Here is a 576,716-nt window from a genome sequence, read left to right on the forward strand (position 1 = left end):
TACAGAGCAACGACATTTGAAAAAAGCATTCAAATCATGCTTTGAAAACACTACTTGTGTATCCCGATTTCAATTCAATCTGTCTTTGGAAACCGCTTAAGAGAGTGAGTGCACCATTCTCTGAGGAACTGCAGATACTGAAATGATGCGTGGAGTGAAGTGAGCAAGCTATTTTTCCATCTCCCTGGCGAGCATTGCCCACCTGTCTGCTGAGGCTCCCTCAGCAGACTGAAGCTGACTACTATTGCGCAGCTGCTACAGACTGTGGGCTGCCCATTGTGACACGTGGTCCCATTGCAACACATGGCCCCATTGTTCCAGGAATAGAACACATCCAAGCATTGTGTTATATGAATGGCATGATTCCTATCATAGTGTTCCATGGATGGAACACATCCTATTTACTGCAGGCAAGCAGCGCACCTAGCTGCTGCTGCTGCTGCTGCTGATGCTACAAGCCACTAGAATACCGTCTGTCAGACAGGTGGACGTAGGCCGAACATTCAAATAACTCGCCAGATAAATCGTTGCTTTTCCATTTAATTCATATATGAATTAATTCAAAATTGAACAGTAAATTTCAAAGTTGGAAGGCCACAAGAGGGGGACAATGTTTCAAAAAAGAAACGACATATCATTGCATGAGGGATGTGGTAGGAATTGAATGCTTGAATTAAGACTGGGGAAGTACTGAGGGGAAGGGGCTGCAGGCCTTGTAGCAGGTGGGTGTGCAGAAATGTAGCTATCCAAAGCCAAACACATTACCGCAGCTTGTCATACCTGTACCTACCAAGCAGCAAAGGCCAAGATAGATCGTTATTTTACTGACAGATTGAATACAGTGCAATGCCTCCCATATAGAGGTGAATAAGAGTAGTAGTAGTAGTAGAAGAGTTGGTCAAGTTAAATCAAGGCTAAGGAATTGGAAATGTGCAACTTGGACCAAGAAAAACTAATTACAGAGCAACGACATTTGAAAAAAGCATTCAAATCATGCTTTGAAAACACTACTTGTGTATCCCAATTTCAATTCAATCTGTCTTTGGAAACCGCTTAAGAGAGTGAGTGCACCATTCTCAGAGGAACTGCAGATACTGAAATGATGCGTGGAGTGAAGTGAGCAAGCTATTTTTCCATCTCCCTGGCGAGCATCGCCCACCTGTCTGCTGAGGCTCCCTCAGCAGACTGAAGCTGACTACTACTGCGCAGCTGCTACAGACTGTGGGCTGCCCATTGTGACACGTGGTCCCATTGTGACACGTGGCCCCATTGTTCCAGGAATAGAACACATCCAAGCATTGTGTTCTATGAATGGCATGATTCCTATCACAGTGTTCCATGGATGGAACACATCCTATTTACTGCAGGCAAGCAGCGCACCTAGCTGCTGCTCCTGCTGCTACAAGCCACTAGAATACCATCTGTCAGACAGGTGGACGTAGGCCGAACATTCAAATAACTCGCCAGATAAATCGTTGCTTTTCCATTTAATTCATATATGAATTAATTCAAAATTGAACAGTAAATTTCAAAGTTGGAAGGCCACAAGAGGGGGACAATGTTTCAAAAATGAAACGACATATCATTGCATGAGGGATGTGGTAGGAATTGAATGCTTGAATTAAGACTGGGGAAGTACTGAGGGGAAGGGGCTGCAGGCCTTGTAGCAGGTGGGTGTGCAGAAATGTAGCTATCCAAAGCCAAACACATTACCGCAGCTTGTCATACCTGTACCTACCAAGCAGCAAAGGCCAAGATAGATCGTTATTTTACTGACAGATTGAATACAGTGCAATGCCTCCCATATAGAGGTGAATAAGAGTAGTAGTAGTAGTAGAAGAGTTGGTCAAGTTAAATCAAGGCTAAGGAATTGGAAATGTGCAACTTGGACCAAGAAAAACTAATTACAGAGCAACGACATTTGAAAAAAGCATTCAAATCATGCTTTGAAAACACTACTTGTGTATCCCGATTTCAATTCAATCTGTCTTTGGAAACCTCTTAAGAGAGTGAGTGCACCATTCTCAGAGGAACTGCAGATACTGAAATGATGCGTGGAGTGAAGTGAGCAAGCTATTTTTCCATCTCCCTGGCGAGCATCGCCCACCTGTCTGCTGAGGCTCCCTCAGCAGACTGAAGCTGACTACTACTGCGCAGCTGCTACACACTGTGGGCTGCCCATTGTGACACGTGGTCCCATTGTGACACGTGGTCCCATTGGTCCAGGAATAGAACACATCCAAGCATTGTGTTCTATGAATGGCATGATTCCTATCACAGTGTTCCATGGATGGAACACATCCTATTTACTGCAGGCAAGCAGCGCACCTAGCTGCTGCTGCTGCTGCTGCTACAAGCCACTAGAATACCGTCTGTCAGACAGGTGGACTTAGGCCGAACATTCAAATAACTCGCCAGATAAATCGTTGCTTTTCCATTTAATTGATATATGAATTAATTCAAAATTGAACAGTAAATTTCAAAGTTGGAAGGCCACAAGAGGGGGACAATGTTTCAAAAACGAAATGACATATCATTGCATGAGGGATGTTGTAGGAATTGAATGCTTGAATTAAGACTGGGGAAGTACTGAGGGGAAGGGGCTGCAGGCCTTGTAGCAGGTGGGTGTGCAGAAATGTAGCTATCCAAAGCCAAACACATTACTGCAGCTTGTCACACCTGTACCTACCAAGCAGCAAAGGCCAAGATAGATCGTTATTTTACTGACAGATTGAATACAGTGCAATGCCTCCCATAGAGAGGTGAATAAGAGTAGTAGTAGTAGTAGTAGTAGTAGTAGTAGAAGAGTTGGTCAAGTTAAATCAAGGCTAAGGAATTGGAAATGTGCAACTTGGACCAAGAAAAACTAATTACAGAGCAACGACATTTGAAAAAAGCATTCAAATCATGCTTTGAAAACACTACTTGTGTATCCCGATTTCAATTCAATCTGTCTTTGGAAACCGCTTAAGAGAGTGAGTGCACCATTCTCAGAGGAACTGCAGATACTGAAATGATGTGTGGAGTGAAGTGAGCAAGCTATTTTTCCATCTCCCTGGCGAGCATCGCCCACCTGTCTGCTGAGGCTCCCTCAGCAGACTGAAGCTGACTACTACTGCGCAGCTGCTACAGACTGTGGGCGGCCCATTGTGACACGTGGTCCCATTGTGACACGTGGTCCCATTGTTCCAGGAATAGAACACATCCAAGCATTGTGTTCTATGAATGGCATGATTCCTATCACAGTGTTCCATGGATGGAACACATCCTATTTACTGCAGGCAAGCAGCGCACCTAGCTGCTGCTGCTGCTGCTGCTGCTACAAGCCACTAGAATACCGTCTGTCAGAGAGGTGTACGTAGGCCGAACATTCAAATAACTCACCAGATATATCGTTACTTTTCCATTTAATTCATATATGAATTAATTCAAAATTGAACAGTAAATTTCAAAGTTGGAAGGCCACAAGAGGTTGACAATGTTTCAAAAACGAAACGACATATCATTGCAAGAGGGATGTGGTAGGAATTGAATGCTTGAATTAAGACTGGGGAAGTACTGAGGGGAAGGGGCTGCAGGCCTTGTAGCAGGTGGGTGTGCAGAAATGTAGCTATCCAAAGCCAAACACATTACTGCAGCTTGTCACATCTGTACCTACCAAGCAGCAAAGGCCAAGATAGATCGTTATTTTACTGACAGATTGAATACAGTGCAATGCCTCCCATATAGAGGTGAATAAGAGTAGTAGTAGTAGTAGTAGTAGTAGAAGAGTTGGTCAAGTTAAATCAAGGCTAAGGAATTGGAAATGTGCAACTTGGACCAAGAAAAACTAATTACAGAGCAACGACATTTGAAAAAAGCATTCAAATCATGCTTTGAAAACACTACTTGTGTATCCCGATTTCAATTCAATCTGTCTTTGGAAACCGCTTAAGAGAGTGAGTGCACCATTCTCAGAGGAACTGCAGATACTTAAATGATGTGTGGAGTGAAGTGAGCAAGCTATTTTTCCATCTCCCTGGCAAGCATCGCCCACCTGTCTGCTGAGGCTCCCTCAGCAGACTGAAGCTGACTACTACTGCGCAGCTGCTACAGACTGTGGGCTGCCCATTGTGACACGTGGTCCCATTGTGACACGTGGTCCCATTGTTCCAGGAATAGAACACATCCAAGCATTGTGTTCTATGAATGGCATGATTCCTATCACAGTGTTCCATGGATGGAACACATCCTATTTACTGCAGGCAAGCAGCGCACCTAGCTGCTGCTGCTGCAGCTGCTACAAGCCACTAGAATACCGTCTGTCAGACAGGTGGACGTAGGCCGAACATTCAAATAACTCGCCAGATAAATCGTTGCTTTTCCATTTAATTCATATATGAATTAATTCAAAATTGAACAGTAAATTTCAAAGTTGGAAGGCCACAAGAGGGGGACAATGTTTCAAAAATGAAACGACATATCATTGCATGAGGGATGTGGTAGGAATTGAATGCTTGAATTAAGACTGGGGAAGTACTGAGGGGAAGGGGCTGCAGGCCTTGTAGCAGGTGGGTGTGCAGAAATGTAGCTATCCAAAGCCAAACACATTACTGCAGCTTGTCACACCTGTACCTACCAAGCAGCAAAGGCCAAGATAGATCGTTATTTTACTGACAGATTGAATACAGTGCAATGCCTACCATATAGAGGTGAATAAGAGTAGTAGTAGTAGTAGTAGTAGTATAGAAGAGTTGGTCAAGTTAAATCAAGGCTAAGGAATTGGAAATGTGCAACTTGGACCAAGAAAAACTAATTGAAATCAGGATACACAAGTAGTGTTTTCAAAGCATGATTTGAATGCTTTTTTCAAATGTCGTTGCTCTGTAATTAGTTTTTCTTGGTCCAAGTTGCACATTTCCAATTCCTTAGCCTTGATTTAACTTGACCAACTCTTCTACTACTACTACTACTACTACTACTACTACTACTACTACTCTTATTCACCTCTATATGGGAGGCATTGCACTGTATTCAATCTGTCAGTAAAATAACGATCTATCTTGGCCTTTGCTGCTTGGTAGGTACAGGTGTGACAAGCTGCAGTAATGTGTTTGGCTTTGGATAGCTACATTTCTGCACACCCACCTGCTACAAGGCCTGCAGCCCCTTCCCCTCAGTACTTCCCTAGTCTTAATTCAAGCATTCAATTCCTACCACATCCCTCATGCAATGATATGTCGTTTCATTTTTGAAACATTGTCCCCCTCTTGTGGCCTTCCAACTTTGAAATTTACTGTTCAATTTTGAATTAATTCATATATGAATTAAATGGAAAAGCAACGATTTATCTGGCGAATTATTTGAATGTTCGGCCTACGTCCACCTGTCTGACAGATGGTATTCTAGTGGCTTGTAGCAGCAGCAGCAGCAGCTAGGTGCGCTGCTTGCCTGCAGTAAATAGGATGTGTTCCATCCATGGAACACTGTGATAGGAATCATGCCATTCATAGAACACAATGCTTGGATGTGTTCTATTCCTGGAACAATGGGACCACGTGTCACAATGGGACCACGTGTCACAATGGGCAGCCCACAGTCTGTAGCAACTGCGCAGTAGTAGTCAGCTTCAGTCTGCTGAGGGAGCCTCAGCAGACAGGTGGGCGATGCTCGCCAGGGAGATGGAAAAAGAGCTTGCTCACTTCACTCCACGCATCATTTCAGTATCTGCAGTTCCTCTGAGAATAGTGCACTCACTCTCTTAAGCGGTTTCCAAAGACAGATTGAATTGAAATCGGGATACACAAGTAGTGTTTTCAAAGCATTATTTGAATGCTTTTTTCAAATGTCGTTGCTCTATAATTAGTTTTTCTTGGCCCAAGTTGCACATTTCCAATTCCTTAGCCTTGATTTAACTTGACCAACTCTTCTACTACTACTACTACTACTACTACTCTTATTCACCTCTATATGGGAGGCATTGCACTGTATTCAATCTGTCAGTAAAATAACGATTTAAATTGGCCTTTGCTGCTTGGTAGGTACAGGTGTGACAAGCTGCAGTAATGTGTTTGGCTTTGGATAGCTACATTTCTTCACACCCACCTGCTACAAGGCCTGCAGCCCCTTCCCCTCAGTACTTCCCCAGTCTTAATTCAAGCATTCAATTCCTACAACATCCCTCATGCAATGATATGTCGTTTCATTTTTGAAACATTGTCCCCCTCTTGTGGCCTTCCAACTTTGAAATTTACTGTTCAATTTTGAATTAATTAATATATGAATTAAATGGAAAAGCAACGATTTATCTGGCGAGTTATTTGAAGGTTCGGCCTACGTCCACCTGTCTGACAGACGGTATTCTAGTGGCTTGTAGCAGCTGCAGCAGCAGCAGCTAGGTGCGCTGCTTGCCTGCAGTAAATAGGATGTGTTCCATCCATGGAACACTGTGATAGGAATCATGCCATTCATAGAACACAATGCTTGGATGTGTTCTATTCCTGGAACAATGGGACCACGTGTCACAATGGGACCACGTGTCACAATGGGCAGCCCACAGTCTGTAGCAACTGAGCAGTAGTAGTCAGCTTCAGTCTGCTGAGGGAGCCTCAGCAGACAGGTGGGCGATGCTCGCCAGGGAGATGGAAAAATAGCTTGCTCACTTCACTCCACGCATCATTTCAGTATCTGCAGTTCCTCTGAGAATAGTGCACTCACTCTCTTAAGCGGTTTCCAAAGACTTAGATTAGATTAGATTAGATAAACTTTATTGATCCCGGAGGAAATTACAGTATTACAGCAGCAGAACAAAGATCAAGAACATTACAAGAACAATACACACTTTACAAAATAAGTCTATATGGACAGCAGATGCGGATAGACTGGTACTTGTAACTCACCAATTCCCCCCCATACACTTTGAACTTCATTTAGTCTTGGGATGCTTTACACTTATACATTTGTTAAACATCCCCACAGCTGTCGGAACAAACGATTTTCTATATCTTTCCTTTTTACACATTAGTTGGAGTAGACGCTTGCTGAATGTGCTCTTTTGCTTCGCAAACAGTTCATAGAGCGGGTGTGTATTGTTGCTCATTATAGCCTTGCATTTCTTAGTAATTCTATCCTCTAATACCTCCTCGAAAGTCCTGAGTTGTAGACCCACCGCCGCACTAGCCTTCTTGATAAGTTTATTCAGCTTATTCGCGTCAGCTGTGCGCACACTACTACCCCAGCATATAATTGCATCAAAGATTGCACTCGCCACAATGGATTGGTAGAACATTTCAAGCATTTTGCTACACACATTAAACGACCTTAACTTCCTTAGGAAGTAAAGTCTACTCATCCCTTTCTTGCAAACCTTCTCCATATGGCACCTCCAATCAAGCTTGCTGTCCAGGTGAACCCCCAAATATTTGAAATTCTCCACCATCTCCACATCCTGACCATCAATAGTGATAGGTAAGCAATCCTTCATGCACCTTCCATAACTCAACACCAGCTCCCTGGTTTTCTTTACGTTGAGTTCTAAATGGTTAGCCTGGCACCAGTCAACAAAGTCCAAAACCACCCTTCTGTATTCCTCCTCCCCCCGGTCTCTCTCAATACCTCCGACTATCACTGAGTCATCAGAGTACTTCTGAAGGTGACAAAGGTCTGATTTATACTGAAAATCAGCTGTGTATAACGTAAAAAGGAATGGCGACAGCACCGTTCCCTGAGGGGCTCCAACACTACTCCGCACACTATCCGATACGGCCGCCCCCAACCTCACAAACTGTGGCCTGTCCGACAGATAATCAATGATCCAATTCACTAGTCCCTCATCAAGATTGATGACAGATTGAATTGAAATCGGGATACACAAGTAGTGTTTTCAAAGCATTATTTGAATGCTTTTTTCAAATGTCGTTGCTCTATAATTAGTTTTTCTTGGCCCAAGTTGCACATTTCCAATTCCTTAGCCTTGATTTAACTTGACCAACTCTTCTACTACTACTACTACTACTACTACTACTACTACTACTCTTATTCACCTCTATATGGGAGGCATTGCACTGTATTCAATCTGTCAGTAAAATAACGATTTATCTTGGCCTTTGCTGCTTGGTAGGTACAGGTGTGACAAGCTGCAGTAATGTGTTTGGCTTTGGATAGCTACATTTCTTCACACCCACCTGCTACAAGGCCTGCAGCCCCTTCCCCTCAGTACTTCCCCAGTCTTAATTCAAGCATTCAATTCCTACAACATCCCTCATGCAATGATATGTCGTTTCATTTTTGAAACATTGTCCCCCTCTTGTGGCCTTCCAACTTTGAAATTTACACTTCAATTTTGAATTAATTCATATATGAATTAAATGGAAAAGCAACGATTTATCTGGCGAGTTATTTGAATGTTCGGCCTACATCCACCTGTCTGACAGATGGTATTCTAGTGGCTTGTAGCAGCAGCAGCAGCAGCAGCTAGGTGCGCTGCTTGCCTGCAGTAAATAGGATATGTTAAATCCATGGAACACTGTGATAGGAATCATGCCTTTCATAGAACACAATGCTTGGATGTGTTCTATTCCTGGAACAATGGGACCATGTGTCACAATGGGACCACGTGTCACAATGGGCAGCCCACAGTCTGTAGCAGCTGCGCAGTAGTAGTCAGCTTCAGTCTGCTGAGGGAGCCTCAGCATACAGGTGGGCGATGCTCGCCAGGGAGGACTGAAATTTTTGATGTTTTTCTACTCCTCTCATGAGCCCAAACAAGTCTCTAAAAGCATGAGTTTGCAACTACTTTACTTTTGGAGAAAATTCAAAACATTCATTATTCAATAGAGCCCAATAGCAAAAATCAGGTTTTGAATGAAGAATCACATTTCTTGGTAGAATCATGCAGGATTGAAATTTTTGATGGTTTTTTACTCCTCTCAACAGCCCAAACAAGTTTCTAAAAGGATGAGTTTGCAACTCATTTCAGTCCTGCATGATTCTACCAAGAAATGTGAGTGTTCATTCAAACCGCTGGTTTTTGATATTTTGGGCCCTATTGAATAATGAATGTTTTGAATTTTCTCCAAAAGTAAAGTAGTTGCAAACTCATCCTTTTAGAAACTTGTTTGGGCTGTTGAGAGGAGTAAAAAACCATCAAGAATTTCAATCCTGCATGATTCTACCAAGAAATGTGATTCTTCATTCAAAACGCTGATTTTTGCTATTGGGTTCTATTGAATAATGAATGTTTTGAATTTTCTCCAAAAGTAAAGTAGTTGCAAGCTCATGCTTTTAGAGACTTGTTTGGGCTCATGAGAGGAGTAGAAAAACATCAAAAATTTCAGTCCTGCACGATTCTACCAAGAAATGTGAGTGTTCATTCAAACCGCTGGTTTTTGATAGTTTGGGCCCTATTGAATAATGAATGTTTTGAATTTTCTCCAAAAGTAAAGTAGTTGCAAACTCATCCTTTTAGAAACTTGTTTGGGCTGTTGAGAGGAGTAAAAAAACATCAAAAATTTCAATCCTGCATGATTCTACCAAGAAATGTGATTCTTTATTCAAAACGCTGATTTTTGCTATTGGGTTCTATTGAATAATGAATGTTTTGAATTTTCTCCAAAAGTAAAGTAGTTGCAAACTCATGCTTTTTTGTTTAAATATTTTTATTAAAGTTTCAAGTATAGAGGGAAAGGGTAAATGGACAAAGTAAAAAGTAGAGAACTCTACTCTACGTGTTACATCACACATTAAATAAAATTGTTTAATACAAGTAGTGTACATAAGAAACAAATATAATACATCGCTTGAATGCAATCCTCTCAAAAAAGAACCAACATTGTCATATTGAGTTTACAGTAGAGTGTTAGATAACATAAATTAAGAAAATTTCAAATTCCAAACATCCCATTTAGTGTGATATTTATGGAGAGTACCATTAATAAAGGCAAATCTTTTCTCCATAGAATTATGAGTCCGTAATTTACCTAAAATATCAGCAAAAGAAGGTAAATCAGTTTTAAGCCACCAGAAAGCTATAGCGTTTTTGGTCACCAAAAAAGTATGTATCATTACAAATCGAATAACAGGATTTATTTCTTCAGTGCCCAAAGAAAGTAATGCCATTTGTGGGGTGACCTTCACTGCGTTGTCAGAGAGAGTATTTATATGATTCGTAACTTCTTTCCACAATCTCTTCAATTTAGGACAGCTCCAGAAAATGTGGTACAGGTTACCTGGTAAACCACAATTCCTCCAGCATAGAGGGGAGTATTTATTATCTATATGAGCTAACCTAATCGGAGTGTAATGCCATCTAATTAAAGTTTTAAAGAAAGACTCCTGTAAAGTCGCAGAAATAGTAGATGCATTTGAAAACTTTATGGCCTTCCCCCATTGGTCTTCATCAAATTTTATGTTAAAATCCCTTTCCCATCTTTGAATGTATACATTTTTAAAGAGTTCGGTGTCGTCATTAGGGTGGGAATATATGTTTTTAAGACTCCAAGTCGACTTAAGGGCAACATTTGCAAACATGGAGGCCACAATATCCGAATTCAAAGCTCTACTAGTCAAAAATTTCCGCAGAAGATCTTTCAGAAGTAGATAAGAGGTGAAATGTGTAGACGGGACATGAAATTTATTTTTAATTTCATTAAAGGGTAAAAAATTTTGTCCGTCCCATAAATCCCCTACCGTATTAATTTTAAAGCTGCACCACTCCTCTGGAACTGGACATTTATATATTTTTGATAATAATTTTAATGGGAATTTTTTCAAAATGCTTTTCCTGTCGTCGCCTTTCTTTAATTTTGTGAAACTCCTCCACATAGTCAGTATAGAATTTACAACAGGATGTTGATAAGTAATGATCGAAGGAGATAGCAGATCTTTAAAGAAAAAATCTGATATTGAACTAGTCCCATAATGTTCTAGCTCAAGGTCCAACCAAGCGGGAAGTGTTTTCGTATTTACATTATGGAACGCCCACAAGGCGGTCTTGAGAGGATGTCTCATCCAACTCTCCACGAGATACAAAAAAGAAAAAAGACAAAAAATTGCTGACCTCCAGAACCAAATTGCTTCAAAAGAAAAACAACAAAATTCCCTGTCTGCTCCATCCCATATTATCCATCTTGATATCCTGAAATTGAGACAGGCGTTAAGATCCGAAATTATTTCCGAGTACGAGTCCATTGTTAGAGCATCAAAATATAATCTGTATGCTTCAATTAACAAACCCACCAAATATATGACAAGTAAACTTAAACAAGCTCGCGTAAGTAGAAGGATTGTTAAAATCAAATCCCCTTCAGGAGAAATGAAACAACACCCCTCTGATATTACCGAAATATTTGCGGATTATTTCGAAACCCTCTATAATCTTAAAAAAGATCCCTTAGTTCATACTCCTAATCAAAAAGAGATTGACCTTTTTCTTTCTAAATTGACCCTTCCCCAACTAGATAATTTGGACCTAACTCTTTTAAATCAACCGTTTACTGTAGAAGAAATTGCCAAAACGATTGACAAACTTAAACTTAACAAATCCCCTGGCCCAGATGGGTTCACAAACGAATATCTCAAGTTTTTCTCCAACATTTTATCCCCGCACCTAAAATCTCTTTTTGACCACGCTTCTAGTATTGGATCGTTCCCCAAAGAAATGACGGAGGCAACTATCATTTTGATCCCCAAAGACATTAGAAACCCAGAAGAAGTTAAAAATTATCGTCCGATCTCTTTAATTAACACTGATATTAAAGTATATTCAAAAATTTTAGCGGATCGATTAAAGAATCTTTTACCTGATCTTGTTAAAAATGATCAAGTAGGGTTTGTCTCCGGAAGACAAGTAACAGACGGTACCAGAAGAATCTTGAACTTGTTTAACATAGCTAGCTCTAATAATCTCCCTTCACTATTTATCTCGTTGGATGCCCAAAAAGCTTTTGATAGGGTGAATTGGGATTATCTTAAAGCTACTTTACTAAAGTTTGGTTTTGACAATCGCTTTATAACATCTATATTTGCATTGTACTCTAATACTAATGCTAAAACCTATACTAATAATCACCTTTCTAGGAATTTCAACATCACTAATGGAACAAGACAGGGCTGCCCCCTTTCGCCCCTTTTATTTGCCTTGGCAGTCGAGCCCTTGGTGGAAATGATCAGAAAATGTACTGATATTTCGGGTTTTAAAACAAAAAATTATCATCACAAGTTAACCTTATTTGCTGACGACCTTATGTTATCAGTCACTGATCCGGCTAATTCACTTAACGCTTTAATCACCATTTTAGATGAGTTCTCTAAGGTCTCATATTTTAAAATAAATCCCCAAAAATCTAAAATAATACATTTTAATTTACGTCCCTCTGAAATTGAAGCCTTTAAAGAATTATCTGAATTTTACTGGGAAGATTTTGAACTAGAATACTTGGGGATAATTTTCCCTAAAGATTTGAAACTCATTGTTTCTAAGAATATGGAACATCTCAGTAAGAAAATCTTAAAAGACCTTTCTGGTTATAATAATTGCGATCTATCCCTGATGGGAAGAACCTTGGTAATAAAAACATATATTTTACCTAAAATTCTTTTTGTACTTAGGAATTTACCTCTTACGATTCCCACTTCCCTTTTATTTAACAGCTAGGTGCGCTGCTTGCCTGCAGTAAATAGGATGTGTTCCATCCATGGAACACTGTGATAGGAATCATGCCATTCATAGAACACAATGCTTGGATGTGTTCTATTCCTGGAACAATGGGACCACGTGTCACAATGGGACCACGTGTCACAATGGGCAGCCCACAGTCTGTAGCAGCTGCGCAGTAGTAGTCAGCTTCAGTCTGCTGAGGGAGCCTCAGCAGACAGGTGGGCGATGCTCGCCAGGGAGATGGAAAAATAGCTTACTCACTTCACTCCACGCATCATTTCAGTATCTGCAGTTCCTCTGAGAATGGTGCACTCACTCTCTTAAGCGGTTTCCAAAGACAGATTGAATTGAAATCGGGATACACAAGTAGTGTTTTCAAAGCATGATTTGAATGCTTTTTTCAAATGTCGTTGCTCTGTAATTAGTTTTTCTTGGTCCAAGTTGCACATCTCCAATTCCTTAGCCTTGATTTAACTTGACCAACTCTTCTACTACTACTACTCTTATTCACCTCTATATGGGAGGCATTGCACTGTATTCAATCTGTCAGTAAAATAACGATCTATCTTGGCCTTTGCTGCTTGGTAGGTACAGGTATGACAAGCTGCAGTAATGTGTTTGGCTTTGGATAGCTACATTTCTGCACACCCACCTGCTACAAGGCCTGCAGCCCCTTCCCCTCAGTACTTCCCCAGTCTTAATTCAAGCATTCAATTCCTACCACATCCCTCATGCAATGATATGTCGTTTCATTTTTGAAACATTGTCCCCCTCTTGTGGCCTTCCAACTTTGAAATTTACTGTTCAATTTTGAATTAATTCATATATGAATTAAATGGAAAAGCAACGATTTATCTGGCGAGTTATTTGAATGTTCGGCCTACGTCCACCTGTCTGACAGACGGTATTCTAGTGGCTTGTAGCAGCAGCAGCAGCAGCAGCAGCAGCTAGGTGCGCTGCTTGCCTGCAGTAAATAGGATGTGTTCCATCCATGGAACACTGTGATAGGAATCATGCCATTCATAGAACACAATGCTTGGATGTGTTCTATTCCTGGAACAATGGGACCACGTGTCACAATGGGACCACATGTCACAATGGGCAGCCCACAGTCTGTAGCAGCTGCGCAGTAGTAGTCAGCTTTGGTCTGCTGAGGGAGCCTCAGCAGACAGGTGGGCGATGCTCGCCAGGCAGATGGAAAAAGAGCTTGCTCACTTCACTCCACGCATCATTTCAGTATCTGCAGTTCCTCTGAGAATGGTGCACTCACTCTCTTAAGCAGTTTCCAAAGACAGATTGAATTGAAATCGGGATACACAAGTAGTGTTTTCAAAGCATGATTTGAATGCTTTTTTCAAATGTCGTTGCTCTGTAATTAGTTTTTCTTGGTCCAAGTTGCACATTTCCAATTCCTTAGCCTTGATTTAACTTGACCAACTCTTCTACTACTACTACTACTACTACTCTTATTCACCTCTATATGGGAGGCATTGCACTGTATTCAATCTGTCAGTAAAATAACGATCTATCTTGGCCTTTGCTGCTTGGTAGGTACAGTTGTGACAAGCTGCAGTAATGTGTTTGGCTTTGGATAGCTATATTTCTGCACACCCACCTGCTACAAGGCCTGCAGCCCCTTCCCCTCAGTACTTCCCCAGTCTTAATTCAAGCATTCAATTCCTACCACATCCCTCTTGCAATGATATGTCGTTTCGTTTTTGAAACATTGTCAACCTCTTGTGGCCTTCCAACTTTAAAATTTACTGTTCAATTTTGAATTAATTCATATATGAATTAAATGGAAAAGCAACGATTTATCTGGCGAGTTATTTGAATGTTCGGCCTACGTACACCTCTCTGACAGACGGTATTCTAGTGGCTTGTAGCAGCAGCAGCAGCAGCTAGGTGCGCTGCTTGCCTGCAGTAAATAGGATGTGTTCCATCCATGGAACACTGTGATAGGAATCATGCCATTCATAGAACACAATGCTTGGATGTGTTCTATTCCTGGAACAATGGGACCACGTGTCACAATGGGACCACGTGTCACAATGGGCAGCCCACAGTCTGTAGCAGCTGCGCAGTAGTAGTCAGCTTCAGTCTGCTGAGGGAGCCTCAGCAGACAGGTGGGCGATGCTCGCCAGGGAGATGGAAAAATAGCTTGCTCACTTCACTCCACGCATCATTTCAGTATCTGCAGTTCCTCTGAGAATGGTGCACTCACTCTCTTAAGCGGTTTCCAAAGACAGATTGAATTGAAATCGGGATACACAAGTAGTGTTTTCAAAGCATGATTTGAATGCTTTTTTTCAAATGTCGTTGCTCTGTAATTAGTTTTTCTTGGTCCAAGTTGCACATTTCCAATTCCTTAGCCTTGATTTAACTTGACTTCAGCAAAGCATTTGACAAAGTCTCTCATACAATCCTTATTGAAAAAATGACTAAGTATGGAATGGACAAGGCAACTGTTAGGTGGATTCATAACTGGCTTAGTGATCGGACCCAAAGAGTGGTCGTAAATGGCTGCACATCCAGTTGGAAGAATGTCTCAAGTGGGGTACCACAGGGCTCTGTCCTGGGCCCTGTATTGTTCAACATCTTTATCAACGATTTAGATGAAGGAATTGAGGGTAAACTGATTAAATTTGCTGATGACACAAAGCTAGGAGGGATAGCTAATACTAGAGAAGAGAGAGAGAGGATTCAAAAAGATTTAAATAAACTGGAGAAGTGGGCAGCAACTAACAGATTGGTTTTTAACAGGGAGAAATGCAAAGTACTACATCTGGGCAATAAAAATGAAAAAAGCATATATAGAATGGGAGGAATAGGGCTAAGTGACAGCACATGTGAAAAAGACTTGGGTATACTAATAGATCACAGACTGAATATGAGTCAACAGTGTGATGCAGCAGCAAAAAAGGCAAATGCAATTCTAGGATGTATTAACAGAAGCATACAACAGTCGACAGCTGTAAGATATTGAACTCTACCTCAAGAGAGTACACAAGATTTTGTCCACACAATAAGTCTTACACTAGGATTGATCATGTGTTCACTAGCTTCTCGCTACTAGACTCATACATAGATTTCCAGACTGGTCCTATTACATGGTCAGACCATGCCCCAATCCTACTGACCTTACATACTTCCTCCATGATCCCAAAACAATACAATTGGAGATATAGTAAATTCACTGTTGACTCCCCAGAAAACATATCATTAGCAAAGAATGTCTTAATGAACTACTTCAAAGAGAACTGTTCCCAAGAAATTACACCTGAAACATTGTGGCTAGCACACAAATGTGTCATTAGGGGTCATCTGATCCAAGTGGCCTCGAGACAAAAAAGAGCAAGAGAGAGCCAACAAAGGATGTTGTTAGAACAGATCCAAAAATTAGAATCCCAAGCTAAAGCAGACAAAAATTTTGCTAAATATAATGAATTGTACTCCCTCAGACTGGAACTTAGGAATCTCCTCATCAACTTATATGAGAAAAAGACTTTATTTAATAGGGCAGGGTTTTATGTTAATAATAATAATGAATGTTTTGAATTTTCTCCAAAAGTAAAGTAGTTGCAAACTCATCCTTTTAGAAACTTGTTTGGGCTGTTGAGAGGAGTAAAAAACCATCAAAAATTTCAATCCTGCATGATTCTACCAAGAAATGTGATTCTTCATTCAAAACGCTGGTTTTTGCTATTGGGCTCTATTGAATAATGAATGTTTTGAATTTTCTCCAAAAGTAAAGTAGTTGCAAACTCATGCTTTTAGAGACTTGTTTGGGCTCATGAGAGGAGTAGAAAAACATCAAAAATTTCAGTCCTGCATGATTCTACCAAGAAATGTGTGTTCATTGAAACCGCTGGTTTTTGATAGTTTGGGCCCTATTGAATAATGAATGTTTTGAATTTTCTCCAAAAGTAAAGTAGTTGCAAACTCATCCTTTTAGAAACTTGTTTGGGCTGTTGAGAGGAGTAAAAAACCATCAAAAATTTCAATCCTGCATGATTCTACCAAGAAATGTGATTCTTCATTCAAAACGCTGGTTTTTGCTATTGGGCTCTATTGAATAATGAATGTTTTGAATTTTCTCCAAAAGTAAAGTAGTTGCAAACTCATGCTTTTAGAGACTTGTTTGGGCTCATGAGATGAGTAGAAAAACATCAAAAATTTCAGTCCTGCATGATTCTACCAAGACATGTGTGTTCATTGAAATGGCTGGTTTTTGATAGTTTGGGCCCTATTGAATAATGAATGTTTTGAATTTTCTCCAAAAGTAAAGTAGTTGCAAACTCATCCTTTTAGAAACTTGTTTGGGCTGTTGAGAGGAGTAAAAAACCATCAAAAATTTCAATCCTGCATGATTCTACCAAGAAATGTGATTCTTCATTCAAAACGCTGGTTTTTGCTATTGGGCTCTATTGAATAATGAATGTTTTGAATTTTCTCCAAAAGTAAAGTAGTTGCAAACTCATGCTTTTAGAGACTTGTTTGGGCTCATGAGAGGAGTAGAAAAACATCAAAAATTTCAGTCCTGCATGATTCTACCAAGAAATGTGTGTTCATTGAAACCGCTGGTTTTTGATAGTTTGGGCCCTATTGAATAATGAATGTTTTGAATTTTCTCCAAAAGTAAAGTAGTTGCAAACTCATCCTTTTAGAAACTTGTTTGGGCTGTTGAGAGGAGTAAAAAACCATCAAAAATTTCAATCCTGCATGATTCTACTAAGAAATGTGATTCTTCATTCAAAACGCTGGTTTTTGCTATTGGGCTCTATTGAATAATGAATGTTTTGAATTTTCTCCAAAAGTAAAGTAGTTGCAAACTCATGCTTTTAGAGACTTGTTTGGGCTCATGAGATGAGTAGAAAAACATCAAAAATTTCAGTCCTGCATGATTCTACCAAGACATGTGTGTTCATTGAAATGGCTGGTTTTTGATAGTTTGGGCCCTATTGAATAATGAATGTTTTGAATTTTCTCCAAAAGTAAAGTAGTTGCAAACTCATCCTTTTAGAAACTTGTTTGGGCTGTTGAGAGGAGTAAAAAACCATCAAAAATTTCAATCCTGCATGATTCTACCAAGAAATGTGATTCTTCATTCAAAATGCTGGTTTTTGCTATTGGGCTCTATTGAATAATGAATGTTTTGAATTTTCTCCAAAAGTAAAGTAGTTGCAAACTCATGCTTTTAGAGACTTGTTTGGGCTCATGAGAGGAGTAGAAAAACATCAAAAATTTCAGTCCTGCATGATTCTACCAAGAAATGTGTGTTCATTGAAACCGCTGGTTTTTGATAGTTTGGGCCCTATTGAATAATGAATGTTTTGAATTTTCTCCAAAAGTAAAGTAGTTGCAAACTCATGCTTTTAGAGACTTGTTTGGGCTCATGAGAGGAGTAGAAAAACATCAAAAATTTCAGTCCTGCATGATTCTACCAAGAAATGTGTGTTCATTGAAACGGCTGGTTTTTGATAGTTTGGGCCCTATTGAATAATGAATGTTTTGAATTTTCTCCAAAAGTAAAGTAGTTGCAAACTCATCCTTTTAGAAACTTGTTTGGGCTGTTGAGAGGAGTAAAAAACCATCAAAAATTTCAATCCTGCATGATTCTACCAAGAAATGTGATTCTTCATTCAAAACGCTGGTTTTTGCTATTGGGCTCTATTGAATAATGAATGTTTTGAATTTTCTCCAAAAGTAAAGTAGTTGCAAACTCATGCTTTTAGAGACTTGTTTGGGCTCATGAGAGGAGTAGAAAAACATCAAAAATTTCAGTCCTGCATGATTCTACCAAGAAATGTGTGTTCATTCAAACCGCTGGTTTTTGATAGTTTGGGCCCTATTGAATAATGAATGTTTTGAATTTTCTCCAAAAGTAAAGTAGTTGCAAACTCATGCTTTTAGAGACTTGTTTGGGCTCATGAGAGGAGTAGAAAAACATCAAAAATTTCAGTCCTGCATGATTCTACCAAGAAATGTGTGTTCATTGAAACCGCTGGTTTTTGATAGTTTGGGCCCTATTGAATAATGAATGTTTTGAATTTTCTCCAAAAGTAAAGTAGTTGCAAACTCATCCTTTTAGAAACTTGTTTGGGCTGTTGAGAGGAGTAAAAAACCATCAAAAATTTCAATCTTGCATGATTCTACCAAGAAATGTGATTCTTCATTCAAAACGCTGGTTTTTGCTATTGGGCTCTATTGAATAATGAATGTTTTGAATTTTCTCCAAAAGTAAAGTAGTTGCAAACTCATCCTTTTAGAGACTTGTTTGGGCTCATGAGAGGAGTAGAAAAACATCAAAAATTTCAGTCCTGCACGATTCTACCAAGAAATGTGTGTTCATTGAAACCGCTGTTTTTTGATATTTTGGGCCCTATTGAATAATGAATGTTTTTCTCCAAAAGTAAAGTAGTTGCAAACTCATCCTTTTAGAAACTTGTTTGGGCTGTTGAGAGGAGTAAAAAACCATCAAAAATTTCAATCCTGCATGATTCTACCAAGAAATGTGATTCTTCTTTCAAAACCTAATTTTTGCTATTGGGCTCTATTGAATAATGAATGTTTTGAATTTTCTCCAAAAGTAAAGTAGTAGCAAACTCATGCTTTTAGAGACTTGTTTGGGCTCATGAGAGGAGTAGAAAAACATCAAAAATTTCAGTCCTGCATGATTCTACCAAGAAATGTGTGTTCATTGAAACCGCTGGTTTTTGATAGTTTGGGCCCTATTGAATAATGAATGTTTTGAATTTTCTCCAAAAGTAAAGTAGTTGCAAACTCATCCTTTTAGAAACTTGTTTGGGCTGTTGAGAGGAGTAAAAAACCATCAAAAATTTCAATCCTGCATGATTCTACCAAGAAATGTGATTCTTCATTCAAAACGCTGGTTTTTGCTATTGGGCTCTATTGAATAATGAATGTTTTGAATTTTCTCCAAAAGTAAAGTAGTTGCAAACTCATGCTTTTAGAGACTTGTTTGGGCTCATGAGAGGAGAAGAAAAACATCAAAAATTTCAGTCCTGCATGATTCTAACAAGAAATGTGTGTTCATTGAAACCGCTGGTTTTTGATAGTTTGGGCCCTATTGAATAATGAATGTTTTGAATTTTCTCCAAAAGTAAAGTAGTTGCAAACTCATCCTTTTAGAAACTTGTTTGGGCTGTTGAGAGGAGTAAAATCCATCAAAAATTTCAATCCTGCATGATTCTACCAAGAAATGTGATTCTTCATTCAAAACCTGATTTTTGCTATTGGGCTCTATTGAATAATGAATGTTTTGAATTTTCTCCAAAAGTAAAGTAGTTGCAAACTCATGCTTTTAGAGACTTGTTTGGGCTCATGAGAGGAGTAGAAAAACATCAAAAATTTCAGTCCTGCATGATTCTACCAAGAAATGTGTGTTCATTGAAACCGCTGGTTTTTGATAGTTTGGGCCCTATTGAATAATGAATGTTTTGAATTTTCTCCAAAAGTAAAGTAGTTGCAAACTCATCCTTTTAGAAACTTGTTTGGGCTGTTGAGAGGAGTAAAAAACCATCAAAAATTTCAATCCTGCATGATTCTACCAAGAAATGTGATTCTTCATTCAAAACGCTGGTTTTTGCTATTGGGCTCTATTGAATAATGAATGTTTTGAATTTTCTCCAAAAGTAAAGTAGTTGCAAACTCATGCTTTTAGAGACTTGTTTGGGCTCATGAGAGGAGTAGAAAAACATCAAAAATTTCAGTCCTGCATGATTCTACCAAGAAATGTGTGTTCATTCAAACCGCTGGTTTTTGATAGTTTGGGCCCTATTGAATAATGAATGTTTTGACTTTTCTCCAAAAGTAAAGTAGTTGCAAACTCATCCTTTTAGAAACTTGTTTGGGCTGTTGAGAGGAGTAAAAAACCATCAAAAATTTCAATCCTGCATGATTCTACCAAGAAATGTGATTCTTCATTCAAAACGCTGGTTTTTGCTATTGGGCTCTATTGAATAATGAATGTTTTGAATTTTCTCCAAAAGTAAAGTAGTTGCAAACTCATCCTTTTAGAGACTTGTTTGGGCTCATGAGAGGAGTAGAAAAACATCAAAAATTTCAGTCCTGCACGATTCTACCAAGAAATGTGTGTTCATTCAAACCGCTGGTTTTTGATATTTTGGGCCCTATTGAATAATGAATGTTTTGAATTTTCTCCAAAAGTAAAGTAGTTGCAAACTCATCCTTTTAGAAACTTGTTTGGGCTGTTGAGAGGAGTAAAAAACCATCAAAAATTTCAATCCTGCATGATTCTACCAAGAAATGTGATTCTTCATTCAAAACCTGATTTTTGCTATTGGGCTCTATTGAATAATGAATGTTTTGAATTTTCTCCAAAAGTAAAGTAGTTGCAAACTCATGCTTTTTTTTTTTTTTTTTAAATATTTTTATTAAGTTTTAAGTTTAACATGAACAGGAAAGGAAAAGTTAAAACATGGACAAATAAAAAAGTAGAGAACTCTACTCTACAGTGTTACATCACACATTAATAAACTGTTTCAAAGTAGTACAGATGAAGACAAATATTATACATTGTTCCTGCAATTCTCTTTAGATAGAGAAAAAGAAAACAAAACAATCATAGTTGTATTAGATATAGCAAACAACAACAGACAGGCAAATGTAACCGATACTAGCAAAACTTTGAATTCCATATGTCCCACTTGGAGTGATATTTATGGAAAGCTTTATTTATAAACGCAAATCTTTTCTCCATAGAGTTATGGGTACGAACTTTGTCAAGTATTTCAGCGAAGGGAGGTGGATCAGATTTAAGCCACCAAAAAGCTATTGTATTTTTGGTCACCAAGAAAATATGTATTATTACATATCTTAGGGAAGGATTAATTTTCTCGGTGCCCAAGGAAAGCAAAGCCATCTGCGGGGTAACATTCACCGCTTTGTCTGAAAGGATGTCTAAATGGTCCGTAAGTTCTCTACACAAATTCTTCAATTTGGGGCAACTCCAAAACATATGGTATAAGTTGCCTGGCATACCACAGTTCCTCCAACAAAAAGAAGAGTATTTACTATCTATATGGGACATCCTGATCGGGGTATAATGCCATCTGGTCAATGTCTTAAAGAAAGATTCCTGCAGTATCGCCGAAACAGCAGATGCATTTGAAAGTCTTATTGCTTTCTCCCATTGTTCTGCATCTAATTTAATATTTAAGTCTTTTTCCCATCTTTGAATATAAACGTTTTTGGTAAACTCAAAATCTTCGTTATAATGAGAGTAGATATTCTTAAGGCTCCAAGACAACTTATGGTTAACATTTGTAAACATGGAAGCCACAATATCTGAATTCAAAACTCTGCTATTCAAAAACTTCCGCAGGAGATCCTTCAACACAAGATAAGGGGTAAAATACGAAAATGGAATACGGAATTTATTTTTCATCTCGTTAAAAGATAAGGGGTGTTGGCCATCCCATATATCCCCTATTGTATTAATTTTAAATTCTTTCCACTCTTCCGACATAGGGCACTTATATATTTTAAATAGTAGTTTTAAAGGAAATTTTTTCAAAATATTCCGTCTATCAACTTTCTTCTTTAATTGTGTAAAGCTCCTCCACATAACCAGTATAGAATGAAAGACTGGATGATGGTGAACAACATTCAAAGGCGAGAGCAAATGCTTAAAAAACAAATCCGAAATGGAACTGACCCCACATTGCTCTGATTCAAGGTCTAACCAAGCAGAGGGTGTTCCTTCAGAAAACCATTGTTTGCTTTGAAGGATAAGGGATGCTTGAAAATAGGCCAAAATGTTCGGAAGTGCTAGGCCTCCATTATCCTTCTTTTTATATAAAATTTTGGTAGTGATTCTAGGCCTCCGTCCTTTCCAAACAAAAAGGTTGATTGACTTTTGAACTTTGTACAAAAAAGGAGTAGGAATAATAAGAGGAATATTTCTAAATATAAATAGAATTTTTGGTAAAATGTATGATTTAGTTACTAAAATTCTTCCCATCAATGACAAATCGCAGTTATTATAACTAGAGAAGTCTTTTGAAATCTTTTTAAAAAGATGTTCCATATTCCTAGATGTGATAGATTTCAAGTCCTTAGGGAAGATTATTCCCAGATACTCTAATTCCATTTCTTCCCAAGAAAAACTGGTTAATTTTTTAAGGGCATCAATTTCAGAACAGGTTAAGTTAAAGTGCAGTAATTTAGATTTTTGAGCGTTTATTTTAAAATAGGAAACTCTAGAAAAACCATCCAAAATCTTCATAAGAGCAGTAAGTGAATTAGCAGGGTCAGTAATTGATAACATAAGGTCATCAGCAAATAAAGTTAGTTTATGATGATAAGACTTCGTTTTAAAACCCGAGATGTCAGTGCTTTGTCTTATCACTTCTGCAAGGGGTTCAATTGCGAGGGCAAATAAAAGGGGGGAAAGAGGACATCCCTGTCTTGTTCCATTAGTGATATCAAAATTTCTAGAAAGGTGATTATTTGTATAAGTTTTGGCATTAGTATTTGAGTACAATGCAAAGATAGAAATTATAAAGTTATCATCAAACCCAAATTTCAATAGAGTAGATTTAAGATAGTCCCAATTCACTCTATCAAAAGCTTTTTGGGCATCTAGGGAAATAAATAGTGATGGGAAATTATTAGATTTAGCTATGTTGAAAAGATTCAAAATCCTTCTAGTGCCATCTGTAACTTGTCTGCCACTAACAAAGCCCACCTGATCATTCTTAATAAGACGGGGCAAAAGGTTCTTCAATCGATCCGCTAAAATTTTCGAATATATTTTAATGTCGGTGTTTATTAGAGAGATTGGGCGATAATTTTTAACTTCCTCCAAATTCCCACTATCTTTAGGGATCAGTATAATAGTTGCTTCGGTCATTTCTTTAGGGAACAATCCAGTATTTGAGGCGTGATTAAATAGAGATTTTAAATGTGGAGATATAAGGTTTGAAAATGTTTTAAAATATTCATTAGTAAACCCATCTGGGCCAGGGGATTTATTTAATTTAAGCTTTTCAATCGTTCTGGTAATTTCTTCTACAGTAAAGGGTTGGTTTAAGAGAGTTAAATCCAAAGTGTCTACTTGTGGAAGTGTTAGTTTAGATAAGAAGGAATCAATTTCCCTTTGGTTAGGAGTATGAGTTGAAGAGTCATTCTTTAAATTATAAAGATGTTCAAAGTAATCCGCAAAGACTCCCGTGATATCAGAAGGGTGATGTTTCACTTCTCCCGAAGAGGATGTAATTTTAATAATCCTTCTGTTCACACGGGATTGTTTCAGTTTATTTGTCATGTACTTGGTAGGCTTATTAATAGAGGCATAGAAGTTATATTTTGATGCCCTGACAACAGAGTCATACTCAGAGATAATTTCAGACCTCAAATTTTGTCTTAACTTCAAAATTTCAAGATGGATATTGTGAGATGGGGTAAATAAATTATTGTGCTGCTCTTCTTTTAAAGCAATTTGGGATTGAAGATCAGCAATTTTTTCCCTTTTTTCTTTTTTATATCTCGCAGAGAGTTGAATGAGACACCCTCTCAAAACGGCTTTGTGGGCATTCCAAATGGTAAAAGGACTCATACTATCCACTAAATTTTCTTTAAAGTAATTTTCAATTGTTTCGCTGATGATATCTCTATATCTCTGAGTGTTTAATAAAGTGGGATTAACCTTCCATAGGAAGGTATTTGTTGTGGGAGGGCCCAAATCGAATATTCCTAATACAGGGGCATGATCAGAAAAAGATTTTTCCAGAATTTCAATTTTCTTAAATTTGGCAAGAGAAAATATATCAGTCAAAAATAAATCTATTCTGGAAGAAGTTTTGTATGTATCTGAGTAGTATGTGAATTCTTTAGATGAGGAATTTAAGCATCTAAAAACATCATACATCTCATTCTGTCTGATCCAGTTGTTCAAAGATCGATTCGATTTAGAAGTAGCAGAAGATGATGAGTCAATATTCCTGTCGGGAACTAGATTGAAATCACCTATTAATAACAGGTCTCCTCTTTTAACATCGTTCACCTTCTTCAATAATTTGTTAAAGAAAGAGATTTGGCCATTGTTAGGGGCATAGATATTAACGATTGTACAAAGTTTAAAGTTCAATTTACATATGAGAATATGGAATCTTCCATGATTATCAACATGTTCATCAAGTAACTGGAAGGGGATGTTTTTATTAATGATGGTTATTACTCCTGCACTCTTCTTATTATTAAGGGATTTAAAAATGTGGGGGAAGTCTTTATGCTGAAAAGTCGGGTGGGTATCTTTTATTAATTTAACCTCTTGTAAACAAGAGATATCCGCATGAAGCCGTTTTAATTCTCTCCAAGCTATATATCGCTTATGGGGACTATTCAATCCTTTAACATTATGTGAGAGAATTTTGATTTTCATGCTGTTCTATTTATTTGCCTGTTTATTAACTATTATCCAATTTTATCACCAAATTGCCTTCTTTGAAATTGTCCTCACCTATTCCAACTAGGGTTTAAAAAATTAAAATTAAAAATGTAAATCAATAAACCTAAAGAGTCCTCCTGGAGGTTAACCACCAAACGTGGTATCTCTCCTTATTGGGGACTTAAAAAGCCAAAGTGGCAAGATCCCATAAAGCCTAATAAACTATTAACCTAATATTTATCATTCAATACCCTCCATGTTGTTATTTATGTAAGTAGTACAAGGGATCCAACGAGAATTTATCACCTTCAGCCGTTATCTCTGTCAGAGGGGCCTTCCTTTAAAGAGCGGATAAAGTCCAAGGCCTCCCTTGGAGTAAAAAGTGGAACAATCTTGCCCCTATGTGACACAAGTAACTTTGTTGGGAATCCCCACCTATAAGGAATCCCCATTTCCCTAAGGACGTTAGTAGCTTGATTAAATGACTTCCTAGTTTCCATAGTTAATTTTGAAAAATCAGAGAAGAATTTTAAGTGGTCATTGGGGGGAGGGAGAGAGCCTTTCTCTCTAATATATCTTAATATCAATTCTTTAGTTTCAAAAAAATGGAAGTGAAGTATCGTGTCCCTTGGTTTATCCATAGATATGTTCTTTGGACGGGGCAGGCGGTGAATTCTATCAATTATCAATTGTAGATCAGTTAAGGATGGCAAAGCCTTTTTAAGTGTAGCTTTAGTATAATCTGAAAGGTCTTTCTGTATTACACTTTCGGGTATCCCTCTGATCTTGATATTATTTCGCCTACTCCGATCCTCCAAGTCCGTTAATTTGGACCTAACGGATAAGAGTTCAGCTTTCAAGTTTGAATTTTGCTGTACTAAATCATCTGTCCTATTTTCAACCTTTGAGAGCCTTTTCTCATTCAATTCAAATCTTTGGGAGAATTTATCACTGATCTCCTGAATATCCCTCCTATGAGAATCAAAACCCGCTTTAATAGACGTATTAATTGCACTGAAAGATTCCTGGAAGGATATAAGGAAACCAGCGAGCGAACCCTCAGTAACCTGTCTATCAGATTTCAACAAAGTTTTAAAATCAAAATTATGGGGATTTGAAGATTCAACAGAGGAAATCTCTGGGCAACCTCTTTTAGAGGGTTGTTTCACTGGGGTGTCATTTGGAGAGAAATCCTCAAATGAAGTGTCAGAATCCAAATATGTTGGATCTGGTCTAACAGATTGACTATCTGGGGCTCTTCTCTTATTGAATTTAGATAAATCCATTTTACTTTCTTCATCCTGTAAAAAGAGTTTTGAAGTCCCTTTATTATCAAGTACCTGGGAAGATGTAAAAGATAAGGGACAAGGATCGGTAGAAGTATCTTTGTGACCTGAATCTCTATGAGTAGCCTTAATAGAAGAGCTGTTAGGCATATTCTTAGTTGGGGTATTTTCTTCCCTCTTTAGGGGGATCTAGATTTAATTGGACTTAGTAGATTAACAGATTCAGTGTATATTCTTTGACTGGAAGAACCTGTGGATTTCTGGTTTTTACCAGTAGGCATTTTAGATTTTGAATTAGATGCCATGGTTAGAGTATACTAAAGCAAAGGTAAAAAAAGGGTATATTGTGCCCTAAATATTCTCGTATATGCAACGCACTCTTAATTATTATAATAATTAAGTTACTACTGACTGGTACAATAACCAGTTACTTCCTAGTGTAGTATTATTTATATATCACAAACTAAGTTAAAGATACAGTCTCAAATAAAGCAGCAATGTAGCTTTTTAATAAAGCAATAGAAATTCTTTGCCCCAAGTGTCGCAAGCTCATAGGGAGACAGCTATATCTCATGCACTCTACCAAGTAATACTTGTATGACCTCAGGTGCAATAAATCATTAATGGGTGATTGTAGATAGGGCAGCCAAGGGCCTTCTCAATCAGTGGGTACAAGCTTTATATCAACAATGCATTAATATATATCTATACAATGCACATAAATTAATTCCAACATGAGAATTCCAATCGAAAAATATTGGATTGTGTGGTAATAATCACTTGGGACGTATAAATCACCAGTTCCTCAAAGCAGATATCACTGATTTGCTATTAAGCTATACAAGAAAGACCTTCAGTAATTAATAAACAATACCTTACTGATGTAAAATTATTCAATCAATCTATATTTTGATTGATCTATCAAATTAACAGGCTCCCTTAAAATACCACCACCTTCCAATACAACAACAGGTTAATAAGTTCAGACACATACAGCCTTCTTCTCACCCAATGACTGTGAAAATCTTCTGAAGCAGGAGACAGCAATATTTTCTTTCCTTCAGATCACCACTGAACTCCGATCAATTTGCCGCCAAAACCAAATTCAAATTCAAGTTCCAACTTCCTCTTCCCACTTCTTCTTATAGGGATACAACAGACTCCAGTTTCCCTCACTGCATCGATCTTATAATCTCCAACATGAACCAAGACAGCAATAAGTGGCGAAGCTCTTCCTTTTAGAATCCCCGGCAAAACCGATTGTTTCCCAATCAACCACGCTTCTTGGGTCACCGACCAGAGAGCGGCAAAGATCCTTCAGTCTGCCCAGGAAAATCGCGTGCTGCTCCTGTCCCAGTTGACAACAGCTTCAGCCGCTGGTACTATCTCCTGAACTGCAGCGCAGTTCGTCAGTTTTCCCGCCAATTTGCTTTTAAAATCAGGCGCGGGTCTCCTCCACTTCTCCGCACTCACCGATGCGCCGAACAGTAAGTGTATGCCTCAGCCGAGGCAGCAAGAAGGACCAGATCCACGTCCACTTTCCCTGATGACAGCCTCTTCCATGCGGCTCCGTGCCCACTAGTTCCCGCCACGTCGCTCTCCGGCGCCGTCAGCTCCTTTACTCTTCTGCAGCTGAGCGGCGGAAAGTTGCGCAGATCCAGGTCTCCAGCAGCCTGACAGCGGACCCTCTAACGATTCAGGAACACCAAGGCTTCTTCAGCCTCAGATCAGGGACCAGCAGCTGCCTCACAGGATCTCCTGCAGTTCTCACCTCGAATGTAAACAATGGCGTTTCTCACCTCGGATCTAAACAATGGCGGTTCCCGGGGCCAAGCTCAGGGGAAATCTGCTGAGTCACTGGCGGCTTTCTCCTCACCTCTCACTTCCAAAGGATGTATTATCTTAAGTATACAATGGATTCCTTCCAGGGAGGTGTCAAAATGTTCACAATAAAGATAAGAATCCAATTCCAAAGGTCTTTTGATGAATAAGAGTCTTCTTAAGCAATTATGTCGCTTTGTAGATAGGCTTCATGGGAGCTCTGAGCTCAAGCGTCCTCCTCCATCGAGCTCCAGGCCACGCCCCCCCAAACTCATGCTTTTAGAGACTTGTTTGGGCTCATGAGAGGAGTAGAAAAACATCAAAAATTTCAGTCCTGCATGATTCTACCAAGAAATGTGTGTTCATTGAAACCGCTGGTTTTTGATAGTTTGGGCCCTATTGAATAATGAATGTTTTGAATTTTCTCCAAAAGTAAAGTAGTTGCAAACTCATCCTTTTAGAAACTTGTTTGGGCTGTTGAGAGGAGTAAAAAACCATCAAAAATTTCAATCCTGCATGATTCTACCAAGAAATGTGATTCTTCATTCAAAACGCTGGTTTTTGCTATTGGGCTCTATTGAATAATGAATGTTTTGAATTTTCTCCAAAAGTAAAGTAGTTGCAAACTCATGCTTTTACAGACTTGTTTGGGCTCATGAGAGGAGTAGAAAAACATCAAAAATTTCACTCCTGCATGATTCTACCAAGAAATGTGTGTTCATTGAAACCGCTGGTTTTTGATAGTTTGGGCCCTATTGAATAATGAATGTTTTGAATTTTCTCCAAAAGTAAAGTAGTTGCAAACTTCTCCTTTTAGAAACTTGTTTGGGCTGTGGAGAGGAGTAAAAAACCATCAAAAATTTCAATCCTGCATGATTCTACCAAGAAATGTGATTCTTCATTCAAAACGCTGGTTTTTGCTATTGGGCTCTATTGAATAATGAATGTTTTGAATTTTCTCCAAAAGTAAAGTAGTTGCAAACTCATCCTTTTAGAGACTTGTTTGGGCTCATGAGAGGAGTAGAAAAACTTCAAAAATTTCAGTCCTGCACGATTCTACCAAGAAATGTGTGTTCATTCAAACCGCTGGTTTTTGATATTTTGGGCCCTATTGAATAATGAATGTTTTGAATTTTCTCCAAAAGTAAAGTAGTTGCAATCTCATCCTTTTAGAAACTTGTTTGGGCTGTTGAGAGGAGTAAAAAACCATCAAAAATTTCAATCCTGCATGATTCTACCAAGAAATGTGATTCTTCATTCAAAACGCTGGTTTTTGCTATTGGGCTCTATTGAATAATGAATGTTTTGAATTTTCTCCAAAAGTAAAGTAGTTGCAAACTCATGCTTTTAGAGACTTGTTTGGGCTCATGAGAGGAGTAGAAAAACATCAAAAATTTCAGTCCTGCATGATTCTACCAAGAAATGTGTTCATTCAAACCACTGGTTTTTGATAGTTTGGGCCCTATTGAATAATGAATGTTTTGAATTTTCTCCAAAAGTAAAGTAGTTGCAAACTCATCCTTTTAGAAACTTGTTTGGGCTGTTGAGAGGAGTAAAAAACCATCAAAAATTTCAATCCTGCATGATTCTACCAAGAAATGTGATTCTTCATTCAAAACGCTGGTTTTTGCTATTGGGCTCTATTGAATAATGAATGTTTTGAATTTTCTCCAAAAGTAAAGTAGTTGCAAACTCATGCTTTTAGAGACTTGTTTGGGCTCATGAGAGGAGTAGAAAAACATCAAAAATTTCAGTCCTGCATGATTCTACCAAGAAATGTGTGTTCATTGAAACCGCTGGTTTTTGATAGTTTGGGCCCTATTGAATAATGAATGTTTTGAATTTTCTCCAAAAGTAAAGTAGTTGCAAACTCATCCTTTTAGAAACTTGTTTGGGCTGTTGAGAGGAGTAAAAAACCATCAAAAATTTCAATCCTGCATGATTCTACCAAGAAATGTGATTCTTCATTCAAAACGCTGGTTTTTGCTATTGGGCTCTATTGAATAATGAATGTTTTGAATTTTCTCCAAAAGTAAAGTAGTTGCAAACTCATGCTTTTAGAGACTTGTTTGGGCTCATGAGAGGAGTAGAAAAACATCAAAAATTTCAGTCCTGCATGATTCTACCAAGAAATGTGTGTTCATTGAAACCGCTGGTTTTTGATAGTTTGGGTCCTATTGAATAATGAATGTTTTGACTTTTCTCCAAAAGTAAAGAAGTTGCAAACTCATCCTTTTAGAAACTTGTTTGGGCTGTTGAGAGGAGTAAAAAACCATCAAAAATTTCAATCCTGCATGATTCTACCAAGAAATGTGATTCTTCATTCAAAACGCTGGTTTTTGCTATTGGGCTCTATTGAATAATGAATGTTTTGAATTTTCTCCAAAAGTAAAGTAGTTGCAAACTCATGCTTTTACAGACTTGTTTGGGCTCATGAGAGGAGTAGAAAAACATCAAAAATTTCAGTCCTGCATGATTCTACCAAGAAATGTGTGTTCATTGAAACCGCTGGTTTTTGATAGTTTGGGCCCTATTGCATAATGAATGTTTTGAATTTTCTCCAAAAGTAAAGTAGTTGCAATCTCATCCTTTTAGAAACTTATTTGGGCTGTTGAGAGGAGTAAAAAACCATCAAAAATTTCAATCCTGCATGATTCTACCAAGAAATGTGATTCTTCATTCAAAACGCTGGTTTTTGCTATTGGGCTCTATTGAATAATGAATGTTTTGAATTTTCTCCAAAAGTAAAGTAGTTGCAAACTCATGCTTTTAGAGACTTGTTTGGGCTCATGAGAGGAGTAGAAAAACATCAAAAATTTCAGTCCTGCATGATTCTACCAAGAAATGTGTGTTCATTGAAACCGCTGGTTTTTGATAGTTTGGGCCCTATTGAATAATGAATGTTTTGAATTTTCTCCAAAAGTAAAGTAGTTGCAAACTCATCCTTTTAGAAACTTGTTTGGGCTGTTGAGAGGAGTAAAAAACCATCAAAAATTTCAATCCTGCATGATTCTACCAAGAAATGTGATTCTTCATTCAAAACGCTGGTTTTTGCTATTGGGCTCTATTGAATAATGAATGTTTTGAATTTTCTCCAAAAGTAAAGTAGTTGCAAACTCATGCTTTTAGAGACTTGTTTGGGCTCATGAGAGGCGTAGAAAAACATCAAAAATTTCAGGCCTTCATGATTCTACCAAGAAATGTGTGTTCATTGAAACCGCTGGTTTTTGATAGTTTGGGCCCTATTGAATAATGAATGTTTTGAATTTTCTCCAAAAGTAAAGTAGTTGCAAACTCATCCTTTTAGAAACTTGTTTGGGCTGTTGAGAGGAGTAAAAAACCATCAAAAATTTCAATCCTGCATGATTTTACCAACAAATGTGATTCTTCATTCAAAACCTGATTTTTGCTATTGGGCTCTATTGAATAGTGAATGTTTTGAATTTTCTCCAAAAGTAAAGTAGTTGCAAACTCATGCTTTTAGAGACTTGTTTGGGCTCATGAGAGGAGTAGAAAAACATCAAAAATTTCAGTCCTGCATGATTCTACCAAGAAATGTGTTCATTCAAACCGCTGGTTTTTGATAGTTTGGGCCCTATTGAATAATGAATGTTTTGAATTTTCTCCAAAAGTAAAGTAGTTGCAAACTCATCCTTTTAGAAACTTGTTTGGGCTGTTGAGAGGAGTAAAAAACCATCAAAAATTTCAATCCTGCATGATTCTACCAAGAAATGTGATTCTTCATTCAAAACGCTGGTTTTTGCTATTGGGCTCTATTGAATAATGAATGTTTTGAATTTTCTCCAAAAGTAAAGTAGTTGCAAACTCATGCTTTTAGAGACTTGTTTGGGCTCATGAGAGGAGTAGAAAAACATCAAAAATTTCAGTCCTGCATGATTCTACCAAGAAATGTGTGTTCATTGAAACCGCTGGTTTTTGATAGTTTGGGCCCTATTGAATAATGAATGTTTTGAATTTTCTCCAAAAGTAAAGTAGTTGCAAACTCATCCTTTTAGAAACTTGTTTGGGCTGTTGAGAGGAGTAAAAAACCATCAAAAATTTCAATCCTGCATGATTCTACCAAGAAATGTGATTCTTCATTCAAAACGCTGGTTTTTGATATTGGGCTCTATTGAATAATGAATGTTTTGAATTTTCTCCAAAAGTAAAGTAGTTGCAAACTCATGCTTTTAGAGACTTGTTTGGGCTCATGAGAGGAGTAGAAAAACATCAAAAATTTCAGTCCTGGATGATTCTACCAAGAAATGTGTGTTCATTGAAACCGCTGGTTTTTGATAGTTTGGGCGCAATTGAATAATGAATGTTTTGAATTTTCTCCAAAAGTAAAGTAGTTGCAAACTCATCCTTTTAGAAACTTGTTTGGGCTGTTGAGAGGAGTAAAAAACCATCAAAAATTTCAATCCTGCATGATTCTACCAAGAAATGTGATTCTTCATTCAAAACGCTGGTTTTTGCTATTGGGCTCTATTGAATAATGAATGTTTTGAATTTTCTCCAAAAGTAAAGTAGTTGCAAACTCATGCTTTTAGAGACTTGTTTGGGCTCATGAGAGGAGTAGAAAAACATCAAAAATTTCAGTCCTGCATGATTCTACCAAGAAATGAGTGTTCATTGAAACCGCTGGTTTTTGATAGTTTGGGCCCTATTGAATAATGAATGTTTTGAATTTTCTCCAAAAGTAAAGTAGTTGCAAACTCATCCTTTTAGAAACTTGTTTGGGCTGTTGAGAGGAGTAAAAAACCATCAAAAATTTCAATCCTGCATGATTCTACCAAGAAATGTGATTCTTCATCCAAAACGCTGGTTTTTGCTATTGGGCTCTATTGAATAATGAATGTTTTGAATTTTCTCCAAAAGTAAAGTAGTTGCAAACTCATGCTTTTAGAGACTTGTTTGGGCTCATGAGAGGAGTAGAAAAACATCAAAAATTTCAGTCCTGCATGATTCTACCAAGAAATGAGTGTTCATTGAAACCGCTGGTTTTTGATAGTTTGGGCCCTATTGAATAATGAATGTTTTGAATTTTCTCCAAAAGTAAAGTAGTTGCAAACTCATCCTTTTAGAAACTTGTTTGGGCTGTTGAGAGGAGTAAAAAACCATCAAAAATTTCAATCCTGCATGATTCTACCAAGAAATGTGATTCTTCATCCAAAACGCTGGTTTTTGCTATTGGGCTCTATTGAATAATGAATGTTTTGAATTTTCTCCAAAAGTAAAGTAGTTGCAAACTCATGCTTTTAGAGACTTGTTTGGGCTCATGAGAGGAGTAGAAAAACATCAAAAATTTCAGTCCTGCATGATTCTACCAAGAAATGTGTGTTCATTGAAACCGCTGGTTTTTGATAGTTTGGGCCCTATTGAATAATGAATGTTTTGAATTTTCTATAAAAGTAAAGTAGTTGCAAACTCATCCTTTTAGAAACTTGTTTGGGCTGTTGAGAGGAGTAAAAAACCATCAAAAATTTCAATCCTGCATGATTTTACCAAGAAATGTGATTCTTCATTCAAAACCTGATTTTTGCTATTGGGCTCTATTGAATAGTGAATGTTTTGAATTTTCTCCAAAAGTAAAGTAGTTGCAAACTCATGCTTTTAGAGACTTGTTTGGGCTCATGAGAGGAGTAGAAAAACATCAAAAATTTCAGTCCTGCATGATTCTACCAAGAAATGTGTTCATTCAAACCGCTGGTTTTTGATAGTTTGGGCCCTATTGAATAATGAATGTTTTGAATTTTCTCCAAAAGTAAAGTAGTTGCAAACTCATCCTTTTAGAAACTTGTTTGGGCTGTTGAGAGGAGTAAAAAAACATCAAAAATTTCAATCCTACATGATTCTACCAAGAAATGTGATTCTTCATTCAAAACGCTGGTTTTTGCTATTGGGCTCTATTGAATAATGAATGTTTTGAATTTTCTCCAAAAGTAAAGTAGTTGCAAACTCATCCTTTTAGAAACTTGTTTGGGCTGTTGAGAGGAGTAAAAAACCATCAAAAATTTCAATCCTGCATGATTCTACCAAGAAATGTGATTCTTCATTCAAAACGCTGGTTTTTGCTATTGGGCTCTATTGAATAATGAATGTTTTGAATTTTCTCCAAAAGTAAAGTAGTTGCAAACTCATGCTTTTAGAGACTTGTTTGGGCTCATGAGAGGAGTAGAAAAACATCAAAAATTTCAGTCCTGCATGATTCTACCAAGAATTGTGTGTTCATTGAAACCGCTGGTTTTTGATAGTTTGGGCCCTATTGAATAATGAATGTTTTGAATTTTCTCCAAAAGTAAAGTAGTTGCAAACTCATCCTTTTAGAAACTTGTTTGGGCTGTTGAGAGGAGTAAAAAACCATCAAAAATTTCAATCCTGCATGATTCTACCAAGAAATGTGATTCTTCATTCAAAACGCTGGTTTTTGCTATTGGGCTCTATTGAATAATGAATGTTTTGAATTTTCTCCAAAAGTAAAGTAGTTGCAAACTCATGCTTTTAGAGACTTGTTTGGGCTCATGAGAGGAGTAGAAAAACATCAAAAATTTCAGTCCTGCATGATTCTACCAAGAAATGTGTGTTCATTGAAACCGCTGGTTTTTGATAGTTTGGGCCCTATTGAATAATGAATGTTTTGAATTTTCTCCAAAAGTAAAGAAGTTGCAAACTCATCCTTTTAGAAACTTGTTTGGGCTGTTGAGAGGAGTAAAAAACCATCAAAAATTTCAATCCTGCATGATTCTACCAAGAAATGTGATTCTTCATTCAAAACGCTGGTTTTTGCTATTGGGCTCTATTGAATAATGAATGTTTTGAATTTTCTCCAAAAGTAAAGTAGTTGCAAACTCATGCTTTTACAGACTTGTTTGGGCTCATGAGAGGAGTAGAAAAACATCAAAAATTTCAGTCCTGCATGATTCTACCAAGAAATGTGTGTTCATTGAAACCGCTGGTTTTTGATAGTTTGGGCCCTATTGCATAATGAATGTTTTGAATTTTCTCCAAAAGTAAAGTAGTTGCAAACTCATCCTTTTAGAAACTTATTTGGGCTGTTGAGAGGAGTAAAAAACCATCAAAAATTTCAATCCTGCATGATTCTACCAAGAAATGTGATTCTTCATTCAAAACGCTGGTTTTTGCTATTGGGCTCTATTGAATAATGAATGTTTTGAATTTTCTCCAAAAGTAAAGTAGTTGCAAACTCATGCTTTTAGAGACTTGTTTGGGCTCATGAGAGGAGTAGAAAAACATCAAAAATTTCAGTCCTGCATGATTCTACCAAGAAATGTGTGTTCATTGAAACCGCTGGTTTTTGATAGTTTGGGCCCTATTGAATAATGAATGTTTTGAATTTTCTCCAAAAGTAAAGTAGTTGCAAACTCATCCTTTTAGAAACTTGTTTGGGCTGTTGAGAGGAGTAAAAAACCATCAAAAATTTCAATCCTGCATGATTCTACCAAGAAATGTGATTCTTCATTCAAAACGCTGGTTTTTGCTATTGGGCTCTATTGAATAATGAATGTTTTGAATTTTCTCCAAAAGTAAAGTAGTTGCAAACTCATGCTTTTAGAGACTTGTTTGGGCTCATGAGAGGCGTAGAAAAACATCAAAAATTTCAGGCCTTCATGATTCTACCAAGAAATGTGTGTTCATTGAAACCGCTGGTTTTTGATAGTTTGGGCCCTATTGAATAATGAATGTTTTGAATTTTCTCCAAAAGTAAAGTAGTTGCAAACTCATCCTTTTAGAAACTTGTTTGGGCTGTTGAGAGGAGTAAAAAACCATCAAAAATTTCAATCCTGCATGATTTTACCAACAAATGTGATTCTTCATTCAAAACCTGATTTTTGCTATTGGGCTCTATTGAATAGTGAATGTTTTGAATTTTCTCCAAAAGTAAAGTAGTTGCAAACTCATGCTTTTAGAGACTTGTTTGGGCTCATGAGAGGAGTAGAAAAACATCAAAAATTTCAGTCCTGCATGATTCTACCAAGAAATGTGTTCATTCAAACCGCTGGTTTTTGATAGTTTGGGCCCTATTGAATAATGAATGTTTTGAATTTTCTCCAAAAGTAAAGTAGTTGCAAACTCATCCTTTTAGAAACTTGTTTGGGCTGTTGAGAGGAGTAAAAAACCATCAAAAATTTCAATCCTGCATGATTCTACCAAGAAATGTGATTCTTCATTCAAAACGCTGGTTTTTGCTATTGGGCTCTATTGAATAATGAATGTTTTGAATTTTCTCCAAAAGTAAAGTAGTTGCAAACTCATGCTTTTAGAGACTTGTTTGGGCTCATGAGAGGAGTAGAAAAACATCAAAAATTTCAGTCCTGCATGATTCTACCAAGAAATGTGTGTTCATTGAAACCGCTGGTTTTTGATAGTTTGGGCCCTATTGAATAATGAATGTTTTGAATTTTCTCCAAAAGTAAAGTAGTTGCAAACTCATCCTTTTAGAAACTTGTTTGGGCTGTTGAGAGGAGTAAAAAACCATCAAAAATTTCAATCCTGCATGATTCTACCAAGAAATGTGATTCTTCATTCAAAACGCTGGTTTTTGATATTGGGCTCTATTGAATAATGAATGTTTTGAATTTTCTCCAAAAGTAAAGTAGTTGCAAACTCATGCTTTTAGAGACTTGTTTGGGCTCATGAGAGTAGAAAAACATCAAAAATTTCAGTCCTGGATGATTCTACCAAGAAATGTGTGTTCATTGAAACCGCTGGTTTTTGATAGTTTGGGCGCAATTGAATAATGAATGTTTTGAATTTTCTCCAAAAGCAAAGTAGTTGCAAACTCATCCTTTTAGAAACTTGTTTGGGCTGTTGAGAGGAGTAAAAAACCATCAAAAATTTCAATCCTGCATGATTCTACCAAGAAATGTGATTCTTCATTCAAAACGCTGGTTTTTGCTATTGGGCTCTATTGAATAATGAATGTTTTGAATTTTCTCCAAAAGTAAAGTAGTTGCAAACTCATGCTTTTAGAGACTTGTTTGGGCTCATGAGAGGAGTAGAAAAACATCAAAAATTTCAGTCCTGCATGATTCTACCAAGAAATGAGTGTTCATTGAAACCGCTGGTTTTTGATAGTTTGGGCCCTATTGAATAATGAATGTTTTGAATTTTCTCCAAAAGTAAAGTAGTTGCAAACTCATCCTTTTAGAAACTTGTTTGGGCTGTTGAGAGGAGTAAAAAACCATCAAAAATTTCAATCCTGCATGATTCTACCAAGAAATGTGATTCTTCATCCAAAACGCTGGTTTTTGCTATTGGGCTCTATTGAATAATGAATGTTTTGAATTTTCTCCAAAAGTAAAGTAGTTGCAAACTCATGCTTTTAGAGACTTGTTTGGGCTCATGAGAGGAGTAGAAAAACATCAAAAATTTCAGTCCTGCATGATTCTACCAAGAAATGAGTGTTCATTGAAACCGCTGGTTTTTGATAGTTTGGGCCCTATTGAATAATGAATGTTTTGAATTTTCTCCAAAAGTAAAGTAGTTGCAAACTCATCCTTTTAGAAACTTGTTTGGGCTGTTGAGAGGAGTAAAAAACCATCAAAAATTTCAATCCTGCATGATTCTACCAAGAAATGTGATTCTTCATCCAAAACGCTGGTTTTTGCTATTGGGCTCTATTGAATAATGAATGTTTTGAATTTTCTCCAAAAGTAAAGTAGTTGCAAACTCATGCTTTTAGAGACTTGTTTGGGCTCATGAGAGGAGTAGAAAAACATCAAAAATTTCAGTCCTGCATGATTCTACCAAGAAATGTGTGTTCATTGAAACCGCTGGTTTTTGATAGTTTGGGCCCTATTGAATAATGAATGTTTTGAATTTTCTATAAAAGTAAAGTAGTTGCAAACTCATCCTTTTAGAAACTTGTTTGGGCTGTTGAGAGGAGTAAAAAACCATCAAAAATTTCAATCCTGCATGATTTTACCAAGAAATGTGATTCTTCATTCAAAACCTGATTTTTGCTATTGGGCTCTATTGAATAGTGAATGTTTTGAATTTTCTCCAAAAGTAAAGTAGTTGCAAACTCATGCTTTTAGAGATTTGTTTGGGCTCATGAGAGGAGTAGAAAAACATCAAAAATTTCAGTCCTGCATGATTCTACCAAGAAATGTGTTCATTCAAACCGCTGGTTTTTGATAGTTTGGGCCCTATTGAATAATGAATGTTTTGAATTTTCTCCAAAAGTAAAGTAGTTGCAAACTCATCCTTTTAGAAACTTGTTTGGGCTGTTGAGAGGAGTAAAAAAACATCAAAAATTTCAATCCTACATGATTCTACCAAGAAATGTGATTCTTCATTCAAAACGCTGGTTTTTGCTATTGGGCTCTATTGAATAATGAATGTTTTGAATTTTCTCCAAAAGTAAAGTAGTTGCAAACTCATCCTTTTAGAAACTTGTTTGGGCTGTTGAGAGGAGTAAAAAACCATCAAAAATTTCAATCCTGCATGATTCTACCAAGAAATGTGATTCTTCATTCAAAACGCTGGTTTTTGCTATTGGGCTCTATTGAATAATGAATGTTTTGAATTTTCTCCAAAAGTAAAGTAGTTGCAAACTCATGCTTTTAGAGACTTGTTTGGGCTCATGAGAGGAGTAGAAAAACATCAAAAATTTCAGTCCTGCATGATTCTACCAAGAATTGTGTGTTCATTGAAACCGCTGGTTTTTGATAGTTTGGGCCCTATTGAATAATGAATGTTTTGAATTTTCTCCAAAAGTAAAGTAGTTGCAAACTCATCCTTTTAGAAACTTGTTTGGGCTGTTGAGAGGAGTAAAAAACCATCAAAAATTTCAATCCTGCATGATTCTACCAAGAAATGTGATTCTTCATTCAAAACGCTGGTTTTTGCTATTGGGCTCTATTGAATAATGAATGTTTTGAATTTTCTCCAAAAGTAAAGTAGTTGCAAACTCATGCTTTTAGAGACTTGTTTGGGCTCATGAGAGGAGTAGAAAAACATCAAAAATTTCAGTCCTGCATGATTCTACCAAGAAATGTGTGTTCATTGAAACCGCTGGTTTTTGATAGTTTGGGCCCTATTGAATAATGAATGTTTTGAATTTTCTCCAAAAGTAAAGTAGTTGCAAACTCATCCTTTTAGAAACTTGTTTGGGCTGTTGAGAGGAGTAAAAAACCATCAAAAATTTCAATCCTGCATGATTTTACCAAGAAATGTGATTCTTCATTCAAAACCTGATTTTTGCTATTGGGCTCTATTGAATAGTGAATGTTTTGAATTTTCTCCAAAAGTAAAGTAGTTGCAAACTCATGCTTTTAGAGACTTGTTTGGGCTCATGAGAGGAGTAGAAAAACATCAAAAATTTCAGTCCTGCATGATTCTACCAAGAAATGAGTGTTAATTGAAACCGCTGGTTTTTGATAGTTTGGGCCCTATTGAATAATGAATGTTTTGAATTTTCTCCAAAAGTAAAGTAGTTGCAAACTCATCCTTTTAGAAACTTGTTTGGGCTGTTGAGAGGAGTAAAAAACCATCAAAAATTTCAATCCTGCATGATTCTACCAAGAAATGTGATTCTTCATCCAAAACGCTGGTTTTTGCTATTGGGCTCTATTGAATAATGAATGTTTTGAATTTTCTCCAAAAGTAAAGTAGTTGCAAACTCATGCTTTTAGAGACTTGTTTGGGCTCATGAGAGGAGTAGAAAAACATCAAAAATTTCAGTCCTGCATGATTCTACCAAGAAATGTGTGTTCATTGAAACCGCTGGTTTTTGATAGTTTGGGCCCTATTGAATAATGAATGTTTTGAATTTTCTCCAAAAGTAAAGTAGTTGCAAACTCATCCTTTTAGAAACTTGTTTGGGCTGTTGAGAGGAGTAAAAAACCATCAAAAATTTCAATCCTGCATGATTTTACCAAGAAATGTGATTCTTCATTCAAAACCTGATTTTTGCTATTGGGCTCTATTGAATAGTGAAAGTTTTGAATTTTCTCCAAAAGTAAAGTAGTTGCAAACTCATGCTTTTAGAGACTTGTTTGGGCTCATGAGAGGAGTAGAAAAACATCAAAAATTTCAGTCCTGCATGATTCTACCAAGAAATGTGTTCATTCAAACCGCTGGTTTTTGATAGTTTGGGCCCTATTGAATAATGAATGTTTTGAATTTTCTCCAAAAGTAAAGTAGTTGCAAACTCATCCTTTTAGAAACTTGTTTGGGCTGTTGAGAGGAGTAAAAAACCATCAAAAATTTCAATCCTGCATGATTTTACCAAGAAATGTGATTCTTCATTCAAAACGCTGGTTTTTGCTATTGGGCTCTATTGAATAATGAATGTTTTAAATTTTCTCCAAAAGTAAAGTAGTTGCAAACTCATGCTTTTAGAGACTTGTTTGGGATCATGAGATGAGTAGAAAAACATCAAAAATTTCAGTCCTGCATGATTCTACCAAGACATGTGTGTTCATTGAAACGGCTGGATTTTGATAGTTTGGGCCCTATTGAATAATGAATGTTTTGAATTTTCTCCAAAAGTAAAGTAGTTGCAAACTCATCCTTTTAGAAACTTGTTTGGGCTGTTGAGAGGAGTAAAAAACCATCAAAAATTTCAATCCTGCATGATTCTACCAAGAAATGTGATTCTTCATTCAAAACGCTGGTTTTTGCTATTGGGCTCTATTGAATAATGAATGTTTTGAATTTTCTCCAAAAGTAAAGTAGTTGCAAACTCATGCTTTTAGAGACTTGTTTGGGCTCATGAGAGGAGTAGAAAAACATCAAAAATTTCAGTCCTGCATGATTCTACCAAGAAATGTGTGTTCATTGAAACCGCTGGTTTTTGATAGTTTGGGCCCTATTGAATAATGAATGTTTTGAATTTTCTCCAAAAGTAAAGTAGTTGCAAACTCATCCTTTTAGAAACTTGTTTGGGCTGTTGAGAGGAGTAAAAAACCATCAAAAATTTCAATCCTGCATGATTCTACCAAGAAATGTGATTCTTCATTCAAAACGCTGGTTTTTGCTATTGGGCTCTATTGAATAATGAATGTTTTGAATTTTCTCCAAAAGTAAAGTAGTTGCAAACTCATGCTTTTACAGACTTGTTTGGGCTCATGAGAGGAGTAGAAAAACATCAAAAATTTCAGTCCTGCATGATTCTACCAAGAAATGTGTGTTCATTGAAACCGCTGGTTTTTGATAGTTTGGGCCCTATTGAATAATGAATGTTTTGAATTTTCTCCAAAAGTAAAGTAGTTGCAAACTCATCCTTTTAGAAACTTGTTTGGGCTGTTGAGAGGAGTAAAAAACCATCAAAAATTTCAATCCTGCATGATTCTATCAAGAAATGTGATTCTTCATTCAAAACGCTGGTTTTTGCTATTGGGCTCTATTGAATAATGAATGTTTTGAATTTTCTCCAAAAGTAAAGTAGTTGCAAACTCATGCTTTTAGAGACTTGTTTGGGCTCATGAGAGGAGTAGAAAAACATCAAAAATTTCAGTCCTGCATGATTCTACCAAGAATTGTGTGTTCATTGAAACCGCTGGTTTTTGATAGTTTGGGCCCTATTGAATAATGAATGTTTTGAATTTTCTCCAAAAGTAAAGTAGTTGCAAACTCATCCTTTTAGAAACTTGTTTGGGCTGTTGAGAGGAGTAAAAAACCATCAAAAATTTCAATCCTGCATGATTCTACCAAGAAATGTGATTCTTCATTCAAAACGCTGGTTTTTGCTATTGGGCTCTATTGAATAATGAATGTTTTGAATTTTCTCCAAAAGTAAAGTAGTTGCAAACTCATGCTTTTAGAGACTTGTTTGGGCTCATGAGAGGAGTAGAAAAACATCAAAAATTTCAGTCCTGCATGATTCTACCAAGAAATGTGTGTTCATTGAAACCGCTGGTTTTTGATAGTTTGGGCCCTATTGAATAATGAATGTTTTGAATTTTCTCCAAAAGTAAAGTAGTTGCAAACTCATCCTTTTAGAAACTTGTTTGGGCTGTTGAGAGGAGTAAAAAACCATCAAAAATTTCAATCCTGCATGATTTTACCAAGAAATGTGATTCTTCATTCAAAACGCTGGTTTTTGCTATTGGGCTCTATTGAATAATGAATGTTTTAAATTTTCTCCAAAAGTAAAGTAGTTGCAAACTCATGCTTTTAGAGACTTGTTTGGGATCATGAGATGAGTAGAAAAACATCAAAAATTTCAGTCCTGCATGATTCTACCAAGACATGTGTGTTCATTGAAACGGCTGGATTTTGATAGTTTGGGCCCTATTGAATAATGAATGTTTTGAATTTTCTCCAAAAGTAAAGTAGTTGCAAACTCATCCTTTTAGAAACTTGTTTGGGCTGTTGAGAGGAGTAAAAAACCATCAAAAATTTCAATCCTGCATGATTCTACCAAGAAATGTGATTCTTCATTCAAAACGCTGGTTTTTGCTATTGGGCTCTATTGAATAATGAATGTTTTGAATTTTCTCCAAAAGTAAAGTAGTTGCAAACTCATGCTTTTAGAGACTTGTTTGGGCTCATGAGACGAGTAGAAAAACATCAAAAATTTCAGTCCTGCATGATTCTACCAAGAAATGTGTGTTCATTGAAACCGCTGGTTTTTGATAGTTTGGGCCCTATTGAATAATGAATGTTTTGAATTTTCTCCAAAAGTAAAGTAGTTGCAAACTCATCCTTTTAGAAACTTGTTTGGGCTGTTGAGAGGAGTAAAAAACCATCAAAAATTTCAATCCTGCATGATTTTACCAAGAAATGTGATTCTTCATTCAAAACCTGATTTTTGCTATTGGGCTCTATTGAATAGTGAATGTTTTGAATTTTCTCCAAAAGTAAAGTAGTTGCAAACTCATGCTTTTAGAGACTTGTTTGGGCTCATGAGAGGAGTAGAAAAACATCAAAAATTTCTGTCCTGCATGATTCTACCAAGAAATGTGTTCATTCAAACCGCTAGTTTTTGATAGTTTGGGCCCTATTGAATAATGAATGTTTTGAATTTTCTCCAAAAGTAAAGTAGTTGCAAACTCATCCTTTTAGAAACTTGTTTGGGCTGTTGAGAGGAGTAAAAAACCATCAAAAATTTCAATCCTGCATGATTCTACCAAGAAATGTGATTCTTCATTCAAAACGCTGGTTTTTGCTATTGGGCTCTATTGAATAATGAATGTTTTGAATTTTCTCCAAAAGTAAAGTAGTTGCAAACTCATGCTTTTAGAGACTTGTTTGGGCTCATGAGAGGAGTAGAAAAACATCAAAAATTTCAGTCCTGCATGATTCTACCAAGAAATGTGTGTTCATTGAAACCGCTGGTTTTTGATAGTTTGGGCCCTATTGAATAATGAATGTTTTGAATTTTCTCCAAAAGTAAAGTAGTTGCAAACTCATCCTTTTAGAAACTTGTTTGGGCTGTTGAGAGGAGTAAAAAACCATCAAAAATTTCAATCCTGCATGATTCTACCAAGAAATGTGATTCTTCATTCAAAACGCTGGTTTTTGCTATTGGGCTCTATTGAATAATGAATGTTTTGAATTTTCTCCAAAAGTAAAGTAGTTGCAAACTCATGCTTTTAGAGACTTGTTTGGGCTCATGAGATGAGTAGAAAAACATCAAAAATTTCAGTCCTGCATGATTCTACCAAGACATGTGTGTTCATTGAAACGGCTGGTTTTTGATAGTTTGGGCCCTATTGAATAATGAATGTTTTGAATTTTCTCCAAAAGTAAAGTAGTTGCAAACTCATCCTTTTAGAAACTTGTTTGGGCTGTTGAGAGGAGTAAAAAACCATCAAAAATTTCAATCCTGCATGATTCTACCAAGAAATGTGATTCTTCATTCAAAACGCTGGTTTTTGCTATTGGGCTCTATTGAATAATGAATGTTTTGAATTTTCTCCAAAAGTAAAGTAGTTGCAAACTCATGCTTTTAGAGACTTGTTTGGGCTCATGAGAGGAGTAGAAAAACATCAAAAATTTCAGTCCTGCATGATTCTACCAAGAAATGTGTGTTCATTGAAACCGCTGGTTTTTGATAGTTTGGACCCTATTGAATAATGAATGTTTTGAATTTTCTCCAAAAGTAAAGTAGTTGCAAACTCATCCTTTTAGAAACTTGTTTGGGCTGTTGAGAGGAGTAAAAAACCATCAAAAATTTCAATCCTGCATGATTCTACCAAGAAATGTGATTCTTCATTCAAAACGCTGGTTTTTGCTATTGGGCTCTATTGAATAATGAATGTTTTGAATTTTCTCCAAAAGTAAAGTAGTTGCAAACTCATGCTTTTAGAGACTTGTTTGGGCTCATGAGAGGAGTAGAAAAACATCAAAAATTTCAGTCCTGCATGATTCTACCAAGAAATGTGTGTTCATTGAAACCGCTGGTTTTTGATAGTTTGGGCCCTATTGAATAATGAATGTTTTGAATTTTCTCCAAAAGTAAAGTAGTTGCAAACTCATCCTTTTAGAAACTTGTTTGGGCTGTTGAGAGGAGTAAAAAACCATCAAAAATTTCAATCCTGCATGATTCTACCAAGAAATGTGATTCTTCATTCAAAACGCTGGTTTTTGCTATTGGGCTCTATTGAATAATGAATGTTTTGAATTTTCTCCAAAAGTAAAGTAGTTGCAAACTCATGCTTTTAGAGACTTGTTTGGGCTCATGAGACGAGTAGAAAAACATCAAAAATTTCAGTCCTGCATGATTCTACCAAGACATGTGTGTTCATTGAAACGGCTGGTTTTTGATAGTTTGGGCCCTATTGAATAATGAATGTTTTGAATTTTCTCCAAAAGTAAAGTAGTTGCAAACTCATGCTTTTAGAGACTTGTTTGGGCTCATGAGAGGAGTAGAAAAACATCAAAAATTTCAGTCCTGCATGATTCTACCAAGAAATGTGTGTTCATTCAAACCGCTGGTTTTTGATAGTTTGGGCCCTATTGAATAATGAATGTTTTGAATTTTCTCCAAAAGTAAAGTAGTTGCAAACTCATGCTTTTAGAGACTTGTTTGGGCTCATGAGAGGAGTAGAAAAACATCAAAAATTTCAGTCCTGCATGATTCTACCAAGAAATGTGTGTTCATTGAAACCGCTGGTTTTTGATAGTTTGGGCCCTATTGAATAATGAATGTTTTGAATTTTCTCCAAAAGTAAAGTAGTTGCAAACTCATCCTTTTAGAAACTTGTTTGGGCTGTTGAGAGGAGTAAAAAACCATCAAAAATTTCAATCCTGCATGATTCTACCAAGAAATGTGATTCTTCATTCAAAACGCTGGTTTTTGCTATTGGGCTCTATTGAATAATGAATGTTTTGAATTTTCTCCAAAAGTAAAGTAGTTGCAAACTCATGCTTTTAGAGACTTGTTTGGGCTCATGAGAGGAGTAGAAAAACATCAAAAATTTCAGTCCTGCATGATTCTACCAAGAAATGAGTGTTCATTGAAACCGCTGGTTTTTGATAGTTTGGGCCCTATTGAATAATGAATGTTTTGAATTTTCTCCAAAAGTAAAGTAGTTGCAAACTCATCCTTTTAGAAACTTATTTGGGCTGTTGAGAGGAGTAAAAAACCATCAAAAATTTCAATCCTGCATGATTCTACCAAGAAATGTGATTCTTCATTCAAAACGCTGGTTTTTGCTATTGGGCTCTATTGAATAATGAATGTTTTGAATTTTCTCCAAAAGTAAAGTAGTTGCAAACTCATGCTTTTAGAGACTTGTTTGGGCTCATGAGAGGAGTAGAAAAACATCAAAAATTTCAGTCCTGCATGATTCTACCAAGAAATGTGTGTTCATTGAAACCGCTGGTTTTTGATAGTTTGGGCCCTATTGAATAATGAATGTTTTGAATTTTCTCCAAAAGTAAAGTAGTTGCAAACTCATCCTTTTAGAAACTTGTTTGGGCTGTTGAGAGGAGTAAAAAACCATCAAAAATTTCAATCCTGCATGATTCTACCAAGAAATGTGATTCTTCATTCAAAACGCTGGTTTTTGCTATTGGGCTCTATTGAATAATGAATGTTTTGAATTTTCTCCAAAAGTAAAGTAGTTGCAAACTCATCCTTTTAGAAACTTGTTTGGGCTGTTGAGAGGAGTAAAAAACCATCAAAAATTTCAATCCTGCATGATTCTACCAAGAAATGTGATTCTTCATCCAAAACGCTGGTTTTTGCTATTGGGCTCTATTGAATAATGAATGTTTTGAATTTTCTCCAAAAGTAAAGTAGTTGCAAACTCATGCTTTTAGAGACTTGTTTGGGCTCATGAGAGGAGTAGAAAAACATCAAAAATTTCAGTCCTGCATGATTCTACCAAGAAATGAGTGTTCATTGAAAGCGCTGGTTTTTGATAGTTTGGGCCCTATTGAATAATGAATATTTTGAATTTTCTCCAAAAGTAAAGTAGTTGCAAACTCATCCTTTTAGAAACTTGTTTGGGCTGTTGAGAGGAGTAAAAAACCATCAAAAATTTCAATCCTGCATGATTCTACCAAGAAATGTGATTCTTCATCCAAAACGCTGGTTTTTGCTATTGGGCTCTATTGAATAATGAATGTTTTGAATTTTCTCCAAAAGTAAAGTAGTTGCAAACTCATGCTTTTAGAGACTTGTTTGGGCTCATGAGAGGAGTAGAAAAACATCAAAAATTTCAGTCCTGCATGATTCTACCAAGAAATGTGTGTTCATTGAAACCGCTGGTTTTTGATAGTTTGGGCCCTATTGAATAATGAATGTTTTGAATTTTCTATAAAAGTAAAGTAGTTGCAAACTCATCCTTTTAGAAACTTGTTTGGGCTGTTGAGAGGAGTAAAAAACCATCAAAAATTTCAATCCTGCATGATTTTACCAAGAAATGTGATTCTTCATTCAAAACCTGATTTTTGCTATTGGGCTCTATTGAATAGTGAATGTTTTGAATTTTCTCCAAAAGTAAAGTAGTTGCAAACTCATGCTTTTAGAGACTTGTTTGGGCTCATGAGAGGAGTAGAAAAACATCAAAAATTTCAGTCCTGCATGATTCTACCAAGAAATGTGTTCATTCAAACCGCTGGTTTTTGATAGTTTGGGCCCTATTGAATAATGAATGTTTTGAATTTTCTCCAAAAGTAAAGTAGTTGCAAACTCATCCTTTTAGAAACTTGTTTGGGCTGTTGAGAGGAGTAAAAAAACATCAAAAATTTCAATCCTACATGATTCTACCAAGAAATGTGATTCTTCATTCAAAACGCTGGTTTTTGCTATTGGGCTCTATTGAATAATGAATGTTTTGAATTTTCTCCAAAAGTAAAGTAGTTGCAAACTCATCCTTTTAGAAACTTGTTTGGGCTGTTGAGAGGAGTAAAAAACCATCAAAAATTTCAATCCTGCATGATTCTACCAAGAAATGTGATTCTTCATTCAAAACGCTGGTTTTTGCTATTGGGCTCTATTGAATAATGAATGTTTTGAATTTTCTCCAAAAGTAAAGTAGTTGCAAACTCATGCTTTTAGAGACTTGTTTGGGCTCATGAGAGGAGTAGAAAAACATCAAAAATTTCAGTCCTGCATGATTCTACCAAGAATTGTGTGTTCATTGAAACCGCTGGTTTTTGATAGTTTGGGCCCTATTGAATAATGAATGTTTTGAATTTTCTCCAAAAGTAAAGTAGTTGCAAACTCATCCTTTTAGAAACTTGTTTGGGCTGTTGAGAGGAGTAAAAAACCATCAAAAATTTCAATCCTGCATGATTCTACCAAGAAATGTGATTCTTCATTCAAAACGCTGGTTTTTGCTATTGGGCTCTATTGAATAATGAATGTTTTGAATTTTCTCCAAAAGTAAAGTAGTTGCAAACTCATGCTTTTAGAGACTTGTTTGGGCTCATGAGAGGAGTAGAAAAACATCAAAAATTTCAGTCCTGCATGATTCTACCAAGAAATGTGTGTTCATTGAAACCGCTGGTTTTTGATAGTTTGGGCCCTATTGAATAATGAATGTTTTGAATTTTCTCCAAAAGTAAAGAAGTTGCAAACTCATCCTTTTAGAAACTTGTTTGGGCTGTTGAGAGGAGTAAAAAACCATCAAAAATTTCAATCCTGCATGATTCTACCAAGAAATGTGATTCTTCATTCAAAACGCTGGTTTTTGCTATTGGGCTCTATTGAATAATGAATGTTTTGAATTTTCTCCAAAAGTAAAGTAGTTGCAAACTCATGCTTTTACAGACTTGTTTGGGCTCATGAGAGGAGTAGAAAAACATCAAAAATTTCAGTCCTGCATGATTCTACCAAGAAATGTGTGTTCATTGAAACCGCTGGTTTTTGATAGTTTGGGCCCTATTGCATAATGAATGTTTTGAATTTTCTCCAAAAGTAAAGTAGTTGCAAACTCATCCTTTTAGAAACTTATTTGGGCTGTTGAGAGGAGTAAAAAACCATCAAAAATTTCAATCCTGCATGATTCTACCAAGAAATGTGATTCTTCATTCAAAACGCTGGTTTTTGCTATTGGGCTCTATTGAATAATGAATGTTTTGAATTTTCTCCAAAAGTAAAGTAGTTGCAAACTCATGCTTTTAGAGACTTGTTTGGGCTCATGAGAGGAGTAGAAAAACATCAAAAATTTCAGTCCTGCATGATTCTACCAAGAAATGTGTGTTCATTGAAACCGCTGGTTTTTGATAGTTTGGGCCCTATTGAATAATGAATGTTTTGAATTTTCTCCAAAAGTAAAGTAGTTGCAAACTCATCCTTTTAGAAACTTGTTTGGGCTGTTGAGAGGAGTAAAAAACCATCAAAAATTTCAATCCTGCATGATTCTACCAAGAAATGTGATTCTTCATTCAAAACGCTGGTTTTTGCTATTGGGCTCTATTGAATAATGAATGTTTTGAATTTTCTCCAAAAGTAAAGTAGTTGCAAACTCATGCTTTTAGAGACTTGTTTGGGCTCATGAGAGGCGTAGAAAAACATCAAAAATTTCAGGCCTTCATGATTCTACCAAGAAATGTGTGTTCATTGAAACCGCTGGTTTTTGATAGTTTGGGCCCTATTGAATAATGAATGTTTTGAATTTTCTCCAAAAGTAAAGTAGTTGCAAACTCATCCTTTTAGAAACTTGTTTGGGCTGTTGAGAGGAGTAAAAAACCATCAAAAATTTCAATCCTGCATGATTTTACCAACAAATGTGATTCTTCATTCAAAACCTGATTTTTGCTATTGGGCTCTATTGAATAGTGAATGTTTTGAATTTTCTCCAAAAGTAAAGTAGTTGCAAACTCATGCTTTTAGAGACTTGTTTGGGCTCATGAGAGGAGTAGAAAAACATCAAAAATTTCAGTCCTGCATGATTCTACCAAGAAATGTGTGTTCATTGAAACCGCTGGTTTTTGATAGTTTGGGCCCTATTGAATAATGAATGTTTTGAATTTTCTCCAAAAGTAAAGTAGTTGCAAACTCATCCTTTTAGAAACTTGTTTGGGCTGTTGAGAGGAGTAAAAAACCATCAAAAATTTCAATCCTGCATGATTCTACCAAGAAATGTGATTCTTCATTCAAAACGCTGGTTTTTGATATTGGGCTCTATTGAATAATGAATGTTTTGAATTTTCTCCAAAAGTAAAGTAGTTGCAAACTCATGCTTTTAGAGACTTGTTTGGGCTCATGAGAGGAGTAGAAAAACATCAAAAATTTCAGTCCTGGATGATTCTACCAAGAAATGTGTGTTCATTGAAACCGCTGGTTTTTGATAGTTTGGGCGCAATTGAATAATGAATGTTTTGAATTTTCTCCAAAAGCAAAGTAGTTGCAAACTCATCCTTTTAGAAACTTGTTTGGGCTGTTGAGAGGAGTAAAAAACCATCAAAAATTTCAATCCTGCATGATTCTACCAAGAAATGTGATTCTTCATTCAAAACGCTGGTTTTTGCTATTGGGCTCTATTGAATAATGAATGTTTTGAATTTTCTCCAAAAGTAAAGTAGTTGCAAACTCATGCTTTTAGAGACTTGTTTGGGCTCATGAGAGGAGTAGAAAAACATCAAAAATTTCAGTCCTGCATGATTCTACCAAGAAATGAGTGTTCATTGAAACCGCTGGTTTTTGATAGTTTGGGCCCTATTGAATAATGAATGTTTTGAATTTTCTCCAAAAGTAAAGTAGTTGCAAACTCATCCTTTTAGAAACTTGTTTGGGCTGTTGAGAGGAGTAAAAAACCATCAAAAATTTCAATCCTGCATGATTCTACCAAGAAATGTGATTCTTCATCCAAAACGCTGGTTTTTGCTATTGGGCTCTATTGAATAATGAATGTTTTGAATTTTCTCCAAAAGTAAAGTAGTTGCAAACTCATGCTTTTAGAGACTTGTTTGGGCTCATGAGAGGAGTAGAAAAACATCAAAAATTTCAGTCCTGCATGATTCTACCAAGAAATGTGTGTTCATTGAAACCGCTGGTTTTTGATAGTTTGGGCCCTATTGAATAATGAATGTTTTGAATTTTCTATAAAAGTAAAGTAGTTGCAAACTCATCCTTTTAGAAACTTGTTTGGGCTGTTGAGAGGAGTAAAAAACCATCAAAAATTTCAATCCTGCATGATTTTACCAAGAAATGTGATTCTTCATTCAAAACCTGATTTTTGCTATTGGGCTCTATTGAATAGTGAATGTTTTGAATTTTCTCCAAAAGTAAAGTAGTTGCAAACTCATGCTTTTAGAGATTTGTTTGGGCTCATGAGAGGAGTAGAAAAACATCAAAAATTTCAGTCCTGCATGATTCTACCAAGAAATGTGTTCATTCAAACCGCTGGTTTTTGATAGTTTGGGCCCTATTGAATAATGAATGTTTTGAATTTTCTCCAAAAGTAAAGTAGTTGCAAACTCATCCTTTTAGAAACTTGTTTGGGCTGTTGAGAGGAGTAAAAAAACATCAAAAATTTCAATCCTACATGATTCTACCAAGAAATGTGATTCTTCATTCAAAACGCTGGTTTTTGCTATTGGGCTCTATTGAATAATGAATGTTTTGAATTTTCTCCAAAAGTAAAGTAGTTGCAAACTCATCCTTTTAGAAACTTGTTTGGGCTGTTGAGAGGAGTAAAAAACCATCAAAAATTTCAATCCTGCATGATTCTACCAAGAAATGTGATTCTTCATTCAAAACGCTGGTTTTTGCTATTGGGCTCTATTGAATAATGAATGTTTTGAATTTTCTCCAAAAGTAAAGTAGTTGCAAACTCATGCTTTTAGAGACTTGTTTGGGCTCATGAGAGGAGTAGAAAAACATCAAAAATTTCAGTCCTGCATGATTCTACCAAGAATTGTGTGTTCATTGAAACCGCTGGTTTTTGATAGTTTGGGCCCTATTGAATAATGAATGTTTTGAATTTTCTCCAAAAGTAAAGTAGTTGCAAACTCATCCTTTTAGAAACTTGTTTGGGCTGTTGAGAGGAGTAAAAAACCATCAAAAATTTCAATCCTGCATGATTCTACCAAGAAATGTGATTCTTCATTCAAAACGCTGGTTTTTGCTATTGGGCTCTATTGAATAATGAATGTTTTGAATTTTCTCCAAAAGTAAAGTAGTTGCAAACTCATGCTTTTAGAGACTTGTTTGGGCTCATGAGAGGAGTAGAAAAACATCAAAAATTTCAGTCCTGCATGATTCTACCAAGAAATGTGTGTTCATTGAAACCGCTGGTTTTTGATAGTTTGGGCCCTATTGAATAATGAATGTTTTGAATTTTCTCCAAAAGTAAAGTAGTTGCAAACTCATCCTTTTAGAAACTTGTTTGGGCTGTTGAGAGGAGTAAAAAACCATCAAAAATTTCAATCCTGCATGATTTTACCAAGAAATGTGATTCTTCATTCAAAACCTGATTTTTGCTATTGGGCTCTATTGAATAGTGAATGTTTTGAATTTTCTCCAAAAGTAAAGTAGTTGCAAACTCATGCTTTTAGAGACTTGTTTGGGCTCATGAGAGGAGTAGAAAAACATCAAAAATTTCAGTCCTGCATGATTCTACCAAGAAATGAGTGTTAATTGAAACCGCTGGTTTTTGATAGTTTGGGCCCTATTGAATAATGAATGTTTTGAATTTTCTCCAAAAGTAAAGTAGTTGCAAACTCATCCTTTTAGAAACTTGTTTGGGCTGTTGAGAGGAGTAAAAAACCATCAAAAATTTCAATCCTGCATGATTCTACCAAGAAATGTGATTCTTCATCCAAAACGCTGGTTTTTGCTATTGGGCTCTATTGAATAATGAATGTTTTGAATTTTCTCCAAAAGTAAAGTAGTTGCAAACTCATGCTTTTAGAGACTTGTTTGGGCTCATGAGAGGAGTAGAAAAACATCAAAAATTTCAGTCCTGCATGATTCTACCAAGAAATGTGTGTTCATTGAAACCGCTGGTTTTTGATAGTTTGGGCCCTATTGAATAATGAATGTTTTGAATTTTCTCCAAAAGTAAAGTAGTTGCAAACTCATCCTTTTAGAAACTTGTTTGGGCTGTTGAGAGGAGTAAAAAACCATCAAAAATTTCAATCCTGCATGATTTTACCAAGAAATGTGATTCTTCATTCAAAACCTGATTTTTGCTATTGGGCTCTATTGAATAGTGAAAGTTTTGAATTTTCTCCAAAAGTAAAGTAGTTGCAAACTCATGCTTTTAGAGACTTGTTTGGGCTCATGAGAGGAGTAGAAAAACATCAAAAATTTCAGTCCTGCATGATTCTACCAAGAAATGTGTTCATTCAAACCGCTGGTTTTTGATAGTTTGGGCCCTATTGAATAATGAATGTTTTGAATTTTCTCCAAAAGTAAAGTAGTTGCAAACTCATCCTTTTAGAAACTTGTTTGGGCTGTTGAGAGGAGTAAAAAACCATCAAAAATTTCAATCCTGCATGATTTTACCAAGAAATGTGATTCTTCATTCAAAACGCTGGTTTTTGCTATTGGGCTCTATTGAATAATGAATGTTTTAAATTTTCTCCAAAAGTAAAGTAGTTGCAAACTCATGCTTTTAGAGACTTGTTTGGGATCATGAGATGAGTAGAAAAACATCAAAAATTTCAGTCCTGCATGATTCTACCAAGACATGTGTGTTCATTGAAACGGCTGGATTTTGATAGTTTGGGCCCTATTGAATAATGAATGTTTTGAATTTTCTCCAAAAGTAAAGTAGTTGCAAACTCATCCTTTTAGAAACTTGTTTGGGCTGTTGAGAGGAGTAAAAAACCATCAAAAATTTCAATCCTGCATGATTCTACCAAGAAATGTGATTCTTCATTCAAAACGCTGGTTTTTGCTATTGGGCTCTATTGAATAATGAATGTTTTGAATTTTCTCCAAAAGTAAAGTAGTTGCAAACTCATGCTTTTAGAGACTTGTTTGGGCTCATGAGAGGAGTAGAAAAACATCAAAAATTTCAGTCCTGCATGATTCTACCAAGAAATGTGTGTTCATTGAAACCGCTGGTTTTTGATAGTTTGGGCCCTATTGAATAATGAATGTTTTGAATTTTCTCCAAAAGTAAAGTAGTTGCAAACTCATCCTTTTAGAAACTTGTTTGGGCTGTTGAGAGGAGTAAAAAACCATCAAAAATTTCAATCCTGCATGATTCTACCAAGAAATGTGATTCTTCATTCAAAACGCTGGTTTTTGCTATTGGGCTCTATTGAATAATGAATGTTTTGAATTTTCTCCAAAAGTAAAGTAGTTGCAAACTCATGCTTTTACAGACTTGTTTGGGCTCATGAGAGGAGTAGAAAAACATCAAAAATTTCAGTCCTGCATGATTCTACCAAGAAATGTGTGTTCATTGAAACCGCTGGTTTTTGATAGTTTGGGCCCTATTGAATAATGAATGTTTTGAATTTTCTCCAAAAGTAAAGTAGTTGCAAACTCATCCTTTTAGAAACTTGTTTGGGCTGTTGAGAGGAGTAAAAAACCATCAAAAATTTCAATCCTGCATGATTCTATCAAGAAATGTGATTCTTCATTCAAAACGCTGGTTTTTGCTATTGGGCTCTATTGAATAATGAATGTTTTGAATTTTCTCCAAAAGTAAAGTAGTTGCAAACTCATGCTTTTAGAGACTTGTTTGGGCTCATGAGAGGAGTAGAAAAACATCAAAAATTTCAGTCCTGCATGATTCTACCAAGAATTGTGTGTTCATTGAAACCGCTGGTTTTTGATAGTTTGGGCCCTATTGAATAATGAATGTTTTGAATTTTCTCCAAAAGTAAAGTAGTTGCAAACTCATCCTTTTAGAAACTTGTTTGGGCTGTTGAGAGGAGTAAAAAACCATCAAAAATTTCAATCCTGCATGATTCTACCAAGAAATGTGATTCTTCATTCAAAACGCTGGTTTTTGCTATTGGGCTCTATTGAATAATGAATGTTTTGAATTTTCTCCAAAAGTAAAGTAGTTGCAAACTCATGCTTTTAGAGACTTGTTTGGGCTCATGAGAGGAGTAGAAAAACATCAAAAATTTCAGTCCTGCATGATTCTACCAAGAAATGTGTGTTCATTGAAACCGCTGGTTTTTGATAGTTTGGGCCCTATTGAATAATGAATGTTTTGAATTTTCTCCAAAAGTAAAGTAGTTGCAAACTCATCCTTTTAGAAACTTGTTTGGGCTGTTGAGAGGAGTAAAAAACCATCAAAAATTTCAATCCTGCATGATTTTACCAAGAAATGTGATTCTTCATTCAAAACGCTGGTTTTTGCTATTGGGCTCTATTGAATAATGAATGTTTTAAATTTTCTCCAAAAGTAAAGTAGTTGCAAACTCATGCTTTTAGAGACTTGTTTGGGATCATGAGATGAGTAGAAAAACATCAAAAATTTCAGTCCTGCATGATACTACCAAGACATGTGTGTTCATTGAAACGGCTGGATTTTGAAAGTTTGGGCCCTATTGAATAATGAATGTTTTGAATTTTCTCCAAAAGTAAAGTAGTTGCAAACTCATCCTTTTAGAAACTTGTTTGGGCTGTTGAGAGGAGTAAAAAACCATCAAAAATTTCAATCCTGCATGATTCTACCAAGAAATGTGATTCTTCATTCAAAACGCTGGTTTTTGCTATTGGGCTCTATTGAATAATGAATGTTTTGAATTTTCTCCAAAAGTAAAGTAGTTGCAAACTCATGCTTTTAGAGACTTGTTTGGGCTCATGAGACGAGTAGAAAAACATCAAAAATTTCAGTCCTGCATGATTCTACCAAGAAATGTGTGTTCATTGAAACCGCTGGTTTTTGATAGTTTGGGCCCTATTGAATAATGAATGTTTTGAATTTTCTCCAAAAGTAAAGTAGTTGCAAACTCATCCTTTTAGAAACTTGTTTGGGCTGTTGAGAGGAGTAAAAAACCATCAAAAATTTCAATCCTGCATGATTTTACCAAGAAATGTGATTCTTCATTCAAAACCTGATTTTTGCTATTGGGCTCTATTGAATAGTGAATGTTTTGAATTTTCTCCAAAAGTAAAGTAGTTGCAAACTCATGCTTTTAGAGACTTGTTTGGGCTCATGAGAGGAGTAGAAAAACATCAAAAATTTCTGTCCTGCATGATTCTACCAAGAAATGTGTTCATTCAAACCGCTAGTTTTTGATAGTTTGGGCCCTATTGAATAATGAATGTTTTGAATTTTCTCCAAAAGTAAAGTAGTTGCAAACTCATCCTTTTAGAAACTTGTTTGGGCTGTTGAGAGGAGTAAAAAACCATCAAAAATTTCAATCCTGCATGATTCTACCAAGAAATGTGATTCTTCATTCAAAACGCTGGTTTTTGCTATTGGGCTCTATTGAATAATGAATGTTTTGAATTTTCTCCAAAAGTAAAGTAGTTGCAAACTCATGCTTTTAGAGACTTGTTTGGGCTCATGAGAGGAGTAGAAAAACATCAAAAATTTCAGTCCTGCATGATTCTACCAAGAAATGTGTGTTCATTGAAACCGCTGGTTTTTGATAGTTTGGGCCCTATTGAATAATGAATGTTTTGAATTTTCTCCAAAAGTAAAGTAGTTGCAAACTCATCCTTTTAGAAACTTGTTTGGGCTGTTGAGAGGAGTAAAAAACCATCAAAAATTTCAATCCTGCATGATTCTACCAAGAAATGTGATTCTTCATTCAAAACGCTGGTTTTTGCTATTGGGCTCTATTGAATAATGAATGTTTTGAATTTTCTCCAAAAGTAAAGTAGTTGCAAACTCATGCTTTTAGAGACTTGTTTGGGCTCATGAGATGAGTAGAAAAACATCAAAAATTTCAGTCCTGCATGATTCTACCAAGACATGTGTGTTCATTGAAACGGCTGGTTTTTGATAGTTTGGGCCCTATTGAATAATGAATGTTTTGAATTTTCTCCAAAAGTAAAGTAGTTGCAAACTCATCCTTTTAGAAACTTGTTTGGGCTGTTGAGAGGAGTAAAAAACCATCAAAAATTTCAATCCTGCATGATTCTACCAAGAAATGTGATTCTTCATTCAAAACGCTGGTTTTTGCTATTGGGCTCTATTGAATAATGAATGTTTTGAATTTTCTCCAAAAGTAAAGTAGTTGCAAACTCATGCTTTTAGAGACTTGTTTGGGCTCATGAGAGGAGTAGAAAAACATCAAAAATTTCAGTCCTGCATGATTCTACCAAGAAATGTGTGTTCATTGAAACCGCTGGTTTTTGATAGTTTGGACCCTATTGAATAATGAATGTTTTGAATTTTCTCCAAAAGTAAAGTAGTTGCAAACTCATCCTTTTAGAAACTTGTTTGGGCTGTTGAGAGGAGTAAAAAACCATCAAAAATTTCAATCCTGCATGATTCTACCAAGAAATGTGATTCTTCATTCAAAACGCTGGTTTTTGCTATTGGGCTCTATTGAATAATGAATGTTTTGAATTTTCTCCAAAAGTAAAGTAGTTGCAAACTCATGCTTTTAGAGACTTGTTTGGGCTCATGAGAGGAGTAGAAAAACATCAAAAATTTCAGTCCTGCATGATTCTACCAAGAAATGTGTGTTCATTGAAACCGCTGGTTTTTGATAGTTTGGGCCCTATTGAATAATGAATGTTTTGAATTTTCTCCAAAAGTAAAGTAGTTGCAAACTCATCCTTTTAGAAACTTGTTTGGGCTGTTGAGAGGAGTAAAAAACCATCAAAAATTTCAATCCTGCATGATTCTACCAAGAAATGTGATTCTTCATTCAAAACGCTGGTTTTTGCTATTGGGCTCTATTGAATAATGAATGTTTTGAATTTTCTCCAAAAGTAAAGTAGTTGCAAACTCATGCTTTTAGAGACTTGTTTGGGCTCATGAGACGAGTAGAAAAACATCAAAAATTTCAGTCCTGCATGATTCTACCAAGACATGTGTGTTCATTGAAACGGCTGGTTTTTGATAGTTTGGGCCCTATTGAATAATGAATGTTTTGAATTTTCTCCAAAAGTAAAGTAGTTGCAAACTCATGCTTTTAGAGACTTGTTTGGGCTCATGAGAGGAGTAGAAAAACATCAAAAATTTCAGTCCTGCATGATTCTACCAAGAAATGTGTGTTCATTCAAACCGCTGGTTTTTGATAGTTTGGGCCCTATTGAATAATGAATGTTTTGAATTTTCTCCAAAAGTAAAGTAGTTGCAAACTCATGCTTTTAGAGACTTGTTTGGGCTCATGAGAGGAGTAGAAAAACATCAAAAATTTCAGTCCTGCATGATTCTACCAAGAAATGTGTGTTCATTGAAACCGCTGGTTTTTGATAGTTTGGGCCCTATTGAATAATGAATGTTTTGAATTTTCTCCAAAAGTAAAGTAGTTGCAAACTCATCCTTTTAGAAACTTGTTTGGGCTGTTGAGAGGAGTAAAAAACCATCAAAAATTTCAATCCTGCATGATTCTACCAAGAAATGTGATTCTTCATTCAAAACGCTGGTTTTTGCTATTGGGCTCTATTGAATAATGAATGTTTTGAATTTTCTCCAAAAGTAAAGTAGTTGCAAACTCATGCTTTTAGAGACTTGTTTGGGCTCATGAGAGGAGTAGAAAAACATCAAAAATTTCAGTCCTGCATGATTCTACCAAGAAATGAGTGTTCATTGAAACCGCTGGTTTTTGATAGTTTGGGCCCTATTGAATAATGAATGTTTTGAATTTTCTCCAAAAGTAAAGTAGTTGCAAACTCATCCTTTTAGAAACTTGTTTGGGCTGTTGAGAGGAGTAAAAAACCATCAAAAATTTCAATCCTGCATGATTCTACCAAGAAATGTGATTCTTCATCCAAAACGCTGGTTTTTGCTATTGGGCTCTATTGAATAATGAATGTTTTGAATTTTCTCCAAAAGTAAAGTAGTTGCAAACTCATGCTTTTAGAGACTTGTTTGGGCTCATGAGAGGAGTAGAAAAACATCAAAAATTTCAGTCCTGCATGATTCTACCAAGAAATGTGTGTTCATTGAAACCGCTGGTTTTTGATAGTTTGGGCCCTATTGAATAATGAATGTTTTGAATTTTCTCCAAAAGTAAAGTAGTTGCAAACTCATCCTTTTAGAAACTTGTTTGGGCTGTTGAGAGGAGTAAAAAACCATCAAAAATTTCAATCCTGCATGATTTTACCAAGAAATGTGATTCTTCATTCAAAACCTGATTTTTGCTATTGGGCTCTATTGAATAGTGAATATTTTGAATTTTCTCCAAAAGTAAAGTAGTTGCAAACTCATGCTTTTAGAGACTTGTTTGGGCTCATGAGAGGAGTAGAAAAACATCAAAAATTTCAGTCCTGCATGATTTTACCAAGAAATGTGTTCATTCAAACCGCTGGTTTTTGATAGTTTGGGCCCTATTGAATAATGAATGTTTTGAATTTTCTCCAAAAGTAAAGTAGTTGCAAACTCATCCTTTTAGAAACTTGTTTGGGCTGTTGAGAGGAGTAAAAAAACATCAAAAATTTCAATCCTGCATGATTCTACCAAGAAATGTGATTCTTCATTCAAAACGCTGGTTTTTGCTATTGGGCTCTATTGAATAATGAATGTTTTGAATTTTCTCCAAAAGTAAAGTAGTTGCAAACTCATCCTTTTAGAAACTTGTTTGGGCTGTTGAGAGGAGTAAAAAACCATCAAAAATTTCAATCCTGCATGATTCTACCAAGAAATGTGATTCTTCATTCAAAACGCTGGTTTTTGCTATTGGGCTCTATTGAATAATGAATGTTTTGAATTTTCTCCAAAAGTAAAGTAGTTGCAAACTCATGCTTTTAGAGACTTGTTTGGGCTCATGAGAGGAGTAGAAAAACATCAAAAATTTCAGTCCTGCATGATTCTACCAAGAAATGTGTGTTCATTGAAACCGCTGGTTTTTGATAGTTTGGGCCCTATTGTATAATGAATGTTTTGAATTTTCTCCAAAAGTAAAGTAGTTGCAAACTCATCCTTTTAGAAACTTGTTTGGGCTGTTGAGAGGAGTAAAAAACCATCAAAAATTTCAATCCTGCATGATTTTACCAAGAAATGTGATTCTTCATTCAAAACCTGATTTTTGCTATTGGGCTCTATTGAATAGTGAATGTTTTGAATTTTCTCCAAAAGTAAAGTAGTTGCAAACTCATGCTTTTAGAGACTTGTTTGGGCTCATGAGAGGAGTAGAAAAACATCAAAAATTTCAGTCCTGCATGATTCTACCAAGAAATGTGTTCATTCAAACCGCTGGTTTTTGATAGTTTGGGCCCTATTGAATAATGAATGTTTTGAATTTTCTCCAAAAGTAAAGTAGTTGCAAACTCATCCTTTTAGAAACTTGTTTGGGCTGTTGAGAGGAGTAAAAAACCATCAAAAATTTCAATCCTGCATGATTCTACCAAGAAATGTGATTCTTCATTCAAAACGCTGGTTTTTGCTATTGGGCTCTATTGAATAATGAATGTTTTGAATTTTCTCCAAAAGTAAAGTAGTTGCAAACTCATGCTTTTAGAGACTTGTTTGGGCTCATGAGAGGAGTAGAAAAACATCAAAAATTTCAGTCCTGCATGATTCTACCAAGAAATGTGTGTTCATTGAAACCGCTGGTTTTTTATAGTTTGGGCCCTATTGAATAATGAATGTTTTGAATTTTCTCCAAAAGTAAAGTAGTTGCAAACTCATCCTTTTAGAAACTTGTTTGGGCTGTTGAGAGGAGTAAAAAACCATCAAAAATTTCAATCCTGCATGATTCTACCAAGAAATGTGATTCTTCATTCAAAACGCTGGTTTTTGCTATTGGGCTCTATTGAATAATGAATGTTTTGAATTTTCTCCAAAAGTAAAGTAGTTGCAAACTCATGCTTTTAGAGACTTGTTTGGGCTCATGAGATGAGTAGAAAAACATCAAAAATTTCAGTCCTGCATGATTCTACCAAGACATGTGTGTTCATTGAAACCGCTGGTTTTTGATAGTTTGGGCCCTATTGAATAATGAATGTTTTGAATTTTCTCTTAAAGTAAAGTAGTTGCAAACTCATCCTTTTAGAAACTTGTTTGGGCTGTTGAGAGGAGTAAAAAACCATCAAAAATTTCAATCCTGCATGATTCTACCAAGAAATGTGATTCTTCATTCAAAACGCTGGTTTTTGCTATTGGGCTCTATTTAATAATGAATGTTTTGAATTTTCTCCAAAAGTAAAGTAGTTGCAAACTCTTGCTTTTAGAGACTTGTTTGGGCTCATGAGAGGAGTAGAAAAACATCAAAAATTTCAGTCCTGCATGATTCTACCAAGAAATGTGTGTTCATTCAAACCGCTGGTTTTTGATAGTTTGGGCCCTATTGAATAATGAATGTTTTGAATTTTCTCCAAAAGTAAAGTAGTTGCAAACTCATGCTTTTAGAGACTTGTTTGGGCTCATGAGAGGAGTAGAAAAACATCAAAAATTTCAGTCCTGCATGATTCTACCAAGAAATGTGTGTTCATTGAAACCGCTGGTTTTTGATAGTTTGGGCCCTATTGAATAATGAATGTTTTGAATTTTCTCCAAAAGTAAAGTAGTTGCAAACTCATCCTTTTAGAAACTTGTTTGGGCTGTTGAGAGGAGTAAAAAACCATCAAAAATTTCAATCCTGCATGATTCTACCAAGAAATGTGATTCTTCATTCAAAACGCTGGTTTTTGCTATTGGGCTCTATTGAATAATGAATGTTTTGAATTTTCTCCAAAAGTAAAGTTGCAAACTCATGCTTTTAGAGACTTGTTTGGGCTCATGAGAGGAGTAGAAAAACATCAAAAATTTCAGTCCTGCATGATTCTACCAAGAAATGAGTGTTCATTGAAACCGCTGGTTTTTGATAGTTTGGGCCCTATTGAATAATGAATGTTTTGAATTTTCTCCAAAAGTAAAGTAGTTGCAAACTCATCCTTTTAGAAACTTGTTTGGGCTGTTGAGAGGAGTAAAAAACCATCAAAAATTTCAATCCTGCATGATTCTACCAAGAAATGTGATTCTTCATCCAAAACGCTGGTTTTTGCTATTGGGCTCTATTGAATAATGAATGTTTTGAATTTTCTCCAAAAGTAAAGTAGTTGCAAACTCATGCTTTTAGAGACTTGTTTGGGCTCATGAGAGGAGTAGAAAAACATCAAAAATTTCAGTCCTGCATGATTCTACCAAGAAATGTGTGTTCATTGAAACCGCTGGTTTTTGATAGTTTGGGCCCTATTGAATAATGAATGTTTTGAATTTTCTCCAAAAGTAAAGTAGTTGCAAACTCATCCTTTTAGAAACTTGTTTGGGCTGTTGAGAGGAGTAAAAAACCATCAAAAATTTCAATCCTGCATGATTTTACCAAGAAATGTGATTCTTCATTCAAAACCTGATTTTTGCTATTGGGCTCTATTGAATAGTGAATGTTTTGAATTTTCTGCAAAAGTAAAGTAGTTGCAAACTCATGCTTTTAGAGACTTGTTTGGGCTCATGAGAGGAGTAGAAAAACATCAAAAATTTCAGTCCTGCATGATTCTACCAAGAAATGTGTTCATTCAAACCGCTGGTTTTTGATAGTTTGGGCCCTATTGAATAATGAATGTTTTGAATTTTCTCCAAAAGTAAAGTAGTTGCAAACTCATCCTTTTAGAAACTTGTTTGGGCTGTTGAGAGGAGTAAAAAAACATCAAAAATTTCAATCCTGCATGATTCTACCAAGAAATGTGATTCTTCATTCAAAACGCTGGTTTTTGCTATTGGGCTCTATTGAATAATGAATGTTTTGAATTTTCTCCAAAAGTAAAGTAGTTGCAAACGCATCCTTTTAGAAACTTGTTTGGGCTGTTGAGAGGAGTAAAAAACCATCAAAAATTTCAATCCTGCATGATTTTACCAAGAAATGTGATTCTTCATTCAAAACGCTGGTTTTTGCTATTGGGCTCTATTGAATAATGAATGTTTTGAATTTTCTCCAAAAGTAAAGTAGTTGCAAACTCATGCTTTTAGAGACTTGTTTGGGCTCATGAGAGGAGTAGAAAAACATCAAAAATTTCAGTCCTGCATGATTCTACCAAGAAATGTGTGTTCATTGAAACCGCTGGTTTTTGATAGTTTGGGCCCTATTGTATAATGAATGTTTTGAATTTTCTCCAAAAGTAAAGTAGTTGCAAACTCATGCTTTTAGAGACTTGTTTGGGCTCATGAGAGGAGTAGAAAAACATCAAAAATTTCAGTCCTGCATGATTCTACCAAGAAATGTGTGTTCATTGAAACCGCTGGTTTTTGATAGTTTGGGCCCTATTGAATAATGAATGTTTTGAATTTTCTCCAAAAGTAAAGTAGTTGCAAACTCATCCTTTTAGAAACTTGTTTGGGCTGTTGAGAGGAGTAAAAAACCATCAAAAATTTCAATCCTGCATGATTCTACCAAGAAATGTGATTCTTCATTCAAAACGCTGGTTTTTGCTATTGGGCTCTATTGAATAATGAATGTTTTGAATTTTCTCCAAAAGTAAAGTAGTTGCAAACTCATGCTTTTAGAGACTTGTTTGGGCTCATGAGAGGAGTAGAAAAACATCAAAAATTTCAGTCCTGCATGATTCTACCAAGAAATGAGTGTTCATTGAAACCGCTGGTTTTTGATAGTTTGGGCCCTATTGAATAATGAATGTTTTGAATTTTCTCCAAAAGTAAAGTAGTTGCAAACTCATCCTTTTAGAAACTTGTTTGGGCTGTTGAGAGGAGTAAAAAACCATCAAAAATTTCAATCCTGCATGATTCTACCAAGAAATGTGATTCTTCATCCAAAACGCTGGTTTTTGCTATTGGGCTCTATTGAATAATGAATGTTTTGAATTTTCTCCAAAAGTAAAGTAGTTGCAAACTCATGCTTTTAGAGACTTGTTTGGGCTCATGAGAGGAGTAGAAAAACATCAAAAATTTCAGTCCTGCATGATTCTACCAAGAAATGTGTGTTCATTGAAACCGCTGGTTTTTGATAGTTTGGGCCCTATTGAATAATGAATGTTTTGAATTTTCTCCAAAAGTAAAGTAGTTGCAAACTCATCCTTTTCGAAACTTGTTTGGGCTGTTGAGAGGAGTAAAAAACCATCAAAAATTTCAATCCTGCATGATTTTACCAAGAAATGTGATTCTTCATTCAAAACCTGATTTTTGCTATTGGGCTCTATTGAATAGTGAATGTTTTGAATTTTCTGCAAAAGTAAAGTAGTTGCAAACTCATGCTTTTAGAGACTTGTTTGGGCTCATGAGAGGAGTAGAAAAACATCAAAAATTTCAGTCCTGCATGATTCTACCAAGAAATGTGTTCATTCAAACCGCTGGTTTTTGATAGTTTGGGCCCTATTGAATAATGAATGTTTTGAATTTTCTCCAAAAGTAAAGTAGTTGCAAACTCATCCTTTTAGAAACTTGTTTGGGCTGTTGAGAGGAGTAAAAAAACATCAAAAATTTCAATCCTGCATGATTCTACCAAGAAATGTGATTCTTCATTCAAAACGCTGGTTTTTGCTATTGGGCTCTATTGAATAATGAATGTTTTGAATTTTCTCCAAAAGTAAAGTAGTTGCAAACGCATCCTTTTAGAAACTTGTTTGGGCTGTTGAGAGGAGTAAAAAACCATCAAAAATTTCAATCCTGCATGATTTTACCAAGAAATGTGATTCTTCATTCAAAACGCTGGTTTTTGCTATTGGGCTCTATTGAATAATGAATGTTTTGAATTTTCTCCAAAAGTAAAGTAGTTGCAAACTCATGCTTTTAGAGACTTGTTTGGGCTCATGAGAGGAGTAGAAAAACATCAAAAATTTCAGTCCTGCATGATTCTACCAAGAAATGTGTGTTCATTGAAACCGCTGGTTTTTGATAGTTTGGGCCCTATTGTATAATGAATGTTTTGAATTTTCTCCAAAAGTAAAGTAGTTGCAAACTCATCCTTTTAGAAACTTGTTTGGGCTGTTGAGAGGAGTAAAAAACCATCAAAAATTTCAATCCTGCATGATTTTACCAAGAAATGTGATTCTTCATTCAAAACCTGATTTTTGCTATTGGGCTCTATTGAATAGTGAATGTTTTGAATTTTCTCCAAAAGTAAAGTAGTTGCAAACTCATGCTTTTAGAGACTTGTTTGGGCTCATGAGAGGAGTAGAAAAACATCAAAAATTTCAGTCCTGCATGATTCTACCAAGAAATGTGTTCATTCAAACCGCTGGTTTTTGATAGTTTGGGCCCTATTGAATAATGAATGTTTTGAATTTATTCCAAAAGTAAAGTAGTTGCAAACTCATGCTTTTAGAGACTTGTTTGGGCTCATGAGAGGAGTAGAAAAACATCAAAAATTTCAGTCCTGCATGATTCTACCAAGAAATGTGTGTTCATTCAAACCGCTGGTTTTTGATAGTTTGGGCCCTATTGAATAATGAATGTTTTGAATTTTCTCCAAAAGTAAAGTAGTTGCAAACTCATCCTTTTAGAAACTTGTTTGGGCTGTTGAGAGGAGTAAAAAACCATCAAAAATTTCAATCCTGCATGATTCTACCAAGAAATGTGATTCTTCATTCAAAACGCTGGTTTTTGCTATTGGGCTCTATTGAATAATGAATGTTTTGAATTTTCTCCAAAAGTAAAGTAGTTGCAAACTCATGCTTTTAGAGACTTGTTTGGGCTCATGAGAGGAGAAGAAAAACATCAAAAATTTCAGTCCCGCATGATTCTACCAAGACATGTGTGTTCATTGAAACGGCTGGTTTTTGATAGTTTGGGCCCTATTGAATAATGAATGTTTTGAATTTTCTCCAAAAGTAAAGTAGTTGCAAACTCATCCTTTTAGAAACTTGTTTGGGCTGTTGAGAGGAGTAAAAAACCATCAAAAATTTCAATCCTGCATGATTCTACCAAGAAATGTGATTCTTCATTCAAAACGCTGGTTTTTGCTATTGGGCTCTATTGAATAATGAATGTTTTGAATTTTCTCCAAAAGTAAAGTAGTTGCAAACTCATGCTTTTAGAGACTTGTTTGAGCTCATGAGAGGAGTAGAAAAACATCAAAAATTTCAGTCCTGCATGATTCTACCAAGAAATGTGTGTTTATTCAAACCGCTGGTTTTTGATAGTTTGGGCCCTATTGAATAATGAATGTTTTGAATTTTCTCCAAAAGTAAAGTAGTTGCAAACTCATCCTTTTAGAAACTTTTTTGGGCTGTTGAGAGGAGTAAAAAACCAACAAAAATTTCAATCCTGCATGATTCTACCAAGAAATGTGATTCTTCATTCAAAACGCTGGTTTTTGCTATTGGGCTCTATTGAATAATGAATGTTTTGAATTTTCTCCAAAAGTATAGTAGTTGCAAACTCATGCTTTTAGAGACTTGTTTGGGCTCATGAGAGGAGTAGAAAAACATCAAAAATTTCAGTCCTGCATGATTCTACCAAGAAATGTGTGTTCATTCAAACCGCTGGTTTTTGATAGTTTGGGCCCTATTGAATAATGAATGTTTTGAATTTTCTCCAAAAGTAAAGTAGTTGCAAACTCATGCTTTTAGAGACTTGTTTGGGCTCATGAGAGGAGTAGAAAAACATCAAAAATTTCAGTCCTGCATGATTCTACCAAGAAATGTGTGTTCATTGAAACCGCTGGTTTTTGATAGTTTGGGCCCTATTGAATAATGAATGTTTTGAATTTTCTCCAAAAGTAAAGTAGTTGCAAACTCATCCTTTTAGAAACTTGTTTGGGCTGTTGAGAGGAGTAAAAAACCAACAAAAATTTCAATCCTGCATGATTCTACCAAGAAATGTGATTCTTCATTCAAAACGCTGGTTTTTGCTATTGGGCTCTATTGAATAATGAATGTTTTGAATTTTCTCCAAAAGTAAAGTAGTTGCAAACTCATGCTTTTAGAGACTTGTTTGGGCTCATGAGAGGAGTAGAAAAACATCAAAAATTTCAGTCCTGCATGATTCTACCAAGAAATGTGTGTTCATTCAAACCGCTGGTTTTTGATAGTTTGGGCCCTATTGAATAATGAATGTTTTGAATTTTCTCCAAAAGTAAAGTGGTTGCAAACTCATGCTTTTAGAGACTTGTTTGGGCTCATGAGAGGAGTAGAAAAACATCAAAAATTTCAGTCCTGCATGATTCTACCAAGAAATGTGTGTTCATTGAAACCGCTGGTTTTTGATAGTTTGGGCCCTATTGAATAATGAATGTTTTGAATTTTCTCCAAAAGTAAAGTAGTTGCAAACTCATCCTTTTAGAAACTTGTTTGGGCTGTTGAGAGGAGTAAAAAACCATCAAAAATTTCAATCCTGCATGATTTTACCAAGAAATGTGATTCTTCATTCAAAACCTGATTTTTGCTATTGGGCTCTATTGAATAGTGAATGTTTTGAATTTTCTGCAAAAGTAAAGTAGTTGCAAACTCATGCTTTTAGAGACTTGTTTGGGCTCATGAGAGGAGTAGAAAAACATCAAAAATTTCAGTCCTGCATGATTCTACCAAGAAATGTGTTCATTCAAACCGCTGGTTTTTGATAGTTTGGGCCCTATTGAATAATGAATGTTTTGAATTTTCTCCAAAAGTAAAGTAGTTGCAAACTCATCCTTTTAGAAACTTGTTTGGGCTGTTGAGAGGAGTAAAAAAACATCAAAAATTTCAATCCTGCATGATTCTACCAAGAAATGTGATTCTTCATTCAAAACGCTGGTTTTTGCTATTGGGCTCTATTGAATAATGAATGTTTTGAATTTTCTCCAAAAGTAAAGTAGTTGCAAACGCATCCTTTTAGAAACTTGTTTGGGCTGTTGAGAGGAGTAAAAAACCATCAAAAATTTCAATCCTGCATGATTTTACCAAGAAATGTGATTCTTCATTCAAAACGCTGGTTTTTGCTATTGGGCTCTATTGAATAATGAATGTTTTGAATTTTCTCCAAAAGTAAAGTAGTTGCAAACTCATGCTTTTAGAGACTTGTTTGGGCTCATGAGAGGAGTAGAAAAACATCAAAAATTTCAGTCCTGCATGATTCTACCAAGAAATGTGTGTTCATTGAAACCGCTGGTTTTTGATAGTTTGGGCCCTATTGTATAATGAATGTTTTGAATTTTCTCCAAAAGTAAAGTAGTTGCAAACTCATGCTTTTAGAGACTTGTTTGGGCTCATGAGAGGAGTAGAAAAACATCAAAAATTTCAGTCCTGCATGATTCTACCAAGAAATGTGTGTTCATTGAAACCGCTGGTTTTTGATAGTTTGGGCCCTATTGAATAATGAATGTTTTGAATTTTCTCCAAAAGTAAAGTAGTTGCAAACTCATCCTTTTAGAAACTTGTTTGGGCTGTTGAGAGGAGTAAAAAACCATCAAAAATTTCAATCCTGCATGATTCTACCAAGAAATGTGATTCTTCATTCAAAACGCTGGTTTTTGCTATTGGGCTCTATTGAATAATGAATGTTTTGAATTTTCTCCAAAAGTAAAGTAGTTGCAAACTCATGCTTTTAGAGACTTGTTTGGGCTCATGAGAGGAGTAGAAAAACATCAAAAATTTCAGTCCTGCATGATTCTACCAAGAAATGAGTGTTCATTGAAACCGCTGGTTTTTGATAGTTTGGGCCCTATTGAATAATGAATGTTTTGAATTTTCTCCAAAAGTAAAGTAGTTGCAAACTCATCCTTTTAGAAACTTGTTTGGGCTGTTGAGAGGAGTAAAAAACCATCAAAAATTTCAATCCTGCATGATTCTACCAAGAAATGTGATTCTTCATCCAAAACGCTGGTTTTTGCTATTGGGCTCTATTGAATAATGAATGTTTTGAATTTTCTCCAAAAGTAAAGTAGTTGCAAACTCATGCTTTTAGAGACTTGTTTGGGCTCATGAGAGGAGTAGAAAAACATCAAAAATTTCAGTCCTGCATGATTCTACCAAGAAATGTGTGTTCATTGAAACCGCTGGTTTTTGATAGTTTGGGCCCTATTGAATAATGAATGTTTTGAATTTTCTCCAAAAGTAAAGTAGTTGCAAACTCATCCTTTTCGAAACTTGTTTGGGCTGTTGAGAGGAGTAAAAAACCATCAAAAATTTCAATCCTGCATGATTTTACCAAGAAATGTGATTCTTCATTCAAAACCTGATTTTTGCTATTGGGCTCTATTGAATAGTGAATGTTTTGAATTTTCTGCAAAAGTAAAGTAGTTGCAAACTCATGCTTTTAGAGACTTGTTTGGGCTCATGAGAGGAGTAGAAAAACATCAAAAATTTCAGTCCTGCATGATTCTACCAAGAAATGTGTTCATTCAAACCGCTGGTTTTTGATAGTTTGGGCCCTATTGAATAATGAATGTTTTGAATTTTCTCCAAAAGTAAAGTAGTTGCAAACTCATCCTTTTAGAAACTTGTTTGGGCTGTTGAGAGGAGTAAAAAAACATCAAAAATTTCAATCCTGCATGATTCTACCAAGAAATGTGATTCTTCATTCAAAACGCTGGTTTTTGCTATTGGGCTCTATTGAATAATGAATGTTTTGAATTTTCTCCAAAAGTAAAGTAGTTGCAAACGCATCCTTTTAGAAACTTGTTTGGGCTGTTGAGAGGAGTAAAAAACCATCAAAAATTTCAATCCTGCATGATTTTACCAAGAAATGTGATTCTTCATTCAAAACGCTGGTTTTTGCTATTGGGCTCTATTGAATAATGAATGTTTTGAATTTTCTCCAAAAGTAAAGTAGTTGCAAACTCATGCTTTTAGAGACTTGTTTGGGCTCATGAGAGGAGTAGAAAAACATCAAAAATTTCAGTCCTGCATGATTCTACCAAGAAATGTGTGTTCATTGAAACCGCTGGTTTTTGATAGTTTGGGCCCTATTGTATAATGAATGTTTTGAATTTTCTCCAAAAGTAAAGTAGTTGCAAACTCATCCTTTTAGAAACTTGTTTGGGCTGTTGAGAGGAGTAAAAAACCATCAAAAATTTCAATCCTGCATGATTTTACCAAGAAATGTGATTCTTCATTCAAAACCTGATTTTTGCTATTGGGCTCTATTGAATAGTGAATGTTTTGAATTTTCTCCAAAAGTAAAGTAGTTGCAAACTCATGCTTTTAGAGACTTGTTTGGGCTCATGAGAGGAGTAGAAAAACATCAAAAATTTCAGTCCTGCATGATTCTACCAAGAAATGTGTTCATTCAAACCGCTGGTTTTTGATAGTTTGGGCCCTATTGAATAATGAATGTTTTGAATTTATTCCAAAAGTAAAGTAGTTGCAAACTCATCCTTTTAGAAACTTGTTTGGGCTGTTGAGAGGAGTAAAACACCATCAAAAATTTCAATCCTGCATGATTCTACCAAGAAATGTGATTCTTCATTCAAAACGCTGGTTTTTGCAATTGGGCTCTATTGAATAATGAATGTTTTGAATTTTCTCCAAAAGTAAAGTAGTTGCAAACTCATGCTTTTAGAGACTTGTTTGGGCTCATGAGGTGAGTAGAAAAACATCAAAAATTTCAGTCCTGCATGATTCTACCAAGACATGTGTGTTCATTGAAACGGCTGGTTTTTGATAGTTTGGGCCCTATTGAATAATGAATGTTTTGAATTTTCTCCAAAAGTAAAGTAGTTGCAAACTCATCCTTTTAGAAACTTGTTTGGGCTGTTGAGAGGAGTAAAAAAACATCAAAAATTTCAATCCTGCATGATTCTACCAAGAAATGTGATTCTTCATTCAAAACGCTGGTTTTTGCTATTGGGCTCTATTGAATAATGAATGTTTTGAATTTTCTCCAAAAGTAAAGTAGTTGCAAACTCATGCTTTTAGAGACTTGTTTGGGCTCATGAGAGGAGTAGAAAAACATCAAAAATTTCAGTCCTGCATGATTCTACCAAGAAATGTGTGTTCATTCAAACCGCTGGTTTTTGATAGTTTGGGCCCTATTGAATAATGAATGTTTTGAATTTTCTCCAAAAGTAAAGTAGTTGCAAACTCATGCTTTTAGAGACTTGTTTGGGCTCATGAGAGGAGTAGAAAAACATCAAAAATTTCAGTCCTGCATGAATCTACCAAGAAATGTGTGTTCATTGAAACCGCTGGTTTTTGATAGTTTGGGCCCTATTGAAAAATGAATGTTTTGAATTTTCTCCAAAAGTAAAGTAGTTGCAAACTCATCCTTTTAGAAACTTGTTTGGGCTGTTGAGAGGAGTAAAAAACCATCAAAAATTTCAATCCTGCATGATTCTACCAAGAAATGTGATTCTTCATTCAAAACGCTGGTTTTTGCTATTGGGCTCTATTGAATAATGAATGTTTTGAATTTTCTCCAAAAGTAAAGTAGTTGCAAACTCATGCTTTTAGAGACTTGTTTGGGCTCATGAGAGGAGTAGAAAAACATCAAAAATTTCAGTCCTGCATGATTCTACCAAGAAATGTGTGTTCATTGAAACCGCTGGTTTTTGATAGTTTGGGCCCTATTGAATAATGAATGTTTTGAATTTTCTCCAAAAGTAAAGTAGTTGCAAACTCATCCTTTTAGAAACTTGTTTGGGCTGTTGAGAGGAGTAAAAAACCATCAAAAATTTCAATCCTGCATGATTCTACCAAGAAATGTGATTCTTCATTCAAAACGCTGGTTTTTGCTATTGGGCTCTATTGAATAATGAATGTTTTGAATTTTCTCCAAAAGTAAAGTAGTTGCAAACTCATGCTTTTAGAGACTTGTTTGGGCTCATGAGAGGAGTAGAAAAACATCAAAAATTTCAGTCCTGCATGATTCTACCAAGAAATGTGTGTTCATTGAAACCGCTGGTTTTTGATAGTTTGGGCCCTATTGAATAATGAATGTTTTGAATTTTCTCCAAAAGTAAAGTAGTTGCAAACTCATCCTTTTAGAAACTTGTTTGGGCTGTTGAGAGGAGTAAAAAACCATCAAAAATTTCAATCCTGCATGATTCTACCAAGAAATGTGATTCTTCATCCAAAACGCTGGTTTTTGCTATTGGGCTCTATTGAATAATGAATGTTTTGAATTTTCTCCAAAAGTAAAGTAGTTGCAAACTCATGCTTTTAGAGACTTGTTTGGGCTCATGAGAGGAGTAGAAAAACATCAAAAATTTCAGTCCTGCATGATTCTACCAAGAAATGAGTGTTCATTGAAACCGCTGGTTTTTGATAGTTTGGGCCCTATTGAATAATGAATGTTTTGAATTTTCTCCAAAAGTAAAGTAGTTGCAAACTCATCCTTTTAGAAACTTGTTTGGGCTGTTGAGAGGAGTAAAAAACTATCAAAAATTTCAATCCTGCATGATTCTACCAAGAAATGTGATTCTTCATCCAAAACGCTGGTTTTTGCTATTGGGCTCTATTGAATAATGAATGTTTTGAATTTTCTCCAAAAGTAAAGTAGTTGCAAACTCATGCTTTTAGAGACTTGTTTGGGCTCATGAGAGGAGTAGAAAAACATCAAAAATTTCAGTCCTGCATGATTCTACCAAGAAATGTGTGTTCATTGAAACCGCTGGTTTTTGATAGTTTGGGCCCTATTGAATAATGAATGTTTTGAATTTTCTCCAAAAGTAAAGTAGTTGCAAACTCATCCTTTTAGAAACTTGTTTGGGCTGTTGAGAGGAGTAAAAAACCATCAAAAATTTCAATCCTGCATGATTTTACCAAGAAATGTGATTCTTCATTCAAAACCTGATTTTTGCTATTGGGCTCTATTGAATAGTGAATGTTTTGAATTTTCTGCAAAAGTAAAGTAGTTGCAAACTCATGCTTTTAGAGACTTGTTTGGGCTCATGAGAGGAGTAGAAAAACATCAAAAATTTCAGTCCTGCATGATTCTACCAAGAAATGTGTTCATTCAAACCGCTGGTTTTTGATAGTTTGGGCCCTATTGAATAATGAATGTTTTGAATTTTCTCCAAAAGTAAAGTAGTTGCAAACTCATCCTTTTAGAAACTTGTTTGGGCTGTTGAGAGGAGTAAAAAAACATCAAAAATTTCAATCCTGCATGATTCTACCAAGAAATGTGATTCTTCATTCAAAACGCTGGTTTTTGCTATTGGGCTCTATTGAATAATGAATGTTTTGAATTTTCTCCAAAAGTAAAGTAGTTGCAAACGCATCCTTTTAGAAACTTGTTTGGGCTGTTGAGAGGAGTAAAAAACCATCAAAAATTTCAATCCTGCATGATTTTACCAAGAAATGTGATTCTTCATTCAAAACGCTGGTTTTTGCTATTGGGCTCTATTGAATAATGAATGTTTTGAATTTTCTCCAAAAGTAAAGTAGTTGCAAACTCATGCTTTTAGAGACTTGTTTGGGCTCATGAGAGGAGTAGAAAAACATCAAAAATTTCAGTCCTGCATGATTCTACCAAGAAATGTGTGTTCATTGAAACCGCTGGTTTTTGATAGTTTGGGCCCTATTGTATAATGAATGTTTTGAATTTTCTCCAAAAGTAAAGTAGTTGCAAACTCATCCTTTTAGAAACTTGTTTGGGCTGTTGAGAGGAGTAAAAAACCATCAAAAATTTCAATCCTGCATGATTTTACCAAGAAATGTGATTCTTCATTCAAAACCTGATTTTTGCTATTGGGCTCTATTGAATAGTGAATGTTTTGAATTTTCTCCAAAAGTAAAGTAGTTGCAAACTCATGCTTTTAGAGACTTGTTTGGGCTCATGAGAGGAGTAGAAAAACATCAAAAATTTCAGTCCTGCATGATTCTACCAAGAAATGTGTTCATTCAAACCGCTGGTTTTTGATAGTTTGGGCCCTATTGAATAATGAATGTTTTGAATTTATTCCAAAAGTAAAGTAGTTGCAAACTCATCCTTTTAGAAACTTGTTTGGGCTGTTGAGAGGAGTAAAACACCATCAAAAATTTCAATCCTGCATGATTCTACCAAGAAATGTGATTCTTCATTCAAAACGCTGGTTTTTGCAATTGGGCTCTATTGAATAATGAATGTTTTGAATTTTCTCCAAAAGTAAAGTAGTTGCAAACTCATGCTTTTAGAGACTTGTTTGGGCTCATGAGGTGAGTAGAAAAACATCAAAAATTTCAGTCCTGCAATGATTCTACCAAGACATGTGTGTTCATTGAAACGGCTGGTTTTTGATAGTTTGGGCCCTATTGAATAATGAATGTTTTGAATTTTCTCCAAAAGTAAAGTAGTTGCAAACTCATCCTTTTAGAAACTTGTTTGGGCTGTTGAGAGGAGTAAAAAAACATCAAAAATTTCAATCCTGCATGATTCTACCAAGAAATGTGATTCTTCATTCAAAACGCTGGTTTTTGCTATTGGGCTCTATTGAATAATGAATGTTTTGAATTTTCTCCAAAAGTAAAGTAGTTGCAAACTCATGCTTTTAGAGACTTGTTTGGGCTCATGAGAAGAGTAGAAAAACATCAAAAATTTCAGTCCTGCATGATTCTACCAAGAAATGTGTGTTCATTCAAACCGCTGGTTTTTGATAGTTTGGGCCCTATTGAATAATGAATGTTTTGAATTTTCTCCAAAAGTAAAGTAGTTGCAAACTCATGCTTTTAGAGACTTGTTTGGGCTCATGAGAGGAGTAGAAAAACATCAAAAATTTCAGTCCTGCATGAATCTACCAAGAAATGTGTGTTCATTGAAACCGCTGGTTTTTGATAGTTTGGGCCCTATTGAAAAATGAATGTTTTGAATTTTCTCCAAAAGTAAAGTAGTTGCAAACTCATCCTTTTAGAAACTTGTTTGGGCTGTTGAGAGGAGTAAAAAACCATCAAAAATTTCAATCCTGCATGATTCTACCAAGAAATGTGATTCTTCATTCAAAATGCTGGTTTTTGCTATTGGGCTCTATTGAATAATGAATGTTTTGAATTTTCTCCAAAAGTAAAGTAGTTGCAAACTCATGCTTTTAGAGACTTGTTTGGGCTCATGAGAGGAGTAGAAAAACATCAAAAATTTCAGTCCTGCATGATTCTACCAAGAAATGTGTGTTCATTGAAACCGCTGGTTTTTGATAGTTTGGGCCCTATTGAATAATGAATGTTTTGAATTTTCTCCAAAAGTAAAGTAGTTGCAAACTCATCCTTTTAGAAACTTGTTTGGGCTGTTGAGAGGAGTAAAAAACCATCAAAAATTTCAATCCTGCATGATTCTACCAAGAAATGTGATTCTTCATTCAAAACGCTGGTTTTTGCTATTGGGCTCTATTGAATAATGAATGTTTTGAATTTTCTCCAAAAGTAAAGTAGTTGCAAACTCATGCTTTTAGAGACTTGTTTGGGCTCATGAGAGGAGTAGAAAAACATCAAAAATTTCAGTCCTGCATGATTCTACCAAGAAATGTGTGTTCATTGAAACCGCTGGTTTTTGATAGTTTGGGCCCTATTGAATAATGAATGTTTTGAATTTTCTCCAAAAGTAAAGTAGTTGCAAACTCATCCTTTTAGAAACTTGTTTGGGCTGTTGAGAGGAGTAAAAAACCATCAAAAATTTCAATCCTGCATGATTCTACCAAGAAATGTGATTCTTCATCCAAAACGCTGGTTTTTGCTATTGGGCTCTATTGAATAATGAATGTTTTGAATTTTCTCCAAAAGTAAAGTAGTTGCAAACTCATGCTTTTAGAGACTTGTTTGGGCTCATGAGAGGAGTAGAAAAACATCAAAAATTTCAGTCCTGCATGATTCTACCAAGAAATGTGTGTTCATTGAAACCGCTGGTTTTTGATAGTTTGGGCCCTATTGAATAATGAATGTTTTGAATTTTCTCCAAAAGTAAAGTAGTTGCAAACTCTTCCTTTTAGAAACTTGTTTGGGCTGTTGAGAGGAGTAAAAAACCATCAAAAATTTCAATCCTGCATGATTCTACCAAGAAATGTGATTCTTCATTCAAAACGCTGGTTTTTGCTATTGGGCTCTATTGAATAATGAATGTTTTGAATTTTCTCCAAAAGTAAAGTAGTTGCAAACTCATGCTTTTAGAGACTTGTTTGGGCTCATGAGATGAGTAGAAAAACATCAAAAATTTCAGTCCTGCATGATTCTACCAAGACATGTGTGTTCATTGAAACGGCTGGTTTTTGATAGTTTGGGCCCTATTGAATAATGAATGTTTTGAATTTTCTCCAAAAGTAAAGTAGTTGCAAACTCATCCTTTTAGAAACTTGTTTGGGCTGTTGAGAGGAGTAAAAAACCATCAAAAATTTCAATCCTGCATGATTCTACCAAGAAATGTGATTCTTCATTCAAAACGCTGGTTTTTGCTATTGGGCTCTATTTAATAATGAATGCTTTGAATTTTCTCCAAAAGTAAAGTAGTTGCAAACTCATGCTTTTAGAGACTTGTTTGGGCTCATGAGAGGAGTAGAAAAACATCAAAAATTTCAGTCCTGCATGATTCTACCAAGAAATGTGTGTTCATTCAAACCGCTGGTTTTTTAGTTTGGGCCCTATTGAATAATGAATGTTTTGAATTTTCTCCAAAAGTAAAGTAGTTGCAAACTCATGCTTTTAGAGACTTGTTTGGGCTCATGAGAGGAGTAGAAAAACATCAAAAATTTCAGTCCTGCATGATTCTACCAAGAAATGTGTGTTCATTGAAACCGCTGGTTTTTGATAGTTTGGGCCCTATTGAATAATGAATGTTTTGAATTTTCTCCAAAAGTAAAGTAGTTGCAAACTCATCCTTTTAGAAACTTGTTTGGGCTGTTGAGAGGAGTAAAAAACCATCAAAAATTTCAATCCTGCATGATTCTACCAAGAAATGTGATTCTTCATTCAAAACGCTGGTTTTTGCTATTGGGCTCTATTGAATAATGAATGTTTTGAATTTTCTCCAAAAGTAAAGTAGTTGCAAACTCATGCTTTTAGAGACTTGTTTGGGCTCATGAGAGGAGTAGAAAAACATCAAAAATTTCAGTCCTGCATGATTCTACCAAGAAATGAGTGTTCATTGAAACCGCTGGTTTTTGATAGTTTGGGCCCTATTGAATAATGAATGTTTTGAATTTTCTCCAAAAGTAAAGTAGTTGCAAACTCATCCTTTTAGAAACTTGTTTGGGCTGTTGAGAGGAGTAAAAAACCATCAAAAATTTCAATCCTGCATGATTCTACCAAGAAATGTGATTCTTCATCCAAAACGCTGGTTTTTGCTATTGGGCTCTATTGAATAATGAATGTTTTGAATTTTCTCCAAAAGTAAAGTAGTTGCAAACTCATGCTTTTAGAGACTTGTTTGGGCTCATGAGAGGAGTAGAAAAACATCAAAAATTTCAGTCCTGCATGATTCTACCAAGAAATGTGTGTTCATTGAAACCGCTGGTTTTTGATAGTTTGGGCCCTATTGAATAATGAATGTTTTGAATTTTCTCCAAAAGTAAAGTAGTTGCAAACTCATCCTTTTAGAAACTTGTTTGGGCTGTTGAGAGGAGTAAAAAACCATCAAAAATTTCAATCCTGCATGATTTTACCAAGAAATGTGATTCTTCATTCAAAACCTGATTTTTGCTATTGGGCTCTATTGAATAGTGAATATTTTGAATTTTCTCCAAAAGTAAAGTAGTTGCAAACTCATGCTTTTAGAGACTTGTTTGGGCTCATGAGAGGAGTAGAAAAACATCAAAAATTTCAGTCCTGCATGATTTTACCAAGAAATGTGTTCATTCAAACCGCTGGTTTTTGATAGTTTGGGCCCTATTGAATAATGAATGTTTTGAATTTTCTCCAAAAGTAAAGTAGTTGCAAACTCATCCTTTTAGAAACTTGTTTGGGCTGTTGAGAGGAGTAAAAAAACATCAAAAATTTCAATCCTGCATGATTCTACCAAGAAATGTGATTCTTCATTCAAAACGCTGGTTTTTGCTATTGGGCTCTATTGAATAATGAATGTTTTGAATTTTCTCCAAAAGTAAAGTAGTTGCAAACTCATCCTTTTAGAAACTTGTTTGGGCTGTTGAGAGGAGTAAAAAACCATCAAAAATTTCAATCCTGCATGATTCTACCAAGAAATGTGATTCTTCATTCAAAACGCTGGTTTTTGCTATTGGGCTCTATTGAATAATGAATGTTTTGAATTTTCTCCAAAAGTAAAGTAGTTGCAAACTCATGCTTTTAGAGACTTGTTTGGGCTCATGAGAGGAGTAGAAAAACATCAAAAATTTCAGTCCTGCATGATTCTACCAAGAAATGTGTGTTCATTGAAACCGCTGGTTTTTGATAGTTTGGGCCCTATTGTATAATGAATGTTTTGAATTTTCTCCAAAAGTAAAGTAGTTGCAAACTCATCCTTTTAGAAACTTGTTTGGGCTGTTGAGAGGAGTAAAAAACCATCAAAAATTTCAATCCTGCATGATTTTACCAAGAAATGTGATTCTTCATTCAAAACCTGATTTTTGCTATTGGGCTCTATTGAATAGTGAATGTTTTGAATTTTCTCCAAAAGTAAAGTAGTTGCAAACTCATGCTTTTAGAGACTTGTTTGGGCTCATGAGAGGAGTAGAAAAACATAAAAAATTTCAGTCCTGCATGATTCTACCAAGAAATGTGTTCATTGAAACCGCTGGTTTTTGATAGTTTGGGCCCTATTGAATAATGAATGTTTTGAATTTTCTCCAAAAGTAAAGTAGTTGCAAACTCATCCTTTTAGAAACTTGTTTGGGCTGTTGAGAGGAGTAAAAAACCATCAAAAATTTCAATCCTGCATGATTCTACCAAGAAATGTGATTCTTCATTCAAAACGCTGGTTTTTGCTATTGGGCTCTATTGAATAATGAATGTTTTGAATTTTCTCCAAAAGTAAAGTAGTTGCAAACTCATGCTTTTAGAGACTTGTTTGGGCTCATGAGAGGAGTAGAAAAACATCAAAAATTTCAGTCCTGCATGATTCTACCAAGAAATGTGTGTTCATTGAAACCGCTGGTTTTTTATAGTTTGGGCCCTATTGAATAATGAATGTTTTGAATTTTCTCCAAAAGTAAAGTAGTTGCAAACTCATCCTTTTAGAAACTTGTTTGGGCTGTTGAGAGGAGTAAAAAACCATCAAAAATTTCAATCCTGCATGATTCTACCAAGAAATGTGATTCTTCATTCAAAACGCTGGTTTTTGCTATTGGGCTCTATTGAATAATGAATGTTTTGAATTTTCTCCAAAAGTAAAGTAGTTGCAAACTCATGCTTTTAGAGACTTGTTTGGGCTCATGAGATGAGTAGAAAAACATCAAAAATTTCAGTCCTGCATGATTCTACCAAGACATGTGTGTTCATTGAAACCGCTGGTTTTTGATAGTTTGGGCCCTATTGAATAATGAATGTTTTGAATTTTCTCTTAAAGTAAAGTAGTTGCAAACTCATCCTTTTAGAACCTTGTTTGGGCTGTTGAGAGGAGTAAAAAACCATCAAAAATTTCAATCCTGCATGATTCTACCAAGAAATGTGATTCTTCATTCAAAACGCTGGTTTTTGCTATTGGGCTCTATTTAATAATGAATGTTTTGAATTTTCTCCAAAAGTAAAGTAGTTGCAAACTCTTGCTTTTAGAGACTTGTTTGGGCTCATGAGAGGAGTAGAAAAACATCAAAAATTTCAGTCCTGCATGATTCTACCAAGAAATGTGTGTTCATTCAAACCGCTGGTTTTTGATAGTTTGGGCCCTATTGAATAATGAATGTTTTGAATTTTCTCCAAAAGTAAAGTAGTTGCAAACTCATGCTTTTAGAGACTTGTTTGGGCTCATGAGAGGAGTAGAAAAACATCAAAAATTTCAGTCCTGCATGATTCTACCAAGAAATGAGTGTTCATTGAAACCGCTGGTTTTTGATAGTTTGGGCCCTATTGAATAATGAATGTTTTGAATTTTCTCCAAAAGTAAAGTAGTTGCAAACTCATCCTTTTAGAAACTTGTTTGGGCTGTTGAGAGGAGTAAAAAACCATCAAAAATTTCAATCCTGCATGATTCTACCAAGAAATGTGATTCTTCATTCAAAACGCTGGTTTTTGCTATTGGGCTCTATTTAATAATGAATGTTTTGAATTTTCTCCAAAAGTAAAGTAGTTGCAAACTCTTGCTTTTAGAGACTTGTTTGGGCTCATGAGAGGAGTAGAAAAACATCAAAAATTTCAGTCCTGCATGATTCTACCAAGAAATGTGTGTTCATTCAAACCGCTGGTTTTTGATAGTTTGGGCCCTATTGAATAATGAATGTTTTGAATTTTCTCCAAAAGTAAAGTAGTTGCAAACTCATGCTTTTAGAGACTTGTTTGGGCTCATGAGAGGAGTAGAAAAACATCAAAAATTTCAGTCCTGCATGATTCTACCAAGAAATGTGTGTTCATTGAAACCGCTGGTTTTTGATAGTTTGGGCCCTATTGAATAATGAATGTTTTGAATTTTCTCCAAAAGTAAAGTAGTTGCAAACTCATCCTTTTAGAAACTTGTTTGGGCTGTTGAGAGGAGTAAAAAACCATCAAAAATTTCAATCCTGCATGATTCTACCAAGAAATGTGATTCTTCATTCAAAACGCTGGTTTTTGCTATTGGGCTCTATTGAATAATGAATGTTTTGAATTTTCTCCAAAAGTAAAGTAGTTGCAAACTCATGCTTTTAGAGACTTGTTTGGGCTCATGAGAGGAGTAGAAAAACATCAAAAATTTCAGTCCTGCATGATTCTACCAAGAAATGAGTGTTCATTGAAACCGCTGGTTTTTGATAGTTTGGGCCCTATTGAATAATGAATGTTTTGAATTTTCTCCAAAAGTAAAGTAGTTGCAAACTCATCCTTTTAGAAACTTGTTTGGGCTGTTGAGAGGAGTAAAAAACCATCAAAAATTTCAATCCTGCATGATTCTACCAAGAAATGTGATTCTTCATCCAAAACGCTGGTTTTTGCTATTGGGCTCTATTGAATAATGAATGTTTTGAATTTTCTCCAAAAGTAAAGTAGTTGCAAACTCATGCTTTTAGAGACTTGTTTGGGCTCATGAGAGGAGTAGAAAAACATCAAAAATTTCAGTCCTGCATGATTCTACCAAGAAATGTGTGTTCATTGAAACCGCTGGTTTTTGATAGTTTGGGCCCTATTGAATAATGAATGTTTTGAATTTTCTCCAAAAGTAAAGTAGTTGCAAACTCATCCTTTTAGAAACTTGTTTGGGCTGTTGAGAGGAGTAAAAAACCATCAAAAATTTCAATCCTGCATGATTTTACCAAGAAATGTGATTCTTCATTCAAAACCTGATTTTTGCTATTGGGCTCTATTGAATAGTGAATGTTTTGAATTTTCTCCAAAAGTAAAGTAGTTGCAAACTCATGCTTTTAGAGACTTGTTTGGGCTCATGAGAGGAGTAGAAAAACATCAAAAATTTCAGTCCTGCATGATTCTACCAAGAAATGTGTTCATTCAAAGCGCTGGTTTTTGATAGTTTGGGCCCTATTGAATAATGAATGTTTTGAATTTTCTCCAAAAGTAAAGTAGTTGCAAACTCATCCTTTTAGAAACTTGTTTGGGCTGTTGAGAGGAGTAAAAAACCATCAAAAATTTCAATCCTGCATGATTTTACCAAGAAATGTGATTCTTCATTCAAAACGCTGGTTTTTGCTATTGGGCTCTATTGAATAATGAATGTTTTGAATTTTCTCCAAAAGTAAAGTAGTTGCAAACTCATGCTTTTAGAGACTTGTTTGGGCTCATGAGAGGAGTAGAAAAACATCAAAAATTTCAGTCCTGCATGATTCTACCAAGAAATGTGTGTTCATTGAAACCGCTGGTTTTTGATAGTTTGGGCCCTATTGTATAATGAATGTTTTGAATTTTCTCCAAAAGTAAAGTAGTTGCAAACTCATCCTTTTAGAAACTTGTTTGGGCTGTTGAGAGGAGTAAAAAACCATCAAAAATTTCAATCCTGCATGATTTTACCAAGAAATGTGATTCTTCATTCAAAACCTGATTTTTGCTATTGGGCTCTATTGAATAGTGAATGTTTTGAATTTTCTCCAAAAGTAAAGTAGTTGCAAACTCATGCTTTTAGAGACTTGTTTGGGCTCATGAGAGGAGTAGAAAAACATCAAAAATTTCAGTCCTGAATGATTCTACCAAGAAATGTGTTCATTCAAACCGCTGGTTTTTGATAGTTTGGGCCCTATTGAATAATGAATGTTTTGAATTTATTCCAAAAGTAAAGTAGTTGCAAACTCATCCTTTTAGAAACTTGTTTGGGCTGTTGAGAGGAGTAAAACACCATCAAAAATTTCAATCCTGCATGATTCTACCAAGAAATGTGATTCTTCATTCAAAACGCTGGTTTTTGCAATTGGGCTCTATTGAATAATGAATGTTTTGAATTTTCTCCAAAAGTAAAGTAGTTGCAAACTCATGCTTTTAGAGACTTGTTTGGGCTCATGAGGTGAGTAGAAAAACATCAAAAATTTCAGTCCTGCATGATTCTACCAAGACATGTGTGTTCATTGAAACGGCTGGTTTTTGATAGTTTGGGCCCTATTGAATAATGAATGTTTTGAATTTTCTCCAAAAGTAAAGTAGTTGCAAACTCATCCTTTTAGAAACTTGTTTGGGCTGTTGAGAGGAGTAAAAAAACATCAAAAATTTCAATCCTGCATGATTCTACCAAGAAATGTGATTCTTCATTCAAAACGCTGGTTTTTGCTATTGGGCTCTATTGAATAATGAATGTTTTGAATTTTCTCCAAAAGTAAAGTAGTTGCAAACTCATGCTTTTAGAGACTTGTTTGGGCTCATGAGAGGAGTAGAAAAACATCAAAAATTTCAGTCCTGCATGATTCTACCAAGAAATGTGTGTTCATTCAAACCGCTGGTTTTTGATAGTTTGGGCCCTATTGAATAATGAATGTTTTGAATTTTCTCCAAAAGTAAAGTAGTTGCAAACTCATCCTTTTAGAAACTTGTTTGGGCTGTTGAGAGGAGTAAAAAAACATCAAAAATTTCAATCCTGCATGATTCTACCAAGAAATGTGATTCTTCATTCAAAACGCTGGTTTTTGCTATTGGGCTCTATTGAATAATGAATGTTTTGAATTTTCTCCAAAAGTAAAGTAGTTGCAAACGCATCCTTTTAGAAACTTGTTTGGGCTGTTGAGAGGAGTAAAAAACCATCAAAAATTTCAATCCTGCATGATTTTACCAAGAAATGTGATTCTTCATTCAAAACGCTGGTTTTTGCTATTGGGCTCTATTGAATAATGAATGTTTTGAATTTTCTCCAAAAGTAAAGTAGTTGCAAACTCATGCTTTTAGAGACTTGTTTGGGCTCATGAGAGGAGTAGAAAAACATCAAAAATTTCAGTCCTGCATGATTCTACCAAGAAATGTGTGTTCATTGAAACCGCTGGTTTTTGATAGTTTGGGCCCTATTGTATAATGAATGTTTTGAATTTTCTCCAAAAGTAAAGTAGTTGCAAACTCATGCTTTTAGAGACTTGTTTGGGCTCATGAGAGGAGTAGAAAAACATCAAAAATTTCAGTCCTGCATGATTCTACCAAGAAATGTGTGTTCATTGAAACCGCTGGTTTTTGATAGTTTGGGCCCTATTGAATAATGAATGTTTTGAATTTTCTCCAAAAGTAAAGTAGTTGCAAACTCATCCTTTTAGAAACTTGTTTGGGCTGTTGAGAGGAGTAAAAAACCATCAAAAATTTCAATCCTGCATGATTCTACCAAGAAATGTGATTCTTCATTCAAAACGCTGGTTTTTGCTATTGGGCTCTATTGAATAATGAATGTTTTGAATTTTCTCCAAAAGTAAAGTAGTTGCAAACTCATGCTTTTAGAGACTTGTTTGGGCTCATGAGAGGAGTAGAAAAACATCAAAAATTTCAGTCCTGCATGATTCTACCAAGAAATGAGTGTTCATTGAAACCGCTGGTTTTTGATAGTTTGGGCCCTATTGAATAATGAATGTTTTGAATTTTCTCCAAAAGTAAAGTAGTTGCAAACTCATCCTTTTAGAAACTTGTTTGGGCTGTTGAGAGGAGTAAAAAACCATCAAAAATTTCAATCCTGCATGATTCTACCAAGAAATGTGATTCTTCATCCAAAACGCTGGTTTTTGCTATTGGGCTCTATTGAATAATGAATGTTTTGAATTTTCTCCAAAAGTAAAGTAGTTGCAAACTCATGCTTTTAGAGACTTGTTTGGGCTCATGAGAGGAGTAGAAAAACATCAAAAATTTCAGTCCTGCATGATTCTACCAAGAAATGTGTGTTCATTGAAACCGCTGGTTTTTGATAGTTTGGGCCCTATTGAATAATGAATGTTTTGAATTTTCTCCAAAAGTAAAGTAGTTGCAAACTCATCCTTTTCGAAACTTGTTTGGGCTGTTGAGAGGAGTAAAAAACCATCAAAAATTTCAATCCTGCATGATTTTACCAAGAAATGTGATTCTTCATTCAAAACCTGATTTTTGCTATTGGGCTCTATTGAATAGTGAATGTTTTGAATTTTCTGCAAAAGTAAAGTAGTTGCAAACTCATGCTTTTAGAGACTTGTTTGGGCTCATGAGAGGAGTAGAAAAACATCAAAAATTTCAGTCCTGCATGATTCTACCAAGAAATGTGTTCATTCAAACCGCTGGTTTTTGATAGTTTGGGCCCTATTGAATAATGAATGTTTTGAATTTTCTCCAAAAGTAAAGTAGTTGCAAACTCATCCTTTTAGAAACTTGTTTGGGCTGTTGAGAGGAGTAAAAAAACATCAAAAATTTCAATCCTGCATGATTCTACCAAGAAATGTGATTCTTCATTCAAAACGCTGGTTTTTGCTATTGGGCTCTATTGAATAATGAATGTTTTGAATTTTCTCCAAAAGTAAAGTAGTTGCAAACGCATCCTTTTAGAAACTTGTTTGGGCTGTTGAGAGGAGTAAAAAACCATCAAAAATTTCAATCCTGCATGATTTTACCAAGAAATGTGATTCTTCATTCAAAACGCTGGTTTTTGCTATTGGGCTCTATTGAATAATGAATGTTTTGAATTTTCTCCAAAAGTAAAGTAGTTGCAAACTCATGCTTTTAGAGACTTGTTTGGGCTCATGAGAGGAGTAGAAAAACATCAAAAATTTCAGTCCTGCATGATTCTACCAAGAAATGTGTGTTCATTGAAACCGCTGGTTTTTGATAGTTTGGGCCCTATTGTATAATGAATGTTTTGAATTTTCTCCAAAAGTAAAGTAGTTGCAAACTCATCCTTTTAGAAACTTGTTTGGGCTGTTGAGAGGAGTAAAAAACCATCAAAAATTTCAATCCTGCATGATTTTACCAAGAAATGTGATTCTTCATTCAAAACCTGATTTTTGCTATTGGGCTCTATTGAATAGTGAATGTTTTGAATTTTCTCCAAAAGTAAAGTAGTTGCAAACTCATGCTTTTAGAGACTTGTTTGGGCTCATGAGAGGAGTAGAAAAACATCAAAAATTTCAGTCCTGCATGATTCTACCAAGAAATGTGTTCATTCAAACCGCTGGTTTTTGATAGTTTGGGCCCTATTGAATAATGAATGTTTTGAATTTATTCCAAAAGTAAAGTAGTTGCAAACTCATCCTTTTAGAAACTTGTTTGGGCTGTTGAGAGGAGTAAAACACCATCAAAAATTTCAATCCTGCATGATTCTACCAAGAAATGTGATTCTTCATTCAAAACGCTGGTTTTTGCAATTGGGCTCTATTGAATAATGAATGTTTTGAATTTTCTCCAAAAGTAAAGTAGTTGCAAACTCATGCTTTTAGAGACTTGTTTGGGCTCATGAGGTGAGTAGAAAAACATCAAAAATTTCAGTCCTGCATGATTCTACCAAGACATGTGTGTTCATTGAAACGGCTGGTTTTTGATAGTTTGGGCCCTATTGAATAATGAATGTTTTGAATTTTCTCCAAAAGTAAAGTAGTTGCAAACTCATCCTTTTAGAAACTTGTTTGGGCTGTTGAGAGGAGTAAAAAAACATCAAAAATTTCAATCCTGCATGATTCTACCAAGAAATGTGATTCTTCATTCAAAACGCTGGTTTTTGCTATTGGGCTCTATTGAATAATGAATGTTTTGAATTTTCTCCAAAAGTAAAGTAGTTGCAAACTCATGCTTTTAGAGACTTGTTTGGGCTCATGAGAGGAGTAGAAAAACATCAAAAATTTCAGTCCTGCATGATTCTACCAAGAAATGTGTGTTCATTCAAACCGCTGGTTTTTGATAGTTTGGGCCCTATTGAATAATGAATGTTTTGAATTTTCTCCAAAAGTAAAGTAGTTGCAAACTCATGCTTTTAGAGACTTGTTTGGGCTCATGAGAGGAGTAGAAAAACATCAAAAATTTCAGTCCTGCATGAATCTACCAAGAAATGTGTGTTCATTGAAACCGCTGGTTTTTGATAGTTTGGGCCCTATTGAAAAATGAATGTTTTGAATTTTCTCCAAAAGTAAAGTAGTTGCAAACTCATCCTTTTAGAAACTTGTTTGGGCTGTTGAGAGGAGTAAAAAACCATCAAAAATTTCAATCCTGCATGATTCTACCAAGAAATGTGATTCTTCATTCAAAACGCTGGTTTTTGCTATTGGGCTCTATTGAATAATGAATGTTTTGAATTTTCTCCAAAAGTAAAGTAGTTGCAAACTCATGCTTTTAGAGACTTGTTTGGGCTCATGAGAGGAGTAGAAAAACATCAAAAATTTCAGTCCTGCATGATTCTACCAAGAAATGTGTGTTCATTGAAACCGCTGGTTTTTGATAGTTTGGGCCCTATTGAATAATGAATGTTTTGAATTTTCTCCAAAAGTAAAGTAGTTGCAAACTCATCCTTTTAGAAACTTGTTTGGGCTGTTGAGAGGAGTAAAAAACCATCAAAAATTTCAATCCTGCATGATTCTACCAAGAAATGTGATTCTTCATTCAAAACGCTGGTTTTTGCTATTGGGCTCTATTGAATAATGAATGTTTTGAATTTTCTCCAAAAGTAAAGTAGTTGCAAACTCATGCTTTTAGAGACTTGTTTGGGCTCATGAGAGGAGTAGAAAAACATCAAAAATTTCAGTCCTGCATGATTCTACCAAGAAATGTGTGTTCATTGAAACCGCTGGTTTTTGATAGTTTGGGCCCTATTGAATAATGAATGTTTTGAATTTTCTCCAAAAGTAAAGTAGTTGCAAACTCATCCTTTTAGAAACTTGTTTGGGCTGTTGAGAGGAGTAAAAAACCATCAAAAATTTCAATCCTGCATGATTCTACCAAGAAATGTGATTCTTCATCCAAAACGCTGGTTTTTGCTATTGGGCTCTATTGAATAATGAATGTTTTGAATTTTCTCCAAAAGTAAAGTAGTTGCAAACTCATGCTTTTAGAGACTTGTTTGGGCTCATGAGAGGAGTAGAAAAACATCAAAAATTTCAGTCCTGCATGATTCTACCAAGAAATGAGTGTTCATTGAAACCGCTGGTTTTTGATAGTTTGGGCCCTATTGAATAATGAATGTTTTGAATTTTCTCCAAAAGTAAAGTAGTTGCAAACTCATCCTTTTAGAAACTTGTTTGGGCTGTTGAGAGGAGTAAAAAACTATCAAAAATTTCAATCCTGCATGATTCTACCAAGAAATGTGATTCTTCATCCAAAACGCTGGTTTTTGCTATTGGGCTCTATTGAATAATGAATGTTTTGAATTTTCTCCAAAAGTAAAGTAGTTGCAAACTCATGCTTTTAGAGACTTGTTTGGGCTCATGAGAGGAGTAGAAAAACATCAAAAATTTCAGTCCTGCATGATTCTACCAAGAAATGTGTGTTCATTGAAACCGCTGGTTTTTGATAGTTTGGGCCCTATTGAATAATGAATGTTTTGAATTTTCTCCAAAAGTAAAGTAGTTGCAAACTCATCCTTTTAGAAACTTGTTTGGGCTGTTGAGAGGAGTAAAAAACCATCAAAAATTTCAATCCTGCATGATTTTACCAAGAAATGTGATTCTTCATTCAAAACCTGATTTTTGCTATTGGGCTCTATTGAATAGTGAATGTTTTGAATTTTCTGCAAAAGTAAAGTAGTTGCAAACTCATGCTTTTAGAGACTTGTTTGGGCTCATGAGAGGAGTAGAAAAACATCAAAAATTTCAGTCCTGCATGATTCTACCAAGAAATGTGTTCATTCAAATCGCTGGTTTTTGATAGTTTGGGCCCTATTGAATAATGAATGTTTTGAATTTTCTCCAAAAGTAAAGTAGTTGCAAACTCATCCTTTTAGAAACTTGTTTGGGCTGTTGAGAGGAGTAAAAAAACATCAAAAATTTCAATCCTGCATGATTCTACCAAGAAATGTGATTCTTCATTCAAAACGCTGGTTTTTGCTATTGGGCTCTATTGAATAATGAATGTTTTGAATTTTCTCCAAAAGTAAAGTAGTTGCAAACGCATCCTTTTAGAAACTTGTTTGGGCTGTTGAGAGGAGTAAAAAACCATCAAAAATTTCAATCCTGCATGATTTTACCAAGAAATGTGATTCTTCATTCAAAACGCTGGTTTTTGCTATTGGGCTCTATTGAATAATGAATGTTTTGAATTTTCTCCAAAAGTAAAGTAGTTGCAAACTCATGCTTTTAGAGACTTGTTTGGGCTCATGAGAGGAGTAGAAAAACATCAAAAATTTCAGTCCTGCATGATTCTACCAAGAAATGTGTGTTCATTGAAACCGCTGGTTTTTGATAGTTTGGGCCCTATTGTATAATGAATGTTTTGAATTTTCTCCAAAAGTAAAGTAGTTGCAAACTCATCCTTTTAGAAACTTGTTTGGGCTGTTGAGAGGAGTAAAAAACCATCAAAAATTTCAATCCTGCATGATTTTACCAAGAAATGTGATTCTTCATTCAAAACCTGATTTTTGCTATTGGGCTCTATTGAATAGTGAATGTTTTGAATTTTCTCCAAAAGTAAAGTAGTTGCAAACTCATGCTTTTAGAGACTTGTTTGGGCTCATGAGAGGAGTAGAAAAACATCAAAAATTTCAGTCCTGCATGATTCTACCAAGAAATGTGTTCATTCAAACCGCTGGTTTTTGATAGTTTGGGCCCTATTGAATAATGAATGTTTTGAATTTATTCCAAAAGTAAAGTAGTTGCAAACTCATCCTTTTAGAAACTTGTTTGGGCTGTTGAGAGGAGTAAAACACCATCAAAAATTTCAATCCTGCATGATTCTACCAAGAAATGTGATTCTTCATTCAAAACGCTGGTTTTTGCAATTGGGCTCTATTGAATAATGAATGTTTTGAATTTTCTCCAAAAGTAAAGTAGTTGCAAACTCATGCTTTTAGAGACTTGTTTGGGCTCATGAGGTGAGTAGAAAAACATCAAAAATTTCAGTCCTGCAATGATTCTATCAAGACATGTGTGTTCATTGAAACGGCTGGTTTTTGATAGTTTGGGCCCTATTGAATAATGAATGTTTTGAATTTTCTCCAAAAGTAAAGTAGTTGCAAACTCATCCTTTTAGAAACTTGTTTGGGCTGTTGAGAGGAGTAAAAAAACATCAAAAATTTCAATCCTGCATGATTCTACCAAGAAATGTGATTCTTCATTCAAAACGCTGGTTTTTGCTATTGGGCTCTATTGAATAATGAATGTTTTGAATTTTCTCCAAAAGTAAAGTAGTTGCAAACTCATGCTTTTAGAGACTTGTTTGGGCTCATGAGAAGAGTAGAAAAACATCAAAAATTTCAGTCCTGCATGATTCTACCAAGAAATGTGTGTTCATTCAAACCGCTGGTTTTTGATAGTTTGGGCCCTATTGAATAATGAATGTTTTGAATTTTCTCCAAAAGTAAAGTAGTTGCAAACTCATGCTTTTAGAGACTTGTTTGGGCTCATGAGAGGAGTAGAAAAACATCAAAAATTTCAGTCCTGCATGAATCTACCAAGAAATGTGTGTTCATTGAAACCGCTGGTTTTTGATAGTTTGGGCCCTATTGAAAAATGAATGTTTTGAATTTTCTCCAAAAGTAAAGTAGTTGCAAACTCATCCTTTTAGAAACTTGTTTGGGCTGTTGAGAGGAGTAAAAAACCATCAAAAATTTCAATCCTGCATGATTCTACCAAGAAATGTGATTCTTCATTCAAAACGCTGGTTTTTGCTATTGGGCTCTATTGAATAATGAATGTTTTGAATTTTCTCCAAAAGTAAAGTAGTTGCAAACTCATGCTTTTAGAGACTTGTTTGGGCTCATGAGAGGAGTAGAAAAACATCAAAAATTTCAGTCCTGCATGATTCTACCAAGAAATGTGTGTTCATTGAAACCGCTGGTTTTTGATAGTTTGGGCCCTATTGAATAATGAATGTTTTGAATTTTCTCCAAAAGTAAAGTAGTTGCAAACTCATCCTTTTAGAAACTTGTTTGGGCTGTTGAGAGGAGTAAAAAACCATCAAAAATTTCAATCCTGCATGATTCTACCAAGAAATGTGATTCTTCATTCAAAACGCTGGTTTTTGCTATTGGGCTCTATTGAATAATGAATGTTTTGAATTTTCTCCAAAAGTAAAGTAGTTGCAAACTCATGCTTTTAGAGACTTGTTTGGGCTCATGAGAGGAGTAGAAAAACATCAAAAATTTCAGTCCTGCATGATTCTACCAAGAAATGTGTGTTCATTGAAACCGCTGGTTTTTGATAGTTTGGGCCCTATTGAATAATGAATGTTTTGAATTTTCTCCAAAAGTAAAGTAGTTGCAAACTCATCCTTTTAGAAACTTGTTTGGGCTGTTGAGAGGAGTAAAAAACCATCAAAAATTTCAATCCTGCATGATTCTACCAAGAAATGTGATTCTTCATCCAAAACGCTGGTTTTTGCTATTGGGCTCTATTGAATAATGAATGTTTTGAATTTTCTCCAAAAGTAAAGTAGTTGCAAACTCATGCTTTTAGAGACTTGTTTGGGCTCATGAGAGGAGTAGAAAAACATCAAAAATTTCAGTCCTGCATGATTCTACCAAGAAATGAGTGTTCATTGAAACCGCTGGTTTTTGATAGTTTGGGCCCTATTGAATAATGAATGTTTTGAATTTTCTCCAAAAGTAAAGTAGTTGCAAACTCATCCTTTTAGAAACTTGTTTGGGCTGTTGAGAGGAGTAAAAAACTATCAAAAATTTCAATCCTGCATGATTCTACCAAGAAATGTGATTCTTCATCCAAAACGCTGGTTTTTGCTATTGGGCTCTATTGAATAATGAATGTTTTGAATTTTCTCCAAAAGTAAAGTAGTTGCAAACTCATGCTTTTAGAGACTTGTTTGGGCTCATGAGAGGAGTAGAAAAACATCAAAAATTTCAGTCCTGCATGATTCTACCAAGAAATGTGTGTTCATTGAAACCGCTGGTTTTTGATAGTTTGGGCCCTATTGAATAATGAATGTTTTGAATTTTCTCCAAAAGTAAAGTAGTTGCAAACTCATCCTTTTAGAAACTTGTTTGGGCTGTTGAGAGGAGTAAAAAACCATCAAAAATTTCAATCCTGCATGATTTTACCAAGAAATGTGATTCTTCATTCAAAACCTGATTTTTGCTATTGGGCTCTATTGAATAGTGAATGTTTTGAATTTTCTGCAAAAGTAAAGTAGTTGCAAACTCATGCTTTTAGAGACTTGTTTGGGCTCATGAGAGGAGTAGAAAAACATCAAAAATTTCAGTCCTGCATGATTCTACCAAGAAATGTGTTCATTCAAATCGCTGGTTTTTGATAGTTTGGGCCCTATTGAATAATGAATGTTTTGAATTTTCTCCAAAAGTAAAGTAGTTGCAAACTCATCCTTTTAGAAACTTGTTTGGGCTGTTGAGAGGAGTAAAAAAACATCAAAAATTTCAATCCTGCATGATTCTACCAAGAAATGTGATTCTTCATTCAAAACGCTGGTTTTTGCTATTGGGCTCTATTGAATAATGAATGTTTTGAATTTTCTCCAAAAGTAAAGTAGTTGCAAACGCATCCTTTTAGAAACTTGTTTGGGCTGTTGAGAGGAGTAAAAAACCATCAAAAATTTCAATCCTGCATGATTTTACCAAGAAATGTGATTCTTCATTCAAAACGCTGGTTTTTGCTATTGGGCTCTATTGAATAATGAATGTTTTGAATTTTCTCCAAAAGTAAAGTAGTTGCAAACTCATGCTTTTAGAGACTTGTTTGGGCTCATGAGAGGAGTAGAAAAACATCAAAAATTTCAGTCCTGCATGATTCTACCAAGAAATGTGTGTTCATTGAAACCGCTGGTTTTTGATAGTTTGGGCCCTATTGTATAATGAATGTTTTGAATTTTCTCCAAAAGTAAAGTAGTTGCAAACTCATCCTTTTAGAAACTTGTTTGGGCTGTTGAGAGGAGTAAAAAACCATCAAAAATTTCAATCCTGCATGATTTTACCAAGAAATGTGATTCTTCATTCAAAACCTGATTTTTGCTATTGGGCTCTATTGAATAGTGAATGTTTTGAATTTTCTCCAAAAGTAAAGTAGTTGCAAACTCATGCTTTTAGAGACTTGTTTGGGCTCATGAGAGGAGTAGAAAAACATCAAAAATTTCAGTCCTGCATGATTCTACCAAGAAATGTGTTCATTCAAACCGCTGGTTTTTGATAGTTTGGGCCCTATTGAATAATGAATGTTTTGAATTTATTCCAAAAGTAAAGTAGTTGCAAACTCATCCTTTTAGAAACTTGTTTGGGCTGTTGAGAGGAGTAAAACACCATCAAAAATTTCAATCCTGCATGATTCTACCAAGAAATGTGATTCTTCATTCAAAACGCTGGTTTTTGCAATTGGGCTCTATTGAATAATGAATGTTTTGAATTTTCTCCAAAAGTAAAGTAGTTGCAAACTCATGCTTTTAGAGACTTGTTTGGGCTCATGAGGTGAGTAGAAAAACATCAAAAATTTCAGTCCTGCAATGATTCTATCAAGACATGTGTGTTCATTGAAACGGCTGGTTTTTGATAGTTTGGGCCCTATTGAATAATGAATGTTTTGAATTTTCTCCAAAAGTAAAGTAGTTGCAAACTCATCCTTTTAGAAACTTGTTTGGGCTGTTGAGAGGAGTAAAAAAACATCAAAAATTTCAATCCTGCATGATTCTACCAAGAAATGTGATTCTTCATTCAAAACGCTGGTTTTTGCTATTGGGCTCTATTGAATAATGAATGTTTTGAATTTTCTCCAAAAGTAAAGTAGTTGCAAACTCATGCTTTTAGAGACTTGTTTGGGCTCATGAGAAGAGTAGAAAAACATCAAAAATTTCAGTCCTGCATGATTCTACCAAGAAATGTGTGTTCATTCAAACCGCTGGTTTTTGATAGTTTGGGCCCTATTGAATAATGAATGTTTTGAATTTTCTCCAAAAGTAAAGTAGTTGCAAACTCATGCTTTTAGAGACTTGTTTGGGCTCATGAGAGGAGTAGAAAAACATCAAAAATTTCAGTCCTGCATGAATCTACCAAGAAATGTGTGTTCATTGAAACCGCTGGTTTTTGATAGTTTGGGCCCTATTGAAAAATGAATGTTTTGAATTTTCTCCAAAAGTAAAGTAGTTGCAAACTCATCCTTTTAGAAACTTGTTTGGGCTGTTGAGAGGAGTAAAAAACCATCAAAAATTTCAATCCTGCATGATTCTACCAAGAAATGTGATTCTTCATTCAAAATGCTGGTTTTTGCTATTGGGCTCTATTGAATAATGAATGTTTTGAATTTTCTCCAAAAGTAAAGTAGTTGCAAACTCATGCTTTTAGAGACTTGTTTGGGCTCATGAGAGGAGTAGAAAAACATCAAAAATTTCAGTCCTGCATGATTCTACCAAGAAATGTGTGTTCATTGAAACCGCTGGTTTTTGATAGTTTGGGCCCTATTGAATAATGAATGTTTTGAATTTTCTCCAAAAGTAAAGTAGTTGCAAACTCATCCTTTTAGAAACTTGTTTGGGCTGTTGAGAGGAGTAAAAAACCATCAAAAATTTCAATCCTGCATGATTCTACCAAGAAATGTGATTCTTCATTCAAAACGCTGGTTTTTGCTATTGGGCTCTATTGAATAATGAATGTTTTGAATTTTCTCCAAAAGTAAAGTAGTTGCAAACTCATGCTTTTAGAGACTTGTTTGGGCTCATGAGAGGAGTAGAAAAACATCAAAAATTTCAGTCCTGCATGATTCTACCAAGAAATGTGTGTTCATTGAAACCGCTGGTTTTTGATAGTTTGGGCCCTATTGAATAATGAATGTTTTGAATTTTCTCCAAAAGTAAAGTAGTTGCAAACTCATCCTTTTAGAAACTTGTTTGGGCTGTTGAGAGGAGTAAAAAACCATCAAAAATTTCAATCCTGCATGATTCTACCAAGAAATGTGATTCTTCATCCAAAACGCTGGTTTTTGCTATTGGGCTCTATTGAATAATGAATGTTTTGAATTTTCTCCAAAAGTAAAGTAGTTGCAAACTCATGCTTTTAGAGACTTGTTTGGGCTCATGAGAGGAGTAGAAAAACATCAAAAATTTCAGTCCTGCATGATTCTACCAAGAAATGTGTGTTCATTGAAACCGCTGGTTTTTGATAGTTTGGGCCCTATTGAATAATGAATGTTTTGAATTTTCTCCAAAAGTAAAGTAGTTGCAAACTCTTCCTTTTAGAAACTTGTTTGGGCTGTTGAGAGGAGTAAAAAACCATCAAAAATTTCAATCCTGCATGATTCTACCAAGAAATGTGATTCTTCATTCAAAACGCTGGTTTTTGCTATTGGGCTCTATTGAATAATGAATGTTTTGAATTTTCTCCAAAAGTAAAGTAGTTGCAAACTCATGCTTTTAGAGACTTGTTTGGGCTCATGAGATGAGTAGAAAAACATCAAAAATTTCAGTCCTGCATGATTCTACCAAGACATGTGTGTTCATTGAAACGGCTGGTTTTTGATAGTTTGGGCCCTATTGAATAATGAATGTTTTGAATTTTCTCCAAAAGTAAAGTAGTTGCAAACTCATCCTTTTAGAAACTTGTTTGGGCTGTTGAGAGGAGTAAAAAACCATCAAAAATTTCAATCCTGCATGATTCTACCAAGAAATGTGATTCTTCATTCAAAACGCTGGTTTTTGCTATTGGGCTCTATTTAATAATGAATGTTTTGAATTTTCTCCAAAAGTAAAGTAGTTGCAAACTCATGCTTTTAGAGACTTGTTTGGGCTCATGAGAGGAGTAGAAAAACATCAAAAATTTCAGTCCTGCATGATTCTACCAAGAAATGTGTGTTCATTCAAACCGCTGGTTTTTGATAGTTTGGGCCCTATTGAATAATGAATGTTTTGAATTTTCTCCAAAAGTAAAGTAGTTGCAAACTCATGCTTTTAGAGACTTGTTTGGGCTCATGAGAGGAGTAGAAAAACATCAAAAATTTCAGTCCTGCATGATTCTACCAAGAAATGTGTGTTCATTGAAACCGCTGGTTTTTGATAGTTTGGGCCCTATTGAATAATGAATGTTTTGAATTTTCTCCAAAAGTAAAGTAGTTGCAAACTCATCCTTTTAGAAACTTGTTTGGGCTGTTGAGAGGAGTAAAAAACCATCAAAAATTTCAATCCTGCATGATTCTACCAAGAAATGTGATTCTTCATTTAAAACGCTGGTTTTTGCTATTGGGCTCTATTGAATAATGAATGTTTTGAATTTTCTCCAAAAGTAAAGTAGTTGCAAACTCATGCTTTTAGAGACTTGTTTGGGCTCATGAGAGGAGTAGAAAAACATCAAAAATTTCAGTCCTGCATGATTCTACCAAGAAATGAGTGTTCATTGAAACCGCTGGTTTTTGATAGTTTGGGCCCTATTGAATAATGAATGTTTTGAATTTTCTCCAAAAGTAAAGTAGTTGCAAACTCATCCTTTTAGAAACTTGTTTGGGCTGTTGAGAGGAGTAAAAAACCATCAAAAATTTCAATCCTGCATGATTCTACCAAGAAATGTGATTCTTCATCCAAAACGCTGGTTTTTGCTATTGGGCTCTATTGAATAATGAATGTTTTGAATTTTCTCCAAAAGTAAAGTAGTTGCAAACTCATGCTTTTAGAGACTTGTTTGGGCTCATGAGAGGAGTAGAAAAACATCAAAAATTTCAGTCCTGCATGATTCTACCAAGAAATGTGTGTTCATTGAAACCGCTGGTTTTTGATAGTTTGGGCCCTATTGAATAATGAATGTTTTGAATTTTCTCCAAAAGTAAAGTAGTTGCAAACTCATCCTTTTAGAAACTTGTTTGGGCTGTTGAGAGGAGTAAAAAACCATCAAAAATTTCAATCCTGCATGATTTTACCAAGAAATGTGATTCTTCATTCAAAACCTGATTTTTGCTATTGGGCTCTATTGAATAGTGAATATTTTGAATTTTCTCCAAAAGTAAAGTAGTTGCAAACTCATGCTTTTAGAGACTTGTTTGGGCTCATGAGAGGAGTAGAAAAACATCAAAAATTTCAGTCCTGCATGATTTTACCAAGAAATGTGTTCATTCAAACCGCTGGTTTTTGATAGTTTGGGCCCTATTGAATAATGAATGTTTTGAATTTTCTCCAAAAGTAAAGTAGTTGCAAACTCATCCTTTTAGAAACTTGTTTGGGCTGTTGAGAGGAGTAAAAAAACATCAAAAATTTCAATCCTGCATGATTCTACCAAGAAATGTGATTCTTCATTCAAAACGCTGGTTTTTGCTATTGGGCTCTATTGAATAATGAATGTTTTGAATTTTCTCCAAAAGTAAAGTAGTTGCAAACTCATCCTTTTAGAAACTTGTTTGGGCTGTTGAGAGGAGTAAAAAACCATCAAAAATTTCAATCCTGCATGATTCTACCAAGAAATGTGATTCTTCATTCAAAACGCTGGTTTTTGCTATTGGGCTCTATTGAATAATGAATGTTTTGAATTTTCTCCAAAAGTAAAGTAGTTGCAAACTCATGCTTTTAGAGACTTGTTTGGGCTCATGAGAGGAGTAGAAAAACATCAAAAATTTCAGTCCTGCATGATTCTACCAAGAAATGTGTGTTCATTGAAACCGCTGGTTTTTGATAGTTTGGGCCCTATTGTATAATGAATGTTTTGAATTTTCTCCAAAAGTAAAGTAGTTGCAAACTCATCCTTTTAGAAACTTGTTTGGGCTGTTGAGAGGAGTAAAAAACCATCAAAAATTTCAATCCTGCATGATTTTACCAAGAAATGTGATTCTTCATTCAAAACCTGATTTTTGCTATTGGGCTCTATTGAATAGTGAATGTTTTGAATTTTCTCCAAAAGTAAAGTAGTTGCAAACTCATGCTTTTAGAGACTTGTTTGGGCTCATGAGAGGAGTAGAAAAACATAAAAAATTTCAGTCCTGCATGATTCTACCAAGAAATGTGTTCATTCAAACCGCTGGTTTTTGATAGTTTGGGCCCTATTGAATAATGAATGTTTTGAATTTTCTCCAAAAGTAAAGTAGTTGCAAACTCATCCTTTTAGAAACTTGTTTGGGCTGTTGAGAGGAGTAAAAAACCATCAAAAATTTCAATCCTGCATGATTCTACCAAGAAATGTGATTCTTCATTCAAAACGCTGGTTTTTGCTATTGGGCTCTATTGAATAATGAATGTTTTGAATTTTCTCCAAAAGTAAAGTAGTTGCAAACTCATGCTTTTAGAGACTTGTTTGGGCTCATGAGAGGAGTAGAAAAACATCAAAAATTTCAGTCCTGCATGATTCTACCAAGAAATGTGTGTTCATTGAAACCGCTGGTTTTTTATAGTTTGGGCCCTATTGAATAATGAATGTTTTGAATTTTCTCCAAAAGTAAAGTAGTTGCAAACTCATCCTTTTAGAAACTTGTTTGGGCTGTTGAGAGGAGTAAAAAACCATCAAAAATTTCAATCCTGCATGATTCTACCAAGAAATGTGATTCTTCATTCAAAACGCTGGTTTTTGCTATTGGGCTCTATTGAATAATGAATGTTTTGAATTTTCTCCAAAAGTAAAGTAGTTGCAAACTCATGCTTTTAGAGACTTGTTTGGGCTCATGAGATGAGTAGAAAAACATCAAAAATTTCAGTCCTGCATGATTCTACCAAGACATGTGTGTTCATTGAAACCGCTGGTTTTTGATAGTTTGGGCCCTATTGAATAATGAATGTTTTGAATTTTCTCTTAAAGTAAAGTAGTTGCAAACTCATCCTTTTAGAAACTTGTTTGGGCTGTTGAGAGGAGTAAAAAACCATCAAAAATTTCAATCCTGCATGATTCTACCAAGAAATGTGATTCTTCATTCAAAACGCTGGTTTTTGCTATTGGGCTCTATTTAATAATGAATGTTTTGAATTTTCTCCAAAAGTAAAGTAGTTGCAAACTCTTGCTTTTAGAGACTTGTTTGGGCTCATGAGAGGAGTAGAAAAACATCAAAAATTTCAGTCCTGCATGATTCTACCAAGAAATGTGTGTTCATTCAAACCGCTGGTTTTTGATAGTTTGGGCCCTATTGAATAATGAATGTTTTGAATTTTCTCCAAAAGTAAAGTAGTTGCAAACTCATGCTTTTAGAGACTTGTTTGGGCTCATGAGAGGAGTAGAAAAACATCAAAAATTTCAGTCCTGCATGATTCTACCAAGAAATGAGTGTTCATTGAAACCGCTGGTTTTTGATAGTTTGGGCCCTATTGAATAATGAATGTTTTGAATTTTCTCCAAAAGTAAAGTAGTTGCAAACTCATCCTTTTAGAAACTTGTTTGGGCTGTTGAGAGGAGTAAAAAACCATCAAAAATTTCAATCCTGCATGATTCTACCAAGAAATGTGATTCTTCATTCAAAACGCTGGTTTTTGCTATTGGGCTCTATTTAATAATGAATGTTTTGAATTTTCTCCAAAAGTAAAGTAGTTGCAAACTCTTGCTTTTAGAGACTTGTTTGGGCTCATGAGAGGAGTAGAAAAACATCAAAAATTTCAGTCCTGCATGATTCTACCAAGAAATGTGTGTTCATTCAAACCGCTGGTTTTTGATAGTTTGGGCCCTATTGAATAATGAATGTTTTGAATTTTCTCCAAAAGTAAAGTAGTTGCAAACTCATGCTTTTAGAGACTTGTTTGGGCTCATGAGAGGAGTAGAAAAACATCAAAAATTTCAGTCCTGCATGATTCTACCAAGAAATGTGTGTTCATTGAAACCGCTGGTTTTTGATAGTTTGGGCCCTATTGAATAATGAATGTTTTGAATTTTCTCCAAAAGTAAAGTAGTTGCAAACTCATCCTTTTAGAAACTTGTTTGGGCTGTTGAGAGGAGTAAAAAACCATCAAAAATTTCAATCCTGCATGATTCTACCAAGAAATGTGATTCTTCATTCAAAACGCTGGTTTTTGCTATTGGGCTCTATTGAATAATGAATGTTTTGAATTTTCTCCAAAAGTAAAGTAGTTGCAAACTCATGCTTTTAGAGACTTGTTTGGGCTCATGAGAGGAGTAGAAAAACATCAAAAATTTCAGTCCTGCATGATTCTACCAAGAAATGAGTGTTCATTGAAACCGCTGGTTTTTGATAGTTTGGGCCCTATTGAATAATGAATGTTTTGAATTTTCTCCAAAAGTAAAGTAGTTGCAAACTCATCCTTTTAGAAACTTGTTTGGGCTGTTGAGAGGAGTAAAAAACCATCAAAAATTTCAATCCTGCATGATTCTACCAAGAAATGTGATTCTTCATCCAAAACGCTGGTTTTTGCTATTGGGCTCTATTGAATAATGAATGTTTTGAATTTTCTCCAAAAGTAAAGTAGTTGCAAACTCATGCTTTTAGAGACTTGTTTGGGCTCATGAGAGGAGTAGAAAAACATCAAAAATTTCAGTCCTGCATGATTCTACCAAGAAATGTGTGTTCATTGAAACCGCTGGTTTTTGATAGTTTGGGCCCTATTGAATAATGAATGTTTTGAATTTTCTCCAAAAGTAAAGTAGTTGCAAACTCATCCTTTTAGAAACTTGTTTGGGCTGTTGAGAGGAGTAAAAAACCATCAAAAATTTCAATCCTGCATGATTTTACCAAGAAATGTGATTCTTCATTCAAAACCTGATTTTTGCTATTGGGCTCTATTGAATAGTGAATGTTTTGAATTTTCTCCAAAAGTAAAGTAGTTGCAAACTCATGCTTTTAGAGACTTGTTTGGGCTCATGAGAGGAGTAGAAAAACATCAAAAATTTCAGTCCTGCATGATTCTACCAAGAAATGTGTTCATTCAAAGCGCTGGTTTTTGATAGTTTGGGCCCTATTGAATAATGAATGTTTTGAATTTTCTCCAAAAGTAAAGTAGTTGCAAACTCATCCTTTTAGAAACTTGTTTGGGCTGTTGAGAGGAGTAAAAAACCATCAAAAATTTCAATCCTGCATGATTTTACCAAGAAATGTGATTCTTCATTCAAAACGCTGGTTTTTGCTATTGGGCTCTATTGAATAATGAATGTTTTGAATTTTCTCCAAAAGTAAAGTAGTTGCAAACTCATGCTTTTAGAGACTTGTTTGGGCTCATGAGAGGAGTAGAAAAACATCAAAAATTTCAGTCCTGCATGATTCTACCAAGAAATGTGTGTTCATTGAAACCGCTGGTTTTTGATAGTTTGGGCCCTATTGTATAATGAATGTTTTGAATTTTCTCCAAAAGTAAAGTAGTTGCAAACTCATCCTTTTAGAAACTTGTTTGGGCTGTTGAGAGGAGTAAAAAACCATCAAAAATTTCAATCCTGCATGATTTTACCAAGAAATGTGATTCTTCATTCAAAACCTGATTTTTGCTATTGGGCTCTATTGAATAGTGAATGTTTTGAATTTTCTCCAAAAGTAAAGTAGTTGCAAACTCATGCTTTTAGAGACTTGTTTGGGCTCATGAGAGGAGTAGAAAAACATCAAAAATTTCAGTCCTGAATGATTCTACCAAGAAATGTGTTCATTCAAACCGCTGGTTTTTGATAGTTTGGGCCCTATTGAATAATGAATGTTTTGAATTTATTCCAAAAGTAAAGTAGTTGCAAACTCATCCTTTTAGAAACTTGTTTGGGCTGTTGAGAGGAGTAAAACACCATCAAAAATTTCAATCCTGCATGATTCTACCAAGAAATGTGATTCTTCATTCAAAACGCTGGTTTTTGCAATTGGGCTCTATTGAATAATGAATGTTTTGAATTTTCTCCAAAAGTAAAGTAGTTGCAAACTCATGCTTTTAGAGACTTGTTTGGGCTCATGAGGTGAGTAGAAAAACATCAAAAATTTCAGTCCTGCATGATTCTACCAAGACATGTGTGTTCATTGAAACGGCTGGTTTTTGATAGTTTGGGCCCTATTGAATAATGAATGTTTTGAATTTTCTCCAAAAGTAAAGTAGTTGCAAACTCATCCTTTTAGAAACTTGTTTGGGCTGTTGAGAGGAGTAAAAAAACATCAAAAATTTCAATCCTGCATGATTCTACCAAGAAATGTGATTCTTCATTCAAAACGCTGGTTTTTGCTATTGGGCTCTATTGAATAATGAATGTTTTGAATTTTCTCCAAAAGTAAAGTAGTTGCAAACTCATGCTTTTAGAGACTTGTTTGGGCTCATGAGAGGAGTAGAAAAACATCAAAAATTTCAGTCCTGCATGATTCTACCAAGAAATGTGTGTTCATTCAAACCGCTGGTTTTTGATAGTTTGGGCCCTATTGAATAATGAATGTTTTGAATTTTCTCCAAAAGTAAAGTAGTTGCAAACTCATGCTTTTAGAGACTTGTTTGGGCTCATGAGAGGAGTAGAAAAACATCAAAAATTTCAGTCCTGCATGAATCTACCAAGAAATGTGTGTTCATTGAAACCGCTGGTTTTTGATAGTTTGGGCCCTATTGAATAATGAATGTTTTGAATTTTCTCCAAAAGTAAAGTAGTTGCAAACTCATCCTTTTAGAAACTTGTTTGGGCTGTTGAGAGGAGTAAAAAACCATCAAAAATTTCAATCCTGCATGATTCTACCAAGAAATGTGATTCTTCATTCAAAACGCTGGTTTTTGCTATTGGGCTCTATTGAATAATGAATGTTTTGAATTTTCTCCAAAAGTAAAGTAGTTGCAAACTCATGCTTTTAGAGACTTGTTTGGGCTCATGAGAGGAGTAGAAAAACATCAAAAATTTCAGTCCTGCATGATTCTACCAAGAAATGTGTGTTCATTGAAACCGCTGGTTTTTGATAGTTTGGGCCCTATTGAATAATGAATGTTTTGAATTTTCTCCAAAAGTAAAGTAGTTGCAAACTCATCCTTTTAGAAACTTGTTTGGGCTGTTGAGAGGAGTAAAACACCATCAAAAATTTCAATCCTGCATGATTCTACCAAGAAATGTGATTCTTCATTCAAAACGCTGGTTTTTGCAATTGGGCTCTATTGAATAATGAATGTTTTGAATTTTCTCCAAAAGTAAAGTAGTTGCAAACTCATGCTTTTAGAGACTTGTTTGGGCTCATGAGGTGAGTAGAAAAACATCAAAAATTTCAGTCCTGCATGATTCTACCAAGACATGTGTGTTCATTGAAACGGCTGGTTTTTGATAGTTTGGGCCCTATTGAATAATGAATGTTTTGAATTTTCTCCAAAAGTAAAGTAGTTGCAAACTCATCCTTTTAGAAACTTGTTTGGGCTGTTGAGAGGAGTAAAAAAACATCAAAAATTTCAATCCTGCATGATTCTACCAAGAAATGTGATTCTTCATTCAAAACGCTGGTTTTTGCTATTGGGCTCTATTGAATAATGAATGTTTTGAATTTTCTCCAAAAGTAAAGTAGTTGCAAACTCATGCTTTTAGAGACTTGTTTGGGCTCATGAGAGGAGTAGAAAAACATCAAAAATTTCAGTCCTGCATGATTCTACCAAGAAATGTGTGTTCATTCAAACCGCTGGTTTTTGATAGTTTGGGCCCTATTGAATAATGAATGTTTTGAATTTTCTCCAAAAGTAAAGTAGTTGCAAACTCATGCTTTTAGAGACTTGTTTGGGCTCATGAGAGGAGTAGAAAAACATCAAAAATTTCAGTCCTGCATGAATCTACCAAGAAATGTGTGTTCATTGAAACCGCTGGTTTTTGATAGTTTGGGCCCTATTGAATAATGAATGTTTTGAATTTTCTCCAAAAGTAAAGTACTTGCAAACTCATCCTTTTAGAAACTTGTTTGGGCTGTTGAGAGGAGTAAAAAACCATCAAAAATTTCAATCCTGCATGATTCTACCAAGAAATGTGATTCTTCATTCAAAACGCTGGTTTTTGCTATTGGGCTCTATTGAATAATGAATGTTTTGAATTTTCTCCAAAAGTAAAGTAGTTGCAAACTCATGCTTTTAGAGACTTGTTTGGGCTCATGAGAGGAGTAGAAAAACATCAAAAATTTCAGTCCTGCATGATTCTACCAAGAAATGTGTGTTCATTGAAACCGCTGGTTTTTGATAGTTTGGGCCCTATTGAATAATGAATGTTTTGAATTTTCTCCAAAAGTAAAGTAGTTGCAAACTCATCCTTTTAGAAACTTGTTTGGGCTGTTGAGAGGAGTAAAAAACCATCAAAAATTTCAATCCTGCATGATTCTACCAAGAAATGTGATTCTTCATTCAAAACGCTGGTTTTTGCTATTGGGCTCTATTGAATAATGAATGTTTTGAATTTTCTCCAAAAGTAAAGTAGTTGCAAACTCATGCTTTTAGAGACTTGTTTGGGCTCATGAGAGGAGTAGAAAAACATCAAAAATTTCAGTCCTGAATGATTCTACCAAGAAATGTGTTCATTCAAACCGCTGGTTTTTGATAGTTTGGGCCCTATTGAATAATGAATGTTTTGAATTTATTCCAAAAGTAAAGTAGTTGCAAACTCATCCTTTTAGAAACTTGTTTGGGCTGTTGAGAGGAGTAAAACACCATCAAAAATTTCAATCCTGCATGATTCTACCAAGAAATGTGATTCTGCATTCAAAACGCTGGTTTTTGCAATTGGGCTCTATTGAATAATGAATGTTTTGAATTTTCTCCAAAAGTAAAGTAGTTGCAAACTCATGCTTTTAGAGACTTGTTTGGGCTCATGAGGTGAGTAGAAAAACATCAAAAATTTCAGTCCTGCATGATTCTACCAAGACATGTGTGTTCATTGAAACGGCTGGTTTTTGATAGTTTGGGCCCTATTGAATAATGAATGTTTTGAATTTTCTCCAAAAGTAAAGTAGTTGCAAACTCATCCTTTTAGAAACTTGTTTGGGCTGTTGAGAGGAGTAAAAAAACATCAAAAATTTCAATCCTGCATGATTCTACCAAGAAATGTGATTCTTCATTCAAAACGCTGGTTTTTGCTATTGGGCTCTATTGAATAATGAATGTTTTGAATTTTCTCCAAAAGTAAAGTAGTTGCAAACTCATGCTTTTAGAGACTTGTTTGGGCTCATGAGAGGAGTAGAAAAACATCAAAAATTTCAGTCCTGCATGATTCTACCAAGAAATGTGTGTTCATTCAAACCGCTGGTTTTTGATAGTTTGGGCCCTATTGAATAATGAATGTTTTGAATTTTCTCCAAAAGTAAAGTAGTTGCAAACTCATGCTTTTAGAGACTTGTTTGGGCTCATGAGAGGAGTAGAAAAACATCAAAAATTTCAGTCCTGCATGAATCTACCAAGAAATGTGTGTTCATTGAAACCGCTGGTTTTTGATAGTTTGGGCCCTATTGAATAATGAATGTTTTGAATTTTCTCCAAAAGTAAAGTAGTTGCAAACTCATCCTTTTAGAAACTTGTTTGGGCTGTTGAGAGGAGTAAAAAACCATCAAAAATTTCAATCCTGCATGATTCTACCAAGAAATGTGATTCTTCATTCAAAACGCTGGTTTTTGCTATTGGGCTCTATTGAATAATGAATGTTTTGAATTTTCTCCAAAAGTAAAGTAGTTGCAAACTCATGCTTTTAGAGACTTGTTTGGGCTCATGAGAGGAGTAGAAAAACATCAAAAATTTCAGTCCTGCATGATTCTACCAAGAAATGTGTGTTCATTCAAACCGCTGGTTTTTGATAGTTTGGGCCCTATTGAATAATGAATGTTTTGAATTTTCTCCAAAAGTAAAGTAGTTGCAAACTCATGCTTTTAGAGACTTGTTTGGGCTCATGAGAGGAGTAGAAAAACATCAAAAATTTCAGTCCTGCATGAATCTACCAAGAAATGTGTGTTCATTGAAACCGCTGGTTTTTGATAGTTTGGGCCCTATTGAATAATGAATGTTTTGAATTTTCTCCAAAAGTAAAGTAGTTGCAAACTCATCCTTTTAGAGACTTGTTTGGGCTGTTGAGAGGAGTAAAAAACCATCAAAAATTTCAATCCTGCATGATTCTACCAAGAAATGTGATTCTTCATTCAAAACGCTGGTTTTTGCTATTGGGCTCTATTGAATAATGAATGTTTTGAATTTTCTCCAAAAGTAAAGTAGTTGCAAACTCATGCTTTTAGAGACTTGTTTGGGCTCATGAGAGGAGTAGAAAAACATCAAAAATTTCAGTCCTGCATGATTCTACCAAGAAATGTGTGTTCATTGAAACCGCTGGTTTTTGATAGTTTGGGCCCTATTGAATAATGAATGTTTTGAATTTTCTCCAAAAGTAAAGTAGTTGCAAACTCATCCTTTTAGAAACTTGTTTGGGCTGTTGAGAGGAGTAAAAAACCATCAAAAATTTCAATCCTGCATGATTCTACCAAGAAATGTGATTCTTCATTCAAAACGCTGGTTTTTGCTATTGGGCTCTATTGAATAATGAATGTTTTGAATTTTCTCCAAAAGTAAAGCAGTTGCAAACTCATGCTTTTAGAGACTTGTTTGGGCTCATGAGAGGAGTAGAAAAACATCAAAAATTTCAGTCCTGCATGATTCTACCAAGAAATGTGTGTTCATTGAAACCGCTGGTTTTTTATAGTTTGGGCCCTATTGAATAATGAATGTTTTGAATTTTCTCCAAAAGTAAAGTAGTTGCAAACTCATCCTTTTAGAAACTTGTTTGGGCTGTTGAGAGGAGTAAAAAACCATCAAAAATTTCAATCCTGCATGATTCTACCAAGAAATGTGATTCTTCATTCAAAACGCTGGTTTTTGCTATTGGGCTCTATTTAATAATGAATGTTTTGAATTTTCTCCAAAAGTAAAGTAGTTGCAAACTCTTGCTTTTAGAGACTTGTTTGGGCTCATCAGAGGAGTAGAAAAACATCAAAAATTTCAGTCCTGCATGATTCTACCAAGAAATGTGTGTTCATTCAAACCGCTGGTTTTTGATAGTTTGGGCCCTATTGAATAATGAATGTTTTGAATTTTCTCCAAAAGTAAAGTAGTTGCAAACTCATGCTTTTAGAGACTTGTTTGGGCTCATGAGAGGAGTAGAAAAACATCAAAAATTTCAGTCCTGCATGATTCTACCAAGAAATGTGTGTTCATTGAAACCGCTGGTTTTTGATAGTTTGGGCCCTATTGAATAATGAATGTTTTGAATTTTCTCCAAAAGTAAAGTAGTTGCAAACTCATCCTTTTAGAAACTTGTTTGGGCTGTTGAGAGGAGTAAAAAACCATCAAAAATTTCAATCCTGCATGATTCTACCAAGAAATGTGATTCTTCATTCAAAACGCTGGTTTTTGCTATTGGGCTCTATTGAATAATGAATGTTTTGAATTTTCTCCAAAAGTAAAGTAGTTGCAAACTCATGCTTTTAGAGACTTGTTTGGGCTCATGAGAGGAGTAGAAAAACATCAAAAATTTCAGTCCTGCATGATTCTACCAAGAAATGAGTGTTCATTGAAACCGCTGGTTTTTGATAGTTTGGGCCCTATTGAATAATGAATGTTTTGAATTTTCTCCAAAAGTAAAGTAGTTGCAAACTCATCCTTTTAGAAACTTGTTTGGGCTGTTGAGAGGAGTAAAAAACCATCAAAAATTTCAATCCTGCATGATTCTACCAAGAAATTTGATTCTTCATCCAAAACGCTGGTTTTTGCTATTGGGCTCTATTGAATAATGAATGTTTTGAATTTTCTCCAAAAGTAAAGTAGTTGCAAACTCATGCTTTTAGAGACTTGTTTGGGCTCATGAGAGGAGTAGAAAAACATCAAAAATTTCAGTCCTGCATGATTCTACCAAGAAATGTGTGTTCATTGAAACCGCTGGTTTTTGATAGTTTGGGCCCTATTGAATAATGAATGTTTTGAATTTTCTCCAAAAGTAAAGTAGTTGCAAACTCATCCTTTTAGAAACTTGTTTGGGCTGTTGAGAGGAGTAAAAAACCATCAAAAATTTCAATCCTGCATGATTTTACCAAGAAATGTGATTCTTCATTCAAAACCTGATTTTTGCTATTGGGCTCTATTGAATAGTGAATGTTTTGAATTTTCTCCAAAAGTAAAGTAGTTGCAAACTCATGCTTTTAGAGACTTGTTTGGGCTCATGAGAGGAGTAGAAAAACATCAAAAATTTCAGTCCTGCATGATTCTACCAAGAAATGTGTTCATTCAAACCGCTGGTTTTTGATAGTTTGGGCCCTATTGAATAATGAATGTTTTGAATTTTCTCCAAAAGTAAAGTAGTTGCAAACTCATCCTTTTAGAAACTTGTTTGGGCTGTTGAGAGGAGTAAAAAAACATCAAAAATTTCAATCCTGCATGATTCTACCAAGAAATGTGATTCTTCATTCAAAACGCTGGTTTTTGCTATTGGGCTCTATTGAATAATGAATGTTTTGAATTTTCTCCAAAAGTAAAGTAGTTGCAAACTCATCCTTTTAGAAACTTGTTTGGGCTGTTGAGAGGAGTAAAAAACCATCAAAAATTTCAATCCTGCATGATTTTACCAAGAAATGTGATTCTTCATTCAAAACGCTGGTTTTTGCTATTGGGCTCTATTGAATAATGAATGTTTTGAATTTTCTCCAAAAGTAAAGTAGTTGCAAACTCATGCTTTTAGAGACTTGTTTGGGCTCATGAGAGGAGTAGAAAAACATCAAAAATTTCAGTCCTGCATGATTCTACCAAGAAATGTGTGTTCATTGAAACCGCTGGTTTTTGATAGTTTGGGCCCTATTGTATAATGAATGTTTTGAATTTTCTCCAAAAGTAAAGTAGTTGCAAACTCATCCTTTTAGAAACTTGTTTGGGCTGTTGAGAGGAGTAAAAAACCATCAAAAATTTCAATCCTGCATGATTTTACCAAGAAATGTGATTCTTCATTCAAAACCTGATTTTTGCTATTGGGCTCTATTGAATAGTGAATGTTTTGAATTTTCTCCAAAAGTAAAGTAGTTGCAAACTCATGCTTTTAGAGACTTGTTTGGGCTCATGAGAGGAGTAGAAAAACATCAAAAATTTCAGTCCTGCATGATTCTACCAAGAAATGTGTTCATTCAAACCGCTGGTTTTTGATAGTTTGGGCCCTATTGAATAATGAATGTTTTGAATTTATTCCAAAAGTAAAGTAGTTGCAAACTCATCCTTTTAGAAACTTGTTTGGGCTGTTGAGAGGAGTAAAACACCATCAAAAATTTCAATCCTGCATGATTCTACCAAGAAATGTGATTCTTCATTCAAAACGCTGGTTTTTGCAATTGGGCTCTATTGAATAATGAATGTTTTGAATTTTCTCCAAAAGTAAAGTAGTTGCAAACTCATGCTTTTAGAGACTTGTTTGGGCTCATGAGGTGAGTAGAAAAACATCAAAAATTTCAGTCCTGCATGATTCTACCAAGACATGTGTGTTCATTGAAACGGCTGGTTTTTGATAGTTTGGGCCCTATTGAATAATGAATGTTTTGAATTTTCTCCAAAAGTAAAGTAGTTGCAAACTCATCCTTTTAGAAACTTGTTTGGGCTGTTGAGAGGAGTAAAAAAACATCAAAAATTTCAATCCTGCATGATTCTACCAAGAAATGTGATTCTTCATTCAAAACGCTGGTTTTTGCTATTGGGCTCTATTGAATAATGAATGTTTTGAATTTTCTCCAAAAGTAAAGTAGTTGCAAACTCATGCTTTTAGAGACTTGTTTGGGCTCATGAGAGGAGTAGAAAAACATCAAAAATTTCAGTCCTGCATGATTCTACCAAGAAATGTGTGTTCATTGAAACCGCTGGTTTTTGATAGTTTGGGCCCTATTGAATAATGAATGTTTTGAATTTTCTCCAAAAGTAAAGTAGTTGCAAACTCATCCTTTTAGAAACTTGTTTGGGCTGTTGAGAGGAGTAAAAAACCATCAAAAATTTCAATCCTGCATGATTCTACCAAGAAATGTGATTCTTCATTCAAAACGCTGGTTTTTGCTATTGGGCTCTATTGAATAATGAATGTTTTGAATTTTCTCCAAAAGTAAAGTAGTTGCAAACTCATGCTTTTAGAGACTTGTTTGGGCTCATGAGAGGAGTAGAAAAACATCAAAAATTTCAGTCCTGCATGATTCTACCAAGAAATGAGTGTTCATTGAAACCGCTGGTTTTTGATAGTTTGGGCCCTATTGAATAATGAATGTTTTGAATTTTCTCCAAAAGTAAAGTAGTTGCAAACTCATCCTTTTAGAAACTTGTTTGGGCTGTTGAGAGGAGTAAAAAACCATCAAAAATTTCAATCCTGCATGATTCTACCAAGAAATTTGATTCTTCATCCAAAACGCTGGTTTTTGCTATTGGGCTCTATTGAATAATGAATGTTTTGAATTTTCTCCAAAAGTAAAGTAGTTGCAAACTCATGCTTTTAGAGACTTGTTTGGGCTCATGAGAGGAGTAGAAAAACATCAAAAATTTCAGTCCTGCATGATTCTACCAAGAAATGTGTGTTCATTGAAACCGCTGGTTTTTGATAGTTTGGGCCCTATTGAATAATGAATGTTTTGAATTTTCTCCAAAAGTAAAGTAGTTGCAAACTCATCCTTTTAGAAACTTGTTTGGGCTGTTGAGAGGAGTAAAAAACCATCAAAAATTTCAATCCTGCATGATTTTACCAAGAAATGTGATTCTTCATTCAAAACCTGATTTTTGCTATTGGGCTCTATTGAATAGTGAATGTTTTGAATTTTCTCCAAAAGTAAAGTAGTTGCAAACTCATGCTTTTAGAGACTTGTTTGGGCTCATGAGAGGAGTAGAAAAACATCAAAAATTTCAGTCCTGCATGATTCTACCAAGAAATGTGTTCATTCAAACCGCTGGTTTTTGATAGTTTGGGCCCTATTGAATAATGAATGTTTTGAATTTTCTCCAAAAGTAAAGTAGTTGCAAACTCATCCTTTTAGAAACTTGTTTGGGCTGTTGAGAGGAGTAAAAAAACATCAAAAATTTCAATCGTGCATGATTCTACCAAGAAATGTGATTCTTCATTCAAAACGCTGGTTTTTGCTATTGGGCTCTATTGAATAATGAATGTTTTGAATTTTCTCCAAAAGTAAAGTAGTTGCAAACTCATCCTTTTAGAAACTTGTTTGGGCTGTTGAGAGGAGTAAAAAACCATCAAAAATTTCAATCCTGCATGATTTTACCAAGAAATGTGATTCTTCATTCAAAACGCTGGTTTTTGCTATTGGGCTCTATTGAATAATGAATGTTTTGAATTTTCTCCAAAAGTAAAGTAGTTGCAAACTCATGCTTTTAGAGACTTGTTTGGGCTCATGAGAGGAGTAGAAAAACATCAAAAATTTCAGTCCTGCATGATTCTACCAAGAAATGTGTGTTCATTGAAACCGCTGGTTTTTGATAGTTTGGGCCCTATTGTATAATGAATGTTTTGAATTTTCTCCAAAAGTAAAGTAGTTGCAAACTCATCCTTTTAGAAACTTGTTTGGGCTGTTGAGAGGAGTAAAAAACCATCAAAAATTTCAATCCTGCATGATTTTACCAAGAAATGTGATTCTTCATTCAAAACCTGATTTTTGCTATTGGGCTCTATTGAATAGTGAATGTTTTGAATTTTCTCCAAAAGTAAAGTAGTTGCAAACTCATGCTTTTAGAGACTTGTTTGGGCTCATGAGAGGAGTAGAAAAACATCAAAAATTTCAGTCCTGCATGATTCTACCAAGAAATGTGTTCATTCAAACCGCTGGTTTTTGATAGTTTGGGCCCTATTGAATAATGAATGTTTTGAATTTATTCCAAAAGTAAAGTAGTTGCAAACTCATCCTTTTAGAAACTTGTTTGGGCTGTTGAGAGGAGTAAAACACCATCAAAAATTTCAATCCTGCATGATTCTACCAAGAAATGTGATTCTTCATTCAAAACGCTGGTTTTTGCAATTGGGCTCTATTGAATAATGAATGTTTTGAATTTTCTCCAAAAGTAAAGTAGTTGCAAACTCATGCTTTTAGAGACTTGTTTGGGCTCATGAGGTGAGTAGAAAAACATCAAAAATTTCAGTCCTGCATGATTCTACCAAGACATGTGTGTTCATTGAAACGGCTGGTTTTTGATAGTTTGGGCCCTATTGAATAATGAATGTTTTGAATTTTCTCCAAAAGTAAAGTAGTTGCAAACTCATCCTTTTAGAAACTTGTTTGGGCTGTTGAGAGGAGTAAAAAAACATCAAAAATTTCAATCCTGCATGATTCTACCAAGAAATGTGATTCTTCATTCAAAACGCTGGTTTTTGCTATTGGGCTCTATTGAATAATGAATGTTTTGAATTTTCTCCAAAAGTAAAGTAGTTGCAAACTCATGCTTTTAGAGACTTGTTTGGGCTCATGAGAGGAGTAGAAAAACATCAAAAATTTCAGTCCTGCATGATTCTACCAAGAAATGTGTGTTCATTCAAACCGCTGGTTTTTGATAGTTTGGGCCCTATTGAATAATGAATGTTTTGAATTTTCTCCAAAAGTAAAGTAGTTGCAAACTCATGCTTTTAGAGACTTGTTTGGGCTCATGAGAGGAGTAGAAAAACATCAAAAATTTCAGTCCTGCATGAATCTACCAAGAAATGTGTGTTCATTGAAACCGCTGGTTTTTGATAGTTTGGGCCCTATTGAATAATGAATGTTTTGAATTTTCTCCAAAAGTAAAGTAGTTGCAAACTCATCCTTTTAGAAACTTGTTTGGGCTGTTGAGAGGAGTAAAAAACCATCAAAAATTTCAATCCTGCATGATTCTACCAAGAAATGTGATTCTTCATTCAAAACGCTGGTTTTTGCTATTGGGCTCTATTGAATAATGAATGTTTTGAATTTTCTCCAAAAGTAAAGTAGTTGCAAACTCATGCTTTTAGAGACTTGTTTGGGCTCATGAGAGGAGTAGAAAAACATCAAAAATTTCAGTCCTGCATGATTCTACCAAGAAATGTGTGTTCATTGAAACCGCTGGTTTTTGATAGTTTGGGCCCTATTGAATAATGAATGTTTTGAATTTTCTCCAAAAGTAAAGTAGTTGCAAACTCATCCTTTTAGAAACTTGTTTGGGCTGTTGAGAGGAGTAAAAAACCATCAAAAATTTCAATCCTGCATGATTCTACCAAGAAATGTGATTCTTCATCCAAAACGCTGGTTTTTGCTATTGGGCTCTATTGAATAATGAATGTTTTGAATTTTCTCCAAAAGTAAAGTAGTTGCAAACTCATGCTTTTAGAGACTTGTTTGGGCTCATGAGAGGAGTAGAAAAACATCAAAAATTTCAGTCCTGCATGATTCTACCAAGAAATGTGTGTTCATTGAAACCGCTGGTTTTTGATAGTTTGGGCCCTATTGAATAATGAATGTTTTGAATTTTCTCCAAAAGTAAAGTAGTTGCAAACTCATCCTTTTAGAAACTTGTTTGGGCTGTTGAGAGGAGTAAAAAACCATCAAAAATTTCAATCCTGCATGATTCTACCAAGAAATGTGATTCTTCATCCAAAACGCTGGTTTTTGCTATTGGGCTCTATTGAATAATGAATGTTTTGAATTTTCTCCAAAAGTAAAGTAGTTGCAAACTCATGCTTTTAGAGACTTGTTTGGGCTCATGAGAGGAGTAGAAAAACATCAAAAATTTCAGTCCTGCATGATTCTACCAAGAAATGTGTGTTCATTGAAACCGCTGGTTTTTGATAGTTTGGGCCCTATTGAATAATGAATGTTTTGAATTTTCTCCAAAAGTAAAGTAGTTGCAAACTCATCCTTTTAGAAACTTGTTTGGGCTGTTGAGAGGAGTAAAAAACCATCAAAAATTTCAATCCTGCATGATTTTACCAAGAAATGTGATTCTTCATTCAAAACCTGATTTTTGCTATTGGGCTCTATTGAATAGTGAATGTTTTGAATTTTCTCCAAAAGTAAAGTAGTTGCAAACTCATGCTTTTAGAGACTTGTTTGGGCTCATGAGAGGAGTAGAAAAACATCAAAAATTTCAGTCCTGCATGATTTTACCAAGAAATGTGATTCTTCATTCAAAACGCTGGTTTTTGCTATTGGGCTCTATTGAATAATGAATGTTTTGAATTTTCTCCAAAAGTAAAGTAGTTGCAAACTCATGCTTTTAGAGACTTGTTTGGGCTCATGAGAGGAGTAGAAAAACATCAAAAATTTCAGTCCTGCATGATTCTACCAAGAAATGTGTGTTCATTGAAACCGCTGGTTTTTGATAGTTTGGGCCCTATTGTATAATGAATGTTTTGAATTTTCTCCAAAAGTAAAGTAGTTGCAAACTCATCCTTTTAGAAACTTGTTTGGGCTGTTGAGAGGAGTAAAAAACCATCAAAAATTTCAATCCTGCATGATTTTACCAAGAAATGTGATTCTTCATTCAAAACCTGATTTTTGCTATTGGGCTCTATTGAATAGTGAATGTTTTGAATTTTCTCCAAAAGTAAAGTAGTTGCAAACTCATGCTTTTAGAGACTTGTTTGGGCTCATGAGAGGAGTAGAAAAACATCAAAAATTTCAGTCCTGCATGATTCTACCAAGAAATGTGTTCATTCAAACCGCTGGTTTTTGATAGTTTGGGCCCTATTGAATAATGAATGTTTTGAATTTATTCCAAAAGTAAAGTAGTTGCAAACTCATCCTTTTAGAAACTTGTTTGGGCTGTTGAGAGGAGTAAAACACCATCAAAAATTTCAATCCTGCATGATTCTACCAAGAAATGTGATTCTTCATTCAAAACGCTGGTTTTTGCAATTGGGCTCTATTGAATAATGAATGTTTTGAATTTTCTCCAAAAGTAAAGTAGTTGCAAACTCATGCTTTTAGAGACTTGTTTGGGCTCATGAGGTGAGTAGAAAAACATCAAAAATTTCAGTCCTGCATGATTCTACCAAGACATGTGTGTTCATTGAAACGGCTGGTTTTTGATAGTTTGGGCCCTATTGAATAATGAATGTTTTGAATTTTCTCCAAAAGTAAAGTAGTTGCAAACTCATCCTTTTAGAAACTTGTTTGGGCTGTTGAGAGGAGTAAAAAACCATCAAAAATTTCAATCCTGCATGATTCTACCAAGAAATGTGATTCTTCATTCAAAACGCTGGTTTTTGCTATTGGGCTCTATTGAATAATGAATGTTTTGAATTTTCTCCAAAAGTAAAGTAGTTGCAAACTCATGCTTTTAGAGACTTGTTTGGGCTCATGAGAGGAGTAGAAAAACATCAAAAATTTCAGTCCTGCATGATTCTACCAAGAAATGTGTGTTCATTGAAACCGCTGGTTTTTGATAGTTTGGGCCCTATTGAATAATGAATGTTTTGAATTTTCTCCAAAAGTAAAGTAGTTGCAAACTCATCCTTTTAGAAACTTGTTTGGGCTGTTGAGAGGAGTAAAAAACCATCAAAAATTTCAATCCTGCATGATTCTACCAAGAAATGTGATTCTTCATTCAAAACGCTGGTTTTTGCTATTGGGCTCTATTGAATAATGAATGTTTTGAATTTTCTCCAAAAGTAAAGTAGTTGCAAACTCATGCTTTTAGATACTTGTTTGGGCTCATGAGAGGAGTAGAAAAACATCAAAAATTTCAGTCCTGCATGATTCTACCAAGAAATGTGTGTTCATTGAAACCGCTGGTTTTTGATAGTTTGGGCCCTATTGAATAATGAATGTTTTGAATTTTCTCCAAAAGTAAAGTAGTTGCAAACTCATCCTTTTAGAAACTTGTTTGGGCTGTTGAGAGGAGTAAAAAACCATCAAAAATTTCAATCCTGCATGATTCTACCAAGAAATGTGATTCTTCATCCAAAACGCTGGTTTTTGCTATTGGGCTCTATTGAATAATGAATGTTTTGAATTTTCTCCAAAAGTAAAGTAGTTGCAAACTCATGCTTTTAGAGACTTGTTTGGGCTCATGAGAGGAGTAGAAAAACATCAAAAATTTCAGTCCTGCATGATTCTACCAAGAAATGTGTGTTCATTGAAACCGCTGGTTTTTGATAGTTTGGGCCCTATTGAATAATGAATGTTTTGAATTTTCTCCAAAAGTAAAGTAGTTGCAAACTCATCCTTTTAGAAACTTGTTTGGGCTGTTGAGAGGAGTAAAAAACCATCAAAAATTTCAATCCTGCATGATTCTACCAAGAAATGTGATTCTTCATTCAAAACGCTGGTTTTTGCTATTGGGCTCTATTGAATAATGAATGTTTTGAATTTTCTCCAAAAGTAAAGTAGTTGCAAACTCATGCTTTTAGAGACTTGTTTGGGCTCATGAGATGAGTAGAAAAACATCAAAAATTTCAGTCCTGCATGATTCTACCAAGACATGTGTGTTCATTGAAACGGCTGGTTTTTGATAGTTTGGGCCCTATTGAATAATGAATGTTTTGAATTTTCTCCAAAAGTAAAGTAGTTGCAAACTCATCCTTTTAGAAACTTGTTTGGGCTGTTGAGAGGAGTAAAAAACCATCAAAAATTTCAATCCTGCATGATTCTACCAAGAAATGTGATTCTTCATTCAAAACGCTGGTTTTTGCTATTGGGCTCTATTTAATAATGAATGTTTTGAATTTTCTCCAAAAGTAAAGTAGTTGCAAACTCATGCTTTTAGAGACTTGTTTGGGCTCATGAGAGGAGTAGAAAAACATCAAAAATTTCAGTCCTGCATGATTCTACCAAGAAATGTGTGTTCATTGAAACCGCTGGTTTTTGATAGTTTGGGCCCTATTGAATAATGAATGTTTTGAATTTTCTCCAAAAGTAAAGTAGTTGCAAACTCATGCTTTTAGAGACTTGTTTGGGCTCATGAGAGGAGTAGAAAAACATCAAAAATTTCAGTCCTGCATGATTCTACCAAGAAATGTGTGTTCATTGAAACCGCTGGTTTTTGATAGTTTGGGCCCTATTGAATAATGAATGTTTTGAATTTTCTCCAAAAGTAAAGTAGTTGCAAACTCATCCTTTTAGAAACTTGTTTGGGCTGTTGAGAGGAGTAAAAAACCATCAAAAATTTCAATCCTGCATGATTCTACCAAGAAATGTGATTCTTCATTCAAAACGCTGGTTTTTGCTATTGGGCTCTATTGAATAATGAATGTTTTGAATTTTCTCCATTTTCAATAACTTTATTAAAAATTTTACATAAAGTTAACAGTAGTATTTTTACAGCATACTGTTGACAGTAGGGTTCAGGATAATATACAAAATAACAGTAATGTATTACATTAAGTAGATCAGTAGGAGTAACAATACACCTAACAATAACACTTAACAGTAGTGTGGTATATTGTCAAGAACCAAGAGATAATCCTAAAATAAACAAACGTAATGAGTTACCTTGTATTCTGTTTTAAGAGAGTAATGCGCGTTTTTACCAGATAAATTCAGAGAGGAGAGATGTCAGCAATAAAAATAAAAAAAATCACATAGAGGGAGAGACCAAGAGCAGTTCAATTAGGAGAAATTCTGATCAGAGGCAAATCTTATCCAAGAATTCCACCTTTTGCTATATGTACTAAAGTAGTCATTTGCCAAAGCATGGCTTTTTTCGTATGAACAATGTAATGACATCTTGTCTACAATATCACTAAATTTGGGAGTAGCCTCTTCGTTCCATAAGGATGCTATGGCATTTTTAGTTATTAGAAAAAGGTGGATAACTGTTGGGATATGAGATGTATGAATCACTTCTAAACCTATGGACAGTAATGCCATCTGTGGCGTAAGGGTGATGTTTTGTTTAGTCAGAATATTAATTGTTCTAGAGATTTCTATCCAAATGGGCCTGATTTTAGGACATTCCCAGAATACATGTAATAGTGTACCTGTGAATCCGCAATCTCTCCAACAATCTGGGGATCTACCTGGGAACATCCTGGCCAGCTTCACAGGAGTATAGTACCACCTAGATGTCAGTTTGTAAAAGGATTCATGTAGGGATGCGCAAATGTTGGATGAATATGTCTGTTTAAGAGCCAGCTCCCATTGTTCCAGAGAGAATAGAGTATCAAAATCGCTCTCCCATTTAATCATATATGGAGTCTTTTCTCCAATTTCAGAGCCGTTCAAAAAATCATATATATTTCTTGATCTCCAATGGACCTTAACATTAGGATTACAAAGTAGCAAACTTGTAGATTCTGTAATGTAAGATTTTTTTTTCAAAAATTTTGAGATATTTTTCTTAATCGAGGGAAGGAGTTCCAAATCCCGGCAAGAAAAATTATTTTGAGATATTAAAGATTCGTTGCTTATAAATTTCTTACCATCGAACAAATCTCCTATCACCTTAATACCAAATTTTATCCATTCTTTCGGGATTTTTTTATCCATTAGTAAACCAAGAAATTTGATAGGGATATTTTTTAATTGAACGTATCTCTGGCTTCTATTTCTCTTAACCTGTGGCTTAGCCAGTTGCTTCCATGCAGAGAGAGTTGCGGAGATTATTGGGGAGTCATAACGCAAAGGAGTAGATGACCCCAAACACTCTAGAATTGCGCTTAAAAGAGTTTTGTTTTTATTAAAATATGTCTCGATTTCTACCCAAGCTGGGACGTTATTTGAATTAACCCAAGAAAAGGATTGTTTTATTAAATTGGCATAATAATAATTAATTAAATTTGGAAGGGCTAGGCCTCCATTGACTTTGCTTCTGTATAGTATATGGGAAGCCACTCTCGCCCTTTTCTTATTCCAAACGAACTTATTTATAATAGACTGAAGTTTCCTAATAAATTTTAAGGGAACAAGTAAAGGTATTGCTCTAAAGATATATAGTATCTTTGGAAGGGTAAAAAGTTTAAATAGTGTTATCCTTCCCACCCATGAAATTTCGTGAGTCGCAAAATTGTTCAATTCGATCTGAGTCTTTTTTGTAATGTTTTGTATGTTCAACTCAACTGTCTTCCTAAAGTTCCTGGATATACGAATACCCAAGTATGAAACATCCTCTTTCTCCCAATCAAACCGGGAAATTTCCTTAATGCGTGAGATGGTTAGGTCATCTAGAAAGAAATCCAAGATTTTAGATTTGTTCTCATTGATTTTGTAAAATGAGATTTTAGAGAAATTCTCGATAGTAGATAATACACCCCTAATAGAGTTCAGTGGATCTGATAGACTCAGTATAATGTCATCAGCGAATAGACCGATTTTAAATTGGTGATCTTCAATTTGGATACCTTGGATCTCATCATTGGTTCTTATTGCTTCTGCTAAGGGTTCCATAATCAGCGCAAATAACAGGGGGGAGAGTGGGCATCCCTGTCTAGTTCCGTTAGTTATCATGATGCGATCTGAAGTGTGGTTATTTGTATAAACATTAGCGGAAGGGTTTGTGTATAAAGCCATTATAGTTTTTATTATATTATCACTGAAGCCAAATTTATTCAGAGTTGCTTTAAGGAAGTCCCAATTAACCCTGTCGAAGGCTTTCTCTGCGTCTAAAGCCAGGAGGAGAGAGGGGATTTTCTTTCTTTTAATAAAATTTACCAAGTTCAATGTTTTCCTAGTGCCATCGGTAGTCTGGCGTCCCTCTATAAACCCGAGTTGATCTTTATGAATAATGTTTGGGAGGATATTTTTTAGTCTATTTGCTATAATTTTTGAATATAGTTTGACGTCGGTATTTATTAGAGAGATAGGCCTATAATTTTTGACTGACTCCGGGTCTCCCTTAGGTTTGGGTATTAAAATTATATTAGCCTGTAACATTTCCTGAGGAAATTTTCCAGTCCGAGATGCCTTGTCAAAGATGCGGACTAAGTGTGGGGTTATGATATTTGCGAATGCTTGGTAATATTCATTCGAGAATCCATCGGGCCCCGGAGTTTTCTTTTTTTTAAATGATTTAATTACTTCCAGGACTTCAGACGCAGAGAAAGGGGCCTCAAGTTTAGACAGTTGTTGGGGAGTAATCTTAGGTAACCCCAGAGGGGCAAGAAAATCATTTATGCCTTGTTCGTCGGGTTGTTGGGTATGTTCATCTAGTTTAAGATTGTAAATAGACGAATAGTATTTAGCAAATGCTTCAACGATTTTCTTGGGGTGTTCTAATTTATTGCCCTCATGGTTAATTTTATTGATTTTGCATTTGATCCTAATTGATCTGAATTTTTGTGCCATAAGTCTAGTGGGTTTGTTGTATGAAGAATAATAGTTTGATTTCATTAGTTTTGCGAATTTTTCGTATTCACTGAATAACTCCGATCTAAGATCTATTCTTAGTTTAAGAATCTCCGAGTGTATATTTGGTGGAGGAGAGGATGAATTTTGTAATATTGCTTCCAATTTTTGTAACTCTAATTGTAAGGTACGGATTTTTTCTTTGGAAAGTTTTTTTTTGTTGTAGGCCAGATATGTCATAACCCCCCTAATTACTGCCTTGTGCGCGTTCCAAAGGGTGAATGGGCAAATGTTGTTTATATCATTTTCTATGAAATAATTATTTAAGGCTTTTTCAATTTCTTTTTTAAATTTTGGGTTGAACAACAGGGATGAGTCGCATCTCCATTGGGATCTGAACTCTGCCGACCTACCAAGGAAAATTTCTGCAACAATTGGAGAGTGATCAGAAAATGTTTTGGAGAGAATTTCAATTTTCTTAAATTTCGAAATTGAGAACGTATCTGTCAAAAACAAGTCAATCCTAGCGAAAGACTTGTGTGCCTCTGAGAAATGGGTATATTCCCTAGAAGATGTATTTAAACATCTGAATACATCTAGGTATTCATGGTTGCAAAGCCAATTTTTTAATTCAGGAAATGATGAGCGAGTGAGAGAGGTGGAGTCCATTGCTCCATCAGGAACAATGTTGAAATCACCCATCAAAACAATAACACCTTTTTTCACTTCCTGGATTTTTCTATCGAGACCATTGAAGAAACGCATTTGACCATTGCATGGAGCATAAACGTTCACAAGTGTCGTTAGTTGATTGTCTATCAGACAAGTAAGAATCAAATATCTGCCCTCGCTGTCAGAGTATTCGTTAATGATTTCGAATGAAATAGTATCTTTAATTAGTATGAGGACTCCTGCTCGTTTCTTTACATTAAGAGATTTGTATATATATGGGAAATTTTTATTCTCTGTCTTGGGGTGTCCATCCCTAGCCAATTTCACCTCTTGGAGGCAAATTATATCTGCTCTGCTGCCCCTGATCTCTCTCCACGCGAGATACCTCTTAGCGGGACTATTCAATCCCCTCACATTGAGTGATAGTATCTTAACCATATACTAAAGAATACAAAGATAAAAACAATACAGAAATATAAACAGAACAATAAACAGGAAGAGATTACCACAATCTTAGGTAAACTTCCTAAAATGGGGAAAAGCTCGTGAAACTCCGCAGGAAGCCTCCTGCGTACAAAATAATGTAAGTGATATAGCCATTAAAATTTGCATTTTTCACCCTGGAGCCTCTTCTCTCTTGTCCAAGGATTTAAGAAAATTTTTCCCCTCTTGTGGAGATAGGATTACTACTACCTTCCCACCATGAATTATCAAAAGCTTAGTAGGGAACCCCCACCTATAAACCACACCCTTTTGTCTCAGAATTGTTGTAACTTCATTAAATCCCTTCCTTGTTTGTATAGTTTCTTTTGAAAGGTCTGCATATGATTTGATGTGATCATAAGGGTGGGGAAGATGTTTATTGGTCCTGAAATAGTTTAAGAATTTTTCTTTGGTGGAGTAAAAATGGAATCTTAAGATAGTGTCTCTAGGGAGCTCAGCCGAGATAGATGCAGGCCTCGGGAGTCTGTGGATTCTATCTATCATTAATTCTACCTCAGGGACGGATGGCAGAATTTTGATTAAAATCTCTTTAACATATTTTTGTAGATTGTGCTGGTTAATTTTTTCCGAGATTCCTCTCAGTTTAATGTTGTTCCTCCTACTGCGGTCTTCTAGGTCGGCTACTTTATTTCGTAAAAAAAGGATCTCTTTTTGGGCATTAGTTTGTTGTTTTTGAATGGAATCTGAGGTTTTCCCTAGAGCTTCCAATTTCTTTTCATTATTATCAATCCTGGTGTTAACTGTGTCAAGATTGGATTGTAGACTGTTTACATGTTTATTCAGAGAGGACTCAAAGCTTTTATTTAACGCTAGAATTAAGTCTTTAATATATTTTTCAGAGACCCCTCTCTCAGAAGCCTGGAAATTTTCCAGACCCTCATGTCCACTGCTACTAGCCTCCTCCTCCTCCTCTACAGAACTATAATCTTTTCTGGGTCTACTTTTTTCTGGACTATGAGATGGAGAGGCTTCGTAGTATTCTTCCTCGTCTGACAACACAGACCTACCCTCCCCTATAGACTCATCTCTTTTAGATTTTCTACTAACAGAAGTATCCATTGTTGATTGGATGTTATCCAACTCTTGTATCATTAAAGTATGGGAATCACCCTTTTGTCCGATTTCAAATTTAGTAGTATTTTTGGGGGAGGGAGGAGGGCTAATGCATATAGCTTCATCTAGATTAGTCATATCTTGTTTACGTGTGGATTTAGATTTATCTTTCTGCTGTTTCGCTTTGTTGTTTTTCTGACTCATTTTTTTTTTTTTTTTTTTTTTTTTTTTTCTTTTCAATCTACAATGTACAATGCTTTCACTGTGACCGGTTCCCTAAAGAACAACAAAGATTTTCTATTAACTCAACACAAATAAATCTTGGAATTGTGTACCTGTAGATAAAGAGATCAGATGTATCACAAAAGCTGTTTAGATCAAATATATAGATGAATAGTCTGCAGACACCACAGTATGTTAAATAAAGATAATAGTAGACAGTTTCCTGTAATTAGATTGACAATCTTAGTTAGCCCTTACAGATGAAGCACAGATAATCACCATAAGTGAGGTCTGCTGCACTGTTTATAATAATGCCAGGTGAAGGCCACCTTAGTGGTTCCCAACCGGATCCGCAGCTTATTTTAATGATTCTCCCGTCTCTCCTGCACCCCAATCTCACCCACGTCAGATTCGTTGATGTATTGAGGGGGATACACCGTACACAGCCCCCACCTCTCAGCCGCTGCAGAAACTCTCTCGGTACCTGCCACCAACACTAACAGTCCTGGATGTCCTCCACGGCTTCCAGCCGCTCCTCTCCCTTGATCTCCTCGGCGGCGCTGCTCCTGTGATCTCCCGCCTGCCGCCGCTGCTCCCCGCTGTCACCGCGACCCAGATCCAACGTCGCTGCAGTCTCCACCGGGACACCAGAACTCCTCTATCAATCGTCACTAAACTCCGCTGTCACTGTCGGGCTCCTTACAGCAGCGTCCTTCACCTCCTCTCTTCAGGCGCGCCGCTGCAATAAAGATCAAGCGCAGGAAAAAGCGCGGGAAATCCCGGCCGGCTCTCTTCCCCCTCTGCCTTGCTCCTTACAGGTGCCGCAGTACTTGCCGGTATAATTATATCCAGCCTCCGGGTTCTCCAGCCGCTCCACCGCTTTGATTCACTCAGCGATGCCGCTCCTATGGTCCCCCGCCGGCTGCAGCTGCTCCACGTTGTCACCGCGATTCAGCTCCTTGTGGCTGGCGCCGCTGCAGCTTTCACCAGGGCGCCGGGACCTGCTTTCTTCAGACGCCGCTGTATTTGCCGGCGTCGCTGTATAACGCTGCCTCAGCCTGACCTCCGCTACCCGCCGCTTGTCACAACGTTCTCCGGCTTTTTCTCTGTCAGTCTCCCTCGATTTTCTCAGCCGTGTCCCAGCTCTTCCTTGCCTGGGCCCGCCGCTGCAGCAGATAGCAGACGCAGGAGAAATCTGCTGAGTCACACCAGCTCCGGTTTTAGAAGGCTCTTACTCAGGAATAGTTCAACGCAGAAACTCCAGGAAGGTCACAAAATGATCCTGGAGAAGAGGGCTCCTAGATCCAATAAAATTTTAAGACAAAATTCTTCTTGTTTGATTCTTATGTCGCTTAATGATGGAGGCTTCCTCAGAGCTCAGAGCTCACACAGCCTGCTGCATAGAGCTCCAGACCACGCCCCTTGAATTTTCTCCAAAAGTAAAGTAGTTGCAAACTCATGCTTTTAGAGACTTGTTTGGGCTCATGAGAGGAGTAGAAAAACATCAAAAATTTCAGTCCTGCATGATTCTACCAAGAAATGAGTGTTCATTGAAACCGCTGGTTTTTGATAGTTTGGGCCCTATTGAATAATGAATGTTTTGAATTTTCTCCAAAAGTAAAGTAGTTGCAAACTCATCCTTTTAGAAACTTGTTTGGGCTGTTGAGAGGAGTAAAAAACCATCAAAAATTTCAATCCTGCATGATTCTACCAAGAAATGTGATTCTTCATCCAAAACGCTGGTTTTTGCTATTGGGCTCTATTGAATAATGAATGTTTTGAATTTTCTCCAAAAGTAAAGTAGTTGCAAACTCATGCTTTTAGAGACTTGTTTGGGCTCATGAGAGGAGTAGAAAAACATCAAAAATTTCAGTCCTGCATGATTCTACCAAGAAATGTGTGTTCATTGAAACCGCTGGTTTTTGATAGTTTGGGCCCTATTGAATAATGAATGTTTTGAATTTTCTCCAAAAGTAAAGTAGTTGCAAACTCATCCTTTTAGAAACTTGTTTGGGCTGTTGAGAGGAGTAAAAAACCATCAAAAATTTCAATCCTGCATGATTTTACCAAGAAATGTGATTCTTCATTCAAAACCTGATTTTTGCTATTGGGCTCTATTGAATAGTGAATGTTTTGAATTTTCTCCAAAAGTAAAGTAGTTGCAAACTCATGCTTTTAGAGACTTGTTTGGGCTCATGAGAGGAGTAGAAAAACATCAAAAATTTCAGTCCTGCATGATTTTACCAAGAAATGTGTTCATTGAAACCGCTGGTTTTTGATAGTTTGGGCCCTATTGAATAATGAATGTTTTGAATTTTCTCCAAAAGTAAAGTAGTTGCAAACTCATCCTTTTAGAAACTTGTTTGGGCTGTTGAGAGGAGTAAAAAAACATCAAAAATTTCAATCCTGCATGATTCTACCAAGAAATGTGATTCTTCATTCAAAACGCTGGTTTTTGCTATTGGGCTCTATTGAATAATGAATGTTTTGAATTTTCTCCAAAAGTAAAGTAGTTGCAAACTCATCCTTTTAGAAACTTGTTTGGGCTGTTGAGAGGAGTAAAAAACCATCAAAAATTTCAATCCTGCATGATTCTACCAAGAAATGTGATTCTTCATTCAAAACGCTGGTTTTTGCTATTGGGCTCTATTGAATAATGAATGTTTTGAATTTTCTCCAAAAGTAAAGTAGTTGCAAACTCATGCTTTTAGAGACTTGTTTGGGCTCATGAGAGGAGTAGAAAAACATAAAAAATTTCAGTCCTGCATGATTCTACCAAGAAATGTGTGTTCATTGAAACCGCTGGTTTTTGATAGTTTGGGCCCTATTGTATAATGAATGTTTTGAATTTTCTCCAAAAGTAAAGTAGTTGCAAACTCATCCTTTTAGAAACTTGTTTGGGCTGTTGAGAGGAGTAAAAAACCATCAAAAATTTCAATCCTGCATGATTTTACCAAGAAATGTGATTCTTCATTCAAAACCTGATTTTTGCTATTGGGCTCTATTGAATAGTGAATGTTTTGAATTTTCTCCAAAAGTAAAGTAGTTGCAAACTCATGCTTTTAGAGACTTGTTTGGGCTCATGAGAGGAGTAGAAAAACATCAAAAATTTCAGTCCTGCATGATTCTACCAAGAAATGAGTGTTCATTGAAACCGCTGGTTTTTGATAGTTTGGGCCCTATTGAATAATGAATGTTTTGAATTTTCTCCAAAAGTAAAGTAGTTGCAAACTCATCCTTTTAGAAACTTGTTTGGGCTGTTGAGAGGAGTAAAAAACCATCAAAAATTTCAATCCTGCATGATTCTACCAAGAAATGTGATTCTTCATCCAAAACGCTGGTTTTTGCTATTGGGCTCTATTGAATAATGAATGTTTTGAATTTTCTCCAAAAGTAAAGTAGTTGCAAACTCATGCTTTTAGAGACTTGTTTGGGCTCATGAGAGGAGTAGAAAAACATCAAAAATTTCAGTCCTGCATGATTCTACCAAGAAATGTGTGTTCATTGAAACCGCTGGTTTTTGATAGTTTGGGCCCTATTGAATAATGAATGTTTTGAATTTTCTCCAAAAGTAAAGTAGTTGCAAACTCATCCTTTTAGAAACTTGTTTGGGCTGTTGAGAGGAGTAAAAAACCATCAAAAATTTCAATCCTGCATGATTTTACCAAGAAATGTGATTCTTCATTCAAAACCTGATTTTTGCTATTGGGCTCTATTGAATAGTGAATGTTTTGAATTTTCTCCAAAAGTAAAGTAGTTGCAAACTCATGCTTTTAGAGACTTGTTTGGGCTCATGAGAGGAGTAGAAAAACATCAAAAATTTCAGTCCTGCATGATTCTACCAAGAAATGTGTTCATTCAAACCGCTGGTTTTTGATAGTTTGGGCCCTATTGAATAATGAATGTTTTGAATTTTCTCCAAAAGTAAAGTAGTTGCAAACTCATCCTTTTAGAAACTTGTTTGGGCTGTTGAGAGGAGTAAAAAAACATCAAAAATTTCAATCCTGCATGATTCTACCAAGAAATGTGATTCTTCATTCAAAACGCTGGTTTTTGCTATTGGGCTCTATTGAATAATGAATGTTTTGAATTTTCTCCAAAAGTAAAGTAGTTGCAAACTCATCCTTTTAGAAACTTGTTTGGGCTGTTGAGAGGAGTAAAAAACCATCAAAAATTCCAATCCTGCATGATTTTACCAAGAAATGTGATTCTTCATTCAAAACGCTGGTTTTTGCTATTGGGCTCTATTGAATAATGAATGTTTTGAATTTTCTCCAAAAGTAAAGTAGTTGCAAACTCATGCTTTTAGAGACTTGTTTGGGCTCATGAGAGGAGTAGAAAAACATCAAAAATTTCAGTCCTGCATGATTCTACCAAGAAATGTGTGTTCATTGAAACCGCTGGTTTTTGATAGTTTGGGCCCTATTGTATAATGAATGTTTTGAATTTTCTCCAAAAGTAAAGTAGTTGCAAACTCATCCTTTTAGAAACTTGTTTGGGCTGTTGAGAGGAGTAAAAAACCATCAAAAATTTCAATCCTGCATGATTTTACCAAGAAATGTGATTCTTCATTCAAAACCTGATTTTTGCTATTGGGCTCTATTGAATAGTGAATGTTTTGAATTTTCTCCAAAAGTAAAGTAGTTGCAAACTCATGCTTTTAGAGACTTGTTTGGGCTCATGAGAGGAGTAGAAAAACATCAAAAATTTCAGTCCTGCATGATTCTACCAAGAAATGTGTTCATTCAAACCGCTGGTTTTTGATAGTTTGGGCCCTATTGAATAATGAATGTTTTGAATTTATTCCAAAAGTAAAGTAGTTGCAAACTCATCCTTTTAGAAACTTGTTTGGGCTGTTGAGAGGAGTAAAACACCATCAAAAATTTCAATCCTGCATGATTCTACCAAGAAATGTGATTCTTCATTCAAAACGCTGGTTTTTGCAATTGGGCTCTATTGAATAATGAATGTTTTGAATTTTCTCCAAAAGTAAAGTAGTTGCAAACTCATGCTTTTAGAGACTTGTTTGGGCTCATGAGGTGAGTAGAAAAACATCAAAAATTTCAGTCCTGCATGATTCTACCAAGACATGTGTGTTCATTGAAACGGCTGGTTTTTGATAGTTTGGGCCCTATTGAATAATGAATGTTTTGAATTTTCTCCAAAAGTAAAGTAGTTGCAAACTCATCCTTTTAGAAACTTGTTTGGGCTGTTGAGAGGAGTAAAAAAACATCAAAAATTTCAATCCTGCATGATTCTACCAAGAAATGTGATTCTTCATTCAAAACGCTGGTTTTTGCTATTGGGCTCTATTGAATAATGAATGTTTTGAATTTTCTCCAAAAGTAAAGTAGTTGCAAACTCATGCTTTTAGAGACTTGTTTGGGCTCATGAGAGGAGTAGAAAAACATCAAAAATTTCAGTCCTGCATGATTCTACCAAGAAATGTGTGTTCATTCAAACCGCTGGTTTTTGATAGTTTGGGCCCTATTGAATAATGAATGTTTTGAATTTTCTCCAAAAGTAAAGTAGTTGCAAACTCATGCTTTTAGAGACTTGTTTGGGCTCATGAGAGGAGTAGAAAAACATCAAAAATTTCAGTCCTGCATGAATCTACCAAGAAATGTGTGTTCATTGAAACCGCTGGTTTTTGATAGTTTGGGCCCTATTGAATAATGAATGTTTTGAATTTTCTCCAAAAGTAAAGTAGTTGCAAACTCATCCTTTTAGAAACTTGTTTGGGCTGTTGAGAGGAGTAAAAAACCATCAAAAATTTCAATCCTGCATGATTCTACCAAGAAATGTGATTCTTCATTCAAAACGCTGGTTTTTGCTATTGGGCTCTATTGAATAATGAATGTTTTGAATTTTCTCCAAAAGTAAAGTAGTTGCAAACTCATGCTTTTAGAGACTTGTTTGGGCTCATGAGAGGAGTAGAAAAACATCAAAAATTTCAGTCCTGCATGATTCTACCAAGAAATGTGTGTTCATTGAAACCGCTGGTTTTTGATAGTTTGGGCCCTATTGAATAATGAATGTTTTGAATTTTCTCCAAAAGTAAAGTAGTTGCAAACTCATACTTTTAGAAACTTGTTTGGGCTGTTGAGAGGAGTAAAAAACCATCAAAAATTTCAATCCTGCATGATTCTACCAAGAAATGTGATTCTTCATTCAAAACGCTGGTTTTTGCTATTGGGCTCTATTGAATAATGAATGTTTTGAATTTTCTCCAAAAGTAAAGTAGTTGCAAACTCATGCTTTTAGAGACTTGTTTGGGCTCATGAGAGGAGTAGAAAAACATCAAAAATTTCAGTCCTGCATGATTCTACCAAGAAATGTGTGTTCATTGAAACCGCTGGTTTTTGATAGTTTGGGCCCTATTGAATAATGAATGTTTTGAATTTTCTCCAAAAGTAAAGTAGTTGCAAACTCATCCTTTTAGAAACTTGTTTGGGCTGTTGAGAGGAGTAAAAAACCATCAAAAATTTCAATCCTGCATGATTCTACCAAGAACTGTGATTCTTCATCCAAAACGCTGGTTTTTGCTATTGGGCTCTATTGAATAATGAATGTTTTGAATTTTCTCCAAAAGTAAAGTAGTTGCAAACTCATGCTTTTAGAGACTTGTTTGGGCTCATGAGAGGAGTAGAAAAACATCAAAAATTTCAGTCCTGCATGATTCTACCAAGAAATGTGTGTTCATTGAAACCGCTGGTTTTTGATAGTTTGGGCCCTATTGAATAATGAATGTTTTGAATTTTCTCCAAAAGTAAAGTAGTTGCAAACTCATCCTTTTAGAAACTTGTTTGGGCTGTTGAGAGGAGTAAAAAACCATCAAAAATTTCAATCCTGCATGATTCTACCAAGAAATGTGATTCTTCATCCAAAACGCTGGTTTTTGCTATTGGGCTCTATTGAATAATGAATGTTTTGAATTTTCTCCAAAAGTAAAGTAGTTGCAAACTCATGCTTTTAGAGACTTGTTTGGGCTCATGAGAGGAGTAGAAAAACATCAAAAATTTCAGTCCTGCATGATTCTACCAAGAAATGTGTGTTCATTGAAACCGCTGGTTTTTGATAGTTTGGGCCCTATTGAATAATGAATGTTTTGAATTTTCTCCAAAAGTAAAGTAGTTGCAAACTCATCCTTTTAGAAACTTGTTTGGGCTGTTGAGAGGAGTAAAAAACCATCAAAAATTTCAATCCTGCATGATTTTACCAAGAAATGTGATTCTTCATTCAAAACCTGATTTTTGCTATTGGGCTCTATTGAATAGTGAATGTTTTGAATTTTCTCCAAAAGTAAAGTAGTTGCAAACTCATGCTTTTAGAGACTTGTTTGGGCTCATGAGAGGAGTAGAAAAACATCAAAAATTTCAGTCCTGCATGATTTTACCAAGAAATGTGTTCATTCAAACCGCTGGTTTTTGATAGTTTGGGCCCTATTGAATAATGAATGTTTTGAATTTTCTCCAAAAGTAAAGTAGTTGCAAACTCATCCTTTTAGAAACTTGTTTGGGCTGTTGAGAGGAGTAAAAAAACATCAAAAATTTCAATCCTGCATGATTCTACCAAGAAATGTGATTCTTCATTCAAAACGCTGGTTTTTGCTATTGGGCTCTATTGAATAATGAATGTTTTGAATTTTCTCCAAAAGTAAAGTAGTTGCAAACTCATCCTTTTAGAAACTTGTTTGGGCTGTTGAGAGGAGTAAAAAACCATCAAAAATTTCAATCCTGCATGATTTTACCAAGAAATGTGATTCTTCATTCAAAACGCTGGTTTTTGCTATTGGGCTCTATTGAATAATGAATGTTTTGAATTTTCTCCAAAAGTAAAGTAGTTGCAAACTCATGCTTTTAGAGACTTGTTTGGGCTCATGAGAGGAGTAGAAAAACATCAAAAATTTCAGTCCTGCATGATTCTACCAAGAAATGTGTGTTCATTGAAACCGCTGGTTTTTGATAGTTTGGGCCCTATTGTATAATGAATGTTTTGAATTTTCTCCAAAAGTAAAGTAGTTGCAAACTCATCCTTTTAGAAACTTGTTTGGGCTGTTGAGAGGAGTAAAAAACCATCAAAAATTTCAATCCTGCATGATTTTACCAAGAAATGTGATTCTTCATTCAAAACCTGATTTTTGCTATTGGGCTCTATTGAATAGTGAATGTTTTGAATTTTCTCCAAAAGTAAAGTAGTTGCAAACTCATGCTTTTAGAGACTTGTTTGGGCTCATGAGAGGAGTAGAAAAACATCAAAAATTTCAGTCCTGCATGATTCTACCAAGAAATGTGTTCATTCAAACCGCTGGTTTTTGATAGTTTGGGCCCTATTGAATAATGAATGTTTTGAATTTATTCCAAAAGTAAAGTAGTTGCAAACTCATCCTTTTAGAAACTTGTTTGGGCTGTTGAGAGGAGTAAAACACCATCAAAAATTTCAATCCTGCATGATTCTACCAAGAAATGTGATTCTTCATTCAAAACGCTGGTTTTTGCAATTGGGCTCTATTGAATAATGAATGTTTTGAATTTTCTCCAAAAGTAAAGTAGTTGCAAACTCATGCTTTTAGAGACTTGTTTGGGCTCATGAGGTGAGTAGAAAAACATCAAAAATTTCAGTCCTGCATGATTCTACCAAGACATGTGTGTTCATTGAAACCGCTGGTTTTTGATAGTTTGGGCCCTATTGAATAATGAATGTTTTGAATTTTCTCCAAAAGTAAAGTAGTTGCAAACTCATGCTTTTAGAGACTTGTTTGGGCTCATGAGAGGAGTAGAAAAACATCAAAAATTTCAGTCCTGCATGATTCTACCAAGAAATGTGTGTTCATTGAAACCGCTGGTTTTTGATAGTTTGGGCCCTATTGAATAATGAATGTTTTGAATTTTCTCCAAAAGTAAAGTAGTTGCAAACTCATCCTTTTAGAAACTTGTTTGGGCTGTTGAGAGGAGTAAAAAACCATCAAAAATTTCAATCCTGCATGATTCTACCAAGAAATGTGATTCTTCATTCAAAACGCTGGTTTTTGCTATTGGGCTCTATTGAATAATGAATGTTTTGAATTTTCTCCAAAAGTAAAGTAGTTGCAAACTCATGCTTTTAGAGACTTGTTTGGGCTCATGAGAGGAGTAGAAAAACATCAAAAATTTCAGTCCTGCATGATTCTACCAAGAAATGAGTGTTCATTGAAACCGCTGGTTTTTGATAGTTTGGGCCCTATTGAATAATGAATGTTTTGAATTTTCTCCAAAAGTAAAGTAGTTGCAAACTCATCCTTTTAGAAACTTGTTTGGGCTGTTGAGAGGAGTAAAAAACCATCAAAAATTTCAATCCTGCATGATTCTACCAAGAAATGTGATTCTTCATCCAAAACGCTGGTTTTTGCTATTGGGCTCTATTGAATAATGAATGTTTTGAATTTTCTCCAAAAGTAAAGTAGTTGCAAACTCATGCTTTTAGAGACTTGTTTGGGCTCATGAGAGGAGTAGAAAAACATCAAAAATTTCAGTCCTGCATGATTCTACCAAGAAATGTGTGTTCATTGAAACCGCTGGTTTTTGATAGTTTGGGCCCTATTGAATAATGAATGTTTTGAATTTTCTCCAAAAGTAAAGTAGTTGCAAACTCATCCTTTTAGAAACTTGTTTGGGCTGTTGAGAGGAGTAAAAAACCATCAAAAATTTCAATCCTGCATGATTTTACCAAGAAATGTGATTCTTCATTCAAAACCTGATTTTTGCTATTGGGCTCTATTGAATAGTGAATGTTTTGAATTTTCTCCAAAAGTAAAGTAGTTGCAAACTCATGCTTTTAGAGACTTGTTTGGGCTCATGAGAGGCGTAGAAAAACATCAAAAATTTCAGTCCTGCATGATTTTACCAAGAAATGTGTTCATTCAAACCGCTGGTTTTTGATAGTTTGGGCCCTATTGAATAATGAATGTTTTGAATTTTCTCCAAAAGTAAAGTAGTTGCAAACTCATCCTTTTAGAAACTTGTTTGGGCTGTTGAGAGGAGTAAAAAAACATCAAAAATTTCAATCCTGCATGATTCTACCAAGAAATGTGATTCTTCATTCAAAACGCTGGTTTTTGCTATTGGGCTCTATTGAATAATGAATGTTTTGAATTTTCTCCAAAAGTAAAGTAGTTGCAAACTCATCCTTTTAGAAACTTGTTTGGGCTGTTGAGAGGAGTAAAAAACCATCAAAAATTTCAATCCTGCATGATTCTACCAAGAAATGTGATTCTTCATTCAAAACGCTGGTTTTTGCTATTGGGCTCTATTGAATAATGAATGTTTTGAATTTTCTCCAAAAGTAAAGTAGTTGCAAACTCATGCTTTTAGAGACTTGTTTGGGCTCATGAGAGGAGTAGAAAAACATAAAAAATTTCAGTCCTGCATGATTCTACCAAGAAATGTGTGTTCATTGAAACCGCTGGTTTTTGATAGTTTGGGCCCTATTGTATAATGAATGTTTTGAATTTTCTCCAAAAGTAAAGTAGTTGCAAACTCATCCTTTTAGAAACTTGTTTGGGCTGTTGAGAGGAGTAAAAAACCATCAAAAATTTCAATCCTGCATGATTTTACCAAGAAATGTGATTCTTCATTCAAAACCTGATTTTTGCTATTGGGCTCTATTGAATAGTGAATGTTTTGAATTTTCTCCAAAAGTAAAGTAGTTGCAAACTCATGCTTTTAGAGACTTGTTTGGGCTCATGAGAGGAGTAGAAAAACATCAAAAATTTCAGTCCTGCATGATTCTACCAAGAAATGTGTGTTCATTGAAACCGCTGGTTTTTGATAGTTTGGGCCCTATTGAATAATGAATGTTTTGAATTTTCTCCAAAAGTAAAGTAGTTGCAAACTCATACTTTTAGAAACTTGTTTGGGCTGTTGAGAGGAGTAAAAAACCATCAAAAATTTCAATCCTGCATGATTCTACCAAGAAATGTGATTCTTCATTCAAAACGCTGGTTTTTGCTATTGGGCTCTATTGAATAATGAATGTTTTGAATTTTCTCCAAAAGTAAAGTAGTTGCAAACTCATGCTTTTAGAGACTTGTTTGGGCTCATGAGAGGAGTAGAAAAACATCAAAAATTTCAGTCCTGCATGATTCTACCAAGAAATGTGTGTTCATTGAAACCGCTGGTTTTTGATAGTTTGGGCCCTATTGAATAATGAATGTTTTGAATTTTCTCCAAAAGTAAAGTAGTTGCAAACTCATCCTTTTAGAAACTTGTTTGGGCTGTTGAGAGGAGTAAAAAACCATCAAAAATTTCAATCCTGCATGATTCTACCAAGAAATGTGATTCTTCATCCAAAACGCTGGTTTTTGCTATTGGGCTCTATTGAATAATGAATGTTTTGAATTTTCTCCAAAAGTAAAGTAGTTGCAAACTCATGCTTTTAGAGACTTGTTTGGGCTCATGAGAGGAGTAGAAAAACATCAAAAATTTCAGTCCTGCATGATTCTACCAAGAAATGTGTGTTCATTGAAACCGCTGGTTTTTGATAGTTTGGGCCCTATTGAATAATGAATGTTTTGAATTTTCTCCAAAAGTAAAGTAGTTGCAAACTCATCCTTTTAGAAACTTGTTTGGGCTGTTGAGAGGAGTAAAAAACCATCAAAAATTTCAATCCTGCATGATTCTACCAAGAAATGTGATTCTTCATCCAAAACGCTGGTTTTTGCTATTGGGCTCTATTGAATAATGAATGTTTTGAATTTTCTCCAAAAGTAAAGTAGTTGCAAACTCATGCTTTTAGAGACTTGTTTGGGCTCATGAGAGGAGTAGAAAAACATCAAAAATTTCAGTCCTGCATGATTCTACCAAGAAATGTGTGTTCATTGAAACCGCTGGTTTTTGATAGTTTGGGCCCTATTGAATAATGAATGTTTTGAATTTTCTCCAAAAGTAAAGTAGTTGCAAACTCATCCTTTTAGAAACTTGTTTGGGCTGTTGAGAGGAGTAAAAAACCATCAAAAATTTCAATCCTGCATGATTTTACCAAGAAATGTGATTCTTCATTCAAAACCTGATTTTTGCTATTGGGCTCTATTGAATAGTGAATGTTTTGAATTTTCTCCAAAAGTAAAGTAGTTGCAAACTCATGCTTTTAGAGACTTGTTTGGGCTCATGAGAGGAGTAGAAAAACATCAAAAATTTCAGTCCTGCATGATTTTACCAAGAAATGTGTTCATTCAAACCGCTGGTTTTTGATAGTTTGGGCCCTATTGAATAATGAATGTTTTGAATTTTCTCCAAAAGTAAAGTAGTTGCAAACTCATCCTTTTAGAAACTTGTTTGGGCTGTTGAGAGGAGTAAAAAAACATCAAAAATTTCAATCCTGCATGATTCTACCAAGAAATGTGATTCTTCATTCAAAACGCTGGTTTTTGCTATTGGGCTCTATTGAATAATGAATGTTTTGAATTTTCTCCAAAAGTAAAGTAGTTGCAAACTCATCCTTTTAGAAACTTGTTTGGGCTGTTGAGAGGAGTAAAAAACCATCAAAAATTTCAATCCTGCATGATTTTACCAAGAAATGTGATTCTTCATTCAAAACGCTGGTTTTTGCTATTGGGCTCTATTGAATAATGAATGTTTTGAATTTTCTCCAAAAGTAAAGTAGTTGCAAACTCATGCTTTTAGAGACTTGTTTGGGCTCATGAGAGGAGTAGAAAAACATCAAAAATTTCAGTCCTGCATGATTCTACCAAGAAATGTGTGTTCATTGAAACCGCTGGTTTTTGATAGTTTGGGCCCTATTGTATAATGAATGTTTTGAATTTTCTCCAAAAGTAAAGTAGTTGCAAACTCATCCTTTTAGAAACTTGTTTGGGCTGTTGAGAGGAGTAAAAAACCATCAAAAATTTCAATCCTGCATGATTTTACCAAGAAATGTGATTCTTCATTCAAAACCTGATTTTTGCTATTGGGCTCTATTGAATAGTGAATGTTTTGAATTTTCTCCAAAAGTAAAGTAGTTGCAAACTCATGCTTTTAGAGACTTGTTTGGGCTCATGAGAGGAGTAGAAAAACATCAAAAATTTCAGTCCTGCATGATTCTACCAAGAAATGTGTTCATTCAAACCGCTGGTTTTTGATAGTTTGGGCCCTATTGAATAATGAATGTTTTGAATTTATTCCAAAAGTAAAGTAGTTGCAAACTCATCCTTTTAGAAACTTGTTTGGGCTGTTGAGAGGAGTAAAACACCATCAAAAATTTCAATCCTGCATGATTCTACCAAGAAATGTGATTCTTCATTCAAAACGCTGGTTTTTGCAATTGGGCTCTATTGAATAATGAATGTTTTGAATTTTCTCCAAAAGTAAAGTAGTTGCAAACTCATGCTTTTAGAGACTTGTTTGGGCTCATGAGGTGAGTAGAAAAACATCAAAAATTTCAGTCCTGCATGATTCTACCAAGACATGTGTGTTCATTGAAACGGCTGGTTTTTGATAGTTTGGGCCCTATTGAATAATGAATGTTTTGAATTTTCTCCAAAAGTAAAGTAGTTGCAAACTCATCCTTTTAGAAACTTGTTTGGGCTGTTGAGAGGAGTAAAAAACCATCAAAAATTTCAATCCTGCATGATTCTACCAAGAAATGTGATTCTTCATTCAAAACGCTGGTTTTTGCTATTGGGCTCTATTGAATAATGAATGTTTTGAATTTTCTCCAAAAGTAAAGTAGTTGCAAACTCATGCTTTTAGAGACTTGTTTGGGCTCATGAGAGGAGTAGAAAAACATCAAAAATTTCAGTCCTGCATGATTCTACCAAGAAATGTGTGTTCATTGAAACCGCTGGTTTTTGATAGTTTGGGCCCTATTGAATAATGAATGTTTTGAATTTTCTCCAAAAGTAAAGTAGTTGCAAACTCATCCTTTTAGAAACTTGTTTGGGCTGTTGAGAGGAGTAAAAAACCATCAAAAATTTCAATCCTGCATGATTCTACCAAGAAATGTGATTCTTCATTCAAAACGCTGGTTTTTGCTATTGGGCTCTATTGAATAATGAATGTTTTGAATTTTCTCCAAAAGTAAAGTAGTTGCAAACTCATGCTTTTAGATACTTGTTTGGGCTCATGAGAGGAGTAGAAAAACATCAAAAATTTCAGTCCTGCATGATTCTACCAAGAAATGTGTGTTCATTGAAACCGCTGGTTTTTGATAGTTTGGGCCCTATTGAATAATGAATGTTTTGAATTTTCTCCAAAAGTAAAGTAGTTGCAAACTCATCCTTTTAGAAACTTGTTTGGGCTGTTGAGAGGAGTAAAAAACCATCAAAAATTTCAATCCTGCATGATTCTACCAAGAAATGTGATTCTTCATCCAAAACGCTGGTTTTTGCTATTGGGCTCTATTGAATAATGAATGTTTTGAATTTTCTCCAAAAGTAAAGTAGTTGCAAACTCATGCTTTTAGAGACTTGTTTGGGCTCATGAGAGGAGTAGAAAAACATCAAAAATTTCAGTCCTGCATGATTCTACCAAGAAATGTGTGTTCATTGAAACCGCTGGTTTTTGATAGTTTGGGCCCTATTGAATAATGAATGTTTTGAATTTTCTCCAAAAGTAAAGTAGTTGCAAACTCATCCTTTTAGAAACTTGTTTGGGCTGTTGAGAGGAGTAAAAAACCATCAAAAATTTCAATCCTGCATGATTCTACCAAGAAATGTGATTCTTCATTCAAAACGCTGGTTTTTGCTATTGGGCTCTATTGAATAATGAATGTTTTGAATTTTCTCCAAAAGTAAAGTAGTTGCAAACTCATGCTTTTAGAGACTTGTTTGGGCTCATGAGATGAGTAGAAAAACATCAAAAATTTCAGTCCTGCATGATTCTACCAAGACATGTGTGTTCATTGAAACGGCTGGTTTTTGATAGTTTGGGCCCTATTGAATAATGAATGTTTTGAATTTTCTCCAAAAGTAAAGTAGTTGCAAACTCATCCTTTTAGAAACTTGTTTGGGCTGTTGAGAGGAGTAAAAAACCATCAAAAATTTCAATCCTGCATGATTCTACCAAGAAATGTGATTCTTCATTCAAAACGCTGGTTTTTGCTATTGGGCTCTATTTAATAATGAATGTTTTGAATTTTCTCCAAAAGTAAAGTAGTTGCAAACTCATGCTTTTAGAGACTTGTTTGGGCTCATGAGAGGAGTAGAAAAACATCAAAAATTTCAGTCCTGCATGATTCTACCAAGAAATGTGTGTTCATTGAAACCGCTGGTTTTTGATAGTTTGGGCCCTATTGAATAATGAATGTTTTGAATTTTCTCCAAAAGTAAAGTAGTTGCAAACTCATGCTTTTAGAGACTTGTTTGGGCTCATGAGAGGAGTAGAAAAACATCAAAAATTTCAGTCCTGCATGATTCTACCAAGAAATGTGTGTTCATTGAAACCGCTGGTTTTTGATAGTTTGGGCCCTATTGAATAATGAATGTTTTGAATTTTCTCCAAAAGTAAAGTAGTTGCAAACTCATCCTTTTAGAAACTTGTTTGGGCTGTTGAGAGGAGTAAAAAACCATCAAAAATTTCAATCCTGCATGATTCTACCAAGAAATGTGATTCTTCATTCAAAACGCTGGTTTTTGCTATTGGGCTCTATTGAATAATGAATGTTTTGAATTTTCTCCAAAAGTAAAGTAGTTGCAAACTCATGCTTTTAGAGACTTGTTTGGGCTCATGAGAGGAGTAGAAAAACATCAAAAATTTCAGTCCTGCATGATTCTACCAAGAAATGAGTGTTCATTGAAACCGCTGGTTTTTGATAGTTTGGGCCCTATTGAATAATGAATGTTTTGAATTTTCTCCAAAAGTAAAGTAGTTGCAAACTCATCCTTTTAGAAACTTGTTTGGGCTGTTGAGAGGAGTAAAAAACCATCAAAAATTTCAATCCTGCATGATTCTACCAAGAAATGTGATTCTTCATCCAAAACGCTGGTTTTTGCTATTGGGCTCTATTGAATAATGAATGTTTTGAATTTTCTCCAAAAGTAAAGTAGTTGCAAACTCATGCTTTTAGAGACTTGTTTGGGCTCATGAGAGGAGTAGAAAAACATCAAAAATTTCAGTCCTGCATGATTCTACCAAGAAATGTGTGTTCATTGAAACCGCTGGTTTTTGATAGTTTGGGCCCTATTGAATAATGAATGTTTTTAATTTTCTCCAAAAGTAAAGTAGTTGCAAACTCATCCTTTTAGAAACTTGTTTGGGCTGTTGAGAGGAGTAAAAAACCATCAAAAATTTCAATCCTGCATGATTTTACCAAGAAATGTGATTCTTCATTCAAAACCTGATTTTTGCTATTGGGCTCTATTGAATAGTGAATGTTTTGAATTTTCTCCAAAAGTAAAGTAGTTGCAAACTCATGCTTTTAGAGACTTGTTTGGGCTCATGAGAGGAGTAGAAAAACATCAAAAATTTCAGTCCTGCATGATTTTACCAAGAAATGTGTTCATTCAAACCGCTGGTTTTTGATAGTTTGGGCCCTATTGAATAATGAATGTTTTGAATTTTCTCCAAAAGTAAAGTAGTTGCAAACTCATCCTTTTAGAAACTTGTTTGGGCTGTTGAGAGGAGTAAAAAAACATCAAAAATTTCAATCCTGCATGATTCTACCAAGAAATGTGATTCTTCATTCAAAACGCTGGTTTTTGCTATTGGGCTCTATTGAATAATGAATGTTTTGAATTTTCTCCAAAAGTAAAGTAGTTGCAAACTCATCCTTTTAGAAACTTGTTTGGGCTGTTGAGAGGAGTAAAAAACCATCAAAAATTTCAATCCTGCATGATTCTACCAAGAAATGTGATTCTTCATTCAAAACGCTGGTTTTTGCTATTGGGCTCTATTGAATAATGAATGTTTTGAATTTTCTCCAAAAGTAAAGTAGTTGCAAACTCATGCTTTTAGAGACTTGTTTGGGCTCATGAGAGGAGTAGAAAAACATAAAAAATTTCAGTCCTGCATGATTCTACCAAGAAATGTGTGTTCATTGAAACCGCTGGTTTTTGATAGTTTGGGCCCTATTGTATAATGAATGTTTTGAATTTTCTCCAAAAGTAAAGTAGTTGCAAACTCATCCTTTTAGAAACTTGTTTGGGCTGTTGAGAGGAGTAAAAAACCATCAAAAATTTCAATCCTGCATGATTTTACCAAGAAATGTGATTCTTCATTCAAAACCTGATTTTTGCTATTGGGCTCTATTGAATAGTGAATGTTTTGAATTTTCTCCAAAAGTAAAGTAGTTGCAAACTCATGCTTTTAGAGACTTGTTTGGTCTCATGAGAGGAGTAGAAAAACATAAAAAATTTCAGTCCTGCATGATTCTACCAAGAAATGTGTTCATTCAAACCGCTGGTTTTTGATAGTTTGGGCCCTATTGAATAATGAATGTTTTGAATTTTCTCCAAAAGTAAAGTAGTTGCAAACTCATCCTTTTAGAAACTTGTTTGGGCTGTTGAGAGGAGTAAAAAACCATCAAAAATTTCAATCCTGCATGATTCTACCAAGAAATGTGATTCTTCATTCAAAACGCTGGTTTTTGCTATTGGGCTCTATTGAATAATGAATGTTTTGAATTTTCTCCAAAAGTAAAGTAGTTGCAAACTCATGCTTTTAGAGACTTGTTTGGGCTCATGAGAGGAGTAGAAAAACATCAAAAATTTCAGTCCTGCATGATTCTACCAAGAAATGTGTGTTCATTGAAACCGCTGGTTTTTTATAGTTTGGGCCCTATTGAATAATGAATGTTTTGAATTTTCTCCAAAAGTAAAGTAGTTGCAAACTCATCCTTTTAGAAACTTGTTTGGGCTGTTGAGAGGAGTAAAAAACCATCAAAAATTTCAATCCTGCATGATTCTACCAAGAAATGTGATTCTTCATTCAAAACGCTGGTTTTTGCTATTGGGCTCTATTTAATAATGAATGTTTTGAATTTTCTCCAAAAGTAAAGTAGTTGCAAACTCATGCTTTTAGAGACTTGTTTGGGCTCATGAGAGGAGTAGAAAAACATCAAAAATTTCAGTCCTGCATGATTCTACCAAGAAATGTGTGTTCATTGAAACCGCTGGTTTTTGATAATTTGGGCCCTATTGAATAATGAATGTTTTGAATTTTCTCCAAAAGTAAAGTAGTTGCAAACTCATGCTTTTAGAGACTTGTTTGGGCTCATGAGAGGAGTAGAAAAACATCAAAAATTTCAGTCCTGCATGATTCTACCAAGAAATGTGTGTTCATTGAAACCGCTGGTTTTTGATAGTTTGGGCCCTATTGAATAATGAATGTTTTGAATTTTCTCCAAAAGTAAAGTAGTTGCAAACTCATCCTTTTAGAAACTTGTTTGGGCTGTTGAGAGGAGTAAAAAACCATCAAAAATTTCAATCCTGCATGATTCTACCAAGAAATGTGATTCTTCATTCAAAACGCTGGTTTTTGCTATTGGGCTCTATTGAATAATGAATGTTTTAAATTTTCTCCAAAAGTAAAGTAGTTGCAAACTCATGCTTTTAGAGACTTGTTTGGGCTCATGAGATGAGTAGAAAAACATCAAAAATTTCAGTCCTGCATGATTCTACCAAGAAATGTGTGTTCATTGAAACCGCTGGTTTTTGATAGTTTGGGCCCTATTGTATAATGAATGTTTTGAATTTTCTCCAAAAGTAAAGTAGTTGCAAACTCATCCTTTTAGAAACTTGTTTGGGCTGTTGAGAGGAGTAAAAAACCATCAAAAATTTCAATCCTGCATGATTTTACCAAGAAATGTGATTCTTCATTCAAAACCTGATTTTTGCTATTGGGCTCTATTGAATAGTGAATGTTTTGAATTTTCTCCAAAAGTAAAGTAGTTGCAAACTCATGCTTTTAGAGACTTGTTTGGGCTCATGAGAGGAGTAGAAAAACATAAAAAATTTCAGTCCTGCATGATTCTACCAAGAAATGTGTTCATTCAAACCGCTGGTTTTTGATAGTTTGGGCCCTATTGAATAATGAATGTTTTGAATTTTCTCCAAAAGTAAAGTAGTTGCAAACTCATCCTTTTAGAAACTTGTTTGGGCTGTTGAGAGGAGTAAAAAACCATCAAAAATTTCAATCCTGCATGATTCTACCAAGAAATGTGATTCTTCATTCAAAACGCTGGTTTTTGCTATTGGGCTCTATTGAATAATGAATGTTTTGAATTTTCTCCAAAAGTAAAGTAGTTGCAAACTCATGCTTTTAGAGACTTGTTTGGGCTCATGAGATGAGTAGAAAAACATCAAAAATTTCAGTCCTGCATGATTCTACCAAGACATGTGTGTTCATTGAAACGGCTGGTTTTTGATAGTTTGGGCCCTATTGAATAATGAATGTTTTGAATTTTCTCCAAAAGTAAAGTAGTTGCAAACTCATCCTTTTAGAAACTTGTTTGGGCTGTTGAGAGGAGTAAAAAACCATCAAAAATTTCAATCCTGCATGATTCTACCAAGAAATGTGATTCTTCATTCAAAACGCTGGTTTTTGCTATTGGGCTCTATTTAATAATGAATGTTTTGAATTTTCTCCAAAAGTAAAGTAGTTGCAAACTCATGCTTTTAGAGACTTGTTTGGGCTCATGAGAGGAGTAGAAAAACATCAAAAATTTCAGTCCTGCATGATTCTACCAAGAAATGTGTGTTCATTGAAACCGCTGGTTTTTGATAATTTGGGCCCTATTGAATAATGAATGTTTTGAATTTTCTCCAAAAGTAAAGTAGTTGCAAACTCATGCTTTTAGAGACTTGTTTGGGCTCATGAGAGGAGTAGAAAAACATCAAAAATTTCAGTCCTGCATGATTCTACCAAGAAATGTGTGTTCATTGAAACCGCTGGTTTTTGATAGTTTGGGCCCTATTGAATAATGAATGTTTTGAATTTTCTCCAAAAGTAAAGTAGTTGCAAACTCATCCTTTTAGAAACTTGTTTGGGCTGTTGAGAGGAGTAAAAAAACATCAAAAATTTCAATCCTGCATGATTCTACCAAGAAATGTGATTCTTCATTCAAAACCTGATTTTTGCTATTGGGCTCTATTGAATAGTGAATGTTTTGAATTTTCTCCAAAAGTAAAGTAGTTGCAAACTCATGCTTTTAGAGACTTGTTTGGGCTCATGAGAGGAGTAGAAAAACATCAAAAATTTCAGTCCTGCATGATTTTACCAAGAAATGTGTTCATTCAAACCGCTGGTTTTTGATAGTTTGGGCCCTATTGAATAATGAATGTTTTGAATTTTCTCCAAAAGTAAAGTAGTTGCAAACTCATCCTTTTAGAAACTTGTTTGGGCTGTTGAGAGGAGTAAAAAAACATCAAAAATTTCAATCCTGCATGATTCTACCAAGAAATGTGATTCTTCATTCAAAACGCTGGTTTTTGCTATTGGGCTCTATTGAATAATGAATGTTTTGAATTTTCTCCAAAAGTAAAGTAGTTGCAAACTCATCCTTTTAGAAACTTGTTTGGGCTGTTGAGAGGAGTAAAAAACCATCCAAAATTTCAATCCTGCATGATTCTACCAAGAAATGTGATTCTTCATTCAAAACGCTGGTTTTTGCTATTGGGCTCTATTGAATAATGAATGTTTTGAATTTTCTCCAAAAGTAAAGTAGTTGCAAACTCATGCTTTTAGAGACTTGTTTGGGCTCATGAGAGGAGTAGAAAAACATCAAAAATTTCAGTCCTGCATGATTCTACCAAGAAATGTGTGTTCATTGAAACCGCTGGTTTTTGATAGTTTGGGCCCTATTGTATAATGAATGTTTTGAATTTTCTCCAAAAGTAAAGTAGTTGCAAACTCATCCTTTTAGAAACTTGTTTGGGCTGTTGAGAGGAGTAAAAAACCATCAAAAATTTCAATCCTGCATGATTTTACCAAGAAATGTGATTCTTCATTCAAAACCTGATTTTTGCTATTGGGCTCTATTGAATAGTGAATGTTTTGAATTTTCTCCAAAAGTAAAGTAGTTGCAAACTCATGCTTTTAGAGACTTGTTTGGGCTCATGAGAGGAGTAGAAAAACATAAAAAATTTCAGTCCTGCATGATTCTACCAAGAAATGTGTTCATTCAAACCGCTGGTTTTTGATAGTTTGGGCCCTATTGAATAATGAATGTTTTGAATTTTCTCCAAAAGTAAAGTAGTTGCAAACTCATCCTTTTAGAAACTTGTTTGGGCTGTTGAGAGGAGTAAAAAACCATCAAAAATTTCCATCCTGCATGATTCTACCAAGAAATGTGATTCTTCATTCAAAACGCTGGTTTTTGCTATTGGGCTCTATTGAATAATGAATGTTTTGAATTTTCTCCAAAAGTAAAGTAGTTGCAAACTCATGCTTTTAGAGACTTGTTTGGGCTCATGAGAGGAGTAGAAAAACATCAAAAATTTCAGTCCTGCATGATTCTACCAAGAAATGTGTGTTCATTGAAACCGCTGGTTTTTTATAGTTTGGGCCCTATTGAATAATGAATGTTTTGAATTTTCTCCAAAAGTAAAGTAGTTGCAAACTCATCCTTTTAGAAACTTGTTTGGGCTGTTGAGAGGAGTAAAAAACCATCAAAAATTTCAATCCTGCATGATTCTACCAAGAAATGTGATTCTTCATTCAAAACGCTGGTTTTTGCTATTGGGCTCCATTGAATAATGAATGTTTTGAATTTTCTCCAAAAGTAAAGTAGTTGCAAACTCATGCTTTTAGAGACTTGTTTGGGCTCATGAGAGGAGTAGAAAAACATCAAAAATTTCAGTCCTGCATGATTCTACCAAGACATGTGTGTTCATTGAAACCGCTGGTTTTTGATAGTTTGGGCCCTATTGAATAATGAATGTTTTGAATTTTCTCTTAAAGTAAAGTAGTTGCAAACTCATCCTTTTAGAAACTTGTTTGGGCTGTTGAGAGGAGTAAAAAACCATCAAAAATTTCAATCCTGCATGATTCTACCAAGAAATGTGATTCTTCATTCAAAACGCTGGTTTTTGCTATTGGGCTCTATTTAATAATGAATGTTTTGAATTTTCTCCAAAAGTAAAGTAGTTGCAAACTCTTGCTTTTAGAGACTTGTTTGGGCTCATGAGAGGAGTAGAAAAACATCAAAAATTTCAGTCCTGCATGATTCTACCAAGAAATGTGTGTTCATTCAAACCGCTGGTTTTTGATAGTTTGGGCCCTATTGAATAATGAATGTTTTGAATTTTCTCCAAAAGTAAAGTAGTTGCAAACTCATGCTTTTAGAGACTTGTTTGGGCTCATGAGAGGAGTAGAAAAACATCAAAAATTTCAGTCCTGCATGATTCTACCAAGAAATGTGTGTTCATTCAAACCGCTGGTTTTTGATAGTTTGGGCCCTATTGAATAATGAATGTTTTGAATTTTCTCCAAAAGTAAAGTAGTTGCAAACTCATGCTTTTAGAGACTTGTTTGGGCTCATGAGAGGAGTAGAAAAACATCAAAAATTTCAGTCCTGCATGATTCTACCAAGAAATGTGTGTTCATTGAAACCGCTGGTTTTTGATAGTTTGGGCCCTATTGAATAATGAATGTTTTGAATTTTCTCCAAAAGTAAAGTAGTTGCAAACTCATCCTTTTAGAAACTTGTTTGGGCTGTTGAGAGGAGTAAAAAACCATCAAAAATTTCAATCCTGCATGATTCTACCAAGAAATGTGATTCTTCATTCAAAACGCTGGTTTTTGCTATTGGGCTCTATTGAATAATGAATGTTTTGAATTTTCTCCAAAAGTAAAGTAGTTGCAAACTCATGCTTTTAGAGACTTGTTTGGGCTCATGAGAGGAGTAGAAAAACATCAAAAATTTCAGTCCTGCATGATTCTACCAAGAAATGAGTGTTCATTGAAACCGCTGGTTTTTGATAGTTTGGGCCCTATTGAATAATGAATGTTTTGAATTTTCTCCAAAAGTAAAGTAGTTGCAAACTCATCCTTTTAGAAACTTGTTTGGGCTGTTGAGAGGAGTAAAAAACCATCAAAAATTTCAATCCTGCATGATTCTACCAAGAAATGTGATTCTTCATCCAAAACGCTGGTTTTTGCTATTGGGCTCTATTTAATAATGAATGTTTTGAATTTTCTCCAAAAGTAAAGTAGTTGCAAACTCTTGCTTTTAGAGACTTGTTTGGGCTCATGAGAGGAGTAGAAAAACATCAAAAATTTCAGTCCTGCATGATTCTACCAAGAAATGTGTGTTCATTCAAACCGCTGGTTTTTGATAGTTTGGGCCCTATTGAATAATGAATGTTTTGAATTTTCTCCAAAAGTAAAGTAGTTGCAAACTCATGCTTTTAGAGACTTGTTTGGGCTCATGAGAGGAGTAGAAAAACATCAAAAATTTCAGTCCTGCATGATTCTACCAAGAAATGTGTGTTCATTCAAACCGCTGGTTTTTGATAGTTTGGGCCCTATTGAATAATGAATGTTTTGAATTTTCTCCAAAAGTAAAGTAGTTGCAAACTCATGCTTTTAGAGACTTGTTTGGGCTCATGAGAGGAGTAGAAAAACATCAAAAATTTCAGTCCTGCATGATTCTACCAAGAAATGTGTGTTCATTGAAACCGCTGGTTTTTGATAGTTTGGGCCCTATTGAATAATGAATGTTTTGAATTTTCTCCAAAAGTAAAGTAGTTGCAAACTCATCCTTTTAGAAACTTGTTTGGGCTGTTGAGAGGAGTAAAAAACCATCAAAAATTTCAATCCTGCATGATTCTACCAAGAAATGTGATTCTTCATTCAAAACGCTGGTTTTTGCTATTGGGCTCTATTGAATAATGAATGTTTTGAATTTTCTCCAAAAGTAAAGTAGTTGCAAACTCATGCTTTTAGAGACTTGTTTGGGCTCATGAGAGGAGTAGAAAAACATCAAAAATTTCAGTCCTGCATGATTCTACCAAGAAATGAGTGTTCATTGAAACCGCTGGTTTTTGATAGTTTGGGCCCTATTGAATAATGAATGTTTTGAATTTTCTCCAAAAGTAAAGTAGTTGCAAACTCATCCTTTTAGAAACTTGTTTGGGCTGTTGAGAGGAGTAAAAAACCATCAAAAATTTCAATCCTGCATGATTCTACCAAGAAATGTGATTCTTCATCCAAAACGCTGGTTTTTGCTATTGGGCTCTATTGAATAATGAATGTTTTGAATTTTCTCCAAAAGTAAAGTAGTTGCAAACTCATGCTTTTAGAGACTTGTTTGGGCTCATGAGAGGAGTAGAAAAACATCAAAAATTTCAGTCCTGCATGATTCTACCAAGAAATGTGTGTTCATTGAAACCGCTGGTTTTTGATAGTTTGGGCCCTGTTGAATAATGAATGTTTTGAATTTTCTCCAAAAGTAAAGTAGTTGCAAACTCATCCTTTTAGAAACTTGTTTGGGCTGTTGAGAGGAGTAAAAAACCATCAAAAATTTCAATCCTGCATGATTTTACCAAGAAATGTGATTCTTCATTCAAAACCTGATTTTTGCTATTGGGCTCTATTGAATAGTGAATGTTTTGAATTTTCTCCAAAAGTAAAGTAGTTGCAAACTCATGCTTTTAGAGACTTGTTTGGGCTCATGAGAGGAGTAGAAAAACATCAAAAATTTCAGTCCTGCATGATTCTACCAAGAAATGTGTTCATTCAAACCGCTGGTTTTTGATAGTTTGGGCCCTATTGAATAATGAATGTTTTGAATTTTCTCCAAAAGTAAAGTAGTTGCAAACTCATCCTTTTAGAAACTTGTTTGGGCTGTTGAGAGGAGTAAAAAAACATCAAAAATTTCAATCCTGCATGATTCTACCAAGAAATGTGATTCTTCATTCAAAACGCTGGTTTTTGCTATTGGGCTCTATTGAATAATGAATGTTTTGAATTTTCTCCAAAAGTAAAGTAGTTGCAAACTCATCCTTTTAGAAACTTGTTTGGGCTGTTGAGAGGAGTAAAAAACCATCAAAAATTTCAATCCTGCATGATTTTACCAAGAAATGTGATTCTTCATTCAAAACGCTGGTTTTTGCTATTGGGCTCTATTGAATAATGAATGTTTTGAATTTTCTCCAAAAGTAAAGTAGTTGCAAACTCATGCTTTTAGAGACTTGTTTGGGCTCATGAGAGGAGTAGAAAAACATCAAAAATTTCAGTCCTGCATGATTCTACCAAGAAATGTGTGTTCATTGAAACCGCTGGTTTTTGATAGTTTGGGCCCTATTGTATAATGAATGTTTTGAATTTTCTCCAAAAGTAAAGTAGTTGCAAACTCATCCTTTTAGAAACTTGTTTGGGCTGTTGAGAGGAGTAAAAAACCATCAAAAATTTCAATCCTGCATGATTTTACCAAGAAATGTGATTCTTCATTCAAAACCTGATTTTTGCTATTGGGCTCTATTGAATAGTGAATGTTTTGAATTTTCTCCAAAAGTAAAGTAGTTGCAAACTCATGCTTTTAGAGACTTGTTTGGGCTCATGAGAGGAGTAGAAAAACATCAAAAATTTCAGTCCTGCATGATTCTACCAAGAAATGTGTTCATTCAAACCGCTGGTTTTTGATAGTTTGGGCCCTATTGAATAATTAATGTTTTGAATTTATTCCAAAAGTAAAGTAGTTGCAAACTCATCCTTTTAGAAACTTGTTTGGGCTGTTGAGAGGAGTAAAACACCATCAAAAATTTCAATCCTGCATGATTCTACCAAGAAATGTGATTCTTCATTCAAAACGCTGGTTTTTGCAATTGGGCTCTATTGAATAATGAATGTTTTGAATTTTCTCCAAAAGTAAAGTAGTTGCAAACTCATGCTTTTAGAGACTTGTTTGGGCTCATGAGGTGAGTAGAAAAACATCAAAAATTTCAGTCCTGCATGATTCTACCAAGACATGTGTGTTCATTGAAACGGCTGGTTTTTGATAGTTTGGGCCCTATTGAATAATGAATGTTTTGAATTTTCTCCAAAAGTAAAGTAGTTGCAAACTCATCCTTTTAGAAACTTGTTTGGGCTGTTGAGAGGAGTAAAAAAACATCAAAAATTTCAATCCTGCATGATTCTACCAAGAAATGTGATTCTTCATTCAAAACGCTGGTTTTTGCTATTGGGCTCTATTGAATAATGAATGTTTTGAATTTTCTCCAAAAGTAAAGTAGTTGCAAACTCATGCTTTTAGAGACTTGTTTGGGCTCATGAGAGGAGTAGAAAAACATCAAAAATTTCAGTCCTGCATGATTCTACCAAGAAATGTGTGTTCATTCAAACCGCTGGTTTTTGATAGTTTGGGCCCTATTGAATAATGAATGTTTTGAATTTTCTCCAAAAGTAAAGTAGTTGCAAACTCATGCTTTTAGAGACTTGTTTGGGCTCATGAGAGGAGTAGAAAAACATCAAAAATTTCAGTCCTGCATGAATCTACCAAGAAATGTGTGTTCATTGAAACCGCTGGTTTTTGATAGTTTGGGCCCTATTGAATAATGAATGTTTTGAATTTTCTCCAAAAGTAAAGTAGTTGCAAACTCATCCTTTTAGAAACTTGTTTGGGCTGTTGAGAGGAGTAAAAAACCATCAAAAATTTCAATCCTGCATGATTCTACCAAGAAATGTGATTCTTCATTCAAAACGCTGGTTTTTGCTATTGGGCTCTATTGAATAATGAATGTTTTGAATTTTCTCCAAAAGTAAAGTAGTTGCAAACTCATGCTTTTAGAGACTTGTTTGGGCTCATGAGAGGAGTAGAAAAACATCAAAAATTTCAGTCCTGCATGATTCTACCAAGAAATGTGTGTTCATTGAAACCGCTGGTTTTTGATAGTTTGGGCCCTATTGAATAATGAATGTTTTGAATTTTCTCCAAAAGTAAAGTAGTTGCAAACTCATCCTTTTAGAAACTTGTTTGGGCTGTTGAGAGGAGTAAAAAACCATCAAAAATTTCAATCCTGCATGATTCTACCAAGAAATGTGATTCTTCATTCAAAACGCTGGTTTTTGCTATTGGGCTCTATTGAATAATGAATGTTTTGAATTTTCTCCAAAAGTAAAGTAGTTGCAAACTCATGCTTTTAGAGACTTGTTTGGGCTCATGAGAGGAGTAGAAAAACATCAAAAATTTCAGTCCTGCATGATTCTACCAAGAAATGTGTGTTCATTGAAACCGCTGGTTTTTGATAGTTTGGGCCCTATTGAATAATGAATGTTTTGAATTTTCTCCAAAAGTAAAGTAGTTGCAAACTCATCCTTTTAGAAACTTGTTTGGGCTGTTGAGAGGAGTAAAAAACCATCAAAAATTTCAATCCTGCATGATTCTACCAAGAAATGTGATTCTTCATCCAAAACGCTGTTTTTTGCTATTGGGCTCTATTGAATAATGAATGTTTTGAATTTTCTCCAAAAGTAAAGTAGTTGCAAACTCATGCTTTTAGAGACTTGTTTGGGCTCATGAGAGGAGTAGAAAAACATCAAAAATTTCAGTCCTGCATGATTCTACCAAAAAATGTGTGTTCATTGAAACCGCTGGTTTTTGATAGTTTGGGCCCTATTGAATAATGAATGTTTTGAATTTTCTCCAAAGGTAAAGTAGTTGCAAACTCATCCTTTTAGAAACTTGTTTGGGCTGTTGAGAGGAGTAAAAAACCATCAAAAATTTCAATCCTGCATGATTTTACCAAGAAATGTGATTCTTCATTCAAAACCTGATTTTTGCTATTGGGCTCTATTGAATAGTGAATGTTTTGAATTTTCTCCAAAAGTAAAGTAGTTGCAAACTCATCCTTTTAGAGACTTGTTTGGGCTCATGAGAGGAGTAGAAAAACATCAAAAATTTCAGTCCTGCATGATTCTACCAAGAAATGTGTGTTCATTGAAACCGCTGGTTTTTGATAATTTGGGCCCTATTGAATAATGAATGTTTTGAATTTTCTCCAAAAGTAAAGTAGTTGCAAACTCATGCTTTTAGAGACTTGTTTGGGCTCATGAGAGGAGTAGAAAAACATCAAAAATTTCAGTCCTGCATGATTCTACCAAGAAATGTGTGTTCATTGAAACCGCTGGTTTTTGATAGTTTGGGCCCTATTGAATAATGAATGTTTTGAATTTTCTCCAAAAGTAAAGTAGTTGCAAACTCATCCTTTTAGAAACTTGTTTGGGCTGTTGAGAGGAGTAAAAAACCATCAAAAATTTCAATCCTGCATGATTCTACCAAGAAATGTGATTCTTCATTCAAAACGCTGGTTTTTGCTATTGGGCTCTATTGAATAATGAATGTTTTAAATTTTCTCCAAAAGTAAAGTAGTTGCAAACTCATGCTTTTAGAGACTTGTTTGGGCTCATGAGATGAGTAGAAAAACATCAAAAATTTCAGTCCTGCATGATTCTACCAAGAAATGTGTGTTCATTGAAACCGCTGGTTTTTGATAGTTTGGGCCCTATTGTATAATGAATGTTTTGAATTTTCTCCAAAAGTAAAGTAGTTGCAAACTCATCCTTTTAGAAACTTGTTTGGGCTGTTGAGAGGAGTAAAAAACCATCAAAAATTTCAATCCTGCATGATTTTACCAAGAAATGTGATTCTTCATTCAAAACCTGATTTTTGCTATTGGGCTCTATTGAATAGTGAATGTTTTGAATTTTCTCCAAAAGTAAAGTAGTTGCAAACTCATGCTTTTAGAGACTTGTTTGGGCTCATGAGAGGAGTAGAAAAACATAAAAAATTTCAGTCCTGCATGATTCTACCAAGAAATGTGTTCATTCAAACCGCTGGTTTTTGATAGTTTGGGCCCTATTGAATAATGAATGTTTTGAATTTTCTCCAAAAGTAAAGTAGTTGCAAACTCATCCTTTTAGAAACTTGTTTGGGCTGTTGAGAGGAGTAAAAAACCATCAAAAATTTCAATCCTGCATGATTCTACCAAGAAATGTGATTCTTCATTCAAAACGCTGGTTTTTGCTATTGGGCTCTATTGAATAATGAATGTTTTGAATTTTCTCCAAAAGTAAAGTAGTTGCAAACTCATGCTTTTAGAGACTTGTTTGGGCTCATGAGATGAGTAGAAAAACATCAAAAATTTCAGTCCTGCATGATTCTACCAAGACATGTGTGTTCATTGAAACGGCTGGTTTTTGATAGTTTGGGCCCTATTGAATAATGAATGTTTTGAATTTTCTCCAAAAGTAAAGTAGTTGCAAACTCATCCTTTTAGAAACTTGTTTGGGCTGTTGAGAGGAGTAAAAAACCATCAAAAATTTCAATCCTGCATGATTCTACCAAGAAATGTGATTCTTCATTCAAAACGCTGGTTTTTGCTATTGGGCTCTATTTAATAATGAATGTTTTGAATTTTCTCCAAAAGTAAAGTAGTTGCAAACTCATGCTTTTAGAGACTTGTTTGGGCTCATGAGAGGAGTAGAAAAACATCAAAAATTTCAGTCCTGCATGATTCTACCAAGAAATGTGTGTTCATTGAAACCGCTGGTTTTTGATAATTTGGGCCCTATTGAATAATGAATGTTTTGAATTTTCTCCAAAAGTAAAGTAGTTGCAAACTCATGCTTTTAGAGACTTGTTTGGGCTCATGAGAGGAGTAGAAAAACATCAAAAATTTCAGTCCTGCATGATTCTACCAAGAAATGTGTGTTCATTGAAACCGCTGGTTTTTGATAGTTTGGGCCCTATTGAATAATGAATGTTTTGAATTTTCTCCAAAAGTAAAGTAGTTGCAAACTCATCCTTTTAGAAACTTGTTTGGGCTGTTGAGAGGAGTAAAAAAACATCAAAAATTTCAATCCTGCATGATTCTACCAAGAAATGTGATTCTTCATTCAAAACCTGATTTTTGCTATTGGGCTCTATTGAATAGTGAATGTTTTGAATTTTCTCCAAAAGTAAAGTAGTTGCAAACTCATGCTTTTAGAGACTTGTTTGGGCTCATGAGAGGAGTAGAAAAACATCAAAAATTTCAGTCCTGCATGATTTTACCAAGAAATGTGTTCATTCAAACCGCTGGTTTTTGATAGTTTGGGCCCTATTGAATAATGAATGTTTTGAATTTTCTCCAAAAGTAAAGTAGTTGCAAACTCATCCTTTTAGAAACTTGTTTGGGCTGTTGAAAGGAGTAAAAAAACATCAAAAATTTCAATCCTGCATGATTCTACCAAGAAATGTGATTCTTCATTCAAAACGCTGGTTTTTGCTATTGGGCTCTATTGAATAATGAATGTTTTGAATTTTCTCCAAAAGTAAAGTAGTTGCAAACTCATCCTTTTAGAAACTTGTTTGGGCTGTTGAGAGGAGTAAAAAACCATCCAAAATTTCAATCCTGCATGATTCTACCAAGAAATGTGATTCTTCATTCAAAACGCTGGTTTTTGCTATTGGGCTCTATTGAATAATGAATGTTTTGAATTTTCTCCAAAAGTAAAGTAGTTGCAAACTCATGCTTTTAGAGACTTGTTTGGGCTCATGAGAGGAGTAGAAAAACATCAAAAATTTCAGTCCTGCATGATTCTACCAAGAAATGTGTGTTCATTGAAACCGCTGGTTTTTGATAGTTTGGGCCCTATTGTATAATGAATGTTTTGAATTTTCTCCAAAAGTAAAGTAGTTGCAAACTCATCCTTTTAGAAACTTGTTTGGGCTGTTGAGAGGAGTAAAAAACCATCAAAAATTTCAATCCTGCATGATTTTACCAAGAAATGTGATTCTTCATTCAAAACCTGATTTTTGCTATTGGGCTCTATTGAATAGTGAATGTTTTGAATTTTCTCCAAAAGTAAAGTAGTTGCAAACTCATGCTTTTAGAGACTTGTTTGGGCTCATGAGAGGAGTAGAAAAACATAAAAAATTTCAGTCCTGCATGATTCTACCAAGAAATGTGTTCATTCAAACCGCTGGTTTTTGATAGTTTGGGCCCTATTGAATAATGAATGTTTTGAATTTTCTCCAAAAGTAAAGTAGTTGCAAACTCATCCTTTTAGAAACTTGTTTGGGCTGTTGAGAGGAGTAAAAAACCATCAAAAATTTCCATCCTGCATGATTCTACCAAGAAATGTGATTCTTCATTCAAAACGCTGGTTTTTGCTATTGGGCTCTATTGAATAATGAATGTTTTGAATTTTCTCCAAAAGTAAAGTAGTTGCAAACTCATGCTTTTAGAGACTTGTTTGGGCTCATGAGAGGAGTAGAAAAACATCAAAAATTTCAGTCCTGCATGATTCTACCAAGAAATGTGTGTTCATTGAAACCGCTGGTTTTTTATAGTTTGGGCCCTATTGAATAATGAATGTTTTGAATTTTCTCCAAAAGTAAAGTAGTTGCAAACTCATCCTTTTAGAAACTTGTTTGGGCTGTTGAGAGGAGTAAAAAACCATCAAAAATTTCAATCCTGCATGATTCTACCAAGAAATGTGATTCTTCATTCAAAACGCTGGTTTTTGCTATTGGGCTCCATTGAATAATGAATGTTTTGAATTTTCTCCAAAAGTAAAGTAGTTGCAAACTCATGCTTTTAGAGACTTGTTTGGGCTCATGAGATGAGTAGAAAAACATCAAAAATTTCAGTCCTGCATGATTCTACCAAGACATGTGTGTTCATTGAAACCGCTGGTTTTTGATAGTTTGGGCCCTATTGAATAATGAATGTTTTGAATTTTCTCTTAAAGTAAAGTAGTTGCAAACTCATCCTTTTAGAAACTTGTTTGGGCTGTTGAGAGGAGTAAAAAACCATCAAAAATTTCAATCCTGCATGATTCTACCAAGAAATGTGATTCTTCATTCAAAACGCTGGTTTTTGCTATTGGGCTCTATTTAATAATGAATGTTTTGAATTTTCTCCAAAAGTAAAGTAGTTGCAAACTCTTGCTTTTAGAGACTTGTTTGGGCTCATGAGAGGAGTAGAAAAACATCAAAAATTTCAGTCCTGCATGATTCTACCAAGAAATGTGTGTTCATTCAAACCGCTGGTTTTTGATAGTTTGGGCCCTATTGAATAATGAATGTTTTGAATTTTCTCCAAAAGTAAAGTAGTTGCAAACTCATGCTTTTAGAGACTTGTTTGGGCTCATGAGAGGAGTAGAAAAACATCAAAAATTTCAGTCCTGCATGATTCTACCAAGAAATGTGTGTTCATTCAAACCGCTGGTTTTTGATAGTTTGGGCCCTATTGAATAATGAATGTTTTGAATTTTCTCCAAAAGTAAAGTAGTTGCAAACTCATGCTTTTAGAGACTTGTTTGGGCTCATGAGAGGAGTAGAAAAACATCAAAAATTTCAGTCCTGCATGATTCTACCAAGAAATGTGTGTTCATTGAAACCGCTGGTTTTTGATAGTTTGGGCCCTATTGAATAATGAATGTTTTGAATTTTCTCCAAAAGTAAAGTAGTTGCAAACTCATCCTTTTAGAAACTTGTTTGGGCTGTTGAGAGGAGTAAAAAACCATCAAAAATTTCAATCCTGCATGATTCTACCAAGAAATGTGATTCTTCATTCAAAACGCTGGTTTTTGCTATTGGGCTCTATTGAATAATGAATGTTTTGAATTTTCTCCAAAAGTAAAGTAGTTGCAAACTCATGCTTTTAGAGACTTGTTTGGGCTCATGAGAGGAGTAGAAAAACATCAAAAATTTCAGTCCTGCATGATTCTACCAAGAAATGAGTGTTCATTGAAACCGCTGGTTTTTGATAGTTTGGGCCCTATTGAATAATGAATGTTTTGAATTTTCTCCAAAAGTAAAGTAGTTGCAAACTCATCCTTTTAGAAACTTGTTTGGGCTGTTGAGAGGAGTAAAAAACCATCAAAAATTTCAATCCTGCATGATTCTACCAAGAAATGTGATTCTTCATCCAAAACGCTGGTTTTTGCTATTGGGCTCTATTTAATAATGAATGTTTTGAATTTTCTCCAAAAGTAAAGTAGTTGCAAACTCTTGCTTTTAGAGACTTGTTTGGGCTCATGAGAGGAGTAGAAAAACATCAAAAATTTCAGTCCTGCATGATTCTACCAAGAAATGTGTGTTCATTCAAACCGCTGGTTTTTGATAGTTTGGGCCCTATTGAATAATGAATGTTTTGAATTTTCTCCAAAAGTAAAGTAGTTGCAAACTCATGCTTTTAGAGACTTGTTTGGGCTCATGAGAGGAGTAGAAAAACATCAAAAATTTCAGTCCTGCATGATTCTACCAAGAAATGTGTGTTCATTCAAACCGCTGGTTTTTGATAGTTTGGGCCCTATTGAATAATGAATGTTTTGAATTTTCTCCAAAAGTAAAGTAGTTGCAAACTCATGCTTTTAGAGACTTGTTTGGGCTCATGAGAGGAGTAGAAAAACATCAAAAATTTCAGTCCTGCATGATTCTACCAAGAAATGTGTGTTCATTGAAACCGCTGGTTTTTGATAGTTTGGGCCCTATTGAATAATGAATGTTTTGAATTTTCTCCAAAAGTAAAGTAGTTGCAAACTCATCCTTTTAGAAACTTGTTTGGGCTGTTGAGAGGAGTAAAAAACCATCAAAAATTTCAATCCTGCATGATTCTACCAAGAAATGTGATTCTTCATTCAAAACGCTGGTTTTTGCTATTGGGCTCTATTGAATAATGAATGTTTTGAATTTTCTCCAAAAGTAAAGTAGTTGCAAACTCATGCTTTTAGAGACTTGTTTGGGCTCATGAGAGGAGTAGAAAAACATCAAAAATTTCAGTCCTGCATGATTCTACCAAGAAATGAGTGTTCATTGAAACCGCTGGTTTTTGATAGTTTGGGCCCTATTGAATAATGAATGTTTTGAATTTTCTCCAAAAGTAAAGTAGTTGCAAACTCATCCTTTTAGAAACTTGTTTGGGCTGTTGAGAGGAGTAAAAAACCATCAAAAATTTCAATCCTGCATGATTCTACCAAGAAATGTGATTCTTCATCCAAAACGCTGGTTTTTGCTATTGGGCTCTATTGAATAATGAATGTTTTGAATTTTCTCCAAAAGTAAAGTAGTTGCAAACTCATGCTTTTAGAGACTTGTTTGGGCTCATGAGAGGAGTAGAAAAACATCAAAAATTTCAGTCCTGCATGATTCTACCAAGAAATGTGTGTTCATTGAAACCGCTGGTTTTTGATAGTTTGGGCCCTGTTGAATAATGAATGTTTTGAATTTTCTCCAAAAGTAAAGTAGTTGCAAACTCATCCTTTTAGAAACTTGTTTGGGCTGTTGAGAGGAGTAAAAAACCATCAAAAATTTCAATCCTGCATGATTTTACCAAGAAATGTGATTCTTCATTCAAAACCTGATTTTTGCTATTGGGCTCTATTGAATAGTGAATGTTTTGAATTTTCTCCAAAAGTAAAGTAGTTGCAAACTCATGCTTTTAGAGACTTGTTTGGGCTCATGAGAGGAGTAGAAAAACATCAAAAATTTCAGTCCTGCATGATTCTACCAAGAAATGTGTTCATTCAAACCGCTGGTTTTTGATAGTTTGGGCCCTATTGAATAATGAATGTTTTGAATTTTCTCCAAAAGTAAAGTAGTTGCAAACTCATCCTTTTAGAAACTTGTTTGGGCTGTTGAGAGGAGTAAAAAAACATCAAAAATTTCAATTCTGCATGATTCTACCAAGAAATGTGATTCTTCATTCAAAACGCTGGTTTTTGCTATTGGGCTCTATTGAATAATGAATGTTTTGAATTTTCTCCAAAAGTAAAGTAGTTGCAAACTCATCCTTTTAGAAACTTGTTTGGGCTGTTGAGAGGAGTAAAAAACCATCAAAAATTTCAATCCTGCATGATTTTACCAAGAAATGTGATTCTTCATTCAAAACGCTGGTTTTTGCTATTGGGCTCTATTGAATAATGAATGTTTTGAATTTTCTCCAAAAGTAAAGTAGTTGCAAACTCATGCTTTTAGAGACTTGTTTGGGCTCATGAGAGGAGTAGAAAAACATCAAAAATTTCAGTCCTGCATGATTCTACCAAGAAATGTGTGTTCATTGAAACCGCTGGTTTTTGATAGTTTGGGCCCTATTGTATAATGAATGTTTTGAATTTTCTCCAAAAGTAAAGTAGTTGCAAACTCATCCTTTTAGAAACTTGTTTGGGCTGTTGAGAGGAGTAAAAAACCATCAAAAATTTCAATCCTGCATGATTTTACCAAGAAATGTGATTCTTCATTCAAAACCTGATTTTTGCTATTGGGCTCTATTGAATAGTGAATGTTTTGAATTTTCTCCAAAAGTAAAGTAGTTGCAAACTCATGCTTTTAGAGACTTGTTTGGGCTCATGAGAGGAGTAGAAAAACATCAAAAATTTCAGTCCTGCATGAATCTACCAAGAAATGTGTGTTCATTGAAACCGCTGGTTTTTGATAGTTTGGGCCCTATTGAATAATGAATGTTTTGAATTTTCTCCAAAAGTAAAGTAGTTGCAAACTCATCCTTTTAGAAACTTGTTTGGGCTGTTGAGAGGAGTAAAAAACCATCAAAAATTTCAATCCTGCATGATTCTACCAAGAAATGTGATTCTTCATTCAAAACGCTGGTTTTTGCTATTGGGCTCTATTGAATAATGAATGTTTTGAATTTTCTCCAAAAGTAAAGTAGTTGCAAACTCATGCTTTTAGAGACTTGTTTGGGCTCATGAGAGGAGTAGAAAAACATCAAAAATTTCAGTCCTGCATGATTCTACCAAGAAATGTGTGTTCATTGAAACCGCTGGTTTTTGATAGTTTGGGCCCTATTGAATAATGAATGTTTTGAATTTTCTCCAAAAGTAAAGTAGTTGCAAACTCATCCTTTTAGAAACTTGTTTGGGCTGTTGAGAGGAGTAAAAAACCATCAAAAATTTCAATCCTGCATGATTCTACCAAGAAATGTGATTCTTCATTCAAAACGCTGGTTTTTGCTATTGGGCTCTATTGAATAATGAATGTTTTGAATTTTCTCCAAAAGTAAAGTAGTTGCAAACTCATGCTTTTAGAGACTTGTTTGGGCTCATGAGAGGAGTAGAAAAACATCAAAAATTTCAGTCCTGCATGATTCTACCAAGAAATGTGTGTTCATTGAAACCGCTGGTTTTTGATAGTTTGGGCCCTATTGAATAATGAATGTTTTGAATTTTCTCCAAAAGTAAAGTAGTTGCAAACTCATCCTTTTAGAAACTTGTTTGGGCTGTTGAGAGGAGTAAAAAACCATCAAAAATTTCAATCCTGCATGATTCTACCAAGAAATGTGATTCTTCATCCAAAACGCTGGTTTTTGCTATTGGGCTCTATTGAATAATGAATGTTTTGAATTTTCTCCAAAAGTAAAGTAGTTGCAAACTCATGCTTTTAGAGACTTGTTTGGGCTCATCAGAGGAGTAGAAAAACATCAAAAATTTCAGTCCTGCATGATTCTACCAAGAAATGTGTTCATTCAAACCGCTGGTTTTTGATAGTTTGGGCCCTATTGAATAATGAATGTTTTGAATTTTCTCCAAAAGTAAAGTAGTTGCAAACTCATCCTTTTAGAAACTTGTTTGGGCTGTTGAGAGGAGTAAAAAAACATCAAAAATTTCAATCCTGCATGATTCTACCAAGAAATGTGATTCTTCATTCAAAACGCTGGTTTTTGCTATTGGGCTCTATTGAATAATGAATGTTTTGAATTTTCTCCAAAAGTAAAGTAGTTGCAAACTCATCCTTTTAGAAACTTGTTTGGGCTGTTGAGAGGAGTAAAAAACCATCCAAAATTTCAATCCTGCATGATTCTACCAAGAAATGTGATTCTTCATTCAAAACGCTGGTTTTTGCTATTGGGCTCTATTGAATAATGAATGTTTTGAATTTTCTCCAAAAGTAAAGTAGTTGCAAACTCATGCTTTTAGAGACTTGTTTGGGCTCATGAGAGGAGTAGAAAAACATCAAAAATTTCAGTCCTGCATGATTCTACCAAGAAATGTGTGTTCATTGAAACCGCTGGTTTTTGATAGTTTGGGCCCTATTGTATAATGAATGTTTTGAATTTTCTCCAAAAGTAAAGTAGTTGCAAACTCATCCTTTTAGAAACTTGTTTGGGCTGTTGAGAGGAGTAAAAAACCATCAAAAATTTCAATCCTGCATGATTTTACCAAGAAATGTGATTCTTCATTCAAAACCTGATTTTTGCTATTGGGCTCTATTGAATAGTGAATGTTTTGAATTTTCTCCAAAAGTAAAGTAGTTGCAAACTCATGCTTTTAGAGACTTGTTTGGGCTCATGAGAGGAGTAGAAAAACATAAAAAATTTCAGTCCTGCATGATTCTACCAAGAAATGTGTTCATTCAAACCGCTGGTTTTTGATAGTTTGGGCCCTATTGAATAATGAATGTTTTGAATTTTCTCCAAAAGTAAAGTAGTTGCAAACTCATCCTTTTAGAAACTTGTTTGGGCTGTTGAGAGGAGTAAAAAACCATCAAAAATTTCAATCCTGCATGATTCTACCAAGAAATGTGATTCTTCATTCAAAACGCTGGTTTTTGCTATTGGGCTCTATTGAATAATGAATGTTTTGAATTTTCTCCAAAAGTAAAGTAGTTGCAAACTCTTGCTTTTAGAGACTTGTTTGGGCTCATGAGAGGAGTAGAAAAACATCAAAAATTTCAGTCCTGCATGATTCTACCAAGAAATGTGTGTTCATTCAAACCGCTGGTTTTTGATAGTTTGGGCCCTATTGAATAATGAATGTTTTGAATTTTCTCCAAAAGTAAAGTAGTTGCAAACTCATGCTTTTAGAGACTTGTTTGGGCTCATGAGAGGAGTAGAAAAACATCAAAAATTTCAGTCCTGCATGATTCTACCAAGAAATGTGTGTTCATTCAAACCGCTGGTTTTTGATAGTTTGGGCCCTATTGAATAATGAATGTTTTGAATTTTCTCCAAAAGTAAAGTAGTTGCAAACTCATGCTTTTAGAGACTTGTTTGGGCTCATGAGAGGAGTAGAAAAACATCAAAAATTTCAGTCCTGCATGATTCTACCAAGAAATGTGTGTTCATTGAAACCGCTGGTTTTTGATAGTTTGGGCCCTATTGAATAATGAATGTTTTGAATTTTCTCCAAAAGTAAAGTAGTTGCAAACTCATCCTTTTAGAAACTTGTTTGGGCTGTTGAGAGGAGTAAAAAACCATCAAAAATTTCAATCCTGCATGATTCTACCAAGAAATGTGATTCTTCATTCAAAACGCTGGTTTTTGCTATTGGGCTCTATTGAATAATGAATGTTTTGAATTTTCTCCAAAAGTAAAGTAGTTGCAAACTCATGCTTTTAGAGACTTGTTTGGGCTCATGAGAGGAGTAGAAAAACATCAAAAATTTCAGTCCTGCATGATTCTACCAAGAAATGAGTGTTCATTGAAACCGCTGGTTTTTGATAGTTTGGGCCCTATTGAATAATGAATGTTTTGAATTTTCTCCAAAAGTAAAGTAGTTGCAAACTCATCCTTTTAGAAACTTGTTTGGGCTGTTGAGAGGAGTAAAAAACCATCAAAAATTTCAATCCTGCATGATTCTACCAAGAAATGTGATTCTTCATCCAAAACGCTGGTTTTTGCTATTGGGCTCTATTGAATAATGAATGTTTTGAATTTTCTCCAAAAGTAAAGTAGTTGCAAACTCATGCTTTTAGAGACTTGTTTGGGCTCATGAGAGGAGTAGAAAAACATCAAAAATTTCAGTCCTGCATGATTCTACCAAGAAATGTGTGTTCATTGAAACCGCTGGTTTTTGATAGTTTGGGCCCTATTGAATAATGAATGTTTTGAATTTTCTCCAAAAGTAAAGTAGTTGCAAACTCATCCTTTTAGAAACTTGTTTGGGCTGTTGAGAGGAGTAAAAAACCATCAAAAATTTCAATCCTGCATGATTTTACCAAGAAATGTGATTCTTCATTCAAAACCTGATTTTTGCTATTGGGCTCTATTGAATAGTGAATGTTTTGAATTTTCTCCAAAAGTAAAGTAGTTGCAAACTCATGCTTTTAGAGACTTGTTTGGGCTCATGAGAGGAGTAGAAAAACATCAAAAATTTCAGTCCTGCATGATTCTACCAAGAAATGTGTTCATTCAAACCGCTGGTTTTTGATAGTTTGGGCCCTATTGAATAATGAATGTTTTGAATTTTCTCCAAAAGTAAAGTAGTTGCAAACTCATCCTTTTAGAAACTTGTTTGGGCTGTTGAGAGGAGTAAAAAAACATCAAAAATTTCAATCCTGCATGATTCTACCAAGAAATGTGATTCTTCATTCAAAACGCTGGTTTTTGCTATTGGGCTCTATTGAATAATGAATGTTTTGAATTTTCTCCAAAAGTAAAGTAGTTGCAAACTTATGCTTTTAGAGACTTGTTTGGGCTCATGAGAGGAGTAGAAAAACATCAAAAATTTCAGTCCTGCATGATTCTACCAAGAAATGTGTGTTCATTGAAACCGCTGGTTTTTGATAGTTTGGGCCCTATTGTATAATGAATGTTTTGAATTTTCTCCAAAAGTAAAGTAGTTGCAAACTCATCCTTTTAGAAACTTGTTTGGGCTGTTGAGAGGAGTAAAAAACCATCAAAAATTTCAATCCTGCATGATTTTACCAAGAAATGTGATTCTTCATTCAAAACCTGATTTTTGCTATTGGGCTCTATTGAATAGTGAATGTTTTGAATTTTCTCCAAAAGTAAAGTAGTTGCAAACTCATGCTTTTAGAGACTTGTTTGGGCTCATGAGAGGAGTAGAAAAACATCAAAAATTTCAGTCCTGCATGATTCTACCAAGAAATGTGTTCATTCAAACCGCTGGTTTTTGATAGTTTGGGCCCTATTGAATAATTAATGTTTTGAATTTATTCCAAAAGTAAAGTAGTTGCAAACTCATCCTTTTAGAAACTTGTTTGGGCTGTTGAGAGGAGTAAAACACCATCAAAAATTTCAATCCTGCATGATTCTACCAAGAAATGTGATTCTTCATTCAAAACGCTGGTTTTTGCAATTGGGCTCTATTGAATAATGAATGTTTTGAATTTTCTCCAAAAGTAAAGTAGTTGCAAACTCATGCTTTTAGAGACTTGTTTGGGCTCATGAGGTGAGTAGAAAAACATCAAAAATTTCAGTCCTGCATGATTCTACCAAGACATGTGTGTTCATTGAAACGGCTGGTTTTTGATAGTTTGGGCCCTATTGAATAATGAATGTTTTGAATTTTCTCCAAAAGTAAAGTAGTTGCAAACTCATCCTTTTAGAAACTTGTTTGGGCTGTTGAGAGGAGTAAAAAAACATCAAAAATTTCAATCCTGCATGATTCTACCAAGAAATGTGATTCTTCATTCAAAACGCTGGTTTTTGCTATTGGGCTCTATTGAATAATGAATGTTTTGAATTTTCTCCAAAAGTAAAGTAGTTGCAAACTCATGCTTTTAGAGACTTGTTTGGGCTCATGAGAGGAGTAGAAAAACATCAAAAATTTCAGTCCTGCATGATTCTACCAAGAAATGTGTGTTCATTCAAACCGCTGGTTTTTGATAGTTTGGGCCCTATTGAATAATGAATGTTTTGAATTTTCTCCAAAAGTAAAGTAGTTGCAAACTCATGCTTTTAGAGACTTGTTTGGGCTCATGAGAGGAGTAGAAAAACATCAAAAATTTCAGTCCTGCATGAATCTACCAAGAAATGTGTGTTCATTGAAACCGCTGGTTTTTGATAGTTTGGGCCCTATTGAATAATGAATGTTTTGAATTTTCTCCAAAAGTAAAGTAGTTGCAAACTCATCCTTTTAGAAACTTGTTTGGGCTGTTGAGAGGAGTAAAAAACCATCAAAAATTTCAATCCTGCATGATTCTACCAAGAAATGTGATTCTTCATTCAAAACGCTGGTTTTTGCTATTGGGCTCTATTGAATAATGAATGTTTTGAATTTTCTCCAAAAGTAAAGTAGTTGCAAACTCATGCTTTTAGAGACTTGTTTGGGCTCATGAGAGGAGTAGAAAAACATCAAAAATTTCAGTCCTGCATGATTCTACCAAGAAATGTGTGTTCATTGAAACCGCTGGTTTTTGATAGTTTGGGCCCTATTGAATAATGAATGTTTTGAATTTTCTCCAAAAGTAAAGTAGTTGCAAACTCATCCTTTTAGAAACTTGTTTGGGCTGTTGAGAGGAGTAAAAAACCATCAAAAATTTCAATCCTGCATGATTCTACCAAGAAATGTGATTCTTCATCCAAAACGCTGTTTTTTGCTATTGGGCTCTATTGAATAATGAATGTTTTGAATTTTCTCCAAAAGTAAAGTAGTTGCAAACTCATGCTTTTAGAGACTTGTTTGGGCTCATGAGAGGAGTAGAAAAACATCAAAAATTTCAGTCCTGCATGATTCTACCAAGAAATGTGTGTTCATTGAAACCGCTGGTTTTTGATAGTTTGGGCCCTATTGAATAATGAATGTTTTGAATTTTCTCCAAAGGTAAAGTAGTTGCAAACTCATCCTTTTAGAAACTTGTTTGGGCTGTTGAGAGGAGTAAAAAACCATCAAAAATTTCAATCCTGCATGATTTTACCAAGAAATGTGATTCTTCATTCAAAACCTGATTTTTGCTATTGGGCTCTATTGAATAGTGAATGTTTTGAATTTTCTCCAAAAGTAAAGTAGTTGCAAACTCATGCTTTTAGAGACTTGTTTGGGCTCATGAAAGGAGTAGAAAAACATCAAAAATTTCAGTCCTGCATGATTCTACCAAGAAATGTGTTCATTCAAACCGCTGGTTTTTGATAGTTTGGGCCCTATTGAATAATGAATGTTTTGAATTTTCTCCAAAAGTAAAGTAGTTGCAAACTCATCCTTTTAGAAACTTGTTTGGGCTGTTGAGAGGAGTAAAAAAACATCAAAAATTTCAATCCTGCATGATTCTACCAAGAAATGTGATTCTTCATTCAAAACGCTGGTTTTTGCTATTGGGCTCTATTGAATAATGAATGTTTTGAATTTTCTCCAAAAGTAAAGTAGTTGCAAACTCATCCTTTTAGAAACTTGTTTGGGCTGTTGAGAGGAGTAAAAAACCATCAAAAATTTCAATCCTGCATGATTCTACCAAGAAATGTGATTCTTCATTCAAAACGCTGGTTTTTGCTATTGGGCTCTATTGAATAATGAATGTTTTGAATTTTCTCCAAAAGTAAAGTAGTTGCAAACTCATGCTTTTAGAGACTTGTTTGGGCTCATGAGAGGAGTAGAAAAACATCAAAAATTTCAGTCCTGCATGATTCTACCAAGAAATGTGTGTTCATTGAAACCGCTGGTTTTTGATAGTTTGGGCCCTATTGTATAATGAATGTTTTGAATTTTCTCCAAAAGTAAAGTAGTTGCAAACTCATCCTTTTAGAAACTTGTTTGGGCTGTTGAGAGGAGTAAAAAACCATCAAAAATTTCAATCCTGCATGATTTTACCAAGAAATGTGATTCTTCATTCAAAACCTGATTTTTGCTATTGGGCTCTATTGAATAGTGAATGTTTTGAATTTTCTCCAAAAGTAAAGCAGTTGCAAACTCATGCTTTTAGAGACTTGTTTGGGCTCATGAGAGGAGTAGAAAAACATCAAAAATTTCAGTCCTGCAAGATTCTACCAAGAAATGTGTGTTCATTCAAACCGCTGGTTTTTGATAGTTTGGGCCCTATTGAATAATGAATGTTTTGAATTTTCTCCAAAAGTAAAGTAGTTGCAAACTCATGCTTTTAGAGACTTGTTTGGGCTCATGAGAGGAGTAGAAAAACATCAAAAATTTCAGTCCTGCATGAATCTACCAAGAAATGTGTGTTCATTGAAACCGCTGGTTTTTGATAGTTTGGGCCCTATTGAATAATGAATGTTTTGAATTTTCTCCAAAAGTAAAGTAGTTGCAAACTCATCCTTTTAGAAACTTGTTTGGGCTGTTGAGAGGAGTAAAAAACCATCAAAAATTTCAATCCTGCATGATTCTACCAAGAAATGTGATTCTTCATTCAAAACGCTGGTTTTTGCTATTGGGCTCTATTGAATAATGAATGTTTTGAATTTTCTCCAAAAGTAAAGTAGTTGCAAACTCATGCTTTTAGAGACTTGTTTGGGCTCATGAGAGGAGTAGAAAAACATCAAAAATTTCAGTCCTGCATGATTCTACCAAGAAATGTGTGTTCATTCAAACCGCTGGTTTTTGATAGTTTGGGCCCTATTGAATAATGAATGTTTTGAATTTTCTCCAAAAGTAAAGTAGTTGCAAACTCATGCTTTTAGAGACTTGTTTGGGCTCATGAGAGGAGTAGAAAAACATCAAAAATTTCAGTCCTGCATGAATCTACCAAGAAATGTGTGTTCATTGAAACCGCTGGTTTTTGATAGTTTGGGCCCTATTGAATAATGAATGTTTTGAATTTTCTCCAAAAGTAAAGTAGTTGCAAACTCATCCTTTTAGAAACTTGTTTGGGCTGTTGAGAGGAGTAAAAAACCATCAAAAATTTCAATCCTGCATGATTCTACCAAGAAATGTGATTCTTCATTCAAAACGCTGGTTTTTGCTATTGGGCTCTATTGAATAATGAATGTTTTGAATTTTCTCCAAAAGTAAAGTAGTTGCAAACTCATGCTTTTAGAGACTTGTTTGGGCTCATGAGAGGAGTAGAAAAACATCAAAAATTTCAGTCCTGCATGATTCTACCAAGAAATGTGTGTTCATTGAAACCGCTGGTTTTTGATAGTTTGGGCCCTATTGAATAATGAATGTTTTGAATTTTCTCCAAAAGTAAAGTAGTTGCAAACTCATCCTTTTAGAAACTTGTTTGGGCTGTTGAGAGGAGTAAAAAACCATCAAAAATTTCAATCCTGCATGATTCTACCAAGAAATGTGATTCTTCATCCAAAACGCTGTTTTTTGCTATTGGGCTCTATTGAATAATGAATGTTTTGAATTTTCTCCAAAAGTAAAGTAGTTGCAAACTCATGCTTTTAGAGACTTGTTTGGGCTCATGAGAGGAGTAGAAAAACATCAAAAATTTCAGTCCTGCATGATTCTACCAAGAAATGTGTGTTCATTGAAACCGCTGGTTTTTGATAGTTTGGGCCCTATTGAATAATGAATGTTTTGAATTTTCTCCAAAGGTAAAGTAGTTGCAAACTCATCCTTTTAGAAACTTGTTTGGGCTGTTGAGAGGAGTAAAAAACCATCAAAAATTTCAATCCTGCATGATTTTACCAAGAAATGTGATTCTTCATTCAAAACCTGATTTTTGCTATTGGGCTCTATTGAATAGTGAATGTTTTGAATTTTCTCCAAAAGTAAAGTAGTTGCAAACTCATGCTTTTAGAGACTTGTTTGGGCTCATGAAAGGAGTAGAAAAACATCAAAAATTTCAGTCCTGCATGATTCTACCAAGAAATGTGTTCATTCAAACCGCTGGTTTTTGATAGTTTGGGCCCTATTGAATAATGAATGTTTTGAATTTTCTCCAAAAGTAAAGTAGTTGCAAACTCATCCTTTTAGAAACTTGTTTGGGCTGTTGAGAGGAGTAAAAAAACATCAAAAATTTCAATCCTGCATGATTCTACCAAGAAATGTGATTCTTCATTCAAAACGCTGGTTTTTGCTATTGGGCTCTATTGAATAATGAATGTTTTGAATTTTCTCCAAAAGTAAAGTAGTTGCAAACTCATCCTTTTAGAAACTTGTTTGGGCTGTTGAGAGGAGTAAAAAACCATCAAAAATTTCAATCCTGCATGATTCTACCAAGAAATGTGATTCTTCATTCAAAACGCTGGTTTTTGCTATTGGGCTCTATTGAATAATGAATGTTTTGAATTTTCTCCAAAAGTAAAGTAGTTGCAAACTCATGCTTTTAGAGACTTGTTTGGGCTCATGAGAGGAGTAGAAAAACATCAAAAATTTCAGTCCTGCATGATTCTACCAAGAAATGTGTGTTCATTGAAACCGCTGGTTTTTGATAGTTTGGGCCCTATTGTATAATGAATGTTTTGAATTTTCTCCAAAAGTAAAGTAGTTGCAAACTCATCCTTTTAGAAACTTGTTTGGGCTGTTGAGAGGAGTAAAAAACCATCAAAAATTTCAATCCTGCATGATTTTACCAAGAAATGTGATTCTTCATTCAAAACCTGATTTTTGCTATTGGGCTCTATTGAATAGTGAATGTTTTGAATTTTCTCCAAAAGTAAAGCAGTTGCAAACTCATGCTTTTAGAGACTTGTTTGGGCTCATGAGAGGAGTAGAAAAACATCAAAAATTTCAGTCCTGCAAGATTCTACCAAGAAATGTGTGTTCATTCAAACCGCTGGTTTTTGATAGTTTGGGCCCTATTGAATAATGAATGTTTTGAATTTTCTCCAAAAGTAAAGTAGTTGCAAACTCATGCTTTTAGAGACTTGTTTGGGCTCATGAGAGGAGTAGAAAAACATCAAAAATTTCAGTCCTGCATGAATCTACCAAGAAATGTGTGTTCATTGAAACCGCTGGTTTTTGATAGTTTGGGCCCTATTGAATAATGAATGTTTTGAATTTTCTCCAAAAGTAAAGTAGTTGCAAACTCATCCTTTTAGAAACTTGTTTGGGCTGTTGAGAGGAGTAAAAAACCATCAAAAATTTCAATCCTGCATGATTCTACCAAGAAATGTGATTCTTCATTCAAAACGCTGGTTTTTGCTATTGGGCTCTATTGAATAATGAATGTTTTGAATTTTCTCCAAAAGTAAAGTAGTTGCAAACTCATGCTTTTAGAGACTTGTTTGGGCTCATGAGAGGAGTAGAAAAACATCAAAAATTTCAGTCCTGCATGATTCTACCAAGAAATGTGTGTTCATTGAAACCGCTGGTTTTTGATAGTTTGGGCCCTATTGAATAATGAATGTTTTGAATTTTCTCCAAAAGTAAAGTAGTTGCAAACTCATCCTTTTAGAAACTTGTTTGGGCTGTTGAGAGGAGTAAAAAACCATCAAAAATTTCAATCCTGCATGATTCTACCAAGAAATGTGATTCTTCATTCAAAACGCTGGTTTTTGCTATTGGGCTCTATTGAATAATGAATGTTTTGAATTTTCTCCAAAAGTAAAGTAGTTGCAAACTCATGCTTTTAGAGACTTGTTTGGGCTCATGAGAGGAGTAGAAAAACATCAAAAATTTCAGTCCTGCATGATTCTACCAAGAAATGTGTGTTCATTGAAACCGCTGGTTTTTGATAGTTTGGGCCCTATTGAATAATGAATGTTTTGAATTTTCTCCAAAAGTAAAGTAGTTGCAAACTCATCCTTTTAGAAACTTGTTTGGGCTGTTGAGAGGAGTAAAAAACCATCAAAAATTTCAATCCTGCATGATTCTACCAAGAAATGTGATTCTTCATCCAAAACGCTGGTTTTTGCTATTGGGCTCTATTGAATAATGAATGTTTTGAATTTTCTCCAAAAGTAAAGTAGTTGCAAACTCATGCTTTTAGAGACTTGTTTGGGCTCATGAGAGGAGTAGAAAAACATCAAAAATTTCAGTCCTGCATGATTCTACCAAGAAATGTGTGTTCATTGAAACCGCTGGTTTTTGATAGTTTGGGCCCTATTGTATAATGAATGTTTTGAATTTTCTCCAAAAGTAAAGTAGTTGCAAACTCATCCTTTTAGAAACTTGTTTGGGCTGTTGAGAGGAGTAAAAAACCATCAAAAATTTCAATCCTGCATGATTCTACCAAGAAATGTGATTCTTCATTCAAAACGCTGGTTTTTGCTATTGGGCTCTATTGAATAATGAATGTTTTGAATTTTCTCCAAAAGTAAAGTAGTTGCAAACTCATGCTTTTAGAGACTTGTTTGGGCTCATGAGAGGAGTAGAAAAACATCAAAAATTTCAGTCCTGCATGATTCTACCAAGAAATGTGTGTTCATTGAAACCGCTGGTTTTTGATAGTTTGGGCCCTATTGTATAATGAATGTTTTGAATTTTCTCCAAAAGTAAAGTAGTTGCAAACTCATCCTTTTAGAAACTTGTTTGGGCTGTTGAGAGGAGTAAAAAACCATCAAAAATTTCAATCCTGCATGATTTTACCAAGAAATGTGATTCTTCATTCAAAACCTGATTTTTGCTCTTGGGCTCTATTGAATAGTGAATGTTTTGAATTTTCTCCAAAAGTAAAGTAGTTGCAAACTCATGCTTTTAGAGACTTGTTTGGGCTCATGAGAGGAGTAGAAAAACATCAAAAATTTCAGTCCTGCATGATTCTACCAAGAAATGTGTTCATTCAAACCGCTGGTTTTTGATAGTTTGGGCCCTATTGAATAATGAATGTTTTGAATTTTCTCCAAAAGTAAAGTAGTTGCAAACTCATCCTTTTAGAAACTTGTTTGGGCTGTTGAGAGGAGTAAAACACCATCAAAAATTTCAATCCTGCATGATTCTACCAAGAAATGTGATTCTTCATTCAAAACGCTGGTTTTTGCAATTGGGCTCTATTGAATAATGAATGTTTTGAATTTTCTCCAAAAGTAAAGTAGTTGCAAACTCATGCTTTTAGAGACTTGTTTGGGCTCATGAGATGAGTAGAAAAACATCAAAAATTTCAGTCCTGCATGATTCTACCAAGACATGTGTGTTCATTGAAACGGCTGGTTTTTGATAGTTTGGGCCCTATTCAATAATGAATGTTTTGAATTTTCTCCAAAAGTAAAGTAGTTGCAAACTCATCCTTTTAGAAACTTGTTTGGGCTGTTGAGAGGAGTAAAAAACCATCAAAAATTTCAATCCTGCATGATTTTACCAAGAAATGTGATTCTTCATTCAAAACCTGATTTTTGCTATTGGGCTCTATTGAATAGTGAATGTTTTGAATTTTCTCCAAAAGTAAAGCAGTTGCAAACTCATGCTTTTAGAGACTTGTTTGGGCTCATGAGAGGAGTAGAAAAACATCAAAAATTTCAGTCCTGCATGATTCTACCAAGAAATGTGTGTTCATTCAAACCGCTGGTTTTTGATAGTTTGGGCCCTATTGAATAATGAATGTTTTGAATTTTCTCCAAAAGTAAAGTAGTTGCAAACTCATGCTTTTAGAGACTTGTTTGGGCTCATGAGAGGAGTAGAAAAACATCAAAAATTTCAGTCCTGCATGAATCTACCAAGAAATGTGTGTTCATTGAAACCGCTGGTTTTTGATAGTTTGGGCCCTATTGAATAATGAATGTTTTGAATTTTCTCCAAAAGTAAAGTAGTTGCAAACTCATCCTTTTAGAAACTTGTTTGGGCTGTTGAGAGGAGTAAAAAACCATCAAAAATTTCAATCCTGCATGATTCTACCAAGAAATGTGATTCTTCATTCAAAACGCTGGTTTTTGCTATTGGGCTCTATTGAATAATGAATGTTTTGAATTTTCTCCAAAAGTAAAGTAGTTGCAAACTCATGCTTTTAGAGACTTGTTTGGGCTCATGAGAGGAGTAGAAAAACATCAAAAATTTCAGTCCTGCATGATTCTACCAAGAAATGTGTGTTCATTGAAACCGCTGGTTTTTGATAGTTTGGGCCCTATTGTTTAATGAATGTTTTGAATTTTCTCCAAAAGTAAAGTAGTTGCAAACTCATCCTTTTAGAAACTTGTTTGGGCTGTTGAGAGGAGTAAAAAACCATCAAAAATTTCAATCCTGCATGATTTTACCAAGAAATGTGATTCTTCATTCAAAACCTGATTTTTGCTATTGGGCTCTATTGAATAGTGAATGTTTTGAATTTTCTCCAAAAGTAAAGTAGTTGCAAACTCATGCTTTTAGAGACTTGTTTGGGCTCATGAGAGGAGTAGAAAAACATCAAAAATTTCAGTCCTGCATGATTCTACCAAGAAATGTGTTCATTCAAACCGCTGGTTTTTGATAGTTTGGGCCCTATTGAATAATGAATGTTTTGAATTTTCTCCAAAAGTAAAGTAGTTGCAAACTCATCCTTTTAGAAACTTGTTTGGGCTGTTGAGAGGAGTAAAACACCATCAAAAATTTCAATCCTGCATGATTCTACCAAGAAATGTGATTCTTCATTCAAAACGCTGGTTTTTGCAATTGGGCTCTATTGAATAATGAATGTTTTGAATTTTCTCCAAAAGTAAAGTAGTTGCAAACTCATGCTTTTAGAGACTTGTTTGGGCTCATGAGATGAGTAGAAAAACATCAAAAATTTCAGTCCTGCATGATTCTACCAAGACATGTGTGTTCATTGAAACGGCTGGTTTTTGATAGTTTGGGCCCTATTGAATAATGAATGTTTTGAATTTTCTCCAAAAGTAAAGTAGTTGCAAACTCATCCTTTTAGAAACTTGTTTGGGCTGTTGAGAGGAGTAAAAAACCATCAAAAATTTCAATCCTGCATGATTCTACCAAGAAATGTGATTCTTCATTCAAAACGCTGGTTTTTGCTATTGGGCTCTATTGAATAATGAATGTTTTGAATTTTCTCCAAAAGTAAAGTAGTTGCAAACTCATGCTTTTAGAGACTTGTTTGGGCTCATGAGAGGAGTAGAAAAACATCAAAAATTTCAGTCCTGCATGATTCTACCAAGAAATGTGTGTTCATTCAAACCGCTGGTTTTTGATAGTTTGGGCCCTATTGAATAATGAATGTTTTGAATTTTCTCCAAAAGTAAAGTAGTTGCAAACTCATGCTTTTAGAGACTTGTTTGGGCTCATGAGAGGAGTAGAAAAACATCAAAAATTTCAGTCCTGCATGAATCTACCAAGAAATGTGTGTTCATTGAAACCGCTGGTTTTTGATAGTTTGGGCCCTATTGAATAATGAATGTTTTGAATTTTCTCCAAAAGTAAAGTAGTTGCAAACTCATCCTTTTAGAAACTTGTTTGGGCTGTTGAGAGGAGTAAAAAACCATCAAAAATTTCAATCCTGCATGATTCTACCAAGAAATGTGATTCTTCATTCAAAACGCTGGTTTTTGCTATTGGGCTCTATTGAATAATGAATGTTTTGAATTTTCTCCAAAAGTAAAGTAGTTGCAAACTCATGCTTTTAGAGACTTGTTTGGGCTCATGAGAGGAGTAGAAAAACATCAAAAATTTCAGTCCTGCATGATTCTACCAAGAAATGTGTGTTCATTGAAACCGCTGGTTTTTGATAGTTTGGGCCCTATTGAATAATGAATGTTTTGAATTTTCTCCAAAAGTAAAGTAGTTGCAAACTCATCCTTTTAGAAACTTGTTTGGGCTGTTGAGAGGAGTAAAAAACCATCAAAAATTTCAATCCTGCATGATTCTACCAAGAAATGTGATTCTTCATTCAAAACGCTGGTTTTTGCTATTGGGCTCTATTGAATAATGAATGTTTTGAATTTTCTCCAAAAGTAAAGTAGTTGCAAACTCATGCTTTTAGAGACTTGTTTGGGCTCATGAGAGGAGTAGAAAAACATCAAAAATTTCAGTCCTGCATGATTCTACCAAGAAATGTGTGTTCATTGAAACCGCTGGTTTTTGATAGTTTGGGCCCTATTGAATAATGAATGTTTTGAATTTTCTCCAAAAGTAAAGTAGTTGCAAACTCATCCTTTTAGAAACTTGTTTGGGCTGTTGAGAGGAGTAAAAAACCATCAAAAATTTCAATCCTGCATGATTCTACCAAGAAATGTGATTCTTCATCCAAAACGCTGGTTTTTGCTATTGGGCTCTATTGAATAATGAATGTTTTGAATTTTCTCCAAAAGTAAAGTAGTTGCAAACTCATGCTTTTAGAGACTTGTTTGGGCTCATGAGAGGAGTAGAAAAACATCAAAAATTTCAGTCCTGCATGATTCTACCAAGAAATGTGTGTTCATTGAAACCGCTGGTTTTTGATAGTTTGGGCCCTATTGTATAATGAATGTTTTGAATTTTCTCCAAAAGTAAAGTAGTTGCAAACTCATCCTTTTAGAAACTTGTTTGGGCTGTTGAGAGGAGTAAAAAACCATCAAAAATTTCAATCCTGCATGATTCTACCAAGAAATGTGATTCTTCATTCAAAACGCTGGTTTTTGCTATTGGGCTCTATTGAATAATGAATGTTTTGAATTTTCTCCAAAAGTAAAGTAGTTGCAAACTCATGCTTTTAGAGACTTGTTTGGGCTCATGAGAGGAGTAGAAAAACATCAAAAATTTCAGTCCTGCATGATTCTACCAAGAAATGTGTGTTCATTGAAACCGCTGGTTTTTGATAGTTTGGGCCCTATTGTTTAATGAATGTTTTGAATTTTCTCCAAAAGTAAAGTAGTTGCAAACTCATCCTTTTAGAAACTTGTTTGGGCTGTTGAGAGGAGTAAAAAACCATCAAAAATTTCAATCCTGCATGATTTTACCAAGAAATGTGATTCTTCATTCAAAACCTGATTTTTGCTATTGGGCTCTATTGAATAGTGAATGTTTTGAATTTTCTCCAAAAGTAAAGTAGTTGCAAACTCATGCTTTTAGAGACTTGTTTGGGCTCATGAGAGGAGTAGAAAAACATCAAAAATTTCAGTCCTGCATGATTCTACCAAGAAATGTGTTCATTCAAACCGCTGGTTTTTGATAGTTTGGGCCCTATTGAATAATGAATGTTTTGAATTTTCTCCAAAAGTAAAGTAGTTGCAAACTCATCCTTTTAGAAACTTGTTTGGGCTGTTGAGAGGAGTAAAACACCATCAAAAATTTCAATCCTGCATGATTCTACCAAGAAATGTGATTCTTCATTCAAAACGCTGGTTTTTGCAATTGGGCTCTATTGAATAATGAATGTTTTGAATTTTCTCCAAAAGTAAAGTAGTTGCAAACTCATGCTTTTAGAGACTTGTTTGGGCTCATGAGATGAGTAGAAAAACATCAAAAATTTCAGTCCTGCATGATTCTACCAAGACATGTGTGTTCATTGAAACGGCTGGTTTTTGATAGTTTGGGCCCTATTGAATAATGAATGTTTTGAATTTTTTCCAAAAGTAAAGTAGTTGCAAACTCATCCTTTTAGAAACTTGTTTGGGCTGTTGAGAGGAGTAAAAAACCATCAAAAATTTCAATCCTGCATGATTCTACCAAGAAATGTGATTCTTCATTCAAAACGCTGGTTTTTGCTATTGGGCTCTATTGAATAATGAATGTTTTGAATTTTCTCCAAAAGTAAAGTAGTTGCAAACTCATGCTTTTAGAGACTTGTTTGGGCTCATGAGAGGAGTAGAAAAACATCAAAAATTTCAGTCCTGCATGATTCTACCAAGAAATGTGTGTTCATTCAAACCGCTGGTTTTTGATAGTTTGGGCCCTATTGAATAATGAATGTTTTGAATTTTCTCCAAAAGTAAAGTAGTTGCAAACTCATGCTTTTAGAGACTTGTTTGGGCTCATGAGAGGAGTAGAAAAACATCAAAAATTTCAGTCCTGCATGAATCTACCAAGAAATGTGTGTTCATTGAAACCGCTGGTTTTTGATAGTTTGGGCCCTATTGAATAATGAATGTTTTGAATTTTCTCCAAAAGTAAAGTAGTTGCAAACTCATCCTTTTAGAAACTTGTTTGGGCTGTTGAGAGGAGTAAAAAACCATCAAAAATTTCAATCCTGCATGATTCTACCAAGAAATGTGATTCTTCATTCAAAACGCTGGTTTTTGCTATTGGGCTCTATTGAATAATGAATGTTTTGAATTTTCTCCAAAAGTAAAGTAGTTGCAAACTCATGCTTTTGGAGACTTGTTTGGGCTCATGAGAGGAGTAGAAAAACATCAAAAATTTCAGTCCTGCATGATTCTACCAAGAAATGTGTGTTCATTGAAACGGCTGGTTTTTGATAGTTTGGGCCCTATTGAATAATGAATGTTTTTAATTTTCTCCAAAAGTAAAGTAGTTGCAAACTCATCCTTTTAGAAACTTGTTTGGGCTGTTGAGAGGAGTAAAAAACCATCAAAAATTTCAATCCTGCATGATTTTACCAACAAATGTGATTCTTCATTCAAAACCTGATTTTTGCTATTGGGCTCTATTGAATAGTGAATGTTTTGAATTTTCTCCAAAAGTAAAGTAGTTGCAAACTCATGCTTTTAGAGACTTGTTTGGGCTCATGAGAGGAGTAGAAAAACATCAAAAATTTCAGTCCTGCATGATTCTACCAAGAAATGTGTTCATTCAAACCGCTGGTTTTTGATAGTTTGGGCCCTATTGAATAATGAATGTTTTGAATTTTCTCCAAAAGTAAAGTAGTTGCAAACTCATCCTTTTAGAAACTTGTTTGGGCTGTTGAGAGGAGTAAAAAACCATCAAAAATTTCAATCCTGCATGATTCTACCAAGAAATGTGATTCTTCATTCAAAACGCTGGTTTTTGCTATTGGGCTCTATTGAATAATGAATGTTTTGAATTTTCTCCAAAAGTAAAGTAGTTGCAAACTCATGCTTTTAGAGACTTGTTTGGGCTCATGAGAGGAGTAGAAAAACATCAAAAATTTCAGTCCTGCATGATTCTACCAAGAAATGTGTGTTCATTGAAACCGCTGGTTTTTGATAGTTTGGGCCCTATTGAATAATGAATGTTTTGAATTTTCTCCAAAAGTAAAGTAGTTGCAAACTCATCCTTTTAGAAACTTGTTTGGGCTGTTGAGAGGAGTAAAAAACCATCAAAAATTTCAATCCTGCATGATTCTACCAAGAAATGTGATTCTTCATTCAAAACGCTGGTTTTTGCTATTGGGCTCTATTGAATAATGAATGTTTTGAATTTTCTCCAAAAGTAAAGTAGTTGCAAACTCATGCTTTTAGAGACTTGTTTGGGCTCATGAGAGGAGTAGAAAAACATCAAAAATTTCAGTCCTGCATGATTCTACCAAGAAATGTGTGTTCATTGAAACCGCTGGTTTTTGATAGTTTGGGCCCTATTGAATAATGAATGTTTTGAATTTTCTCCAAAAGTAAAGTAGTTGCAAACTCATCCTTTTAGAAACTTGTTTGGGCTGTTGAGAGGAGTAAAAAACCATCAAAAATTTCAATCCTGCATGATTTTACCAAGAAATGTGATTCTTAATTCAAAACCTGATTTTTGCTATTGGGCTCTATTGAATAGTGAATGTTTTGAATTTTCTCCAAAAGTAAAGTAGTTGCAAACTCATGCTTTTAGAGACTTGTTTGGGCTCATGAGAGGAGTAGAAAAACATCAAAAATTTCAGTCCTGCATGATTCTACCAAGAAATGTGTTCATTCAAACCGCTGGTTTTTGATAGTTTGGGCCCTATTGAATAATGAATGTTTTGAATTTTCTCCAAAAGTAAAGTAGTTGCAAACTCATCCTTTTAGAAACTTGTTTGGGCTGTTGAGAGGAGTAAAAAACCATCAAAAATTTCAATCCTGCATGATTCTACCAAGAAATGTGATTCTTCATTCAAAACGCTGGTTTTTGCTATTGGGCTCTATTGAATAATGAATGTTTTAAATTTTCTCCAAAAGTAAAGTAGTTGCAAACTCATGCTTTTAGAGACTTGTTTGGGCTCATGAGATGAGTAGAAAAACATCAAAAATTTCAGTCCTGCATGATTCTACCAAGACATGTGTGTTCATTGAAACGGCTGGATTTTGATAGTTTGGGCCCTATTGAATAATGAATGTTTTGAATTTTCTCCAAAAGTAAAGTAGTTGCAAACTCATCCTTTTAGAAACTTGTTTGGGCTGTTGAGAGGAGTAAAAAACCATCAAAAATTTCAATCCTGCATGATTCTACCAAGAAATGTGATTCTTCATTCAAAACGCTGGTTTTTGCTATTGGGCTCTATTGAATAATGAATGTTTTGAATTTTCTCCAAAAGTAAAGTAGTTGCAAACTCATGCTTTTAGAGACTTGTTTGGGCTCATGAGAGGAGTAGAAAAACATCAAAAATTTCAGTCCTGCATGATTCTACCAAGAAATGTGTGTTCATTGAAACCGCTGGTTTTTGATAGTTTGGGCCCTATTGAATAATGAATGTTTTGAATTTTCTCCAAAAGTAAAGTAGTTGCAAACTCATCCTTTTAGAAACTTGTTTGGGCTGTTGAGAGGAGTAAAAAACCATCAAAAATTTCAATCCTGCATGATTCTACCAAGAAATGTGATTCTTCATTCAAAACGCTGGTTTTTGCTATTGGGCTCTATTGAATAATGAATGTTTTGAATTTTCTCCAAAAGTAAAGTAGTTGCAAACTCATGCTTTTAGAGACTTGTTTGGGCTCATGAGAGGAGTAGAAAAACATCAAAAATTTCAGTCCTGCATGATTCTACCAAGAAATGTGTGTTCATTGAAACCGCTGGTTTTTGATAGTTTGGGCCCTATTGAATAATGAATGTTTTGAATTTTCTCCAAAAGTAAAGTAGTTGCAAACTCATCCTTTTAGAAACTTGTTTGGGCTGTTGAGAGGAGTAAAAAACCATCAAAAATTTCAATCCTGCATGATTCTACCAAGAAATGTGATTCTTCATTCAAAACGCTGGTTTTTGCTATTGGGCTCTATTGAATAATGAATGTTTTGAATTTTCTCCAAAAGTAAAGTAGTTGCAAACTCATGCTTTTAGAGACTTGTTTGGGCTCATGAGAGGAGTAGAAAAACATCAAAAATTTCAGTCCTGCATGATTCTACCAAGAAATGTGTGTTCATTGAAACCGCTGGTTTTTGATAGTTTGGGCCCTATTGAATAATTAATGTTTTGAATTTTCTCCAAAAGTAAAGTAGTTGCAAACTCATCCTTTTAGAAACTTGTTTTGGCTGTTGAGAGGAGTAAAAAACCATCAAAAATTTCAATCCTGCATGATTCTACCAAGAAATGTGATTCTTCATTCAAAACGCTGGTTTTTGCTATTGGGCTCTATTGAATAATGAATGTTTTGAATTTTCTCCAAAAGTAAAGTAGTTGCAAACTCATGCTTTTAGAGACTTGTTTGGGCTCATGAGAGGAGTAGAAAAACATCAAAAATTTCAGTCCTGCATGATTCTACCAAGAAATGTGTGTTCATTGAAACCGCTGGTTTTTGATAGTTTGGGCCCTATTGAATAATGAATGTTTTGAATTTTCTCCAAAAGTAAAGTAGTTGCAAACTCATCCTTTTAGAAACTTGTTTGGGCTGTTGAGAGGAGTAAAAAACCATCAAAAATTTCAATCCTGCATGATTTTACCAAGAAATGTGATTCTTCATTCAAAACCTGATTTTTGCTATTGGGCTCTATTGAATAGTGAATGTTTTGAATTTTCTCCAAAAGTAAAGTAGTTGCAAACTCATGCTTTTAGAGACTTGTTTGGGCTCATGAGAGGAGTAGAAAAACATCAAAAATTTCTGTCCTGCATGATTCTACCAAGAAATGTGTTCATTCAAACCGCTAGTTTTTGATAGTTTGGGCCCTATTGAATAATGAATGTTTTGAATTTTCTCCAAAAGTAAAGTAGTTGCAAACTCATCCTTTTAGAAACTTGTTTGGGCTGTTGAGAGGAGTAAAAAACCATCAAAAATTTGAATCCTGCATGATTCTACCAAGAAATGTGATTCTTCATTCAAAACGCTGGTTTTTGCTATTGGGCTCTATTGAATAATGAATGTTTTGAATTTTCTCCAAAAGTAAAGTAGTTGCAAACTCATGCTTTTAGAGACTTGTTTGGGCTCATGAGAGGAGTAGAAAAACATCAAAAATTTCAGTCCTGCATGATTCTACCAAGAAATGTGTGTTCATTGAAACCGCTGGTTTTTGATAGTTTGGGCCCTATTGAATAATGAATGTTTTGAATTTTCTCCAAAAGTAAAGTAGTTGCAAACTCATCCTTTTAGAAACTTGTTTGGGCTGTTGAGAGGAGTAAAAAACCATCAAAAATTTCAATCCTGCATGATTCTACCAAGAAATGTGATTCTTCATTCAAAACGCTGGTTTTTGCTATTGGGCTCTATTGAATAATGAATGTTTTGAATTTTCTCCAAAAGTAAAGTAGTTGCAAACTCATGCTTTTAGAGACTTGTTTGGGCTCATGAGAGGAGTAGAAAAACATCAAAAATTTCAGTCCTGCATGATTCTACCAAGAAATGTGTGTTCATTGAAACCGCTGGTTTTTGATAGTTTGGGCCCTATTGAATAATGAATGTTTTGAATTTTCTCCAAAAGTAAAGTAGTTGCAAACTCATCCTTTTAGAAACTTGTTTGGGCTGTTGAGAGGAGTAAAAAACCATCAAAAATTTCAATCCTGCATGATTCTACCAAGAAATGTGATTCTTCATTCAAAACGCTGGTTTTTGCTATTGGGCTCTATTGAATAATGAATGTTTTGAATTTTCTCCAAAAGTAAAGTAGTTGCAAACTCATGCTTTTAGAGACTTGTTTGGGCTCATGAGATGAGTAGAAAAACATCAAAAATTTCAGTCCTGCATGATTCTACCAAGACATGTGTGTTCATTGAAACGGCTGGTTTTTGATAGTTTGGGCCCTATTGAATAATGAATGTTTTGAATTTTCTCCAAAAGTAAAGTAGTTGCAAACTCATCCTTTTAGAAACTTGTTTGGGCTGTTGAGAGGAGTAAAAAACCATCAAAAATTTCAATCCTGCATGATTCTACCAAGAAATGTGATTCTTCATTCAAAACGCTGGTTTTTGCTATTGGGCTCTATTTAATAATGAATGTTTTGAATTTTCTCCAAAAGTAAAGTAGTTGCAAACTCATGCTTTTAGAGACTTATTTGGGCTCATGAGAGGAGTAGAAAAACATCAAAAATTTCAGTCCTGCATGATTCTACCAAGAAATGTGTGTTCATTCAAACCGCTGGTTTTTGATAGTTTGGGCCCTATTGAATAATGAATGTTTTGAATTTTCTCCAAAAGTAAAGTAGTTGCAAACTCATGCTTTTAGAGACTTGTTTGGGCTCATGAGAGGAGTAGAAAAACATCAAAAATTTCAGTCCTGCATGATTCTACCAAGAAATGTGTGTTCATTGAAACCGCTGGTTTTTGATAGTTTGGGCCCTATTGAATAATGAATGTTTTGAATTTTCTCCAAAAGTAAAGTAGTTGCAAACTCATCCTTTTAGAAACTTGTTTGGGCTGTTGAGAGGAGTAAAAAACCATCAAAAATTTCAATCCTGCATGATTCTACCAAGAAATGTGATTCTTCATTCAAAACGCTGGTTTTTGCTATTGGGCTCTATTGAATAATGAATGTTTTGAATTTTCTCCAAAAGTAAAGTAGTTGCAAACTCATGCTTTTAGAGACTTGTTTGGGCTCATGAGATGAGTAGAAAAACATCAAAAATTTCAGTCCTGCATGATTCTACCAAGACATGTGTGTTCATTGAAACGGCTGGATTTTGATAGTTTGGGCCCTATTGAATAATGAATGTTTTGAATTTTCTCCAAAAGTAAAGTAGTTGCAAACTCATCCTTTTAGAAACTTGTTTGGGCTGTTGAGAGGAGTAAAAAACCATCAAAAATTTCAATCCTGCATGATTCTACCAAGAAATGTGATTCTTCATTCAAAACGCTGGTTTTTGCTATTGGGCTCTATTGAATAATGAATGTTTTGAATTTTCTCCAAAAGTAAAGTAGTTGCAAACTCATGCTTTTAGAGACTTGTTTGGGCTCATGAGAGGAGTAGAAAAACATCAAAAATTTCAGTCCTGCATGATTCTACCAAGAAATGTGTGTTCATTGAAACCGCTGGTTTTTGATAGTTTGGGCCCTATTGAATAATGAATGTTTTGAATTTTCTCCAAAAGTAAAGTAGTTGCAAACTCATCCTTTTAGAAACTTGTTTGGGCTGTTGAGAGGAGTAAAAAACCATCAAAAATTTCAATCCTGCATGATTCTACCAAGAAATGTGATTCTTCATTCAAAACGCTGGTTTTTGCTATTGGGCTCTATTGAATAATGAATGTTTTGAATTTTCTCCAAAAGTAAAGTAGTTGCAAACTCATGCTTTTAGAGACTTGTTTGGGCTCATGAGAGGAGTAGAAAAACATCAAAAATTTCAGTCCTGCATGATTCTACCAAGAAATGTGTGTTCATTGAAACCGCTGGTTTTTGATAGTTTGGGCCCTATTGAATAATGAATGTTTTGAATTTTCTCCAAAAGTAAAGTAGTTGCAAACTCATCCTTTTAGAAACTTGTTTGGGCTGTTGAGAGGAGTAAAAAACCATCAAAAATTTCAATCCTGCATGATTCTACCAAGAAATGTGATTCTTCATTCAAAACGCTGGTTTTTGCTATTGGGCTCTATTTAATAATGAATGTTTTGAATTTTCTCCAAAAGTAAAGTAGTTGCAAACTCATGCTTTTAGAGACTTATTTGGGCTCATGAGAGGAGTAGAAAAACATCAAAAATTTCAGTCCTGCATGATTCTACCAAGAAATGTGTGTTCATTCAAACCGCTGGTTTTTGATAGTTTGGGCCCTATTGAATAATGAATGTTTTGAATTTTCTCCAAAAGTAAAGTAGTTGCAAACTCATGCTTTTAGAGACTTGTTTGGGCTCATGAGAGGAGTAGAAAAACATCAAAAATTTCAGTCCTGCATGATTCTACCAAGAAATGTGTGTTCATTGAAACCGCTGGTTTTTGATAGTTTGGGCCCTATTGAATAATGAATGTTTTGAATTTTCTCCAAAAGTAAAGTAGTTGCAAACTCATCCTTTTAGAAACTTGTTTGGGCTGTTGAGAGGAGTAAAAAACCATCAAAAATTTCAATCCTGCATGATTCTACCAAGAAATGTGATTCTTCATTCAAAACGCTGGTTTTTGCTATTGGGCTCTATTGAATAATGAATGTTTTAAATTTTCTCCAAAAGTAAAGTAGTTGCAAACTCATGCTTTTAGAGACTTGTTTGGGCTCATGAGATGAGTAGAAAAACATCAAAAATTTCAGTCCTGCATGATTCTACCAAGACATGTGTGTTCATTGAAACGGCTGGATTTTGATAGTTTGGGCCCTATTGAATAATGAATGTTTTGAATTTTCTCCAAAAGTAAAGTAGTTGCAAACTCATCCTTTTAGAAACTTGTTTGGGCTGTTGAGAGGAGTAAAAAACCATCAAAAATTTCAATCCTGCATGATTCTACCAAGAAATGTGATTCTTCATTCAAAACGCTGATTTTTGCTATTGGGCTCTATTGAATAATGAATGTTTTGAATTTTCTCCAAAAGTAAAGTAGTTGCAAACTCATGCTTTTAGAGACTTGTTTGGGCTCATGAGAGGAGTAGAAAAACATCAAAAATTTCAGTCCTGCATGATTCTACCAAGAAATGTGTGTTCATTGAAACCGCTGGTTTTTGATAGTTTGGGCCCTATTGAATAATGAATGTTTTGAATTTTCTCCAAAAGTAAAGTAGTTGCAAACTCATCCTTTTAGAAACTTGTTTGGGCTGTTGAGAGGAGTAAAAAACCATCAAAAATTTCAATCCTGCATGATTCTACCAAGAAATGTGATTCTTCATTCAAAACGCTGGTTTTTGCTATTGGGCTCTATTGAATAATGAATGTTTTGAATTTTCTCCAAAAGTAAAGTAGTTGCAAACTCATGCTTTTAGAGACTTGTTTGGGCTCATGAGAGGAGTAGAAAAACATCAAAAATTTCAGTCCTGCATGATTCTACCAAGAAATGTGTGTTCATTGAAACCGCTGGTTTTTGATAGTTTGGGCCCTATTGAATAATGAATGTTTTGAATTTTCTCCAAAAGTAAAGTAGTTGCAAACTCATCCTTTTAGAAACTTGTTTGGGCTGTTGAGAGGAGTAAAAAACCATCAAAAATTTCAATCCTGCATGATTCTACCAAGAAATGTGATTCTTCATTCAAAACGCTGGTTTTTGCTATTGGGCTCTATTGAATAATGAATGTTTTGAATTTTCTCCAAAAGTAAAGTAGTTGCAAACTCATGCTTTTAGAGACTTGTTTGGGCTCATGAGAGGAGTAGAAAAACATCAAAAATTTCAGTCCTGCATGATTCTACCAAGAAATGTGTGTTCATTGAAACCGCTGGTTTTTGATAGTTTGGGCCCTATTGAATAATTAATGTTTTGAATTTTCTCCAAAAGTAAAGTAGTTGCAAACTCATCCTTTTAGAAACTTGTTTGGGCTGTTGAGAGGAGTAAAAAACCATCAAAAATTTCAATCCTGCATGATTCTACCAAGAAATGTGATTCTTCATTCAAAACGCTGGTTTTTGCTATTGGGCTCTATTGAATAATGAATGTTTTGAATTTTCTCCAAAAGTAAAGTAGTTGCAAACTCATGCTTTTAGAGACTTGTTTGGGCTCATGAGAGGAGTAGAAAAACATCAAAAATTTCAGTCCTGCATGATTCTACCAAGAAATGTGTGTTCATTGAAACCGCTGGTTTTTGATAGTTTGGGCCCTATTGAATAATGAATGTTTTGAATTTTCTCCAAAAGTAAAGTAGTTGCAAACTCATCCTTTTAGAAACTTGTTTGGGCTGTTGAGAGGAGTAAAAAACCATCAAAAATTTCAATCCTGCATGATTCTACCAAGAAATGTGATTCTTCATCCAAAACGCTGGTTTTTGCTATTGGGCTCTATTGAATAATGAATGTTTTGAATTTTCTCCAAAAGTAAAGTAGTTGCAAACTCATGCTTTTAGAGACTTGTTTGGGCTCATGAGAGGAGTAGAAAAACATCAAAAATTTCAGTCCTGCATGATTCTACCGAGAAATGTGTGTTCATTGAAACCGCTGGTTTTTGATAGTTTGGGCCCTATTGAATAATGAATGTTTTGAATTTTCTCCAAAAGTAAAGTAGTTGCAAACTCATGCTTTTAGAGACTTGTTTGGGCTCATGAGAGGAGTAGAAAAACATCAAAAATTTCAGTCCTGCATGATTCTACCAAGAAATGTGTGTTCATTGAAACCGCTGGTTTTTGATAGTTTGGGCCCTATTGAATAATGAATGTTTTGAATTTTCTCCAAAAGTAAAGTAGTTGCAAACTCATCCTTTTAGAAACTTGTTTGGGCTGTTGAGAGGAGTAAAAAACCATCAAAAATTTCAATCCTGCATGATTCTACCAAGAAATGTGATTCTTCATTCAAAACGCTGGTTTTTGCTATTGGGCTCTATTGAATAATGAATGTTTTGAATTTTCTCCAAAAGTAAAGTAGTTGCAAACTCATGCTTTTAGAGACTTGTTTGGGCTCATGAGAGGAGTAGAAAAACATCAAAAATTTCAGTCCTGCATGATTCTACCAAGAAATGTGTGTTCATTGAAACCGCTGGTTTTTGATAGTTTGGGCCCTATTGAATAATGAATGTTTTGAATTTTCTCCAAAAGTAAAGTAGTTGCAAACTCATCCTTTTAGAAACTTGTTTGGGCTGTTGAGAGGAGTAAAAAACCATCAAAAATTTCAATCCTGCATGATTCTACCAAGAAATGTGATTCTTCATTCAAAACGCTGGTTTTTGCTATTGGGCTCTATTGAATAATGAATGTTTTGAATTTTCTCCAAAAGTAAAGTAGTTGCAAACTCATGCTTTTAGAGACTTGTTTGGGCTCATGAGAGGAGTAGAAAAACATCAAAAATTTCAGTCCTGCATGATTCTACCAAGAAATGTGTGTTCATTGAAACCGCTGGTTTTTGATAGTTTGGGCCCTATTGAATAATTAATGTTTTGAATTTTCTCCAAAAGTAAAGTAGTTGCAAACTCATCCTTTTAGAAACTTGTTTGGGCTGTTGAGAGGAGTAAAAAACCATCAAAAATTTCAATCCTGCATGATTCTACCAAGAAATGTGATTCTTCATTCAAAACGCTGGTTTTTGCTATTGGGCTCTATTGAATAATGAATGTTTTGAATTTTCTCCAAAAGTAAAGTAGTTGCAAACTCATGCTTTTAGAGACTTGTTTGGGCTCATGAGAGGAGTAGAAAAACATCAAAAATTTCAGTCCTGCATGATTCTACCAAGAAATGTGTGTTCATTGAAACCGCTGGTTTTTGATAGTTTGGGCCCTATTGAATAATGAATGTTTTGAATTTTCTCCAAAAGTAAAGTAGTTGCAAACTCATCCTTTTAGAAACTTGTTTGGGCTGTTGAGAGGAGTAAAAAACCATCAAAAATTTCAATCCTGCATGATTCTACCAAGAAATGTGATTCTTCATCCAAAACGCTGGTTTTTGCTATTGGGCTCTATTGAATAATGAATGTTTTGAATTTTCTCCAAAAGTAAAGTAGTTGCAAACTCATGCTTTTAGAGACTTGTTTGGGCTCATGAGAGGAGTAGAAAAACATCAAAAATTTCAGTCCTGCATGATTCTACCGAGAAATGTGTGTTCATTGAAACCGCTGGTTTTTGATAGTTTGGGCCCTATTGAATAATGAATGTTTTGAATTTTCTCCAAAAGTAAAGTAGTTGCAAACTCATGCTTTTAGAGACTTGTTTGGGCTCATGAGAGGAGTAGAAAAACATCAAAAATTTCAGTCCTGCATGATTCTACCAAGAAATGTGTGTTCATTGAAACCGCTGGTTTTTGATAGTTTGGGCCCTATTGAATAATGAATGTTTTGAATTTTCTCCAAAAGTAAAGTAGTTGCAAACTCATCCTTTTAGAAACTTGTTTGGGCTGTTGAGAGGAGTAAAAAACCATCAAAAATTTCAATCCTGCATGATTCTACCAAGAAATGTGATTCTTCATCCAAAACGCTGGTTTTTGCTATTGGGCTCTATTGAATAATGAATGTTTTGAATTTTCTCCAAAAGTAAAGTAGTTGCAAACTCATGCTTTTAGAGACTTGTTTGGGCTCATGAGAGGAGTAGAAAAACATCAAAAATTTCAGTCCTGCATGATTCTACCAAGAAATGTGTGTTCATTGAAACCGCTGGTTTTTGACAGTTTGGGCCCTATTGAATAATGAATGTTTTGAATTTTCTCCAAAAGTAAAGTAGTTGCAAACTCATGCTTTTAGAGACTTGTTTGGGCTCATGAGAGGAGTAGAAAAACATCAAAAATTTCAGTCCTGCATGATTCTACCAAGAAATGTGTGTTCATTGAAACCGCTGGTTTTTGATAGTTTGGGCCCTATTGAATAATGAATGTTTTGAATTTTCTCCAAAAGTAAAGTAGTTGCAAACTCATCCTTTTAGAAACTTGTTTGGGCTGTTGAGAGGAGTAAAAAACCATCAAAAATTTCAATCCTGCATGATTCTACCAAGAAATGTGATTCTTCATTCAAAACGCTGGTTTTTGCTATTGGGCTCTATTGAATAATGAATGTTTTGAATTTTCTCCAAAAGTAAAGTAGTTGCAAACTCATGCTTTTAGAGACTTGTTTGGGCTCATGAGAGGAGTAGAAAAACATCAAAAATTTCAGTCCTGCATGATTCTACCAAGAAATGTGTGTTCATTGAAACCGCTGGTTTTTGATAGTTTGGGCCCTATTGAATAATGAATGTTTTGAATTTTCTCCAAAAGTAAAGTAGTTGCAAACTCATCCTTTTAGAAACTTGTTTGGGCTGTTGAGAGGAGTAAAAAACCATCAAAAATTTCAATCCTGCATGATTCTACCAAGAAATGTGATTCTTCATTCAAAACGCTGGTTTTTGCTATTGGGCTCTATTGAATAATGAATGTTTTGAATTTTCTCCAAAAGTAAAGTAGTTGCAAACTCATGCTTTTAGAGACTTGTTTGGGCTCATGAGAGGAGTAGAAAAACATCAAAAATTTCAGTCCTGCATGATTCTACCAAGAAATGTGTGTTCATTGAAACGGCTGGTTTTTGATAGTTTGGGCCCTATTGAATAATGAATGTTTTGAATTTTCTCCAAAAGTAAAGTAGTTGCAAACTCATCCTTTTAGAAACTTGTTTGGGCTGTTGAGAGGAGTAAAAAACCATCAAAAATTTCAATCCTGCATGATTCTACCAAGAAATGTGATTCTTCATTCAAAACGCTGGTTTTTGCTATTGGGCTCTATTGAATAATGAATGTTTTGAATTTTCTCCAAAAGTAAAGTAGTTGCAAACTCATGCTTTTAGAGACTTGTTTGGGCTCATGAGAGGAGTAGAAAAACATCAAAAATTTCAGTCCTGCATGATTCTACCAAGAAATGTGTGTTCATTGAAACCGCTGGTTTTTGATAGTTTGGGCCCTATTGAATAATGAATGTTTTGAATTTTCTCCAAAAGTAAAGTAGTTGCAAACTCATCCTTTTAGAAACTTGTTTGGGCTGTTGAGAGGAGTAAAAAACCATCAAAAATTTCAATCCTGCATGATTCTACCAAGAAATGTGATTCTTCATTCAAAACGCTGGTTTTTGCTATTGGGCTCTATTGAATAATGAATGTTTTGAATTTTCTCCAAAAGTAAAGTAGTTGCAAACTCATGCTTTTAGAGACTTGTTTGGGCTCATGAGAGGAGTAGAAAAACATCAAAAATTTCAGTCCTGCATGATTCTACCAAGAAATGTGTGTTCATTGAAACCGCTGGTTTTTGATAGTTTGGGCCCTATTGAATAATGAATGTTTTGAATTTTCTCCAAAAGTAAAGTAGTTGCAAACTCATCCTTTTAGAAACTTGTTTGGGCTGTTGAGAGGAGTAAAAAACCATCAAAAATTTCAATCCTGCATGATTCTACCAAGAAATGTGATTCTTCATTCAAAACGCTGGTTTTTGCTATTGGGCTCTATTGAATAATGAATGTTTTGAATTTTCTCCAAAAGTAAAGTAGTTGCAAACTCATGCTTTTAGAGACTTGTTTGGGCTCATGAGATGAGTAGAAAAACATCAAAAATTTCAGTCCTGCATGATTCTACCAAGACATGTGTGTTCATTGAAACGGCTGGTTTTTGATAGTTTGGGCCCTATTGAATAATGAATGTTTTGAATTTTCTCCAAAAGTAAAGTAGTTGCAAACTCATCCTTTTAGAAACTTGTTTGGGCTGTTGAGAGGAGTAAAAAACCATCAAAAATTTCAATCCTGCATGATTCTACCAAGAAATGTGATTCTTCATTCAAAACGCTGGTTTTTGCTATTGGGCTCTATTTAATAATGAATGTTTTGAATTTTCTCCAAAAGTAAAGTAGTTGCAAACTCATGCTTTTAGAGACTTATTTGGGCTCATGAGAGGAGTAGAAAAACATCAAAAATTTCAGTCCTGCATGATTCTACCAAGAAATGTGTGTTCATTCAAACCGCTGGTTTTTGATAGTTTGGGCCCTATTGAATAATGAATGTTTTGAATTTTCTCCAAAAGTAAAGTAGTTGCAAACTCATGCTTTTAGAGACTTGTTTGGGCTCATGAGAGGAGTAGAAAAACATCAAAAATTTCAGTCCTTCATGATTCTACCAAGAAATGTGTGTTCATTGAAACCGCTGGTTTTTGATAGTTTGGGCCCTATTGAATAATGAATGTTTTGAATTTTCTCCAAAAGTAAAGTAGTTGCAAACTCATCCTTTTAGAAACTTGTTTGGGCTGTTGAGAGGAGTAAAAAACCATCAAAAATTTCAATCCTGCATGATTCTACCAAGAAATGTGATTCTTCATTCAAAACGCTGGTTTTTGCTATTGGGCTCTATTGAATAATGAATGTTTTAAATTTTCTCCAAAAGTAAAGTAGTTGCAAACTCATGCTTTTAGAGACTTGTTTGGGCTCATGAGATGAGTAGAAAAACATCAAAAATTTCAGTCCTGCATGATTCTACCAAGACATGTGTGTTCATTGAAACGGCTGGATTTTGATAGTTTGGGCCCTATTGAATAATGAATGTTTTGAATTTTCTCCAAAAGTAAAGTAGTTGCAAACTCATCCTTTTAGAAACTTGTTTGGGCTGTTGAGAGGAGTAAAAAACCATCAAAAATTTCAATCCTGCATGATTCTACCAAGAAATGTGATTCTTCATTCAAAACGCTGATTTTTGCTATTGGGCTCTATTGAATAATGAATGTTTTGAATTTTCTCCAAAAGTAAAGTAGTTGCAAACTCATGCTTTTAGAGACTTGTTTGGGCTCATGAGAGGAGTAGAAAAACATCAAAAATTTCAGTCCTGCATGATTCTACCAAGAAATGTGTGTTCATTGAAACCGCTGGTTTTTGATAGTTTGGGCCCTATTGAATAATGAATGTTTTGAATTTTCTCCAAAAGTAAAGTAGTTGCAAACTCATCCTTTTAGAAACTTGTTTGGGCTGTTGAGAGGAGTAAAAAACCATCAAAAATTTCAATCCTGCATGATTCTACCAAGAAATGTGATTCTTCATCCAAAACGCTGGTTTTTGCTATTGGGCTCTATTGAATAATGAATGTTTTGAATTTTCTCCAAAAGTAAAGTAGTTGCAAACTCATGCTTTTAGAGACTTGTTTGGGCTCATGAGGAGTAGAAAAACATCAAAAATTTCAGTCCTGCATGATTCTACCAAGAAATGTGTGTTCATTGAAACCGCTGGTTTTTGACAGTTTGGGCCCTATTGAATAATGAATGTTTTGAATTTTCTCCAAAAGTAAAGTAGTTGCAAACTCATGCTTTTAGAGACTTGTTTGGGCTCATGAGAGGAGTAGAAAAACATCAAAAATTTCAGTCCTGCATGATTCTACCAAGAAATGTGTGTTCATTGAAACCGCTGGTTTTTGATAGTTTGGGCCCTATTGAATAATGAATGTTTTGAATTTTCTCCAAAAGTAAAGTAGTTGCAAACTCATCCTTTTAGAAACTTGTTTGGGCTGTTGAGAGGAGTAAAAAACCATCAAAAATTTCAATCCTGCATGATTCTACCAAGAAATGTGATTCTTCATTCAAAACGCTGGTTTTTGCTATTGGGCTCTATTGAATAATGAATGTTTTGAATTTTCTCCAAAAGTAAAGTAGTTGCAAACTCATGCTTTTAGAGACTTGTTTGGGCTCATGAGAGGAGTAGAAAAACATCAAAAATTTCAGTCCTGCATGATTCTACCAAGAAATGTGTGTTCATTGAAACCGCTGGTTTTTGATAGTTTGGGCCCTATTGAATAATGAATGTTTTGAATTTTCTCCAAAAGTAAAGTAGTTGCAAACTCATCCTTTTAGAAACTTGTTTGGGCTGTTGAGAGGAGTAAAAAACCATCAAAAATTTCAATCCTGCATGATTCTACCAAGAAATGTGATTCTTCATTCAAAACGCTGGTTTTTGCTATTGGGCTCTATTGAATAATGAATGTTTTGAATTTTCTCCAAAAGTAAAGTAGTTGCAAACTCATGCTTTTAGAGACTTGTTTGGGCTCATGAGAGGAGTAGAAAAACATCAAAAATTTCAGTCCTGCATGATTCTACCAAGAAATGTGTGTTCATTGAAACCGCTGGTTTTTGATAGTTTGGGCCCTATTGAATAATTAATGTTTTGAATTTTCTCCAAAAGTAAAGTAGTTGCAAACTCATCCTTTTAGAAACTTGTTTGGGCTGTTGAGAGGAGTAAAAAACCATCAAAAATTTCAATCCTGCATGATTCTACCAAGAAATGTGATTCTTCATTCAAAACGCTGGTTTTTGCTATTGGGCTCTATTGAATAATGAATGTTTTGAATTTTCTCCAAAAGTAAAGTAGTTGCAAACTCATGCTTTTAGAGACTTGTTTGGGCTCATGAGAGGAGTAGAAAAACATCAAAAATTTCAGTCCTGCATGATTCTACCAAGAAATGTGTGTTCATTGAAACCGCTGGTTTTTGATAGTTTGGGCCCTATTGAATAATGAATGTTTTGAATTTTCTCCAAAAGTAAAGTAGTTGCAAACTCATCCTTTTAGAAACTTGTTTGGGCTGTTGAGAGGAGTAAAAAACCATCAAAAATTTCAATCCTGCATGATTCTACCAAGAAATGTGATTCTTCATCCAAAACGCTGGTTTTTGCTATTGGGCTCTATTGAATAATGAATGTTTTGAATTTTCTCCAAAAGTAAAGTAGTTGCAAACTCATGCCTTTAGAGACTTGTTTGGGCTCATGAGAGGAGTAGAAAAACATCAAAAATTTCAGTTCTGCATGATTCTACCAAGAAATGTGTGTTCATTGAAACCGCTGGTTTTTGACAGTTTGGGCCCTATTGAATAATGAATGTTTTGAATTTTCTCCAAAAGTAAAGTAGTTGCAAACTCATGCTTTTAGAGACTTGTTTGGGCTCATGAGAGGAGTAGAAAAACATCAAAAATTTCAGTCCTGCATGATTCTACCAAGAAATGTGTGTTCATTGAAACCGCTGGTTTTTGATAGTTTGGGCCCTATTGAATAATGAATGTTTTGAATTTTCTCCAAAAGTAAAGTAGTTGCAAACTCATCCTTTTAGAAACTTGTTTGGGCTGTTGAGAGGAGTAAAAAACCATCAAAAATTTCAATCCTGCATGATTCTACCAAGAAATGTGATTCTTCATTCAAAACGCTGGTTTTTGCTATTGGGCTCTATTGAATAATGAATGTTTTGAATTTTCTCCAAAAGTAAAGTAGTTGCAAACTCATGCTTTTAGAGACTTGTTTGGGCTCATGAGAGGAGTAGAAAAACATCAAAAATTTCAGTCCTGCATGATTCTACCAAGAAATGTGTGTTCATTGAAACCGCTGGTTTTTGATAGTTTGGGCCCTATTGAATAATGAATGTTTTGAATTTTCTCCAAAAGTAAAGTAGTTGCAAACTCATCCTTTTAGAAAATTGTTTGGGCTGTTGAGAGGAGTAAAAAACCATCAAAAATTTCAATCCTGCATGATTCTACCAAGAAATGTGATTCTTCATTCAAAACGCTGGTTTTTGCTATTGGGCTCTATTGAATAATGAATGTTTTGAATTTTCTCCAAAAGTAAAGTAGTTGCAAACTCATGCTTTTAGAGACTTGTTTGGGCTCATGAGAGGAGTAGAAAAACATCAAAAATTTCAGTCCTGCATGATTCTACCAAGAAATGTGTGTTCATTGAAACCGCTGGTTTTTGATAGTTTGGGCCCTATTGAATAATGAATGTTTTGAATTTTCTCCAAAAGTAAAGTAGTTGCAAACTCATCCTTTTAGAAACTTGTTTGGGCTGTTGAGAGGAGTAAAAAACCATCAAAAATTTCAATCCTGCATGATTCTACCAAGAAATGTGATTCTTCATTCAAAACGCTGGTTTTTGCTATTGGGCTCTATTGAATAATGAATGTTTTGAATTTTCTCCAAAAGTAAAGTAGTTGCAAACTCATGCTTTTAGAGACTTGTTTGGGCTCATGAGAGGAGTAGAAAAACATCAAAAATTTCAGTCCTGCATGATTCTACCAAGAAATGTGTGTTCATTGAAACGGCTGGTTTTTGATAGTTTGGGCCCTATTGAATAATGAATGTTTTGAATTTTCTCCAAAAGTAAAGTAGTTGCAAACTCATCCTTTTAGAAACTTGTTTGGGCTGTTGAGAGGAGTAAAAAACCATCAAAAATTTCAATCCTGCATGATTCTACCAAGAAATGTGATTCTTCATTCAAAACGCTGGTTTTTGCTATTGGGCTCTATTGAATAATGAATGTTTTGAATTTTCTCCAAAAGTAAAGTAGTTGCAAACTCATGCTTTTAGAGACTTGTTTGGGCTCATGAGAGGAGTAGAAAAACATCAAAAATTTCAGTCCTGCATGATTCTACCAAGAAATGTGTGTTCATTGAAACCGCTGGTTTTTGATAGTTTGGGCCCTATTGAATAATGAATGTTTTGAATTTTCTCCAAAAGTAAAGTAGTTGCAAACTCATCCTTTTAGAAACTTGTTTGGGCTGTTGAGAGGAGTAAAAAACCATCAAAAATTTCAATCCTGCATGATTCTACCAAGAAATGTGATTCTTCATTCAAAACGCTGGTTTTTGCTATTGGGCTCTATTGAATAATGAATGTTTTGAATTTTCTCCAAAAGTAAAGTAGTTGCAAACTCATGCTTTTAGAGACTTGTTTGGGCTCATGAGAGGAGTAGAAAAACATCAAAAATTTCAGTCCTGCATGATTCTACCAAGAAATGTGTGTTCATTGAAACCGCTGGTTTTTGATAGTTTGGGCCCTATTGAATAATGAATGTTTTGAATTTTCTCCAAAAGTAAAGTAGTTGCAAACTCATCCTTTTAGAAACTTGTTTGGGCTGTTGAGAGGAGTAAAAAACCATCAAAAATTTCAATCCTGCATGATTCTACCAAGAAATGTGATTCTTCATTCAAAACGCTGGTTTTTGCTATTGGGCTCTATTGAATAATGAATGTTTTGAATTTTCTCCAAAAGTAAAGTAGTTGCAAACTCATGCTTTTAGAGACTTGTTTGGGCTCATGAGATGAGTAGAAAAACATCAAAAATTTCAGTCCTGCATGATTCTACCAAGACATGTGTGTTCATTGAAACGGCTGGTTTTTGATAGTTTGGGCCCTATTGAATAATGAATGTTTTGAATTTTCTCCAAAAGTAAAGTAGTTGCAAACTCATCCTTTTAGAAACTTGTTTGGGCTGTTGAGAGGAGTAAAAAACCATCAAAAATTTCAATCCTGCATGATTCTACCAAGAAATGTGATTCTTCATTCAAAACGCTGGTTTTTGCTATTGGGCTCTATTTAATAATGAATGTTTTGAATTTTCTCCAAAAGTAAAGTAGTTGCAAACTCATGCTTTTAGAGACTTATTTGGGCTCATGAGAGGAGTAGAAAAACATCAAAAATTTCAGTCCTGCATGATTCTACCAAGAAATGTGTGTTCATTCAAACCGCTGGTTTTTGATAGTTTGGGCCCTATTGAATAATGAATGTTTTGAATTTTCTCCAAAAGTAAAGTAGTTGCAAACTCATGCTTTTAGAGACTTGTTTGGGCTCATGAGAGGAGTAGAAAAACATCAAAAATTTCAGTCCTTCATGATTCTACCAAGAAATGTGTGTTCATTGAAACCGCTGGTTTTTGATAGTTTGGGCCCTATTGAATAATGAATGTTTTGAATTTTCTCCAAAAGTAAAGTAGTTGCAAACTCATCCTTTTAGAAACTTGTTTGGGCTGTTGAGAGGAGTAAAAAACCATCAAAAATTTCAATCCTGCATGATTCTACCAAGAAATGTGATTCTTCATTCAAAACGCTGGTTTTTGCTATTGGGCTCTATTGAATAATGAATGTTTTAAATTTTCTCCAAAAGTAAAGTAGTTGCAAACTCATGCTTTTAGAGACTTGTTTGGGCTCATGAGATGAGTAGAAAAACATCAAAAATTTCAGTCCTGCATGATTCTACCAAGACATGTGTGTTCATTGAAACGGCTGGATTTTGATAGTTTGGGCCCTATTGAATAATGAATGTTTTGAATTTTCTCCAAAAGTAAAGTAGTTGCAAACTCATCCTTTTAGAAACTTGTTTGGGCTGTTGAGAGGAGTAAAAAACCATCAAAAATTTCAATCCTGCATGATTCTACCAAGAAATGTGATTCTTCATTCAAAACGCTGATTTTTGCTATTGGGCTCTATTGAATAATGAATGTTTTGAATTTTCTCCAAAAGTAAAGTAGTTGCAAACTCATGCTTTTAGAGACTTGTTTGGGCTCATGAGAGGAGTAGAAAAACATCAAAAATTTCAGTCCTGCATGATTCTACCAAGAAATGTGTGTTCATTGAAACCGCTGGTTTTTGATAGTTTGGGCCCTATTGAATAATGAATGTTTTGAATTTTCTCCAAAAGTAAAGTAGTTGCAAACTCATCCTTTTAGAAACTTGTTTGGGCTGTTGAGAGGAGTAAAAAACCATCAAAAATTTCAATCCTGCATGATTCTACCAAGAAATGTGATTCTTCATTCAAAACGCTGGTTTTTGCTATTGGGCTCTATTGAATAATGAATGTTTTGAATTTTCTCCAAAAGTAAAGTAGTTGCAAACTCATGCTTTTAGAGACTTGTTTGGGCTCATGAGAGGAGTAGAAAAACATCAAAAATTTCAGTCCTGCATGATTCTACCAAGAAATGTGTGTTCATTGAAACCGCTGGTTTTTGATAGTTTGGGCCCTATTGAATAATGAATGTTTTGAATTTTCTCCAAAAGTAAAGTAGTTGCAAACTCATCCTTTTAGAAACTTGTTTGGGCTGTTGAGAGGAGTAAAAAACCATCAAAAATTTCAATCCTGCATGATTCTACCAAGAAATGTGATTCTTCATTCAAAACGCTGGTTTTTGCTATTGGGCTCTATTGAATAATGAATGTTTTGAATTTTCTCCAAAAGTAAAGTAGTTGCAAACTCATGCTTTTAGAGACTTGTTTGGGCTCATGAGAGGAGTAGAAAAACATCAAAAATTTCAGTCCTGCATGATTCTACCAAGAAATGTGTGTTCATTGAAACCGCTGGTTTTTGATAGTTTGGGCCCTATTGAATAATTAATGTTTTGAATTTTCTCCAAAAGTAAAGTAGTTGCAAACTCATCCTTTTAGAAACTTGTTTGGGCTGTTGAGAGGAGTAAAAAACCATCAAAAATTTCAATCCTGCATGATTCTACCAAGAAATGTGATTCTTCATTCAAAACGCTGGTTTTTGCTATTGGGCTCTATTGAATAATGAATGTTTTGAATTTTCTCCAAAAGTAAAGTAGTTGCAAACTCATGCTTTTAGAGACTTGTTTGGGCTCATGAGAGGAGTAGAAAAACATCAAAAATTTCAGTCCTGCATGATTCTACCAAGAAATGTGTGTTCATTGAAACCGCTGGTTTTTGATAGTTTGGGCCCTATTGAATAATGAATGTTTTGAATTTTCTCCAAAAGTAAAGTAGTTGCAAACTCATCCTTTTAGAAACTTGTTTGGGCTGTTGAGAGGAGTAAAAAACCATCAAAAATTTCAATCCTGCATGATTCTACCAAGAAATGTGATTCTTCATCCAAAACGCTGGTTTTTGCTATTGGGCTCTATTGAATAATGAATGTTTTGAATTTTCTCCAAAAGTAAAGTAGTTGCAAACTCATGCTTTTAGAGACTTGTTTGGGCTCATGAGAGGAGTAGAAAAACATCAAAAATTTCAGTCCTGCATGATTCTACCGAGAAATGTGTGTTCATTGAAACCGCTGGTTTTTGATAGTTTGGGCCCTATTGAATAATGAATGTTTTGAATTTTCTCCAAAAGTAAAGTAGTTGCAAACTCATGCTTTTAGAGACTTGTTTGGGCTCATGAGAGGAGTAGAAAAACATCAAAAATTTCAGTCCTGCATGATTCTACCAAGAAATGTGTGTTCATTGAAACCGCTGGTTTTTGATAGTTTGGACCCTATTGAATAATGAATGTTTTGAATTTTCTCCAAAAGTAAAGTAGTTGCAAACTCATCCTTTTAGAAACTTGTTTGGGCTGTTGAGAGGAGTAAAAAACCATCAAAAATTTCAATCCTGCATGATTCTACCAAGAAATGTGATTCTTCATCCAAAACGCTGGTTTTTGCTATTGGGCTCTATTGAATAATGAATGTTTTGAATTTTCTCCAAAAGTAAAGTAGTTGCAAACTCATGCTTTTAGAGACTTGTTTGGGCTCATGAGAGGAGTAGAAAAACATCAAAAATTTCAGTCCTGCATGATTCTACCAAGAAATGTGTGTTCATTGAAACCGCTGGTTTTTGACAGTTTGGGCCCTATTGAATAATGAATGTTTTGAATTTTCTCCAAAAGTAAAGTAGTTGCAAACTCATGCTTTTAGAGACTTGTTTGGGCTCATGAGAGGAGTAGAAAAACATCAAAAATTTCAGTCCTGCATGATTCTACCAAGAAATGTGTGTTCATTGAAACCGCTGGTTTTTGATAGTTTGGGCCCTATTGAATAATGAATGTTTTGAATTTTCTCCAAAAGTAAAGTAGTTGCAAACTCATCCTTTTAGAAACTTGTTTGGGCTGTTGAGAGGAGTAAAAAACCATCAAAAATTTCAATCCTGCATGATTCTACCAAGAAATGTGATTCTTCATTCAAAACGCTGGTTTTTGCTATTGGGCTCTATTGAATAATGAATGTTTTGAATTTTCTCCAAAAGTAAAGTAGTTGCAAACTCATGCTTTTAGAGACTTGTTTGGGCTCATGAGAGGAGTAGAAAAACATCAAAAATTTCAGTCCTGCATGATTCTACCAAGAAATGTGTGTTCATTGAAACCGCTGGTTTTTGATAGTTTGGGCCCTATTGAATAATGAATGTTTTGAATTTTCTCCAAAAGTAAAGTAGTTGCAAACTCATCCTTTTAGAAACTTGTTTGGGCTGTTGAGAGGAGTAAAAAACCATCAAAAATTTCAATCCTGCATGATTCTACCAAGAAATGTGATTCTTCATTCAAAACGCTGGTTTTTGCTATTGGGCTCTATTGAATAATGAATGTTTTGAATTTTCTCCAAAAGTAAAGTAGTTGCAAACTCATGCTTTTAGAGACTTGTTTGGGCTCATGAGAGGAGTAGAAAAACATCAAAAATTTCAGTCCTGCATGATTCTACCAAGAAATGTGTGTTCATTGAAACCGCTGGTTTTTGATAGTTTGGGCCCTATTGAATAATTAATGTTTTGAATTTTCTCCAAAAGTAAAGTAGTTGCAAACTCATCCTTTTAGAAACTTGTTTGGGCTGTTGAGAGGAGTAAAAAACCATCAAAAATTTCAATCCTGCATGATTCTACCAAGAAATGTGATTCTTCATTCAAAACGCTGGTTTTTGCTATTGGGCTCTATTGAATAATGAATGTTTTGAATTTTCTCCAAAAGTAAAGTAGTTGCAAACTCATGCTTTTAGAGACTTGTTTGGGCTCATGAGAGGAGTAGAAAAACATCAAAAATTTCAGTCCTGCATGATTCTACCAAGAAATGTGTGTTCATTGAAACCGCTGGTTTTTGATAGTTTGGGCCCTATTGAATAATGAATGTTTTGAATTTTCTCCAAAAGTAAAGTAGTTGCAAACTCATCCTTTTAGAAACTTGTTTGGGCTGTTGAGAGGAGTAAAAAACCATCAAAAATTTCAATCCTGCATGATTCTACCAAGAAATGTGATTCTTCATCCAAAACGCTGGTTTTTGCTATTGGGCTCTATTGAATAATGAATGTTTTGAATTTTCTCCAAAAGTAAAGTAGTTGCAAACTCATGCCTTTAGAGACTTGTTTGGGCTCATGAGAGGAGTAGAAAAACATCAAAAATTTCAGTCCTGCATGATTCTACCAAGAAATGTGTGTTCATTGAAACCGCTGGTTTTTGACAGTTTGGGCCCTATTGAATAATGAATGTTTTGAATTTTCTCCAAAAGTAAAGTAGTTGCAAACTCATGCTTTTAGAGACTTGTTTGGGCTCATGAGAGGAGTAGAAAAACATCAAAAATTTCAGTCCTGCATGATTCTACCAAGAAATGTGTGTTCATTGAAACCGCTGGTTTTTGATAGTTTGGGCCCTATTGAATAATGAATGTTTTGAATTTTCTCCAAAAGTAAAGTAGTTGCAAACTCATCCTTTTAGAAACTTGTTTGGGCTGTTGAGAGGAGTAAAAAACCATCAAAAATTTCAATCCTGCATGATTCTACCAAGAAATGTGATTCTTCATTCAAAACGCTGGTTTTTGCTATTGGGCTCTATTGAATAATGAATGTTTTGAATTTTCTCCAAAAGTAAAGTAGTTGCAAACTCATGCTTTTAGAGACTTGTTTGGGCTCATGAGAGGAGTAGAAAAACATCAAAAATTTCAGTCCTGCATGATTCTACCAAGAAATGTGTGTTCATTGAAACCGCTGGTTTTTGATAGTTTGGGCCCTATTGAATAATGAATGTTTTGAATTTTCTCCAAAAGTAAAGTAGTTGCAAACTCATCCTTTTAGAAACTTGTTTGGGCTGTTGAGAGGAGTAAAAAACCATCAAAAATTTCAATCCTGCATGATTCTACCAAGAAATGTGATTCTTCATCCAAAACGCTGGTTTTTGCTATTGGGCTCTATTGAATAATGAATGTTTTGAATTTTCTCCAAAAGTAAAGTAGTTGCAAACTCATGCTTTTAGAGACTTGTTTGGGCTCATGAGAGGAGTAGAAAAACATCAAAAATTTCAGTCCTGCATGATTCTACCAAGAAATGTGTGTTCATTGAAACCGCTGGTTTTTGATAGTTTGGGCCCTATTGAATAATGAATGTTTTGAATTTTCTCCAAAAGTAAAGTAGTTGCAAACTCATCCTTTTAGAAACTTGTTTGGGCTGTTGAGAGGAGTAAAAAACCATCAAAAATTTCAATCCTGCATGATTTTACCAAGAAATGTGATTCTTCATTCAAAACCTGATTTTTGCTATTGGGCTCTATTGAATAGTGAATGTTTTGAATTTTCTCCAAAAGTAAAGTAGTTGCAAACTCATGCTTTTAGAGACTTGTTTGGGCTCATGAGAGGAGTAGAAAAACATCAAAAATTTCAGTCCTGCATGATTCTACCAAGAAATGTGTTCATTCAAACCGCTGGTTTTTGATAGTTTGGGCCCTATTGAATAATGAATGTTTTGAATTTTCTCCAAAAGTAAAGTAGTTGCAAACTCATCCTTTTAGAAACTTGTTTGGGCTGTTGAGAGGAGTAAAAAAACATCAAAAATTTCAATCCTGCATGATTCTACCAAGAAATGTGATTCTTCATTCAAAACGCTGGTTTTTGCTATTGGGCTCTATTGAATAATGAATGTTTTGAATTTTCTCCAAAAGTAAAGTAGTTGCAAACTCATCCTTTTAGAAACTTGTTTGGGCTGTTGAGAGGAGTAAAAAACCATCAAAAATTTCAATCCTGCATGATTCTACCAAGAAATGTGATTCTTCATTCAAAACGCTGGTTTTTGCTATTGGGCTCTATTGAATAATGAATGTTTTGAATTTTCTCCAAAAGTAAAGTAGTTGCAAACTCATGCTTTTAGAGACTTGTTTGGGCTCATGAGAGGAGTAGAAAAACATCAAAAATTTCAGTCCTGCATGATTCTACCAAGAAATGTTTTCATTCAAACCGCTGGTTTTTGATAGTTTGGGCCCTATTGAATAATGAATGTTTTGAATTTTCTCCAAAAGTAAAGTAGTTGCAAACTCATCCTTTTAGAAACTTGTTTGGGCTGTTGAGAGGAATAAAACACCATCAAAAATTTCAATCCTGCATGATTCTACCAAGAAATGTGATTCTTCATTCAAAACGCTGGTTTTTGCAATTGGGCTCTATTGAATAATGAATGTTTTGAATTTTCTCCAAAAGTAAAGTAGTTGCAAACTCATGCTTTTAGAGACTTGTTTGGGCTCATGAGATGAGTAGAAAAACATCAAAAATTTCAGTCCTGCATGATTCTACCAAGACAAGTGTGTTCATTGAAACGGCTGGTTTTTGATAGTTTGGGCCCTATTGAATAATGAATGTTTTGAATTTTCTCCAAAAGTAAAGTAGTTGCAAACTCATCCTTTTAGAAACTTGTTTGGGCTGTTGAGAGGAGTAAAAAACCATCAAAAATTTCAATCCTGCATGATTCTACCAAGAAATGTGATTCTTCATTCAAAACGCTGGTTTTTGCTATTGGGCTCTATTGAATAATGAATGTTTTGAATTTTCTCCAAAAGTAAAGTAGTTGCAAACTCATGCTTTTAGAGACTTGTTTGGGCTCATGAGAGGAGTAGAAAAACATCAAAAATTTCAGTCCTGCATGATTCTACCAAGAAATGTGTGTTCATTGAAACCGCTGGTTTTTGATAGTTTGGGCCCTATTGAATAATGAATGTTTTGAATTTTCTCCAAAAGTAAAGTAGTTGCAAACTCATCCTTTTAGAAACTTGTTTGGGCTGTTGACAGGAGTAAAAAACCATCAAAAATTTCAATCCTGCATGATTCTACCAAGAAATGTGATTCTTCATTCAAAACGCTGGTTTTTGCTATTGGGCTCTATTGAATAATGAATGTTTTGAATTTTCTCCAAAAGTAAAGTAGTTGCAAACTCATGCTTTTAGAGACTTGTTTGGGCTCATGAGAGGAGTAGAAAAACATCAAAAATTTCAGTCCTGCATGATTCTACCAAGAAATGTGTGTTCATTGAAACCGCTGGTTTTTGATAGTTTGGGCCCTATTGAATAATGAATGTTTTGAATTTTCTCCAAAAGTAAAGTAGTTGCAAACTCATCCTTTTAGAAACTTGTTTGGGCTGTTGAGAGGAGTAAAAAACCATCAAAAATTTCAATCCTGCATGATTCTACCAAGAAATGTGATTCTTCATTCAAAACGCTGGTTTTTGCTATTGGGCTCTATTGAATAATGAATGTTTTGAATTTTCTCCAAAAGTAAAGTAGTTGCAAACTCATGCTTTTAGAGACTTGTTTGGGCTCATGAGATGAGGAGAAAAACATCAAAAATTTCAGTCCTGCATGATTCTACCAAGACATGTGTGTTCATTGAAACGGCTGGTTTTTGATAGTTTGGGCCCTATTGAATAATGAATGTTTTGAATTTTCTCCAAAAGTAAAGTAGTTGCAAACTCATCCTTTTAGAAACTTGTTTGGGCTGTTGAGAGGAGTAAAAAACCATCCAAAATTTCAATCCTGCATGATTCTACCAAGAAATGTGATTCTTCATTCAAAACGCTGGTTTTTGCTATTGGGCTCTATTTAATAATGAATGTTTTGAATTTTCTCCAAAAGTAAAGTAGTTGCAAACTCATGCTTTTAGAGACTTGTTTGGGCTCATGAGAGGAGTAGAAAAACATCAAAAATTTCAGTCCTGCATGATTCTACCAAGAAATGTGTGTTCATTCAAACCGCTGGTTTTTGATAGTTTGGGCCCTATTGAATAATGAATGTTTTGAAATTTCTCCAAAAGTAAAGTAGTTGCAAACTCATGCTTTTAGAGACTTGTTTGGGCTCATGAGAGTAGAAAAACATCAAAAATTTCAGTCCTGCATGATTCTACCAAGAAATGTGTGTTCATTGAAACCGCTGGTTTTTGATAGTTTGGGCCCTATTGAATAATGAATGTTTTGAATTTTCTCCAAAAGTAAAGTAGTTGCAAACTCATCCTTTTAGAAACTTGTTTGGGCTGTTGAGAGGAGTAAAAAACCATCAAAAATTTCAATCCTGCATGATTCTACCAAGAAATGTGATTCTTCATTCAAAACGCTGGTTTTTGCTATTGGGCTCTATTGAATAATGAATGTTTTGAATTTTCTCCAAAAGTAAAGTAGTTGCAAACTCATGCTTTTAGAGACTTGTTTGGGCTCATGAGAGGAGTAGAAAAACATCAAAAATTTCAGTCCTGCATGATTCTACCAAGAAATGTGTGTTCATTGAAACCGCTGGTTTTTGATAGTTTGGGCCCTATTGAATAATGAATGTTTTGAATTTTCTCCAAAAGTAAAGTAGTTGCAAACTCATCCTTTTAGAAACTTGTTTGGGCTGTTGAGAGGAGTAAAAAACCATCAAAAATTTCAATCCTGCATGATTCTACCAAGAAATGTGATTCTTCATCCAAAACGCTGGTTTTTGCTATTGGGCTCTATTGAATAATGAATGTTTTGAATTTTCTCCAAAAGTAAAGTAGTTGCAAACTCATGCTTTTAGAGACTTGTTTGGGCTCATGAGAGGAGTAGAAAAACATCAAAAATTTCAGTCCTGCATGATTCTACCAAGAAATGTGTGTTCATTGAAACCGCTGGTTTTTGATAGTTTGGGCCCTATTGAATAATGAATGTTTTGAATTTTCTCCAAAAGTAAAGTAGTTGCAAACTCATCCTTTTAGAAACTTGTTTGGGCTGTTGAGAGGAGTAAAAAACCATCAAAAATTTCAATCCTGCATGATTTTACCAAGAAATGTGATTCTTCATTCAAAACCTGATTTTTGCTATTGGGCTCTATTGAATAGTGAATGTTTTGAATTTTCTCCAAAAGTAAAGTAGTTGCAAACTCATGCTTTTAGAGACTTGTTTGGGCTCATGAGAGGAGTAGAAAAACATCAAAAATTTCAGTCCTGCATGATTCTACCAAGAAATGTGTTCATTCAAACCGCTGGTTTTTGATAGTTTGGGCCCTATTGAATAATGAATGTTTTGAATTTTCTCCAAAAGTAAAGTAGTTGCAAACTCATCCTTTTAGAAACTTGTTTGGGCTGTTGAGAGGAGTAAAAAAACATCAAAAATTTCAATCCTGCATGATTCTACCAAGAAATGTGATTCTTCATTCAAAACGCTGGTTTTTGCTATTGGGCTCTATTGAATAATGAATGTTTTGAATTTTCTCCAAAAGTAAAGTAGTTGCAAACTCATCCTTTTAGAAACTTGTTTGGGCTGTTGAGAGGAGTAAAAAACCATCAAAAATTTCAATCCTGCATGATTCTACCAAGAAATGTGATTCTTCATTCAAAACGCTGGTTTTTGCTATTGGGCTCTATTGAATAATGAATGTTTTGAATTTTCTCCAAAAGTAAAGTAGCTGCAAACTCATGCTTTTAGAGACTTGTTTGGGCTCATGAGAGGAGTAGAAAAACATCAAAAATTTCAGTCCTGCATGATTCTACCAAGAAATGTGTGTTCATTGAAACCGCTGGTTTTTGATAGTTTGGGCCCTATTGTATAATGAATGTTTTGAATTTTCTCCAAAAGTAAAGTAGTTGCAAACTCATCCTTTTAGAAACTTGTTTGGGCTGTTGAGAGGAGTAAAAAACCATCAAAAATTTCAATCCTGCATGATTTTACCAAGAAATGTGATTCTTCATTCAAAACCTGATTTTTGCTATTGGGCCCTATTGAATAATGAATGTTTTGAATTTTCTCCAAAAGTAAAGTAGTTGCAAACTCATCCTTTTAGAAACTTGTTTGGGCTGTTGAGAGGAGTAAAAAACCATCAAAAATTTCAATCCTGCATGATTCTACCAAGAAATGTGATTCTTCATTCAAAACGCTGGTTTTTGCTATTGGGCTCTATTGAATAATGAATGTTTTGAATTTTCTCCAAAAGTAAAGTAGTTGCAAACTCATGCTTTTAGAGACTTGTTTGGGCTCATGAGAGGAGTAGAAAAACATCAAAAATTTCAGTCCTGCATGATTCTACCAAGAAATGTGTGTTCATTGAAACCGCTGGTTTTTGATAGTTTGGGCCCTATTGAATAATTAATGTTTTGAATTTTCTCCAAAAGTAAAGTAGTTGCAAACTCATCCTTTTAGAAACTTGTTTGGGCTGTTGAGAGGAGTAAAAAACCATCAAAAATTTCAATCCTGCATGATTCTACCAAGAAATGTGATTCTTCATCCAAAACGCTGGTTTTTGCTATTGGGCTCTATTGAATAGTGAATGTTTTGAATTTTCTCCAAAAGTAAAGTAGTTGCAAACTCATGCTTTTAGAGACTTGTTTGGGCTCATGAGAGGAGTAGAAAAACATCAAAAATTTCAGTCCTGCATGATTCTACCAAGAAATGTGTGTTCATTGAAACCGCTGGTTTTTGATAGTTTGGGCCCTATTGAATAATTAATGTTTTGAATTTTCTCCAAAAGTAAAGTAGTTGCAAACTCATCCTTTTAGAAACTTGTTTGGGCTGTTGAGAGGAGTAAAAAACCATCAAAAATTTCAATCCTGCATGATTTTACCAAGAAATGTGATTCTTCATTCAAAACCTGATTTTTGCTATTGGGCTCTATTGAATAGTGAATGTTTTGAATTTTCTCCAAAAGTAAAGTAGTTGCAAACTCATGCTTTTAGAGACTTGTTTGGGCTCATGAGAGGAGTAGAAAAACATCAAAAATTTCAGTCCTGCATGATTCTACCAAGAAATGTGTTCATTCAAACCGCTGGTTTTTGATAGTTTGGGCCCTATTGAATAATGAATGTTTTGAATTTTCTCCAAAAGTAAAGTAGTTGCAAACTCATCCTTTTAGAAACTTGTTTGGGCTGTTGAGAGGAGTAAAAAAACATCAAAAATTTCAATCCTGCATGATTCTACCAAGAAATGTGATTCTTCATTCAAAACGCTGGTTTTTGCTATTGGGCTCTATTGAATAATGAATGTTTTGAATTTTCTCCAAAAGTAAAGTAGTTGCAAACTCATCCTTTTAGAAACTTGTTTGGGCTGTTGAGAGGAGTAAAAAACCATCAAAAATTTCAATCCTGCATGATTCTACCAAGAAATGTGATTCTTCATTCAAAACGCTGGTTTTTGCTATTGGGCTCTATTGAATAATGAATGTTTTGAATTTTCTCCAAAAGTAAAGTAGCTGCAAACTCATGCTTTTAGAGACTTGTTTGGGCTCATGAGAGGAGTAGAAAAACATCAAAAATTTCAGTCCTGCATGATTCTACCAAGAAATGTGTGTTCATTGAAACCGCTGGTTTTTGATAGTTTGGGCCCTATTGTATAATGAATGTTTTGAATTTTCTCCAAAAGTAAAGTAGTTGCAAACTCATCCATTTAGAAACTTGTTTGGGCTGTTGAGAGGAGTAAAAAACCATCAAAAATTTCAATCCTGCATGATTTTACCAAGAAATGTGATTCTTCATTCAAAACCTGATTTTTGCTATTGGGCCCTATTGAATAATGAATGTTTTGAATTTTCTCCAAAAGTAAAGTAGTTGCAAACTCATCCTTTTAGAAACTTGTTTGGGCTGTTGAGAGGAGTAAAAAACCATCAAAAATTTCAATCCTGCATGATTCTACCAAGAAATGTGATTCTTCATTCAAAACGCTGGTTTTTGCTATTGGGCTCTATTGAATAATGAATGTTTTGAATTTTCTCCAAAAGTAAAGTAGTTGCAAACTCATGCTTTTAGAGACTTGTTTGGGCTCATGAGAGGAGTAGAAAAACATCAAAAATTTCAGTCCTGCATGATTCTACCAAGAAATGTGTGTTCATTGAAACCGCTGGTTTTTGATAGTTTGGGCCCTATTGAATAATTAATGTTTTGAATTTTCTCCAAAAGTAAAGTAGTTGCAAACTCATCCTTTTAGAAACTTGTTTGGGCTGTTGAGAGGAGTAAAAAACCATCAAAAATTTCAATCCTGCATGATTCTACCAAGAAATGTGATTCTTCATTCAAAACGCTGGTTTTTGCTATTGGGCTCTATTGAATAATGAATGTTTTGAATTTTCTCCAAAAGTAAAGTAGTTGCAAACTTATGCTTTTAGAGACTTGTTTGGGCTCATGAGAGGAGTAGAAAAACATCAAAAATTTCAGTCCTGCATGATTCTACCAAGAAATGTGTGTTCATTGAAACCGCTGGTTTTTGACAGTTTGGGCCCTATTGAATAATGAATGTTTTGAATTTTCTCCAAAAGTAAAGTAGTTGCAAACTCATGCTTTTAGAGACTTGTTTGGGCTCATGAGAGGAGTAGAAAAACATCAAAAATTTCAGTCCTGCATGATTCTACCAAGAAATGTGTGTTCATTGAAACCGCTGGTTTTTGATAGTTTGGGCCCTATTGAATAATGAATGTTTTGAATTTTCTCCAAAAGTAAAGTAGTTGCAAACTCATCCTTTTAGAAACTTGTTTGGGCTGTTGAGAGGAGTAAAAAACCATCAAAAATTTCAATCCTGCATGATTCTACCAAGAAATGTGATTCTTCATTCAAAACGCTGGTTTTTGCTATTGGGCTCTATTGAATAATGAATGTTTTGAATTTTCTCCAAAAGTAAAGTAGTTGCAAACTCATGCTTTTAGAGACTTGTTTGGGCTCATGAGAGGAGTAGAAAAACATCAAAAATTTCAGTCCTGCATGATTCTACCAAGAAATGTGTGTTCATTGAAACCGCTGGTTTTTGATAGTTTGGGCCCTATTGAATAATTAATGTTTTGAATTTTCTCCAAAAGTAAAGTAGTTGCAAACTCATCCTTTTAGAAACTTGTTTGGGCTGTTGAGAGGAGTAAAAAACCATCAAAAATTTCAATCCTGCATGATTCTACCAAGAAATGTGATTCTTCATTCAAAACGCTGGTTTTTGCTATTGGGCTCTATTGAATAATGAATGTTTTGAATTTTCTCCAAAAGTAAAGTAGTTGCAAACTCATGCTTTTAGAGACTTGTTTGGGCTCATGAGATGAGTAGAAAAACATCAAAAATTTCAGTCCTGCATGATTCTACCAAGACATGTGTGTTCATTGAAACGGCTGTTTTTTGATAGTTTGGGCCCTATTGAATAATGAATGTTTTGAATTTTCTCCAAAAGTAAAGTAGTTGCAAACTCATCCTTTTAGAAACTTGTTTGGGCTGTTGAGAGGAGTAAAAAACCATCCAAAATTTCAATCCTGCATGATTCTACCAAGAAATGTGATTCTTCATTCAAAACGCTGGTTTTTGCTATTGGGCTCTATTTAATAATGAATGTTTTGAATTTTCTCCAAAAGTAAAGTAGTTGCAAACTCATGCTTTTAGAGACTTGTTTGGGCTCATGAGAGGAGTAGAAAAACATCAAAAATTTCAGTCCTGCATGATTCTACCAAGAAATGTGTGTTCATTCAAACCGCTGGTTTTTGATAGTTTGGGCCCTATTGAATAATGAATGTTTTGAATTTTCTCCAAAAGTAAAGTAGTTGCAAACTCATGCTTTTAGAGACTTGTTTGGGCTCATGAGAGTAGAAAAACATCAAAAATTTCAGTCCTGCATGATTCTACCAAGAAATGTGTGTTCATTGAAACCGCTGGTTTTTGATAGTTTGGGCCCTATTGAATAATGAATGTTTTGAATTTTCTCCAAAAGTAAAGTAGTTGCAAACTCATCCTTTTAGAAACTTGTTTGGGCTGTTGAGAGGAGTAAAAAACCATCAAAAATTTCAATCCTGCATGATTCTACCAAGAAATGTGATTCTTCATTCAAAACGCTGGTTTTTGCTATTGGGCTCTATTGAATAATGAATGTTTTGAATTTTCTCCAAAAGTAAAGTAGTTGCAAACTCATGCTTTTAGAGACTTGTTTGGGCTCATGAGAGGAGTAGAAAAACATCAAAAATTTCAGTCCTGCATGATTCTACCAAGAAATGTGTGTTCATTGAAACCGCTGGTTTTTGATAGTTTGGGCCCTATTGAATAATGAATGTTTTGAATTTTCTCCAAAAGTAAAGTAGTTGCAAACTCATCCTTTTAGAAACTTGTTTGGGCTGTTGAGAGGAGTAAAAAACCATCAAAAATTTCAATCCTGCATGATTCTACCAAGAAATGTGATTCTTCATCCAAAACGCTGGTTTTTGCTATTGGGCTCTATTGAATAATGAATGTTTTGAATTTTCTCCAAAAGTAAAGTAGTTGCAAACTCATGCTTTTATTTTCCAATAATTTTTATTAGAATTTTCCAAGATTTAAACAAACATAAAAAGGGGAGGAAAATAGGTAGGGGGAACAAAGGAAAGGAAGGGAAAGGAAATACAATAGAAACTCAATGAGAGTACCTTGTTTATGCAAAAACATAAGAAATATCAATACATTAGACAATGACACAAACTGTATGATCATTATCAAGACTTAAGCTAATTTCTGATTTAAAGCTATATCTAAGAACTGAACGTCAGACTTAAAATATAGAATATGAAATATAGTCTCACCTGGATTCGTCAAACCGTAGCATAATTTTCTAGAAGTACCGTTAAGTAATAAAAAGCTTGTTCCAAGCATCCCATTTCTTATTATATTTGTCCAAGTAATTGTTTTGGAAAGCAAAGCGCCTTTCCAATGCACTATGAATCACAAGGTTATGAAATATATCATCAAACCTTGGAGAATCAATTTTCTTCCAATGAGCTGCTATGGAGTTTTTCACTACCAGTAAAATATGTGCTATCATAAGGATTGATGAAAAGTCTAAATGTTCCAGGTCCAGGAGCAAGAGAGCCATACTAGGAGAGATAACTAACCTCCTACCTAAGAATGTATCTATATGAACCGAAACCTCTCTCCATAAGCTCCTAACTTTTGGGCATCCCCAAAATATGTGGAATAAATTCCCTACTGATCCACACTCCCTCCAGCATAAGTTGGAGGTGCCATGATTTATAAAAAACAACCTCGATGGAGTATAATACCATCTTGCAACTAATTTATAGTAGGATTCGCGTAACGACATCGAGATTGTTGAGGTAAAAGAAAGTTTGAGGGCATCTTGCCATTGTTCTAGTGAGGGAGATATATTTAAATCAGTCTCCCAACGTTTCATATATGCCGTTTTTAATATAACTGTATCTCTATTAAAAATTTTGTATATATTTTTTAAGTTCCAGACGCTTCTCTTTTCTAAGTTTCCCATGAATAAGGCCAATATGTCCAAATTTAGAGGTTTGAGGTTAATAAATTTTTTTATATGATCTTTAAGAACAGTGAAGAAAAGGAATTCTGAAGAGGGGAGATTAAAGTTTAATTTAATTTCGCTGAAGGAGAAGAAAGACCCATTATACAAATCTCCTATTTTTTTTATGTTGCATGTAGACCAAATATCTGGAATTGAAAGCCTATAAATAACTGATAACAATGATAATGGTACATTATTTAGTTGTCTTGTTTTATTCCAATTCCTTCCTGGCCGAATAAAACCTTTCCAGGCCAAAAGTATAGCTTGAAATATAGGGTGTGAAGGTAGCTTTTGTCTAGAATCAAGGATATTGTTATAAAAAGTATTATTAAGTAAATTATTGCTACTCTGACTCTCTTCCAAAACCACCCATGCCGGAGGCTTGGTTTGTTTAAACCAAAGAAGGCTGGCCTTAATCAACAAGGCTTGGTAGTATGCCGTAATATTCGGTAATCCCAGGCCTCCATTTTCTTTGTTTTTATAGAGAATGTTTGAGGCAATTCTGGGTTTTTTATCATCCCAAATAAAAGAGTTGATCAAAGCCTGGATTTTAGACAGATAGACTGATGGAATATTGATAGGAAGGGTTCTGAATAAATATAATATCTTAGGTAGAATGAAAGACTTTACGGCCAGAATCCTTCCAAATAAGGATAGGGTGATGCGCTTAAAATTTGTAAGATCTGTAGTTATAGTTTTGATTAAACTGTTAATATTAATTGGGATAATTAACTGAAATTTATTTGTCAGTATTGTCCCTAAGTATCTTACTTCTTCCTCTTTTCCTGAAAAATTTGAGAGACTTTCCAACCGCTCCTTTTCCTGATAATTTAAATTAAAAGATAGGATCTTTGACTTTAAATGATTGATTTTAAAGTATGATATATTTGAGAATGCCTTTAAATCCATCATCAGTGCCGCAATAGAAATTTCTGGATTTAGAAGAGTCAATACTATATCATCTGCGAACAAACCAATTTTAAAAGAACGTTGTAGAGTTTCTAGGCCATGAATATTAGAGTTAAATCTAATTTTTTCTGCTAAGGGTTCTATTGCTAAAACAAATAAAAGTGGGGAAAGGGGGCATCCCTGTCTAGTTCCATTTGAAATAGAGAATAGCTTTGATAGATGGTTATTAGTGTAGACTTTTGCACATGGTTCTGCGTATAAGGCCATAATTGAGGATATAAATACATCATTAAATCCAAACTTCAAAAGTACCCCTCTAAGATAAGTCCAATTCAGTCTATCAAAAGCTTTCTCGGCATCTAACGTGACCAGAACTGAAGGAGCAGTAGAAAATTTTGTATTATTCAATATATTCAGAATCCTTCTGGTCCCATCAGACGCCTGACGACCCTCCACAAATCCAATCTGGTCATCTTTTACCAAAGAGGGAAGAATCTTCTTTAGTCTCTCGGCCCATATTTTTGAGTATAACTTGACATCTCCATTGATAAGTGAGATTGGCCTGTAACTCTGAACCCTCTCAGGATCCCCCCCTTCCTTAGGTATCATAACTATAGTCGCTTCCAACATTTCCTTTGGGAAGGAACCCTGAGAGGAAGCCAAATTAAATATATTTACCAAATGGGGAGTCAAAAGTTGTTGAAAGGTCTTATAGTACTCATTAATGAATCCATCTGGCCCTGGTGACTTCTGAGCCTTAAGTTTATTGATTGCATCAGAAATTTCGTTTATTGAGATAGGCCTATTTATATGATCCAGTTCCAAAGAATCAATCTGGGGGAGATTTAAGTTATCTAAAAATGTACCTATTGATGAAATATCAGGTTGCGGTGTATCAGAGTCTAAAGATAAATTGTACAAACCCTGGAAAAACTCTGCGAAAGCGTTCGCTATGTCTGAAGGATGGGTTTTAATATCCCCATTCTTGGATTTAATTCTAATTATTCTCTTACTAATCCTATCTTGTTTAAGTCTTCTCATCATGTAGGCAGTTGGTTTGTTAATAGATGAATAAAGTTTGAATTTCGAGTTTCTAATAACCGCGTCATATTCAGTCATAATTAAAATTTTCAATTCTTGTCTTAATTTCAAGATTTCTAAATGGACCTCCGAAGATGGAACCAATAAATTATTTTGGGAATCCTCTTTTGATTTTATTTGAGATTGGAGGTTAGTAATTTTCTGTCTCCTAATTTTCTTTAATTTGGATGAAAGTTGGATTAGTTGACCCCTCAACACTGCCTTATGTGTATTCCAGAGAATAAACGGGTTTACATCATCAATATCATTTTCTTTAAAAAAATTGGAGATTGTCTCTGAGATAATTATTCTATGCTCCGGGTTTTTAAACAAGGAGGAATTGGCCTTCCAGAGGAATGTATTCTTTGAGTATGCTCCTATTTCAAATTCCGCTATGATGGGGACATGATCCGATATAGATTTCCCCAAAATATTGATAGTTTTAAAATTGGAAATGGCAAAGACGTCTGTTAGTATTAGATCTATTCTAGATGATGTATTGTGCGTATCTGAGTAGTGGGTATATTCGCGTGAGGAGGTATTCAAGCAGCGAAATATGTCAAAAAACTCATGTGAGATTAACCAATTGTTAAGGGAAGGTGCTTTATATCGGACCAGAGAAGAGGAATCCATTTTGCTATCTGGGACTATATTAAAATCTCCCGCAAATATAATCATCCCTTTCCTGACTTTTTCAATCTTACCCATTAACCTGTTCAGATATGATATAGTTTTTTTATTTGGGGCGTATATATTGACTATTGTGCATAGAGTGTGGTTTAAATGGCAGACAAGAATATGGTACCTCCCTTGTGGATCTATAGTTTCTTCTATTAACTCAAACGGGATATTGTTTTTTATTAGCGTAATAACCCCCGCTTTCTTTTTCCCTTTAAGAGATTGGAACATGTATGGGAATTTCTTGTCTTGGAAATATGGTCGATTTCCCCTAGCAAACTTAACTTCCTGTAGACATACAATGTCTGCTTTGTTATATTCAATTTCCTTCCATAATGCATGTCTCTTATAAGGGATATTTAAACCCCTAACATTGAAGGACAAGATTTTAAGCTTCATGTTGCTCCTATTTTAATACAAAAGAGAAGGTAAACCGAATCCAAGTGAGACCCTCAACAAAGTACAAGTAACAAATATAGAAGTGTAACTACTAAACGTATAGGAACACCAAAAAAAAATAAAAATAAAATTCAAGTAAAAAAGCAAAATTAAACTCAAGTGAGTTTCCTTGGAGGAATCCAATCTAGAAGGATTCTCACCTAATTTGGGGATTAAAAAAAAGTGGTTAAACTCCTACCATAACCCCATATTTACTAATCCTTCTTTATTAAAATTCAAAATACAAACAATACTGTTTATAAATAAATTCAACCGATACCATCTTGAAACGATTGGACAAAGAGCATAGCTTCCTCTGGCGTAAAGAAAGGAATGGTCCTTCCCCTATACCAGACCAGAAGCTTAGCAGGAAAGCCCCATCTGTATGAGATTCCAAGATCTTTGATTTTTGCGTTGACTTCCCTAAAGGTCTTCCTGAATTCCATTGTTGCTTTGGAAAAGTCTCCAAAGACCTTTATATTAGCATAGGGGTCTGGGAAGGAACCCCTATCTCTAATATAAAATAGTATTTTTTCTTTTGTTTCATAAAAATGCATGCGGAGGATAGTGTCTCGTGGCTTGTCTTCCGACAGGCCCCTTGGACGAGGGATGCGGTGTATTCTATCAATTCTAAATTCAGAATTTTGGAGATCTGGTAACGCTTTTTTAAATATACCTTTTGTATAGTTTGAGAGTTCATCTTGAACAATATTTTCTGGGATACCTCTTATTTTGAGATTACACCTCCTGCTCCTATCCTCTAGATCCATCAGTTTAATTTTAAGTGATTGCACCTCTGTTTTTAGTTCTGAGTTCTGTTTAAGTAAAGTATCTGTCTTATTTTCTACAACCAGGATTCTATTCTCACTTTTTTCTATTCTCTGATTAAAATTTTTAGTTATATCATTCAATGTCTTATTTTGCTTCTCAAACCCTAATGCAATAGATTCATTAAACATTTTACAGAATCTGGCCATGAAGCCCTCTGTTACCCCTTTCTCAGAGGACAGGAGCTCATCTGGGTCAATAGGGGCAAATCCTTGACTGGAAATCCGTGGGGACACAGATCTCTCTTTTTTTGGTCGCTGTCTATTAGGACTACTATCAGGTGAAGAATAGTCCGATAAATCTTCAGAATCCGCAGTAATTGATCTTTTTTCATCATCCCTCGAATTCGGGCCCTTCCTTTTTGCGGACTTAGAGGTGTCCATTGCATTAGGATTAGTCTCTGTTACTATGGGATTCTGTGTAAGGGGATTACTGGGAACAGTAGCTGAATCTTTACCCTCTATTCCTTTTTGAGAAGGTTTAAGTGAAGACATCACAGGCCGTTGACCTATTTGTGTATCTCTTTTTAGTGGAGACCTTGATTTAATTGGGCTTATCAAGTTAGGGGAGTCCTCAGAGGGCTTAATATATTGCTTATGTGGAAGATAGTTTCCCTTTAAATTTTTATTTGAGGAGGGTTCATTGGTCTTAAAAGCTGGCCTGGATTTAGTTCCTCCTCCCTCCATCTTGTCAGTTAAATCAACTCAAAATATAAATTATACCACCTATAATAGATGAAAAGTTGTCCCAGTCACGCCTCAACAATCGCTTACTCCGTATGATAAAAAATTATCGTTGTAAAAGTATGAGCAATATACACCTAATAATCTTCCTGTGAGGAAGCAGTTCAGGATAAATACAAGTCAGATTCAAGTATACATACCCACCCCTTCAGATAATATATGAAAGTTTACTATCCCCCAAGCTTCCTCCTTATTATCAAAATATATCAAAATCAAGATTCCCACAAATCGTGATATATGTCACGATTACTTAAAAGCTACAGTGTATCTATGTTCCCTATATCAACTTTTAATCAAATTCCCGCTCCCCTGCACACAATATTTACGTCAGGTGAAGTCCCGCTTCTTATCCAATAGAATATTCTTCCTTATCGAATCCCGATGAATCCGGTCACCAACTGTTCTGAAGAATCTTCCTGATCCCAGGGAGCTAACCTGCTTCAGATCCGGCTATGTAAAGGCGCTTGGTAATTAAGAAAAACCGGGCGGATGAAAAGCCAGCAGCCGCTGTCAATCACTCTCCTGCACCTTTAATCTTCAGCCTCCGAAATCCCCACACATCCAGCCACTTGTTATGTGAAATTATGTTGTATATATATCCAAATCTGGCAGCCCCGCTGCTTCCAGTATCGCCGATAGTCCCAGCCGGATTCCTCACCAAAACCACTTAGAAAGTGCTCCAAATCTTGTCAGATAAGCTCCTACAAATCGGATCCACAAGTGGTCTCAGCACCGCAGTAGAAGCACAGCACCGCAAAATCGCGGTAAATACAAGAATTACACAAGTCCTGCCCTATATCCTAATCTTCTCCCCACAGATCCATACAGGAATAGTCCTGAAGAACCAGATCAGCAGAAATATGTAACAGTCCAAAAACCGCAGTGAGTCTGTGAGCCAGCCGCGGCTGTCACTCACCCAGCCTCTCCTGCTTCTTCAGCCCCCGCCAAGGATTTTAAGTAATATCTCCTCCAATATTCCACCGATCTTCACGTGCCAGGTCTTGATCTTCTCAGGACGAGCCCCCGGATCTTACCAAACAGGCTCCCCCGGGATCAGAACCACAAGCAGGTCGCAGTGCCCCGAAAACCACGGTGAGTCTGGGAGCCGGTCGCAGCTGTCACTCACCCAGCCTCTCCTGCTTCTTCAGCCCCCGCCAAGGATTTTAAGTGATATCTCCTCCAATATTCCACCGATCTTCACGTGCCAGGTCTTGATCTTCTCAGGACGAGCCCCCGGATCTTACCAAACAGGCTCCCCCGGGATCAGAACCACAAGTGGGGCGCAGTACCCTGAAAAGCTCGGCAAGTCCAGTATTACCACAGGCGCTGCAGACACACTCTGAATTCTGCACTTCTCCTTTCCCGGTTTTCACTCTGCACCGCAGAATATGAAAGCAAAGCCAAGTACCAATGGTATTCACCTGATTAGCTGTATGCTTCTTTTCCTGAAGCTCTTCTTCGTCTCTTACATGCAAGGAGCAGCTTATAGCATGCAGCGAAAATCCCAACAGGAACAACTGTCCAGCACCGGTCCTCCAGCCTCTGCAAATAGCATCCAGATCTCCTCCACAGATCCTGGTAGCCAGCAATCCAAGATAACTTCACTGGATAAGGAAAATTCCTCCTCCGCTGCTCTTCTACTGCGGGAGACAGCTGCAAGCCTCTCTCCTCTGCTCAGCGCGGGAAAAACAGCACTGCTCCCTCTCACCAGCTAAATCTCTGTTATTTTTAGTCGAATATTAACAATCTTGGTATTAAAATCTTCCAGATGGCTTGTAGATTCTTATTATGGGCATAGATTCTTGATTGAAGAATTTCTGTCGCTTCAAAGTAGCTTCATAAAGGTATATGAGCAGGAGCCCTGAGCAAACACGTCCTCACACCCTCATAGCTCAGGCCACGCCCCCCAAACTCATGCTTTTAGAGACTTGTTTGGGCTCATGAGAGGAGTAGAAAAACATCAAAAATTTCAGTCCTGCATGATTCTACCAAGAAATGTGTGTTCATTGAAACCGCTGGTTTTTGATAGTTTGGGCCCTATTGAATAATGAATGTTTTGAATTTTCTCCAAAAGTAAAGTAGTTGCAAACTCATCCTTTTAGAAACTTGTTTGGGCTGTTGAGAGGAGTAAAAAACCATCAAAAATTTCAATCCTGCATGATTTTACCAAGAAATGTGATTCTTCATTCAAAACCTGATTTTTGCTATTGGGCTCTATTGAATAGTGAATGTTTTGAATTTTCTCCAAAAGTAAAGTAGTTGCAAACTCATGCTTTTAGAGACTTGTTTGGGCTCATGAGAGGAGTAGAAAAACATCAAAAATTTCAGTCCTGCATGATTCTACCAAGAAATGTGTGTTCATTGAAACCGCTGGTTTTTGATAGTTTGGGCCCTATTGTATAATGAATGTTTTGAATTTTCTCCAAAAGTAAAGTAGTTGCAAACTCATCCTTTTAGAAACTTGTTTGGGCTGTTGAGAGGAGTAAAAAACCATCAAAAATTTCAATCCTGCATGATTTTACCAAGAAATGTGATTCTTCATTCAAAACCTGATTTTTGCTATTGGGCCCTATTGAATAATGAATGTTTTGAATTTTCTCCAAAAGTAAAGTAGTTGCAAACTCATCCTTTTAGAAACTTGTTTGGGCTGTTGAGAGGAGTAAAAAACCATCAAAAATTTCAATCCTGCATGATTCTACCAAGAAATGTGATTCTTCATTCAAAACGCTGGTTTTTGCTATTGGGCTCTATTGAATAATGAATGTTTTGAATTTTCTCCAAAAGTAAAGTAGTTGCAAACTCATGCTTTTAGAGACTTGTTTGGGCTCATGAGAGGAGTAGAAAAACATCAAAAATTTCAGTCCTGCATGATTCTACCAAGAAATGTGTGTTCATTGAAACCGCTGGTTTTTGATAGTTTGGGCCCTATTGAATAATGAATGTTTTGAATTTTCTCCAAAAGTAAAGTAGTTGCAAACTCATCCTTTTAGAAACTTGTTTGGGCTGTTGAGAGGAGTAAAAAACCATCAAAAATTTCAATCCTGCATGATTTTACCAAGAAATGTGATTCTTCATTCAAAACCTGATTTTTGCTATTGGGCTCTATTGAATAGTGAATGTTTTGAATTTTCTCCAAAAGTAAAGTAGTTGCAAACTCATGCTTTTAGAGACTTGTTTGGGCTCATGAGAGGAGTAGAAAAACATCAAAAATTTCAGTCCTGCATGATTCTACCAAGAAATGTGTGTTCATTGAAACCGCTGGTTTTTGATAGTTTGGGCCCTATTGTATAATGAATGTTTTGAATTTTCTCCAAAAGTAAAGTAGTTGCAAACTCATCCTTTTAGAAACTTGTTTGGGCTGTTGAGAGGAGTAAAAAACCATCAAAAATTTCAATCCTGCATGATTTTACCAAGAAATGTGATTCTTCATTCAAAACCTGATTTTTGCTATTGGGCCCTATTGAATAATGAATGTTTTGAATTTTCTCCAAAAGTAAAGTAGTTGCAAACTCATCCTTTTAGAAACTTGTTTGGGCTGTTGAGAGGAGTAAAAAACCATCAAAAATTTCAATCCTGCATGATTCTACCAAGAAATGTGATTCTTCATTCAAAACGCTGGTTTTTGCTATTGGGCTCTATTGAATAATGAATGTTTTGAATTTTCTCCAAAAGTAAAGTAGTTGCAAACTCATGCTTTTAGAGACTTGTTTGGGCTCATGAGAGGAGTAGAAAAACATCAAAAATTTCAGTCCTGCATGATTCTACCAAGAAATGTGTGTTCATTGAAACCGCTGGTTTTTGATAGTTTGGGCCCTATTGAATAATTAATGTTTTGAATTTTCTCCAAAAGTAAAGTAGTTGCAAACTCATCCTTTTAGAAACTTGTTTGGGCTGTTGAGAGGAGTAAAAAACCATCAAAAATTTCAATCCTGCATGATTCTACCAAGAAATGTGATTCTTCATTCAAAACGCTGGTTTTTGCTATTGGGCTCTATTGAATAATGAATGTTTTGAATTTTCTCCAAAAGTAAAGTAGTTGCAAACTCATGCTTTTAGAGACTTGTTTGGGCTCATGAGAGGAGTAGAAAAACATCAAAAATTTCAGTCCTGCATGATTCTACCAAGAAATGTGTGTTCATTGAAACCGCTGGTTTTTGACAGTTTGGGCCCTATTGAATAATGAATGTTTTGAATTTTCTCCAAAAGTAAAGTAGTTGCAAACTCATGCTTTTAGAGACTTGTTTGGGCTCATGAGAGGAGTAGAAAAACATCAAAAATTTCAGTCCTGCATGATTCTACCAAGAAATGTGTGTTCATTGAAACCGCTGGTTTTTGATAGTTTGGGCCCTATTGAATAATGAATGTTTTGAATTTTCTCCAAAAGTAAAGTAGTTGCAAACTCATCCTTTTAGAAACTTGTTTGGGCTGTTGAGAGGAGTAAAAAACCATCATAAATTTCAATCCTGCATGATTCTACCAAGAAATGTGATTCTTCATTCAAAACGCTGGTTTTTGCTATTGGGCTCTATTGAATAATGAATGTTTTGAATTTTCTCCAAAAGTAAAGTAGTTGCAAACTCATCCTTTTAGAAACTTGTTTGGGCTGTTGAGAGGAGTAAAAAACCATCAAAAATTTCAATCCTGCATGATTCTACCAAGAAATGTGATTCTTCATTCAAAACGCTGGTTTTTGCTATTGGGCTCTATTGAATAATGAATGTTTTGAATTTTCTCCAAAAGTAAAGTAGTTTCAAACTCATGCTTTTAGAGACTTGTTTGGGCTCATGAGAGGAGTAGAAAAACATCAAAAATTTCAGTCCTGCATGATTCTACCAAGAAATGTGTTCATTCAAACGGCTGGTTTTTGATAGTTTGGGCCCTATTGAATAATGAATGTTTTGAATTTTCTCCAAAAGTAAAGTAGTTGCAAACTCATCCTTTTAGAAACTTGTTTGGGCTGTTGAGAGGAGTAAAACACCATCAAAAATTTCAATCCTGCATGATTCTACCAAGAAATGTGATTCTTCATTCAAAACGCTGGTTTTTGCAATTGGGCTCTATTGAATAATGAATGTTTTGAATTTTCTCCAAAAGTAAAGTAGTTGCAAACTCATGCTTTTAGAGACTTGTTTGGGCTCATGAGATGAGTAGAAAAACATCAAAAATTTCAGTCCTGCATGATTCTACCAAGACATGTGTGTTCATTGAAACGGCTGGTTTTTGATAGTTTGGGCCCTATTGAATAATGAATGTTTTGAATTTTCTCCAAAAGTAAAGTAGTTGCAAACTCATCCTTTTAGAAACTTGTTTGGGCTGTTGAGAGGAGTAAAAAACCATCAAAAATTTCAATCCTGCATGATTCTACCAAGAAATGTGATTCTTCATTCAAAACGCTGGTTTTTGCTATTGGGCTCTATTGAATAATGAATGTTTTGAATTTTCTCCAAAAGTAAAGTAGTTGCAAACTCATGCTTTTAGAGACTTGTTTGGGCTCATGAGAGGAGTAGAAAAACATCAAAAATTTCAGTCCTGCATGATTCTACCAAGAAATGTGTGTTCATTGAAACCGCTGGTTTTTGATAGTTTGGGCCCTATTGAATAATGAATGTTTTGAATTTTCTCCAAAAGTAAAGTAGTTGCAAACTCATCCTTTTAGAAACTTGTTTGGGCTGTTGAGAGGAGTAAAAAACCATCAAAAATTTCAATCCTGCATGATTCTACCAAGAAATGTGATTCTTCATTCAAAACGCTGGTTTTTGCTATTGGGCTCTATTGAATAATGAATGTTTTGAATTTTCTCCAAAAGTAAAGTAGTTGCAAACTCATGCTTTTAGAGACTTGTTTGGGCTCATGAGAGGAGTAGAAAAACATCAAAAATTTCAGTCCTGCATGATTCTACCAAGAAATGTGTGTTCATTGAAACCGCTGGTTTTTGATAGTTTGGGCCCTATTGAATAATGAATGTTTTGAATTTTCTCCAAAAGTAAAGTAGTTGCAAACTCATCCTTTTAGAAACTTGTTTGGGCTGTTGAGAGGAGTAAAAAACCATCAAAAATTTCAATCCTGCATGATTCTACCAAGAAATGTGATTCTTCATTCAAAACGCTGGTTTTTGCTATTGGGCTCTATTGAATAATGAATGTTTTGAATTTTCTCCAAAAGTAAAGTAGTTGCAAACTCATGCTTTTAGAGACTTGTTTGGGCTCATGAGATGAGTAGAAAAACATCAAAAATTTCAGTCCTGCATGATTCTACCAAGACATGTGTGTTCATTGAAACGGCTGGTTTTTGATAGTTTGGGCCCTATTGAATAATGAATGTTTTGAATTTTCTCCAAAAGTAAAGTAGTTGCAAACTCATCCTTTTAGAAACTTGTTTGGGCTGTTGAGAGGAGTAAAAAACCATCCAAAATTTCAATCCTGCATGATTCTACCAAGAAATGTGATTCTTCATTCAAAACGCTGGTTTTTGCTATTGGGCTCTATTTAATAATGAATGTTTTGAATTTTCTCCAAAAGTAAAGTAGTTGCAAACTCATGCTTTTAGAGACTTGTTTGGGCTCATGAGAGGAGTAGAAAAACATCAAAAATTTCAGTCCTGAATGATTCTACCAAGAAATGTGTGTTCATTCAAACCGCTGGTTTTTGATAGTTTGGGCCCTATAGAATAATGAATGTTTTGAATTTTCTCCAAAAGTAAAGTAGTTGCAAACTCATGCTTTTAGAGACTTGTTTGGGCTCATGAGAGTAGAAAAACATCAAAAATTTCAGTCCTGCATGATTCTACCAAGAAATGTGTGTTCATTGAAACCGCTGGTTTTTGATAGTTTGGGCCCTATTGAATAATGAATGTTTTGAATTTTCTCCAAAAGTAAAGTAGTTGCAAACTCATCCTTTTAGAAACTTGTTTGGGCTGTTGAGAGGAGTAAAAAACCATCAAAAATTTCAATCCTGCATGATTCTACCAAGAAATGTGATTCTTCATTCAAAACGCTGGTTTTTGCTATTGGGCTCTATTGAATAATGAATGTTTTGAATTTTCTCCAAAAGTAAAGTAGTTGCAAACTCATGCTTTTAGAGACTTGTTTGGGCTCATGAGAGGAGTAGAAAAACATCAAAAATTTCAGTCCTGCATGATTCTACCAAGAAATGTGTGTTCATTGAAACCGCTGGTTTTTGATAGTTTGGGCCCTATTGAATAATGAATGTTTTGAATTTTCTCCAAAAGTAAAGTAGTTGCAAACTCATCCTTTTAGAAACTTGTTTGGGTTGTTGAGAGGAGTAAAAAACCATCAAAAATTTCAATCCTGCATGATTCTACCAAGAAATGTGATTCTTCATCCAAAACGCTGGTTTTTGCTATTGGGCTCTATTGAATAATGAATGTTTTGAATTTTCTCCAAAAGTAAAGTAGTTGCAAACTCATGCTTTTAGAGACTTGTTTGGGCTCATGAGAGGAGTAGAAAAACATCAAAAATTTCAGTCCTGCATGATTCTACCAAGAAATGTGTGTTCATTGAAACCGCTGGTTTTTGATAGTTTGGGCCCTGTTGAATAATGAATGTTTTGAATTTTCTCCAAAAGTAAAGTAGTTGCAAACTCATCCTTTTAGAAACTTGTTTGGGCTGTTGAGAGGAGTAAAAAACCATCAAAAATTTCAATCCTGCATGATTTTACCAAGAAATGTGATTCTTCATTCAAAACCTGATTTTTGCTATTGGGCTCTATTGAATAGTGAATGTTTTGAATTTTCTCCAAAAGTAAAGTAGTTGCAAACTCATGCTTTTAGAGACTTGTTTGGGCTCATGAGAGGAGTAGAAAAACATCAAAAATTTCAGTCCTGCATGATTCTACCAAGAAATGTGTTCATTCAAACCGCTGGTTTTTGATAGTTTGGGCCCTATTGAATAATGAATGTTTTGAATTTTCTCCAAAAGTAAAGTAGTTGCAAACTCATCCTTTTAGAAACTTGTTTGGGCTGTTGAGAGGAGTAAAAAAACATCAAAAATTTCAATCCTGCATGTTTCTACCAAGAAATGTGATTCTTCATTCAAAACGCTGGTTTTTGCTATTGGGCTCTATTGAATAATGAATGTTTTGAATTTTCTCCAAAAGTAAAGTAGTTGCAAACTCATCCTTTTAGAAACTTGTTTGGGCTGTTGAGAGGAGTAAAAAACCATCAAAAATTTCAATCCTGCATGATTCTACCAAGAAATGTGATTCTTCATTCAAAACGCTGGTTTTTGCTATTGGGCTCTATTGAATAATGAATGTTTTGAATTTTCTCCAAAAGTAAAGTAGCTGCAAACTCATGCTTTTAGAGACTTGTTTGGGCTCATGAGAGGAGTAGAAAAACATCAAAAATTTCAGTCCTGCATGATTCTACCAAGAAATGTGTGTTCATTGAAACCGCTGGTTTTTGATAGTTTGGGCCCTATTGTATAATGAATGTTTTGAATTTTCTCCAAAAGTAAAGTAGTTGCAAACTCATCCTTTTAGAAACTTGTTTGGGCTGTTGAGAGGAGTAAAAAACCATCAAAAATTTCAATCCTGCATGATTTTACCAAGAAATGTGATTCTTCATTCAAAACCTGATTTTTGCTATTGGGCTCTATTGAATAGTTAATGTTTTGAATTTTCTCCAAAAGTAAAGTAGTTGCAAACTCATGCTTTTAGAGACTTGTTTGGGCTCATGAGAGGAGTAGAAAAACATCAAAAATTTCAGTCCTGCATGATTCTACCAAGAAATGTGTTCATTCAAACCGCTGGTTTTTGATAGTTTGGGCCCTATTGAATAATGAATGTTTTGAATTTTCTCCAAAAGTAAAGTAGTTGCAAACTCATCCTTTTAGAAACTTGTTTGGGCTGTTGAGAGGAGTAAAACACCATCAAAAATTTCAATCCTGCATGATTCTACCAAGAAATGTGATTCTTCATTCAAAACGCTGGTTTTTGCAATTGGGCTCTATTGAATAATGAATGTTTTGAATTTTCTCCAAAAGTAAAGTAGTTGCAAACTCATGCTTTTAGAGACTTGTTTGGGCTCATGAGAGGAGTAGAAAAACATCAAAAATTTCAGTCCTGCATGATTCTACCAAGAAATGTGTGTTCATTCAAACCGCTGGTTTTTGATAGTTTGGGCCCTATTGAATAATGAATGTTTTGAATTTTCTCCAAAAGTAAAGTAGTTGCAAACTCATCCTTTTAGAAACTTGTTTGGGCTGTTGAGAGGAGTAAAAAACCATCAAAAATTTCAATCCTGCATGATTCTACCAAGAAATGTGATTCTTCATTCAAAACGCTGGTTTTTGCTATTGGGCTCTATTGAATAATGAATGTTTTGAATTTTCTCCAAAAGTAAAGTAGTTGCAAACTCATGCTTTTAGAGACTTGTTTGGGCTCATGAGAGGAGTAGAAAAACATCAAAAATTTCAGTCCTGCATGATTCTACCAAGAAATGTGTGTTCATTGAAACCGCTGGTTTTTGATAGTTTGGGCCCTATTTAATAATGAATGTTTTGAATTTTCTCCAAAAGTAAAGTAGTTGCAAACTCATCCTTTTAGAAACTTGTTTGGGCTGTTGAGAGGAGTAAAAAACCATCAAAAATTTCAATCCTGCATGATTCTACCAAGAAATGTGATTCTTCATCCAAAACGCTGGTTTTTGCTATTGGGCTCTATTGAATAATGAATGTTTTGAATTTTCTCCAAAAGTAAAGTAGTTGCAAACTCATGCTTTTAGAGACTTGTTTGGGCTCATGAGAGGAGTAGAAAAACATCAAAAATTTCAGTCCTGCATGATTCTACCAAGAAATGTGTGTTCATTGAAACCGCTGGTTTTTGATAGTTTGGGCCCTATTGAATAATGAATGTTTTGAATTTTCTCCAAAAGTAAAGTAGTTGCAAACTCATCCTTTTAGAAACTTGTTTGGGCTGTTGAGAGGAGTAAAAAACCATCAAAAATTTCAATCCTGCATGATTCTACCAAGAAATGTGATTCTTCATTCAAAACGCTGGTTTTTGCTATTGGGCTCTATTGAATAATGAATGTTTTGAATTTTCTCCAAAAGTAAAGTAGTTGCAAACTCATGCTTTTAGAGACTTTTTTGGGCTCATGAGAGGAGTAGAAAAACATCAAAAATTTCAGTCCTGCATGATTCTACCAAGACATGTGTGTTCATTGAAACGGCTGGTTTTTGATAGTTTGGGCCTTATTGAATAATGAATGTTTTGAATTTTCTCCAAAAGTAAAGTAGTTGCAAACTCATCCTTTTAGAAACTTGTTTGGGCTGTTGAGAGGAGTAAAAAACCATCAAAAATTTCAATCCTGCATGATTCTACCAAGAAATGTGATTCTTCATTCAAAACCTGATTTTTGCTATTGGGCTCTATTGAATAATGAATGTTTTGAATTTTCTCCAAAAGTAAAGTAGTTGCAAACTCATGCTTTTAGAGACTTGTTTGGGCTCATGAGAGGAGTAGAAAAACATCAAAAATATCAGTCCTGCATGATTCTACCAAGAAATGTGTGTTCATTCAAACCGCTGGTTTTTGATAGTTTGGGCCCTATTGAATAATGAATGTTTTGAATTTTCTCCAAAAGTAAAGTAGTTGCAAACTCATGCTTTTAGAGACTTGTTTGGGCTCATGAGAGGAGTAGAAAAACATCAAAAATTTCAGTCCTCCATGAATCTACCAAGAAATGTGTGTTCATTGAAACCGCTGGTTTTTGATAGTTTGGGCCCTATTGAATAATGAATGTTTTGAATTTTCTCCAAAAGTAAAGTAGTTGCAAACTCATCCTTTTAGAAACTTGTTTGGGCTGTTGAGAGGAGTAAAAAACCATCAAAAATTTCAATCCTGCATGATTCTACCAAGAAATGTGATTCTTCATTCAAAACGCTGGTTTTTGCTATTGGGCTCTATTGAATAATGAATGTTTTGAATTTTCTCCAAAAGTAAAGTAGTTGCAAACTCATGCTTTTAGAGACTTGTTTGGGCTCATGAGAGGAGTAGAAAAACATCAAAAATTTCAGTCCTGCATGATTCTACCAAGAAATGTGTGTTCATTGAAACCGCTGGTTTTTGATAGTTTGGGCCCTATTGAATAATGAATGTTTTGAATTTTCTCCAAAAGTAAAGTAGTTGCAAACTCATCCTTTTAGAAACTTGTTTGGGCTGTTGAGAGGAGTAAAAAACCATCAAAAATTTCAATCCTGCATGATTCTACCAAGAAATGTGATTCTTCATTCAAAACGCTGGTTTTTGCTATTGGGCTCTATTGAATAATGAATGTTTTGAATTTTCTCCAAAAGTAAAGTAGTTGCAAACTCATGCTTTTAGAGACTTGTTTGGGCTCATGAGAGGAGTAGAAAAACATCAAAAATTTCAGTCCTGCATGATTCTACCAAGAAATGTGTGTTCATTGAAACCGCTGGTTTTTGATAGTTTGGGCCCTATTGAATAATGAATGTTTTGAATTTTCTCCAAAAGTAAAGTAGTTGCAAACTCATCCTTTTAGAAACTTGTTTGGGCTGTTGAGAGGAGTAAAAAACCATCAAAAATTTCAATCCTGCATGATTCTACCAAGAAATGTGATTCTTCATTCAAAACGCTGGTTTTTGCTATTGGGCTCTATTGAATAATGAATGTTTTGAATTTTCTCCAAAAGTAAAGTAGTTGCAAACTCATGCTTTTAGAGACTTGTTTGGGCTCATGAGATGAGTAGAAAAACATCAAAAATTTCAGTCCTGCATGATTCTACCAAGACATGTGTGTTCATTGAAACGGCTGGTTTTTGATAGTTTGGGCCCTATTGAATAATGAATGTTTTGAATTTTCTCCAAAAGTAAAGTAGTTGCAAACTCATCCTTTTAGAAACTTGTTTGGGCTGTTGAGAGGAGTAAAAAACCATCAAAAATTTCAATCCTGCATGATTCTACCAAGAAATGTGATTCTTCATTCAAAACGCTGGTTTTTGCTATTGGGCTCTATTGAATAATGAATGTTTTGAATTTTCTCCAAAAGTAAAGTAGTTGCAAACTCATGCTTTTAGAGACTTGTTTGGGCTCATGAGAGGAGTAGAAAAACATCAAAAATTTCAGTCCTGCATGATTCTACCAAGAAATGTGTGTTCATTGAAACCGCTGGTTTTTGATAGTTTGGGCCCTATTTAATAATGAATGTTTTGAATTTTCTCCAAAAGTAAAGTAGTTGCAAACTCATCCTTTTAGAAACTTGTTTGGGCTGTTGAGAGGAGTAAAAAACCATCAAAAATTTCAATCCTGCATGATTCTACCAAGAAATGTGATTCTTCATCCAAAACGCTGGTTTTTGCTATTGGGCTCTATTGAATAATGAATGTTTTGAATTTTCTCCAAAAGTAAAGTAGTTGCAAACTCATGCTTTTAGAGACTTGTTTGGGCTCATGAGAGGAGTAGAAAAACATCAAAAATTTCAGTCCTGCATGATTCTACCAAGAAATGTGTGTTCATTGAAACCGCTGGTTTTTGATAGTTTGGGCCCTATTGAATAATGAATGTTTTGAATTTTCTCCAAAAGTAAAGTAGTTGCAAACTCATCCTTTTAGAAACTTGTTTGGGCTGTTGAGAGGAGTAAAAAACCATCAAAAATTTCAATCCTGCATGATTCTACCAAGAAATGTGATTCTTCATTCAAAACGCTGGTTTTTGCTATTGGGCTCTATTGAATAATGAATGTTTTGAATTTTCTCCAAAAGTAAAGTAGTTGCAAACTCATGCTTTTAGAGACTTTTTTGGGCTCATGAGAGGAGTAGAAAAACATCAAAAATTTCAGTCCTGCATGATTCTACCAAGACATGTGTGTTCATTGAAACGGCTGGTTTTTGATAGTTTGGGCCTTATTGAATAATGAATGTTTTGAATTTTCTCCAAAAGTAAAGTAGTTGCAAACTCATCCTTTTAGAAACTTGTTTGGGCTGTTGAGAGGAGTAAAAAACCATCAAAAATTTCAATCCTGCATGATTCTACCAAGAAATGTGATTCTTCATTCAAAACCTGATTTTTGCTATTGGGCTCTATTGAATAATGAATGTTTTGAATTTTCTCCAAAAGTAAAGTAGTTGCAAACTCATGCTTTTAGAGACTTGTTTGGGCTCATGAGAGGAGTAGAAAAACATCAAAAATATCAGTCCTGCATGATTCTACCAAGAAATGTGTGTTCATTCAAACCGCTGGTTTTTGATAGTTTGGGCCCTATTGAATAATGAATGTTTTGAATTTTCTCCAAAAGTAAAGTAGTTGCAAACTCATGCTTTTAGAGACTTGTTTGGGCTCATGAGAGGAGTAGAAAAACATCAAAAATTTCAGTCCTCCATGAATCTACCAAGAAATGTGTGTTCATTGAAACCGCTGGTTTTTGATAGTTTGGGCCCTATTGAATAATGAATGTTTTGAATTTTCTCCAAAAGTAAAGTAGTTGCAAACTCATCCTTTTAGAAACTTGTTTGGGCTGTTGAGAGGAGTAAAAAACCATCAAAAATTTCAATCCTGCATGATTCTACCAAGAAATGTGATTCTTCATTCAAAACGCTGGTTTTTGCTATTGGGCTCTATTGAATAATGAATGTTTTGAATTTTCTCCAAAAGTAAAGTAGTTGCAAACTCATGCTTTTAGAGACTTGTTTGGGCTCATGAGAGGAGTAGAAAAACATCAAAAATTTCAGTCCTGCATGATTCTACCAAGAAATGTGTGTTCATTGAAACCGCTGGTTTTTGATAGTTTGGGCCCTATTGAATAATGAATGTTTTGAATTTTCTCCAAAAGTAAAGTAGTTGCAAACTCATCCTTTTAGAAACTTGTTTGGGCTGTTGAGAGGAGTAAAAAACCATCAAAAATTTCAATCCTGCATGATTCTACCAAGAAATGTGATTCTTCATTCAAAACGCTGGTTTTTGCTATTGGGCTCTATTGAATAATGAATGTTTTGAATTTTCTCCAAAAGTAAAGTAGTTGCAAACTCATGCTTTTAGAGACTTGTTTGGGCTCATGAGAGGAGTAGAAAAACATCAAAAATTTCAGTCCTGCATGATTCTACCAAGAAATGTGTGTTCATTGAAACCGCTGGTTTTTGATAGTTTGGGCCCTATTGAATAATGAATGTTTTGAATTTTCTCCAAAAGTAAAGTAGTTGCAAACTCATCCTTTTAGAAACTTGTTTGGGCTGTTGAGAGGAGTAAAAAACCATCAAAAATTTCAATCCTGCATGATTCTACCAAGAAATGTGATTCTTCATTCAAAACGCTGGTTTTTGCTATTGGGCTCTATTGAATAATGAATGTTTTGAATTTTCTCCAAAAGTAAAGTAGTTGCAAACTCATGCTTTTAGAGACTTGTTTGGGCTCATGAGATGAGTAGAAAAACATCAAAAATTTCAGTCCTGCATGATTCTACCAAGACATGTGTGTTCATTGAAACGGCTGGTTTTTGATAGTTTGGGCCCTATTGAATAATGAATGTTTTGAATTTTCTCCAAAAGTAAAGTAGTTGCAAACTCATCCTTTTAGAAACTTGTTTGGGCTGTTGAGAGGAGTAAAAAACCATCCAAAATTTCAATCCTGCATGATTCTACCAAGAAATGTGATTCTTCATTCAAAACGCTGGTTTTTGCTATTGGGCTCTATTTAATAATGAATGTTTTGAATTTTCTCCAAAAGTAAAGTAGTTGCAAACTCATGCTTTTAGAGACTTGTTTGGGCTCATGAGAGGAGTAGAAAAACATCAAAAATTTCAGTCCTGAATGATTCTACCAAGAAATGTGTGTTCATTCAAACCGCTGGTTTTTGATAGTTTGGGCCCTATAGAATAATGAATGTTTTGAATTTTCTCCAAAAGTAAAGTAGTTGCAAACTCATGCTTTTAGAGACTTGTTTGGGCTCATGAGAGTAGAAAAACATCAAAAATTTCAGTCCTGCATGATTCTACCAAGAAATGTGTGTTCATTGAAACCGCTGGTTTTTGATAGTTTGGGCCCTATTGAATAATGAATGTTTTGAATTTTCTCCAAAAGTAAAGTAGTTGCAAACTCATCCTTTTAGAAACTTGTTTGGGCTGTTGAGAGGAGTAAAAAACCATCAAAAATTTCAATCCTGCATGATTCTACCAAGAAATGTGATTCTTCATTCAAAACGCTGGTTTTTGCTATTGGGCTCTATTGAATAATGAATGTTTTGAATTTTCTCCAAAAGTAAAGTAGTTGCAAACTCATGCTTTTAGAGACTTGTTTGGGCTCATGAGAGGAGTAGAAAAACATCAAAAATTTCAGTCCTGCATGATTCTACCAAGAAATGTGTGTTCATTGAAACCGCTGGTTTTTGATAGTTTGGGCCCTATTGAATAATGAATGTTTTGAATTTTCTCCAAAAGTAAAGTAGTTGCAAACTCATCCTTTTAGAAACTTGTTTGGGTTGTTGAGAGGAGTAAAAAACCATCAAAAATTTCAATCCTGCATGATTCTACCAAGAAATGTGATTCTTCATCCAAAACGCTGGTTTTTGCTATTGGGCTCTATTGAATAATGAATGTTTTGAATTTTCTCCAAAAGTAAAGTAGTTGCAAACTCATGCTTTTAGAGACTTGTTTGGGCTCATGAGAGGAGTAGAAAAACATCAAAAATTTCAGTCCTGCATGATTCTACCAAGAAATGTGTGTTCATTGAAACCGCTGGTTTTTGATAGTTTGGGCCCTGTTGAATAATGAATGTTTTGAATTTTCTCCAAAAGTAAAGTAGTTGCAAACTCATCCTTTTAGAAACTTGTTTGGGCTGTTGAGAGGAGTAAAAAACCATCAAAAATTTCAATCCTGCATGATTTTACCAAGAAATGTGATTCTTCATTCAAAACCTGATTTTTGCTATTGGGCTCTATTGAATAGTGAATGTTTTGAATTTTCTCCAAAAGTAAAGTAGTTGCAAACTCATGCTTTTAGAGACTTGTTTGGGCTCATGAGAGGAGTAGAAAAACATCAAAAATTTCAGTCCTGCATGATTCTACCAAGAAATGTGTTCATTCAAACCGCTGGTTTTTGATAGTTTGGGCCCTATTGAATAATGAATGTTTTGAATTTTCTCCAAAAGTAAAGTAGTTGCAAACTCATCCTTTTAGAAACTTGTTTGGGCTGTTGAGAGGAGTAAAAAAACATCAAAAATTTCAATCCTGCATGTTTCTACCAAGAAATGTGATTCTTCATTCAAAACGCTGGTTTTTGCTATTGGGCTCTATTGAATAATGAATGTTTTGAATTTTCTCCAAAAGTAAAGTAGTTGCAAACTCATCCTTTTAGAAACTTGTTTGGGCTGTTGAGAGGAGTAAAAAACCATCAAAAATTTCAATCCTGCATGATTCTACCAAGAAATGTGATTCTTCATTCAAAACGCTGGTTTTTGCTATTGGGCTCTATTGAATAATGAATGTTTTGAATTTTCTCCAAAAGTAAAGTAGCTGCAAACTCATGCTTTTAGAGACTTGTTTGGGCTCATGAGAGGAGTAGAAAAACATCAAAAATTTCAGTCCTGCATGATTCTACCAAGAAATGTGTGTTCATTGAAACCGCTGGTTTTTGATAGTTTGGGCCCTATTGTATAATGAATGTTTTGAATTTTCTCCAAAAGTAAAGTAGTTGCAAACTCATCCTTTTAGAAACTTGTTTGGGCTGTTGAGAGGAGTAAAAAACCATCAAAAATTTCAATCCTGCATGATTTTACCAAGAAATGTGATTCTTCATTCAAAACCTGATTTTTGCTATTGGGCTCTATTGAATAGTTAATGTTTTGAATTTTCTCCAAAAGTAAAGTAGTTGCAAACTCATGCTTTTAGAGACTTGTTTGGGCTCATGAGAGGAGTAGAAAAACATCAAAAATTTCAGTCCTGCATGATTCTACCAAGAAATGTGTTCATTCAAACCGCTGGTTTTTGATAGTTTGGGCCCTATTGAATAATGAATGTTTTGAATTTTCTCCAAAAGTAAAGTAGTTGCAAACTCATCCTTTTAGAAACTTGTTTGGGCTGTTGAGAGGAGTAAAACACCATCAAAAATTTCAATCCTGCATGATTCTACCAAGAAATGTGATTCTTCATTCAAAACGCTGGTTTTTGCAATTGGGCTCTATTGAATAATGAATGTTTTGAATTTTCTCCAAAAGTAAAGTAGTTGCAAACTCATGCTTTTAGAGACTTGTTTGGGCTCATGAGAGGAGTAGAAAAACATCAAAAATTTCAGTCCTGCATGATTCTACCAAGAAATGTGTGTTCATTCAAACCGCTGGTTTTTGATAGTTTGGGCCCTATTGAATAATGAATGTTTTGAATTTTCTCCAAAAGTAAAGTAGTTGCAAACTCATCCTTTTAGAAACTTGTTTGGGCTGTTGAGAGGAGTAAAAAACCATCAAAAATTTCAATCCTGCATGATTCTACCAAGAAATGTGATTCTTCATTCAAAACGCTGGTTTTTGCTATTGGGCTCTATTGAATAATGAATGTTTTGAATTTTCTCCAAAAGTAAAGTAGTTGCAAACTCATGCTTTTAGAGACTTGTTTGGGCTCATGAGAGGAGTAGAAAAACATCAAAAATTTCAGTCCTGCATGATTCTACCAAGAAATGTGTGTTCATTGAAACCGCTGGTTTTTGATAGTTTGGGCCCTATTTAATAATGAATGTTTTGAATTTTCTCCAAAAGTAAAGTAGTTGCAAACTCATCCTTTTAGAAACTTGTTTGGGCTGTTGAGAGGAGTAAAAAACCATCAAAAATTTCAATCCTGCATGATTCTACCAAGAAATGTGATTCTTCATCCAAAACGCTGGTTTTTGCTATTGGGCTCTATTGAATAATGAATGTTTTGAATTTTCTCCAAAAGTAAAGTAGTTGCAAACTCATGCTTTTAGAGACTTGTTTGGGCTCATGAGAGGAGTAGAAAAACATCAAAAATTTCAGTCCTGCATGATTCTACCAAGAAATGTGTGTTCATTGAAACCGCTGGTTTTTGATAGTTTGGGCCCTATTGAATAATGAATGTTTTGAATTTTCTCCAAAAGTAAAGTAGTTGCAAACTCATCCTTTTAGAAACTTGTTTGGGCTGTTGAGAGGAGTAAAAAACCATCAAAAATTTCAATCCTGCATGATTCTACCAAGAAATGTGATTCTTCATTCAAAACGCTGGTTTTTGCTATTGGGCTCTATTGAATAATGAATGTTTTGAATTTTCTCCAAAAGTAAAGTAGTTGCAAACTCATGCTTTTAGAGACTTTTTTGGGCTCATGAGAGGAGTAGAAAAACATCAAAAATTTCAGTCCTGCATGATTCTACCAAGACATGTGTGTTCATTGAAACGGCTGGTTTTTGATAGTTTGGGCCTTATTGAATAATGAATGTTTTGAATTTTCTCCAAAAGTAAAGTAGTTGCAAACTCATCCTTTTAGAAACTTGTTTGGGCTGTTGAGAGGAGTAAAAAACCATCAAAAATTTCAATCCTGCATGATTCTACCAAGAAATGTGATTCTTCATTCAAAACCTGATTTTTGCTATTGGGCTCTATTGAATAATGAATGTTTTGAATTTTCTCCAAAAGTAAAGTAGTTGCAAACTCATGCTTTTAGAGACTTGTTTGGGCTCATGAGAGGAGTAGAAAAACATTAAAAATATCAGTCCTGCATGATTCTACCAAGAAATGTGTGTTCATTCAAACCGCTGGTTTTTGATAGTTTGGGCCCTATTGAATAATGAATGTTTTGAATTTTCTCCAAAAGTAAAGTAGTTGCAAACTCATGCTTTTAGAGACTTGTTTGGGCTCATGAGAGGAGTAGAAAAACATCAAAAATTTCAGTCCTCCATGAATCTACCAAGAAATGTGTGTTCATTGAAACCGCTGGTTTTTGATAGTTTGGGCCCTATTGAATAATGAATGTTTTGAATTTTCTCCAAAAGTAAAGTAGTTGCAAACTCATCCTTTTAGAAACTTGTTTGGGCTGTTGAGAGGAGTAAAAAACCATCAAAAATTTCAATCCTGCATGATTCTACCAAGAAATGTGATTCTTCATTCAAAACGCTGGTTTTTGCTATTGGGCTCTATTGAATAATGAATGTTTTGAATTTTCTCCAAAAGTAAAGTAGTTGCAAACTCATGCTTTTAGAGACTTGTTTGGGCTCATGAGAGGAGTAGAAAAACATCAAAAATTTCAGTCCTGCATGATTCTACCAAGAAATGTGTGTTCATTGAAACCGCTGGTTTTTGATAGTTTGGGCCCTATTGAATAATGAATGTTTTGAATTTTCTCCAAAAGTAAAGTAGTTGCAAACTCATCCTTTTAGAAACTTGTTTGGGCTGTTGAGAGGAGTAAAAAACCATCAAAAATTTCAATCCTGCATGATTCTACCAAGAAATGTGATTCTTCATTCAAAACGCTGGTTTTTGCTATTGGGCTCTATTGAATAATGAATGTTTTGAATTTTCTCCAAAAGTAAAGTAGTTGCAAACTCATGCTTTTAGAGACTTGTTTGGGCTCATGAGAGGAGTTGAAAAACATCAAAAATTTCAGTCCTGCATGATTCTATCAAGAAATGTGTGTTCATTGAAACCGCTGGTTTTTGATAGTTTGGGCCCTATTGAATAATGAATGTTTTGAATTTTCTCCAAAAGTAAAGTAGTTGCAAACTCATCCTTTTAGAAACTTGTTTGGGCTGTTGAGAGGAGTAAAAAACCATCAAAAATTTCAATCCTGCATGATTCTACCAAGAAATGTGATTCTTCATCCAAAACGCTGGTTTTTGCTATTGGGCTCTATTGAATAATGAATGTTTTGAATTTTCTCCAAAAGTAAAGTAGTTGCAAACTCATGCTTTTAGAGACTTGTTTGGGCTCATGAGAGGAGTAGAAAAACATCAAAAATTTCAGTCCTGCATGATTCTACCAAGAAATGTGTGTTCATTGAAACCGCTGGTTTTTGATAGTTTGGGCCCTATTGAATAATGAATGTTTTGAATTTTCTCCAAAGGTAAAGTAGTTGCAAACTCATCCTTTTAGAAACTTGTTTGGGCTGTTGAGAGGAGTAAAAAACCATCAAAAATTTCAATCCTGCATGATTTTACCAAGAAATGTGATTCTTCATTCAAAACCTGATTTTTGCTATTGGGCTCTATTGAATAGTGAATGTTTTGAATTTTCTCCAAAAGTAAAGTAGTTGCAAACTCATGCTTTTAGAGACTTGTTTGGGCTCATGAGAGGAGTAGAAAAACATCAAAAATTTCAGTCCTGCATGATTCTACCAAGAAATGTGTGTTCATTGAAACCGCTGGTTTTTGATAGTTTGGGCCCTATTGAATAATGAATGTTTTGAATTTTCTCCAAAAGTAAAGTAGTTGCAAACTCATCCTTTTAGAAACTTGTTTGGGCTGTTGAGAGGAGTAAAAAACCATCAAAAATTTCAATCCTGCATGATTCTACCAAGAAATGTGATTCTTCATTCAAAACGCTGGTTTTTGCTATTGGGCTCTATTGAATAATGAATGTTTTGAATTTTCTCCAAATGTAAAGTAGTTGCAAACTCATGCTTTTAGAGACTTGTTTGGGCTCATGAGAGGAGTAGAAAAACATCAAAAATTTCAGTCCTGCATGATTCTACCAAGAAATGTGTGTTCATTCAAACCGCTGGTTTTTGATAGTTTGGGCCCTATTGAATAATGAATGTTTTGAATTTTCTCCAAAAGTAAAGTAGTTGCAAACTCATGCTTTTAGAGACTTGTTTGGGCTCATGAGAGGAGTAGAAAAACATCAAAAATTTCAGTCCTGCATGATTCTACCAAGAAATGTGTGTTCATTGAAACCGCTGGTTTTTGATAGTTTGGGCCCTATTGAATAATGAATGTTTTGAATTTTCTCCAAAAGTAAAGTAGTTGCAAACTCATCCTTTTAGAAACTTGTTTGCGCTGTTGAGAGGAGTAAAAAACCATCAAAAAATTCAATCCTGCATGATTCTACCAAGAAATGTGATTCTTCATTCAAAACGCTGGTTTTTGCTATTGGGCTCTATTGAATAATGAATGTTTTGAATTTTCTCCAAAAGTAAAGTAGTTGCAAACTCATGCTTTTAGAGACTTGTTTGGGCTCATGAGAGGAGTAGAAAAACATCAAAAATTTCAGTCCTGCATGATTCTACCAAGAAATGTGTGTTCATTGAAACCGCTGGTTTTTGATAGTTTGGGCCCTATTGAATAATGAATGTTTTGAATTTTCTCCAAAAGTAAAGTAGTTGCAAACTCATCCTTTTAGAAACTTGTTTGGGCTGTTGAGAGGAGTAAAAAACCATCAAAAATTTCAATCCTGCATGATTCTACCAAGAAATGTGATTCTTCATTCAAAACGCTGGTTTTTGCTATTGGGCTCTATTGAATAATGAATGTTTTGAATTTTCTCCAAAAGTAAAGTAGTTGCAAACTCATGCTTTTAGAGACTTTTTTGGGCTCATGAGAGGAGTAGAAAAACATCAAAAATTTCAGTCCTGCATGATTCTACCAAGACATGTGTGTTCATTGAAACGGCTGGTTTTTGATAGTTTGGGCCTTATTGAATAATGAATGTTTTGAATTTTCTCCAAAAGTAAAGTAGTTGCAAACTCATCCTTTTAGAAACTTGTTTGGGCTGTTGAGAGGAGTAAAAAACCATCAAAAATTTCAATCCTGCATGATTCTACCAAGAAATGTGATTCTTCATTCAAAACCTGATTTTTGCTATTGGGCTCTATTGAATAATGAATGTTTTGAATTTTCTCCAAAAGTAAAGTAGTTGCAAACTCATTCTTTTAGAGACTTGTTTGGGCTCATGAGAGGAGTAGAAAAACATCAAAAATATCAGTCCTGCATGATTCTACCAAGAAATGTGTGTTCATTCAAACCGCTGGTTTTTGATAGTTTGGGCCCTATTGAATAATGAATGTTTTGAATTTTCTCCAAAAGTAAAGTAGTTGCAAACTCATGCTTTTAGAGACTTGTTTGGGCTCATGAGAGGAGTAGAAAAACATCAAAAATTTCAGTCCTGCATGAATCTACCAAGAAATGTGTGTTCATTGAAACCGCTGGTTTTTGATAGTTTGGGCCCTATTGAATAATGAATGTTTTGAATTTTCTCCAAAAGTAAAGTAGTTGCAAACTCATCCTTTTAGAAACTTGTTTGGGCTGTTGAGAGGAGTAAAAAACCATCAAAAATTTCAATCCTGCATGATTCTACCAAGAAATGTGATTCTTCATTCAAAACGCTGGTTTTTGCTATTGGGCTCTATTGAATAATGAATGTTTTGAATTTTCTCCAAAAGTAAAGTAGTTGCAAACTCATGCTTTTAGAGACTTGTTTGGGCTCATGAGAGGAGTAGAAAAACATCAAAAATTTCAGTCCTGCATGATTCTACCAAGAAATGTGTGTTCATTGAAACCGCTGGTTTTTGATAGTTTGGGCCCTATTGAATAATGAATGTTTTGAATTTTCTCCAAAAGTAAAGTAATTGCAAACTCATCCTTTTAGAAACTTGTTTGGGCTGTTGAGAGGAGTAAAAAACCATCAAAAATTTCAATCCTGCATGATTCTACCAAGAAATGTGATTCTTCATTCAAAACGCTGGTTTTTGCTATTGGGCTCTATTGAATAATGAATGTTTTGAATTTTCTCCAAAAGTAAAGTAGTTGCAAACTCATGCTTTTAGAGACTTGTTTGGGCTCATGAGAGGAGTTGAAAAACATCAAAAATTTCAGTCCTGCATGATTCTATCAAGAAATGTGTGTTCATTGAAACCGCTGGTTTTTGATAGTTTGGGCCCTATTGAATAATGAATGTTTTGAATTTTCTCCAAAAGTAAAGTAGTTGCAAACTCATCCTTTTAGAAACTTGTTTGGGCTGTTGAGAGGAGTAAAAAACCATCAAAAATTTCAATCCTGCATGATTCTACCAAGAAATGTGATTCTTCATCCAAAACGCTGGTTTTTGCTATTGGGCTCTATTGAATAATGAATGTTTTGAATTTTCTCCAAAAGTAAAGTAGTTGCAAACTCATGCTTTTAGAGACTTGTTTGGGCTCATGAGAGGAGTAGAAAAACATCAAAAATTTCAGTCCTGCATGATTCTACCAAGAAATGTGTGTTCATTGAAACCGCTGGTTTTTGATAGTTTGGGCCCTATTGAATAATGAATGTTTTGAATTTTCTCCAAAGGTAAAGTAGTTGCAAACTCATCCTTTTAGAAACTTGTTTGGGCTGTTGAGAGGAGTAAAAAACCATCAAAAATTTCAATCCTGCATGATTTTACCAAGAAATGTGATTCTTCATTCAAAACCTGATTTTTGCTATTGGGCTCTATTGAATAGTGAATGTTTTGAATTTTCTCCAAAAGTAAAGTAGTTGCAAACTCATGCTTTTAGAGACTTGTTTGGGCTCATGAGAGGAGTAGAAAAACATCAAAAATTTCAGTCCTGCATGATTCTACCAAGAAATGTGTTCATTCAAACTGCTGGTTTTTGATAGTTTGGGCCCTATTGAATAATGAATGTTTTGAATTTTCTCCAAAAGTAAAGTAGTTGCAATCTCATCCTTTTAGAAACTTGTTTGGGCTGTTGAGAGGAGTAAAAAACCATCAAAAATTTCAATCCTGCATGATTCTACCAAGAAATGTGATTCTTCATTCAAAACGCTGGTTTTTGCTATTGGGCTCTATTGAATAATGAATGTTTTGAATTTTCTCCAAAAGTAAAGTAGTTGCAAACTCATGCTTTTAGAGACTTGTTTGGGCTCATGAGAGGAGTAGAAAAACATCAAAAATTTCAGTCCTGCATGATTCTACCAAGAAATGTGTTCATTCAAACCACTGGTTTTTGATAGTTTGGGCCCTATTGAATAATGAATGTTTTGAATTTTCTCCAAAAGTAAAGTAGTTGCAAACTCATCCTTTTAGAAACTTGTTTGGGCTGTTGAGAGGAGTAAAAAACCATCAAAAATTTCAATCCTGCATGATTCTACCAAGAAATGTGATTCTTCATTCAAAACGCTGGTTTTTGCTATTGGGCTCTATTGAATAATGAATGTTTTGAATTTTCTCCAAAAGTAAAGTAGTTGCAAACTCATGCTTTTAGAGACTTGTTTGGGCTCATGAGAGGAGTAGAAAAACATCAAAAATTTCAGTCCTGCATGATTCTACCAAGAAATGTGTGTTCATTGAAACCGCTGGTTTTTGATAGTTTGGGCCCTATTGAATAATGAATGTTTTGAATTTTCTCCAAAAGTAAAGTAGTTGCAAACTCATCCTTTTAGAAACTTGTTTGGGCTGTTGAGAGGAGTAAAAAACCATCAAAAATTTCAATCCTGCATGATTCTACCAAGAAATGTGATTCTTCATTCAAAACGCTGGTTTTTGCTATTGGGCTCTATTGAATAATGAATGTTTTGAATTTTCTCCAAAAGTAAAGTAGTTGCAAACTCATGCTTTTAGAGACTTGTTTGGGCTCATGAGAGGAGTAGAAAAACATCAAAAATTTCAGTCCTGCATGATTCTACCAAGAAATGTGTGTTCATTGAAACCGCTGGTTTTTGATAGTTTGGGCCCTATTGAATAATGAATGTTTTGAATTTTCTCCAAAAGTAAAGTAGTTGCAAACTCATCCTTTTAGAAACTTGTTTGGGCTGTTGAGAGGAGTAAAAAACCATCAAAAATTTCAATCCTGCATGATTCTACCAAGAAATGTGATTCTTCATCCAAAACGCTGGTTTTTGCTATTGGGCTCTATTGAATAATGAATGTTTTGAATTTTCTCCAAAAGTAAAGTAGTTGCAAACTCATGCTTTTAGAGACTTGTTTGGGCTCATGAGAGGAGTAGAAAAACATCAAAAATTTCAGTCCTGCATGATTCTACCAAGAAATGTGTGTTCATTGAAACTGCTGATTTTTGATAGTTTGGGCCCTATTGAATAATGAATGTTTTGAATTTTCTCCAAAAGTAAAGTAGTTGCAAACTCATCCTTTTAGAAACTTGTTTGGGCTGTTGAGAGGAGTAAAAAACCATCAAAAATTTCAATCCTGCATGATTCTACCAAGAAATGTGATTCTTCATTCAAAACGCTGGTTTTTGCTATTGGGCTCTATTGAATAATGAATGTTTTGAATTTTCTCCAAAAGTAAAGTAGTTGCAAACTCATGCTTTTAGAGACTTTTTTGGGCTCATGAGAGGAGTAGAAAAACATCAAAAATTTCAGTCCTGCATGATTCTACCAAGACATGTGTGTTCATTGAAACGGCTGGTTTTTGATAGTTTGGGCCTTATTGAATAATGAATGTTTTGAATTTTCTCCAAAAGTAAAGTAGTTGCAAACTCATCCTTTTAGAAACTTGTTTGGGCTGTTGAGAGGAGTAAAAAACCATCAAAAATTTCAATCCTGCATGATTCTACCAAGAAATGTGATTCTTCATTCAAAACCTGATTTTTGCTATTGGGCTCTATTGAATAATGAATGTTTTGAATTTTCTCCAAAAGTAAAGTAGTTGCAAACTCATGCTTTTAGAGACTTGTTTGGGCTCATGAGAGGAGTAGAAAAACATCAAAAATATCAGTCCTGCATGATTCTACCAAGAAATGTGTGTTCATTCAAACCGCTGGTTTTTGATAGTTTGGGCCCTATTGAATAATGAATGTTTTGAATTTTCTCCAAAAGTAAAGTAGTTGCAAACTCATGCTTTTAGAGACTTGTTTGGGCTCATGAGAGGAGTAGAAAAACATCAAAAATTTCAGTCCTCCATGAATCTACCAAGAAATGTGTGTTCATTGAAACCGCTGGTTTTTGATAGTTTGGGCCCTATTGAATAATTAATGTTTTGAATTTTCTCCAAAAGTAAAGTAGTTGCAAACTCATCCTTTTAGAAACTTGTTTGGGCTGTTGAGAGGAGTAAAAAACCATCAAAAATTTCAATCCTGCATGATTCTACCAAGAAATGTGATTCTTCATTCAAAACGCTGGTTTTTGCTATTGGGCTCTATTGAATAATGAATGTTTTGAATTTTCTCCAAAAGTAAAGTAGTTGCAAACTCATGCTTTTAGAGACTTGTTTGGGCTCATGAGAGGAGTAGAAAAACATCAAAAATTTCAGTCCTGCATGATTCTACCAAGAAATGTGTGTTCATTGAAACCGCTGGTTTTTGATAGTTTGGGCCCTATTGAATAATGAATGTTTTGAATTTTCTCCAAAAGTAAAGTAGTTGCAAACTCATCCTTTTAGAAACTTGTTTGGGCTGTTGAGAGGAGTAAAAAACCATCAAAAATTTCAATCCTGCATGATTCTACCAAGAAATGTGATTCTTCATTCAAAACGCTGGTTTTTGCTATTGGGCTCTATTGAATAATGAATGTTTTGAATTTTCTCCAAAAGTAAAGTAGTTGCAAACTCATGCTTTTAGAGACTTGTTTGGGCTCATGAGAGGAGTTGAAAAACATCAAAAATTTCAGTCCTGCATGATTCTATCAAGAAATGTGTGTTCATTGAAACCGCTGGTTTTTGATAGTTTGGGCCCTATTGAATAATGAATGTTTTGAATTTTCTCCAAAAGTAAAGTAGTTGCAAACTCATCCTTTTAGAAACTTGTTTGGGCTGTTGAGAGGAGTAAAAAACCATCAAAAATTTCAATCCTGCATGATTCTACCAAGAAATGTGATTCTTCATCCAAAACGCTGGTTTTTGCTATTGGGCTCTATTGAATAATGAATGTTTTGAATTTTCTCCAAAAGTAAAGTAGTTGCAAACTCATGCTTTTAGAGACTTGTTTGGGCTCATGAGAGGAGTAGAAAAACATCAAAAATTTCAGTCCTGCATGATTCTACCAAGAAATGTGTGTTCATTGAAACCGCTGGTTTTTGATAGTTTGGGCCCTATTGAATAATGAATGTTTTGAATTTTCTCCAAAGGTAAAGTAGTTGCAAACTCATCCTTTTAGAAACTTGTTTGGGCTGTTGAGAGGAGTAAAAAACCATCAAAAATTTCAATCCTGCATGATTTTACCAAGAAATGTGATTCTTCATTCAAAACCTGATTTTTGCTATTGGGCTCTATTGAATAGTGAATGTTTTGAATTTTCTCCAAAAGTAAAGTAGTTGCAAACTCATGCTTTTAGAGACTTGTTTGGGCTCATGAGAGGAGTAGAAAAACATCAAAAATTTCAGTCCTGCATGATTCTACCAAGAAATGTGTGTTCATTGAAACCGCTGGTTTTTGATAGTTTGGGCCCTATTGAATAATGAATGTTTTGAATTTTCTCCAAAAGTAAAGTAGTTGCAAACTCATCCTTTTAGAAACTTGTTTGGGCTGTTGAGAGGAGTAAAAAACCATCAAAAATTTCAATCCTGCATGATTCTACCAAGAAATGTGATTCTTCATTCAAAACGCTGGTTTTTGCTATTGGGCTCTATTGAATAATGAATGTTTTGAATTTTCTCCAAATGTAAAGTAGTTGCAAACTCATGCTTTTAGAGACTTGTTTGGGCTCATGAGAGGAGTAGAAAAACATCAAAAATTTCAGTCCTGCATGATTCTACCAAGAAATGTGTGTTCATTCAAACCGCTGGTTTTTGATAGTTTGGGCCCTATTGAATAATGAATGTTTTGAATTTTCTCCAAAAGTAAAGTAGTTGCAAACTCATGCTTTTAGAGACTTGTTTGGGCTCATGAGAGGAGTAGAAAAACATCAAAAATTTCAGTCCTGCATGATTCTACCAAGAAATGTGTGTTCATTGAAACCGCTGGTTTTTGATAGTTTGGGCCCTATTGAATAATGAATGTTTTGAATTTTCTCCAAAAGTAAAGTAGTTGCAAACTCATCCTTTTAGAAACTTGTTTGCGCTGTTGAGAGGAGTAAAAAACCATCAAAAAATTCAATCCTGCATGATTCTACCAAGAAATGTGATTCTTCATTCAAAACGCTGGTTTTTGCTATTGGGCTCTATTGAATAATGAATGTTTTGAATTTTCTCCAAAAGTAAAGTAGTTGCAAACTCATGCTTTTAGAGACTTGTTTGGGCTCATGAGAGGAGTAGAAAAACATCAAAAATTTCAGTCCTGCATGATTCTACCAAGAAATGTGTGTTCATTGAAACCGCTGGTTTTTGATAGTTTGGGCCCTATTGAATAATGAATGTTTTGAATTTTCTCCAAAAGTAAAGTAGTTGCAAACTCATCCTTTTAGAAACTTGTTTGGGCTGTTGAGAGGAGTAAAAAACCATCAAAAATTTCAATCCTGCATGATTCTACCAAGAAATGTGATTCTTCATTCAAAACGCTGGTTTTTGCTATTGGGCTCTATTGAATAATGAATGTTTTGAATTTTCTCCAAAAGTAAAGTAGTTGCAAACTCATGCTTTTAGAGACTTTTTTGGGCTCATGAGAGGAGTAGAAAAACATCAAAAATTTCAGTCCTGCATGATTCTACCAAGACATGTGTGTTCATTGAAACGGCTGGTTTTTGATAGTTTGGGCCTTATTGAATAATGAATGTTTTGAATTTTCTCCAAAAGTAAAGTAGTTGCAAACTCATCCTTTTAGAAACTTGTTTGGGCTGTTGAGAGGAGTAAAAAACCATCAAAAATTTCAATCCTGCATGATTCTACCAAGAAATGTGATTCTTCATTCAAAACCTGATTTTTGCTATTGGGCTCTATTGAATAATGAATGTTTTGAATTTTCTCCAAAAGTAAAGTAGTTGCAAACTCATTCTTTTAGAGACTTGTTTGGGCTCATGAAAGGAGTAGAAAAACATCAAAAATATCAGTCCTGCATGATTCTACCAAGAAATGTGTGTTCATTCAAACCGCTGGTTTTTGATAGTTTGGGCCCTATTGAATAATGAATGTTTTGAATTTTCTCCAAAAGTAAAGTAGTTGCAAACTCATGCTTTTAGAGACTTGTTTGGGCTCATGAGAGGAGTAGAAAAACATCAAAAATTTCAGTCCTGCATGAATCTACCAAGAAATGTGTGTTCATTGAAACCGCTGGTTTTTGATAGTTTGGGCCCTATTGAATAATGAATGTTTTGAATTTTCTCCAAAAGTAAAGTAGTTGCAAACTCATCCTTTTAGAAACTTGTTTGGGCTGTTGAGAGGAGTAAAAAACCATCAAAAATTTCAATCCTGCATGATTCTACCAAGAAATGTGATTCTTCATTCAAAACGCTGGTTTTTGCTATTGGGCTCTATTGAATAATGAATGTTTTGAATTTTCTCCAAAAGTAAAGTAGTTGCAAACTCATGCTTTTAGAGACTTGTTTGGGCTCATGAGAGGAGTAGAAAAACATCAAAAATTTCAGTCCTGCATGATTCTACCAAGAAATGTGTGTTCATTGAAACCGCTGGTTTTTGATAGTTTGGGCCCTATTGAATAATGAATGTTTTGAATTTTCTCCAAAAGTAAAGTAATTGCAAACTCATCCTTTTAGAAACTTGTTTGGGCTGTTGAGAGGAGTAAAAAACCATCAAAAATTTCAATCCTGCATGATTCTACCAAGAAATGTGATTCTTCATTCAAAACGCTGGTTTTTGCTATTGGGCTCTATTGAATAATGAATGTTTTGAATTTTCTCCAAAAGTAAAGTAGTTGCAAACTCATGCTTTTAGAGACTTGTTTGGGCTCATGAGAGGAGTTGAAAAACATCAAAAATTTCAGTCCTGCATGATTCTATCAAGAAATGTGTGTTCATTGAAACCGCTGGTTTTTGATAGTTTGGGCCCTATTGAATAATGAATGTTTTGAATTTTCTCCAAAAGTAAAGTAGTTGCAAACTCATCCTTTTAGAAACTTGTTTGGGCTGTTGAGAGGAGTAAAAAACCATCAAAAATTTCAATCCTGCATGATTCTACCAAGAAATGTGATTCTTCATCCAAAACGCTGGTTTTTGCTATTGGGCTCTATTGAATAATGAATGTTTTGAATTTTCTCCAAAAGTAAAGTAGTTGCAAACTCATGCTTTTAGAGACTTGTTTGGGCTCATGAGAGGAGTAGAAAAACATCAAAAATTTCAGTCCTGCATGATTCTACCAAGAAATGTGTGTTCATTGAAACCGCTGGTTTTTGATAGTTTGGGCCCTATTGAATAATGAATGTTTTGAATTTTCTCCAAAGGTAAAGTAGTTGCAAACTCATCCTTTTAGAAACTTGTTTGGGCTGTTGAGAGGAGTAAAAAACCATCAAAAATTTCAATCCTGCATGATTTTACCAAGAAATGTGATTCTTCATTCAAAACCTGATTTTTGCTATTGGGCTCTATTGAATAGTGAATGTTTTGAATTTTCTCCAAAAGTAAAGTAGTTGCAAACTCATGCTTTTAGAGACTTGTTTGGGCTCATGAGAGGAGTAGAAAAACATCAAAAATTTCAGTCCTGCATGATTCTACCAAGAAATGTGTTCATTCAAACTGCTGGTTTTTGATAGTTTGGGCCCTATTGAATAATGAATGTTTTGAATTTTCTCCAAAAGTAAAGTAGTTGCAATCTCATCCTTTTAGAAACTTGTTTGGGCTGTTGAGAGGAGTAAAAAACCATCAAAAATTTCAATCCTGCATGATTCTACCAAGAAATGTGATTCTTCATTCAAAACGCTGGTTTTTGCTATTGGGCTCTATTGAATAATGAATGTTTTGAATTTTCTCCAAAAGTAAAGTAGTTGCAAACTCATGCTTTTAGAGACTTGTTTGGGCTCATGAGAGGAGTAGAAAAACATCAAAAATTTCAGTCCTGCATGATTCTACCAAGAAATGTGTTCATTCAAACCACTGGTTTTTGATAGTTTGGGCCCTATTGAATAATGAATGTTTTGAATTTTCTCCAAAAGTAAAGTAGTTGCAAACTCATCCTTTTAGAAACTTGTTTGGGCTGTTGAGAGGAGTAAAAAACCATCAAAAATTTCAATCCTGCATGATTCTACCAAGAAATGTGATTCTTCATTCAAAACGCTGGTTTTTGCTATTGGGCTCTATTGAATAATGAATGTTTTGAATTTTCTCCAAAAGTAAAGTAGTTGCAAACTCATGCTTTTAGAGACTTGTTTGGGCTCATGAGAGGAGTAGAAAAACATCAAAAATTTCACTCCTGCATGATTCTACCAAGAAATGTGTGTTCATTGAAACCGCTGGTTTTTGATAGTTTGGGCCCTATTGAATAATGAATGTTTTGAATTTTCTCCAAAAGTAAAGTAGTTGCAAACTCATCCTTTTAGAAACTTGTTTGGGCTGTTGAGAGGAGTAAAAAACCATCAAAAATTTCAATCCTGCATGATTCTACCAAGAAATGTGATTCTTCATTCAAAACGCTGGTTTTTGCTATTGGGCTCTATTGAATAATGAATGTTTTGAATTTTCTCCAAAAGTAAAGTAGTTGCAAACTCATGCTTTTAGAGACTTGTTTGGGCTCATGAGAGGAGTAGAAAAACATCAAAAATTTCAGTCCTGCATGATTCTACCAAGAAATGTGTGTTCATTGAAACCGCTGGTTTTTGATAGTTTGGGCCCTATTGAATAATGAATGTTTTGAATTTTCTCCAAAAGTAAAGTAGTTGCAAACTCATCCTTTTAGAAACTTGTTTGGGCTGTTGAGAGGAGTAAAAAACCATCAAAAATTTCAATCCTGCATGATTCTACCAAGAAATGTGATTCTCCACTCAAAACGCTGGTTTTTGCTATTGGGCTCTATTGAATAATGAATGTTTTGAATTTTCTCCAAAAGTAAAGTAGTTGCAAACTCATGCTTTTACAGACTTGTTTGGGCTCATGAGAGGAGTAGAAAAACATCAAAAATTTCACTCCTGCATGATTCTACCAAGAAATGTGTGTTCATTGAAACCGCTGGTTTTTGATCGTTTGGGCCCTATTGAATAATGAATGTTTTGAATTTCCTCCAAAAGTAAAGTAGTTGCAAACTCATCCTTTTAGAAACTTGTTTGGGCTGTTGAGAGGAGTAAAAAACCATCAAAAATTTCAATCCTGCATGATTCTACCAAGAAATGTGATTCTTCATTCAAAACGCTGGTTTTTGCTATTGGGCTCTATTGAATAATGAATGTTTTGAATTTTCTCCAAAAGTAAAGTAGTTGCAAACTCATGCTTTTAGAGACTTGTTTGGGCTCATGAGAGGAGTAGAAAAACATCAAAAATTTCTCTCCTGCTTGATTCTACCAAGAAATGTGTGTTCATTGAAACCGCTGGTTTTTGATAGTTTGGGCCCTATTGAATAATGAATGTTTTGAATTTTCTCCAAAAGTAAAGTAGTTGCAAACTCATCCTTTTAGAAACTTGTTTGGGCTGTTGAGAGGAGTAAAAAACCATCAAAAATTTCAATCCTGCATGATTCTACCAAGAAATGTGATTCTTCATTCAAAACGCTGGTTTTTGCTATTGGGCTCTATTGAATAATGAATGTTTTGAATTTTCTCCAAAAGTAAAGTAGTTGCAAACTCATGCTTTTAGAGACTTGTTTGGGCTCATTAGAGGAGTAGAAAAACATCAAAAATTTCAGTCCTGCATGATTCTACCAAGAAATGTGTTCATTCAAACCACTGGTTTTTGATAGTTTGGGCCCTATTGAATAATGAATGTTTTGAATTTTCTCCAAAAGTAAAGTAGTTGCAAACTCATCCTTTTAGAATCTTGTTTGGGCTGTTGAGAGGAGTAAAAAACCATCAAAAATTTCAATCCTGCATGATTCTACCAAGAAATGTGATTCTTCATTCAAAACGCTGGTTTTTGCTATTGGGCTCTATTGAATAATGAATGTTTTGAATTTTCTCCAAAAGTAAAGTAGTTGCAAACTCATGCTTTTAGAGACTTGTTTGGGCTCATGAGAGGAGTAGAAAAACATCAAAAATTTCAGTCCTGCATGATTCTACCAAGAAATGTGTGTTCATTGAAACCGCTGGTTTTTGATAGTTTGGGCCCTATTGAATAATGAATGTTTTGAATTTTCTCCAAAAGTAAAGTAGTTGCAAACTCATCCTTTTAGAAACTTGTTTGGGCTGTTGAGAGGAGTAAAAAACCATCAAAAATTTCAATCCTGCATGATTCTACCAAGAAATGTGATTCTTCATTCAAAACGCTGGTTTTTGCTATTGGGCTCTATTGAATAATGAATGTTTTGAATTTTCTCCAAAAGTAAAGTAGTTGCAAACTCATGCTTTTAGAGACTTGTTTGGGCTCATGAGAGGAGTAGAAAAACATCAAAAATTTCAGTCCTGCATGATTCTACCAAGAAATGTGTGTTCATTGAAACCGCTGGTTTTTGATAGTTTGGGCCCTATTGAATAATGAATGTTTTGACTTTTCTCCAAAAGTAAAGTAGTTGCAAACTCATCCTTTTAGAAACTTGTTTGGGCTGTTGAGAGGAGTAAAAAACCATCAAAAATTTCAATCCTGCATGATTCTACCAAGAAATGTGATTCTTCATTCAAAACGCTGGTTTTTGCTATTGGGCTCTATTGAATAATGAATGTTTTGAATTTTCTCCAAAAGTAAAGTAGTTGCAAACTCATGCTTTTACAGACTTGTTTGGGCTCATGAGAGGAGTAGAAAAACATCAAAAATTTCAGTCCTGCATGATTCTACCAAGAAATGTGTGTTCATTGAAACCGCTGGTTTTTGATAGTTTGGGCCCTATTGCATAATGAATGTTTTGAATTTTCTCCAAAAGTAAAGTAGTTGCAAACTCATCCTTTTAGAAACTTATTTGGGCTGTTGAGAGGAGTAAAAAACCATCAAAAATTTCAATCCTGCATGATTCTACCAAGAAATGTGATTCTTCATTCAAAACGCTGGTTTTTGCTATTGGGCTCTATTGAATAATGAATGTTTTGAATTTTCTCCAAAAGTAAAGTAGTTGCAAACTCATGCTTTTAGAGACTTGTTTGGGCTCATGAGAGGAGTAGAAAAACATCAAAAATTTCAGTCCTGCATGATTCTACCAAGAAATGTGTGTTCATTGAAAACGCTGGTTTTTGATAGTTTGGGCCCTATTGAATAATGAATGTTTTGAATTTTCTCCAAAAGTAAAGTAGTTGCAAACTCATCCTTTTAGAAACTTGTTTGGGCTGTTGAGAGGAGTAAAAAACCATCAAAAATTTCAATCCTGCATGATTCTACCAAGAAATGTGATTCTTCATTCAAAACGCTGGTTTTTGCTATTGGGCTCTATTGAATAATGAATGTTTTGAATTTTCTCCAAAAGTAAAGTAGTTGCAAACTCATGCTTTTAGAGACTTGTTTGGGCTCATGAGAGGCGTAGAAAAACATCAAAAATTTCAGGCCTTCATGATTCTACCAAGAAATGTGTGTTCATTGAAACCGCTGGTTTTTGATAGTTTGGGCCCTATTGAATAATGAATGTTTTGAATTTTCTCCAAAAGTAAAGTAGTTGCAAACTCATCCTTTTAGAAACTTGTTTGGGCTGTTGAGAGGAGTAAAAAACCATCAAAAATTTCAATCCTGCATGATTTTACCAACAAATGTGATTCTTCATTCAAAACCTGATTTTTGCTATTGGGCTCTATTGAATAGTGAATGTTTTGAATTTTCTTAAACAATATTTTTATTGAGTTTTCAAAATAATAGGAATGTATAAACATACCTCATATATATCATGTTCGAATAGAGTCAAGATAATGTACATCAGGACATCATCATATGGTATCTGAACATCATATCATCATTTAAAGTATGTACAATTAACATTAATTGAAATAGATTTGAAAAACAATTACAACAGTACAGGCAAACACCAAATACATGTGAAATTTTGGCACACAAAAAGAGCAAAAATCAAGATATCAAGATATAAATTCTTCTTCTATCTTAGATTTGAGTTTCAACCATCTATGCCATCTGTCGTCAAATAACTTTATTGACATATTGTTAATATAATGAATTTTTTCATAAACACAATGTTTGTCCACCAACATGATCAATGTGGCAATGTTCGGAGGTTGCTTGTTGTTCCAACCTTTCGCTATAAGGTATATTGCAGACATGAGTATGTGGGCAACCAAATACTTTGTTGTTTTGAATCTGCAAATATCTATGAGTAGTAAGGCCAAGGCAGGGTGCAACTGAACACGCCAGTTGCATATGATCGAAATCAAATTGGAGACCTTAAGCCAGTATGGTTTCAGTACCGGGCATCCCCAGAAAATATGGAGTAAGTCAGCCTGAGACCCGCATCCCCGCCAACACAGATCAGATCCCCCTTCCCCAAAATGTTTAATCCTGTTTGGGGTCAAGTAATATCTGTGGACTAGTTTGTAATGTGTTTCCAAAATGTTCATGCAATTTGTAGACCTCACTGCAGTCTTAAAAGACAATGTCCACTGTGGGGCACAAATCTGCTTCTGCAGAGTAGTCTCCCATTTTTCAAAGCATCCACCCTTAGAAAAGGTGTATTTGCCGGTCAGGAAGTTATACAGGGGTTTAAGAGAGCTCTTGTGCCTGGGGGTTGTGCTGGTTAGGAAATTATAAATGGTATGGTTGACCAAAACTATCTTGCAGAAATATCTCTTAAATTTGTTATATTCCTCTTTGAGTATGAGGTATTTCATATATTCCGTATTAGGGATTTTAAATTTAGCCTTGACCAACTCAAAAGGCATGACTTTATTATTGTCCAATAAATCATCCACATAAGCAATGGGGAATGTTTTCCAGTTATCAAACATGGGTCTCAAAGAAACCTTGACAGGTGCCAAAAAGTGAAGTCTCAGTCTTTTGGTTGAAACAGGGGAGACATTAAACCTTCTCCTGCACATATGTGACCAGCTCTGCACAGAGGCTCTGAGTATTGGGTTTTCTATGTCTCCAATCTCTCCTCTGTGCAGAAGAAAATAGGAAACATAAAGTGTCGGTTCTTTATTAGGCATTAAATCTCTTTCAATTTTTGGCCATCCCAATTCTGTCTGTTCTGTGAGCCACATTTTTGTCAATTCAGTTGTGGTGGCAAAGTAATACGCCTCCAAGTCTGGAAGGGCTATCCCCCCATTTTCTCTAGATTTAAGTAGTGTGTGTTTCTTTACCCTAGGCTTTTTATTATTCCAAATAAATCTGTTCATTTGATGAGTTAATTTTTGTATGTGTTGCATTGATAAAGGCAGAGGGACATTCCTGTACAAAAACAACACCTTTGGGAGGCAGAACATCTTATATAGTACTATTCTTCCCAACCAAGTGGCTGGGGTTTTTGACAATTCTCCCAACTTAGTGTCAAGGGATTTCAAAAGGCTATCTATGTTTACCTCACTTGTGTGTGTGAGGTCGCTTGTGAGCCAAATTCCTAGATATGGGATTTTAGTGCAGTCCCAAGTAAAAGGGTACTTATCTTGTAATTGCTGTTTTATAGGGGCTGAAATAAATAGTGACAAAACGTTAGTCTTTTTTACATTGAGTTTATAATATGATATTGAACCAAACAACTCTATGATGTCCCAAGTCGCCTTCAACGACTCAACAGGATCTGTCAGTGTGAGTATGATATCGTCTGCATATAAATTTATTTTATGCTCTACATCTCCCAACCGTACTCCCCTCACCTCACTCGAGTCCCTTATCCTTTGAGCCAGTGGTTCCAGACTCAGGATAAAAATAATTGGGGACAGAGGGCATCCCTGTCTTGTTCCGTTTGTTATGTCAAATTTCCCTGACATCGTGCTATTGACCAGCACAGAGGCAGACGGTTGGGAGTACAGAGCCTGAACACTTTTCAACATCTCCTCACCAAAACCCATCTTCTTTAATACTGCGAATGCATATGTCCAATTGATGCGGTCAAAAGCTTTCTCCGCATCAAGGGCCACAAACAGACTGGGAATTTTTTTCTTGTTACAAAAGTGTATATGGTGCAAGACACTTCTTGAACTGTCAGAAGTCTGTCTAAATTTTACAAAACCCACTTGATCGGGATGTATGAGATATTGGATAACATCCTGCACCCTTTCTGCCAGTATTTTTGCATAGACCTTGATGTCTGCATTCAGGAGGGATATGGGTCTATAGTTTTCTATCTTGGTGGGATCTTTGTCCGGTTTGGGGATTACCACTATGGTGGCTCTCAGCATATCTGCACTACATGTTCCTTTTGATTTTATAAAATTTAGGGTGTTTGTTAAATAGGGGACCAGATTTTCCTGAAATGTTTTATAATATTCCACAGGGAATCCGTCTGGACCAGGAGCCTTATTACATTTGAGATTTTTTATTGCCAGAGAGACCTCTCCCTCAGAGAAGGGTGCATCAAGCATTTCCCTTTGCTCAGAAGACAGAGATCTCAACTCTACTCCTCCCAGGAAATTATCTATCATCTCCTCTGTAGGAGGGGGATAAGTCCCATTTTTCCCTATATTGTAAAGGTTTGAGTAGTATTTTTCAAAAGCCAAAGCTATGTCCCTTGGCTTTTCTATATTCACTGAGTTCTGGGAAAGTTTTTTAATTAAATGCTTTTTATTTATGGGTTTGAATCTATTTGCCATAGTTTTTGAGTTTTTGTTGTTATTTATGTAGAACCCTGCCCTGTTAAACAGAGTCTTTTTTTCGTAAATATTTATGAGAAGATTTCTAAATTCCAATCTAAGGGAGTATAACTCCTTGTATTTAGTAAAAGATTTTTCCACTTTGGCCTGGTCTTCAAGTTTTTTGATTTGTTCTAGTAACAGCCTCTGTTTGCTCTCTCTTTCCCTCTTTTGTCTTGAGGCCATCTGAATTAAGTGGCCTCTAATGACACATTTATGTGCTAACCATAAGGTTTCAGGGGAGATTTCCTGGGAGTCATTTTCTTTAAAATAATTCATTATAGTGTTTTTTATTGTTGCTATATTATCTGGGGAGTCTACTACAAATTTGCTATATCTCCAATTGTAGTGTCTTTGAGTCGAAGAGGAAACCTGTAATGTTAATAGAATTGGAGCATGGTCCGACCATGTGATGGGGCCAGTTTGGAAATCTATATACGAATCTAGTAAGGAAAAACTGGTAAATATATGATCTATTTTGGTATAAGATCTGTTGTGTGGGCAGAATCTGGTGTATTCTCTAGAATTAGGGTTCAATATTTTACAACTGTCGTGCAGGTTAGCATTGCTCAGCCACTTCCCCAAATTCACACTTCTGTAGTATGGAGCAGAGGATGAGCAATCAGTGCTTGGGTCAACAATACAATTAAAGTCTCCCCCCCATATGATTTGTCCCTTGCTAAATTTGGATAATTTTCTTTTGACTTTATTGAGAAAGCTAATTTGTCTCACATTAGGGGCGTATACATTAACCACAGTGTATTCCATTCCCTCCAAGGTAAAATTGATGATTAAATATCTGCCTTTATTGTCTTTATAAACATCTGAAATAACCACTGGTAGGTCTCTGTGGAAGGCAATGGCCACCCCAGCTTTTTTCCCTCCCTCGTTGTTGGAGAAGAAAATCTGAGGATAATCTTTGTTTTTAAATCTGTTATTATCAGTTTCCAGGAGGTGGGTTTCCTGTATCATAGCAACATTTGCTTTCAATCTTTTGATCTCCTTCCACAGAGCATACCTTTTAAAGGGACTATTAAGCCCATTTACATTAAATGATAGGATTTTCAACTCCATAATATATCAAAAAGAAAGAAATGTGTTAAATAACTCAATAAGATAGAATAGTCCATCTGGACATATATCCAAGAAGAGTGGTATTTCTCTAGAAATTTGTTGTCAGTGCCTGGTGTGCCTGTGAATAGAAACATGTTATAACCTGGAATAACCTAGAACAAAACAAACTTGTTAACAAGGAAGGTGAATTTCTCAAAAGAAATGATACCAAGAGAAATCTCTCGGTTAGTGTTTGGGGATGAAAGTTCAGGCCAAGAGCCAGGGTCAACACCTACCAAGTCCATTATCTTTTCTTTTGTGTGGTCCAGGACTGTGACAAACGTCTTGGCTGTCGTGAAGAGTTGCTCCTCTCTTGATTGTAGGATAAAGATGAGTTCTTCATTGGAGGAATACCAAGGTCCTGAAAGAATCTATCACAGTTATCAATGTTAGATAAGGCAAAAGTAGTGTTTTCCTTCATGACCAATATTTTTGTAGGAAAGCCCCATCTGTATAGCACCCTGTGCTCCCGTAGGTGTGCAGTGATAGGGAAAAAGTCTCTCCTTTTTTGCAACGTGGCTTTTGAAAAGTCTGCAAAGATCTTAATACCCTCATATGGTCTTGGTAAGATGGGTGACTGCTTGCTCTTCCTCAAAATGTCCTCCTTTGTCAGAAAATAGTGAAAGAATGCAATAACATCCCGCGGAGCTCTTTCAGGGGCATATTTGGACTTAGGTAGTCTGTGTATGCGTTCTATTAAGAGGTCTCCTTTGGAAGCACCTGGGAGCATAGCATGGAGCATTTTTTGCACATATGAATCAAGATCTCTGTCCTTGACATTCTCAGGTATTCCTCTGAATTTAAGGTTGTTTCTCCTACTCCTGTCCTCTTGTTCTATCAGTCTTGACTTTAGGAAGGTAACTTCTTTCTCTAAGGCATAATGTTCGTCTATCAAATTGTTGTGAGACTGGACTATCTCCTCCATTTTCGACTCCAAGTGATTCACCCTCTGACCCAGACTGTCTATATTGTTTTGGAGGTTTGTATTATATCCCTCTAGTTGTTTTTGGAATGTCTTTGCAAGAAGGCACACCATATTTTTTATGAACATTTCTGAAGCTGCTTTGTTGGTAGCCTCTACCTCAGTCAAAACATGTAAAAAGTTTTCAGGCATGGGGTTATCTGGAGTGCAGAAGTCCTCCATCTGCGTCTCACTTTGCAGCTCAGCCGAGCTACTGCTTAATCTGCAGCTATTTTGTGAGGCAGGGGACAGTTCCCTCTGTGGTGGCGTTAGAGGGGTGTCTGAAATTGTGGAGATATCTGGACAAGATGAGGAGGCCCTTATTGTATTTGTGGCCTCCATAGCGGCTGTGAGCGTTGCTGCTGTGCAAGATTTCACAGGCTGCGCAAGATTTTTGCTTAAGGTACGCAATTTGCGTACTTGCTGCGCAATCCCGTCTGTTTCCCGGTTAATCTCGCGATATTTTGCCTCCTTCTTCTCAGCGCTACTTTTAACACTGAATTTAGCGCTTTCTTTAATATATGGAGCGGCGGTTTTTGCAGGGATGGGGGCAGACTTACCCCCTGACTTGAATACTGCGTGTTTCAGTCTCTGTGGCGTTCTCTCCCGCTGTGCGCCGCTCAGGCTGGGGCTGCAGGCTGTGGCTGCTGTGTGGCGGGCGCCATCTTGGCTCCTCAGCATGAGGGGAGAGCGCTCCAGATTTTTTGATTTTCCTGCTTTTCTATTAAGCGGATCCATTATGTGGGGGCACCGCTGGTGCCTATGGAGGTTCCCACAAGTTTTCAGCCAGTCCTGGCTTGTAAGTCGCTTGTTAATAGCGCTTGGTAGGCTGCCCTGTGGAGGAGCTCAGAGCTCAGGCTTCCATTCAGCTCAGACGCTGGCCACGCCCCCCAATGTTTTGAATTTTCTCCAAAAGTAAAGTAGTTGCAAACTCATGCTTTTAGAGACTTGTTTGGGCTCATGAGAGGAGTAGAAAAACATCAAAAATTTCAGTCCTGCATGATTCTACCAAGAAATGTGTTCATTCAAACCGCTGGTTTTTGATAGTTTGGGCCCTATTGAATAATGAATGTTTTGAATTTTCTCCAAAAGTAAAGTAGTTGCAAACTCATGCTTTTAGAGACTTGTTTGGGCTCATGAGAGGAGTAGAAAAACATCAAAAATTTCACTCCTGCATGATTCTACCAAGAAATGTGTGTTCATTGAAACCGCTGGTTTTTGATAGTTTGGGCCCTATTGAATAATGAATGTTTTGAATTTTCTCCAAAAGTAAAGTAGTTGCAAACTCATCCTTTTAGAAACTTGTTTGGGCTGTTGAGAGGAGTAAAAAACCATCAAAAATTTCAATCCTGCATGATTCTACCAAGAAATGTGATTCTTCATTCAAAACGCTGGTTTTTGCTATTGGGCTCTATTGAATAATGAATGTTTTGAATTTTCTCCAAAAGTAAAGTAGTTGCAAACTCATGCTTTTAGAGACTTGTTTGGGCTCATGAGAGGAGTAGAAAAACATCAAAAATTTCAGTCCTGCATGATTCTACCAAGAAATGTGTGTTCATTGAAACCGCTGGTTTTTGATAGTTTGGGCCCTATTGAATAATGAATGTTTTGAATTTTCTCCAAAAGTAAAGTAGTTGCAAACTCATCCTTTTAGAAACTTGTTTGGGCTGTTGAGAGGAGTAAAAAACCATCAAAAATTTCAATCCTGCATGATTCTACCAAGAAATGTGATTCTCCACTCAAAACGCTGGTTTTTGCTATTGGGCCCTATTGAATAATGAATGTTTTGAATTTTCTCCAAAAGTAAAGTAGTTGCAAACTCATGCTTTTACAGACTTGTTTGGGCTCATGAGAGGAGTAGAAAAACATCAAAAATTTCACTCCTGCATGATTCTACCAAGAAATGTGTGTTCATTGAAACCGCTGGTTTTTGATAGTTTGGGCCCTATTGAATAATGAATGTTTTGAATTTTCTCCAAAAGTAAAGTAGTTGCAAACTCATGCTTTTAGAGACTTGTTTGGGCTCATGAGAGGAGTAGAAAAACATCAAAAATTTCACTCCTGCATGATTCTACCAAGAAATGTGTGTTCATTGAAACCGCTGGTTTTTGATAGTTTGGGCCCTATTGAATAATGAATGTTTTGAATTTTCTCCAAAAGTAAAGTAGTTGCAAACTCATCCTTTTAGAAACTTGTTTGGGCTGTTGAGAGGAGTAAAAAACCATCAAAAATTTCAATCCTGCATGATTCTACCAAGAAATGTGATTCTTCATTCAAAACGCTGGTTTTTGCTATTGGGCTCTATTGAATAATGAATGTTTTGAATTTTCTCCAAAAGTAAAGTAGTTGCAAACTCATGCTTTTAGAGACTTGTTTGGGCTCATGAGAGGAGTAGAAAAACATCAAAAATTTCACTCCTGCATGATTCTACCAAGAAATGTGTGTTCATTGAAACCGCTGGTTTTTGATAGTTTGGGCCCTATTGAATAATGAATGTTTTGAATTTTCTCCAAAAGTAAAGTAGTTGCAAACTCATCCTTTTAGAAACTTGTTTGGGCTGTTGAGAGGAGTAAAAAACCATCAAAAATTTCAATCCTGCATGATTCTACCAAGAAATGTGATTCTTCATTCAAAACGCTGGTTTTTGCTATTGGGCTCTATTGAATAATGAATGTTTTGAATTTTCTCCAAAAGTAAAGTAGTTGCAAACTCATGCTTTTAGAGACTTGTTTGGGCTCATGAGAGGAGTAGAAAAACATCAAAAATTTCAGTCCTGCATGATTCTACCAAGAAATGTGTGTTCATTGAAACCGCTGGTTTTTGATAGTTTGGGCCCTATTGAATAATGAATGTTTTGAATTTTCTCCAAAAGTAAAGTAGTTGCAAACTCATCCTTTTAGAAACTTGTTTGGGCTGTTGAGAGGAGTAAAAAACCATCAAAAATTTCAATCCTGCATGATTCTACCAAGAAATGTGATTCTCCACTCAAAACGCTGGTTTTTGCTATTGGGCTCTATTGAATAATGAATGTTTTGAATTTTCTCCAAAAGTAAAGTAGTTGCAAACTCATGCTTTTACAGACTTGTTTGGGCTCATGAGAGGAGTAGAAAAACATCAAAAATTTCACTCCTGCATGATTCTACCAAGAAATGTGTGTTCATTGAAACCGCTGGTTTTTGATCGTTTGGGCCCTATTGAATAATGAATGTTTTGAATTTCCTCCAAAAGTAAAGTAGTTGCAAACTCATCCTTTTAGAAACTTGTTTGGGCTGTTGAGAGGAGTAAAAAACCATCAAAAATTTCAATCCTGCATGATTCTACCAAGAAATGTGATTCTTCATTCAAAACGCTGGTTTTTGCTATTGGGCTCTATTGAATAATGAATGTTTTGAATTTTCTCCAAAAGTAAAGTAGTTGCAAACTCATGCTTTTACAGACTTGTTTGGGCTCATGAGAGGAGTAGAAAAACATCAAAAATTTCTCTCCTGCTTGATTCTACCAAGAAATGTGTGTTCATTGAAACCGCTGGTTTTTGATAGTTTGGGCCCTATTGAATAATGAATGTTTTGAATTTTCTCCAAAAGTAAAGTAGTTGCAAACTCATCCTTTTAGAAACTTGTTTGGGCTGTTGAGAGGAGTAAAAAACCATCAAAAATTTCAATCCTGCATGATTCTACCAAGAAATGTGATTCTTCATTCAAAACGCTGGTTTTTGCTATTGGGCTCTATTGAATAATGAATGTTTTGAATTTTCTCCAAAAGTAAAGTAGTTGCAAACTCATGCTTTTAGAGACTTGTTTGGGCTCATTAGAGGAGTAGAAAAACATCAAAAATTTCAGTCCTGCATGATTCTACCAAGAAATGTGTTCATTCAAACTGCTGGTTTTTGATAGTTTGGGCCCTATTGAATAATGAATGTTTTGAATTTTCTCCAAAAGTAAAGTAGTTGCAAACTCATCCTTTTAGAATCTTGTTTGGGCTGTTGAGAGGAGTAAAAAACCATCAAAAATTTCAATCCTGCATGATTCTACCAAGAAATGTGATTCTTCATTCAAAACGCTGGTTTTTGCTATTGGGCTCTATTGAATAATGAATGTTTTGAATTTTCTCCAAAAGTAAAGTAGTTGCAAACTCATGCTTTTAGAGACTTGTTTGGGCTCATGAGAGGAGTAGAAAAACATCAAAAATTTCAGTCCTGCATGATTCTACCAAGAAATGTGTGTTCATTGAAACCGCTGGTTTTTGATAGTTTGGGCCCTATTGAATAATGAATGTTTTGAATTTTCTCCAAAAGTAAAGTAGTTGCAAACTCATCCTTTTAGAAACTTGTTTGGGCTGTTGAGAGGAGTAAAAAACCATCAAAAATTTCAATCCTGCATGATTCTACCAAGAAATGTGATTCTTCATTCAAAACGCTGGTTTTTGCTATTGGGCTCTATTGAATAATGAATGTTTTGAATTTTCTCCAAAAGTAAAGTAGTTGCAAACTCATGCTTTTAGAGACTTGTTTGGGCTCATGAGAGGAGTAGAAAAACATCAAAAATTTCAGTCCTGCATGATTCTACCAAGAAATGTGTGTTCATTGAAACCGCTGGTTTTTGATAGTTTGGGCCCTATTGAATAATGAATGTTTTGACTTTTCTCCAAAAGTAAAGTAGTTGCAAACTCATCCTTTTAGAAACTTGTTTGGGCTGTTGAGAGGAGTAAAAAACCATCAAAAATTTCAATCCTGCATGATTCTACCAAGAAATGTGATTCTTCATTCAAAACGCTGGTTTTTGCTATTGGGCTCTATTGAATAATGAATGTTTTGAATTTTCTCCAAAAGTAAAGTAGTTGCAAACTCATGCTTTTACAGACTTGTTTGGGCTCATGAGAGGAGTAGAAAAACATCAAAAATTTCACTCCTGCATGATTCTACCAAGAAATGTGTGTTCATTGAAACCGCTGGTTTTTGATAGTTTGGGCCCTATTGCATAATGAATGTTTTGAATTTTCTCCAAAAGTAAAGTAGTTGCAAACTCATCCTTTTAGAAACTTATTTGGGCTGTTGAGAGGAGTAAAAAACCATCAAAAATTTCAATCCTGCATGATTCTACCAAGAAATGTGATTCTTCATTCAAAACGCTGGTTTTTGCTATTGGGCTCTATTGAATAATGAATGTTTTGAATTTTCTCCAAAAGTAAAGTAGTTGCAAACTCATGCTTTTAGAGACTTGTTTGGGCTCATGAGAGGAGTAGAAAAACATCAAAAATTTCAGTCCTGCATGATTCTACCAAGAAATGTGTGTTCATTGAAAACGCTGGTTTTTGATAGTTTGGGCCCTATTGAATAATGAATGTTTTGAATTTTCTCCAAAAGTAAAGTAGTTGCAAACTCATCCTTTTAGAAACTTGTTTGGGCTGTTGAGAGGAGTAAAAAACCATCAAAAATTTCAATCCTGCATGATTCTACCAAGAAATGTGATTCTTCATTCAAAACGCTGGTTTTTGCTATTGGGCTCTATTGAATAATGAATGTTTTGAATTTTCTCCAAAAGTAAAGTAGTTGCAAACTCATGCTTTTAGAGACTTGTTTGGGCTCATGAGAGGCGTAGAAAAACATCAAAAATTTCAGGCCTTCATGATTCTACCAAGAAATGTGTGTTCATTGAAACCGCTGGTTTTTGATAGTTTGGGCCCTATTGAATAATGAATGTTTTGAATTTTCTCCAAAAGTAAAGTAGTTGCAAACTCATCCTTTTAGAAACTTGTTTGGGCTGTTGAGAGGAGTAAAAAACCATCAAAAATTTCAATCCTGCATGATTTTACCAACAAATGTGATTCTTCATTCAAAACCTGATTTTTGCTATTGGGCTCTATTGAATAGTGAATGTTTTGAATTTTCTCCAAAAGTAAAGTAGTTGCAAACTCATGCTTTTAGAGACTTGTTTGGGCTCATGAGAGGAGTAGAAAAACATCAAAAATTTCAGTCCTGCATGATTCTACCAAGAAATGTGTTCATTCAAACCGCTGGTTTTTGATAGTTTGGGCCCTATTGAATAATGAATGTTTTGAATTTTCTCCAAAAGTAAAGTAGTTGCAAACTCATCCTTTTAGAAACTTGTTTGGGCTGTTGAGAGGAGTAAAAAACCATCAAAAATTTCAATCCTGCATGATTCTACCAAGAAATGTGATTCTTCATTCAAAACGCTGGTTTTTGCTATTGGGCTCTATTGAATAATGAATGTTTTGAATTTTCTCCAAAAGTAAAGTAGTTGCAAACTCATGCTTTTAGAGACTTGTTTGGCTCATGAGAGGAGTAGAAAAACATCAAAAATTTCAGTCCTGCATGATTCTACCAAGAAATGTGTGTTCATTGAAACCGCTGGTTTTTGATAGTTTGGGCCCTATTGAATAATGAATGTTTTGAATTTTCTCCAAAAGTAAAGTAGTTGCAAACTCATCCTTTTAGAAACTTGTTTGGGCTGTTGAGAGGAGTAAAAAACCATCAAAAATTTCAATCCTGCATGATTCTACCAAGAAATGTGATTCTTCATTCAAAACGCTGGTTTTTGATATTGGGCTCTATTGAATAATGAATGTTTTGAATTTTCTCCAAAAGTAAAGTAGTTGCAAACTCATGCTTTTAGAGACTTGTTTGGGCTCATGAGAGGAGTAGAAAAACATCAAAAATTTCAGTCCTGGATGATTCTACCAAGAAATGTGTGTTCATTGAAACCGCTGGTTTTTGATAGTTTGGGCGCAATTGAATAATGAATGTTTTGAATTTTCTCCAAAAGTAAAGTAGTTGCAAACTCATCCTTTTAGAAACTTGTTTGGGCTGTTGAGAGGAGTAAAAAACCATCAAAAATTTCAATCCTGCATGATTCTACCAAGAAATGTGATTCTTCATTCAAAACGCTGGTTTTTGCTATTGGGCTCTATTGAATAATGAATGTTTTGAATTTTCTCCAAAAGTAAAATAGTTGCAAACTCATGCTTTTAGAGACTTGTTTGGGCTCATGAGAGGAGTAGAAAAACATCAAAAATTTCAGTCCTGCATGATTCTACCAAGAAATGAGTGTTCATTGAAACCGCTGGTTTTTGATAGTTTGGGCCCTATTGAATAATGAATGTTTTGAATTTTCTCCAAAAGTAAAGTAGTTGCAAACTCATCCTTTTAGAAACTTGTTTGGGCTGTTGAGAGGAGTAAAAAACCATCAAAAATTTCAATCCTGCATGATTCTACCAAGAAATGTGATTCTTCATCCAAAACGCTGGTTTTTGCTATTGGGCTCTATTGAATAATGAATGTTTTGAATTTTCTCCAAAAGTAAAGTAGTTGCAAACTCATGCTTTTAGAGACTTGTTTGGGCTCATGAGAGGAGTAGAAAAACATCAAAAATTTCAGTCCTGCATGATTCTACCAAGAAATGTGTGTTCATTGAAACCGCTGGTTTTTGATAGTTTGGGCCCTATTGAATAATGAATGTTTTGAATTTTCTATAAAAGTAAAGTAGTTGCAAACTCATCCTTTTAGAAACTTGTTTGGGCTGTTGAGAGGAGTAAAAAACCATCAAAAATTTCAATCCTGCATGATTCTACCAAGAAATGTGATTCTTCATTCAAAACGCTGGTTTTTGCTATTGGGCTCTATTGAATAATGAATGTTTTGAATTTTCTCCAAAAGTAAAGTAGTTGCAAACTCATGCTTTTACAGACTTGTTTGGGCTCATGAGAGGAGTAGAAAAACATCAAAAATTTCAGTCCTGCATGATTCTACCAAGAAATGTGTGTTCATTGAAACCGCTGGTTTTTGATAGTTTGGGCCCTATTGCATAATGAATGTTTTGAATTTTCTCCAAAAGTAAAGTAGTTGCAAACTCATCCTTTTAGAAACTTATTTGGGCTGTTGAGAGGAGTAAAAAACCATCAAAAATTTCAATCCTGCATGATTCTACCAAGAAATGTGATTCTTCATTCAAAACGCTGGTTTTTGCTATTGGGCTCTATTGAATAATGAATGTTTTGAATTTTCTCCAAAAGTAAAGTAGTTGCAAACTCATGCTTTTAGAGACTTGTTTGGGCTCATGAGAGGAGTAGAAAAACATCAAAAATTTCAGTCCTGCATGATTCTACCAAGAAATGTGTGTTCATTGAAAACGCTGGTTTTTGATAGTTTGGGCCCTATTGAATAATGAATGTTTTGAATTTTCTCCAAAAGTAAAGTAGTTGCAAACTCATCCTTTTAGAAACTTGTTTGGGCTGTTGAGAGGAGTAAAAAACCATCAAAAATTTCAATCCTGCATGATTCTACCAAGAAATGTGATTCTTCATTCAAAACGCTGGTTTTTGCTATTGGGCTCTATTGAATAATGAATGTTTTGAATTTTCTCCAAAAGTAAAGTAGTTGCAAACTCATGCTTTTAGAGACTTGTTTGGGCTCATGAGAGGCGTAGAAAAACATCAAAAATTTCAGGCCTTCATGATTCTACCAAGAAATGTGTGTTCATTGAAACCGCTGGTTTTTGATAGTTTGGGCCCTATTGAATAATGAATGTTTTGAATTTTCTCCAAAAGTAAAGTAGTTGCAAACTCATCCTTTTAGAAACTTGTTTGGGCTGTTGAGAGGAGTAAAAAACCATCAAAAATTTCAATCCTGCATGATTTTACCAACAAATGTGATTCTTCATTCAAAACCTGATTTTTGCTATTGGGCTCTATTGAATAGTGAATGTTTTGAATTTTCTCCAAAAGTAAAGTAGTTGCAAACTCATGCTTTTAGAGACTTGTTTGGGCTCATGAGAGGAGTAGAAAAACATCAAAAATTTCAGTCCTGCATGATTCTACCAAGAAATGTGTTCATTCAAACCGCTGGTTTTTGATAGTTTGGGCCCTATTGAATAATGAATGTTTTGAATTTTCTCCAAAAGTAAAGTAGTTGCAAACTCATCCTTTTAGAAACTTGTTTGGGCTGTTGAGAGGAGTAAAAAACCATCAAAAATTTCAATCCTGCATGATTCTACCAAGAAATGTGATTCTTCATTCAAAACGCTGGTTTTTGCTATTGGGCTCTATTGAATAATGAATGTTTTGAATTTTCTCCAAAAGTAAAGTAGTTGCAAACTCATGCTTTTAGAGACTTGTTTGGCTCATGAGAGGAGTAGAAAAACATCAAAAATTTCAGTCCTGCATGATTCTACCAAGAAATGTGTGTTCATTGAAACCGCTGGTTTTTGATAGTTTGGGCCCTATTGAATAATGAATGTTTTGAATTTTCTCCAAAAGTAAAGTAGTTGCAAACTCATCCTTTTAGAAACTTGTTTGGGCTGTTGAGAGGAGTAAAAAACCATCAAAAATTTCAATCCTGCATGATTCTACCAAGAAATGTGATTCTTCATTCAAAACGCTGGTTTTTGATATTGGGCTCTATTGAATAATGAATGTTTTGAATTTTCTCCAAAAGTAAAGTAGTTGCAAACTCATGCTTTTAGAGACTTGTTTGGGCTCATGAGAGGAGTAGAAAAACATCAAAAATTTCAGTCCTGGATGATTCTACCAAGAAATGTGTGTTCATTGAAACCGCTGGTTTTTGATAGTTTGGGCGCAATTGAATAATGAATGTTTTGAATTTTCTCCAAAAGTAAAGTAGTTGCAAACTCATCCTTTTAGAAACTTGTTTGGGCTGTTGAGAGGAGTAAAAAACCATCAAAAATTTCAATCCTGCATGATTCTACCAAGAAATGTGATTCTTCATTCAAAACGCTGGTTTTTGCTATTGGGCTCTATTGAATAATGAATGTTTTGAATTTTCTCCAAAAGTAAAATAGTTGCAAACTCATGCTTTTAGAGACTTGTTTGGGCTCATGAGAGGAGTAGAAAAACATCAAAAATTTCAGTCCTGCATGATTCTACCAAGAAATGAGTGTTCATTGAAACCGCTGGTTTTTGATAGTTTGGGCCCTATTGAATAATGAATGTTTTGAATTTTCTCCAAAAGTAAAGTAGTTGCAAACTCATCCTTTTAGAAACTTGTTTGGGCTGTTGAGAGGAGTAAAAAACCATCAAAAATTTCAATCCTGCATGATTCTACCAAGAAATGTGATTCTTCATCCAAAACGCTGGTTTTTGCTATTGGGCTCTATTGAATAATGAATGTTTTGAATTTTCTCCAAAAGTAAAGTAGTTGCAAACTCATGCTTTTAGAGACTTGTTTGGGCTCATGAGAGGAGTAGAAAAACATCAAAAATTTCAGTCCTGCATGATTCTACCAAGAAATGTGTGTTCATTGAAACCGCTGGTTTTTGATAGTTTGGGCCCTATTGAATAATGAATGTTTTGAATTTTCTATAAAAGTAAAGTAGTTGCAAACTCATCCTTTTAGAAACTTGTTTGGGCTGTTGAGAGGAGTAAAAAACCATCAAAAATTTCAATCCTGCATGATTTTACCAAGAAATGTGATTCTTCATTCAAAACCTGATTTTTGCTATTGGGCTCTATTGAATAGTGAATGTTTTGAATTTTCTCCAAAAGTAAAGTAGTTGCAAACTCATGCTTTTAGAGACTTGTTTGGGCTCATGAGAGGAGTAGAAAAACATCAAAAATTTCAGTCCTGCATGATTCTACCAAGAAATGTGTTCATTCAAACCGCTGGTTTTTGATAGTTTGGGCCCTATTGAATAATGAATGTTTTGAATTTTCTCCAAAAGTAAAGTAGTTGCAAACTCATCCTTTTAGAAACTTGTTTGGGCTGTTGAGAGGAGTAAAAAAACATCAAAAATTTCAATCCTACATGATTCTACCAAGAAATGTGATTCTTCATTCAAAACGCTGGTTTTTGCTATTGGGCTCTATTGAATAATGAATGTTTTGAATTTTCTCCAAAAGTAAAGTAGTTGCAAACTCATCCTTTTAGAAACTTGTTTGGGCTGTTGAGAGGAGTAAAAAACCATCAAAAATTTCAATCCTGCATGATTCTACCAAGAAATGTGATTCTTCATTCAAAACGCTGGTTTTTGCTATTGGGCTCTATTGAATAATGAATGTTTTGAATTTTCTCCAAAAGTAAAGTAGTTGCAAACTCATGCTTTTAGAGACTTGTTTGGGCTCATGAGAGGAGTAGAAAAACATCAAAAATTTCAGTCCTGCATGATTCTACCAAGAAATGTGTGTTCATTGAAACCGCTGGTTTTTGATAGTTTGGGCCCTATTGTATAATGAATGTTTTGAATTTTCTCCAAAAGTAAAGTAGTTGCAAACTCATCCTTTTAGAAACTTGTTTGGGCTGTTGAGAGGAGTAAAAAACCATCAAAAATTTCAATCCTGCATGATTTTACCAAGAAATGTGATTCTTCATTCAAAACCTGATTTTTGCTATTGGGCTCTATTGAATAGTGAATGTTTTGAATTTTCTCCAAAAGTAAAGTAGTTGCAAACTCATGCTTTTAGAGACTTGTTTGGGCTCATGAGAGGAGTAGAAAAACATAAAAAATTTCAGTCCTGCATGATTCTACCAAGAAATGTGTTCATTCAAACCGCTGGTTTTTGATAGTTTGGGCCCTATTGAATAATGAATGTTTTGAATTTTCTCCAAAAGTAAAGTAGTTGCAAACTCATCCTTTTAGAAACTTGTTTGGGCTGTTGAGAGGAGTAAAAAACCATCAAAAATTTCAATCCTGCATGATTCTACCAAGAAATGTGATTCTTCATTCAAAACGCTGGTTTTTGCTATTGGGCTCTATTGAATAATGAATGTTTTGAATTTTCTCCAAAAGTAAAGTAGTTGCAAACTCATGCTTTTAGAGACTTGTTTGGGCTCATGAGAGGAGTAGAAAAACATCAAAAATTTCAGTCCTGCATGATTCTACCAAGAAATGTGTGTTCATTGAAACCACTGGTTTTTGATAGTTTGGGCCCTATTGAATAATGAATGTTTTGAATTTTCTCCAAAAGTAAAGTAGTTGCAAACTCATCCTTTTAGAAACTTGTTTGGGCTGTTGAGAGGAGTAAAAAACCATCAAAAATTTCAATCCTGCATGATTCTACCAAGAAATGTGATTCTTCATTCAAAACGCTGGTTTTTGCTATTGGGCTCTATTGAATAATGAATGTTTTGAATTTTCTCCAAAAGTAAAGTAGTTGCAAACTCATGCTTTTAGAGACTTGTTTGGGCTCATGAGAGGAGTAGAAAAACATCAAAAATTTCAGTCCTGCATGATTCTACCAAGAAATGTGTGTTCATTGAAACCGCTGGTTTTTGATAGTTTGGGCCCTATTGAATAATGAATGTTTTGACTTTTCTCCAAAAGTAAAGTAGTTGCAAACTCATCCTTTTAGAAACTTGTTTGGGCTGTTGAGAGGAGTAAAAAACCATCAAAAATTTCAATCCTGCATGATTCTACCAAGAAATGTGATTCTTCATTCAAAACGCTGGTTTTTGCTATTGGGCTCTATTGAATAATGAATGTTTTGAATTTTCTCCAAAAGTAAAGTAGTTGCAAACTCATGCTTTTACAGACTTGTTTGGGCTCATGAGAGGAGTAGAAAAACATCAAAAATTTCAGTCCTGCATGATTCTACCAAGAAATGTGTGTTCATTGAAACCGCTGGTTTTTGATAGTTTGGGCCCTATTGCATAATGAATGTTTTGAATTTTCTCCAAAAGTAAAGTAGTTGCAAACTCATCCTTTTAGAAACTTATTTGGGCTGTTGAGAGGAGTAAAAAACCATCAAAAATTTCAATCCTGCATGATTCTACCAAGAAATGTGATTCTTCATTCAAAACGCTGGTTTTTGCTATTGGGCTCTATTGAATAATGAATGTTTTGAATTTTCTCCAAAAGTAAAGTAGTTGCAAACTCATGCTTTTAGAGACTTGTTTGGGCTCATGAGAGGAGTAGAAAAACATCAAAAATTTCAGTCCTGCATGATTCTACCAAGAAATGTGTGTTCATTGAAACCGCTGGTTTTTGATAGTTTGGGCCCTATTGAATAATGAATGTTTTGAATTTTCTCCAAAAGTAAAGTAGTTGCAAACTCATCCTTTTAGAAACTTGTTTGGGCTGTTGAGAGGAGTAAAAAACCATCAAAAATTTCAATCCTGCATGATTCTACCAAGAAATGTGATTCTTCATTCAAAACGCTGGTTTTTGCTATTGGGCTCTATTGAATAATGAATGTTTTGAATTTTCTCCAAAAGTAAAGTAGTTGCAAACTCATGCTTTTAGAGACTTGTTTGGGCTCATGAGAGGCGTAGAAAAACATCAAAAATTTCAGGCCTTCATGATTCTACCAAGAAATGTGTGTTCATTGAAACCGCTGGTTTTTGATAGTTTGGGCCCTATTGAATAATGAATGTTTTGAATTTTCTCCAAAAGTAAAGTAGTTGCAAACTCATCCTTTTAGAAACTTGTTTGGGCTGTTGAGAGGAGTAAAAAACCATCAAAAATTTCAATCCTGCATGATTTTACCAACAAATGTGATTCTTCATTCAAAACCTGATTTTTGCTATTGGGCTCTATTGAATAGTGAATGTTTTGAATTTTCTCCAAAAGTAAAGTAGTTGCAAACTCATGCTTTTAGAGACTTGTTTGGGCTCATGAGAGGAGTAGAAAAACATCAAAAATTTCAGTCCTGCATGATTCTACCAAGAAATGTGTTCATTCAAACCGCTGGTTTTTGATAGTTTGGGCCCTATTGAATAATGAATGTTTTGAATTTTCTCCAAAAGTAAAGTAGTTGCAAACTCATCCTTTTAGAAACTTGTTTGGGCTGTTGAGAGGAGTAAAAAACCATCAAAAATTTCAATCCTGCATGATTCTACCAAGAAATGTGATTCTTCATTCAAAACGCTGGTTTTTGCTATTGGGCTCTATTGAATAATGAATGTTTTGAATTTTCTCCAAAAGTAAAGTAGTTGCAAACTCATGCTTTTAGAGACTTGTTTGGGCTCATGAGAGGAGTAGAAAAACATCAAAAATTTCAGTCCTGCATGATTCTACCAAGAAATGTGTGTTCATTGAAACCGCTGGTTTTTGATAGTTTGGGCCCTATTGAATAATGAATGTTTTGAATTTTCTCCAAAAGTAAAGTAGTTGCAAACTCATCCTTTTAGAAACTTGTTTGGGCTGTTGAGAGGAGTAAAAAACCATCAAAAATTTCAATCCTGCATGATTCTACCAAGAAATGTGATTCTTCATTCAAAACGCTGGTTTTTGCTATTGGGCTCTATTGAATAATGAATGTTTTGAATTTTCTCCAAAAGTAAAGTAGTTGCAAACTCATGCTTTTAGAGACTTGTTTGGGCTCATGAGAGGAGTAGAAAAACATCAAAAATTTCAGTCCTGGATGATTCTACCAAGAAATGAGTGTTCATTGAAACCGCTGGTTTTTGATAGTTTGGGCCCTATTGAATAATGAATGTTTTGAATTTTCTCCAAAAGTAAAGTAGTTGCAAACTCATCCTTTTAGAAACTTATTTGGGCTGTTGAGAGGAGTAAAAAACCATCAAAAATTTCAATCCTGCATGATTCTACCAAGAAATGTGATTCTTCATTCAAAACGCTGGTTTTTGCTATTGGGCTCTATTGAATAATGAATGTTTTGAATTTTCTCCAAAAGTAAAGTAGTTGCAAACTCATGCTTTTAGAGACTTGTTTGGGCTCATGAGAGGAGTAGAAAAACATCAAAAATTTCAGTCCTGCATGATTCTACCAAGAAATGTGTGTTCATTGAAACCGCTGGTTTTTGATAGTTTGGGCCCTATTGAATAATGAATGTTTTGAATTTTCTCCAAAAGTAAAGTAGTTGCAAACTCATCCTTTTAGAAACTTGTTTGGGCTGTTGAGAGGAGTAAAAAACCATCAAAAATTTCAATCCTGCATGATTCTACCAAGAAATGTGATTCTTCATTCAAAACGCTGGTTTTTGCTATTGGGCTCTATTGAATAATGAATGTTTTGAATTTTCTCCAAAAGTAAAGTAGTTGCAAACTCATGCTTTTAGAGACTTGTTTGGGCTCATGAGAGGCGTAGAAAAACATCAAAAATTTCAGGCCTTCATGATTCTACCAAGAAATGTGTGTTCATTGAAACCGCTGGTTTTTGATAGTTTGGGCCCTATTGAATAATGAATGTTTTGAATTTTCTCCAAAAGTAAAGTAGTTGCAAACTCATCCTTTTAGAAACTTGTTTGGGCTGTTGAGAGGAGTAAAAAACCATCAAAAATTTCAATCCTGCATGATTTTACCAACAAATGTGATTCTTCATTCAAAACCTGATTTTTGCTATTGGGCTCTATTGAATAGTGAATGTTTTGAATTTTCTCCAAAAGTAAAGTAGTTGCAAACTCATGCTTTTAGAGACTTGTTTGGGCTCATGAGAGGAGTAGAAAAACATCAAAAATTTCAGTCCTGCATGATTCTACCAAGAAATGTGTTCATTCAAACCGCTGGTTTTTGATAGTTTGGGCCCTATTGAATAATGAATGTTTTGAATTTTCTCCAAAAGTAAAGTAGTTGCAAACTCATCCTTTTAGAAACTTGTTTGGGCTGTTGAGAGGAGTAAAAAACCATCAAAAATTTCAATCCTGCATGATTCTACCAAGAAATGTGATTCTTCATTCAAAACGCTGGTTTTTGCTATTGGGCTCTATTGAATAATGAATGTTTTGAATTTTCTCCAAAAGTAAAGTAGTTGCAAACTCATGCTTTTAGAGACTTGTTTGGGCTCATGAGAGGAGTAGAAAAACATCAAAAATTTCAGTCCTGCATGATTCTACCAAGAAATGTGTGTTCATTGAAACCGCTGGTTTTTGATAGTTTGGGCCCTATTGAATAATGAATGTTTTGAATTTTCTCCAAAAGTAAAGTAGTTGCAAACTCATCCTTTTAGAAACTTGTTTGGGCTGTTGAGAGGAGTAAAAAACCATCAAAAATTTCAATCCTGCATGATTCTACCAAGAAATGTGATTCTTCATTCAAAACGCTGGTTTTTGATATTGGGCTCTATTGAATAATGAATGTTTTGAATTTTCTCCAAAAGTAAAGTAGTTGCAAACTCATGCTTTTAGAGACTTGTTTGGGCTCATGAGAGGAGTAGAAAAACATCAAAAATTTCAGTCCTGGATGATTCTACCAAGAAATGAGTGTTCATTGAAACCGCTGGTTTTTGATAGTTTGGGCCCTATTGAATAATGAATGTTTTGAATTTTCTCCAAAAGTAAAGTAGTTGCAAACTCATCCTTTTAGAAACTTGTTTGGGCTGTTGAGAGGAGTAAAAAACCATCAAAAATTTCAATCCTGCATGATTCTACCAAGAAATGTGATTCTTCATTCAAAACGCTGGTTTTTGCTATTGGGCTCTATTGAATAATGAATGTTTTGAATTTTCTCCAAAAGTAAAGTAGTTGCAAACTCATGCTTTTAGAGACTTGTTTGGGCTCATGAGAGGCGTAGAAAAACATCAAAAATTTCAGGCCTTCATGATTCTACCAAGAAATGTGTGTTCATTGAAACCGCTGGTTTTTGATAGTTTGGGCCCTATTGAATAATGAATGTTTTGAATTTTCTCCAAAAGTAAAGTAGTTGCAAACTCATCCTTTTAGAAACTTGTTTGGGCTGTTGAGAGGAGTAAAAAACCATCAAAAATTTCAATCCTGCATGATTTTACCAACAAATGTGATTCTTCATTCAAAACCTGATTTTTGCTATTGGGCTCTATTGAATAGTGAATGTTTTGAATTTTCTCCAAAAGTAAAGTAGTTGCAAACTCATGCTTTTAGAGACTTGTTTGGGCTCATGAGAGGAGTAGAAAAACATCAAAAATTTCAGTCCTGCATGATTCTACCAAGAAATGTGTTCATTCAAACCGCTGGTTTTTGATAGTTTGGGCCCTATTGAATAATGAATGTTTTGAATTTTCTCCAAAAGTAAAGTAGTTGCAAACTCATCCTTTTAGAAACTTGTTTGGGCTGTTGAGAGGAGTAAAAAACCATCAAAAATTTCAATCCTGCATGATTCTACCAAGAAATGTGATTCTTCATTCAAAACGCTGGTTTTTGCTATTGGGCTCTATTGAATAATGAATGTTTTGAATTTTCTCCAAAAGTAAAGTAGTTGCAAACTCATGCTTTTAGAGACTTGTTTGGGCTCATGAGAGGAGTAGAAAAACATCAAAAATTTCAGTCCTGCATGATTCTACCAAGAAATGTGTGTTCATTGAAACCGCTGGTTTTTGATAGTTTGGGCCCTATTGAATAATGAATGTTTTGAATTTTCTCCAAAAGTAAAGTAGTTGCAAACTCATCCTTTTAGAAACTTGTTTGGGCTGTTGAGAGGAGTAAAAAACCATCAAAAATTTCAATCCTGCATGATTCTACCAAGAAATGTGATTCTTCATTCAAAACGCTGGTTTTTGCTATTGGGCTCTATTGAATAATGAATGTTTTGAATTTTCTCCAAAAGTAAAGTAGTTGCAAACTCATGCTTTTACAGACTTGTTTGGGCTCATGAGAGGAGTAGAAAAACATCAAAAATTTCACTCCTGCATGATTCTACCAAGAAATGTGTGTTCATTGAAACCGCTGGTTTTTGATAGTTTGGGCCCTATTGAATAATGAATGTTTTGAATTTTCTCCAAAAGTAAAGTAGTTGCAAACTCATCCTTTTAGAAACTTGTTTGGGCTGTTGAGAGGAGTAAAAAACCATCAAAAATTTCAATCCTGCATGATTCTACCAAGAAATGTGATTCTTCATCCAAAACGCTGGTTTTTGCTATTGGGCTCTATTGAATAATGAATGTTTTGAATTTTCTCCAAAAGTAAAGTAGTTGCAAACTCATGCTTTTAGAGACTTGTTTGGGCTCATGAGAGGAGTAGAAAAACATCAAAAATTTCAGTCCTGCATGATTCTACCAAGAAATGAGTGTTCATTGAAACCGCTGGTTTTTGATAGTTTGGGCCCTATTGAATAATGAATGTTTTGAATTTTCTCCAAAAGTAAAGTAGTTGCAAACTCATCCTTTTAGAAACTTGTTTGGGCTGTTGAGAGGAGTAAAAAACCATCAAAAATTTCAATCCTGCATGATTCTACCAAGAAATGTGATTCTTCATCCAAAACGCTGGTTTTTGCTATTGGGCTCTATTGAATAATGAATGTTTTGAATTTTCTCCAAAAGTAAAGTAGTTGCAAACTCATGCTTTTAGAGACTTGTTTGGGCTCATGAGAGGAGTAGAAAAACATCAAAAATTTCAGTCCTGCATGATTCTACCAAGAAATGTGTGTTCATTGAAACCGCTGGTTTTTGATAGTTTGGGCCCTATTGAATAATGAATGTTTTGAATTTTCTATAAAAGTAAAGTAGTTGCAAACTCATCCTTTTAGAAACTTGTTTGGGCTGTTGAGAGGAGTAAAAAACCATCAAAAATTTCAATCCTGCATGATTTTACCAAGAAATGTGATTCTTCATTCAAAACCTGATTTTTGCTATTGGGCTCTATTGAATAGTGAATGTTTTGAATTTTCTCCAAAAGTAAAGTAGTTGCAAACTCATGCTTTTAGAGACTTGTTTGGGCTCATGAGAGGAGTAGAAAAACATCAAAAATTTCAGTCCTGCATGATTCTACCAAGAAATGTGTTCATTCAAACCGCTGGTTTTTGATAGTTTGGGCCCTATTGAATAATGAATGTTTTGAATTTTCTCCAAAAGTAAAGTAGTTGCAAACTCATCCTTTTAGAAACTTGTTTGGGCTGTTGAGAGGAGTAAAAAAACATCAAAAATTTCAATCCTACATGATTCTACCAAGAAATGTGATTCTTCATTCAAAACGCTGGTTTTTGCTATTGGGCTCTATTGAATAATGAATGTTTTGAATTTTCTCCAAAAGTAAAGTAGTTGCAAACTCATCCTTTTAGAAACTTGTTTGGGCTGTTGAGAGGAGTAAAAAACCATCAAAAATTTCAATCCTGCATGATTCTACCAAGAAATGTGATTCTTCATTCAAAACGCTGGTTTTTGCTATTGGGCTCTATTGAATAATGAATGTTTTGAATTTTCTCCAAAAGTAAAGTAGTTGCAAACTCATGCTTTTAGAGACTTGTTTGGGCTCATGAGAGGAGTAGAAAAACATCAAAAATTTCAGTCCTGCATGATTCTACCAAGAAATGTGTGTTCATTGAAACCGCTGGTTTTTGATAGTTTGGGCCCTATTGTATAATGAATGTTTTGAATTTTCTCCAAAAGTAAAGTAGTTGCAAACTCATCCTTTTAGAAACTTGTTTGGGCTGTTGAGAGGAGTAAAAAACCATCAAAAATTTCAATCCTGCATGATTTTACCAAGAAATGTGATTCTTCATTCAAAACCTGATTTTTGCTATTGGGCTCTATTGAATAGTGAATGTTTTGAATTTTCTCCAAAAGTAAAGTAGTTGCAAACTCATGCTTTTAGAGACTTGTTTGGGCTCATGAGAGGAGTAGAAAAACATAAAAAATTTCAGTCCTGCATGATTCTACCAAGAAATGTGTTTATTCAAACCGCTGGTTTTTGATAGTTTGGGCCCTATTGAATAATGAATGTTTTGAATTTTCTCCAAAAGTAAAGTAGTTGCAAACTCATCCTTTTAGAAACTTGTTTGGGCTGTTGAGAGGAGTAAAAAACCATCAAAAATTTCAATCCTGCATGATTCTACCAAGAAATGTGATTCTTCATTCAAAACGCTGGTTTTTGCTATTGGGCTCTATTGAATAATGAATGTTTTGAATTTTCTCCAAAAGTAAAGTAGTTGCAAACTCATGCTTTTAGAGACTTGTTTGGGCTCATGAGAGGAGTAGAAAAACATCAAAAATTTCAGTCCTGCATGATTCTACCAAGAAATGTGTGTTCATTGAAACCACTGGTTTTTGATAGTTTGGGCCCTATTGAATAATGAATGTTTTGAATTTTCTCCAAAAGTAAAGTAGTTGCAAACTCATCCTTTTAGAAACTTGTTTGGGCTGTTGAGAGGAGTAAAAAACCATCAAAAATTTCAATCCTGCATGATTCTACCAAGAAATGTGATTCTTCATTCAAAACGCTGGTTTTTGCTATTGGGCTCTATTGAATAATGAATGTTTTGAATTTTCTCCAAAAGTAAAGTAGTTGCAAACTCATGCTTTTAGAGACTTGTTTGGGCTCATGAGAGGAGTAGAAAAACATCAAAAATTTCAGTCCTGCATGATTCTACCAAGAAATGTGTGTTCATTGAAACCACTGGTTTTTGATAGTTTGGGCCCTATTGAATAATGAATGTTTTGAATTTTCTCCAAAAGTAAAGTAGTTGCAAACTCATCCTTTTAGAAACTTGTTTGGGCTGTTGAGAGGAGTAAAAAACCATCAAAAATTTCAATCCTGCATGATTCTACCAAGAAATGTGATTCTTCATTCAAAACGCTGGTTTTTGCTATTGGGCTCTATTGAATAATGAATGTTTTGAATTTTCTCCAAAAGTAAAGTAGTTGCAAACTCATGCTTTTAGAGACTTGTTTGGGCTCATGAGAGGAGTAGAAAAACATCAAAAATTTCAGTCCTGCATGATTCTACCAAGAAATTTGTGTTCATTGAAACCGCTGGTTTTTGATAGTTTGGGCCCTATTGAATAATGAATGTTTTGAATTTTCTCCAAAATTAAAGTAGTTGCAAACTCATCCTTTTAGAAACTTGTTTGGGCTGTTGAGAGGAGTAAAAAACCATCAAAAATTTCAATCCTGCATGGTTCTACCAAGAAATGTGATTCTTCATTCAAAACGCTGGTTTTTGATATTGGGCTCTATTGAATAATGAATGTTTTGAATTTTCTCCAAAAGTAAAGTAGTTGCAAACTCATGCTTTTAGAGACTTGTTTGGGCTCATGAGAGGAGTAGAAAAACATCAAAAATTTCAGTCCTGGATGATTCTACCAAGAAATGTGTGTTCATTGAAACCGCTGGTTTTTGATAGTTTGGGCGCAATTGAATAATGAATGTTTTGAATTTTCTCCAAAAGTAAAGTAGTTGCAAACTCATCCTTTTAGAAACTTGTTTGGGCTGTTGAGAGGAGTAAAAAACCATCAAAAATTTCAATCCTGCATGATTCTACCAAGAAATGTGATTCTTCATTCAAAACGCTGGTTTTTGCTATTGGGCTCTATTGAATAATGAATGTTTTGAATTTTCTCCAAAAGTAAAATAGTTGCAAACTCATGCTTTTAGAGACTTGTTTGGGCTCATGAGTGGAGTAGAAAAACATCAAAAATTTCAGTCCTGCATGATTCTACCAAGAAATGTGTGTTCATTGAAACCGCTGGTTTTTGATAGTTTGGGCCCTATTGAATAATGAATGTTTTGAATTTTCTATAAAAGTAAAGTAGTTGCAAACTCATCCTTTTAGAAACTTGTTTGGGCTGTTGAGAGGAGTAAAAAACCATCAAAAATTTCAATCCTGCATGATTCTACCAAGAAATGTGATTCTTCATTCAAAACGCTGGTTTTTGCTATTGGGCTCTATTGAATAATGAATGTTTTGAATTTTCTCCAAAAGTAAAGTAGTTGCAAACTCATGCTTTTAGAGACTTGTTTGGGCTCATGAGAGGAGTAGAAAAACATCAAAAATTTCAGTCCTGCATGATTCTACCAAGAAATGTGTGTTCATTGAAACCACTGGTTTTTGATAGTTTGGGCCCTATTGAATAATGAATGTTTTGAATTTTCTCCAAAAGTAAAGTAGTTGCAAACTTATCCTTTTAGAAACTTGTTTGGGCTGTTGAGAGGAGTAAAAAACCATCAAAAATTTCAATCCTGCATGATTCTACCAAGAAATGTGATTCTTCATTCAAAACGCTGGTTTTTGCTATTGGGCTCTATTGAATAATGAATGTTTTGAATTTTCTCCAAAAGTAAAGTAGTTGCAAACTCATGCTTTTAGAGACTTGTTTGGGCTCATGAGAGGAGTAGAAAAACATCAAAAATTTCAGTCCTGCATGATTCTACCAAGAAATGTGTGTTCATTGAAACCGCTGGTTTTTGATAGTTTGGGCCCTATTGAATAATGAATGTTTTGAATTTTCTCCAAAAGTAAAGTAGTTGCAAACTCATCCTTTTAGAAACTTGTTTGGGCTGTTGAGAGGAGTAAAAAACCATCAAAAATTTCAATCCTGCATGATTCTACCAAGAAATGTGATTCTTCATTCAAAACGCTGGTTTTTGCTATTGGGCTCTATTGAATAATGAATGTTTTGAATTTTCTCCAAAAGTAAAGTAGTTGCAAACTCATGCTTTTAGAGACTTGTTTGGGCTCATGAGAGGAGTTGAAAAACATCAAAAATTTCAGTCCTGCATGATTCTATCAAGAAATGTGTGTTCATTGAAACCGCTGGTTTTTGATAGTTTGGGCCCTATTGAATAATGAATGTTTTGAATTTTCTCCAAAAGTAAAGTAGTTGCAAACTCATCCTTTTAGAAACTTGTTTGGGCTGTTGAGAGGAGTAAAAAACCATCAAAAATTTCAATCCTGCATGATTCTACCAAGAAATGTGATTCTTCATCCAAAACGCTGGTTTTTGCTATTGGGCTCTATTGAATAATGAATGTTTTGAATTTTCTCCAAAAGTAAAGTAGTTGCAAACTCATGCTTTTAGAGACTTGTTTGGGCTCATGAGAGGAGTAGAAAAACATCAAAAATTTCAGTCCTGCATGATTCTACCAAGAAATGTGTGTTCATTGAAACCGCTGGTTTTTGATAGTTTGGGCCCTATTGAATAATGAATGTTTTGAATTTTCTCCAAAGGTAAAGTAGTTGCAAACTCATCCTTTTAGAAACTTGTTTGGGCTGTTGAGAGGAGTAAAAAACCATCAAAAATTTCAATCCTGCATGATTTTACCAAGAAATGTGATTCTTCATTCAAAACCTGATTTTTGCTATTGGGCTCTATTGAATAGTGAATGTTTTGAATTTTCTCCAAAAGTAAAGTAGTTGCAAACTCATGCTTTTAGAGACTTGTTTGGGCTCATGAGAGGAGTAGAAAAACATCAAAAATTTCAGTCCTGCATGATTCTACCAAGAAATGTGTTCATTCAAACTGCTGGTTTTTGATAGTTTGGGCCCTATTGAATAATGAATGTTTTGAATTTTCTCCAAAAGTAAAGTAGTTGCAATCTCATCCTTTTAGAAACTTGTTTGGGCTGTTGAGAGGAGTAAAAAACCATCAAAAATTTCAATCCTGCATGATTCTACCAAGAAATGTGATTCTTCATTCAAAACGCTGGTTTTTGCTATTGGGCTCTATTGAATAATGAATGTTTTGAATTTTCTCCAAAAGTAAAGTAGTTGCAAACTCATGCTTTTAGAGACTTGTTTGGGCTCATGAGAGGAGTAGAAAAACATCAAAAATTTCAGTCCTGCATGATTCTACCAAGAAATGTGTTCATTCAAACCACTGGTTTTTGATAGTTTGGGCACTATTGAATAATGAATGTTTTGAATTTTCTCCAAAAGTAAAGTAGTTGCAAACTCATCCTTTTAGAAACTTGTTTGGGCTGTTGAGAGGAGTAAAAAACCATCAAAAATTTCAATCCTGCATGATTCTACCAAGAAATGTGATTCTTCATTCAAAACGCTGGTTTTTGCTATTGGGCTCTATTGAATAATGAATGTTTTGAATTTTCTCCAAAAGTAAAGTAGTTGCAAACTCATGGTTTTAGAGACTTTTTAGGGCTCATGAGAGTAGTAGAAAAACATCAAAAATTTCAGTCCTGCATGATTCTACCAAGACATGTGTGTTCATTGAAACGGCTGGTTTTTGATAGTTTGGGCCTTATTGAATAATGAATGTTTTGAATTTTCTCCAAAAGTAAAGTAGTTGCAAACTCATCCTTTTAGAAACTTGTTTGGGCTGTTGAGAGGAGTAAAAAACCATCAAAAATTTCAATCCTGCATGATTCTACCAAGAAATGTGATTCTTCATTCAAAACCTGATTTTTGCTATTGGGCTCTATTGAATAATGAATGTTTTGAATTTTCTCCAAAAGTAAAGTAGTTGCAAACTCATGCTTTTAGAGACTTGTTTGGGCTCATGAGAGGAGTAGAAAAACATCAAAAATATCAGTCCTGCATGATTCTACCAAGAAATGTGTGTTCATTCAAACCGCTGGTTTTTGATAGTTTGGGCCCTATTGAATAATGAATGTTTTGAATTTTCTCCAAAAGTAAAGTAGTTGCAAACTCATGCTTTTAGTGACTTGTTTGGGCTCATGAGAGGAGTAGAAAAACATCAAAAATTTCAGTCCTGCATGAATCTACCAAGAAATGTGTGTTCATTGAAACCGCTGGTTTTTGATAGTTTGGGCCCTATTGAATAATGAATGTTTTGAATTTTCTCCAAAAGTAAAGTAGTTGCAAACTCATCCTTTTAGAAACTTGTTTGGGCTGTTGAGAGGAGTAAAAAACCATCAAAAATTTCAATCCTGCATGATTCTACCAAGAAATGTGATTCTTCATTCAAAACGCTGGTTTTTGCTATTGGGCTCTATTGAATAATGAATGTTTTGAATTTTCTCCAAAAGTAAAGTAGTTGCAAACTCATGCTTTTAGAGACTTGTTTGGGCTCATGAGAGGAGTTGAAAAACATCAAAAATTTCAGTCCTGCATGATTCTATCAAGAAATGTGTGTTCATTGAAACCGCTGGTTTTTGATAGTTTGGGCCCTATTGAATAATGAATGTTTTGAATTTTCTCCATTTTCAATAACTTTATTAAAATTTTACATAAAGTTAACAGTATTGTTTTTACAGCATATTATTGACGGTAGGGTTCAGGATAATATACAAAATAACAGTAATGTATTACATTGAGTAGATCAGTAGGAGTAACAATACACCTAATAATATAAACACTTAACAGTAGTGTGATAAATTGTCAGAGAACCAAGAGATAATCTTGTAATAAACTAACGTAATGAGTTACATTGTTTTCTGTTTTAAGAGAGTAAGCGCGTTTTTACCAGATAAATTCAGAGAGGAGAGATATCAGCAATAAAAATAAAAAATAAAAAAAAATCACATAGTGGGAGAGACCAAGAGCAGTTCAATTAGGAGAAATTCTGATCAGAGGTAAATCTAATCCAAGAATTCCACCTTTTGCTATATGTACTGAAGTAGTCATTTGCCAAAGCATGGCTTTTTTCGTATGAGCAATGTAATGACATCTTGTCTACAATATCACTAATTTTGGGAGTAGCCTCTTCGTTCCATAAGGATGCTATGGCATTTTTAGTTATTAGAAAAAGGTGGATAACTGTTGGGATATGAGATGTATGAATCACTTCTAAACCTATGGACAATAATGCCATCTGTGGCGTAAGGGTGATGTTCTGTTTAGTCAGAATATTAATTGTTCTAGAGATTTCTATCCAAATGGGCCTGATTTTAGGACATTCCCAGAATACATGTAATAGTGTACCTGTGAATCCGCAATCTCTCCAACAATCTGGGGATCTACCTGGGAACATCCTGGCCAGCTTCACAGGAGTATAGTACCATCTAGATGTCAGTTTGTAAAAGGATTCATGTAGAGATGCGCAAATGTTGGATGAATATGTCTGTTTGAGAGCCAGCTCCCATTGTTCCAGAGAGAATAGAGTATCAAAATCGCTCTCCCATTTAATCATATATGAAGTTTTTTCTCCAATATCGGAGCCGTTCAAAAAATCATATATATTTCTTGATCTCCAATGGACCTTAACATTAGGATTGCAAAGTAGCAAACTTGTAGATTCTGTAATGTAAGATTTTCTTTTCAAAAATTTTGAGATATTTTTCTTAATCGAGGGAAGGAGTTCCAAATCCTGGCAAGAAAAATTATGTTGAGATATTAAAGATTCGTTGCTTATAAATTTCTTACCATCGAACAAATCTCCTATCACCTTAATACCAAATTTTATCCAATCTTTCGGGATTTTTTTATCCATTAGTAAACCAAGAAATTTGATAGGAATATTTTTTAATTGAACGTATCTCTGGCTTCTGTTTCTCTTAACCTGCGACTTAGCCAGTTGCTTCCATGCAGAGAGAGTTGCGGAGATTATTGGGGAGTCATAACGTAAAGGAGTAGATGACCCCAAACACTCTAGAATTGCGCTTAAAAGAGTTTTGTTTTTATTAAAATATGTCTCGATTTCTACCCAAGCTGGGACGTTATTTGAATTAACCCAAGAAAAGGATTGTTTTATTAAATTGGCATAGTAATAATTAATTAAATTTGGAAGGGCTAGGCCTCCATTGACTTTGCTTCTGTATAGTATATGGGAAGCCACTCTCGCCCTTTTCTTATTCCAAACAAACTTATTTATAATAGACTGAAGTTTCCTAATAAATTTTAAGGGAACAAGTAAAGGTATTGCTCTAAAGATATATAGTATCTTTGGAAGAGTAAAAAGCTTAAATAGTGTTATCCTTCCCACCCATGAAATTTCGTGAGTCGCAAAATTGTTCAATTCGATCTGAGTCTTTTTTGTAATGTTTTGTATGTTCAACTCAACTGTCTTCCTAAAGTTCCTGGATATACGAATACCCAAGTATGAAACATCCTCTTTCTCCCAATCAAACCGGGAAATTTCCTTAATGCGTGAGATGGTTAGGTCGTCTAGAAAGAAATCCAAGATTTTAGATTTGTTCTCATTGATTTTGTAAAATGAGATTTTAGAGAAATTCTCGATAGTAGATAATACACCCCTAATAGAGTTCAGTGGATCTGATAGACTCAGTATAATGTCATCAGCAAATAGACCAATTTTAAATTGGTGATCTTCAATTTGGATACCATGGATCTCATCATTGGTTCTTATTGCTTCTGCTAAGGGTTCCATAATCAGCGCAAATAACAGGGGGGAGAGTGGGCATCCCTGTCTAGTTCCGTTAGTTATCATGATGCGATCTGAAGTGTGGTTATTTGCATAAACATTAGCGGAAGGGTTTGTGTATAAAGCCATTATAGTTTTTATTATATTATCACTGAAGCCAAATTTATTCAGAGTTGCTTTGAGGAAGTCCCAATTAACCCTGTCGAAGGCTTTCTCTGCGTCTAAAGCCAGGAGGAGAGAGGGGATTTTCTTTCTTTTAATAAAATTTACCAAGTTCAATGTTCTCCTAGTGCCATCGATAGTCTGGCGTCCCTCTATAAACCCGAGTTGATCTTTATGAATAATGTTTGGGAGGATATTTTTTAGTCTATTTGCTATAATTTTTGAATATAGTTTGACATCGGTATTTATTAGAGAGATAGGCCTATAATTTTTGACTGACTCCGGGTCTCCCTTAGGTTTGGGTATTAAAATTATATTAGCCTGTAACATTTCCTGAGGAAATTCTCCAGTCCGGGATGCTTTGTCAAATATGCGGACTAAATGTGGGGTTATAATATTTGCGAATGTTTGGTAATATTCATTCGAGAATCCATCGGGGCCCGGAGTTTTCTTTTTTTTAACTGATTTAATTACTTCCAGGACTTCAGACGCAGAGAAAGGGGCCTCAAGTTTAGACAGTTGTTGGGGGGTAATCTTAGGTAACCCCAGAGGGGCAAGAAAATCATTTATGCCTTGTTCGTCGGGTTGTTGGGTATGTTCATCTAGTTTAAGATTGTAAATAGACGAATAGTATTTAGCAAATGCTTCAACGATTTTCTTGGGGTGTTCCAATTTATTGCCCCCATGGTTAATTTTATTGATTTTGCATTTGATCCTAATTGATCTGAATTTTTGTGCCATAAGTCTAGTGGGTTTGTTGTATGAAGAATAATAGTTGGATTTCATTAGTTTTGCGAATTTTTCGTATTCACTGAATAACTCCGATCTAAGATCTATTCTTAGTTTAAGAATCTCCGAGTGTATATTTGGTGGAGGAGAGGATGAATTTTGTAATATTGCTTCCAATTTTTGTAACTCTAATTGTATGGTACGGATTTTTTCTTTGGAAAGTTTTTTTTTTTTGTAGGCCAGATATGTCATAACCCCCCTAATTACTGCCTTGTGCGCATTCCAAAGGGTGAATGGGCAAATGTTGTTTATATCATTTTCTATGAAATAATTATTTAAGGCTTTTTCAATTTCTTTTTTAAATTTTGGGTTGAACAACAGGGATGAGTCGCATCTCCATTGGGATCTGAACTCCGCTGACCTACCAAGGAAAATTTCTGCAACAATTGGAGAGTGATCAGAAAATGTTTTGGGGAGAATTTCAATTTTCTTAAATTTCGAAATTGAGAACGTATCTGTCAGAAACAAGTCAATCCTAGCGAAAGACTTGTGTGCCTCTGAGAAATGGGTATATTCCTTAGATGATGTATTTAAACATCTGAATACATCTAGGTATTCATGGTTGCAAAGCCAATTTTTTAATTCAGGAAATGATGAGCGAGTGAGAGAGGTGGAATCCATTGCTCCATCAGGAACAATGTTGAAATCACCCACCAAAACAATAACACCTTTTTTTACTTCCTGGATTTTTCTATCGAGACCATTGAAGAAACGCATTTGACTGTTACATGGAGCATAAACATTCACAAGTGTCGTTAGTTGATTGTCTATCAGACAAGTAAGAATCAAATATCTGCCCTCGCTATCAGAGTATTCGTTAATGATTTCGAATGAAATAGTGTCTTTAATTAGTATGAGGACTCCTGCTCGTTTCTTTTCATTAAGAGATTTGTATATATATGGGAAATTTTTATTCTCTATCTTGGGGTGTCCATCCCTAGCCAATTTCACCTCTTGGAGGCAAATTATATCTGCTCTGCTGCCCCTGATCTCCCTCCACGCGAGATACCTCTTAGCGGGACTATTCAATCCCCTCACATTGAGTGATAATATCTTAACCATATACTAAAGAATACAAAAAACAAGAAACAAAAACGGAAATATAAACAGAACAATAAACAGGAAGAGATTACCACAATCTTAGGTAAACTTCCTAAAATGGGGAAAAGCTCGTGAAACTCCGCAGGAAGCCTCCTGCATACAAATAATGTAAGTGATATAGCAATTAAAATTTGCATTTTTCACCCTGGAGCCTCATCTCTCTTGTCCAAGGATTTAAGAAAATTTTTCCCCTCTTGTGGAGATAGGATTACTACTACCTTCCCACCATGAATTATCAAAAGCTTAGTAGGGAACCCCCACCTATAAACCACACCCTTTTGTCTCAGAATTGTCGTAACTTCATTAAATCCCTTCCTTGTTTGGATAGTTTCTTTTGAAAGGTCTGCATATGATTTGATGTGATCATAGGGGTGGGGAAGGTGTTTATTGGTCCTAAAATAGTTTAAGAATTTTTCTTTGGTGGAGTAAAAATGGAATCTTAAGATAGTGTCTCTAGGGAGCTCAGCCGAGATAGATGCAGGCCTCGGGAGTCTGTGGATTCTATCTATCATTAGTTCTACCTCAGGGATGGATGGCAGAATCTTGATTAAAATCTCTTTAACATATTTTTGTAAATTGTGCTGGTTAATTTTTTCCGAGATCCCTCTCAATTTAATGTTGTTCCTCCTACTGCGGTCTTCTAGGTCGGCTACTTTATTTCGTAAAAAAAGGATTTCTTTTTGGGCATTAGTTTGTTGTTTTTGAATGGAATCTGATGTTTTCCCTAGAGCTTCTAATGTCTTTTCATTATTGTCAATCCTAGTGTTAACTGTGTCAAGATTGGATTGTAGACGGTTTACATGTTTATTCAGAGAGGACTCAAAGCTTTTATTTAATGCTAGAATTAAGTCTTTAATATATTTTTCAGAGACCCCTCTTTCAGAAGCCTGGAAGTTTTCCAGACCCTCATGTCCACTGCTACTAGCCTCCTCCTCCTCCTCTACAGAACTATAGTCTTTTCTGGGTCTACTTTTTTCTGGACTGTGAGATGGAGAGGCTTCGTAGTATTCTTCCTCGTCTGACAACACAGACCTACCCTCCCCTTTAGACTCATCTCTTTTAGATTTTCTATTAACAGAGGTATCCATTATTGATTGGATGTTATCCAACTCTTGTATCATTAAAGTATGGGAGTCACCCTTTTGTCCGATTTCAAATTTAGTAGGTTTTTTGGGGGAGGGAGGAGGGCTAATGCATATAGCTTCATCTAGATTAGTCATATCTTGTTTGCGCGTGGACTTATCTTTCTGCTGTTTCGCTTTATTGTTTTTCTGACTCATTTTTTTTTTTTTTTTTTTTTTTTTTATATATTTATAAAGCTTTCACTATCCTTAAGGAACAGCAGAGATATTTCTATTCCACCAACACGCTCAAAGAGAGAGATAAATCACGAATATGTGTATCTGTAGATCGGAGGTCAAGTATGTATCTTAAACCCAAGCCCTTTAAGGGAGTATTATGATAGCTGTTTATATCAGGTATATAAAACCAAAAACCAGAATATCATATAAAAGTCTAAGCAGATTATCATATGACAGTTGTTGTATGAAAATAAGTAATTAACTGTATGAAAATAATAATAAGCAGCTTCCTATATTTAGAGTGACAACTTTAAGTAGCCGTTACATCAGAAACTCACAGAATCACTATAGATGCGATTTAGTGCGCTATTTATATTAAAACAATAACAATAGCGGGAAAATCAAACTCGATGAAATCCAAGATCCCTCTTGTTCTTCTGGGTGAATCCCCAAATATTCTCCAGCAGGCAGGATGAGCAGGGACAAATCAACAAGAATATATGGAAGCTTACCAATTAAAATAACAGCCCCAGTCAATCAAGCGTCGGTTTCTGAAAATCAACGCCGCCGTTGGTCGTAGTGTGCCAGGTGTCTCCCTGCTCAGAAGGTGGACCCCGACTCTGGGGAAAAAAAAACACTCCAATCCGAGGTTCCAAGAACCAGTTATTCCATCAAAACCGCGGCGGGTGTAAGGCTGCGGCAGCCGCTATTACAGATATCCGGCTCCTGCCTTCCCCTGCACCACTCAAAGCCCTGCTTCAGCAAAGCCCGAGTTCTCTTTGGAATTCAATATGGCAGAGCTCAATCTTCTTAGAGGGATCTCCCTGACTCCAGGGAACAAAATTTCCACAGAACCGGACCTCCAGAAGTTCACAATATCACAAAACGCTCGGCGGGTCCGAGCGCGCGGCCGCGGCTGTCACTCAGATCCTTACCCCTGCAGCTTTCTTCTACCGCCAATGATTTTTAGTTAGGAAAAACCGAATCTTGCCTCAATCCCGGCGTGCCTGGTCTCGTTCTGTTCGGAGAGGTCCCCCGGTTCCAGGGAAACAGGCTCCCGATGTATTTTAAGCTCCAGGAGTGAGCAGTACCCCAAAAACAGCGGCGGTATAGATTTAACGCCGGGGAATCACTCACAGCAAATAGGCCACGTCAGCTCCCGGTCCAGGGTGTTTAAATTTCAAGCTGAGAGGTTCCACAAAGGGTCCTGAAGTCTCAGATATCAGAGAGGACGCCCGGTCCACAAGTGTGGGGAAAAGCGCGGGAAAATCCTGGCCGGTTCACTCCTCCTGCTACTTTCTTCAGACGTCGCTATACTTGTCGGCGTCGGTGTGTAACGCTGCCTCAGCCAGACCCCCGAGACCCGCCGCTTGTCACAACGGGCCCTGGAGTCTCCTCTGTCGGCCTCTTTCAGTTTTTCTGGCAACGTCTCACCTCTTCCCCTCTCGGGCCCGCCGCTGCAGAGAGAAGCAGGCGCGGGAAAAACTTGCTGATTCACCGCTCCTCAGGCATTAGAAGGTCATATCTCGGGGAATATTCATCACAAGAACTCCAGAGAGGTCTCAAAATGATCCTGGAGAATAAGGCTCTCTAGTCCAATAAATCTTTTTGTCCAAATTCTTCTTGTTCGCTTTGTATGTCGCTTAATAAGGAAGGCTTCCTCAGAGCTCAGAGCTCACACAGCCTGCTGCATTGAGCTCCAGACCACGCCCCTTGAATTTTCTCCAAAAGTAAAGTAGTTGCAAACTCATCCTTTTAGAAACTTGTTTGGGCTGTTGAGAGGAGTAAAAAACCATCAAAAATTTCAATCCTGCATGATTCTACCAAGAAATGTGATTCTTCATCCAAAACGCTGGTTTTTGCTATTGGGCTCTATTGAATAATGAATGTTTTGAATTTTCTCCAAAAGTAAAGTAGTTGCAAACTCATGCTTTTAGAGACTTGTTTGGGCTCATGAGAGGAGTAGAAAAACATCAAAAATTTCAGTCCTGCATGATTCTACCAAGAAATGTGTGTTCATTGAAACCGCTGGTTTTTGATAGTTTGGGCCCTATTGAATAATGAATGTTTTGAATTTTCTCCAAAGGTAAAGTAGTTGCAAACTCATCCTTTTAGAAACTTGTTTGGGCTGTTGAGAGGAGTAAAAAACCATCAAAAATTTCAATCCTGCATGATTTTACCAAGAAATGTGATTCTTCATTCAAAACCTGATTTTTGCTATTGGGCTCTATTGAATAGTGAATGTTTTGAATTTTCTCCAAAAGTAAAGTAGTTGCAAACTCATGCTTTTAGAGACTTGTTTGGGCTCATGAGAGGAGTAGAAAAACATCAAAAATTTCAGTCCTGCATGATTCTACCAAGAAATGTGTTCATTCAAACTGCTGGTTTTTGATAGTTTGGGCCCTATTGAATAATGAATGTTTTGAATTTTCTCCAAAAGTAAAGTAGTTGCAATCTCATCCTTTTAGAAACTTGTTTGGGCTGTTGAGAGGAGTAAAAAACCATCAAAAATTTCAATCCTGCATGATTCTACCAAGAAATGTGATTCTTCATTCAAAACACTGTTTTTTGCTATTGGGCTCTATTGAATAATGAATGTTTTGAATTTTCTCCAAAAGTAAAGTAGTTGCAAACTCATGCTTTTAGAGACTTGTTTGGGCTCATGAGAGGAGTAGAAAAACATCAAAAATTTCAGTCCTGCATGATTCTACCAAGAAATGTGTTCATTCAAACCACTGGTTTTTGATAGTTTGGGCACTATTGAATAATGAATGTTTTGAATTTTCTCCAAAAGTAAAGTAGTTGCAAACTCATCCTTTTAGAAACTTGTTTGGGCTGTTGAGAGGAGTAAAAAACCATCAAAAATTTCAATCCTGCATGATTCTACCAAGAAATGTGATTCTTCATTCAAAACGCTGGTTTTTGCTATTGGGCTCTATTGAATAATGAATGTTTTGAATTTTCTCCAAAAGTAAAGTAGTTGCAAACTCATGCTTTTAGAGACTTGTTTGGGCTCATGAGAGGAGTAGAAAAACATCAAAAATTTCACTCCTGCATGATTCTACCAAGAAATGTGTGTTCATTGAAACCGCTGGTTTTTGATAGTTTGGGCCCTATTGAATAATGAATGTTTTGAATTTTCTCCAAAAGTAAAGTAGTTGCAAACTCATCCTTTTAGAAACTTGTTTGGGCTGTTGAGAGGAGTAAAAAACCATCAAAAATTTCAATCCTGCATGATTCTACCAAGAAATGTGATTCTTCATTCAAAACGCTGGTTTTTGCTATTGGGCTCTATTGAATAATGAATGTTTTGAATTTTCTCCAAAAGTAAAGTAGTTGCAAACTCATGCTTTTAGAGACTTGTTTGGGCTCATGAGAGGAGTAGAAAAACATCAAAAATTTCAGTCCTGCATGATTCTACCAAGAAATGTGTGTTCATTGAAACCGCTGGTTTTTGATAGTTTGGGCCCTATTGAATAATGAATGTTTTGAATTTTCTCCAAAAGTAAAGTAGTTGCAAACTCATCCTTTTAGAAACTTGTTTGGGCTGTTGAGAGGAGTAAAAAAACATCAAAAATTTCAATCCTGCATGATTCTACCAAGAAATGTGATTCTTCATTCAAAACGCTGGTTTTTGCTATTGGGCTCTATTGAATAATGAATGTTTTGAATTTTCTCCAAAAGTAAAGTAGTTGCAAACTCATGCTTTTACAGACTTGTTTGGGCTCATGAGAGGAGTAGAAAAACATCAAAAATTTCACTCCTGCATGATTCTACCAAGAAATGTGTGTTCATTGAAACCGCTGGTTTTTGATAGTTTGGGCCCTATTGAATAATGAATGTTTTGAATTTTCTCCAAAAGTAAAGTAGTTGCAAACTCATCCTTTTAGAAACTTGTTTGGGCTGTTGAGAGGAGTAAAAAACCATCAAAAATTTCAATCCTGCATGATTCTACCAAGAAATGTGATTCTTCATTCAAAACGCTGGTTTTTGCTATTGGGCTCTATTGAATAATGAATGTTTTGAATTTTCTCCAAAAGTAAAGTAGTTGCAAACTCATGCTTTTAGAGACTTGTTTGGGCTCATGAGAGGAGTAGAAAAACATCAAAAATTTCAGTCCTGCATGATTCTACCAAGAAATGTGTGTTCATTGAAACCGCTGGTTTTTGATAGTTTGGGCCCTATTGAATAATGAATGTTTTGAATTTTCTCCAAAAGTAAAGTAGTTGCAAACTCATCCTTTTAGAAACTTGTTTGGGCTGTTGAGAGGAGTAAAAAACCATCAAAAATTTCAATCCTGCATGATTCTACCAAGAAATGTGATTCTTCATCCAAAACGCTGGTTTTTGCTATTGGGCTCTATTGAATAATGAATGTTTTGAATTTTCTCCAAAAGTAAAGTAGTTGCAAACTCATGCTTTTAGAGACTTGTTTGGGCTCATGAGAGGAGTAGAAAAACATCAAAAATTTCAGTCCTGCATGATTCTACCAAGAAATGTGTGTTCATTGAAACCGCTGGTTTTTGATAGTTTGGGCCCTGTTGAATAATGAATGTTTTGAATTTTCTCCAAAAGTAAAGTAGTTGCAAACTCATCCTTTTAGAAACTTGTTTGGGCTGTTGAGAGGAGTAAAAAACCATCAAAAATTTCAATCCTGCATGATTTTACCAAGAAATGTGATTCTTCATTCAAAACCTGATTTTTGCTATTGGGCTCTATTGAATAGTGAATGTTTTGAATTTTCTCCAAAAGTAAAGTAGTTGCAAACTCATGCTTTTAGAGACTTGTTTGGGCTCATGAGAGGAGTAGAAAAACATCAAAAATTTCAGTCCTGCATGATTCTACCAAGAAATGTGTTCATTCAAACCGCTGGTTTTTGATAGTTTGGGCCCTATTGAATAATGAATGTTTTGAATTTTCTCCAAAAGTAAAGTAGTTGCAAACTCATCCTTTTAGAAACTTGTTTGGGCTGTTGAGAGGAGTAAAAAAACATCAAAAATTTCAATCCTGCATGATTCTACCAAGAAATGTGATTCTTCATTCAAAACGCTGGTTTTTGCTATTGGGCTCTATTGAATAATGAATGTTTTGAATTTTCTCCAAAAGTAAAGTAGTTGCAAACTCATCCTTTTAGAAACTTGTTTGGGCTGTTGAGAGGAGTAAAAAACCATCAAAAATTTCAATCCTGCATGATTCTACCAAGAAATGTGATTCTTCATTCAAAACGCTGGTTTTTGCTATTGGGCTCTATTGAATAATGAATGTTTTGAATTTTCTCCAAAAGTAAAGTAGCTGCAAACTCATGCTTTTAGAGACTTGTTTGGGCTCATGAGAGGAGTAGAAAAACATCAAAAATTTCAGTCCTGCATGATTCTACCAAGAAATGTGTGTTCATTGAAACCGCTGGTTTTTGATAGTTTGGGCCCTTTTGTATAATGAATGTTTTGAATTTTCTCCAAAAGTAAAGTAGTTGCAAACTCATCCTTTTAGAAACTTGTTTGGGCTGTTGAGAGGAGTAAAAAACCATCAAAAATTTCAATCCTGCATGATTTTACCAAGAAATGTGATTCTTCATTCAAAACCTGATTTTTGCTATTGGGCTCTATTGAATAGTTAATGTTTTGAATTTTCTCCAAAAGTAAAGTAGTTGCAAACTCATGCTTTTAGAGACTTGTTTGGGCTCATGAGAGGAGTAGAAAAACATCAAAAATTTCAGTCCTGCATGATTCTACCAAGAAATGTGTTCATTCAAACCGCTGGTTTTTGATAGTTTGGGCCCTATTGAATAATGAATGTTTTGAATTTTCTCCAAAAGTAAAGTAGTTGCAAACTCATCCTTTTAGAAACTTGTTTGGGCTGTTGAGAGGAGTAAAACACCATCAAAAATTTCAATCCTGCATGATTCTACCAAGAAATGTGATTCTTCATTCAAAACGCTGGTTTTTGCAATTGGGCTCTATTGAATAATGAATGTTTTGAATTTTCTCCAAAAGTAAAGTAGTTGCAAACTCATGCTTTTAGAGACTTGTTTGGGCTCATGAGAGGAGTAGAAAAACATCAAAAATTTCAGTCCTGCATGATTCTACCAAGAAATGTGTGTTAATTCAAACCGCTGGTTTTTGATAGTTTGGGCCCTATTGAATAATGAATGTTTTGAATTTTCTCCAAAAGTAAAGTAGTTGCAAACTCATCCTTTTAGAAACTTGTTTGGGCTGTTGAGAGGAGTAAAAAACCATCAAAAATTTCAATCCTGCATGATTCTACCAAGAAATGTGATTCTTCATTCAAAACGCTGGTTTTTGCTATTGGGCTCTATTGAATAATGAATGTTTTGAATTTTCTCCAAAAGTAAAGTAGTTGCAAACTCATGCTTTTAGAGACTTGTTTGGGCTCATGAGAGGAGTAGAAAAACATCAAAAATTTCAGTCCTGCATGATTCTACCAAGAAATGTGTGTTCATTGAAACCGCTGGTTTTTGATAGTTTGGGCCCTATTGAATAATGAATGTTTTGAATTTTCTCCAAAAGTAAAGTAGTTGCAAACTCATCCTTTTAGAAACTTGTTTGGGCTGTTGAGAGGAGTAAAAAACCATCAAAAATTTCAATCCTGCATGATTCTACCAAGAAATGTGATTCTTCATCCAAAACGCTGGTTTTTGCTATTGGGCTCTATTGAATAATGAATGTTTTGAATTTTCTCCAAAAGTAAAGTAGTTGCAAACTCATGCTTTTAGAGACTTGTTTGGGCTCATGAGAGGAGTAGAAAAACATCAAAAATTTCAGTCCTGCATGATTCTACCAAGAAATGTGTGTTCATTGAAACCGCTGGTTTTTGATAGTTTGGGCCCTATTGAATAATGAATGTTTTGAATTTTCTCCAAAAGTAAAGTAGTTGCAAACTCATCCTTTTAGAAACTTGTTTGGGCTGTTGAGAGGAGTAAAAAACCATCAAAAATTTCAATCCTGCATGATTCTACCAAGAAATGTGATTCTTCATTCAAAACGCTGGTTTTTGCTATTGGGCTCTATTGAATAATGAATGTTTTGAATTTTCTCCAAAAGTAAAGTAGTTGCAAACTCATGCTTTTAGAGACTTTTTTGGGCTCATGAGAGGAGTAGAAAAACATCAAAAATTTCAGTCCTGCATGATTCTACCAAGACATGTGTGTTCATTGAAACGGCTGGTTTTTGATAGTTTGGGCCTTATTGAATAATGAATGTTTTGAATTTTCTCCAAAAGTAAAGTAGTTGCAAACTCATCCTTTTAGAAACTTGTTTGGGCTGTTGAGAGGAGTAAAAAACCATCAAAAATTTCAATCCTGCATGATTCTACCAAGAAATGTGATTCTTCATTCAAAACCTGATTTTTGCTATTGGGCTCTATTGAATAATGAATGTTTTGAATTTTCTCCAAAAGTAAAGTAGTTGCAAACTCATGCTTTTAGAGACTTGTTTGGGCTCATGAGAGGAGTAGAAAAACATCAAAAATATCAGTCCTGCATGATTCTACCAAGAAATGTGTGTTCATTCAAACCGCTGGTTTTTGATAGTTTGGGCCCTATTGAATAATGAATGTTTTGAATTTTCTCCAAAAGTAAAGTAGTTGCAAACTCATGCTTTTAGAGACTTGTTTGGGCTCATGAGAGGAGTAGAAAAACATCAAAAATTTCAGTCCTCCATGAATCTACCAAGAAATGTGTGTTCATTGAAACCGCTGGTTTTTGATAGTTTGGGCCCTATTGAATAATGAATGTTTTGAATTTTCTCCAAAAGTAAAGTAGTTGCAAACTCATCCTTTTAGAAACTTGTTTGGGCTGTTGAGAGGAGTAAAAAACCATCAAAAATTTCAATCCTGCATGATTCTACCAAGAAATGTGATTCTTCATTCAAAACGCTGGTTTTTGCTATTGGGCTCTATTGAATAATGAATGTTTTGAATTTTCTCCAAAAGTAAAGTAGTTGCAAACTCATGCTTTTAGAGACTTGTTTGGGCTCATGAGAGGAGTAGAAAAACATCAAAAATTTCAGTCCTGCATGATTCTACCAAGAAATGTGTGTTCATTGAAACCGCTGGTTTTTGATAGTTTGGGCCCTATTGAATAATGAATGTTTTGAATTTTCTCCAAAAGTAAAGTAGTTGCAAACTCATCCTTTTAGAAACTTGTTTGGGCTGTTGAGAGGAGTAAAAAACCATCAAAAATTTCAATCCTGCATGATTCTACCAAGAAATGTGATTCTTCATTCAAAACGCTGGTTTTTGCTATTGGGCTCTATTGAATAATGAATGTTTTGAATTTTCTCCAAAAGTAAAGTAGTTGCAAACTCATGCTTTTAGAGACTTGTTTGGGCTCATGAGAGGAGTTGAAAAACATCAAAAATTTCAGTCCTGCATGATTCTATCAAGAAATGTGTGTTCATTGAAACCGCTGGTTTTTGATAGTTTGGGCCCTATTGAATAATGAATGTTTTGAATTTTCTCCAAAAGTAAAGTAGTTGCAAACTCATCCTTTTAGAAACTTGTTTGGGCTGTTGAGAGGAGTAAAAAACCATCAAAAATTTCAATCCTGCATGATTCTACCAAGAAATGTGATTCTTCATCCAAAACGCTGGTTTTTGCTATTGGGCTCTATTGAATAATGAATGTTTTGAATTTTCTCCAAAAGTAAAGTAGTTGCAAACTCATGCTTTTAGAGACTTGTTTGGGCTCATGAGAGGAGTAGAAAAACATCAAAAATTTCAGTCCTGCATGATTCTACCAAGAAATGTGTGTTCATTGAAACCGCTGGTTTTTGATAGTTTGGGCCCTATTGAATAATGAATGTTTTGAATTTTCTCCAAAGGTAAAGTAGTTGCAAACTCATCCTTTTAGAAACTTGTTTGGGCTGTTGAGAGGAGTAAAAAACCATCAAAAATTTCAATCCTGCATGATTTTACCAAGAAATGTGATTCTTCATTCAAAACCTGATTTCTGCTATTGGGCTCTATTGAATAGTGAATGTTTTGAATTTTCTCCAAAAGTAAAGTAGTTGCAAACTCATGCTTTTAGAGACTTGTTTGGGCTCATGAGAGGAGTAGAAAAACATCAAAAATTTCAGTCCTGCATGATTCTACCAAGAAATGTGTGTTCATTGAAACCGCTGGTTTTTGATAGTTTGGGCCCTATTGAATAATGAATGTTTTGAATTTTCTCCAAAAGTAAAGTAGTTGCAAACTCATCCTTTTAGAAACTTGTTTGGGCTGTTGAGAGGAGTAAAAAACCATCAAAAATTTCAATCCTGCATGATTCTACCAAGAAATGTGATTCTTCATTCAAAACGCTGGTTTTTGCTATTGGGCTCTATTGAATAATGAATGTTTTGAATTTTCTCCAAATGTAAAGTAGTTGCAAACTCATGCTTTTAGAGACTTGTTTGGGCTCATGAGAGGAGTAGAAAAACATCAAAAATTTCAGTCCTGCATGATTCTACCAAGAAATGTGTGTTCATTCAAACCGCTGGTTTTTGATAGTTTGGGCCCTATTGAATAATGAATGTTTTGAATTTTCTCCAAAAGTAAAGTAGTTGCAAACTCATGCTTTTAGAGACTTGTTTGGGCTCATGAGAGGAGTAGAAAAACATCAAAAATTTCAGTCCTGCATGATTCTACCAAGAAATGTGTGTTCATTGAAACCGCTGGTTTTTGATAGTTTGGGCCCTATTGAATAATGAATGTTTTGAATTTTCTCCAAAAGTAAAGTAGTTGCAAACTCATCCTTTTAGAAACTTGTTTGCGCTGTTGAGAGGAGTAAAAAACCATCAAAAAATTCAATCCTGCATGATTCTACCAAGAAATGTGATTCTTCATTCAAAACGCTGGTTTTTGCTATTGGGCTCTATTGAATAATGAATGTTTTGAATTTTCTCCAAAAGTAAAGTAGTTGCAAACTCATGCTTTTAGAGACTTGTTTGGGCTCATGAGAGGAGTAGAAAAACATCAAAAATTTCAGTCCTGCATGATTCTACCAAGAAATGTGTGTTCATTGAAACCGCTGGTTTTTGATAGTTTGGGCCCTATTGAATAATGAATGTTTTGAATTTTCTCCAAAGGTAAAGTAGTTGCAAACTCATCCTTTTAGAAACTTGTTTGGGCTGTTGAGAGGAGTAAAAAACCATCAAAAATTTCAATCCTGCATGATTTTACCAAGAAATGTGATTCTTCATTCAAAACCTGATTTTTGCTATTGGGCTCTATTGAATAGTGAATGTTTTGAATTTTCTCCAAAAGTAAAGTAGTTGCAAACTCATGCTTTTAGAGACTTGTTTGGGCTCATGAGAGGAGTAGAAAAACATCAAAAATTTCAGTCCTGCATGATTCTACCAAGAAATGTGTGTTCATTGAAACCGCTGGTTTTTGATAGTTTGGGCCCTATTGAATAATGAATGTTTTGAATTTTCTCCAAAAGTAAAGTAGTTGCAAACTCATCCTTTTAGAAACTTGTTTGGGCTGTTGAGAGGAGTAAAAAACCATCAAAAATTTCAATCCTGCATGATTCTACCAAGAAATGTGATTCTTCATTCAAAACGCTGGTTTTTGCTATTGGGCTCTATTGAATAATGAATGTTTTGAATTTTCTCCAAATGTAAAGTAGTTGCAAACTCATGCTTTTAGAGACTTGTTTGGGCTCATGAGAGGAGTAGAAAAACATCAAAAATTTCAGTCCTGCATGATTCTACCAAGAAATGTGTGTTCATTCAAACCGCTGGTTTTTGATAGTTTGGGCCCTATTGAATAATGAATGTTTTGAATTTTCTCCAAAAGTAAAGTAGTTGCAAACTCATGCTTTTAGAGACTTGTTTGGGCTCATGAGAGGAGTAGAAAAACATCAAAAATTTCAGTCCTGCATGATTCTACCAAGAAATGTGTGTTCATTGAAACCGCTGGTTTTTGATAGTTTGGGCCCTATTGAATAATGAATGTTTTGAATTTTCTCCAAAAGTAAAGTAGTTGCAAACTCATCCTTTTAGAAACTTGTTTGCGCTGTTGAGAGGAGTAAAAAACCATCAAAAAATTCAATCCTGCATGATTCTACCAAGAAATGTGATTCTTCATTCAAAACGCTGGTTTTTGCTATTGGGCTCTATTGAATAATGAATGTTTTGAATTTTCTCCAAAAGTAAAGTAGTTGCAAACTCATGCTTTTAGAGACTTGTTTGGGCTCATGAGAGGAGTAGAAAAACATCAAAAATTTCAGTCCTGCATGATTCTACCAAGAAATGTGTGTTCATTGAAACCGCTGGTTTTTGATAGTTTGGGCCCTATTGAATAATGAATGTTTTGAATTTTCTCCAAAAGTAAAGTAGTTGCAAACTCATCCTTTTAGAAACTTGTTTGCGCTGTTGAGAGGAGTAAAAAACCATCAAAAAATTCAATCCTGCATGATTCTACCAAGAAATGTGATTCTTCATTCAAAACGCTGGTTTTTGCTATTGGGCTCTATTGAATAATGAATGTTTTGAATTTTCTCCAAAAGTAAAGTAGTTGCAAACTCATGCTTTTAGAGACTTGTTTGGGCTCATGAGAGGAGTAGAAAAACATCAAAAATTTCAGTCCTGCATGATTCTACCAAGAAATGTGTGTTCATTGAAACCGCTGGTTTTTGATAGTTTGGGCCCTATTGAATAATGAATGTTTTGAATTTTCTCCAAAAGTAAAGTAGTTGCAAACTCATCCTTTTAGAAACTTGTTTGGGCTGTTGAGAGGAGTAAAAAACCATCAAAAATTTCAATCCTGCATGATTCTACCAAGAAATGTGATTCTTCATTCAAAACGCTGGTTTTTGCTATTGGGCTCTATTGAATAATGAATGTTTTGAATTTTCTCCAAAAGTAAAGTAGTTGCAAACTCATGCTTTTAGAGACTTGTTTGGGCTCATGAGAGGAGTTGAAAAACATCAAAAATTTCAGTCCTGCATGATTCTATCAAGAAATGTGTGTTCATTGAAACCGCTGGTTTTTGATAGTTTGGGCCATATTGAATAATGAATGTTTTGAATTTTCTCCAAAAGTAAAGTAGTTGCAAACTCATCCTTTTAGAAACTTGTTTGGGCTGTTGAGAGGAGTAAAAAACCATCAAAAATTTCAATCCTGCATGATTCTACCAAGAAATGTGATTCTTCATCCAAAACGCTGGTTTTTGCTATTGGGCTCTATTGAATAATGAATGTTTTGAATTTTCTCCAAAAGTAAAGTAGTTGCAAACTCATGCTTTTAGAGACTTGTTTGGGCTCATGAGAGGAGTAGAAAAACATCAAAAATTTCAGTCCTGCATGATTCTACCAAGAAATGTGTGTTCATTGAAACCGCTGGTTTTTGATAGTTTGGGCCCTATTGAATAATGAATGTTTTGAATTTTCTCCAAAGGTAAAGTAGTTGCAAACTCATCCTTTTAGAAACTTGTTTGGGCTGTTGAGAGGAGTAAAAAACCATCAAAAATTTCAATCCTGCATGATTTTACCAAGAAATGTGATTCTTCATTCAAAACCTGATTTTTGCTATTGGGCTCTATTGAATAGTGAATGTTTTGAATTTTCTCCAAAAGTAAAGTAGTTGCAAACTCATGCTTTTAGAGACTTGTTTGGGCTCATGAGAGGAGTAGAAAAACATCAAAAATTTCAGTCCTGCATGATTCTACCAAGAAATGTGTGTTCATTGAAACCGCTGGTTTTTGATAGTTTGGGCCCTATTGAATAATGAATGTTTTGAATTTTCTCCAAAGGTAAAGTAGTTGCAAACTCATCCTTTTAGAAACTTGTTTGGGCTGTTTAGAGGAGTAAAAAACCATCAAAAATTTCAATCCTGCATGATTTTACCAAGAAATGTGATTCTTCATTCAAAACCTGATTTTTGCTATTGGGCTCTATTGAATAGTGAATGTTTTGAATTTTCTCCAAAAGTAAAGTAGTTGCAAACTCATGCTTTTAGAGACTTGTTTGGGCTCATGAGAGGAGTAGAAAAACATCAAAAATTTCAGTCCTGCATGATTCTACCAAGAAATGTGTGTTCATTGAAACCGCTGGTTTTTGATAGTTTGGGCCCTATTGAATAATGAATGTTTTGAATTTTCTCCAAAAGTAAAGTAGTTGCAAACTCATCCTTTTAGAAACTTGTTTGGGCTGTTGAGAGGAGTAAAAAACCATCAAAAATTTCAATCCTGCATGATTCTACCAAGAAATGTGATTCTTCATTCAAAACGCTGGTTTTTGCTATTGGGCTCTATTGAATAATGAATGTTTTGAATTTTCTCCAAATGTAAAGTAGTTGCAAACTCATGCTTTTAGAGACTTGTTTGGGCTCATGAGAGGAGTAGAAAAACATCAAAAATTTCAGTCCTGCATGATTCTACCAAGAAATGTGTGTTCATTCAAACCGCTGGTTTTTGATAGTTTGGGCCCTATTGAATAATGAATGTTTTGAATTTTCTCCAAAAGTAAAGTAGTTGCAAACTCATGCGTTTAGAGACTTGTTTGGGCTCATGAGAGGAGTAGAAAAACATCAAAAATTTCAGTCCTGCATGATTCTACCAAGAAATGTGTGTTCATTGAAACCGCTGGTTTTTGATAGTTTGGGCCCTATTGAATAATGAATGTTTTGAATTTTCTCCAAAAGTAAAGTAGTTGCAAACTCATCCTTTTAGAAACTTGTTTGCGCTGTTGAGAGGAGTAAAAAACCATCAAAAAATTCAATCCTGCATGATTCTACCAAGAAATGTGATTCTTCATTCAAAACGCTGGTTTTTGCTATTGGGCTCTATTGAATAATGAATGTTTTGAATTTTCTCCAAAAGTAAAGTAGTTGCAAACTCATGCTTTTAGAGACTTGTTTGGGCTCATGAGAGGAGTAGAAAAACATCAAAAATTTCAGTCCTGCATGATTCTACCAAGAAATGTGTGTTCATTGAAACCGCTGGTTTTTGATAGTTTGGGCCCTATTGAATAATGAATGTTTTGAATTTTCTCCAAAAGTAAAGTAGTTGCAAACTCATCCTTTTAGAAACTTGTTTGGGCTGTTGAGAGGAGTAAAAAACCATCAAAAATTTCAATCCTGCATGATTCTACCAAGAAATGTGATTCTTCATTCAAAATGCTGGTTTTTGCTATTGGGCTCTATTGAATAATGAATGTTTTGAATTTTCTCCAAAAGTAAAGTAGTTGCAAACTCATGCTTTTAGAGACTTTTTTGGGCTCATGAGAGGAGTAGAAAAACATCAAAAATTTCAGTCCTGCATGATTCTACCAAGACATGTGTGTTCATTGAAACGGCTGGTTTTTGATAGTTTGGGCCTTATTGAATAATGAATGTTTTGAATTTTCTCCAAAAGTAAAGTAGTTGCAAACTCATCCTTTTAGAAACTTGTTTGGGCTGTTGAGAGGAGTAAAAAACCATCAAAAATTTCAATCCTGCATGATTCTACCAAGAAATTTGATTCTTCATTCAAAACCTGATTTTTGCTATTGGGCTCTATTGAATAATGAATGTTTTGAATTTTCTCCAAAAGTAAAGTAGTTGCAAACTCATGCTTTTAGAGACTTGTTTGGGCTCATGAGAGGAGTAGAAAAACATCAAAAATATCAGTCCTGCATGATTCTACCAAGAAATGTGTGTTCATTCAAACCGCTGGTTTTTGATAGTTTGGGCCCTATTGAATAATGAATGTTTTGAATTTTCTCCAAAAGTAAAGTAGTTGCAAACTCATGCTTTTAGTGACTTGTTTGGGCTCATGAGAGGAGTAGAAAAACATCAAAAATTTCAGTCCTGCATGAATCTACCAAGAAATGTGTGTTCATTGAAACCGCTGGTTTTTGATAGTTTGGGCCCTATTGAATAATGAATGTTTTGAATTTTCTCCAAAAGTAAAGTAGTTGCAAACTCATCCTTTTAGAAACTTGTTTGGGCTGTTGAGAGGAGTAAAAAACCATCAAAAATTTCAATCCTGCATGATTCTACCAAGAAATGTGATTCTTCATTCAAAACGCTGGTTTTTGCTATTGGGCTCTATTGAATAATGAATGTTTTGAATTTTCTCCAAAAGTAAAGTAGTTGCAAACTCATGCTTTTAGAGACTTGTTTGGGCTCATGAGAGGAGTAGAAAAACATCAAAAATTTCAGTCCTGCATGATTCTACCAAGAAATGTGTGTTCATTGAAACCGCTGGTTTTTGATAGTTTGGGCCCTATTGAATAATGAATGTTTTGAATTTTCTCCAAAAGTAAAGTAGTTGCAAACTCATCCTTTTAGAAACTTGTTTGGGCTGTTGAGAGGAGTAAAAAACCATCAAAAATTTCAATCCTGCATGATTCTACCAAGAAATGTGATTCTTCATTCAAAACGCTGGTTTTTGCTATTGGGCTCTATTGAATAATGAATGTTTTGAATTTTCTCCAAAAGTAAAGTAGTTGCAAACTCATGCTTTTAGAGACTTGTTTGGGCTCATGAGAGGAGTTGAAAAACATCAAAAATTTCAGTCCTGCATGATTCTATCAAGAAATGTGTGTTCATTGAAACCGCTGGTTTTTGATAGTTTGGGCCCTATTGAATAATGAATGTTTTGAATTTTCTCCAAAAGTAAAGTAGTTGCAAACTCATCCTTTTAGAAACTTGTTTGGGCTGTTGAGAGGAGTAAAAAACCATCAAAAATTTCAATCCTGCATGATTCTACCAAGAAATGTGATTCTTCATCCAAAACGCTGGTTTTTGCTATTGGGCTCTATTGAATAATGAATGTTTTGAATTTTCTCCAAAAGTAAAGTAGTTGCAAACTCATGCTTTTAGAGACTTGTTTGGGCTCATGAGAGGAGTAGAAAAACATCAAAAATTTCAGTCCTGCATGATTCTACCAAGAAATGTGTGTTCATTGAAACCGCTGGTTTTTGATAGTTTGGGCCCTATTGAATAATGAATGTTTTGAATTTTCTCCAAAGGTAAAGTAGTTGCAAACTCATCCTTTTAGAAACTTGTTTGGGCTGTTGAGAGGAGTAAAAAACCATCAAAAATTTCAATCCTGCATGATTTTACCAAGAAATGTGATTCTTCATTCAAAACCTGATTTTTGCTATTGGGCTCTATTGAATAGTGAATGTTTTGAATTTTCTCCAAAAGTAAAGTAGTTGCAAACTCATGCTTTTAGAGACTTGTTTGGGCTCATGAGAGGAGTAGAAAAACATCAAAAATTTCAGTCCTGCATGATTCTACCAAGAAATGTGTTCATTCAAACTGCTGCTTTTTGATAGTTTGGGCCCTATTGAATAATGAATGTTTTGAATTTTCTCCAAAAGTAAAGTAGTTGCAATCTCATCCTTTTAGAAACTTGTTTGGGCTGTTGAGAGGAGTAAAAAACCATCAAAAATTTCAATCCTGCATGATTCTACCAAGAAATGTGATTCTTCATTCAAAACGCTGGTTTTTGCTATTGGGCTCTATTGAATAATGAATGTTTTGAATTTTCTCCAAAAGTAAAGTAGTTGCAAACTCATGCTTTTAGAGACTTGTTTGGGCTCATGAGAGGAGTAGAAAAACATCAAAAATTTCAGTCCTGCATGATTCTACCAAGAAATGTGTTCATTCAAACCACTGGTTTTTGATAGTTTGGGCACTATTGAATAATGAATGTTTTGAATTTTCTCCAAAAGTAAAGTAGTTGCAAACTCATCCTTTTAGAAACTTGTTTGGGCTGTTGAGAGGAGTAAAAAACCATCAAAAATTTCAATCCTGCATGATTCTACCAAGAAATGTGATTCTTCATTCAAAACGCTGGTTTTTGCTATTGGGCTCTATTGAATAATGAATGTTTTGAATTTTCTCCAAAAGTAAAGTAGTTGCAAACTCATGCTTTTAGATACTTGTTTGGGCTCATGAGAGGAGTAGAAAAACATCAAAAATTTCACTCCTGCATGATTCTACCAAGAAATGTGTGTTCATTGAAACCGCTGGTTTTTGATAGTTTGGGCCCTATTGAATAATGAATGTTTTGAATTTTCTCCAAAAGTAAAGTAGTTGCAAACTCATCCTTTTAGAAACTTGTTTGGGCTGTTGAGAGGAGTAAAAAACCATCAAAAATTTCAATCCTGCATGATTCTACCAAGAAATGTGATTCTTCATTCAAAACGCTGGTTTTTGCTATTGGGCTCTATTGAATAATGAATGTTTTGAATTTTCTCCAAAAGTAAAGTAGTTGCAAACTCATGCTTTTAGAGACTTGTTTGGGCTCATGAGAGGAGTAGAAAAACATCAAAAATTTCAGTCCTGCATGATTCTACCAAGAAATGTGTGTTCATTGAAACCGCTGGTTTTTGATAGTTTGGGCCCTATTGAATAATGAATGTTTTGAATTTTCTCCAAAAGTAAAGTAGTTGCAAACTCATCCTTTTAGAAACTTGTTTGGGCTGTTGAGAGGAGTAAAAAACCATCAAAAATTTCAATCCTGCATGATTCTACCAAGAAATGTGATTCTTCATTCAAAACGCTGGTTTTTGCTATTGGGCTCTATTGAATAATGAATGTTTTGAATTTTCTCCAAAAGTAAAGTAGTTGCAAACTCATGCTTTTACAGACTTGTTTGGGCTCATGAGAGGAGTAGAAAAACATCAAAAATTTCACTCCTGCATGATTCTACCAAGAAATGTGTGTTCATTGAAACCGCTGGTTTTTGATAGTTTGGGCCCTATTGAATAATGAATGTTTTGAATTTTCTCCAAAAGTAAAGTAGTTGCAAACTCATCCTTTTAGAAACTTGTTTGGGCTGTTGAGAGGAGTAAAAAACCATCAAAAATTTCAATCCTGCATGATTCTACCAAGAAATGTGATTCTTCATCCAAAACGCTGGTTTTTGCTATTGGGCTCTATTGAATAATGAATGTTTTGAATTTTCTCCAAAAGTAAAGTAGTTGCAAACTCATGCTTTTAGAGACTTGTTTGGGCTCATGAGAGGAGTAGAAAAACATCAAAAATTTCAGTCCTGCATGATTCTACCAAGAAATGTGTGTTCATTGAAACCGCTGGTTTTTGATAGTTTGGGCCCTATTGAATAATGAATGTTTTGAATTTTCTCCAAAGGTAAAGTAGTTGCAAACTCATCCTTTTAGAAACTTGTTTGGGCTGTTGAGAGGAGTAAAAAACCATCAAAAATTTCAATCCTGCATGATTTTACCAAGAAATGTGATTCTTCATTCAAAACCTGATTTTTGCTATTGGGCTCTATTGAATAGTGAATGTTTTGAATTTTCTCCAAAAGTAAAGTAGTTGCAAACTCATGCTTTTAGAGACTTGTTTGGGCTCATGAGAGGAGTAGAAAAACATCAAAAATTTCAGTCCTGCATGATTCTACCAAGAAATATGTTCATTCAAACTGCTGGTTTTTGATAGTTTGGGCCCTATTGAATAATGAATGTTTTGAATTTTCTCCAAAAGTAAAGTAGTTGCAATCTCATCCTTTTAGAAACTTGTTTGGGCTGTTGAGAGGAGTAAAAAACCATCAAAAATTTCAATCCTGCATGATTCTACCAAGAAATGTGATTCTTCATTCAAAACGCTGGTTTTTGCTATTGGGCTCTATTGAATAATGAATGTTTTGAATTTTCTCCAAAAGTAAAGTAGTTGCAAACTCATGCTTTTAGAGACTTGTTTGGGCTCATGAGAGGAGTAGAAAAACATCAAAAATTTCAGTCCTGCATAATTCTACCAAGAAATGTGTTCATTCAAACCACTGGTTTTTGATAGTTTGGGCACTATTGAATAATGAATGTTTTGAATTTTCTCCAAAAGTAAAGTAGTTGCAAACTCATCCTTTTAGAAACTTGTTTGGGCTGTTGAGAGGAGTAAAAAACCATCAAAAATTTCAATCCTGCATGATTCTACCAAGAAATGTGATTCTTCATTCAAAACGCTGGTTTTTGCTATTGGGCTCTATTGAATAATGAATGTTTTGAATTTTCTCCAAAAGTAAAGTAGTTGCAAACTCATGCTTTTAGAGACTTGTTTGGGCTCATGAGAGGAGTAGAAAAACATCAAAAATTTCACTCCTGCATGATTCTACCAAGAAATGTGTGTTCATTGAAACCGCTGGTTTTTGATAGTTTGGGCCCTATTGAATAATGAATGTTTTGAATTTTCTCCAAAAGTAAAGTAGTTGCAAACTCATCCTTTTAGAAACTTGTTTGGGCTGTTGAGAGGAGTAAAAAACCATCAAAAATTTCAATCCTGCATGATTCTACCAAGAAATGTGATTCTTCATTCAAAACGCTGGTTTTTGCTATTGGGCTCTATTGAATAATGAATGTTTTGAATTTTCTCCAAAAGTAAAGTAGTTGCAAACTCATGCTTTTAGAGACTTGTTTGGGCTCATGAGAGGAGTAGAAAAACATCAAAAATTTCAGTCCTGCATGATTCTACCAAGAAATGTGTGTTCATTGAAACCGCTGGTTTTTGATAGTTTGGGCCCTATTGAATAATGAATGTTTTGAATTTTCTCCAAAAGTAAAGTAGTTGCAAACTCATCCTTTTAGAAACTTGTTTGGGCTGTTGAGAGGAGTAAAAAACCATCAAAAATTTCAATCCTGCATGATTCTACCAAGAAATGTGATTCTTCATTCAAAACGCTGGTTTTTGCTATTGGGCTCTATTGAATAATGAATGTTTTGAATTTTCTCCAAAAGTAAAGTAGTTGCAAACTCATGCTTTTAGAGACTTGTTTGGGCTCATGAGAGGAGTAGAAAAACATCAAAAATTTCAGTCCTGCATGATTCTACCAAGAAATGTGTGTTCATTGAAACCGCTGGTTTTTGATAGTTTGGGCCCTATTGAATAATGAATGTTTTGAATTTTCTCCAAAAGTAAAGTAGTTGCAAACTCATCCTTTTAGAAACTTGTTTGGGCTGTTGAGAGGAGTAAAAAACCATCAAAAATTTCAATCCTGCATGATTCTACCAAGAAATGTGATTCTTCATTCAAAACGCTGGTTTTTGCTATTGGGCTCTATTGAATAATGAATGTTTTGAATTTTCTCCAAAAGTAAAGTAGTTGCAAACTCATGCTTTTACAGACTTGTTTGGGCTCATGAGAGGAGTAGAAAAACATCAAAAATTTCAGTCCTGCATGATTCTACCAAGAAATGTGTGTTCATTGAAACCGCTGGTTTTTGATAGTTTGGGCCCTATTGAATAATGAATGTTTTGAATTTTCTCCAAAGGTAAAGTAGTTGCAAACTCATCCTTTTAGAAACTTGTTTGGGCTGTTGAGAGGAGTAAAAAACCATCAAAAATTTCAATCCTGCATGATTTTACCAAGAAATGTGATTCTTCATTCAAAACCTGATTTTTGCTATTGGGCTCTATTGAATAGTGAATGTTTTGAATTTTCTCCAAAAGTAAAGTAGTTGCAAACTCATGCTTTTAGAGACTTGTTTGGGCTCATGAGAGGAGTAGAAAAACATCAAAAATTTCAGTCCTGCATGATTCTACCAAGAAATGTGTTCATTCAAACTGCTGGTTTTTGATAGTTTGGGCCCTATTGAATAATGAATGTTTTGAATTTTCTCCAAAAGTAAAGTAGTTGCAATCTCATCCTTTTAGAAACTTGTTTGGGCTGTTGAGAGGAGTAAAAAACCATCAAAAATTTCAATCCTGCATGATTCTACCAAGAAATGTGATTCTTCATTCAAAACGCTGGTTTTTGCTATTGGGCTCTATTGAATAATGAATGTTTTGAATTTTCTCCAAAAGTAAAGTAGTTGCAAACTCATGCTTTTAGAGACTTGTTTGGGCTCATGAGAGGAGTAGAAAAACATCAAAAATTTCAGTCCTGCATGATTCTACCAAGAAATGTGTTCATTCAAACCACTGGTTTTTGATAGTTTGGGCACTATTGAATAATGAATGTTTTGAATTTTCTCCAAAAGTAAAGTAGTTGCAAACTCATCCTTTTAGAAACTTGTTTGGGCTGTTGAGAGGAGTAAAAAACCATCAAAAATTTCAATCCTGCATGATTCTACCAAGAAATGTGATTCTTCATTCAAAACGCTGGTTTTTGCTATTGGGCTCTATTGAATAATGAATGTTTTGAATTTTCTCCAAAAGTAAAGTAGTTGCAAACTCATGCTTTTAGAGACTTGTTTGGGCTCATGAGAGGAGTAGAAAAACATCAAAAATTTCACTCCTGCATGATTCTACCAAGAAATGTGTGTTCATTGAAACCGCTGGTTTTTGATAGTTTGGGCCCTATTGAATAATGAATGTTTTGAATTTTCTCCAAAAGTAAAGTAGTTGCAAACTCATCCTTTTAGAAACTTGTTTGGGCTGTTGAGAGGAGTAAAAAACCATCAAAAATTTCAATCCTGCATGATTCTACCAAGAAATGTGATTCTTCATTCAAAACGCTGGTTTTTGCTATTGGGCTCTATTGAATAATGAATGTTTTGAATTTTCTCCAAAAGTAAAGTAGTTGCAAACTCATGCTTTTAGAGACTTGTTTGGGCTCATGAGAGGAGTAGAAAAACATCAAAAATTTCAGTCCTGCATGATTCTACCAAGAAATGTGTGTTCATTGAAACCGCTGGTTTTTGATAGTTTGGGCCCTATTGAATAATGAATGTTTTGAATTTTCTCCAAAAGTAAAGTAGTTGCAAACTCATCCTTTTAGAAACTTGTTTGGGCTGTTGAGAGGAGTAAAAAACCATCAAAAATTTCAATCCTGCATGATTCTACCAAGAAATGTGATTCTTCATTCAAAACGCTGGTTTTTGCTATTGGGCTCTATTGAATAATGAATGTTTTGAATTTTCTCCAAAAGTAAAGTAGTTGCAAACTCATGCTTTTACAGACTTGTTTGGGCTCATGAGAGGAGTAGAAAAACATCAAAAATTTCACTCCTGCATGATTCTACCAAGAAATGTGTGTTCATTGAAACCGCTGGTTTTTGATAGTTTGGGCCCTATTGAATAATGAATGTTTTGAATTTTCTCCAAAAGTAAAGTAGTTGCAAACTCATCCTTTTAGAAACTTGTTTGGGCTGTTGAGAGGAGTAAAAAACCATCAAAAATTTCAATCCTGCATGATTCTACCAAGAAATGTGATTCTTCATCCAAAACGCTGGTTTTTGCTATTGGGCTCTATTGAATAATGAATGTTTTGAATTTTCTCCAAAAGTAAAGTAGTTGCAAACTCATGCTTTTAGAGACTTGTTTGGGCTCATGAGAGGAGTAGAAAAACATCAAAAATTTCAGTCCTGCATGATTCTACCAAGAAATGTGTGTTCATTGAAACCGCTGGTTTTTGATAGTTTGGGCCCTGTTGAATAATGAATGTTTTGAATTTTCTCCAAAAGTAAAGTAGTTGCAAACTCATCCTTTTAGAAACTTGTTTGGGCTGTTGAGAGGAGTAAAAAACCATCAAAAATTTCAATCCTGCATGATTTTACCAAGAAATGTGATTCTTCATTCAAAACCTGATTTTTGCTATTGGGCTCTATTGAATAGTGAATGTTTTGAATTTTCTCCAAAAGTAAAGTAGTTGCAAACTCATGCTTTTAGAGACTTGTTTGGGCTCATGAGAGGAGTAGAAAAACATCAAAAATTTCAGTCCTGCATGATTCTACCAAGAAATGTGTTCATTCAAACCGCTGGTTTTTGATAGTTTGGGCCCTATTGAATAATGAATGTTTTGAATTTTCTCCAAAAGTAAAGTAGTTGCAAACTCATCCTTTTAGAAACTTGTTTGGGCTGTTGAGAGGAGTAAAAAAACATCAAAAATTTCAATCCTGCATGATTCTACCAAGAAATGTGATTCTTCATTCAAAACGCTGGTTTTTGCTATTGGGCTCTATTGAATAATGAATGTTTTGAATTTTCTCCAAAAGTAAAGTAGTTGCAAACTCATCCTTTTAGAAACTTGTTTGGGCTGTTGAGAGGAGTAAAAAACCATCAAAAATTTCAATCCTGCATGATTCTACCAAGAAATGTGATTCTTCATTCAAAACGCTGGTTTTTGCTATTGGGCTCTATTGAATAATGAATGTTTTGAATTTTCTCCAAAAGTAAAGTAGTTGCAAACTCATGCTTTTAGAGACTTGTTTGGGCTCATGAGAGGAGTAGAAAAACATCAAAAATTTCAGTCCTGCATGATTCTACCAAGAAATGTGTGTTCATTGAAACCGCTGGTTTTTGATAGTTTGGGCCCTATTGTATAATGAATGTTTTGAATTTTCTCCAAAAGTAAAGTAGTTGCAAACTCATCCTTTTAGAAACTTGTTTGGGCTGTTGAGAGGAGTAAAAAACCATCAAAAATTTCAATCCTGCATGATTTTACCAAGAAATGTGATTCTTCATTCAAAACCTGATTTTTGCTATTGGGCTCTATTGAATAGTTAATGTTTTGAATTTTCTCCAAAAGTAAAGTAGTTGCAAACTCATGCTTTTAGAGACTTGTTTGGGCTCATGAGAGGAGTAGAAAAACATCAAAAATTTCAGTCCTGCATGATTCTACCAAGAAATGTGTTCATTCAAACCGCTGGTTTTTGATAGTTTGGGCCCTATTGAATAATGAATGTTTTGAATTTTCTCCAAAAGTAAAGTAGTTGCAAACTCATCCTTTTAGAAACTTGTTTGGGCTGTTGAGAGGAGTAAAACACCATCAAAAATTTCAATCCTGCATGATTCTACCAAGAAATGTGATTCTTCATTCAAAACGCTGGTTTTTGCAATTGGGCTCTATTGAATAATGAATGTTTTGAATTTTCTCCAAAAGTAAAGTAGTTGCAAACTCATGCTTTTAGAGACTTGTTTGGGCTCATGAGAGGAGTAGAAAAACATCAAAAATTTCAGTCCTGCATGATTCTACCAAGAAATGTGTGTTCATTGAAACCGCTGGTTTTTGATAGTTTGGGCCCTATTGAATAATGAATGTTTTGAATTTTCTCCAAAAGTAAAGTAGTTGCAAACTCATCCTTTTAGAAACTTGTTTGGGCTGTTGAGAGGAGTAAAAAACCATCAAAAATTTCAATCCTGCATGATTCTACCAAGAAATGTGATTCTTCATTCAAAACGCTGGTTTTTGCTATTGGGCTCTATTGAATAATGAATGTTTTGAATTTTCTCCAAAAGTAAAGTAGTTGCAAACTCATGCTTTTAGAGACTTGTTTGGGCTCATGAGAGGAGTAGAAAAACATCAAAAATTTCACTCCTGCATGATTCTACCAAGAAATGTGTGTTCATTGAAACCGCTGGTTTTTGATAGTTTGGGCCCTATTGAATAATGAATGTTTTGAATTTTCTCCAAAAGTAAAGTAGTTGCAAACTCATCCTTTTAGAAACTTGTTTGGGCTGTTGAGAGGAGTAAAAAACCATCAAAAATTTCAATCCTGCATGATTCTACCAAGAAATGTGATTCTTCATCCAAAACGCTGGTTTTTGCTATTGGGCTCTATTGAATAATGAATGTTTTGAATTTTCTCCAAAAGTAAAGTAGTTGCAAACTCATGCTTTTAGAGACTTGTTTGGGCTCATGAGAGGAGTAGAAAAACATCAAAAATTTCAGTCCTGCATGATTCTACCAAGAAATGTGTGTTCATTGAAACCGCTGGTTTTTGATAGTTTGGGCCCTGTTGAATAATGAATGTTTTGAATTTTCTCCAAAAGTAAAGTAGTTGCAAACTCATCCTTTTAGAAACTTGTTTGGGCTGTTGAGAGGAGTAAAAAACCATCAAAAATTTCAATCCTGCATGATTTTACCAAGAAATGTGATTCTTCATTCAAAACCTGATTTTTGCTATTGGGCTCTATTGAATAGTGAATGTTTTGAATTTTCTCCAAAAGTAAAGTAGTTGCAAACTCATGCTTTTAGAGACTTGTTTGGGCTCATGAGAGGAGTAGAAAAACATCAAAAATTTCAGTCCTGCATGATTCTACCAAGAAATGTGTTCATTCAAACCGCTGGTTTTTGATAGTTTGGGCCCTATTGAATAATGAATGTTTTGAATTTTCTCCAAAAGTAAAGTAGTTGCAAACTCATCCTTTTAGAAACTTGTTTGGGCTGTTGAGAGGAGTAAAAAAACATCAAAAATTTCAATCCTGCATGATTCTACCAAGAAATGTGATTCTTCATTCAAAACGCTGGTTTTTGCTATTGGGCTCTATTGAATAATGAATGTTTTGAATTTTCTCCAAAAGTAAAGTAGTTGCAAACTCATCCTTTTAGAAACTTGTTTGGGCTGTTGAGAGGAGTAAAAAACCATCAAAAATTTCAATCCTGCATGATTCTACCAAGAAATGTGATTCTTCATTCAAAACGCTGGTTTTTGCTATTGGGCTCTATTGAATAATGAATGTTTTGAATTTTCTCCAAAAGTAAAGTAGTTGCAAACTCATGCTTTTAGAGACTTGTTTGGGCTCATGAGAGGAGTAGAAAAACATCAAAAATTTCAGTCCTGCATGATTCTACCAAGAAATGTGTGTTCATTGAAACCGCTGGTTTTTGATAGTTTGGGCCCTATTGTATAATGAATGTTTTGAATTTTCTCCAAAAGTAAAGTAGTTGCAAACTCATCCTTTTAGAAACTTGTTTGGGCTGTTGAGAGGAGTAAAAAACCATCAAAAATTTCAATCCTGCATGATTTTACCAAGAAATGTGATTCTTCATTCAAAACCTGATTTTTGCTATTGGGCTCTATTGAATAGTTAATGTTTTGAATTTTCTCCAAAAGTAAAGTAGTTGCAAACTCATGCTTTTAGAGACTTGTTTGGGCTCATGAGAGGAGTAGAAAAACATCAAAAATTTCAGTCCTGCATGATTCTACCAAGAAATGTGTTCATTCAAACCGCTGGTTTTTGATAGTTTGGGCCCTATTGAATAATGAATGTTTTGAATTTTCTCCAAAAGTAAAGTAGTTGCAAACTCATCCTTTTAGAAACTTGTTTGGGCTGTTGAGAGGAGTAAAACACCATCAAAAATTTCAATCCTGCATGATTCTACCAAGAAATGTGATTCTTCATTCAAAACGCTGGTTTTTGCAATTGGGCTCTATTGAATAATGAATGTTTTGAATTTTCTCCAAAAGTAAAGTAGTTGCAAACTCATGCTTTTAGAGACTTGTTTGGGCTCATGAGAGGAGTAGAAAAACATCAAAAATTTCAGTCCTGCATGATTCTACCAAGAAATGTGTGTTCATTCAAACCGCTGGTTTTTGATAGTTTGGGCCCTATTGAATAATGAATGTTTTGAATTTTCTCCAAAAGTAAAGTAGTTGCAAACTCATCCTTTTAGAAACTTGTTTGGGCTGTTGAGAGGAGTAAAAAACCATCAAAAATTTCAATCCTGCATGATTCTACCAAGAAATGTGATTCTTCATTCAAAACGCTGGTTTTTGCTATTGGGCTCTATTGAATAATGAATGTTTTGAATTTTCTCCAAAAGTAAAGTAGTTGCAAACTCATGCTTTTAGAGACTTGTTTGGGCTCATGAGAGGAGTAGAAAAACATCAAAAATTTCAGTCCTGCATGATTCTACCAAGAAATGTGTGTTCATTGAAACCGCTGGTTTTTGATAGTTTGGGCCCTATTGAATAATGAATGTTTTGAATTTTCTCCAAAAGTAAAGTAGTTGCAAACTCATCCTTTTAGAAACTTGTTTGGGCTGTTGAGAGGAGTAAAAAACCATCAAAAATTTCAATCCTGCATGATTCTACCAAGAAATGTGATTCTTCATCCAAAACGCTGGTTTTTGCTATTGGGCTCTATTGAATAATGAATGTTTTGAATTTTCTCCAAAAGTAAAGTAGTTGCAAACTCATGCTTTTAGAGACTTGTTTGGGCTCATGAGAGGAGTAGAAAAACATCAAAAATTTCAGTCCTGCATGATTCTACCAAGAAATGTGTGTTCATTGAAACCGCTGGTTTTTGATAGTTTGGGCCCTATTGAATAATGAATGTTTTGAATTTTCTCCAAAAGTAAAGTAGTTGCAAACTCATCCTTTTAGAAACTTGTTTGGGCTGTTGAGAGGAGTAAAAAACCATCAAAAATTTCAATCCTGCATGATTCTACCAAGAAATGTGATTCTTCATTCAAAACGCTGGTTTTTGCTATTGGGCTCTATTGAATAATGAATGTTTTGAATTTTCTCCAAAAGTAAAGTAGTTGCAAACTCATGCTTTTAGAGACTTTTTTGGGCTCATGAGAGGAGTAGAAAAACATCAAAAATTTCAGTCCTGCATGATTCTACCAAGACATGTGTGTTCATTGAAACGGCTGGTTTTTGATAGTTTGGGCCTTATTGAATAATGAATGTTTTGAATTTTCTCCAAAAGTAAAGTAGTTGCAAACTCATCCTTTTAGAAACTTGTTTGGGCTGTTGAGAGGAGTAAAAAACCATCAAAAATTTCAATCCTGCATGATTCTACCAAGAAATGTGATTCTTCATTCAAAACCTGATTTTTGCTATTGGGCTCTATTGAATAATGAATGTTTTGAATTTTCTCCAAAAGTAAAGTAGTTGCAAACTCATGCTTTTAGAGACTTGTTTGGGCTCATGAGAGGAGTAGAAAAACATCAAAAATATCAATCCTGCATGATTCTACCAAGAAATGTGTGTTCATTCAAACCGCTGGTTTTTGATAGTTTGGGCCCTATTGAATAATGAATGTTTTGAATTTTCTCCAAAAGTAAAGTAGTTGCAAACTCATGCTTTTAGAGACTTGTTTGGGCTCATGAGAGGAGTAGAAAAACATCAAAAATTTCAGTCCTGCATGATTCTACCAAGAAATGTGTGTTCATTGAAACCGCTGGTTTTTGATAGTTTGGGCCCTATTGAATAATGAATGTTTTGAATTTTCTCCAAAAGTAAAGTAGTTGCAAACTCATCCTTTTAGAAACTTGTTTGGGCTGTTGAGAGGAGTAAAAAACCATCAAAAATTTCAATCCTGCATGATTCTACCAAGAAATGTGATTCTTCATTCAAAACGCTGGTTTTTGCTATTGGGCTCTATTGAATAATGAATGTTTTGAATTTTCTCCAAAAGTAAAGTAGTTGCAAACTCATGCTTTTACAGACTTGTTTGGGCTCATGAGAGGAGTAGAAAAACATCAAAAATTTCAGTCCTGCATGATTCTACCAAGAAATGTGTGTTCATTGAAACCGCTGGTTTTTGATAGTTTGGGCCCTATTGCATAATGAATGTTTTGAATTTTCTCCAAAAGTAAAGTAGTTGCAAACTCATCCTTTTAGAAACTTATTTGGGCTGTTGAGAGGAGTAAAAAACCATCAAAAATTTCAATCCTGCATGATTCTACCAAGAAATGTGATTCTTCATTCAAAACGCTGGTTTTTGCTATTGGGCTCTATTGAATAATGAATGTTTTGAATTTTCTCCAAAAGTAAAGTAGTTGCAAACTCATGCTTTTAGAGACTTGTTTGGGCTCATGAGAGGAGTAGAAAAACATCAAAAATTTCAGTCCTGCATGATTCTACCAAGAAATGTGTGTTCATTGAAAACGCTGGTTTTTGATAGTTTGGGCCCTATTGAATAATGAATGTTTTGAATTTTCTCCAAAAGTAAAGTAGTTGCAAACTCATCCTTTTAGAAACTTGTTTGGGCTGTTGAGAGGAGTAAAAAACCATCAAAAATTTCAATCCTGCATGATTCTACCAAGAAATGTGATTCTTCATTCAAAACGCTGGTTTTTGCTATTGGGCTCTATTGAATAATGAATGTTTTGAATTTTCTCCAAAAGTAAAGTAGTTGCAAACTCATGCTTTTAGAGACTTGTTTGGGCTCATGAGAGGCGTAGAAAAACATCAAAAATTTCAGGCCTTCATGATTCTACCAAGAAATGTGTGTTCATTGAAACCGCTGGTTTTTGATAGTTTGGGCCCTATTGAATAATGAATGTTTTGAATTTTCTCCAAAAGTAAAGTAGTTGCAAACTCATCCTTTTAGAAACTTGTTTGGGCTGTTGAGAGGAGTAAAAAACCATCAAAAATTTCAATCCTGCATGATTTTACCAACAAATGTGATTCTTCATTCAAAACCTGATTTTTGCTATTGGGCTCTATTGAATAGTGAATGTTTTGAATTTTCTCCAAAAGTAAAGTAGTTGCAAACTCATGCTTTTAGAGACTTGTTTGGGCTCATGAGAGGAGTAGAAAAACATCAAAAATTTCAGTCCTGCATGATTCTACCAAGAAATGTGTTCATTCAAACCGCTGGTTTTTGATAGTTTGGGCCCTATTGAATAATGAATGTTTTGAATTTTCTCCAAAAGTAAAGTAGTTGCAAACTCATCCTTTTAGAAACTTGTTTGGGCTGTTGAGAGGAGTAAAAAACCATCAAAAATTTCAATCCTGCATGATTCTACCAAGAAATGTGATTCTTCATTCAAAACGCTGGTTTTTGCTATTGGGCTCTATTGAATAATGAATGTTTTGAATTTTCTCCAAAAGTAAAGTAGTTGCAAACTCATGCTTTTAGAGACTTGTTTGGCTCATGAGAGGAGTAGAAAAACATCAAAAATTTCAGTCCTGCATGATTCTACCAAGAAATGTGTGTTCATTGAAACCGCTGGTTTTTGATAGTTTGGGCCCTATTGAATAATGAATGTTTTGAATTTTCTCCAAAAGTAAAGTAGTTGCAAACTCATCCTTTTAGAAACTTGTTTGGGCTGTTGAGAGGAGTAAAAAACCATCAAAAATTTCAATCCTGCATGATTCTACCAAGAAATGTGATTCTTCATTCAAAACGCTGGTTTTTGATATTGGGCTCTATTGAATAATGAATGTTTTGAATTTTCTCCAAAAGTAAAGTAGTTGCAAACTCATGCTTTTAGAGACTTGTTTGGGCTCATGAGAGGAGTAGAAAAACATCAAAAATTTCAGTCCTGGATGATTCTACCAAGAAATGTGTGTTCATTGAAACCGCTGGTTTTTGATAGTTTGGGCGCAATTGATTAATGAATGTTTTGAATTTTCTCCAAAAGTAAAGTAGTTGCAAACTCATCCTTTTAGAAACTTGTTTGGGCTGTTGAGAGGAGTAAAAAACCATCAAAAATTTCAATCCTGCATGATTCTACCAAGAAATGTGATTCTTCATTCAAAACGCTGGTTTTTGCTATTGGGCTCTATTGAATAATGAATGTTTTGAATTTTCTCCAAAAGTAAAATAGTTGCAAACTCATGCTTTTAGAGACTTGTTTGGGCTCATGAGAGGAGTAGAAAAACATCAAAAATTTCAGTCCTGCATGATTCTACCAAGAAATGAGTGTTCATTGAAACCGCTGGTTTTTGATAGTTTGGGCCCTATTGAATAATGAATGTTTTGAATTTTCTCCAAAAGTAAAGTAGTTGCAAACTCATCCTTTTAGAAACTTGTTTGGGCTGTTGAGAGGAGTAAAAAACCATCAAAAATTTCAATCCTGCATGATTCTACCAAGAAATGTGATTCTTCATCCAAAACGCTGGTTTTTGCTATTGGGCTCTATTGAATAATGAATGTTTTGAATTTTCTCCAAAAGTAAAGTAGTTGCAAACTCATGCTTTTAGAGACTTGTTTGGGCTCATGAGAGGAGTAGAAAAACATCAAAAATTTCAGTCCTGCATGATTCTACCAAGAAATGAGTGTTCATTGAAACCGCTGGTTTTTGATAGTTTGGGCCCTATTGAATAATGAATGTTTTGAATTTTCTCCAAAAGTAAAGTAGTTGCAAACTCATCCTTTTAGAAACTTGTTTGGGCTGTTGAGAGGAGTAAAAAACCATCAAAAATTTCAATCCTGCATGATTCTACCAAGAAATGTGATTCTTCATCCAAAACGCTGGTTTTTGCTATTGGGCTCTATTGAATAATGAATGTTTTGAATTTTCTCCAAAAGTAAAGTAGTTGCAAACTCATGCTTTTAGAGACTTGTTTGGGCTCATGAGAGGAGTAGAAAAACATCAAAAATTTCAGTCCTGCATGATTCTACCAAGAAATGTGTGTTCATTGAAACCGCTGGTTTTTGATAGTTTGGGCCCTATTGAATAATGAATGTTTTGAATTTTCTATAAAAGTAAAGTAGTTGCAAACTCATCCTTTTAGAAACTTGTTTGGGCTGTTGAGAGGAGTAAAAAACCATCAAAAATTTCAATCCTGCATGATTTTACCAAGAAATGTGATTCTTCATTCAAAACCTGATTTTTGCTATTGGGCTCTATTGAATAGTGAATGTTTTGAATTTTCTCCAAAAGTAAAGTAGTTGCAAACTCATGCTTTTAGAGACTTGTTTCGGCTCATGAGAGGAGTAGAAAAACATCAAAAATTTCAGTCCTGCATGATTCTACCAAGAAATGTGTTCATTCAAACCGCTGGTTTTTGATAGTTTGGGCCCTATTGAATAATGAATGTTTTGAATTTTCTCCAAAAGTAAAGTAGTTGCAAACTCATCCTTTTAGAAACTTGTTTGGGCTGTTGAGAGGAGTAAAAAAACATCAAAAATTTCAATCCTACATGATTCTACCAAGAAATGTGATTCTTCATTCAAAACGCTGGTTTTTGCTATTGGGCTCTATTGAATAATGAATGTTTTGAATTTTCTCCAAAAGTAAAGTAGTTGCAAACTCATCCTTTTAGAAACTTGTTTGGGCTGTTGAGAGGAGTAAAAAACCATCAAAAATTTCAATCCTGCATGATTCTACCAAGAAATGTGATTCTTCATTCAAAACGCTGGTTTTTGCTATTGGGCTCTATTGAATAATGAATGTTTTGAATTTTCTCCAAAAGTAAAGTAGTTGCAAACTCATGCTTTTAGAGACTTGTTTGGGCTCATGAGAGGAGTAGAAAAACATCAAAAATTTCAGTCCTGCATGATTCTACCAAGAAATGTGTGTTCATTGAAACCGCTGGTTTTTGATAGTTTGGGCCCTATTGTATAATGAATGTTTTGAATTTTCTCCAAAAGTAAAGTAGTTGCAAACTCATCCTTTTAGAAACTTGTTTGGGCTGTTGAGAGGAGTAAAAAACCATCAAAAATTTCAATCCTGCATGATTTTACCAAGAAATGTGATTCTTCATTCAAAACCTGATTTTTGCTATTGGGCTCTATTGAATAGTGAATGTTTTGAATTTTCTCCAAAAGTAAAGTAGTTGCAAACTCATGCTTTTAGAGACTTGTTTGGGCTCATGAGAGGAGTAGAAAAACATAAAAAATTTCAGTCCTGCATGATTCTACCAAGAAATGTGTTCATTCAAACCGCTGGTTTTTGATAGTTTGGGCCCTATTGAATAATGAATGTTTTGAATTTTCTCCAAAAGTAAAGTAGTTGCAAACTCATCCTTTTAGAAACTTGTTTGGGCTGTTGAGAGGAGTAAAAAACCATCAAAAATTTCAATCCTGCATGATTCTACCAAGAAATGTGATTCTTCATTCAAAACGCTGGTTTTTGCTATTGGGCTCTATTGAATAATGAATGTTTTGAATTTTCTCCAAAAGTAAAGTAGTTGCAAACTCATGCTTTTAGAGACTTGTTTGGGCTCATGAGAGGAGTAGAAAAACATCAAAAATTTCAGTCCTGCATGATTCTACCAAGAAATGTGTGTTCATTGAAACCACTGGTTTTTGATAGTTTGGGCCCTATTGAATAATGAATGTTTTGAATTTTCTCCAAAAGTAAAGTAGTTGCAAACTCATCCTTTTAGAAACTTGTTTGGGCTGTTGAGAGGAGTAAAAAACCATCAAAAATTTCAATCCTGCATGATTCTACCAAGAAATGTGATTCTTCATTCAAAACGCTGGTTTTTGCTATTGGGCTCTATTGAATAATGAATGTTTTGAATTTTCTCCAAAAGTAAAGTAGTTGCAAACTCATGCTTTTAGAGACTTGTTTGGGCTCATGAGAGGAGTAGAAAAACATCAAAAATTTCAGTCCTGCATGATTCTACCAAGAAATGTGTGTTCATTGAAACCGCTGGTTTTTGATAGTTTGGGCCCTATTGAATAATGAATGTTTTGACTTTTCTCCAAAAGTAAAGTAGTTGCAAACTCATCCTTTTAGAAACTTGTTTGGGCTGTTGAGAGGAGTAAAAAACCATCAAAAATTTCAATCCTGCATGATTCTACCAAGAAATGTGATTCTTCATTCAAAACGCTGGTTTTTGCTATTGGGCTCTATTGAATAATGAATGTTTTGAATTTTCTCCAAAAGTAAAGTAGTTGCAAACTCATGCTTTTACAGACTTGTTTGGGCTCATGAGAGGAGTAGAAAAACATCAAAAATTTCAGTCCTGCATGATTCTACCAAGAAATGTGTGTTCATTGAAACCGCTGGTTTTTGATAGTTTGGGCCCTATTGCATAATGAATGTTTTGAATTTTCTCCAAAAGTAAAGTAGTTGCAAACTCATCCTTTTAGAAACTTATTTGGGCTGTTGAGAGGAGTAAAAAACCATCAAAAATTTCAATCCTGCATGATTCTACCAAGAAATGTGATTCTTCATTCAAAACGCTGGTTTTTGCTATTGGGCTCTATTGAATAATGAATGTTTTGAATTTTCTCCAAAAGTAAAGTAGTTGCAAACTCATGCTTTTAGAGACTTGTTTGGGCTCATGAGAGGAGTAGAAAAACATCAAAAATTTCAGTCCTGCATGATTCTACCAAGAAATGTGTGTTCATTGAAACCGCTGGTTTTTGATAGTTTGGGCCCTATTGAATAATGAATGTTTTGAATTTTCTCCAAAAGTAAAGTAGTTGCAAACTCATCCTTTTAGAAACTTGTTTGGGCTGTTGAGAGGAGTAAAAAACCATCAAAAATTTCAATCCTGCATGATTCTACCAAGAAATGTGATTCTTCATTCAAAACACTGGTTTTTGCTATTGGGCTCTATTGAATAATGAATGTTTTGAATTTTCTCCAAAAGTAAAGTAGTTGCAAACTCATGCTTTTACAGACTTGTTTGGGCTCATGAGAGGAGTAGAAAAACATCAAAAATTTCACTCCTGCATGATTCTACCAAGAAATGTGTGTTCATTGAAACCGCTGGTTTTTGATAGTTTGGGCCCTATTGAATAATGAATGTTTTGAATTTTCTCCAAAAGTAAAGTAGTTGCAAACTCATCCTTTTAGAAACTTGTTTGGGCTGTTGAGAGGAGTAAAAAACCATCAAAAATTTCAATCCTGCATGATTCTACCAAGAAATGTGATTCTTCATCCAAAACGCTGGTTTTTGCTATTGGGCTCTATTGAATAATGAATGTTTTGAATTTTCTCCAAAAGTAAAGTAGTTGCAAACTCATGCTTTTAGAGACTTGTTTGGGCTCATGAGAGGAGTAGAAAAACATCAAAAATTTCAGTCCTGCATGATTCTACCAAGAAATGTGTGTTCATTGAAACCGCTGGGTTTTGATAGTTTGGGCCCTGTTGAATAATGAATGTTTTGAATTTTCTCCAAAAGTAAAGTAGTTGCAAACTCATCCTTTTAGAAACTTGTTTGGGCTGTTGAGAGGAGTAAAAAACCATCAAAAATTTCAATCCTGCATGATTTTACCAAGAAATGTGATTCTTCATTCAAAACCTGATTTTTGCTATTGGGCTCTATTGAATAGTGAATGTTTTGAATTTTCTCCAAAAGTAAAGTAGTTGCAAACTCATGCTTTTAGAGACTTGTTTGGGCTCATGAGAGGAGTAGAAAAACATCAAAAATTTCAGTCCTGCATGATTCTACCAAGAAATGTGTTCATTCAAACCGCTGGTTTTTGATAGTTTGGGCCCTATTGAATAATGAATGTTTTGAATTTTCTCCAAAAGTAAAGTAGTTGCAAACTCATCCTTTTAGAAACTTGTTTGGGCTGTTGAGAGGAGTAAAAAAACATCAAAAATTTCAATCCTGCATGATTCTACCAAGAAATGTGATTCTTCATTCAAAACGCTGGTTTTTGCTATTGGGCTCTATTGAATAATGAATGTTTTGAATTTTCTCCAAAAGTAAAGTAGTTGCAAACTCATCCTTTTAGAAACTTGTTTGGGCTGTTGAGAGGAGTAAAAAACCATCAAAAATTTCAATCCTGCATGATTCTACCAAGAAATGTGATTCTTCATTCAAAACGCTGGTTTTTGCTATTGGGCTCTATTGAATAATGAATGTTTTGAATTTTCTCCAAAAGTAAAGTAGTTGCAAACTCATGCTTTTAGAGACTTGTTTGGGCTCATGAGAGGAGTAGAAAAACATCAAAAATTTCAGTCCTGCATGATTCTACCAAGAAATGTGTGTTCATTGAAACCGCTGGTTTTTGATAGTTTGGGCCCTATTGTATAATGAATGTTTTGAATTTTCTCCAAAAGTAAAGTAGTTGCAAACTCATCCTTTTAGAAACTTGTTTTGGCTGTTGAGAGGAGTAAAAAACCATCAAAAATTTCAATCCTGCATGATTTTACCAAGAAATGTGATTCTTCATTCAAAACCTGATTTTTGCTATTGGGCTCTATTGAATAGTTAATGTTTTGAATTTTCTCCAAAAGTAAAGTAGTTGCAAACTCATGCTTTTAGAGACTTGTTTGGGCTCATGAGAGGAGTAGAAAAACATCAAAAATTTCAGTCCTGCATGATTCTACCAAGAAATGTGTTCATTCAAACCGCTGGTTTTTGATAGTTTGGGCCCTATTGAATAATGAATGTTTTGAATTTTCTCCAAAAGTAAAGTAGTTGCAAACTCATCCTTTTAGAAACTTGTTTGGGCTGTTGAGAGGAGTAAAACACCATCAAAAATTTCAATCCTGCATGATTCTACCAAGAAATGTGATTCTTCATTCAAAACGCTGGTTTTTGCAATTGGGCTCTATTGAATAATGAATGTTTTGAATTTTCTCCAAAAGTAAAGTAGTTGCAAACTCATGCTTTTAGAGACTTGTTTGGGCTCATGAGAGGAGTAGAAAAACATCAAAAATTTCAGTCCTGCATGATTCTACCAAGAAATGTGTGTTCATTCAAACCGCTGGTTTTTGATAGTTTGGGCCCTATTGAATAATGAATGTTTTGAATTTTCTCCAAAAGTAAAGTAGTTGCAAACTCATCCTTTTAGAAACTTGTTTGGGCTGTTGAGAGGAGTAAAAAACCATCAAAAATTTCAATCCTGCATGATTCTACCAAGAAATGTGATTCTTCATTCAAAACGCTGGTTTTTGCTATTGGGCTCTATTGAATAATGAATGTTTTGAATTTTCTCCAAAAGTAAAGTAGTTGCAAACTCATGCTTTTAGAGACTTGTTTGGGCTCATGAGAGGAGTAGAAAAACATCAAAAATTTCAGTCCTGCATGATTCTACCAAGAAATGTGTGTTCATTGAAACCGCTGGTTTTTGATAGTTTGGGCCCTATTGAATAATGAATGTTTTGAATTTTCTCCAAAAGTAAAGTAGTTGCAAACTCATCCTTTTAGAAACTTGTTTGGGCTGTTGAGAGGAGTAAAAAACCATCAAAAATTTCAATCCTGCATGATTCTACCAAGAAATGTGATTCTTCATCCAAAACGCTGGTTTTTGCTATTGGGCTCTATTGAATAATGAATGTTTTGAATTTTCTCCAAAAGTAAAGTAGTTGCAAACTCATGCTTTTAGAGACTTGTTTGGGCTCATGAGAGGAGTAGAAAAACATCAAAAATTTCAGTCCTGCATGATTCTACCAAGAAATGTGTGTTCATTGAAACCGCTGGTTTTTGATAGTTTGGGCCCTATTGAATAATGAATGTTTTGAATTTTCTATAAAAGTAAAGTAGTTGCAAACTCATCCTTTTAGAAACTTGTTTGGGCTGTTGAGAGGAGTAAAAAACCATCAAAAATTTCAATCCTGCATGATTTTACCAAGAAATGTGATTCTTCATTCAAAACCTGATTTTTGCTATTGGGCTCTATTGAATAGTGAATGTTTTGAATTTTCTCCAAAAGTAAAGTAGTTGCAAACTCATGCTTTTAGAGACTTGTTTGGGCTCATGAGAGGAGTAGAAAAACATCAAAAATTTCAGTCCTGCATGATTCTACCAAGAAATGTGTTCATTCAAACCGCTGGTTTTTGATAGTTTGGGCCCTATTGAATAATGAATGTTTTGAATTTTCTCCAAAAGTAAAGTAGTTGCAAACTCATCCTTTTAGAAACTTGTTTGGGCTGTTGAGAGGAGTAAAAAAACATCAAAAATTTCAATCCTACATGATTCTACCAAGAAATGTGATTCTTCATTCAAAACGCTGGTTTTTGCTATTGGGCTCTATTGAATAATGAATGTTTTGAATTTTCTCCAAAAGTAAAGTAGTTGCAAACTCATCCTTTTAGAAACTTGTTTGGGCTGTTGAGAGGAGTAAAAAACCATCAAAAATTTCAATCCTGCATGATTCTACCAAGAAATGTGATTCTTCATTCAAAACGCTGGTTTTTGCTATTGGGCTCTATTGAATAATGAATGTTTTGAATTTTCTCCAAAAGTAAAGTAGTTGCAAACTCATGCTTTTAGAGACTTGTTTGGGCTCATGAGAGGAGTAGAAAAACATCAAAAATTTCAGTCCTGCATGATTCTACCAAGAAATGTGTGTTCATTGAAACCGCTGGTTTTTGATAGTTTGGGCCCTATTGTATAATGAATGTTTTGAATTTTCTCCAAAAGTAAAGTAGTTGCAAACTCATCCTTTTAGAAACTTGTTTGGGCTGTTGAGAGGAGTAAAAAACCATCAAAAATTTCAATCCTGCATGATTTTACCAAGAAATGTGATTCTTCATTCAAAACCTGATTTTTGCTATTGGGCTCTATTGAATAGTGAATGTTTTGAATTTTCTCCAAAAGTAAAGTAGTTGCAAACTCATGCTTTTAGAGACTTGTTTGGGCTCATGAGAGGAGTAGAAAAACATAAAAAATTTCAGTCCTGCATGATTCTACCAAGAAATGTGTTCATTCAAACCGCTGGTTTTTGATAGTTTGGGCCCTATTGAATAATGAATGTTTTGAATTTTCTCCAAAAGTAAAGTAGTTGCAAACTCATCCTTTTAGAAACTTGTTTGGGCTGTTGAGAGGAGTAAAAAACCATCAAAAATTTCAATCCTGCATGATTCTACCAAGAAATGTGATTCTTCATTCAAAACGCTGGTTTTTGCTATTGGGCTCTATTGAATAATGAATGTTTTGAATTTTCTCCAAAAGTAAAGTAGTTGCAAACTCATGCTTTTAGAGACTTGTTTGGGCTCATGAGAGGAGTAGAAAAACATCAACATCAAAAATTTCAGTCCTGCATGATTCTACCAAGAAATGTGTGTTCATTGAAACCACTGGTTTTTGATAGTTTGGGCCCTATTGAATAATGAATGTTTTGAATTTTCTCCAAAAGTAAAGTAGTTGCAAACTCATCCTTTTAGAAACTTGTTTGGGCTGTTGAGAGGAGTAAAAAACCATCAAAAATTTCAATCCTGCATGATTCTACCAAGAAATGTGATTCTTCATTCAAAACGCTGGTTTTTGCTATTGGGCTCTATTGAATAATGAATGTTTTGAATTTTCTCCAAAAGTAAAGTAGTTGCAAACTCATGCTTTTAGAGACTTGTTTGGGCTCATGAGAGGAGTAGAAAAACATCAAAAATTTCAGTCCTGCATGATTCTACCAAGAAATGTGTGTTCATTGAAACCGCTGGTTTTTGATAGTTTGGGCCCTATTGAATAATGAATGTTTTGACTTTTCTCCAAAAGTAAAGTAGTTGCAAACTCATCCTTTTAGAAACTTGTTTGGGCTGTTGAGAGGAGTAAAAAACCATCAAAAATTTCAATCCTGCATGATTCTACCAAGAAATGTGATTCTTCATTCAAAACGCTGGTTTTTGCTATTGGGCTCTATTGAATAATGAATGTTTTGAATTTTCTCCAAAAGTAAAGTAGTTGCAAACTCATGCTTTTACAGACTTGTTTGGGCTCATGAGAGGAGTAGAAAAACATCAAAAATTTCAGTCCTGCATGATTCTACCAAGAAATGTGTGTTCATTGAAACCGCTGGTTTTTGATAGTTTGGGCCCTATTGCATAATGAATGTTTTGAATTTTCTCCAAAAGTAAAGTAGTTGCAAACTCATCCTTTTAGAAACTTATTTGGGCTGTTGAGAGGAGTAAAAAACCATCAAAAATTTCAATCCTGCATGATTCTACCAAGAAATGTGATTCTTCATTCAAAACGCTGGTTTTTGCTATTGGGCTCTATTGAATAATGAATGTTTTGAATTTTCTCCAAAAGTAAAGTAGTTGCAAACTCATGCTTTTAGAGACTTGTTTGGGCTCATGAGAGGAGTAGAAAAACATCAAAAATTTCAGTCCTGCATGATTCTACCAAGAAATGTGTGTTCATTGAAACCGCTGGTTTTTGATAGTTTGGGCCCTATTGAATAATGAATGTTTTGAATTTTCTCCAAAAGTAAAGTAGTTGCAAACTCATCCTTTTAGAAACTTGTTTGGGCTGTTGAGAGGAGTAAAAAACCATCAAAAATTTCAATCCTGCATGATTCTACCAAGAAATGTGATTCTTCATTCAAAACACTGGTTTTTGCTATTGGGCTCTATTGAATAATGAATGTTTTGAATTTTCTCCAAAAGTAAAGTAGTTGCAAACTCATGCTTTTAGAGACTTGTTTGGGCTCATGAGAGGCGTAGAAAAACATCAAAAATTTCAGGCCTTCATGATTCTACCAAGAAATGTGTGTTCATTGAAACCGCTGGTTTTTGATAGTTTGGGCCCTATTGAATAATGAATGTTTTGAATTTTCTCCAAAAGTAAAGTAGTTGCAAACTCATCCTTTTAGAAACTTGTTTGGGCTGTTGAGAGGAGTAAAAAACCATCAAAAATTTCAATCCTGCATGATTTTACCAACAAATGTGATTCTTCATTCAAAACCTGATTTTTGCTATTGGGCTCTATTGAATAGTGAATGTTTTGAATTTTCTCCAAAAGTAAAGTAGTTGCAAACTCATGCTTTTAGAGACTTGTTTGGGCTCATGAGAGGAGTAGAAAAACATCAAAAATTTCAGTCCTGCATGATTCTACCAAGAAATGTGTTCATTCAAACCGCTGGTTTTTGATAGTTTGGGCCCTATTGAATAATGAATGTTTTGAATTTTCTCCAAAAGTAAAGTAGTTGCAAACTCATCCTTTTAGAAACTTGTTTGGGCTGTTGAGAGGAGTAAAAAACCATCAAAAATTTCAATCCTGCATGATTCTACCAAGAAATGTGATTCTTCATTCAAAACGCTGGTTTTTGCTATTGGGCTCTATTGAATAATGAATGTTTTGAATTTTCTCCAAAAGTAAAGTAGTTGCAAACTCATGCTTTTAGAGACTTGTTTGGGCTCATGAGAGGAGTAGAAAAACATCAAAAATTTCAGTCCTGCATGATTCTACCAAGAAATGTGTGTTCATTGAAACCGCTGGTTTTTGATAGTTTGGGCCCTATTGAATAATGAATGTTTTGAATTTTCTCCAAAAGTAAAGTAGTTGCAAACTCATCCTTTTAGAAACTTGTTTGGGCTGTTGAGAGGAGTAAAAAACCATCAAAAATTTCAATCCTGCATGATTCTACCAAGAAATGTGATTCTTCATTCAAAACGCTGGTTTTTGCTATTGGGCTCTATTGAATAATGAATGTTTTGAATTTTCTCCAAAAGTAAAGTAGTTGCAAACTCATGCTTTTAGAGACTTGTTTGGGCTCATGAGAGGAGTAGAAAAACATCAAAAATTTCAGTCCTGCATGATTCTACCAAGAAATGTGTGTTCATTGAAACCGCTGGTTTTTGATAGTTTGGGCCCTATTGAATAATGAATGTTTTGACTTTTCTCCAAAAGTAAAGTAGTTGCAAACTCATCCTTTTAGAAACTTGTTTGGGCTGTTGAGAGGAGTAAAAAACCATCAAAAATTTCAATCCTGCATGATTCTACCAAGAAATGTGATTCTTCATTCAAAACGCTGGTTTTTGCTATTGGGCTCTATTGAATAATGAATGTTTTGAATTTTCTCCAAAAGTAAAGTAGTTGCAAACTCATGCTTTTACAGACTTGTTTGGGCTCATGAGAGGAGTAGAAAAACATCAAAAATTTCAGTCCTGCATGATTCTACCAAGAAATGTGTGTTCATTGAAACCGCTGGTTTTTGATAGTTTGGGCCCTATTGCATAATGAATGTTTTGAATTTTCTCCAAAAGTAAAGTAGTTGCAAACTCATCCTTTTAGAAACTTATTTGGGCTGTTGAGAGGAGTAAAAAACCATCAAAAATTTCAATCCTGCATGATTCTACCAAGAAATGTGATTCTTCATTCAAAACGCTGATTTTTGCTATTGGGCTCTATTGAATAATGAATGTTTTGAATTTTCTCCAAAAGTAAAGTAGTTGCAAACTCATGCTTTTAGAGACTTGTTTGGGCTCATGAGAGGAGTAGAAAAACATCAAAAATTTCAGTCCTGCATGATTCTACCAAGAAATGTGTGTTCATTGAAACCGCTGGTTTTTGATAGTTTGGGCCCTATTGAATAATGAATGTTTTGAATTTTCTCCAAAAGTAAAGTAGTTGCAAACTCATCCTTTTAGAAACTTGTTTGGGCTGTTGAGAGGAGTAAAAAACCATCAAAAATTTCAATCCTGCATGATTCTACCAAGAAATGTGATTCTTCATTCAAAACGCTGGTTTTTGCTATTGGGCTCTATTGAATAATGAATGTTTTGAATTTTCTCCAAAAGTAAAGTAGTTGCAAACTCATGCTTTTAGAGACTTGTTTGGGCTCATGAGAGGCGTAGAAAAACATCAAAAATTTCAGGCCTTCATGATTCTACCAAGAAATGTGTGTTCATTGAAACCGCTGGTTTTTGATAGTTTGGGCCCTATTGAATAATGAATGTTTTGAATTTTCTCCAAAAGTAAAGTAGTTGCAAACTCATCCTTTTAGAAACTTGTTTGGGCTGTTGAGAGGAGTAAAAAACCATCAAAAATTTCAATCCTGCATGATTTTACCAACAAATGTGATTCTTCATTCAAAACCTGATTTTTGCTATTGGGCTCTATTGAATAGTGAATGTTTTGAATTTTCTCCAAAAGTAAAGTAGTTGCAAACTCATGCTTTTAGAGACTTGTTTGGGCTCATGAGAGGAGTAGAAAAACATCAAAAATTTCAGTCCTGCATGATTCTACCAAGAAATGTGTTCATTCAAACCGCTGGTTTTTGATAGTTTGGGCCCTATTGAATAATGAATGTTTTGAATTTTCTCCAAAAGTAAAGTAGTTGCAAACTCATCCTTTTAGAAACTTGTTTGGGCTGTTGAGAGGAGTAAAAAACCATCAAAAATTTCAATCCTGCATGATTCTACCAAGAAATGTGATTCTTCATTCAAAACGCTGGTTTTTGCTATTGGGCTCTATTGAATAATGAATGTTTTGAATTTTCTCCAAAAGTAAAGTAGTTGCAAACTCATGCTTTTAGAGACTTGTTTGGGCTCATGAGAGGAGTAGAAAAACATCAAAAATTTCAGTCCTGCATGATTCTACCAAGAAATGTGTGTTCATTGAAACCGCTGGTTTTTGATAGTTTGGGCCCTATTGAATAATGAATGTTTTGAATTTTCTCCAAAAGTAAAGTAGTTGCAAACTCATCCTTTTAGAAACTTGTTTGGGCTGTTGAGAGGAGTAAAAAACCATCAAAAATTTCAATCCTGCATGATTCTACCAAGAAATGTGATTCTTCATTCAAAACGCTGGTTTTTGATATTGGGCTCTATTGAATAATGAATGTTTTGAATTTTCTCCAAAAGTAAAGTAGTTGCAAACTCATGCTTTTAGAGACTTGTTTGGGCTCATGAGAGGAGTAGAAAAACATCAAAAATTTCAGTCCTGGATGATTCTACCAAGAAATGTGTGTTCATTGAAACCGCTGGTTTTTGATAGTTTGGGCGCAATTGAATAATGAATGTTTTGAATTTTCTCCAAAAGTAAAGTAGTTGCAAACTCATCCTTTTAGAAACTTGTTTGGGCTGTTGAGAGGAGTAAAAAACCATCAAAAATTTCAATCCTGCATGATTCTACCAAGAAATGTGATTCTTCATTCAAAACGCTGGTTTTTGCTATTGGGCTCTATTGAATAATGAATGTTTTGAATTTTCTCCAAAAGTAAAGTAGTTGCAAACTCATGCTTTTAGAGACTTGTTTGGGCTCATGAGAGGAGTAGAAAAACATCAAAAATTTCAGTCCTGCATGATTCTACCAAGAAATGAGTGTTCATTGAAACCGCTGGTTTTTGATAGTTTGGGCCCTATTGAATAATGAATGTTTTGAATTTTCTCCAAAAGTAAAGTAGTTGCAAACTCATCCTTTTAGAAACTTGTTTGGGCTGTTGAGAGGAGTAAAAAACCATCAAAAATTTCAATCCTGCATGATTCTACCAAGAAATGTGATTCTTCATCCAAAACGCTGGTTTTTGCTATTGGGCTCTATTGAATAATGAATGTTTTGAATTTTCTCCAAAAGTAAAGTAGTTGCAAACTCATGCTTTTAGAGACTTGTTTGGGCTCATGAGAGTAGTAGAAAAACATCAAAAATTTCAGTCCTGCATGATTCTACCAAGAAATGAGTGTTCATTGAAACCGCTGATTTTTGATAGTTTGGGCCCTATTGAATAATGAATGTTTTGAATTTTCTCCAAAAGTAAAGTAGTTGCAAACTCATCCTTTTAGAAACTTGTTTGGGCTGTTGAGAGGAGTAAAAAACCATCAAAAATTTCAATCCTGCATGATTCTACCAAGAAATGTGATTCTTCATCCAAAACGCTGGTTTTTGCTATTGGGCTCTATTGAATAATGAAAGTTTTGAATTTTCTCCAAAAGTAAAGTAGTTGCAAACTCATGCTTTTAGAGACTTGTTTGGGCTCATGAGAGGAGTAGAAAAACATCAAAAATTTCAGTCCTGCATGATTCTACCAAGAAATGTGTGTTCATTGAAACCGCTGGTTTTTGATAGTTTGGGCCCTATTGAATAATGAATGTTTTGAATTTTCTATAAAAGTAAAGTAGTTGCAAACTCATCCTTTTAGAAACTTGTTTGGGCTGTTGAGAGGAGTAAAAAACCATCAAAAATTTCAATCCTGCATGATTTTACCAAGAAATGTGATTCTTCATTCAAAACCTGATTTTTGCTATTGGGCTCTATTGAATAATGAATGTTTTGAATTTTCTCCAAAAGTAAAGTAGTTGCAAACTCATGCTTTTAGAGACTTGTTTGGGCTCATGAGAGGAGTAGAAAAACATCAAAAATTTCAGTCCTGCATGATTCTACCAAGAAATGTGTTCATTCAAACCGCTGGTTTTTGATAGTTTGGGCCCTATTGAATAATGAATGTTTTGAATTTTCTCCAAAAGTAAAGTAGTTGCAAACTCATCCTTTTAGAAACTTGTTTGGGCTGTTGAGAGGAGTAAAAAAACATCAAAAATTTCAATCCTACATGATTCTACCAAGAAATGTGATTCTTCATTCAAAACGCTGGTTTTTGCTATTGGGCTCTATTGAATAATGAATGTTTTGAATTTTCTCCAAAAGTAAAGTAGTTGCAAACTCATCCTTTTAGAAACTTGTTTGGGCTGTTGAGAGGAGTAAAAAACCATCAAAAATTTCAATCCTGCATGATTCTACCAAGAAATGTGATTCTTCATTCAAAACGCTGGTTTTTGCTATTGGGCTCTATTGAATAATGAATGTTTTGAATTTTCTCCAAAAGTAAAGTAGTTGCAAACTCATGCTTTTAGAGACTTGTTTGGGCTCATGAGAGGAGTAGAAAAACATCAAAAATTTCAGTCCTGCATGATTCTACCAAGAAATGTGTGTTCATTGAAACCGCTGGTTTTTGATAGTTTGGGCCCTATTGTATAATGAATGTTTTGAATTTTCTCCAAAAGTAAAGTAGTTGCAAACTCATCCTTTTAGAAACTTGTTTGGGCTGTTGAGAGGAGTAAAAAACCATCAAAAATTTCAATCCTGCATGATTTTACCAAGAAATGTGATTCTTCATTCAAAACCTGATTTTTGCTATTGGGCTCTATTGAATAGTGAATGTTTTGAATTTTCTCCAAAAGTAAAGTAGTTGCAAACTCATGCTTTTAGAGACTTGTTTGGGCTCATGAGAGGAGTAGAAAAACATCAAAAATTTCTGTCCTGCATGATTCTACCAAGAAATGTGTTCATTCAAACCGCTGGTTTTTGATAGTTTGGGCCCTATTGAATAATGAATGTTTTGAATTTTCTCCAAAAGTAAAGTAGTTGCAAACTCATCCTTTTAGAAACTTGTTTGGGCTGTTGAGAGGAGTAAAAAACCATCAAAAATTTCAATCCTGCATGATTCTACCAAGAAATGTGATTCTTCATTCAAAACGCTGGTTTTTGCTATTGGGCTCTATTGAATAATGAATGTTTTGAATTTTCTCCAAAAGTAAAGTAGTTGCAAACTCATGCTTTTAGAGACTTGTTTGGGCTCATGAGAGGAGTAGAAAAACATCAAAAATTTCAGTCCTGCATGATTCTACCAAGAAATGTGTGTTCATTGAAACCACTGGTTTTTGATAGTTTGGGCCCTATTGAATAATGAATGTTTTGAATTTTCTCCAAAAGTAAAGTAGTTGCAAACTCATACTTTTAGAAACTTGTTTGGGCTGTTGAGAGGAGTAAAAAACCATCAAAAATTTCAATCCTGCATGATTCTACCAAGAAATGTGATTCTTCATTCAAAACGCTGGTTTTTGCTATTGGGCTCTATTGAATAATGAATGTTTTGAATTTTCTCCAAAAGTAAAGTAGTTGCAAACTCATGCTTTTAGAGACTTGTTTGGGCTCATGAGAGGAGTAGAAAAACATCAAAAATTTCAGTCCTGCATGATTCTACCAAGAAATGTGTGTTCATTGAAACCGCTGGTTTTTGATAGTTTGGGCCCTATTGAATAATGAATGTTTTGAATTTTCTCCAAAAGTAAAGTAGTTGCAAACTCATCCTTTTAGAAACTTGTTTGGGCTGTTGAGAGGAGTAAAAAACCATCAAAAATTTCAATCCTGCATGATTCTACCAAGAAATGTGATTCTTCATTCAAAACGCTGGTTTTTGCTATTGGGCTCTATTGAATAATGAATGTTTTGAATTTTCTCCAAAAGTAAAGTAGTTGCAAACTCATGCTTTTAGAGACTTGTTTGGGCTCATGAGAGGAGTAGAAAAACATCAAAAATTTCAGTCCTGCATGATTCTACCAAGAATTGTGTGTTCATTGAAACCGCTGGTTTTTGATAGTTTGGGCCCTATTGAATAATGAATGTTTTGAATTTTCTCCAAAAGTAAAGTAGTTGCAAACTCATCCTTTTAGAAACTTGTTTGGGCTGTTGAGAGGAGTAAAAAACCATCAAAAATTTCAATCCTGCATGATTCTACCAAGAAATGTGATTCTTCATTCAAAACGCTGGTTTTTGCTATTGGGCTCTATTGAATAATGAATGTTTTGAATTTTCTCCAAAAGTAAAGTAGTTGCAAACTCATGCTTTTAGAGACTTGTTTGGGCTCATGAGAGGAGTAGAAAAACATCAAAAATTTCAGTCCTGCATGATTCTACCAAGAAATGTGTGTTCATTGAAACCGCTGGTTTTTGATAGTTTGGGCCCTATTGAATAATGAATGTTTTGAATTTTCTCCAAAAGTAAAGTAGTTGCAAACTCATCCTTTTAGAAACTTGTTTGGGCTGTTGAGAGGAGTAAAAAACCATCAAAAATTTCAATCCTGCATGATTTTACCAAGAAATGTGATTCTTCATTCAAAACCTGATTTTTGCTATTGGGCTCTATTGAATAGTGAATGTTTTGAATTTTCTCCAAAAGTAAAGTAGTTGCAAACTCATGCTTTTAGAGACTTGTTTGGGCTCATGAGAGGAGTAGAAAAACATCAAAAATTTCAGTCCTGCATGATTCTACCAAGAAATGTGTTCATTCAAACCGCTGGTTTTTGATAGTTTGGGCCCTATTGAATAATGAATGTTTTGAATTTTCTCCAAAAGTAAAGTAGTTGCAAACTCATCCTTTTAGAAACTTGTTTGGGCTGTTGAGAGGAGTAAAAAAACATCAAAAATTTCAATCCTGCATGATTCTACCAAGAAATGTGATTATTCATTCAAAACGCTGGTTTTTGCTATTGGGCTCTATTGAATAATGAATGTTTTGAATTTTCTCCAAAAGTAAAGTAGTTGCAAACTCATCCTTTTAGAAACTTGTTTGGGCTGTTGAGAGGAGTAAAAAACCATCAAAAATTTCAATCCTGCATGATTTTACCAAGAAATGTGATTCTTCATTCAAAACGCTGGTTTTTGCTATTGGGCTCTATTGAATAATGAATGTTTTAAATTTTCTCCAAAAGTAAAGTTGTTGCAAACTCATGCTTTTAGAGACTTGTTTGGGATCATGAGATGAGTAGAAAAACATCAAAAATTTCAGTCCTGCATGATTCTACCAAGACATGTGTGTTCATTGAAACGGCTGGATTTTGATAGTTTGGGCCCTATTGAATAATGAATGTTTTGAATTTTCTCCAAAAGTAAAGTAGTTGCAAACTCATCCTTTTAGAAACTTGTTTGGGCTGTTGAGAGGAGTAAAAAACCATCAAAAATTTCAATCCTGCATGATTCTACCAAGAAATGTGATTCTTCATTCAAAACGCTGGTTTTTGCTATTGGGCTCTATTGAATAATGAATGTTTTGAATTTTCTCCAAAAGTAAAGTAGTTGCAAACTCATGCTTTTAGAGACTTGTTTGGGCTCATGAGAGGAGTAGAAAAACATCAAAAATTTCAGTCCTGCATGATTCTACCAAGAAATGTGTGTTCATTGAAACCGCTGGTTTTTGATAGTTTGGGCCCTATTGAATAATGAATGTTTTGAATTTTCTCCAAAAGTAAAGTAGTTGCAAACTCATCCTTTTAGAAACTTGTTTGGGCTGTTGAGAGGAGTAAAAAACCATCAAAAATTTCAATCCTGCATGATTCTACCAAGAAATGTGATTCTTCATTCAAAACGCTGGTTTTTGCTATTGGGCTCTATTGAATAATGAATGTTTTGAATTTTCTCCAAAAGTAAAGTAGTTGCAAACTCATGCTTTTAGAGACTTGTTTGGGCTCATGAGAGGAGTAGAAAAACATCAAAAATTTCAGTCCTGCATGATTCTACCAAGAAATGTGTGTTCATTGAAACCGCTGGTTTTTGATAGTTTGGGCCCTATTGAATAATGAATGTTTTGAATTTTCTCCAAAAGTAAAGTAGTTGCAAACTCATCCTTTTAGAAACTTGTTTGGGCTGTTGAGAGGAGTAAAAAACCATCAAAAATTTCAATCCTGCATGATTCTATCAAGAAATGTGATTCTTCATTCAAAACGCTGGTTTTTGCTATTGGGCTCTATTGAATAATGAATGTTTTGAATTTTCTCCAAAAGTAAAGTAGTTGCAAACTCATGCTTTTAGAGACTTGTTTGGGCTCATGAGAGGAGTAGAAAAACATCAAAAATTTCAGTCCTGCATGATTCTACCAAGAATTGTGTGTTCATTGAAACCGCTGGTTTTTGATAGTTTGGGCCCTATTGAATAATGAATGTTTTGAATTTTCTCCAAAAGTAAAGTAGTTGCAAACTCATCCTTTTAGAAACTTGTTTGGGCTGTTGAGAGGAGTAAAAAACCATCAAAAATTTCAATCCTGCATGATTCTACCAAGAAATGTGATTCTTCATTCAAAACGCTGGTTTTTGCTATTGGGCTCTATTGAATAATGAATGTTTTGAATTTTCTCCAAAAGTAAAGTAGTTGCAAACTCATGCTTTTAGAGACTTGTTTGGGCTCATGAGAGGAGTAGAAAAACATCAAAAATTTCAGTCCTGCATGATTCTACCAAGAAATGTGTGTTCATTGAAACCGCTGGTTTTTGATAGTTTGGGCCCTATTGAATAATGAATGTTTTGAATTTTCTCCAAAAGTAAAGTAGTTGCAAACTCATCCTTTTAGAAACTTGTTTGGGCTGTTGAGAGGAGTAAAAAACCATCAAAAATTTCAATCCTGCATGATTTTACCAAGAAATGTGATTCTTCATTCAAAACGCTGGTTTTTGCTATTGGGCTCTATTGAATAATGAATGTTTTAAATTTTCTCCAAAAGTAAAGTAGTTGCAAACTCATGCTTTTAGAGACTTGTTTGGGATCATGAGATGAGTAGAAAAACATCAAAAATTTCAGTCCTGCATGATTCTACCAAGACATGTGTGTTCATTGAAACGGCTGGATTTTGATAGTTTGGGCCCTATTGAATAATGAATGTTTTGAATTTTCTCCAAAAGTAAAGTAGTTGCAAACTCATCCTTTTAGAAACTTGTTTGGGCTGTTGAGAGGAGTAAAAAACCATCAAAAATTTCAATCCTGCATGATTCTACCAAGAAATGTGATTCTTCATTCAAAACGCTGGTTTTTGCTATTGGGCTCTATTGAATAATGAATGTTTTGAATTTTCTCCAAAAGTAAAGTAGTTGCAAACTCATGCTTTTAGAGACTTGTTTGGGCTCATGAGACGAGTAGAAAAACATCAAAAATTTCAGTCCTGCATGATTCTACCAAGAAATGTGTGTTCATTGAAACGGCTGGTTTTTGATAGTTTGGGCCCTATTGAATAATGAATGTTTTGAATTTTCTCCAAAAGTAAAGTAGTTGCAAACTCATCCTTTTAGAAACTTGTTTGGGCTGTTGAGAGGAGTAAAAAACCATCAAAAATTTCAATCCTGCATGATTCTACCAAGAAATGTGATTCTTCATTCAAAACGCTGGTTTTTGCTATTGGGCTCTATTGAATAATGAATGTTTTGAATTTTCTCCAAAAGTAAAGTAGTTGCAAACTCATGCTTTTAGAGACTTGTTTGGGCTCATGAGAGGAGTAGAAAAACATCAAAAATTTCAGTCCTGCATGATTCTACCAAGAAATGTGTGTTCATTGAAACCGCTGGTTTTTGATAGTTTGGGCCCTATTGAATAATGAATGTTTTGAATTTTCTCCAAAAGTAAAGTAGTTGCAAACTCATCCTTTTAGAAACTTGTTTGGGCTGTTGAGAGGAGTAAAAAACCATCAAAAATTTCAATCCTGCATGATTCTATCAAGAAATGTGATTCTTCATTCAAAACCTGATTTTTGCTATTGGGCTCTATTGAATAGTGAATGTTTTGAATTTTCTCCAAAAGTAAAGTAGTTGCAAACTCATGCTTTTAGAGACTTGTTTGGGCTCATGAGAGGAGTAGAAAAACATCAAAAATTTCTGTCCTGCATGATTCTACCAAGAAATGTGTTCATTCAAACCGCTAGTTTTTGATAGTTTGGGCCCTATTGAATAATGAATGTTTTGAATTTTCTCCAAAAGTAAAGTAGTTGCAAACTCATCCTTTTAGAAACTTGTTTGGGCTGTTGAGAGGAGTAAAAAACCATCAAAAATTTCAATCCTGCATGATTCTACCAAGAAATGTGATTCTTCATTCAAAACGCTGGTTTTTGCTATTGGGCTCTATTGAATAATGAATGTTTTGAATTTTCTCCAAAAGTAAAGTAGTTGCAAACTCATGCTTTTAGAGACTTGTTTGGGCTCATGAGAGGAGTAGAAAAACATCAAAAATTTCAGTCCTGCATGATTCTACCAAGAAATGTGTGTTCATTGAAACCGCTGGTTTTTGATAGTTTGGGCCCTATTGAATAATGAATGTTTTGAATTTTCTCCAAAAGTAAAGTAGTTGCAAACTCATCCTTTTAGAAACTTGTTTGGGCTGTTGAGAGGAGTAAAAAACCATCAAAAATTTCAATCCTGCATGATTCTACCAAGAAATGTGATTCTTCATTCAAAACGCTGGTTTTTGCTATTGGGCTCTATTGAATAATGAATGTTTTGAATTTTCTCCAAAAGTAAAGTAGTTGCAAACTCATGCTTTTAGAGACTTGTTTGGGCTCATGAGATGAGTAGAAAAACATCAAAAATTTCAGTCCTGCATGATTCTACCAAGACATGTGTGTTCATTGAAACGGCTGGTTTTTGATAGTTTGGGCCCTATTGAATAATGAATGTTTTGAATTTTCTCCAAAAGTAAAGTAGTTGCAAACTCATCCTTTTAGAAACTTGTTTGGGCTGTTGAGAGGAGTAAAAAACCATCAAAAATTTCAATCCTGCATGATTCTACCAAGAAATGTGATTCTTCATTCAAAACGCTGGTTTTTGCTATTGGGCTCTATTGAATAATGAATGTTTTGAATTTTCTCCAAAAGTAAAGTAGTTGCAAACTCATGCTTTTAGAGACTTGTTTGGGCTCATGAGAGGAGTAGAAAAACATCAAAAATTTCAGTCCTGCATGATTCTACCAAGAAATGTGTGTTCATTGAAACCGCTGGTTTTTGATAGTTTGGACCCTATTGAATAATGAATGTTTTGAATTTTCTCCAAAAGTAAAGTAGTTGCAAACTCATCCTTTTAGAAACTTGTTTGGGCTGTTGAGAGGAGTAAAAAACCATCAAAAATTTCAATCCTGCATGATTCTACCAAGAAATGTGATTCTTCATTCAAAACGCTGGTTTTTGCTATTGGGCTCTATTGAATAATGAATGTTTTGAATTTTCTCCAAAAGTAAAGTAGTTGCAAACTCATGCTTTTAGAGACTTGTTTGGGCTCATGAGAGGAGTAGAAAAACATCAAAAATTTCAGTCCTGCATGATTCTACCAAGAAATGTGTGTTCATTGAAACCGCTGGTTTTTGATAGTTTGGGCCCTATTGAATAATGAATGTTTTGAATTTTCTCCAAAAGTAAAGTAGTTGCAAACTCATCCTTTTAGAAACTTGTTTGGGCTGTTGAGAGGAGTAAAAAACCATCAAAAATTTCAATCCTGCATGATTCTACCAAGAAATGTGATTCTTCATTCAAAACGCTGGTTTTTGCTATTGGGCTCTATTGAATAGTGAATGTTTTGAATTTTCTCCAAAAGTAAAGTAGTTGCAAACTCATGCTTTTAGAGACTTGTTTGGGCTCATGAGATGAGTAGAAAAACATCAAAAATTTCAGTCCTGCATGATTCTACCAAGACATGTGTGTTCATTGAAACGGCTGGTTTTTGATAGTTTGGGCCCTATTGAATAATGAATGTTTTGAATTTTCTCCAAAAGTAAAGTAGTTGCAAACTCATCCTTTTAGAAACTTGTTTGGGCTGTTGAGAGGAGTAAAAAACCATCAAAAATTTAAATCCTGCATGATTCTACCAAGAAATGTGATTCTTCATTCAAAACGCTGGTTTTTGCTATTGGGCTCTATTTAATAATGAATGTTTTGAATTTTCTCCAAAAGTAAAGTAGTTGCAAACTCATGCTTTTAGAGACTTGTTTGGGCTCATGAGAGGAGTAGAAAAACATCAAAAATTTCAGTCCTGCATGATTCTACCAAGAAATGTGTGTTCATTCAAACCGCTGGTTTTTGACAGTTTGGGCCCTATTGAATAATGAATGTTTTGAATTTTCTCCAAAAGTAAAGTAGTTGCAAACTCATGCTTTTAGAGACTTGTTTGGGCTCATGAGAGGAGTAGAAAAACATCAAAAATTTCAGTCCTGCATGATTCTACCAAGAAATGTGTGTTCATTGAAACCGCTGGTTTTTGATAGTTTGGGCCCTATTGAATAATGAATGTTTTGAATTTTCTCCAAAAGTAAAGTAGTTGCAAACTCATCCTTTTAGAAACTTGTTTGGGCTGTTGAGAGGAGTAAAAAAACATCAAAAATTTCAATCCTGCATGATTCTACCAAGAAATGTGATTATTCATTCAAAACGCTGGTTTTTGCTATTGGGCTCTATTGAATAATGAATGTTTTGAATTTTCTCCAAAAGTAAAGTAGTTGCAAACTCATCCTTTTAGAAACTTGTTTGGGCTGTTGAGAGGAGTAAAAAACCATCAAAAATTTCAATCCTGCATGATTTTACCAAGAAATGTGATTCTTCATTCAAAACGCTGGTTTTTGCTATTGGGCTCTATTGAATAATGAATGTTTTAAATTTTCTCCAAAAGTAAAGTTGTTGCAAACTCATGCTTTTAGAGACTTGTTTGGGATCATGAGATGAGTAGAAAAACATCAAAAATTTCAGTCCTGCATGATTCTACCAAGACATGTGTGTTCATTGAAACGGCTGGATTTTGATAGTTTGGGCCCTATTGAATCATGAATGTTTTGAATTTTCTCCAAAAGTAAAGTAGTTGCAAACTCATCCTTTTAGAAACTTGTTTGGGCTGTTGAGAGGAGTAAAAAACCATCAAAAATTTCAATCCTGCATGATTCTACCAAGAAATGTGATTCTTCATTCAAAACGCTGGTTTTTGCTATTGGGCTCTATTGAATAATGAATGTTTTGAATTTTCTCCAAAAGTAAAGTAGTTGCAAACTCATGCTTTTAGAGACTTGTTTGGGCTCATGAGAGGAGTAGAAAAACATCAAAAATTTCAGTCCTGCATGATTCTACCAAGAAATGTGTGTTCATTGAAACCGCTGGTTTTTGATAGTTTGGGCCCTATTGAATAATGAATGTTTTGAATTTTCTCCAAAAGTAAAGTAGTTGCAAACTCATCCTTTTAGAAACTTGTTTGGGCTGTTGAGAGGAGTAAAAAACCATCAAAAATTTCAATCCTGCATGATTCTACCAAGAAATGTGATTCTTCATTCAAAACGCTGGTTTTTGCTATTGGGCTCTATTGAATAATGAATGTTTTGAATTTTCTCCAAAAGTAAAGTAGTTGCAAACTCATGCTTTTAGATACTTGTTTGGGCTCATGAGAGGAGTAGAAAAACATCAAAAATTTCAGTCCTGCATGATTCTACCAAGAAATGTGTGTTCATTGAAACCGCTGGTTTTTGATAGTTTGGGCCCTATTGAATAATGAATGTTTTGAATTTTCTCCAAAAGTAAAGTAGTTGCAAACTCATCCTTTTAGAAACTTGTTTGGGCTGTTGAGAGGAGTAAAAAACCATCAAAAATTTCAATCCTGCATGATTCTATCAAGAAATGTGATTCTTCATTCAAAACGCTGGTTTTTGCTATTGGGCTCTATTGAATAATGAATGTTTTGAATTTTCTCCAAAAGTAAAGTAGTTGCAAACTCATGCTTTTAGAGACTTGTTTGGGCTCATGAGAGGAGTAGAAAAACATCAAAAATTTCAGTCCTGCATGATTCTACCAAGAATTGTGTGTTCATTGAAACCGCTGGTTTTTGATAGTTTGGGCCCTATTGAATAATGAATGTTTTGAATTTTCTCCAAAAGTAAAGTAGTTGCAAACTCATCCTTTTAGAAACTTGTTTGGGCTGTTGAGAGGAGTAAAAAACCATCAAAAATTTCAATCCTGCATGATTCTACCAAGAAATGTGATTCTTCATTCAAAACGCTGGTTTTTGCTATTGGGCTCTATTGAATAATGAATGTTTTGAATTTTCTCCAAAAGTAAAGTAGTTGCAAACTCATGCTTTTAGAGACTTGTTTGGGCTCATGAGAGGAGTAGAAAAACATCAAAAATTTCAGTCCTGCATGATTCTACCAAGAAATGTGTGTTCATTGAAACCGCTGGTTTTTGATAGTTTGGGCCCTATTGAATAATGAATGTTTTGAATTTTCTCCAAAAGTAAAGTAGTTGCAAACTCATCCTTTTAGAAACTTGTTTGGGCTGTTGAGAGGAGTAAAAAACCATCAAAAATTTCAATCCTGCATGATTTTACCAAGAAATGTGATTCTTCATTCAAAACGCTGGTTTTTGCTATTGGGCTCTATTGAATAATGAATGTTTTAAATTTTCTCCAAAAGTAAAGTAGTTGCAAACTCATGCTTTTAGAGACTTGTTTGGGATCATGAGATGAGTAGAAAAACATCAAAAATTTCAGTCCTGCATGATTCTACCAAGACATGTGTGTTCATTGAAACGGCTGGATTTTGATAGTTTGGGCCCTATTGAATAATGAATGTTTTGAATTTTCTCCAAAAGTAAAGTAGTTGCAAACTCATCCTTTTAGAAACTTGTTTGGGCTGTTGAGAGGAGTAAAAAACCATCAAAAATTTCAATCCTGCATGATTCTACCAAGAAATGTGATTCTTCATTCAAAACGCTGGTTTTTGCTATTGGGCTCTATTGAATAATGAATGTTTTGAATTTTCTCCAAAAGTAAAGTAGTTGCAAACTCATGCTTTTAGAGACTTGTTTGGGCTCATGAGACGAGTAGAAAAACATCAAAAATTTCAGTCCTGCATGATTCTACCAAGAAATGTGTGTTCATTGAAACGGCTGGTTTTTGATAGTTTGGGCCCTATTGAATAATGAATGTTTTGAATTTTCTCCAAAAGTAAAGTAGTTGCAAACTCATCCTTTTAGAAACTTGTTTGGGCTGTTGAGAGGAGTAAAAAACCATCAAAAATTTCAATCCTGCATGATTCTACCAAGAAATGTGATTCTTCATTCAAAACGCTGGTTTTTGCTATTGGGCTCTATTGAATAATGAATGTTTTGAATTTTCTCCAAAAGTAAAGTAGTTGCAAACTCATGCTTTTAGAGACTTGTTTGGGCTCATGAGAGGAGTAGAAAAACATCAAAAATTTCAGTCCTGCATGATTCTACCAAGAAATGTGTGTTCATTGAAACCGCTGGTTTTTGATAGTTTGGGCCCTATTGAATAATGAATGTTTTGAATTTTCTCCAAAAGTAAAGTAGTTGCAAACTCATCCTTTTAGAAACTTGTTTGGGCTGTTGAGAGGAGTAAAAAACCATCAAAAATTTCAATCCTGCATGATTCTATCAAGAAATGTGATTCTTCATTCAAAACCTGATTTTTGCTATTGGGCTCTATTGAATAGTGAATGTTTTGAATTTTCTCCAAAAGTAAAGTAGTTGCAAACTCATGCTTTTAGAGACTTGTTTGGGCTCATGAGAGGAGTAGAAAAACATCAAAAATTTCTGTCCTGCATGATTCTACCAAGAAATGTGTTCATTCAAACCGCTAGTTTTTGATAGTTTGGGCCCTATTGAATAATGAATGTTTTGAATTTTCTCCAAAAGTAAAGTAGTTGCAAACTCATCCTTTTAGAAACTTGTTTGGGCTGTTGAGAGGAGTAAAAAACCATCAAAAATTTCAATCCTGCATGATTCTACCAAGAAATGTGATTCTTCATTCAAAACGCTGGTTTTTGCTATTGGGCTCTATTGAATAATGAATGTTTTGAATTTTCTCCAAAAGTAAAGTAGTTGCAAACTCATGCTTTTAGAGACTTGTTTGGGCTCATGAGAGGAGTAGAAAAACATCAAAAATTTCAGTCCTGCATGATTCTACCAAGAAATGTGTGTTCATTGAAACCGCTGGTTTTTGATAGTTTGGGCCCTATTGAATAATGAATGTTTTGAATTTTCTCCAAAAGTAAAGTAGTTGCAAACTCATCCTTTTAGAAACTTGTTTGGGCTGTTGAGAGGAGTAAAAAACCATCAAAAATTTCAATCCTGCATGATTCTACCAAGAAATGTGATTCTTCATTCAAAACGCTGGTTTTTGCTATTGGGCTCTATTGAATAATGAATGTTTTGAATTTTCTCCAAAAGTAAAGTAGTTGCAAACTCATGCTTTTAGAGACTTGTTTGGGCTCATGAGATGAGTAGAAAAACATCAAAAATTTCAGTCCTGCATGATTCTACCAAGACATGTGTGTTCATTGAAACGGCTGGTTTTTGATAGTTTGGGCCCTATTGAATAATGAATGTTTTGAATTTTCTCCAAAAGTAAAGTAGTTGCAAACTCATCCTTTTAGAAACTTGTTTGGGCTGTTGAGAGGAGTAAAAAACCATCAAAAATTTCAATCCTGCATGATTCTACCAAGAAATGTGATTCTTCATTCAAAACGCTGGTTTTTGCTATTGGGCTCTATTGAATAATGAATGTTTTGAATTTTCTCCAAAAGTAAAGTAGTTGCAAACTCATGCTTTTAGAGACTTGTTTGGGCTCATGAGAGGAGTAGAAAAACATCAAAAATTTCAGTCCTGCATGATTCTACCAAGAAATGTGTGTTCATTGAAACCGCTGGTTTTTGATAGTTTGGGCCCTATTGAATAATGAATGTTTTGAATTTTCTCCAAAAGTAAAGTAGTTGCAAACTCATCCTTTTAGAAACTTGTTTGGGCTGTTGAGAGGAGTAAAAAACCATCAAAAATTTCAATCCTGCATGATTTTACCAAGAAATGTGATTCTTCATTCAAAACCTGATTTTTGCTATTGGGCTCTATTGAATAGTGAATGTTTTGAATTTTCTCCAAAAGTAAAGTAGTTGCAAACTCATGCTTTTAGAGACTTGTTTGGGCTCATGAGAGGAGTAGAAAAACATCAAAAATTTCAGTCCTGCATGATTCTACCAAGAAATGTGTTCATTCAAACCGCTGGTTTTTGATAGTTTGGGCCCTATTGAATAATGAATGTTTTGAATTTTCTCCAAAAGTAAAGTAGTTGCAAACTCATCCTTTTAGAAACTTGTTTGGGCTGTTGAGAGGAGTAAAAAAACATCAAAAATTTCAATCCTGCATGATTCTACCAAGAAATGTGATTATTCATTCAAAACGCTGGTTTTTGCTATTGGGCTCTATTGAATAATGAATGTTTTGAATTTTCTCCAAAAGTAAAGTAGTTGCAAACTCATCCTTTTAGAAACTTGTTTGGGCTGTTGAGAGGAGTAAAAAACCATCAAAAATTTCAATCCTGCATGATTTTACCAAGAAATGTGATTCTTCATTCAAAACGCTGGTTTTTGCTATTGGGCTCTATTGAATAATGAATGTTTTAAATTTTCTCCAAAAGTAAAGTTGTTGCAAACTCATGCTTTTAGAGACTTGTTTGGGATCATGAGATGAGTAGAAAAACATCAAAAATTTCAGTCCTGCATGATTCTACCAAGACATGTGTGTTCATTGAAACGGCTGGATTTTGATAGTTTGGGCCCTATTGAATAATGAATGTTTTGAATTTTCTCCAAAAGTAAAGTAGTTGCAAACTCATCCTTTTAGAAACTTGTTTGGGCTGTTGAGAGGAGTAAAAAACCATCAAAAATTTCAATCCTGCATGATTCTACCAAGAAATGTGATTCTTCATTCAAAACGCTGGTTTTTGCTATTGGGCTCTTTTGAATAATGAATGTTTTGAATTTTCTCCAAAAGTAAAGTAGTTGCAAACTCATGCTTTTAGAGACTTGTTTGGGCTCATGAGAGGAGTAGAAAAACATCAAAAATTTCAGTCCTGCATGATTCTACCAAGAAATGTGTGTTCATTGAAAACGCTGGTTTTTGATAGTTTGGGCCCTATTGAATAATGAATGTTTTGAATTTTCTCCAAAAGTAAAGTAGTTGCAAACTCATCCTTTTAGAAACTTGTTTGGGCTGTTGAGAGGAGTAAAAAACCATCAAAAATTTCAATCCTGCATGATTCTACCAAGAAATGTGATTCTTCATTCAAAACGCTGGTTTTTGCTATTGGGCTCTATTGAATAATGAATGTTTTGAATTTTCTCCAAAAGTAAAGTAGTTGCAAACTCATGCTTTTAGAGACTTGTTTGGGCTCATGAGAGGCGTAGAAAAACATCAAAAATTTCAGGCCTTCATGATTCTACCAAGAAATGTGTGTTCATTGAAACCGCTGGTTTTTGATAGTTTGGGCCCTATTGAATAATGAATGTTTTGAATTTTCTCCAAAAGTAAAGTAGTTGCAAACTCATCCTTTTAGAAACTTGTTTGGGCTGTTGAGAGGAGTAAAAAACCATCAAAAATTTCAATCCTGCATGATTTTACCAAGAAATGTGATTCTTCATTCAAAACCTGATTTTTGCTATTGGGCTCTATTGAATAGTGAATGTTTTGAATTTTCTCCAAAAGTAAAGTAGTTGCAAACTCATGCTTTTAGAGACTTGTTTGGGCTCATGAGAGGAGTAGAAAAACATCAAAAATTTCAGTCCTGCATGATTCTACCAAGAAATGTGTTCATTCAAACCGCTGGTTTTTGATAGTTTGGGCCCTATTGAATAATGAATGTTTTGAATTTTCTCCAAAAGTAAAGTAGTTGCAAACTCATCCTTTTATAAACTTGTTTGGGCTGTTGAGAGGAGTAAAAAACCATCAAAAATTTCAATCCTGCATGATTCTACCAAGAAATGTGATTCTTCATTCAAAACGCTGGTTTTTGCTATTGGGCTCTATTGAATAATGAATGTTTTGAATTTTCTCCAAAAGTAAAGTAGTTGCAAACTCATGCTTTTAGAGACTTGTTTGGCTCATGAGAGGAGTAGAAAAACATCAAAAATTTCAGTCCTGCATGATTCTACCAAGAAATGTGTGTTCATTGAAACCGCTGGTTTTTGATAGTTTGGGCCCTATTGAATAATGAATGTTTTGAATTTTCTCCAAAAGTAAAGTAGTTGCAAACTCATCCTTTTAGAAACTTGTTTGGGCTGTTGAGAGGAGTAAAAAACCATCAAAAATTTCAATCCTGCATGATTCTACCAAGAAATGTGATTCTTCATTCAAAACGCTGGTTTTTGATATTGGGCTCTATTGAATAATGAATGTTTTGAATTTTCTCCAAAAGTAAAGTAGTTGCAAACTCATGCTTTTAGAGACTTGTTTGGGCTCATGAGAGGAGTAGAAAAACATCAAAAATTTCAGTCCTGGATGATTCTACCAAGAAATGTGTGTTCATTGAAACCGCTGGTTTTTGATAGTTTGGGCGCAATTGATTAATGAATGTTTTGAATTTTCTCCAAAAGTAAAGTAGTTGCAAACTCATCCTTTTAGAAACTTGTTTGGGCTGTTGAGAGGAGTAAAAAACCATCAAAAATTTCAATCCTGCATGATTCTACCAAGAAATGTGATTCTTCATTCAAAACGCTGGTTTTTGCTATTGGGCTCTATTGAATAATGAATGTTTTGAATTTTCTCCAAAAGTAAAATAGTTGCAAACTCATGCTTTTAGAGACTTGTTTGGGCTCATGAGAGGAGTAGAAAAACATCAAAAATTTCAGTCCTGCATGATTCTACCAAGAAATGAGTGTTCATTGAAACCGCTGGTTTTTGATAGTTTGGGCCCTATTGAATAATGAATGTTTTGAATTTTCTCCAAAAGTAAAGTAGTTGCAAACTCATCCTTTTAGAAACTTGTTTGGGCTGTTGAGAGGAGTAAAAAACCATCAAAAATTTCAATCCTGCATGATTCTACCAAGAAATGTGATTCTTCATCCAAAACGCTGGTTTTTGCTATTGGGCTCTATTGAATAATGAATGTTTTGAATTTTCTCCAAAAGTAAAGTAGTTGCAAACTCATGCTTTTAGAGACTTGTTTGGGCTCATGAGAGGAGTAGAAAAACATCAAAAATTTCAGTCCTGCATGATTCTACCAAGAAATGAGTGTTCATTGAAACCGCTGGTTTTTGATAGTTTGGGCCCTATTGAATAATGAATGTTTTGAATTTTCTCCAAAAGTAAAGTAGTTGCAAACTCATCCTTTTAGAAACTTGTTTGGGCTGTTGAGAGGAGTAAAAAACCATCAAAAATTTCAATCCTGCATGATTCTACCAAGAAATGTGATTCTTCATCCAAAACGCTGGTTTTTGCTATTGGGCTCTATTGAATAATGAATGTTTTGAATTTTCTCCAAAAGTAAAGTAGTTGCAAACTCATGCTTTTAGAGACTTGTTTGGGCTCATGAGAGGAGTAGAAAAACATCAAAAATTTCAGTCCTGCATGATTCTACCAAGAAATGTGTGTTCATTGAAACCGCTGGTTTTTGATAGTTTGGGCCCTATTGAATAATGAATGTTTTGAATTTTCTATAAAAGTAAAGTAGTTGCAAACTCATCCTTTTAGAAACTTGTTTGGGCTGTTGAGAGGAGTAAAAAACCATCAAAAATTTCAATCCTGCATGATTTTACCAAGAAATGTGATTCTTCATTCAAAACCTGATTTTTGCTATTGGGCTCTATTGAATAGTGAATGTTTTGAATTTTCTCCAAAAGTAAAGTAGTTGCAAACTCATGCTTTTAGAGACTTGTTTGGGCTCATGAGAGGAGTAGAAAAACATCAAAAATTTCAGTCCTGCATGATTCTACCAAGAAATGTGTTCATTCAAACCGCTGGTTTTTGATAGTTTGGGCCCTATTGAATAATGAATGTTTTGAATTTTCTCCAAAAGTAAAGTAGTTGCAAACTCATCCTTTTAGAAACTTGTTTGGGCTGTTGAGAGGAGTAAAAAAACATCAAAAATTTCAATCCTACATGATTCTACCAAGAAATGTGATTCTTCATTCAAAACGCTGGTTTTTGCTATTGGGCTCTATTGAATAATGAATGTTTTGAATTTTCTCCAAAAGTAAAGTAGTTGCAAACTCATCCTTTTAGAAACTTGTTTGGGCTGTTGAGAGGAGTAAAAAACCATCAAAAATTTCAATCCTGCATGATTCTACCAAGAAATGTGATTCTTCATTCAAAACGCTGGTTTTTGCTATTGGGCTCTATTGAATAATGAATGTTTTGAATTTTCTCCAAAAGTAAAGTAGTTGCAAACTCATGCTTTTAGAGACTTGTTTGGGCTCATGAGAGGAGTAGAAAAACATCAAAAATTTCAGTCCTGCATGATTCTACCAAGAAATGTGTGTTCATTGAAACCGCTGGTTTTTGATAGTTTGGGCCCTATTGTATAATGAATGTTTTGAATTTTCTCCAAAAGTAAAGTAGTTGCAAACTCATCCTTTTAGAAACTTGTTTGGGCTGTTGAGAGGAGTAAAAAACCATCAAAAATTTCAATCCTGCATGATTTTACCAAGAAATGTGATTCTTCATTCAAAACCTGATTTTTGCTATTGGGCTCTATTGAATAGTGAATGTTTTGAATTTTCTCCAAAAGTAAAGTAGTTGCAAACTCATGCTTTTAGAGACTTGTTTGGGCTCATGAGAGGAGTAGAAAAACATAAAAAATTTCAGTCCTGCATGATTCTACCAAGAAATGTGTTCATTCAAACCGCTGGTTTTTGATAGTTTGGGCCCTATTGAATAATGAATGTTTTGAATTTTCTCCAAAAGTAAAGTAGTTGCAAACTCATCCTTTTAGAAACTTGTTTGGGCTGTTGAGAGGAGTAAAAAACCATCAAAAATTTCAATCCTGCATGATTCTACCAAGAAATGTGATTCTTCATTCAAAACGCTGGTTTTTGCTATTGGGCTCTATTGAATAATGAATGTTTTGAATTTTCTCCAAAAGTAAAGTAGTTGCAAACTCATGCTTTTAGAGACTTGTTTGGGCTCATGAGAGGAGTAGAAAAACATCAAAAATTTCAGTCCTGCATGATTCTACCAAGAAATGTGTGTTCATTGAAACCACTGGTTTTTGATAGTTTGGGCCCTATTGAATAATGAATGTTTTGAATTTTCTCCAAAAGTAAAGTAGTTGCAAACTCATCCTTTTAGAAACTTGTTTGGGCTGTTGAGAGGAGTAAAAAACCATCAAAAATTTCAATCCTGCATGATTCTACCAAGAAATGTGATTCTTCATTCAAAACGCTGGTTTTTGCTATTGGGCTCTATTGAATAATGAATGTTTTGAATTTTCTCCAAAAGTAAAGTAGTTGCAAACTCATGCTTTTAGAGACTTGTTTGGGCTCATGAGAGGAGTAGAAAAACATCAAAAATTTCAGTCCTGCATGATTCTACCAAGAAATGTGTGTTCATTGAAACCGCTGGTTTTTGATAGTTTGGGCCCTATTGAATAATGAATGTTTTGACTTTTCTCCAAAAGTAAAGTAGTTGCAAACTCATCCTTTTAGAAACTTGTTTGGGCTGTTGAGAGGAGTAAAAAACCATCAAAAATTTCAATCCTGCATGATTCTACCAAGAAATGTGATTCTTCATTCAAAACGCTGGTTTTTGCTATTGGGCTCTATTGAATAATGAATGTTTTGAATTTTCTCCAAAAGTAAAGTAGTTGCAAACTCATGCTTTTACAGACTTGTTTGGGCTCATGAGAGGAGTAGAAAAACATCAAAAATTTCAGTCCTGCATGATTCTACCAAGAAACGTGTGTTCATTGAAACCGCTGGTTTTTGATAGTTTGGGCCCTATTGCATAATGAATGTTTTGAATTTTCTCCAAAAGTAAAGTAGTTGCAAACTCATCCTTTTAGAAACTTATTTGGGCTGTTGAGAGGAGTAAAAAACCATCAAAAATTTCAATCCTGCATGATTCTACCAAGAAATGTGATTCTTCATTCAAAACGCTGGTTTTTGCTATTGGGCTCTATTGAATAATGAATGTTTTGAATTTTCTCCAAAAGTAAAGTAGTTGCAAACTCATGCTTTTAGAGACTTGTTTGGGCTCATGAGAGGAGTAGAAAAACATCAAAAATTTCAGTCCTGCATGATTCTACCAAGAAATGTGTGTTCATTGAAACCGCTGGTTTTTGATAGTTTGGGCCCTATTGAATAATGAATGTTTTGAATTTTCTCCAAAAGTAAAGTAGTTGCAAACTCATCCTTTTAGAAACTTGTTTGGGCTGTTGAGAGGAGTAAAAAACCATCAAAAATTTCAATCCTGCATGATTCTACCAAGAAATGTGATTCTTCATTCAAAACACTGGTTTTTGCTATTGGGCTCTATTGAATAATGAATGTTTTGAATTTTCTCCAAAAGTAAAGTAGTTGCAAACTCATGCTTTTAGAGACTTGTTTGGGCTCATGAGAGGCGTAGAAAAACATCAAAAATTTCAGGCCTTCATGATTCTACCAAGAAATGTGTGTTCATTGAAACCGCTGGTTTTTGATAGTTTGGGCCCTATTGAATAATGAATGTTTTGAATTTTCTCCAAAAGTAAAGTAGTTGCAAACTCATCCTTTTAGAAACTTGTTTGGGCTGTTGAGAGGAGTAAAAAACCATCAAAAATTTCAATTCTGCATGATTTTACCAACAAATGTGATTCTTCATTCAAAACCTGATTTTTGCTATTGGGCTCTATTGAATAGTGAATGTTTTGAATTTTCTCCAAAAGTAAAGTAGTTGCAAACTCATGCTTTTAGAGACTTGTTTGGGCTCATGAGAGGAGTAGAAAAACATCAAAAATTTCAGTCCTGCATGATTCTACCAAGAAATGTGTTCATTCAAACCGCTGGTTTTTGATAGTTTGGGCCCTATTGAATAATGAATGTTTTGAATTTTCTCCAAAAGTAAAGTAGTTGCAAACTCATCCTTTTAGAAACTTGTTTGGGCTGTTGAGAGGAGTAAAAAACCATCAAAAATTTCAATCCTGCATGATTCTACCAAGAAATGTGATTCTTCATTCAAAACGCTGGTTTTTGCTATTGGGCTCTATTGAATAATGAATGTTTTGAATTTTCTCCAAAAGTAAAGTAGTTGCAAACTCATGCTTTTAGAGACTTGTTTGGGCTCATGAGAGGAGTAGAAAAACATCAAAAATTTCAGTCCTGCATGATTCTACCAAGAAATGTGTGTTCATTGAAACCGCTGGTTTTTGATAGTTTGGGCCCTATTGAATAATGAATGTTTTGAATTTTCTCCAAAAGTAAAGTAGTTGCAAACTCATCCTTTTAGAAACTTGTTTGGGCTGTTGAGAGGAGTAAAAAACCATCAAAAATTTCAATCCTGCATGATTCTACCAAGAAATGTGATTCTTCATTCAAAACGCTGGTTTTTGCTATTGGGCTCTATTGAATAATGAATGTTTTGAATTTTCTCCAAAAGTAAAGTAGTTGCAAACTCATGCTTTTAGAGACTTGTTTGGGCTCATGAGAGGAGTAGAAAAACATCAAAAATTTCAGTCCTGCATGATTCTACCAAGAAATGTGTGTTCATTGAAACCGCTGGTTTTTGATAGTTTGGGCCCTATTGAATAATGAATGTTTTGACTTTTCTCCAAAAGTAAAGTAGTTGCAAACTCATCCTTTTAGAAACTTGTTTGGGCTGTTGAGAGGAGTAAAAAACCATCAAAAATTTCAATCCTGCATGATTCTACCAAGAAATGTGATTCTTCATTCAAAACGCTGGTTTTTGCTATTGGGCTCTATTGAATAATGAATGTTTTGAATTTTCTCCAAAAGTAAAGTAGTTGCAAACTCATGCTTTTACAGACTTGTTTGGGCTCATGAGAGGAGTAGAAAAACATCAAAAATTTCAGTCCTGCATGATTCTACCAAGAAATGTGTGTTCATTGAAACCGCTGGTTTTTGATAGTTTGGGCCCTATTGCATAATGAATGTTTTGAATTTTCTCCAAAAGTAAAGTAGTTGCAAACTCATCCTTTTAGAAACTTATTTGGGCTGTTGAGAGGAGTAAAAAACCATCAAAAATTTCAATCCTGCATGATTCTACCAAGAAATGTGATTCTTCATTCAAAACGCTGATTTTTGCTATTGGGCTCTATTGAATAATGAATGTTTTGAATTTTCTCCAAAAGTAAAGTAGTTGCAAACTCATGCTTTTAGAGACTTGTTTGGGCTCATGAGAGGAGTAGAAAAACATCAAAAATTTCAGTCCTGCATGATTCTACCAAGAAATGTGTGTTCATTGAAACCGCTGGTTTTTGATAGTTTGGGCCCTATTGAATAATGAATGTTTTGAATTTTCTCCAAAAGTAAAGTAGTTGCAAACTCATCCTTTTAGAAACTTGTTTGGGCTGTTGAGAGGAGTAAAAAACCATCAAAAATTTCAATCCTGCATGATTCTACCAAGAAATGTGATTCTTCATTCAAAACGCTGGTTTTTGCTATTGGGCTCTATTGAATAATGAATGTTTTGAATTTTCTCCAAAAGTAAAGTAGTTGCAAACTCATGCTTTTAGAGACTTGTTTGGGCTCATGAGAGGCGTAGAAAAACATCAAAAATTTCAGGCCTTCATGATTCTACCAAGAAATGTGTGTTCATTGAAACCGCTGGTTTTTGATAGTTTGGGCCCTATTGAATAATGAATGTTTTGAATTTTCTCCAAAAGTAAAGTAGTTGCAAACTCATCCTTTTAGAAACTTGTTTGGGCTGTTGAGAGGAGTAAAAAACCATCAAAAATTTCAATCCTGCATGATTTTACCAACAAATGTGATTCTTCATTCAAAACCTGATTTTTGCTATTGGGCTCTATTGAATAGTGAATGTTTTGAATTTTCTCCAAAAGTAAAGTAGTTGCAAACTCATGCTTTTAGAGACTTGTTTGGGCTCATGAGAGGAGTAGAAAAACATCAAAAATTTCAGTCCTGCATGATTCTACCAAGAAATGTGTTCATTCAAACCGCTGGTTTTTGATAGTTTGGGCCCTATTGAATAATGAATGTTTTGAATTTTCTCCAAAAGTAAAGTAGTTGCAAACTCATCCTTTTAGAAACTTGTTTGGGCTGTTGAGAGGAGTAAAAAACCATCAAAAATTTCAATCCTGCATGATTCTACCAAGAAATGTGATTCTTCATTCAAAACGCTGGTTTTTGCTATTGGGCTCTATTGAATAATGAATGTTTTGAATTTTCTCCAAAAGTAAAGTAGTTGCAAACTCATGCTTTTAGAGACTTGTTTGGGCTCATGAGAGGAGTAGAAAAACATCAAAAATTTCAGTCCTGCATGATTCTACCAAGAAATGTGTGTTCATTGAAACCGCTGGTTTTTGATAGTTTGGGCCCTATTGAATAATGAATGTTTTGAATTTTCTCCAAAAGTAAAGTAGTTGCAAACTCATCCTTTTAGAAACTTGTTTGGGCTGTTGAGAGGAGTAAAAAACCATCAAAAATTTCAATCCTGCATGATTCTACCAAGAAATGTGATTCTTCATTCAAAACGCTGGTTTTTGATATTGGGCTCTATTGAATAATGAATGTTTTGAATTTTCTCCAAAAGTAAAGTAGTTGCAAACTCATGCTTTTAGAGACTTGTTTGGGCTCATGAGAGGAGTAGAAAAACATCAAAAATTTCAGTCCTGGATGATTCTACCAAGAAATGTGTGTTCATTGAAACCGCTGGTTTTTGATAGTTTGGGCGCAATTGAATAATGAATGTTTTGAATTTTCTCCAAAAGTAAAGTAGTTGCAAACTCATCCTTTTAGAAACTTGTTTGGGCTGTTGAGAGGAGTAAAAAACCATCAAAAATTTCAATCCTGCATGATTCTACCAAGAAATGTGATTCTTCATTCAAAACGCTGGTTTTTGCTATTGGGCTCTATTGAATAATGAATGTTTTGAATTTTCTCCAAAAGTAAAGTAGTTGCAAACTCATGCTTTTAGAGACTTGTTTGGGCTCATGAGAGGAGTAGAAAAACATCAAAAATTTCAGTCCTGCATGATTCTACCAAGAAATGAGTGTTCATTGAAACCGCTGGTTTTTGATAGTTTGGGCCCTATTGAATAATGAATGTTTTGAATTTTCTCCAAAAGTAAAGTAGTTGCAAACTCATCCTTTTAGAAACTTGTTTGGGCTGTTGAGAGGAGTAAAAAACCATCAAAAATTTCAATCCTGCATGATTCTACCAAGAAATGTGATTCTTCATCCAAAACGCTGGTTTTTGCTATTGGGCTCTATTGAATAATGAATGTTTTGAATTTTCTCCAAAAGTAAAGTAGTTGCAAACTCATGCTTTTAGAGACTTGTTTGGGCTCATGAGAGTAGTAGAAAAACATCAAAAATTTCAGTCCTGCATGATTCTACCAAGAAATGAGTGTTCATTGAAACCGCTGATTTTTGATAGTTTGGGCCCTATTGAATAATGAATGTTTTGAATTTTCTCCAAAAGTAAAGTAGTTGCAAACTCATCCTTTTAGAAACTTGTTTGGGCTGTTGAGAGGAGTAAAAAACCATCAAAAATTTCAATCCTGCATGATTCTACCAAGAAATGTGATTCTTCATCCAAAACGCTGGTTTTTGCTATTGGGCTCTATTGAATAATGAAAGTTTTGAATTTTCTCCAAAAGTAAAGTAGTTGCAAACTCATGCTTTTAGAGACTTGTTTGGGCTCATGAGAGGAGTAGAAAAACATCAAAAATTTCAGTCCTGCATGATTCTACCAAGAAATGTGTGTTCATTGAAACCGCTGGTTTTTGATAGTTTGGGCCCTATTGAATAATGAATGTTTTGAATTTTCTATAAAAGTAAAGTAGTTGCAAACTCATCCTTTTAGAAACTTGTTTGGGCTGTTGAGAGGAGTAAAAAACCATCAAAAATTTCAATCCTGCATGATTTTACCAAGAAATGTGATTCTTCATTCAAAACCTGATTTTTGCTATTGGGCTCTATTGAATAGTGAATGTTTTGAATTTTCTCCAAAAGTAAAGTAGTTGCAAACTCATGCTTTTAGAGACTTGTTTGGGCTCATGAGAGGAGTAGAAAAACATCAAAAATTTCAGTCCTGCATGATTCTACCAAGAAATGTGTTCATTCAAACCGCTGGTTTTTGATAGTTTGGGCCCTATTGAATAATGAATGTTTTGAATTTTCTCCAAAAGTAAAGTAGTTGCAAACTCATCCTTTTAGAAACTTGTTTGGGCTGTTGAGAGGAGTAAAAAAACATCAAAAATTTCAATCCTACATGATTCTACCAAGAAATGTGATTCTTCATTCAAAACGCTGGTTTTTGCTATTGGGCTCTATTGAATAATGAATGTTTTGAATTTTCTCCAAAAGTAAAGTAGTTGCAAACTCATCCTTTTAGAAACTTGTTTGGGCTGTTGAGAGGAGTAAAAAACCATCAAAAATTTCAATCCTGCATGATTCTACCAAGAAATGTGATTCTTCATTCAAAACGCTGGTTTTTGCTATTGGGCTCTATTGAATAATGAATGTTTTGAATTTTCTCCAAAAGTAAAGTAGTTGCAAACTCATGCTTTTAGAGACTTGTTTGGGCTCATGAGAGGAGTAGAAAAACATCAAAAATTTCAGTCCTGCATGATTCTACCAAGAAATGTGTGTTCATTGAAACCGCTGGTTTTTGATAGTTTGGGCCCTATTGTATAATGAATGTTTTGAATTTTCTCCAAAAGTAAAGTAGTTGCAAACTCATCCTTTTAGAAACTTGTTTGGGCTGTTGAGAGGAGTAAAAAACCATCAAAAATTTCAATCCTGCATGATTTTACCAAGAAATGTGATTCTTCATTCAAAACCTGATTTTTGCTATTGGGCTCTATTGAATAGTGAATGTTTTGAATTTTCTCCAAAAGTAAAGTAGTTGCAAACTCATGCTTTTAGAGACTTGTTTGGGCTCATGAGAGGAGTAGAAAAACATCAAAAATTTCAGTCCTGCATGATTCTACCAAGAAATGTGTTCATTCAAACCGCTGGTTTTTGATAGTTTGGGCCCTATTGAATAATGAATGTTTTGAATTTTCTCCAAAAGTAAAGTAGTTGCAAACTCATCCTTTTAGAAACTTGTTTGGGCTGTTGAGAGGAGTAAAAAACCATCAAAAATTTCAATCCTGCATGATTCTACCAAGAAATGTGATTCTTCATTCAAAACGCTGGTTTTTGCTATTGGGCTCTATTGAATAATGAATGTTTTGAATTTTCTCCAAAAGTAAAGTAGTTGCAAACTCATGCTTTTAGAGACTTGTTTGGGCTCATGAGAGGAGTAGAAAAACATCAAAAATTTCAGTCCTGCATTATTCTACCAAGAAATGTGTGTTCATTGAAACCACTGGTTTTTGATAGTTTGGGCCCTATTGAATAATGAATGTTTTGAATTTTCTCCAAAAGTAAAGTAGTTGCAAACTCATACTTTTAGAAACTTGTTTGGGCTGTTGAGAGGAGTAAAAAACCATCAAAAATTTCAATCCTGCATGATTCTACCAAGAAATGTGATTCTTCATTCAAAACGCTGGTTTTTGCTATTGGGCTCTATTGAATAATGAATGTTTTGAATTTTCTCCAAAAGTAAAGTAGTTGCAAACTCATGCTTTTAGAGACTTGTTTGGGCTCATGAGAGGAGTAGAAAAACATCAAAAATTTCAGTCCTGCATGATTCTACCAAGAAATGTGTGTTCATTGAAACCGCTGGTTTTTGATAGTTTGGGCCCTATTGAATAATGAATGTTTTGAATTTTCTCCAAAAGTAAAGTAGTTGCAAACTCATCCTTTTAGAAACTTGTTTGGGCTGTTGAGAGGAGTAAAAAACCATCAAAAATTTCAATCCTGCATGATTCTACCAAGAAATGTGATTCTTCATTCAAAACGCTGGTTTTTGCTATTGGGCTCTATTGAATAATGAATGTTTTGAATTTTCTCCAAAAGTAAAGTAGTTGCAAACTCATGCTTTTAGAGACTTGTTTGGGCTCATGAGAGGAGTAGAAAAACATCAAAAATTTCAGTCCTGCATGATTCTACCAAGAATTGTGTGTTCATTGAAACCGCTGGTTTTTGATAGTTTGGGCCCTATTGAATAATGAATGTTTTGAATTTTCTCCAAAAGTAAAGTAGTTGCAAACTCATCCTTTTAGAAACTTGTTTGGGCTGTTGAGAGGAGTAAAAAACCATCAAAAATTTCAATCCTGCATGATTCTACCAAGAAATGTGATTCTTCATTCAAAACGCTGGTTTTTGCTATTGGGCTCTATTGAATAATGAATGTTTTGAATTTTCTCCAAAAGTAAAGTAGTTGCAAACTCATGCTTTTAGAGACTTGTTTGGGCTCATGAGAGGAGTAGAAAAACATCAAAAATTTCAGTCCTGCATGATTCTACCAAGAAATGTGTGTTCATTGAAACCGCTGGTTTTTGATAGTTTGGGCCCTATTGAATAATGAATGTTTTGAATTTTCTCCAAAAGTAAAGTAGTTGCAAACTCATCCTTTTAGAAACTTGTTTGGGCTGTTGAGAGGAGTAAAAAAACCATCAAAAATTTCAATCCTGCATGATTTTACCAAGAAATGTGATTCTTCATTCAAAACCTGATTTTTGCTATTGGGCTCTATTGAATAGTGAATGTTTTGAATTTTCTCCAAAAGTAAAGTAGTTGCAAACTCATGCTTTTAGAGACTTGTTTGGGCTCATGAGAGGAGTAGAAAAACATCAAAAATTTCAGTCCTGCATGATTCTACCAAGAAATGTGTTCATTCAAACCGCTGGTTTTTGATAGTTTGGGCCCTATTGAATAATGAATGTTTTGAATTTTCTCCAAAAGTAAAGTAGTTGCAAACTCATCCTTTTAGAAACTTGTTTGGGCTGTTGAGAGGAGTAAAAAAACATCAAAAATTTCAATCCTGCATGATTCTACCAAGAAATGTGATTATTCATTCAAAACGCTGGTTTTTGCTATTGGGCTCTAATGAATAATGAATGTTTTGAATTTTCTCCAAAAGTAAAGTAGTTGCAAACTCATCCTTTTAGAAACTTGTTTGGGCTGTTGAGAGGAGTAAAAAACCATCAAAAATTTCAATCCTGCATGATTTTACCAAGAAATGTGATTCTTCATTCAAAACGCTGGTTTTTGCTATTGGGCTCTATTGAATAATGAATGTTTTAAATTTTCTCCAAAAGTAAAGTTGTTGCAAACTCATGCTTTTAGAGACTTGTTTGGGATCATGAGATGAGTAGAAAAACATCAAAAATTTCAGTCCTGCATGATTCTACCAAGACATGTGTGTTCATTGAAACGGCTGGATTTTGATAGTTTGGGCCCTATTGAATAATGAATGTTTTGAATTTTCTCCAAAAGTAAAGTAGTTGCAAACTCATCCTTTTAGAAACTTGTTTGGGCTGTTGAGAGGAGTAAAAAACCATCAAAAATTTCAATCCTGCATGATTCTACCAAGAAATGTGATTCTTCATTCAAAACGCTGGTTTTTGCTATTGGGCTCTATTGAATAATGAATGTTTTGAATTTTCTCCAAAAGTAAAGTAGTTGCAAACTCATGCTTTTAGAGACTTGTTTGGGCTCATGAGAGGAGTAGAAAAACATCAAAAATTTCAGTCCTGCATGATTCTACCAAGAAATGTGTGTTCATTGAAACCGCTGGTTTTTGATAGTTTGGGCCCTATTGAATAATGAATGTTTTGAATTTTCTCCAAAAGTAAAGTAGTTGCAAACTCATCCTTTTAGAAACTTGTTTGGGCTGTTGAGAGGAGTAAAAAACCATCAAAAATTTCAATCCTGCATGATTCTACCAAGAAATGTGATTCTTCATTCAAAACGCTGGTTTTTGCTATTGGGCTCTATTGAATAATGAATGTTTTGAATTTTCTCCAAAAGTAAAGTAGTTGCAAACTCATGCTTTTAGAGACTTGTTTGGGCTCATGAGAGGAGTAGAAAAACATCAAAAATTTCAGTCCTGCATGATTCTACCAAGAAATGTGTGTTCATTGAAACCGCTGGTTTTTGATAGTTTGGGCCCTATTGAATAATGAATGTTTTGACTTTTCTCCAAAAGTAAAGTAGTTGCAAACTCATCCTTTTAGAAACTTGTTTGGGCTGTTGAGAGGAGTAAAAAACCATCAAAAATTTCAATCCTGCATGATTCTACCAAGAAATGTGATTCTTCATTCAAAACGCTGGTTTTTGCTATTGGGCTCTATTGAATAATGAATGTTTTGAATTTTCTCCAAAAGTAAAGTAGTTGCAAACTCATGCTTTTACAGACTTGTTTGGGCTCATGAGAGGAGTAGAAAAACATCAAAAATTTCAGTCCTGCATGATTCTACCAAGAAATGTGTGTTCATTGAAACCGCTGGTTTTTGATAGTTTGGGCCCTATTGCATAATGAATGTTTTGAATTTTCTCCAAAAGTAAAGTAGTTGCAAACTCATCCTTTTAGAAACTTATTTGGGCTGTTGAGAGGAGTAAAAAACCATCAAAAATTTCAATCCTGCATGATTCTACCAAGAAATGTGATTCTTCATTCAAAACGCTGATTTTTGCTATTGGGCTCTATTGAATAATGAATGTTTTGAATTTTCTCCAAAAGTAAAGTAGTTGCAAACTCATGCTTTTAGAGACTTGTTTGGGCTCATGAGAGGAGTAGAAAAACATCAAAAATTTCAGTCCTGCATGATTCTACCAAGAAATGTGTGTTCATTGAAACCGCTGGTTTTTGATAGTTTGGGCCCTATTGAATAATGAATGTTTTGAATTTTCTCCAAAAGTAAAGTAGTTGCAAACTCATCCTTTTAGAAACTTGTTTGGGCTGTTGAGAGGAGTAAAAAACCATCAAAAATTTCAATCCTGCATGATTCTACCAAGAAATGTGATTCTTCATTCAAAACGCTGGTTTTTGCTATTGGGCTCTATTGAATAATGAATGTTTTGAATTTTCTCCAAAAGTAAAGTAGTTGCAAACTCATGCTTTTAGAGACTTGTTTGGGCTCATGAGAGGCGTAGAAAAACATCAAAAATTTCAGGCCTTCATGATTCTACCAAGAAATGTGTGTTCATTGAAACCGCTGGTTTTTGATAGTTTGGGCCCTATTGAATAATGAATGTTTTGAATTTTCTCCAAAAGTAAAGTAGTTGCAAACTCATCCTTTTAGAAACTTGTTTGGGCTGTTGAGAGGAGTAAAAAACCATCAAAAATTTCAATCCTGCATGATTTTACCAAGAAATGTGATTCTTCATTCAAAACCTGATTTTTGCTATTGGGCTCTATTGAATAGTGAATGTTTTGAATTTTCTCCAAAAGTAAAGTAGTTGCAAACTCATGCTTTTAGAGACTTGTTTGGGCTCATGAGAGGAGTAGAAAAACATCAAAAATTTCAGTCCTGCATGATTCTACCAAGAAATGTGTTCATTCAAACCGCTGGTTTTTGATAGTTTGGGCCCTATTGAATAATGAATGTTTTGAATTTTCTCCAAAAGTAAAGTAGTTGCAAACTCATCCTTTTAGAAACTTGTTTGGGCTGTTGAGAGGAGTAAAAAACCATCAAAAATTTCAATCCTGCATGATTCTACCAAGAAATGTGATTCTTCATTCAAAACGCTGGTTTTTGCTATTGGGCTCTATTGAATAATGAATGTTTTGAATTTTCTCCAAAAGTAAAGTAGTTGCAAACTCATGCTTTTAGAGACTTGTTTGGGCTCATGAGAGGAGTAGAAAAACATCAAAAATTTCAGTCCTGCATGATTCTACCAAGAAATGTGTGTTCATTGAAACCGCTGGTTTTTGATAGTTTGGGCCCTATTGAATAATGAATGTTTTGAATTTTCTCCAAAAGTAAAGTAGTTGCAAACTCATCCTTTTAGAAACTTGTTTGGGCTGTTGAGAGGAGTAAAAAACCATCAAAAATTTCAATCCTGCATGATTCTACCAAGAAATGTGATTCTTCATTCAAAACGCTGGTTTTTGATATTGGGCTCTATTGAATAATGAATGTTTTGAATTTTCTCCAAAAGTAAAGTAGTTGCAAACTCATGCTTTTAGAGACTTGTTTGGGCTCATGAGAGGAGTAGAAAAACATCAAAAATTTCAGTCCTGGATGATTCTACCAAGAAATGTGTGTTCATTGAAACCGCTGGTTTTTGATAGTTTGGGCGCAATTGAATAATGAATGTTTTGAATTTTCTCCAAAAGTAAAGTAGTTGCAAACTCATCCTTTTAGAAACTTGTTTGGGCTGTTGAGAGGAGTAAAAAACCATCAAAAATTTCAATCCTGCATGATTCTACCAAGAAATGTGATTCTTCATTCAAAACGCTGGTTTTTGCTATTGGGCTCTATTGAATAATGAATGTTTTGAATTTTCTCCAAAAGTAAAGTAGTTGCAAACTCATGCTTTTAGAGACTTGTTTGGGCTCATGAGAGGAGTAGAAAAACATCAAAAATTTCAGTCCTGCATGATTCTACCAAGAAATGAGTGTTCATTGAAACCGCTGGTTTTTGATAGTTTGGGCCCTATTGAATAATGAATGTTTTGAATTTTCTCCAAAAGTAAAGTAGTTGCAAACTCATCCTTTTAGAAACTTGTTTGGGCTGTTGAGAGGAGTAAAAAACCATCAAAAATTTCAATCCTGCATGATTCTACCAAGAAATGTGATTCTTCATCCAAAACGCTGGTTTTTGCTATTGGGCTCTATTGAATAATGAATGTTTTGAATTTTCTCCAAAAGTAAAGTAGTTGCAAACTCATGCTTTTAGAGACTTGTTTGGGCTCATGAGAGTAGTAGAAAAACATCAAAAATTTCAGTCCTGCATGATTCTACCAAGAAATGAGTGTTCATTGAAACCGCTGATTTTTGATAGTTTGGGCCCTATTGAATAATGAATGTTTTGAATTTTCTCCAAAAGTAAAGTAGTTGCAAACTCATCCTTTTAGAAACTTGTTTGGGCTGTTGAGAGGAGTAAAAAACCATCAAAAATTTCAATCCTGCATGATTCTACCAAGAAATGTGATTCTTCATCCAAAACGCTGGTTTTTGCTATTGGGCTCTATTGAATAATGAAAGTTTTGAATTTTCTCCAAAAGTAAAGTAGTTGCAAACTCATGCTTTTAGAGACTTGTTTGGGCTCATGAGAGGAGTAGAAAAACATCAAAAATTTCAGTCCTGCATGATTCTACCAAGAAATGTGTGTTCATTGAAACCGCTGGTTTTTGATAGTTTGGGCCCTATTGAATAATGAATGTTTTGAATTTTCTATAAAAGTAAAGTAGTTGCAAACTCATCCTTTTAGAAACTTGTTTGGGCTGTTGAGAGGAGTAAAAAACCATCAAAAATTTCAATCCTGCATGATTTTACCAAGAAATGTGATTCTTCATTCAAAACCTGATTTTTGCTATTGGGCTCTATTGAATAGTGAATGTTTTGAATTTTCTCCAAAAGTAAAGTAGTTGCAAACTCATGCTTTTAGAGACTTGTTTGGGCTCATGAGAGGAGTAGAAAAACATCAAAAATTTCAGTCCTGCATGATTCTACCAAGAAATGTGTTCATTCAAACCGCTGGTTTTTGATAGTTTGGGCCCTATTGAATAATGAATGTTTTGAATTTTCTCCAAAAGTAAAGTAGTTGCAAACTCATCCTTTTAGAAACTTGTTTGGGCTGTTGAGAGGAGTAAAAAAACATCAAAAATTTCAATCCTACATGATTCTACCAAGAAATGTGATTCTTCATTCAAAACGCTGGTTTTTGCTATTGGGCTCTATTGAATAATGAATGTTTTGAATTTTCTCCAAAAGTAAAGTAGTTGCAAACTCATCCTTTTAGAAACTTGTTTGGGCTGTTGAGAGGAGTAAAAAACCATCAAAAATTTCAGTCCTGCATGATTCTACCAAGAAATGTGTGTTCATTGAAACCACTGGTTTTTGATAGTTTGGGCCCTATTGAATAATGAATGTTTTGAATTTTCTCCAAAAGTAAAGTAGTTGCAAACTCATACTTTTAGAAACTTGTTTGGGCTGTTGAGAGGAGTAAAAAACCATCAAAAATTTCAATCCTGCATGATTCTACCAAGAAATGTGATTCTTCATTCAAAACGCTGGTTTTTGCTATTGGGCTCTATTGAATAATGAATGTTTTGAATTTTCTCCAAAAGTAAAGTAGTTGCAAACTCATGCTTTTAGAGACTTGTTTGGGCTCATGAGAGGAGTAGAAAAACATCAAAAATTTCAGTCCTGCATGATTCTACCAAGAAATGTGTGTTCATTGAAACCGCTGGTTTTTGATAGTTTGGGCCCTATTGAATAATGAATGTTTTGAATTTTCTCCAAAAGTAAAGTAGTTGCAAACTCATCCTTTTAGAAACTTGTTTGGGCTGTTGAGAGGAGTAAAAAACCATCAAAAATTTCAATCCTGCATGATTCTACCAAGAAATGTGATTCTTCATTCAAAACGCTGGTTTTTGCTATTGGGCTCTATTGAATAATGAATGTTTTGAATTTTCTCCAAAAGTAAAGTAGTTGCAAACTCATGCTTTTAGAGACTTGTTTGGGCTCATGAGAGGAGTAGAAAAACATCAAAAATTTCAGTCCTGCATGATTCTACCAAGAATTGTGTGTTCATTGAAACCGCTGGTTTTTGATAGTTTGGGCCCTATTGAATAATGAATGTTTTGAATTTTCTCCAAAAGTAAAGTAGTTGCAAACTCATCCTTTTAGAAACTTGTTTGGGCTGTTGAGAGGAGTAAAAAACCATCAAAAATTTCAATCCTGCATGATTCTACCAAGAAATGTGATTCTTCATTCAAAACGCTGGTTTTTGCTATTGGGCTCTATTGAATAATGAATGTTTTGAATTTTCTCCAAAAGTAAAGTAGTTGCAAACTCATGCTTTTAGAGACTTGTTTGGGCTCATGAGAGGAGTAGAAAAACATCAAAAATTTCAGTCCTGCATGATTCTACCAAGAAATGTGTGTTCATTGAAACCGCTGGTTTTTGATAGTTTGGGCCCTATTGAATAATGAATGTTTTGAATTTTCTCCAAAAGTAAAGTAGTTGCAAACTCATCCTTTTAGAAACTTGTTTGGGCTGTTGAGAGGAGTAAAAAACCATCAAAAATTTCAATCCTGCATGATTTTACCAAGAAATGTGATTCTTCATTCAAAACCTGATTTTTGCTATTGGGCTCTATTGAATAGTGAATGTTTTGAATTTTCTCCAAAAGTAAAGTAGTTGCAAACTCATGCTTTTAGAGACTTGTTTGGGCTCATGAGAGGAGTAGAAAAACATCAAAAATTTCAGTCCTGCATGATTCTACCAAGAAATGTGTTCATTCAAACCGCTGGTTTTTGATAGTTTGGGCCCTATTGAATAATGAATGTTTTGAATTTTCTCCAAAAGTAAAGTAGTTGCAAACTCATCCTTTTAGAAACTTGTTTGGGCTGTTGAGAGGAGTAAAAAAACATCAAAAATTTCAATCCTGCATGATTCTACCAAGAAATGTGATTATTCATTCAAAACGCTGGTTTTTGCTATTGGGCTCTATTGAATAATGAATGTTTTGAATTTTCTCCAAAAGTAAAGTAGTTGCAAACTCATCCTTTTAGAAACTTGTTTGGGCTGTTGAGAGGAGTAAAAAACCATCAAAAATTTCAATCCTGCATGATTTTACCAAGAAATGTGATTCTTCATTCAAAACGCTGGTTTTTGCTATTGGGCTCTATTGAATAATGAATGTTTTACATTTTCTCCAAAAGTAAAGTTGTTGCAAACTCATGCTTTTAGAGACTTGTTTGGGATCATGAGATGAGTAGAAAAACATCAAAAATTTCAGTCCTGCATGATTCTACCAAGACATGTGTGTTCATTGAAACGGCTGGATTTTGATAGTTTGGGCCCTATTGAATAATGAATGTTTTGAATTTTCTCCAAAAGTAAAGTAGTTGCAAACTCATCCTTTTAGAAACTTGTTTGGGCTGTTGAGAGGAGTAAAAAACCATCAAAAATTTCAATCCTGCATGATTCTACCAAGAAATGTGATTCTTCATTCAAAACGCTGGTTTTTGCTATTGGGCTCTATTGAATAATGAATGTTTTGAATTTTCTCCAAAAGTAAAGTAGTTGCAAACTCATGCTTTTAGAGACTTGTTTGGGCTCATGAGAGGAGTAGAAAAACATCAAAAATTTCAGTCCTGCATGATTCTACCAAGAAATGTGTGTTCATTGAAACCGCTGGTTTTTGATAGTTTGGGCCCTATTGAATAATGAATGTTTTGAATTTTCTCCAAAAGTAAAGTAGTTGCAAACTCATCCTTTTAGAAACTTGTTTGGGCTGTTGAGAGGAGTAAAAAACCATCAAAAATTTCAATCCTGCATGATTCTACCAAGAAATGTGATTCTTCATTCAAAACGCTGGTTTTTGCTATTGGGCTCTATTGAATAATGAATGTTTTGAATTTTCTCCAAAAGTAAAGTAGTTGCAAACTCATGCTTTTAGAGACTTGTTTGGGCTCATGAGAGGAGTAGAAAAACATCAAAAATTTCAGTCCTGCATGATTCTACCAAGAAATGTGTGTTCATTGAAACCGCTGGTTTTTGATAGTTTGGGCCCTATTGAATAATGAATGTTTTGAATTTTCTCCAAAAGTAAAGTAGTTGCAAACTCATCCTTTTAGAAACTTGTTTGGGCTGTTGAGAGGAGTAAAAAACCATCAAAAATTTCAATCCTGCATGATTCTATCAAGAAATGTGATTCTTCATTCAAAACGCTGGTTTTTGCTATTGGGCTCTATTGAATAATGAATGTTTTGAATTTTCTCCAAAAGTAAAGTAGTTGCAAACTCATGCTTTTAGAGACTTGTTTGGGCTCATGAGAGGAGTAGAAAAACATCAAAAATTTCAGTCCTGCATGATTCTACCAAGAATTGTGTGTTCATTGAAACCGCTGGTTTTTGATAGTTTGGGCCCTATTGAATAATGAATGTTTTGAATTTTCTCCAAAAGTAAAGTAGTTGCAAACTCATCCTTTTAGAAACTTGTTTGGGCTGTTGAGAGGAGTAAAAAACCATCAAAAATTTCAATCCTGCATGATTCTACCAAGAAATGTGATTCTTCATTCAAAACGCTGGTTTTTGCTATTGGGCTCTATTGAATAATGAATGTTTTGAATTTTCTCCAAAAGTAAAGTAGTTGCAAACTCATGCTTTTAGAGACTTGTTTGGGCTCATGAGAGGAGTAGAAAAACATCAAAAATTTCAGTCCTGCATGATTCTACCAAGAAATGTGTGTTCATTGAAACCGCTGGTTTTTGATAGTTTGGGCCCTATTGAATAATGAATGTTTTGAATTTTCTCCAAAAGTAAAGTAGTTGCAAACTCATCCTTTTAGAAACTTGTTTGGGCTGTTGAGAGGAGTAAAAAACCATCAAAAATTTCAATCCTGCATGATTTTACCAAGAAATGTGATTCTTCATTCAAAACGCTGGTTTTTGCTATTGGGCTCTATTGAATAATGAATGTTTTAAATTTTCTCCAAAAGTAAAGTAGTTGCAAACTCATGCTTTTAGAGACTTGTTTGGGATTATGAGATGAGTAGAAAAACATCAAAAATTTCAGTCCTGCATGATTCTACCAAGACATGTGTGTTCATTGTAACGGCTGGATTTTGATAGTTTGGGCCCTATTGAATAATGAATGTTTTGAATTTTCTCCAAAAGTAAAGTAGTTGCAAACTCATCCTTTTAGAAACTTGTTTGGGCTGTTGAGAGGAGTAAAAAACCATCAAAAATTTCAATCCTGCATGATTCTACCAAGAAATGTGATTCTTCATTCAAAACGCTGGTTTTTGCTATTGGGCTCTATTGAATAATGAATGTTTGAATTTTCTCCAAAAGTAAAGTAGTTGCAAACTCATGCTTTTAGAGACTTGTTTGGGCTCATGAGACGAGTAGAAAAACATCAAAAATTTCAGTCCTGCATGATTCTACCAAGAAATGTGTGTTCATTGAAACGGCTGGTTTTTGATAGTTTGGGCCCTATTGAATAATGAATGTTTTGAATTTTCTCCAAAAGTAAAGTAGTTGCAAACTCATCCTTTTAGAAACTTGTTTGGGCTGTTGAGAGGAGTAAAAAACCATCAAAAATTTCAATCCTGCATGATTCTACCAAGAAATGTGATTCTTCATTCAAAACGCTGGTTTTTGCTATTGGGCTCTATTGAATAATGAATGTTTTGAATTTTCTCCAAAAGTAAAGTAGTTGCAAACTCATGCTTTTAGAGACTTGTTTGGGCTCATGAGAGGAGTAGAAAAACATCAAAAATTTCAGTCCTGCATGATTCTACCAAGAAATGTGTGTTCATTGAAACCGCTGGTTTTTGATAGTTTGGGCCCTATTGAATAATGAATGTTTTGAATTTTCTCCAAAAGTAAAGTAGTTGCAAACTCATCCTTTTAGAAACTTGTTTGGGCTGTTGAGAGGAGTAAAAAACCATCAAAAATTTCAATCCTGCATGATTCTATCAAGAAATGTGATTCTTCATTCAAAACCTGATTTTTGCTATTGGGCTCTATTGAATAGTGAATGTTTTGAATTTTCTCCAAAAGTAAAGTAGTTGCAAACTCATGCTTTTAGAGACTTGTTTGGGCTCATGAGAGGAGTAGAAAAACATCAAAAATTTCTGTCCTGCATGATTCTACCAAGAAATGTGTTCATTCAAACCGCTAGTTTTTGATAGTTTGGGCCCTATTGAATAATGAATGTTTTGAATTTTCTCCAAAAGTAAAGTAGTTGCAAACTCATCCTTTTAGAAACTTGTTTGGGCTGTTGAGAGGAGTAAAAAACCATCAAAAATTTCAATCCTGCATGATTCTACCAAGAAATGTGATTCTTCATTCAAAACGCTGGTTTTTGCTATTGGGCTCTATTGAATAATGAATGTTTTGAATTTTCTCCAAAAGTAAAGTAGTTGCAAACTCATGCTTTTAGAGACTTGTTTGGGCTCATGAGAGGAGTAGAAAAACATCAAAAATTTCAGTCCTGCATGATTCTACCAAGAAATGTGTGTTCATTGAAACCGCTGGTTTTTGATAGTTTGGGCCCTATTGTATAATGAATGTTTTGAATTTTCTCCAAAAGTAAAGTAGTTGCAAACTCATCCTTTTAGAAACTTGTTTGGGCTGTTGAGAGGAGTAAAAAACCATCAAAAATTTCAATCCTGCATGATTCTACCAAGAAATGTGATTCTTCATTCAAAACGCTGGTTTTTGATATTGGGCCCTATTGAATAATGAATGTTTTGAATTTTCTCCAAAAGTAAAGTAGTTGCAAACTCATCCTTTTAGAAACTTGTTTGGGCTGTTGAGAGGAGTAAAAAACCATCAAAAATTTCAATCCTGCATGATTCTACCAAGAAATGTGATTCTTCATTCAAAACGCTGGTTTTTGATATTGGGCTCTATTGAATAATGAATGTTTTGAATTTTCTCCAAAAGTAAAGTAGTTGCAAACTCATGCTTTTAGAGACTTGTTTGGGCTCATGAGAGGAGTAGAAAAACATCAAAAATTTCAGTCCTGGATGATTCTACCAAGAAATGTGTGTTCATTGAAACCGCTGGTTTTTGATAGTTTGGGCGCAATTGATTAATGAATGTTTTGAATTTTCTCCAAAAGTAAAGTAGTTGCAAACTCATCCTTTTAGAAACTTGTTTGGGCTGTTGAGAGGAGTAAAAAACCATCAAAAATTTCAATCCTGCATGATTCTACCAAGAAATGTGATTCTTCATTCAAAACGCTGGTTTTTGCTATTGGGCTCTATTGAATAATGAATGTTTTGAATTTTCTCCAAAAGTAAAATAGTTGCAAACTCATGCTTTTAGAGACTTGTTTGGGCTCATGAGAGGAGTAGAAAAACATCAAAAATTTCAGTCCTGCATGATTCTACCAAGAAATGAGTGTTCATTGAAACCGCTGGTTTTTGATAGTTTGGGCCCTATTGAATAATGAATGTTTTGAATTTTCTCCAAAAGTAAAGTAGTTGCAAACTCATCCTTTTAGAAACTTGTTTGGGCTGTTGAGAGGAGTAAAAAACCATCAAAAATTTCAATCCTGCATGATTCTACCAAGAAATGTGATTCTTCATCCAAAACGCTGGTTTTTGCTATTGGGCTCTATTGAATAATGAATGTTTTGAATTTTCTCCAAAAGTAAAGTAGTTGCAAACTCATGCTTTTAGAGACTTGTTTGGGCTCATGAGAGGAGTAGAAAAACATCAAAAATTTCAGTCCTGCATGATTCTACCAAGAAATGAGTGTTCATTGAAACCGCTGGTTTTTGATAGTTTGGGCCCTATTGAATAATGAATGTTTTGAATTTTCTCCAAAAGTAAAGTAGTTGCAAACTCATCCTTTTAGAAACTTGTTTGGGCTGTTGAGAGGAGTAAAAAACCATCAAAAATTTCAATCCTGCATGATTCTACCAAGAAATGTGATTCTTCATCCAAAACGCTGGTTTTTGCTATTGGGCTCTATTGAATAATGAATGTTTTGAATTTTCTCCAAAAGTAAAGTAGTTGCAAACTCATGCTTTTAGAGACTTGTTTGGGCTCATGAGAGGAGTAGAAAAACATCAAAAATTTCAGTCCTGCATGATTCTACCAAGAAATGTGTGTTCATTGAAACCGCTGGTTTTTGATAGTTTGGGCCCTATTGAATAATGAATGTTTTGAATTTTCTATAAAAGTAAAGTAGTTGCAAACTCATCCTTTTAGAAACTTGTTTGGGCTGTTGAGAGGAGTAAAAAACCATCAAAAATTTCAATCCTGCATGATTTTACCAAGAAATGTGATTCTTCATTCAAAACCTGATTTTTGCTATTGGGCTCTATTGAATAGTGAATGTTTTGAATTTTCTCCAAAAGTAAAGTAGTTGCAAACTCATGCTTTTAGAGACTTGTTTGGGCTCATGAGAGGAGTAGAAAAACATCAAAAATTTCAGTCCTGCATGATTCTACCAAGAAATGTGTTCATTCAAACCGCTGGTTTTTGATAGTTTGGGCCCTATTGAATAATGAATGTTTTGAATTTTCTCCAAAAGTAAAGTAGTTGCAAACTCATCCTTTTAGAAACTTGTTTGGGCTGTTGAGAGGAGTAAAAAAACATCAAAAATTTAAATCCTACATGATTCTACCAAGAAATGTGATTCTTCATTCAAAACGCTGGTTTTTGCTATTGGGCTCTATTGAATAATGAATGTTTTGAATTTTCTCCAAAAGTAAAGTAGTTGCAAACTCATCCTTTTAGAAACTTGTTTGGGCTGTTGAGAGGAGTAAAAAACCATCAAAAATTTCAATCCTGCATGATTCTACCAAGAAATGTGATTCTTCATTCAAAACGCTGGTTTTTGCTATTGGGCTCTATTGAATAATGAATGTTTTGAATTTTCTCCAAAAGTAAAGTAGTTGCAAACTCATGCTTTTAGAGACTTGTTTGGGCTCATGAGAGGAGTAGAAAAACATCAAAAATTTCAGTCCTGCATGATTCTACCAAGAAATGTGTGTTCATTGAAACCGCTGGTTTTTGATAGTTTGGGCCCTATTGTATAATGAATGTTTTGAATTTTCTCCAAAAGTAAAGTAGTTGCAAACTCATCCTTTTAGAAACTTGTTTGGGCTGTTGAGAGGAGTAAAAAACCATCAAAAATTTCAATCCTGCATGATTTTACCAAGAAATGTGATTCTTCATTCAAAACCTGATTTTTGCTATTGGGCTCTATTGAATAGTGAATGTTTTGAATTTTCTCCAAAAGTAAAGTAGTTGCAAACTCATGCTTTTAGAGACTTGTTTGGGCTCATGAGAGGAGTAGAAAAACATCAAAAATTTCAGTCCTGCATGATTCTACCAAGAAATGTGTTCATTCAAACCGCTGGTTTTTGATAGTTTGGGCCCTATTGAATAATGAATGTTTTGAATTTTCTCCAAAAGTAAAGTAGTTGCAAACTCATCCTTTTAGAAACTTGTTTGGGCTGTTGAGAGGAGTAAAAAACCATCAAAAATTTCAATCCTGCATGATTCTACCAAGAAATGTGATTCTTCATTCAAAACGCTGGTTTTTGCTATTGGGCTCTATTGAATAATGAATGTTTTGAATTTTCTCCAAAAGTAAAGTAGTTGCAAACTCATGCTTTTAGAGACTTGTTTGGGCTCATGAGAGGAGTAGAAAAACATCAAAAATTTCAGTCCTGCATGATTCTACCAAGAAATGTGTGTTCATTGAAACCACTGGTTTTTGATAGTTTGGGCCCTATTGAATAATGAATGTTTTGAATTTTCTCCAAAAGTAAAGTAGTTGCAAACTCATCCTTTTAGAAACTTGTTTGGGCTGTTGAGAGGAGTAAAAAACCATCAAAAATTTCAATCCTGCATGATTCTACCAAGAAATGTGATTCTTCATTCAAAACGCTGGTTTTTGCTATTGGGCTCTATTGAATAATGAATGTTTTGAATTTTCTCCAAAAGTAAAGTAGTTGCAAACTCATGCTTTTAGAGACTTGTTTGGGCTCATGAGAGGAGTAGAAAAACATCAAAAATTTCAGTCCTGCATGATTCTACCAAGAAATGTGTGTTCATTGAAACCGCTGGTTTTTGATAGTTTGGGCCCTATTGAATAATGAATGTTTTGACTTTTCTCCAAAAGTAAAGTAGTTGCAAACTCATCCTTTTAGAAACTTGTTTGGGCTGTTGAGAGGAGTAAAAAACCATCAAAAATTTCAATCCTGCATGATTCTACCAAGAAATGTGATTCTTCATTCAAAACGCTGGTTTTTGCTATTGGGCTCTATTGAATAATGAATGTTTTGAATTTTCTCCAAAAGTAAAGTAGTTGCAAACTCATGCTTTTACAGACTTGTTTGGGCTCATGAGAGGAGTAGAAAAACATCAAAAATTTCAGTCCTGCATGATTCTACCAAGAAATGTGTGTTCATTGAAACCGCTGGTTTTTGATAGTTTGGGCCCTATTGCATAATGAATGTTTTGAATTTTCTCCAAAAGTAAAGTAGTTGCAAACTCATCCTTTTAGAAACTTATTTGGGCTGTTGAGAGGAGTAAAAAACCATCAAAAATTTCAATCCTGCATGATTCTACCAAGAAATGTGATTCTTCATTCAAAACGCTGGTTTTTGCTATTGGGCTCTATTGAATAATGAATGTTTTGAATTTTCTCCAAAAGTAAAGTAGTTGCAAACTCATGCTTTTAGAGACTTGTTTGGGCTCATGAGAGGAGTAGAAAAACATCAAAAATTTCAGTCCTGCATGATTCTACCAAGAAATGTGTGTTCATTGAAACCGCTGGTTTTTGATAGTTTGGGCCCTATTGAATAATGAATGTTTTGAATTTTCTCCAAAAGTAAAGTAGTTGCAAACTCATCCTTTTAGAAACTTGTTTGGGCTGTTGAGAGGAGTAAAAAACCATCAAAAATTTCAATCCTGCATGATTCTACCAAGAAATGTGATTCTTCATTCAAAACACTGGTTTTTGCTATTGGGCTCTATTGAATAATGAATGTTTTGAATTTTCTCCAAAAGTAAAGTAGTTGCAAACTCATGCTTTTAGAGACTTGTTTGGGCTCATGAGAGGCGTAGAAAAACATCAAAAATTTCAGGCCTTCATGATTCTACCAAGAAATGTGTGTTCATTGAAACCGCTGGTTTTTGATAGTTTGGGCCCTATTGAATAATGAATGTTTTGAATTTTCTCCAAAAGTAAAGTAGTTGCAAACTCATCCTTTTAGAAACTTGTTTGGGCTGTTGAGAGGAGTAAAAAACCATCAAAAATTTCAATCCTGCATGATTTTACCAACAAATGTGATTCTTCATTCAAAACCTGATTTTTGCTATTGGGCTCTATTGAATAGTGAATGTTTTGAATTTTCTCCAAAAGTAAAGTAGTTGCAAACTCATGCTTTTAGAGACTTGTTTGGGCTCATGAGAGGAGTAGAAAAACATCAAAAATTTCAGTCCTGCATGATTCTACCAAGAAATGTGTTCATTCAAACCGCTGGTTTTTGATAGTTTGGGCCCTATTGAATAATGAATGTTTTGAATTTTCTCCAAAAGTAAAGTAGTTGCAAACTCATCCTTTTAGAAACTTGTTTGGGCTGTTGAGAGGAGTAAAAAACCATCAAAAATTTCAATCCTGCATGATTCTACCAAGAAATGTGATTCTTCATTCAAAACGCTGGTTTTTGCTATTGGGCTCTATTGAATAATGAATGTTTTGAATTTTCTCCAAAAGTAAAGTAGTTGCAAACTCATGCTTTTAGAGACTTGTTTGGGCTCATGAGAGGAGTAGAAAAACATCAAAAATTTCAGTCCTGCATGATTCTACCAAGAAATGTGTGTTCATTGAAACCGCTGGTTTTTGATAGTTTGGGCCCTATTGAATAATGAATGTTTTGAATTTTCTCCAAAAGTAAAGTAGTTGCAAACTCATCCTTTTAGAAACTTGTTTGGGCTGTTGAGAGGAGTAAAAAACCATCAAAAATTTCAATCCTGCATGATTCTACCAAGAAATGTGATTCTTCATTCAAAACGCTGGTTTTTGCTATTGGGCTCTATTGAATAATGAATGTTTTGAATTTTCTCCAAAAGTAAAGTAGTTGCAAACTCATGCTTTTAGAGACTTGTTTGGGCTCATGAGAGGAGTAGAAAAACATCAAAAATTTCAGTCCTGCATGATTCTACCAAGAAATGTGTGTTCATTGAAACCGCTGGTTTTTGATAGTTTGGGCCCTATTGAATAATGAATGTTTTGACTTTTCTCCAAAAGTAAAGTAGTTGCAAACTCATCCTTTTAGAAACTTGTTTGGGCTGTTGAGAGGAGTAAAAAACCATCAAAAATTTCAATCCTGCATGATTCTACCAAGAAATGTGATTCTTCATTCAAAACGCTGGTTTTTGCTATTGGGCTCTATTGAATAATGAATGTTTTGAATTTTCTCCAAAAGTAAAGTAGTTGCAAACTCATGCTTTTACAGACTTGTTTGGGCTCATGAGAGGAGTAGAAAAACATCAAAAATTTCAGTCCTGCATGATTCTACCAAGAAATGTGTGTTCATTGAAACCGCTGGTTTTTGATAGTTTGGGCCCTATTGCATAATGAATGTTTCGAATTTTCTCCAAAAGTAAAGTAGTTGCAAACTCATCCTTTTAGAAACTTATTTGGGCTGTTGAGAGGAGTAAAAAACCATCAAAAATTTCAATCCTGCATGATTCTACCAAGAAATGTGATTCTTCATTCAAAACGCTGATTTTTGCTATTGGGCTCTATTGAATAATGAATGTTTTGAATTTTCTCCAAAAGTAAAGTAGTTGCAAACTCATGCTTTTAGAGACTTGTTTGGGCTCATGAGAGGAGTAGAAAAACATCAAAAATTTCAGTCCTGCATGATTCTACCAAGAAATGTGTGTTCATTGAAACCGCTGGTTTTTGATAGTTTGGGCCCTATTGAATAATGAATGTTTTGAATTTTCTCCAAAAGTAAAGTAGTTGCAAACTCATCCTTTTAGAAACTTGTTTGGGCTGTTGAGAGGAGTAAAAAACCATCAAAAATTTCAATCCTGCATGATTCTACCAAGAAATGTGATTCTTCATTCAAAACGCTGGTTTTTGCTATTGGGCTCTATTGAATAATGAATGTTTTGAATTTTCTACAAAAGTAAAGTAGTTGCAAACTCATGCTTTTAGAGACTTGTTTGGGCTCATGAGAGGCGTAGAAAAACATCAAAAATTTCAGGCCTTCATGATTCTACCAAGAAATGTGTGTTCATTGAAACCGCTGGTTTTTGATAGTTTGGGCCCTATTGAATAATGAATGTTTTGAATTTTCTCCAAAAGTAAAGTAGTTGCAAACTCATCCTTTTAGAAACTTGTTTGGGCTGTTGAGAGGAGTAAAAAACCATCAAAAATTTCAATCCTGCATGATTTTACCAACAAATGTGATTCTTCATTCAAAACCTGATTTTTGCTATTGGGCTCTATTGAATAGTGAATGTTTTGAATTTTCTCCAAAAGTAAAGTAGTTGCAAACTCATGCTTTTAGAGACTTGTTTGGGCTCATGAGAGGAGTAGAAAAACATCAAAAATTTCAGTCCTGCATGATTCTACCAAGAAATGTGTTCATTCAAACCGCTGGTTTTTGATAGTTTGGGCCCTATTGAATAATGAATGTTTTGAATTTTCTCCAAAAGTAAAGTAGTTGCAAACTCATCCTTTTAGAAACTTGTTTGGGCTGTTGAGAGGAGTAAAAAACCATCAAAAATTTCAATCCTGCATGATTCTACCAAGAAATGTGATTCTTCATTCAAAACGCTGGTTTTTGCTATTGGGCTCTATTGAATAATGAATGTTTTGAATTTTCTCCAAAAGTAAAGTAGTTGCAAACTCATGCTTTTAGAGACTTGTTTGGGCTCATGAGAGGAGTAGAAAAACATCAAAAATTTCAGTCCTGCATGATTCTACCAAGAAATGTGTGTTCATTGAAACCGCTGGTTTTTGATAGTTTGGGCCCTATTGAATAATGAATGTTTTGAATTTTCTCCAAAAGTAAAGTAGTTGCAAACTCATCCTTTTAGAAACTTGTTTGGGCTGTTGAGAGGAGTAAAAAACCATCAAAAATTTCAATCCTGCATGATTCTACCAAGAAATGTGATTCTTCATTCAAAACGCTGGTTTTTGATATTGGGCTCTATTGAATAATGAATGTTTTGAATTTTCTCCAAAAGTAAAGTAGTTGCAAACTCATGCTTTTAGAGACTTGTTTGGGCTCATGAGAGGAGTAGAAAAACATCAAAAATTTCAGTCCTGGATGATTCTACCAAGAAATGTGTGTTCATTGAAACCGCTGGTTTTTGATAGTTTGGGCGCAATTGAATAATGAATGTTTTGAATTTTCTCCAAAAGTAAAGTAGTTGCAAACTCATCCTTTTAGAAACTTGTTTGGGCTGTTGAGAGGAGTAAAAAACCATCAAAAATTTCAATCCTGCATGATTCTACCAAGAAATGTGATTCTTCATTCAAAACGCTGGTTTTTGCTATTGGGCTCTATTGAATAATGAATGTTTTGAATTTTCTCCAAAAGTAAAGTAGTTGCAAACTCATGCTTTTAGAGACTTGTTTGGGCTCATGAGAGGAGTAGAAAAACATCAAAAATTTCAGTCCTGCATGATTCTACCAAGAAATGAGTGTTCATTGAAACCGCTGGTTTTTGATAGTTTGGGCCCTATTGAATAATGAATGTTTTGAATTTTCTCCAAAAGTAAAGTAGTTGCAAACTCATCCTTTTAGAAACTTGTTTGGGCTGTTGAGAGGAGTAAAAAACCATCAAAAATTTCAATCCTGCATGATTCTACCAAGAAATGTGATTCTTCATCCAAAACGCTGGTTTTTGCTATTGGGCTCTATTGAATAATGAATGTTTTGAATTTTCTCCAAAAGTAAAGTAGTTGCAAACTCATGCTTTTAGAGACTTGTTTGGGCTCATGAGAGTAGTAGAAAAACATCAAAAATTTCAGTCCTGCATGATTCTACCAAGAAATGAGTGTTCATTGAAACCGCTGATTTTTGATAGTTTGGGCCCTATTGAATAATGAATGTTTTGAATTTTCTCCAAAAGTAAAGTAGTTGCAAACTCATCCTTTTAGAAACTTGTTTGGGCTGTTGAGAGGAGTAAAAAACCATCAAAAATTTCAATCCTGCATGATTCTACCAAGAAATGTGATTCTTCATCCAAAACGCTGGTTTTTGCTATTGGGCTCTATTGAATAATGAAAGTTTTGAATTTTCTCCAAAAGTAAAGTAGTTGCAAACTCATGCTTTTAGAGACTTGTTTGGGCTCATGAGAGGAGTAGAAAAACATCAAAAATTTCAGTCCTGCATGATTCTACCAAGAAATGTGTGTTCATTGAAACCGCTGGTTTTTGATAGTTTGGGCCCTATTGAATAATGAATGTTTTGAATTTTCTATAAAAGTAAAGTAGTTGCAAACTCATCCTTTTAGAAACTTGTTTGGGCTGTTGAGAGGAGTAAAAAACCATCAAAAATTTCAATCCTGCATGATTTTACCAAGAAATGTGATTCTTCATTCAAAACCTGATTTTTGCTATTGGGCTCTATTGAATAGTGAATGTTTTGAATTTTCTCCAAAAGTAAAGTAGTTGCAAACTCATGCTTTTAGAGACTTGTTTGGGCTCATGAGAGGAGTAGAAAAACATCAAAAATTTCAGTCCTGCATGATTCTACCAAGAAATGTGTTCATTCAAACCGCTGGTTTTTGATAGTTTGGGCCCTATTGAATAATGAATGTTTTGAATTTTCTCCAAAAGTAAAGTAGTTGCAAACTCATCCTTTTAGAAACTTGTTTGGGCTGTTGAGAGGAGTAAAAAAACATCAAAAATTTCAATCCTACATGATTCTACCAAGAAATGTGATTCTTCATTCAAAACGCTGGTTTTTGCTATTGGGCTCTATTGAATAATGAATGTTTTGAATTTTCTCCAAAAGTAAAGTAGTTGCAAACTCATCCTTTTAGAAACTTGTTTGGGCTGTTGAGAGGAGTAAAAAACCATCAAAAATTTCAATCCTGCATGATTCTACCAAGAAATGTGATTCTTCATTCAAAACGCTGGTTTTTGCTATTGGGCTCTATTGAATAATGAATGTTTTGAATTTTCTCCAAAAGTAAAGTAGTTGCAAACTCATGCTTTTAGAGACTTGTTTGGGCTCATGAGAGGAGTAGAAAAACATCAAAAATTTCAGTCCTGCATGATTCTACCAAGAAATGTGTGTTCATTGAAACCGCTGGTTTTTGATAGTTTGGGCCCTATTGTATAATGAATGTTTTGAATTTTCTCCAAAAGTAAAGTAGTTGCAAACTCATCCTTTTAGAAACTTGTTTGGGCTGTTGAGAGGAGTAAAAAACCATCAAAAATTTCAATCCTGCATGATTTTACCAAGAAATGTGATTCTTCATTCAAAACCTGATTTTTGCTATTGGGCTCTATTGAATAGTGAATGTTTTGAATTTTCTCCAAAAGTAAAGTAGTTGCAAACTCATGCTTTTAGAGACTTGTTTGGGCTCATGAGAGGAGTAGAAAAACATCAAAAATTTCAGTCCTGCATGATTCTACCAAGAAATGTGTTCATTCAAACCGCTGGTTTTTGATAGTTTGGGCCCTATTGAATAATGAATGTTTTGAATTTTCTCCAAAAGTAAAGTAGTTGCAAACTCATCCTTTTAGAAACTTGTTTGGGCTGTTGAGAGGAGTAAAAAACCATCAAAAATTTCAATCCTGCATGATTCTACCAAGAAATGTGATTCTTCATTCAAAACGCTGGTTTTTGCTATTGGGCTCTATTGAATAATGAATGTTTTGAATTTTCTCCAAAAGTAAAGTAGTTGCAAACTCATGCTTTTAGAGACTTGTTTGGGCTCATGAGAGGAGTAGAAAAACATCAAAAATTTCAGTCCTGCATGATTCTACCAAGAAATGTGTGTTCATTGAAACCACTGGTTTTTGATAGTTTGGGCCCTATTGAATAATGAATGTTTTGAATTTTCTCCAAAAGTAAAGTAGTTGCAAACTCATACTTTTAGAAACTTGTTTGGGCTGTTGAGAGGAGTAAAAAACCATCAAAAATTTCAATCCTGCATGATTCTACCAAGAAATGTGATTCTTCATTCAAAACGCTGGTTTTTGCTATTGGGCTCTATTGAATAATGAATGTTTTGAATTTTCTCCAAAAGTAAAGTAGTTGCAAACTCATGCTTTTAGAGACTTGTTTGGGCTCATGAGAGGAGTAGAAAAACATCAAAAATTTCAGTCCTGCATGATTCTACCAAGAAATGTGTGTTCATTGAAACCGCTGGTTTTTGATAGTTTGGGCCCTATTGAATAATGAATGTTTTGAATTTTCTCCAAAAGTAAAGTAGTTGCAAACTCATCCTTTTAGAAACTTGTTTGGGCTGTTGAGAGGAGTAAAAAACCATCAAAAATTTCAATCCTGCATGATTCTACCAAGAAATGTGATTCTTCATTCAAAACGCTGGTTTTTGCTATTGGGCTCTATTGAATAATGAATGTTTTGAATTTTCTCCAAAAGTAAAGTAGTTGCAAACTCATGCTTTTAGAGACTTGTTTGGGCTCATGAGAGGAGTAGAAAAACATCAAAAATTTCAGTCCTGCATGATTCTACCAAGAATTGTGTGTTCATTGAAACCGCTGGTTTTTGATAGTTTGGGCCCTATTGAATAATGAATGTTTTGAATTTTCTCCAAAAGTAAAGTAGTTGCAAACTCATCCTTTTAGAAACTTGTTTGGGCTGTTGAGAGGAGTAAAAAACCATCAAAAATTTCAATCCTGCATGATTCTACCAAGAAATGTGATTCTTCATTCAAAACGCTGGTTTTTGCTATTGGGCTCTATTGAATAATGAATGTTTTGAATTTTCTCCAAAAGTAAAGTAGTTGCAAACTCATGCTTTTAGAGACTTGTTTGGGCTCATGAGAGGAGTAGAAAAACATCAAAAATTTCAGTCCTGCATGATTCTACCAAGAAATGTGTGTTCATTGAAACCGCTGGTTTTTGATAGTTTGGGCCCTATTGAATAATGAATGTTTTGAATTTTCTCCAAAAGTAAAGTAGTTGCAAACTCATCCTTTTAGAAACTTGTTTGGGCTGTTGAGAGGAGTAAAAAACCATCAAAAATTTCAATCCTGCATGATTTTACCAAGAAATGTGATTCTTCATTCAAAACCTGATTTTTGCTATTGGGCTCTATTGAATAGTGAATGTTTTGAATTTTCTCCAAAAGTAAAGTAGTTGCAAACTCATGCTTTTAGAGACTTGTTTGGGCTCATGAGAGGAGTAGAAAAACATCAAAAATTTCAGTCCTGCATGATTCTACCAAGAAATGTGTTCATTCAAACCGCTGGTTTTTGATAGTTTGGGCCCTATTGAATAATGAATGTTTTGAATTTTCTCCAAAAGTAAAGTAGTTGCAAACTCATCCTTTTAGAAACTTGTTTGGGCTGTTGAGAGGAGTAAAAAAACATCAAAAATTTCAATCCTGCATGATTCTACCAAGAAATGTGATTCTTCATTCAAAACGCTGGTTTTTGCTATTGGGCTCTATTGAATAATGAATGTTTTGAATTTTCTCCAAAAGTAAAGTAGTTGCAAACTCATGCTTTTAGAGACTTGTTTGGGCTCATGAGAGGAGTAGAAAAACATCAAAAATTTCAGTCCTGCATGATTCTACCAAGAATTGTGTGTTCATTGAAACCGCTGGTTTTTGATAGTTTGGGCCCTATTGAATAATGAATGTTTTGAATTTTCTCCAAAAGTAAAGTAGTTGCAAACTCATCCTTTTAGAAACTTGTTTGGGCTGTTGAGAGGAGTAAAAAACCATCAAAAATTTCAATCCTGCATGATTCTACCAAGAAATGTGATTCTTCATTCAAAACGCTGGTTTTTGCTATTGGGCTCTATTGAATAATGAATGTTTTGAATTTTCTCCAAAAGTAAAGTAGTTGCAAACTCATGCTTTTAGAGACTTGTTTGGGCTCATGAGAGGAGTAGAAAAACATCAAAAATTTCAGTCCTGCATGATTCTACCAAGAAATGTGTGTTCATTGAAACCGCTGGTTTTTGATAGTTTGGGCCCTATTGAATAATGAATGTTTTGAATTTTCTCCAAAAGTAAAGTAGTTGCAAACTCATCCTTTTAGAAACTTGTTTGGGCTGTTGAGAGGAGTAAAAAACCATCAAAAATTTCAATCCTGCATGATTTTACCAAGAAATGTGATTCTTCATTCAAAACCTGATTTTTGCTATTGGGCTCTATTGAATAGTGAATGTTTTGAATTTTCTCCAAAAGTAAAGTAGTTGCAAACTCATGCTTTTAGAGACTTGTTTGGGCTCATGAGAGGAGTAGAAAAACATCAAAAATTTCAGTCCTGCATGATTCTACCAAGAAATGTGTTCATTCAAACCGCTGGTTTTTGATAGTTTGGGCCCTATTGAATAATGAATGTTTTGAATTTTCTCCAAAAGTAAAGTAGTTGCAAACTCATCCTTTTAGAAACTTGTTTGGGCTGTTGAGAGGAGTAAAAAAACATCAAAAATTTCAATCCTGCATGATTCTACCAAGAAATGTGATTATTCATTCAAAACGCTGGTTTTTGCTATTGGGCTCTATTGAATAATGAATGTTTTGAATTTTCTCCAAAAGTAAAGTAGTTGCAAACTCATCCTTTTAGAAACTTGTTTGGGCTGTTGAGAGGAGTAAAAAACAATCAAAAATTTCAATCCTGCATGATTTTACCAAGAAATGTGATTCTTCATTCAAAACGCTGGTTTTTGCTATTGGGCTCTATTGAATAATGAATGTTTTAAATTTTCTCCAAAAGTAAAGTTGTTGCAAACTCATGCTTTTAGAGACTTGTTTGGGATCATGAGATGAGTAGAAAAACATCAAAAATTTCAGTCCTGCATGATTCTACCAAGACATGTGTGTTCATTGAAACGGCTGGATTTTGATAGTTTGGGCCCTATTGAATAATGAATGTTTTGAATTTTCTCCAAAAGTAAAGTAGTTGCAAACTCATCCTTTTAGAAACTTGTTTGGGCTGTTGAGAGGAGTAAAAAACCATCAAAAATTTCAATCCTGCATGATTCTACCAAGAAATGTGATTCTTCATTCAAAACGCTGGTTTTTGCTATTGGGCTCTATTGAATAATGAATGTTTTGAATTTTCTCCAAAAGTAAAGTAGTTGCAAACTCATGCTTTTAGAGACTTGTTTGGGCTCATGAGAGGAGTAGAAAAACATCAAAAATTTCAGTCCTGCATGATTCTACCAAGAAATGTGTGTTCATTGAAACCGCTGGTTTTTGATAGTTTGGGCCCTATTGAATAATGAATGTTTTGAATTTTCTCCAAAAGTAAAGTAGTTGCAAACTCATCCTTTTAGAAACTTGTTTGGGCTGTTGAGAGGAGTAAAAAACCATCAAAAATTTCAATCCTGCATGATTCTACCAAGAAATGTGATTCTTCATTCAAAACGCTGGTTTTTGCTATTGGGCTCTATTGAATAATGAATGTTTTGAATTTTCTCCAAAAGTAAAGTAGTTGCAAACTCATGCTTTTAGAGACTTGTTTGGGCTCATGAGAGGAGTAGAAAAACATCAAAAATTTCAGTCCTGCATGATTCTACCAAGAAATGTGTGTTCATTGAAACTGCTGGTTTTTGATAGTTTGGGCCCTATTGAATAATGAATGTTTTGAATTTTCTCCAAAAGTAAAGTAGTTGCAAACTCATCCTTTTAGAAACTTGTTTGGGCTGTTGAGAGGAGTAAAAAACCATCAAAAATTTCAATCCTGCATGATTCTATCAAGAAATGTGATTCTTCATTCAAAACGCTGGTTTTTGCTATTGGGCTCTATTGAATAATGAATGTTTTGAATTTTCTCCAAAAGTAAAGTAGTTGCAAACTCATGCTTTTAGAGACTTGTTTGGGCTCATGAGAGGAGTAGAAAAACATCAAAAATTTCAGTCCTGCATGATTCTACCAAGAATTGTGTGTTCATTGAAACCGCTGGTTTTTGATAGTTTGGGCCCTATTGAATAATGAATGTTTTGAATTTTCTCCAAAAGTAAAGTAGTTGCAAACTCATCCTTTTAGAAACTTGTTTGGGCTGTTGAGAGGAGTAAAAAACCATCAAAAATTTCAATCCTGCATGATTCTACCAAGAAATGTGATTCTTCATTCAAAACGCTGGTTTTTGCTATTGGGCTCTATTGAATAATGAATGTTTTGAATTTTCTCCAAAAGTAAAGTAGTTGCAAACTCATCCTTTTAGAAACTTGTTTGGGCTGTTGAGAGGAGTAAAAAACCATCAAAAATTTCAATCCTGCATGATTTTACCAAGAAATGTGATTCTTCATTCAAAACGCTGGTTTTTGCTATTGGGCTCTATTGAATAATGAATGTTTTAAATTTTCTCCAAAAGTAAAGTTGTTGCAAACTCATGCTTTTAGAGACTTGTTTGGGATCATGAGATGAGTAGAAAAACATCAAAAATTTCAGTCCTGCATGATTCTACCAAGACATGTGTGTTCATTGAAACGGCTGGATTTTGATAGTTTGGGCCCTATTGAATAATGAATGTTTTGAATTTTCTCCAAAAGTAAAGTAGTTGCAAACTCATCCTTTTAGAAACTTGTTTGGGCTGTTGAGAGGAGTAAAAAACCATCAAAAATTTCAATCCTGCATGATTCTACCAAGAAATGTGATTCTTCATTCAAAACGCTGGTTTTTGCTATTGGGCTCTATTGAATAATGAATGTTTTGAATTTTCTCCAAAAGTAAAGTAGTTGCAAACTCATGCTTTTAGAGACTTGTTTGGGCTCATGAGAGGAGTAGAAAAACATCAAAAATTTCAGTCCTGCATGATTCTACCAAGAAATGTGTGTTCATTGAAACCGCTGGTTTTTGATAGTTTGGGCCCTATTGAATAATGAATGTTTTGAATTTTCTCCAAAAGTAAAGTAGTTGCAAACTCATCCTTTTAGAAACTTGTTTGGGCTGTTGAGAGGAGTAAAAAACCATCAAAAATTTCAATCCTGCATGATTCTACCAAGAAATGTGATTCTTCATTCAAAACGCTGGTTTTTGCTATTGGGCTCTATTGAATAATGAATGTTTTGAATTTTCTCCAAAAGTAAAGTAGTTGCAAACTCATGCTTTTAGAGACTTGTTTGGGCTCATGAGAGGAGTAGAAAAACATCAAAAATTTCAGTCCTGCATGATTCTACCAAGAAATGTGTGTTCATTGAAACCGCTGGTTTTTGATAGTTTGGGCCCTATTGAATAATGAATGTTTTGAATTTTCTCCAAAAGTAAAGTAGTTGCAAACTCATCCTTTTAGAAACTTGTTTGGGCTGTTGAGAGGAGTAAAAAACCATCAAAAATTTCAATCCTGCATGATTCTATCAAGAAATGTGATTCTTCATTCAAAACGCTGGTTTTTGCTATTGGGCTCTATTGAATAATGAATGTTTTGAATTTTCTCCAAAAGTAAAGTAGTTGCAAACTCATGCTTTTAGAGACTTGTTTGGGCTCATGAGAGGAGTAGAAAAACATCAAAAATTTCAGTCCTGCATGATTCTACCAAGAATTGTGTGTTCATTGAAACCGCTGGTTTTTGATAGTTTGGGCCCTATTGAATAATGAATGTTTTGAATTTTCTCCAAAAGTAAAGTAGTTGCAAACTCATCCTTTTAGAAACTTGTTTGGGCTGTTGAGAGGAGTAAAAAACCATCAAAAATTTCAATCCTGCATGATTCTACCAAGAAATGTGATTCTTCATTCAAAACGCTGGTTTTTGCTATTGGGCTCTATTGAATAATGAATGTTTTGAATTTTCTCCAAAAGTAAAGTAGTTGCAAACTCATGCTTTTAGAGACTTGTTTGGGCTCATGAGAGGAGTAGAAAAACATCAAAAATTTCAGTCCTGCATGATTCTACCAAGAAATGTGTGTTCATTGAAACCGCTGGTTTTTGATAGTTTGGGCCCTATTGAATAATGAATGTTTTGAATTTTCTCCAAAAGTAAAGTAGTTGCAAACTCATCCTTTTAGAAACTTGTTTGGGCTGTTGAGAGGAGTAAAAAACCATCAAAAATTTCAATCCTGCATGATTTTACCAAGAAATGTGATTCTTCATTCAAAACGCTGGTTTTTGCTATTGGGCTCTATTGAATAATGAATGTTTTAAATTTTCTCCAAAAGTAAAGTAGTTGCAAACTCATGCTTTTAGAGACTTGTTTGGGATCATGAGATGAGTAGAAAAACATCAAAAATTTCAGTCCTGCATGATTCTACCAAGACATGTGTGTTCATTGAAACGGCTGGATTTTGATAGTTTGGGCCCTATTGAATAATGAATGTTTTGAATTTTCTCCAAAAGTAAAGTAGTTGCAAACTCATCCTTTTAGAAATTTGTTTGGGCTGTTGAGAGGAGTAAAAAACCATCAAAAATTTCAATCCTGCATGATTCTACCAAGAAATGTGATTCTTCATTCAAAACGCTGGTTTTTGCTATTGGGCTCTATTGAATAATGAATGTTTTGAATTTTCTCCAAAAGTAAAGTAGTTGCAAACTCATGCTTTTAGAGACTTGTTTGGGCTCATGAGACGAGTAGAAAAACATCAAAAATTTCAGTCCTGCATGATTCTACCAAGAAATGTGTGTTCATTGAAACGGCTGGTTTTTGATAGTTTGGGCCCTATTGAATAATGAATGTTTTGAATTTTCTCCAAAAGTAAAGTAGTTGCAAACTCATCCTTTTAGAAACTTGTTTGGGCTGTTGAGAGGAGTAAAAAACCATCAAAAATTTCAATCCTGCATGATTCTACCAAGAAATGTGATTCTTCATTCAAAACGCTGGTTTTTGCTATTGGGCTCTATTGAATAATGAATGTTTTGAATTTTCTCCAAAAGTAAAGTAGTTGCAAACTCATGCTTTTAGAGACTTGTTTGGGCTCATGAGAGGAGTAGAAAAACATCAAAAATTTCAGTCCTGCATGATTCTACCAAGAAATGTGTGTTCATTGAAACCGCTGGTTTTTGATAGTTTGGGCCCTATTGAATAATGAATGTTTTGAATTTTCTCCAAAAGTAAAGTAGTTGCAAACTCATCCTTTTAGAAACTTGTTTGGGCTGTTGAGAGGAGTAAAAAACCATCAAAAATTTCAATCCTGCATGATTCTATCAAGAAATGTGATTCTTCATTCAAAACCTGATTTTTGCTATTGGGCTCTATTGAATAGTGAATGTTTTGAATTTTCTCCAAAAGTAAAGTAGTTGCAAACTCATGCTTTTAGAGACTTGTTTGGGCTCATGAGAGGAGTAGAAAAACATCAAAAATTTCTGTCCTGCATGATTCTACCAAGAAATGTGTTCATTCAAACCGCTAGTTTTTGATAGTTTGGGCCCTATTGAATAATGAATGTTTTGAATTTTCTCCAAAAGTAAAGTAGTTGCAAACTCATCCTTTTAGAAACTTGTTTGGGCTGTTGAGAGGAGTAAAAAACCATCAAAAATTTCAATCCTGCATGATTCTACCAAGAAATGTGATTCTTCATTCAAAACGCTGGTTTTTGCTATTGGGCTCTATTGAATAATGAATGTTTTGAATTTTCTCCAAAAGTAAAGTAGTTGCAAACTCATGCTTTTAGAGACTTGTTTGGGCTCATGAGAGGAGTAGAAAAACATCAAAAATTTCAGTCCTGCATGATTCTACCAAGAAATGTGTGTTCATTGAAACGGCTGGTTTTTGATAGTTTGGGCCCTATTGAATAATGAATGTTTTGAATTTTCTCCAAAAGTAAAGTAGTTGCAAACTCATCCTTTTAGAAACTTGTTTGGGCTGTTGAGAGGAGTAAAAAACCATCAAAAATTTCAATCCTGCATGATTCTACCAAGAAATGTGATTCTTCATTCAAAACGCTGGTTTTTGCTATTGGGCTCTATTGAATAATGAATGTTTTGAATTTTCTCCAAAAGTAAAGTAGTTGCAAACTCATGCTTTTAGAGACTTGTTTGGGCTCATGAGATGAGTAGAAAAACATCAAAAATTTCAGTCCTGCATGATTCTACCAAGACATGTGTGTTCATTGAAACGGCTGGTTTTTGATAGTTTGGGCCCTATTGAATAATGAATGTTTTGAATTTTCTCCAAAAGTAAAGTAGTTGCAAACTCATCCTTTTAGAAACTTGTTTGGGCTGTTGAGAGGAGTAAAAAACCATCAAAAATTTCAATCCTGCATGATTCTACCAAGAAATGTGATTCTTCATTCAAAACGCTGGTTTTTGCTATTGGGCTCTATTGAATAATGAATGTTTTGAATTTTCTCCAAAAGTAAAGTAGTTGCAAACTCATGCTTTTAGAGACTTGTTTGGGCTCATGAGAGGAGTAGAAAAACATCAAAAATTTCAGTCCTGCATGATTCTACCAAGAAATGTGTGTTCATTGAAACCGCTGGTTTTTGATAGTTTGGACCCTATTGAATAATGAATGTTTTGAATTTTCTCCAAAAGTAAAGTAGTTGCAAACTCATCCTTTTAGAAACTTGTTTGGGCTGTTGAGAGGAGTAAAAAACCATCAAAAATTTCAATCCTGCATGATTCTACCAAGAAATGTGATTCTTCATTCAAAACGCTGGTTTTTGCTATTGGGCTCTATTGAATAATGAATGTTTTGAATTTTCTCCAAAAGTAAAGTAGTTGCAAACTCATGCTTTTAGAGACTTGTTTGGGCTCATGAGAGGAGTAGAAAAACATCAAAAATTTCAGTCCTGCATGATTCTACCAAGAAATGTGTGTTCATTGAAACCGCTGGTTTTTGATAGTTTGGGCCCTATTGAATAATGAATGTTTTGAATTTTCTCCAAAAGTAAAGTAGTTGCAAACTCATCCTTTTAGAAACTTGTTTGGGCTGTTGAGAGGAGTAAAAAACCATCAAAAATTTCAATCCTGCATGATTCTACCAAGAAATGTGATTCTTCATTCAAAACGCTGGTTTTTGCTATTGGGCTCTATTGAATAGTGAATGTTTTGAATTTTCTCCAAAAGTAAAGTAGTTGCAAACTCATGCTTTTAGAGACTTGTTTGGGCTCATGAGATGAGTAGAAAAACATCAAAAATTTCAGTCCTGCATGATTCTACCAAGACATGTGTGTTCATTGAAACGGCTGGTTTTTGATAGTTTGGGCCCTATTGAATAATGAATGTTTTGAATTTTCTCCAAAAGTAAAGTAGTTGCAAACTCATCCTTTTAGAAACTTGTTTGGGCTGTTGAGAGGAGTAAAAAACCATCAAAAATTTAAATCCTGCATGATTCTACCAAGAAATGTGATTCTTCATTCAAAACGCTGGTTTTTGCTATTGGGCTCTATTTAATAATGAATGTTTTGAATTTTCTCCAAAAGTAAAGTAGTTGCAAACTCATGCTTTTAGAGACTTGTTTGGGCTCATGAGAGGAGTAGAAAAACATCAAAAATTTCAGTCCTGCATGATTCTACCAAGAAATGTGTGTTCATTCAAACCGCTGGTTTTTGACAGTTTGGGCCCTATTGAATAATGAATGTTTTGAATTTTCTCCAAAAGTAAAGTAGTTGCAAACTCATGCTTTTAGAGACTTGTTTGGGCTCATGAGAGGAGTAGAAAAACATCAAAAATTTCAGTCCTGCATGATTCTACCAAGAAATGTGTGTTCATTGAAACCGCTGGTTTTTGATAGTTTGGGCCCTATTGAATAATGAATGTTTTGAATTTTCTCCAAAAGTAAAGTAGTTGCAAACTCATCCTTTTAGAAACTTGTTTGGGCTGTTGAGAGGAGTAAAAAACCATCAAAAATTTCAATCCTGCATGATTCTACCAAGAAATGTGATTCTTCATTCAAAACGCTGGTTTTTGCTATTGGGCTCTATTGAATAATGAATGTTTTGAATTTTCTCCAAAAGTAAAGTAGTTGCAAACTCATGCGTTTAGAGACTTGTTTGGGCTCATGAGAGGAGTAGAAAAACATCAAAAATTTCAGTCCTGCATGATTCTACCAAGAAATGAGTGTTCATTGAAACCGCTGGTTTTTGATAGTTTGGGCCCTATTGAATAATGAATGTTTTGAATTTTCTCCAAAAGTAAAGTAGTTGCAAACTCATCCTTTTAGAAACTTGTTTGGGCTGTTGAGAGGAGTAAAAAACCATCAAAAATTTCAATCCTGCATGATTCTACCAAGAAATGTGATTCTTCATCCAAAACGCTGGTTTTTGCTATTGGGCTCTATTGAATAATGAATGTTTTGAATTTTCTCCAAAAGTAAAGTAGTTGCAAACTCATGCTTTTAGAGACTTGTTTGGGCTCATGAGAGGAGTAGAAAAACATCAAAAATTTCAGTCCTGCATGATTCTACCAAGAAATGTGTGTTCATTGAAACCGCTGGTTTTTGATAGTTTGGGCCCTATTGAATAATGAATGTTTTGAATTTTCTCCAAAAGTAAAGTAGTTGCAAACTCATCCTTTTAGAAACTTGTTTGGGCTGTTGAGAGGAGTAAAAAACCATCAAAAATTTCAATCCTGCATGATTTTACCAAGAAATGTGATTCTTCATTCAAAACCTGATTTTTGCTATTGGGCTCTATTGAATAGTGAATGTTTTGAATTTTCTCCAAAAGTAAAGTAGTTGCAAACTCATGCTTTTAGAGACTTGTTTGGGCTCATGAGAGGAGTAGAAAAACATCAAAAATTTCAGTCCTGCATGATTCTACCAAGAAATGAGTGTTCATTGAAACCGCTGGTTTTTGATAGTTTGGGCCCTATTGAATAATGAATGTTTTGAATTTTCTCCAAAAGTAAAGTAGTTGCAAACTCATCCTTTTAGAAACTTGTTTGGGCTGTTGAGAGGAGTAAAAAACCATCAAAAATTTCAATCCTGCATGATTCTACCAAGAAATGTGATTCTTCATCCAAAACGCTGGTTTTTGCTATTGGGCTCTATTGAATAATGAATGTTTTGAATTTTCTCCAAAAGTAAAGTAGTTGCAAACTCATGCTTTTAGAGACTTGTTTGGGCTCATGAGAGGAGTAGAAAAACATCAAAAATTTCAGTCCTGCATGATTCTACCAAGAAATGTGTGTTCATTGAAACCGCTGGTTTTTGATAGTTTGGGCCCTATTGAATAATGAATGTTTTGAATTTTCTCCAAAAGTAAAGTAGTTGCAAACTCATCCTTTTAGAAACTTGTTTGGGCTGTTGAGAGGAGTAAAAAACCATCAAAAATTTCAATCCTGCATGATTTTACCAAGAAATGTGATTCTTCATTCAAAACCTGATTTTTGCTATTGGGCTCTATTGAATAGTGAATGTTTTGAATTTTCTCCAAAAGTAAAGTAGTTGCAAACTCATGCTTTTAGAGACTTGTTTGGGCTCATGAGAGGAGTAGAAAAACATCAAAAATTTCAGTCCTGCATGATTCTATCAAGAAATGTGTTCATTCAAACCGCTGGTTTTTGATAGTTTGGGCCCTATTGAATAATGAATGTTTTGAATTTTCTCCAAAAGTAAAGTAGTTGCAAACTCATCCTTTTAGAAACTTGTTTGGGCTGTTGAGAGGAGTAAAAAAACATCAAAAATTTCAATCCTGCATGATTCTACCAAGAAATGTGATTATTCATTCAAAACGCTGGTTTTTGCTATTGGGCTCTATTGAATAATGAATGTTTTGAATTTTCTCCAAAAGTAAAGTAGTTGCAAACTCATCCTTTTAGAAACTTGTTTGGGCTGTTGAGAGGAGTAAAAAACCATCAAAAATTTCAATCCTGCATGATTTTACCAAGAAATGTGATTCTTCATTCAAAACGCTGGTTTTTGCTATTGGGCTCTATTGAATAATGAATGTTTTAAATTTTCTCCAAAAGTAAAGTAGTTGCAAACTCATGCTTTTAGAGACTTGTTTGGGATCATGAGATGAGTAGAAAAACATCAAAAATTTCAGTCCTGCATGATTCTACCAAGACATGTGTGTTCATTGAAACGGCTGGATTTTGATAGTTTGGGCCCTATTGAATAATGAATGTTTTGAATTTTCTCCAAAAGTAAAGTAGTTGCAAACTCATCCTTTTAGAAACTTGTTTGGGCTGTTGAGAGGAGTAAAAAACCATCAAAAATTTCAATCCTGCATGATTCTACCAAGAAATGTGATTCTTCATTCAAAACGCTGGTTTTTGCTATTGGGCTCTATTGAATAATGAATGTTTTGAATTTTCTCCAAAAGTAAAGTAGTTGCAAACTCATGCTTTTAGAGACTTGTTTGGGCTCATGAGAGGAGTAGAAAAACATCAAAAATTTCAGTCCTGCATGATTCTACCAAGAAATGTGTGTTCATTGAAACCGCTGGTTTTTGATAGTTTGGGCCCTATTGAATAATGAATGTTTTGAATTTTCTCCAAAAGTAAAGTAGTTGCAAACTCATCCTTTTAGAAACTTGTTTGGGCTGTTGAGAGGAGTAAAAAACCATCAAAAATTTCAATCCTGCATGATTCTACCAAGAAATGTGATTCTTCATTCAAAACGCTGGTTTTTGCTATTGGGCTCTATTGAATAATGAATGTTTTGAATTTTCTCCAAAAGTAAAGTAGTTGCAAACTCATGCTTTTAGAGACTTGTTTGGGCTCATGAGAGGAGTAGAAAAACATCAAAAATTTCAGTCCTGCATGATTCTACCAAGAAATGTGTGTTCATTGAAACCGCTGGTTTTTGATAGTTTGGGCCCTATTGAATAATGAATGTTTTGAATTTTCTCCAAAAGTAAAGTAGTTGCAAACTCATCCTTTTAGAAACTTGTTTGGGCTGTTGAGAGGAGTAAAAAACCATCAAAAATTTCAATCCTGCATATGATTCTACCAAGAAATGTGATTCTTCATTCAAAACGCTGGTTTTTGCTATTGGGCTCTATTGAATAATGAATGTTTTGAATTTTCTCCAAAAGTAAAGTAGTTGCAAACTCATGCTTTTAGAGACTTGTTTGGGCTCATGAGAGGAGTAGAAAAACATCAAAAATTTCAGTCCTGCATGATTCTACCAAGAAATGTGTGTTCATTGAAACCGCTGGTTTTTGATAGTTTGGGCCCTATTGAATAATGAATGTTTTGACTTTTCTCCAAAAGTAAAGTAGTTGCAAACTCATCCTTTTAGAAACTTGTTTGGGCTGTTGAGAGGAGTAAAAAACCATCAAAAATTTCAATCCTGCATGATTCTACCAAGAAATGTGATTCTTCATTCAAAACGCTGGTTTTTGCTATTGGGCTCTATTGAATAATGAATGTTTTGAATTTTCTCCAAAAGTAAAGTAGTTGCAAACTCATGCTTTTACAGACTTGTTTGGGCTCATGAGAGGAGTAGAAAAACATCAAAAATTTCAGTCCTGCATGATTCTACCAAGAAATGTGTGTTCATTGAAACCGCTGGTTTTTGATAGTTTGGGCCCTATTGCATAATGAATGTTTTGAATTTTCTCCAAAAGTAAAGTAGTTGCAAACTCATCCTTTTAGAAACTTATTTGGGCTGTTGAGAGGAGTAAAAAACCATCAAAAATTTCAATCCTGCATGATTCTACCAAGAAATGTGATTCTTCATTCAAAACGCTGGTTTTTGCTATTGGGCTCTATTGAATAATGAATGTTTTGAATTTTCTCCAAAAGTAAAGTAGTTGCAAACTCATGCTTTTAGAGACTTGTTTGGGCTCATGAGAGGAGTAGAAAAACATCAAAAATTTCAGTCCTGCATGATTCTACCAAGAAATGTGTGTTCATTGAAACCGCTGGTTTTTGATAGTTTGGGCCCTATTGAATAATGAATGTTTTGAATTTTCTCCAAAAGTAAAGTAGTTGCAAACTCATCCTTTTAGAAACTTGTTTGGGCTGTTGAGAGGAGTAAAAAACCATCAAAAATTTCAATCCTGCATGATTCTACCAAGAAATGTGATTCTTCATTCAAAACGCTGGTTTTTGCTATTGGGCTCTATTGAATAATGAATGTTTTGAATTTTCTCCAAAAGTAAAGTAGTTGCAAACTCATGCTTTTAGAGACTTGTTTGGGCTCATGAGAGGAGTAGAAAAACATCAAAAATTTCAGTCCTGCATGATTCTACCAAGAAATGTGTGTTCATTGAAACTGCTGGTTTTTGATAGTTTGGGCCCTATTGAATAATGAATGTTTTGAATTTTCTCCAAAAGTAAAGTAGTTGCAAACTCATCCTTTTAGAAACTTGTTTGGGCTGTTGAGAGGAGTAAAAAACCATCAAAAATTTCAATCCTGCATGATTCTACCAAGAAATGTGATTCTTCATTCAAAACGCTGGTTTTTGCTATTGGGCTCTATTGAATAATGAATGTTTTGAATTTTCTCCAAAAGTAAAGTAGTTGCAAACTCATGCTTTTAGAGACTTGTTTGGGCTCATGAGAGGAGTAGAAAAACATCAAAAATTTCAGTCCTGCATGATTCTACCAAGAAATGTGTGTTCATTGAAACCGCTGGTTTTTGATAGTTTGGGCCCTATTGAATAATGAATGTTTTGAATTTTCTCCAAAAGTAAAGTAGTTGCAAACTCATCCTTTTAGAAACTTGTTTGGGCTGTTGAGAGGAGTAAAAAACCATCAAAAATTTCAATCCTGCATGATTCTACCAAGAAATGTGATTCTTCATTCAAAACGCTGGTTTTTGCTATTGGGCTCTATTGAATAATGAATGTTTTGAATTTTCTCCAAAAGTAAAGTAGTTGCAAACTCATGCTTTTAGAGACTTGTTTGGGCTCATGAGAGGAGTAGAAAAACATCAAAAATTTCAGTCCTGCATGATTCTACCAAGAAATGTGTGTTCATTGAAACCGCTGGTTTTTGATAGTTTGGGCCCTATTGAATAATGAATGTTTTGACTTTTCTCCAAAAGTAAAGTAGTTGCAAACTCATCCTTTTAGAAACTTGTTTGGGCTGTTGAGAGGAGTAAAAAACCATCAAAAATTTCAATCCTGCATGATTCTACCAAGAAATGTGATTCTTCATTCAAAACGCTGGTTTTTGCTATTGGGCTCTATTGAATAATGAATGTTTTGAATTTTCTCCAAAAGTAAAGTAGTTGCAAACTCATGCTTTTACAGACTTGTTTGGGCTCATGAGAGGAGTAGAAAAACATCAAAAATTTCAGTCCTGCATGATTCTACCAAGAAATGTGTGTTCATTGAAACCGCTGGTTTTTGATAGTTTGGGCCCTATTGCATAATGAATGTTTTGAATTTTCTCCAAAAGTAAAGTAGTTGCAAACTCATCCTTTTAGAAAATTATTTGGGCTGTTGAGAGGAGTAAAAAACCATCAAAAATTTCAATCCTGCATGATTCTACCAAGAAATGTGATTCTTCATTCAAAACGCTGGTTTTTGCTATTGGGCTCTATTGAATAATGAATGTTTTGAATTTTCTCCAAAAGTAAAGTAGTTGCAAACTCATGCTTTTAGAGACTTGTTTGGGCTCATGAGAGGAGTAGAAAAACATCAAAAATTTCAGTCCTGCATGATTCTACCAAGAAATGTGTGTTCATTGAAACCGCTGGTTTTTGATAGTTTGGGCCCTATTGAATAATGAATGTTTTGAATTTTCTCCAAAAGTAAAGTAGTTGCAAACTCATCCTTTTAGAAACTTGTTTGGGCTGTTGAGAGGAGTAAAAAACCATCAAAAATTTCAATCCTGCATGATTTTACCAAGAAATGTGATTCTTCATTCAAAACCTGATTTTTGCTATTGGGCTCTATTGAATAGTGAATGTTTTGAATTTTCTCCAAAAGTAAAGTAGTTGCAAACTCATGCTTTTAGAGACTTGTTTGGGCTCATGAGAGGAGTAGAAAAACATCAAAAATTTCAGTCCTGCATGATTCTACCAAGAAATGAGTGTTCATTGAAACCGCTGGTTTTTGATAGTTTGGGCCCTATTGAATAATGAATGTTTTGAATTTTCTCCAAAAGTAAAGTAGTTGCAAACTCATCCTTTTAGAAACTTGTTTGGGCTGTTGAGAGGAGTAAAAAACCATCAAAAATTTCAATCCTGCATGATTCTACCAAGAAATGTGATTCTTCATCCAAAACGCTGGTTTTTGCTATTGGGCTCTATTGAATAATGAATGTTTTGAATTTTCTCCAAAAGTAAAGTAGTTGCAAACTCATGCTTTTAGAGACTTGTTTGGGCTCATGAGAGGAGTAGAAAAACATCAAAAATTTCAGTCCTGCATGATTCTACCAAGAAATGTGTGTTCATTGAAACCGCTGGTTTTTGATAGTTTGGGCCCTATTGAATAATGAATGTTTTGAATTTTCTCCAAAAGTAAAGTAGTTGCAAACTCATCCTTTTAGAAACTTGTTTGGGCTGTTGAGAGGAGTAAAAAACCATCAAAAATTTCAATCCTGCATGATTTTACCAAGAAATGTGATTCTTCATTCAAAACCTGATTTTTGCTATTGGGCTCTATTGAATAGTGAATGTTTTGAATTTTCTCCAAAAGTAAAGTAGTTGCAAACTCATGCTTTTAGAGACTTGTTTGGGCTCATGAGAGGAGTAGAAAAACATCAAAAATTTCAGTCCTGCATGATTCTACCAAGAAATGTGTTCATTCAAACCGCTGGTTTTTGATAGTTTGGGCCCTATTGAATAATGAATGTTTTGAATTTTCTCCAAAAGTAAAGTAGTTGCAAACTCATCCTTTTAGAAACTTGTTTGGGCTGTTGAGAGGAGTAAAAAAACATCAAAAATTTCAATCCTGCATGATTCTACCAAGAAATGTGATTATTCATTCAAAACGCTGGTTTTTGCTATTGGGCTCTATTGAATAATGAATGTTTTGAATTTTCTCCAAAAGTAAAGTAGTTGCAAACTCATCCTTTTAGAAACTTGTTTGGGCTGTTGAGAGGAGTAAAAAACCATCAAAAATTTCAATCCTGCATGATTTTACCAAGAAATGTGATTCTTCATTCAAAACGCTGGTTTTTGCTATTGGGCTCTATTGAATAATGAATGTTTTAAATTTTCTCCAAAAGTAAAGTAGTTGCAAACTCATGCTTTTAGAGACTTGTTTGGGATCATGAGATGAGTAGAAAAACATCAAAAATTTCAGTCCTGCATGATTCTACCAAGACATGTGTGTTCATTGAAACGGCTGGATTTTGATAGTTTGGGCCCTATTGAATAATGAATGTTTTGAATTTTCTCCAAAAGTAAAGTAGTTGCAAACTCATCCTTTTAGAAACTTGTTTGGGCTGTTGAGAGGAGTAAAAAACCATCAAAAATTTCAATCCTGCATGATTCTACCAAGAAATGTGATTCTTCATTCAAAACGCTGGTTTTTGCTATTGGGCTCTATTGAATAATGAATGTTTTGAATTTTCTCCAAAAGTAAAGTAGTTGCAAACTCATGCTTTTAGAGACTTGTTTGGGCTCATGAGAGGAGTAGAAAAACATCAAAAATTTCAGTCCTGCATGATTCTACCAAGAAATGTGTGTTCATTGAAACCGCTGGTTTTTGATAGTTTGGGCCCTATTGAATAATGAATGTTTTGAATTTTCTCCAAAAGTAAAGTAGTTGCAAACTCATCCTTTTAGAAACTTGTTTGGGCTGTTGAGAGGAGTAAAAAACCATCAAAAATTTCAATCCTGCATGATTCTACCAAGAAATGTGATTCTTCATTCAAAACGCTGGTTTTTGCTATTGGGCTCTATTGAATAATGAATGTTTTGAATTTTCTCCAAAAGTAAAGTAGTTGCAAACTCATGCTTTTAGAGACTTGTTTGGGCTCATGAGAGGAGTAGAAAAACATCAAAAATTTCAGTCCTGCATGATTCTACCAAGAAATGTGTGTTCATTGAAACCGCTGGTTTTTGATAGTTTGGGCCCTATTGAATAATGAATGTTTTGAATTTTCTCCAAAAGTAAAGTAGTTGCAAACTCATCCTTTTAGAAACTTGTTTGGGCTGTTGAGAGGAGTAAAAAACCATCAAAAATTTCAATCCTGCATGATTCTACCAAGAAATGTGATTCTTCATTCAAAACGCTGGTTTTTGCTATTGGGCTCTATTGAATAATGAATGTTTTGAATTTTCTCCAAAAGTAAAGTAGTTGCAAACTCATGCTTTTAGAGACTTGTTTGGGCTCATGAGAGGAGTAGAAAAACATCAAAAATTTCAGTCCTGCATGATTCTACCAAGAAATGTGTGTTCATTGAAACCGCTGGTTTTTGATAGTTTGGGCCCTATTGAATAATGAATGTTTTGAATTTTCTCCAAAAGTAAAGTAGTTGCAAACTCATCCTTTTAGAAACTTGTTTGGGCTGTTGAGAGGAGTAAAAAACCATCAAAAATTTCAATCCTGCATGATTCTACCAAGAAATGTGATTCTTCATTCAAAACGCTGGTTTTTGCTATTGGGCTCTATTGAATAATGAATGTTTTGAATTTTCTCCAAAAGTAAAGTAGTTGCAAACTCATGCTTTTAGAGACTTGTTTGGGCTCATGAGAGGAGTAGAAAAACATCAAAAATTTCAGTCCTGCATGATTCTACCAAGAAATGTGTGTTCATTGAAACCGCTGGTTTTTGATAGTTTGGGCCCTATTGAATAATGAATGTTTTGAATTTTCTCCAAAAGTAAAGTAGTTGCAAACTCATCCTTTTAGAAACTTGTTTGGGCTGTTGAGAGGAGTAAAAAACCATCAAAAATTTCAATCCTGCATGATTCTACCAAGAAATGTGATTCTTCATTCAAAACGCTGGTTTTTGCTATTGGGCTCTATTGAATAATGAATGTTTTGAATTTTCTCCAAAAGTAAAGTAGTTGCAAACTCATGCTTTTAGAGACTTGTTTGGGCTCATGAGAGGAGTAGAAAAACATCAAAAATTTCAGTCCTGCATGATTCTACCAAGAAATGTGTGTTCATTGAAACCGCTGGTTTTTGATAGTTTGGGCCCTATTGAATAATGAATGTTTTGACTTTTCTCCAAAAGTAAAGTAGTTGCAAACTCATCCTTTTAGAAACTTGTTTGGGCTGTTGAGAGGAGTAAAAAACCATCAAAAATTTCAATCCTGCATGATTCTACCAAGAAATGTGATTCTTCATTCAAAACGCTGGTTTTTGCTATTGGGCTCTATTGAATAATGAATGTTTTGAATTTTCTCCAAAAGTAAAGTAGTTGCAAACTCATGCTTTTACAGACTTGTTTGGGCTCATGAGAGGAGTAGAAAAACATCAAAAATTTCAGTCCTGCATGATTCTACCAAGAAATGTGTGTTCATTGAAACCGCTGGTTTTTGATAGTTTGGGCCCTATTGCATAATGAATGTTTTGAATTTTCTCCAAAAGTAAAGTAGTTGCAAACTCATCCTTTTAGAAACTTATTTGGGCTGTTGAGAGGAGTAAAAAACCATCAAAAATTTCAATCCTGCATGATTCTACCAAGAAATGTGATTCTTCATTCAAAACGCTGGTTTTTGCTATTGGGCTCTATTGAATAATGAATGTTTTGAATTTTCTCCAAAAGTAAAGTAGTTGCAAACTCATGCTTTTAGAGACTTGTTTGGGCTCATGAGAGGAGTAGAAAAACATCAAAAATTTCAGTCCTGCATGATTCTACCAAGAAATGTGTGTTCATTGAAACCGCTGGTTTTTGATAGTTTGGGCCCTATTGAATAATGAATGTTTTGAATTTTCTCCAAAAGTAAAGTAGTTGCAAACTCATCCTTTTAGAAACTTGTTTGGGCTGTTGAGAGGAGTAAAAAACCATCAAAAATTTCAATCCTGCATGATTCTACCAAGAAATGTGATTCTTCATTCAAAACGCTGGTTTTTGCTATTGGGCTCTATTGAATAATGAATGTTTTGAATTTTCTCCAAAAGTAAAGTAGTTGCAAACTCATGCTTTTAGAGACTTGTTTGGGCTCATGAGAGGAGTAGAAAAACATCAAAAATTTCAGTCCTGCATGATTCTACCAAGAAATGTGTGTTCATTGAAACTGCTGGTTTTTGATAGTTTGGGCCCTATTGAATAATGAATGTTTTGAATTTTCTCCAAAAGTAAAGTAGTTGCAAACTCATCCTTTTAGAAACTTGTTTGGGCTGTTGAGAGGAGTAAAAAACCATCAAAAATTTCAATCCTGCATGATTCTACCAAGAAATGTGATTCTTCATTCAAAACGCTGGTTTTTGCTATTGGGCTCTATTGAATAATGAATGTTTTGAATTTTCTCCAAAAGTAAAGTAGTTGCAAACTCATGCTTTTAGAGACTTGTTTGGGCTCATGAGAGGAGTAGAAAAACATCAAAAATTTCAGTCCTGCATGATTCTACCAAGAAATGTGTGTTCATTGAAACCGCTGGTTTTTGATAGTTTGGGCCCTATTGAATAATGAATGTTTTGAATTTTCTCCAAAAGTAAAGTAGTTGCAAACTCATCCTTTTAGAAACTTGTTTGGGCTGTTGAGAGGAGTAAAAAACCATCAAAAATTTCAATCCTGCATGATTCTACCAAGAAATGTGATTCTTCATTCAAAACGCTGGTTTTTGCTATTGGGCTCTATTGAATAATGAATGTTTTGAATTTTCTCCAAAAGTAAAGTAGTTGCAAACTCATGCTTTTAGAGACTTGTTTGGGCTCATGAGAGGAGTAGAAAAACATCAAAAATTTCAGTCCTGCATGATTCTACCAAGAAATGTGTGTTCATTGAAACCGCTGGTTTTTGATAGTTTGGGCCCTATTGAATAATGAATGTTTTGACTTTTCTCCAAAAGTAAAGTAGTTGCAAACTCATCCTTTTAGAAACTTGTTTGGGCTGTTGAGAGGAGTAAAAAACCATCAAAAATTTCAATCCTGCATGATTCTACCAAGAAATGTGATTCTTCATTCAAAACGCTGGTTTTTGCTATTGGGCTCTATTGAATAATGAATGTTTTGAATTTTCTCCAAAAGTAAAGTAGTTGCAAACTCATGCTTTTACAGACTTGTTTGGGCTCATGAGAGGAGTAGAAAAACATCAAAAATTTCAGTCCTGCATGATTCTACCAAGAAATGTGTGTTCATTGAAACCGCTGGTTTTTGATAGTTTGGGCCCTATTGCATAATGAATGTTTTGAATTTTCTCCAAAAGTAAAGTAGTTGCAAACTCATCCTTTTAGAAAATTATTTGGGCTGTTGAGAGGAGTAAAAAACCATCAAAAATTTCAATCCTGCATGATTCTACCAAGAAATGTGATTCTTCATTCAAAACGCTGGTTTTTGCTATTGGGCTCTATTGAATAATGAATGTTTTGAATTTTCTCCAAAAGTAAAGTAGTTGCAAACTCATGCTTTTAGAGACTTGTTTGGGCTCATGAGAGGAGTAGAAAAACATCAAAAATTTCAGTCCTGCATGATTCTACCAAGAAATGTGTGTTCATTGAAACCGCTGGTTTTTGATAGTTTGGGCCCTATTGAATAATGAATGTTTTGAATTTTCTCCAAAAGTAAAGTAGTTGCAAACTCATCCTTTTAGAAACTTGTTTGGGCTGTTGAGAGGAGTAAAAAACCATCAAAAATTTCAATCCTGCATGATTCTACCAAGAAATGTGATTCTTCATTCAAAACGCTGGTTTTTGCTATTGGGCTCTATTGAATAATGAATGTTTTGAATTTTCTCCAAAAGTAAAGTAGTTGCAAACTCATGCTTTTAGAGACTTGTTTGGGCTCATGAGAGGAGTAGAAAAACATCAAAAATTTCAGTCCTGCATGATTCTACCAAGAAATGTGTGTTCATTGAAACCGCTGGTTTTTGATAGTTTGGGCCCTATTGAATAATGAATGTTTTGAATTTTCTCCAAAAGTAAAGTAGTTGCAAACTCATCCTTTTAGAAACTTGTTTGGGCTGTTGAGAGGAGTAAAAAACCATCAAAAATTTCAATCCTGCATGATTCTACCAAGAAATGTGATTCTTCATTCAAAACGCTGGTTTTTGCTATTGGGCTCTATTGAATAATGAATGTTTTGAATTTTCTCCAAAAGTAAAGTAGTTGCAAACTCATGCTTTTAGAGACTTGTTTGGGCTCATGAGAGGAGTAGAAAAACATCAAAAATTTCAGTCCTGCATGATTCTACCAAGAAATGTGTGTTCATTGAAACCGCTGGTTTTTGATAGTTTGGGCCCTATTGAATAATGAATGTTTTGAATTTTCTCCAAAAGTAAAGTAGTTGCAAACTCATCCTTTTAGAAACTTGTTTGGGCTGTTGAGAGGAGTAAAAAACCATCAAAAATTTCAATCCTGCATGATTCTACCAAGAAATGTGATTCTTCATTCAAAACGCTGGTTTTTGCTATTGGGCTCTATTGAATAATGAATGTTTTGAATTTTCTCCAAAAGTAAAGTAGTTGCAAACTCATGCTTTTAGAGACTTGTTTGGGCTCATGAGAGGAGTAGAAAAACATCAAAAATTTCAGTCCTGCATGATTCTACCAAGAAATGTGTGTTCATTGAAACCGCTGGTTTTTGATAGTTTGGGCCCTATTGAATAATGAATGTTTTGAATTTTCTCCAAAAGTAAAGTAGTTGCAAACTCATGCTTTTAGAGACTTGTTTGGGCTCATGAGAGGAGTAGAAAAACATCAAAAATTTCAGTCCTGCATGATTCTACCAAGAAATGTGTGTTCATTGAAACCGCTGGTTTTTGATAGTTTGGGCCCTATTGAATAATGAATGTTTTGAATTTTCTCCAAAAGTAAAGTAGTTGCAAACTCATCCTTTTAGAAACTTGTTTGGGCTGTTGAGAGGAGTAAAAAACCATCAAAAATTTCAATCCTGCATGATTCTACCAAGAAATGTGATTCTTCATTCAAAACGCTGGTTTTTGCTATTGGGCTCTATTGAATAATGAATGTTTTGAATTTTCTCCAAAAGTAAAGTAGTTGCAAACTCATGCTTTTAGAGACTTGTTTGGGCTCATGAGAGGAGTAGAAAAACATCAAAAATTTCAGTCCTGCATGATTCTACCAAGAAATGTGTGTTCATTGAAACCGCTGGTTTTTGATAGTTTGGGCCCTATTGAATAATGAATGTTTTGACTTTTCTCCAAAAGTAAAGTAGTTGCAAACTCATCCTTTTAGAAACTTGTTTGGGCTGTTGAGAGGAGTAAAAAACCATCAAAAATTTCAATCCTGCATGATTCTACCAAGAAATGTGATTCTTCATTCAAAACGCTGGTTTTTGCTATTGGGCTCTATTGAATAATGAATGTTTTGAATTTTCTCCAAAAGTAAAGTAGTTGCAAACTCATGCTTTTACAGACTTGTTTGGGCTCATGAGAGGAGTAGAAAAACATCAAAAATTTCAGTCCTGCATGATTCTACCAAGAAATGTGTGTTCATTGAAACCGCTGGTTTTTGATAGTTTGGGCCCTATTGCATAATGAATGTTTTGAATTTTCTCCAAAAGTAAAGTAGTTGCAAACTCATCCTTTTAGAAAATTATTTGGGCTGTTGAGAGGAGTAAAAAACCATCAAAAATTTCAATCCTGCATGATTCTACCAAGAAATGTGATTCTTCATTCAAAACGCTGGTTTTTGCTATTGGGCTCTATTGAATAATGAATGTTTTGAATTTTCTCCAAAAGTAAAGTAGTTGCAAACTCATGCTTTTAGAGACTTGTTTGGGCTCATGAGAGGAGTAGAAAAACATCAAAAATTTCAGTCCTGCATGATTCTACCAAGAAATGTGTGTTCATTGAAACCGCTGGTTTTTGATAGTTTGGGCCCTATTGAATAATGAATGTTTTGAATTTTCTCCAAAAGTAAAGTAGTTGCAAACTCATCCTTTTAGAAACTTGTTTGGGCTGTTGAGAGGAGTAAAAAACCATCAAAAATTTCAATCCTGCATGATTCTACCAAGAAATGTGATTCTTCATTCAAAACGCTGGTTTTTGCTATTGGGCTCTATTGAATAATGAATGTTTTGAATTTTCTCCAAAAGTAAAGTAGTTGCAAACTCATGCTTTTAGAGACTTGTTTGGGCTCATGAGAGGCGTAGAAAAACATCAAAAATTTCAGGCCTTCATGATTCTACCAAGAAATGTGTGTTCATTGAAACCGCTGGTTTTTGATAGTTTGGGCCCTATTGAATAATGAATGTTTTGAATTTTCTCCAAAAGTAAAGTAGTTGCAAACTCATCCTTTTAGAAACTTGTTTGGGCTGTTGAGAGGAGTAAAAAACCATCAAAAATTTCAATCCTGCATGATTTTACCAACAAATGTGATTCTTCATTCAAAACCTGATTTTTGCTATTGGGCTCTATTGAATAGTGAATGTTTTGAATTTTCTCCAAAAGTAAAGTAGTTGCAAACTCATGCTTTTAGAGACTTGTTTGGGCTCATGAGAGGAGTAGAAAAACATCAAAAATTTCAGTCCTGCATGATTCTACCAAGAAATGTGTTCATTCAAACCGCTGGTTTTTGATAGTTTGGGCCCTATTGAATAATGAATGTTTTGAATTTTCTCCAAAAGTAAAGTAGTTGCAAACTCATCCTTTTAGAAACTTGTTTGGGCTGTTGAGAGGAGTAAAAAACCATCAAAAATTTCAATCCTGCATGATTCTACCAAGAAATGTGATTCTTCATTCAAAACGCTGGTTTTTGCTATTGGGCTCTATTGAATAATGAATGTTTTGAATTTTCTCCAAAAGTAAAGTAGTTGCAAACTCATGCTTTTAGAGACTTGTTTGGGCTCATGAGAGGAGTAGAAAAACATCAAAAATTTCAGTCCTGCATGATTCTACCAAGAAATGTGTGTTCATTGAAACCGCTGGTTTTTGATAGTTTGGGCCCTATTGAATAATGAATGTTTTGAATTTTCTCCAAAAGTAAAGTAGTTGCAAACTCATCCTTTTAGAAACTTGTTTGGGCTGTTGAGAGGAGTAAAAAACCATCAAAAATTTCAATCCTGCATGATTCTACCAAGAAATGTGATTCTTCATTCAAAACGCTGGTTTTTGATATTGGGCTCTATTGAATAATGAATGTTTTGAATTTTCTCCAAAAGTAAAGTAGTTGCAAACTCATGCTTTTAGAGACTTGTTTGGGCTCATGAGAGGAGTAGAAAAACATCAAAAATTTCAGTCCTGGATGATTCTACCAAGAAATGAGTGTTCATTGAAACCGCTGGTTTTTGATAGTTTGGGCCCTATTGAATAATGAATGTTTTGAATTTTCTCCAAAAGTAAAGTAGTTGCAAACTCATCCTTTTAGAAACTTGTTTGGGCTGTTGAGAGGAGTAAAAAACCATCAAAAATTTCAATCCTGCATGATTCTACCAAGAAATGTGATTCTTCATCCATAACGCTGGTTTTTGCTATTGGGCTCTATTGAATAATGAATGTTTTGAATTTTCTCCAAAAGTAAAGTAGTTGCAAACTCATGCTTTTAGAGACTTGTTTGGGCTCATGAGAGGAGTAGAAAAACATCAAAAATTTCAGTCCTGCATGATTCTACCAAGAAATGAGTGTTCATTGAAACCGCTGGTTTTTGATAGTTTGGGCCCTATTGAATAATGAATGTTTTGAATTTTCTCCAAAAGTAAAGTAGTTGCAAACTCATCCTTTTAGAAACTTGTTTGGGCTGTTGAGAGGAGTAAAAAACCATCAAAAATTTCAATCCTGCATGATTCTACCAAGAAATGTGATTCTTCATCCAAAACGCTGGTTTTTGCTATTGGGCTCTATTGAATAATGAATGTTTTGAATTTTCTCCAAAAGTAAAGTAGTTGCAAACTCATGCTTTTAGAGACTTGTTTGGGCTCATGAGAGGAGTAGAAAAACATCAAAAATTTCAGTCCTGCATGATTCTACCAAGAAATGTGTGTTCATTGAAACCGCTGGTTTTTGATAGTTTGGGCCCTATTGAATAATGAATGTTTTGAATTTTCTATAAAAGTAAAGTAGTTGCAAACTCATCCTTTTAGAAACTTGTTTGGGCTGTTGAGAGGAGTAAAAAACCATCAAAAATTTCAATCCTGCATGATTTTACCAAGAAATGTGATTCTTCATTCAAAACCTGATTTTTGCTATTGGGCTCTATTGAATAGTGAATGTTTTGAATTTTCTCCAAAAGTAAAGTAGTTGCAAACTCATGCTTTTAGAGACTTGTTTGGGCTCATGAGAGGAGTAGAAAAACATCAAAAATTTCAGTCCTGCATGATTCTACCAAGAAATGTGTTCATTCAAACCGCTGGTTTTTGATAGTTTGGGCCCTATTGAATAATGAATGTTTTGAATTTTCTCCAAAAGTAAAGTAGTTGCAAACTCATCCTTTTAGAAACTTGTTTGGGCTGTTGAGAGGAGTAAAAAAACATCAAAAATTTCAATCCTACATGATTCTACCAAGAAATGTGATTCTTCATTCAAAACGCTGGTTTTTGCTATTGGGCTCTATTGAATAATGAATGTTTTGAATTTTCTCCAAAAGTAAAGTAGTTGCAAACTCATCCTTTTAGAAACTTGTTTGGGCTGTTGAGAGGAGTAAAAAACCATCAAAAATTTCAATCCTGCATGATTCTACCAAGAAATGTGATTCTTCATTCAAAACGCTGGTTTTTGCTATTGGGCTCTATTGAATAATGAATGTTTTGAATTTTCTCCAAAAGTAAAGTAGTTGCAAACTCATGCTTTTAGAGACTTGTTTGGGCTCATGAGAGGAGTAGAAAAACATCAAAAATTTCAGTCCTGCATGATTCTACCAAGAAATGTGTGTTCATTGAAACCGCTGGTTTTTGATAGTTTGGGCCCTATTGTATAATGAATGTTTTGAATTTTCTCCAAAAGTAAAGTAGTTGCAAACTCATCCTTTTAGAAACTTGTTTGGGCTGTTGAGAGGAGTAAAAAACCATCAAAAATTTCAATCCTGCATGATTTTACCAAGAAATGTGATTCTTCATTCAAAACCTGATTTTTGCTATTGGGCTCTATTGAATAGTGAATGTTTTGAATTTTCTCCAAAAGTAAAGTAGTTGCAAACTCATGCTTTTAGAGACTTGTTTGGGCTCATGAGTGGAGTAGAAAAACATAAAAAATTTCAGTCCTGCATGATTCTACCAAGAAATGTGTTCATTCAAACCGCTGGTTTTTGATAGTTTGGGCCCTATTGAATAATGAATGTTTTGAATTTTCTCCAAAAGTAAAGTAGTTGCAAACTCATCCTTTTAGAAACTTGTTTGGGCTGTTGAGAGGAGTAAAAAACCATCAAAAATTTCAATCCTGCATGATTCTACCAAGAAATGTGATTCTTCATTCAAAACGCTGGTTTTTGCTATTGGGCTCTATTGAATAATGAATGTTTTGAATTTTCTCCAAAAGTAAAGTAGTTGCAAACTCATGCTTTTAGAGACTTGTTTGGGCTCATGAGAGGAGTAGAAAAACATCAAAAATTTCAGTCCTGCATGATTCTACCAAGAAATGTGTGTTCATTAGTGTTGAGCATTCCGATACCGCAAGTATCGGGTATCGGCCGATACTTGCTGTATCGGAATTCCGATACCGACTTCCGATATTTTTTCAATATCGGAATTCGGCATCGGAATCGGAAGTTCAGTTGATTGACGGCCTGACGTCATCATGATGCGCGGTGTGTGCGCATCATGATGCGCCGTCATTTCGGGCCTTCCGGGGGTCTCTGCCGGCCTGCCGGGGGGCTGTGCCGGCCTGCCGGGGGGCTGTGTGGACTGCCCGGGGTCTCTGCCGGCCTGCCGGGGGGCTGTGCCGGCCTGCCGGGGGGCTGTGCACCCTGTGGGGGTCTGTACCGGCCTGCCGGGGGGCTGTGCCGGCCTGCCGGGGGGCTGTGTGGACTGCCCGGGGTCTCTGCCGGCCTGCCGGGGGGCTGTGCCGGCCTGCCGGGGGGCTGTGCACCCTGTGGGGGTCTGTACCGGCCTGCCGGGGGGCTGTGCCGGCCTGCCGGGGGGCTGTGCTGATGTCCGGGGGTCTGTGCAAGCATCGTCCGATGGGACTACAAGTCCCATCGGGCGATGCCTGCTACCATGACAGTGATTGACACATTAGCCAATGATGGGACAGTAGTAGTCCCATCATCCGGCTAATGTGTTAAATGTTAAAAAAAAAAAAAAAAATACTACATACATACTACATGCTACATACATACTACATATATACTACATACATACTACATGCATGCTACATACATACTACATATATACTACATACATACTACATACATACTGCATGCTACATACATACTACATACATACTACATACATACTACATGCATGCTACATATATACTACATGCTACATACATACCACATACATACTACATGCATGCTACATATATACTACATGCATGCTACATACATACTACATATATACTACATGCATGCTACATACATACTACATGCTACATGCATGCTACATACATACTACATACATGCTACATATATACTACATACATACTACATGCATGCTACATATATACTACATACATACTACATATATACTACATGCATGCTACATATATACTACATACATACTACATATATACTACATACATGCTACATACATACTACATACATACTACATATATACTACATGCATGCTACATATATACTACATGCTACATACATACCACATACATACTACATACATGCTACATATATACTACATGCATGCTACATACATACTACATATATACTACATGCATGCTACATACATACTACATGCTACATGCATGCTACATACATACTACATACATACTACATGCTACATACATACCACATATATACTACATACATACAATACATTCATACAATACATACATAGACATACAGTACATATAACATAGAGTAACATACTTACCAATACTTGTCACATTGTTCCCCGAAGCCATTGTCGTCTACGGAATAAATATTAACATAACAAACCACAAAAATACTCACCCACGATCCGAAGCAGTCCACGAGTGTGTCCCACGACGATCTTGGGTAGAGAACTGCAGCATCAGATGATGCTGCCGTTCTCTACGGGCTGCAGGAATCCAATGACGGAAGGTAGGTATCCTTCCGCACTGTATTCCTCCGCCACTTAAAAAAAAAAAAGTCCCTAGTCTCACTTTATGCCATTGCTGTGTGGGAAATTCCCACACAGCAATGGCATAAAGTGAGACTAGGGACTTTTTTTTTTTTTAAGTGGCGGAGGAATACAGTGCGGAAGGATACCTACCTTCCGTCATTGGATTCCTGCAGCCCGTAGAGAACGGCAGCATCAGCTGATGCTGCAGTTCTCTACCCAAGATCGTCGTGTGACACACTCGTGGACTGCTTTGGATCGTGGGTGAGTATTTTTGTGGTTTGTTATGTTAATATTTATTCCGTAGACGACAATGGCTTCGGGGAACAATGTGACAAGTATTGGTAAGTATGTTACTCTATGTTATATGTACTGTATGTCTATGTATGTATTGTATGAATGTATTGTATGTATGTAGTATATATGTGGTATGTATGTAGCATGTAGTATGTATGTAGTATGTATGTAGCATGCATGTAGCATGTAGTATGTATGTAGCATGCATGTAGTATATATGTAGTATGTATGTAGCATGCATGTAGTATATATGTAGCATGTATGTAGTATGTATGTGGTATGTATGTAGCATGTAGTATATATGTAGCATGCATGTAGTATATATGTAGTATGTATGTAGCATGTATGTAGTATATATGTAGTATGTATGTAGTATATATGTAGCATGCATGTAGTATATATGTAGTATGTATGTAGTATATATGTAGCATGCATGTAGTATATATGTAGTATGTATGTAGTATATATGTAGCATGTATGTAGTATGTATGTAGCATGCATGTAGCATGTAGTATGTATGTAGCATGCATGTAGTATATATGTAGTATGTATGTAGCATGCATGTAGTATATATGTAGCATGCATGTAGTATGTATGTGGTATGTATGTAGTATATATGTAGTATGTATGTAGTATATATGTAGCATGTATGTAGTATGTATGTAGCATGCATGTAGCATGTAGTATGTATGTAGCATGCATGTAGTATATATGTAGTATGTATGTAGCATGCATGTAGTATATATGTAGCATGCATGTAGTATATATGTAGTATGTATGTTGCATGTAGTATGAATGTAGCATGTATGTAGTATGTAGTATGAATGTAGCATGTATGTAGTATGTAGTATGAATGTAGCATGTATGTAGTATGTAGTATGAATGTAGCATGTAATTTTTTTTTTTTTTTTTTTTTACATTTAACACATTAGCCGGATGATGGGACTACTACTGTCCCATCATTGGCTAATGTGTCAATCACTGTCATGGTAGCAGGCATCGCCCGATGGGACTTGTAGTCCCATCGGACGATGCCTGCACAGACCCCCGGAGCCTGCACAGACCACCGGCAGGCCGGCACAGCCCCCCGGCAGGCCGGCACAGCCCCCCGGAGCCTGCACAGACCACCGGCAGGCCGGCACAGACCACCGGAGCCTGCACAGACCCCCTGGCAGGCCGGCACAGCCCCCCGGCAGGCCGGCACAGCCCCCCGGAGCCTGCACAGACCACCGGCAGGCCGGCACAGACCACCGGAGCCTGCACAGACCCCCTGGCAGGCCGGCACAGCCCCCCGAAAGGCCCGTACAGACCCCAGAGAGGCTGTACAAGGGCAGGAAAGGGTTTTTCTTATTCCGATACCGGAAGTCCCATAGACTTGAATGGGACTTCCGGTATCGGAATCGGCGATACCGATACTTTTTTTAAAGATCGGCCGATACCATCCGATACGATACTTTGAAGTATCGGATGGTATCGCTCAACTCTAGTGTTCATTGAAACCACTGGTTTTTGATAGTTTGGGCCCTATTGAATAATGAATGTTTTGAATTTTCTCCAAAAGTAAAGTAGTTGCAAACTCATCCTTTTAGAAACTTGTTTGGGCTGTTGAGAGGAGTAAAAAACCATCAAAAATTTCAATCCTGCATGATTCTACCAAGAAATGTGATTCTTCATTCAAAACGCTGGTTTTTGCTATTGGGCTCTATTGAATAATGAATGTTTTGAATTTTCTCCAAAAGTAAAGTAGTTGCAAACTCATGCTTTTAGAGACTTGTTTGGGCTCATGAGAGGAGTAGAAAAACATCAAAAATTTCAGTCCTGCATGATTCTACCAAGAAATGTGTGTTCATTGAAACCGCTGGTTTTTGATAGTTTGGGCCCTATTGAATAATGAATGTTTTGACTTTTCTCCAAAAGTAAAGTAGTTGCAAACTCATCCTTTTAGAAACTTGTTTGGGCTGTTGAGAGGAGTAAAAAACCATCAAAAATTTCAATCCTGCATGATTCTACCAAGAAATGTGATTCTTCATTCAAAACGCTGGTTTTTGCTATTGGGCTCTATTGAATAATGAATGTTTTGAATTTTCTCCAAAAGTAAATTAGTTGCAAACTCATGCTTTTAGAGACTTGTTTGGGCTCATGAGATGAGTAGAAAAACATCAAAAATTTCAGTCCTGCATGATTCTACCAAGACATGTGTGTTCATTGAAACGGCTGGTTTTTGATAGTTTGGGCCCTATTGAATAATGAATGTTTTGAATTTTCTCCAAAAGTAAAGTAGTTGCAAACTCATCCTTTTAGAAACTTGTTTGGGCTGTTGAGAGGAGTAAAAAACCATCAAAAATTTCAATCCTGCATGATTCTACCAAGAAATGTGATTCTTCATTCAAAACGCTGGTTTTTGCTATTGGGCTCTATTGAATAATGAATGTTTTGAATTTTCTCCAAAAGTAAAGTAGTTGCAAACTCATGCTTTTAGAGACTTGTTTGGGCTCATGAGAGGAGTAGAAAAACATCAAAAATTTCAGTCCTGCATGATTCTACCAAGAAATGTGTGTTGATTCAAACAGCTGGTTTTTGATAGTTTGGGCCCTATTGAATAATGAATGTTTTGAATTTTCTCCAAAAGTAAAGTAGTTGCAAACTCATGCTTTTAGAGACTTGTTTGGGCTCATGAGAGGAGTAGAAAAACTTCAAAAATTTCAGTCCTGCATGATTCTACCAAGAAATGTGTGTTCATTGAAACCGCTGGTTTTTGATAGTTTGGGCCCTATTGAATAATGAATGTTTTGAATTTTCTCCAAAAGTAAAGTAGTTGCAAACTCATCCTTTTAGAAACTTGTTTGGGCTGTTGAGAGGAGTAAAAAACCATCAAAAATTTCAATCCTGCATGATTCTACCAAGAAATGTGATTCTTCATTCAAAACGCTGGTTTTTGCTATTGGGCTCTATTGAATAATGAATATTTTGAATTTTCTCCAAAAGTAAAGTAGTTGCAAACTCATGCTTTTATAGACTTGTTTGGGCTCATGAGAGGAGTAGAAAAACATCAAAAATTTCAGTCCTGCATGATTCTACCAAGAAATGTGTGTTCATTGAAACCGCTGGTTTTTGATAGTTTGGGCCCTATTGAATAATGAATGTTTTGAATTTTCTCCAAAAGTAAAGTAGTTGCAAACTCATCCTTTTAGAAACTTGTTTGGGCTGTTGAGAGGAGTAAAAAACCGTCAAAAATTTCAATCCTGCATGATTCTACCAAGAAATGTGATTCTTCATTCAAAACCTGATTTTTGCTATTGGGCTCTATTGAATAGTGAATGTTTTGAATTTTCTCCAAAAGTAAAGTAGTTGCAAACTCATGCTTTTAGAGACTTGTTTGGGCTCATGAGAGGAGTAGAAAAACATCAAAAATTTCAGTCCTGCATGATTCTACCAAGAAATGTGTTCATTCAAACCGCTGGTTTTTGATAGTTTGGGCCCTATTGAATAATGAATGTTTTGAATTTTCTCCAAAAGTAAAGTAGTTGCAAACTCATCCTTTTAGAAACTTGTTTGGGCTGTTGAGAGGAGTAAAAAACCATCAAAAATTTCAATCCTGCATGATTTTACCAAGAAATGTGATTCTTCATTCAAAACCTGATTTTTGCTATTGGGCTCTATTGAATAGTGAATGTTTTGAATTTTCTCGAAAAGTAAAGTAGTTGCAAACTCATGCTTTTAGAGACTTGTTTGGGCTCATGAGAGGAGTAGAAAAACATCAAAAATTTCAGTCCTGCATGATTCTACCAAGACATGTGTGTTCATTGAAATGGCTGGTTTTTGATAGTTTGGGCCCTATTGAATAATGAATGTTTTGAATTTACTCCAAAAGTAAAGTAGTTGCAAACTCATCCTTTTAGAAACTTGTTTGGGCTGTTGAGAGGAGTAAAAAACCATCAAAAATTTCAATCCTGCATGATTCTACCAAGAAGTGTGATTCTTCATTCAAAACGCTGGTTTTTGCTATTGGGCTCTATTGAATAATGAATGTTTTGAATTTTCTACAAAAGTAAAGTAGTTGCAAACTCATGCTTTTAGAGACTTGTTTGGGCTCATGAGAGGAGTAGAAAAACATCAAAAATTTCAGTCCTGCATGATTCTACCAAGAAATGTGTGTTCATTGAAACCGCTGGTTTTTGATAGTTTGGGCCCTATTGAATAATGAATGTTTTGACTTTTCTCCAAAAGTAAAGTAGTTGCAAACTCATCCTTTTAGAAACTTGTTTGGGCTGTTGAGAGGAGTAAAAACCATCAAAAATTTCAATCCTGCATGATTCTACCAAGAAATGTGATTCTTCATTCAAAACGCTGGTTTTTGCTATTGGGCTCTATTGAATAGTGAATGTTTTGAATTTTCTCCAAAAGTAAAGTAGTTGGCAAACTCATGCTTTTAGAGACTTGTTTGGGCTCATGAGAGGAGTAGAAAAACATCAAAAATTTCAGTCCTGCATGATTCTACCAAGAAATGTGTGTTGATTCAAACCGCTGGTTTTTGATAGTTTGGGCCCTATTGAATAATGAATGTTTTGAATTTTCTCCAAAAGTAAAGTAGTTGCAAACTCATGCTTTTAGAGACTTGTTTGGGCTCATGAGAGGAGTAGAAAAACATCAAAAATTTCAGTCCTGCATGATTCTACCAAGAAATGTGTTCATTCAAACCGCTGGTTTTTGATAGTTTGGGCCCTATTGAATAATGAATGTTTTGAATTTTCTCCAAAAGTAAAGTAGTTGCAAACTCATCCTTTTAGAAACTTGTTTGGGCTGTTGAGAGGAGTAAAAAACCATCAAAAATTTCAATCCTGCATGATTCTACCAAGAAATGTGATTCTTCATTCAAAACGCTGGTTTTTGCTATTGGGCTCTATTGAATAATGAATGTTTTGAATTTTCTCCAAAAGTAAATTAGTTGCAAACTCATGCTTTTAGAGACTTGTTTGGGCTCATGAGATGAGTAGAAAAACATCAAAAATTTCAGTCCTGCATGATTCTACCAAGACATGTGTGTTCATTGAAACGGCTGGTTTTTGATAGTTTGGGCCCTATTGAATAATGAATGTTTTGAATTTTCTCCAAAAGTAAAGTAGTTGCAAACTCATCCTTTTAGAAACTTGTTTGGGCTGTTGAGAGGAGTAAAAAACCATCAAAAATTTCAATCCTGCATGATTCTACCAAGAAATGTGATTCTTCATTCAAAACGCTGTTTTTTGCTATTGGGCTTTATTGAATAATGAATGTTTTGAATTTTCTCCAAAAGTAAAGTAGTTGCAAACTCATGCTTTTAGAGACTTGTTTGGGCTCATGAGAGGAGTAGAAAAACATCAAAAATTTCAGTCCTGCATGATTCTACCAAGAAATGTGTGTTGATTCAAACCGCTGGTTTTTGATAGTTTGGGCCCTATTGAATAATGAATGTTTTGAATTTTCTCCAAAAGTAAAGTAGTTGCAAACTCATGCTTTTAGAGACTTGTTTGGGCTCATGAGAGGAGTAGAAAAACATCAAAAATTTCAGTCCTGCATGATTCTACCAAGAAATGTGTGTTCATTGAAACCGCTGGTTTTTGATAGTTTGGGCCCTATTGAATAATGAATGTTTTGAATTTTCTCCAAAAGTAAAGTAGTTGCAAACTTATCCTTTTAGAAACTTGTTTGGGCTGTTGAGAGGAGTAAAAAACCATCAAAAATTTCAATCCTGCATGATTCTACCAAGAAATGTGATTCTTCATTCAAAACGCTGGTTTTTGCTATTGGGCTCTATTGAATAATGAATGTTTTGAATTTTCTCCAAAAGTAAAGTAGTTGCAAACTCACGCTTTTAGAGACTTGTTTGGGCTCATGAGAGGAGTAGAAAAACATCAAAAATTTCAGTCCTGCATGATTCTACCAAGAAATGTGTGTTCATTGAAACCGCTGGTTTTTGATAGTTTGGGCCCTATTGAATAATGAATGTTTTGAATTTTCTCCAAAAGTAAAGTAGTTGCAAACTCATGCTTTTAGAGACTTGTTTGGGCTCATGAGAGGAGTAGAAAAACATCAAAAATTTCAGTCCTCCATGAATCTACCAAGAAATGTGTGTTCATTGAAACTGCTGGTTTTTGATAGTTTGGGCCCTATTGAATAATGAATGTTTTGAATTTTCTCCAAAAGTAAAGTAGTTGCAAACTCATCCTTTTAGAAACTTGTTTGGGCTCTTGAGAGGAGTAAAAAACCATCAAAAATTTCAATCCTGCATGATTCTACCAAGAAATGTGATTCTTCATTCAAAACGCTGGTTTTTGCTATTGGGCTCTATTGAATAATGAATGTTTTGAATTTTCTCCAAAAGTAAAGTAGTTGCAAACTCATGCTTTTAGAGACTTGTTTGGGCTCATGAGAGGAGTAGAAAAACATCAAAAATTTCAGTCCTGCATGATTCTACCAAGAAATGTGTGTTCATTGAAACCGCTGGTTTTTGATAGTTTGGGCCCTATTGAATAATGAATGTTTTGAATTTTCTCCAAAAGTAAAGTAGTTGCAAACTCATCCTTTTAGAAACTTGTTTGGGCTGTTGAGAGGAGTAAAAAACCATCAAAAATTTCAATCCTGCATGATTCTACCAAGAAATGTGATTCTTCATTCAAAACGCTGGTTTTTGCTATTGGGCTCTATTGAATAATGAATGTTTTGAATTTTCTCCAAAAGTAAAGTAGTTGCAAACTCATGCTTTTAGAGACTTGTTTGGGCTCATGAGAGGAGTTGAAAAACATCAAAAATTTCAGTCCTGCATGATTCTATCAAGAAATGTGTGTTCATTGAAACCGCTGGTTTTTGATAGTTTGGGCCCTATTGAATAATGAATGTTTTGAATTTTCTCCAAAAGTAAAGTAGTTGCAAACTCATCCTTTTAGAAACTTGTTTGGGCTGTTGAGAGGAGTAAAAAACCATCAAAAATTTCAATCCTGCATGATTCTACCAAGAAATGTGATTCTTCATCCAAAACGCTGGTTTTTGCTATTGGGCTCTATTGAATAATGAATGTTTTGAATTTTCTCCAAAAGTAAAGTAGTTGCAAACTCATGCTTTTAGAGACTTGTTTGGGCTCATGAGAGGAGTAGAAAAACATCAAAAATTTCAGTCCTGCATGATTCTACCAAGAAATGTGTGTTCATTGAAACCGCTGGTTTTTCATAGTTTGGGCCCTATTGAATAATGAATGTTTTGAATTTTCTCCAAAGGTAAAGTAGTTGCAAACTCATCCTTTTAGAAACTTGTTTGGGCTGTTGAGAGGAGTAAAAAACCATCAAAAATTTCAATCCTGCATGATTTTACCAAGAAATGTGATTCTTCATTCAAAACCTGATTTTTGCTATTGGGCTCTATTGAATAGTGAATGTTTTGAATTTTCTCCAAAAGTAAAGTAGTTGCAAACTCATGCTTTTAGAGACTTGTTTGGGCTCATGAGAGGAGTAGAAAAACATCAAAAATTTCAGTCCTGCATGATTCTACCAAGAAATGTGTGTTCATTGAAACCGCTGGTTTTTGATAGTTTGGGCCCTATTGAATAATGAATGTTTTGAATTTTCTCCAAAAGTAAAGTAGTTGCAAACTCATCCTTTTAGAAACTTGTTTGGGCTGTTGAGAGGAGTAAAAAACCATCAAAAATTTCAATCCTGCATGATTCTACCAAGAAATGTGATTCTTCATTCAAAACGCTGGTTTTTGCTATTGGGCTCTATTGAATAATGAATGTTTTGAATTTTCTCCAAATGTAAAGTAGTTGCAAACTCATGCTTTTAGAGACTTGTTTGGGCTCATGAGAGGAGTAGAAAAACATCAAAAATTTCAGTCCTGCATGATTCTACCAAGAAATGTGTGTTCATTCAAACCGCTGGTTTTTGATAGTTTGGGCCCTATTGAATAATGAATGTTTTGAATTTTCTCCAAAAGTAAAGTAGTTGCAAACTCATGCTTTTAGAGACTTGTTTGGGCTCATGAGAGGAGTAGAAAAACATCAAAAATTTCAGTCCTGCATGATTCTACCAAGAAATGTGTGTTCATTGAAACCGCTGGTTTTTGATAGTTTGGGCCCTATTGAATAATGAATGTTTTGAATTTTCTCCAAAAGTAAAGTAGTTGCAAACTCATCCTTTTAGAAACTTGTTTGCGCTGTTGAGAGGAGTAAAAAACCATCAAAAAATTCAATCCTGCATGATTCTACCAAGAAATGTGATTCTTCATTCAAAACGCTGGTTTTTGCTATTGGGCTCTATTGAATAATGAATGTTTTGAATTTTCTCCAAAAGTAAAGTAGTTGCAAACTCATGCTTTTAGAGACTTGTTTGGGCTCATGAGAGGAGTAGAAAAACATCAAAAATTTCAGTCCTGCATGATTCTACCAAGAAATGTGTGTTCATTGAAACCGCTGGTTTTTGATAGTTTGGGCCCTATTGAATAATGAATGTTTTGAATTTTCTCCAAAAGTAAAGTAGTTGCAAACTCATCCTTTTAGAAACTTGTTTGGGCTGTTGAGAGGAGTAAAAAACCATCAAAAATTTCAATCCTGCATGATTCTACCAAGAAATGTGATTCTTCATTCAAAACGCTGGTTTTTGCTATTGGGCTCTATTGAATAATGAATGTTTTGAATTTTCTCCAAAAGTAAAGTAGTTGCAAACTCATGCTTTTAGAGACTTTTTTGGGCTCATGAGAGGAGTAGAAAAACATCAAAAATTTCAGTCCTGCATGATTCTACCAAGACATGTGTGTTCATTGAAACGGCTGGTTTTTGATAGTTTGGGCCTTATTGAATAATGAATGTTTTGAATTTTCTCCAAAAGTAAAGTAGTTGCAAACTCATCCTTTTAGAAACTTGTTTGGGCTGTTGAGAGGAGTAAAAAACCATCAAAAATTTCAATCCTGCATGATTCTACCAAGAAATGTGATTCTTCATTCAAAACCTGATTTTTGCTATTGGGCTCTATTGAATAATGAATGTTTTGAATTTTCTCCAAAAGTAAAGTAGTTGCAAACTCATGCTTTTAGAGACTTGTTTGGGCTCATGAGAGGAGAAGAAAAACATCAAAAATATCAGTCCTGCATGATTCTACCAAGAAATGTGTGTTCATTCAAACCGCTGGTTTTTGATAGTTTGGGCCCTATTGAATAATGAATGTTTTGAATTTTCTCCAAAAGTAAAGTAGTTGCAAACTCATGCTTTTAGTGACTTGTTTGGGCTCATGAGAGGAGTAGAAAAACATCAAAAATTTCAGTCCTGCATGAATCTACCAAGAAATGTGTGTTCATTGAAACCGCTGGTTTTTGATAGTTTGGGCCCTATTGAATAATGAATGTTTTGAATTTTCTCCAAAAGTAAAGTAGTTGCAAACTCATCCTTTTAGAAACTTGTTTGGGCTGTTGAGAGGAGTAAAAAACCATCAAAAATTTCAATCCTGCATGATTCTACCAAGAAATGTGATTCTTCATTCAAAACGCTGGTTTTTGCTATTGGGCTCTATTGAATAATGAATGTTTTGAATTTTCTCCAAAAGTAAAGTAGTTGCAAACTCATGCTTTTAGAGACTTGTTTGGGCTCATGAGAGGAGTAGAAAAACATCAAAAATTTCAGTCCTGCATGATTCTACCAAGAAATGTGTGTTCATTGAAACCGCTGGTTTTTGATAGTTTGGGCCCTATTGAATAATGAATGTTTTGAATTTTCTCCAAAAGTAAAGTAGTTGCAAACTCATCCTTTTAGAAACTTGTTTGGGCTGTTGAGAGGAGTAAAAAACCATCAAAAATTTCAATCCTGCATGATTCTACCAAGAAATGTGATTCTTCATTCAAAACGCTGGTTTTTGCTTTTGGGCTCTATTGAATAATGAATGTTTTGAATTTTCTCCAAAAGTAAAGTAGTTGCAAACTCATGCTTTTACAGACTTGTTTGGGCTCATGAGAGGAGTTGAAAAACATCAAAAATTTCAGTCCTGCATGATTCTATCAAGAAATGTGTGTTCATTGAAACCGCTGGTTTTTGATAGTTTGGGCCCTATTGAATAATGAATGTTTTGAATTTTCTCCAAAAGTAAAGTAGTTGCAAACTCATCCTTTTAGAAACTTGTTTGGGCTGTTGAGAGGAGTAAAAAACCATCAAAAATTTCAATCCTGCATGATTCTACCAAGAAATGTGATTCTTCATCCAAAACGCTGGTTTTTGCTATTGGGCTCTATTGAATAATGAATGTTTTGAATTTTCTCCAAAAGTAAAGTAGTTGCAAACTCATGCTTTTAGAGACTTGTTTGGGCTCATGAGAGGAGTAGAAAAACATCAAAAATTTCAGTCCTGCATGATTCTACCAAGAAATGTGTGTTCATTGAAACCGCTGGTTTTTGATAGTTTGGGCCCTATTGAATAATGAATGTTTTGAATTTTCTCCAAAGGTAAAGTAGTTGCAAACTCATCCTTTTAGAAACTTGTTTGGGCTGTTGAGAGGAGTAAAAAACCATCAAAAATTTCAATCCTGCATGATTTTACCAAGAAATGTGATTCTTCATTCAAAACCTGATTTTTGCTATTGGGCTCTATTGAATAGTGAATGTTTTGAATTTTCTCCAAAAGTAAAGTAGTTGCAAACTCATGCTTTTAGAGACTTGTTTGGGCTCATGAGAGGAGTAGAAAAACATCAAAAATTTCAGTCCTGCATGATTCTACCAAGAAATGTGTTCATTCAAACTGCTGGTTTTTGATAGTTTGGGCCCTATTGAATAATGAATGTTTTGAATTTTCTCCAAAAGTAAAGTAGTTGCAATCTCATCCTTTTAGAAACTTGTTTGGGCTGTTGAGAGGAGTAAAAAACCATCAAAAATTTCAATCCTGCATGATTCTACCAAGAAATGTGATTCTTCATTCAAAACGCTGGTTTTTGCTATTGGGCTCTATTGAATAATGAATGTTTTGAATTTTCTCCAAAAGTAAAGTAGTTGCAAACTCATGCTTTTAGAGACTTGTTTGGGCTCATGAGAGGAGTAGAAAAACATCAAAAATTTCAGTCCTGCATGATTCTACCAAGAAATGTGTTCATTCAAACCACTGGTTTTTGATAGTTTGGGCACTATTGAATAATGAATGTTTTGAATTTTCTCCAAAAGTAAAGTAGTTGCAAACTCATCCTTTTAGAAACTTGTTTGGGCTGTTGAGAGGAGTAAAAAACCATCAAAAATTTCAATCCTGCATGATTCTACCAAGAAATGTGATTCTTCATTCAAAACGCTGGTTTTTGCTATTGGGCTCTATTGAATAATGAATGTTTTGAATTTTCTCCAAAAGTAAAGTAGTTGCAAACTCATGCTTTTAGAGACTTGTTTGGGCTCATGAGAGGAGTAGAAAAACATCAAAAATTTCACTCCTGCATGATTCTACCAAGAAATGTGTGTTCATTGAAACCGCTGGTTTTTGATAGTTTGGGCCCTATTGAATAATGAATGTTTTGAATTTTCTCCAAAAGTAAAGTAGTTGCAAACTCATCCTTTTAGAAACTTGTTTGGGCTGTTGAGAGGAGTAAAAAACCATCAAAAATTTCAATCCTGCATGATTCTACCAAGAAATGTGATTCTTCATTCAAAACGCTGGTTTTTGCTATTGGGCTCTATTGAATAATGAATGTTTTGAATTTTCTCCAAAAGTAAAGTAGTTGCAAACTCATGCTTTTAGAGACTTGTTTGGGCTCATGAGAGGAGTAGAAAAACATCAAAAATTTCAGTCCTGCATGATTCTACCAAGAAATGTGTGTTCATTGAAACCGCTGGTTTTTGATAGTTTGGGCCCTATTGAATAATGAATGTTTTGAATTTTCTCCAAAAGTAAAGTAGTTGCAAACTCATCCTTTTAGAAACTTGTTTGGGCTGTTGAGAGGAGTAAAAAACCATCAAAAATTTCAATCCTGCATGATTCTACCAAGAAATGTGATTCTTCATTCAAAACGCTGGTTTTTGCTATTGGGCTCTATTGAATAATGAATGTTTTGAATTTTCTCCAAAAGTAAAGTAGTTGCAAACTCATGCTTTTACAGACTTGTTTGGGCTCATGAGAGGAGTAGAAAAACATCAAAAATTTCACTCCTGCATGATTCTACCAAGAAATGTGTGTTCATTGAAACCGCTGGGTTTTGATAGTTTGGGCCCTATTGAATAATGAATGTTTTGAATTTTCTCCAAAAGTAAAGTAGTTGCAAACTCATCCTTTTAGAAACTTGTTTGGGCTGTTGAGAGGAGTAAAAAACCATCAAAAATTTCAATCCTGCATGATTCTACCAAGAAATGTGATTCTTCATTCAAAACGCTGGTTTTTGCTATTGGGCTCTATTGAATAATGAATGTTTTGAATTTTCTCCAAAAGTAAAGTAGTTGCAAACTCATGCTTTTACAGACTTGTTTGGGCTCATGAGAGGAGTAGAAAAACATCAAAAATTTCACTCCTGCTTGATTCTACCAAGAAATGTGTGTTCATTGAAACCGCTGGTTTTTGATAGTTTGGGCCCTATTGAATAATGAATGTTTTGAATTTTCTCCAAAAGTAAAGTAGTTGCAAACTCATCCTTTTAGAAACTTGTTTGGGCTGTTGAGAGGAGTAAAAAACCATCAAAAATTTCAATCCTGCATGATTCTACCAAGAAATGTGATTCTTCATTCAAAACGCTGGTTTTTGCTATTGGGCTCTATTGAATAATGAATGTTTTGAATTTTCTCCAAAAGTAAAGTAGTTGCAAACTCATGCTTTTAGAGACTTGTTTGGGCTCATGAGAGGAGTAGAAAAACATCAAAAATTTCACTCCTGCATGATTCTACCAAGAAATATGTGTTCATTGAAACCGCTGGTTTTTGATAGTTTGGGCCCTATTGAATAATGAATGTTTTGAATTTTCTCCAAAAGTAAAGTAGTTGCAAACTCCTCCTTTTAGAAACTTGTTTGGGCTGTGGAGAGGAGTAAAAAACCATCAAAAATTTCAATCCTGCATGATTCTACCAAGAAATGTGATTCTTCATTCAAAACGCTGGTTTTTGCTATTGGGCTCTATTGAATAATGAATGTTTTGAATTTTCTCCAAAAGTAAAGTAGTTCTAAACTCATCCTTTTAGAAACTTGTTTGGGCTGTTGAGAGGAGTAAAAAACCATCAAAAATTTCAATCTTGCATGATTCTACCAAGAAATGTGATTCTTCATTCAAAACGCTGGTTTTTGCTATTGGGCTCTATTGAATAATGAATGTTTTGAATTTTCTCCAAAAGTAAAGTAGTTGCAAACTCATGCTTTTAGAGACTTGTTTGGGCTCATGAGAGGAGTAGAAAAACATCAAAAATTTCACTCCTGCATGATTCTACCAAGAAATGTGTGTTCATTGAAACCGCTGGTTTTTGATAGTTTGGGCCCTATTGAATAATGAATGTTTTGAATTTTCTCCAAAAGTAAAGTAGTTGCAAACTTCTCCTTTTAGAAACTTGTTTGGGCTGTGGAGAGGAGTAAAAAACCATCAAAAATTTCAATCCTGCATGATTCTACCAAGAAATGTGATTCTTCATTCAAAACGCTGGTTTTTGCTATTGGGCTCTATTGAATAATGAATGTTTTGAATTTTCTCCAAAAGTAAAGTAGTTGCAAACTCATCCTTTTAGAGACTTGTTTGGGCTCATGAGAGGAGTAGAAAAACTTCAAAAATTTCAGTCCTGCACGATTCTACCAAGAAATGTGTGTTCATTCAAACCGCTGGTTTTTGATATTTTGGGCCCTATTGAATAATGAATGTTTTGAATTTTCTCCAAAAGTAAAGTAGTTGCAATCTCATCCTTTTAGAAACTTGTTTGGGCTGTTGAGAGGAGTAAAAAACCATCAAAAATTTCAATCCTGCATGATTCTACCAAGAAATGTGATTCTTCATTCAAAACGCTGGTTTTTGCTATTGGGCTCTATTGAATAATGAATGTTTTGAATTTTCTCCAAAAGTAAAGTAGTTGCAAACTCATGCTTTTAGAGACTTGTTTGGGCTCATGAGAGGAGTAGAAAAACATCAAAAATTTCAGTCCTGCATGATTCTACCAAGAAATGTGTTCATTCAAACCACTGGTTTTTGATAGTTTGGGCCCTATTGAATAATGAATGTTTTGAATTTTCTCCAAAAGTAAAGTAGTTGCAAACTCATCCTTTTAGAAACTTGTTTGGGCTGTTGAGAGGAGTAAAAAACCATCAAAAATTTCAATCCTGCATGATTCTACCAAGAAATGTGATTCTTCATTCAAAACGCTGGTTTTTGCTATTGGGCTCTATTGAATAATGAATGTTTTGAATTTTCTCCAAAAGTAAAGTAGTTGCAAACTCATGCTTTTAGAGACTTGTTTGGGCTCATGAGAGGAGTAGAAAAACATCAAAAATTTCAGTCCTGCATGATTCTACCAAGAAATGTGTGTTCATTGAAACCGCTGGTTTTTGATAGTTTGGGCCCTATTGAATAATGAATGTTTTGAATTTTCTCCAAAAGTAAAGTAGTTGCAAACTCATCCTTTTAGAAACTTGTTTGGGCTGTTGAGAGGAGTAAAAAACCATCAAAAATTTCAATCCTGCATGATTCTACCAAGAAATGTGATTCTTCATTCAAAACGCTGGTTTTTGCTATTGGGCTCTATTGAATAATGAATGTTTTGAATTTTCTCCAAAAGTAAAGTAGTTGCAAACTCATGCTTTTACAGACTTGTTTGGGCTCATGAGAGGAGTAGAAAAACATCAAAAATTTCAGTCCTGCATGATTCTACCAAGAAATGTGTGTTCATTGAAACCGCTGGTTTTTGATAGTTTGGGCCCTATTGAATAATGAATGTTTTGAATTTTCTCCAAAAGTAAAGTAGTTGCAAACTCATCCTTTTAGAAACTTGTTTGGGCTGTTGAGAGGAGTAAAAAACCATCAAAAATTTCAATCCTGCATGATTTTACCAACAAATGTGATTCTTCATTCAAAACCTGATTTTTGCTATTGGGCTCTATTGAATAGTGAATGTTTTGAATTTTCTCCAAAAGTAAAGTAGTTGCAAACTCATGCTTTTAGAGACTTGTTTGGGCTCATGAGAGGAGTAGAAAAACATCAAAAATTTCAGTCCTGCATGATTCCACCAAGAAATGTGTTCATTCAAACCGCTGGTTTTTGATAGTTTGGGCCCTATTGAATAATGAATGTTTTGAATTTTCTCCAAAAGTAAAGTAGTTGCAAACTCATCCTTTTAGAAACTTGTTTGGGCTGTTGAGAGGAGTAAAAAACCATCAAAAATTTCAATCCTGCATGATTCTACCAAGAAATGTGATTCTTCATTCAAAACGCTGGTTTTTGCTATTGGGCTCTATTGAATAATGAATGTTTTGAATTTTCTCCAAAAGTAAAGTAGTTGCAAACTCATGCTTTTAGAGACTTGTTTGGGCTCATGAGAGGAGTAGAAAAACATCAAAAATTTCAGTCCTGCATGATTCTACCAAGAAATGTGTGTTCATTGAAACCGCTGGTTTTTGATAGTTTGGGCCCTATTGAATAATGAATGTTTTGAATTTTCTCCAAAAGTAAAGTAGTTGCAAACTCATCCTTTTAGAAACTTGTTTGGGCTGTTGAGAGGAGTAAAAAACCATCAAAAATTTCAATCCTGCATGATTCTACCAAGAAATGTGATTCTTCATTCAAAACGCTGGTTTTTGATATTGGGCTCTATTGAATAATGAATGTTTTGAATTTTCTCCAAAAGTAAAGTATTTGCAAACTCATGCTTTTAGAGACTTGTTTGGGCTCATGAGAGGAGTAGAAAAACATCAAAAATTTCAGTCCTGGATGATTCTACCAAGAAATGTGTGTTCATTGAAACCGCTGGTTTTTGATAGTTTGGGCGCAATTGAATAATGAATGTTTTGAATTTTCTCCAAAAGTAAAGTAGTTGCAAACTCATCCTTTTAGAAACTTGTTTGGGCTGTTGAGAGGAGTAAAAAACCATCAAAAATTTCAATCCTGCATGATTCTACCAAGAAATGTGATTCTTCATTCAAAACGCTGGTTTTTGCTATTGGGCTCTATTGAATAATGAATGTTTTGAATTTTCTCCAAAAGTAAAGTAGTTGCAAACTCATGCTTTTAGAGACTTGTTTGGGCTCATGAGAGGAGTAGAAAAACATCAAAAATTTCAGTCCTGCATGATTCTACCAAGAAATGAGTGTTCATTGAAACCGCTGGTTTTTGATAGTTTGGGCCCTATTGAATAATGAATGTTTTGAATTTTCTCCATTTTCAATAACTTTATTAAAAATTTTACATAAAGTTAACAGTAGTATTTTTACAGCATACTGTTGACAGTAGGGTTCAGGATAATATACAAAATAACAGTAATGTATTACATTAAGTAGATCAGTAGGAGTAACAATACACCTAACAATAACACTTAACAGTAGTGTGGTATATTGTCAAGAACCAAGAGATAATCCTAAAATAAACAAACGTAATGAGTTACCTTGTATTCTGTTTTAAGAGAGTAATGCGCGTTTTTACCAGATAAATTCAGAGAGGAGAGATATCAGCAATAAAAATAAAAAAAATCACATAGTGGGAGAGACCAAGAGCAGTTCAATTAGGAGAAATTCTGATCAGAGGCAAATCTTATCCAAGAATTCCACCTTTTGCTATATGTACTAAAGTAGTCATTTGCCAAAGCATGGCTTTTTTCGTATGAACAATGTAATGACATCTTGTCTACAATATCACTAAATTTGGGAGTAGCCTCTTCGTTCCATAAGGATGCTATGGCATTTTTAGTTATTAGAAAAAGGTGGATAACTGTTGGGATATGAGATGTATGAATCACTTCTAAATTGAATTTTCTCCAAAAGTAAAGTAGTTGCAAACTCATCCTTTTAGAAACTTGTTTGGGCTGTTGAGAGGAGTAAAAAACCATCAAAAATTTCAATCCTGCATGATTCTACCAAGAAATGTGATTCTTCATCCAAAACGCTGGTTTTTGCTATTGGGCTCTATTGAATAATGAATGTTTTGAATTTTCTCCAAAAGTAAAGTAGTTGCAAACTCATGCTTTTAGAGACTTGTTTGGGCTCATGAGAGGAGTAGAAAAACATCAAAAATTTCAGTCCTGCATGATTCTACCAAGAAATGAGTGTTCATTGAAACCGCTGGTTTTTGATAGTTTGGGCCCTATTGAATAATGAATGTTTTGAATTTTCTCCAAAAGTAAAGTAGTTGCAAACTCATCCTTTTAGAAACTTGTTTGGGCTGTTGAGAGGAGTAAAAAACCATCAAAAATTTCAATCCTGCATGATTCTACCAAGAAATGTGATTCTTCATCCAAAACGCTGGTTTTTGCTATTGGGCTCTATTGAATAATGAATGTTTTGAATTTTCTCCAAAAGTAAAGTAGTTGCAAACTCATGCTTTTAGAGACTTGTTTGGGCTCATGAGAGGAGTAGAAAAACATCAAAAATTTCAGTCCTGCATGATTCTACCAAGAAATGTGTGTTCATTGAAACCGCTGGTTTTTGATAGTTTGGGCCCTATTGAATAATGAATGTTTTGAATTTTCTATAAAAGTAAAGTAGTTGCAAACTCATCCTTTTAGAAACTTGTTTGGGCTGTTGAGAGGAGTAAAAAACCATCAAAAATTTCAATCCTGCATGATTTTACCAAGAAATGTGATTCTTCTTTCAAAACCTGATTTTTGCTATTGGGCTCTATTGAATAGTGAATGTTTTGAATTTTCTCCAAAAGTAAAGTAGTTGCAAACTCATGCTTTTAGAGACTTGTTTGGGCTCATGAGAGGAGTAGAAAAACATCAAAAATTTCAGTCCTGCATGATTCTACCAAGAAATGTGTTCATTCAAACCGCTGGTTTTTGATAGTTTGGGCCCTATTGAAAAATGAATGTTTTGAATTTTCTCCAAAAGTAAAGTAGTTGCAAACTCATCCTTTTAGAAACTTGTTTGGGCTGTTGAGAGGAGTAAAAAAACATCAAAAATTTCAATCCTACATGATTCTACCAAGAAATGTGATTCTTCATTCAAAACGCTGGTTTTTGCTATTGGGCTCTATTGAATAATGAATGTTTTGAATTTTCTCCAAAAGTAAAGTAGTTGCAAACTCATCCTTTTAGAAACTTGTTTGGGCTGTTGAGAGGAGTAAAAAACCATCAAAAATTTCAATCCTGCATGATTCTACCAAGAAATGTGATTCTTCATTCAAAACGCTGGTTTTTGCTATTGGGCTCTATTGAATAATGAATGTTTTGAATTTTCTCCAAAAGTAAAGTAGTTGCAAACTCATGCTTTTAGAGACTTGTTTGGGCTCATGAGAGGAGTAGAAAAACATCAAAAATTTCAGTCCTGCATGATTCTACCAAGAAATGTGTGTTCATTGAAACCGCTGGTTTTTGATAGTTTGGGCCCTATTGAATAATGAATGTTTTGAATTTTCTCCAAAAGTAAAGTAGTTGCAAACTCATCCTTTTAGAAACTTGTTTGGGCTGTTGAGAGGAGTAAAAAACCATCAAAAATTTCAATCCTGCATGATTCTACCAAGAAATGTGATTCTTCATTCAAAACGCTGGTTTTTGCTATTGGGCTCTATTGAATAATGAATGTTTTGAATTTTCTCCAAAAGTAAAGTAGTTGCAAACTCATGCTTTTAGAGACTTTTTTGGGCTCATGAGAGGAGTAGAAAAACATCAAAAATTTCAGTCCTGCATGATTCTACCAAGACATGTGTGTTCATTGAAACGGCTGGTTTTTGATAGTTTGGGCCTTATTGAATAATGAATGTTTTGAATTTTCTCCAAAAGTAAAGTAGTTGCAAACTCATCCTTTTAGAAACTTGTTTGGGCTGTTGAGAGGAGTAAAAAACCATCAAAAATTTCAATCCTGCATGATTCTACCAAGAAATGTGATTCTTCATTCAAAACCTGATTTTTGCTATTGGGCTCTATTGAATAATGAATGTTTTGAATTTTCTCCAAAAGTAAAGTAGTTGCAAACTCATGCTTTTAGAGACTTGTTTGGGCTCATGAGAGGAGTAGAAAAACATCAAAAATATCAGTCCTGCATGATTCTACCAAGAAATGTGTGTTCATTGAAACCGCTGGTTTTTGATAGTTTGGGCCCTATTGAATAATGAATGTTTTGAATTTTCTCCAAAAGTAAAGTAGTTGCAAACTCATCCTTTTAGAAACTTGTTTGGGCTGTTGAGAGGAGTAAAAAACCATCAAAAATTTCAATCCTGCATGATTCTACCAAGAAATGTGATTCTTCATTCAAAACGCTGGTTTTTGCTATTGGGCTCTATTGAATAATGAATGTTTTGAATTTTCTCCAACAGTAAAGTAGTTGCAAACTCATGCTTTTAGAGACTTGTTTGGGCTCATGAGAGGAGTAGAAAAACATCAAAAATTTCAGTCCTGCATGATTCTACCAAGAAATGTGTGTTCATTGAAACCGCTGGTTTTTGATAGTTTGGGCCCTATTGAATAATGAATGTTTTGAATTTTCTCCAAAAGTAAAGTAGTTGCAAACTCATCCTTTTAGAAACTTGTTTGGGCTGTTGAGAGGAGTAAAAAACCATCAAAAATTTCAATCCTGCATGATTCTACCAAGAAATGTGATTCTTCATTCAAAACGCTGGTTTTTGCTATTGGGCTCTATTGAATAATGAATGTTTTGAATTTTCTCCAAAAGTAAAGTAGTTGCAAACTCATGCTTTTAGAGACTTGTTTGGGCTCATGAGAGGAGTTGAAAAACATCAAAAATTTCAGTCCTGCATGATTCTATCAAGAAATGTGTGTTCATTGAAACCGCTGGTTTTTGATAGTTTGGGCCCTATTGAATAATGAATGTTTTGAATTTTCTCCAAAAGTAAAGTAGTTGCAAACTCATCCTTTTAGAAACTTGTTTGGGCTGTTGAGAGGAGTAAAAAACCATCAAAAATTTCAATCCTGCATGATTCTACCAAGAAATGTGATTCTTCATCCAAAACGCTGGTTTTTGCTATTGGGCTCTATTGAATAATGAATGTTTTGAATTTTCTCCAAAAGTAAAGTAGTTGCAAACTCATGCTTTTAGAGACTTGTTTGGGCTCATGAGAGGAGTAGAAAAACATCAAAAATTTCAGTCCTGCATGATTCTACCAAGAAATGTGTGTTCATTGAAACCGCTGGTTTTTGATAGTTTGGGCCCTATTGAATAATGAATGTTTTGAATTTTCTCCAAAGGTAAAGTAGTTGCAAACTCATCCTTTTAGAAACTTGTTTGGGCTGTTGAGAGGAGTAAAAAACCATCAAAAATTTCAATCCTGCATGATTTTACCAAGAAATGTGATTCTTCATTCAAAACCTGATTTTTGCTATTGGGCTCTATTGAATAGTGAATGTTTTGAATTTTCTCCAAAAGTAAAGTAGTTGCAAACTCATGCTTTTAGAGACTTGTTTGGGCTCATGAGAGGAGTAGAAAAACATCAAAAATTTCAGTCCTGCATGATTCTACCAAGAAATGTGTTCATTCAAACTGCTGGTTTTTGATAGTTTGGGCCCTATTGAATAATGAATGTTTTGAATTTTCTCCAAAAGTAAAGTAGTTGCAATCTCATCCTTTTAGAAACTTGTTTGGGCTGTTGAGAGGAGTAAAAAACCATCAAAAATTTCAATCCTGCATGATTCTACCAAGAAATGTGATTCTTCATTCAAAACGCTGGTTTTTGCTATTGGGCTCTATTGAATAATGAATGTTTTGAATTTTCTCCAAAAGTAAAGTAGTTGCAAACTCATGCTTTTAGAGACTTGTTTGGGCTCATGAGAGGAGTAGAAAAACATCAAAAATTTCACTCCTGCATGATTCTACCAAGAAATGTGTTCATTCAAACCACTGGTTTTTGATAGTTTGGGCACTATTGAATAATGAATGTTTTGAATTTTCTCCAAAAGTAAAGTAGTTGCAAACTCATCCTTTTAGAAACTTGTTTGGGCTGTTGAGAGGAGTAAAAAACCATCAAAAATTTCAATCCTGCATGATTCTACCAAGAAATGTGATTCTTCATTCAAAACGCTGGTTTTTGCTATTGGGCTCTATTGAATAATGAATGTTTTGAATTTTCTCCAAAAGTAAAGTAGTTGCAAACTCATGCTTTTAGAGACTTGTTTGGGCTCATGAGAGGAGTAGAAAAACATCAAAAATTTCACTCCTGCATGATTCTACCAAGAAATGTGTGTTCATTGAAACCGCTGGTTTTTGATAGTTTGGGCCCTATTGAATAATGAATGTTTTGAATTTTCTCCAAAAGTAAAGTAGTTGCAAACTCATCCTTTTAGAAACTTGTTTGGGCTGTTGAGAGGAGTAAAAAACCATCAAAAATTTCAATCCTGCATGATTCTACCAAGAAATGTGATTCTTCATTCAAAACGCTGGTTTTTGCTATTGGGCTCTATTGAATAATGAATGTTTTGAATTTTCTCCAAAAGTAAAGTAGTTGCAAACTCATGCTTTTAGAGACTTGTTTGGGCTCATGAGAGGAGTAGAAAAACATCAAAAATTTCAGTCCTGCATGATTCTACCAAGAAATGTGTGTTCATTGAAACCGCTGGTTTTTGATAGTTTGGGCCCTATTGAATAATGAATGTTTTGAATTTTCTCCAAAAGTAAAGTAGTTGCAAACTCATCCTTTTAGAAACTTGTTTGGGCTGTTGAGAGGAGTAAAAAACCATCAAAAATTTCAATCCTGCATGATTCTACCAAGAAATGTGATTCTTCATTCAAAACGCTGGTTTTTGCTATTGGGCTCTATTGAATAATGAATGTTTTGAATTTTCTCCAAAAGTAAAGTAGTTGCAAACTCATGCTTTTACAGACTTGTTTGGGCTCATGAGAGGAGTAGAAAAACATCAAAAATTTCACTCCTGCATGATTCTACCAAGAAATGTGTGTTCATTGAAACCGCTGGTTTTTGATAGTTTGGGCCCTATTGAATAATGAATGTTTTGAATTTTCTCCAAAAGTAAAGTAGTTGCAAACTCATCCTTTTAGAAACTTGTTTGGGCTGTTGAGAGGAGTAAAAAACCATCAAAAATTTCAATCCTGCATGATTCTACCAAGAAATGTGATTCTTCATTCAAAACGCTGGTTTTTGCTATTGGGCTCTATTGAATAATGAATGTTTTGAATTTTCTCCAAAAGTAAAGTAGTTGCAAACTCATGCTTTTACAGACTTGTTTGGGCTCATGAGAGGAGTAGAAAAACATCAAAAATTTCACTCCTGCTTGATTCTACCAAGAAATGTGTGTTCATTGAAACCGCTGGTTTTTGATAGTTTGGGCCCTATTGAATAATGAATGTTTTGAATTTTCTCCAAAAGTAAAGTAGTTGCAAACTCATCCTTTTAGAAACTTGTTTGGGCTGTTGAGAGGAGTAAAAAACCATCAAAAATTTCAATCCTGCATGATTCTACCAAGAAATGTGATTCTTCATTCAAAACGCTGGTTTTTGCTATTGGGCTCTATTGAATAATGAATGTTTTGAATTTTCTCCAAAAGTAAAGTAGTTGCAAACTCATGCTTTTAGAGACTTGTTTGGGCTCATGAGAGGAGTAGAAAAACATCAAAAATTTCACTCCTGCATGATTCTACCAAGAAATATGTGTTCATTGAAACCGCTGGTTTTTGATAGTTTGGGCCCTATTGAATAATGAATGTTTTGAATTTTCTCCAAAAGTAAAGTAGTTGCAAACTCCTCCTTTTAGAAACTTGTTTGGGCTGTGGAGAGGAGTAAAAAACCATCAAAAATTTCAATCCTGCATGATTCTACCAAGAAATGTGATTCTTCATTCAAAACGCTGGTTTTTGCTATTGGGCTCTATTGAATAATGAATGTTTTGAATTTTCTCCAAAAGTAAAGTAGTTCTAAACTCATCCTTTTAGAAACTTGTTTGGGCTGTTGAGAGGAGTAAAAAACCATCAAAAATTTCAATCTTGCATGATTCTACCAAGAAATGTGATTCTTCATTCAAAACGCTGGTTTTTGCTATTGGGCTCTATTGAATAATGAATGTTTTGAATTTTCTCCAAAAGTAAAGTAGTTGCAAACTCATGCTTTTAGAGACTTGTTTGGGCTCATGAGAGGAGTAGAAAAACATCAAAAATTTCACTCCTGCATGATTCTACCAAGAAATGTGTGTTCATTGAAACCGCTGGTTTTTGATAGTTTGGGCCCTATTGAATAATGAATGTTTTGAATTTTCTCCAAAAGTAAAGTAGTTGCAAACTTCTCCTTTTAGAAACTTGTTTGGGCTGTGGAGAGGAGTAAAAAACCATCAAAAATTTCAATCCTGCATGATTCTACCAAGAAATGTGATTCTTCATTCAAAACGCTGGTTTTTGCTATTGGGCTCTATTGAATAATGAATGTTTTGAATTTTCTCCAAAAGTAAAGTAGTTGCAAACTCATCCTTTTAGAGACTTGTTTGGGCTCATGAGAGGAGTAGAAAAACTTCAAAAATTTCAGTCCTGCACGATTCTACCAAGAAATGTGTGTTCATTCAAACCGCTGGTTTTTGATATTTTGGGCCCTATTGAATAATGAATGTTTTGAATTTTCTCCAAAAGTAAAGTAGTTGCAATCTCATCCTTTTAGAAACTTGTTTGGGCTGTTGAGAGGAGTAAAAAACCATCAAAAATTTCAATCCTGCATGATTCTACCAAGAAATGTGATTCTTCATTCAAAACGCTGGTTTTTGCTATTGGGCTCTATTGAATAATGAATGTTTTGAATTTTCTCCAAAAGTAAAGTAGTTGCAAACTCATGCTTTTAGAGACTTGTTTGGGCTCATGAGAGGAGTAGAAAAACATCAAAAATTTCAGTCCTGCATGATTCTACCAAGAAATGTGTTCATTCAAACCACTGGTTTTTGATAGTTTGGGCCCTATTGAATAATGAATGTTTTGAATTTTCTCCAAAAGTAAAGTAGTTGCAAACTCATCCTTTTAGAAACTTGTTTGGGCTGTTGAGAGGAGTAAAAAACCATCAAAAATTTCAATCCTGCATGATTCTACCAAGAAATGTGATTCTTCATTCAAAACGCTGGTTTTTGCTATTGGGCTCTATTGAATAATGAATGTTTTGAATTTTCTCCAAAAGTAAAGTATTTGCAAACTCATGCTTTTAGAGACTTGTTTAGGCTCATGAGAGGAGTAGAAAAACATCAAAAATTTCAGTCCTGCATGATTCTACCAAGAAATGTGTGTTCATTGAAACCGCTGGTTTTTGATAGTTTGGGCCCTATTGAATAATGAATGTTTTGAATTTTCTCCAAAAGTAAAGTAGTTGCAAACTCATCCTTTTAGAAACTTGTTTGGGCTGTTGAGAGGAGTAAAAAACCATCAAAAATTTCAATCCTGCATGATTCTACCAAGAAATGTGATTCTTCATTCAAAACGCTGGTTTTTGCTATTGGGCTCTATTGAATAATGAATGTTTTGAATTTTCTCCAAAAGTAAAGTAGTTGCAAACTCATGCTTTTAGAGACTTGTTTGGGCTCATGAGAGGAGTAGAAAAACATCAAAAATTTCAGTCCTGCATGATTCTACCAAGAAATGTGTGTTCATTGAAACCGCTGGTTTTTGATAGTTTGGGCCCTATTGAATTATGAATGTTTTGACTTTTCTCCAAAAGTAAAGTAGTTGCAAACTCATCCTTTTAGAAACTTGTTTGGGCTGTTGAGAGGAGTAAAAAACCATCAAAAATTTCAATCCTGCATGATTCTACCAAGAAATGTGATTCTTCATTCAAAACGCTGGTTTTTGCTATTGGGCTCTATTGAATAATGAATGTTTTGAATTTTCTCCAAAAGTAAAGTAGTTGCAAACTCATGCTTTTACAGACTTGTTTGGGCTCATGAGAGGAGTAGAAAAACATCAAAAATTTCAGTCCTGCATGATTCTACCAAGAAATGTGTGTTCATTGAAACCGCTGGTTTTTGATAGTTTGGGCCCTATTGAATAATGAATGTTTTGAATTTTCTCCAAAAGTAAAGTAGTTGCAAACTCATCCTTTTAGAAACTTGTTTGGGCTGTTGAGAGGAGTAAAAAACCATCAAAAATTTCAATCCTGCATGATTCTACCAAGAAATGTGATTCTTCATTCAAAACGCTGGTTTTTGCTATTGGGCTCTATTGAATAATGAATGTTTTGAATTTTCTCCAAAAGTAAAGTAGTTGCAAACTCATGCTTTTAGAGACTTGTTTGGGCTCATGAGAGGAGTAGAAAAACATCAAAAATTTCACTCCTGCATGATTCTACCAAGAAATGTGTGTTCATTGAAACCGCTGGTTTTTGATAGTTTGGGCCCTATTGAATAATGAATGTTTTGAATTTTCTCCAAAAGTAAAGTAGTTGCAAACTCATCCTTTTAGAAACTTGTTTGGGCTGTTGAGAGGAGTAAAAAACCATCAAAAATTTCAATCCTGCATGATTCTACCAAGAAATGTGATTCTTCATTCAAAACGCTGGTTTTTGCTATTGGGCTCTATTGAATAATGAATGTTTTGAATTTTCTCCAAAAGTAAAGTAGTTGCAAACTCATGCTTTTAGAGACTTGTTTGGGCTCATGAGAGGAGTAGAAAAACATCAAAAATTTCAGTCCTGCATGATTCTACCAAGAAATGTGTGTTCATTGAAACCGCTGGTTTTTGATAGTTTGGGCCCTATTGAATAATGAATGTTTTGAATTTTCTCCAAAAGTAAAGTAGTTGCAAACTCATCCTTTTAGAAACTTGTTTGGGCTGTTGAGAGGAGTAAAAAACCATCAAAAATTTCAATCCTGCATGATTCTACCAAGAAATGTGATTCTTCATTCAAAACGCTGGTTTTTGCTATTGGGCTCTATTGAATAATGAATGTTTTGAATTTTCTCCAAAAGTAAAGTAGTTGCAAACTCATGCTTTTACAGACTTGTTTGGGCTCATGAGAGGAGTAGAAAAACATCAAAAATTTCACTCCTGCTTGATTCTACCAAGAAATGTGTGTTCATTGAAACCGCTGGTTTTTGATAGTTTGGGCCCTATTGAATAATGAATGTTTTGAATTTTCTCCAAAAGTAAAGTAGTTGCAAACTCATCCTTTTAGAAACTTGTTTGGGCTGTTGAGAGGAGTAAAAAACCATCAAAAATTTCAATCCTGCATGATTCTACCAAGAAATGTGATTCTTCATTCAAAACGCTGGTTTTTGCTATTGGGCTCTATTGAATAATGAATGTTTTGAATTTTCTCCAAAAGTAAAGTAGTTGCAAACTCATGCTTTTAGAGACTTGTTTGGGCTCATGAGAGGAGTAGAAAAACATCAAAAATTTCACTCCTGCATGATTCTACCAAGAAATATGTGTTCATTGAAACCGCTGGTTTTTGATAGTTTGGGCCCTATTGAATAATGAATGTTTTGAATTTTCTCCAAAAGTAAAGTAGTTGCAAACTCCTCCTTTTAGAAACTTGTTTGGGCTGTGGAGAGGAGTAAAAAACCATCAAAAATTTCAATCCTGCATGATTCTACCAAGAAATGTGATTCTTCATTCAAAACGCTGGTTTTTGCTATTGGGCTCTATTGAATAATGAATGTTTTGAATTTTCTCCAAAAGTAAAGTAGTTCTAAACTCATCCTTTTAGAAACTTGTTTGGGCTGTTGAGAGGAGTAAAAAACCATCAAAAATTTCAATCTTGCATGATTCTACCAAGAAATGTGATTCTTCATTCAAAACGCTGGTTTTTGCTATTGGGCTCTATTGAATAATGAATGTTTTGAATTTTCTCCAAAAGTAAAGTAGTTGCAAACTCATGCTTTTAGAGACTTGTTTGGGCTCATGAGAGGAGTAGAAAAACATCAAAAATTTCACTCCTGCATGATTCTACCAAGAAATGTGTGTTCATTGAAACCGCTGGTTTTTGATAGTTTGGGCCCTATTGAATAATGAATGTTTTGAATTTTCTCCAAAAGTAAAGTAGTTGCAAACTTCTCCTTTTAGAAACTTGTTTGGGCTGTGGAGAGGAGTAAAAAACCATCAAAAATTTCAATCCTGCATGATTCTACCAAGAAATGTGATTCTTCATTCAAAACGCTGGTTTTTGCTATTGGGCTCTATTGAATAATGAATGTTTTGAATTTTCTCCAAAAGTAAAGTAGTTGCAAACTCATCCTTTTAGAGACTTGTTTGGGCTCATGAGAGGAGTAGAAAAACTTCAAAAATTTCAGTCCTGCACGATTCTACCAAGAAATGTGTGTTCATTCAAACCGCTGGTTTTTGATATTTTGGGCCCTATTGAATAATGAATGTTTTGAATTTTCTCCAAAAGTAAAGTAGTTGCAATCTCATCCTTTTAGAAACTTGTTTGGGCTGTTGAGAGGAGTAAAAAACCATCAAAAATTTCAATCCTGCATGATTCTACCAAGAAATGTGATTCTTCATTCAAAACGCTGGTTTTTGCTATTGGGCTCTATTGAATAATGAATGTTTTGAATTTTCTCCAAAAGTAAAGTAGTTGCAAACTCATGCTTTTAGAGACTTGTTTGGGCTCATGAGAGGAGTAGAAAAACATCAAAAATTTCAGTCCTGCATGATTCTACCAAGAAATGTGTTCATTCAAACCACTGGTTTTTGATAGTTTGGGCCCTATTGAATAATGAATGTTTTGAATTTTCTCCAAAAGTAAAGTAGTTGCAAACTCATCCTTTTAGAAACTTGTTTGGGCTGTTGAGAGGAGTAAAAAACCATCAAAAATTTCAATCCTGCATGATTCTACCAAGAAATGTGATTCTTCATTCAAAACGCTGGTTTTTGCTATTGGGCTCTATTGAATAATGAATGTTTTGAATTTTCTCCAAAAGTAAAGTATTTGCAAACTCATGCTTTTAGAGACTTGTTTGGGCTCATGAGAGGAGTAGAAAAACATCAAAAATTTCAGTCCTGCATGATTCTACCAAGAAATGTGTGTTCATTGAAACCGCTGGTTTTTGATAGTTTGGGCCCTATTGAATAATGAATGTTTTGAATTTTCTCCAAAAGTAAAGTAGTTGCAAACTCATCCTTTTAGAAACTTGTTTGGGCTGTTGAGAGGAGTAAAAAACCATCAAAAATTTCAATCCTGCATGATTCTACCAAGAAATGTGATTCTTCATTCAAAACGCTGGTTTTTGCTATTGGGCTCTATTGAATAATGAATGTTTTGAATTTTCTCCAAAAGTAAAGTAGTTGCAAACTCATGCTTTTAGAGACTTGTTTGGGCTCATGAGAGGAGTAGAAAAACATCAAAAATTTCAGTCCTGCATGATTCTACCAAGAAATGTGTGTTCATTGAAACCGCTGGTTTTTGATAGTTTGGGCCCTATTGAATAATGAATGTTTTGACTTTTCTCCAAAAGTAAAGTAGTTGCAAACTCATCCTTTTAGAAACTTGTTTGGGCTGTTGAGAGGAGTAAAAAACCATCAAAAATTTCAATCCTGCATGATTCTACCAAGAAATGTGATTCTTCATTCAAAACGCTGGTTTTTGCTATTGGGCTCTATTGAATAATGAATGTTTTGAATTTTCTCCAAAAGTAAAGTAGTTGCAAACTCATGCTTTTACAGACTTGTTTGGGCTCATGAGAGGAGTAGAAAAACATCAAAAATTTCAGTCCTGCATGATTCTACCAAGAAATGTGTGTTCATTGAAACCGCTGGTTTTTGATAGTTTGGGCCCTATTGAATAATGAATGTTTTGAATTTTCTCCAAAAGTAAAGTAGTTGCAAACTCATCCTTTTAGAAACTTGTTTGGGCTGTTGAGAGGAGTAAAAAACCATCAAAAATTTCAATCCTGCATGATTCTACCAAGAAATGTGATTCTTCATTCAAAACGCTGGTTTTTGCTATTGGGCTCTATTGAATAATGAATGTTTTGAATTTTCTCCAAAAGTAAAGTAGTTGCAAACTCATGCTTTTAGAGACTTGTTTGGGCTCATGAGAGGCGTAGAAAAACATCAAAAATTTCAGGCCTTCATGATTCTACCAAGAAATGTGTGTTCATTGAAACCGCTGGTTTTTTGTTAGTTTGGGCCCTATTGAATAATGAATGTTTTGAATTTTCTCCAAAAGTAAAGTAGTTGCAAACTCATCCTTTTAGAAACTTGTTTGGGCTGTTGAGAGGAGTAAAAAACCATCAAAAATTTCAATCCTGCATGATTTTACCAACAAATGTGATTCTTCATTCAAAACCTGATTTTTGCTATTGGGCTCTATTGAATAGTGAATGTTTTGAATTTTCTCCAAAAGTAAAGTAGTTGCAAACTCATGCTTTTAGAGACTTGTTTGGGCTCATGAGAGGAGTAGAAAAACATCAAAAATTTCAGTCCTGCATGATTCCACCAAGAAATGTGTTCATTCAAACCGCTGGTTTTTGATAGTTTGGGCCCTATTGAATAATGAATGTTTTGAATTTTCTCCAAAAGTAAAGTAGTTGCAAACTCATCCTTTTAGAAACTTGTTTGGGCTGTTGAGAGGAGTAAAAAACCATCAAAAATTTCAATCCTGCATGATTCTACCAAGAAATGTGATTCTTCATTCAAAACGCTGGTTTTTGCTATTGGGCTCTATTGAATAATGAATGTTTTGAATTTTCTCCAAAAGTAAAGTAGTTGCAAACTCATGCTTTTAGAGACTTGTTTGGGCTCATGAGAGGAGTAGAAAAACATCAAAAATTTCAGTCCTGCATGATTCTACCAAGAAATGTGTGTTCATTGAAACCGCTGGTTTTTGATAGTTTGGGCCCTATTGAATAATGAATGTTTTGAATTTTCTCCAAAAGTAAAGTAGTTGCAAACTCATCCTTTTAGAAACTTGTTTGGGCTGTTGAGAGGAGTAAAAAACCATCAAAAATTTCAATCCTGCATGATTCTACCAAGAAATGTGATTCTTCATTCAAAACGCTGGTTTTTGATATTGGGCTCTATTGAATAATGAATGTTTTGAATTTTCTCCAAAAGTAAAGTATTTGCAAACTCATGCTTTTAGAGACTTGTTTGGGCTCATGAGAGGAGTAGAAAAACATCAAAAATTTCAGTCCTGGATGATTCTACCAAGAAATGTGTGTTCATTGAAACCGCTGGTTTTTGATAGTTTGGGCGCAATTGAATAATGAATGTTTTGAATTTTCTCCAAAAGTAAAGTAGTTGCAAACTCATCCTTTTAGAAACTTGTTTGGGCTGTTGAGAGGAGTAAAAAACCATCAAAAATTTCAATCCTGCATGATTCTACCAAGAAATGTGATTCTTCATTCAAAACGCTGGTTTTTGCTATTGGGCTCTATTGAATAATGAATGTTTTGAATTTTCTCCAAAAGTAAAGTAGTTGCAAACTCATGCTTTTAGAGACTTGTTTGGGCTCATGAGAGGAGTAGAAAAACATCAAAAATTTCAGTCCTGCATGATTCTACCAAGAAATGAGTGTTCATTGAAACCGCTGGTTTTTGATAGTTTGGGCCCTATTGAATAATGAATGTTTTGAATTTTCTCCAAAAGTAAAGTAGTTGCAAACTCATCCTTTTAGAAACTTGTTTGGGCTGTTGAGAGGAGTAAAAAACCATCAAAAATTTCAATCCTGCATGATTCTACCAAGAAATGTGATTCTTCATCCAAAACGCTGGTTTTTGCTATTGGGCTCTATTGAATAATGAATGTTTTGAATTTTCTCCAAAAGTAAAGTAGTTGCAAACTCATGCTTTTAGAGACTTGTTTGGGCTCATGAGAGGAGTAGAAAAACATCAAAAATTTCAGTCCTGCATGATTCTACCAAGAAATGAGTGTTCATTGAAACCGCTGGTTTTTGATAGTTTGGGCCCTATTGAATAATGAATGTTTTGAATTTTCTCCAAAAGTAAAGTAGTTGCAAACTCATCCTTTTAGAAACTTGTTTGGGCTGTTGAGAGGAGTAAAAAACCATCAAAAATTTCAATCCTGCATGATTCTACCAAGAAATGTGATTCTTCATCCAAAACGCTGGTTTTTGCTATTGGGCTCTATTGAATAATGAATGTTTTGAATTTTCTCCAAAAGTAAAGTAGTTGCAAACTCATGCTTTTAGAGACTTGTTTGGGCTCATGAGAGGAGTAGAAAAACATCAAAAATTTCAGTCCTGCATGATTCTACCAAGAAATGTGTGTTCATTGAAACCGCTGGTTTTTGATAGTTTGGGCCCTATTGAATAATGAATGTTTTGAATTTTCTATAAAAGTAAAGTAGTTGCAAACTCATCCTTTTAGAAACTTGTTTGGGCTGTTGAGAGGAGTAAAAAACCATCAAAAATTTCAATCCTGCATGATTTTACCAAGAAATGTGATTCTTCTTTCAAAACCTGATTTTTGCTATTGGGCTCTATTGAATAGTGAATGTTTTGAATTTTCTCCAAAAGTAAAGTAGTTGCAAACTCATGCTTTTAGAGACTTGTTTGGGCTCATGAGAGGAGTAGAAAAACATCAAAAATTTCAGTCCTGCATGATTCTACCAAGAAATGTGTTCATTCAAACCGCTGGTTTTTGATAGTTTGGGCCCTATTGAATAATGAATGTTTTGAATTTTCTCCAAAAGTAAAGTAGTTGCAAACTCATCCTTTTAGAAACTTGTTTGGGCTGTTGAGAGGAGTAAAAAAACATCAAAAATTTCAATCCTACATGATTCTACCAAGAAATGTGATTCTTCATTCAAAACGCTGGTTTTTGCTATTGGGCTCTATTGAATAATGAATGTTTTGAATTTTCTCCAAAAGTAAAGTAGTTGCAAACTCATCCTTTTAGAAACTTGTTTGGGCTGTTGAGAGGAGTAAAAAACCATCAAAAATTTCAATCCTGCATGATTCTACCAAGAAATGTGATTCTTCATTCAAAACGCTGGTTTTTGCTATTGGGCTCTATTGAATAATGAATGTTTTGAATTTTCTCTAAAAGTAAAGTAGTTGCAAACTCATGCTTTTAGAGACTTGTTTGGGCTCATGAGAGGAGTAGAAAAACATCAAAAATTTCAGTCCTGCATGATTCTACCAAGAAATGTGTGTTCATTGAAACCGCTGGTTTTTGATAGTTTGGGCCCTATTGTATAATGAATGTTTTGAATTTTCTCCAAAAGTAAAGTAGTTGCAAACTCATCCTTTTAGAAACTTGTTTGGGCTGTTGAGAGGAGTAAAAAACCATCAAAAATTTCAATCCTGCATGATTTTACCAAGAAATGTGATTCTTCATTCAAAACCTGATTTTTGCTATTGGGCTCTATTGAATAGTGAATGTTTTGAATTTTCTCCAAAAGTAAAGTAGTTGCAAACTCATGCTTTTAGAGACTTGTTTGGGCTCATGAGAGGAGTAGAAATACATAAAAAATTTCAGTCCTGCATGATTCTACCAAGAAATGTGTTCATTCAAACCGCTGGTTTTTGATAGTTTGGGCCCTATTGAATAATGAATGTTTTGAATTTTCTCCAAAAGTAAAGTAGTTGCAAACTCATCCTTTTAGAAACTTGTTTGGGCTGTTGAGAGGAGTAAAAAACCATCAAAAATTTCAATCCTGCATGATTCTACCAAGAAATGTGATTCTTCATTCAAAACGCTGGTTTTTGCTATTGGGCTCTATTGAATAATGAATGTTTTGAATTTTCTCCAAAAGTAAAGTAGTTGCAAACTCATGCTTTTAGAGACTTGTTTGGGCTCATGAGAGGAGTAGAAAAACATCAAAAATTTCAGTCCTGCATGATTCTACCAAGAAATGTGTGTTCATTGAAACCACTGGTTTTTGATAGTTTGGGCCCTATTGAATAATGAATGTTTTGAATTTTCTCCAAAAGTAAAGTAGTTGCAAACTCATACTTTTAGAAACTTGTTTGGGCTGTTGAGAGGAGTAAAAAACCATCAAAAATTTCAATCCTGCATGATTCTACCAAGAAATGTGATTCTTCATTCAAAACGCTGGTTTTTGCTATTGGGCTCTATTGAATAATGAATGTTTTGAATTTTCTCCAAAAGTAAAGTAGTTGCAAACTCATGCTTTTAGAGACTTGTTTGGGCTCATGAGAGGAGTAGAAAAACATCAAAAATTTCAGTCCTGCATGATTCTACCAAGAAATGTGTGTTCATTGAAACCGCTGGTTTTTGATAGTTTGGGCCCTATTGAATAATGAATGTTTTGAATTTTCTCCAAAAGTAAAGTAGTTGCAAACTCATCCTTTTAGAAACTTGTTTGGGCTGTTGAGAGGAGTAAAAAACCATCAAAAATTTCAATCCTGCATGATTCTACCAAGAAATGTGATTCTTCATTCAAAACGCTGGTTTTTGCTATTGGGCTCTATTGAATAATGAATGTTTTGAATTTTCTCCAAAAGTAAAGTAGTTGCAAACTCATGCTTTTAGAGACTTGTTTGGGCTCATGAGAGGAGTAGAAAAACATCAAAAATTTCAGTCCTGCATGATTCTACCAAGAATTGTGTGTTCATTGAAACCGCTGGTTTTTGATAGTTTGGGCCCTATTGAATAATGAATGTTTTGAATTTTCTCCAAAAGTAAAGTAGTTGCAAACTCATCCTTTTAGAAACTTGTTTGGGCTGTTGAGAGGAGTAAAAAACCATCAAAAATTTCAATCCTGCATGATTCTACCAAGAAATGTGTTTCTTCATTCAAAACGCTGGTTTTTGCTATTGGGCTCTATTGAATAATGAATGTTTTGAATTTTCTCCAAAAGTAAAGTAGTTGCAAACTCATGCTTTTAGAGACTTGTTTGGGCTCATGAGAGGAGTAGAAAAACATCAAAAATTTCAGTCCTGCATGATTCTACCAAGAAATGTGTGTTCATTGAAACCGCTGGTTTTTGATAGTTTGGGCCCTATTGAATAATGAATGTTTTGAATTTTCTCCAAAAGTAAAGTAGTTGCAAACTCATCCTTTTAGAAACTTGTTTGGGCTGTTGAGAGGAGTAAAAAACCATCAAAAATTTCAATCCTGCATGATTCTACCAAGAAATGTGATTCTTCATTCAAAACGCTGGTTTTTGCTATTGGGCTCTATTGAATAATGAATGTTTTGAATTTTCTCCAAAAGTAAAGTAGTTGCAAACTCATGCTTTTAGAGACTTGTTTGGGCTCATGAGAGGAGTAGAAAAACATCAAAAATTTCAGTCCTGCATGATTCTACCAAGAAATGTGTGTTCATTGAAACCGCTGGTTTTTGATAGTTTGGGCCCTATTGAATAATGAATGTTTTGACTTTTCTCCAAAAGTAAAGTAGTTGCAAACTCATCCTTTTAGAAACTTGTTTGGGCTGTTGAGAGGAGTAAAAAACCATCAAAAATTTCAATCCTGCATGATTCTACCAAGAAATGTGATTCTTCATTCAAAACGCTGGTTTTTGCTATTGGGCTCTATTGAATAATGAATGTTTTGAATTTTCTCCAAAAGTAAAGTAGTTGCAAACTCATGCTTTTACAGACTTGTTTGGGCTCATGAGAGGAGTAGAAAAACATCAAAAATTTCAGTCCTGCATGATTCTACCAAGAAATGTGTGTTCATTGAAACCGCTGGTTTTTGATAGTTTGGGCCCTATTGCATAATGAATGTTTTGAATTTTCTCCAAAAGTAAAGTAGTTGCAAACTCATCCTTTTAGAAACTTATTTGGGCTGTTGAGAGGAGTAAAAAACCATCAAAAATTTCAATCCTGCATGATTCTACCAAGAAATGTGATTCTTCATTCAAAACGCTGTTTTTTGCTATTGGGCTCTATTGAATAATGAATGTTTTGAATTTTCTCCAAAAGTAAAGTAGTTGCAAACTCATGCTTTTAGAGACTTGTTTGGGCTCATGAGAGGAGTAGAAAAACATCAAAAATTTCAGTCCTGCATGATTCTACCAAGAAATGTGTGTTCATTGAAACCGCTGGTTTTTGATAGTTTGGGCCCTATTGAATAATGAATGTTTTGAATTTTCTCCAAAAGTAAAGTAGTTGCAAACTCATCCTTTTAGAAACTTGTTTGGGCTGTTGAGAGGAGTAAAAAACCATCAAAAATTTCAATCCTGCATGATTCTACCAAGAAATGTGATTCTTCATTCAAAACGCTGGTTTTTGCTATTGGGCTCTATTGAATAATGAATGTTTTGAATTTTCTCCAAAAGTAAAGTAGTTGCAAACTCATGCTTTTAGAGACTTGTTTGGGCTCATGAGAGGCGTAGAAAAACATCAAAAATTTCAGGCCTTCATGATTCTACCAAGAAATGTGTGTTCATTGAAACCGCTGGTTTTTGATAGTTTGGGCCCTATTGAATAATGAATGTTTTGAATTTTCTCCAAAAGTAAAGTAGTTGCAAACTCATCCTTTTAGAAACTTGTTTGGGCTGTTGAGAGGAGTAAAAAACCATCAAAAATTTCAATCCTGCATGATTCTACCAAGAAATGTGATTCTTCATCCAAAACGCTGGTTTTTGCTATTGGGCTCTATTGAATAATGAAAGTTTTGAATTTTCTCCAAAAGTAAAGTAGTTGCAAACTCATGCTTTTAGAGACTTGTTTGGGCTCATGAGAGGAGTAGAAAAACATCAAAAATTTCAGTCCTGCATGATTCTACCAAGAAATGTGTGTTCATTGAAACCGCTGGTTTTTGATAGTTTGGGCCCTATTGAATAATGAATGTTTTGAATTTTCTATAAAAGTAAAGTAGTTGCAAACTCATCCTTTTAGAAACTTGTTTGGGCTGTTGAGAGGAGTAAAAAACCATCAAAAATTTCAATCCTGCATGATTTTACCAAGAAATGTGATTCTTCATTCAAAACCTGATTTTTGCTATTGGGCTCTATTGAATAGTGAATGTTTTGAATTTTCTCCAAAAGTAAAGTAGTTGCAAACTCATGCTTTTAGAGACTTGTTTGGGCTCATGAGAGGAGTAGAAAAACATCAAAAATTTCAGTCCTGCATGATTCTACCAAGAAATGTGTTCATTCAAACCGCTGGTTTTTGATAGTTTGGGCCCTATTGAATAATGAATGTTTTGAATTTTCTCCAAAAGTAAAGTAGTTGCAAACTCATCCTTTTAGAAACTTGTTTGGGCTGTTGAGAGGAGTAAAAAAACATCAAAAATTTCAATCCTACATGATTCTACCAAGAAATGTGATTCTTCATTCAAAACGCTGGTTTTTGCTATTGGGCTCTATTGAATAATGAATGTTTTGAATTTTCTCCAAAAGTAAAGTAGTTGCAAACTCATCCTTTTAGAAACTTGTTTGGGCTGTTGAGAGGAGTAAAAAACCATCAAAAATTTCAATCCTGCATGATTCTACCAAGAAATGTGATTCTTCATTCAAAACGCTGGTTTTTGCTATTGGGCTCTATTGAATAATGAATGTTTTGAATTTTCTCCAAAAGTAAAGTAGTTGCAAACTCATGCTTTTAGAGACTTGTTTGGGCTCATGAGAGGAGTAGAAAAACATCAAAAATTTCAGTCCTGCATGATTCTACCAAGAAATGTGTGTTCATTGAAACCGCTGGTTTTTGATAGTTTGGGCCCTATTGTATAATGAATGTTTTGAATTTTCTCCAAAAGTAAAGTAGTTGCAAACTCATCCTTTTAGAAACTTGTTTGGGCTGTTGAGAGGAGTAAAAAACCATCAAAAATTTCAATCCTGCATGATTTTACCAAGAAATGTGATTCTTCATTCAAAACCTGATTTTTGCTATTGGGCTCTATTGAATAGTGAATGTTTTGAATTTTCTCCAAAAGTAAAGTAGTTGCAAACTCATGCTTTTAGAGACTTGTTTGGGCTCATGAGAGGAGTAGAAAAACATCAAAAATTTCAGTCCTGCATGATTCTACCAAGAAATGTGTTCATTCAAACCGCTGGTTTTTGATAGTTTGGGCCCTATTGAATAATGAATGTTTTGAATTTTCTCCAAAAGTAAAGTAGTTGCAAACTCATCCTTTTAGAAACTTGTTTGGGCTGTTGAGAGGAGTAAAAAACCATCAAAAATTTCAATCCTGCATGATTCTACCAAGAAATGTGATTCTTCATTCAAAACGCTGGTTTTTGCTATTGGGCTCTATTGAATAATGAATGTTTTGAATTTTCTCCAAAAGTAAAGTAGTTGCAAACTCATGCTTTTAGAGACTTGTTTGGGCTCATGAGAGGAGTAGAAAAACATCAAAAATTTCAGTCCTGCATGATTCTACCATGAAATGTGTGTTCATTGAAACCACTGGTTTTTGATAGTTTGGGCCCTATTGAATAATGAATGTTTTGAATTTTCTCCAAAAGTAAAGTAGTTGCAAACTCATACTTTTAGAAACTTGTTTGGGCTGTTGAGAGGAGTAAAAAACCATCAAAAATTTCAATCCTGCATGATTCTACCAAGAAATGTGATTCTTCATTCAAAACGCTGGTTTTTGCTATTGGGCTCTATTGAATAATGAATGTTTTGAATTTTCTCCAAAAGTAAAGTAGTTGCAAACTCATGCTTTTAGAGACTTGTTTGGGCTCATGAGAGGAGTAGAAAAACATCAAAAATTTCAGTCCTGCATGATTCTACCAAGAAATGTGTGTTCATTGAAACCGCTGGTTTTTGATAGTTTGGGCCCTATTGAATAATGAATGTTTTGAATTTTCTCCAAAAGTAAAGTAGTTGCAAACTCATCCTTTTAGAAACTTGTTTGGGCTGTTGAGAGGAGTAAAAAACCATCAAAAATTTCAATCCTGCATGATTCTACCAAGAAATGTGATTCTTCATTCAAAACGCTGGTTTTTGCTATTGGGCTCTATTGAATAATGAATGTTTTGAATTTTCTCCAAAAGTAAAGTAGTTGCAAACTCATGCTTTTAGAGACTTGTTTGGGCTCATGAGAGGAGTAGAAAAACATCAAAAATTTCAGTCCTGCATGATTCTACCAAGAATTGTGTGTTCATTGAAACCGCTGGTTTTTGATAGTTTGGGCCCTATTGAATAATGAATGTTTTGAATTTTCTCCAAAAGTAAAGTAGTTGCAAACTCATCCTTTTAGAAACTTGTTTGGGCTGTTGAGAGGAGTAAAAAACCATCAAAAATTTCAATCCTGCATGATTCTACCAAGAAATGTGATTCTTCATTCAAAACGCTGGTTTTTGCTATTGGGCTCTATTGAATAATGAATGTTTTGAATTTTCTCCAAAAGTAAAGTAGTTGCAAACTCATGCTTTTAGAGACTTGTTTGGGCTCATGAGAGGAGTAGAAAAACATCAAAAATTTCAGTCCTGCATGATTCTACCATGAAATGTGTGTTCATTGAAACCACTGGTTTTTGATAGTTTGGGCCCTATTGAATAATGAATGTTTTGAATTTTCTCCAAAAGTAAAGTAGTTGCAAACTCATACTTTTAGAAACTTGTTTGGGCTGTTGAGAGGAGTAAAAAACCATCAAAAATTTCAATCCTGCATGATTCTACCAAGAAATGTGATTCTTCATTCAAAACGCTGGTTTTTGCTATTGGGCTCTATTGAATAATGAATGTTTTGAATTTTCTCCAAAAGTAAAGTAGTTGCAAACTCATGCTTTTAGAGACTTGTTTGGGCTCATGAGAGGAGTAGAAAAACATCAAAAATTTCAGTCCTGCATGATTCTACCAAGAAATGTGTGTTCATTGAAACCGCTGGTTTTTGATAGTTTGGGCCCTATTGAATAATGAATGTTTTGAATTTTCTCCAAAAGTAAAGTAGTTGCAAACTCATCCTTTTAGAAACTTGTTTGGGCTGTTGAGAGGAGTAAAAAACCATCAAAAATTTCAATCCTGCATGATTCTACCAAGAAATGTGATTCTTCATTCAAAACGCTGGTTTTTGCTATTGGGCTCTATTGAATAATGAATGTTTTGAATTTTCTCCAAAAGTAAAGTAGTTGCAAACTCATGCTTTTAGAGACTTGTTTGGGCTCATGAGAGGAGTAGAAAAACATCAAAAATTTCAGTCCTGCATGATTCTACCAAGAATTGTGTGTTCATTGAAACCGCTGGTTTTTGATAGTTTGGGCCCTATTGAATAATGAATGTTTTGAATTTTCTCCAAAAGTAAAGTAGTTGCAAACTCATCCTTTTAGAAACTTGTTTGGGCTGTTGAGAGGAGTAAAAAACCATCAAAAATTTCAATCCTGCATGATTCTACCAAGAAATGTGATTCTTCATTCAAAACGCTGGTTTTTGCTATTGGGCTCTATTGAATAATGAATGTTTTGAATTTTCTCCAAAAGTAAAGTAGTTGCAAACTCATGCTTTTAGAGACTTGTTTGGGCTCATGAGAGGAGTAGAAAAACATCAAAAATTTCAGTCCTGCATGATTCTACCAAGAAATGTGTGTTCATTGAAACCGCTGGTTTTTGATAGTTTGGGCCCTATTGAATAATGAATGTTTTGAATTTTCTCCAAAAGTAAAGTAGTTGCAAACTCATCCTTTTAGAAACTTGTTTGGGCTGTTGAGAGGAGTAAAAAACCATCAAAAATTTCAATCCTGCATGATTTTACCAAGAAATGTGATTCTTCATTCAAAACCTGATTTTTGCTATTGTGCTCTATTGAATAGTGAATGTTTTGAATTTTCTCCAAAAGTAAAGTAGTTGCAAACTCATGCTTTTAGAGACTTGTTTGGGCTCATGAGAGGAGTAGAAAAACATCAAAAATTTCAGTCCTGCATGATTCTACCAAGAAATGTGTTCATTCAAACCGCTGGTTTTTGATAGTTTGGGCCCTATTGAATAATGAATGTTTTGAATTTTCTCCAAAAGTAAAGTAGTTGCAAACTCATCCTTTTAGAAACTTGTTTGGGCTGTTGAGAGGAGTAAAAAAACATCAAAAATTTCAATCCTGCATGATTCTACCAAGAAATGTGATTATTCATTCAAAACGCTGGTTTTTGCTATTGGGCTCTATTGAATAATGAATGTTTTGAATTTTCTCCAAAAGTAAAGTAGTTGCAAACTCATCCTTTTAGAAACTTGTTTGGGCTGTTGAGAGGAGTAAAAAACCATCAAAAATTTCAATCCTGCATGATTTTACCAAGAAATGTGATTCTTCATTCAAAACGCTGGTTTTTGCTATTGGGCTCTATTGAATAATGAATGTTTTGAATTTTCTCCAAAAGTAAAGTTGTTGCAAACTCATGCTTTTAGAGACTTGTTTGGGATCATGAGATGAGTAGAAAAACATCAAAAATTTCAGTCCTGCATGATTCTACCAAGACATGTGTGTTCATTGAAACGGCTGGATTTTGATAGTTTGGGCCCTATTGAATAATGAATGTTTTGAATTTTCTCCAAAAGTAAAGTAGTTGCAAACTCATCCTTTTAGAAACTTGTTTGGGCTGTTGAGAGGAGTAAAAAACCATCAAAAATTTCAATCCTGCATGATTCTACCAAGAAATGTGATTCTTCATCCAAAACGCTGGTTTTTGCTATTGGGCTCTATTGAATAATGAAAGTTTTGAATTTTCTCCAAAAGTAAAGTAGTTGCAAACTCATGCTTTTAGAGACTTGTTTGGGCTCATGAGAGGAGTAGAAAAACATCAAAAATTTCAGTCCTGCATGATTCTACCAAGAAATGTGTGTTCATTGAAACCGCTGGTTTTTGATAGTTTGGGCCCTATTGAATAATGAATGTTTTGAATTTTCTATAAAAGTAAAGTAGTTGCAAACTCATCCTTTTAGAAACTTGTTTGGGCTGTTGAGAGGAGTAAAAAACCATCAAAAATTTCAATCCTGCATGATTTTACCAAGAAATGTGATTCTTCATTCAAAACCTGATTTTTGCTATTGGGCTCTATTGAATAGTGAATGTTTTGAATTTTCTCCAAAAGTAAAGTAGTTGCAAACTCATGCTTTTAGAGACTTGTTTGGGCTCATGAGAGGAGTAGAAAAACATCAAAAATTTCAGTCCTGCATGATTCTACCAAGAAATGTGTTCATTCAAACCGCTGGTTTTTGATAGTTTGGGCCCTATTGAATAATGAATGTTTTGAATTTTCTCCAAAAGTAAAGTAGTTGCAAACTCATCCTTTTAGAAACTTGTTTGGGCTGTTGAGAGGAGTAAAAAAACATCAAAAATTTCAATCCTACATGATTCTACCAAGAAATGTGATTCTTCATTCAAAACGCTGGTTTTTGCTATTGGGCTCTATTGAATAATGAATGTTTTGAATTTTCTCCAAAAGTAAAGTAGTTGCAAACTCATCCTTTTAGAAACTTGTTTGGGCTGTTGAGAGGAGTAAAAAACCATCAAAAATTTCAATCCTGCATGATTCTACCAAGAAATGTGATTCTTCATTCAAAACGCTGGTTTTTGCTATTGGGCTCTATTGAATAATGAATGTTTTGAATTTTCTCCAAAAGTAAAGTAGTTGCAAACTCATGCTTTTAGAGACTTGTTTGGGCTCATGAGAGGAGTAGAAAAACATCAAAAATTTCAGTCCTGCATGATTCTACCAAGAAATGTGTGTTCATTGAAACCGCTGGTTTTTGATAGTTTGGGCCCTATTGTATAATGAATGTTTTGAATTTTCTCCAAAAGTAAAGTAGTTGCAAACTCATCCTTTTAGAAACTTGTTTGGGCTGTTGAGAGGAGTAAAAAACCATCAAAAATTTCAATCCTGCATGATTTTACCAAGAAATGTGATTCTTCATTCAAAACCTGATTTTTGCTATTGGGCTCTATTGAATAGTGAATGTTTTGAATTTTCTCCAAAAGTAAAGTAGTTGCAAACTCATGCTTTTAGAGACTTGTTTGGGCTCATGAGAGGAGTAGAAAAACATCAAAAATTTCAGTCCTGCATGATTCTACCAAGAAATGTGTTCATTCAAACCGCTGGTTTTTGATAGTTTGGGCCCTATTGAATAATGAATGTTTTGAATTTTCTCCAAAAGTAAAGTAGTTGCAAACTCATCCTTTTAGAAACTTGTTTGGGCTGTTGAGAGGAGTAAAAAAACATCAAAAATTTCAATCCTGCATGATTCTACCAAGAAATGTGATTCTTCATTCAAAACGCTGGTTTTTGCTATTGGGCTCTATTGAATAATGAATGTTTTGAATTTTCTCCAAAAGTAAAGTAGTTGCAAACTCATGCTTTTAGAGACTTGTTTGGGCTCATGAGAGGAGTAGAAAAACATCAAAAATTTCAGTCCTGCATGATTCTACCATGAAATGTGTGTTCATTGAAACCACTGGTTTTTGATAGTTTGGGCCCTATTGAATAATGAATGTTTTGAATTTTCTCCAAAAGTAAAGTAGTTGCAAACTCATACTTTTAGAAACTTGTTTGGGCTGTTGAGAGGAGTAAAAAACCATCAAAAATTTCAATCCTGCATGATTCTACCAAGAAATGTGATTCTTCATTCAAAACGCTGGTTTTTGCTATTGGGCTCTATTGAATAATGAATGTTTTGAATTTTCTCCAAAAGTAAAGTAGTTGCAAACTCATGCTTTTAGAGACTTGTTTGGGCTCATGAGAGGAGTAGAAAAACATCAAAAATTTCAGTCCTGCATGATTCTACCAAGAAATGTGTGTTCATTGAAACCGCTGGTTTTTGATAGTTTGGGCCCTATTGAATAATGAATGTTTTGAATTTTCTCCAAAAGTAAAGTAGTTGCAAACTCATCCTTTTAGAAACTTGTTTGGGCTGTTGAGAGGAGTAAAAAACCATCAAAAATTTCAATCCTGCATGATTCTACCAAGAAATGTGATTCTTCATTCAAAACGCTGGTTTTTGCTATTGGGCTCTATTGAATAATGAATGTTTTGAATTTTCTCCAAAAGTAAAGTAGTTGCAAACTCATGCTTTTAGAGACTTGTTTGGGCTCATGAGAGGAGTAGAAAAACATCAAAAATTTCAGTCCTGCATGATTCTACCAAGAATTGTGTGTTCATTGAAACCGCTGGTTTTTGATAGTTTGGGCCCTATTGAATAATGAATGTTTTGAATTTTCTCCAAAAGTAAAGTAGTTGCAAACTCATCCTTTTAGAAACTTGTTTGGGCTGTTGAGAGGAGTAAAAAACCATCAAAAATTTCAATCCTGCATGATTCTACCAAGAAATGTGATTCTTCATTCAAAACGCTGGTTTTTGCTATTGGGCTCTATTGAATAATGAATGTTTTGAATTTTCTCCAAAAGTAAAGTAGTTGCAAACTCATGCTTTTAGAGACTTGTTTGGGCTCATGAGAGGAGTAGAAAAACATCAAAAATTTCAGTCCTGCATGATTCTACCATGAAATGTGTGTTCATTGAAACCACTGGTTTTTGATAGTTTGGGCCCTATTGAATAATGAATGTTTTGAATTTTCTCCAAAAGTAAAGTAGTTGCAAACTCATACTTTTAGAAACTTGTTTGGGCTGTTGAGAGGAGTAAAAAACCATCAAAAATTTCAATCCTGCATGATTCTACCAAGAAATGTGATTCTTCATTCAAAACGCTGGTTTTTGCTATTGGGCTCTATTGAATAATGAATGTTTTGAATTTTCTCCAAAAGTAAAGTAGTTGCAAACTCATGCTTTTAGAGACTTGTTTGGGCTCATGAGAGGAGTAGAAAAACATCAAAAATTTCAGTCCTGCATGATTCTACCAAGAAATGTGTGTTCATTGAAACCGCTGGTTTTTGATAGTTTGGGCCCTATTGAATAATGAATGTTTTGAATTTTCTCCAAAAGTAAAGTAGTTGCAAACTCATCCTTTTAGAAACTTGTTTGGGCTGTTGAGAGGAGTAAAAAACCATCAAAAATTTCAATCCTGCATGATTCTACCAAGAAATGTGATTCTTCATTCAAAACGCTGGTTTTTGCTATTGGGCTCTATTGAATAATGAATGTTTTGAATTTTCTCCAAAAGTAAAGTAGTTGCAAACTCATGCTTTTAGAGACTTGTTTGGGCTCATGAGAGGAGTAGAAAAACATCAAAAATTTCAGTCCTGCATGATTCTACCAAGAATTGTGTGTTCATTGAAACCGCTGGTTTTTGATAGTTTGGGCCCTATTGAATAATGAATGTTTTGAATTTTCTCCAAAAGTAAAGTAGTTGCAAACTCATCCTTTTAGAAACTTGTTTGGGCTGTTGAGAGGAGTAAAAAACCATCAAAAATTTCAATCCTGCATGATTCTACCAAGAAATGTGATTCTTCATTCAAAACGCTGGTTTTTGCTATTGGGCTCTATTGAATAATGAATGTTTTGAATTTTCTCCAAAAGTAAAGTAGTTGCAAACTCATGCTTTTAGAGACTTGTTTGGGCTCATGAGAGGAGTAGAAAAACATCAAAAATTTCAGTCCTGCATGATTCTACCAAGAAATGTGTGTTCATTGAAACCGCTGGTTTTTGATAGTTTGGGCCCTATTGAATAATGAATGTTTTGAATTTTCTCCAAAAGTAAAGTAGTTGCAAACTCATCCTTTTAGAAACTTGTTTGGGCTGTTGAGAGGAGTAAAAAACCATCAAAAATTTCAATCCTGCATGATTTTACCAAGAAATGTGATTCTTCATTCAAAACCTGATTTTTGCTATTGTGCTCTATTGAATAGTGAATGTTTTGAATTTTCTCCAAAAGTAAAGTAGTTGCAAACTCATGCTTTTAGAGACTTGTTTGGGCTCATGAGAGGAGTAGAAAAACATCAAAAATTTCAGTCCTGCATGATTCTACCAAGAAATGTGTTCATTCAAACCGCTGGTTTTTGATAGTTTGGGCCCTATTGAATAATGAATGTTTTGAATTTTCTCCAAAAGTAAAGTAGTTGCAAACTCATCCTTTTAGAAACTTGTTTGGGCTGTTGAGAGGAGTAAAAAAACATCAAAAATTTCAATCCTGCATGATTCTACCAAGAAATGTGATTATTCATTCAAAACGCTGGTTTTTGCTATTGGGCTCTATTGAATAATGAATGTTTTGAATTTTCTCCAAAAGTAAAGTAGTTGCAAACTCATCCTTTTAGAAACTTGTTTGGGCTGTTGAGAGGAGTAAAAAACCATCAAAAATTTCAATCCTGCATGATTTTACCAAGAAATGTGATTCTTCATTCAAAACGCTGGTTTTTGCTATTGGGCTCTATTGAATAATGAATGTTTTGAATTTTCTCCAAAAGTAAAGTTGTTGCAAACTCATGCTTTTAGAGACTTGTTTGGGATCATGAGATGAGTAGAAAAACATCAAAAATTTCAGTCCTGCATGATTCTACCAAGACATGTGTGTTCATTGAAACGGCTGGATTTTGATAGTTTGGGCCCTATTGAATAATGAATGTTTTGAATTTTCTCCAAAAGTAAAGTAGTTGCAAACTCATCCTTTTAGAAACTTGTTTGGGCTGTTGAGAGGAGTAAAAAACCATCAAAAATTTCAATCCTGCATGATTCTACCAAGAAATGTGATTCTTCATTCAAAACGCTGGTTTTTGCTATTGGGCTCTATTGAATAATGAATGTTTTGAATTTTCTCCAAAAGTAAAGTAGTTGCAAACTCATGCTTTTAGAGACTTGTTTGGGCTCATGAGAGGAGTAGAAAAACATCAAAAATTTCAGTCCTGCATGATTCTACCAAGAAATGTGTGTTCATTGAAACCGCTGGTTTTTGATAGTTTGGGCCCTATTGAATAATGAATGTTTTGAATTTTCTCCAAAAGTAAAGTAGTTGCAAACTCATCCTTTTAGAAACTTGTTTGGGCTGTTGAGAGGAGTAAAAAACCATCAAAAATTTCAATCCTGCATGATTCTACCAAGAAATGTGATTCTTCATTCAAAACGCTGGTTTTTGCTATTGGGCTCTATTGAATAATGAATGTTTTGAATTTTCTCCAAAAGTAAAGTAGTTGCAAACTCATGCTTTTAGAGACTTGTTTGGGCTCATGAGAGGAGTAGAAAAACATCAAAAATTTCAGTCCTGCATGATTCTACCAAGAAATGTGTGTTCATTGAAACCGCTGGTTTTTGATAGTTTGGGCCCTATTGAATAATGAATGTTTTGAATTTTCTCCAAAAGTAAAGTAGTTGCAAACTCATCCTTTTAGAAACTTGTTTGGGCTGTTGAGAGGAGTAAAAAACCATCAAAAATTTCAATCCTGCATGATTCTATCAAGAAATGTGATTCTTCATTCAAAACGCTGGTTTTTGCTATTGGGCTCTATTGAATAATGAATGTTTTGAATTTTCTCCAAAAGTAAAGTAGTTGCAAACTCATGCTTTTAGAGACTTGTTTGGGCTCATGAGAGGAGTAGAAAAACATCAAAAATTTCAGTCCTGCATGATTCTACCAAGAATTGTGTGTTCATTGAAACCGCTGGTTTTTGATAGTTTGGGCCCTATTGAATAATGAATGTTTTGAATTTTCTCCAAAAGTAAAGTAGTTGCAAACTCATCCTTTTAGAAACTTGTTTGGGCTGTTGAGAGGAGTAAAAAACCATCAAAAATTTCAATCCTGCATGATTTTACCAAGAAATGTGATTCTTCATTCAAAACGCTGGTTTTTGCTATTGGGCTCTATTGAATAATGAATGTTTTAAATTTTCTCCAAAAGTAAAGTAGTTGCAAACTCATGCTTTTAGAGACTTGTTTGGGATCATGAGATGAGTAGAAAAACATCAAAAATTTCAGTCCTGCATGATTCTACCAAGACATGTGTGTTCATTGAAACGGCTGGATTTTGATAGTTTGGGCCCTATTGAATAATGAATGTTTTGAATTTTCTCCAAAAGTAAAGTAGTTGCAAACTCATCCTTTTAGAAACTTGTTTGGGCTGTTGAGAGGAGTAAAAAACCATCAAAAATTTCAATCCTGCATGATTCTACCAAGAAATGTGATTCTTCATTCAAAACGCTGGTTTTTGCTATTGGGCTCTATTGAATAATGAATGTTTTGAATTTTCTCCAAAAGTAAAGTAGTTGCAAACTCATGCTTTTAGAGACTTGTTTGGGCTCATGAGACGAGTAGAAAAACATCAAAAATTTCAGTCCTGCATGATTCTACCAAGAAATGTGTGTTCATTGAAACGGCTGGTTTTTGATAGTTTGGGCCCTATTGAATAATGAATGTTTTGAATTTTCTCCAAAAGTAAAGTAGTTGCAAACTCATCCTTTTAGAAACTTGTTTGGGCTGTTGAGAGGAGTAAAAAACCATCAAAAATTTCAATCCTGCATGATTCTATCAAGAAATGTGATTCTTCATTCAAAACCTGATTTTTGCTATTGGGCTCTATTGAATAGTGAATGTTTTGAATTTTCTCCAAAAGTAAAGTAGTTGCAAACTCATGCTTTTAGAGACTTGTTTGGGCTCATGAGAGGAGTAGAAAAACATCAAAAATTTCTGTCCTGCATGATTCTACCAAGAAATGTGTTCATTCAAACCGCTAGTTTTTGATAGTTTGGGCCCTATTGAATAATGAATGTTTTGAATTTTCTCCAAAAGTAAAGTAGTTGCAAACTCATCCTTTTAGAAACTTGTTTGGGCTGTTGAGAGGAGTAAAAAAACATCAAAAATTTCAATCCTGCATGATTCTACCAAGAAATGTGATTCTTCATTCAAAACGCTGGTTTTTGCTATTGGGCTCTATTGAATAATGAATGTTTTGAATTTTCTCCAAAAGTAAAGTAGTTGCAAACTCATGCTTTTAGAGACTTGTTTGGGCTCATGAGAGGAGTAGAAAAACATCAAAAATTTCAGTCCTGCATGATTCTACCAAGAAATGTGTGTTCATTGAAACCGCTGGTTTTTGATAGTTTGGGCCCTATTGAATAATGAATGTTTTGAATTTTCTCCAAAAGTAAAGTAGTTGCAAACTCATCCTTTTAGAAACTTGTTTGGGCTGTTGAGAGGAGTAAAAAACCATCAAAAATTTCAATCCTGCATGATTCTATCAAGAAATGTGATTCTTCATTCAAAACGCTGGTTTTTGCTATTGGGCTCTATTGAATAATGAATGTTTTGAATTTTCTCCAAAAGTAAAGTAGTTGCAAACTCATGCTTTTAGAGACTTGTTTGGGCTCATGAGAGGAGTAGAAAAACATCAAAAATTTCAGTCCTGCATGATTCTACCAAGAATTGTGTGTTCATTGAAACCGCTGGTTTTTGATAGTTTGGGCCCTATTGAATAATGAATGTTTTGAATTTTCTCCAAAAGTAAAGTAGTTGCAAACTCATCCTTTTAGAAACTTGTTTGGGCTGTTGAGAGGAGTAAAAAACCATCAAAAATTTCAATCCTGCATGATTTTACCAAGAAATGTGATTCTTCATTCAAAACGCTGGTTTTTGCTATTGGGCTCTATTGAATAATGAATGTTTTAAATTTTCTCCAAAAGTAAAGTAGTTGCAAACTCATGCTTTTAGAGACTTGTTTGGGATCATGAGATGAGTAGAAAAACATCAAAAATTTCAGTCCTGCATGATTCTACCAAGACATGTGTGTTCATTGAAACAGCTGGATTTTGATAGTTTGGGCCCTATTGAATAATGAATGTTTTGAATTTTCTCCAAAAGTAAAGTAGTTGCAAACTCATCCTTTTAGAAACTTGTTTGGGCTGTTGAGAGGAGTAAAAAACCATCAAAAATTTCAATCCTGCATGATTCTACCAAGAAATGTGATTCTTCATTCAAAACGCTGGTTTTTGCTATTGGGCTCTATTGAATAATGAATGTTTTGAATTTTCTCCAAAAGTAAAGTAGTTGCAAACTCATGCTTTTAGAGACTTGTTTGGGCTCATGAGACGAGTAGAAAAACATCAAAAATTTCAGTCCTGCATGATTCTACCAAGAAATGTGTGTTCATTGAAACGGCTGGTTTTTGATAGTTTGGGCCCTATTGAATAATGAATGTTTTGAATTTTCTCCAAAAGTAAAGTAGTTGCAAACTCATCCTTTTAGAAACTTGTTTGGGCTGTTGAGAGGAGTAAAAAACCATCAAAAATTTCAATCCTGCATGATTCTATCAAGAAATGTGATTCTTCATTCAAAACCTGATTTTTGCTATTGGGCTCTATTGAATAGTGAATGTTTTGAATTTTCTCCAAAAGTAAAGTAGTTGCAAACTCATGCTTTTAGAGACTTGTTTGGGCTCATGAGAGGAGTAGAAAAACATCAAAAATTTCTGTCCTGCATGATTCTACCAAGAAATGTGTTCATTCAAACCGCTAGTTTTTGATAGTTTGGGCCCTATTGAATAATGAATGTTTTGAATTTTCTCCAAAAGTAAAGTAGTTGCAAACTCATCCTTTTAGAAACTTGTTTGGGCTGTTGAGAGGAGTAAAAAAACATCAAAAATTTCAATCCTGCATGATTCTACCAAGAAATGTGATTCTTCATTCAAAACGCTGGTTTTTGCTATTGGGCTCTATTGAATAATGAATGTTTTGAATTTTCTCCAAAAGTAAAGTAGTTGCAAACTCATGCTTTTAGAGACTTGTTTGGGCTCATGAGAGGAGTAGAAAAACATCAAAAATTTCAGTCCTGCATGATTCTACCAAGAAATGTGTGTTCATTGAAACCGCTGGTTTTTGATAGTTTGGGCCCTATTGAATAATGAATGTTTTGAATTTTCTCCAAAAGTAAAGTAGTTGCAAACTCATCCTTTTAGAAACTTGTTTGGGCTGTTGAGAGGAGTAAAAAACCATCAAAAATTTCAATCCTGCATGATTCTACCAAGAAATGTGATTCTTCATTCAAAACGCTGGTTTTTGCTATTGGGCTCTATTGAATAATGAATGTTTTGAATTTTCTCCAAAAGTAAAGTAGTTGCAAACTCATGCTTTTAGAGACTTGTTTGGGCTCATGAGATGAGTAGAAAAACATCAAAAATTTCAGTCCTGCATGATTCTACCAAGACATGTGTGTTCATTGAAACGGCTGGTTTTTGATAGTTTGGGCCCTATTGAATAATGAATGTTTTGAATTTTCTCCAAAAGTAAAGTAGTTGCAAACTCATCCTTTTAGAAACTTGTTTGGGCTGTTGAGAGGAGTAAAAAACCATCAAAAATTTCAATCCTGCATGATTCTACCAAGAAATGTGATTCTTCATTCAAAACGCTGGTTTTTGCTATTGGGCTCTATTGAATAATGAATGTTTTGAATTTTCTCCAAAAGTAAAGTAGTTGCAAACTCATGCTTTTAGAGACTTGTTTGGGCTCATGAGAGGAGTAGAAAAACATCAAAAATTTCAGTCCTGCATGATTCTACCAAGAAATGTGTGTTCATTGAAACCGCTGGTTTTTGATAGTTTGGACCCTATTGAATAATGAATGTTTTGAATTTTCTCCAAAAGTAAAGTAGTTGCAAACTCATCCTTTTAGAAACTTGTTTGGGCTGTTGAGAGGAGTAAAAAACCATCAAAAATTTCAATCCTGCATGATTCTACCAAGAAATGTGATTCTTCATTCAAAACGCTGGTTTTTGCTATTGGGCTCTATTGAATAATGAATGTTTTGAATTTTCTCCAAAAGTAAAGTAGTTGCAAACTCATGCTTTTAGAGACTTGTTTGGGCTCATGAGAGGAGTAGAAAAACATCAAAAATTTCAGTCCTGCATGATTCTACCAAGAAATGTGTGTTCATTGAAACCGCTGGTTTTTGATAGTTTGGGCCCTATTGAATAATGAATGTTTTGAATTTTCTCCAAAAGTAAAGTAGTTGCAAACTCATCCTTTTAGAAACTTGTTTGGGCTGTTGAGAGGAGTAAAAAACCATCAAAAATTTCAATCCTGCATGATTCTACCAAGAAATGTGATTCTTCATTCAAAACGCTGGTTTTTGCTATTGGGCTCTATTGAATAATGAATGTTTTGAATTTTCTCCAAAAGTAAAGTAGTTGCAAACTCATGCTTTTAGAGACTTGTTTGGGCTCATGAGATGAGTAGAAAAACATCAAAAATTTCAGTCCTGCATGATTCTACCAAGACATGTGTGTTCATTGAAACGGCTGGTTTTTGATAGTTTGGGCCCTATTGAATAATGAATGTTTTGAATTTTCTCCAAAAGTAAAGTAGTTGCAAACTCATACTTTTAGAAACTTGTTTGGGCTGTTGAGAGGAGTAAAAAACCATCAAAAATTTAAATCCTGCATGATTCTACCAAGAAATGTGATTCTTCATTCAAAACGCTGGTTTTTGCTATTGGGCTCTATTTAATAATGAATGTTTTGAATTTTCTCCAAAAGTAAAGTAGTTGCAAACTCATGCTTTTAGAGACTTGTTTGGGCTCATGAGAGGAGTAGAAAAACATCAAAAATTTCAGTCCTGCATGATTCTACCAAGAAATGTGTGTTCATTCAAACCGCTGGTTTTTGATAGTTTGGGCCCTATTGAATAATGAATGTTTTGAATTTTCTCCAAAAGTAAAGTAGTTGCAAACTCATGCTTTTAGAGACTTGTTTGGGCTCATGAGAGGAGTAGAAAAACATCAAAAATTTCAGTCCTGCATGATTCTACCAAGAAATGTGTGTTCATTGAAACCGCTGGTTTTTGATAGTTTGGGCCCTATTGAATAATGAATGTTTTGAATTTTCTCCAAAAGTAAAGTAGTTGCAAACTCATCCTTTTAGAAACTTGTTTGGGCTGTTGAGAGGAGTAAAAAACCATCAAAAATTTCAATCCTGCATGATTCTACCAAGAAATGTGATTCTTCATTCAAAACGCTGGTTTTTGCTATTGGGCTCTATTGAATAATGAATGTTTTGAATTTTCTCCAAAAGTAAAGTAGTTGCAAACTCATGCGTTTAGAGACTTGTTTGGGCTCATGAGAGGAGTAGAAAAACATCAAAAATTTCAGTCCTGCATGATTCTACCAAGAAATGAGTGTTCATTGAAACCGCTGGTTTTTGATAGTTTGGGCCCTATTGAATAATGAATGTTTTGAATTTTCTCCAAAAGTAAAGTAGTTGCAAACTCATCCTTTTAGAAACTTGTTTGGGCTGTTGAGAGGAGTAAAAAACCATCAAAAATTTCAATCCTGCATGATTCTACCAAGAAATGTGATTCTTCATCCAAAACGCTGGTTTTTGCTATTGGGCTCTATTGAATAATGAATGTTTTGAATTTTCTCCAAAAGTAAAGTAGTTGCAAACTCATGCTTTTAGAGACTTGTTTGGGCTCATGAGAGGAGTAGAAAAACATAAAAAATTTCAGTCCTGCATGATTCTACCAAGAAATGTGTTCATTCAAACCGCTGGTTTTTGATAGTTTGGGCCCTATTGAATAATGAATGTTTTGAATTTTCTCCAAAAGTAAAGTAGTTGCAAACTCATCCTTTTAGAAACTTGTTTGGGCTGTTGAGAGGAGTAAAAAACCATCAAAAATTTCAATCCTGCATGATTCTACCAAGAAATGTGATTCTTCATTCAAAATGCTGGTTTTTGCTATTGGGCTCTATTGAATAATGAATGTTTTGAATTTTCTCCAAAAGTAAAGTAGTTGCAAACTCATGCTTTTAGAGACTTGTTTGGGCTCATGAGAGGAGTAGAAAAACATCAAAAATTTCAGTCCTGCATGATTCTACCAAGAAATGTGTGTTCATTGAAACCGCTGGTTTTTTATAGTTTGGGCCCTATTGAATAATGAATGTTTTGAATTTTCTCCAAAAGTAAAGTAGTTGCAAACTCATCCTTTTAGAAACTTGTTTGGGCTGTTGAGAGGAGTAAAAAACCATCAAAAATTTCAATCCTGCATGATTCTACCAAGAAATGTGATTCTTCATTCAAAACGCTGGTTTTTGCTATTGGGCTCTATTGAATAATGAATGTTTTGAATTTTCTCCAAAAGTAAAGTAGTTGCAAACTCATGCTTTTAGAGACTTGTTTGGGCTCATGAGATGAGTAGAAAAACATCAAAAATTTCAGTCCTGCATGATTCTACCAAGACATGTGTGTTCATTGAAACCGCTGGTTTTTGATAGTTTGGGCCCTATTGAATAATGAATGTTTTGAATTTTCTCTTAAAGTAAAGTAGTTGCAAACTCATCCTTTTAGAAACTTGTTTGGGCTGTTGAGAGGAGTAAAAAACCATCAAAAATTTCAATCCTGCATGATTCTACCAAGAAATGTGATTCTTCATTCAAAACGCTGGTTTTTGCTATTGGGCTCTATTTAATAATGAATGTTTTGAATTTTCTCCAAAAGTAAAGTAGTTGCAAACTCATGCTTTTAGAGACTTGTTTGGGCTCATGAGAGGAGTAGAAAAACATCAAAAATTTCAGTCCTGCATGATTCTACCAAGAAATGTGTGTTCATTGAAACCGCTGGTTTTTTATAGTTTGGGCCCTATTGAATAATGAATGTTTTGAATTTTCTCCAAAAGTAAAGTAGTTGCAAACTCATCCTTTTAGAAACTTGTTTGGGCTGTTGAGAGGAGTAAAAAACCATCAAAAATTTCAATCCTGCATGATTCTACCAAGAAATGTGATTCTTCATTCAAAACGCTGGTTTTTGCTATTGGGCTCTATTGAATAATGAATGTTTTGAATTTTCTCCAAAAGTAAAGTAGTTGCAAACTCATGCTTTTAGAGACTTGTTTGGGCTCATGAGATGAGTAGAAAAACATCAAAAATTTCAGTCCTGCATGATTCTACCAAGACATGTGTGTTCATTGAAACCGCTGGTTTTTGATAGTTTGGGCCCTATTGAATAATGAATGTTTTGAATTTTCTCTTAAAGTAAAGTAGTTGCAAACTCATCCTTTTAGAAACTTGTTTGGGCTGTTGAGAGGAGTAAAAAACCATCAAAAATTTCAATCCTGCATGATTCTACCAAGAAATGTGATTCTTCATTCAAAACGCTGGTTTTTGCTATTGGGCTCTATTTAATAATGAATGTTTTGAATTTTCTCCAAAAGTAAAGTAGTTGCAAACTCTTGCTTTTAGAGACTTGTTTGGGCTCATGAGAGGAGTAGAAAAACATCAAAAATTTCAGTCCTGCATGATTCTACCAAGAAATGTGTGTTCATTCAAACCGCTGGTTTTTGATAGTTTGGGCCCTATTGAATAATGAATGTTTTGAATTTTCTCCAAAAGTAAAGTAGTTGCAAACTCATGCTTTTAGAGACTTGTTTGGGCTCATGAGAGGAGTAGAAAAACATCAAAAATTTCAGTCCTGCATGATTCTACCAAGAAATGTGTGTTCATTGAAACCGCTGGTTTTTGATAGTTTGGGCCCTATTGAATAATGAATGTTTTGAATTTTCTCCAAAAGTAAAGTAGTTGCAAACTCATCCTTTTAGAAACTTGTTTGGGCTGTTGAGAGGAGTAAAAAACCATCAAAAATTTCAATCCTGCATGATTCTACCAAGAAATGTGATTCTTCATTCAAAACGCTGGTTTTTGCTATTGGGCTCTATTGAATAATGAATGTTTTGAATTTTCTCCAAAAGTAAAGTAGTTGCAAACTCATGCTTTTAGAGACTTGTTTGGGCTCATGAGAGGAGTAGAAAAACATCAAAAATTTCAGTCCTGCATGATTCTACCAAGAAATGAGTGTTCATTGAAACCGCTGGTTTTTGATAGTTTGGGCCCTATTGAATAATGAATGTTTTGAATTTTCTCCAAAAGTAAAGTAGTTGCAAACTCATCCTTTTAGAAACTTGTTTGGGCTGTTGAGAGGAGTAAAAAACCATCAAAAATTTCAATCCTGCATGATTCTACCAAGAAATGTGATTCTTCATCCAAAACGCTGGTTTTTGCTATTGGGCTCTATTGAATAATGAATGTTTTGAATTTTCTCCAAAAGTAAAGTAGTTGCAAACTCATGCTTTTAGAGACTTGTTTGGGCTCATGAGAGGAGTAGAAAAGCATCAAAAATTTCAGTCCTGCATGATTCTACCAAGAAATGTGTGTTCATTGAAACCGCTGGTTTTTGATAGTTTGGGCCCTATTGAATAATGAATGTTTTGAATTTTCTCCAAAAGTAAAGTAGTTGCAAACTCATGCTTTTAGAGACTTGTTTGGGCTCATGAGAGGAGTAGAAAAACATCAAAAATTTCAGTCCTGCATGATTCTACCAAGAAATGTGTGTTCATTGAAACCGCTGGTTTTTGATAGTTTGGGCCCTATTGAATAATGAATGTTTTGAATTTTCTCCAAAGGTAAAGTAGTTGCAAACTCATCCTTTTAGAAACTTGTTTGGGCTGTTGAGAGGAGTAAAAAACCATCAAAAATTTCAATCCTGCATGATTTTACCAAGAAATGTGATTCTTCATTCAAAACCTGATTTTTGCTATTGGGCTCTATTGAATAGTGAATGTTTTGAATTTTCTCCAAAAGTAAAGTAGTTGCAAACTCATGCTTTTAGAGACTTGTTTGGGCTCATGAGAGGAGTAGAAAAACATCAAAAATTTCAGTCCTGCATGATTCTACCAAGAAATGTGTTCATTCAAACCGCTGGTTTTTGATAGTTTGGGCCCTATTGAATAATGAATGTTTTGAATTTTCTCCAAAAGTAAAGTAGTTGCAAACTCATCCTTTTAGAAACTTGTTTGGGCTGTTGAGAGGAGTAAAAAAACATCAAAAATTTAAATCCTGCATGATTCTACCAAGAAATGTGATTCTTCATTCAAAACGCTGGTTTTTGCTATTGGGCTCTATTGAATAATGAATGTTTTGAATTTTCTCCAAAAGTAAAGTAGTTGCAAACTCATCCTTTTAGAAACTTGTTTGGGCTGTTGAGAGGAGTAAAAAACCATCAAAAATTTCAATCCTGCATGATTCTACCAAGAAATGTGATTCTTTATTCAAAACGCTGGTTTTTGCTATTGGGCTCTATTGAATAATGAATGTTTTGAATTTTCTCCAAAAGTAAAGTAGTTGCAAACTCATGCTTTTAGAGACTTGTTTGGGCTCATGAGAGGAGTAGAAAAACATCAAAAATTTCAATCCTGCATGATTCTACCAAGAAATGTGTGTTCATTGAAACCGCTGGTTTTTGATAGTTTGGGCCCTATTGTATAATGAATGTTTTGAATTTTCTCCAAAAGTAAAGTAGTTGCAAACTCATCCTTTTAGAAACTTGTTTGGGCTGTTGAGAGGAGTAAAAAACCATCAAAAATTTCAATCCTGCATGATTTTACCAAGAAATGTGATTCTTCATTCAAAACCTGATTTTTGCTATTGGGCTCTATTGAATAGTGAATGTTTTGAATTTTCTCCAAAAGTAAAGTAGTTGCAAACTCATGCTTTTAGAGACTTGTTTGGGCTCATGAGAGGAGTAGAAAAACATCAAAAATTTCAGTCCTGCATGATTCTACCAAGAAATGTGTTCATTCAAACCGCTGGTTTTTGATAGTTTGGGCCCTATTGAATAATGAATGTTTTGAATTTTCTCCAAAAGTAAAGTAGTTGCAAACTCATCCTTTTAGAAACTTGTTTGGGCTGTTGAGAGGAGTAAAACACCATCAAAAATTTCAATCCTGCATGATTCTACCAAGAAATGTGATTCTTCATTCAAAACGCTGGTTTTTGCAATTGGGCTCTATTGAATAATGAATGTTTTGAATTTTCTCCAAAAGTAAAGTAGTTGCAAACTCATGCTTTTAGAGACTTGTTTGGGCTCATGAGATGAGTAGAAAAACATCAAAAATTTCAGTCCTGCATGATTCTACCAAGACATGTGTGTTCATTGAAACGGCTGGTTTTTGATAGTTTGGGCCCTATTGAATAATGAATGTTTTGAATTTTCTCCAAAAGTAAAGTAGTTGCAAACTCATCCTTTTAGAAACTTGTTTGGGCTGTTGAGAGGAGTAAAAAACCATCAAAAATTTCAATCCTGCATGATTCTACCAAGAAATGTGATTCTTCATTCAAAACGCTGGTTTTTGCTATTGGGCTCTATTGAATAATGAATGTTTTGAATTTTCTCCAAAAGTAAAGTAGTTGCAAACTCATGCTTTTAGAGACTTGTTTGGGCTCATGAGAGGAGTAGAAAAACATCAAAAATTTCAGTCCTGCATGATTCTACCAAGAAATGTGTGTTCATTGAAACCGCTGGTTTTTGATAGTTTGGGCCCTATTGAATAATGAATGTTTTGAATTTTCTCCAAAAGTAAAGTAGTTGCAAACTCATCCTTTTAGAAACTTGTTTGGGCTGTTGAGAGGAGTAAAAAACCATCAAAAATTTCAATCCTGCATGATTCTACCAAGAAATGTGATTCTTCATTCAAAACGCTGGTTTTTGCTATTGGGCTCTATTGAATAATGAATGTTTTGAATTTTCTCCAAAAGTAAAGTAGTTGCAAACTCATGCTTTTGGAGACTTGTTTGGGCTCATGAGAGGAGTAGAAAAACATCAAAAATTTCAGTCCTGCATGATTCTACCAAGAAATGTGTGTTCATTGAAACGGCTGGTTTCTGATAGTTTGGGCCCTATTGAATAATGAATGTTTTGAATTTTCTCCAAAAGTAAAGTAGTTGCAAACTCATCCTTTTAGAAACTTGTTTGGGCTGTTGAGAGGAGTAAAAAACCATCAAAAATTTCAATCCTGCATGATTTTACCAACAAATGTGATTCTTCATTCAAAACCTGATTTTTGCTATTGGGCTCTATTGAATAGTGAATGTTTTGAATTTTCTCCAAAAGTAAAGTAGTTGCAAACTCATGCTTTTAGAGACTTGTTTGGGCTCATGAGAGGAGTAGAAAAACATCAAAAATTTCAGTCCTGCATGATTCTACCAAGAAATGTGTTCATTCAAACCGCTGGTTTTTGATAGTTTGGGCCCTATTGAATAATGAATGTTTTGAATTTTCTCCAAAAGTAAAGTAGTTGCAAACTCATCCTTTTAGAAACTTGTTTGGGCTGTTGAGAGGAGTAAAAAACCATCAAAAATTTCAATCCTGCATGATTCTACCAAGAAATGTGATTCTTCATTCAAAACGCTGGTTTTTGCTATTGGGCTCTATTGAATAATGAATGTTTTGAATTTTCTCCAAAAGTAAAGTAGTTGCAAACTCATGCTTTTAGAGACTTGTTTGGGCTCATGAGAGGAGTAGAAAAACATCAAAAATTTCAGTCCTGCATGATTCTACCAAGAAATGTGTGTTCATTGAAACCGCTGGTTTTTGATAGTTTGGGCCCTATTGAATAATGAATGTTTTGAATTTTCTCCAAAAGTAAAGTAGTTGCAAACTCATCCTTTTAGAAACTTGTTTGGGCTGTTGAGAGGAGTAAAAAACCATCAAAAATTTCAATCCTGCATGATTCTACCAAGAAATGTGATTCTTCATTCAAAACGCTGGTTTTTGCTATTGGGCTCTATTGAATAATGAATGTTTTGAATTTTCTCCAAAAGTAAAGTAGTTGCAAACTCATGCTTTTAGAGACTTGTTTGGGCTCATGAGAGGAGTAGAAAAACATCAAAAATTTCAGTCCTGCATGATTCTACCAAGAAATGTGTGTTCATTGAAACCGCTGGTTTTTGATAGTTTGGGCCCTATTGAATAATGAATGTTTTGAATTTTCTCCAAAAGTAAAGTAGTTGCAAACTCATCCTTTTAGAAACTTGTTTGGGCTGTTGAGAGGAGTAAAAAACCATCAAAAATTTCAATCCTGCATGATTTTACCAAGAAATGTGATTCTTCATTCAAAACCTGATTTTTGCTATTGGGCTCTATTGAATAGTGAATGTTTTGAATTTTCTCCAAAAGTAAAGTAGTTGCAAACTCATGCTTTTAGAGACTTGTTTGGGCTCATGAGAGGAGTAGAAAAACATCAAAAATTTCAGTCCTGCATGATTCTACCAAGAAATGTGTTCATTCAAACCGCTGGTTTTTGATAGTTTGGGCCCTATTGAATAATGAATGTTTTGAATTTTCTCCAAAAGTAAAGTAGTTGCAAACTCATCCTTTTAGAAACTTGTTTGGGCTGTTGAGAGGAGTAAAAAACCATCAAAAATTTCAATCCTGCATGATTCTACCAAGAAATGTGATTCTTCATTCAAAACGCTGGTTTTTGCTATTGGGCTCTATTGAATAATGAATGTTTTGAATTTTCTCCAAAAGTAAAGTAGTTGCAAACTCATGCTTTTAGAGACTTGTTTGGGCTCATGAGAGGAGTAGAAAAACATCAAAAATTTCAGTCCTGCATGATTCTACCAAGAAATGTGTGTTCATTGAAACCGCTGGTTTTTGATAGTTTGGGCCCTATTGAATAATGAATGTTTTGAATTTTCTCCAAAAGTAAAGTAGTTGCAAACTCATCCTTTTAGAAACTTGTTTGGGCTGTTGAGAGGAGTAAAAAACCATCAAAAATTTCAATCCTGCATGATTCTACCAAGAAATGTGATTCTTCATTCAAAACGCTGGTTTTTGCTATTGGGCTCTATTGAATAATGAATGTTTTGAATTTTCTCCAAAAGTAAAGTAGTTGCAAACTCATGCTTTTAGAGACTTGTTTGGGCTCATGAGAGGAGTAGAAAAACATCAAAAATTTCAGTCCTGCATGATTCTACCAAGAAATGTGTGTTCATTGAAACCGCTGGTTCTTGATAGTTTGGGCCCTATTGAATAATGAATGTTTTGAATTTTCTCCAAAAGTAAAGTAGTTGCAAACTCATCCTTTTAGAAACTTGTTTGGGCTGTTGAGAGGAGTAAAAAACCATCAAAAATTTCAATCCTGCATGATTTTACCAAGAAATGTGATTCTTCATTCAAAACCTGATTTTTGCTATTGGGCTCTATTGAATAGTGAATGTTTTGAATTTTCTCCAAAAGTAAAGTAGTTGCAAACTCATGCTTTTAGAGACTTGTTTGGGCTCATGAGAGGAGTAGAAAAACATCAAAAATTTCAGTCCTGCATGATTCTACCAAGAAATGTGTTCATTCAAACCGCTGGTTTTTGATAGTTTGGGCCCTATTGAATAATGAATGTTTTGAATTTTCTCCAAAGGTAAAGTAGTTGCAAACTCATCCTTTTAGAAACTTGTTTGGGCTGTTGAGAGGAGTAAAAAAACATCAAAAATTTCAATCCTGCATGATTCTACCAAGAAATGTGATTCTTCATTCAAAACGCTGGTTTTTGCTATTGGGCTCTATTGAATAATGAATGTTTTGAATTTTCTCCAAAAGTAAAGTAGTTGCAAACTCATCCTTTTAGAAACTTGTTTGGGCTGTTGAGAGGAGTAAAAAACCATCAAAAATTTCAATCCTGCATGATTCTACCAAGAAATGTGATTCTTCATTCAAAACGCTGGTTTTTGCTATTGGGCTCTATTGAATAATGAATGTTTTGAATTTTCTCCAAAAGTAAAGTAGTTGCAAACTCATGCTTTTAGAGACTTGTTTGGGCTCATGAGAGGAGTAGAAAAACATCAAAAATTTCAGTCCTGCATGATTCTACCAAGAAATGTGTGTTCATTGAAACCGCTGGTTTTTGATAGTTTGGGCCCTATTGTATAATGAATGTTTTGAATTTTCTCCAAAAGTAAAGTAGTTGCAAACTCATCCTTTTAGAAACTTGTTTGGGCTGTTGAGAGGAGTAAAAAACCATCAAAAATTTCAATCCTGCATGATTTTACCAAGAAATGTGATTCTTCATTCAAAACCTGATTTTTGCTATTGGGCTCTATTGAATAGTGAATGTTTTGAATTTTCTCCATTTTCAATAACTTTATTAAAAATTTTACATAAAGTTAACAGTAGTATTTTTACAGCATACTGTTGACAGTAGGGTTCAGGATAATATACAAAATAACAGTAATGTATTACATTGAGTAGATCAGTAGGAGTAACAATACACCTAACAATAACACTTAACAGTAGTGTGGTATATTGTCAAGAACCAAGAGATAATCCTAAAATAAACAAACGTAATGAGTTACCTTGTATTCTGTTTTAAGAGAGTAATGCGCGTTTTTACCAGATAAATTCAGAGAGGAGAGATATCAGCAATAAAAATAAAAAAAATCACATAGTGGGAGAGACCAAGAGCAGTTCAATTAGGAGAAATTCTGATCAGAGGTAAATCTTATCCAAGAATTCCACCTTTTGCTATATGTACTGAAGTAGTCATTTGCCAAAGCATGGCTTTTTTCGTATGAGCAATGTAATGACATCTTGTCTACAATATCACTAATTTTGGGAGTAGCCTCTTCGTTCCATAAGGATGCTATGGCATTTTTAGTTATTAGAAAAAGGTGGATAACTGTTGGGATATGAGATGTATGAATCACTTCTAAACCTATGGACAGTAATGCCATCTGTGGCGTAAGGGTGATGTTTTGTTTAGTCAGAATATTAATTGTTCTAGAGATTTCTATCCAAATGGGCCTGATTTTAGGACATTCCCAGAATACATGTAATAGTGTACCTGTGAATCCGCAATCTCTCCAACAATCTGGGGATCTACCTGGGAACATCCTGGCCAGCTTCACAGGAGTATAGTACCACCTAGATGTCAGTTTGTAAAAGGATTCATGTAGGGATGCGCAAATGTTGGATGAATATGTCTGTTTAAGAGCCAGCTCCCATTGTTCCAGAGAGAATAGAGTATCAAAATCGCTCTCCCATTTAATCATATATGGAGTCTTTTCTCCAATTTCAGAGCCGTTCAAAAAATCATATATATTTCTTGATCTCCAATGGACCTTAACATTAGGATTACAAAGTAGCAAACTTGTAGATTCTGTAATGTAAGATTTTTTTTTCAAAAATTTTGAGATATTTTTCTTAATCGAGGGAAGGAGTTCCAAATCCTGGCAAGAAAAATTATTTTGAGATATTAAAGATTCGTTGCTTATAAATTTCTTACCATCGAACAAATCTCCTATCACCTTAATACCAAATTTTATCCATTCTTTCGGGATTTTTTTATCCATTAGTAAACCAAGAAATTTGATAGGGATATTTTTTAATTGAACGTATCTCTGGCTTCTGTTTCTCTTAACCTGCGGCTTAGCCAGTTGCTTCCATGCAGAGAGAGTTGCGGAGATTATTGGGGAGTCATAACGCAAAGGAGTAGATGACCCCAAACACTCTAGAATTGCGCTTAAAAGAGTTTTGTTTTTATTAAAATATGTCTCGATTTCTACCCAAGCTGGGACGTTATTTGAATTAACCCAAGAAAAGGATTGTTTTATTAAATTGGCATAATAATAATTAATTAAATTTGGAAGGGCTAGGCCTCCATTGACTTTGCTTCTGTATAGTATATGGGAAGCCACTCTCGCCCTTTTCTTATTCCAAACGAACTTATTTATAATAGACTGAAGTTTCCTAATAAATTTTAAGGGAACAAGTAAAGGTATTGCTCTAAAGATATATAGTATCTTTGGAAGGGTAAAAAGTTTAAATAGTGTTATCCTTCCCACCCATGAAATTTCGTGAGTCGCAAAATTGTTCAATTCGATCTGAGTCTTTTTTGTAATGTTTTGTATGTTCAACTCAACTGTCTTCCTAAAGTTCCTGGATATACGAATACCCAAGTATGAAACATCCTCTTTCTCCCAATCAAACCGGGAAATTTCCTTAATGCGTGAGATGGTTAGGTCATCTAGAAAGAAATCCAAGATTTTAGATTTGTTCTCATTGATTTTGTAAAATGAGATTTTAGAGAAATTCTCGATAGTAGATAATACACCCCTAATAGAGTTCAGTGGATCTGATAGACTCAGTATAATGTCATCAGCGAATAGACCGATTTTAAATTGGTGATCTTCAATTTGGATACCTTGGATCTCATCATTGGTTCTTATTGCTTCTGCTAAGGGTTCCATAATCAGCGCAAATAACAGGGGGGAGAGTGGGCATCCCTGTCTAGTTCCGTTAGTTATCATGATGCGATCTGAAGTGTGGTTATTTGTATAAACATTAGCGGAAGGGTTTGTGTATAAAGCCATTATAGTTTTTATTATATTATCACTGAAGCCAAATTTATTCAGAGTTGCTTTAAGGAAGTCCCAACTAACCCTGTCGAAGGCTTTCTCTGCGTCTAAAGCCAGGAGGAGAGAGGGGATTTTCTTTCTTTTAATAAAATTTACCAAGTTCAATGTTCTCCTAGTGCCATCGGTAGTCTGGCGTCCCTCTATAAACCCGAGTTGATCTTTATGAATAATGTTTGGGAGGATATTTTTTAGTCTATTTGCTATAATTTTTGAATATAGTTTGACGTCGGTATTTATTAGAGAGATAGGCCTATAATTTTTGACTGACTCCGGGTCTCCCTTAGGTTTGGGTATTAAAATTATATTAGCCTGTAACATTTCCTGAGGAAATTTTCCAGTCCGAGATGCCTTGTCAAAGATGCGGACTAAGTGTGGGGTTATGATATTTGCGAATGCTTGGTAATATTCATTCGAGAATCCATCGGGGCCCGGAGTTTTCTTTTTTTTAAATGATTTAATTACTTCCAGGACTTCAGACGCAGAGAAAGGGGCCTCAAGTTTAGACAGTTGTTGGGGAGTAATCTTAGGTAACCCCAGAGGGGCAAGAAAATCATTTATGCCTTGTTCGTCGGGTTGTTGGGTATGTTCATCTAGTTTAAGATTGTAAATAGACGAATAGTATTTAGCAAATGCTTCAACGATTTTCTTGGGGTGTTCTAATTTATTGCCCTCATGGTTAATTTTATTGATTTTGCATTTGATCCTAATTGATCTGAATTTTTGTGCCATAAGTCTAGTGGGTTTGTTGTATGAAGAATAATAGTTTGATTTCATTAGTTTTGCGAATTTTTCGTATTCACTGAATAACTCCGATCTAAGATCTATTCTTAGTTTAAGAATCTCCGAGTGTATATTTGGTGGAGGAGAGGATGAATTTTGTAATATTGCTTCCAATTTTTGTAACTCTAATTGTAAGGTACGGATTTTTTCTTTGGAAAGTTTTTTTTTGTTGTAGGCCAGATATGTCATAACCCCCCTAATTACTGCCTTGTGCGCGTTCCAAAGGGTGAATGGGCAAATGTTGTTTATATCATTTTCTATGAAATAATTATTTAAGGCTTTTTCAATTTCTTTTTTAAATTTTGGGTTGAACAACAGGGATGAGTCGCATCTCCATTGGGATCTGAACTCTGCCGACCTACCAAGGAAAATTTCTGCAACAATTGGAGAGTGATCAGAAAATGTTTTGGAGAGAATTTCAATTTTCTTAAATTTCGAAATTGAGAACGTATCTGTCAAAAACAAGTCAATCCTAGCGAAAGACTTGTGTGCCTCTGAGAAATGGGTATATTCCCTAGAAGATGTATTTAAACATCTGAATACATCTAGGTATTCATGGTTGCAAAGCCAATTTTTTAATTCAGGAAATGATGAGCGAGTGAGAGAGGTGGAGTCCATTGCTCCATCAGGAACAATGTTGAAATCACCCATCAAAACAATAACACCTTTTTTCACTTCCTGGATTTTTCTATCGAGACCATTGAAGAAACGCATTTGACCATTGCACGGAGCATAAACGTTCACAAGTGTCGTTAGTTGATTGTCTATCAGACAAGTAAGAATCAAATATCTGCCCTCGCTGTCAGAGTATTCGTTAATGATTTCGAATGAAATAGTATCTTTAATTAGTATGAGGACTCCTGCTCGTTTCTTTACATTAAGAGATTTGTATATATATGGGAAATTTTTATTCTCTATCTTGGGGTGTCCATCCCTAGCCAATTTCACCTCTTGGAGGCAAATTATATCTGCTCTGCTGCCCCTGATCTCTCTCCACGTGAGATACCTCTTAGCGGGACTATTCAATCCCCTCACATTGAGTGATAGTATCTTAACCATATACTAAAGAATACAAAAATAAAAACAAAACAGAAATATAAACAGAACAATAAACAGGAAGAGATTACCACAATCTTAGGTAAACTTCCTAAAATGGGGAAAAGCTCGTGAAACTCCGCAGGAAGCCTCCTGCGTACAAAATAATGTAAGTGATATAGCCATTAAAATTTGCATTTTTCACCCTGGAGCCTCTTCTCTCTTGTCCAAGGATTTAAGAAAATTTTTCCCCTCTTGTGGAGATAGGATTACTACTACCTTCCCACCATGAATTATCAAAAGCTTAGTAGGGAACCCCCACCTATAAACCACACCCTTTTGTCTCAGAATTGTTGTAACTTCATTAAATCCCTTCCTTGTTTGTATAGTTTCTTTTGAAAGGTCTGCATATGATTTGATGTGATCATAAGGGTGGGGAAGATGTTTATTGGTCCTGAAATAGTTTAAGAATTTTTCTTTGGTGGAGTAAAAATGGAATCTTAAGATAGTGTCTCTAGGGAGCTCAGCCGAGATAGATGCAGGCCTCGGGAGTCTGTGGATTCTATCTATCATTAATTCTACCTCAGGGACGGATGGCAGAATTTTGATTAAAATCTCTTTAACATATTTTTGTAGATTGTGCTGGTTAATTTTTTCCGAGATTCCTCTCAATTTAATGTTGTTCCTCCTACTGCGGTCTTCTAGGTCGGCTACTTTATTTCGTAAAAAAAGGATCTCTTTTTGGGCATTAGTTTGTTGTTTTTGAATGGAATCTGAGGTTTTCCCTAGAGCTTCCAATTTCTTTTCATTATTATCAATCCTGGTGTTAACTGTGTCAAGATTGGATTGTAGACTGTTTACATGTTTATTCAGAGAGGACTCAAAGCTTTTATTTAATGCTAGAATTAAGTCTTTAATATATTTTTCAGAGACCCCTCTCTCAGAAGCCTGGAAATTTTCCAGACCCTCATGTCCACTGCTACTAGCCTCCTCCTCCTCCTCTACAGAACTATAATCTTTTCTGGGTCTACTTTTTTCTGGACTATGAGATGGAGAGGCTTCGTAGTATTCTTCCTCGTCTGACAACACAGACCTACCCTCCCCTTTAGACTCATCTCTTTTAGATTTTCTACTAACAGAAGTATCCATTGTTGATTGGATGTTATCCAACTCTTGTATCATTAAAGTATGGGAATCACCCTTTTGTCCGATTTCAAATTTAGTAGTATTTTTGGGGGAGGGAGGAGGGCTAATGCATATAGCTTCATCTAGATTAGTCATATCTTGTTTACGTGTGGATTTAGATTTATCTTTCTGCTGTTTCGCTTTGTTGTTTTTCTGACTCATTTTTTTTTTTTTTTTTTTTTTTCTTTTCAATCTACAATGTACAATGCTTTCACTGTGACTGGTTCCCTAAAGAACAACCAAGATTTTCTATTAACTCAACACAAATAAATCATGGAATTGTGTACCTGTAGATAAAGAGATCAGATGTATCACAAAAGCTGTTTAGATCAAATATATAGATGAATAGTCTGCAGACACCACAGTATGTTAAATAAAGATAATAGTAAACAGTTTCCTGTAATTAGATTGACAATCTTAGTTAGCCCTTACAGATGAAGCACAGATAATCACCATAAGTGAGGTCTGCTGCACTGTTTATAATAATGCCAGGTGAAGGCCACCTTAGTGGTTCCCAACCGGATCCGCAGCTTATTTTAATGATTCTCCCGTCTCTCCTGCACCCCAATCTCACCCACGTCAGATTCGTTGATGTATTGAGGGGCATACACCGTACACAGCCCCCACCTCTCAGCCGCTGCAGAAACTCTCTCGGTACCTGTCACCAACACTAACAGTCCTGGATGTCCTCCACGGCTTCCAGCCGCTCCTCTCCCTTGATCTCCTCGGCGGCGCTGCTCCTGTGATCTCCCGCCTGCCGCCGCTGCTCCCCGCTGTCACCGCGACCCAGATCCAACGTCGCTGCAGTCTCCACCGGGACACCAGAACTCCTCTATCAATCGTCACTAAACTCCGCTGTCACTGTCGGGCTCCTTACAGCAGCGTCCTTCACCTCCTCTCTTCAGGCGCGCCGCTGCAATAAAGATCAAGCGCAGGAAAAAGCGCGGGAAATCCCGGCCGGCTCGCTTCCCCCTCTGCCTTGCTCCTTACAGGTGCCGCTGTACTTGCCGGTGTAATTATATCCAGCCTCCGGGTTCTCCAGCCGCTCCACCGCTTTGATTCACTCAGCGATGCCGCTCCTATGGTCCCCCGCCGGCTGCAGCTGCTCCACGTTGTCACCGCGATTCAGCTCCTTGTGGCTGGCGCCGCTGCAGCTTTCACCAGGGCGCCGGGACCTGCTTTCTTCAGACGCCGCTGTATTTGCCGGCGTCACTGTATAACGCTGCCTCAGCCTGACCTCCGCTACCCGCCGCTTGTCACAACGTTCTCCGGCTTTTTCTCTGTCAGTCTCCCTCGATTTACTCAGCCGTGTCCCAGCTCTTCCTTGCCTGGGCCCGCCGCTGCAGCAGATAGCAGACGCAGGAGAAATCTGCTGAGTCACACCAGCTCCGGTTTTAGAAGGCTCTTACTCAGGAATAGTTCAACGCAGAAACTCCAGGAAGGTCACAAAATGATCCTGGAGAAGAGGGCTCCTAGATCCAATAAAATTTTAAGACAAAATTCTTCTTGTTTGATTCTTATGTCGCTTAATGATGGAGGCTTCCTCAGAGCTCAGAGCTCACACAGCCTGCTGCATAGAGCTCCAGACCACGCCCGAATTTTCTCCAAAAGTAAAGTAGTTGCAAACTCATGCTTTTAGAGACTTGTTTGGGCTCATGAGAGGAGTAGAAAAACATCAAAAATTTCAGTCCTGCATGATTCTACCAAGAAATGTGTTCATTCAAACCGCTGGTTTTTGATAGTTTGGGCCCTATTGAATAATGAATGTTTTGAATTTTCTCCAAAAGTAAAGTAGTTGCAAACTCATCCTTTTAGAAACTTGTTTGGGCTGTTGAGAGGAGTAAAACACCATCAAAAATTTCAATCCTGCATGATTCTACCAAGAAATGTGATTCTTCATTCAAAACGCTGGTTTTTGCAATTAGGCTCTATTGAATAATGAATGTTTTGAATTTTCTCCAAAAGTAAAGTAGTTGCAAACTCATGCTTTTAGAGACTTGTTTGGGCTCATGAGATGAGTAGAAAAACATCAAAAATTTCAGTCCTGCATGATTCTACCAAGACATGTGTGTTCATTGAAACGGCTGGTTTTTGATAGTTTGGGCCCTATTGAATAATGAATGTTTTGAATTTTCTCCAAAAGTAAAGTAGTTGCAAACTCATCCTTTTAGAAACTTGTTTGGGCTGTTGAGAGGAGTAAAAAACCATCGAAAATTTCAATCCTGCATGATTCTACCAAGAAATGTGATTCTTCATTCAAAACGCTGGTTTTTGCTATTGGGCTCTATTGAATAATGAATGTTTTGAATTTTCTCCAAAAGTAAAGTAGTTGCAAACTCATGCTTTTAGAGACTTGTTTGGGCTCATGAGAGGAGTAGAAAAACATCAAAAATTTCAGTCCTGCATGATTCTACCAAGAAATGTGTGTTCATTCAAACCGCTGGTTTTTGATAGTTTGGGCCCTATTGAATAATGAATGTTTTGAATTTTCTCCAAAAGTAAAGTAGTTGCAAACTCATGCTTTTAGAGACTTGTTTGGGCTCATGAGAGGAGTAGAAAAACATCAAAAATTTCAGTCCTGCATGAATCTACCAAGAAATGTGTGTTCATTGAAACCGCTGGTTTTTGATAGTTTGGGCCCTATTGAATAATGAATGTTTTGAATTTTCTCCAAAAGTAAAGTAGTTGCAAACTCATCCTTTTAGAAACTTGTTTGGGCTGTTGAGAGGAGTAAAAAACCATCAAAAATTTCAATCCTGCATGATTCTACCAAGAAATGTGATTCTTCATTCAAAACGCTGGTTTTTGCTATTGGGCTCTATTGAATAATGAATGTTTTGAATTTTCTCCAAAAGTAAAGTAGTTGCAAACTCATGCTTTTAGAGACTTGTTTGGGCTCATGAGAGGAGTAGAAAAACATCAAAAATTTCAGTCCTGCATGATTCTACCAAGAAATGTGTGTTCATTGAAACCGCTGGTTTTTGATAGTTTGGGCCCTATTGAATAATGAATGTTTTGAATTTTCTCCAAAAGTAAAGTAGTTGCAAACTCATCCTTTTAGAAACTTGTTTGGGCTGTTGAGAGGAGTAAAAAACCATCAAAAATTTCAATCCTGCATGATTCTACCAAGAAATGTGATTCTTCATTCAAAACGCTGGTTTTTGCTATTGGGCTCTATTGAATAATGAATGTTTTGAATTTTCTCCAAAAGTAAAGTAGTTGCAAACTCATGCTTTTGGAGACTTGTTTGGGCTCATGAGAGGAGTAGAAAAACATCAAAAATTTCAGTCCTGCATGATTCTACCAAGAAATGTGTGTTCATTGAAACGGCTGGTTTTTGATAGTTTGGGCCCTATTGAATAATGAATGTTTTGAATTTTCTCCAAAAGTAAAGTAGTTGCAAACTCATCCTTTTAGAAACTTGTTTGGGCTGTTGAGAGGAGTAAAAAACCATCAAAAATTTCAATCCTGCATGATTTTACCAACAAATGTGATTCTTCATTCAAAACCTGATTTTTGCTATTGGGCTCTATTGAATAGTGAATGTTTTGAATTTTCTCCAAAAGTAAAGTAGTTGCAAACTCATGCTTTTAGAGACTTGTTTGGGCTCATGAGAGGAGTAGAAAAACATCAAAAATTTCAGTCCTGCATGATTCTACCAAGAAATGTGTTCATTGAAACGGCTGGTTTTTGATAGTTTGGGCCCTATTGAATAATGAATGTTTTGAATTTTCTCCAAAAGTAAAGTAGTTGCAAACTCATCCTTTTAGAAACTTGTTTGGGCTGTTGAGAGGAGTAAAAAACCATCAAAAATTTCAATCCTGCATGATTCTACCAAGAAATGTGATTCTTCATTCAAAACGCTGGTTTTTGCTATTGGGCTCTATTGAATAATGAATGTTTTGAATTTTCTCCAAAAGTAAAGTAGTTGCAAACTCATGCTTTTAGAGACTTGTTTGGGCTCATGAGAGGAGTAGAAAAACATCAAAAATTTCAGTCCTGCATGATTCTACCAAGAAATCTGTGTTCATTGAAACCGCTGGTTTTTGATAGTTTGGGCCCTATTGAATAATGAATGTTTTGAATTTTCTCCAAAGGTAAAGTAGTTGCAAACTCATCCTTTTAGAAACTTGTTTGGGCTGTTGAGAGGAGTAAAAAACCATCAAAAATTTCAATCCTGCATGATTTTACCAAGAAATGTGATTCTTCATTCAAAACCTGATTTTTGCTATTGGGCTCTATTGAATAGTGAATGTTTTGAATTTTCTCCAAAAGTAAAGTAGTTGCAAACTCATGCTTTTAGAGACTTGTTTGGGCTCATGAGAGGAGTAGAAAAACATCAAAAATTTCAGTCCTGCATGATTCTACCAAGAAATGTGTTCATTCAAACTGCTGGTTTTTGATAGTTTGGGCCCTATTGAATAATGAATGTTTTGAATTTTCTCCAAAAGTAAAGTAGTTGCAATCTCATCCTTTTAGAAACTTGTTTGGGCTGTTGAGAGGAGTAAAAAACCATCAAAAATTTCAATCCTGCATGATTCTACCAAGAAATGTGATTCTTCATTCAAAACGCTGGTTTTTGCTATTGGGCTCTATTGAATAATGAATGTTTTGAATTTTCTCCAAAAGTAAAGTAGTTGCAAACTCATGCTTTTAGAGACTTGTTTGGGCTCATGAGAGGAGTAGAAAAACATCAAAAATTTCACTCCTGCATGATTCTACCAAGAAATGTGTTCATTCAAACCACTGGTTTTTGATAGTTTGGGCACTATTGAATAATGAATGTTTTGAATTTTCTCCAAAAGTAAAGTAGTTGCAAACTCATCCTTTTAGAAACTTGTTTGGGCTGTTGAGAGGAGTAAAAAACCATCAAAAATTTCAATCCTGCATGATTCTACCAAGAAATGTGATTCTTCATTCAAAACGCTGGTTTTTGCTATTGGGCTCTATTGAATAATGAATGTTTTGAATTTTCTCCAAAAGTAAAGTAGTTGCAAACTCATGCTTTTAGAGACTTGTTTGGGCTCATGAGAGGAGTAGAAAAACATCAAAAATTTCAGTCCTGCATGATTCTACCAAGAAATGTGTGTTCATTGAAACCGCTGGTTTTTGATAGTTTGGGCCCTATTGAATAATGAATGTTTTGAATTTTCTCCAAAAGTAAAGTAGTTGCAAACTCATCCTTTTAGAAACTTGTTTGGGCTGTTGAGAGGAGTAAAAAACCATCAAAAATTTCAATCCTGCATGATTCTACCAAGAAATGTGATTCTTCATTCAAAACGCTGGTTTTTGCTATTGGGCTCTATTGAATAATGAATGTTTTGAATTTTCTCCAAAAGTAAAGTAGTTGCAAACTCATGCTTTTAGAGACTTGTTTGGGCTCATGAGAGGCGTAGAAAAACATCAAAAATTTCAGGCCTTCATGATTCTACCAAGAAATGTGTGTTCATTGAAACCGCTGGTTTTTGATAGTTTGGGCCCTATTGAATAATGAATGTTTTGAATTTTCTCCAAAAGTAAAGTAGTTGCAAACTCATCCTTTTAGAAACTTGTTTGGGCTGTTGAGAGGAGTAAAAAACCATCAAAAATTTCAATCCTGCATGATTCTACCAAGAAATGTGATTCTTCATCCAAAACGCTGGTTTTTGCTATTGGGCTCTATTGAATAATGAAAGTTTTGAATTTTCTCCAAAAGTAAAGTAGTTGCAAACTCATGCTTTTAGAGACTTGTTTGGGCTCATGAGAGGAGTAGAAAAACATCAAAAATTTCAGTCCTGCATGATTCTACCAAGAAATGTGTGTTCATTGAAACCGCTGGTTTTTGATAGTTTGGGCCCTATTGAATAATGAATGTTTTGAATTTTCTATAAAAGTAAAGTAGTTGCAAACTCATCCTTTTAGAAACTTGTTTGGGCTGTTGAGAGGAGTAAAAAACCATCAAAAATTTCAATCCTGCATGATTTTACCAAGAAATGTGATTCTTCATTCAAAACCTGATTTTTGCTATTGGGCTCTATTGAATAGTGAATGTTTTGAATTTTCTCCAAAAGTAAAGTAGTTGCAAACTCATGCTTTTAGAGACTTGTTTGGGCTCATGAGAGGAGTAGAAAAACATCAAAAATTTCAGTCCTGCATGATTCTACCAAGAAATGTGTTCATTCAAACCGCTGGTTTTTGATAGTTTGGGCCCTATTGAATAATGAATGTTTTGAATTTTCTCCAAAAGTAAAGTAGTTGCAAACTCATCCTTTTAGAAACTTGTTTGGGCTGTTGAGAGGAGTAAAAAAACATCAAAAATTTCAATCCTACATGATTCTACCAAGAAATGTGATTCTTCATTCAAAACGCTGGTTTTTGCTATTGGGCTCTATTGAATAATGAATGTTTTGAATTTTCTCCAAAAGTAAAGTAGTTGCAAACTCATCCTTTTAGAAACTTGTTTGGGCTGTTGAGAGGAGTAAAAAACCATCAAAAATTTCAATCCTGCATGATTCTACCAAGAAATGTGATTCTTCATTCAAAACGCTGGTTTTTGCTATTGGGCTCTATTGAATAATGAATGTTTTGAATTTTCTCCAAAAGTAAAGTAGTTGCAAACTCATGCTTTTAGAGACTTGTTTGGGCTCATGAGAGGAGTAGAAAAACATCAAAAATTTCAGTCCTGCATGATTCTACCAAGAAATGTGTGTTCATTGAAACCGCTGGTTTTTGATAGTTTGGGCCCTATTGTATAATGAATGTTTTGAATTTTCTCCAAAAGTAAAGTAGTTGCAAACTCATCCTTTTAGAAACTTGTTTGGGCTGTTGAGAGGAGTAAAAAACCATCAAAAATTTCAATCCTGCATGATTTTACCAAGAAATGTGATTCTTCATTCAAAACCTGATTTTTGCTATTGGGCTCTATTGAATAGTGAATGTTTTGAATTTTCTCCAAAAGTAAAGTAGTTGCAAACTCATGCTTTTAGAGACTTGTTTGGGCTCATGAGAGGAGTAGAAAAACATCAAAAATTTCAGTCCTGCATGATTCTACCAAGAAATGTGTTCATTCAAACCGCTGGTTTTTGATAGTTTGGGCCCTATTGAATAATGAATGTTTTGAATTTTCTCCAAAAGTAAAGTAGTTGCAAACTCATCCTTTTAGAAACTTGTTTGGGCTGTTGAGAGGAGTAAAAAACCATCAAAAATTTCAATCCTGCATGATTCTACCAAGAAATGTGATTCTTCATTCAAAACGCTGGTTTTTGCTATTGGGCTCTATTGAATAATGAATGTTTTGAATTTTCTCCAAAAGTAAAGTAGTTGCAAACTCATGCTTTTAGAGACTTGTTTGGGCTCATGAGAGGAGTAGAAAAACATCAAAAATTTCAGTCCTGCATGATTCTACCATGAAATGTGTGTTCATTGAAACCACTGGTTTTTGATAGTTTGGGCCCTATTGAATAATGAATGTTTTGAATTTTCTCCAAAAGTAAAGTAGTTGCAAACTCATACTTTTAGAAACTTGTTTGGGCTGTTGAGAGGAGTAAAAAACCATCAAAAATTTCAATCCTGCATGATTCTACCAAGAAATGTGATTCTTCATTCAAAACGCTGGTTTTTGCTATTGGGCTCTATTGAATAATGAATGTTTTGAATTTTCTCCAAAAGTAAAGTAGTTGCAAACTCATGCTTTTAGAGACTTGTTTGGGCTCATGAGAGGAGTAGAAAAACATCAAAAATTTCAGTCCTGCATGATTCTACCAAGAAATGTGTGTTCATTGAAACGGCTGGTTTTTGATAGTTTGGGCCCTATTGAATAATGAATGTTTTGAATTTTCTCCAAAAGTAAAGTAGTTGCAAACTCATCCTTTTAGAAACTTGTTTGGGCTGTTGAGAGGAGTAAAAAACCATCAAAAATTTCAATCCTGCATGATTTTACCAACAAATGTGATTCTTCATTCAAAACCTGATTTTTGCTATTGGGCTCTATTGAATAGTGAATGTTTTGAATTTTCTCCAAAAGTAAAGTAGTTGCAAACTCATGCTTTTAGAGACTTGTTTGGGCTCATGAGAGGAGTAGAAAAACATCAAAAATTTCAGTCCTGCATGATTCTACCAAGAAATGTGTTCATTGAAACGGCTGGTTTTTGATAGTTTGGGCCCTATTGAATAATGAATGTTTTGAATTTTCTCCAAAAGTAAAGTAGTTGCAAACTCATCCTTTTAGAAACTTGTTTGGGCTGTTGAGAGGAGTAAAAAACCATCAAAAATTTCAATCCTGCATGATTCTACCAAGAAATGTGATTCTTCATTCAAAACGCTGGTTTTTGCTATTGGGCTCTATTGAATAATGAATGTTTTGAATTTTCTCCAAAAGTAAAGTAGTTGCAAACTCATGCTTTTAGAGACTTGTTTGGGCTCATGAGAGGAGTAGAAAAACATCAAAAATTTCAGTCCTGCATGATTCTACCAAGAAATCTGTGTTCATTGAAACCGCTGGTTTTTGATAGTTTGGGCCCTATTGAATAATGAATGTTTTGAATTTTCTCCAAAGGTAAAGTAGTTGCAAACTCATCCTTTTAGAAACTTGTTTGGGCTGTTGAGAGGAGTAAAAAACCATCAAAAATTTCAATCCTGCATGATTTTACCAAGAAATGTGATTCTTCATTCAAAACCTGATTTTTGCTATTGGGCTCTATTGAATAGTGAATGTTTTGAATTTTCTCCAAAAGTAAAGTAGTTGCAAACTCATGCTTTTAGAGACTTGTTTGGGCTCATGAGAGGAGTAGAAAAACATCAAAAATTTCAGTCCTGCATGATTCTACCAAGAAATGTGTTCATTCAAACTGCTGGTTTTTGATAGTTTGGGCCCTATTGAATAATGAATGTTTTGAATTTTCTCCAAAAGTAAAGTAGTTGCAATCTCATCCTTTTAGAAACTTGTTTGGGCTGTTGAGAGGAGTAAAAAACCATCAAAAATTTCAATCCTGCATGATTCTACCAAGAAATGTGATTCTTCATTCAAAACGCTGGTTTTTGCTATTGGGCTCTATTGAATAATGAATGTTTTGAATTTTCTCCAAAAGTAAAGTAGTTGCAAACTCATGCTTTTAGAGACTTGTTTGGGCTCATGAGAGGAGTAGAAAAACATCAAAAATTTCACTCCTGCATGATTCTACCAAGAAATGTGTTCATTCAAACCACTGGTTTTTGATAGTTTGGGCACTATTGAATAATGAATGTTTTGAATTTTCTCCAAAAGTAAAGTAGTTGCAAACTCATCCTTTTAGAAACTTGTTTGGGCTGTTGAGAGGAGTAAAAAACCATCAAAAATTTCAATCCTGCATGATTCTACCAAGAAATGTGATTCTTCATTCAAAACGCTGGTTTTTGCTATTGGGCTCTATTGAATAATGAATGTTTTGAATTTTCTCCAAAAGTAAAGTAGTTGCAAACTCATGCTTTTAGAGACTTGTTTGGGCTCATGAGAGGAGTAGAAAAACATCAAAAATTTCAGTCCTGCATGATTCTACCAAGAAATGTGTGTTCATTGAAACCGCTGGTTTTTGATAGTTTGGGCCCTATTGAATAATGAATGTTTTGAATTTTCTCCAAAAGTAAAGTAGTTGCAAACTCATCCTTTTAGAAACTTGTTTGGGCTGTTGAGAGGAGTAAAAAACCATCAAAAATTTCAATCCTGCATGATTCTACCAAGAAATGTGATTCTTCATTCAAAACGCTGGTTTTTGCTATTGGGCTCTATTGAATAATGAATGTTTTGAATTTTCTCCAAAAGTAAAGTAGTTGCAAACTCATGCTTTTAGAGACTTGTTTGGGCTCATGAGAGGCGTAGAAAAACATCAAAAATTTCAGGCCTTCATGATTCTACCAAGAAATGTGTGTTCATTGAAACCGCTGGTTTTTGATAGTTTGGGCCCTATTGAATAATGAATGTTTTGAATTTTCTCCAAAAGTAAAGTAGTTGCAAACTCATCCTTTTAGAAACTTGTTTGGGCTGTTGAGAGGAGTAAAAAACCATCAAAAATTTCAATCCTGCATGATTCTACCAAGAAATGTGATTCTTCATCCAAAACGCTGGTTTTTGCTATTGGGCTCTATTGAATAATGAAAGTTTTGAATTTTCTCCAAAAGTAAAGTAGTTGCAAACTCATGCTTTTAGAGACTTGTTTGGGCTCATGAGAGGAGTAGAAAAACATCAAAAATTTCAGTCCTGCATGATTCTACCAAGAAATGTGTGTTCATTGAAACCGCTGGTTTTTGATAGTTTGGGCCCTATTGAATAATGAATGTTTTGAATTTTCTATAAAAGTAAAGTAGTTGCAAACTCATCCTTTTAGAAACTTGTTTGGGCTGTTGAGAGGAGTAAAAAACCATCAAAAATTTCAATACTGCATGATTTTACCAAGAAATGTGATTCTTCATTCAAAACCTGATTTTTGCTATTGGGCTCTATTGAATAGTGAATGTTTTGAATTTTCTCCAAAAGTAAAGTAGTTGCAAACTCATGCTTTTAGAGACTTGTTTGGGCTCATGAGAGGAGTAGAAAAACATCAAAAATTTCAGTCCTGCATGATTCTACCAAGAAATGTGTTCATTCAAACCGCTGGTTTTTGATAGTTTGGGCCCTATTGAATAATGAATGTTTTGAATTTTCTCCAAAAGTAAAGTAGTTGCAAACTCATCCTTTTAGAAACTTGTTTGGGCTGTTGAGAGGAGTAAAAAAACATCAAAAATTTCAATCCTACATGATTCTACCAAGAAATGTGATTCTTCATTCAAAACGCTGGTTTTTGCTATTGGGCTCTATTGAATAATGAATGTTTTGAATTTTCTCCAAAAGTAAAGTAGTTGCAAACTCATCCTTTTAGAAACTTGTTTGGGCTGTTGAGAGGAGTAAAAAACCATCAAAAATTTCAATCCTGCATGATTCTACCAAGAAATGTGATTCTTCATTCAAAACGCTGGTTTTTGCTATTGGGCTCTATTGAATAATGAATGTTTTGAATTTTCTCCAAAAGTAAAGTAGTTGCAAACTCATGCTTTTAGAGACTTGTTTGGGCTCATGAGAGGAGTAGAAAAACATCAAAAATTTCAGTCCTGCATGATTCTACCAAGAAATGTGTGTTCATTGAAACCGCTGGTTTTTGATAGTTTGGGCCCTATTGTATAATGAATGTTTTGAATTTTCTCCAAAAGTAAAGTAGTTGCAAACTCATCCTTTTAGAAACTTGTTTGGGCTGTTGAGAGGAGTAAAAAAACATCAAAAATTTCAATCCTGCATGATTTTACCAAGAAATGTGATTCTTCATTCAAAACCTGATTTTTGCTATTGGGCTCTATTGAATAGTGAATGTTTTGAATTTTCTCCAAAAGTAAAGTAGTTGCAAACTCATGCTTTTAGAGACTTGTTTGGGCTCATGAGAGGAGTAGAAAAACATCAAAAATTTCAGTCCTGCATGATTCTACCAAGAAATGTGTTCATTCAAACCGCTGGTTTTTGATAGTTTGGGCCCTATTGAATAATGAATGTTTTGAATTTTCTCCAAAAGTAAAGTAGTTGCAAACTCATCCTTTTAGAAACTTGTTTGGGCTGTTGAGAGGAGTAAAAAACCATCAAAAATTTCAATCCTGCATGATTCTACCAAGAAATGTGATTCTTCATTCAAAACGCTGGTTTTTGCTATTGGGCTCTATTGAATAATGAATGTTTTGAATTTTCTCCAAAAGTAAAGTAGTTGCAAACTCATGCTTTTAGAGACTTGTTTGGGCTCATGAGAGGAGTAGAAAAACATCAAAAATTTCAGTCCTGCATGATTCTACCATGAAATGTGTGTTCATTGAAACCACTGGTTTTTGATAGTTTGGGCCCTATTGAATAATGAATGTTTTGAATTTTCTCCAAAAGTAAAGTAGTTGCAAACTCATACTTTTAGAAACTTGTTTGGGCTGTTGAGAGGAGTAAAAAACCATCAAAAATTTCAATCCTGCATGATTCTACCAAGAAATGTGATTCTTCATTCAAAACGCTGGTTTTTGCTATTGGGCTCTATTGAATAATGAATGTTTTGAATTTTCTCCAAAAGTAAAGTAGTTGCAAACTCATGCTTTTAGAGACTTGTTTGGGCTCATGAGAGGAGTAGAAAAACATCAAAAATTTCAGTCCTGCATGATTCTACCAAGAAATGTGTGTTCATTGAAACCGCTGGTTTTTGATAGTTTGGGCCCTATTGAATAATGAATGTTTTGAATTTTCTCCAAAAGTAAAGTAGTTGCAAACTCATCCTTTTAGAAACTTGTTTGGGCTGTTGAGAGGAGTAAAAAACCATCAAAAATTTCAATCCTGCATGATTCTACCAAGAAATGTGATTCTTCATTCAAAACGCTGGTTTTTGCTATTGGGCTCTATTGAATAATGAATGTTTTGAATTTTCTCCAAAAGTAAAGTAGTTGCAAACTCATGCTTTTAGAGACTTGTTTGGGCTCATGAGAGGAGTAGAAAAACATCAAAAATTTCAGTCCTGCATGATTCTACCAAGAAATGTGTGTTCATTGAAACCGCTGGTTTTTGATAGTTTGGGCCCTATTGAATAATGAATGTTTTGAATTTTCTCCAAAAGTAAAGTAGTTGCAAACTCATCCTTTTAGAAACTTGTTTGGGCTGTTGAGAGGAGTAAAAAACCATCAAAAATTTCAATCCTGCATGATTTTACCAAGAAATGTGATTCTTCATTCAAAACCTGATTTTTGCTATTGGGCTCTATTGAATAGTGAATGTTTTGAATTTTCTCCAAAAGTAAAGTAGTTGCAAACTCATGCTTTTAGAGACTTGTTTGGGCTCATGAGAGGAGTAGAAAAACATCAAAAATTTCAGTCCTGCATGATTCTACCAAGAAATGTGTTCATTCAAACCGCTGGTTTTTGATAGTTTGGGCCCTATTGAATAATGAATGTTTTGAATTTTCTCCAAAAGTAAAGTAGTTGCAAACTCATCCTTTTAGAAACTTGTTTGGGCTGTTGAGAGGAGTAAAAAAACATCAAAAATTTCAATCCTGCATGATTCTACCAAGAAATGTGATTATTCATTCAAAACGCTGGTTTTTGCTATTGGGCTCTATTGAATAATGAATGTTTTGAATTTTCTCCAAAAGTAAAGTAGTTGCAAACTCATCCTTTTAGAAACTTGTTTGGGCTGTTGAGAGGAGTAAAAAACCATCAAAAATTTCAATCCTGCATGATTTTACCAAGAAATGTGATTCTTCATTCAAAACGCTGGTTTTTGCTATTGGGCTCTATTGAATAATGAATGTTTTAAATTTTCTCCAAAAGTAAAGTTGTTGCAAACTCATGCTTTTAGAGACTTGTTTGGGATCATGAGAGGAGTAGAAAAACATCAAAAATTTCAGTCCTGCATGATTCTACCAAGACATGTGTGTTCATTGAAACGGCTGGATTTTGATAGTTTGGGCCCTATTGAATAATGAATGTTTTGAATTTTCTCCAAAAGTAAAGTAGTTGCAAACTCATCCTTTTAGAAACTTGTTTGGGCTGTTGAGAGGAGTAAAAAACCATCAAAAATTTCAATCCTGCATGATTCTACCAAGAAATGTGATTCTTCATTCAAAACGCTGGTTTTTGCTATTGGGCTCTATTGAATAATGAATGTTTTGAATTTTCTCCAAAAGTAAAGTAGTTGCAAACTCATGCTTTTAGAGACTTGTTTGGGCTCATGAGAGGAGTAGAAAAACATCAAAAATTTCAGTCCTGCATGATTCTACCAAGAAATGTGTGTTCATTGAAACCGCTGGTTTTTGATAGTTTGGGCCCTATTGAATAATGAATGTTTTGAATTTTCTCCAAAAGTAAAGTAGTTGCAAACTCATCCTTTTAGAAACTTGTTTGGGCTGTTGAGAGGAGTAAAAAAACATCAAAAATTTCAATCCTGCATGATTCTACCAAGAAATGTGATTATTCATTCAAAACGCTGGTTTTTGCTATTGGGCTCTATTGAATAATGAATGTTTTGAATTTTCTCCAAAAGTAAAGTAGTTGCAAACTCATCCTTTTAGAAACTTGTTTGGGCTGTTGAGAGGAGTAAAAAACCATCAAAAATTTCAATCCTGCATGATTTTACCAAGAAATGTGATTCTTCATTCAAAACGCTGGTTTTTGCTATTGGGCTCTATTGAATAATGAATGTTTTAAATTTTCTCCAAAAGTAAAGTTGTTGCAAACTCATGCTTTTAGAGACTTGTTTGGGATCATGAGATGAGTAGAAAAACATCAAAAATTTCAGTCCTGCATGATTCTACCAAGACATGTGTGTTCATTGAAACGGCTGGATTTTGATAGTTTGGGCCCTATTGAATAATGAATGTTTTGAATTTTCTCCAAAAGTAAAGTAGTTGCAAACTCATCCTTTTAGAAACTTGTTTGGGCTGTTGAGAGGAGTAAAAAACCATCAAAAATTTCAATCCTGCATGATTCTACCAAGAAATGTGATTCTTCATTCAAAACGCTGGTTTTTGCTATTGGGCTCTATTGAATAATGAATGTTTTGAATTTTCTCCAAAAGTAAAGTAGTTGCAAACTCATGCTTTTAGAGACTTGTTTGGGCTCATGAGAGGAGTAGAAAAACATCAAAAATTTCAGTCCTGCATGATTCTACCAAGAAATGTGTGTTCATTGAAACCGCTGGTTTTTGATAGTTTGGGCCCTATTGAATAATGAATGTTTTGAATTTTCTCCAAAAGTAAAGTAGTTGCAAACTCATCCTTTTAGAAACTTGTTTGGGCTGTTGAGAGGAGTAAAAAACCATCAAAAATTTCAATCCTGCATGATTCTACCAAGAAATGTGATTCTTCATTCAAAACGCTGGTTTTTGCTATTGGGCTCTATTGAATAATGAATGTTTTGAATTTTCTCCAAAAGTAAAGTAGTTGCAAACTCATGCTTTTAGAGACTTGTTTGGGCTCATGAGAGGAGTAGAAAAACATCAAAAATTTCAGTCCTGCATGATTCTACCAAGAAATGTGTGTTCATTGAAACCGCTGGTTTTTGATAGTTTGGGCCCTATTGAATAATGAATGTTTTGAATTTTCTCCAAAAGTAAAGTAGTTGCAAACTCATCCTTTTAGAAACTTGTTTGGGCTGTTGAGAGGAGTAAAAAACCATCAAAAATTTCAATCCTGCATGATTCTATCAAGAAATGTGATTCTTCATTCAAAACGCTGGTTTTTGCTATTGGGCTCTATTGAATAATGAATGTTTTGAATTTTCTCCAAAAGTAAAGTAGTTGCAAACTCATGCTTTTAGAGACTTGTTTGGGCTCATGAGAGGAGTAGAAAAACATCAAAAATTTCAGTCCTGCATGATTCTACCAAGAATTGTGTGTTCATTGAAACCGCTGGTTTTTGATAGTTTGGGCCCTATTGAATAATGAATGTTTTGAATTTTCTCCAAAAGTAAAGCAGTTGCAAACTCATCCTTTTAGAAACTTGTTTGGGCTGTTGAGAGGAGTAAAAAACCATCAAAAATTTCAATCCTGCATGATTTTACCAAGAAATGTGATTCTTCATTCAAAACGCTGGTTTTTGCTATTGGGCTCTATTGAATAATGAATGTTTTAAATTTTCTCCAAAAGTAAAGTAGTTGCAAACTCATGCTTTTAGAGACTTGTTTGGGATCATGAGATGAGTAGAAAAACATCAAAAATTTCAGTCCTGCATGATTCTACCAAGACATGTGTGTTCATTGAAACGGCTGGATTTTGATAGTTTGGGCCCTATTGAATAATGAATGTTTTGAATTTTCTCCAAAAGTAAAGTAGTTGCAAACTCATCCTTTTAGAAACTTGTTTGGGCTGTTGAGAGGAGTAAAAAACCATCAAAAATTTCAATCCTGCATGATTCTACCAAGAAATGTGATTCTTCATTCAAAACGCTGGTTTTTGCTATTGGGCTCTATTGAATAATGAATGTTTTGAATTTTCTCCAAAAGTAAAGTAGTTGCAAACTCATGCTTTTAGAGACTTGTTTGGGCTCATGAGACGAGTAGAAAAACATCAAAAATTTCAGTCCTGCATGATTCTACCAAGAAATGTGTGTTCATTGAAACGGCTGGTTTTTGATAGTTTGGGCCCTATTGAATAATGAATGTTTTGAATTTTCTCCAAAAGTAAAGTAGTTGCAAACTCATCCTTTTAGAAACTTGTTTGGGCTGTTGAGAGGAGTAAAAAACCATCAAAAATTTCAATCCTGCATGATTCTATCAAGAAATGTGATTCTTCATTCAAAACCTGATTTTTGCTATTGGGCTCTATTGAATAGTGAATGTTTTGAATTTTCTCCAAAAGTAAAGTAGTTGCAAACTCATGCTTTTAGAGACTTGTTTGGGCTCATGAGAGGAGTAGAAAAACATCAAAAATTTCTGTCCTGCATGATTCTACCAAGAAATGTGTTCATTCAAACCGCTAGTTTTTGATAGTTTGGGCCCTATTGAATAATGAATGTTTTGAATTTTCTCCAAAAGTAAAGTAGTTGCAAACTCATCCTTTTAGAAACTTGTTTGGGCTGTTGAGAGGAGTAAAAAAACATCAAAAATTTCAATCCTGCATGATTCTACCAAGAAATGTGATTCTTCATTCAAAACGCTGGTTTTTGCTATTGGGCTCTATTGAATAATGAATGTTTTGAATTTTCTCCAAAAGTAAAGTAGTTGCAAACTCATGCTTTTAGAGACTTGTTTGGGCTCATGAGAGGAGTAGAAAAACATCAAAAATTTCAGTCCTGCATGATTCTACCAAGAAATGTGTGTTCATTGAAACCGCTGGTTTTTGATAGTTTGGGCCCTATTGAATAATGAATGTTTTGAATTTTCTCCAAAAGTAAAGTAGTTGCAAACTCATCCTTTTAGAAACTTGTTTGGGCTGTTGAGAGGAGTAAAAAACCATCAAAAATTTCAATCCTGCATGATTCTATCAAGAAATGTGATTCTTCATTCAAAACGCTGGTTTTTGCTATTGGGCTCTATTGAATAATGAATGTTTTGAATTTTCTCCAAAAGTAAAGTAGTTGCAAACTCATGCTTTTAGAGACTTGTTTGGGCTCATGAGAGGAGTAGAAAAACATCAAAAATTTCAGTCCTGCATGATTCTACCAAGAATTGTGTGTTCATTGAAACCGCTGGTTTTTGATAGTTTGGGCCCTATTGAATAATGAATGTTTTGAATTTTCTCCAAAAGTAAAGTAGTTGCAAACTCATCCTTTTAGAAACTTGTTTGGGCTGTTGAGAGGAGTAAAAAACCATCAAAAATTTCAATCCTGCATGATTTTACCAAGAAATGTGATTCTTCATTCAAAACGCTGGTTTTTGCTATTGGGCTCTATTGAATAATGAATGTTTTAAATTTTCTCCAAAAGTAAAGTAGTTGCAAACTCATGCTTTTAGAGACTTGTTTGGGATCATGAGATGAGTAGAAAAACATCAAAAATTTCAGTCCTGCATGATTCTACCAAGACATGTGTGTTCATTGAAACGGCTGGATTTTGATAGTTTGGGCCCTATTGAATAATGAATGTTTTGAATTTTCTCCAAAAGTAAAGTAGTTGCAAACTCATCCTTTTAGAAACTTGTTTGGGCTGTTGAGAGGAGTAAAAAACCATCAAAAATTTCAATCCTGCATGATTCTACCAAGAAATGTGATTCTTCATTCAAAACGCTGGTTTTTGCTATTGGGCTCTATTGAATAATGAATGTTTTGAATTTTCTCCAAAAGTAAAGTAGTTGCAAACTCATGCTTTTAGAGACTTGTTTGGGCTCATGAGACGAGTAGAAAAACATCAAAAATTTCAGTCCTGCATGATTCTACCAAGAAATGTGTGTTCATTGAAACCGCTGGTTTTTGATAGTTTGGACCCTATTGAATAATGAATGTTTTGAATTTTCTCCAAAAGTAAAGTAGTTGCAAACTCATCCTTTTAGAAACTTGTTTGGGCTGTTGAGAGGAGTAAAAAACCATCAAAAATTTCAATCCTTCATGATTCTACCAAGAAATGTGATTCTTCATTCAAAACGCTGGTTTTTGCTATTGGGCTCTATTGAATAATGAATGTTTTGAATTTTCTCCAAAAGTAAAGTAGTTGCAAACTCATGCTTTTAGAGACTTGTTTGGGCTCATGAGAGGAGTAGAAAAACATCAAAAATTTCAGTCCTGCATGATTCTACCAAGAAATGTGTGTTCATTGAAACCGCTGGTTTTTGATAGTTTGGGCCCTATTGAATAATGAATGTTTTGAATTTTCTCCAAAAGTAAAGTAGTTGCAAACTCATCCTTTTAGAAACTTGTTTGGGCTGTTGAGAGGAGTAAAAAACCATCAAAAATTTCAATCCTGCATGATTCTACCAAGAAATGTGATTCTTCATTCAAAACGCTGGTTTTTGCTATTGGGCTCTATTGAATAATGAATGTTTTGAATTTTCTCCAAAAGTAAAGTAGTTGCAAACTCATGCTTTTAGAGACTTGTTTGGGCTCATGAGATGAGTAGAAAAACATCAAAAATTTCAGTCCTGCATGATTCTACCAAGACATGTGTGTTCATTGAAACGGCTGGTTTTTGATAGTTTGGGCCCTATTGAATAATGAATGTTTTGAATTTTCTCCAAAAGTAAAGTAGTTGCAAACTCATACTTTTAGAAACTTGTTTGGGCTGTTGAGAGGAGTAAAAAACCATCAAAAATTTAAATCCTGCATGATTCTACCAAGAAATGTGATTCTTCATTCAAAACGCTGGTTTTTGCTATTGGGCTCTATTTAATAATGAATGTTTTGAATTTTCTCCAAAAGTAAAGTAGTTGCAAACTCATGCTTTTAGAGACTTGTTTGGGCTCATGAGAGGAGTAGAAAAACATCAAAAATTTCAGTCCTGCATGATTCTACCAAGAAATGTGTGTTCATTCAAACCGCTGGTTTTTGATAGTTTGGGCCCTATTGAATAATGAATGTTTTGAATTTTCTCCAAAAGTAAAGTAGTTGCAAACTCATGCTTTTAGAGACTTGTTTGGGCTCATGAGAGGAGTAGAAAAACATCAAAAATTTCAGTCCTGCATGATTCTACCAAGAAATGTGTGTTCATTGAAACCGCTGGTTTTTGATAGTTTGGGCCCTATTGAATAATGAATGTTTTGAATTTTCTCCAAAAGTAAAGTAGTTGCAAACTCATCCTTTTAGAAACTTGTTTGGGCTGTTGAGAGGAGTAAAAAACCATCAAAAATTTCAATCCTGCATGATTCTACCAAGAAATGTGATTCTTCATTCAAAACGCTGGTTTTTGCTATTGGGCTCTATTGAATAATGAATGTTTTGAATTTTCTCCAAAAGTAAAGTAGTTGCAAACTCATGCGTTTAGAGACTTGTTTGGGCTCATGAGAGGAGTAGAAAAACATCAAAAATTTCAGTCCTGCATGATTCTACCAAGAAATGAGTGTTCATTGAAACCGCTGGTTTTTGATAGTTTGGGCCCTATTGAATAATGAATGTTTTGAATTTTCTCCAAAAGTAAAGTAGTTGCACACTCATCCTTTTAGAAACTTGTTTGGGCTGTTGAGAGGAGTAAAAAACCATCAAAAATTTCAATCCTGCATGATTCTACCAAGAAATGTGATTCTTCATCCAAAACGCTGGTTTTTGCTATTGGGCTCTATTGAATAATGAATGTTTTGAATTTTCTCCAAAAGTAAAGTAGTTGCAAACTCATGCTTTTAGAGACTTGTTTGGGCTCATGAGAGGAGTAGAAAAACATCAAAAATTTCAGTCCTGCATGATTCTACCAAGAAATGTGTGTTCATTGAAACCGCTGGTTTTTGATAGTTTGGGCCCTATTGAATAATGAATGTTTTGAATTTTCTCCAAAAGTAAAGTAGTTGCAAACTCATCCTTTTAGAAACTTGTTTGGGCTGTTGAGAGGAGTAAAAAACCATCAAAAATTTCAATCCTGCATGATTTTACCAAGAAATGTGATTCTTCATTCAAAACCTGATTTTTGCTATTGGGCTCTATTGAATAGTGAATGTTTTGAATTTTCTCCAAAAGTAAAGTAGTTGCAAACTCATGCGTTTAGAGACTTGTTTGGGCTCATGAGAGGAGTAGAAAAACATCAAAAATTTCAGTCCTGCATGATTCTACCAAGAAATGAGTGTTCATTGAAACCGCTGGTTTTTGATAGTTTGGGCCCTATTGAATAATGAATGTTTTGAATTTTCTCCAAAAGTAAAGTAGTTGCACACTCATCCTTTTAGAAACTTGTTTGGGCTGTTGAGAGGAGTAAAAAACCATCAAAAATTTCAATCCTGCATGATTCTACCAAGAAATGTGATTCTTCATCCAAAACGCTGGTTTTTGCTATTGGGCTCTATTGAATAATGAATGTTTTGAATTTTCTCCAAAAGTAAAGTAGTTGCAAACTCATGCTTTTAGAGACTTGTTTGGGCTCATGAGAGGAGTAGAAAAACATCAAAAATTTCAGTCCTGCATGATTCTACCAAGAAATGTGTGTTCATTGAAACCGCTGGTTTTTGATAGTTTGGGCCCTATTGTATAATGAATGTTTTGAATTTTCTCCAAAAGTAAAGTAGTTGCAAACTCATCCTTTTAGAAACTTGTTTGGGCTGTTGAGAGGAGTAAAAAACCATCAAAAATTTCAATCCTGCATGATTTTACCAAGAAATGTGATTCTTCATTCAAAACCTGATTTTTGCTATTGGGCTCTATTGAATAGTGAATGTTTTGAATTTTCTCCAAAAGTAAAGTAGTTGCAAACTCATGCTTTTAGAGACTTGTTTGGGCTCATGAGAGGAGTAGAAAAACATCAAAAATTTCTGTCCTGCATGATTCTACCAAGAAATGTGTTCATTCAAACCGCTAGTTTTTGATAGTTTGGGCCCTATTGAATAATGAATGTTTTGAATTTTCTCCAAAAGTAAAGTAGTTGCAAACTCATCCTTTTAGAAACTTGTTTGGGCTGTTGAGAGGAGTAAAAAAACATCAAAAATTTCAATCCTGCATGATTCTACCAAGAAATGTGATTCTTCATTCAAAACGCTGGTTTTTGCTATTGGGCTCTATTGAATAATGAATGTTTTGAATTTTCTCCAAAAGTAAAGTAGTTGCAAACTCATGCTTTTAGAGACTTGTTTGGGCTCATGAGAGGAGTAGAAAAACATCAAAAATTTCAGTCCTGCATGATTCTACCAAGAAATGTGTGTTCATTGAAACCGCTGGTTTTTGATAGTTTGGGCCCTATTGAATAATGAATGTTTTGAATTTTCTCCAAAAGTAAAGTAGTTGCAAACTCATCCTTTTAGAAACTTGTTTGGGCTGTTGAGAGGAGTAAAAAACCATCAAAAATTTCAATCCTGCATGATTCTACCAAGAAATGTGATTCTTCATTCAAAACGCTGGTTTTTGCTATTGGGCTCTATTGAATAATGAATGTTTTGAATTTTCTCCAAAAGTAAAGTAGTTGCAAACTCATGCTTTTAGAGACTTGTTTGGGCTCATGAGATGAGTAGAAAAACATCAAAAATTTCAGTCCTGCATGATTCTACCAAGACATGTGTGTTCATTGAAACGGCTGGTTTTTGATAGTTTGGGCCCTATTGAATAATGAATGTTTTGAATTTTCTCCAAAAGTAAAGTAGTTGCAAACTCATCCTTTTAGAAACTTGTTTGGGCTGTTGAGAGGAGTAAAAAACCATCAAAAATTTCAATCCTGCATGATTCTACCAAGAAATGTGATTCTTCATTCAAAACGCTGGTTTTTGCTATTGGGCTCTATTGAATAATGAATGTTTTGAATTTTCTCCAAAAGTAAAGTAGTTGCAAACTCATGCTTTTAGAGACTTGTTTGGGCTCATGAGAGGAGTAGAAAAACATCAAAAATTTCAGTCCTGCATGATTCTACCAAGAAATGTGTGTTCATTGAAACCGCTGGTTTTTGATAGTTTGGACCCTATTGAATAATGAATGTTTTGAATTTTCTCCAAAAGTAAAGTAGTTGCAAACTCATCCTTTTAGAAACTTGTTTGGGCTGTTGAGAGGAGTAAAAAACCATCAAAAATTTCAATCCTGCATGATTCTACCAAGAAATGTGATTCTTCATTCAAAACGCTGGTTTTTGCTATTGGGCTCTATTGAATAATGAATGTTTTGAATTTTCTCCAAAAGTAAAGTAGTTGCAAACTCATGCTTTTAGAGACTTGTTTGGGCTCATGAGAGGAGTAGAAAAACATCAAAAATTTCAGTCCTGCATGATTCTACCAAGAAATGTGTGTTCATTGAAACCGCTGGTTTTTGATAGTTTGGGCCCTATTGAATAATGAATGTTTTGAATTTTCTCCAAAAGTAAAGTAGTTGCAAACTCATCCTTTTAGAAACTTGTTTGGGCTGTTGAGAGGAGTAAAAAACCATCAAAAATTTCAATCCTGCATGATTCTACCAAGAAATGTGATTCTTCATTCAAAACGCTGGTTTTTGCTATTGGGCTCTATTGAATAATGAATGTTTTGAATTTTCTCCAAAAGTAAAGTAGTTGCAAACTCATGCTTTTAGAGACTTGTTTGGGCTCATGAGATGAGTAGAAAAACATCAAAAATTTCAGTCCTGCATGATTCTACCAAGACATGTGTGTTCATTGAAACGGCTGTTTTTTGATAGTTTGGGCCCTATTGAATAATGAATGTTTTGAATTTTCTCCAAAAGTAAAGTAGTTGCAAACTCATACTTTTAGAAACTTGTTTGGGCTGTTGAGAGGAGTAAAAAACCATCAAAAATTTAAATCCTGCATGATTCTACCAAGAAATGTGATTCTTCATTCAAAACGCTGGTTTTTGCTATTGGGCTCTATTTAATAATGAATGTTTTGAATTTTCTCCAAAAGTAAAGTAGTTGCAAACTCATGCTTTTAGAGACTTGTTTGGGCTCATGAGAGGAGTAGAAAAACATCAAAAATTTCAGTCCTGCATGATTCTACCAAGAAATGTGTGTTCATTCAAACCGCTGGTTTTTGATAGTTTGGGCCCTATTGAATAATGAATGTTTTGAATTTTCTCCAAAAGTAAAGTAGTTGCAAACTCATGCTTTTAGAGACTTGTTTGGGCTCATGAGAGGAGTAGAAAAACATCAAAAATTTCAGTCCTGCATGATTCTACCAAGAAATGTGTGTTCATTGAAACCGCTGGTTTTTGATAGTTTGGGCCCTATTGAATAATGAATGTTTTGAATTTTCTCCAAAAGTAAAGTAGTTGCAAACTCATCCTTTTAGAAACTTGTTTGGGCTGTTGAGAGGAGTAAAAAACCATCAAAAATTTCAATCCTGCATGATTCTACCAAGAAATGTGATTCTTCATTCAAAACGCTGGTTTTTGCTATTGGGCTCTATTGAATAATGAATGTTTTGAATTTTCTCCAAAAGTAAAGTAGTTGCAAACTCATGCGTTTAGAGACTTGTTTGGGCTCATGAGAGGAGTAGAAAAACATCAAAAATTTCAGTCCTGCATGATTCTACCAAGAAATGAGTGTTCATTGAAACCGCTGGTTTTTGATAGTTTGGGCCCTATTGAATAATGAATGTTTTGAATTTTCTCCAAAAGTAAAGTAGTTGCAAACTCATCCTTTTAGAAACTTGTTTGGGCTGTTGAGAGGAGTAAAAAACCATCAAAAATTTCAATCCTGCATGATTCTACCAAGAAATGTGATTCTTCATCCAAAACGCTGGTTTTTGCTATTGGGCTCTATTGAATAATGAATGTTTTGAATTTTCTCCAAAAGTAAAGTAGTTGCAAACTCATGCTTTTAGAGACTTGTTTGGGCTCATGAGAGGAGTAGAAAAACATCAAAAATTTCAGTCCTGCATGATTCTACCAAGAAATGTGTGTTCATTGAAACCGCTGGTTTTTGATAGTTTGGGACCTATTGAATAATGAATGTTTTGAATTTTCTCCAAAAGTAAAGTAGTTGCAAACTCATCCTTTTAGAAACTTGTTTGGGCTGTTGAGAGGAGTAAAAAACCATCAAAAATTTCAATCCTGCATGATTTTACCAAGAAATGTGATTCTTCATTCAAAACCTGATTTTTGCTATTGGGCTCTATTGAATAGTGAATGTTTTGAATTTTCTCCAAAAGTAAAGTAGTTGCAAACTCATGCTTTTAGAGACTTGTTTGGGCTCATGAGAGGAGTAGAAAAACATCAAAAATTTCAGTCCTGCATGATTTTACCAAGAAATGTGTTCATTCAAACCGCTGGTTTTTGATAGTTTGGGCCCTATTGAATAATGAATGTTTTGAATTTTCTCCAAAAGTAAAGTAGTTGCAAACTCATCCTTTTAGAAACTTGTTTGGGCTGTTGAGAGGAGTAAAAAAACATCAAAAATTTCAATCCTGCATGATTCTACCAAAAAATGTGATTCTTCATTCAAAACGCTGGTTTTTGCTATTGGGCTCTATTGAATAATGAATGTTTTGAATTTTCTCCAAAAGTAAAGTAGTTGCAAACTCATGCTTTTAGAGACTTGTTTGGGCTCATGAGAGGAGTAGAAAAACATCAAAAATTTCAGTCCTGCATGATTCTACCAAGAAATGTGTGTTCATTGAAACCGCTGGTTTTTGATAGTTTGGGCCCTATTGTATAATGAATGTTTTGAATTTTCTCCAAAAGTAAAGTAGTTGCAAACTCATCCTTTTATAAACTTGTTTGGGCTGTTGAGAGGAGTAAAAAACCATCAAAAATTTCAATCCTGCATGATTTTACCAAGAAATGTGATTCTTCATTCAAAACCTGATTTTTGCTATTGGGCTCTATTGAATAGTGAATGTTTTGAATTTTCTCCAAAAGTAAAGTAGTTGCAAACTCATGCTTTTAGAGACTTGTTTGGGCTCATGAGAGGAGTAGAAAAACATAAAAAATTTCAGTCCTGCATGATTCTACCAAGAAATGTGTTCATTCAAACCGCTGGTTTTTGATAGTTTGGGCCCTATTGAATAATGAATGTTTTGAATTTTCTCCAAAAGTAAAGTAGTTGCAAACTCATCCTTTTAGAAACTTGTTTGGGCTGTTGAGAGGAGTAAAAAACCATCAAAAATTTCAATCCTGCATGATTCTACCAAGAAATGTGATTCTTCATTCAAAATGCTGGTTTTTGCTATTGGGCTCTATTGAATAATGAATGTTTTGAATTTTCTCCAAAAGTAAAGTAGTTGCAAACTCATGCTTTTAGAGACTTGTTTGGGCTCATGAGAGGAGTAGAAAAACATCAAAAATTTCAGTCCTGCATGATTCTACCAAGAAATGTGTGTTCATTGAAACCGCTGGTTTTTTATAGTTTGGGCCCTATTGAATAATGAATGTTTTGAATTTTCTCCAAAAGTAAAGTAGTTGCAAACTCATCCTTTTAGAAACTTGTTTGGGCTGTTGAGAGGAGTAAAAAACCATCAAAAATTTCAATCCTGCATGATTCTACCAAGAAATGTGATTCTTCATTCAAAACGCTGGTTTTTGCTATTGGGCTCTATTGAATAATGAATGTTTTGAATTTTCTCCAAAAGTAAAGTAGTTGCAAACTCATGCTTTTAGAGACTTGTTTGGGCTCATGAGATGAGTAGAAAAACATCAAAAATTTCAGTCCTGCATGATTCTACCAAGACATGTGTGTTCATTGAAACCGCTGGTTTTTGATAGTTTGGGCCCTATTGAATAATGAATGTTTTGAATTTTCTCTTAAAGTAAAGTAGTTGCAAACTCATCCTTTTAGAAACTTGTTTGGGCTGTTGAGAGGAGTAAAAAACCATCAAAAATTTCAATCCTGCATGATTCTACCAAGAAATGTGATTCTTCATTCAAAACGCTGGTTTTTGCTATTGGGCTCTATTTAATAATGAATGTTTTGAATTTTCTCCAAAAGTAAAGTAGTTGCAAACTCTTGCTTTTAGAGACTTGTTTGGGCTCATGAGAGGAGTAGAAAAACATCAAAAATTTCAGTCCTGCATGATTCTACCAAGAAATGTGTGTTCATTCAAACCGCTGGTTTTTGATAGTTTGGGCCCTATTGAATAATGAATGTTTTGAATTTTCTCCAAAAGTAAAGTAGTTGCAAACTCATGCTTTTAGAGACTTGTTTGGGCTCATGAGAGGAGTAGAAAAACATCAAAAATTTCAGTCCTGCATGATTCTACCAAGAAATGTGTGTTCATTGAAACCGCTGGTTTTTGATAGTTTGGGCCCTATTGAATAATGAATGTTTTGAATTTTCTCCAAAAGTAAAGTAGTTGCAAACTCATCCTTTTAGAAACTTGTTTGGGCTGTTGAGAGGAGTAAAAAACCATCAAAAATTTCAATCCTGCATGATTCTACCAAGAAATGTGATTCTTCATTCAAAACGCTGGTTTTTGCTATTGGGCTCTATTGAATAATGAATGTTTTGAATTTTCTCCAAAAGTAAAGTAGTTGCAAACTCATGCTTTTAGAGACTTGTTTGGGCTCATGAGAGGAGTAGAAAAACATCAAAAATTTCAGTCCTGCATGATTCTACCAAGAAATGAGTGTTCATTGAAACCGCTGGTTTTTGATAGTTTGGGCCCTATTGAATAATGAATGTTTTGAATTTTGTCCAAAAGTAAAGTAGTTGCAAACTCATCCTTTTAGAAACTTGTTTGGGCTGTTGAGAGGAGTAAAAAACCATCAAAAATTTCAATCCTGCATGATTCTACCAAGAAATGTGATTCTTCATCCAAAACGCTGGTTTTTGCTATTGGGCTCTATTGAATAATGAATGTTTTGAATTTTCTCCAAAAGTAAAGTAGTTGCAAACTCATGCTTTTAGAGACTTGTTTGGGCTCATGAGAGGAGTAGAAAAGCATCAAAAATTTCAGTCCTGCATGATTCTACCAAGAAATGTGTGTTCATTGAAACCGCTGGTTTTTGATAGTTTGGGCCCTATTGAATAATGAATGTTTTGAATTTTCTCCAAAAGTAAAGTAGTTGCAAACTCATGCTTTTAGAGACTTGTTTGGGCTCATGAGAGGAGTAGAAAAACATCAAAAATTTCAGTCCTGCATGATTCTACCAAGAAATGTGTGTTCATTGAAACCGCTGGTTTTTGATAGTTTGGGCCCTATTGAATAATGAATGTTTTGAATTTTCTCCAAAGGTAAAGTAGTTGCAAACTCATCCTTTTAGAAACTTGTTTGGGCTGTTGAGAGGAGTAAAAAACCATCAAAAATTTCAATCCTGCATGATTTTACCAAGAAATGTGATTCTTCATTCAAAACCTGATTTTTGCTATTGGGCTCTATTGAATAGTGAATGTTTTGAATTTTCTCCAAAAGTAAAGTAGTTGCAAACTCATGCTTTTAGAGACTTGTTTGGGCTCATGAGAGGAGTAGAAAAACATCAAAAATTTCAGTCCTGCATGATTCTACCAAGAAATGTGTTCATTCAAACCGCTGGTTTTTGATAGTTTGGGCCCTATTGAATAATGAATGTTTTGAATTTTCTCCAAAAGTAAAGTAGTTGCAAACTCATCCTTTTAGAAACTTGTTTGGGCTGTTGAGAGGAGTAAAAAAACATCAAAAATTTAAATCCTGCATGATTCTACCAAGAAATGTGATTCTTCATTCAAAACGCTGGTTTTTGCTATTGGGCTCTATTGAATAATGAATGTTTTGAATTTTCTCCAAAAGTAAAGTAGTTGCAAACTCATCCTTTTAGAAACTTGTTTGGGCTGTTGAGAGGAGTAAAAAACCATCAAAAATTTCAATCCTGCATGATTCTACCAAGAAATGTGATTCTTTATTCAAAACGCTGGTTTTTGCTATTGGGCTCTATTGAATAATGAATGTTTTGAATTTTCTCCAAAAGTAAAGTAGTTGCAAACTCATGCTTTTAGAGACTTGTTTGGGCTCATGAGAGGAGTAGAAAAACATCAAAAATTTCAATCCTGCATGATTCTACCAAGAAATGTGTGTTCATTGAAACCGCTGGTTTTTGATAGTTTGGGCCCTATTGTATAATGAATGTTTTGAATTTTCTCCAAAAGTAAAGTAGTTGCAAACTCATCCTTTTAGAAACTTGTTTGGGCTGTTGAGAGGAGTAAAAAACCATCAAAAATTTCAATCCTGCATGATTTTACCAAGAAATGTGATTCTTCATTCAAAACCTGATTTTTGCTATTGGGCTCTATTGAATAGTGAATGTTTTGAATTTTCTCCAAAAGTAAAGTAGTTGCAAACTCATGCTTTTAGAGACTTGTTTGGGCTCATGAGAGGAGTAGAAAAACATCAAAAATTTCAGTCCTGCATGATTCTACCAAGAAATGTGTTCATTCAAACCGCTGGTTTTTGATAGTTTGGGCCCTATTGAATAATGAATGTTTTGAATTTTCTCCAAAAGTAAAGTAGTTGCAAACTCATCCTTTTAGAAACTTGTTTGGGCTGTTGAGAGGAGTAAAACACCATCAAAAATTTCAATCCTGCATGATTCTACCAAGAAATGTGATTCTTCATTCAAAACGCTGGTTTTTGCAATTGGGCTCTATTGAATAATGAATGTTTTGAATTTTCTCCAAAAGTAAAGTAGTTGCAAACTCATGCTTTTAGAGACTTGTTTGGGCTCATGAGATGAGTAGAAAAACATCAAAAATTTCAGTCCTGCATGATTCTACCAAGACATGTGTGTTCATTGAAACGGCTGGTTTTTGATAGTTTGGGCCCTATTGAATAATGAATGTTTTGAATTTTCTCCAAAAGTAAAGTAGTTGCAAACTCATCCTTTTAGAAACTTGTTTGGGCTGTTGAGAGGAGTAAAAAACCATCAAAAATTTCAATCCTGCATGATTCTACCAAGAAATGTGATTCTTCATTCAAAACGCTGGTTTTTGCTATTGGGCTCTATTGAATAATGAATGTTTTGAATTTTCTCCAAAAGTAAAGTAGTTGCAAACTCATGCTTTTAGAGACTTGTTTGGGCTCATGAGAGGAGTAGAAAAACATCAAAAATTTCAGTCCTGCATGATTCTACCAAGAAATGTGTGTTCATTGAAACCGCTGGTTTTTGATAGTTTGGGCCCTATTGAATAATGAATGTTTTGAATTTTCTCCAAAAGTAAAGTAGTTGCAAACTCATCCTTTTAGAAACTTGTTTGGGCTGTTGAGAGGAGTAAAAAACCATCAAAAATTTCAATCCTGCATGATTCTACCAAGAAATGTGATTCTTCATTCAAAACGCTGGTTTTTGCTATTGGGCTCTATTGAATAATGAATGTTTTGAATTTTCTCCAAAAGTAAAGTAGTTGCAAACTCATGCTTTTGGAGACTTGTTTGGGCTCATGAGAGGAGTAGAAAAACATCAAAAATTTCAGTCCTGCATGATTCTACCAAGAAATGTGTGTTCATTGAAACGGCTGGTTTTTGATAGTTTGGGCCCTATTGAATAATGAATGTTTTGAATTTTCTCCAAAAGTAAAGTAGTTGCAAACTCATCCTTTTAGAAACTTGTTTGGGCTGTTGAGAGGAGTAAAAAACCATCAAAAATTTCAATCCTGCATGATTTTACCAACAAATGTGATTCTTCATTCAAAACCTGATTTTTGCTATTGGGCTCTATTGAATAGTGAATGTTTTGAATTTTCTCCAAAAGTAAAGTAGTTGCAAACTCATGCTTTTAGAGACTTGTTTGGGCTCATGAGAGGAGTAGAAAAACATCAAAAATTTCAGTCCTGCATGATTCTACCAAGAAATGTGTTCATTCAAACCGCTGGTTTTTGATAGTTTGGGCCCTATAGAATAATGAATGTTTTGAATTTTCTCCAAAAGTAAAGTAGTTGCAAACTCATCCTTTTAGAAACTTGTTTGGGCTGTTGAGAGGAGTAAAAAACCATCAAAAATTTCAATCCTGCATGATTCTACCAAGAAATGTGATTCTTCATTCAAAACGCTGGTTTTTGCTATTGGGCTCTATTGAATAATGAATGTTTTGAATTTTCTCCAAAAGTAAAGTAGTTGCAAACTCATGCTTTTAGAGACTTGTTTGGGCTCATGAGAGGAGTAGAAAAACATCAAAAATTTCAGTCCTGCATGATTCTACCAAGAAATGTGTGTTCATTGAAACCGCTGGTTTTTGATAGTTTGGGCCCTATTGAATAATGAATGTTTTGAATTTTCTCCAAAAGTAAAGTAGTTGCAAACTCATCCTTTTAGAAACTTGTTTGGGCTGTTGAGAGGAGTAAAAAACCATCAAAAATTTCAATCCTGCATGATTCTACCAAGAAATGTGATTCTTCATTCAAAACGCTGGTTTTTGCTATTGGGCTCTATTGAATAATGAATGTTTTGAATTTTCTCCAAAAGTAAAGTAGTTGCAAACTCATGCTTTTAGAGACTTGTTTGGGCTCATGAGAGGAGTAGAAAAACATCAAAAATTTCAGTCCTGCATGATTCTACCAAGAAATGTGTGTTCATTGAAACCGCTGGTTTTTGATAGTTTGGGCCCTATTGAATAATGAATGTTTTGAATTTTCTCCAAAAGTAAAGTAGTTGCAAACTCATCCTTTTAGAAACTTGTTTGGGCTGTTGAGAGGAGTAAAAAACCATCAAAAATTTCAATCCTGCATGATTTTACCAAGAAATGTGATTCTTCATTCAAAACCTGATTTTTGCTATTGGGCTCTATTGAATAGTGAATGTTTTGAATTTTCTCCAAAAGTAAAGTAGTTGCAAACTCATGCTTTTAGAGACTTGTTTGGGCTCATGAGAGGAGTAGAAAAACATCAAAAATTTCAGTCCTGCATGATTCTACCAAGAAATGTGTTCATTCAAACCGCTGGTTTTTGATAGTTTGGGCCCTATTGAATAATGAATGTTTTGAATTTTCTCCAAAAGTAAAGTAGTTGCAAACTCATCCTTTTAGAAACTTGTTTGGGCTGTTGAGAGGAGTAAAAAACCATCAAAAATTTCAATCCTGCATGATTCTACCAAGAAATGTGATTCTTCATTCAAAACGCTGGTTTTTGCTATTGGGCTCTATTGAATAATGAATGTTTTGAATTTTCTCCAAAAGTAAAGTAGTTGCAAACTCATGCTTTTAGAGACTTGTTTGGGCTCATGAGAGGAGTAGAAAAACATCAAAAATTTCAGTCCTGCATGATTCTACCAAGAAATGTGTGTTCATTGAAACCGCTGGTTTTTGATAGTTTGGGCCCTATTGAATAATGAATGTTTTGAATTTTCTCCAAAAGTAAAGTAGTTGCAAACTCATCCTTTTAGAAACTTGTTTGGGCTGTTGAGAGGAGTAAAAAACCATCAAAAATTTCAATCCTGCATGATTCTACCAAGAAATGTGATTCTTCATTCAAAACGCTGGTTTTTGCTATTGGGCTCTATTGAATAATGAATGTTTTGAATTTTCTCCAAAAGTAAAGTAGTTGCAAACTCATGCTTTTAGAGACTTGTTTGGGCTCATGAGAGGAGTAGAAAAACATCAAAAATTTCAGTCCTGCATGATTCTACCAAGAAATGTGTGTTCATTGAAACCGCTGGTTCTTGATAGTTTGGGCCCTATTGAATAATGAATGTTTTGAATTTTCTCCAAAAGTAAAGTAGTTGCAAACTCATCCTTTTAGAAACTTGTTTGGGCTGTTGAGAGGAGTAAAAAACCATCAAAAATTTCAATCCTGCATGATTTTACCAAGAAATGTGATTCTTCATTCAAAACCTGATTTTTGCTATTGGGCTCTATTGAATAGTGAATGTTTTGAATTTTCTCCAAAAGTAAAGTAGTTGCAAACTCATGCTTTTAGAGACTTGTTTGGGCTCATGAGAGGAGTAGAAAAACATCAAAAATTTCAGTCCTGCATGATTCTACCAAGAAATGTGTTCATTCAAACCGCTGGTTTTTGATAGTTTGGGCCCTATTGAATAATGAATGTTTTGAATTTTCTCCAAAAGTAAAGTAGTTGCAAACTCATCCTTTTAGAAACTTGTTTGGGCTGTTGAGAGGAGTAAAACACCATCAAAAATTTCAATCCTGCATGATTCTACCAAGAAATGTGATTCTTCATTCAAAACGCTGGTTTTTGCAATTAGGCTCTATTGAATAATGAATGTTTTGAATTTTCTCCAAAAGTAAAGTAGTTGCAAACTCATGCTTTTAGAGACTTGTTTGGGCTCATGAGATGAGTAGAAAAACATCAAAAATTTCAGTCCTGCATGATTCTACCAAGACATGTGTGTTCATTGAAACGGCTGGTTTTTGATAGTTTGGGCCCTATTGAATAATGAATGTTTTGAATTTTCTCCAAAAGTAAAGTAGTTGCAAACTCATCCTTTTAGAAACTTGTTTGGGCTGTTGAGAGGAGTAAAAAACCATCGAAAATTTCAATCCTGCATGATTCTACCAAGAAATGTGATTCTTCATTCAAAACGCTGGTTTTTGCTATTGGGCTCTATTGAATAATGAATGTTTTGAATTTTCTCCAAAAGTAAAGTAGTTGCAAACTCATGCTTTTAGAGACTTGTTTGGGCTCATGAGAGGAGTAGAAAAACATCAAAAATTTCAGTCCTGCATGATTCTACCAAGAAATGTGTGTTCATTCAAACCGCTGGTTTTTGATAGTTTGGGCCCTATTGAATAATGAATGTTTTGAATTTTCTCCAAAAGTAAAGTAGTTGCAAACTCATGCTTTTAGAGACTTGTTTGGGCTCATGAGAGGAGTAGAAAAACATCAAAAATTTCAGTCCTGCATGAATCTACCAAGAAATGTGTGTTCATTGAAACCGCTGGTTTTTGATAGTTTGGGCCCTATTGAATAATGAATGTTTTGAATTTTCTCCAAAAGTAAAGTAGTTGCAAACTCATCCTTTTAGAAACTTGTTTGGGCTGTTGAGAGGAGTAAAAAACCATCAAAAATTTCAATCCTGCATGATTCTACCAAGAAATGTGATTCTTCATTCAAAACGCTGGTTTTTGCTATTGGGCTCTATTGAATAATGAATGTTTTGAATTTTCTCCAAAAGTAAAGTAGTTGCAAACTCATGCTTTTAGAGACTTGTTTGGGCTCATGAGAGGAGTAGAAAAACATCAAAAATTTCAGTCCTGCATGATTCTACCAAGAAATGTGTGTTCATTGAAACCGCTGGTTTTTGATAGTTTGGGCCCTATTGAATAATGAATGTTTTGAATTTTCTCCAAAAGTAAAGTAGTTGCAAACTCATCCTTTTAGAAACTTGTTTGGGCTGTTGAGAGGAGTAAAAAACCATCAAAAATTTCAATCCTGCATGATTCTACCAAGAAATGTGATTCTTCATTCAAAACGCTGGTTTTTGCTATTGGGCTCTATTGAATAATGAATGTTTTGAATTTTCTCCAAAAGTAAAGTAGTTGCAAACTCATGCTTTTGGAGACTTGTTTGGGCTCATGAGAGGAGTAGAAAAACATCAAAAATTTCAGTCCTGCATGATTCTACCAAGAAATGTGTGTTCATTGAAACGGCTGGTTTTTGATAGTTTGGGCCCTATTGAATAATGAATGTTTTGAATTTTCTCCAAAAGTAAAGTAGTTGCAAACTCATCCTTTTAGAAACTTGTTTGGGCTGTTGAGAGGAGTAAAAAACCATCAAAAATTTCAATCCTGCATGATTTTACCAACAAATGTGATTCTTCATTCAAAACCTGATTTTTGCTATTGGGCTCTATTGAATAGTGAATGTTTTGAATTTTCTCCAAAAGTAAAGTAGTTGCAAACTCATGCTTTTAGAGACTTGTTTGGGCTCATGAGAGGAGTAGAAAAACATCAAAAATTTCAGTCCTGCATGATTCTACCAAGAAATGTGTTCATTGAAACGGCTGGTTTTTGATAGTTTGGGCCCTATTGAATAATGAATGTTTTGAATTTTCTCCAAAAGTAAAGTAGTTGCAAACTCATCCTTTTAGAAACTTGTTTGGGCTGTTGAGAGGAGTAAAAAACCATCAAAAATTTCAATCCTGCATGATTCTACCAAGAAATGTGATTCTTCATTCAAAACGCTGGTTTTTGCTATTGGGCTCTATTGAATAATGAATGTTTTGAATTTTCTCCAAAAGTAAAGTAGTTGCAAACTCATGCTTTTAGAGACTTGTTTGGGCTCATGAGAGGAGTAGAAAAACATCAAAAATTTCAGTCCTGCATGATTCTACCAAGAAATGTGTGTTCATTCAAACCGCTGGTTTTTGATAGTTTGGGCCCTATTGAATAATGAATGTTTTGAATTTTCTCCAAAAGTAAAGTAGTTGCAAACTCATGCTTCTAGAGACTTGTTTGGGCTCATGAGAGGAGTAGAAAAACATCAAAAATTTCAGTCCTGCATGAATCTACCAAGAAATGTGTGTTCATTGAAACCGCTGGTTTTTGATAGTTTGGGCCCTATTGAATAATGAATGTTTTGAATTTTCTCCAAAAGTAAAGTAGTTGCAAACTCATCCTTTTAGAAACTTGTTTGGGCTGTTGAGAGGAGTAAAAAACCATCAAAAATTTCAATCCTGCATGATTCTACCAAGAAATGTGATTCTTCATTCAAAGCGCTGGTTTTTGCTATTGGGCTCTATTGAATAATGAATGTTTTGAATTTTCTCCAAAAGTAAAGTAGTTGCAAACTCATGCTTTTACAGACTTGTTTGGGCTCATGAGAGGAGTAGAAAAACATCAAAAATTTCAGTCCTGCATGATTCTACCAAGAAATGTGTGTTCATTGAAACCGCTGGTTTTTGATAGTTTGGGCCCTATTGAATAATGAATGTTTTGAATTTTCTCCAAAAGTAAAGTAGTTGCAAACTCATCCTTTTAGAAACTTGTTTGGGCTGTTGAGAGGAGTAAAAAACCATCAAAAATTTCAATCCTGCATGATTCTACCAAGAAATGTGATTCTTCATTCAAAACGCTGGTTTTTGCTATTGGGCTCTATTGAATAATGAATGTTTTGAATTTTCTCCAAAAGTAAAGTAGTTGCAAACTCATGCTTTTGGAGACTTGTTTGGGCTCATGAGAGGAGTAGAAAAACATCAAAAATTTCAGTCCTGCATGATTCTACCAAGAAATGTGTGTTCATTGAAACGGCTGGTTTTTGATAGTTTGGGCCCTATTGAATAATGAATGTTTTGAATTTTCTCCAAAAGTAAAGTAGTTGCAAACTCATCCTTTTAGAAACTTGTTTGGGCTGTTGAGAGGAGTAAAAAACCATCAAAAATTTCAATCCTGCATGATTTTACCAACAAATGTGATTCTTCATTCAAAACCTGATTTTTGCTATTGGGCTCTATTGAATAGTGAATGTTTTGAATTTTCTCCAAAAGTAAAGTAGTTGCAAACTCATGCTTTTAGAGACTTGTTTGGGCTCATGAGAGGAGTAGAAAAACATCAAAAATTTCAGTCCTGCATGATTCTACCAAGAAATGTGTTCATTCAAACCGCTGGTTTTTGATAGTTTGGGCCCTATTGAATAATGAATGTTTTGAATTTTCTCCAAAAGTAAAGTAGTTGCAAACTCATCCTTTTAGAAACTTGTTTGGGCTGTTGAGAGGAGTAAAAAACCATCAAAAATTTCAATCCTGCATGATTCTACCAAGAAATGTGATTCTTCATTCAAAACGCTGGTTTTTGCTATTGGGCTCTATTGAATAATGAATGTTTTGAATTTTCTCCAAAAGTAAAGTAGTTGCAAACTCATGCTTTTAGAGACTTGTTTGGGCTCATGAGAGGAGTAGAAAAACATCAAAAATTTCAGTCCTGCATGATTCTACCAAGAAATGTGTGTTCATTGAAACCGCTGGTTTTTGATAGTTTGGGCCCTATTGAATAATGAATGTTTTGAATTTTCTCCAAAAGTAAAGTAGTTGCAAACTCATCCTTTTAGAAACTTGTTTGGGCTGTTGAGAGGAGTAAAAAACCATCAAAAATTTCAATCCTGCATGATTCTACCAAGAAATGTGATTCTTCATTCAAAACGCTGGTTTTTGCTATTGGGCTCTATTGAATAATGAATGTTTTGAATTTTCTCCAAAAGTAAAGTAGTTGCAAACTCATGCTTTTAGAGACTTGTTTGGGCTCATGAGAGGAGTAGAAAAACATCAAAAATTTCAGTCCTGCATGATTCTACCAAGAAATGTGTGTTCATTGAAACCGCTGGTTTTTGATAGTTTGGGCCCTATTGAATAATGAATGTTTTGAATTTTCTCCAAAAGTAAAGTAGTTGCAAACTCATGCTTTTAGAGACTTGTTTGGGCTCATGAGAGGAGTAGAAAAACATCAAAAATTTCAGTCCTGCATGATTCTACCAAGAAATGTGTGTTCATTGAAACCGCTGGTTTTTGATAGTTTGGGCCCTATTGAATAATGAATGTTTTGAATTTTCTCCAAAAGTAAAGTAGTTGCAAACTCATCATTTTAGAAACTTGTTTGGGCTGTTGAGAGGAGTAAAAAACCATCAAAAATTTCAATCCTGCATGATTCTACCAAGAAATGTGATTCTTCATTCAAAACGCTGGTTTTTGCTATTGGGCTCTATTGAATAATGAATGTTTTGAATTTTCTCCAAAAGTAAAGTAGTTGCAAACTCATGCTTTTAGAGACTTGTTTGGGCTCATGAGAGGAGTAGAAAAACATCAAAAATTTCAGTCCTGCATGATTCTACCAAGAAATGTGTGTTCATTGAAACCGCTGGTTTTTGATAGTTTGGGCCCTATTGAATAATGAATGTTTTGAATTTTCTCCAAAAGTAAAGTAGTTGCAAACTCATCCTTTTAGAAACTTGTTTGGGCTGTTGAGAGGAGTAAAAAACCATCAAAAATTTCAATCCTGCATGATTCTACCAAGAAATGTGATTCTTCATCCAAAACGCTGGTTTTTGCTATTGGGCTCTATTGAATAATGAATGTTTTGAATTTTCTCCAAAAGTAAAGTAGTTGCAAACTCATGCTTTTAGAGACTTGTTTGGGCTCATGAGAGGAGTAGAAAAACATCAAAAATTTCAGTCCTGCATGATTCTACCAAGAAATGTGTGTTCATTGAAACCGCTGGTTTTTGATAGTTTGGGCCCTATTGAATAATGAATGTTTTGAATTTTCTCCAAAAGTAAAGTAGTTGCAAACTCATCCTTTTAGAAACTTGTTTGGGCTGTTGAGAGGAGTAAAAAACCATCAAAAATTTCAATCCTGCATGATTTTACCAAGAAATGTGATTCTTCATTCAAAACCTGATTTTTGCTATTGGGCTCTATTGAATAGTGAATGTTTTGAATTTTCTCCAAAAGTAAAGTAGTTGCAAACTCATGCTTTTAGAGACTTGTTTGGGCTCATGAGAGGAGTAGAAAAACATCAAAAATTTCAGTCCTGCATGATTCTACCAAGAAATGTGTTCATTCAAACCGCTGGTTTTTGATAGTTTGGGCCCTATTGAATAATGAATGTTTTGAATTTTCTCCAAAAGTAAAGTAGTTGCAAACTCATCCTTTTAGAAACTTGTTTGGGCTGTTGAGAGGAGTAAAAAAACATCAAAAATTTCAATCCTGCATGATTCTACCAAGAAATGTGATTCTTCATTCAAAACGCTGGTTTTTGCTATTGGGCTCTATTGAATAATGAATGTTTTGAATTTTCTCCAAAAGTAAAGTAGTTGCAAACTCATCCTTTTAGAAACTTGTTTGGGCTGTTGAGAGGAGTAAAAAACCATCAAAAATTTCAATCCTGCATGATTCTACCAAGAAATGTGATTCTTCATTCAAAACGCTGGTTTTTGCTATTGGGCTCTATTGAATAATGAATGTTTTGAATTTTCTCCAAAAGTAAAGTAGTTGCAAACTCATGCTTTTAGAGACTTGTTTGGGCTCATGAGAGGAGTAGAAAAACATCAAAAATTTCAGTCCTGCATGATTCTACCAAGAAATGTGTTCATTCAAACCGCTGGTTTTTGATAGTTTGGGCCCTATTGAATAATGAATGTTTTGAATTTTCTCCAAAAGTAAAGTAGTTGCAAACTCATCCTTTTAGAAACTTGTTTGGGCTGTTGAGAGGAGTAAAACACCATCAAAAATTTCAATCCTGCATGATTCTACCAAGAAATGTGATTCTTCATTCAAAACGCTGGTTTTTGCAATTGGGCTCTATTGAATAATGAATGTTTTGAATTTTCTCCAAAAGTAAAGTAGTTGCAAACTCATGCTTTTAGATTCTTGTTTGGGCTCATGAGATGAGTAGAAAAACATCAAAAATTTCAGTCCTGCATGATTCTACCAAGACATGTGTGTTCATTCAAAACGCTGGTTTTTGCTATTGGGCTCTATTGAATAATGAATGTTTTGAATTTTCTCCAAAAGTAAAGTAGTTGCAAACTCATGCTTTTAGAGACTTGTTTGGGCTCATGAGAGGAGTAGAAAAACATCAAAAATTTCAGTCCTGCATGATTCTACCAAGAAATGTGTGTTCATTGAAACCGCTGGTTTTTGATAGTTTGGGCCCTATTGAATAATGAATGTTTTGAATTTTCTCCAAAAGTAAAGTAGTTGCAAACTCATCCTTTTAGAAACTTGTTTGGGCTGTTGACAGGAGTAAAAAACCATCAAAAATTTCAATCCTGCATGATTCTACCAAGAAATGTGATTCTTCATTCAAAACGCTGGTTTTTGCTATTGGGCTCTATTGAATAATGAATGTTTTGAATTTTCTCCAAAAGTAAAGTAGTTGCAAACTCATGCTTTTAGAGACTTGTTTGGGCTCATGAGAGGAGTAGAAAAACATCAAAAATTTCAGTCCTGCATGATTCTACCAAGAAATGTGTGTTCATTGAAACCGCTGGTTTTTGATAGTTTGGGCCCTATTGAATAATGAATGTTTTGAATTTTCTCCAAAAGTAAAGTAGTTGCAAACTCATCCTTTTAGAAACTTGTTTGGGCTGTTGAGAGGAGTAAAAAAACCATCAAAAATTTCAATCCTGCATGATTCTACCAAGAAATGTGATTCTTCATTCAAAACGCTGGTTTTTGCTATTGGGCTCTATTGAATAATGAATGTTTTGAATTTTCTCCAAAAGTAAAGTAGTTGCAAACTCATGCTTTTAGAGACTTGTTTGGGCTCATGAGATGAGTAGAAAAACATCAAAAATTTCAGTCCTGCATGATTCTACCAAGACATGTGTGTTCATTGAAACGGCTGGTTTTTGATAGTTTGGGCCCTATTGAATAATGAATGTTTTGAATTTTCTCCAAAAGTAAAGTAGTTGCAAACTCATCCTTTTAGAAACTTGTTTGGGCTGTTGAGAGGAGTAAAAAACCATCAAAAATTTCAATCCTGCATGATTCTACCAAGAAATGTGATTCTTCATTCAAAACGCTGGTTTTTGCTATTGGGCTCTATTTAATAATGAATGTTTTGAATTTTCTCCAAAAGTAAAGTAGTTGCAAACTCATGCTTTTAGAGACTTGTTTGGGCTCATGAGAGGAGTAGAAAAACATCAAAAATTTCAGTCCTGCATGATTCTACCAAGAAATGTGTGTTCATTCAAACCGCTGGTTTTTGATAGTTTGGGCCCTATTGAATAATGAATGTTTTGAATTTTCTCCAAAAGTAAAGTAGTTGCAAACTCATGCTTTTAGAGACTTGTTTGGGCTCATGATAGGAGTAGAAAAACATCAAAAATTTCAGTCCTGCATGATTCTACCAAGAAATGTGTGTTCATTGAAACCGCTGGTTTTTGATAGTTTGGGCCCTATTGAATAATGAATGTTTTGAATTTTCTCCAAAAGTAAAGTAGTTGCAAACTCATCCTTTTAGAAACTTGTTTGGGCTGTTGAGAGGAGTAAAAAACCATCAAAAATTTCAATCCTGCATGATTCTACCAAGAAATGTGATTCTTCATTCAAAACGCTGGTTTTTGCTATTGGGCTCTATTGAATAATGAATGTTTTGAATTTTCTCCAAAAGTAAAGTAGTTGCAAACTCATGCTTTTAGAGACTTGTTTGGGCTCATGAGAGGAGTAGAAAAACATCAAAAATTTCAGTCCTGCATGATTCTACCAAGAAATGTGTGTTCATTGAAACCGCTGGTTTTTGATAGTTTGGGCCCTATTGAATAATGAATGTTTTGAATTTTCTCCAAAAGTAAAGTAGTTGCAAACTCATCATTTTAGAAACTTGTTTGGGCTGTTGAGAGGAGTAAAAAACCATCAAAAATTTCAATCCTGCATGATTCTACCAAGAAATGTGATTCTTCATTCAAAACGCTGGTTTTTGCTATTGGGCTCTATTGAATAATGAATGTTTTGAATTTTCTCCAAAAGTAAAGTAGTTGCAAACTCATGCTTTTAGAGACTTGTTTGGGCTCATGAGAGGAGTAGAAAAACATCAAAAATTTCAGTCCTGCATGATTCTACCAAGAAATGTGTGTTCATTGAAACCGCTGGTTTTTGATAGTTTGGGCCCTATTGAATAATGAATGTTTTGAATTTTCTCCAAAAGTAAAGTAGTTGCAAACTCATCCTTTTAGAAACTTGTTTGGGCTGTTGAGAGGAGTAAAAAACCATCAAAAATTTCAATCCTGCATGATTCTACCAAGAAATGTGATTCTTCATCCAAAACGCTGGTTTTTGCTATTGGGCTCTATTGAATAATGAATGTTTTGAATTTTCTCCAAAAGTAAAGTAGTTGCAAACTCATGCTTTTAGAGACTTGTTTGGGCTCATGAGAGGAGTAGAAAAACATCAAAAATTTCAGTCCTGCATGATTCTACCAAGAAATGTGTGTTCATTGAAACCGCTGGTTTTTGATAGTTTGGGCCCTATTGAATAATGAATGTTTTGAATTTTCTCCAAAAGTAAAGTAGTTGCAAACTCATCCTTTTAGAAACTTGTTTGGGCTGTTGAGAGGAGTAAAAAACCATCAAAAATTTCAATCCTGCATGATTTTACCAAGAAATGTGATTCTTCATTCAAAACCTGATTTTTGCTATTGGGCTCTATTGAATAGTGAATGTTTTGAATTTTCTCCAAAAGTAAAGTAGTTGCAAACTCATGCTTTTAGAGACTTGTTTGGGCTCATGAGAGGAGTAGAAAAACATCAAAAATTTCAGTCCTGCATGATTCTACCAAGAAATGTGTTCATTCAAACCGCTGGTTTTTGATAGTTTGGGCCCTATTGAATAATGAATGTTTTGAATTTTCTCCAAAAGTAAAGTAGTTGCAAACTCATCCTTTTAGAAACTTGTTTGGGCTGTTGAGAGGAGTAAAAAAACATCAAAAATTTCAATCCTGCATGATTCTACCAAGAAATGTGATTCTTCATTCAAAACGCTGGTTTTTGCTATTGGGCTCTATTGAATAATGAATGTTTTGAATTTTCTCCAAAAGTAAAGTAGTTGCAAACTCATCCTTTTAGAAACTTGTTTGGGCTGTTGAGAGGAGTAAAAAACCATCAAAAATTTCAATCCTGCATGATTCTACCAAGAAATGTGATTCTTCATTCAAAACGCTGGTTTTTGCTATTGGACTCTATTGAATAATGAATGTTTTGAATTTTCTCCAAAAGTAAAGTAGTTGCAAACTCATGCTTTTAGAGACTTGTTTGGGCTCATGAGAGGAGTAGAAAAACATCAAAAATTTCAGTCCTGCATGATTCTACCAAGAAATGTGTTCATTCAAACGGCTGGTTTTTGATAGTTTGGGCCCTATTGAATAATGAATGTTTTGAATTTTCTCCAAAAGTAAAGTAGTTGCAAACTCATCCTTTTAGAAACTTGTTTGGGCTGTTGAGAGGAGTAAAACACCATCAAAAATTTCAATCCTGCATGATTCTACCAAGAAATGTGATTCTTCATTCAAAACGCTGGTTTTTGCAATTGGGCTCTATTGAATAATGAATGTTTTGAATTTTCTCCAAAAGTAAAGTAGTTGCAAACTCATGCTTTTAGAGACTTGTTTGGGCTCATGAGATGAGTAGAAAAACATCAAAAATTTCAGTCCTGCATGATTCTACCAAGACATGTGTGTTCATTGAAACGGCTGGTTTTTGATAGTTTGGGCCCTATTGAATAATGAATGTTTTGAATTTTCTCCAAAAGTAAAGTAGTTGCAAACTCATCCTTTTAGAAACTTGTTTGGGCTGTTGAGAGGAGTAAAAAACCATCAAAAATTTCAATCCTGCATGATTCTACCAAGAAATGTGATTCTTCATTCAAAACGCTGGTTTTTGCTATTGGGCTCTATTGAATAATGAATGTTTTGAATTTTCTCCAAAAGTAAAGTAGTTGCAAACTCATGCTTTTAGAGACTTGTTTGGGCTCATGAGAGGAGTAGAAAAACATCAAAAATTTCAGTCCTGCATGATTCTACCAAGAAATGTGTGTTCACTGAAACCGCTGGTTTTTGATAGTTTGGGCCCTATTGAATAATGAATGTTTTGAATTTTCTCCAAAAGTAAAGTAGTTGCAAACTCATCCTTTTAGAAACTTGTTTGGGCTGTTGACAGGAGTAAAAAACCATCAAAAATTTCAATCCTGCATGATTCTACCAAGAAATGTGATTCTTCATTCAAAACGCTGGTTTTTGCTATTGGGCTCTATTGAATAATGAATGTTTTGAATTTTCTCCAAAAGTAAAGTAGTTGCAAACTCATGCTTTTAGAGACTTGTTTGGGCTCATGAGAGGAGTAGAAAAACATCAAAAATTTCAGTCCTGCATGATTCTACCAAGAAATGTGTGTTCATTGAAACCGCTGGTTTTTGATAGTTTGGGCCCTATTGAATAATGAATGTTTTGAATTTTCTCCAAAAGTAAAGTAGTTGCAAACTCATCCTTTTAGAAACTTGTTTGGGCTGTTGAGAGGAGTAAAAAAACCATCAAAAATTTCAATCCTGCATGATTCTACCAAGAAATGTGATTCTTCATTCAAAACGCTGGTTTTTGCTATTGGGCTCTATTGAATAATGAATGTTTTGAATTTTCTCCAAAAGTAAAGTAGTTGCAAACTCATGCTTTTAGAGACTTGTTTGGGCTCATGAGATGAGTAGAAAAACATCAAAAATTTCAGTCCTGCATGATTCTACCAAGACATGTGTGTTCATTGAAACGGCTGGTTTTTGATAGTTTGGGCCCTATTGAATAATGAATGTTTTGAATTTTCTCCAAAAGTAAAGTAGTTGCAAACTCATCCTTTTAGAAACTTGTTTGGGCTGTTGAGAGGAGTAAAAAACCATCAAAAATTTCAATCCTGCATGATTCTACCAAGAAATGTGATTCTTCATTCAAAACGCTGGTTTTTGCTATTGGGCTCTATTTAATAATGAATGTTTTGAATTTTCTCCAAAAGTAAAGTAGTTGCAAACTCATGCTTTTAGAGACTTGTTTGGGCTCATGAGAGGAGTAGAAAAACATCAAAAATTTCAGTCCTGCATGATTCTACCAAGAAATGTGTGTTCATTCAAACCGCTGGTTTTTGATAGTTTGGGCCCTATTGAATAATGAATGTTTTGAATTTTCTCCAAAAGTAAAGTAGTTGCAAACTCATGCTTTTAGAGACTTGTTTGGGCTCATGAGAGGAGTAGAAAAACATCAAAAATTTCAGTCCTGCATGATTCTACCAAGAAATGTGTGTTCATTGAAACCGCTGGTTTTTGATAGTTTGGGCCCTATTGAATAATGAATGTTTTGAATTTTCTCCAAAAGTAAAGTAGTTGCAAACTCATCCTTTTAGAAACTTGTTTGGGCTGTTGAGAGGAGTAAAAAACCATCAAAAATTTCAATCCTGCATGATTCTACCAAGAAATGTGATTCTTCATTCAAAACGCTGGTTTTTGCTATTGGGCTCTATTGAATAATGAATGTTTTGAATTTTCTCCAAAAGTAAAGTAGTTGCAAACTCATGCTTTTAGAGACTTGTTTGGGCTCATGAGAGGAGTAGAAAAACATCAAAAATTTCAGTCCTGCATGATTCTACCAAGACATGTGTGTTCATTGAAACCGCTGGTTTTTGATAGTTTGGGCCCTATTGAATAATGAATGTTTTGAATTTTCTCCAAAAGTAAAGTAGTTGCAAACTCATCCTTTTAGAAACTTGTTTGGGCTGTTGAGAGGAGTAAAAAACCATCAAAAATTTCAATCCTGCATGATTCTACCAAGAAATGTGATTCTTCATCCAAAACGCTGGTTTTTGCTATTGGGCTCTATTGAATAATGAATGTTTTGAATTTTCTCCAAAAGTAAAGTAGTTGCAAACTCATGCTTTTAGAGACTTGTTTGGGCTCATGAGAGGAGTAGAAAAACATCAAAAATTTCAGTCCTGCATGATTCTACCAAGAAATGTGTGTTCATTGAAACCGCTGGTTTTTGATAGTTTGGGCCCTATTGAATAATGAATGTTTTGAATTTTCTCCAAAAGTAAAGTAGTTGCAAACTCATCCTTTTAGAAACTTGTTTGGGCTGTTGAGAGGAGTAAAAAACCATCAAAAATTTCAATCCTGCATGATTTTTCCAAGAAATGTGATTCTTCATTCAAAACCTGATTTTTGCTATTGGGCTCTATTGAATAGTGAATGTTTTGAATTTTCTCCAAAAGTAAAGTAGTTGCAAACTCATGCTTTTAGAGACTTGTTTGGGCTCATGAGAGGAGTAGAAAAACATCAAAAATTTCAGTCCTGCATGATTCTACCAAGAAATGTGTTCATTCAAACCGCTGGTTTTTGATAGTTTGGGCCCTATTGAATAATGAATGTTTTGAATTTTCTCCAAAAGTAAAGTAGTTGCAAACTCATCCTTTTAGAAACTTGTTTGGGCTGTTGAGAGGAGTAAAAAAACATCAAAAATTTCAATCCTGCATGATTCTACCAAGAAATGTGATTCTTCATTCAAAACGCTGGTTTTTGCTATTGGGCTCTATTGAATAATGAATGTTTTGAATTTTCTCCAAAAGTAAAGTAGTTGCAAACTCATCCTTTTAGAAACTTGTTTGGGCTGTTGAGCGGAGTAAAAAACCATCAAAAATTTCAATCCTGCATGATTCTACCAAGAAATGTGATTCTTCATTCAAAACGCTGGTTTTTGCTATTGGGCTCTATTGAATAATGAATGTTTTGAATTTTCTCCAAAAGTAAAGTAGCTGCAAACTCATGCTTTTAGAGACTTGTTTGGGCTCATGAGAGGAGTAGAAAAACATCAAAAATTTCAGTCCTGCATGATTCTACCAAGAAATGTGTGTTCATTGAAACCGCTGGTTTTTGATAGTTTGGGCCCTATTGTATAATGAATGTTTTGAATTTTCTCCAAAAGTAAAGTAGTTGCAAACTCATCCTTTTAGAAACTTGTTTGGGCTGTTGAGAGGAGTAAAAAACCATCAAAAATTTCAATCCTGCATGATTTTACCAAGAAATGTGATTCTTCATTCAAAACCTGATTTTTGCTATTGGGCTCTATTGAATAGTGAATGTTTTGAATTTTCTTCAAAAGTAAAGTAGTTGCAAACTCATGCTTTTAGAGACTTGTTTGGGCTCATGAGAGGAGTAGAAAAACATCAAAAATTTCAGTTCTGCATGATTCTACCAAGAAATGTGTTCGTTCAAACCGCTGGTTTTTGATAGTTTGGGCCCTATTGAATAATGAATGTTTTGAATTTTCTCCAAAAGTAAAGTAGTTGCAAACTCATCCTTTTAGAAACTTGTTTGGGCTGTTGAGAGGAGTAAAACACCATCAAAAATTTCAATCCTGCATGATTCTACCAAGAAATGTGATTCTTCATTCAAAACGCTGGTTTTTGCAATTGGGCTCTATTGAATAATGAATGTTTTGAATTTTCTCCAAAAGTAAAGTAGTTGCAAACTCATGCTTTTAGAGACTTGTTTGGGCTCATGAGATGAGTAGAAAAACATCAAAATTTTCAGTCCTGCATGATTCTACCAAGACATGTGTGTTCATTGAAACCGCTGGTTTTTGATAGTTTGGGCCCTATTGAATAATGAATGTTTTGAATTTTCTCCAAAAGTAAAGTAGTTGCAAACTCATCCTTTTAGAAACTTGTTTGGGCTGTTGAGAGGAGTAAAAAACCATCAAAAATTTCAATCCTGCATGATTCTACCAAGAAATGTGATTCTTCATTCAAAACGCTGGTTTTTGCTATTGGGCTCTATTGAATAATGAATGTTTTGAATTTTCTCCAAAAGTAAAGTAGTTGCAAACTCATGCTTTTAGAGACTTGTTTGGGCTCATGAGAGGAGTAGAAAAACATCAAAAATTTCAGTCCTGCATGATTCTACCAAGAAATGTGTGTTCATTGAAACCGCTGGTTTTTGATAGTTTGGGCCCTATTGAATAATGAATGTTTTGAATTTTCTCCAAAAGTAAAGTAGTTGCAAACTCATCCTTTTAGAAACTTGTTTGGGCTGTTGAGAGGAGTAAAAAACCATCAAAAATTTCAATCCTGCATGATTCTACCAAGAAATGTGATTCTTCATCCAAAACGCTGGTTTTTGCTATTGGGCTCTATTGAATAATGAATGTTTTGAATTTTCTCCAAAAGTAAAGTAGTTGCAAACTCATGCTTTTAGAGACTTGTTTGGGCTCATGAGAGGAGTAGAAAAACATCAAAAATTTCAGTCCTGCATGATTCTACCAAGAAATGTGTGTTCATTGAAACCGCTGGTTTTTGATAGTTTGGGCCCTATTGAATAATGAATGTTTTGAATTTTCTCCAAAAGTAAAGTAGTTGCAAACTCATCCTTTTAGAAACTTGTTTGGGCTGTTGAGAGGAGTAAAAAACCATCAAAAATTTCAATCCTGCATGATTTTACCAAGAAATGTGATTCTTCATTCAAAACCTGATTTTTGCTATTGGGCTCTATTGAATAGTGAATGTTTTGAATTTTCTCCAAAAGTAAAGTAGTTGCAAACTCATGCTTTTAGAGACTTGTTTGGGCTCATGAGAGGAGTAGAAAAACATCAAAAATTTCAGTCCTGCATGATTCTACCAAGAAATGTGTTCATTCAAACCGCTGGTTTTTGATAGTTTGGGCCCTATTGAATAATGAATGTTTTGAATTTTCTCCAAAAGTAAAGTAGTTGCAAACTCATCCTTTTAGAAACTTGTTTGGGCTGTTGAGAGGAGTAAAAAAACATCAAAAATTTCAATCCTGCATGATTCTACCAAGAAATGTGATTCTTCATTCAAAACGCTGGTTTTTGCTATTGGGCTCTATTGAATAATGAATGTTTTGAATTTTCTCCAAAAGTAAAGTAGTTGCAAACTCATCCTTTTAGAAACTTGTTTGGGCTGTTGAGAGGAGTAAAAAACCATCAAAAATTTCAATCCTGCATGATTCTACCAAGAAATGTGATTCTTCATTCAAAACGCTGGTTTTTACTATTGGGCTCTATTGAATAATGAATGTTTTGAATTTTCTCCAAAAGTAAAGTAGTTGCAAACTCATGCTTTTAGAGACTTGTTTGGGCTCATGAGAGGAGTAGAAAAACATCAAAAATTTCAGTCCTGCATGATTCTACCAAGAAATGTGTTCATTCAAACCGCTGGTTTTTGATAGTTTGGGCCCTATTGAATAATGAATGTTTTGAATTTTCTCCAAAAGTAAAGTAGTTGCAAACTCATCCTTTTAGAAACTTGTTTGGGCTGTTGAGAGGAGTAAAACACCATCAAAAATTTCAATCCTGCATGATTCTACCAAGAAATGTGATTCTTCATTCAAAACGCTGGTTTTTGCAATTGGGCTCTATTGAATAATGAATGTTTTGAATTTTCTCCAAAAGTAAAGTAGTTGCAAACTCATGCTTTTAGATTCTTGTTTGGGCTCATGAGATGAGTAGAAAAACATCAAAAATTTCAGTCCTGCATGATTCTACCAAGACATGTGTGTTCATTCAAAACGCTGGTTTTTGCTATTGGGCTCTATTGAATAATGAATGTTTTGAATTTTCTCCAAAAGTAAAGTAGTTGCAAACTCATGCTTTTAGAGACTTGTTTGGGCTCATGAGAGGAGTAGAAAAACATCAAAAATTTCAGTCCTGCATGATTCTACCAAGAAATGTGTGTTCATTGAAACCGCTGGTTTTTGATAGTTTGGGCCCTATTGAATAATGAATGTTTTGAATTTTCTCCAAAAGTAAAGTAGTTGCAAACTCATCCTTTTAGAAACTTGTTTGGGCTGTTGACAGGAGTAAAAAACCATCAAAAATTTCAATCCTGCATGATTCTACCAAGAAATGTGATTCTTCATTCAAAACGCTGGTTTTTGCTATTGGGCTCTATTGAATAATGAATGTTTTGAATTTTCTCCAAAAGTAAAGTAGTTGCAAACTCATGCTTTTAGAGACTTGTTTGGGCTCATGAGAGGAGTAGAAAAACATCAAAAATTTCAGTCCTGCATGATTCTACCAAGAAATGTGTGTTCATTGAAACCGCTGGTTTTTGATAGTTTGGGCCCTATTGAATAATGAATGTTTTGAATTTTCTCCAAAAGTAAAGTAGTTGCAAACTCATCCTTTTAGAAACTTGTTTGGGCTGTTGAGAGGAGTAAAAAAACCATCAAAAATTTCAATCCTGCATGATTCTACCAAGAAATGTGATTCTTCATTCAAAACGCTGGTTTTTGCTATTGGGCTCTATTGAATAATGAATGTTTTGAATTTTCTCCAAAAGTAAAGTAGTTGCAAACTCATGCTTTTAGAGACTTGTTTGGGCTCATGAGATGAGTAGAAAAACATCAAAAATTTCAGTCCTGCATGATTCTACCAAGACATGTGTGTTCATTGAAACGGCTGGTTTTTGATAGTTTGGGCCCTATTGAATAATGAATGTTTTGAATTTTCTCCAAAAGTAAAGTAGTTGCAAACTCATCCTTTTAGAAACTTGTTTGGGCTGTTGAGAGGAGTAAAAAACCATCAAAAATTTCAATCCTGCATGATTCTACCAAGAAATGTGATTCTTCATTCAAAACGCTGGTTTTTGCTATTGGGCTCTATTTAATAATGAATGTTTTGAATTTTCTCCAAAAGTAAAGTAGTTGCAAACTCATGCTTTTAGAGACTTGTTTGGGCTCATGAGAGGAGTAGAAAAACATCAAAAATTTCAGTCCTGCATGATTCTACCAAGAAATGTGTGTTCATTCAAACCGCTGGTTTTTGATAGTTTGGGCCCTATTGAATAATGAATGTTTTGAATTTTCTCCAAAAGTAAAGTAGTTGCAAACTCATGCTTTTAGAGACTTGTTTGGGCTCATGAGAGGAGTAGAAAAACATCAAAAATTTCAGTCCTGCATGATTCTACCAAGAAATGTGTGTTCATTGAAACCGCTGGTTTTTGATAGTTTGGGCCCTATTGAATAATGAATGTTTTGAATTTTCTCCAAAAGTAAAGTAGTTGCAAACTCATCCTTTTAGAAACTTGTTTGGGCTGTTGAGAGGAGTAAAAAACCATCAAAAATTTCAATCCTGCATGATTCTACCAAGAAATGTGATTCTTCATTCAAAACGCTGGTTTTTGCTATTGGGCTCTATTGAATAATGAATGTTTTGAATTTTCTCCAAAAGTAAAGTAGTTGCAAACTCATGCTTTTAGAGACTTGTTTGGGCTCATGAGAGGAGTAGAAAAACATCAAAAATTTCAGTCCTGCATGATTCTACCAAGAAATGTGTGTTCATTGAAACCGCTGGTTTTTGATAGTTTGGGCCCTATTGAATAATGAATGTTTTGAATTTTCTCCAAAAGTAAAGTAGTTGCAAACTCATCCTTTTAGAAACTTGTTTGGGCTGTTGAGAGGAGTAAAAAACCATCAAAAATTTCAATCCTGCATGATTCTACCAAGAAATGTGATTCTTCATTCAAAACGCTGGTTTTTGCTATTGGGCTCTATTGAATAATGAATGTTTTGAATTTTCTCCAAAAGTAAAGTAGTTGCAAACTCATGCTTTTAGAGACTTGTTTGGGCTCATGAGAGGAGTAGAAAAACATCAAAAATTTCAGTCCTGCATGATTCTACCAAGAAATGTGTGTTCATTGAAACCGCTGGTTTTTGATAGTTTGGGCCCTATTGAATAATGAATGTTTTGAATTTTCTCCAAAAGTAAAGTAGTTGCAAACTCATCCTTTTAGAAACTTGTTTGGGCTGTTGAGAGGAGTAAAAAACCATCAAAAATTTCAATCCTGCATGATTCTACCAAGAAATGTGATTCTTCATTCAAAACGCTGGTTTTTGCTATTGGGCTCTATTGAATAATGAATGTTTTGAATTTTCTCCAAAAGTAAAGTAGTTGCAAACTCATGCTTTTAGAGACTTGTTTGGGCTCATGAGAGGAGTAGAAAAACATCAAAAATTTCAGTCCTGCATGATTCTACCAAGAAATGTGTGTTCATTGAAACCGCTGGTTTTTGATAGTTTGGGCCCTATTGAATAATGAATGTTTTGAATTTTCTCCAAAAGTAAAGTAGTTGCAAACTCATCCTTTTAGAAACTTGTTTGGGCTGTTGAGAGGAGTAAAAAACCATCAAAAATTTCAATCCTGCATGATTCTACCAAGAAATGTGATTCTTCATCCAAAACGCTGGTTTTTGCTATTGGGCTCTATTGAATAATGAATGTTTTGAATTTTCTCCAAAAGTAAAGTAGTTGCAAACTCATGCTTTTAGAGACTTGTTTGGGCTCATGAGAGGAGTAGAAAAACATCAAAAATTTCAGTCCTGCATGATTCTACCAAGAAATGTGTGTTCATTGAAACCGCTGGTTTTTGATAGTTTGGGCCCTATTGAATAATGAATGTTTTGAATTTTCTCCAAAAGTAAAGTAGTTGCAAACTCATGCTTTTAGAGACTTGTTTGGGCTCATGAGAGGAGTAGAAAAACATCAAAAATTTCAGTCCTGCATGATTCTACCAAGAAATGTGTGTTCATTGAAACCGCTGGTTTTTGATAGTTTGGGCCCTATTGAATAATGAATGTTTTGAATTTTCTCCAAAAGTAAAGTAGTTGCAAACTCATCATTTTAGAAACTTGTTTGGGCTGTTGAGAGGAGTAAAAAACCATCAAAAATTTCAATCCTGCATGATTCTACCAAGAAATGTGATTCTTCATTCAAAACGCTGGTTTTTGCTATTGGGCTCTATTGAATAATGAATGTTTTGAATTTTCTCCAAAAGTAAAGTAGTTGCAAACTCATGCTTTTAGAGACTTGTTTGGGCTCATGAGAGGAGTAGAAAAACATCAAAAATTTCAGTCCTGCATGATTCTACCAAGAAATGTGTGTTCATTGAAACCGCTGGTTTTTGATAGTTTGGGCCCTATTGAATAATGAATGTTTTGAATTTTCTCCAAAAGTAAAGTAGTTGCAAACTCATCCTTTTAGAAACTTGTTTGGGCTGTTGAGAGGAGTAAAAAACCATCAAAAATTTCAATCCTGCATGATTCTACCAAGAAATGTGATTCTTCATCCAAAACGCTGGTTTTTGCTATTGGGCTCTATTGAATAATGAATGTTTTGAATTTTCTCCAAAAGTAAAGTAGTTGCAAACTCATGCTTTTAGAGACTTGTTTGGGCTCATGAGAGGAGTAGAAAAACATCAAAAATTTCAGTCCTGCATGATTCTACCAAGAAATGTGTGTTCATTGAAACCGCTGGTTTTTGATAGTTTGGGCCCTATTGAATAATGAATGTTTTGAATTTTCTCCAAAAGTAAAGTAGTTGCAAACTCATCCTTTTAGAAACTTGTTTGGGCTGTTGAGAGGAGTAAAAAACCATCAAAAATTTCAATCCTGCATGATTTTACCAAGAAATGTGATTCTTCATTCAAAACCTGATTTTTGCTATTGGGCTCTATTGAATAGTGAATGTTTTGAATTTTCTCCAAAAGTAAAGTAGTTGCAAACTCATGCTTTTAGAGACTTGTTTGGGCTCATGAGAGGAGTAGAAAAACATCAAAAATTTCAGTCCTGCATGATTCTACCAAGAAATGTGTTCATTCAAACCGCTGGTTTTTGATAGTTTGGGCCCTATTGAATAATGAATGTTTTGAATTTTCTCCAAAAGTAAAGTAGTTGCAAACTCATCCTTTTAGAAACTTGTTTGGGCTGTTGAGAGGAGTAAAAAAACATCAAAAATTTCAATCCTGCATGATTCTACCAAGAAATGTGATTCTTCATTCAAAAAGCTGGTTTTTGCTATTGGGCTCTATTGAATAATGAATGTTTTGAATTTTCTCCAAAAGTAAAGTAGTTGCAAACTCATCCTTTTAGAAACTTGTTTGGGCTGTTGAGAGGAGTAAAAAACCATCAAAAATTTCAATCCTGCATGATTCTACCAAGAAATGTGATTCTTCATTCAAAACGCTGGTTTTTGCTATTGGGCTCTATTGAATAATGAATGTTTTGAATTTTCTCCAAAAGTAAAGTAGTTGCAAACTCATGCTTTTAGAGACTTGTTTGGGCTCATGAGAGGAGTAGAAAAACATCAAAAATTTCAGTCCTGCATGATTCTACCAAGAAATGCGTTCATTCAAACCGCTGGTTTTTGATAGTTTGGGCCCTATTGAATAATGAATGTTTTGAATTTTCTCCAAAAGTAAAGTAGTTGCAAACTCATCCTTTTAGAAACTTGTTTGGGCTGTTGAGAGGAGTAAAACACCATCAAAAATTTCAATCCTGCATGATTCTACCAAGAAATGTGATTCTTCATTCAAAACGCTGGTTTTTGCAATTGGGCTCTATTGAATAATGAATGTTTTGAATTTTCTCCAAAAGTAAAGTAGTTGCAAACTCATGCTTTTAGAGACTTGTTTGGGCTCATGAGATGAGTAGAAAAACATCAAAAATTTCAGTCCTGCATGATTCTACCAAGACATGTGTGTTCATTGAAACGGCTGTTTTTTGATAGTTTGGGCCCTATTGAATAATGAATGTTTTGAATTTTCTCCAAAAGTAAAGTAGTTGCAAACTCATCCTTTTAGAAACTTGTTTGGGCTGTTGAGAGGAGTAAAAAACCATCAAAAATTTCAATCCTGCATGATTCTACCAAGAAATGTGATTCTTCATTCAAAACGCTGGTTTTTGCTATTGGGCTCTATTGAATAATGAATGTTTTGAATTTTCTCCAAAAGTAAAGTAGTTGCAAACTCATGCTTTTAGAGACTTGTTTGGGCTCATGAGAGGAGTAGAAAAACATCAAAAATTTCAGTCCTGCATGATTCTACCAAGAAATGTGTGTTCATTGAAACCGCTGGTTTTTGATAGTTTGGGCCCTATTGAATAATGAATGTTTTGAATTTTCTCCAAAAGTAAAGTAGTTGCAAACTCATCCTTTTAGAAACTTGTTTGGGCTGTTGACAGGAGTAAAAAACCATCAAAAATTTCAATCCTGCATGATTCTACCAAGAAATGTGATTCTTCATTCAAAACGCTGGTTTTTGCTATTGGGCTCTATTGAATAATGAATGTTTTGAATTTTCTCCAAAAGTAAAGTAGTTGCAAACTCATGCTTTTAGAGACTTGTTTGGGCTCATGAGAGGAGTAGAAAAACATCAAAAATTTCAGTCCTGCATGATTCTACCAAGAAATGTGTGTTCATTGAAACCGCTGGTTTTTGATAGTTTGGGCCCTATTGAATAATGAATGTTTTGAATTTTCTCCAAAAGTAAAGTAGTTGCAAACTCATCCTTTTAGAAACTTGTTTGGGCTGTTGAGAGGAGTAAAAAAACCATCAAAAATTTCAATCCTGCATGATTCTACCAAGAAATGTGATTCTTCATTCAAAACGCTGGTTTTTGCTATTGGGCTCTATTGAATAATGAATGTTTTGAATTTTCTCCAAAAGTAAAGTAGTTGCAAACTCATGCTTTTAGAGACTTGTTTGGGCTCATGAGATGAGTAGAAAAACATCAAAAATTTCAGTCCTGCATGATTCTACCAAGACATGTGTGTTCATTGAAACGGCTGGTTTTTGATAGTTTGGGCCCTATTGAATAATGAATGTTTTGAATTTTCTCCAAAAGTAAAGTAGTTGCAAACTCATCCTTTTAGAAACTTGTTTGGGCTGTTGAGAGGAGTAAAAAACCATCAAAAATTTCAATCCTGCATGATTCTACCAAGAAATGTGATTCTTCATTCAAAACGCTGGTTTTTGCTATTGGGCTCTATTTAATAATGAATGTTTTGAATTTTCTCCAAAAGTAAAGTAGTTGCAAACTCATGCTTTTAGAGACTTGTTTGGGCTCATGAGAGGAGTAGAAAAACATCAAAAATTTCAGTCCTGCATGATTCTACCAAGAAATGTGTGTTCATTCAAACCGCTGGTTTTTGATAGTTTGGGCCCTATTGAATAATGAATGTTTTGAATTTTCTCCAAAAGTAAAGTAGTTGCAAACTCATGCTTTTAGAGACTTGTTTGGGCTCATGAGAGGAGTAGAAAAACATCAAAAATTTCAGTCCTGCATGATTCTACCAAGAAATGTGTGTTCATTGAAACCGCTGGTTTTTGATAGTTTGGGCCCTATTGAATAATGAATGTTTTGAATTTTCTCCAAAAGTAAAGTAGTTGCAAACTCATCCTTTTAGAAACTTGTTTGGGCTGTTGAGAGGAGTAAAAAACCATCAAAAATTTCAATCCTGCATGATTCTACCAAGAAATGTGATTCTTCATTCAAAACGCTGGTTTTTGCTATTGGGCTCTATTGAATAATGAATGTTTTGAATTTTCTCCAAAAGTAAAGTAGTTGCAAACTCATGCTTTTAGAGACTTGTTTGGGCTCATGAGAGGAGTAGAAAAACATCAAAAATTTCAGTCCTGCATGATTCTACCAAGAAATGTGTGTTCATTGAAACCGCTGGTTTTTGATAGTTTGGGCCCTATTGAATAATGAATGTTTTGAATTTTCTCCAAAAGTAAAGTAGTTGCAAACTCATCATTTTAGAAACTTGTTTGGGCTGTTGAGAGGAGTAAAAAACCATCAAAAATTTCAATCCTGCATGATTCTACCAAGAAATGTGATTCTTCATTCAAAACGCTGGTTTTTGCTATTGGGCTCTATTGAATAATGAATGTTTTGAATTTTCTCCAAAAGTAAAGTAGTTGCAAACTCATGCTTTTAGAGACTTGTTTGGGCTCATGAGAGGAGTAGAAAAACATCAAAAATTTCAGTCCTGCATGATTCTACCAAGAAATGTGTGTTCATTGAAACCGCTGGTTTTTGATAGTTTGGGCCCTATTGAATAATGAATGTTTTGAATTTTCTCCAAAAGTAAAGTAGTTGCAAACTCATCCTTTTAGAAACTTGTTTGGGCTGTTGAGAGGAGTAAAAAACCATCAAAAATTTCAATCCTGCATGATTCTACCAAGAAATGTGATTCTTCATCCAAAACGCTGGTTTTTGCTATTGGGCTCTATTGAATAATGAATGTTTTGAATTTTCTCCAAAAGTAAAGTAGTTGCAAACTCATGCTTTTAGAGACTTGTTTGGGCTCATGAGAGGAGTAGAAAAACATCAAAAATTTCAGTCCTGCATGATTCTACCAAGAAATGTGTGTTCATTGAAACCGCTGGTTTTTGATAGTTTGGGCCCTATTGAATAATGAATGTTTTGAATTTTCTCCAAAAGTAAAGTAGTTGCAAACTCATCCTTTTAGAAACTTGTTTGGGCTGTTGAGAGGAGTAAAAAACCATCAAAAATTTCAATCCTGCATGATTTTACCAAGAAATGTGATTCTTCATTCAAAACCTGATTTTTGCTATTGGGCTCTATTGAATAGTGAATGTTTTGAATTTTCTCCAAAAGTAAAGTAGTTGCAAACTCATGCTTTTAGAGACTTGTTTGGGCTCATGAGAGGAGTAGAAAAACATCAAAAATTTCAGTCCTGCATGATTCTACCAAGAAATGTGTTCATTCAAACCGCTGGTTTTTGATAGTTTGGGCCCTATTGAATAATGAATGTTTTGAATTTTCTCCAAAAGTAAAGTAGTTGCAAACTCATCCTTTTAGAAACTTGTTTGGGCTGTTGAGAGGAGTAAAACACCATCAAAAATTTCAATCCTGCATGATTCTACCAAGAAATGTGATTCTTCATTCAAAACGCTGGTTTTTGCAATTGGGCTCTATTGAATAATGAATGTTTTGAATTTTCTCCAAAAGTAAAGTAGTTGCAAACTCATGCTTTTAGAGACTTGTTTGGGCTCATGAGATGAGTAGAAAAACATCAAAAATTTCAGTCCTGCATGATTCTACCAAGACATGTGTGTTCATTGAAACGGCTGTTTTTTGATAGTTTGGGCCCTATTGAATAATGAATGTTTTGAATTTTCTCCAAAAGTAAAGTAGTTGCAAACTCATCCTTTTAGAAACTTGTTTGGGCTGTTGAGAGGAGTAAAAAACCATCAAAAATTTCAATCCTGCATGATTCTACCAAGAAATGTGATTCTTCATTCAAAACGCTGGTTTTTGCTATTGGGCTCTATTGAATAATGAATGTTTTGAATTTTCTCCAAAAGTAAAGTAGTTGCAAACTCATGCTTTTAGAGACTTGTTTGGGCTCATGAGAGGAGTAGAAAAACATCAAAAATTTCAGTCCTGCATGATTCTACCAAGAAATGTGTGTTCATTGAAACCGCTGGTTTTTGATAGTTTGGGCCCTATTGAATAATGAATGTTTTGAATTTTCTCCAAAAGTAAAGTAGTTGCAAACTCATCCTTTTAGAAACTTGTTTGGGCTGTTGACAGGAGTAAAAAACCATCAAAAATTTCAATCCTGCATGATTCTACCAAGAAATGTGATTCTTCATTCAAAACGCTGGTTTTTGCTATTGGGCTCTATTGAATAATGAATGTTTTGAATTTTCTCCAAAAGTAAAATAGTTGCAAACTCATGCTTTTAGAGACTTGTTTGGGCTCATGAGAGGAGTAGAAAAACATCAAAAATTTCAGTCCTGCATGATTCTACCAAGAAATGTGTGTTCATTGAAACCGCTGGTTTTTGATAGTTTGGGCCCTATTGAATAATGAATGTTTTGAATTTTCTCCAAAAGTAAAGTAGTTGCAAACTCATCCTTTTAGAAACTTGTTTGGGCTGTTGAGAGGAGTAAAAAAACCATCAAAAATTTCAATCCTGCATGATTCTACCAAGAAATGTGATTCTTCATTCAAAACGCTGGTTTTTGCTATTGGGCTCTATTGAATAATGAATGTTTTGAATTTTCTCCAAAAGTAAAGTAGTTGCAAACTCATGCTTTTAGAGACTTGTTTGGGCTCATGAGATGAGTAGAAAAACATCAAAAATTTCAGTCCTGCATGATTCTACCAAGACATGTGTGTTCATTGAAACGGCTGGTTTTTGATAGTTTGGGCCCTATTGAATAATGAATGTTTTGAATTTTCTCCAAAAGTAAAGTAGTTGCAAACTCATCCTTTTAGAAACTTGTTTGGGCTGTTGAGAGGAGTAAAAAACCATCAAAAATTTCAATCCTGCATGATTCTACCAAGAAATGTGATTCTTCATTCAAAACGCTGGTTTTTGCTATTGGGCTCTATTTAATAATGAATGTTTTGAATTTTCTCCAAAAGTAAAGTAGTTGCAAACTCATGCTTTTAGAGACTTGTTTGGGCTCATGAGAGGAGTAGAAAAACATCAAAAATTTCAGTCCTGCATGATTCTACCAAGAAATGTGTGTTCATTCAAACCGCTGGTTTTTGATAGTTTGGGCCCTATTGAATAATGAATGTTTTGAATTTTCTCCAAAAGTAAAGTAGTTGCAAACTCATGCTTTTAGAGACTTGTTTGGGCTCATGAGAGGAGTAGAAAAACATCAAAAATTTCAGTCCTGCATGATTCTACCAAGAAATGTGTGTTCATTGAAACCGCTGGTTTTTGATAGTTTGGGCCCTATTGAATAATGAATGTTTTGAATTTTCTCCAAAAGTAAAGTAGTTGCAAACTCATCCTTTTAGAAACTTGTTTGGGCTGTTGAGAGGAGTAAAAAACCATCAAAAATTTCAATCCTGCATGATTCTACCAAGAAATGTGATTCTTCATTCAAAACGCTGGTTTTTGCTATTGGGCTCTATTGAATAATGAATGTTTTGAATTTTCTCCAAAAGTAAAGTAGTTGCAAACTCATGCTTTTAGAGACTTGTTTGGGCTCATGAGAGGAGTAGAAAAACATCAAAAATTTCAGTCCTGCATGATTCTACCAAGAAATGTGTGTTCATTGAAACCGCTGGTTTTTGATAGTTTGGGCCCTATTGAATAATGAATGTTTTGAATTTTCTCCAAAAGTAAAGTAGTTGCAAACTCATCATTTTAGAAACTTGTTTGGGCTGTTGAGAGGAGTAAAAAACCATCAAAAATTTCAATCCTGCATGATTCTACCAAGAAATGTGATTCTTCATTCAAAACGCTGGTTTTTGCTATTGGGCTCTATTGAATAATGAATGTTTTGAATTTTCTCCAAAAGTAAAGTAGTTGCAAACTCATGCTTTTAGAGACTTGTTTGGGCTCATGAGAGGAGTAGAAAAACATCAAAAATTTCAGTCCTGCATGATTCTACCAAGAAATGTGTGTTCATTGAAACCGCTGGTTTTTGATAGTTTGGGCCCTATTGAATAATGAATGTTTTGAATTTTCTCCAAAAGTAAAGTAGTTGCAAACTCATCCTTTTAGAAACTTGTTTGGGCTGTTGAGAGGAGTAAAAAACCATCAAAAATTTCAATCCTGCATGATTCTACCAAGAAATGTGATTCTTCATCCAAAACGCTGGTTTTTGCTATTGGGCTCTATTGAATAATGAATGTTTTGAATTTTCTCCAAAAGTAAAGTAGTTGCAAACTCATGCTTTTAGAGACTTGTTTGGGCTCATGAGAGGAGTAGAAAAACATCAAAAATTTCAGTCCTGCATGATTCTACCAAGAAATGTGTGTTCATTGAAACCGCTGGTTTTTGATAGTTTGGGCCCTATTGAATAATGAATGTTTTGAATTTTCTCCAAAAGTAAAGTAGTTGCAAACTCATCCTTTTAGAAACTTGTTTGGGCTGTTGAGAGGAGTAAAAAACCATCAAAAATTTCAATCCTGCATGATTTTACCAAGAAATGTGATTCTTCATTCAAAACCTGATTTTTGCTATTGGGCTCTATTGAATAGTGAATGTTTTGAATTTTCTCCAAAAGTAAAGTAGTTGCAAACTCATGCTTTTAGAGACTTGTTTGGGCTCATGAGAGGAGTAGAAAAACATCAAAAATTTCAGTCCTGCATGATTCTACCAAGAAATGTGTTCATTCAAACCGCTGGTTTTTGATAGTTTGGGCCCTATTGAATAATGAATGTTTTGAATTTTCTCCAAAAGTAAAGTAGTTGCAAACTCATCCTTTTAGAAACTTGTTTGGGCTGTTGAGAGGAGTAAAAAACCATCAAAAATTTCAATCCTGCATGATTTTACCAAGAAATGTGATTCTTCATTCAAAAAGCTGGTTTTTGCTATTGGGCTCTATTGAATAATGAATGTTTTGAATTTTCTCCAAAAGTAAAGTAGTTGCAAACTCATCCTTTTAGAAACTTGTTTGGGCTGTTGAGAGGAGTAAAAAACCATCAAAAATTTCAATCCTGCATGATTCTACCAAGAAATGTGATTCTTCATTCAAAACGCTGGTTTTTGCTATTGGGCTCTATTGAATAATGAATGTTTTGAATTTTCTCCAAAAGTAAAGTAGTTGCAAACTCATGCTTTTAGAGACTTGTTTGGGCTCATGAGAGGAGTAGAAAAACATCAAAAATTTCAGTCCTGCATGATTCTACCAAGAAATGCGTTCATTCAAACCGCTGGTTTTTGATAGTTTGGGCCCTATTGAATAATGAATGTTTTGAATTTTCTCCAAAAGTAAAGTAGTTGCAAACTCATCCTTTTAGAAACTTGTTTGGGCTGTTGAGAGGAGTAAAACACCATCAAAAATTTCAATCCTGCATGATTCTACCAAGAAATGTGATTCTTCATTCAAAACGCTGGTTTTTGCAATTGGGCTCTATTGAATAATGAATGTTTTGAATTTTCTCCAAAAGTAAAGTAGTTGCAAACTCATGCTTTTAGAGACTTGTTTGGGCTCATGAGATGAGTAGAAAAACATCAAAAATTTCAGTCCTGCATGATTCTACCAAGACATGTGTGTTCATTGAAACGGCTGTTTTTTGATAGTTTGGGCCCTATTGAATAATGAATGTTTTGAATTTTCTCCAAAAGTAAAGTAGTTGCAAACTCATCCTTTTAGAAACTTGTTTGGGCTGTTGAGAGGAGTAAAAAACCATCAAAAATTTCAATCCTGCATGATTCTACCAAGAAATGTGATTCTTCATTCAAAACGCTGGTTTTTGCTATTGGGCTCTATTGAATAATGAATGTTTTGAATTTTCTCCAAAAGTAAAGTAGTTGCAAACTCATGCTTTTAGAGACTTGTTTGGGCTCATGAGAGGAGTAGAAAAACATCAAAAATTTCAGTCCTGCATGATTCTACCAAGAAATGTGTGTTCATTGAAACCGCTGGTTTTTGATAGTTTGGGCCCTATTGAATAATGAATGTTTTGAATTTTCTCCAAAAGTAAAGTAGTTGCAAACTCATCCTTTTAGAAACTTGTTTGGGCTGTTGACAGGAGTAAAAAACCATCAAAAATTTCAATCCTGCATGATTCTACCAAGAAATGTGATTCTTCATTCAAAACGCTGGTTTTTGCTATTGGGCTCTATTGAATAATGAATGTTTTGAATTTTCTCCAAAAGTAAAGTAGTTGCAAACTCATGCTTTTAGAGACTTGTTTGGGCTCATGAGAGGAGTAGAAAAACATCAAAAATTTCAGTCCTGCATGATTCTACCAAGAAATGTGTGTTCATTGAAACCGCTGGTTTTTGATAGTTTGGGCCCTATTGAATAATGAATGTTTTGAATTTTCTCCAAAAGTAAAGTAGTTGCAAACTCATCCTTTTAGAAACTTGTTTGGGCTGTTGAGAGGAGTAAAAAAACCATCAAAAATTTCAATCCTGCATGATTCTACCAAGAAATGTGATTCTTCATTCAAAACGCTGGTTTTTGCTATTGGGCTCTATTGAATAATGAATGTTTTGAATTTTCTCCAAAAGTAAAGTAGTTGCAAACTCATGCTTTTAGAGACTTGTTTGGGCTCATGAGATGAGTAGAAAAACATCAAAAATTTCAGTCCTGCATGATTCTACCAAGACATGTGTGTTCATTGAAACGGCTGGTTTTTGATAGTTTGGGCCCTATTGAATAATGAATGTTTTGAATTTTCTCCAAAAGTAAAGTAGTTGCAAACTCATCCTTTTAGAAACTTGTTTGGGCTGTTGAGAGGAGTAAAAAACCATCAAAAATTTCAATCCTGCATGATTCTACCAAGAAATGTGATTCTTCATTCAAAACGCTGGTTTTTGCTATTGGGCTCTATTTAATAATGAATGTTTTGAATTTTCTCCAAAAGTAAAGTAGTTGCAAACTCATGCTTTTAGAGACTTGTTTGGGCTCATGAGAGGAGTAGAAAAACATCAAAAATTTCAGTCCTGCATGATTCTACCAAGAAATGTGTGTTCATTCAAACCGCTGGTTTTTGATAGTTTGGGCCCTATTGAATAATGAATGTTTTGAATTTTCTCCAAAAGTAAAGTAGTTGCAAACTCATGCTTTTAGAGACTTGTTTGGGCTCATGAGAGGAGTAGAAAAACATCAAAAATTTCAGTCCTGCATGATTCTACCAAGAAATGTGTGTTCATTGAAACCGCTGGTTTTTGATAGTTTGGGCCCTATTGAATAATGAATGTTTTGAATTTTCTCCAAAAGTAAAGTAGTTGCAAACTCATCCTTTTAGAAACTTGTTTGGGCTGTTGAGAGGAGTAAAAAACCATCAAAAATTTCAATCCTGCATGATTCTACCAAGAAATGTGATTCTTCATTCAAAACGCTGGTTTTTGCTATTGGGCTCTATTGAATAATGAATGTTTTGAATTTTCTCCAAAAGTAAAGTAGTTGCAAACTCATGCTTTTAGAGACTTGTTTGGGCTCATGAGAGGAGTAGAAAAACATCAAAAATTTCAGTCCTGCATGATTCTACCAAGAAATGTGTGTTCATTGAAACCGCTGGTTTTTGATAGTTTGGGCCCTATTGAATAATGAATGTTTTGAATTTTCTCCAAAAGTAAAGTAGTTGCAAACTCATCATTTTAGAAACTTGTTTGGGCTGTTGAGAGGAGTAAAAAACCATCAAAAATTTCAATCCTGCATGATTCTACCAAGAAATGTGATTCTTCATTCAAAACGCTGGTTTTTGCTATTGGGCTCTATTGAATAATGAATGTTTTGAATTTTCTCCAAAAGTAAAGTAGTTGCAAACTCATGCTTTTAGAGACTTGTTTGGGCTCATGAGAGGAGTAGAAAAACATCAAAAATTTCAGTCCTGCATGATTCTACCAAGAAATGTGTGTTCATTGAAACCGCTGGTTTTTGATAGTTTGGGCCCTATTGAATAATGAATGTTTTGAATTTTCTCCAAAAGTAAAGTAGTTGCAAACTCATCCTTTTAGAAACTTGTTTGGGCTGTTGAGAGGAGTAAAAAACCATCAAAAATTTCAATCCTGCATGATTCTACCAAGAAATGTGATTCTTCATCCAAAACGCTGGTTTTTGCTATTGGGCTCTATTGAATAATGAATGTTTTGAATTTTCTCCAAAAGTAAAGTAGTTGCAAACTCATGCTTTTAGAGACTTGTTTGGGCTCATGAGAGGAGTAGAAAAACATCAAAAATTTCAGTCCTGCATGATTCTACCAAGAAATGTGTGTTCATTGAAACCGCTGGTTTTTGATAGTTTGGGCCCTATTGAATAATGAATGTTTTGAATTTTCTCCAAAAGTAAAGTAGTTGCAAACTCATCCTTTTAGAAACTTGTTTGGGCTGTTGAGAGGAGTAAAAAACCATCAAAAATTTCAATCCTGCATGATTTTACCAAGAAATGTGATTCTTCATTCAAAACCTGATTTTTGCTATTGGGCTCTATTGAATAGTGAATGTTTTGAATTTTCTCCAAAAGTAAAGTAGTTGCAAACTCATGCTTTGAGAGACTTGTTTGGGCTCATGAGAGGAGTAGAAAAACATCAAAAATTTCAGTCCTGCATGATTCTACCAAGAAATGTGTTCATTCAAACCGCTGGTTTTTGATAGTTTGGGCCCTATTGAATAATGAATGTTTTGAATTTTCTCCAAAAGTAAAGTAGTTGCAAACTCATCCTTTTAGAAACTTGTTTGGGCTGTTGAGAGGAGTAAAACACCATCAAAAATTTCAATCCTGCATGATTCTACCAAGAAATGTGATTCTTCATTCAAAACGCTGGTTTTTGCAATTGGGCTCTATTGAATAATGAATGTTTTGAATTTTCTCCAAAAGTAAAGTAGTTGCAAACTCATGCTTTTAGAGACTTGTTTGGGCTCATGAGATGAGTAGAAAAACATCAAAAATTTCAGTCCTGCATGATTCTACCAAGACATGTGTGTTCATTGAAACGGCTGTTTTTTGATAGTTTGGGCCCTATTGAATAATGAATGTTTTGAATTTTCTCCAAAAGTAAAGTAGTTGCAAACTCATCCTTTTAGAAACTTGTTTGGGCTGTTGAGAGGAGTAAAAAACCATCAAAAATTTCAATCCTGCATGATTCTACCAAGAAATGTGATTCTTCATTCAAAACGCTGGTTTTTGCTATTGGGCTCTATTGAATAATGAATGTTTTGAATTTTCTCCAAAAGTAAAGTAGTTGCAAACTCATGCTTTTAGAGACTTGTTTGGGCTCATGAGAGGAGTAGAAAAACATCAAAAATTTCAGTCCTGCATGATTCTACCAAGAAATGTGTGTTCATTGAAACCGCTGGTTTTTGATAGTTTGGGCCCTATTGAGTAATGAATGTTTTGAATTTTCTCCAAAAGTAAAGTAGTTGCAAACTCATCCTTTTAGAAACTTGTTTGGGCTGTTGACAGGAGTAAAAAACCATCAAAAATTTCAATCCTGCATGATTCTACCAAGAAATGTGATTCTTCATTCAAAACGCTGGTTTTTGCTATTGGGCTCTATTGAATAATGAATGTTTTGAATTTTCTCCAAAAGTAAAGTAGTTGCAAACTCATGCTTTTAGAGACTTGTTTGGGCTCATGAGAGGAGTAGAAAAACATCAAAAATTTCAGTCCTGCATGATTCTACCAAGAAATGTGTGTTCATTGAAACCGCTGGTTTTTGATAGTTTGGGCCCTATTGAATAATGAATGTTTTGAATTTTCTCCAAAAGTAAAGTAGTTGCAAACTCATCCTTTTAGAAACTTGTTTGGGCTGTTGAGAGGAGTAAAAAAACATCAAAAATTTCAATCCTGCATGATTCTACCAAGAAATGTGATTCTTCATTCAAAACGCTGGTTTTTGCTATTGGGCTCTATTGAATAATGAATGTTTTGAATTTTCTCCAAAAGTAAAGTAGTTGCAAACTCATGCTTTTAGAGACTTGTTTGGGCTCATGAGATGAGTAGAAAAACTTCAAAAATTTCAGTCCTGCATGATTCTACCAAGACATGTGTGTTCATTGAAACGGCTGGTTTTTGATAGTTTGGGCCCTATTGAATAATGAATGTTTTGAATTTTCTCCAAAAGTAAAGTAGTTGCAAACTCATCCTTTTAGAAACTTGTTTGGGCTGTTGAGAGGAGTAAAAAACCATCAAAAATTTCAATCCTGCATGATTCTACCAAGAAATGTGATTCTTCATTCAAAACGCTGGTTTTTGCTATTGGGCTCTATTTAATAATGAATGTTTTGAATTTTCTCCAAAAGTAAAGTAGTTGCAAACTCATGCTTTTAGAGACTTGTTTGGGCTCATGAGAGGAGTAGAAAAACATCAAAAATTTCAGTCCTGCATGATTCTACCAAGAAATGTGTGTTCATTCAAACCGCTGGTTTTTGATAGTTTGGGCCCTATTGAATAATGAATGTTTTGAATTTTCTCCAAAAGTAAAGTAGTTGCAAACTCATGCTTTTAGAGACTTGTTTGGGCTCATGAGAGGAGTAGAAAAACATCAAAAATTTCAGTCCTGCATGATTCTACCAAGAAATGTGTGTTCATTGAAACCGCTGGTTTTTGATAGTTTGGGCCCTATTGAATAATGAATGTTTTGAATTTTCTCCAAAAGTAAAGTAGTTGCAAACTCATCCTTTTAGAAACTTGTTTGGGCTGTTGAGAGGAGTAAAAAACCATCAAAAATTTCAATCCTGCATGATTCTACCAAGAAATGTGATTCTTCATTCAAAACGCTGGTTTTTGCTATTGGGCTCTATTGAATAATGAATGTTTTGAATTTTCTCCAAAAGTAAAGTAGTTGCAAACTCATGCTTTTAGAGACTTGTTTGGGCTCATGAGAGGAGTAGAAAAACATCAAAAATTTCAGTCCTGCATGATTCTACCAAGAAATGTGTGTTCATTGAAACCGCTGGTTTTTGATAGTTTGGGCCCTATTGAATAATGAATGTTTTGAATTTTCTCCAAAAGTAAAGTAGTTGCAAACTCATCATTTTAGAAACTTGTTTGGGCTGTTGAGAGGAGTAAAAAACCATCAAAAATTTCAATCCTGCATGATTCTACCAAGAAATGTGATTCTTCATTCAAAACGCTGGTTTTTGCTATTGGGCTCTATTGAATAATGAATGTTTTGAATTTTCTCCAAAAGTAAAGTAGTTGCAAACTCATGCTTTTAGAGACTTGTTTGGGCTCATGAGAGGAGTAGAAAAACATCAAAAATTTCAGTCCTGCATGATTCTACCAAGAAATGTGTGTTCATTGAAACCGCTGGTTTTTGATAGTTTGGGCCCTATTGAATAATGAATGTTTTGAATTTTCTCCAAAAGTAAAGTAGTTGCAAACTCATCCTTTTAGAAACTTGTTTGGGCTGTTGAGAGGAGTAAAAAACCATCAAAAATTTCAATCCTGCATGATTCTACCAAGAAATGTGATTCTTCATCCAAAACGCTGGTTTTTGCTATTGGGCTCTATTGAATAATGAATGTTTTGAATTTTCTCCAAAAGTAAAGTAGTTGCAAACTCATGCTTTTAGAGACTTGTTTGGGCTCATGAGAGGAGTAGAAAAACATCAAAAATTTCAGTCCTGCATGATTCTACCAAGAAATGTGTGTTCATTGAAACCGCTGGTTTTTGATAGTTTGGGCCCTATTGAATAATGAATGTTTTGAATTTTCTCCAAAAGTAAAGTAGTTGCAAACTCATCCTTTTAGAAACTTGTTTGGGCTGTTGAGAGGAGTAAAAAACCATCAAAAATTTCAATCCTGCATGATTTTACCAAGAAATGTGATTCTTCATTCAAAACCTGATTTTTGCTATTGGGCTCTATTGAATAGTGAATGTTTTGAATTTTCTCCAAAAGTAAAGTAGTTGCAAACTCATGCTTTTAGAGACTTGTTTGGGCTCATGAGAGGAGTAGAAAAACATCAAAAATTTCAGTCCTGCATGATTCTACCAAGAAATGTGTTCATTCAAACCGCTGGTTTTTGATAGTTTGGGCCCTATTGAATAATGAATGTTTTGAATTTTCTCCAAAAGTAAAGTAGTTGCAAACTCATCCTTTTAGAAACTTGTTTGGGCTGTTGAGAGGAGTAAAAAAACATCAAAAATTTCAATCCTGCATGATTCTACCAAGAAATGTGATTCTTCATTCAAAACGCTGGTTTTTGCTATTGGGCTCTATTGAATAATGAATGTTTTGAATTTTCTCCAAAAGTAAAGTAGTTGCAAACTCATCCTTTTAGAAACTTGTTTGGGCTGTTGAGAGGAGTAAAAAACCATCAAAAATTTCAATCCTGCATGATTCTACCAAGAAATGTGATTCTTCATTCAAAACGCTGGTTTTTGCTATTGGGCTCTATTGAATAATGAATGTTTTGAATTTTCTCCAAAAGTAAAGTAGTTGCAAACTCATGCTTTTAGAGACTTGTTTGGGCTCATGAGAGGAGTAGAAAAACATCAAAAATTTCAGTCCTGCATGATTCTACCAAGAAATGTGTTCATTCAAACCGCTGGTTTTTGATAGTTTGGGCCCTATTGAATAATGAATGTTTTGAATTTTCTCCAAAAGTAAAGTAGTTGCAAACTCATCCTTTTAGAAACTTGTTTGGGCTGTTGAGAGGAGTAAAACACCATCAAAAATTTCAATCCTGCATGATTCTACCAAGAAATGTGATTCTTCATTCAAAACGCTGGTTTTTGCTATTGGGCTCTATTGAATAATGAATGTTTTGAATTTTCTCCAAAAGTAAAGTAGTTGCAAACTCATGCTTTTAGAGACTTGTTTGGGCTCATGAGATGAGTAGAAAAACATCAAAAATTTCAGTCCTGCATGATTCTACCAAGACATGTGTGTTCATTGAAACGGCTGGTTTTTGATAGTTTGGGCCCTATTGAATAATGAATGTTTTGAATTTTCTCCAAAAGTAAAGTAGTTGCAAACTCATCCTTTTAGAAACTTGTTTGGGCTGTTGAGAGGAGTAAAAAACCATCAAAAATTTCAATCCTGCATGATTCTACCAAGAAATGTGATTCTTCATTCAAAACGCTGGTTTTTGCTATTGGGCTCTATTGAATAATGAATGTTTTGAATTTTCTCCAAAAGTAAAGTAGTTGCAAACTCATGCTTTTAGAGACTTGTTTGGGCTCATGAGAGGAGTAGAAAAACATCAAAAATTTCAGTCCTGCATGATTCTACCAAGAAATGTGTGTTCATTGAAACGGCTGGTTTTTGATAGTTTGGGCCCTATTGAATAATGAATGTTTTGAATTTTCTCCAAAAGTAAAGTAGTTGCAAACTCATCCTTTTAGAAACTTGTTTGGGCTGTTGACAGGAGTAAAAAACCATCAAAAATTTCAATCCTGCATGATTGTACCAAGAAATGTGATTCTTCATTCAAAACGCTGGTTTTTGCTATTGGGCTCTATTGAATAATGAATGTTTTGAATTTTCTCCAAAAGTAAAGTAGTTGCAAACTCATGCTTTTAGAGACTTGTTTGGGCTCATGAGAGGAGTAGAAAAACATCAAAAATTTCAGTCCTGCATGATTCTACCAAGAAATGTGTGTTCATTGAAACCGCTGGTTTTTGATAGTTTGGGCCCTATTGAATAATGAATGTTTTGAATTTTCTCCAAAAGTAAAGTAGTTGCAAACTCATCCTTTTAGAAACTTGTTTGGGCTGTTGAGAGGAGTAAAAAAACCATCAAAAATTTCAATCCTGCATGATTCTACCAAGAAATGTGATTCTTCATTCAAAACGCTGGTTTTTGCTATTGGGCTCTATTGAATAATGAATGTTTTGAATTTTCTCCAAAAGTAAAGTAGTTGCAAACTCATGCTTTTAGAGACTTGTTTGGGCTCATGAGATGAGTAGAAAAACATCAAAAATTTCAGTCCTGCATGATTCTACCAAGACATGTGTGTTCATTGAAACGGCTGGTTTTTGATAGTTTGGGCCCTATTGAATAATGAATGTTTTGAATTTTCTCCAAAAGTAAAGTAGTTGCAAACTCATCCTTTTAGAAACTTGTTTGGGCTGTTGAGAGGAGTAAAAAACCATCAAAAATTTCAATCCTGCATGATTCTACCAAGAAATGTGATTCTTCATTCAAAACGCTGGTTTTTGCTATTGGGCTCTATTTAATAATGAATGTTTTGAATTTTCTCCAAAAGTAAAGTAGTTGCAAACTCATGCTTTTAGAGACTTGTTTGGGCTCATGAGAGGAGTAGAAAAACATCAAAAATTTCAGTCCTGCATGATTCTACCAAGAAATGTGTGTTCATTCAAACCGCTGGTTTTTGATAGTTTGGGCCCTATTGAATAATGAATGTTTTGAATTTTCTCCAAAAGTAAAGTAGTTGCAAACTCATGCTTTTAGAGACTTGTTTGGGCTCATGAGAGGAGTAGAAAAACATCAAAAATTTCAGTCCTGCATGATTCTACCAAGAAATGTGTGTTCATTGAAACCGCTGGTTTTTGATAGTTTGGGCCCTATTGAATAATGAATGTTTTGAATTTTCTCCAAAAGTAAAGTAGTTGCAAACTCATCCTTTTAGAAACTTGTTTGGGCTGTTGAGAGGAGTAAAAAACCATCAAAAATTTCAATCCTGCATGATTCTACCAAGAAATGTGATTCTTCATTCAAAACGCTGGTTTTTGCTATTGGGCTCTATTGAATAATGAATGTTTTGAATTTTCTCCAAAAGTAAAGTAGTTGCAAACTCATGCTTTTAGAGACTTGTTTGGGCTCATGAGAGGAGTAGAAAAACATCAAAAATTTCAGTCCTGCATGATTCTACCAAGAAATGTGTGTTCATTGAAACCGCTGGTTTTTGATAGTTTGGGCCCTATTGAATAATGAATGTTTTGAATTTTCTCCAAAAGTAAAGTAGTTGCAAACTCATCCTTTTAGAAACTTGTTTGGGCTGTTGAGAGGAGTAAAAAACCATCAAAAATTTCAATCCTGCATGATTCTACCAAGAAATGTGATTCTTCATCCAAAACGCTGGTTTTTGCTATTGGGCTCTATTGAATAATGAATGTTTTGAATTTTCTCCAAAAGTAAAGTAGTTGCAAACTCATGCTTTTAGAGACTTGTTTGGGCTCATGAGAGGAGTAGAAAAACATCAAAAATTTCAGTCCTGCATGATTCTACCAAGAAATGTGTGTTCATTGAAACCGCTGGTTTTTGATAGTTTGGGCCCTATTGAATAATGAATGTTTTGAATTTTCTCCAAAAGTAAAGCAGTTGCAAACTCATCCTTTTAGAAACTTGTTTGGGCTGTTGAGAGGAGTAAAAAACCATCAAAAATTTCAATCCTGCATGATTTTTCCAAGAAATGTGATTCTTCATTCAAAACCTGATTTTTGCTATTGGGCTCTATTGAATAGTGAATGTTTTGAATTTTCTCCAAAAGTAAAGTAGTTGCAAACTCATGCTTTTAGAGACTTGTTTGGGCTCATGAGAGGAGTAGAAAAACATCAAAAATTTCAGTCCTGCATGATTCTACCAAGAAATGTGTTCATTCAAACCGCTGGTTTTTGATAGTTTGGGCCCTATTGAATAATGAATGTTTTGAATTTTCTCCAAAAGTAAAGTAGTTGCAAACTCATCCTTTTAGAAACTTGTTTGGGCTGTTGAGAGGAGTAAAAAAACATCAAAAATTTCAATCCTGCATGATTCTACCAAGAAATGTGATTCTTCATTCAAAACGCTGGTTTTTGCTATTGGGCTCTATTGAATAATGAATGTTTTGAATTTTCTCCAAAAGTAAAGTAGTTGCAAACTCATCCTTTTAGAAACTTGTTTGGGCTGTTGAGCGGAGTAAAAAACCATCAAAAATTTCAATCCTGCATGATTCTACCAAGAAATGTGATTCTTCATTCAAAACGCTGGTTTTTGCTATTGGGCTCTATTGAATAATGAATGTTTTGAATTTTCTCCAAAAGTAAAGTAGCTGCAAACTCATGCTTTTAGAGACTTGTTTGGGCTCATGAGAGGAGTAGAAAAACATCAAAAATTTCAGTCCTGCATGATTCTACCAAGAAATGTGTGTTCATTGAAACCGCTGGTTTTTGATAGTTTGGGCCCTATTGTATAATGAATGTTTTGAATTTTCTCCAAAAGTAAAGTAGTTGCAAACTCATCCTTTTAGAAACTTGTTTGGGCTGTTGAGAGGAGTAAAAAACCATCAAAAATTTCAATCCTGCATGATTTTACCAAGAAATGTGATTCTTCATTCAAAACCTGATTTTTGCTATTGGGCTCTATTGAATAGTGAATGTTTTGAATTTTCTCCAAAAGTAAAGTAGTTGCAAACTCATGCTTTTAGAGACTTGTTTGGGCTCATGAGAGGAGTAGAAAAACATCAAAAATTTCAGTTCTGCATGATTCTACCAAGAAATGTGTTCATTCAAACCGCTGGTTTTTGATAGTTTGGGCCCTATTGAATAATGAATGTTTTGAATTTTCTCCAAAAGTAAAGTAGTTGCAAACTCATCCTTTTAGAAACTTGTTTGGGCTGTTGAGAGGAGTAAAACACCATCAAAAATTTCAATCCTGCATGATTCTACCAAGAAATGTGATTCTTCATTCAAAACGCTGGTTTTTGCAATTGGGCTCTATTGAATAATGAATGTTTTGAATTTTCTCCAAAAGTAAAGTAGTTGCAAACTCATGCTTTTAGAGACTTGTTTGGGCTCATGAGATGAGTAGAAAAACATCAAAATTTTCAGTCCTGCATGATTCTACCAAGACATGTGTGTTCATTGAAACGGCTGGTTTTTGATAGTTTGGGCCCTATTGAATAATGAATGTTTTGAATTTTCTCCAAAAGTAAAGTAGTTGCAAACTCATCCTTTTAGAAACTTGTTTGGGCTGTTGAGAGGAGTAAAAAACCATCAAAAATTTCAATCCTGCATGATTCTACCAAGAAATGTGATTCTTCATTCAAAACGCTGGTTTTTGCTATTGGGCTCTATTGAATAATGAATGTTTTGAATTTTCTCCAAAAGTAAAGTAGTTGCAAACTCATGCTTTTAGAGACTTGTTTGGGCTCATGAGAGGAGTAGAAAAACATCAAAAATTTCAGTCCTGCATGATTCTACCAAGAAATGTGTGTTCATTGAAACGGCTGGTTTTTGATAGTTTGGGCCCTATTGAATAATGAATGTTTTGAATTTTCTCCAAAAGTAAAGTAGTTGCAAACTCATCCTTTTAGAAACTTGTTTGGGCTGTTGACAGGAGTAAAAAACCATCAAAAATTTCAATCCTGCATGATTGTACCAAGAAATGTGATTCTTCATTCAAAACGCTGGTTTTTGCTATTGGGCTCTATTGAATAATGAATGTTTTGAATTTTCTCCAAAAGTAAAGTAGTTGCAAACTCATGCTTTTAGAGACTTGTTTGGGCTCATGAGAGGAGTAGAAAAACATCAAAAATTTCAGTCCTGCATGATTCTACCAAGAAATGTGTGTTCATTGAAACCGCTGGTTTTTGATAGTTTGGGCCCTATTGAATAATGAATGTTTTGAATTTTCTCCAAAAGTAAAGTAGTTGCAAACTCATCCTTTTAGAAACTTGTTTGGGCTGTTGAGAGGAGTAAAAAAACCATCAAAAATTTCAATCCTGCATGATTCTACCAAGAAATGTGATTCTTCATTCAAAACGCTGGTTTTTGCTATTGGGCTCTATTGAATAATGAATGTTTTGAATTTTCTCCAAAAGTAAAGTAGTTGCAAACTCATGCTTTTAGAGACTTGTTTGGGCTCATGAGATGAGTAGAAAAACATCAAAAATTTCAGTCCTGCATGATTCTACCAAGACATGTGTGTTCATTGAAACGGCTGGTTTTTGATAGTTTGGGCCCTATTGAATAATGAATGTTTTGAATTTTCTCCAAAAGTAAAGTAGTTGCAAACTCATCCTTTTAGAAACTTGTTTGGGCTGTTGAGAGGAGTAAAAAACCATCAAAAATTTCAATCCTGCATGATTCTACCAAGAAATGTGATTCTTCATTCAAAACGCTGGTTTTTGCTATTGGGCTCTATTTAATAATGAATGTTTTGAATTTTCTCCAAAAGTAAAGTAGTTGCAAACTCATGCTTTTAGAGACTTGTTTGGGCTCATGAGAGGAGTAGAAAAACATCAAAAATTTCAGTCCTGCATGATTCTACCAAGAAATGTGTGTTCATTCAAACCGCTGGTTTTTGATAGTTTGGGCCCTATTGAATAATGAATGTTTTGAATTTTCTCCAAAAGTAAAGTAGTTGCAAACTCATGCTTTTAGAGACTTGTTTGGGCTCATGAGAGGAGTAGAAAAACATCAAAAATTTCAGTCCTGCATGATTCTACCAAGAAATGTGTGTTCATTGAAACCGCTGGTTTTTGATAGTTTGGGCCCTATTGAATAATGAATGTTTTGAATTTTCTCCAAAAGTAAAGTAGTTGCAAACTCATCCTTTTAGAAACTTGTTTGGGCTGTTGAGAGGAGTAAAAAACCATCAAAAATTTCAATCCTGCATGATTCTACCAAGAAATGTGATTCTTCATTCAAAACGCTGGTTTTTGCTATTGGGCTCTATTGAATAATGAATGTTTTGAATTTTCTCCAAAAGTAAAGTAGTTGCAAACTCATGCTTTTAGAGACTTGTTTGGGCTCATGAGAGGAGTAGAAAAACATCAAAAATTTCAGTCCTGCATGATTCTACCAAGAAATGTGTGTTCATTGAAACCGCTGGTTTTTGATAGTTTGGGCCCTATTGAATAATGAATGTTTTGAATTTTCTCCAAAAGTAAAGTAGTTGCAAACTCATCCTTTTAGAAACTTGTTTGGGCTGTTGAGAGGAGTAAAAAACCATCAAAAATTTCAATCCTGCATGATTCTACCAAGAAATGTGATTCTTCATCCAAAACGCTGGTTTTTGCTATTGGGCTCTATTGAATAATGAATGTTTTGAATTTTCTCCAAAAGTAAAGTAGTTGCAAACTCATGCTTTTAGAGACTTGTTTGGGCTCATGAGAGGAGTAGAAAAACATCAAAAATTTCAGTCCTGCATGATTCTACCAAGAAATGTGTGTTCATTGAAACCGCTGGTTTTTGATAGTTTGGGCCCTATTGAATAATGAATGTTTTGAATTTTCTCCAAAAGTAAAGCAGTTGCAAACTCATCCTTTTAGAAACTTGTTTGGGCTGTTGAGAGGAGTAAAAAACCATCAAAAATTTCAATCCTGCATGATTTTTCCAAGAAATGTGATTCTTCATTCAAAACCTGATTTTTGCTATTGGGCTCTATTGAATAGTGAATGTTTTGAATTTTCTCCAAAAGTAAAGTAGTTGCAAACTCATGCTTTTAGAGACTTGTTTGGGCTCATGAGAGGAGTAGAAAAACATCAAAAATTTCAGTCCTGCATGATTCTACCAAGAAATGTGTTCATTCAAACCGCTGGTTTTTGATAGTTTGGGCCCTATTGAATAATGAATGTTTTGAATTTTCTCCAAAAGTAAAGTAGTTGCAAACTCATCCTTTTAGAAACTTGTTTGGGCTGTTGAGAGGAGTAAAAAAACATCAAAAATTTCAATCCTGCATGATTCTACCAAGAAATGTGATTCTTCATTCAAAACGCTGGTTTTTGCTATTGGGCTCTATTGAATAATGAATGTTTTGAATTTTCTCCAAAAGTAAAGTAGTTGCAAACTCATCCTTTTAGAAACTTGTTTGGGCTGTTGAGCGGAGTAAAAAACCATCAAAAATTTCAATCCTGCATGATTCTACCAAGAAATGTGATTCTTCATTCAAAACGCTGGTTTTTGCTATTGGGCTCTATTGAATAATGAATGTTTTGAATTTTCTCCAAAAGTAAAGTAGCTGCAAACTCATGCTTTTAGAGACTTGTTTGGGCTCATGAGAGGAGTAGAAAAACATCAAAAATTTCAGTCCTGCATGATTCTACCAAGAAATGTGTGTTCATTGAAACCGCTGGTTTTTGATAGTTTGGGCCCTATTGTATAATGAATGTTTTGAATTTTCTCCAAAAGTAAAGTAGTTGCAAACTCATCCTTTTAGAAACTTGTTTGGGCTGTTGAGAGGAGTAAAAAACCATCAAAAATTTCAATCCTGCATGATTTTACCAAGAAATGTGATTCTTCATTCAAAACCTGATTTTTGCTATTGGGCTCTATTGAATAGTGAATGTTTTGAATTTTCTCCAAAAGTAAAGTAGTTGCAAACTCATGCTTTTAGAGACTTGTTTGGGCTCATGAGAGGAGTAGAAAAACATCAAAAATTTCAGTTCTGCATGATTCTACCAAGAAATGTGTTCATTCAAACCGCTGGTTTTTGATAGTTTGGGCCCTATTGAATAATGAATGTTTTGAATTTTCTCCAAAAGTAAAGTAGTTGCAAACTCATCCTTTTAGAAACTTGTTTGGGCTGTTGAGAGGAGTAAAACACCATCAAAAATTTCAATCCTGCATGATTCTACCAAGAAATGTGATTCTTCATTCAAAACGCTGGTTTTTGCAATTGGGCTCTATTGAATAATGAATGTTTTGAATTTTCTCCAAAAGTAAAGTAGTTGCAAACTCATGCTTTTAGAGACTTGTTTGGGCTCATGAGATGAGTAGAAAAACATCAAAATTTTCAGTCCTGCATGATTCTACCAAGACATGTGTGTTCATTGAAACGGCTGGTTTTTGATAGTTTGGGCCCTATTGAATAATGAATGTTTTGAATTTTCTCCAAAAGTAAAGTAGTTGCAAACTCATCCTTTTAGAAACTTGTTTGGGCTGTTGAGAGGAGTAAAAAACCATCAAAAATTTCAATCCTGCATGATTCTACCAAGAAATGTGATTCTTCATTCAAAACGCTGGTTTTTGCTATTGGGCTCTATTGAATAATGAATGTTTTGAATTTTCTCCAAAAGTAAAGTAGTTGCAAACTCATGCTTTTAGAGACTTGTTTGGGCTCATGAGAGGAGTAGAAAAACATCAAAAATTTCAGTCCTGCATGATTCTACCAAGAAATGTGTGTTCATTCAAACCGCTGGTTTTTGATAGTTTGGGCCCTATTGAATAATGAATGTTTTGAATTTTCTCCAAAAGTAAAGTAGTTGCAAACTCATCCTTTTAGAAACTTGTTTGGGCTGTTGAGAGGAGTAAAAAGCCATCAAAAATTTCAATCCTGCATGATTCTACCAAGAAATGTGATTCTTCATTCAAAACGCTGGTTTTTGCTATTGGGCTCTATTGAATAATGAATGTTTTGAATTTTCTCCAAAAGTAAAGTAGTTGCAAACTCATGCTTTTAGAGACTTGTTTGGGCTCATGAGAGGAGTAGAAAAACATCAAAAATTTCAGTCCTGCATGATTCTACCAAGAAATGTGTGTTCATTGAAACCGCTGGTTTTTGATAGTTTGGGCCCTATTGAATAATGAATGTTTTGAATTTTCTCCAAAAGTAAAGTAGTTGCAAACTCATCCTTTTAGAAACTTGTTTGGGCTGTTGAGAGGAGTAAAAAACCATCAAAAATTTCAATCCTGCATGATTCTACCAAGAAATGTGATTCTTCATCCAAAACGCTGGTTTTTGCTATTGGGCTCTATTGAATAATGAATGTTTTGAATTTTCTCCAAAAGTAAAGTAGTTGCAAACTCATGCTTTTAGAGACTTGTTTGGGCTCATGAGAGGAGTAGAAAAACTTCAAAAATTTCAGTCCTGCATGATTCTACCAAGAAATGTGTGTTCATTGAAACCGCTGGTTTTTGATAGTTTGGGCCCTATTGAATAATGAATGTTTTGAATTTTCTCCAAAAGTAAAGTAGTTGCAAACTCATCCTTTTAGAAACTTGTTTGGGCTGTGGAGAGGAGTAAAAAACCATCAAAAATTTCAATCCTGCATGATTCTACCAAGAAATGTGATTCTTCATTCAAAACGCTGGTTTTTGCTATTGGGCTCTATTTAATAATGAATGTTTTGAATTTTCTCCAAAAGTAAAGTAGTTGCAAACTCATGCTTTTAGAGACTTATTTGGGCTCATGAGAGGAGTAGAAAAACATCAAAAATTTCAGTCCTGCATGATTCTACCAAGAAATGTGTGTTCATTCAAACCGCTGGTTTTTGATAGTTTGGGCCCTATTGAATAATGAATGTTTTGAATTTTCTCCAAAAGTAAAGTAGTTGCAAACTCATGCTTTTAGAGACTTGTTTGGGCTCATGAGAGGAGTAGAAAAACATCAAAAATTTCAGTCCTGCATGATTCTACCAAGAAATGTGTGTTCATTGAAACCGCTGGTTTTTGATAGTTTGGGCCCTATTGAATAATGAATGTTTTGAATTTTCTCCAAAAGTAAAGTAGTTGCAAACTCATCCTTTTAGAAACTTGTTTGGGCTGTTGAGAGGAGTAAAAAACCATCAAAAATTTCAATCCTGCATGATTCTACCAAGAAATGTGATTCTTCATTCAAAACGCTGGTTTTTGCTATTGGGCTCTATTGAATAATGAATGTTTTAAATTTTCTCCAAAAGTAAAGTAGTTGCAAACTCATGCTTTTAGAGACTTGTTTGGGCTCATGAGATGAGTAGAAAAACATCAAAAATTTCAGTCCTGCATGATTCTACCAAGACATGTGTGTTCATTGAAACGGCTGGTTTTTGATAGTTTGGGCCCTATTGAATAATGAATGTTTTGAATTTTCTCCAAAAGTAAAGTAGTTGCAAACTCATCCTTTTAGAAACTTGTTTGGGCTGTTGAGAGGAGTAAAAAGCCATCAAAAATTTCAATCCTGCATGATTCTACCAAGAAATGTGATTCTTCATTCAAAACGCTGGTTTTTGCTATTGGGCTCTATTGAATAATGAATGTTTTGAATTTTCTCCAAAAGTAAAGTAGTTGCAAACTCATGCTTTTAGAGACTTGTTTGGGCTCATGAGAGGAGTAGAAAAACATCAAAAATTTCAGTCCTGCATGATTCTACCAAGAAATGTGTGTTCATTGAAACCGCTGGTTTTTGATAGTTTGGGCCCTATTGAATAATGAATGTTTTGAATTTTCTCCAAAAGTAAAGTAGTTGCAAACTCATCCTTTTAGAAACTTGTTTGGGCTGTTGAGAGGAGTAAAAAACCATCAAAAATTTCAATCCTGCATGATTCTACCAAGAAATGTGATTCTTCATCCAAAACGCTGGTTTTTGCTATTGGGCTCTATTGAATAATGAATGTTTTGAATTTTCTCCAAAAGTAAAGTAGTTGCAAACTCATGCTTTTAGAGACTTGTTTGGGCTCATGAGAGGAGTAGAAAAACTTCAAAAATTTCAGTCCTGCATGATTCTACCAAGAAATGTGTGTTCATTGAAACCGCTGGTTTTTGATAGTTTGGGCCCTATTGAATAATGAATGTTTTGAATTTTCTCCAAAAGTAAAGTAGTTGCAAACTCATCCTTTTAGAAACTTGTTTGGGCTGTGGAGAGGAGTAAAAAACCATCAAAAATTTCAATCCTGCATGATTCTACCAAGAAATGTGATTCTTCATTCAAAACGCTGGTTTTTGCTATTGGGCTCTATTTAATAATGAATGTTTTGAATTTTCTCCAAAAGTAAAGTAGTTGCAAACTCATGCTTTTAGAGACTTATTTGGGCTCATGAGAGGAGTAGAAAAACATCAAAAATTTCAGTCCTGCATGATTCTACCAAGAAATGTGTGTTCATTCAAACCGCTGGTTTTTGATAGTTTGGGCCCTATTGAATAATGAATGTTTTGAATTTTCTCCAAAAGTAAAGTAGTTGCAAACTCATGCTTTTAGAGACTTGTTTGGGCTCATGAGAGGAGTAGAAAAACATCAAAAATTTCAGTCCTGCATGATTCTACCAAGAAATGTGTGTTCATTGAAACCGCTGGTTTTTGATAGTTTGGGCCCTATTGAATAATGAATGTTTTGAATTTTCTCCAAAAGTAAAGTAGTTGCAAACTCATCCTTTTAGAAACTTGTTTGGGCTGTTGAGAGGAGTAAAAAACCATCAAAAATTTCAATCCTGCATGATTCTACCAAGAAATGTGATTCTTCATTCAAAACGATGGTTTTTGCTATTGGGCTCTATTGAATAATGAATGTTTTAAATTTTCTCCAAAAGTAAAGTAGTTGCAAACTCATGCTTTTAGAGACTTGTTTGGGCTCATGAGATGAGTAGAAAAACATCAAAAATTTCAGTCCTGCATGATTCTACCAAGACATGTGTGTTCATTGAAACGGCTGGATTTTGATAGTTTGGGCCCTATTGAATAATGAATGTTTTGAATTTTCTCCAAAAGTAAAGTAGTTGCAAACTCATCCTTTTAGAAACTTGTTTGGGCTGTTGAGAGGAGTAAAAAACCATCAAAAATTTCAATCCTGCATGATTCTACCAAGAAATGTGATTCTTCATTCAAAACGCTGGTTTTTGCTATTGGGCTCTATTGAATAATGAATGTTTTGAATTTTCTCCAAAAGTAAAGTAGTTGCAAACTCATGCTTTTAGAGACTTGTTTGGGCTCATGAGAGGAGTAGAAAAACATCAAAAATTTCAGTCCTGCATGATTCTACCAAGAAATGTGTGTTCATTGAAACCGCTGGTTTTTGATAGTTTGGGCCCTATTGAATAATGAATGTTTTGAATTTTCTCCAAAAGTAAAGTAGTTGCAAACTCATCCTTTTAGAAACTTGTTTGGGCTGTTGAGAGGAGTAAAAAACCATCAAAAATTTCAATCCTGCATGATTCTACCAAGAAATGTGATTCTTCATTCAAAACGCTGGTTTTTGCTATTGGGCTCTATTGAATAATGAATGTTTTGAATTTTCTCCAAAAGTAAAGTAGTTGCAAACTCATGCTTTTAGAGACTTGTTTGGGCTCATGAGAGGAGTAGAAAAACATCAAAAATTTCAGTCCTGCATGATTCTACCAAGAAATGTGTGTTCATTGAAACCGCTGGTTTTTGATAGTTTGGGCCCTATTGAATAATTAATGTTTTGAATTTTCTCCAAAAGTAAAGTAGTTGCAAACTCATCCATTTAGAAACTTGTTTGGGCTGTTGAGAGGAGTAAAAAACCATCAAAAATTTCAATCCTGCATGATTCTACCAAGAAATGTGATTCTTCATTCAAAACGCTGGTTTTTGCTATTGGGCTCTATTGAATAATGAATGTTTTGAATTTTCTCCAAAAGTAAAGTAGTTGCAAACTCATGCTTTTAGAGACTTGTTTGGGCTCATGAGAGGAGTAGAAAAACATCAAAAATTTCAGTCCTGCATGATTCTACCAAGAAATGTGTGTTCATTGAAACCGCTGGTTTTTGATAGTTTGGGCCCTATTGAATAATGAATGTTTTGAATTTTCTCCAAAAGTAAAGTAGTTGCAAACTCATCCTTTTAGAAACTTGTTTGGGCTGTTGAGAGGAGTAAAAAACCATCAAAAATTTCAATCCTGCATGATTCTACCAAGAAATGTGATTCTTCATCCAAAACGCTGGTTTTTGCTATTGGGCTCTATTGAATAATGAATGTTTTGAATTTTCTCCAAAAGTAAAGTAGTTGCAAACTCATGCTTTTAGAGACTTGTTTGGGCTCATGAGAGGAGTAGAAAAACATCAAAAATTTCAGTCCTGCATGATTCTACCAAGAAATGTGTGTTCATTGAAACCGCTGGTTTTTGATAGTTTGGGCCCTATTGAATAATGAATGTTTTGAATTTTCTCCAAAAGTAAAGTAGTTGCAAACTCATCCTTTTAGAAACTTGTTTGGGCTGTTGAGAGGAGTAAAAAACCATCAAAAATTTCAATCCTGCATGATTCTACCAAGAAATGTGATTCTTCATTCAAAACGCTGGTTTTTGCTATTGGGCTCTATTGAATAATGAATGTTTTGAATTTTCTCCAAAAGTAAAGTAGTTGCAAACTCATGCTTTTAGAGACTTGTTTGGGCTCATGAGATGAGTAGAAAAACATCAAAAATTTCAGTCCTGCATGATTCTACCAAGACGTGTGTTCATTGAAACGGCTGGTTTTTGATAGTTTGGGCCCTATTGAATAATGAATGTTTTGAATTTTCTCCAAAAGTAAAGTAGTTGCAAACTCATCCTTTTAGAAACTTGTTTGGGCTGTGGAGAGGAGTAAAAAACCATCAAAAATTTCAATCCTGCATGATTCTACCAAGAAATGTGATTCTTCATTCAAAACGCTGGTTTTTGCTATTGGGCTCTATTTAATAATGAATGTTTTGAATTTTCTCCAAAAGTAAAGTAGTTGCAAACTCATGCTTTTAGAGACTTATTTGGGCTCATGAGAGGAGTAGAAAAACATCAAAAATTTCAGTCCTGCATGATTCTACCAAGAAATGTGTGTTCATTCAAACCGCTGGTTTTTGATAGTTTGGGCCCTATTGAATAATGAATGTTTTGAATTTTCTCCAAAAGTAAAGTAGTTGCAAACTCATGCTTTTAGAGACTTGTTTGGGCTCATGAGAGGAGTAGAAAAACATCAAAAATTTCAGTCCTGCATGATTCTACCAAGAAATGTGTGTTCATTGAAACCGCTGGTTTTTGATAGTTTGGGCCCTATTGAATAATGAATGTTTTGAATTTTCTCCAAAAGTAAAGTAGTTGCAAACTCATCCTTTTAGAAACTTGTTTGGGCTGTTGAGAGGAGTAAAAAACCATCAAAAATTTCAATCCTGCATGATTCTACCAAGAAATGTGATTCTTCATTCAAAACGCTGGTTTTTGCTATTGGGCTCTATTGAATAATGAATGTTTTAAATTTTCTCCAAAAGTAAAGTAGTTGCAAACTCATGCTTTTAGAGACTTGTTTGGGCTCATGAGATGAGTAGAAAAACATCAAAAATTTCAGTCCTGCATGATTCTACCAAGACATGTGTGTTCATTGAAACGGCTGGATTTTGATAGTTTGGGCCCTATTGAATAATGAATGTTTTGAATTTTCTCCAAAAGTAAAGTAGTTGCAAACTCATCCTTTTAGAAACTTGTTTGGGCTGTTGAGAGGAGTAAAAAACCATCAAAAATTTCAATCCTGCATGATTCTACCAAGAAATGTGATTCTTCATTCAAAACGCTGGTTTTTGCTATTGGGCTCTATTGAATAATGAATGTTTTGAATTTTCTCCAAAAGTAAAGTAGTTGCAAACTCATGCTTTTAGAGACTTGTTTGGGCTCATGAGAGGAGTAGAAAAACATCAAAAATTTCAGTCCTGCATGATTCTACCAAGAAATGTGTGTTCATTGAAACCGCTGGTTTTTGATAGTTTGGGCCCTATTGAATAATGAATGTTTTGAATTTTCTCCAAAAGTAAAGTAGTTGCAAACTCATCCTTTTAGAAACTTGTTTGGGCTGTTGAGAGGAGTAAAAAACCATCAAAAATTTCAATCCTGCATGATTCTACCAAGAAATGTGATTCTTCATTCAAAACGCTGGTTTTTGCTATTGGGCTCTATTGAATAATGAATGTTTTGAATTTTCTCCAAAAGTAAAGTAGTTGCAAACTCATGCTTTTAGAGACTTGTTTGGGCTCATGAGAGGAGTAGAAAAACATCAAAAATTTCAGTCCTGCATGATTCTACCAAGAAATGTGTGTTCATTGAAACCGCTGGTTTTTGATAGTTTGGGCCCTATTGAATAATTAATGTTTTGAATTTTCTCCAAAAGTAAAGTAGTTGCAAACTCATCCTTTTAGAAACTTGTTTGGGCTGTTGAGAGGAGTAAAAAACCATCAAAAATTTCAATCCTGCATGATTCTACCAAGAAATGTGATTCTTCATTCAAAACGCTGGTTTTTGCTATTGGGCTCTATTGAATAATGAATGTTTTGAATTTTCTCCAAAAGTAAAGTAGTTGCAAACTCATGCTTTTAGAGACTTGTTTGGGCTCATGAGAGGAGTAGAAAAACATCAAAAATTTCAGTCCTGCATGATTCTACCAAGAAATGTGTGTTCATTGAAACCGCTGGTTTTTGATAGTTTGGGCCCTATTGAATAATGAATGTTTTGAATTTTCTCCAAAAGTAAAGTAGTTGCAAACTCATCCTTTTAGAAACTTGTTTGGGCTGTTGAGAGGAGTAAAAAACCATCAAAAATTTCAATCCTGCATGATTCTACCAAGAAATGTGATTCTTCATCCAAAACGCTGGTTTTTGCTATTGGGCTCTATTGAATAATGAATGTTTTGAATTTTCTCCAAAAGTAAAGTAGTTGCAAACTCATGCTTTTAGAGACTTGTTTGGGCTCATGAGAGGAGTAGAAAAACATCAAAAATTTCAGTCCTGCATGATTCTACCAAGAAATGTGTGTTCATTGAAACCGCTGGTTTTTGATAGTTTGGGCCCTATTGAATAATGAATGTTTTGAATTTTCTCCAAAAGTAAAGTAGTTGCAAACTCATGCTTTTAGAGACTTGTTTGGGCTCATGAGAGGAGTAGAAAAACATCAAAAATTTCAGTCCTGCATGATTCTACCAAGAAATGTGTGTTCATTGAAACCGCTGGTTTTTGATAGTTTGGGCCCTATTGAATAATGAATGTTTTGAATTTTCTCCAAAAGTAAAGTAGTTGCAAACTCATCCTTTTAGAAACTTGTTTGGGCTGTTGAGAGGAGTAAAAAACCATCAAAAATTTCAATCCTGCATGATTCTACCAAGAAATGTGATTCTTCATTCAAAACGCTGGTTTTTGCTATTGGGCTCTATTGAATAATGAATGTTTTGAATTTTCTCCAAAAGTAAAGTAGTTGCAAACTCATGCTTTTAGAGACTTGTTTGGGCTCATGAGAGGAGTAGAAAAACATCAAAAATTTCAGTCCTGCATGATTCTACCAAGAAATGTGTGTTCATTGAAACCGCTGGTTTTTGATAGTTTGGGCCCTATTGAATAATGAATGTTTTGAATTTTCTCCAAAAGTAAAGTAGTTGCAAACTCATCCTTTTAGAAACTTGTTTGGGCTGTTGAGAGGAGTAAAAAACCATCAAAAATTTCAATCCTGCATGATTCTACCAAGAAATGTGATTCTTCATTCAAAACGCTGGTTTTTGCTATTGGGCTCTATTGAATAATGAATGTTTTGAATTTTCTCCAAAAGTAAAGTAGTTGCAAACTCATGCTTTTAGAGACTTGTTTGGGCTCATGAGATGAGTAGAAAAACATCAAAAATTTCAGTCCTGCATGATTCTACCAAGACATGTGTGTTCATTGAAACGGCTGGTTTTTGATAGTTTGGGCCCTATTGAATAATGAATGTTTTGAATTTTCTCCAAAAGTAAAGTAGTTGCAAACTCATCCTTTTAGAAACTTGTTTGGGCTGTTGAGAGGAGTAAAAAACCATCAAAAATTTCAATCCTGCATGATTCTACCAAGAAATGTGATTCTTCATTCAAAACGCTGGTTTTTGCTATTGGGCTCTATTTAATAATGAATGTTTTGAATTTTCTCCAAAAGTAAAGTAGTTGCAAACTCATGCTTTTAGAGACTTATTTGGGCTCATGAGAGGAGTAGAAAAACATCAAAAATTTCAGTCCTGCATGATTCTACCAAGAAATGTGTGTTCATTCAAACCGCTGGTTTTTGATAGTTTGGGCCCTATTGAATAATGAATGTTTTGAATTTTCTCCAAAAGTAAAGTAGTTGCAAACTCATGCTTTTAGAGACTTGTTTGGGCTCATGAGAGGAGTAGAAAAACATCAAAAATTTCAGTCCTGCATGATTCTACCAAGAAATGTGTGTTCATTGAAACCGCTGGTTTTTGATAGTTTGGGCCCTATTGAATAATGAATGTTTTGAATTTTCTCCAAAAGTAAAGTAGTTGCAAACTCATCCTTTTAGAAACTTGTTTGGGCTGTTGAGAGGAGTAAAAAACCATCAAAAATTTCAATCCTGCATGATTCTACCAAGAAATGTGATTCTTCATTCAAAACGCTGGTTTTTGCTATTGGGCTCTATTGAATAATGAATGTTTTGAATTTTCTCCAAAAGTAAAGTAGTTGCAAACTCATGCTTTTAGAGACTTGTTTGGGCTCATGAGAGGAGTGGAAAAACATCAAAAATTTCAGTCCTGCATGATTCTACCAAGAAATGTGTGTTCATTGAAACCGCTGGTTTTTGATAGTTTGGGCCCTATTGAATAATTAATGTTTTGAATTTTCTCCAAAAGTAAAGTAGTTGCAAACTCATCCTTTTAGAAACTTGTTTGGGCTGTTGAGAGGAGTAAAAAACCATCAAAAATTTCAATCCTGCATGATTCTACCAAGAAATGTGATTCTTCATTCAAAACGCTGGTTTTTGCTATTGGGCTCTATTGAATAATGAATGTTTTGAATTTTCTCCAAAAGTAAAGTAGTTGCAAACTCATGCTTTTAGAGACTTGTTTGGGCTCATGAGAGGAGTAGAAAAACATCAAAAATTTCAGTCCTGCATGATTCTACCAAGAAATGTGTGTTCATTGAAACCGCTGGTTTTTGATAGTTTGGGCCCTATTGAATAATGAATGTTTTGAATTTTCTCCAAAAGTAAAGTAGTTGCAAACTCATCCTTTTAGAAACTTGTTTGGGCTGTTGAGAGGAGTAAAAAACCATCAAAAATTTCAATCCTGCATGATTCTACCAAGAAATGTGATTCTTCATCCAAAACGCTGGTTTTTGCTATTGGGCTCTAATTGAATAATGAATGTTTTGAATTTTCTCCAAAAGTAAAGTAGTTGCAAACTCATGCTTTTAGAGACTTGTTTGGGCTCATGAGAGGAGTAGAAAAACATCAAAAATTTCAGTCCTGCATGATTCTACCAAGAAATGTGTGTTCATTGAAACCGCTGGTTTTTGATAGTTTGGGCCCTATTGAATAATGAATGTTTTGAATTTTCTCCAAAAGTAAAGTAGTTGCAAACTCATGCTTTTAGAGACTTGTTTGGGCTCATGAGAGGAGTAGAAAAACATCAAAAATTTCAGTCCTGCATGATTCTACCAAGAAATGTGTGTTCATTGAAACCGCTGGTTTTTGATAGTTTGGGCCCTATTGAATAATGAATGTTTTGAATTTTCTCCAAAAGTAAAGTAGTTGCAAACTCATCCTTTTAGAAACTTGTTTGGGCTGTTGAGAGGAGTAAAAAACCATCAAAAATTTCAATCCTGCATGATTCTACCAAGAAATGTGATTCTTCATTCAAAACGCTGGTTTTTGCTATTGGGCTCTATTGAATAATGAATGTTTTGAATTTTCTCCAAAAGTAAAGTAGTTGCAAACTCATGCTTTTAGAGACTTGTTTGGGCTCATGAGAGGAGTAGAAAAACATCAAAAATTTCAGTCCTGCATGATTCTACCAAGAAATGTGTGTTCATTGAAACCGCTGGTTTTTGATAGTTTGGGCCCTATTGAATAATGAATGTTTTGAATTTTCTCCAAAAGTAAAGTAGTTGCAAACTCATCCTTTTAGAAACTTGTTTGGGCTGTTGAGAGGAGTAAAAAACCATCAAAAATTTCAATCCTGCATGATTCTACCAAGAAATGTGATTCTTCATTCAAAACGCTGGTTTTTGCTATTGGGCTCTATTGAATAATGAATGTTTTGAATTTTCTCCAAAAGTAAAGTAGTTGCAAACTCATGCTTTTAGAGACTTGTTTGGGCTCATGAGAGGAGTAGAAAAACATCAAAAATTTCAGTCCTGCATGATTCTACCAAGAAATGTGTGTTCATTGAAACCGCTGGTTTTTGATAGTTTGGGCCCTATTGAATAATGAATGTTTTGAATTTTCTCCAAAAGTAAAGTAGTTGCAAACTCATGCTTTTAGAGACTTGTTTGGGCTCATGAGAGGAGTAGAAAAACATCAAAAATTTCAGTCCTGCATGATTCTACCAAGAAATGTGTGTTCATTGAAACCGCTGGTTTTTGATAGTTTGGGCCCTATTGAATAATGAATGTTTTGAATTTTCTCCAAAAGTAAAGTAGTTGCAAACTCATCCTTTTAGAAACTTGTTTGGGCTGTTGAGAGGAGTAAAAAACCATCAAAAATTTCAATCCTGCATGATTCTACCAAGAAATGTGATTCTTCATTCAAAACGCTGGTTTTTGCTATTGGGCTCTATTGAATAATGAATGTTTTGAATTTTCTCCAAAAGTAAAGTAGTTGCAAACTCATGCTTTTAGAGACTTGTTTGGGCTCATGAGAGGAGTAGAAAAACATCAAAAATTTCAGTCCTGCATGATTCTACCAAGAAATGTGTGTTCATTGAAACCGCTGGTTTTTGATAGTTTGGGCCCTATTGAATAATGAATGTTTTGAATTTTCTCCAAAAGTAAAGTAGTTGCAAACTCATCCTTTTAGAAACTTGTTTGGGCTGTTGAGAGGAGTAAAAAACCATCAAAAATTTCAATCCTGCATGATTCTACCAAGAAATGTGATTCTTCATCCAAAACGCTGGTTTTTGCTATTGGGCTCTATTGAATAATGAATGTTTTGAATTTTCTCCAAAAGTAAAGTAGTTGCAAACTCATGCTTTTAGAGACTTGTTTGGGCTCATGAGAGGAGTAGAAAAACATCAAAAATTTCAGTCCTGCATGATTCTACCAAGAAATGTGTGTTCATTGAAACCGCTGGTTTTTGATAGTTTGGGCCCTATTGAATAATGAATGTTTTGAATTTTCTCCAAAAGTAAAGTAGTTGCAAACTCATCCTTTTAGAAACTTGTTTGGGCTGTTGAGAGGAGTAAAAAACCATCAAAAATTTCAATCCTGCATGATTTTACCAAGAAATGTGATTCTTCATTCAAAACCTGATTTTTGCTATTGGGCTCTATTGAATAGTGAATGTTTTGAATTTTCTCCAAAAGTAAAGTAGTTGCAAACTCATGCTTTTAGAGACTTGTTTGGGCTCATGAGAGGAGTAGAAAAACATCAAAAATTTCAGTCCTGCATGATTCTACCAAGAAATGTGTTCATTCAAACCGCTGGTTTTTGATAGTTTGGGCCCTATTGAATAATGAATGTTTTGAATTTTCTCCAAAAGTAAAGTAGTTGCAAACTCATCCTTTTAGAAACTTGTTTGGGCTGTTGAGAGGAGTAAAAAAACATCAAAAATTTCAATCCTGCATGATTCTACCAAGAAATGTGATTCTTCATTCAAAACGCTGGTTTTTGCTATTGGGCTCTATTGAATAATGAATGTTTTGAATTTTCTCCAAAAGTAAAGTAGTTGCAAACTCATCCTTTTAGAAACTTGTTTGGGCTTTTGAGAGGAGTAAAAAACCATCAAAAATTTCAATCCTGCATGATTCTACCAAGAAATGTGATTCTTCATTCAAAACGCTGGTTTTTGCTATTGGGCTCTATTGAATAATGAATGTTTTGAATTTTCTCCAAAAGTAAAGTAGTTGCAAACTCATGCTTTTAGAGACTTGTTTGGGCTCATGAGAGGAGTAGAAAAACATCAAAAATTTCAGTCCTGCATGATTCTACCAAGAAATGTGTGTTCATTGAAACCGCTGGTTTTTGATAGTTTGGGCCCTATTGAATAATGAATGTTTTGAATTTTCTCCAAAAGTAAAGTAGTTGCAAACTCATCCTTTTAGAAACTTGTTTGGGCTGTTGAGAGGAGTAAAAAACCATCAAAAATTTCAATCCTGCATGATTCTACCAAGAAATGTGATTCTTCATTCAAAACGCTGGTTTTTGCTATTGGGCTCTATTGAATAATGAATGTTTTGAATTTTCTCCAAAAGTAAAGTAGTTGCAAACTCATGCTTTTAGAGACTTGTTTGGGCTCATGAGAGGAGTAGAAAAACATCAAAAATTTCAGTCCTGCATGATTCTACCAAGAAATGTGTGTTCATTGAAACCGCTGGTTTTTGATAGTTTGGGCCCTATTGAATAATGAATGTTTTGAATTTTCTCCAAAAGTAAAGTAGTTGCAAACTCATCCTTTTAGAAACTTGTTTGGGCTGTTGAGAGGAGTAAAAAACCATCAAAAATTTCAATCCTGCATGATTCTACCAAGAAATGTGATTCTTCATTCAAAACGCTGGTTTTTGCTATTGGGCTCTATTGAATAATGAATGTTTTGAATTTTCTCCAAAAGTAAAGTAGTTGCAAACTCATGCTTTTAGAGACTTGTTTGGGCTCATGAGAGGAGTAGAAAAACATCAAAAATTTCAGTCCTGCATGATTCTACCAAGAAATGTGTGTTCATTGAAACCGCTGGTTTTTGATAGTTTGGGCCCTATTGAATAATTAATGTTTTGAATTTTCTCCAAAAGTAAAGTAGTTGCAAACTCATCCTTTTAGAAACTTGTTTGGGCTGTTGAGAGGAGTAAAAAACCATCAAAAATTTCAATCCTGCATGATTCTACCAAGAAATGTGATTCTTCATTCAAAACGCTGGTTTTTGCTATTGGGCTCTATTGAATAATGAATGTTTTGAATTTTCTCCAAAAGTAAAGTAGTTGCAAACTCATGCTTTTAGAGACTTGTTTGGGCTCATGAGAGGAGTAGAAAAACATCAAAAATTTCAGTCCTGCATGATTCTACCAAGAAATGTGTGTTCATTGAAACCGCTGGTTTTTGATAGTTTGGGCCCTATTGAATAATGAATGTTTTGAATTTTCTCCAAAAGTAAAGTAGTTGCAAACTCATCCTTTTAGAAACTTGTTTGGGCTGTTGAGAGGAGTAAAAAACCATCAAAAATTTCAATCCTGCATGATTCTACCAAGAAATGTGATTCTTCATCCAAAACGCTGGTTTTTGCTATTGGGCTCTATTGAATAATGAATGTTTTGAATTTTCTCCAAAAGTAAAGTAGTTGCAAACTCATGCTTTTAGAGACTTGTTTGGGCTCATGAGAGGAGTAGAAAAACATCAAAAATTTCAGTCCTGCATGATTCTACCAAGAAATGTGTGTTCATTGAAACCGCTGGTTTTTGATAGTTTGGGCCCTATTGAATAATGAATGTTTTGAATTTTCTCCAAAAGTAAAGTAGTTGCAAACTCATGCTTTTAGAGACTTGTTTGGGCTCATGAGAGGAGTAGAAAAACATCAAAAATTTCAGTCCTGCATGATTCTACCAAGAAATGTGTGTTCATTGAAACCGCTGGTTTTTGATAGTTTGGGCCCTATTGAATAATGAATGTTTTGAATTTTCTCCAAAAGTAAAGTAGTTGCAAACTCATCCTTTTAGAAACTTGTTTGGGCTGTTGAGAGGAGTAAAAAACCATCAAAAATTTCAATCCTGCATGATTCTACCAAGAAATGTGATTCTTCATTCAAAACGCTGGTTTTTGCTATTGGGCTCTATTGAATAATGAATGTTTTGAATTTTCTCCAAAAGTAAAGTAGTTGCAAACTCATGCTTTTAGAGACTTGTTTGGGCTCATGAGAGGAGTAGAAAAACATCAAAAATTTCAGTCCTGCATGATTCTACCAAGAAATGTGTGTTCATTGAAACCGCTGGTTTTTGATAGTTTGGGCCCTATTGAATAATGAATGTTTTGAATTTTCTCCAAAAGTAAAGTAGTTGCAAACTCATCCTTTTAGAAACTTGTTTGGGCTGTTGAGAGGAGTAAAAAACCATCAAAAATTTCAATCCTGCATGATTCTACCAAGAAATGTGATTCTTCATTCAAAACGCTGGTTTTTGCTATTGGGCTATATTGAATAATGAATGTTTTAAATTTTCTCCAAAAGTAAAGTAGTTGCAAACTCATGCTTTTAGAGACTTGTTTGGGCTCATGAGATGAGTAGAAAAACATCAAAAATTTCAGTCCTGCATGATTCTACCAAGACATGTGTGTTCATTGAAACGGCTGGATTTTGATAGTTTGGGCCCTATTGAATAATGAATGTTTTGAATTTTCTCCAAAAGTAAAGTAGTTGCAAACTCATCCTTTTAGAAACTTGTTTGGGCTGTTGAGAGGAGTAAAAAACCATCAAAAATTTCAATCCTGCATGATTCTACCAAGAAATGTGATTCTTCATTCAAAACGCTGGTTTTTGCTATTGGGCTCTATTGAATAATGAATGTTTTGAATTTTCTCCAAAAGTAAAGTAGTTGCAAACTCATGCTTTTAGAGACTTGTTTGGGCTCATGAGAGGAGTAGAAAAACATCAAAAATTTCAGTCCTGCATGATTCTACCAAGAAATGTGTGTTCATTGAAACCGCTGGTTTTTGATAGTTTGGGCCCTATTGAATAATGAATGTTTTGAATTTTCTCCAAAAGTAAAGTAGTTGCAAACTCATCCATTTAGAAACTTGTTTGGGCTGTTGAGAGGAGTAAAAAACCATCAAAAATTTCAATCCTGCATGATTCTACCAAGAAATGTGATTCTTCATTCAAAACGCTGGTTTTTGCTATTGGGCTCTATTGAATAATGAATGTTTTGAATTTTCTCCAAAAGTAAAGTAGTTGCAAACTCATGCTTTTAGAGACTTGTTTGGGCTCATGAGAGGAGTAGAAAAACATCAAAAATTTCAGTCCTGCATGATTCTACCAAGAAATGTGTGTTCATTGAAACCGCTGGTTTTTGATAGTTTGGGCCCTATTGAATAATGAATGTTTTGAATTTTCTCCAAAAGTAAAGTAGTTGCAAACTCATCCTTTTAGAAACTTGTTTGGGCTCTTGAGAGGAGTAAAAAACCATCAAAAATTTCAATCCTGCATGATTCTACCAAGAAATGTGATTCTTCATTCAAAACGCTGGTTTTTGCTATTGGGCTCTATTGAATAATGAATGTTTTGAATTTTCTCCAAAAGTAAAGTAGTTGCAAACTCATGCTTTTAGACACTTGTTTGGGCTCATGAGAGGAGTAGAAAAACATCAAAAATTTCAGTCCTGCATGATTCTACCAAGAAATGTGTGTTCATTGAAACCGCTGGTTTTTGATAGTTTGGGCCCTATTGAATAATTAATGTTTTGAATTTTCTCCAAAAGTAAAGTAGTTGCAAACTCATCCTTTTAGAAACTTGTTTGGGCTGTTGAGAGGAGTAAAAAACCATCAAAAATTTCAATCCTGCATGATTCTACCAAGAAATGTGATTCTTCATCCAAAACGCTGGTTTTTGCTATTGGGCTCTATTGAATAATGAATGTTTTGAATTTTCTCCAAAAGTAAAGTAGTTGCAAACTCATGCTTTTAGAGACTTGTTTGGGCTCATGAGAGGAGTAGAAAAACATCAAAAATTTCAGTCCTGCATGATTCTACCAAGAAATGTGTGTTCATTGAAACCGCTGGTTTTTGATAGTTTGGGCCCTATTGAATAATGAATGTTTTGAATTTTCTCCAAAAGTAAAGTAGTTGCAAACTCATGCTTTTAGAGACTTGTTTGGGCTCATGAGAGGAGTAGAAAAACATCAAAAATTTCAGTCCTGCATGATTCTACCAAGAAATGTGTGTTCATTGAAACCGCTGGTTTTTGATAGTTTGGGCCCTATTGAATAATGAATGTTTTGAATTTTCTCCAAAAGTAAAGTAGTTGCAAACTCATCCTTTTAGAAACTTGTTTGGGCTGTTGAGAGGAGTAAAAAACCATCAAAAATTTCAATCCTGCATGATTCTACCAAGAAATGTGATTCTTCATTCAAAACGCTGGTTTTTGCTATTGGGCTCTATTGAATAATGAATGTTTTGAATTTTCTCCAAAAGTAAAGTAGTTGCAAACTCATGCTTTTAGAGACTTGTTTGGGCTCATGAGAGGAGTAGAAAAACATCAAAAATTTCAGTCCTGCATGATTCTACCAAGAAATGTGTGTTCATTGAAACCGCTGGTTTTTGATAGTTTGGGCCCTATTGAATAATGAATGTTTTGAATTTTCTCCAAAAGTAAAGTAGTTGCAAACTCATCCTTTTAGAAACTTGTTTGGGCTGTTGAGAGGAGTAAAAAACCATCAAAAATTTCAATCCTGCATGATTCTACCAAGAAATGTGATTCTTCATTCAAAACGCTGGTTTTTGCTATTGGGCTCTATTGAATAATGAATGTTTTGAATTTTCTCCAAAAGTAAAGTAGTTGCAAACTCATGCTTTTAGAGACTTGTTTGGGCTCATGAGAGGAGTAGAAAAACATCAAAAATTTCAGTCCTGCATGATTCTACCAAGAAATGTGTGTTCATTGAAACCGCTGGTTTTTGATAGTTTGGGCCCTATTGAATAATGAATGTTTTGAATTTTCTCCAAAAGTAAAGTAGTTGCAAACTCATCCTTTTAGAAACTTGTTTGGGCTGTTGAGAGGAGTAAAAAACCATCAAAAATTTCAATCCTGCATGATTCTACCAAGAAATGTGATTCTTCATTCAAAACGCTGGTTTTTGCTATTGGGCTCTATTGAATAATGAATGTTTTGAATTTTCTCCAAAAGTAAAGTAGTTGCAAACTCATGCTTTTAGAGACTTGTTTGGGCTCATGAGAGGAGTAGAAAAACATCAAAAATTTCAGTCCTGCATGATTCTACCAAGAAATGTGTGTTCATTGAAACCGCTGGTTTTTGATAGTTTGGGCCCTATTGAATAATTAATTTTTTGAATTTTCTCCAAAAGTAAAGTAGTTGCAAACTCATCCTTTTAGAAACTTGTTTGGGCTGTTGAGAGGAGTAAAAAACCATCAAAAATTTCAATCCTGCATGATTCTACCAAGAAATGTGATTCTTCATTCAAAACGCTGGTTTTTGCTATTGGGCTCTATTGAATAATGAATGTTTTGAATTTTCTCCAAAAGTAAAGTAGTTGCAAACTCATGCTTTTAGAGACTTGTTTGGGCTCATGAGAGGAGTAGAAAAACATCAAAAATTTAAGTCCTGCATGATTCTACCAAGAAATGTGTGTTCATTGAAACCGCTGGTTTTTGATAGTTTGGGCCCTATTGAATAATGAATGTTTTGAATTTTCTCCAAAAGTAAAGTAGTTGCAAACTCATCCTTTTAGAAACTTGTTTGGGCTGTTGAGAGGAGTAAAAAACCATCAAAAATTTCAATCCTGCATGATTCTACCAAGAAATGTGATTCTTCATCCAAAACGCTGGTTTTTGCTATTGGGCTCTATTGAATAATGAATGTTTTGAATTTTCTCCAAAAGTAAAGTAGTTGCAAACTCATGCTTTTAGAGACTTGTTTGGGCTCATGAGAGGAGTAGAAAAACATCAAAAATTTCAGTCCTGCATGATTCTACCAAGAAATGTGTGTTCATTGAAACCGCTGGTTTTTGATAGTTTGGGCCCTATTGAATAATGAATGTTTTGAATTTTCTCCAAAAGTAAAGTAGTTGCAAACTCATGCTTTTAGAGACTTGTTTGGGCTCATGAGAGGAGTAGAAAAACATCAAAAATTTCAGTCCTGCATGATTCTACCAAGAAATGTGTGTTCATTGAAACCGCTGGTTTTTGATAGTTTGGGCCCTATTGAATAATGAATGTTTTGAATTTTCTCCAAAAGTAAAGTAGTTGCAAACTCATCCTTTTAGAAACTTGTTTGGGCTGTTGAGAGGAGTAAAAAACCATCAAAAATTTCAATCCTGCATGATTCTACCAAGAAATGTGATTCTTCATTCAAAACGCTGGTTTTTGCTATTGGGCTCTATTGAATAATGAATGTTTTGAATTTTCTCCAAAAGTAAAGTAGTTGCAAACTCATGCTTTTAGAGACTTGTTTGGGCTCATGAGAGGAGTAGAAAAACATCAAAAATTTCAGTCCTGCATGATTCTACCAAGAAATGTGTGTTCATTGAAACCGCTGGTTTTTGATAGTTTGGGCCCTATTGAATAATGAATGTTTTGAATTTTCTCCAAAAGTAAAGTAGTTGCAAACTCATCCTTTTAGAAACTTGTTTGGGCTGTTGAGAGGAGTAAAAAACCATCAAAAATTTCAATCCTGCATGATTCTACCAAGAAATGTGATTCTTCATTCAAAACGCTGGTTTTCGCTATTGGGCTCTATTGAATAATGAATGTTTTGAATTTTCTCCAAAAGTAAAGTAGTTGCAAACTCATGCTTTTAGAGACTTGTTTGGGCTCATGAGATGAGTAGAAAAACATCAAAAATTTCAGTCCTGCATGATTCTACCAAGACATGTGTGTTCATTGAAACGGCTGGTTTTTGATAGTTTGGGCCCTATTGAATAATGAATGTTTTGAATTTTCTCCAAAAGTAAAGTAGTTGCAAACTCATCCTTTTAGAAACTTGTTTGGGCTGTTGAGAGGAGTAAAAAACCATCAAAAATTTCAATCCTGCATGATTCTACCAAGAAATGTGATTCTTCATTCAAAACGCTGGTTTTTGCTATTGGGCTCTATTTAATAATGAATGTTTTGAATTTTCTCCAAAAGTAAAGTAGTTGCAAACTCATGCTTTTAGAGACTTATTTGGGCTCATGAGAGGAGTAGAAAAACATCAAAAATTTCAGTCCTGCATGATTCTACCAAGAAATGTGTGTTCATTCAAACCGCTGGTTTTTGATAGTTTGGGCCCTATTGAATAATGAATGTTTTGAATTTTCTCCAAAAGTAAAGTAGTTGCAAACTCATGCTTTTAGAGACTTGTTTGGGCTCATGAGAGGAGTAGAAAAACATCAAAAATTTCAGTCCTGCATGATTCTACCAAGAAATGTGTGTTCATTGAAACCGCTGGTTTTTGATAGTTTGGGCCCTATTGAATAATGAATGTTTTGAATTTTCTCCAAAAGTAAAGTAGTTGCAAACTCATCCTTTTAGAAACTTGTTTGGGCTGTTGAGAGGAGTAAAAAACCATCAAAAATTTCAATCCTGCATGATTCTACCAAGAAATGTGATTCTTCATTCAAAACGCTGGTTTTTGCTATTGGGCTCTATTGAATAATGAATGTTTTAAATTTTCTCCAAAAGTAAAGTAGTTGCAAACTCATGCTTTTAGAGACTTGTTTGGGCTCATGAGATGAGTAGAAAAACATCAAAAATTTCAGTCCTGCATGATTCTACCAAGACATGTGTGTTCATTGAAACGGCTGGATTTTGATAGTTTGGGCCCTATTGAATAATGAATGTTTTGAATTTTCTCCAAAAGTAAAGTAGTTGCAAACTCATCCTTTTAGAAACTTGTTTGGGCTGTTGAGAGGAGTAAAAAACCATCAAAAATTTCAATCCTGCATGATTCTACCAAGAAATGTGATTCTTCATTCAAAACGCTGGTTTTTGCTATTGGGCTCTATTGAATAATGAATGTTTTGAATTTTCTCCAAAAGTAAAGTAGTTGCAAACTCATGCTTTTAGAGACTTGTTTGGGCTCATGAGAGGAGTAGAAAAACATCAAAAATTTCAGTCCTGCATGATTCTACCAAGAAATGTGTGTTCATTGAAACCGCTGGTTTTTGATAGTTTGGGCCCTATTGAATAATGAATGTTTTGAATTTTCTCCAAAAGTAAAGTAGTTGCAAACTCATCCTTTTAGAAACTTGTTTGGGCTGTTGAGAGGAGTAAAAAACCATCAAAAATTTCAATCCTGCATGATTCTACCAAGAAATGTGATTCTTCATTCAAAACGCTGGTTTTTGCTATTGGGCTCTATTGAATAATGAATGTTTTGAATTTTCTCCAAAAGTAAAGTAGTTGCAAACTCATGCTTTTAGAGACTTGTTTGGGCTCATGAGAGGAGTAGAAAAACATCAAAAATTTCAGTCCTGCATGATTCTACCAAGAAATGTGTGTTCATTGAAACCGCTGGTTTTTGATAGTTTGGGCCCTATTGAATAATTAATGTTTTGAATTTTCTCCAAAAGTAAAGTAGTTGCAAACTCATCCTTTTAGAAACTTGTTTGGGCTGTTGAGAGGAGTAAAAAACCATCAAAAATTTCAATCCTGCATGATTCTACCAAGAAATGTGATTCTTCATTCAAAACGCTGGTTTTTGCTATTGGGCTCTATTGAATAATGAATGTTTTGAATTTTCTCCAAAAGTAAAGTAGTTGCAAACTCATGCTTTTAGAGACTTGTTTGGGCTCATGAGAGGAGTAGAAAAACATCAAAAATTTCAGTCCTGCATGATTCTACCAAGAAATGTGTGTTCATTGAAACCGCTGGTTTTTGATAGTTTGGGCCCTATTGAATAATGAATGTTTTGAATTTTCTCCAAAAGTAAAGTAGTTGCAAACTCATCCTTTTAGAAACTTGTTTGGGCTGTTGAGAGGAGTAAAAAACCATCAAAAATTTCAATCCTGCATGATTCTACCAAGAAATGTGATTCTTCATCCAAAACGCTGGTTTTTGCTATTGGGCTCTAATTGAATAATGAATGTTTTGAATTTTCTCCAAAAGTAAAGTAGTTGCAAACTCATGCTTTTAGAGACTTGTTTGGGCTCATGAGAGGAGTAGAAAAACATCAAAAATTTCAGTCCTGCATGATTCTACCAAGAAATGTGTGTTCATTGAAACCGCTGGTTTTTGATAGTTTGGGCCCTATTGAATAATGAATGTTTTGAATTTTCTCCAAAAGTAAAGTAGTTGCAAACTCATGCTTTTAGAGACTTGTTTGGGCTCATGAGAGGAGTAGAAAAACATCAAAAATTTCAGTCCTGCATGATTCTACCAAGAAATGTGTGTTCATTGAAACCGCTGGTTTTTGATAGTTTGGGCCCTATTGAATAATGAATGTTTTGAATTTTCTCCAAAAGTAAAGTAGTTGCAAACTCATCCTTTTAGAAACTTGTTTGGGCTGTTGAGAGGAGTAAAAAACCATCAAAAATTTCAATCCTGCATGATTCTACCAAGAAATGTGATTCTTCATTCAAAACGCTGGTTTTTGCTATTGGGCTCTATTGAATAATGAATGTTTTGAATTTTCTCCAAAAGTAAAGTAGTTGCAAACTCATGCTTTTAGAGACTTGTTTGGGCTCATGAGAGGAGTAGAAAAACATCAAAAATTTCAGTCCTGCATGATTCTACCAAGAAATGTGTGTTCATTGAAACCGCTGGTTTTTGATAGTTTGGGCCCTATTGAATAATGAATGTTTTGAATTTTCTCCAAAAGTAAAGTAGTTGCAAACTCATCCTTTTAGAAACTTGTTTGGGCTGTTGAGAGGAGTAAAAAACCATCAAAAATTTCAATCCTGCATGATTCTACCAAGAAATGTGATTCTTCATTCAAAACGCTGGTTTTTGCTATTGGGCTCTATTGAATAATGAATGTTTTGAATTTTCTCCAAAAGTAAAGTAGTTGCAAACTCATGCTTTTAGAGACTTGTTTGGGCTCATGAGAGGAGTAGAAAAACATCAAAAATTTCAGTCCTGCATGATTCTACCAAGAAATGTGTGTTCATTGAAACCGCTGGTTTTTGATAGTTTGGGCCCTATTGAATAATGAATGTTTTGAATTTTCTCCAAAAGTAAAGTAGTTGCAAACTCATCCTTTTAGAAACTTGTTTGGGCTGTTGAGAGGAGTAAAAAACCATCAAAAATTTCAATCCTGCATGATTCTACCAAGAAATGTGATTCTTCATTCAAAACGCTGGTTTTTGCTATTGGGCTCTATTGAATAATGAATGTTTTAAATTTTCTCCAAAAGTAAAGTAGTTGCAAACTCATGCTTTTAGAGACTTGTTTGGGCTCATGAGATGAGTAGAAAAACATCAAAAATTTCAGTCCTGCATGATTCTACCAAGACATGTGTGTTCATTGAAACGGCTGGATTTTGATAGTTTGGGCCCTATTGAATAATGAATGTTTTGAATTTTCTCCAAAAGTAAAGTAGTTGCAAACTCATCCTTTTAGCAACTTGTTTGGGCTGTTGAGAGGAGTAAAAAACCATCAAAAATTTCAATCCTGCATGATTCTACCAAGAAATGTGATTCTTCATTCAAAACGCTGGTTTTTGCTATTGGGCTCTATTGAATAATGAATGTTTTGAATTTTCTCCAAAAGTAAAGTAGTTGCAAACTCATGCTTTTAGAGACTTGTTTGGGCTCATGAGAGGAGTAGAAAAACATCAAAAATTTCAGTCCTGCATGATTCTACCAAGAAATGTGTGTTCATTGAAACCGCTGGTTTTTGATAGTTTGGGCCCTATTGAATAATGAATGTTTTGAATTTTCTCCAAAAGTAAAGTAGTTGCAAACTCATCCTTTTAGAAACTTGTTTGGGCTGTTGAGAGGAGTAAAAAACCATCAAAAATTTCAATCCTGCATGATTCTACCAAGAAATGTGATTCTTCATTCAAAACGCTGGTTTTTGCTATTGGGCTCTATTGAATAATGAATGTTTTGAATTTTCTCCAAAAGTAAAGTAGTTGCAAACTCATGCTTTTAGAGACTTGTTTGGGCTCATGAGAGGAGTAGAAAAACATCAAAAATTTCAGTCCTGCATGATTCTACCAAGAAATGTGTGTTCATTGAAACCGCTGGTTTTTGATAGTTTGGGCCCTATTGAATAATGAATGTTTTGAATTTTCTCCAAAAGTAAAGTAGTTGCAAACTCATCCTTTTAGAAACTTGTTTGGGCTGTTGAGAGGAGTAAAAAACCATCAAAAATTTCAATCCTGCATGATTCTACCAAGAAATGTGATTCTTCATTCAAAACGCTGGTTTTTGCTATTGGGCTCTATTGAATAATGAATGTTTTGAATTTTCTCCAAAAGTAAAGTAGTTGCAAACTCATGCTTTTAGAGACTTGTTTGGGCTCATGAGAGGAGTAGAAAAACATCAAAAATTTCAGTCCTGCATGATTCTACCAAGAAATGTGTGTTCATTGAAACCGCTGGTTTTTGATAGTTTGGGCCCTATTGAATAATTAATGTTTTGAATTTTCTCCAAAAGTAAAGTAGTTGCAAACTCATCCTTTTAGAAACTTGTTTGGGCTGTTGAGAGGAGTAAAAAACCATCAAAAATTTCAATCCTGCCTGATTCTACCAAGAAATGTGATTCTTCATTCAAAACGCTGGTTTTTGCTATTGGGCTCTATTGAATAATGAATGTTTTGAATTTTCTCCAAAAGTAAAGTAGTTGCAAACTCATGCTTTTAGAGACTTGTTTGGGCTCATGAGAGGAGTAGAAAAACATCAAAAATTTCAGTCCTGCATGATTCTACCAAGAAATGTGTGTTCATTGAAACCGCTGGTTTTTGATAGTTTGGGCCCTATTGAATAATGAATGTTTTGAATTTTCTCCAAAAGTAAAGTAGTTGCAAACTCATCCTTTTAGAAACTTGTTTGGGCTGTTGAGAGGAGTAAAAAACCATCAAAAATTTCAATCCTGCATGATTCTACCAAGAAATGTGATTCTTCATCCAAAACGCTGGTTTTTGCTATTGGGCTCTAATTGAATAATGAATGTTTTGAATTTTCTCCAAAAGTAAAGTAGTTGCAAACTCATGCTTTTAGAGACTTGTTTGGGCTCATGAGAGGAGTAGAAAAACATCAAAAATTTCAGTCCTGCATGATTCTACCAAGAAATGTGTGTTCATTGAAACCGCTGGTTTTTGATAGTTTGGGCCCTATTGAATAATGAATGTTTTGAATTTTCTCCAAAAGTAAAGTAGTTGCAAACTCATGCTTTTAGAGACTTGTTTGGGTTCATGAGAGGAGTAGAAAAACATCAAAAATTTCAGTCCTGCATGATTCTACCAAGAAATGTGTGTTCATTGAAACCGCTGGTTTTTGATAGTTTGGGCCCTATTGAATAATGAATGTTTTGAATTTTCTCCAAAAGTAAAGTAGTTGCAAACTCATCCTTTTAGAAACTTGTTTGGGCTGTTGAGAGGAGTAAAAAACCATCAAAAATTTCAATCCTGCATGATTCTACCAAGAAATGTGATTCTTCATCCAAAACGCTGGTTTTTGCTATTGGGCTCTAATTGAATAATGAATGTTTTGAATTTTCTCCAAAAGTAAAGTAGTTGCAAACTCATGCTTTTAGAGACTTGTTTGGGCTCATGAGAGGAGTAGAAAAACATCAAAAATTTCAGTCCTGCATGATTCTACCAAGAAATGTGTGTTCATTGAAACCGCTGGTTTTTGATAGTTTGGGCCCTATTGAATAATGAATGTTTTGAATTTTCTCCAAAAGTAAAGTAGTTGCAAACTCATGCTTTTAGAGACTTGTTTGGGCTCATGAGAGGAGTAGAAAAACATCAAAAATTTCAGTCCTGCATGATTCTACCAAGAAATGTGTGTTCATTGAAACCGCTGGTTTTTGATAGTTTGGGCCCTATTGAATAATGAATGTTTTGAATTTTCTCCAAAAGTAAAGTAGTTGCAAACTCATCCTTTTAGAAACTTGTTTGGGCTGTTGAGAGGAGTAAAAAACCATCAAAAATTTCAATCCTGCATGATTCTACCAAGAAATGTGATTCTTCATTCAAAACGCTGGTTTTTGCTATTGGGCTCTATTGAATAATGAATGTTTTGAATTTTCTCCAAAAGTAAAGTAGTTGCAAACTCATGCTTTTAGAGACTTGTTTGGGCTCATGAGAGGAGTAGAAAAACATCAAAAATTTCAGTCCTGCATGATTCTACCAAGAAATGTGTGTTCATTGAAACCGCTGGTTTTTGATAGTTTGGGCCCTATTGAATAATGAATGTTTTGAATTTTCTCCAAAAGTAAAGTAGTTGCAAACTCATCCTTTTAGAAACTTGTTTGGGCTGTTGAGAGGAGTAAAAAACCATCAAAAATTTCAATCCTGCATGATTCTACCAAGAAATGTGATTCTTCATTCAAAACGCTGGTTTTTGCTATTGGGCTCTATTGAATAATGAATGTTTTGAATTTTCTCCAAAAGTAAAGTAGTTGCAAACTCATGCTTTTAGAGACTTGTTTGGGCTCATGAGAGGAGTAGAAAAACATCAAAAATTTCAGTCCTGCATGATTCTACCAAGAAATGTGTGTTCATTGAAACCGCTGGTTTTTGATAGTTTGGGCCCTATTGAATAATGAATGTTTTGAATTTTCTCCAAAAGTAAAGTAGTTGCAAACTCATCCTTTTAGAAACTTGTGTGGGCTGTTGAGAGGAGTAAAAAACCATCAAAAATTTCAATCCTGCATGATTCTACCAAGAAATGTGATTCTTCATCCAAAACGCTGGTTTTTGCTATTGGGCTCTATTGAATAATGAATGTTTTGAATTTTCTCCAAAAGTAAAGTAGTTGCAAACTCATGCTTTTAGAGACTTGTTTGGGCTCATGAGAGGAGTAGAAAAACATCAAAAATTTCAGTCCTGCATGATTCTACCAAGAAATGTGTGTTCATTGAAACCGCTGGTTTTTGATAGTTTGGGCCCTATTGAATAATGAATGTTTTGAATTTTCTCCAAAAGTAAAGTAGTTGCAAACTCATGCTTTTAGAGACTTGTTTGGGCTCATGAGAGGAGTAGAAAAACATCAAAAATTTCAGTCCTGCATGATTCTACCAAGAAATGTGTGTTCATTGAAACCGCTGGTTTTTGATAGTTTGGGCCCTATTGAATAATGAATGTTTTGAATTTTCTCCAAAAGTAAAGTAGTTGCAAACTCATCCTTTTAGAAACTTGTTTGGGCTGTTGAGAGGAGTAAAAAACCATCAAAAATTTCAATCCTGCATGATTCTACCAAGAAATGTGATTCTTCATTCAAAACGCTGGTTTTTGCTATTGGGCTCTATTGAATAATGAATGTTTTGAATTTTCTCCAAAAGTAAAGTAGTTGCAAACTCATGCTTTTAGAGACTTGTTTGGGCTCATGAGAGGAGTAGAAAAACATCAAAAATTTCAGTCCTGCATGATTCTACCAAGAAATGTGTGTTCATTGAAACCGCTGGTTTTTGATAGTTTGGGCCCTATTGAATAATTAATGTTTTGAATTTTCTCCAAAAGTAAAGTAGTTGCAAACTCATCCTTTTAGAAACTTGTTTGGGCTGTTGAGAGGAGTAAAAAACCATCAAAAATTTCAATCCTGCATGATTCTACCAAGAAATGTGATTCTTCATTCAAAACGCTGGTTTTTGCTATTGGGCTCTATTGAATAATGAATGTTTTGAATTTTCTCCAAAAGTAAAGTAGTTGCAAACTCATGCTTTTAGAGACTTGTTTGGGCTCATGAGAGGAGTAGAAAAACATCAAAAATTTCAGTCCTGCATGATTCTACCAAGAAATGTGTGTTCATTGAAACCGCTGGTTTTTGATAGTTTGGGCCCTATTGAATAATGAATGTTTTGAATTTTCTCCAAAAGTAAAGTAGTTGCAAACTCATCCTTTTAGAAACTTGTTTGGGCTGTTGAGAGGAGTAAAAAACCATCAAAAATTTCAATCCTGCATGATTCTACCAAGAAATGTGATTCTTCATTCAAAACGCTGGTTTTTGCTATTGGGCTCTATTGAATAATGAATGTTTTAAATTTTCTCCAAAAGTAAAGTAGTTGCAAACTCATGCTTTTAGAGACTTGTTTGGGCTCATGAGATGAGTAGAAAAACATCAAAAATTTCAGTCCTGCATGATTCTACCAAGACATGTGTGTTCATTGAAACGGCTGGATTTTGATAGTTTGGGCCCTATTGAATAATGACTGTTTTGAATTTTCTCCAAAAGTAAAGTAGTTGCAAACTCATCCTTTTAGAAACTTGTTTGGGCTGTTGAGAGGAGTAAAAAACCATCAAAAATTTCAATCCTGCATGATTCTACCAAGAAATGTGATTCTTCATTCAAAACGCTGGTTTTTGCTATTGGGCTCTATTGAATAATGAATGTTTTGAATTTTCTCCAAAAGTAAAGTAGTTGCAAACTCATGCTTTTAGAGACTTGTTTGGGCTCATGAGAGGAGTAGAAAAACATCAAAAATTTCAGTCCTGCATGATTCTACCAAGAAATGTGTGTTCATTGAAACCGCTGGTTTTTGATAGTTTGGGCCCTATTGAATAATGAATGTTTTGAATTTTCTCCAAAAGTAAAGTAGTTGCAAACTCATCCTTTTAGAAACTTGTTTGGGCTGTTGAGAGGAGTAAAAAACCATCAAAAATTTCAATCCTGCATGATTCTACCAAGAAATGTGATTCTTCATTCAAAACGCTGGTTTTTGCTATTGGGCTCTATTGAATAATGAATGTTTTGAATTTTCTCCAAAAGTAAAGTAGTTGCAAACTCATGCTTTTAGAGACTTGTTTGGGCTCATGAGAGGAGTAGAAGAACATCAAAAATTTCAGTCCTGCATGATTCTACCAAGAAATGTGTGTTCATTGAAACCGCTGGTTTTTGATAGTTTGGGCCCTATTGAATAATTAATGTTTTGAATTTTCTCCAAAAGTAAAGTAGTTGCAAACTCATCCTTTTAGAAACTTGTTTGGGCTGTTGAGAGGAGTAAAAAACCATCAAAAATTTCAATCCTGCATGATTCTACCAAGAAATGTGATTCTTCATTCAAAACGCTGGTTTTTGCTATTGGGCTCTATTGAATAATGAATGTTTTGAATTTTCTCCAAAAGTAAAGTAGTTGCAAACTCATGCTTTTAGAGACTTGTTTGGGCTCATGAGAGGAGTAGAAAAACATCAAAAATTTCAGTCCTGCATGATTCTACCAAGAAATGTGTGTTCATTCAAACCGCTGGTTTTTGATAGTTTGGGCCCTATTGAATAATGAATGTTTTGAATTTTCTCCAAAAGTAAAGTAGTTGCAAACTCATGCTTTTAGAGACTTGTTTGGGCTCATGAGAGGAGTAGAAAAACATCAAAAATTTCAGTCCTGCATGATTCTACCAAGAAATGTGTTCATTCAAACCGCTGGTTTTTGATAGTTTGGGCCCTATTGAATAATGAATGTTTTGAATTTTCTCCAAAAGTAAAGTAGTTGCAAACTCATCCTTTTAGAAACTTGTTTGGGCTGTTGAGAGGAGTAAAAAAACATCAAAAATTTCAATCCTGCATGATTCTACCAAGAAATGTGATTCTTCATTCAAAACGCTGGTTTTTGCTATTGGGCTCTATTGAATAATGAATGTTTTGAATTTTCTCCAAAAGTAAAGTAGTTGCAAACTCATCCTTTTAGAAACTTTTTTGGGCTGTTGAGAGGAGTAAAAAACCATCAAAAATTTCAATCCTGCATGATTCTACCAAGAAATGTGATTCTTCATTCAAAACGCTGGTTTTTGCTATTGGGCTCTATTGAATAATGAATGTTTTGAATTTTCTCCAAAAGTAAAGTAGTTGCAAACTCATGCTTTTAGAGACTTGTTTGTGCTCATGAGAGGAGTAGAAAAACATCAAAAATTTCAGTCCTGCATGATTCTACCAAGAAATGTGTGTTCATTGAAACCGCTGGTTTTTGATAGTTTGGGCCCTATTGTATAATGAATGTTTTGAATTTTCTCCAAAAGTAAAGTAGTTGCAAAATCATCCTTTTAGAAACTTGTTTGGGCTGTTGAGAGGAGTAAAAAACCATCAAAAATTTCAATCCTGCATGATTTTACCAAGAAATGTGATTCTTCATTCAAAACCTGATTTTTGCTATTGGGCTCTATTGAATAGTGAATGTTTTGAATTTTCTCCAAAAGTAAAGTAGTTGCAAACTCATGCTTTTAGAGACTTGTTTGGGCTCATGAGAGGAGTAGAAAAACATCAAAAATTTCAGTCCTGCATGATTCTACCAAGAAATGTGTTCATTCAAACCGCTGGTTTTTGATAGTTTGGGCCCTATTGAATAATGAATGTTTTGAATTTTCTCCAAAAGTAAAGTAGTTGCAAACTCATCCTTTTAGAAACTTGTTTGGGCTGTTGAGAGGAGTAAAACACCATCAAAAATTTCAATCCTGCATGATTCTACCAAGAAATGTGATTCTTCATTCAAAACGCTGGTTTTTGCAATTGGGCTCTATTGAATAATGAATGTTTTGAATTTTCTCCAAAAGTAAAGTAGTTGCAAACTCATGCTTTTAGAGACTTGTTTGGGCTCATGAGATGAGTAGAAAAACATCAAAAATTTCAGTCCTGCATGATTCTACCAAGACATGTGTGTTCATTGAAACGGCTGGTTTTTGATAGTTTGGGCCCTATTGAATAATGAATGTTTTGAATTTTCTCCAAAAGTAAAGTAGTTGCAAACTCATCCTTTTAGAAACTTGTTTGGGCTGTTGAGAGGAGTAAAAAACCATCAAAAATTTCAATCCTGCATGATTCTACCAAGAAATGTGATTCTTCATTCAAAACGCTGGTTTTTGCTATTGGGCTCTATTGAATAATGAATGTTTTGAATTTTCTCCAAAAGTAAAGTAGTTGCAAACTCATGCTTTTAGAGACTTGTTTGGGCTCATGAGATGAGTAGAAAAACATCAAAAATTTCAGTCCTGCATGATTCTACCAAGACATGTGTGTTCATTGAAACGGCTGGTTTTTGATAGTTTGGGCCCTATTGAATAATGAATGTTTTGAATTTTCTCCAAAAGTAAAGTAGTTGCAAACTCATCCTTTTAGAAACTTGTTTGGGCTGTTGAGAGGAGTAAAAAACCATCAAAAATTTCAATCCTGCATGATTCTACCAAGAAATGTGATTCTTCATTCAAAACGCTGGTTTTTGCTATTGGGCTCTATTGAATAATGAATGTTTTGAATTTTCTCCAAAAGTAAAGTAGTTGCAAACTCATGCTTTTAGAGACTTGTTTGGGCTCATGAGAGGAGTAGAAAAACATCAAAAATTTCAGTCCTGCATGATTCTACCAAGAAATGTGTG

Source organism: Dendrobates tinctorius, unplaced genomic scaffold, assembly GCF_039654945.1.
Source record: "Dendrobates tinctorius isolate UK_male_01 unplaced genomic scaffold, ASM3965494v1 ptg000125l, whole genome shotgun sequence".
Classification (NCBI taxonomy): domain Eukaryota; kingdom Metazoa; phylum Chordata; class Amphibia; order Anura; family Dendrobatidae; genus Dendrobates; species Dendrobates tinctorius.